This window comes from Mesoplodon mirus (genome assembly GCF_964341445.2).
Source record: "Mesoplodon mirus genome assembly, chromosome: 6".
In the NCBI taxonomy this organism is placed as follows: Eukaryota; Metazoa; Chordata; class Mammalia; order Artiodactyla; family Ziphiidae; genus Mesoplodon; species Mesoplodon mirus.
In genome coordinates, this window is record NC_138982.1 from 71,511,255 (window position 1) to 72,065,282 (window position 554,028).

At 41.0% G+C, this 554,028-nt stretch overlaps 6 protein-coding genes and 3 pseudogenes across 16 annotated transcripts; 4 read left to right on the plus strand and 5 right to left on the minus strand.

Moving 5' to 3' along the window:
- Positions 1-10,984: 10,984 nt before the first annotated feature.
- Positions 10,985-25,345, plus strand: SSR3 (signal sequence receptor subunit 3). Of its 4 annotated transcripts, none has more exons than XR_014294405.1 (8): positions 10,985-11,233; positions 12,448-12,574; positions 16,529-16,627; positions 16,805-16,859; positions 19,869-19,996; positions 22,146-22,277; positions 23,349-23,521; positions 24,940-25,345. XR_014294405.1 is itself a non-coding variant. In XM_082625489.1 (7 exons), exons 1-7 carry the CDS (start codon positions 11,101-11,103, stop codon positions 23,413-23,415), a joined length of 741 nt encoding a protein of 246 aa, XP_082481615.1. In that variant the 5' UTR covers positions 10,985-11,100; the 3' UTR covers positions 23,416-23,963. The 4 variants fall into 4 exon arrangements, 2 of the variants coding, with proteins under 2 accessions (XP_082481615.1, XP_082481616.1); XR_014294406.1 differs by lacking the exon at positions 24,940-25,345 and adding an exon at positions 23,603-23,963; XM_082625489.1 differs by lacking the exon at positions 24,940-25,345 and having other exon boundaries at positions 23,349-23,963.
- KCNAB1 (potassium voltage-gated channel subfamily A regulatory beta subunit 1) lies at positions 24,940-445,250 on the minus strand (the record flags this gene model as incomplete). 5 transcript variants are annotated; one of them, XM_082625457.1, is made up of 14 exons in its annotated part: positions 24,940-29,359; positions 34,523-34,611; positions 39,866-39,986; positions 46,981-47,075; positions 48,392-48,512; positions 49,176-49,261; positions 87,339-87,425; positions 94,713-94,756; positions 97,343-97,387; positions 100,995-101,039; positions 103,224-103,303; positions 108,023-108,060; positions 142,506-142,549; positions 444,976-445,250. In XM_082625457.1, 14 exons carry the CDS (start codon positions 445,248-445,250, stop codon positions 29,270-29,272), a joined length of 1,260 nt encoding a protein of 419 aa, XP_082481583.1. In that variant the 3' UTR covers positions 24,940-29,269. The 5 variants fall into 5 exon arrangements, with proteins under 5 accessions (XP_082481583.1, XP_082481584.1, XP_082481585.1 ...); XM_082625458.1 differs by lacking the exon at positions 444,976-445,250 and adding an exon at positions 414,513-414,754; XM_082625459.1 differs by lacking the exon at positions 444,976-445,250 and adding an exon at positions 292,897-293,157.
- Positions 62,720-63,216, plus strand: LOC309806604 (small ribosomal subunit protein uS10-like). Its single transcript, XM_082625491.1, is given in 2 exon segments — positions 62,720-62,846; positions 62,849-63,216. Coding segments are annotated over 2 exon segments (357 nt in total). The 5' UTR covers positions 62,720-62,818; the 3' UTR covers positions 63,178-63,216.
- Positions 112,366-113,765, plus strand: LOC309806486 (G2/mitotic-specific cyclin-B1-like; annotated as a pseudogene). Its single transcript has one exon. The product of its transcript is annotated as a G2/mitotic-specific cyclin-B1-like (transcript).
- LOC309806403 (lupus La protein homolog) lies at positions 439,436-440,922 on the minus strand (annotated as a pseudogene). Its single transcript has one exon. The product of its transcript is annotated as a lupus La protein homolog (transcript).
- A 66,352-nt stretch (positions 445,251-511,602) lies between the features above and the next one.
- Positions 511,603-512,912, plus strand: LOC309805963 (annotated as a pseudogene). The gene has a single exon. The product of its transcript is annotated as an uncharacterized misc_RNA (transcript).
- Positions 512,913-523,312: 10,400 nt separating this feature from the next.
- Positions 523,313-524,095, minus strand: LOC309806587 (proline-rich protein 23C-like; the record flags this gene model as incomplete). The annotated part of the gene is made up of 1 exon (XM_082625472.1): positions 523,313-524,095. One exon carries the CDS (start codon positions 524,093-524,095, stop codon positions 523,313-523,315), a length of 783 nt encoding a protein of 260 aa, XP_082481598.1.
- Positions 524,096-537,171: 13,076 nt separating this feature from the next.
- On the minus strand, positions 537,172-537,954 carry LOC309806588 (proline-rich protein 23C-like; the record flags this gene model as incomplete). The annotated part of the gene is made up of 1 exon (XM_082625473.1): positions 537,172-537,954. The coding sequence occupies one exon, from the start codon at positions 537,952-537,954 to the stop codon at positions 537,172-537,174; it is 783 nt and encodes a 260-aa protein (XP_082481599.1).
- Positions 537,955-551,024: 13,070 nt separating this feature from the next.
- Positions 551,025-551,807, minus strand: LOC309806601 (proline-rich protein 23C-like; the record flags this gene model as incomplete). Its single annotated transcript, XM_082625487.1, has 1 exon — positions 551,025-551,807. One exon carries the CDS (start codon positions 551,805-551,807, stop codon positions 551,025-551,027), a length of 783 nt encoding a protein of 260 aa, XP_082481613.1.
- Positions 551,808-554,028: the final 2,221 nt, after the last annotated feature.

Consider the following 554,028-nt stretch of genomic DNA (forward strand, 5'->3'; position numbering starts at 1 on the left):
CCTGAGTGGGTGGAGGGCACCTGGCCGGTCAGGCCCCGACTCACCCCAGCCTCCTCCTGATCCTGCTGCCTGTAATGATGTGACCATCGACCTCTTACTAGCTTGGACATGACTCTGCTGGCATTTCTTTCTTGTTGAGAGAACCTGACTCCTCCTACCATGCAGTTCAGTAGAACTGGCCCTCCTGCATCCCGCTAAGTGTGGTTCCCAGACACCAGCTTTGCCAATGGATACTCCATCTCTCTGACCCAGTGAGTCATTCAGCTTAGGCAACCACGAGCCCCACTGATAGTTTTCTTCAGAAGCCATCAGGAAAACTGCTATCTCCTCCTCTGGGATCAAGAGCTATAAAGATAAAAGCCAGACAGTCATATGGATAGCTTTCTTTCAGGAAAATGTCCATATTGTCCATATTGGAGAGAATGATACCAACACAGGTGAAGAGAGATGAGAGATGACACATAAGTTCTAAAGACATTGTTTGAGCCTCTGAATTCAGCAGTGACAGAACTTTTTATCTTCCTCAGTTAATAAACTTCTCCCCTTCCTCCCTCCCTTCCTTTTTCCCTTATCCCTATTGTTTGTTTGTTTCTGTTGTTGATTTTTTCTTAAGCTTGTTTGAGAAAGGGCTCTGTCGCTTGTAACCGAAGGAGTTCTGACTCAAACAGTTACCCTACGCTGGATTTGGCAGCTTGGTTTTTGGAAGCAACTATTCAGCCTTCGCATGCCAAGGAAGTCTGGACTCTTTCTAGAGAAACTGTTGACTTAGAGGGCATGGCCCTAGACAATCCTTTTCCCTCTATTTGTGGACATTTTCTGTCCTTGTTGGCTGGAAATTTCTTTCCTCCCTACCAGTAAGAGAGTGAGATCAGACATATATCATTTATTATTTATAGGCACTAAAAACTTCCAGAGCATTTTTAATGACATGGGAAAATACATGTAATATATGACCTCAATTAGTTAAGTATGTAATAACAGCTAGTTATAGAAAACTACTAGAAAGAAATTTATCAAAATATTAACAGTGGTTATATCTGAGCAATAAGATTATGGGTGATTTATATATTTTCTAAGTTTATAAATGAACATGCAATTATTTTGTCATTAGAAAATAATAAGTTATTAAAATAGATACATAAATTGTAGTACATTCATCCAAAGGACAATTTTGTAGTCATTGGAAAGAATGTTTTGAAGATATTTCAGTAACATTGAAAAATGCTCATAATGGAACAATTGGAAAGGTAGACAAAACTATATATATCACTGATCCCAATTATGTTAATTATAGATGTGCAAATAGATGCATAGGAAATGACTAAAGAAATTGTTTCAAAATATTAATAGAAGTTATCTCTGACCTATGAGATCAGGGTTCATTTTTGGTTTCTTCTTTAATGTGTGTTTGTGCTTTCCAGCTTTCAGAATCAGAATTCTTTTATAATCATAATAAAACAGTAAAATGTTACTCTGGTGGAGAATAGGTTTGAGAAGGCAACTCGCCCTCTCTCCTACCCCTTTGATGTAGGATGCCCCACACCTTTCCTCCTTTCTCCAGGTCAGGGGCTGAAGTCCCCTCTGCCTCTGTTTAAAGAAGAAGTGGATTGTGGTCAGTTTCTACTCTGGGTGGAGACAGGCCTTGTAATCTTCCACCAGGGGTGACTGTCTTCTTGAGGCCAATTTTCCCCCGCTTTATATTCCAATTTAGCTATACAACACACACACACACACACACACACACACACACACACACACACACACACACACGCTTGTTCATTTACAAATAATTAAAGCAGAATTTCTCGGAAAGAGAGGAGCTAAAGCAGAAAATGTAGCAAAAGAAAGCGGAAGATTTACATATTTTGAATGCAAGCTAAATAATTTACAAACATTTTTGTCATTTAATCTTTTCAAAATCCCTCTGAAAAAAGTATCATCATTTCCCCTGATTAATAGATTAGCAAAACAAAGTCTTAGAAAGAGATATGCGATAACTTCACCTTCACACAACCAATAAGTGGTGGAAGTGGGATTTGAACCCAGTCAATCTTATTCTAGGACCTGTGCTGTTAACCAATATGTATACGACACACTGAGGTAATATACATCATGATTTCTGCATTAACTCTAATGACTTCTTAGCTGAGAATCTGTGAAACCCTTGCAAAAGGTGGTAAGGGAAAAGTTTCAGTTCCTTGTTTTAGTTCCTTTGTAAATTATCTGATTCTGCACCATTTCTTGACATTCATTTGTGTGAGATTCACAACTGATATACAGCAAAATGAAGACCTCTTTGGATCAAGGAATTTAAAAATAATTGTAGAAGAATCTCAACTATCTGTAACTGATTGCAGCTCAGACTTCAAACACACGCAGTTCAGTAGTTGTGCATGTAGTTTTAGATATTTCTGCTCCTGCCAGCTAATGCATAGATCTGTGTAGGAAAAGACGAGGAAGGATATTCTCTGATGTGCTTACTGTAAAGCTCTGGGCACATTTGCTGGTTTCCCTTCACTTTGTTCTGTGTTGCTGGGGTATGAAGCAGTTTAAAAATCTCCTCAGTTTTTGTTGATTAGGGAGCAACACTGAGTTTAAGACTTAACTGGAAAAGTTAGCTCCATTTTGCCAGAATTATTGCCAGCGTGGTTCTACTTTTTGAGGCCTCTGATCAGAGCCACTGTGATTTTACCCCTTGACTCACTCATAGCTGCCTGAGTGGGCAAACCTACCCAAGAAGCAGGGAGGGTCAGGGTAGTCAGGGCAGCTGACCGGGGACTAGAGAAGAGAAACTTTCGAGAAGATGAGATGTCCAGTGGTACTAAATGCTGAAGATAGGTGAGGTGGTTAAAAGCTGAGGAACATTGTTTGGCTTTGGCAATTTAGTAGACTGTTGCTGGAGCAGATATGGAAGAGAGGCAGAGGTATAATTCAAGTTGCAGTGTGGTTAGGAATGAGTGGGAAGTCTTCTTTCTTTGGCGGTGAAGAGCAGGTGGAGAGTTTAAGCATGTGAAAGAGTTGAGGGAGAGTGTGTGCTTGCCAGATTGCACGTGTGAGTGTGTGTGTGTGCAGGAGGTGAGAAAGCTGCTGAGCACATTATAAGTAGAGTAGGAAGCAACACGTCAAGACAGAAGAGGAGACAAAGAAGAATAACTACTGCCACTGAGAGCTTACTCTGTTCCAGCTAGGGCTTCATATTGTTACATTTAATGCACATGGCAAACTTGGGAGGAAAGTGAGGATTAGAGAAGGTAAGTAATTTGCCCAAGATCACACAGGTATTATTCTGGCAGATTAAACAGACGGATCTTTCGTACTCTAGAGACCTATAAGCACTATGCATGGAAGAGATGGAAAAGCAGAAAGAATATTTAGTACAGAAAGGTCCTAGAGGAGTTGGAATTTTAAAATATGGGTCAGTAAGACCAAGGGACATATTTACCCCAGAAGCAAAGAAAGATGGAATCAGAAAATACTATAAAAGAGATTAGAACTTAATTTCATCTTATTTCTTGGATAAAAATAGCCTACGTAGCTGGTGTAGGTATCCAGCTAGGTTCCTAGGAGACCACCTATGATTCCATTAGGCTTACAGTGACAGAAACATATCCTTTTTTAAAATCCTCTTATCGTGTCTGGTTTTGATCATCCTCCAAATGATCTCAAGTTGTATACTGTACACTTGCATGACTGTGCACTCATAAAGCTATTCCTTTTACCTGGAATTCCCTTCCTCATCTATTTATGAGTATGGAGATGGACACTACTAGTTAACTGGCAAACCAAATAACTACTGAGATTGAATGAGTCCCATTCAAGAATTTGGTCTTATGATTTTTATCTACGAGGTTGTTGTTAGATTACAGTGACAGGGGTGTGTGAAATAGAAGAATTTTTAAGTAAAGACTCCTAAAAAATGAGCAACAAATTACAACTGAGCTTTTCTATCAACTAAGCCATTCCAATTGAAATTCGTGACCTACTTTATCTTATATTCTGTTGCCATAGAGCTTAGGTTAAATGTGTAACTAAAGAAAACTGATTTCCAGTGCAAATCTTAATTTTTATTGTGCCCTGCAGTGCTGCATGGATGATGCATGTGTGATAAGTCTCACATTTAGAAAATTCCAGGAGGAGTTTTGAGAGTTAAAGTATTATGGCCTCTATCAGCGGATATTAAGATAATATATTTTCTGGAGATGTGTATCATTTTCTTAAAGAAGTGAGTGACTTTATAAATTCCCTTAGGCACAAAAGAAACAGGATTTTCTGTCTGCTTCAGAAATAGTCTCCGACTTACACAGGCTAATCAGCATTTCCTAAAAAAGGGAAATATTTATCTTGGAAAATATAAGCTTCAAGCTCTAAGACAAATTCTTGTCCCTCAAGTATTTTAATGTCTCAATTGGTTTCAAAATCAATTCCGCAGTAAAGTGTGAATTTAGAATTCTCAAGACCTTATCTTTATATTAAAAAAAACCAAAACAAAACAGCTAGAAAACATCTGTCAATGTCAAGGTGTGTGTTTGGTGGGTGGGAGAAGGGGCCTGAACAAGTCTAAGGGCCAACGTTCCCCAGCATTCTCTACAAAAGGGCACCTTTCTTTCTGAATGGTAAGGCTTTTTTCATTACACCTGTGACACTGTGACTTTAATGAGAAATATATATTTGGTCTTTGTCCATTGTTCCTGCAGGCAGCTCCTAAAACCCACGCGATTTCCTAAAGTGTTGAGAGTAATAAGGGTGTCCTTTGTTATGTTAATGAGATTACTTTTGGAAAGCCCCTTGGTAATGTAAGGATGGGGGCTGGTTGCCAGGGGAACCAAGCCTGATTAGAGGGTTGGACCTTTCATTCCCACCCCCCTGACCTCTGGGGAGGGAAGAGGGGCTGGAAGTTGAATCAATCACCAGTGGCCAATGATTTAATCAACTATGCCTGTACAATGGAGCCTCCATTAAAAACCCAAAAGGTTGGAAAAGCTTCCAGGTTGGTGAACCAGAATGCTTTCACGTGCTGGGTCCCAGAGTCTATTGGGATAGAAGCTCCTGTGTGCTAGACTTCGATCTCTGTGTCTCTTTATCTGGCTGTTCAATTCTTATCCTTTAATATCTTTTGTAAAAAAAAAAAAAAAAAAAGATAAACTAGGGAGTAAGCTGATTTCCTGAGTTCTGTGAGCTGCTCTAGCAAATTAATTCAACCCTAGGAGGGGGTCGCGGGAAACTCCAATTTATAGCCAGTCAGTCAGAAGTGTGGGTGACAACCTGGACTTGCAATTGGTGTATGACTTGGGGGGCAGTTTTGAGGGACTGAGCCCTTAACCTGTGGGATCTGACAGGTCAGGTATATAGTGCCAGAATTGAGTTCAATTTGTGGGACACCTGGTCAGAGTTTCAGGGAATTGAGTTAATTGCTTAGAGGTATGGGAAAAACCACATCGTAACACCTTAATTTTTTTCTTTTTTGTGTACAGTTAAGTCTCCATTAATCGGGGAGTTTATGGTGCAGATTCAACCCCAGACATGTTGTATTTGGCCTACATCACATTGGTTGTTGATTCTGTCTATCTCAGTTTGATGGCCTTTGGCAAAGTGAGCTTTTCAGTTATATTGATCCCGCCACTGTCTTTTTTTCTTTTTTTAAAAAAATTTTATTGGAGTATGGTTGCTTTACAAGATCCCTTATGTCTTATGTTCTATACCTGGCACAATTCACTCACTGGAGTTATAAAAGGAAAAAACCTATTTCCTTCTACACTACTCCCAACATTTCTGACACTGAAGGTGTGGGTTTCTCCACCCTAAGCTAGCCTCTAATTTTTGGTGGACACCGACTGGGTGTCCTACAATTTAACTCAATTCTGACACGAACTACCCGGAGTCAGTGCAAACCTCGTAGGTTAAGGGCTTAGTCCCACAAGACTGCCCCCCACTTCAGATGCCAATCTCAAGTCCCAGGTTGTTGCTTGTGCTTCTGACTAAATGACTATACATCGAGGGTTCCCACAATTCCCTCCTCAGGTTTGATAATTTGTGAGAATGGATCAGAGAACTCAGGAAAGTGCTTTACTTATGATTACTGGTTTATGATAAAGTTTACAACTCAGGAACAGCCAAATGGAAGAGATGCATGGGGGCAAATTATGTGGGAAGGTGCATGAAGATACCCTGTGATCTCCGGGCACCCCTCCCTCCCAGCACCAACCCAGAGGCTCTCTGAACCCCATTGTTTAAGGGTTTTATGGAGGCTCATTAGGCAGGTATGACTGATTAAATCATTGGCCACTGGTGATTAAGTCGATCTCCAGGCCCTTATCTTCTTCCGCTCCCCAGGGTAGTGCCGGGTGGAATGGGGCTGAAACTTCCAACCCTCACATGGTTGGTTCCTCCAGCAATCAGCCCCCATTCTCCCCGGGCCAGCTCGTTAGCACAAACTCAGAGATGGCTGAAAGGGGTTTATGAAGAAAAACCAGAGATGCTTTTCTCACCCCCATTACTCAGGTAATTCCAAGGATTTTAGGAGCTCTGTTAGGAAGCGGGGCAGAGACCAAATATGTAATTCTTATTATGTCACAGAGTACTTGCTTGAATCTTGTATGCATTTGATTTCGTTACTTTTGCCTTAAACATATTGGGGGAGGGGTGATATATAAATTGATAAATTACATTGAGCAAAATCATTCATCTATGTTTTTGTTTATAGTATTTATGTTTATATTATTTTATATTATTTTTATATCTGTTTATATTATTTTTACTGTACTTCACATCTGTTTTGTTTTCATTTTTGGAGCATTTTTGCTTTATTGCAGGTGATGGGGGTCTCTTTCGGGCTTACAGAGGGAAATGAGGAAACCTTGAGCATTTCTCCAATCACTCTTTCTCTAATATATGGCTGCTGGTGAGTTATGGTTTGTGCTTTCCACCTCTTCTCAGTCTGTCCTGTTTCTGTACACCTCTATTAATTGTGTCGCTTTCCGGGATTTTATGTTCAAACCCACTGAGACAGAGAATCCACTATGGAGAGCCCAGGCTTGCTCACTGAGGTTTCCCCATGGATAAGATGCAGAATCCTGTCTGTCCAAGGATGTGCTGGCCAGAGCTGCTGTGTGTGACATGACTCTGCAAGGCAACTGGTACACAAGAAACTACCCTTGGCTGCTTGTCCAAAATAGAACTTTTGGGGGCAAGCACTTAGAATCTGAGACGTCACTGGTACAGAGGAGACCAGAACTCAATTGCAGTTAAGAGCATACGTCCTGGAGTCATATTGCCTGGGGTTCATAGCTTGACTCTACCACTTACTAGTTGTGGGATCTTAGGTGAGTTACTGTACTAATCTGTGCCTCAGTTTCTTCATCTGACAAATGGGGATAATAATAACACACATCTCATAGTGCTGGAGTAAGGATTAAATTAAATGATATATGTGAAGGGTCTAGCATAGAGCTGGACATAAAACAGAAAGGCTCAATAAATGTTGGTTATCATAATCATAATTATCATGGCTGTTATTTGGATACTTCCAAAGGTCTAGCACAGTGCCTTTCACATAGTAGCTTTTAAAAAATATTTGCTGAATGAATTCATGAAGCAATGAATTAATCACAGAGCAGTGCCTGAAATATGTAGTTTGGCTGAGTAAATTGTCTCCCAGGTGGAACTTTAAAATATTGTACCAAGAGACTAATATAAGTATTTCATCTCTTCTTTCAAAAATTATTTCCATAATGAGAGTTGCATAGCAAATGGGCTTTTTAACAGAGAGCTTCCCCACCCCACAGTCCCTAGAGTAGTACTAGATGATCCATTTGTTAACCTTCACGATGTCCCAGTGTAAAGCTAGCAGTAGTTTTCTTTATTGGCTAGGCAACTTGCAGTGTCTGCCACAGAAAGATATATTAAATTTTAACTTGCTAGATTTTGTTCCCCAAAGCCAATAGCAGTGGATGAGAGAAATTTGTGATCCATATCCCTGCCAGCAATAAATATTACTGCTTTAAATTTTTTCTCTTTTTCTTTTTTTTTTCATTCTGATAATGTGAAGTGATATAATGAAAATGTTAAGCTTGAAATTCACAGATTAGAAGCCGGCTGGTATGGAATCAAGTCCATGTATCTGTCTCCTTCATAGAATTGAACTATATTGAAATAGGAAAAATATATTGCAGATCTTTGTTTGGATAGAATCTATTGCCCACCCTTCTTTTTGTTTTTTAGCAGATTGTTATCTCTGCTGTCCAATGTGCCATAGACATATCTTCTAAAGGTACTAGATAGCATTTGGTATAAAAAGACACTGCTCTTGGGCTTCCCTGGTGGCACAGTGGTTAAGAATCCACCTGCCAATGCAGGAGACACGGGTTCGAGCCCTGGTCCAGGAAGATCCCACATGCCGCGGAACAACTAAGCCCGTGCGCCACAACTACTGAGCCTGCGCGCCACAACTACTGCAGCCCGTGTGCCTAGAGCCATGCTCCACAACAAGAGAAGCCACTGCAATGAGAAGGCTGCACACCTCAATGAAGAGTAGCCCCTGCTCGCCACAACTAGAGAAAACCTGTGCACAACAATGAAGACCCAACACAGCCAAAAATAAAAAAACAAAAACAGCAACAACAAAAAACACTGCTCCAGTACTTCAGGTGTGCTGCTACCTTCATGATTTTCATTGTTAATATAATGAAAAAACCTCTGTCATAAGCACCATGGCTTATCACAGTTCTTATACTTACCCCATACATTATAAATTCCTACTATTTTAGATTCTCTTCTGTTTAAATTTATTACCTTTAGTTTATATTCTTGGTTTACAAAGTGCATTAATTTTTATCTACTAACATTTCAAACTTTTATCTTTTTTAAATTGTTTAGATATTTTTCTCAGGTGTAATTATTTTTAACCTCATCATTATTGTTTCTTATTTTCTTCCTCTTTTACTTTTAACTAGCTTGTTGATTTTGATCTTACAGTTTCTGATTTTATCTGTTATCTTCTTTTTATATCATTGATTTATAAATAGCAAGCAAGAAATCTAGTTAAAGAGACAGATCCAAAAGGTTTTGCTGATAAATTGGTCACAAATGGAGAGCAAAAGGAAGGAATTAAGTGTTGAAACTTAATATTTTAGCCCTAGCAAATGGTGAAAAAGGATGTGATTTATTAAGGTAGGAAAAACAGAGAGGAATATTTTGGAAGAGAAAGATACGAGTTTCTTCACTATCACCACCACCACATAATAAAAGAAAGTGCATTTAGACATTAAAAAAAAAGAAGACATAAATGTAGATATTTTTAAATGAATAGTTTGTTTTCTGAAAAATTCACTAGATGGTCCATTTTTTCTTCTTATTTTGCCGTGATTGGTGAAAACTTCTGGCATTTGGGAATACTTGCCATAGATGATGAAAGGATTTATATTTCAGGAAGACTCATTGTGGTATCTATACAGAAAATAGGTTGAGGACTTCCCTGGTGGTGCAGTAAAGAATCTGCCTGCCAATGAAGGAGACACGGGTTCGAGCCCTGGTCCGTGAAGATCCCACATGCCGCAGGGCAACTAAGCCCATGAGCCACAACTTCTGAAGCCCCCGCGCCTAGAGCCCATGCTCCGCAGTAAGAGAAGCCAACGCAATGAGAAGCCCGCGCACTGCAACCAAGAGTAGGCGCCGCTCTTGCCGCAACCAGAGAAAAGCCTGTGCGCAGCAACAAAGGCCCAATGCAGCCAAAAATTTTAAAAATATAATTTTTTTTAGAAAAGAGAATAGGTTGAAAAAGCTTGAAGACAGAAAGCTCCATTAGAACGGAAGCTGTGAAGGTCAATTACAACTGGAGAAGGTGAGAAAGATCTCTATTAACAGATCTGTTAAGTTGGTTGTTGAAGTTTTGCCTGATGTCAGTAGATGAAAGAAGCTTTTGCTAGCGAAAGAGTGGCATGGACATATATACACTACCAAACGTAAGGTAGATAGCTAGTGGGAAGCAGCCGCATAGCACAGGGAGATCAGCTCGGTGGTGCTTTGTGACCGCCTGGAGGGGTGGGATAGGGAGGGTGGGAGGGAGACGCAAAAGGGAGGGCATATGGGAATATATGTATATGTATAACTGATTAAATTTGTTATAAAGCAGAAAAAAAAGAAGCTTTTGCTGAGAGTGAAGTGGTTGAGCATTAATTTTTGAAGAAAAAGTGATAACTCGAGTTAATGGTATTTCGTTGTTTTAATCAGCATATTCAATTTTCTGAACTTCAGAGGCCTGTCCAGCCAACATATTGTCCTTACTTAGTATTATTTTATCTAGCATGGCTTTGGAGGCCATATTATTTCAACTAAATCTTTAAAGTAATAAAAGTGTAGTAATTTGTAAATGTATTGGACACATGTTAAATATTATCTTCAGCAATGAGATCATGAGTTCCTTATAAGCAAGAGTGCCTTTTTTGTACAAAGGTAGGCTGTTACTTACAATGCTGGCTGTTACCAGCATTGCTGGTCTCTCACCCTCAAAATGGGCATATCATAGGATTCTTGAGGATATTTAATGAAATAATGGCTGTGTAAAGAAGGGGCTCAACACATACTACCTATCTATACTTATCTTTCTCCTCTTCCTCTTCCAACGCCCCAGTGTAGGTACCCACAGAGCCGGCTAACCATGCGCCCGTTGAATGAATGACCAGATGACTCAGAGCTCCTTATTTTGGAATTTCGACGGCTTGGAAGGCATGAGTCTACCAGCATCTGTGAACTGTAATGTCAATAACGTTTTGTTAATTTAGAAAAAAAAAAAAAAAAAAAAAAAGCACCCACTAAACTACAAGTCCCGGCTTTCTCCTAGAAACTGACGAGTCACGTGGCTTGCCAGGAATCCGGAAGTCTGGCCCGCTCGCCCAATCATGCCGAGAAACCTACGTAGCGGCGCCAGACTGGCCAATCCCGCGGACGCTTGCCCCGCGCCGCGCAACGCCGGGCCCCTCTTCCGCGTGCGGCGCTGACGGGTCGTTAGCGGATACGGTGGCCGCAGGGGTGGTGCCAGCGGCCTCTGCCCCGGCGCCCGGCTCGGAGCCTGACTCGGCCCTCTCGTCTCGCAGCTGCGGTTCCACCATGGCTCCCAAAGGCGGCTCCAAGCAGCAGTCCGAGGAGGACCTGCTCCTGCAGGATTTCAGCCGCAACCTCTCGGCCAAGTCCTCGGCGCTCTTCTTCGGGAACGCGTTCATCGTGTCTGCCATCCCCATCTGTGAGCACTTGGAGAGAGGCGGGCGGGGAGGCCGCCGGCGGGTCGGCCTGGGCGGGGACGTGGCAGGGCCGGGCGGACCGGCGAGGCGTGAGCCGCGGCCCGCGCTCTCCCCAGCGCGCCCTGGGCTCGGGGGCAGCACGTAGCCTCTGTGGGCCTCCGTGATCTGGTCCAGGGTAGTGGTGGGTGGCATCCCAGGAGAGTCACCTGTGGCGCGTTTTAAAAGTACGCTAGCTCGTTCCCGGGCCTCCTGCGGATTGTGAGTTACTCGTTCCGGGATGGCGGCCCCGAATCAGTATTAAAACTAACGCTCGGGTTAAGATCTTGTGATGCTAACATTTAGGCATATAGCCTGCTATTTGCTTTTTTTCCCTACAACTGTCGTTTGCTGTTACGAGATCTTAAACTTATTACTTATTTTGGAGAAACTCATGAATTAAGACGAGAGACATTAACACCCGCACTGAATTAGAAGTGTAGCTTTAAGAGAACTGCTTGACGCAGAACATTATTTTCCTAGTTTGACGAGAGAAGTTGGACCAGTGCCAAGGGCCCGCGCTCTACAATGTGTAGTAACCCTTTTAATAAGCCTATTAGGGCAATTCTAGAATTCTTACTTGGATGGAAAAACTATACAGTCTTGGCCAAGGTTGTTTTTAGAGCGCAGGGTTCCCGAATGTGAATTTCCTCTCACATTGCTGCACTGTTGTTGGACAGTCAAATCCAGATATATTTTCTCTTTCGGCTTTATAAAACCCAGCGTGCAGTTAACGTGGTGTGGAGCCTTTTGGTTCACTGGCTGCACTGAGCACTGCCTTGATTTCAGATAACAGCCACGTCAGCGTGTAAACTCTGGTTTGGGGCTGCACATGGCGTTTTGGAATGGCCTGTAGTTAGCGTGATAGTACCCTTTAGAATGAAATTTGAAGTCTGAATTGTGATTTTGTTGAGCCAGGGTTCTCATTTTAGAAGCAGAAATCTCATAATGGACTAGTTATAGAAAGGTTATGTTTTTCAAGTGTTCTCGACTAGGGAAACTTGAGACTAACGTTTTACTGGATATCACACTTCTGAAGTTCCCCTTATACTGTATTGGATTCCCCAATCAGCTGTATTTTACCAGGTTTAGCTATAATTAATTCAGCAGGCTTTTGTAACTGGCTGGTAATCTTTTGTTTCTTTTTGTACCCCCCTCTCCCCCTTTTATCTTAATTCAGGGCTATATTGGCGAATATGGCATATGGATCTTATTCAGTCTGCTGTTCTGTATAGTGTGATGACCCTAGTAAGCACTTATTTGGTAGCCTTTGCATACAAAAATGTGAAATTTGTTCTCAAGCACAAGTAAGTATATTTCTCAAGAGAAAGTATATATTGTTGCATTTTTATATAGTAGGAGGTCTTCTTAAAGACCATTTGTGTGTGTGGGTTAGAGTAAGCACTATTTTGAGATATATATGTATGTATATTTGGAGGGGGAGGCACATTAATGGTATGAAGGAGTAGCAACTAACTGAAAAGCAGAGACAGTGATTCTAACACTGCTATGGAAGTGGGTATTGATGGTGGAATTAAAACACTTAAGTACCATCCTTAATCATGGGGTTCAGAAAAACAAATCCACCAAGTAAAGTAACATTTTAGAAGTCAAATGGAATTCTTTCTAGAAGGAATTGTTCTGGGCTCACCATGTAGAATTTTTGGATGTGAAAGAAGTGGTCTTTTTTTCTTATATTCAACACTGACATTTTTAATGCTAATTGCATTTTTTCTTATGAGAATATGAAAATGTAAAAGGTTACTATATTTCCTCTATTTCTACCTTCATTTTATCGTGTCACTCTCCTAACAACTCTTCATGGCCTTCTCTTTTCTAAATGTATTAAATCCAGATTCTTCCAGGCCCCAGAATGCAAGTCTTCTGCCTCCTACCAGTGGGGCCTTGTCTTTTAGGATTGGGCCTTAGATCTTTTGACTCAGCTTTTGTGTCATCCTTTGAACATGACTCGTTCCCTCCCTCATTTAGAATCATCTCCCTTTCTTTCCATTCTTACATGTCTGGTATTTCAAGACTTAGGAATCTTTTCCAGAGAAATCTTAACTGTCCTTATTGTTCCTGTGTTAAGCTTTCTAGTGATGAGGAGTAGAAATACATCGAGATGATCTCAGTTAACAGGGATTTATTGTAAGGAGGCCAGAAATGGTCTCAGCAGCTGAAACTGGCCTCAGCAGCCTCTCCACTGTCGTTCTCGACCCTTAGGAATCCAGGTTGTGCGTGGCTGTTGCTAGAACGGCTAAATCCAGGTCATCTTTGTTGTCTCCCTGCTTGACAGCCCCTCTTCACTAACTGCCATTCCAGGATTCAGCCCGTCTCGGCCTCTGCTGTCCTGGGCTGTCTTTCTTGTGAGGCATGGCCATCTGTGGATAGCAAAGCCCTCAGAAGTGGGCGTTTTGCATGACCCATCCTTTGTGATTCCCTTGGAACTCAGTCCCTTTGGGACCTAGTGTTTTTTCACTTGTTCTGCATATCATTTTTATTTGCCTTTTTGGAGTCAAAAATCATTTTCCTTCCCCTCATTTCTCCTTTCGGCTTCTTGAGGGCAACTGCCATGTCTTTTGTTAATTTCCCTTACAGTAGTTAATGGTACGTTTAATTTAGTTCAGTAAAATTTCAGTGACCTGCTGACTTAATACACTTGAATGGAATTATTTGTTAGTCATAGTTTTGGTGTAATATTAAATATTGCTCCTGACATCAAAACTCCTACAGATTGGCAAGATTGTTAAGGCTTAAAGAGCCAGCAAGATTCTGAGTGTGGGTAGGTGTTGGTGGTAGAGATAATGGCTTCAGAGTCAACAGTCTGGATTCCAGTCCCAGCTCTGCTGCTCTTAAATACAGAGCCTTGGGCATTCATTTCATCTTTCTACACTTCAGATTCTTGAGCTGTAAAATGGGAGTACTAATGGTACCTCGTTGGATGGTGAGGATTAAATATGATACGTGCGACGTAAACCATGGTGTCTGGCATGTAATAAATGTTTGTGTGCAGTGTTGGAGAGGTTGGGGGTGAGAGATCCCATAGGAATTTTTTTTTAAGGTGGCATGATTTTTAAAATGTTTGCAAAGATGTTTTTTTTTTATCTCAGTTGGCTGAGAGCTGGGCCCCTGGATTTACCTGTTTTGTTTTAGAGCATTCAGCACTGAGTGAGGTTTGTTTTCTAAGAGCACTGAGAATGGAGGGTAGGGCTTCTTGAGTTGTTAATAAGCCTACAGTGTGGTTGTTAATGTCTCTGTTAGGCGAGTATAGAATTGTAGACATAGAAGACAAATTAACTAGTTATCTGGTTCAGTGTCTTCAGGAAGATTTGTCATGTGGACAGATGACTATTTGTCCAAGAGATGCTTAGAGCCAACTCCTCTGAAAATAGTTTATTCCTGTGTCCTAGCACCCTGACAGTTGGGGGTGGTGGTGTGTATGTGTTTTTTTTACCCTCTGTTCTGCTAAGTAAGGTTTCTGCTGTAAACCATGTCCATTTCTTATCAACTGGCCTTTCCTAGAAAAAAGCAGTCTTATGTGAGGTTCAGGAAACACTTAATAAGTGCCTGGGATTTGCTAGAGATTAAGAGATGAGAGTCTCTGCCCTGCGGAACTGAACTTTTACATAATAAAATGAGTCAGGGAAAGTTGGACATTATAGTGTCTTAAAGTATCTCTTAAAGCAGCTACCTGCTCTCTTAGCTGCCTTTTTTCTTTAGGTTTCAGAACTTATTTCCTTTTACCTGTTTTTTTTAGACAAACTGATTTTCCTCTCTCCAGTTATCAATTTGTGGAAAAATACATCAGCTGAAGCTGACTAAAGGTTTTCTTTTTAATAATGTCACTTCTAACTTGATTCTTGAGTGAGAGATAGAGATGGAGATATAGGTAAAACCAGCCTGAATTTGTGCTTAATTTGTAGCCCAGAAGATCATGTAGTTGAAGAAAGGTTGAGAACTATTGCCTTGAATGATCTTGGGCTTTTCAGGAATCCATCCTGATTTTCCCCCAGTTTCCTTTGGTCCACTGACCAGAACTTAATATACATAGTAATGAGGGATTGAGTAGTTGAACATAGATTGAACAGATGTCTATCTCTATGGTGCACATGCTGTTGCTTTCAATACATCTCAGTATCGTGTTGAATGTTTTCTTAGTGGGACTTTGTTATATTTTGCTTGTGATCGGTTATTACTTTTTCTATGTTTATGGCTAACCAGTTTCTCCCATATTATGAAAAATAAATCATGTTGAATTTAAATGTCTAATCTTTGGGAGGCTTTTTGTATTTCATCACAGGTTAAATTTTATCCTCTCTTTCAACTAGCAACCCCATCTGATAAAATTCACCTAATAGATTTTTTTAGGATTATGTCATTTTTTTCTTTATCTGACTCATCACTAAAGATTCTGATCTGATTTCTTGAATAACCCTTCCAGCCTTTTCTGGCTGATTCCATATTATCTCTTGGTGCAACTCTCAAACCAGCAGTTTTTTTTTTTTTTTTTTTTGCGGTATGCGGGCCTCTCACTGTTGTGGCCTCTCCCTTTGCGGAGCACAGGCTCCAGACGCACAGGCTCAGCAGCCATGGCTCACGGGCCCAGCCGCTCCGCGGCATGTGGGATCCTCCCAGACCGGGGCACGAACCCGTATCCCCTGCATCGGCAGGCGGACTCAACCACTGCGCCACCAGGGAAGCCCCGTTTTTTTAACTAAAAGTGCTGTGATCACTCCTTAACCACGTGGTATTATTTCTTTTTAGTGAAATTCCCCTTTGGAGTAAAGTTAAAAGCTTTACTTTAAGATATTACAGCTATTAATTCTCTCTTTGTTAAGCTTAGTTTTCTCTCCTGTTATTTATTGGAATTGAAATCATGTATCATTTGCTAATGCCTTAACAAATTTATTTGTGGAACAGTTAAATTTTGAGTTAAAACAAAGTGGAGCTGTAATGATTCATAACTAAACTGTGTTAATAGCATTTGACTTTTATTTCCATATTAAATACCTAACTTAGGAAAATTCTCCCTTTTAAGCAGAAATCAAAACACATCACTAATAAACCACATCTTGGAAGTTTCTTGAACTCCCTCTCTTTTGGCTAGCACAGTGTAATAAACTTGGAACTTTCTGTCCAGCTTATTTTCTTGAAATGTAAAGTATACAGTTGCCAATACCAGATATGAGTACAGAGTGTTTCTGAGAGAGTGTGATGTTCACTCCTGGAGCATGTGGAAACTTTTTTTCTTTTCCTTCCAGAGTAGCACAGAAGAGGGAGGATGCTGTTTCCAAAGAAGTGACTCGAAAACTTTCTGAAGCTGATAACAGAAAGATGTCTCGGAAGGAAAAAGATGAAAGGTTTGGCTCCCTATTTAAAGTGTTTGTGGTAATCAAAAAGGGGGTTATTTATAGAAAATAAGTTTTTGGTTTCTGCTTAGAGCATGTGGATATTAGAATTATCTGAGGAAAACGTTGGTATTAGAAGTCATGGTAATGAGAATAATAACTGACTTTTTGAGTTTTTATTACTACCAGATACTTTTCTTTGTGCTGTACACAGTTCATTTATTCCTCCAAAGAGCTCCATGAGGTAAGTACTGTTGTTTTCTCCACTTTACACCTGAGGAATCTGAGGTACAGAAAGCTCGGGTACCTTGCCCAAGGCCATAGATTAGTGTGTGGTAAAACCAGGATAAGAATGCAGCCAGTCTGACCTGAGAGCTTGTATTCAACTGCTCTGCTGGAATTTAGGAGCCTGCAGAGCTGTGGCCAGTGCTGGCTCTGCCACTTGGTAGCTGTGTGACCTTGAGGCTATCACCTAACCCCTCTGGGTCTGAAGAGTTTATATTGTGTTGTGTGTTAGCATTTTTAGGTGGTGGTATTTCTGCTCCTGAGCTTCGCTGGGGACATCTGGTTCTTGGTTATCTGCATTGTTTGGGAAAAAGAAAAGAATTAGGTTTGTCTCCTGTCGCCGAATTCTGTGCCACATTTGTTAGTTCCACCCCCAGTCTTTCCTGCCAGCTGCTGTTAGAAGGCTAATAAGCAGTCTGACATCTGAGTAGAAGTCTCTGAATGATTGAGTAAACGTGTGCTTAAGAGTTGCCAGATGGTTTAATAGAGTCATGAGTCGAGGCTGTTTTCATGGATCTTAAATTTTAGTATCTATGAGGTGCTTTATGAAATGGAATTTTTATCCTACTTTTCTCCAGAAAGACTTTGTGGGGACTTGCAATATTAAACTGCATGTGAAACAAAGCAATACAATTTAAAAAGATCAGAAACCGTTTAAAAGTAAGAAAAGGTAGATGAACAAGGACCTCAGCATTAGTTACAGCAGTTGGGCACTAAACTCAGCTCTGAGCTTCCAAGTGTCAGAGGAAGCATCCAAAGTCATCCAGCTTTCATTGTCGGATGAGAAGCAGCATGCAAGTCCTTCTGAAAAGAAACTTTCCTGGCACTGAACCTTGGAAGGACTTTATCAAGTGGATCCTTATTTAAGGGACACTGAGTAACTTAATGAACAGTGTCTTCTACAGTGGTTTTGGACAGGCACCAAAACATTATTGAAATGATTATGTCCTATGGATCCTTCACAAAACTGAAGGCACAACATTAAAATCATGACAGTGAAGGCCTATTTTTTAGGGAGCAGCTTTAAAGACCTCTGGCTTTGCATAGCTTTTTTTTTTTTTAGAATTGCAAAGTTATTTTTCTTTTAAAATATTAACAAGAATTCATTATACTTTCAAAGAAATAAATTTCTACCTTAAACAATTTTTATTAATATCTCCAAATATTGCTCAACATTTATGTACAGCTCTTGTGAATATCATGCTGATTCATGACAACCTCTGGGAACACACATATTACAAAACAAAAAGAAGCATTTCCTAATGGATGCTGGGCCATACTGGAATACAAATGGATTGCTAGGCAAAAATCTATTGCATATGTTACCTAGGAGGAGAGATGTGACAAGATAGTTACTTTGCCTTTTTAAAGTTTCTGCTACTCAACTCCTCCCTCTGCATAGCTTTTTTTTTTTTGCAGTACGCGGGCCTCTCACTGTTGTGGCCTCTCCCGTTGCGGAGCACAGGCTCCGGACGCGCAGGCTCAGCGGCCATGGCTCACGGGCCCAGCCGCTCCGCGGCACGTGGGATCTTCCCGGACCGGGGCACGAACCCTTGTCCCCTGCAACGGCAGGCGGACTCTCAACCACTGCCACCAGGGAAGCCCTGCATAGCTTTTTTTTTTTTTGTGGTACATGGGCCTCTCACTGTTGTGGCCTCTCCCGTTGTGGAGCACAGGCTCCGGACGCGCAGGCTCAGCTGCCATGGCTCACGGGCCCAGCCGCTCCACGGCATGTGGGATCTTCCCGGACCGGGGCACGAACCCGCGTCCCCTGCATCGGCAGGCGGACTCTCAACCACTGTGCCACCAGGGAAGCCCTGCATAGCTTTTTAATTGCAAAGTTTTGCATAGGGATAGATATTAGAGAATCTAAACCACTTTTTTTTTTTTTTTTTTTTTTTGCCGTACGCGGGCCTGTCACTGTTTTGGCCTCTCCCGTTGCGGAGCACAGGCTCCGGACGCGCAGGCTCAGTGGCCATGGCTCACGGGCCCAGCTGCTCCTTGGCATGTGGGATCTTCCCGGACCGGGGCACGAACCCCTGTCCCCTGCATCGGCAGGCGGACTCTAAACCACTGCGCCACCAGGGAAGCCCCTGCATAGCTTTTTAATTGCAAAGTTTTGCATAGGGATAGATATTAGAGAATCTAAACCACTTTTTTTTTTTTTTTTTGCCGTACGCGGGTCTGTCACTGTTTTGGCCTCTCCCGTTGCGGAGCACAGGCTCCGGACGTGCAGGCTCAGCAGCCATGGCTCACGGGCCCAGCCGCTCCACGGCATGTGGGATCTTCCCGGACCGGGGCACGAACCCGTGTCCCCTGCATCAGCAGGCGGACTGTCAACCACTGCGCCACCAGGGAAGCCCTAGACCACTTTCTTTTAACCTTTTCATCGAATTATAATATTTATTAGAACATTGGTTCTTAAACTGGAGTGCACATCATAGTTACCCAAATTTCAAAATGCTTGTTACAAGCTCTTACAGGTCTTACAGGTTTTAGGTGATTAATTGTATCAGAGATGGCAGATGGGTCTCTTCTGCCCACTACGGACTTGCCTGCTTTGGTCTGGCACTTGTCCTTGACCCTGGGGTGTGTCTCAGAACCTTTCTCAGTGTGGTGTTCAGGTAGTCTCCACTAGTGGATCAGAGTTGCAATTGGAAAGGAAACCTCTTTGCCGTTGCCTGGACCAGGTATTTCAGAGTAGGATGAAATGGAGGTTTTATTGATATATAAAATGCAGAGTGTCAGAAGATTATAAAATTTTCATTCTTGTCACCAGTAGAAATTTGTGCTGTTTGTAATTCTCTCGCAAAGGCCACGCTGGATACAGTTGTACCCAGGTCTGTACTCATTATTGATGCTGATAACTGGATCCAAGACTCCCTTTAAGATCCAGTATTTTTCTTCCTCAAAGGATTAGTCACTTCCAGGAGATTTAAGAGAAGGCTTACCGCATCTTTCTGCCCAGATAGGTATCTCCAAAGCTCTATCTAAAATCATTTGGAATATGGACTACATGCCACTTTTGAACCTACTTTTCTACCTATCCAAGGAAATTAGCAGAGGAGAATCAGATTCATTAACATTTGTCCCAAGGTATGAATGTTATTTCTCCTTGACTTACTGATGGTCCATCATTTAGTATTATCAGATTGTAAGAGTAATTGAGTTTGGTCTCAACTTTTCTCCTGTTTTAGGAAGTGCTCCTTAGAAAAATGACTGCTTGAGAAGTGTTCTCCCAAACTAGATTTCCTACCAGTGAAGCTTTTGCAGAACCATTGCTGATGAGGGCAATTGGGGGTCCTAAACTTTTTCAAAATAAACCAGGCTGGACTAGAAAAAGTTGAGAGCTGTCAGACAGTCCTGACTGTGTACACCCTGATGTAACACATGGTCTTTGTGAGCTGGGATAACCTAAAGGATTGAGCCACTCTTTCATCAAAAATGTCTTGAAGATGGTCTGATTCAGGGCACGATGGGGAGTTAGGGAAAAGTGCTGTGGTGGAGGTGTGATAATTTAATCACCAGCAGTAAAGGCATGCTAGTGGCCTACTTAAGGAACCTGTCTTCACTGGGTCTTGTGCCGGAGTCTTAAAAACAGAGGCAATTAATTGTTCTGAGTGTTTTGTAGCATTAAACCATGTTGGGACTATGGATATTTCTGGGCTGGTGTTTTCTTTGATCATTGTTAGAATGGTATAATGTATTAATTCTGAGTCACGTATATTTTTTAAATTTACATTTAAACTTCTCTGAAATCAGAGGCTGTTTTATAGTTGATAGCTGCATTTAATGTAATGTCCTTCACTTCTTCCAAAGTTTACAGCAAATTGAAGATTTACTAAGTTGATGGTATCTACAGAATCAAGGAAATATGGCATATATATTAGAGACCACAAATTTCTTCTGATGAAGATAAGATGCTAATACCTTCCATTTAGCTCCTTTACAGCCATGCTTGTTGACTTTGGATTAGAACATTTGGTGACTAAAACATGGCAGTTACTACTGATGTTAGCCATAGTGCTGTCCTTCAGATTAGTTGGGGGTACTATCTGGCCCCAGAGTAATGTATCTTTCTGGGGGAGAAAACATCTATGGCAATGAGTTACAGCCTTTTTGATAATGACCTACAGTAAAAAAATATATATATATTTTACTCTTTGACCAAATACACTTTTACATACACACATGTAAATGTTTCACAGAACAATAATTATTACCCTACTGTATGTGATGCACTTGATACTTTTCTATTTTTTCCTCTTGTTTTTTTAATGTGCTGGTCTCAACTCACCCAGTGATTTTTCCCAAACGTCAGATCCACTCAGTTGATTTCATGTCCCACTAGTGGGTCACAACCTACCTACTCTTTTAACTTTGTAAATTGCTTTACAAAGTTAATTAACTGAGGGAAATAAAGGCTGCCTTATTCACAGGCACCCTGGAACTTCCTGTTGCCTGTGTGAAGAAGTAAAAGAAAAGGTTGATAAAGTACTAGTAAATTAATACAATATCATAATGCGTAAAGAAGATTAAATAAAAAGTAAATGGGTTTCACAGAAGTTAAAAACTCCTAATGATCAAGCAGATTCTTAGTTTGAATTAAATAAAGATGGCTAAAGAGAGTCGCAGACAAGTCCGCTTCTGTGATGCCACAGCTAGCTTTGTCCATGGGCTTGTCTTAAGGCGAAATATTGAAGGCTGACATCTGTAGACTGTAGAGAGTCTCAGGCCTCAAACAGCTGAGAAAGCCCTGTGAGGCTACTAATCATCAAGTTTGTTTTCGATGAGTACCTAGAGAAAGATGCCTATTTCAGTTGCTGATGAAACCAAGCTAATTTCAATTAATCAGTCACTTCCTGCAAAGCTCTAACTGCCTGGGAAAGAAGGTAACATACCCAGCAACTGTTTCTTGAGCATCGATAAAGTTTTTGGTTTTTTTTTTTTTTGGCTGCATCGTGCAGCTTGCGGGATCTTAGTTCCCTGACCAGGCATTGAATTTGGACCCCAGCAGTGAAAGCACCGAGTCCTAACCACAGGACCACCAGGGAAATTCCTGAGCATCAGTAAAGTGAAATATCTTTTTCAGTAGGAAAAAGGGGACAATGCTGACTGAATTTAATATTAAAAACAGATTCTGCCCAGAACACTTAGGAAAAACTTACTATGAGCTAGAGCCATGGGGTATTTAAAATTTTTAGTACCTATTTAAAAACTTAAATGACTTGTTTTGTGTCCACAGAATCTTGTGGAAGAAGAATGAAGTTGCTGATTATGAAGCTACAACATTTTCCATCTTCTATAATAACACCCTATTTCTGGTCTTGGTCATTGTTGCTTCCTTCTTTATATTGAAGAACTTCAACCCCACAGTGTATCCTTTTAAAGGTTGATTATCTTTTTTAGAAGTCTAGAAACAGTTCGTTTTAGTTTTGATTTGTCTGAGTATTTTCTGGTAACAAAAAACTACACAGGGAGTCAGTCCTTTAAAAAGCACTGTGACCTTAGGCAAGTTTCTGGACATTTAAAATAAGGGCTTTTGGTTTGATTTGAAGTTCTTTTAAGTTTATGGATTAAGACTTCATGATAAGTAACAAGTATTACAAAGCAGTCTTACATATATGATGATGTGTACCTGCCTAGTTAAAAAAAAGTTCTAAGGAGACAAAGCAAACTTGGCTTCTTTGCTACCTCCTGGCATGAGCCCTGTGTCTGCTGGTACTTTGGGGCTTTGGGGTTGGGTGGATAGGCAGTGGAGTTAAATTGGCACATTTCATAATAGCTTAACGGTGTTTGAAGCTGCTCTTAAATTGAGCTTTTGGGCAAAAATCAGTCTTCTCTTGTTAAGGTAATTTATTAAAGGTATTATCCAGGAATATGCAGCCAGACTTTTAACCGTTGGAGATTTTGATGTAATAAAATATCAGACACCCGCCAACTTGTATCTCCTGGGAATACGGGAGTGGTTTGCCCCAAACACTCTAGTCCTGAGGCTGAGAGTAGCTGCAGACTTTCAGAACCTCCTTGCTTTTTACAGGCTAGCTGTAGCCAAAACACTGATAGACAGGAAAGACTTATTTTTCCTTTGCTCTTGATGTGAGGGGTTGGGGGGTTGGGGAAATCAAATCCCTTCTTCCTCCCCATGTTCTTTGATCAGTTCGTTTCCTGCAGGTTAAATGGAATTCAGATGTTTTACTTGTGATCATGTGTTCTAGGTTTCTGTCTCAAGTGTTTTCTTTTTAAAATTGGAACACATTTTCTGTGAATGTTCTTCATTCTTTATAATCTCCTCTCTTGTAAACTGCATTTGCAGACATTGGGACTGCACATTATTGTCATTAGACAGTGTCAGGAGGGAAACAGTACATTCCAAAGAGATGGGTTCTTTTTGTTTTGTTGAAAACCAATTTGGGGTTGATTTTTCCTTAACATTAAATTCTTACAGGAACTACATTTTGTCCATAAGTGCTTCCTCGGGCCTCATCGCCCTCCTGTCTACTGGCTCCAAGTAGAGCACATCAGCTTCCCTCCACCGCCCTGGCTTTGTGTCTATGGGTGGCCTGTGGTATATGGAAAAGTAGCAGGGTGGTCAGGGTGGAAGACACACAAGCTGTTTTTGTAAGTCTGGAGTTTGAGGGTTTGAAAAACCCAACAAAATGTAATTGAATATTTGTTTATTGGCTCTTTTTTTTTTGACAGATTGTTGAAATTAAATGAATTGAAAGGGAAACTCAGAGTACCAGGACATTTATTAAAAGGCAAAAAGTGTTGCAATATGTTATCATCACAAGGGGAGAAAATAACTTGTTTCCTTGACTTGTCAGAGGTCACAGTAACCTGGACTGAGCTGTTATTATTTATAATAGTAGCAAGAAGTTAATTGGTTCTGTGTGTTCCAAGCACAATATTACAACTTTTTTTTGAACCATAAATATCAGAATGAGTCCTCTCCCTCTGGGGGATTGAACAGAAGCTTCATGTTTGCAAGTCTCTGAATTTGTGATTTGAAATAACTCAAAGTTAAATAAAACATTAGTTTCTCCAACTTGGAGAAAAGAAACTTGTGGAAAAGTTGTTCTTTTTTTTTTTTTTTAAGGAAGAAAGGCAGCCAAGGTAATAATCTAAAAATAGTGCCTAGGCATATGAGAGTTGTCCTATGCGGTTATTAAAGTACACACTGTTCAGCTCTATAGCTTTGGTCCTGGGTGTCCAGGGAGGTTAGCTTGACCCTACCATGTTGGTTTGGCCTATTAAGAGAACAGAATCATTGTTTTCTCTTTTTTTTTTTTTCTTTTGTGGTACGCGGGCCTCTCACTATTGTGGCCTATCCCATTGTGGAGCACAGGCTCCGGACGCGCAGGCTTAGCGGCCATGGCTCATGGGCCTCCACGGCATGTGGGATCTTCCCGGACCGGGGCACGAACCTGTGTTCCCTGCATCGGCAGGCGGACTCTAAACCACAGCACCACCAGGGAAGCCCCATTGTTTTCTCTTGACGAGGGTCTCACATCACTGGAGGAATGTTCAGTAAGAGAACCTCTTTCCTGAATATTGATGTGTAAAAGACCAAAGTAATTTTTGTGATCTTAGTTCTGGAATTCTAAGAACCCTCCAAGAAATTACAGTGGTTTTCGTGCTGGTCAGCATTTTTCCATGAGGACTTTTCGTAAATTTGACCCTTTAGTCCACGGGTTCCTATCAATTGTAAACAAAATATTGATCTCTTTAGACCTTGTGGGTCCAGTCAAGAGCAGTCTCTTGCATTTTTTAACCAGTGTGTTTACAGGTAATTATTTTTTTCTATGTGCCATGATTTGAAAAAGTTTGGGAAGCTCTTCTTGAACCTACATCACTTAAAAGGTTATGGACTCACAGGTGATAATTCCTGTCAGCTTTTGACCACATCCAGTACTTTTCTACAAACAATATCTTAAAGGAAATATATTCCCAGTTGCTAATCTTAACTTTAATGTTTGGTTTCCACTTCTAAATTTAAGGTGAATGTTGCAAATAATATTCACTGTTTATAACTACAGAAAGAGATTCACCAGGAGTCCATCTTCCAATTCCATGCTGTTGGATGTTTTGGGAAGTCACATCTAAGAACCTGGAAGGAAGACAGGCCAGGAGTACGTTTGCCTAGTGACCCAGATCATCATTATCTTCAACTGAGGATTAGATTTCACCATTGCTTTTAGAAGTCTGCAGTTCTTTACTTTTCTCTGGTACATTGTTATCCATGTGCCACCACGGGGTAATATGGGGTTAATGGGGAAGTCAGAAGAGAGACCCTGCACAGTAGTTAGTGTAGCACATAAGAAGTTTATTTTTATTATGTTTTAACTTTTTTTTTCTGTTGATTAATAACTGGTCAGTAGTTTGGTGGCGTGGCATTTGTACCAATCGCGCTTGCTTATTTGACAAAATGACTATTTGACAAACCATCAGTGTCTACTGTTTGTTACCAGAGCTGGGTCAAGTAATTTTTTACCTGTAATTTTTAACTTGCAGGTAAAAAATTGACACTAGATGGCAGTGCCTGTATAGACGGGAAAAAAATTCTTATAATACTGTATACCTGAAATGGGGTGGCAAAATAGGGGCATCAGTGTGATGTTCTTAATAAGAGTGCCTCTTGAGTTAATAAACTGAATAATTTGTAGAAAAGTGAGGAAGCAAAATTTGGTTTTGGTCTTGAAATTTTCCTGTGGCACTTTTTGTTTTTAATCCTGATAATAGTTTCTAACTTTCTATACTGTCAGATAAATTCCGGCATATAAGTTTATGAGACATATTCTGATGGTTCTGCAGTTTTCACTAAGGATTTACTGTACCAGTGCTTTACTCTTAGGAGCTGTGGAACCTTTTCCCCAGCACTCTCCGTGTCACCTAGAAAGACTGTGTAGCGCATAGAATTATGATGTGCTGGATCTGGCTTAGTTAGTAAAAGCCTGCTGGAGAATTTTTATCTTAAAAATACCTCTTATCCAACACCAATAAAATAAAAGGGGTTTTGCTGTAATTGGGATTCAAAGTGATTTAATTCCTGTTTTTACACCCCTTGTGATAAGTTAGAAGTTCATTTATAACTTAATACTTGGGTTGAAATTATTCTTAGCCAGTAAAAATCTACTGGTTGACCTATATGGTATATTATTCTAACTTGGATAGAATAATTTGAAGCAAATTTGAAGTTAACAAATGTGGAGGTTGGAATTATACCCAAAATTCTTATGAAAGGTCTTGCTAAGTTTTTTCAGTTTTTTGGTCACACCGCATGGCTTGTGGGATCTTAGTTCCCTGACCAGGGATTGAACCCATGCCCTCAGCAGTGAAAGCACAGAGTCCTAACGGCTGGACCGCCAGGGAATTCCCAAAAGGTCTTGCTTACTGAGTATCATTAAGTTTTGCTTTGTAAAATTTATATTTTCCCTAGACTTCTTTATAAGAACCGTGTGATTAAGTATATCATCTTTATTACATTATTTCACGTTAACCATTATTTTAATTTCCCATGCATGTAAATGCACATTTTTGTAGTTACTGATCAAATGCTTGTAAGGGCTGTAAGGGGTTATCTCCCACCTCCTTGGACTCCCAAGTAGGGGGATTCATTGAAGATTAGGAGGGTCTTTTGGGTGGTTGGTTTGATTTTCATGGAGGTGGTTAGAGATGAACTTCTCATTGACCTTCATGAGTTTTCATTGCATTTCTTTGACCTTTCCTTCTTCTTAACTGATCCTGAATTTGGATTCATATCCAAGTTTTTTTAACTTAAAAAATCACACACACTTACTTTTTCATAAAGCTTTAAAGCTAAAAAAATCATCCCTAAAAGAGCACTGGACTGGAACACAAAATACTTGGGTTCCAGGCCTGGTTCTGCCATCAACTTGCAGTATGAGTTTGGGTGAGTCCTTTAATCTCTTCAGGCCTGGGTTCCTCATTTGCAGGGAGTGGGGTGGTCTCAAAGATGGCGAAGGCCCCTTGAAGCCCTGACATCTATCCGGTGACCCTTGGTGCACACTACGGATGAAGATGAAGTGGCAGTTCTTAAAGTGGGAAGCCAGGCACAGGGCTTCTAATTTTCATTTCCCTTGGCTGAGGTTTCAGTATGTGGCTGGCTGCCACCCAGGTTACCCTTTGGAATGGTATGTTCTCTGCCAAGGAAATCTTTCCAGAAAAGAAAAGAAAATGAGAGTGCTTGGAAATTTTTCTTAAGGATAGAACTGTGAAATGTATTTATCTAGTATATTTACCATGGCAGATGATTTGTATAAAACTAGATGTTCCCACGGCCAAGCAATGATTTTAATTTGCAGGTTCTTTTAAATGAGTTTGAGAAGCTTTAACCTTAGTACAGAACATTTCTAAAACCCAAGGAGAAATATCTTCAGTAGCTAATCATTTTCTCCATTAACAAGAGAAAAAAAGTTTGGGTTGCAATTTAAATCTTTTGGTAAAGTTATTTCTGTTAGGTATCACTCAGTGCAGCTTACCTGCCAACATTACTTTTATTTAAGTGATTCTTACGAAGATTGTGTGTGTGTGTGTGTGTGTGTGTGTGTATATCTCGTATTATGATATAGCTTTATAATGATAGATCAGATAAAAACTAATTGTGAGATTAAATGCACAAATGCTTTTATTACTCTAAGCAAATAAACTGCAGTTCCAATTAGACAACTTCAGCTCATTTATGCATACAGTAGTTCACTGGATTGATTGAATGCACAATGAACAACTGAAAAATGATCCATTTCCATCATTCATCTGATACTCTTGGGTAAAAAACGCACTGTTTCCCTATTAGAATACAGGTAATAGTAATCAAAAAGAAAATTTGTTGGTACTTCACACTAACATTTTAAGACTGGGAACTTAATCATGAAATACATATCTGGAAATGATGGCAGAAAATAGCATTTTAAGCTGATAGTACATTTCTTCTGTAAGTCTCAGTGGTTTCTACATGGGGTCCTGTTGGCCAGAAAATTAAATTAGAATTTTGTACATGCTCAGGTGTCCAAATAGAGATAGAGGACCTTCCCCCCTCTACATACACCTTAAAAGTGGGGGAAAAAAGTTTTCTCCCTCCTTACAGGTACACGCAGTATACTGTCAGTTTTTCTCAAGTGATATATTCATGAGAGTAGGTAGCCAGTAGGGGCAGGGCGGGATATACCTCAGCTTCTGAGTGCCACAAGGCTAGGCCCCATTAATCCATGCAAAGAACTTTCATGCATATAGTTTAATGCACATAGTGTGATTATGGAATTAGGAAGTTCTTTCTTTAACATTTACTTTTCTTTGGGCAAGTTACTTCACCCAGCATATGCTGAGTAGTGACAGCATTTTTCTCGAAGCCCATGATTCACTTTCATGTTAATAACTTCTCAAAAACACCAAGCATGTAAAATCCCAGTGCTAATTAAACAGCAAACATTTGCCTTTCTGGGTATTTTACAGATTTACTTACAAAACTGAGCATGTGTATATGTATTTTTAAAGCTCAAATATTTAAACTTGCTGAAGCTGTGCCTACAAGCAGTCAGAAGTATAAAGCAGGTTTTAGGAAAATGTAGGTAAAAATGAACACTTCATTGCAGATACATTTTATTCAAAGCGAGGCTTCCGTAGTAGTGTAATTCTCCCTTTCATAAATTAACCAGACTGTCTCTGGTTAAAGACTAGGGTCTTCATCCTTTTACCATCTCTCCATGTAAGTGGACATAACATTATTAGAATCCTAATAGACCATCTTGGAGGAATTGCTGTACAGGGCCATTTTTGAGGCCAAGCAACACTAAATATTTAAAAGGTAACGAAAGCAAATACCTAGGCATTTTCACTTCTGTTGAATGACAAGTGAAAACAACTCTTGCTAACATGAATGTGATAATAGAAAAAAAATGTACAATTGTTTCAGCTGATTTTTCAAGCAAGACTTCTGAGTGAACAGAGCGTACTCTTTCTGATGCAATGCACATTGCATCTGTGGATGTTGTTCATTTGAAAAAATATATCTGTACAACCTTCTTTAAGTTACTAAGTGCCTGAAGGTAATATGTCTTTCCCCCGCCACATGCTTTCCTCTGCATAAACATGAGATGTACAGAGCAATGTAAGAATAGGTGACTGCAGTCCCAGATAAGAAAATAGAATGGATTTTCCTGGTTGTGAGTTTTCAGATGTGTTCATAATTCAGGTGCACAGTGGTAGCGACAGCAGAAACCTCAGAATCCGGGGACACTAGAGGTTGAGCAGTGGGCTGCTAAGTGATTCAGAACACTGGCTAGTAACACCGTTCTGTACCTGTATAGACTGCTGCTTTACCCATGCAGCTCCTGCGGCTCATGCATTGCCTTATGATCTATAGTCCTTTTTGCTGTAGGGCTTGTTGCGCAATATGTTATCGATCTCATTTACCACGTGTGATGTCATCTTTGGGAGAACCTGAGAGCATGAGAAGAACAAAGGATGTGGTTAGTACTTGGTACTTGTTCTTTGTGCTCAATATTAAGCAAAGTCATCTAGAATTGGATACAATTATAAACCACCACCAGAATGCTACCTCCCCAGCAGACAGGAAGCTCCCTAAGGTCAGGGACCTTGTTTTGTTCACACTGCATCTCCAGAGCCTGTAAGAGTACTTGGCCCATAGTAGGTGCTCATAATTATTGGTTGACTGAGTAAATGAAGGCTCATAGAAATATAGAACATCTAGAGCAGCTCTGTCCAATAGAAATGAGAGCCATATATGTAATTTTAGATTTTCTAGTGGCCACAGTAATGAAAGTGGAAAGAAGCAGGTGAAATTAATACATGTTTTACTCCATTATATTCGAAACATCATTTAAACATGTAGTCAGTATAGAATATTATTAGATGCTTTACATGTTTTTAAGTACTAAATCTTTGAAATCCAGGGTACATTTTACACTTGGAGCACATCTCCATTTGGATTAGCTTTAATAGCCACAGGTGGCCAGGGGCTACAGTAGTGGATAGCACAGGTCTAGAGACTAAGGAGAGATTCAGCCCACCTGGTGGACAGAACCCTGGTGAAGGATGGCTACAGGTTAACAGGCATCCCAGGTAGATGGAATAGCATGAAGAAGTGAAAAGTCCGTGAAACAGGGTGATACAAGTGTAGAGTGAGTGGGGGAGGGGTGGGGATGGTGGGAATAGGGAAAAGGGAAGTTAAGGTAAACGGCGGAAGGCCTTGAATGCCATTTTTTTGGAGTTGGGACTTTATGCTGAAGGTGGTGGGGAACCTCTCACGACTTCTCAGCTGGGAGTGACTCCATCAGACACCTGGAGGTATTCTGAAGGAAGAGTTGGAAGGAGATTGAAAGGGGACACAGATGTTAGAAATTTATTGCAGTCCTAGCCAGACACTAAGAACCTTAACTAGACAGTGGCGGTAGAGGAGAAAAGGAGAGTGCCTCGGAGAGACATTTTGGAGGCTCATGGTGATCTCAAGACTGCGTAACTAGGAAGATACTGGTGTAGGTAATTAATTATTGAGAGACCCCAGGAGGAGAAGTTTGGGGTAGGATATGTTGAGGTGAAGGTGCCTTTGGGATCCCATGTAGAAGTGACTTGCAGGCAGCCAGAAGTGCAGCTGTGGAGCTTAGTGGTAGTGGAAGGACTGGAGTTGAGAATTTGCAAGTCATTTGCACGGTCATGCTCATTGAAGCCCTGGGGAAGGATGAGATCATCTAAGGCCAGCTAGCATTTATTGCAAGAAGTGGGCCAAGGGCACACATTACACCATAAGACAAGGGACAGAGGCAGGCTTCTTGCAGGAATAGTCTGAGCCTGTGTGGAGTCTGGTGAAATACATTCATGATGACTGATTCTGAGGTTTCCACCTCACCCTTCCTCTGCTGCAGTCATGTTGGCCAGCGTGACCTTGTCTCCACTCATATGCTCTCCCCAGAAGCCTCAGGGTTTGGCAGGGTAGTATAGCTCCTTCCTCACTGGTCTGGTAACATTTTCCTCTCCGAATGAAGCTAAAGCAGATTGGGTTTCCCACTAGCCTTGGAGCATCAGAGGATCTCAGCTACTGTGCTATTTAAATGTGAGACTGCAACAGTGAGACTCAAATCTAGAAGTTGGTTTGAAGTTTTGTGTCTAGAATATAGTGGGTTAGCCATGTGAGCAAAAAAATTCTTCATTCACTACACCAATAAGAAAAGAGATCTAAACATTAGAAAAATGAAACCATAAAAGTACCTGAATAAAACGTGAAAAAAAATAGTTATAAGACCTAAATGTTCAACAAGAGAAGCCATACATTAAGAATTTTATGTGAAGTTGCCCAATTTTTTAATGTTGGCGACTGTTTTAAAACATTTTCGTCCCTGCAGGTCACATAAACATCCCATGAGCTAGCAAACTGCAGGCGTAGCAGTATCCTGAGTGCAGTAATTGGCAGGTGAGGGGAGGTCTGGCCAGCGTTGCCGCCTGGCAGGCATTAGGGAAGCTCTCCCAGGACTGGGTCACTGTCAGGATGGACCTTGGGGATGGAGCCGGATTTGGCCAGCCTGGGGTGGTGGACACTTTGCAGGAGGAGGACCACTATTCTGGGGATTGGGATCCCAGGGAAGGTGGGGGAGGGGAGATGAGCCGTGGATGGGAAGGCCCGACTGCTGAGGAGCCTGGACTTTTCTGAGTGGATGGTGGGGAGCCTCAGAAGGGCTTGAAGGCTGGAGGATGGGGACCTGTGCAGGTGATGGGCTGCCTGCAGCTGTGGCTTCTCTCCAGTCTCTCATCTCTTGAGGCTCTGATTTATAAATGCCCCTCCAGTTTATGCTCACCTTAGGCACATTCATTCCTTGGAGCAGCTGCCTTTCTTTGCCCATTAGAAACTTCTTTTCCTTATAGCTGCTGGCACTGCACTCTATCCAGTCCCACCAACCGCTGCAGGGAGCCCCCAGCCACACAATCTACTCTCACCACATCAAGGGGCCCAGTTACAGCTTGCCAAGGGTGGAATCTGTGGCACTGGGCCCATGGGAGGTGGAGTAGAAAGGGAAAAGGGAAGGTAAACCCTCCTGGTAGCAGCCTCCCTGCTTGGACAACGTCCCTTTTCTCTTACGCGTTGAGCATGGAAGCCCCATCCTGCTACCAGCCAGAGCTTTGCTAGGGAGGAAGTGCTTTGGGAAGATGACTGCCTCAGTTTTCCTCTGAAATGTTATCTTTGGCTACCTGGAGTATTGCCAAGCCCAGGAGCTGCCTTTTTTCTTTTTTACCGTCCCAGGCAGTATGAGTTCCCCCTTGGAATGGCAGTGATCACTGTTAGCATGACAGGAATCCTTGGCTGCTCCCTTTTCTTGCCAAGCCATCTGCAAGTCATGCCTCTCTTTCCAAAACCTACGGACTCCTTGACCTTCATGGCCACGATCCTCACTAGTCCAAGCCACCATCACCCGTCACCTGGACAACCTGTCCTTGCCTTTCTTCATTCTGCTTTTCACACAACAGCCAAAGCAATCTTTAAAAATTCAAATAACAACAGCGTGTCCCTCCTCTTAAAACCCTCCAAAGGATTTGCTGTGAGTAGAACAAAATTCTGACTTTTCTAGTGTTCCGTGTGACCTGTCCCCTGCCCGCACCCACCATCCTTTATGCTCAATGCAAGTTGACCACATTCGCCTTAGGCTGGTGCTTCCTGGAAAAAGCCAAGTGCGTCTGCGTCTCAGGGCCTTTGCACTGCTCTTCTGTGTGTCTGCTCGTTCCAGGGCTTTTCATGTGCTGCGTCCTCCGCTTCCAGGCTTCAGAATACACATATCCCAGAGGGGCTTTTGGCAAGGACATTCTCTAAAGTGGGCTCACTCATTTCCCAGTTAGTCTCTATTACAATACCATCTTTATTTACTTAGTAAATGTTCTCACTTGAAATTATTTTATATGTTTCTTTATTATGTGCCTCTGCCACTGGAATGTAAGCTCCTTGACGGTTGGGTAATATCTTTCTGGTTTCCTGTGGTGTCCCCAGTGCTGGGTACAGAGTAAGCTCTCAAAGATCTCCTGAATGAACCACGGGCTAGAGTGAATCTTAATTCCCTCTTTCTCAGGCAGCCCGTGAGCTCCTGAGGGCACCGTCCTGTGCTTATCTCGGAACACTCTCTGCCTAGCATGGTGCCAGACACAGAATAAGTACTCAATAAGCATTAGTGGAATTGAAATCACTGGTTTGCATTTCAGTTCTTTTGTGTATAGACTGTTCCCGTTTCCTCCTCGTCATTGTGGAGCCTTTATCTGTTGCCAGAGCACAAGTGAAAATAAGAGAAGTTGGGAAGGCTTTCTTAAAAGAGCATTCCCCAGGCAGGGACAGGGAACCCCCCAATCTGGGAGGAATTCTCAGAAGCTGAGAGGCAGAGATGATTACCCAGCTGCATAGCCCTAAGAAAGGTGATGGTAGAGAAGGAGGTCTGCACCGTTTATCTCCCAGCATATTCGAGGCTATTCTTCAAAAGGATTTTAAAAAGTTTTAAGTTTAATCAAGTTTGTCCCCACCTCCACCTACTTCCTTCTGGGAGAGGTAACAGGGCTAAGTGCTGGTTTCGGGGACAGATGGACAGGGGAGAAGCTGTGAGGCACTTCTGTTTGTGCAGGTGATACAGCTACGGCAAGAGCTGTGGACGAGCTCGTTCCTGCGGCCTCTGGCTGGGCTGAGAGTGGGGCAGGCTCAGGACTGAGATGTGACCTTTGGGGGCAGGGGATGGTCACCACAGCCACCAACCTCCACCCTCTCCTCAGAACTCCCAGGAACATCTCTCTCCCACTTCCCCTCCTGCTGCCTTACAGGCTCCCCAGGTACAGCTGCAGGCTCCCTCCAGGCCTAGCAATCCCTGCAGGGGAGGGGATGGGGGTGGGCGCTCCTGAAATTGCTGTTAGGGAGATGTGATCCTGGAATTCTGAGCTTATTTGTCTTAAAAGTGGCAAACATTCATTCATTCAATAGGTATTTCTTGAGTGTTGGCTAAGGGCCATAGAGTCTAGGAACCGGAAAATCAGTGGAGAAGCAAGAAAGACACAAGTCTCTGACCTCAACGAGACAGGCGATTATACTACGTTATCGTAAGTGCTGTGATGGGGAGAGGGATCCAGGATCCTAGGAGAGCAGAAAGGAGGGGCTTGGCACACTGTAGATTGGCAATAAATATTTGTGGGGAAAAAAGTAAATACATGATGTGTGGATATTGTCCTATGGCTACTACATTTCAAGCTGGTTATTAGGCAGGCTTGTGTGGTTCGACCTGGGAACCCAGTCGTCAGGTGTAACATTGCTTGGGTCATAGAATACACTGTCCCACGGACACAAGCCATCCTGAGAAATGAGCCTGGAGGAGACTGCCTGTTAATCAGAAGAGGACATCCCTGGATCCACATACTGTGAAAGTTCTGTTGATTCTTTTGCCTTTGTCCCCATTTCCCTTCTTCCCCTATCTAGGAACAGGTAGCCTATTCCCTATATTAGGGGCTTTCATGCCACTCAGCTGTGACACAATGAAGGACAGAGGTGGGGAGACGGGACACTGCCTGGGGGCATCTTCAAAGGCACCAGGGAATTTCCTGGAGTTGGTTGGAAAGGGCTGCAGTACTTGCCTGGATGGCACCGAGGTTTTCAATGAGTTGTTCAGGAGTGGATGATCCCAGGAGCACGGAACTCACACCCTCGTTTCTCAGGCACCACGCTGGGAAGAGAGAGCAGTGGGTCAGGAAGTCAAAGCACTTCTGACTGTTGATGAGTTTGCAAACACCATTTGTAGCTTCCGTTGTCACAACCAAAACATATTAACCTTGGGGGAGGATGGACAGCACACTCCAGGGTTAAAAACCTCAGCAGCAACCCCTGTTGTGTGGAGGACTCGGTAGAATCCGTGCCCGTGAACTGTGGGCTTCGGGCTCCTCTGCCCCACAACTGGGGCACCCAGTCTAGCCGCCCAGCCCAGAAACACTGTCTTGTCCCTGAAGACACCTGACACTGCTCATGGGCGAACATCTGGATTCCTGTTTGCATCTGTCTTTTCCATCTCATTCATGCTCTCACTTCCCCCTCATCTGTTACGTAGAGTCCATGTAGACTCTGGGTACCTGGGTCCTCTGTCTCCGCTGACCTGTCAGCCCTCTCTGGACCTGCCTTTCTTCCTGACGTGAGGTTCATTCTGGGGAGACCGTCTCTCTCACCAGCCCTCAAACCCCTCACCCCTCCTCCGCCTCTAGCAACCTCTAAACTTAAACCCTCTTCAACCCAGGCCTCCTCCCTCTCAGGAGATGGCCTAGCCGCCTACTTTATGTAGAAAATTGAGTCCCTCAGGTAGCATATTCCTTAATTTCCCACTCACCTATGGACACAAGTAGACACACACATACTCCAGTTTCAGAGGCTATGGGGTGCTGTCTGTTCAAAGCCAAACTCTTCCCTGGTCCCATTCCCTTTGCCTTTCCTTGGATTTGATTCATCCATTATTTCTCTCCCTCTCTTGCTCTCCTGGATGTTTGATTTCTTACTATCCTCTTTCTCTTTATCAAGAAGGCATAATCAAATTTCTCCCATTCTAAAATAAGCCTCCTCAGGCCCTTCATACCTGGGTAGCTGCCACCCTACCCTTCTCCTCTTCTTAAACTTGTAAAAGGCCGGCTGAGATTCCCTGCATCCCCCTCACATCCCAGTCCCCTTCTCACCATGTCAGAAGCCAGGGTCCCCAGGAAACTCCCTGTGGTTGAGGTAGACTGCAGTTTGTAGCTTCCTGGAACTAGATATTGCTCTAGGCCCAGGGATGCAGTGTCTGCTGGATGTCCCTGCTAGACGCCCCACAGACACTGTGAACTTCTTGCTACTTAACTAAGCCTGTCCCTCTTGGGTTACCAATCTCATTTGGTGGCATCACCAGCAACTTGGCCTCCCAAACCAGAAACCTGGGAGCTATCCTTGGGCACTGTCCTTTTCTGATCCCACATTCCTTTTTAATTGTCATCTGGCTGATTGTCCTTCCTAAATATTTCTCTAATCCAGTAGTTCTCAAATTTTAGCATGCCTCAGTCACCTGGAGGGCCTGTGAAACACTGATTACTCAGTGCTTCACCTCGAGTTTCTGACCCAGAAAGTCTGGAGCGGGGCCTGAGGATCTGCATTTCTGACAAGTTCCCAGGTGATGCTGATGCTGCTGGTACAGGTACTCTTTTTTTTTAAACAACTTTATTGAGGTAAAATGTACCCATTTTAGGTGTACAATTCAATAATTTTTCATAAATTTATCATGTGTGCAATCATCAGCATTTAAAATCCAGTTTTAGAACATTCCCATCATCCCAATAAGATCCTTCATACCCATTCACAGTTAATCCCATTTCTACCCCCAACCCAAGGACACCACTCATCTACTTTGTGCCCCTATGGATTTATTATTTCTGGACATTTCACCTAAATGGAATCATGGAGTACGTCTTTCGTGCCTGACTTCTTTCACTTAGCGTAATGTCTATGCGGTTCATCCATGTTATAGCACAGGTCAGTATATCATTTCTTTTATTGCTGAACAGTATTCCAGTGTGTGGATATGGGAACACACTTGGAGAATCACTGCCTGGTTCAACTGTCCACTCCCTCCCTCAGGCCCTCACCGTCTCTCCTGCACAAATGGTTTTCCCACATCTTGTTTGGATTGTCCCTGCCTACCCCGCACACATCCAGCAGTAGCTTCTCCAGACACAAATTTGTTCAAGTCACTTGCCTGCTAAACATTCTTCAACGTGTGCCTGACGGGATCCTGGTCCTATGAGGTGAAGCTCTCACTTCTCACCCTGACAAACCTTACTAGAAAGCCCTCCACTCCAGCTTCTGGTCTCCTCACTCCCTGCCTTGAACTTAGTGCTCCAGCAGCACTATTTGTAAATCCTCCCCATCCCCAAATATCATGCTGTGTTTCTCCTCCCCAAGCCCTTGGCTCAAGCGGTCCCCTGGGTCTGGAATGTCCCTTTGCCTCCTCCCTTCCTTTGCCTCACTAATATCTACTCATCATCTGGGATTCCTCGTGGGCACCGCCTTCTCCTAAAGTCCTTCCCTGAGTCCCAGGCCGGGTTGGGAGCTCCTACATTTTACTTCCAAACCGCCCCCACCCCCGCCCCCGGCCCACCCTGCCCGTCTGAATTATTTTACTCTCACACTGTATTAAAATTATCTGTTAATTTCTTGACTTGCCCACCAGACTGTGTGTGTTATTTGCAGTTGGATGCTCAGCACCCAGCCCAGCACCTGCACATAGTAGGTGCTCATTAGATGTTTGTTGAATAAATGGAGACATGGATGATTGACGGACATCCCTGAACACCTCTTCTTCTGCCCCCATTTGGTCAGGCCATGCTGTCAACTGATACTGTTAAGCTGTTACCACACTCAGACCTTTTAAGGCAATCACTAAATCCTTCCATGTGGAAAAAATAATGCTCTATGAAGGCAACAAGCCAAGTGATCCTGGGCTTTTTCTTTCTTTCTATTTTCTTTTTTGGCTGCCTTATTTCCTACTTTGCACTTAGAACTCTTTTTTTGGCACCAGTGGAAGTTCTGAGGGCAAAGCAGGGCACTGAGAAAATTATTGCCCATAAACTACCTGATGCCAGCAACAGATGATTCCCCCACGGGCTGCTGGGCCATGTAGGAGAACCCACTGGGCAGAGCTGGCCAATGCCAGAGGTAATGTAGATGATTCCAGATAATTAGCATCTTCTCAAGTGTCCCCCACAGGCACATCCAGAGTGTCTATGAGCAAGGTGTGAATGCTGGCTCCTGTGCAGCCGTGAGACACGGGCACCAGCCCACAGTTGGGTTGAAGTAGTTTGTTTCCTGCCAGAGGATCTCCCCTCCCCCGACACGCTTCTAGCAGATCAAAGGTAATATGCCTGGAAATAATTTCCCACTTGGTTTGAGAGTTCTGTGGTTAAAAACAAAACTACCTGTTTACAAAGAAAAGAAAAAAATGACAGGCGAGAAAGACATCTGGGGGCACAGAGGGAGGAAAAGGAGAAACAAAGCATGTTTTAATTTAAACTCAGACTCTGTAAAGAGTCATGTACATCTGACATCCAGTGAAAGTCTAAATGTTGTAAAGATTTTCTCTTTACAAAGACAGTGTTCTTCTATCTCTTTCAGAGCTAGATTCAATACTTGCTTTCTTGTTACCACCTAAAGATTGTATTTATGGCTATGGTTTAAGAATAGGTGTTCCTCTTTGTGCTTGTGCCTCTGACCATATACGACGGCTAGGAGTGGACAGAGTTTTGGCAGAGGGTGTCTAATTCTTTGCAAAAACATCATCATCTTCATCTTCATCTTCACCAGTTACCTACTCTTTTCTTTACATACATAATTTCCTTTTGCTCAACAAGTTTGTAAGATATATACTACTATACCCGTTTTACAGATGAGAAAATTGATAATCAGGTTAAATAACTCGCTCATGGTCGATAGCTAATACCTTTTACTGGGCTCATTAAAGCATAGCGATGCTAACTAATCACATTAAATATGATCTTTGTTTTTTTGTTTATTGGAAGAAAGGATTACAGCAATAGTTACACATATACTTAGGTAACTGGTATTTCTCTCCTAAAACCGTCTCCCATTTCCATCTTTCTGTGACTATTAACTGCAGCTACCATTTTCCTGCCTTCCAGCCTCAGAAGAGTCAAGCATCTAACAAATATTCTTTTATTTTATTTGCATAGAACTTATCTTGAGCTTTTTATCTCGTTGTCTCACTGTATCTGATTTGTCCCAATTCCTGCTATTTCTTAATCCTTAGGAGTTTTTTCTAGACTCTATACCCATTTTATTCTTTTCTCCTAGCTACCACATGAATTCTTTTCTCTTCAGCCTCTTCTTCATTTGTAAAGTGGAGATAATAGTAGCAAAACTCCATTAACATCTGTAAGATAGGGCTACGATTAGTATACACCTCGATTAGTACACACCTCGCGGGACCCACGATTAAGGAGACAAGAAGATGAGCATTAAAGAGCTCACCACAGAGCCTGGCAGATACTCTCCAGCAAGGGAACTGGAAGTTTAAATGCTTTTCTGTCTAATCCCTAGTCTCTAGCCACTGGTGGCTATTGAACCCGGGAGGTGTGTTTAGCCTGAATTGACATGTGCTGTAGGTGTAAAATACACTCTGGATTTTGAAGACTTAGTATGAAAAATAGAGTGTGATATATCTCAGTAACTTTTTATATTTACTACATGTTAAAAATGATAATATGTTGGCTATATTGGGTTAAATAAAATCCATTTAAAAATTAATTTCACCTATTTCCATTTTACTATTTTAATATGGCCACTGGAAATTTAAAGATTAAACGCATGGTGCACATTATATTTCTACAGGACTGTTCTGGTGCAACGTGGCTTTCAATTGTTACCCGTGACCATGACCTTTCATTGACTCCACAATGTCGGAAGAGCCATCGTCGTGGCTCTGGAAGTTTCGCGGTGACGCTGCTCCCATGGGATAGGCCTTCCACGTGGCAGTAGCCTTGGCCACGGTCGCACCCCTGCTCCTCAGCCTCTCACCAACCCCACCTGACCTTCGACGGGGATGGTAAATTGAGCCAGAAGCAGTGGATGTCACTACACAGCTCAGGGGTGCTCACCCTTGACACTGTGAGGATGTGTGCGTTTTCACTGATGTGTTCTTGTTTAAACTGTGTTATAAGGGAAAGGAGAAGGGAGTAGGAAAACTGTTTCAGCATGTGGAACTACTCTAGGGAACTCTGAAAAACCTATCTAATACTATCTCTCGTTTTAGATAGTATGAACCAGGAGTCTGTGCTTCAGAGATCATCTGCCCCTGCAATAGGTATGTTATCATGCAAGAGATGTGGATCAACAATAGAGAATGATTTCATTTTCCATGATCCAGCAAGGCTTCCCCTCCCAAGTGACTTTCTCACCCACGGCTAGCTGAGGTAGCGTGCATCCCAGACGCTCCGCAATCGGCGAAAGGTCTTTCAGCTTGTTTTGCTGTTTTCTCCCTTCTTCACTCACAATCCTTTCCTTCAACCACTGGTAGCACTAGAGATAAGAAGAACATTTAAATATTAATGTCTGGTAAGGGTTTGATGCAAAGATTGTTAATTCAATAAAATATAAGAGCCTCGTGGTGAATTCCTGAATCTTCTTGGCTCTGAGCTTTCTGTTTGATGGTGACAAGGATGCGTATGTCTTCATGCAAGGAAATGTTCCCCACAGGTCTCCTTCCTTGTTTACTGATTCAAGACAGATTGATTTTGACTAAAACTCACCATTCAGATCCATCGACATGCACAAAAGTTGTTAAAATCCTAACATATAATCAATTAGATCCCATCTGGACATGATGTTTCATATTGCAATAGCCTTTAGAATGTAGGGGGAAAAAGCATTTACATTTCACCAGGGTCTATTATGTTTCCTTTTTGTCAAGGAAGTTGGGTGCCAAGCTTTCTTCTCAAAGGAAGTCATTATCTTACATTTCCTGCTGTAACTATCTTTCTCCCTCTTGCCTTCAATTTACTCCTAGTCTCTTCAGTATTCTTATAATAGTGTTTTATTGTTAGCTTTCCCTGCTCCTTCCTAGAAGCAAATGTGAATGGTGTAATTGATAGGTACCGAGTACATTTTAAAGTCACACCACGATGCATTTGGAACTTCCCCGACCAGGGATGGAACCCGTGCCCCCTGCAGTGGAAGCGCAGAGTCTTAACCACTGGACCACCAGAGAAGTCCCATTTTAAAGTTTTAAAGTGGATAAACACTTTCCCAAACGCGTATTACCTTTTGTATAACGTTTGAAACTTAAAAAGGCAAGGGAACTTAAAAAGGTAAATGAGAAACTAATCTTTAAAACCTCTGAGAAGAGACTGACCCTGATGTAGACTATGAAGTGAGCCTGATTTCCTAAATATAAGGAAAAGAATATTTTAGAATTTCTCAATGCCCTATTTTTCAGAAGGTTCTGCTCTTACTATGAAACGAGGAACAATAGACTCTTACGTACAAAGCTAGCACTATGCAGCAACACCCAAAGGAAAAGAATATTTGTAAGAATCGGTCAGTCTGTTTTAGTGACAATAATAAAAACCATCTCCCTGTGTGGCAACGTGGACTTTCTCCATTGTATGCGTTCATGACATAATTACCACCACAGACCTTTACCTTCTCAAAGGCAGTGGAAAGCTGGGCAATCATCACAAAATCTCCACCCATATGATTTCAATAGGCTGCTGGCTTTTGTTTTTTTTAAGTATTTTTTCATCATTCTAAGACAGTATTTCCAAAGAAAAAACCATATTATGTTTTGTTATGATTTTTGGAATGATTTTGCAGATATGAAAAGAAAAAAGAACAAGCGGCCCCAGTTCTGTTCTCCTCCTAGATCTCAGAGGCTTATGGTCTGGCTCCTCACATGAAGTTTGCTTAGAGAGATGGCCAAGAGTTTTCCCAGTCCCGGCAGCATGCTGCGTACATCAGAGCCCCTGAACCTACTTCTACTGTCCTCAAGGGGAAAAACATCACCGATCCTCACTTTAGTTTCATAACATTTTTCAGAGGACGAGTATCTCTGAATGTTATTCAAATGAAAAAAAAAAAAAAAACAAACCACGGTTGAAAACCAATAGCCAAATGCTTCTTGAACACTTGCTTTTTATTAGAACTAGGAGAGTTCCTGAGGTTTCAACATATACCACACACATAAAGATTGACTGATTCATCAATCTTTAGGAAGACTTCTAAAAGTAACAAATACTAAACATTCATTTATTGAGTACCTTTCTTCCCACCCTCAACATAAATCTCACTCTAATCACTGGAAAACATAAGCAGGTTAGGGTTTTTAAAAAGTAGATGCATAGTATTTCTACTGCTTTCCTCATACCAAAGGAAACAAATGTGTTTCGGAAATACATAACTTTAACTGCTTTACAAGTGGGAAAATGTTAGCATATGGAGGAGATGAGGCTTAACTAAAATATTCATTAAATATGGAAGTGAACCAGTGTTTTTGGTAAGAAGGCTGGTGGTGGGTGTGGTTGTATGCAATAATTATAATAATAATCCACGAATCAGAAGACGAAATTTCATCTTCCATTCCACTTGCTTAATCCTATTCCTGCAGTGGTTTGATTACATGTTGATTGTTCTTTCTAAGTAAGTGGAAGGCAGGGATGGCTTCTCGTTCATCTCAACATCTCCAGTCTTGACACAGTGGTTGGCCCAGAGAAGGGGCTCAGCCAATATGGTGGTGAGGAAGAGATCTGAGAAACCAGGGCTCCACAGGGTAAAGATAGATCTCTTCAATTTTTCAGATTGAGCACAGACACTTCCTCCTTAAAGAAGTACAACTCAGCTGGCAGCCCTGCGTGCTTCCACAATGCTTGTGGATTCCACATAGTTTCATAATTCACCCCTTCTCATGTCTGTCTCCAGCAAGTCCCTAAGTTACACTGAGACTGTCCCTGTATCCTCAGCCCTCAGCACAGGGCCCGGCACTGAGTAGACACTCAGTAAATATTTGCCAAAAGAACAACTGAATGAGCTTTTCTCCACAGATTAGTGGGCTATTACTTTTATACATGTCACAAAATTCTTTAAATTTTCCTAAAGCCTGTTTCTTTGCCATCTCCTATTGCTGTCACCATTATCTGTGTGACACCCATATTACAGGTAGCCATAACAGGGTGGGAATAGTGAGATTAGCCCCAAATCCCTCAGTTACCTGTTAGTTAATCGTAGATTAGAACTCAGGGAGCAACTATAAAGCCATGGACAGAATCAGTCACATTTCATTACTGGGCCTTGTCTAGAATAATTTAGCATTCAAGATCATTGACTATTTCTATCTAAACATCGAAGTCTTTGGCTCAAAAGAGCAGCAAAGTTTTCACTACTGAGGTGAAAATCTCTAGGTAAAATGCTGGAGCTAAAAAATTTCCTTCTGAAATTGTACCATAATGTGCAATATCCTTAGTTTCTTAATGTGAACACTTGGGGTACTTGGACTGCCCCTCTCCACCCACTTTGATCTACATAAGTTTGCATGTTTCCTGTTCACCTTTGACAGAAGGGTACATATTTTTATGATTTTTCTATAAGGTATTTTCCCAACAGTAGGGAAGAGCTGTCCATAAATTTTATTGCACTTTTCATTTCTATTTAAAATTTCTCTTTAAAAGCTGCTCACCTGGTCTCTTGATCAGACTTTGTTGATCCTCAGTTATGGCTCATTGCACTCACTCAAGAACCATTTATTGAGTACCTAGCATGTGCCAGGCTCTGTGATGACTTAACGTGAGTTTCAGTTTCTGTCCTATAGGTACTCACAAATCATTGTCTGGTAACTTGAGAAGTGTTGTTTTGAGTTGGATTGCCCCCTCAATGATTTCCTTAGAAGCCTTGTTTGTACTGCCTCTTTATGGGAAATAGATCACCGTAGGTGCATGACGTGAGCTGGTCACAGCACCTTATCCTTTGGGCCACTGTCATTGGTTTATCAGGTTGGCACATGACCCAAGCTTGGCCAGTCTTCTCTGGACTGAAGCTGATAAAGAAAAAGTCTCTTTTCTCTCAGGTTATATGACTTTAAGGATGTAAGCCTGCAGTCACCAGCATTCCTGCTCCTGGCCTCGTGGAGAAGACCCACTTGTAGTAGAAGAAAATGACACTCACATGCAGGGAGAAATAGAGGAGATGGAGAGTCCTGACGATGTGCAAATCTATGGATGGAGTCACCCCTGAGGCCATCCCACTCCACCCTTCCCAGGGAGTGTCTGTCTATGTGTTCCCTTCTTTGATTAAATTAGGTTGAACTGTATTCTATTGCTTGCAGCCAGAGGATTCTAAGACTCTGTAAGAAGTGTTTATGGAATGATAGAAGAAAGTACCAATAACTGAGTTTTTATAAAGTGAGGACAGGTTTCACAGAGTGAAGACAACCAAGATTCGTCTTTAGAGATGAGGAGAGCTTCCACAGCAGGATGTAAAGAAGGGCATTTTTGGGAGGCAAAAAAGAGTACAGTGCATTTGGGTGAAAAATGAAGTAATATGATTTGGGGAGAGACAAGAATGAAAGACGGGTTCAAGAGTATTTCCTTCAATGCTTTTTCTGTGGGTTTTAGGTTTTGTCCTATAATCAGTGATTGGGAAGTCATTAAAGGATTTTAAGCAGGGTTATGATATAGTGAGATTAATCTTTTAGAAAGATAATTGGTCACATAGTTGAGACAGATAATAGAAAATTGGTGGGTAGCTGAAAAAGGCGTGGGGGGTGGGGAGGAATCAGAGAGTCCAGATAGGAGGTTAATGCAACAAACCAAGTAAGCAATGATGAAGATCTGAACAAGGGTGGTACAAGGAATGGACCACAGAGCATCAGGATGTGGACTGGAGGAGTTGGTGCCCTGATGGATAAGACAGGGAGGAGAAGAGGCAGCTGAGATAATGCCTTGGCTTCTGAATGGGATGACCAGATGGATGGGTGGAGGCATTGTTAAATGAGAAGAAAGAGTAGATTCTGGGGAGTGAGGACAGATTCCATTAGGCATGACAGATGCCCGTGGGACAGCCACGTGGAGATGTCTGATAGACACGAAGAAGTAGTGGTGTTTAGCTCAGCGGTGAGTCAGTGCTGATGACACTGATTTAGAAGTCTTTGTAACAGTGGTGGGCCAGATGCAGCCTCCCAGAAAACCCCCTGGGCAGTACTACTTTCTAAAAGATAGGTATTTTTTCACACTCAGTTAGCTTATCCTTCAAATCTAGTTCAATATTTATCTTTCAAATCTAGTTCATCCTTACTTTATTGGTGTAACTTAAAACAGCCAGTGTGAAATACCAACCATTTATTCTATTTTGGGGGAAGGTGAAAGTTGCCATCTTATTTATCTATTTGCCTAGGTCTTTATTTTTTTAAAAATGTTTTTACTATTAGAATTCTCATTCAATCTTAAGGTTGAAATATATATATATATATATATATATATATATATATATATGTATGTATATAATTAGTAGTAGTAGTATTTTTTGCTTTAGTTACTCTACTCAAGTGGCTTTTCTAAGTGTACATATATTAGTCCAGAAAGCACTTGGACTGATGAATTAAGAAGCCTTGAGGGTCTGTGGAGCTCTAAAGAAGCGCGCTTTGTGACTGGCTGCCTTTCACCTGTTGAGAGTCCTTATTTATTGCTAAGGATGTTTCAATAGATGCTGAAAAGTCAACAACAGAAATATTTTTGGGGTTGCTCTTGGGCTTAGTCACCTTCAAATATTTTGCATCTCTTTTTTTTTCCTCCTTTTGTTGTGCATTTTTAAAAGCTTTTCAGCTGTTTGTAAGCTTTTCTCAAACAGTGATGGAGATCAGCCAATCATATACTCCAAATACAGTGTAGTAGCTACTTCTTCCTCCTTTAAAAACCTGAGTTTGAAGGGAAACAAAAATGCCTTTAGGGAGATGCATTGAGAGCCAGGAACCCTGGGTTCTACTATTAACTATTAACTTTTTCTATTATGAGTTTATGCTCTTGGATTGTATCTAATCTCTTTGTGCTCAGTTTCTGCATCTGGAAAAGGTTTACCCTCTTATAAGGATAGTCTGGAACAAACACCTGGTATATATGGAAGCACTTTGAGCTTTTCAGAAAGTCTCTGAAAGAATGTAAGACAACATGCTTGGCTACAACTGACTAAAAGCCATCTGTATCCATTTATCTTTGCGAGGAAAAAAGGAGATGAATAAAAACACTTAGCCCGGTGCTTGGCACATAGTAGGTGCTCAGCAAAATCACAATTTTCAATGCTTTTCTTTCTTCACTCTTTTCTTGCCATCCACCTTTTATCCTTTCTTTCCTAAGATGCTTTTCGTTTTTCTTTGCTGACTTATTCAAAACCTTCCATTTTTCAGAAACAAGACCCTATATAATATTCTAGGATAATTACTGTAATAATGCAAAACTAGAAGCAGGACCATGTCACCATGTTTTAGGAAATATTTGTGTTGTATTATCTTAGAGAACAAACAAGCTAATAGGTCAACTGGTACAGCAGAGAGAAAAGTGATAGACCTAGAGTCTGGACAAGGTCCTGATTAGGGAAGCACACGGTGGGGTTCCAGCCACACTGATTAAAGGGTTGCTGGTTTGGGCTTAACTTGAGTTGTCCTTGTGCTGACTTTGTGCTGATGGAGACAAGAGGCTGTGTCAGACTTCTGCTTCCTCTTTGGGGCTTTTGGCATGTGTGAATTTTGAAAATGCCTATGCTCTCTCCCTAGACATTACAGAGTAATTTGTGATTCTAATGTTATTACACATTCTCTCAAGTTTTTAAAAACAGACATGTTGTTATTAACAAGGAGAGATTTTGGAGTACTCTCCAGTAAATTAATCATCAAGATCTTCTGAATGGAGGTAACTTTATGTCAATGATCTTAAATATCTTTATGCTTCAGAGAAGAAATTAAGCTGCAAGACTGAGCAGCCGAAGTTGATCTCTGCAAATGCCAGCCCTGAGCCCCCGTGACAGAGGCTTGGCTCTGTAACTGCTTCCCGAACCCTCCCTCCTTACTCCCCATCCTCACATATTAAAAAACGTCAACCGACCTCAAACCTATTCAACTACAACCGGTTTGCCACATGTGGATTAAACCTCTGTGGCTTAAGTTTTGTTTTGTCAAGAAAAGTAAAATTAGATCCTCTTATATAGAAAAGGGATTTTATGTTTCCTAAGTTTCAAAGGAGGAATGAAATACCTTCTTGAATATAAGAATAAATGTACAAATTCGAGTCTACAAATCCAACCAGGTCATTGGGCATCTCCCCCGGTCCCCAGAGGAGGAGAACTTTCTGCACTGATGCCTGACCAGAAGTAGAGACCTCCAGAGGGTTTGGGGAGCTGGCCAGAGAACAGCGGCCAGCCCAAGGCCACACTCGGCCTGAGCCAGGGAGCCACAGGCTTCTGCAGAACTGTTCTGTTCAATCTCCTTTTTCCCCTTGCTCCTATCCCCAGACTCTTTCCTAGAGGTGGAGGAAAATACCTTCAGTGAAGCCCTGGAACTTTCAGGCACCCCATTTCCATATTTTCCTGAGATGATGCCACAGGCCAGTGGAGACCATGTCATCGCTCCAACGCCTACAGAAGAAAAAACCTTAAAAAGTTACTTCTGCAAACTGGGATCAAAAGTGTTGGGGTGTTTAGAAAGGACTTGGTTAGTTGTGGGGAAAACTGGCCAGATACATGAGCTAATATCAGCATAAATCTTTCTATTACAGTTTAGGCGTCTACAAATCGTGCTTCATTTTTATAAACCTATCAAACGTGCACTGTTGGTTATGGGGAACAGGCCACATAATCAAGCCTGAAAATGTGGCTTATCCATAGTTTTCGGATGACCAAAATTTATGTTTCTTTTTACACTCAGTGTAAAAAGAAACACTTTTCCTTGCACAGAAATCCAGCTCTTCGCTTGTTCACTCAGTGCCTTAATAATGCCTGGTGCAAAGCAGGAGCACAATGCCCCCTGCACAGTAAACACGCAGTGATAGCAATAACCACCATTGTTATTGCTGTTGTTGAACTTTTTTGTTTCTTTTTTTTTGCAGTACGCGGGCCTCTCACTGTTGTGGCCTCTCCCGTTGCGGAGCACAGGCTCCGGACGCGCAGGCCCAGCGGCCATGGCTCACGGGCCCAGCCGCTCCGCGGCATGTGGGATCTTCCCGGACCGGGGTACGAACCCACGTCTCCTGCATCGGCAGGCGGAGTCTCAACCACTGTGCCACCAGGGAAGCCCTGTTGAACTTTTTTATCCTTTTTATCTTACCCAGCATTTTCCCACTTGTGTAAACCCCCATTTCTTATGAAGAAAATTATCTCTGGAAGCTGTTTTAATAAGTACGCCTGAAAATGTGGCTTACATAAGTTTTTCTGATGTCCAAAATTCTCGTGTACATGTTGTGTATATATTTTTTCCCTCTCTTTGTCATTATGTCTACCTACAAAAACATGTGTCCCTGGCTTGTCAGCCGTTCCTCAATTCCCATTCTGACTCAGTTCTAGGCAAAGTAGGAGATACAGATGTATAAATCCATAATTTTGGGGAAAGGCAGTCATAATCCACTCAGAGATGCATTCTTGGCTAGAGCAACTACCCTATGAAAAATATGTTTATTCATTGTTTCTTCCCTTCATTCTATATGCATTTTTTGAACACCTACTGAGTACAGCTTGTACACCAGTCACAATTTACAGCTCTGCTTGGCTTTCATGAGTGATACTCTGGAGGCTACATACAGGCACTTTTGATTCTTCCAGTCTCTGGAATGCATAGTGCTGACAACCCCTAGGTTAATTAGGAACATTTAGGAAAGCATTTCAGTAACATTTCTTTTTCTGGATCGCTGATCATCCTGTTGTTAAAAATAATCAGCAAATTTGATTGTGAAGATTACCTATTTTATGGTAGAGCTCTGGTAGCTGAACCTCCACTTTCTCTCTCTGGAAAAGATGGTACTCAGCTTGTTCACAGACTGGTGGGATCATGTTGAATTGTCTTGCTACAGAGTAGGCTTCCTAGGGAGAAATAAAAGTGCAACTGAATTTATAGCTGATGAGAAATAAGGCTGTATGCATGAAAAAATTTCATTTTGGTGAAATCAATATAAACCAAGAAAAATGTAGATGGCCAAATAGTAAGCAAAGTTATGACCATCAATTTCACTAAGAAATACCAATGCAGGAAATCCTTATTATTCTTTGAGAGGTTTTGGAATGAGTAAGGTCCAGGGAAAATTAGTCAAAGTATGAATTATGGACTATTACAAAGAAAACGTAGTTTGACTATTTCTAGGTTCCTAAAGAAATAAAACTTAACTAATATATAATATAAAAATGATCTGTAATTAGCATGTTATGAACAGTACCATTATTTAATACATTAAAAAAAACCTGGAATATTGTGTTCATATGTCTTGTTAGCTGAGAAATTTACTCTCTTACTACCAGAGAACATGCTAAAGCACAATTCCTGTTAGATACCTGCACCCTCCCTATTGTATTCTGAGCTGAAGAGATCCACCCCCCATATCCATCTCTATTACTGATGGAATTGATCATAGAATTCTAGTGCCATTGTGATTGTGAAGAAAGTTTGCAAAAGATCTTACAACTTACATATGATATCTAACAAACAATAATAGGTACTCAATGGCCATTTAAAAATAGAAATGAAATTACCATGATCTCCATGGCACTCCAGCGGGAGGTTCCCCAGTACATTGCCATTCCTTGGTTTATCACATGTGTCATGGCTCGAACGATTTCTATGGAAAGCCAAATAGTTAGCATTACATGTACCTTTCAAAGTTATATAGTCTTTTTTTTTCCTGCCCAAAGCTTAGATATTTAATGCAATTATTTGTTGGATTAATATAATTACTTTGACACTGGTGATAACATAATAGTCTAACATAAAATATTGATAGTTTGGAGGTGGTTGGTACTTTTGGGTAAACTGACGTTCCATTTTCAGATTGCAGCAACAACATGAAATGATATTAAAAACAGAATGATCACTTTAAGTTCTTCCTTTACTTTTATTGCTTCAGGGTTCCTGGCTGGATAAAAGAACACATAGTTCACCTCTTTCAGAACGTGGGGACCTTAAGGGCTCACTAAAGTGAGAAGTGAGAGAAAGCATTTGTTTTGACTTTGTAGAATGGAGGGTCATTGGGGATAGAAGGCCTGCCTCTGTGTGTGGGATCTGCAGAGCTAAGACTCACTCAGGGTGGCTGTTTAATAGAGATGACTCAACAACAATGTGTTTGGCAGAAAGATAAACATATTAAATGCTGAACAAACAGCCAAAGCCACAGTGGCTCCCAGCCCACACTGGCATACTCTGTCCTTGACCACTTTGGACCACAGTTCATTCTAAGACACCCATGTCATGCATTTCACCGGTGCCTGCGTGTGGCCCCGCCCTGCTTGCTCATCAGCCTCTTTCAGCTTGACATCATATTTCCTAAATAGGAGAATGAACCCCTTCCCAGAGGGGTGGAGCTGAGCTAATCTTCTTGGCACCAGCCGATGTGATGCAGAAGAATCAGGGAGCATGGAGAACCTCAAGTTCAATTGAGTGATAAGTCACAGACACGGTTGGATTTCTTCTACAAAGCAGGTCAGCCAAATACCCAGGATGCTAGGTCATTTGACATTTTCAAGGGGTTGCAGGCCACGGGCTTTTCTTGCCCCACTAATATCTGGTAGGTTACGTGTCCTTCAGAAGACTCAAATCCTTTCTCAAACTCGAGTTGAGTAGATGTGTTCTTCTTTTATTTCTCACCAGCAAGCACTGCTTTAATTGATCAGGGACAGGATGAATGAGACAGCGAGGGTTAGGGTCTTAGCTTGCTTGCTTGTTTGGCTTATGTAAACCATTTTAAATTGCCCTTGGTTTCTTTGTTTGGAAGATGGGAATGCTTTTACTCACCAGAGTCCCAACAGAGGTAGAACTTGGCTTATAAGGAAAATATTTTTCTTTCTTGGAGAAAGACTCCTAAATATCAGTTTATTACTCAGCAACTAAATCTATGAAGATTTATAAAGCAAATGAGATACAAAAAGTTATATGAAACCTTTTCTTTCCTTTTATTATACAAATGGAAATAAGTACCTGTGCTAAAATTTCTGGAAGTCTAAAGCCATTATTTAAATCTCTGCCCCAAAGTATTCTCTCTTTGGAGATCTCCATCGTTGTGCTAGTCCCCTTTCCTTTCACATCCTGTTTCATCCAGAGCTGAGATGTTCATCCAGTCAACAGGATTTATGAGGCGTCTGCTATGCTGGGGGTTGGGGATATTGTGGCAAATCAAACACGTTGGTAAACACTGAGGAGGTTAACAGAATAAAATGAGCCCGAGAGCCTCCCCTGCCTCCATTCTGTAATCACGTAAGATGAGCACAGGACTGGCCAGTGGCTTGGCCATGCGGCAGTTACTGAGGCCTTGGCAAGAGCAGGTAAGGTGGAGTGGAGGTGGTACTCCTCCTGTACCTTCATTCCCTTGTTTCACACACACGTATTAAGAGCTTAATATTTGCCAGGTACTGGGTTCATCTGTGAGTAAAACAGATACAAAGGTCCTTGAGTTTTGACTTGAGTGGGGAACATGGAGATGTAAACAAGTAGGTAATTACAAAATGTGACATGTTATGAAGAAAACCAATAGGGGGCTGAGATAGGGAATAAGAGGGAAGACCGATTTTAGTTGGTCAAGGAAGGTCTCCCTGAGGAGTAATGTTTAGGCACAAAAAATAAATAGGGACCAGTCAGGTGAAGAACAGTGGAGGAGGATTCTAGGCCACTGGAGCAGCATGTGCAAAGGCCCTGAGGCTGGACAGAGCTTGGTGAGTTCCCGCAATCAGGAAGCCATGGAAGCTGAGTCAGGAAGGAGGACAGGGCTACAAGATGAAATTGGCAGAGGGCAAACCATGTTATTTGTCTGTTATTCAGGGCTTGATGGGAAATCATTAACATTTTTAGGTAAGGAAATGACGATGCAGTGAACATTTCAGAACACTATCTGACCGTGCTGTGGGGGTGCGGGGGGGCTGGAGGAAGCAGAAAGATCTTTAGGAAGGTATTGCAGTACCCCAGGCAGGAATTGAGGGGGCTTGGAATCGGGAGGTGGTAGCAAAGACAGAGGCATGAATGGATCAAAATCTGTTTGGGGTGTAGTATCCCCTAGACTTTCAGATGGACTGAACGTGGCAAGTGAGGACGAGGAGGAATCAAGACAATCTCCCAGATAACTGGCCATTCACCAAGATGCAGGGGACTGTGCGAGGAACAGGTTTGGGAGGAAGAGCCAGGGTCTCCCCTTGGACATGCCAAAAATGGAGATGACCGTGAGAGACTGAGGGGAGATGTCGAGTGGAGATAACTGGATAATGACACGGTGAACAACCTGGGCTGGAAGCGAGCTATTTATTAATTACCAGTCTTTAACTGTATTTAAATCCATGGAAGTGGATGAGACTATAAAAGGGAAGTCTGCCCAGAGAAAAGAGCCAGAGCAGGAGTCGGGGAGAGGTCACTGCAGCCAGAGGGGCAGGAAGGAAGCCAGATGGGGGGACAGTTCAGAATCAAGAATAGGGAGTGCTTGCAGAAGGAGCTGTGCCCGAGGACTGGAACACACGAGCATTCGAGTCAGAAGGGCACAAAACAGCGTCTCCAGGATTTGGCTGTGTGACAGGGAGGTCACTGCAGACCATGAAAAGAGTGCTGTCAGTGTCTGTGGTGCGCTGGGACCAAGACCAGGCTGGAGCCAGTGGTAGAATGGGCGTGGGGAAGGGAAGGCGTTAGAGACAACCTGGGTAGACTCAAGTTAGGAAATGAATGGAGCAGAGAAAGAGGGCAGCAGCTGAAGGGGTACTTAGAGTCAAAGGAGAGTTTTATTGTAAAACTGGAAGATGTAAGAGTAAGCCTGTATGCCACTGGGAGTGATCTAGATACGGGAGTTACTGAGGATGTGGGCTAGAGGGCTGGGGAGTATGGAGGGGGAGAGACTTGACGCAGGGAGATGGAGGAGAACAACACTCCTGGGGGTGGGAAGGACACTTCTGGCAAGATGGTGGGACCTCAGGAGGTTTGGAGAACTCATCATAGGAAGACAGGGGAGCCCCTGTTTGATGAATTCAATTCTCAATAAACTATCAATCAAGTGAAAAAGAGGTGGGAAGTGAGGAAAAGGAGAGAAGGAACAGCTCTGAGCGTGGAAGAGCCTGTGCAAGATGCCCTTATGCCCCAGGTACTTTAGTTGAGGGTTAATTTCTTTGCTCCGTGATTTGTTTGGCTACTGACTCTGCAGGAAAGGGCTGGTGGGATGCAGAAAGGAGTCTGGGAGGAGGAGGCTGCAGCGCGGAATGCAGGGAGGAATGCAGAGAATGTGGAGGCCACAGTTAGAGATCCACGTTGCCACAAAGGAAAACGGAATTTAATGCATATTCAATTTTTTTTTTCCCACACAAGCATGCGGAGTCTTAGTTCCCCGACCAGGGATTGAACCTGTGCCCCCTGCAGTGGAAGCGCGAAGCCCTAACCACTGGAAAGCCAGGGAATTCCCACTTCATTTTTTTTTTTTTTATGTCAGAGAAAAATCCCCCAAGTTTTTAGCTATCTAACATAACAGGAAATAACTACTGAGAGCTGAGGTGGGTTTTTAACATAATTCTACCAAAAGGACACTAGAGGGCAGCATTGTTAAGAAAAAAGATCAACTGAGTCTAAATGCTTGTTTTACTTGTACATCACAGAAATGCGTTTTTAAAGCATCCTAGTCAGAGCCTCGATACTGAGTGGGGAAAAGGCCCTTAAGAAGATCATTTAGTGCATTGCTTTCACCTGCCCCTGGGAAAGGACATGCAGACAAACAAACTGATTAAATCCGGCAACTCAGGACTGAATGTGGCTCCTGGAGCCCAGACTTGCCCACTTTTCCAGGAAGCCTTGGCACCAGTGGTTCTCAACCCTGACTGCACATTAAAACACCTGGGGAGCTTTGAAAACTACACTATCCAGGCTCCACGGAAGTTCTATTATATCAGAATCTCTGGGGGTGAGGCTGGGCATCAGTCTCATCCCAGATGATTCCAGTGTGCAGCCAGGGTTCAGGGCTGCTTGCTGTGCTTGTCTACATGGCTGGTCCTAAAGTGTGGCCTCTGGACCACCAGCAGCAACTCCTGGAACCCGGTAGAAATGCATATCCTAGGGTCTTACTCCAGATGTACTGAATTACAAATTCTGGACGTGGGTAGGGCCCAGCATTCTGTTTTAAGCAGCTCTCCGAGCAATTTTAGTACAGACTAAAGGTTGAGAACCACTGCTTTATACCATCCCCAAGTAAGCCATGTCAGTGAGTATCAACTTCCTCCCATATTTCCTCTTCCGCTTTGTCATCTAATCTTAGTGATTCATGCTATACTTTAACCTTTATTTGCTTTACTACATATGCAAACAGTCACTGTGACATGCATGCATGCATGTACACACACACACAAGCACATACACACTTTAGCATGAATTAGAGGAATTTGAAGAAAATGCAGAGGTCCAAGTTCTAGTCTACTTCAATGAGCCTGGGCCTTTGTATTATGTTCGTTAGCTCTCAAATCTCAGTGATTGAGAAACACTTCTAAACTATGGGAAAACTTGGTTAAATCCTTCCTGTGCACTCCTTTCCAGGTTGAAATCATTATTATATAACCCACAGGCCACAGGCAGCACTCTCTTATTCCCTGGACTCTTGTCAGAAAGCTGACCTCTATAAAAGCTGCAAGTCAACTTTGTTTCTCTGAGTATCCCAATTTCCCATCTGTAAAGTGAGTCTGTATTGATCCTGTGTAATTCTTTCAAAGCTTGACATGAGATGATATGTGTAGACCAATTTGTGAATCTGAAAGAGTAACACAAACTGAGTAACAAGTAAGCAGGATGTGGCCCTGGTTATTTATTCTCAAATAAGCTCAGATTCTAACATTTTAGTTACCAAAAAAAAAAAAAAGTTGATATTCTTTTCAGTAACATAGGTCATCTGTGTTTAAAAATATGTATTTTATGTGAAAGGACTTAATAAAACTATTTATTTTGAGTGAAAGAAATTTGTTGATAGACATGTTTATTTTTTCAATTGGCCCTCATGCAAAAAAAATGGCTGCTCACATTAAGTCTTTTTCATGTGAAATGTTCCCTAGAACTTTGAAAGTTGTACGCAAGTGGCTTTACTGCATGAACAATAAATCATAGGGACTAAAGACACAAATATGCAGAAATTAGTGTTTTTATCAGATCAAATGTACTCAAGTTAATCTGGCCATATGGACACAAAATGATGAAAACAAAAGAAACCTTAGAGATAATTCAGTGTAGTTTCCTCTTACTCTAGATAAGGAAACAGGCTAGGAGTTCATTGTTTTAAGGAATAATTAAAAGCTTGAATATTGTTAACAATGATAAATATTTCAGATATGCTTACAAAATGCTGAGAGTAAATATACAAAATAATAATTGTAATATGTAGTGGAACTGTATGTAACTTTGTTCTATATTTTTCAAGTCCCCTGTAAATGTGTTATCATACTTTCATAATTTAAAAAAGAAAAAAGAAAGAAGATTCCCTAACACAGCAGAGCACCACTTTAAAACACTAACATGTTATAGGTTCATTCACAAATGTTAGGTTTAACTAAACGCAATTTCCACTTTTAAAGGCCCAAAATGGTTGATCTTTTTTACTGGGAGGGGACCATGTGGAGGCTGGGGCACTGGTAGAATGCAGAGACTTGGTTTCAACAGAGGAGTCGTAAACACTAATAAAAACAGGTCTAGACACGGGCACAATTTTTACTCCAGACCAGCTGTTTGTTATTTATCTAACTTCAGCTGTTTATTTACTTTAACTTCAGAAGCTTGTGGTGGTTTATAATCATGCCTTTTTGTGGCTTAGAGGATTCCTCTTGGATATTCATCAGTCATTTACCATCATGGCTGTGGAGAATCCTCACTCAGTGCTCCTCTATCTGGAGATAGATGACCACCTTTTCTCACTGGAATGGAAACTCATAACCATAAATGGAGTCATGCCATGTTTACCCTTAAAGGTTTGCCGACTGTCTGAAGACAGCCTGGCTCCATTTGCCTTCCAGAGCACACGGGAGACTCTGGTTTTTGTCCGTTCACTGTCATGAACTTGGACATGTTCTTCAACCTTGCTGAATCTCAGTTTCTTCAACACAAATGAACAGACTGATATTAATTGAGCATATAGCTAATCTTTATAATAACTGTTTAGGTGGGTAATATCTTAATCCTTATTTTATTGATGAGGAACCTGAGACTCAAAAAGGTAGTCACTTGGGCAGCTTCTCAGCAGATAGTCGGTAAGGCCACTTCTAGCTTTGAAGCTAGAAGTGGTCATCCTGGAAGGCTTTGATAGTACACTGTGGGAGAAGGTGGGTTGGGGACAAAAAAATAACAGGGCATTTACTTAATTGACCTCATTGTGTATTTGTGAATGTACGATGCCTTGTGTGTGGATCTATCTGTCCCTTTGCATTTCATATGCCGATGACTTATAGTTCATGATGTATATGAATGACTTGGGAAATGTGAGCTATCTTTTTGCTTCCTTGAAGAAAGATCTCAAATCTGATGATTCTTTGAAAAAAGAACCAAAAAATGGGTTTGAGTCTGTGTGTGACCTGTTGAAGCTTAGAAACAGAGTGGTCTTCACAAGATAGTTTGCTAGGAATAAGCTTTCTGGATCAGGGCGAGGGCCAAAATGATTCTCTATCAGAACAGACCAGATTCAAGAGACTAGAAAGGATTACACACACCAAGCCAAGTCAGTAAAACCTCTACTATCCGGAGAAATTAAACCTTGTTCCAAATTCTCACCCCAGAATAGAGCTGTGTGTCTCCAAGGACAATACACCGTCCTCACCCTGAAGCTTCCCAGAACACCCTCTCTAAGGGCACAGGGTCCTCAGCCTCTCTGCTCTGACACACTGGTTTTCCCTGACCCCGACAGTTTGAACTGAGCCTTTGAAATTGCCCAGATGTGAATTCTGAAACGTTTTCTGAAATATAGAAAAGGTTATTGAAGTGGGACATTTTTAGCCTCACTTTTACCTAAAGACCAAAGGTCCTGAACAAAAGCAGTAGTTGGTAAGTACCCCTAAGTTCCGAAGTGAGGTACTAGGCCACCTGTGTAGGACTGGTTAAAAAAGGTTTGGCCGTCTTTAGGTCAATCCCTACCTTAAAAGAATCAGTGGGTGGAGGTGAGGGTTGAGAGACAATTTATTTGGACTTGTTTGAGCTCTGTGACATTTTCCTACCTTCCCCTGTGATGCCACCCTCCCCCCTCCATCTTTCACCTTGTCTCAAACTGAATAAAACTCCAGAAACTAAAAATCCCATTTGCAGAACTTGCAAACAAGGACAGCTCCCTGCAGTAAGGATCTGAATGCTGTGCTTTTTTTTCCAACAGGCAAACACAGGCTGTTCTGGGGATTCTGCTCATTCCTTGTTCAGCTCCCCACTACAGAGGGGGAGGCTACATGATGCTGTATACTTTTAATATTATTTCTTCCTGCACCAGACAAGTGCTCTTTAATCCTGGCAAGACAGCAAATGTTCACTTTGCATTTAGATAAGAATGGCCAAGTGACTTGCTTCAGGCAATGAATAGCTTTCTTATCTTTCAATACTTCTCTATCCTCATTATTTCTCTGTAATCCTCTTATCACTACATCAAGTCTTTCCAGCTTCTTACCTGCTGACACTCCAAGAAATAACGTAGAATATGGATCATAAAATTGCACCTCTTGAGAGTGGGCCTCACGCAGCCACAGGGGCAAGACTCCTGAAGGACCTGGGGCACCAAACCACCTGCCTGAGGTAAAGACTGCAACATGGGTGCCGCAATGTTGGTGGAGTCCCGAAGGGAATGCTGGGATTTTGGGGGTCCAGCTACACCCCTCAGTACCCACTCCAATTGTAACATGCTGTCAGAACAGAGTGGCAAAGTAAATAAAGATTCGTCATTTAGGCAGAAGCGGAGAGGCAGCACGTTGAAAGGAGGGCCTCTGGAGTGTGCAATTCCGGAGTTTGGAGAGAGGACCTTCAAGATGGCGGAGGAGTAAGATGTGGAGATCACCTTCCTCCCCACAAATATATCAAAAATACATCTACATGTGGAACAACTCCTACAGAACACCTACTGAATGCTGGCAGAAGACCTCAGACTTCCCAAAAGGCAAGAAACTCCCCATGTACCTGGCCATGTGGCTAATAGGGTCTTGGTGCTCTGGCTGGGTGCCAGGCCTGAGCCTCTGCAGTGGGAGAGCCGAGTTCAGGACATTGGTCCACAGAAACCTCCCGGCCCCTCGTAATATCAATTGTCGAAAGCTCTCCCAGAGATCTCCATCTCAATGCTAAGACCCAGCTCCACTCAACGACCAGCAAACTCCAGTGCTGGACACCCCATGCCAAACAACTAGCAAGACAGGAACACAACCCCACCCATTAGCAGAGAGGCTGCCTAAAATAACACTAAGTTCACAGACAACCCAAAACACAGCACCAGACATAATCCTGCCCACCAGAAAGACAAGATCCAGCCTCATCCATAAGAACACAGGCACAAGTACCCTCCACCAGGAAGCCTATACAACCCACTGAACCAACCTTACCCACTGGGGGAAGACATCAAAAACAACAGGAACTACGAACCTGCAGCCTGTGAAAAGGAGACCCCAAACACAGTAAGTTAAGCAAAATGAGAAGACAGAGAAACACACAGCAGATGAGGGAGCAAGGTAAAAACCCACCAGACCAAACAAATGAAGAGAAATAGGCAGTCTACCTGGAAAAGAATCAGAGTAATGATAGTAAAGATGATCCAAAATCTTGGAAAGAGAATGAAGAAAGTACAAGAAACGTTTAACAAGGACCTAGAAGAACTAAAGAGTAAACAAACAATGATGAACAACATAATAAATGAAATTAAAAATTCTCTAGAAGGAATCAGTAGCAGAATAACTGAGGCAGAAGGACGGATAAATAACCTGGAAGATAAAACAGTGGAAATAACTACCGTAGAGCAGAATAAAGAAAAAAGAATGAAAAGAATTGAGGACAGTCCTCTGGGACAACATTAAACACACCAACATTCAAATTATGGGGTCCCAGAAGAAGAAGAGAAAAAGAAAGGGACTGAGAAAATATTTGAAGAGATTATAGTTGAAAACTTCCCTAATATGGGAAAGGAAATAGTTAATTAAGTATAAATAGTTTATATAGGATAAATCCAAGGAGAGACATGCCAAGACACATATTAATCAAACTATCAAAAATTAAATACAAGGAAAAAATATTAAAAGCAGCAAGGGGGAAGCAACAAATAACATACAAGGGAAACCCCAAAAGGTTAACAGCTGATCTTTCAGCAGAAACTCTGCAAGCCAGAAGGGAGTGGCAGGACATATTTTAAATGATGAGAGGGAAACACCTACAATCAAGATTATTCTACCCAGCAGGGATCTCAGTGAGATTCAAGGGAGAAATTAAAACCTTTGTGGACAAGCAAAAGCTAAGAGAATTCAGCACCACCAAACCAGATTTACAACAAATACTAAAGGAACTTCTCTAGGCAGGAAACACAAGAGGAGGAAATGACCTACAATAACAAACCCAAAACAATTATGAAAATGGTAATAGGAACATACATATTGATAATTACCTTAGATGTAAATGGATTAAATGCTCCAACCAACAGATATAGACTGGCTGAATGGATAAAAAAACCCAGACCTGTATATATGCTGTCTACAGGAGACCCACTTCAGACCTAGGGACCCATACAGACTGAAAGTGAGGGGATGGAAAAAGATATTCCATGCAAATGGAAATCACAAGAAAGCTGGAGTAGCAATTCTCATATCAGACAAAATAGACTTTAAAATAAAGATTATTACAAGACACAAAGCTGGACACTATATAATGATCAAGGGATCAATCCAAGAAGAAGATATAACAATTGTAAATATTTATGCATCCAACATGGGAGCACCTCAATACATAAGGCAAGTGCTAACAGCCATAAAAGGGGAAATCGACAGTAACACAATAATAGTAGGAGACATTAAAAACACCCCACTTTCACCAATGGACAGATCATCCAAAATGAAAATAAGTAAGGAAACACAAGCTTTAAATGATACATTAAACAAAATGGACTTAATTGATACATATAGGACAAAAAAAACAGAATACACTCTCTTCTCAAATGCTCATGGAACATGCTTCAGGATAGATCATAGCTTGGGTCACAAATCAAGCCTTGGTAAATTTAAGAAAATTGAAATCGTATCAAGTATCTTTTCCGACCACAACACTATAAGACTAGATATCAATTACAGGAAAAAAAACATGGAAGCTAAACAATACAGTACTAAATAACCAAGAGATCACTGAAGAAATCAAAGAGGAAATCAGGGCTTCCCTGGTAGCGCAGTGGTTGAGAGTCTGCCTGCTGATGCAGGGGACACAGGTTTGTGCCCCGCTCTGGGAAGATCCCACATGCCGCGGAGTGGCTAGGCCCATGAGCCGTGGCCACTGAGCCTGCACGTCCGGAGCCTGTGCTCCATGACGGAAGAGGCCACAACAGTGAGAGGCCGGCGTATCGCAAAAAAAAAAAAAAAAAAAAAGAGGAAATCAAAAAATACCTAGAAACAAATGACAATGAAAACACGACGACCCAAAACCTATGGGATGCAGCAAAAGCAGTTCTAACAGGGAAGTTTACAGCAATACAATCCTACCTCAAGAAACAAGAAACATCTCAAACAACCTAAAGCAATTAGAGAAAGAACAAAAAAAACCCCGAAGTTAGCAGAAGGAAAGAAATCATAAAGATTAGATCAGCAATAAATGAAAAAGAAATGAAGGAAATGCTAGCAAAGATCAGTAAGACTAAAAGCTGGTTCTTTGAGAAGATAAACAAAATTGATAAACCTTTAGCCAGACTCATCAAGAAAAAAAGGGAGAAGACTCAAATCAATAGAATTAGAAATGAAAAAGGAGAAGTAACAACTGACACTGCAGAAATACAAAGGATCACGAGAGATTACTACAAGCAATTATATGCCAATAAAATGGACAACCTGGAAGAAATGGACACATTCTTAGAAAGGCACAACCTTCAAGACTGAACCAGGAAGAAATAGAAAATATGAACAGACCAATCACAAGCACTGAAATTGAAACTGTGATTAAAAATCTTCCAACAAACAAAAGCCCAGGACCAGATGGCTTCACAGGAGAATTCTATCAAACATTTAGAAAAGAGCTAACACCTATCCTTCTCAAATTCTTCCAAAATATAGCAGAGGGAGGAACACTCCCAAACTCATTCTACGAGGCCACCATCACGCTGATACCAAAACCAGACAAAGATGTCACAAAAAAGAAAACTACAGGCCAGTATCACTGATGAACATAGATGCAATAATCTTCAACAAAATACTAGCAAACAGAATCCAACAGCACATTAAAAGGATCAAACACCATGATCAAGTGGGGTTTATCCCAGGAATGCAAGGATTCTTCAAGATACACAAATCAATCAATGTCATACACCATATTAACAAATTGAAGGAGAAAAACCATATGATCATCTCAATAGATGCAGAAAAAGCTATCAACAAGATTCAACAGCCATTTATGATAAAAAACCCTCCAGAAAGTAGGCATAGAGGGAACTTTCCTCAACATAATAAAGGCCATATATGACAAACCCACAGCCAACATCGTTCTCAATGGTGAAAAACTGAAAGCATTTCCACTAAGATCAGGAACAAGACAAGGTTGCCCACTCTCACCATTCTTACTCAACATAGTTTTGGAAGTTTTAGCCACAGCAATCAGAGAAGAGAAAGAAATGAAAGGAATCCAAATCGGAAAAGAAGAAGTAAAACTGTCACTGTTTGCAGATGACATGATACTATATATAGAGAATCCTAAAGATGCTACCAGAAAACTACTAGAGCTAATCAATGAATTTGGTAAAGTAGCAGGATACAAAATTAATGCACAGAAATGTCTTGCATTCCTATACACTAATGATGAAAAATCTGAAAGAGAAATGAAGGAAACACTCCCATTGCAACAAAAAGAATAAAACACCTAGGAATAAGCCTGCCTAAGGAGACAAAAGACCTGTATGCAGAAAACTATAAGACACTGATGAAAGAAATTAAAGATGATACAAACAGATGGAGAGATATACCACGTTCCTGGATTGGAAGAATCAACATTGTAAAAATGCCTATACTACCCAAAGCAATCTACAGATTCAATGCAATCCCTATCCAATTACCAATGGAATTTTTCACAGAACTAGAACAAAAAATTTCACAATTTGTATGTAAACACAAAAGACCCCAAATAGCCAAAGCAATCTTGAGAAAGAAAAACAGAGCTGGAGGAATCCGGCTCCCGGACTTCAGACAATACTACAAACCTACAGTATTCAAGACAGCATGGTACTGGCACAAAAACAGAAATATAGATCAATGGAACAGGATAGAAAATGCAGTGGTAAACCCACACATATATGGTCACGTTATGTTTGATAAAGGAGGAAAGAGTATACAATGGAGAATAAGTGGTGCTGGGGAAACTGGACGGCTACATTTAAAAGAATGAAATTAGAACACTTCCTAACACCATACACAAAAATAAACTCAAAATGCATTAAAGACCTAAATGTAAGGCCAGACACTATGAAACTTTTAGAGGAAAACATAGGCAGAACACTCTATGACATAAATCACAGCAAGATCCTTTTTACCCACCTCTTAGAGAAATGGAAATAAAAACAAAAATAAACAAATGGGACCTAATGAAACTTAAAAGCTTTTGCACAGCAAAGGAAACCATAAACAAGATGAAAAGACAATCCGCAGAATGGGAAAAAATATTTGCAAACGAAGGAACTAACAGAGGATTAATTACCAGAATATACAAGCAGCTCATGCAGCTCAATATCAAAAAAACAAACAATCCAATCCAAGAATGGGCAGAAGACCTAAACAGACATTTCTCCAAAGAAGACATACAGACTGCCAAGAAACACATGAAAGGATGCTCAACTTCACTAATCATTAGAGAAATGCAAATCAAAACTACAGTGGGACTCTTGGAGGAAGACGCGGTAGCAGCTGCTGCGGAGTTTCGGGTTTCCCGCTCCCGCCCCCACTCCTGACTCACCGCTGTTCGCTCTCGCGGAGGAACAAGTTGGTCAGGAGGCTGCACTGCAGCCATGGCTTTTAAGGACACCGGAAAGACTCCGTGGAGCCCGAGGTGGCGATCCACCGGATTAGGATCACTCTCACCAGCCGCAACGTGAAGTCGCTGGAGAAGGTGTGTGCCGACCTGATCAGAGGCGCGAAGAAGAAGAATCTCAAGGTGAAGGGGCCAGTGCGGATGCCCACCAAGACCCTGAGAATAACGACGAGGAAAACCCCCTGCGGGGAAGGTTCTAAGACTTGGGACCGTTTCCAGATGAGGATCCACAAGTGCCTCATTGACCTGCACAGCCCTTCTGAGATCATCAAGCAGATCACTTCCATCAGCATTGAGCCTGGAGTCGAGGTGGAAGTCACCATTGCAGATGCTTGAGCCAGCGGCTCTAATAAATTGATAATCGGCCGTTAAAAAAAAAAAAAAAACTACAATGAGGTATCACCTCACACCGGTCAGATTGGCCATCAGGAAAATGTCTACAAACAATAAATGTTGGAGAGGGTGTGGAGAAAAACAACCCACTGTTGGTGGGAATGTAAATTGATACAGCGACTATGGAGAACAGTATGGAGATTCATTAAAAAAAAAAAATAGAACTACCATACGACCCAGCAATCCACTACTGGGCATATACCCAGAGAAAACCATAATTCAAAAAGAGTCATGTACCACAATGTTCATTGCAGCACTATTTACAATAGCCAGAGCATGCAAGCAACCTAAGTGTCCATTGACAGATGAATGGATAAAGAAGATGTGGCACATGTATCCAATGGAATATTACTCAGCCATAAAAACAGGTGAAACTGAGTTATTTGTAGTGAGGTGGATGGACCTAGAGTCTGTCATACAGAGTGAAGTAAGTCAGAAAGAAAAACAAATACCATACGCTAACACATATATATGGATTCTAAAAAAAAAAATGGTTCTGAAGAACCTAGGGGCAGGACAGTAATAAAGACACAGACGTAGAGAATGAACTTGAGGACACAAGGAGGAGGAAGGGTAAGCTGGGACAAAGTGAGAGAGTGGCATGGACATATATACACTACCAAACATAAAATAGATAGCTAGTGGGAAGCAGCCGTACAGCACAGGGAGATCAGCTTGGTGCTTTGCGACCACCTAGAGGGGTGGGATAGGGAGGGTGGGAGGGAGACGCAGAGGGAGGGGATATGGGGATATATGTATATGTATAGCTGATTCACTTTGTTATAAAGCAGAAACTAACATACCATTGTAAAGCAATTATACTCCAATAAGGATGTTTAAAAAAAATTTGCACCTCTTTCCTCAACATAATCTAAACATGGTGCCCACTATTTCCTGCTAAAACCTGGTGATTCCAAACTATCAGTTTGTAATTCTTCTGTTGGTTAATACTAAATAGTAATCAAAGAGGTGATTTCTGTCCTGATGAAAGGGAGGCAGCATTTATGAGGAGCAGAGAGTACAGTGCTCTTCCTGCATAGGTCAAATTCTATAGGATTTGTGAACAGGGGAATGCATTCCAATTCATTTAAAAACATTCAAAATGAGAATAAGTAAACCTCTTGCCTTAAATTTTGTCTGGAGCAAGGCAACAAACAAATTTAAAGAAAGAAATCTAAATGAACTATAAAACTCCAGGCTTGAGCATATTTCCTAGATACCTGACTTATATATTCATCTGTGAAGCTAAAAGTTATATCATCAATGGTTTGTTTCCTTTGACATCTGGGATTTCCTTTGACATCTGGGATTTCCTTTGACAATCTTATTAGTCAACCTTTAAAAAAGGCTGTTTAGTAGCTTGAATATGAGCATTCCCCATATTCAAATGTGGGATATCCTACCCTTAATTTATATCCCTCTGACATAAATTTAAAAAATTAAAATTTGGAAAAAGATTCTTTTTCTAAAATTTTTAACGTTTTGCTCTTGTCAATTAAGTCCCACAAATTTTATCATAGAATATGGCTGTCTTAGTACATTTGGGCTGCAGTAACAAATATACCATAGACATGTAACAAAAATACAAAAATACCATAGATGGCTTAAACAGCAAACATTCATTTCTCACAGTCTGGAGCCTGGGAAGTCCAAGATCAAGACTCTGGCAGATTTGTTATCTGGTGAGAGCTCTCTTCCTGGTTCATAGACAGCCACCTTCTCACTTTGTTGTCACATGGTGGAAGGGGTGAGGGAGCTGTCTGGGGTCTCTTTTATAAGGGCACTAATCCCTTTCATGAGGGCTCCACCCTCATGAGCTAGTCACTTACCAAGGCCCCACCTCTTACTAGCATCATTTTGGGGGTTAAGTTTCAACATATGGATTTTGTGGGGACACAAACATTCAGGCTATGGCAATGTCCTAGGAAAGTCTCAAAGCAGTTGTTACCAGCTGCTCATCCTTCCCATAGATGACATTCCCGTGAACATCTGATTTTTTTCCAGTGAATGTACCAGGATGAATAATCTACAAAATGTATGCAGAAATAAACAAGGAAATTAATCTGCCTTGTAGATTTATTTGATAGAACCAATTTATTCTAACTTTAGAATAGCTAAGTGAAGTGATTCTTATGTATCAGAAACAATTATGGAAGAAGTTAATTCTGGTATATGACAATAAAACATATCGGCAACACATAGAAAGATATGATAGAAGTTACAGATACCCTTCAGTCAGCTATAATATATAAAAGGTCTGAAGATTTGAGAATTACTAGCTTTTTATTTTGCAATCCTCTTGAGCTGTGGGTTGTAGCTTTCCTCACTGAGAAATGAGGATGTTTCAAACTTCTTGGTGTATCAATTAAGTTTCAGGGCTTTTTTTATGGAGTAAGTTATTGAAAACTCAGTTGAAAGTCCTTAAATTATAAAAGAGAACCAAGTTGTTGAGGATCAGCTTTTTTCTAACTCTCCGCTCTGCTATCCCCAGACTGGTTTCCCTTGTCACATTAGGGTGGCTCTCAGTAGTATTTATGGCCATGTGGTTTTTTATCCATACTGAGCAGGGCCCTTTTGCCTCAGTATTCCACGACCCCTGAGATTCACTCTAATTAGGCTGCTTTGGTCACACGAACCAGTGACTCTAGCTAAGGAAAAGATGGGCTGATAGGTTTAACACAATGCAGAGCCCACCTTGGAACGAGGTCCAGCAAAAGGAAAGGAAGCAGCCTTCCTCTGGGTCAACTGGCAGTCTGGGGAAGGGTCATCACCCACATGAAAATGTGGATACCTGAGAAGGGATGTCTGCTGGGCAGACAACCAACAATTTTCACTATGCTCAGACAGGGTCTTGCTGGGCACACCAACAACAGAGGGCCCAGGGAGAGACCTAACTCTACTGAGTGCCTACTATGTGCTGGGCTCCGTGCTAGGCATTTTACCAACATTACTGCATTCGAGTTTTACTGCAGTCCTATGCGGCAGTATTATTACATTTCCATTTTACATTTGAGGCAATTGAAGCTCAAAGAGATTAAAAACTTGATGAAGCCAGGTTTGCACATTTCCTCTAAAACCAGCCCCATGCTCAAACAAAATGAAGCAGAATATCTCTTTCCCTTTTTCATCCATATTTGTATATTTTATGCCCACTCTTTTGATTCTGTTATTTGAGTACATAAATTATAGAGACATATCAAAAGGAAATGTATTATGCAAAACACTCGATAAAGAATAGTTTTCTAAACGTTCACTGAGATACTAAAACATAAATTTAACCCAAATCCACCCATTCTACATAGTGCCTAATCTTTCTGTATCCATTATCAGTGGTTGTTTTTATATTTGGGAGCATCTGTCATTGCATTGTAGATTACCTGACTCAAGCCTCGAATTTCTGATCTTTTAAACTATGTGACTGTCATCCTCATTGGTCAGACAGACAGATGTGGAAAGTTGACATGTAGCTTCTTATTCTATTATACTATCTGGAGCTTTTTATTTATACAAGTGTGTATCAGCTTCTTGGGACAGGCTTTATTTTGAAAGGAATTCTATCTTCTGGAGGAAAGAATAGAGCAAGCCAACTTGGCAGAGGATTGATAAGAGTAAAAAATATTTACCCTAATGAGATTTTCTACTGGCAAATCCAGTTTCATGCTTTAACAGGAGGCAATCTTTATTGCTTCTTTGAAAGTGTAGAGCTGGCTTTACTTCCTGGTTCTACCATGGGAGGCGTCTGGAAGGAGATGCTGTCTTAATCTTAATGATATTAAAACCTCTACCCTACAGCAGATGCAACTCACTGGCAGCCCCAAATCCATTTTGGCTCCACAGTTCTTATCTGTATTTGCCAGGTATCTGGTAACTAAACAAAAGGCAACTTTAAACTTGACATGGTGGAGTGGAATGATTTTCTCAGCTTTTCAACAGTGAACTACTTGGTAAAAAGAGGAGCTACTCACTCTGTTAATATTTTAAAATGAGGCACCTTCTGCTCTGTTATGTTCAAATGTAAGGCAGGCCCAGTAGTGGCTAGGCAACATTCACTGCAAGAGCCATTGCAGAGGAGGCTGCCCTGTCCACAGGGACACCCACCTTCTTTTCCTAGTACCTACTTCACTGTTCCACAGTTGTCTGCTTGTATCTAGGACTCTTAATCTCTTCTTTTGGGGGGGCCTTTCCCATTTCTGAGGTTCTTCTCCACCCTCCCCACCCAAAGATGGCTGTTTCTCCCTATTTCCTCCATTAGAATTTTATGCTGAGGGAAGATTTATCAAGGTGTTTCACGGTAAGATGGTGCTTCTTAAACATTCCTATCATGTGACCCACTAAAGTGGACAAAAAAGCATATGTTATTAGAAGGCTTGGCTTTAGCATAGAAATTTATGCAAATCTCTATTTTATACCGTAATAAAGCATTTGCTTTAAAACAATAATATTTTTCTTTATAAATCTTTGAGTAAAACTGCCATGAAAGGAAACAGTCTCCTGTCTACTCTGTGGCTTTTGTCCGACTCCCCTCAGCCACCCATAGCCACCTTATCCACACACAGCACACTTCCTGTGCTTCAGGGGAAATGCATGCCTGGCTGTGAGGCAAAGAGCAGGGAGAGGGGGTCAGTGACTGAAAAGGTGGAATGAGTTGTCCCTCTTGGGCAATGGTCATTAATTAGACCCAGAGCCCTTGTCATGCCCTGAACTTTTATATATTTCCACGCCACATTTTATGAGGCCCCCTCACATAGACATAAAGGTCTTCTGTCTTCTGGAGTATTAATGACAATAATTTACACTAATTTAGCACGTATAATGTACTTGGTTTTGTTCTGAACACTTTATGTATATTAACTCATTTAATCTGCACAACAATCTTATTATAGCATAGGTCTGTTGTTGTTATTATCTTGTTTTGCACATGAGGAAACTGAGGCACAACAAAGGGGAGTAAATTACTCAAGGTTACCCAGCTAGTAAGTGTCAGGGTCAGGATTTGAAAGTAAGCAATCTGGCTCTCCTCTGCTTTTTTTAAAATAAATTTATTTATTTATTTTTGGCTGCATTGGGTCTTTGTTGCCGCACACGGGCTTTCTCTAGTTGTGGCGAGCGGGGGTTACTCTTCATTTCGGTGCACGGGCTTCTCATTGTGGTGGCTTCTCTTGTTGCGGAGCATGGGCTCTAGGCACGTGGGCTTCAGCAGTTGTGGTGCGTGGGCTCTAGAGCACAGGGTCAGTAGTTGTGGCGCACAGGCTTAGTTGCTCCGTGGCATGTGGGATCTTCCCGGACCAGGGCTCGAACCTGTGTCCCCTGCATTGGCAAGCGGATTCTTTTTTTTTTTTCTTTTTGCGGTATGCGGGCCTCTCACTGTTGTGGCCTCCCCCGCTGCAGAGCACAGGCTCCGGACGCGCAGGCCCAGCGGCCATGGCTCACGGGCCCAGCCGCTCCGCGGCATATGGGATCCTCCCAGACCGGGGCACGAACCCGTATCCCCTGCATCGGCAGGCGGACTCTCAACCACTGCGCCACCAGGGAGGCCCTGGCAAGCGGATTCTTAACCACTGTGCCACCAGGGAAGTCCCTCTCCTCTGCTTTTAACCACAGAGAACACTTCGGCAAGTTACAAATGACAGACTTGTATCCAGCAAGGTGGACCCGGAAGCTGTGATAGAGCATCACAGTTACATTTATGAAGTTAAATGCTAACTACAGGGCTCCTTTGGGAACCACAGAAAGCTTTCTCTGTCTTCTGAGAGCATGTCCTTTGTATGGGTGGCTGCCCAGTGTGTGTGTGACCACCTGGTGCTCCTCTGGGACACGGCAACACTATGGACAGTCTCTATTCCCTGCTTGGCTTTCATTGCCATTCAACTTTTACATATGAACCTCCTTCAATATAGGAAGTTGAAGGATAGACACAGACGATTGAGTGAACTACCGTCTACTAAATAAGGCAGGAAAAGGTAAGCGCTAAATAGAGAAAGAGGCCTCGTGCTGTACAGGTGAAAAGGGAGAGCTGTTAATCCCACCATGGCTTCCCAGGCTAAGGAAGCAATGAGCAGTGTTTTTTAAACAAACAGCACTGCTTTTCAAAAAGATTTATTATGCTTTCCAATCAATTAAACAAAGATACATTGGTTAATATGTAAAGTAAGTACCTGTACTACCAAGCTAATACATTATAAAATATATATAATGGCACCCACATCTTGGCTTCATTAAAAGGAACCAAGGCTCCTTAGAGAAATGGCTGATTACAGGGCTGGGGAAAGCACAGGTGAGCTTGGAACACCTTGTGCTGGGAAGCAAAATAAGTCCTTAAAAAAAAAAAAAGATGGAGACATGCCAAAAGAACACAAAAGACCTGTCAAAGATGCTTCAAATGGCCATGTTGGGGATAACTGTAGCAACAAAATAATGATAGTAATGAATCATAAATCATTGGAAAAAAATCAGAATCCATGAGTTCATACTGATATAAATAACTGAATAAAATTATTAAATAAATGAATAAACAGGGAGAAGGGAAATCTCTTCCTTACAGTAGAATGCCAGCTAAAAAATGTAGAAAGTATGATGGAAATAGAAAAATCACCATCTGGCAAACACCACAGTACTAGTTTCAGGCAAGAATCATTGAAGAGTACTAAAATCAAGTAGGCAAAATGTGATGAGAAATAAGATATTTGCATAATTTCGAAGTGTCTCCCCCAAAGATACTCATTGGAGTGATATATATGAATACACACACATACCTAATACATACTAAAGGAAAAGGTATACACTAAAGGAAAAGTAGTAACTTTACAATGGGGAAACCTGGTAGTTATCACCTTAACCAAGAGAGTAAAGTTAACATCATCACTAATGGGAAAAATAGACAGTATGCACCCCCTGATGTAATACACCAAAAAGGACACAACATCATTTCTGTGGTACTCTTGCCAAAAATGCCTAACCTGAATTTAATCACTAGTAAACATCTGAAAAACTCCTACTGAGGGACATTCTACAAAATAACTGGCTAATAGTATTCTAAAGTGTCAAAATTACGAAAGACAAAGAAAGAATGAGCAACTGATCCAGCTTAAAGTAGCCCAAGACACATCACAGTGAACTGCAACATGTGATTTTGAGTTGGATTTGGGCCAGAAAAGGATATTAATGGGATGACTGGAGAAATATGAATAAGATCCATAGATTATACAATATTATTGTGTCAATGTAAATTTCCAGATTTTGATACTTACACAATGGTCATGTAAGATGCTAACAGGGAATCTGGGTGAGGGGTATATAGGAGTCTTTTGTACTATTTTTGCTACTTTTTAATGTCTGAAATTATACCAGTGGATAGTTTAAAAATAGAAAAAGTAAAACATATACAGCAAATAGAAACTTTAAAAATAATAAGATATAAAATAAGTGGAAATTATGTTTTCTTTTCATCCTGCAAAGGGTTATCTGGCACAGCCTGCTTCGGAGGCCACTGAGGGAGGGAGTCTGGCTCAGCACAGCTAGTTTAGGAAATGGTGGGTGGGTCTCTGGTGCTGGCGTGTTTTTGGAAGGATGCGGTGAGAAATGGGTTGGCTTCTGATCATGGAATCTGGGGTAGAAAAACTAGTATTGATTGTGTATTTCTAAATCCCCAGGACTATGCCTGGACTTGGACAGCCATGATATCATAGTTAATGTCGACAACTCAATACCACTGGCATTTTTATCTCATTTGTGTGTATGTGTGTGGTTATTGTTCTAATCTCTAGCTTTGTCAAAGTAACACATGCAGAGTGTTTAAAGAGTCGATGCCAAAAGGCTTGTAACAAAAAGCAGCAGTCTTTTGACTTTGCCTGCACCCCAGAGGTGGTAACCACTTCCAACATATGTAGCTGTTTTTTCTGATATTAACCTCTACATTTCTCAATAATATGTACATATTATTTTCTTGGCCCAGTTTTTTTAGACATTATCCATTGATTTCTTGTGGAGGTGAGAGTTTTAGCTCCTGCTCGTTCGCTATCTTCCCAATATATTCACATCTCAGTTAGGGTTAAATTCATACTCTGTGTGTTCATTTCAATGACTGCGTGCTCAGTGTCCACTGTTGAGCAGAGTAGTTTCAATGATTACATCTCCCGTCTTCTATACCTTTTCATTTTCCTTTAGTTGACAATTGCATCATTAGCTCCGTTTTGTTTGGCACTACAGCTAACGCTTCCCGTAATTGGTGCAAGGGTCTCTCAATACAGTTTTCTGTGTTGGTTGAGCTTGTGAGAACTTCAGTTCCTTTTTTTTACCCCCTGGCAACATTCCATCTAGAACACCACCCCCATCCTCCTGCCACAGCCTACGTTGGTGCTCTCAATGCCTGCTGCATGACTGTCATCCCAGCACCTCTCACTCTGTCATCCTACAAATTCCCTTCTGGCCTTGAATGAGTTGGATCAATGGTTTCCTCTTTGTGGCTTTATCCTTTCACTTTGGTGGAGCCCATTTTCCAGTAGCTTCTGAGGAATTGTGTTTGGGAGACAAGAAAGCCAAAATGCTATTATTTCCTCACCCCTGGCTGGTAGTTTGTCCACCATCTTTTTCTTGGAATTTTGAAGCCTTGTTCCATGGTCTTCTGGCTCTCAATTTTGCTGTTGAAAACCTCTAGGCAATCCTTATTCTTGATCCTTCTTGTGTACACTCTACGAAGTCTCTGGAATATTTTAGGATGCTTTTCCTTATCTTTTCACTTGTGAAATGTCATTATAATGTTACTTCGTGTGGGACTTTATTCTTTCATTGTCTTGGGTACTTGGTAGGCACTATTGATCTGGAGACTCATGTTCTTTTTTTTTTTTTTTTTTTGCTGTATGCGGGCCTCTCACTGTTGTGGCCTCTCCCGTTGCAGAGCACAGGCTCCGGACGCGCAGGCTCAGCGGCCATGGCTCACGGGCCCAGCCGCTCCGCGGCATGTGGGATCTTCCCAGACCGGGGCACGAACCCGTGTCCCCTGCATCGGCAGGCGGAGTCTCAACCACTGCGCCACCAGGGAAGCCCCGAGGAGACTCATGTTCTTTAAATCTGGAAATTTTCTTGTATTGGCTTTTTGTTTGTTTGTTTACCTCTCCTCCATTTTATCTATTCTCTCTCTAGAAATCTTTCAGTTGAATAAATGTCAGACTTCCTGGACAGAATCTTAATTTTCTTATCTTTTCACTCCTATTGTCCATTTTTTTCCCCTACTGTCTGGAATATTTCCTCAACTTTAACGTCCAACATCTTTATTGACTTAAAAATTTTTTAGCCATTATATTTTTTAATGGCTAAGATTTTTTACTAGTTCTATGCTGTTCTTGCTCTCTCTTTCATCCTGTTCTTATTTAATTGATGCCATATCTTCTCTTATCTCATTAAGTATATTAATTATAGTTTCTTTGAACATTCTTATATCTCTCTGCATTAGTCTGTTTTCTTTTCTTCTATTTACTTGAGCTCTCTTTTTTTCATCAGTAGCTTTCTTTGAATGTCAAGTGATTCTTGGGTTTCTGTTCACATTTAAGAATAAAGCACTAAAATTGTGTGTGGACAGCATTTGTCACTGTGGGAGAAGTTAGGGCACTTGCCACGTTTTCCCACTGGGATTTTCTTTCACAACAATGTAGATTCTTTTTTCTGGGATAGTTTATTTTCTCCAGAGAAATATTCTATTATTTTCTGCCTGGGGAAAGTGTAACTTGGTTGTTAGTGACCTGGAGGTAAGTGAGAGGAGAGGTCTGGGGATCTCAAACTTCATAATTCTTTTTTTTTTCAGCCTGGCCTCACCTTCCTCTGTATCTGGTACCCCTCAGTCTAGAGCCTCTCAACTCAATTTCTCGAGGTAAAATATCTCTTGCCTCCTTCACTGGAGGGGAAAGGCAGGACCCTGCCTGCAGACCTGGGGATATGGAGCTCTAATGGTTCTGTACAGTTTTTTGAAAAACTGCCTTGTTTCTAGCTCCCACCTCACCCCCATCTTCTGTGACATTTATGCCTCTCATGCCTTAACCATTATGAGGTTGTGTGGTACAAATTAACTTGCTTCTTGTGGGCACTTTAAATAAATCTTTCCTCAGTTTTGCTAAGTCATTTACCATTCCTCCATCCCTTTTCCACTTTCATATATATTGGTCCAGGTTTCCAGTTGTCTGCTACTTTCATCAGAAAGGAAGTTTCTATTTCTGTTCCTTGTATGTTATTTTTTTTTTTTAAGAGAAAGGAGCAGAAATATATTACTTGGTCATCCTAAATCAAGAGGTTTCCTCACTGTTTTCCAAATGAGGAAACTGAGACTCAGAGATTAGATGGCTTTAACTTCCTCACCCACTCCCTATTTCACCCAAACCACTCTTTGTCAAAGTTATTGACGATCTCCACACTGTTAACACCAATGGACAATTCCCAGTTCTCATCTTACTTGACCCATCAGTAGCATTTGATACAATTGATTACTTCCTCTTCCTTGATGTTTTCTTTACCTGCTCCTTGGGCACCACACTCTTCTCCCCCTTCTCCCAACCTCCTAATACTGGAATCTCCAGGGCTCAGTCCTTGGTCCTTTCTTTCTATGTCCATTTTTGCTTTTTCTGTCTTTCTATTTTTACTCCCCGTGTGGTTTTATCAATTCTCAAAGCTTTAAATACCATTTACATGCAGACAACTTCCAAATTTGCATCTCCATCCCAAGACTGTCTCCTGAGTTTCAGAATCAGTGTCCAACTGCCTACTCAACATCTCCATTTGGATGTCTCATGAACATCTCAAACTCAAGATGGCTAAACCCAGACCCCCGATCTTCCCCCACAAACCAGCTCCACCCATGGTATTCCCCATATCAGTTGCTGGCAGCTCCATTCTTCTGTTGACTCGGGTCAAAAACCTTGGCATCATTTTTCACTCCTTTCTTTCTGTTACACCGACATCTAATCCATCAGGAACTTCTGGCTCTACATTCAGTATTTCTCTAAATCAGACCACTTTTACACTTCCACAGCTAGCACCCTTGTCTGAGCCATCATCATCTCTCACCTAGATTGTTACAACTCTTTCTTTCTTTCTGTTTTTTTTTTGGCCACAGCTCGCGGCATGCGGGATCTTAGTTCCCTGACCAGGGATCAGGGATTGAACTCACACACCCTGCAGTGGAAGTGTGGATTCTTTTTTTTTTTTTACCGGTATGCAGGCCTCTCACTGTTGTGGCCTCTCCCGTTGCGGAGCACAGGCTCCGGACACGCAGGCTCAGCGGCCATGGCTCACGGGCCCAGCCGCTCCACGGCATGTGGGATCTTCCTGGACCGGGACACGAACCCATGTCCCCTGCAGCGGCAGGTGGACTCTCAACCAATGTACCACCAGGGAAGCCCAAGGAAGCGTGGATTCTTAACCACTAGACCGCCAGGGGAACCCCTACAATTATTTCCTAACATGTCTCCCTGCTCCTACATTTGCCCCTTTATAATGTATTCTAATTCCAGGCTAAAGGGATCCTTTAAAAATGTAAGTCAAATCACATCACTTCTTTGTCCAAAATTCGGAGGGTCCCAAAAGATATGGACCCTGTAATCTCTCTAAACTCACCTTTTTCTACACTCCTCCTTCCTTTCTGCAGCCACACTGGTGTCCTTGATGTTCCCCAAACACAGCAGGCTGCTTCCATCTCAGGTCTTCTGCACTGTTTCTACGGCCATAAACACTATCCTTATCTCCCTCCCATTTACTCACTTTACTCCGTCAAGTCTCTACCTTTTCAGTGACCACTCCTGACTCCCAGCATTCCCATTCTCATTACCCTGTTCTACTTTTTCTTTATTCCATAACACTTATTATCCTCTAATAGTCTATATAAGTTAATTTTTATTGTTTTACTGTTTATTTCCTGTCTCTCCTGCTAGAATGACTGTGTCCCACAGGGATGCGGATCTTTGTCTATTTTGTTCTCTTGTCTATCCCATGCATCGAGAACAATGTCTAGTGTATAGCAGACACTCAAAAATATTAGTTGAATATGAATAAATGAATGAGGCAGGTTTTAGACCTGAGTATTTTTACTGTATAATGTTCTCCTCTGGGCCATCCTGAGTGTGGTATGATGACATTATGTTTTGAGGAGGGGCTTGTGAAATCTGTACTGTGCTTGAGAAGGAAGTAGGGGAAATGGATGGGAGAAATAAAACTTCATTCTTTTCCCCTTCCCCAATTTTTCTTTTTGGTCCCCATATCTCCTTTTTTTGCTTTCTGTTAAGTTTTGTGTGAATTCTTACGTCATTTTGTTTATTCTCTTGTCTTATTATGCACTCATTTCTAGGGGTAATTCGGTTCATTCCATCACCAAATATACTTCCATTTTCCATGCGAGTGATACATTTTCTTTTTTCATGCAAGTAAAGGAAGATATTGATAATACTAAACTTTCCTCTTCTTTCTACTGCTTTCCTGTGCCCACACCTTCTGTCCATTGGCCTTTAAAAAATAACAACAACAAAAAATGAATTTTCTTTTATAAGTGAATTCTGAGTTGACTCCACTAGGGTTTCAGAAAGTTGTCTAAAAGGATCTCATTTAGTTATTAATTTTGTATGATTGGTTTCATTGAAGCTAGTCACACTGGTCACCTTTCAGTATTTAAAACAAATAAATAAAACCTAACATAAAAATGCATTTAGAAAGGATGGATAAAGTTCAAACTGCAGAGGTCGAGGTTTTGTGGCTTATCATCTTTTCTAGTGTTTGAACACTGACAAACAATTACTCCCCAAAATAGAAGTGACACTTTCAAAAATCCTCAAATGCCTCGGGAGGGTTTGCAAGGTACAAGGGATATCTGTGTGTAATGTACACATTTCATACAGGTGACCAAGAGCGTTATTTTGTAATTTGTGGAGATTTGAATCTTTAGCACACAAGGTTTTCCTGAATTTCCAGTTATATTGGACATAATGGTATTATAAAGCAAACAAATTTGTTTTCTGAAACTAATGGAAGAGTTAGTTTTTTCATGTGTAATTTAAGTCAGATCAATTTAAAATTAGGTATTTAAACATATGTAAATAGTATGTGGAACAAGCATACTCGCTGTAATGTAATTACAACCCAGCTTTATTTTTTAATCTCCCGCTAGCACTTTATATTCAGTAGGAAGAATGAAAACTTGGCCCTGATGAAAACTCAGACTGGTCCCACAGCTTTTCTGCCCACTCTTGGGTAATAGACAGTCCTGACACCCTTTTAGATTGTAAACACAGCCTCTATAGATCTCAGTCAAAACTCCAAACTCAAATTCCTTTCCCTTTTCTAGCTGGGACCTGCTTAGGCTAAACACCTGCAGCAGGGGGTAGTGAGATGGGGCATGGCTGGCTTCTCTATTCCTCTACTTTCTGCTTCTCCCCTGAGCCCTCTCCTAGTGGCTCTGGGTGTCCAGCTCCAGCCCACACCCTCCAGGAGGATGTTCTCCTAGAGAACAGATCCAAGATGACCCCACACAGGAAACATTCACAGTTGCCCTTCCGGTCACCCCCAGGGAGGCTACACTCTCCTGGCTGCACCTTCTCTCTTTCAATTTTTATTTTCTTGAAGCAAGGTGAGGGGACTCCAGAGGCATAGAACTGAGAGTGAGGGAACGTTCGTCTTTATGGCAGAATGCCCATTCATAAATGGGGGAGGGTAATTGTAATAACTCCCTACTATAATAACTGCTGCAGGCAGGGATCGGCAGTGGATGCCAAATCCGGCTGTGAGGAACCAGGCTATTCACATGGTCACAAAGAATCACACCCCAGCTTATTTATTCACTATGGTACCAAGTCTTAAAGGTACCGTCACAGTGAAGAAAACTGACAGATATCACCTTAACCGAGTGATCAACTTTAATATGACCAGTAATAGAGAGTGACCCTCCAGGGACCGCAGAGACACACTGAGAAGGACCCAACATCACCTGTGTATCTTCTTGCCAAAGATGCTTGATCTTAATATAATCACGAGAAAACAACCAGACAAATCCAGACTGAGAGACATTCTCCAAAACAACTGGCTTGGATTTTTAAAAAAATGTCATTGTTGTTAAAGAGAAAAAAGGTGAGGAATGATTTTAGACTATAAGAGATTAAAAAACCATTACTACTAAATGCAATGTGGGGCTCTTAATTCAAACACAGACTCATCTCCCTCTCAAACAACAACAACAACAGAATCCTAAAAAGGACATTTTAGGAAATTTTAGTATGGCTTGTGCAGATAACAGTGGTGTATCAACGTTAAAGTTCTTGAGTGTGATGAGTGCATGATGCTTTTGTAGAAGAATGCTGCATCTCAGGAGAGAGAGAAGAAAGTATTTATGGGTGAAAGGTCACAGTGCAAGAGAACAAGAGAGGGCAAAATAGAGGCAAAATATAGCACAATTTGGTAAATCTAGGTAAAGAGCGTTGGCTGTTTATTTCTTCAACTTTTCTGTAGGTTTTTAATTTCTCATAATAAAATATCAGGGGAAGAAAGAGACACAGAGCCAGCTCTGGCCCTTTTCCTTTACAAGTACAGTAAGTCCCCTACATATGCACCTGCAAGGTGCAAACTTTCAAAGATGGGAACGTGCGTTCGCATGTCCAATCACCTAAGTTAGTTCACGTGTCTGGCGTACACTGTCACGTGCGTGCATCCTCTACAAGTGGTTGTGCTTTTGTGTACTTTACTGTACAGTACTGTCTGGAGTACAGTAGTACAGTATCTTTATTTCAAGCCCAGGATGTCCAGAAGCAAGCGTAAAAGCAGCGGTGATGTAGCTGGTACTACTGTACTTTTCAAGGTACTGTACTGTAAGATTAAAACTGTTTTATTTATTTTTTGTGTTTGTTTGTTTTCTATGTACTATTTGTGTGAAAAGTATTATAAACCTATTACAGTACAGTACTATACAGGTGATTGCATTAGTTGGATACCTAGGCTAACTTTGTTGGACTTATGAACAAATTGTACATACAAACGCACTCTTGGAACAGAATTCGTTCATATGTAGGATACTTACTATATACAAATGAAGATTTGACACCTCTCTTTGAAATTCACCAATTTTCAGCTGTGTCTCCATGCCTGGTTGAAACTTCAGTTATGACACCTTAATATATGTATTATATATACACACACACACACACTCGTAACAATCACAATCTCAAAATATTTGCGCAGGGCATTACGAATCAAACGTTTCCACTTATCTCACATTATTGTCACAACAATCTTGGAAATAGAGAGACCAGGTACTGTTTCTATTCTTCCCATTTTCCAAATGAAAAACGGAGCAGCAGTAACTGAGCAACTCAAGCAAGTTCACACACCTAAGACTAGCACCCTCGTCCTCTGATTGCAGATCCTGTATTTTTTCATTACACATATTCAGCATCCAGGAGGGCTTTAAAAAGCCATTGAGCCTTTCATTACTTCATTTTTTACAGACAGTGAGACAGAGTCTTAAGGGTATTTGTTTATCCCCACTGTCTGAGAATTCCAGATTAGCCATGCCACAGGTGGCTCTGCTCAGCCCACTGAATCCACATACTAGTAAACCCTGAGCGAGACGCTGCTTTGACAGACAGCTAAAACCCACAGCCCCACCTGCCCGGGCTGGAGAGCTGGATAATGTTAGTCTCCCCATGTCACCGCAGATCAGCTACAGCACAATGAGGAACTTAAAGAGATGAATTCCCCTGAGATTGAGCTGACATCCCCTCAGAATATGGAGGTGAATACTGTCACAACTTCAGCTACTTTCAGAGAGAGAACTCACAGAGAAGGAAGCTCACATGAGTCACAAACCCACAGCCCCAGAATACTAAGCAATTCTGTTTCCACCTGACACCTGGGGTGAGCAGAAGCCGTCTCTGTTCTCTCTCTCTTTTTTCTTGATTAAAAACAACTTAAGGAAAAAAAAAAAAAAACAACACCCTTTCTGAGCTTGGTGAAGACCACAAATTTGTGGTGAGGAGGTACAGTGGGCCTCCAGACACGTGGCCCACGTTGTTTCTCCTTTTGTGTGTTACTAGTGATAGCAGTTGTATCCCTTCTGCCTTCACTGTTGACTGAAGATGTGAAGAAAGGGAAAAAAGGGAGAGAGAACAGAGGAAGTAGGTAAATTGCATAGAATATTACCAGGATCCTCCCTTCCAAAAGGATTTTATGAAACGAGGTTAGGAATCTTTGGCTTCCATAGAAGGCACAAAATATACCCGTAAATGTTTACAAATTATTATCGGGAATATTGTTTCATCTAAAGCCAGCTCATCACATATTTTCTTCAGCCTTGGCAAACTTTACTTCTCAGTATGTTCTAAAACTCCTATTCTCTCTATGGAATCTAGCTGGAAAATGAAAATAGTTGACCAGGGCTCTGTTCCTGTTAGATACATATCAGAGTGATCCATGCTCCAAACTCTGGAAACTTTTCCAATGGCCCTAGAAGTTGACCCTGCAAATCTGAGGCAGCATGCCAACAAGTAAGGGTGGTGAACTCTGTAATGTGCCTTTGCTGTGTTACTTGCATTGAGGGAAGGGTGATGATATTCACAATGATATTCACAATGCATCCTTACGCCTATGACATGAAACACAAAACATTCAAGATACAATAAATTGGGCTTCCCTGGTGGCGCAGTGGTTAAGAATCTGCCTGCCAATGCAGGGGACACGGGTTCGAGCCCTGGTCCAGGAAGATCCCACATGCCACGGAGCAACTAAGCCCATGCTGTACAACTACTGAGCCTGCGCTCTAGAGCCCGCGAGCCACAACTACTGAGCCCGCATGCCACAACTACTGAAGCCTGTGCGCCTAGAGCCCGCGCTCTGCAACAAGAAAAGCCACCGTGGTGAGATGCCTGCTCACTGCAATGAAGAGTAGCTCCCGCTCGCTGCAACTAGAGAAAGCCTGCGTGCAGCAACGAAGACCCAACGCAGCCAAAAATAAAATAAATAAATTTAAAGAAAAAAGATACACTAAATATACATGAACCATATGAGGACTCAAAGTCTTTTTTTTTGTATAATTTTTATTGTCAAGTGTGGTCTTAAATTAGTCACCCACTGGTGACCCCATTTTGGCTTCAAAAATCCTCTATGCAAGAAATGCAAAGAGTCCATATCTACACATCAGACTAACTGGTGAACTACAGTTAATGGCTAGGTGGATTTGTCCCTGAGTCTTTCCAATAGAGTAAGTGTGCTATTGACCCAGGCACCTTCTGTCTGCTGGTGCAGATATTCAAAAAATATCAATTGAATGAATGAGTGAATCTTATTATTGAGTTTTCTTCTAGATACACTTTTGAAAATAAAATCACAGGCTTAAGATCACCTTTTGACTAAATAGATTAACCCTGGAAAATCTATAATTACATAATTTTAAAGGGCATGGAGAATTTCAGAACAAAATTTCAAGGAGAAAAATGTGAGCTAGAAGAAAATTCCATTGCCAACTGTGTACCTTGATTCTACATGGCCTCACCACAGACCCTGGCTAACCCTGCAGCTTGGCCACCTTCATTTGATTTTCATCACATAATTTTAGGGTCTTAGTCGTCTCCTATGCTTAACTTTGAGAGAGACCCAGAGAGAAGGGAGTTTTATGTGTATGTGTGTTGTGCGGGGCGTTCTAGAAATGAGGCTTCTGTTTCTTCCCCTGCTGTGAGTGAGGTGCTGTACCCACACTGCTAACTACTTCAGAAGCCACTTTATATGTTACCTCCATTTTCAGGGGAGGAGACTGAGCCTCAGTGAGGATAGAAACTTGCCCTAGGCATATAGTCTAATAGGTAGCAAAGCCAGGATTTAAAGCTGTGTCTATCTGATGCCCTCCCAGTCCATTTTATAGAAATATTGTCCTAATGAGAAGGAGGCCCACGATGACAGAAACATGAGATTTTTCTAAAAAACCACACCAGAGACTGAAAGAACACAAAGTGAACTCAACCATCCCCCCATGTTATTTCTTAGAACGAATGAAATTAATTTCTTTTTTAACAGCATGACTTGGTGTTTTGTAACGGATAAAATATCAGCTGAATACGTCTAAAGTAGCAGTGAAATGTTTGGTGAATTCACAGTTAAAATGGAAATAAAACTGATTTAGTAAAGTTGGAACACAATTTTTTTTTTTTTTTTTGCCATGGGCTTGGTAGGGTTTGGCTCATCCTCTTAAATATGAAAATCACTTTCTCCAAATTAATTTCTTGAAAACTCAGTTGTCCTAGCCTTTCAAGCCAGGAGGTTAGATTGATCTGATGAACACCAGAGGCCCTCAGAGCATCCAGGCCAGGGTCATAAATGAAATGGGTTAGATAATTTTAATATTTGATATAGTAATCCTCAGGGGCAACTGAACTGCAAAAGAATCATGCCTCCATTCATTTCTGCTCATTTAGATATCAGCCAGATTTCTGGAGAGAGATCTGGCATCTGGATGCTGCTGTTAAGGCAGATGAGGAGAAACAGGATGTAAGAGTGTCCCGGCGCCTTTTGCCAGCAATCTATCCTTCTTAATATCACCCTAAAATATGCTGAACCAGATCAGGTACCAGAATGTTCATAGATGTTAGGAAACCGAAATAGGTTTTCAGGTAGAGAAGGTGATGGTGGATCTATTTAACTTTAGAGCTTCATTCATTCAATCAAACAACTTGTTCACTCATCCATCTAATCATCCATCTATCCATCCATCCATCCACACAATAAATACTTATTGAGCCCCCAGTATGTGTCTGGTGCTCTGCTAGACTTGAACTAGAGTTTACAGACCTATGTGATCAAATAGTAGCCACTAGCCACATGTGGTTATTGAGCACTTGAAATGTGGCTGGCCCAAATTAAGATGTGCTATAAGTGTGAAATACATAACAGATTTCAAAGACTAGTATGAAAAAAAGTAATGTAAAATATCTCCTCAGTAATTTTTATACTGATTGCATGTTGAAATGATAATTTTTTATATATTGGCTTAAATTAAAATATATTTTTACAATTAATCTCACCTGTTTCTTTTTACTTTTTAAATGTAAGTAATAGAAAATTGAAAATACATATGTGGCTTTCGAAATATTTCTATGGAACAGACTGTTATAGCCTATGTGCAGAAGATTTCTTCCTATTATATTTTTTGGAGGGGACAGATTGAGGGTGTCTTTCAGGGAAGACAATAAAATACAAAGGCAGAAGGGATGATCCATGGTGGTTAGACAATATTTCTAGGCTTGGGGGTCATTACATTTCTGTTCTGAAAACTTTACTTTGGATGCTAAATATCCAGGTCCAGTGTTCTGGAATTGAGAAAGTGTAGAAAATTTGGGATCCTGTAATGTTTGCCACTCTCTGGTATTTCCTGAGCTGTCATTGGATGTCCTAGATTCCTGAATATCTGTAGATTCCTGCTGGCATATGTGGACAGTAAAAAGATGGCTTAGAAGGAAGGAAATTCTTTTGGAATAGGTTGTTTGACATGATGATGTTATGGGAATTAAGTGAAGCTAACTTTGATCTTGTCTCTCTTATTTGAAATAAGACATCTGGGTTGTTTTATGTCTGCACTGACCTACTAGCAGGAAAAAAATAAATAATTTGAACTGTAATTAGATTGAGAATAATATCTAATGACTCAGGGAGTTTGCAAGATTAACTAGTTTTGGCAAAAAATTCTAAATAAATAAATAAAAGAGGACTCAATTCCAAATTTTTTTAAATTAAAATTTAATTAAAATGTAATTTAATTTTAAAATCATCATATTCTCAGATCAATGAATTTAGTGGCCTTTCTTCTTTCCTTTTTAAAAAAGCTACTTAAACTAAAATGGGTCCCCTCTTTTTTCTACTATTCACAAGTGGTACATGATTTATAGCCTCCTTTCATGCCCACAATCATGCTCAGTTATTTCTTCTCTGGATCAATGAGAAGAGTATGGATGGAGAAGTTAGCCTAGCACTTGTGAATGACAGAAAACCACACCAAAAACTCCTAGCGCAGGTCCTCAGACACACAAATGCTGTGTCTATCCATGTCCAACATGATTCATGTTGGAATAAACTTTCTCTTGACTAATGAGCTTAAGAGAAGATTTTGAAATATACTTTGGGGATTTATGGAAGTGAGACACTTAAGAATGTGAGTATCATGGAGCTCAAGGAACTGTCAGTGACTCTACTGGGAAGAACACAGAAGTATAAGAAAGAAGAAATGGGACATGGGACTGCTTTGTTCTGGAATTGGAAAACATGCCATCAACGCCAGATATTATAGCAGAGACAGATGGCATGGCAGGTGCTGTGAAAGAAAAATGACTTAATACTAGGTGAACCAGAAAAAATAAACAAGAAGGACAGAGGAAAAAGTATACAAGTTCCCCTCTGTTGTCAGGAACATCTTCCCATAGCTGTAAAATGTCTAATTGCATTCCACAGGGTTGTAGATTACAAAGGCAGTCTCACCCCCTTCTCCATTGGTTGCACTTTGGGAATTTACGGCCATTCTTCTGAAAGGACTCACTTTTTGTCTAGTGGCTTTCTAAGGAAGGAGGGAAGGCAACAACTAATTTGATACATGATGCCAATATTATGAAGATGCTACTGCTAATCTCTTTCTGGCTCAATTTGTCATCATGTGATATGTAGAAACTGGATGAAACTCACGTTGGTTTATTCTAGAAGTGTTCCCAATTAACATCCTTTCATGGTGCGAATCAAGAGGATGGGGTTGGCATTTTAATAAATTTAAATCAAAGTTGTTTAAAATGAGTCTTAGAAAGCTGGGCTAAGTTCTCTCATTAGTTCCCCAGGGTTTAATATAGGTGTCTTGGCAAAATCATAAGTTAGGGTGTGTTGTGGGTCCATGGAATTGACGGGAATGGTTGAAACCAATAAAGGTTATCTACAAATGCTAAGAGTGTACTGTGAGGCACACATACAAAGAACAGTGCCAACATATGTAGATTTAATATAGGAAAATTCAGCAATATGCACTTGGCAACCACTGTTCCATCGCTTATATTAGACAGAAATGGATGCAGTTGAGCCTAAAATTGCCAATGTGAGTTGCTAAAGTAAGAAAAGTATGTGAATGATATTAAGGCCGTTACCAAAAAAAAAAGGTGTCTGGGAAAGTATCTAGTGATGGTTTTGTCACTATATTTGGAGAAGAAATTGAGTAATTAAAGGCTATAGAGTAACATTGACAAACAAGTCATTACTATAGGGTTTTCAAGGGTAATTTTGATTATATGTAACATTTACTTTTCTATTGTTTTTAGAAACCCTAATAGCCTTCCTAAGGTAGACCCCATTGTACAGGTACAACTCTCACTCACATACCCACATATATGATTCACAAAATCATTGCAAAAATGAAACTTAATAACAACATGGAATCCAGACATAGCTTACACACCTTTTTTTTTTTTTTTTTTTTTTCATTTGTAGAAGAGAAAATGCACACAAGGCTACCTGGAAATCCCTGTCTTTTTCTTATTTTTTTTCTTATTTCCTATTTCTTCTTCTCTCTGTTGCCCAGATCAGTCCTTTCCTCTGTTACAGTAAAGAAGGAAAGACTAAATGTAGAGAATGAGTTTCTAGAGACTAATACCAAACTGGCCCTCCCATCTGGCTCACCTTGGAACAAATAAGTATACTGTTTGAGGATACACATTTTCTGCAAAGCTAGGGAGACATCACAGGGAAACTATTTCAATTTGGAATAAGTCCTACATGGGGACTTGCCTGTAGTGTGAACCTGCTAAGTCATCCCAGAGGAATAAGCCTCGGAGTCTTATTTGCCAGCCAGGAGTGGATCTCCCTTTGCTGGGGGTGGGAGAGAGCAGGCTACATTCCAGCATAAGGAGGTTGGTTGCTGCAGAGCTTTGAAATGCCATGTTTCTTGACCTTATCAACAAGTACAAATCTCTATTTGACACCCTTCATTAGACTTCTGAACTTGGACAATGACTCATGATAAAACAGCTTCCTGGGCTTCCCTGGTGGCGCAGTGGTTGGGAGTCCGCCTGCCGATGCAGGGGACACGGGTTCGTGCCCCGGTCCGGGAAGATCCCACATGCCACAGAGCGGCTGGGCCCGTGAGCCATGGCCGCTGAGCCTGCGTGTCTGGAGCCTGTGCTCCACAACGGGAGAGGCCACAACAGTGAGAGGCCTGCGTACCGCAAAAAACTCCCCCCAAACCCCAAAAAAACCAGCTTCCTATTCTGCTTTGTGGTATTTTTTGTAAGAAACTCAGAGAAAATGTAAATATTCTCTGATTCCAGTGGAGACTGGTTAATGCTGCAGTTATACATTCTATCAGGTAGCAATCTGGTTTTTGTTTTCTATGTTTTGAAGCTCCCTTCTGATAAATGTCAACACATAATTAGTCTTTATATAAGAGATACCATTATCTTATCAGTATCACATAGTTTGGCTCCTAACTGAGAATTTTCTCCTTCTGTAGGTATATAATGCAAATTATAATGTTTTCTGTTTTAGAGACTTCTATATTATATCCCTCAGATTAAAGATAGTGGTAGAATGGGGAAAATGAGCCAAAAAAAAAAAAAAGATGCTGAAAAATCCCAGATGTTCTTCTTTCTTGTACATAGCATAATTGCAAAGGACATTTTTCCAAAGAGGAAAACAGTCACTAGGCACTTAAAATGGGAAGCAATTTCAGTCTTTCACAGCCGCCACTGAATGGCATTTTACTTGACAATTGTGCTCACGCGATAGCTTCAGTGCTCTGTTTTAATGTGGCATTGAGAATAGTGTGACATCATATTATCCTTGCAATAAGCACTTCTTACACTAATAAAATGTTTATGGTTTGCTTTATAAAACACCTATTCTTTGCTTTGAGAAAAATATGCATTTTATGTCATTTCCATGGATAATTTCTTATTATGAATTTCCAACACTGATATTGCTTTATAATAAACTCCTAATTTACTCAAATCAAAAAAAGCAGAAAACTCTAGGAGAAAATTAGATATATAAATATATATTTTAACCATTTCTCTGTGGTTGAGAAAGACATAAATAGCAAGGAAAATAGGTTCCACAACTTTTATTTTCAGAAATGCAGCCTACAGAAATATTTATATATACTGCAATCATTTATAACTTCCATAACTTCTATAACCCTCTAGCAAGAACAAACCTTTACAGAACCTGATTTATCACAAGATCCTGAACTACCTTTTGAATCATCAAAACTAAATTTACCTTAGTGTAATTTTTTGTCAAGTATTCTAATTCTTTAAAAATTTGTAAAATCCATGTCATATAGTAAACCTCAAATAACCAAAACATTACTTTTTTCCTTCTTTTTCCCAAATATCTTCATTCTCATTCACCTCAGGTATATGATAATCCATATGATTATAAATCTCAATTAACTAGAACCTTCTTTTAAAATTTTCCTCCTAAACTATCTTCAATCATCCTAGGTAGTTTCCGTAAATAAATGCAGATTGAAGAAAATCTGGTTTTAGGAACATTCTGAAAGCTTCCACAGGGTGATACTTAAATTGTCTTTAAACAGTTGTTAACACAATGGGGATAAAATATTGCAGCTCCTTGAGAATCAAAAACCAGATTGCAATGAAGAGTCACATTTTCAAGTAGTCGCTCCTGTAAAGCCTCTGCTCATGGTAGCACTCAGCACTTATCACCACAGATTGGAGACTAATCTGACCTAGAGTCATTATAAAGTAAGAAGACCCTCAGAGAACTCACTCCAAAATAATTATGGCTGGGTTATAAACTCCCCTTCCAATTACGTTTATTGTTTTAGTTGATAAAATCACAGAAGTGAAACGAACCTGGAGAAAGTGAGCACTGTAATGGTAGGAGCCACACTCCCAGTGCCTGCAACTGCTTAAAAATTAATGAAGATGCAAGATGCGGAGCACTGACTTTGTGGGTAAATATTGAGGCTGAAAGACATCAACTGGAAAGGTTTTTATTTTTCACATTCAGTCAAATCAGTCTGAATATATTTCATTTCCTACTGTGAGTGGAATAAGTCGTCAAGCTAGAATCAATAACTCTAGCGTCTTTTATTAAATTTCTTCACTCACCTTCCATGGGGGTGTTACTGTCTGGTCGATTTGCGAAGACTACATCCACATACTCAAGCTGCAGCCTCTGGAGGGAGCCCTTCAGTCCTGGGAACAGAAGCAGGAAAACCTCAAAAAATCTAAATATGAGCACTATTAGAAATAGTTGAAGCTTGGTTTCCTTCAAGAATTTACTTTAAAAAAGAAAAAGCACTGGATTAGTTTCAAAAAAGACATTGAATACTGTGATGTGTTCATTGGCCCCTAGAACCTTTTAAAAATATATCAAGGGCTGACGTTGTCCCCAACAAAGAAAAGCCTTAGAACTTTCTCAATGGTATTAGTGCTCCACCGGAAATCCACACTTGGTAATGACTTTTCACGGTGGCTCCTGTGTGGCTGTGTCTAGAAGCAAAGTTTAGAATAAAAAGCAGCCTGAGTTTAACTTCTTTCTTCTTGAAAAATGCAAGTTAATGTCATGTTTTGAATTATTTAATGGGCTTATAATGGGATGGAGATATATTTATTGCATATCAAAAACATTAAAATGGTGTAAGTCATAAATAAGTGACTGATAACCCTATTTTAATGTACACATGCGTTTTAATAGGAATAAAAGGGTTGGCAAATGAAGGCTTTGCTCAACATTTTACTAATTAAAACAAAAGTTCGAAGAACCTTAAATATAGTTGAGCCCTACCGTTTCTATTATTCCCCATTCTTTTGAGAAGAAACAAAAACACTAGAAGCCCTAAAGATTTAAGGGGTAATATAAAGGAGAGAGTGAGAGCTTAAAAAAAAAAATCTGGAGCCAATAATCTATGTCTCAACCTTAACCACTGAGTCACATTCCTATGATTATGCACAAAAAATATTTAATTTCAGTACAATTAATACTTCCCTGAGACAGAACATATTGTATATAGTATTATGCAACCAAAAGGATGACAGTGTTCAAGAATTATTTTATCTCATTTCTATGAGGCACACAGCATTTCCTTATCAGCCTATTTAATTCCACAGGAAGACTGAGGGTTTTTTTCTTTTTATTATAGGCATAAAATTAATTGCATGTTAAATGAGGCTCTTATAAATTTAAATTTGGCTCATTTAAATTTGATTTTTCGAACTGGCTTATCAGCCAGCCACAATTACTTGTCTGACAGGAAGATGGAGTGCTTGAATACAGTTCCGGAAATATTTTTTCATTAATTGAGAAAGGATTGTCTGTGATGGTAGCTTGTTAAAAGAAGCACTGATGAAGAGATTAGGGCAGACAGGTGTTGTAAGGTCTAATGCCTGTTCTTAAAAAACCAGTGACTTTCAGGCTCGGGGTATTACCAGCTATCTCAATGGGCATCTTGAAATTAAATTCAGCTTAAAAAGCACTATGATATGAGCCACCTTTGGAAGCAGCTGTGTGTATGGAGGAGGTAAGGAGAGGAAAAGATAATTAAGCAAACAATAATAGGGTATCCCAAGGTCTGAAGGGTTGGAAATCTGTACTCTAGCATGTGATCCCACTTGGGTTATTTGACCTTTTTGTGTGTGACTCAGTTCTCTAACCTGTAGTGGAGATAACAATACTTACAACCTTCAGAATCGCTGCTCCAGACAGCAAATAAAATCAGTTGGCAAGCACTTGGTAAGTGCAACAGTCTATAGAAGTGTGGTAGTTATAACAGTGGCGCTCACATCTGGAAAGACTCAGGATGAACAGTGCCAAAGACTAGATGCCAAAGATTTTCACTGGACCTCCTGGTTTTAAAGAGAGACATTTAGTGACAGTTCTGGCCCATGCCTGGCACTGGAAACAAAGTGTCCTCCTTTCTGATGATGGCACTCTCCCTCTGTGCTCTTCTGAACAGCTCAGTGTGGGCTGAGAGAAATTAGAAGGAGCTATGGCTAACTCTGACCTGTTGGAATGCAGTGTGATCAGTCACAACATAAGTCCTTTCCTCTTCCATGCCATAAGCAAGCACTGAGTTCCAATTTGATCTGAAACTGTGCTGGGCTCTGGGGGCTTAAAGATGCATGGACATGGTATTTTTCTCCAGGGAGCAAACAGTACATACTGAGAGCATCTATTGGCATAGGTTCATAGTTCAAGGTAATAGTATGCACCCATAAATAATGACATGGATTTGATAGAATGACAGTCTCATTGTATTCAGTCATTCCTCATCTCTCGATTCTTTCTCTGGAAAGCCTTTTTTCTTGATATTTAGGCCAAGATTCAAGAGTATTCATGTGAGAATATAAGAAATGATGTGTTGCATCCTATCAGTGATCCACCAGGTCTCTACTCTGACTCTGAAGTGGAGTAAAAGGAGGTTGTGCACCTAAGAGACACTGTCTTCTCACTTTGAAAATCTCAGTCACATAAAGTCTTGTAATCCATGGCATGAATTTTGGATTTTACTCTATGTGAGATGGAAAGACGTTGGTGAGGGGCTGGGAGGTAAAGAAATGGAGTTAAGTTGGGGAAACGATGCTATCAGGTTTGTGTTCTGAACTGATCACTTGGCCTGCTGACAATGACCTTCAGGGGCAAGAGTGACAGCAGGGAGGGGAGACCAGTGAGGAGGTCACTGTAGTAGACAACGCTTGGACAAAGTTGATGAGAAGTGTTCAAACTCGGGACAAGTTGTATAGGTGGAAATAAGAGGACTCTTGGTGTGCTGAATATAGAGTGTGGAGGTAGAGGTATCGAGGAGGACTCTTAGACTTTTGGCCTGAGAAGTTAAGTGACTGTTAGTAAATGAGAAAGTCATGGGAGAAGCAGATTGGTGGTGGTGGTGGGAGCCATGATGGGTCTGAGCAGCACATCAGTCAACCCCACGGAGCTCTTGACAGCTGGATGGACCAGTCTGGCATTCATGCAGGTGGGGCACAGGCCTTGGGATCCAGGGTACTAAAGCGCACTGGCTTCAATGACTTTGCCAGTCTCTTAGCCTCTTTGGACCTTAGTAGACTTATCTGTCCACAGACAAATGGAGCTGGATGGTCTTTCTGTTTTGATCTTTCATGTGACTACAAAACAAATCAGGTAGTCCTGGCTTTTTGTATTTGGATGCTTTAATCTTGTAACAACATAAACACATGCTAACAAGTGTCTCCTTGAGAGCTATTTAGGGTTTATCTCCAATAAACAAATAGTCATATTCTACAAATGTTTGTTGAGCATTGGCTTGGGGCCAAGTATTGTTTTTAAGTTCAAGTAGATGTGCAAAAATGCATTAACCTTGGCTCCAGAGGGGCATCCGAATGGCTAATCATGACCTAAGGAGGTAAGTGATCCCTTGCAGTGAATGTACTTGCTGAAGGCACTTTTGACATTAGTCTGTCCCTTGGCGCTAACCCAGTGTCTGTGGGAGTGAAGACAGGAGAAGCAGGAGAAATGTTCCCTGCTCTTGAGGAGATGTCTAGATGTTAACTGGCAAGTCCTCAAAAGTCCACAGGAGAATAAATTATGTAAAGAAAACAGCTTTCAAGTGACTATAGTAAAAAGAAATCTAAGTTAATCTCTCTTTTAGGTTCTGAAGTGTAACAGAAACTCTATTGTTCGTAAGGTAAAAATTGATTCAATTTAAGCCTATTTCATAGGCGTCTAAAGGAATATGTTCATTCCAGATGTTAAGCAGTTTGGCAGGGTTAGAGGTGGAACATGTGTTCATTGTTGCAGATTTAACTCTGTAGAAACAAGGCCACAAGTACTTTGGAAATTCTGCAACGTTCTCTTCAAATATGCTGTGTCATCATCTTCTACCCCTATGGCATATTTGTTTTCCGATCAGGCTAGAAAAAAAATGTTGCCTTAAATAATGTACATTGCTTCCCAATATAATTTTCCAGCTTCTTCTCAGCAGACCTCTCAGTCATGATTTGAGACATGCTTCTTTTTATAAAGACTGCCCTGCGTTAGAATAATATAACTGGCTACACCTCCCATTATGAAACATGATTGTTTTGGGTGGGTGAGTTCAGTTTATCATGAATGTGGTGCACTGGGAAGGAATCCTGTGGTGAATCCATTTGTTAAGAAATTTATTCTTTAATTGAAAAATCATCAATTGTCTCTTTTTTAAAAAGTTTAGATAGGAGGGTTTAATATTTGCCATTCATTAAAAAGTTTCAAGCAGAGCTCTCTCAGATTATTTTCCTCTCCTCCTCCTAAAACAAGGACAGTGGGTTTGTGTATTGAATACATAACAAAACTGTTGTTTACCTGAAAGGCAAATACAGACTTAAACACAGCTTTTGCCTATAAAAGCATAGAAACAATTTACTTAAGCTTACAATTTGACTTACCAAACTATTTCCATTCTTTCATGTTAGATACTAAAGAGCTTTGATCTGCTAAATTTTAACACTGGCACAAATTTGGGTTTAATGAATGTTTGTGGAATGGCTGAATGGATAAACAGACTTTCAGAGCCTGAGAGGATCTTGTGATTACCAAATGAATATAATAAACCTATTAGTGAAATTTCTACTCCCTCCTTATGAATCTAAGGAGAATGTTGTTTCTAGCTGGATCTAAGTCAAGGACTTTGGGCTCGCTGAAAAGGTCTTTCATATGACTTTTTTCAAAATTGCATTATGCCCAAATCAGGCTAATTTTACACTCTAAAAACTAACTCAGGTGGCCAAGGTCACCCAGCACACAAGTGGCCTGAACTCTACATGAATTGGACTTCTGTCTCATTCTTTAACAGTGCTTCTCAAATTTAATGTGCATATGAAACTCCAATGTTGAATAAGGTCATCCTCATCACAGGCCAAGTACCAATCCAATGAAACCTGAGGATAATGATCTGTAAACTTTTTCAAAATTTATTCTGGGTCTAGAAATCTCATGTCCCTTCTTTTTTTTCTGTAAAATTCGCTCAATTCCCTAATTTCAGCCTGCCTAGAAATATCCTTTGAGCTGACTCTCTTGCAGTCATAAGTATTTTTGTCTTTGGCTGAAACTATAAACTGCAAAATACCACCAACAGTAACAACATAATAATTGATCCCAATTCTTCTTCAACCTCAAAAGTTTGAAATTTTGTGTTAGCTTGAATCTGGGTCAATTTGAATTTCAGCTGAACTGCTTTATCCATCCTGAGAGATTAGTTCCCAAGAGGATTTCTGACTTATTTAAAAGGGGAGAGAATTTTATTTCTATTGAGTTGTATGTGGCTTGAAGAAAACTGACTTAAAAAGGAGAGTTCTGAAATTATGAATACACACTGGTAAATATTAAAGCAATAGAGATTCAGTGAAAAGCACAGTAGCACAACTTCTCCATTCTTTTTCTCATCAATTTTTCTATTTCTATGTTGATAGCTAGTGTAAATCAATTTCTGAATCTCTTTTTGAATCAATTAGATCAAAAAGAAAAGAAAAGAAAAACAAGAACTTTCTAGGCAGCACACTCCTGCCATGTTTGTTCAGCTTGGTACACAAGCCAAAGACTTGGATTTTTTCTGTTTGACAAACTTTGTGGTAGATGACACAAGTCATGGGGCAAATGCTAGAGCAGGAATGGTAACAGTTTGGGGAGGCAGGCTGGGTTTGACTGTACAATGTCAAATTGGATACTATGACCTGAGGAGGGATTCTGTTTGGGTAAGGAGTTTGCAAGCTTTCTCAAGAGCTAGAATGTGGTCATTCATTGTGGCAGCCTCAGAATATTACTTACTTAGTGTCCTTATCCATAGGAAGAAGACTGGTAGTTACACTATTAAGAACGATGATGATGGTGATGATGACAAAAATAACATTTATTAAGTGCTTATTATATGACAGACACTGTGCTCAATGTGAACAATCTAAGTTCAATCCCTGAATAGTAGCCTTGTGAGGTAGGATATTGATAGCCCATCTCAGAGTCCAGGAGATCAGGATGAGTGAGGTTAAGTAACTTGCACAAAGTCCCCCAGCTCATAAATGACAAGAGTTGGAACTTGAACCAATGTTTTTCTGATTTCAAAGCCCAGATACCTACAACTATACTAAAAACCAGTTAGTGATTAATACATACATTTTTGTATTTATAAGTAAGTGTGTACAGGTAGATAGATAAGTCAGTGAAACTACAGGGAAAAGTAGGGCAGGCTATGCACTGTATTGTCAAACTGTGGAATGAGATGAGGTGACCAAAGGGAGGAATTTACTTCTTTAACTACATTTATTTTCAAAGTAGTGGGATTAGAGTACATCTTATGTTTTGGGTGACTCTGGTATTTCATAAATGAAATTAGTTTTAAAATGGAGAATCATTTGTCTCAATGATTAATTATGAATCTAAAGTTATAAAAATCTCGAATTTTTATGGAATTGTTCAGGAACTAGTGTAAAGATGTTAGAAACATATGGCGGCCCCTTTTAACATTTTTCCTTTATTGCAAAATGTAGAAGCATAAAATTTTTGTAATATATAGACAAGCAAGAAATAAATAAAAAATTCCTCACAATTCTCATAATCCTCACAGTAGAGTACCAGTACTCTACTACATAATAGATCTTGGAGACTGTATTATTTCTTGTTTATTTCTAAATGATACCATTTTTGAGTACCATTGCAAAAGCAATGGCACTGTGAATCAATTACCTAGTAGTAACTTTCCACCAGTTTTTTTTAATGCATAGATGCTCCTTTAAAAAAAGCATAGTAGTCTTAACATACGTCCACATAAAAACTTGTACACAGATGTTCAAAGCAGCATTATTCATGATAGCCAAAAAGTGAAAACTCAAATGTCATCGACTGATGATTGGATAAACAAACTGTGGTATACTCATACAATGGAATTTTATTTGGTAACAAAAAGGAATGAAGTACTGATACATGCTACAACATGGATGAACTTTATGCTAAGTGAAAGAAGCCAGTCACAAAATATTACATATTGTATGATCTCATGTGTATGAAATGAGACAAAAGTAAATTAATGGTTGCTTGGGCTGTGGGTAAGGAGGGGATAAGAAGTGACTCTTAGTAGGTATAAGGGGAGATGAAGGTGTTTTAAAATCAAATGATGATGATGATTGAACACTCTGTAATTATTCTCAGAATCAATGAATTGTATATTTTAAATGGGTAAACTTTTATGGTATATAAATTATATCTCAAAAAGTTTAAAAAAAATCTTACAGAAGTGCTTTATTAACATTAGCATAGCTGTAAAAGAGAAGAGTTCTAGCGGATCCAGTCTTTTTCTTTTGAGTTTTCATTTTGCCCTCTGTATCACTACACTCCCCACACTCAACCCCAGGAAGAAACGTGGTTGATTGTGGTTCTTTTCATAGAGAATTTTTTTCCCCTTCCAATGTGTTTTGAACTTGTTTGGTTGATACCTTTCTTGAATCGGCAGCCCACAAAGATAAAATGGAAGCAATACTCACCTTCAATAATATGTTTTCTTGACAACCCTCTCTCCGTCTCAGCTCTGACAAGAAAAAGAAGCAAATGACTTTGAGTGGAGGTGTGCTTTTTTAAAAATCACTGTTTCAAAAGGACAGAACAATCATTCTAGACTGAGTTGTTAATGGTATTCCCTGTTCTTAGCAAATTCTGCACCACTGCAGGCTGGGGAGAGAAGGCTGGTGGGCAGCACATGTAGCGGCTTTTCTTTGGAGACCCCAGGAGATAAACTAACCATCACTGTCATCGCACCACGTAAATAACAACTCAGCTGTGCACACCTTGTCCATATATAATTTGACACTTGACACATGGCTCAACCTTCCCACCTTGTTTTTAACCAATCCCAAGCCAAACAAAACAAAACAAAACAAAAACTTGACGTAAGTTTGCGAGCTTACTATAAGACTGTAGGGCTATTGACAGCATTGGTTTTCTGAGAAAGGAAGCATATCTGAAAGTGACTTTTGACTTTCAAAAGAAATCAAGCAACTATTTTCTTTTAAAAGGTGATGTACCGAGTCTTCCTTAAATTAGTTTCCTAAGAAGATGAATATTTAATGGACTTTTGCCTGCCCACACCATTCTCAGACTCTAGCCAATTAGAAAGAAATGTGGTCCTTGAGTTTTAAAGTACTGATGAAATACTTCTTTAACACCAATACCTTTGGCAACCCCCTTTTAAAAAATTTTTTTAATTTATTTTATTTTTGGCTGTGTCGGGTCTTCATTGCTGCATGCCGTCTTTCTCTAGTTGTGAGCAGGGGCTACTCTTTGTTGCGGTGTGCATGTTTCTCATTGCGGTAGCTTCTCTTGTTGCGGAGCATGGGCTCTAGGCATGCGGGCTTCAGTGGTTTTGGCTCGCGGGCTCTAGAGCACAGGCTCAGTAGTAGTGGCGCACAGCACACAGGCTTAGTTGCTCCGCGGCACGTGGGAACTTCCCAGGCCAGGGATCGAACCCGTGTCCCCTGCATTGGCAGGGGGATTCTTTTTTTTTTTTTTTTTTTTTTTTAATTTTTTTTTTTATTATTATTTTTTGCTTTATAACAAATTTAATCAGTTATACATATACATATGTTTCCATATCCCCTCCCTTTTGCGTCTCCCTCCCATCCTCCCTATCCCACCCCTCCAGGCGGTCACAAAGCACCGAGCTGATCTCGGCAGGGGGATTCTTAACCACTGCACCACCAGGGAGGGAAGTCCCAGCAACCCCCTTTTAAAACATAGTAGTTTATCATGTGCCTTTGGTGATTTTGTATCTTTTAGAAGTATATTAGATAATACTGTATGTAGTACTCTACTACATAATGGTTCTTTCAGACTGTCATATTTCCTGTTTATCTCTAAATCATAGGCAAGGTTTTCAGTACTACTAAATCATAGACAACAGCACCAGGCAATGGAACCATGAGTCAGAGTATACACAATATAAACCTACGTTTCTCATATGCACCATGCGACTTTATTTTCATATAGACTACAATAGGTATAAAAATCCAAGTTTCATATTTCTTTCTTATTTATCATAAACAAACTCAAAATCAGCATTAAAATATGAGTGTGCGTATACACATATACATTTTGATTGGAAGATTCCCCTTCAATTTTATCTTTAACGATTCCTTATGAATTATAGGGAAATAAATAAGGTTTTGTTTGTTTGTGTTTGCTTTTTTTTTTTTTTTTGCAGTATGCGGGCCTCTCACTGTTGTGGTCTCTCCCGTTGTGGAGCACAGGCTCCAGACGCGCAGGCTCAGCGGCCATGGCCCACGGGCCTAGCCGTTCCGCGGCATGTGGGATCTTCCCGGACCAGGGCACGAACCCATGTCCCCTGTATCAGCAGGCGGACTCTCAACCACTGCACCACCAGGGAAGCCCTGCTTTGTTTTTTGTTAGAACTCCATGGAGATCGTTGAGATTTCCATGAAAAAGAATAGGGAATAGCTTGCTGTTTTCTCACATGTCTGACAAAGAGGCCAGTCTTCTAAGTCCTGCTGAATAATATAAGTACCAGTTCAAATACCAGTAGGCCCATCAGAAGCCAATTCATCCTGTGAAATTTGTTCTGCATCCCACAACAGAGAGAGGACCACTCTTTCATTTGGCCTGACAGAGAGTGATACAGGCAGCTTCCTGTTATTCTTTGATGAAATGGTCCTTTTGATCAGCATTTTCAGAGCCCTCTGCAGAAATGATCAGAGACTTACACGTGGGGCCAGACAAGATATTTTTATCATCGTTTTCCGTAGAAGTCTCTGAGTTTTTGGCAGATTTGAGTAGCTTTTCTTCTGTGATGCTATGTGCTTATTTTCTTTTCCTGAAATTTGAACTCTATTTTGGAAATGGTTCTAAGTATGATGTTGGTATTTGAAAATCTCCATGAATCACTTAGTAACAAGTGACCACATGCTTTGCACTAAACTTCTTTGGGGGTATCTAGCTAAAATTGAATCCTAGGCTAATTGCTATTTCCTTCAAGTGAAAAAAAAAATCTTTCTTTCCAAACCAATTAATTTTAGTATGTTAGATGTAAAATGGTTGCCTAAAAGAATCAAAGCACAAACTACTAGTTGTTTCTTGTCAAGGAAATAAAAGGTGTTTAACTTACTTTCCACCCCAGTAGAGTTTGGTTGTTATGACCAGGCTGGACCTCCTGTATGTTAAACAAACACACAGAGAAACAGTAAGTAAATTGCTGGTTATAGTACTGAGTCATATTATTATTATAGCACCAGAAAGAATTTATTGTACCTCACATTTTAAGAAATTGGTGAAGAGATAAACTTGTTCATTTATGTCATTGAAACCTAAGGACAAAGGGAAGCTGATGAGTGGGGACTTGAAGTCAGATCCAAGAGAAAGAGTTCTGAAGGGAAGGGAACTTTACTTGGAGGGGCCAGATGAGGAGGAGGAGGGCTGTGACAACACACAGGTGATTGGGTGGTAGTAAAGCAAAGGTGAGTGGTAGGCATGGAGAGTCAGAAAGGAAAGTGAGAAGAGTAAGTAAGAAGACTTAAAGCATGGACTGCATTAGGAACTCAAATAGACAGTCACCAACTAACACTCATCGAGCATCTGACATAGTGTTGACTGAGCATGAACTTTCCTGGGGGTACATCCACCCTCTGCCAAGGGCAATGGACCTTAGTGTCTCTGAGTTATGACTCTTTCCAACCAATTGGAAAGAGTCATGCAACCAATTGCATTCACAGGAAAGAACTGACTGCATGGAAATACGAATAAATTTAGTCAATAAATAGGAATAAAATTTCTTTGAGTGTCTTATTAAATGGAAATGTTATTTTAGAAAAACAATCCTAAAAATCCTTAACTCAAAGTTTTACCACTTAATTCCTAAGGGAATGAAATGTGGAAATCTTGTCAGCAAATTCATTACTTCCTCAAAACCACACCCAAGGGCAGGAAATGCAATCGCACCATTATGATTATGGAATATGAATATGTCTTGAGAACTATAGTCATATAATTTAAAATTGGGAGGCAGATCTCAATGTAATTTACTTTCTCCAAGTACATAATTCAATTGAACTGGTCCAGGAAAAAAAAGGCATTTGAGATTCAAAGGTTAAGACCAAACTTCAGGAGTATTTGAAACAAGGCATTTATAATTCAGCTGTGGAGTTGATGCCTGGGGCCCTCAGATATAAAAGCCTAGCATAATTAATGATAACCAATGCGGAATGGCGGTGACAACTATGACAACTTGGCTGCAACAAGAAAAATTTGTAGAAAATGTCAGTAACCCCATCCCCCTGAAGTTAATTCCCTGAAAAGTAATTTGAATCACTGTAACAGAAGGTCTACAAATATATGCATCTGGAGATTACACACCCCAAAAGGGCTGATGCACTTTCCAGGTTAATCCATCAACCTCGTGACACGTAGTATAATAGCAATCTGCCACAGGGGAGTTGGGTCTCCTTCAGCAAACATTTTCAGAGCTTCAACACAAAGCTCTGGATGGAATCTGATAAAAAAATGAGTGCAGCCCTCTGGATTATTCAGAGCAATTGGGCCTGTCAAGGCCGCACATTCTATCCTTAGACCACCATAGACTTATTTTTCCAAAATTAGGCTTTCTGTAAAATGTTTGGCCTCTATGGATGTGCACACTAATATTTATGTTCAAATAGCAAGAGTAGACAACAACCTGATGAATCATCACTGACCTCACGGAGGCATCTAGAGCAATTCTTCTGAGTGCGTGAAGAATGATATTGTGAGTATTTCACATTGATATAGCACAGCTTTCAATATTTTTTTGTCCACCTTATCTCACTTTATCAGCACAACACTCCATGAACAGTTATGCCATCCATTTTACAGGTGGGGAAAGTGAGCCTCAGAAAAGAGAAGTAACTTGCCCTGGACAATGCACCTAGCAAGTGGTGGTCTTGGGACAAGTAGGCAAGGATGCTGGTTGAAACTGCTTTTGTAGCCTCCATGCTGTGATGTTATGGTTTATCTTTTCAGCAATCTCGGGTGGGCAGCTGTGAACTGATATGACCTGATATCAATTTTCTGTAGCATGGGGATAGCTTGAGTTTTTATTTGCAAGACAGAAAGGCAGTTTGTGAAAGATGCATGTTAATCTATTTTCTACAAAATGTATAGAAGAAGCTTTGCAAAGTATGGTGAGTGATGAGTAGACATTCTCTGGATGCAGAGGGGAAGAGAACTACAGCACTGAAGTTTCCCCTTCATCCTCAGGTGTACTCTGGCAGCTGGCACCTCGCTGTTGATTTCACTGGACATTAGTGGACTCATCTCCAAGGTCTCTGTTATAGGTTGAATTGTGTCCCCCGCAAAAGATATGTTAAAGTCCTATCCCCCAGTACCTCAGAATGTGAGATTATTTGGAAATAGGGTCATTGCAGATGTAATTAGTTAAATTAAGATGAGGTCATACTGGAGTAAGGTGGGCCCTTTATCCAATATGACTGGTGTCTTTATAAGAAGACGCACAGAAACACGAGGGGAGAATGCCATATGAAGCCAGAGGCAGAGGTTAAAGAGCTGCAGTTGTAAGCCACAGAATGCCAATGATGGCCAGCAACCACTAGAAGCTAGGAAGAGGCAAAGAAGGATTCAGAAAGAGCATGCCCTTGCCCAAATATTCATTTTGTACTTTTGGACCCCAGAACAGAGAGAATAAATTACTGTTGTTTTAAGCCACCCAGTTTGTAGTACATTGTTACAGCACCCTAAGAAAGTGATACAGTCCTATCTGAGCAGTGATGGGTGAGCCAACATTCTGAGTAGGAAGGTGACTCAGGCAAGGTGGAGGACTGGGTGGGGATGTGGATATTTTTCCGTATTTAAGGTTGAATACAATTTTCTTTTCACACTCTTACAGTCCCTGGAGTAGGGAAAGAGGAGAGGGAGAGGGAGAAAGTAGGTCACCAAAGTTTATTTGTTCATATCGCCATACGCTTCTGGGTTTCCATTTCCACTCGTCCTATAGAATGGTTATTTATTTGGCCGTCAGCAGATCTTATACCAGAGCAGAAGAGGACTCCAGATTTGCCCGGTGGCCTTGGCTGGACTCGGCCTGATCCTGTACTCATGCTGGGGGAGAAGTAGCTGTTGGGGCTGACAGGTGTACTGAGATGGAGGGGGTTGGCCCCCCACCCTGCCACCGCTATTGCATCACTCGTTACTACTGGTTTTGGCTACAGAAGGTGATGGGATGCAACAGGGCCCCTCAAGGATAGCAGATGAAGCATTTTCCTGAATGCCCAGATAATAGGGCTCCCAGCGCACAGGAGAGATGCTGGCTAATTGTGTTCAGATAAGAAAGCTTTGGGATATTTATCCCAAGGGTTTCTTGTTTCATCATTTCTTTGCATCCAGAGTTAATAAAATGAACAATGAACATAAATATGTGTGTAGAGATAATAAGTTTTCTGTCAGCTGGCTTCCTTCACCAGATTACCACAAATGGCAGTCAGAAACCATGAAAATGCCACTTTCTTTTACGCACAAATATCTCATGAACATTCTCTGCTCAACCCATGGTAATTCATTGTGATCAATGACAAGTCAATAATTTTTGAAGCACAAGTAATGAGCTAGCTAATACTTATTTTCAAAGTGCTGTAAATCATTTCTTTACTAAGAATTGACTTTTTTTTGACAGCCTTTTGGTCAGTTGTCATGCAATTTTATTCTCTCTTCTCTGGTACAAGATAACAATAGTCTTTTTAAAGGCAAGTAAATGATTATGGTGAATGCATTACCTCCAGCCTTTCTTCTTGATAATGCTCCCCAGAATCACTTCTGCCCTGAAGGGAAAACAGATAATGTCTTAGGATACAGTGTCCTGGAAACGCAAGAGTCAATCCAAAACACCAGATCGCCTCCTTGTTCGAACTCTCAATGCCTACATGTCCCGAAAATAGAAGCTGCTCTCGGCTGGTAGCACAGTTTCCACTGTTTCTGCTTGTGCCTGCGGAATCCTGCTCCTGGAGCATTCCAGAAGCACCTGCCAAATCCTGACACACTGGCAGGAGACCGCCTGCGGTCCTGATACTAGGAAACAGCAGAGTCACTTGGCAGTTTGGTGTTCTTAAACCAACGATCCCATATATAACTGTCCTGCTTGGCGGTATCCAAAGGGAGTCAAGGGTTTCTTTCTAATGGCTGTGGTCTCCGATTGTGACTGGGGCGGACAATGAGACCTCATGCTTTTCAGACAGAAAATACTGACTCCAGGTGATCTTGCAGGGTAAAAGAACCCATGTGTGGCTTTAGATGTCCCAAAGCCAGGATTGTAGATACAGCAGCTCACATAGAGAATGTCCTGGGTTCCAGTGACAAGTGTTGTCATAGGAGGAGGATATAAGAAGTCGTAGGGAAGTGTCCTTCCTGCCGCTGACACCAGTCGTGGAGAGTTATACTGAAGACACCCTCACCATCCTCTCCCCCTCCACCTACCCCAGCTGGGACCCAAGCTTAAGGAGACCAAAACTTTCTTCTAGGTTCCTCCCAGCCAGACCAACATTGTAAGAAGTGGGTGGGCTCTCAGGCTTTTTGAATGGGGACATCAATATAATCAGCACTTTGTCCATTAGCATCTGTCTCTGTTGAAGTGTACAGCCTGGCAATAAACCATGAGGTGGGTTAGCTGCGGGGCATGCCCCAAGTAGACACGTGTTGAATGTTACTTCTGGGTTCTTTCCCCAGTCTCTCCTGCAACCTTGCATTTCACAGTGGGAACCTATCTCATTACACACGGACAATCAATCAATAATTAATCAGGACCGATTATCCTTCACAACAGGAATACAAACAGAGCTCTAAAAGACTTGTTAATCACTCCCCCTTTTTCAGCCTTAGGCCCATTTGGTAATAAGCAGGATTTAACAAAAGAAGAAAACGCTGAGATAGGGTAGGATGTGGAAAGGAACAAGGCCTCGTCAATTGTATTTTCTCTCCTTGGACTCAATAGAAAACATCAAGGATGTGGGCTCTGAACCTCCCTGATGGTCCTTAAACATAGACCTGCCCTTGAAAAGGAGGAAACCCAGGCTAGGAAAATGCACTTTTATCAGGCAGTGATGAACCTGATTCAGCAGTTTGATTGTTATTCTTACCTGGAAGCGGGGGAATTAGGCGTACAGGTGATTACACTCCTCAGCCCTGTTAAAAAATTGCAGAGCTGCTCAAGCAGCTGTCCAGATGTTTAGCTTCTTTCCTGCATCCACGCTCATAGCAGGAGGCCAAGGCGTTCCACTTCTGTTGAATGTGCTTATTGTGCAGGAACAGAGGGCATGGACCCTGAAGGCACAGCACCCATGTGTTCTGACTTAGCAGTGAGCCCTGTCCTAGAGCCCCAAACCTGCTCTCAGGTCCATAAGAAGATTATAGCTAGTTGTGACTTCTCCAGCAAAAGAAGCAAGGCCTCTTTGCAGCGCTCTCTGTCCTTAGAATGGGGTCTGAAATGTCCTCTTATAAAAGATATTGGGTTTCTTGGCATCTTTGGGAGTCCCTCCTTTAATCTCTGATTTACCTGTAATGCCCGGTGGAGGGACAGGCCTGCAAACAGGAAAAGCAGTCCCTGCTTCCCTGCAGAGAGAATGTGTCCATTTCCCTCGGGGTTGAGGAACTACGAGGTGTGGTTATTAAATTATGAGACTAGCTTTGGAACACCATGCTGGAATCTGCTCACTTATGTTAATTACATTCAGCTAATACTTATAGATCTCCACTGCCACCACTCTGATCTCAACCACCTCTGCCCCTCATGTGGCAATTGTTTCCAGTCCATTCTTCATATAGGGACCAGAGGTAGGCAGAGGGGCCCAGAGATGGTCAAAAGCCCCAGTTCTGGTGATGGTGGGAGAGGGAGGGAGAAAAGCAGCGGCATCAACATGTGTGGTGAGGACAGACCCTTGTCAGCAATGGTCTGGGCAGAGTCTCTTGGTTCCAGAAATGACACCTGAGAGACACATCAGGCACTGACTTACTTTCCAGCAGCGTAGACCTCAGCCGTATCAAAGAGATTCACTCCACTCTCGTAGGCAATTGTCATCAGCCGTTCAGCAACCTGCAAGAGGATGCAAAGGTCACGGGGAGGGGGAAGGGTAAGCTGGGATGAAGTGAGAGAGTGGCATGGACTTATATACACACTACCAAATGTAAAATAGATAGCTAGTGGGAAGCAGCCATATAGCACAGGGAGATCAGCTCGGTGCTTTGTGACCACCTAGAGGGGTGGGATAGGGAGGGTGGGAGGGAAACGCAAGAGGGAGGGGATATAGGGATATATGTATACCTATAGCTGATTCACTTTGTTATACAGTAGAAACTAACACAACATTGTAAAGCAATTATACTCCAATAAAGATGTTAAAAAAAAAAAGGTCAGTCGTAAAAGCCAAATACTTTCTAAAGCTGTGAAGCAACTTGGAATCCTCTGGTGGTCTTTATGAACATGGAAATTTCACTGACCATTCTTGTTTTTCTCAGTTGTATTAAAGAAAGGAAGAAAAAAGAAGATTCAACCAGCCTGAATAGGGTAAAAGTATCGCTTCCCTCAGACCTATACTGGGTACTGAGGGATTTCCTTCAGCGCTGGGATAAGTCAGCCACCAGGAACACAGTGAGATGGAGAGACTTGTGTTTCTCACTCTGCTTGGAAGACGTGGTTTGACAACATGCTCTGTGGCATAGCAATCTCACTGACCAAGAGGGTCATTTATATCCCTGGTGACTTCATTTCTCTTCTTTCTCTTTTCCCCAAGACAGTAGGTTCTGGCAGCTGGGTGACTCCTGACCTAAAAGCTTGTGACTTTTTTCCCTGGAGGCTTAGCAGACTGTACTGATGAACCAAAAGTTACATGGAGCTGGGACTGTTGGAAAGCTCCTGCCACGCACAACCCCAGGCACCATCACAGAACGACCACCAGCCGCACTGACACTACATGGAGAGGAGGGGGTGAGTGCACCGGCGCCTCACAGGTCAGCCTAAGACCTCCAAGCTCCTTGCTCCTTCCTGCGTGCTGCTGAACACAAGTGGCAAGTGCGACAGAAGAGCACAGGGAATCGCTGTAAACCACACCTTGAGGGATGGCTCTGGAGGGACAGCCATAAACAACACTGGAGAAAGGACATTTTTTTCATTTTGCTGATAGACTTATTAGGCAACTGAAAAATTACACACCTCACAAATATTTGAAATTGATTTTTCCATCATGTTTTTCATTGTGGGCTAAAGGTGCTTCATCAGCATTTCCAAGATAAACTCTTTTCCTGTTGTTTTTTAAATTGGCATACCAAGAAAATTGTCAGGCTAGCACAATGGACTCCATGCAAATCCTTTAGAATAATAGCAGCAAAAATGTTATTACTGCTTTAAATTTGCTACCGTTATGATATTTCTCTTAAGTAGAAGTTAAAAGTTAAGAACAGTATAGTTTTTCCATCATGACTGCCATATATATATATTTTTAAATTTTTAAAATATTTTTGGCTGGCCCGTGCAGTATGTGGGATCCTAGTTCCCTGACCAGGGGTCGACCCCATGCCCCATGCAGTGGAAGCATGGAGTCTTAACCATTGGACCACCAGGGAAGTCCCATGCCCTATATTTTAGAAATTATTTTGCTTGCTTGTACTGTGTATCATCCTTGTGTTATGTCACATGACGTACTAGTAGATTATGACTGGGAAATGTGTATAATAAATCTTACCTAGGGAGAAAGTTTAAGATAAGATGGAGAATTCTGAATGGAGAGTTGAACTAAATGATTGCTGAGATGTTTCCCAATCATGGGATTTGAAGATCCAAATGTGGAATAATGAAAAGAAATCACTGAACTAAGTCAGAAGATCAGTGTCCAGCCTTGAGTGTACCACTTACTGGATACATAAACATGGGCAAATCATTTGACCTCTCTGTGTTTTAGTTTCTTTATCTGTAAAATGAGGATGATTCTGTTCAGGCCCCCTAGGGAGCCCACAGGTCTCAGGGGAAGCTGACCTTACCTCCCTCTAAGGGGGGCCTGGTGGGCCTGACATGGTTCAGGGAAGGTCATGTGACACATCTGGGCCAATGAGATGTGAGAGGAGATTGGCTGAGGACTTCTGGGAACACTTGCTTGCAGAGTTTCTAGAAGCGACACTCTTTCCCTGGAGTTACTATTCTAACTGAGGTCTAGAATTCCTGCTGCTACCTGAGGATGAAGTTGATATACGAAGGAACACAGGGTCAGGAGAATCACTAGGAAATAGAGTGGAGGCTCTGAATGAGTCAACTTGGAAGCCTGCTCTATCTCTGCACTTCTAATTTAAAAGTAAAAATATTTTTTTCCCTTATTGGTTAAGCCAATTTCAGTTGAGTTTACTGTTACCTGCAAATGAAGGAAGCTTAACTATGTCACAGATGAGAAAACATAAATAAAACTCCAAAAATTAAGTGCTATAAGATGGTAATATACTCTTAGCATTATTTTAAAATATTATAATTCACGTGAGTAACATCTATCTTGGTTTTATGATGAAGCCAAATCATCTTTGGGAGGTACCTCACAGAGTTATCTAGTTTCCAGTTTGAACCCTTTCAATAATATTCCTGCCAAGTGGCTATTCAATAAATGGTTGAACTCTCCCAGTAATGGGGACATCACCACCTCCCAAGGTGGCACTAATGATTATGTCACTCAGCACATTACAGTGCGCTCATCCCGGGATCCCATATTTGTATCTGCTTTGTGCCTACGTTGCCACATGGAAATAGTTGAGCTCCATCAATTCAGCCATGGGTGTGACTGTGGTCTGGCTGTGCCTTCATTCCTCCTTGCTGGCAGTCTCTCTGCCAGGCCCTGGGGGGAAGCCACAGGTCCTCTTGGGAAGGACAATTGCTATTTGGTCTGCGTTTGAGGTGAGAGCCTCTGCAGTCATTCACAGCAGCTTTACTGTGTAGTTTTTAGAATCATAATTTTGAAATGATTTATTTCAGAGGCCAGCCCTGCATACTCTGACCTGGGCAAGCTGGGCTCACTGAAGCAGAAAGGAGACACTGTCAAGGGGAGGGCAAAGATGAAGGGGGAAATAATATGCTTACAGTTGATCCTTCTGCTCCGAAAGGGAAGATGTATTTGTCTTTCTCTGCTCCAAAAACCATACCAGGCAGTAAAAGGTTACGCACATGCTAGATACAGGGGATTATTAACTTTAGACCTCCTTCCTTCCTTGTCATTTATGGTGCATCTGATTAACGTCTGCAGCCATTGCTTTGATATCTGTGGATTTGCCTCTGTGCCTCCTCAACTCACCCTTCCTGATGCCAGTCAGAGGGCCCTGGAGTGGACCCTGTGATGACCACCCTGGTCCTCCTTCAGAGCTCAAGGACTTATTCCCCCAGCTCGTAGGAATGCTGCCATCAGAAGGCACCTGGCTAAAGAGAGTCACCTACCCCAAGGTCAGACCTGCCTCCCAGGGCTGCCTCTATCCAACGACTGGTCATACAAGGGATATAAACACTCAACTCCTCTTGCCCCAACTTGGAACAACCCTGCAGGGCCATCTGAGCTTCAGAGCTCCCCATGGGGTCAGCTGAGGTCATTGCTGAGACTGCATCATGGCCCGACTTCCTGATAACTGTTCTGCATGCTAATTTCCACCAGAGGTCTGCTTCCCAAGGACTCCCCTCTGCAACAAGCTCTCTGTGGTGACCTATGCCCAATACTGGGAACAGAAATTCAGACAGATAAAAATATGCAGATAAGACTCCTCCCTATGGATCTATTAAATAACATGGTGACCTTGCGAGTTGTGGAAAAGACCCTTTATCTCCCCAAGCATCTCCTTAGGAATGATAGTAAGAACTACCCTTATAAAGGGCTTGTCCTGGGCCAGGCACCAGGCTGAGCCCTTCATTAATCTTAAGGGCCATCATCTGTGTTTTACAGATGTGGCAATTGTTGGTAAAGGGAAATGTTAACGAATCTATTGTTAATGCAGAGTGAGCTGGATCCCACTGAGTGTATCCACTCAAATACACTATCCCTGACTCCTCAGTGGTATGGAGGAAGGCAAGAAAGGCTTGGAGGGACCTGAGGGGGTTTCCTCAGGGAAGCTGTTGGTACTCAATGCCTGCATAGCTCACTTAAGCCATGAAGGTAATCGTTAAAGGCAATGGTAAGAATATTACTTTGGTAAGCACTGCTCTGAATGTGTAAATGAAGGTTTAAAGGAGTTTTGTAGTAAATACAATTATTATAGGTCCCATTTATTGTGTGTTTGCTACCCTACATGGTTAATCTTTTCAACAGATCTTCAAGGTCAACATTATCATCCCACTTTGCATATGAGAAAATGAGGAACAGAGAGGTTGCATTAACTTGCCCAAGCCAGGGTGACCAACTGTCCCAGTTTTTCCAAGACTGAGAGGTATTAAAATGGAAACAATGCAAACTGGGACTTGTTGGTCACTCTAGGTGAAGCTAAAACACACAAAACACACACACCAGCAATAAAATTTTCATTAAGTTACTAAATATTAATTCCAAACTGGTTTGTTCTCTAATTATTGAGGCTGCACTGCACTTACAATAGATTGACAGCTTCAAGGGTTATTAATAGTCTAAATGTGAAAAATACAAGAAGCAAGATAAAATGGAAAATAATCTTTAAGTCAGTCTTAGCCATTTCCTGTGATTAAACTATTATCCTTGTGAAATGCCAGAATCCCAGGAACTGTACTGTAAAATAGTTTGCTCTGCATTTTCTCCAATCAGCATAATGGAAGCCAAAAGTAACTCACCTCATCTGAAATTTGACCTCCAAATGTCACCCATGTTCCTGGAAAAGAATAAATATTTGCATGTGATTCATAATCATTTTTCTAATATTGCACATTAAGGGAAACACTTTTTCTTACATCAGGGCTACTTCAGTAGGTTGTTCATGAAGGTACTTGGATGAGGGGCACTTGGGGGCTGAAGTCCTGCCCATCCTCCTCCTGTCACTAAGTTCCCCAACAGGGATCTGTATTCCTCTGCATCCCTCCGGATGCCTTTTCTTCATTCAAAGGCCCAGTATATGCTAATGGCAGCCCTGTCTACTAAATTCTTTTTCTTCTGACATAGGACCATGTATGCTGCTGTGCAAGAAGCCCCAAGCCCACTTCAGTGCACACCCATTCTTGCTCCAGCTTAGCTAAGAAGTTATCAGTTCTGAAAATGAAGGTAAGACCTTGGGTCACATTTCTCCCTTTCTTTGCCTCCAGTGAGGGACTCTATTTTGTGTTCTCTATTCCCTTTCAAAAGGAACCCTCTCAGGGGTCCTTCCAGTCCCTACTTCCAAGCCCCAGGAGATGACACTTAAGCATCTTCTCTCTTATGACCTGCTACTCCAGAATGGAAATTGCCATTGGTTTTGGGGTGGGGTAGAGGCAGTAGCCAGTGTGAGGTTTGGGAAGGCAAGGAGGAGAGGCATAACCAGTAGCCAAAGATTTGCATTTATAAAACAAGAGGGAAGCAGACACAGAGTGGGCTGTTTCCACTCCAGTCTATAGTCACCTCATTCGTATTCATAATTCTCTCCTTGATCTTTTTTTTTTTTTTTTGAGCCATAATTACATGCCAGGCGAAGACACTGCACCCAGGTGCTCAGGACAGTGAGGTGACTGCCTCAGCTCCTCTGTCTCAGGAGCTCACAGTTGACAATACTATCGACAAATGCTATGACGGAGGCAAACACAAGGCAGGAAGGGAGGGAGTGCTCTATTCAGACTGGAGGTGGCCCTCAAGAAAGACTTCCCAGAATAGGTGACACTTTGGTTGAGTTGCAAAGGAAGGAGCTGAATGAAGAGGGGAGGGACAGGCATTCCAGGTACAGGTAAGAGCATGGGCAAGGCAAGTAGAAAACTTGAGTGGGCTGATGAGCCACGGCGTGGGCTCCTGCCCCAAGGAGTGAAACATGATGTGGAGAGGGAGGGGTGGCAGGAGGTGGCTGGACACCATTCGTGTTTGTGGGGGCAACGAAGAAATATGGTTGGAAACTTACGTTTTGTGGTGTGTAATAACAGGATAGCTACTGTTTATGGAACATCTTCCAAATGCCAACATTACACTGAGAAACGTGTATACTTTCATCTCTAATAATTTTGACAAACTTACAAGGCAATTTTATTATCCCAATTTCCAGATGAGGACTCTAACATCAACCAACCTAATAAGTGATACACTCGGGATTCCTGCACATGCTGGGCTTCCTTTCCACTGCATTTTGCTGCCTCATCAGTAAGCTTCCAAATTAATTATGGCACTTGGATTCATATTCCATAGAAGCATGTTGATGTAACTGTACCTGTTTTCTTCTTAGTTCTCAGGGACTAAACAGAGGTAGAATATAGGTTATTTTACTGTTACACTCTACATCCCCAGAGGTTGTAAATGGGTGGCTTACAGATTGCACTCAGCTTGCAGACTTGTTTTGCCTGGCAAGAACAATGTTGACCCACATGATATTTTAATAAACTTGGAATAAGTTATCAACATTTTGATAACTTAAGAGATTAATCTCCTTGATCTTAGGAGATATTTCTTTTACTTTTTTTTTTTTTTTGCGGTACACGGGCCTCTCACTGCTGTGGCCTCTCCCGTTGTGGAGCACAGGCTCCGGACGCGCAGGCTCAGCGGTCATGGCTCACGGGCCCAGCCACTCCACGGCATGTGGGATCTTCCCGGACCGGGGCATGAACCCATGTCCCCTGCAGCGGCAGGTGGACTCTCAACCACTGCGCCACCAGGGAAGCCCGAGATATTTCTTTTAAAAGTCTGATTTCTAGCTTCTCTTAACAACAGAGGATCAGTGTCCCCACATGGCAGACATCCCCTAAATCTGAGGGGCAATGCCCCCTGTGGAAGGGCTATACCCTCCCTGTTTAGTCAAAGGTCACACACTTTCCTTTGTATTTCCAACACTGAAATCAATTGGCAGTTGTTATTTAGTACCATGTGTTTACTGCTATTTTTCTTATTGTAAAATTTAGAGAAAAATGGACTTGTGCATCTCCTAAAAAACAAAGTTTAGTATTTCAAGAAAAAATAGGGGTGCACTTTTTTTTTGGTGGATGTGAAGAATATCCAAACAAAAAATATTTACAACAGAAAAATTACAACTTAAGGCACTATAATTAAACAAGCCACGACTGGTACACAGAAAAGATGGGCGTTGGGAAACTTAATGGACTGAAGAAATGGCGGCATTTGTTTTGAATGAGAATAAAACAAATGATCTGCTGTGAAATGCAGTTCTCTATTAAGTGAAAAAATTGCCTTGGCATCTAAACCTTTTTACAGACAACACTTTTATAAAAGAGTTTCTTTTGAATGTAGCAGAAATTGTGTCCAGAGCATAAACAAGCACTTGCAAATGTTCGTATAATCAGAAACATTGTTGCTCAGCATGTTAAAAATACGGCTGAGGGCTTCCCTGGTGGCGCAGTGGTTGAGAATCTGCCTGCCAATGCAGGGGACACGGGTTTAAGCCCTGGTCTGGGAAGATCCCACATGCCACGGAGCAACTAGGCTCGTGAGCCACAACTACTGAGCCTGCGCGTCTGGAGCCTGTGCTCTGCAACGAGAGGCCGCGATAGTGAGAGGCCCGCGCACCGCGATGAAGAGTGGTCCCTGCTTGCCACAACTAGAGAAAACCCTCGCACAGAAACGAAGACCCAACACAGCCAAAAAATAAATTAATTAATTAATTAAAAAAAATACGGCTGAGAACTTTCAGGATAAGTTAAATTATTGGTGGCATCTTCTATTGCAGCAAATGAGCACACAGATATAAATAACAGCACACTGTTAGCTATATTTATTTGTGATGTTTTGTGAATCTTGGAGGGGTCAAAGAATTTTTGAACAAGAAGTCTCTGCAAGGCAAAATTACTTTGTGATGAGAAGGGTCTCAGACCACTGGATATAGAAGGCACTGTTCCAAATTGTAAGTGTTACTACAGGTCAGGTTCTCACAAAGGGTGGGGCTGACCTTGGACCCATCAAGTGACAGATCAGAGGTGACAGTATTTTGTAGGGGCACTATGCATAAATCCATTAATTTCCTCATTCATCAGGAATTGCTCGGGCTAAAACGAAACAGGCCATGGATTCACTAATTAATATCATGAATCAGCTATTCTTCTACATCTTGGAGCAAAATCAGGTCAGTGTTCGCTTAATGAATTTGCTGGCTTACTTGTGCTGTGATGTTGGAGAGAATTTTTTTTTAACTGTTCATGACATCAAAGGAAATAGTCCCATTTCCACTTAGCAGCAAAGATTGGCTCAAAGTCCCAAGCTTCTTGCTGACATACCTCATCAACACCTTGTGAATATTTTTCTATTGGGGCATTCAGAAGTATTTGCACAAATGTCTCATTTGCTTCTCTCAGTACTGACAACAAAGTCTTTGGAAAATTCATTTGTTAAAGAATAATTTGGTTCATCTTCCAACATTGCAGTCAGTTTCCAGATATGAAAATGGTAGCCTGAAATTTATTCTCTGAAATGGGGCTTTTGAATACTGGATTTCACGCTTTAGGAAAATAAACTAGCATTATTTAGCTTACCTTTCTTAATTAATTTTTGATAGTACAGATGCAGGGCTATGAAGTTATCAAACTGTACTACAAAATGGTATTGAAGACTATGACAACATTGAAAGCTGGGACTGTACACCCATCTTGGAGGAAATAATCTTCCTATCCACATTGGGAAGAGCTTATGTTTAGGAGCAGTTTTATTCCAAAATTAATCTGAAAAAACTACTTACCAACCCCAGTTTACATATTTAAGGCTGCATACCATACATCACAGAGAAAACCACAGGGCCTGACTGACATTTTGGTACAGAAGAAAAGACATTAGGTTTCTGATGTCAGGTCAAAGCAGTAATGAATTATAAGGTAATGATAATAATAATAATAAATGTTTTTCTTTTTCAGTTTTAGATCAAAAGTTTAAATATAAAATAGAATATGGGTATCAGTGCTGCGGAGGAACGGCTGTTGGCCTGTGGTGGGTTCAAGGTCCCTGGATGGTCGGGGGCTTCCATGCTCTGCTTCTCCCCACTGAGCTACTGCCTGGTGCAGAGGAAGCCATGGCTCTCTGGATCACCAGGAACATGAGCATTAATGCTGAAAGTAAGTTGAAGGTCAGTATGGCAGGCGCAAAGTACATGCCTGTGGCCACTGTTGCAGCCTCTAAGCCCGGGCTGAGGCCAAGAACAGCTCTTGGGGACATCGGTAACAGAGTCAGTGAAGAGCCACAGGCCAAACTGCCCCTGAAGCAAGGAAGCAAAAACTTTAGCTGCTGGAAAAGTTATTGCTAAAAAACTACCAAAACCTCTGGAAAAGACTCCTGTACCTGTGCTGGAGCCCCAGCTGGAGCCAGAGCCAGAACCCTAGCCTGTTAAAGAACAGAAACTTCCTCCTGAGCCTATTTTGGTTGATACTCCCTCTCCAAGCCCCATGGAAACATCTGGCTGTGCCCCTGCAGAAGAATACGTGTGTCAGGCTTTCTCTGATGTAATTCTTACAGTGAATGACGTGGATGCAGAAGATGGAGCGGATCCAAACCTTTGTAGTGAATATGTAAAAGATATCTATGCTTATCTGAGACAACTTGAGGAAGAGCAAGCAGTCAGACCAAAATACCTACTGGGTCATGAAGTCATTGGAAACATGAGAGCCATCCTAATTGACTGGCTAGTGCAGGTTCAAATGAAATTCAGTTACTCCAGGAGACCATTTACATGACTGTTTCCATTATTGATCGGTTCATGCAGGATAACTGTGTGCCCAAGAAGATGCTGCAGCTGGTTGGTGTCACTGCCATGTTTATTGCAAGCAAATATGAGGAAATGTACCCTCCAGAAATTGGTGACTTTGCCTTTGTGACTGACAACACTTACACTAAGTACCAAATCAGACAGATGGAAATGAAGATTCTAAGAGCTTTAAATTTTAGTCTGGGTCGCCCTCTACCCCTGCATTTCCTTCGGAGAGCATCTAAGATTGGAGAGGTTGATGTTGAGCTACATACTTTGGCCAAATATCTGATGGAACTAACTATGTTGAACTACCATATGGTGTAATTTCCTCCTTCTCAGATTGCAGTGGGAGCTTTTTGCTTAGCACTGAAAATTCTTGATAATGGTGAATGGACACCAACTCTACAGCATTACCTGTCATACACTGAAGAATCCCTTCTTGTTGTTATGCAACACCTGGCTAAGAATATAGTCATGGTGAATCGTGGGCTTACAAAGCACACGACTATCAAGAACAAGTATGCCACATCTAAGCATACTAAGATCAGCACTCTAGCACAGCTGAATTCTGCACTAGTTCAAGATTTAGCCAAGGCTGTGGCAAATGTGTAACTTGCGAACTTTGGAATACTATAAAATCTGCAAATAAAATTGGCACCATGTGCCATCTGTACACATTATATGTTACATTTATTTACTTTTAATAAAGTTGTAGTCCTTTTTACTAAAAAAAAAAAGAGTATGGCTATCATATATATTTACATTAAGTTATATGCCTACACCATAATGTAGTAAAAACGAAGAGTTTGGTTCCTTCTGGGGATTCTGTCATTCTTCCATTCAGCTTACTTTGTTTAGGTAGGCTACATCCTTGGCCCTTTAGACATTTGTTATTTATATCTTTTATAGTTACTTGTTTACAAACTTTATATCCTTTACTAGAGAGTAAGCTATCTGAGGGTTAGGATTTTATTTCATTTATCTTCTTACCTCCACAGCCCTAGAATGAAAGTGAGTCCTTAGTAGGTGGTTGGTAATTATCTGGTTAAATTGAATTGAATTGGCTTTTTGACTATCATTAATGTACAAAATACTGGGATAGTTTCCCACCAAATAAACGTTTATTTTGATTTATAGAAACATGAAAAATGCTCATCAATAGTCTTCAGTTCTAGTCCCTATGAGATTGATGTGTTTCTCCCCATCCCCTGGTACCCACGCAGCAGTGCCCACCCCCCACCCCCAGAGAAGGGCAAGTGGAAGGTCCTTCTCCCTGGCTGCAAGTCCTGGGGGTTGGGGGTGAGGGCACAGTGTAGGCAGGGTCCACCGCCACCCATGAGGAAGAGTTGCCACTTAAAAATGGGACATATTCCCTCAGGATGGAGAGGGATCAAGTGGCAGCTTTCCAGACAAGGGAACTCTGCTTGTACGATTTTATCTCTACTACCCCCCTCCACAAGATATACAGTGGGTTATTAATTAATACAATTCTCAAAAACCTTTGGTGGCAGTTTCCTTGATCATTTTTCTCCCTCTAATGAGAACACACCTGCTTGAGACATAGGATGGTATATGATTATTTCACTGTGAAATCTCAAATTAGTGGGATGTCATTTAGAAGATCATTTTACTTAACTGACACTTGTTATTTCTAACCTTTTAAAAGCAGAGGGAGTATAAAGAGAACTTTGAACTGTTATTGTGTCTTCTGATGAAACTCCTTCATGTACCAAGAAATATATGCTTTGAAAACCTCTGTTTGAGGCCCTTGGCATACACCTACCAGGGCATAGAAAATGATCGGTGAAACATAAAAAGAAAATGAAAACTACCTTGACACACACACACATACCTATCTTGGTTACTTAATTACCTTGGTGGTGGTTTACAGGGTATTTGCTAAGCGTAAGTAAACATGCATATCATTTAAATGATCCCCTTGCCTGTATGAAGACATATTTAGATATTCAGAAGTAATAATGTTTGTGCAGGTAGGCTACCTCCCTGGCCCTTTAACATCTCACATCACCATAGTGCAATTATCAAAACCGGGAAATGAACACTAGTACAGTACTAGTAACTAAACTACAGACTTTGTTTTGAATTTCATTTTCCCTTTTTTCTGTTCCAGGATCCTAGGCAGGACCCAACATTGAATTTCATGTTCACGTCTCCTTAGTGTCCTCTGATCTGTGACATTCCTCAGTCTTTCCTTGTCTGACACTTTTGAAGAGCACTGATCAAGTACTTGATAGAATGTCCCTCAATTAGGGTTTGGATCATTTTAGGTTTATAGATTTGGTGACTTCTTTTTCTATACTGTAGTTTGACTTGTTTATGTTTTGGATATATTTTTTGTAACTATCAAGAAGGCAATATAAAAATGCAATTATAATATTTATTATGCCACAGTTAACTTTTCTTCATTCTTTTATTAAACAAGTATTTATTTGAGTCTACCATGTGCCAGGCCTTGTACTTAAATTATCAGGATACAACAGTGAGAAAATTATTTCTCCCCTCATGGAGATTTAAAAGGAAAGACAGAATAATAATAAATAATAAGAAAAATAAGTTAAATACATAGTGTTTATTTATGAATGTTAATTTCATCAATAAATAAAATATAAAATGCAGTTGACTGGTGAGTGTTAAAGAAAGTCATGTTTATAAGGTGGGCTACAGTAGGTAAAATGTCAGGGGATGGGGTTGAGATTTTAGATGGGGTGGCCAGATAAGGCTCACAATGAAAGTGGCTTTTGAGAAAAGACCCAAAGAAAGTAAAGGAGCTTGCCATGCTGTTACCTTGGGGAAGAACGTTTCAATGGGGAAAATGGGGAAAACAATGTGGAGGGGGCTTACTTGGCATGTTCAAGGTCAATGAGGAAGCCAGTGTGGCCAGAGAAGAGAAGATGAGGTCTGAGGGGTAATGGGGAACAGATTGTATGGGGTGATATCAATCACAAGAAGGAACTTGGAGAGGAGTTTTAAATAGAGAAGTGACACAGTCTGACACTCTTTGAAAAGGAACCTCTGCTGTGGTGTTGATGGCACACCTCTGAGGCTGAGGCTGAAGCACCAGCACCAGTGAGGAGGCTGTCGTGGTAAATCCAGGTGAGACATGACAGTGGTTTGGTCTGAGGTGGTGGTAGTGAGGACAGTCAGAAGTGCTTGAGTTTCTGATAGATTTTGAAGGAGAGGCAATAAGATTTGCTGATTAAAAGGATGTAGGGTGTGAGAGAAGGTGAGACTTCAAGTACAACATCAAGGTCAGAGCCAGGGGAGAGTAGAGAGCCAATTCAACACACTTCACTCTGGATTTAACAGTTTTTAAGTTTGGTAAATAGCGCACACATTGACTCCAGGTTAATGTAGTCAAGGCTGACCAAATGATCAAGAATCTACTGGTGTTTACAGTTATTCATCTGTTACATCACTGAAGAATTTAAGGCTGGAGATTCAAACCCCAGATCTCAGTGAACTTAGACTACACACTGCACAAAATTAATGTGTTCACCATCTCATTTTAATAGAATTATTCCCAGAGAGAAGTAGAACTGGGGGTGGGAGCATCCCCCCCAAATTTCATGGAAAGCAGGAAACAGAGTGTAAGCCCAAATCAGTGTTGACTTGGAGGATGAAGTGCTAAGCTGTTGGCCACTACCTGACACCAGGGCCAGGGCATTCCTTGCACATTCCAAGTGCACTGTGTGCACTTCCCCTCTTAGCTCTGGGCTGAGTCTTCTGAGAATGGAACCCTTCCCCATGTCCTTACATCCAAATCCTACTTATTCCTCAGGACCCAGAACTTCAGCCTCAGAGTCCAGTGCTGCTGGACCAGTTCCTTAATACTTCCTCTCCTGTAGGTCTCTGTTCCATTAACTCTATGACCCTAGGGAAGTCCCAACCTCTTGATTTCAAGTTTCCTCACACAGAAAATTAGGGACCTTAAGCTTCCTTCATCTCTATGATTTCATGATTCTGTGGCTGGGCTTTGAAGGGTGAAGAACTCATCCCATTCTACCACTTTGAACAACGCATTATTACCACACCAACCATATCACATTGTAACTACTTAAATTTTTTTCACATATGACTTGTTCACCAGACTGCATCTGTCCTGAGGGGAGGGACCAAGTTTAATCTAAATCTTTAATTCTAGCCACTGAAGTGAAGCCTGGCACATAGTAGGTGTTTAATAATCATTCACTGAATCAGTAAATAAACACTTTAAAAATGTGGGTGTCCAGGGATTTCCCTGGTAGTCCAGTGGTAAAGAATCCACCTTCCAATGCAAGGGATGTGGGTTCGATCCCTGGTCGGGGAGCTGAGATCCCACATGCTGCAGGGCAACCAAGGCTGTGCTCCACAACTATTGATCTTGTGCACCTCAACAAGAGAGCCCGCGTGCTGCAAACTACAGAGCCCATGCGCCCTGGAGCCCACGCGCCACAACTAGAGAGAAGCCTGTGAGCTGTGACAAAAGATCCCATGGGCCTCAACGAAGATCCTGTGTGCCACAACTAAGACCCGACGCAGCCAAAAAAGTAAGGAAAATAAACAAAACAAAAAAACTCGGGCATCCAGCCCTGTAAGAAATGTCTCTAACATGAGAACATGTTGGTTGTTTCCCTGATTCACTACATTGGATCAGAGGTTTTCAAGCCTGGATGCACATTTGAATATACTGGGGAGCTTTCAATGACTCTGCTGACCTGATCCCTCATCAGACCAGTTAAATCAGAATCTCTGGAAATAGGACCCCCAGCATCAGAATTCTTAAAAGATCTTCAGATAATCCTAATTGCAGCCAGGGTTGAGGACCATAGTTCTATTTTTTTTAAATATTTTATTGAAGTATAGTTGATTTACAATGTTGTGTTACTTTCTGCTGTACAGCAGTGACTCAGTTATACACATATATATTTTTTCATACTCTTTTCCATTATGGTTTATCTCAGGATATTGAATACAGTTCCCTGTGCTATGTAGTAGGATCTTGTTTATCCATCCTGTATATAGTAGCTTGCATCTGCTAATCCCAAACTCCTAATCCTTCCCTCCCACAAGCCCCTTTCTTGGCAACCACAAGTCTGTTCTCTATGTCTGTGAGTCTGTTTCTGTTTCGTAGATATGTTCATTTCTGTCGTATTTTAGATTCCACATATAAGTGATATCATATGGTATTTGTCTTTCTCTTTCTGACTTATTTTGCTTAGTATGATAATCTCTAGGTCCATCCATGTTGCTGCAAATGGCATTATGTCATTCTTTTAAATGGTTGAGTAATAGTCCATTGTGTGTGTATATATATATATATATATATATATATATATATCAAAATATATGTATCTATATCTATATATATCTTTCTATCTATATCACATTTTCTTTACCCATTCATCTGTTGATGGACATTTAGGTTGTTTCCATGTCTTGGCTATTGTCAACAGTGCTGCTATGAACATAGGGGTGCATGCATCTTTTTGAATTATAGTTTTGTCTGGGTATATGCCCAGGAGTGGGATTGCTAGATCATATGGCAACTCTATTTTTAGTTTTTTGAGGAAACTCCATACTGTTTTCCATAGTGGGTGCACCGATTTACATTCTCATCAACAGTGTAGGAGGGTTCCCTTTTCTCCACACCCTCTCCAGCATTTATTATTTGTAGACTTTTTAATGATGGCCATTCTGACTGGTGGGAGGTGGTACCTCGTTGTAGTGTTGATTCGCATTTCTCTAATAATTAGCAATGATGAGCATCTTGTCATGTGCCTATTGTCCATCTGTATGTCTTCCTTGGAGAAATGTCTGTTTAGTTCTTCTGCCCATTTTTCGATTGGGTTGTTTGTTTTGTTGTTGTTGTTGTTATTGAATTGTAGGAGCTGTTTGTATATTTTGGAAATTAAGCCCTTGTTGGTCACTTCATTTGCAAATATTTCTCCCAGTCCGTAGAATGTCTTTTCATTTTGTTTATGGTTTCCTTTGTTGTGCAAAGGCTTATAAGTTTGATTAGGTCCCATTTGTTTATTTTTGCTTTTATTTCTATTGCCCTGGGAGACTGACCTAAAAACATTGGTATGATTTATATCAGAGAATGTTTTGCCTATGTTCTGTTCTAGTTTTATGGTGTATTGTCTTATATTTAAGTCTTTAAGCCATTTTGAATTTATTTTTGTATATGGTGTGAGGGTGTGTTCTAGCTTCATTGATTTACACGTGGCTGTCCAACTTTCCCAATATCACTTGCTGAAGACACTCTCTTTTCCCCATTGTATACTCTTGCCTTTTTTGTCGAAGACTAACTGGAGGACCACAGTTCTAGACTCTTCACATACTGATATTTTAGTACCTCTTCCTTTTCTTTACACTCTGACTTGCCTTTCTAATTCTTTTACTCAGCTGTTACTTTACCATTCCCATTTTCAGAGGTTAAGTTACTTGCCCAGAGTCCAAGTAACTAGTAATTGGTGGAGTTGGAGCCAGGATTTAACCAATGTCACACTCTTAATCACAGTATGGTATGGAAAGATTGCTGTTCTTTCAGGAAGATAGGTGAGTTGCACAGTTACCTTAATGTTCATATTGATGCAGGATCAAAACAAAACAAACAGAAAGCAGATACCTAGAAATCTGGCCTGAGAGAAAGTCTCAGAAAATGGGATTGAGATGTATAGACAGGTGACAGAGGTGAAGAATTGGCTTATTGCCTTTGGTGCCCTCTTGAAGGGCATGGAATGGAGCTGTCCTCCTGCTGGGGAGGCAGCAGAGTGAGTGGCTAAGTAGCAAAACAACATTCTGAGCAACCCCATTGTGGCCACTGTAGAAGAACTGGATGTAGACCTATGTCTGGGCATGTGGGACATAGCTCAAGGCTCTATCTTTTTCAAATGGTACAGACAAAGCATTCTTTCTTATATCTGGTTTGTATTTGTTTTCTACCGAGCCTGGCCCTTATTATTGGATCCAAGCTGCAGTCTGGTCTCTCGTTTTTTGGTTACTAGTGTACTGCTAATGAGCATCTGGCCTGAGATAACAGGAGTGATAACAGCCTAGTCTTTACTGTTTTACTTTGGTTACCTTTTCTTGCAAGAGCCAATAATACTATTTAAACTCTGGGCAGGGAGAGGGGCAATGAAGGGCTGCTTTCACACCTGCACTTTATAAAAGAGCTTGAAATAGCAATGCAACTAGGCAAGGAAGTGGTAAAGGCCATGCAGAATAAAAGTGGGCTCTCAGGCAAGGGAAGTGCAAGTAGTATACTCATTCACAGGCAACTCTGCAAGACCTGAAGAATTCCATGTATATAAAGATGAGGAAGTGAAGTGGTAGAGAAATGACTTTCCACAGGTGGTTAGTGGTGGGATCTCCAAGGCCGTGGTCTCCCCCAGCCTCATGCTGTTTTCTGGTAATGATGTCTCCCCATCTCCCCCACATACTCTGCTCCAGCCAAAATGGTATGGCCTAGCGTTTGCTCTGAATGCTTGTAACAATATCTTGCTTTCATGAATCTTCCCACTTTCTTCCCTCTGCCAAATGCCTCCTGACTGAACCTTCCTTATGATAAGTTTTACATCTGTTTCTGCCCACAAACTTCCTTGTCTATGGATGAAGAACAGGCCACTCCTCCGGGCCACCTCCCTGCTCCCAGATTCTCCCATTTCCACCTGAGGACAGGTTTTATCTTGTCTTCCCATGAGACCTCATGCACAGAGCCATCCTAGGCTTTAAGCTCTCAAACCCTTAAGAGCCAGGACTGAGAGTGGAGTCACAATGAGATGTACCTGTCATTGAAGGAATTCTTGGGTGTATTCTTGGGTGTATGAAGGAGCAGAGTGTACCAGTGGGCAAGGCAGTGGCAGAGGGGAGCCTGGTCTTAGATTAGGCAAGGCCAACGTAGAGCTGGCTGGCTGGGTCTTCCAGAAAAACCTGTGGACCTTCTTCTAATACTTGTCTGAAGGCTGGCGGTTTTGAGGGTTAAACGTCTAGGACTGACATTACATCCTTCACGATCCTTATAGAGAATGTACAAATATTTGATATTTTCCTTCTTTCTTTGACTTAAAGTTTTATGTACTTTTAATTCCGAGGGATACTGCTAGCTCCATTTTGTCTTAAGATTTGTTTCAGGGCAACTCTACCTGGAACCACTTTGTTTTGTTTCTCCATTAATCTGATCAGTAAAGTTTAAAGACAAGGCGGTGTAGTAACAGAAGTAGGATGAAGGATTGGGGGAGAAGTTTAGAAGAGGCAGTTTTGTTCTATAAAGCAGAATGCCAGGGTTGACAGTCCCCTCAGGAGCTGCTGCGCACATAGCATAGGAATGAAATTTCACTGCCTTAAATCTTCCCCCAGAAAGCAATGACCCACTGCCCAAATTTAAATGTTAGAATTAATGATACCTAGTAATGTAAATCCATGGCTAAAGCTTCTTACATTTCCTCATGTAGGTGTGACTCCTGAATTGGTTGATTTAGCACCTTTAGCCTGTTATGAAAAGTTTAAATAAAATAAAGCCAAAAAATTCTTTGATGAGTTTTTCTTCCTAGGGTGTTTTAATTTTCTGCCCACACTATTGGAATGAATATTACTACTTTTATAATAAGAAGCGAAAGTTTAAAAAAAAATCCGTATTGCTTTACTGGGAAATCCATTGATAAACAAGGATTCTAACAAATTACAACTCTTCCTATTTCCTGAACATGAAAAAGAGGCAGAGGCACTGTTTACATTTTGTTCATACTGTTTACATTTTGTTAATAAGTTTCTTGGTCAAATTTCTTATGTTTTATTGTACTAATATTTACATGCTGAAAATTATTTCTTACAACAAAGTTTCCAGGGCACTTATAACCAGCATGCATCATTAATGTGCCTTATTCATTTTGTTCTTTGGAAGCACTCCTATAAGAAACGGACAGAATAGTGGTGCTGGGAAAACTGGACAGCTGGACATGTAAAAGAACAAAATCCGAACATTTTCTCAAGCCACATAAAAAAATAGATCCAAAACGGATTAAAGACCTAAATGTAAGACCAGAAACCATAAAACTGCTAGAAGAAAGCATAGGCAGAACACTCTTTGACATGTCTTAGCAATATTTTTTTTGGATCTGTCTCCTCGGGCAAAGGAAACAAAAGGAAAAATAAACAACGGAACCTAATTAAACTTAAAAGCTTTTGCACAGCAAAGGAAACCATCGACAAAACAAAAAAACCTACAGAATGGGAGAAAATATTTGCAAATGATATGACTGATAAGGGGTTAATATCCAAAATATATAAACAGTTCATACAACTCACTATAAATAAACCCTGAAAAACAAATAAGCTGACTAAAAAATGGGCAGGAGACCTGAATAGATATTTTCCCAAAGAAGATATACAGATGGCCAATAGGCACATGAAAAGATGCTCAGCATCACTAATCATCAGGGAAATGCAAACTGAAACCACAATGAGATACCACTTCACACTTCACACCTGTCGGAATGACTATTGCCAAAAGGACAATAAATAAAAAATGTTGGCAAGGATGTGGAGAAAAGAGAACCCTAGCACACTGTTGGTGAAAATGTAAATTGGTACATCCACTGTGGAAAACAGCATGTAGGTTCCTCAAAAAACTGGAAATAGAACTACTATATGATCCAGCAATTCCACTCCTGGGTATATATCCAAAGAAAATGAAAATACTAATTCAGAAAAATATATGCACCCCAATGTTCACAGCAGCATTATTTACAAGAGCCAAGATTATGGAAGCAACCTGAGTGTCCATCAACAGATGAATGGATAAAGAAGAAGTGGTGTATGTGTGTGTGTACACACACACGTACACACACAAATGGAGTACTACTCAGCCATAAAAAAGAATGAAATTTTGCCATCTGCAGTAACATGGATAGACTTGGAAGGCATTATGTTGAATGAAATAAGTAGGACAGAGAAAGATAAATACTGTATTTTATCACTTCTATGTGGAATCTAAAAAATAAAACAAACAAATGAATATAACAAAACAGAAACAGACTCACAGATATAGAGAACCAACTAGTGGTTACCAGTGGGGAGTGGAGAAAAAGGAGGGGCAAGAGAGGGGTAGGGGATTAAGAGGTACAAACCATTATGTATGAAATAAATAAGCTACATAGATATATTGTATAGCACAGGGACTATGGCCAATATTTTATAATGACTTTAAATGGGGTATAATCTATAAAAATATTGAATCCCTATGTTGTACACCCCAAACTAATATAATATTGTAAGTCAACTATACTTCAATTAAAAAAAAGAAATGTACAGAATATTTAACATAAGTGGAATAACACTGTTGGAATAAAATTAGACACTATGGGATACTAGGACTAAATGGCAACTTCTGTTTTTTTTAAACAAATTCAGATATTTTCAATATCTTATTCTAAAATGGGATCTATCATTAAGGTTGAAAGTATGTATATATATATTTTTTTCTTTTTCTGTGAACTCCTAACATGGGACCTAAAACACAGTATGTGCTCAAATACATATTTTTATTTTTATTTTTGGCTTTATCTCTTGTCTTTCCATAGTAAGTTACTATGAATAAGAACTCTCTGGAAAAACACTACTGTCAAGAAGTTTGAAAGTCAAGGTGACCTCCTTTACACTTACTTTTATCTTTAAAAAGTTCACGGCAAATCTTTATCTTTGTGCAGGGATATATTTCTTTGATAGTTCAGTGAGTTATTCTCCCCCAAACAGTAATAATTTTGAATAACTCTGGTGTAGCTGTACATAAAAGACAGTTTGTGCTCACAGGACTATCAAGATATACTGGGAAATAAATTTTAATTCCATGGCGAGGCAAAGAAACTTTCTTAGTGAAAACAAGATAGGGATAATATATTGTGAAAAAGAATGAAAAAATTTTGTAACAGTCCTTTCAAATTCTCCCTCTTGTGCTGTGAGTTTCATGATGCTTATTGTATTAAATATCACTAATGAAAACTCAAAGTTGGAATACAAAGTGCTTCACATGCTTTTTGACTATGAAGTTTTTGAAATGTAGAGAAATTAAAACTGAGGAAATATATAAAGGATAATTTAGCAAAAACTTAAAGATTTTAAGAAGTTCCCAACCCTATTACACTCAAGTTAACCCAATTCCTAAGTTTCCCTGTAGATTTATATATTTACATACAAAGATTAGCTTATTTTATCTGTAGCTGTTAATGATTTCAGTTTTTTCTTTTTAATCTATAATGTCCTTTTCCTTTTCTATTTCTAACTAAGCTACAAAGGTCTTCCTCTTTCAGTGACTGTATGTAGAAATTTATCATGTTGAAGAAAACAGAGCAATACTAAATCATAAAACCATGTTGGTATATCTTTAGTTTTAGGAGATCCCGTTTAATTCAAATTCTACATAGAGTCACTCACCTTTGAAATGATATTTTATATTATACTGAAAGCTTAATTGTGGTATGGAAGAAGCCCAGAACAGCTCCTGGCAGCCTCATCTGGACACTGGTGCCCCCAGGCTTTGGCACTGAGGCAATGGCAGTATTATAAACACACAGTCTGATTTTACAGGTTGGAATGAAATTTCCTAACATGCTATATAGAAAGTTAAATGTAGATAACCAGAGGCATCAAAAAATATAAAAAATATACTGCTATGTCAACAATACTTTGGATTGTTCTCAAACACAGAGGACAGCCCTTCTTGAGACATTTTCAAAACTACTAACATCTTGGGATAATCTCTGTGTCCCCAGAGACTACATAAAACCTGGTACATAGGAGGGGCTTATTAAGTGTTTGAATGAATGAATTCAAGAAAAGCAGAGAAGAAGTGATCCTCAGAGAAGTAGTGTTCAATAAACTCTTTAATTGCCTGCTGATTTTCTTTTCATTAATTCATTGCTTGGAAATGAGTAAATATGAATAAATCCATCTGTGGCCTTTATATGAGTCTGTGACCTGGGTACCCATCAGCCACCACACTGATATACACAGTGAGAGAACATTCTGAAGGGTGGCTGGCAGCTTGGCCTGGATCTAGGGAGTAATTATGGTAGAAATAACACTTGCATTTGCCATCTTAAGGCAGTGATGGCATCTATTTCTCCTTCTGCTAGCACCAGGGGCCCTGATTTGGGGAAGCCAGGGAGGGTGTGCCCAGAAGGAACTCCTGGGGCAGCAAAGATAACCTCCTGGTGACTCTCCATCTTTGATCATTTTGTGGTTAATCAAGAACCTTAAGGATCACTCACTATGAAGAAATCAGAACCTTCTGTTAACTAGGAAAGAAAAAGAGTACCTAACGGCAGTGAAGAGTGTGCTGCCAAAAAGTTGGCTGTGTACAACCCCTCAAGATTCCTGAAGGCTGGGTGGAGAGCTCAGCCTACCCTCCCCAAGGACAGGGGATCTCTCTGTCTTGTTCATCACTGCCTCTCCAACACCTAGCACAGATTTGAGCTTTTCAGATCAACTATCTCACATGTCCTATGCAAAGCACTCTAAAATCATCTCTTATTTTTCAAAAAATCATGAAGGGTAGGTATTTTCATTTTCTTTCAGATACACCTGACGTTCATTATGTCTGTGGCTATGGTTCACCTTTGAGACCCGGTTCGTCTCTAAAATAGACACTGATACCTACTCCAGTATTGCTGTGAGAACTAAACGAGACAACGATGGAACACTTTCTGGAGAACTTACCTTGTGCCAGGCGCTGTGCTACACACTTTATAGACATGATCTCGTTTGGAACTCGTGACCACTCTGATTTGAGTTTATTTGCTGGGGAGGGGGAGGGGGTGGTTGAGCCGGGATGTGAGCCCAGGCAGAGTGACTCCACAGTCCACACCCTTAACAATTTCAGTAGTACATGCCAAGTGTCTAGTACAGTACCGAGCATACAACAGGTGCTCACTAAATGTTACTTTCCTTCTTATCTTCCCGAGAGATACTATTTGAAGCAGCAAAAGTTCCATAGGAAGATAAATGACTTTTCCTGAGATGGCAGTGAAAGCCAAAGTTAACAATGGAATGCGCCAATTCTAACAGTCTACTCATCTCAACAAAGCTCAGGAAGATTTATTATTTATTACAGATCATTCTGAAGCGACACATGGAGAGTGATGAATAGACTAAAACGTCAAAAATGCTGCAAAATTCTGAGTTTCAGTTGGACTAAAGCTAGATGAAAGACAAACACCCCACCTGGTACTTGTTTCTTAATTGGGCACCAGAAGTGGCATCCGTCTTGTTCTCTGGTTGTGCCTCCTGCATGCTGCCTGGGAATCCAAATCTCTTAGGTGCTCAAAGCCTCCATGGTGGACCCAGCCATCTAATGGGCAAGTAACTCAGGTGGCGAGCCAGGCCAGCTATCCTCAACTCTGGCCCAGTTAGTAGGACCACCTGGGAGCTGATGCCCTGCCCCACCCCAGAGATTCTAGTCTGGTTGATCTGAGGAAGTGCCCAGGCACAGGTATTTTTTAAAAGCTCCCATGCAACTGTACTGGTAGCCGGAGTTGAAAACTGGTCTAGGCAGCAGTCAGGATGTCATTGAATGAACTCAATTCCTCTGCAAGCTCCCAGTTTGATGGGAAGCCCCAGAGTAGTAGGGAGAGAGACATTATGTACTGGGCCCAGAGGCTGAAGAACAATTCAACAAAGAAGGTGGAAGTTGGCTTTGACCCCAAACTGGAGAATGTAATGCCTTTTTAGAGTCTTTAGCCCTGACCACATAAAGGGTTACAGACTATTCTTTCAAGATGCTCTCTTTGGCACTTTGCCCTTCATTTTATTAGTACTATTAATCTTCTGCAAAAATCCCCGTGGCAGTAAATGACTGCAGCAAAAATAGCTTAGTGGAAATAAAAAAGGGTGGAATAAAAAAGAGCATCAGCAGTCTTATTTTCTGGGACAAGATTACAACGGCCACCAATCCTAACAGAATAGGGTACAAGTGAGACACATCAGTTTGATGGGGTCAGGGTGGAATTTCTCCCACTGGTGCCGTATAGAATGATTAATTCATTATGGAAAGTTGAAAGCTTCGCTGAAGCCTAGTCAGAGATGCGCTATGAGATCATTATACTGTTCCTACATGTTTTATTACCTCTAGACAACTCTTGATTTTTCACTAACAGGTTTTCATGTCTATGGCACCCGTATTCAAAAGAAATACAAAGTTCACTCCAAAGACAAACGTAAATGCATGTTCAGTTTTCTGTGTCACTGTCCCCTCTCTTATCAGAGGTAGTTGAGAGTCTGCTGCCTTTTCCTTATGTCTGTCTCCAGTCGCTCAACTGGAAGGGCAACACAGCAGCCACTAAAGTGTCTGAATAAAGTGCCCAGTCTTTTTAAAGTCACACTGGAAACTACAGACATTTAGCACACCCTGGAATTTGCAAACTCTCAAGTATAAAACTCAGTTTCAGAAAATGTAGGCAATGATTATCAGAAGAAATCGTAGTAAAGGTTGATGGGGTGGAAATAGAAGACCACAACAGTGCCATGAACAATAGAACTGAACTTGCACACAAGAGAACTTGGGTGGAGGTATGCCTCATTTGTATTCCAAATATATGCATTAATGACCAGGTCATAAGCCCTCGCATGCTACAAGCTGTCACTCTTGCAGATTTTGTGTAGGTACATCCCCATACACGTTGTCCTCAAACTCTTTACCTTCCTCCAGTCTATCTATTCTGACTTCAATTCCTTCCTTAACCAGGGAGCTTAGGCTAGCTGGATGACGTGGTTCACCATTTAGAAGATTCTGTTGCCCTATTCTCAGCTCCATTACTTCACTGTTCCTTCATTTCACCTGCCTGGCAAAAATTCACACCTGGATGAGTCTGACTGTCCAGCTGCTCATCACCTATAGCCAAGACGCTGAGCTGTGCTGGAGAAAATCACAGACTGCAGAGAAACATGCATCGTAAATTCTTGGTCTACAGTAACTACACAGAGAGCCCACCAGTCCTCTGGTTTTTAATCATTCCCCCCACCCCGTTTGGATTTCAAACCTGCCCTGCTTTTCTCAACTTCAGTCCTACCTTCTCCTTCTTTAATGTCACCAAATAAACCTGCCTCCTGCTTCACAGAGAACATAAAAGAAATAAAATGTAAACCCTCTACTTCCTGCTACCAAAGCTATCAAACTATCAGACGTGACTGCCCATTTCCATGTGGTCTTCCAGCTGCCTCTGGTATGAGAACAGCCCACCTCCCTCACCCTCAGGTGGGTGTGCGCTCAACATTGGCTTCCGAGGTAAGGGAGCACAGAATAAGACAACACCCATCCTTTCCTCCTTTCTTCCTGTCCCTGTGGAAGAGTGTCCCTTTTCTTTCCGAGGCTGTTTCTCTGCTGATCCCATCTCCTTGCTCCTTCTCAGGGCCCTCACTCCATTGATTATCATCTCTCATGACTGCATCTTCTCTTTGCTTGAATTCTACTTTTTTTTTTTTATTGGAGTATAGTTGCTTTACAATGTTGTGTTAGTTTCTGCTGTACAGCAAAGTGAATCAGCTATACGTATACATATATCCCCTCTTCCTTGGATTTTCTTCCGATTTAGGTCATCACAGAGCATTGAGGAGAGTTCCCTGAGCTATACAGTCTGTTCTCATTAGTTATCTATTTTATACATAGTAGTGTATATATATAAATCCCAATCTCCCAATCCATCCCACCCACCCCCTACTTTGTTTATTTCATTAATTTTACACCCACATTTCACTTCCTTTTGGTTCATATTTGTCTGATTTTTATTTGCCTGTTTAAAAATTTTCCATTTATCTCCATCCTCTCCCTTAAAGAAGGTATCTAGGAACTTTTTTTTTTAACCCAATCACTGAAACTTTGTAATTTACTACACTGACACCTATGTTGGTTCTTTACTTCAGATATTTTATGCTTTTAAAAACACTTCCTTTTGTATTTTCTTTACCAGTCTTTTGCTAATTTGGTCAAGCCTCATTTACCTCACAGTCCCCCTACATATTCTGCACAGGATCTGTGTATATGCTCACAGTGTGATGAACTGGGCTCACAGTTAGTGGGCAATTAACTGACTGTTACATTTAATCTTCTGTAAAAGTGAGAATATTTGAGTCGCTTGCAGCCCGTCTCCTTGCCTCTATTCCCAGTCCTCTCGAATTTGCTGTCTGCAGTGTGACCACAGTGACCAGAATGAGCTTCCTAAAATGTATCTGGCCAAGCAACACCTGGAGTGAAATATTTCAGCGACTCAAACAGATACATTCCAAGCTTCGTGGTATGGCTTCCAACGTTATTCATAATCTTCCCAAAGTCATCTCTCATCATTTTCTCTCCCATGTAGTTCCTTCTCCAGGCCATGCTGGTTTAGACTCCCAGGCTTCTCTTCCTGAACTTTATTTATCAATTCATTTAGAAAATACTTATTGAGCCCCATAATTTTTCAGAGCCATGCCAGATGGTGGGGTCAAAATGGCAAATAATAATAACGGTGTCTTTTTCCTGGAGCTCCCAGTCCAGTGGGGAAGACAGAAAAATACCACATCCTGGTAAGAGGGGTTGTGATGAGAACTAACAGGAAGCCTCTATCTAGACGTGGATGTCAGGAAAGCAACCATCAAACCTAGATCTGAGTGAAGGGTAAGTAGGAAATTTCTTTAAAAGGAATGCCTGTGGGGCTTCCCTGGTGGCGCAGTGGCTGAGAGTCCGCCTGCCGATGCAGGGGACGTGGGTTCATGCCCCGGTCTGGGAAGATCCCACATGCCACGGAGCGGCTGGGCCCGTGAGCCATGGCCGCTGAGCCTGCGCGTCCGGAGCCTGTGCTCCGCAACGGGAGAGGCCACAACAGTGAGAGGCCCGTGTACTGCAAAAAAAAAAAAAAAAAAAAAAAGGAATGCCTGTGGCTTTTTTTCCTTATCCACCTGACAGATTCCTATCCATCCTTCAAAACCCCACTGCCCCATCAGCACCTTCCTCATTCCCCAGAAGAGGCGGTTGCTTCATCATTTGTACCGTTTCTGTGTCCTATACCTCTATCTCTCTGTCTCTCTACCTCTATTATTGTTAAACTGCTTTTTCCTTGTTTTCTCTTTGACCTGGCTCTATCCTACCCTATTCATGCTTTCATACTCAGCTCAGATATTTCTTGCCCCAGGAAGCCTTCCATGATCTCCTCTTAAGGCAGCCCTCATATGTGTTCGCATGGCACCTCATATTTCTCTCAGAGCCCTGGTCACACTGCGATTCATTCATTCATTCATTCATTCCATAAATGAGTATATATAAGCAGCTTCTCTGATCTAGGCATGTGTTCTGAACTGATAATCAAGCAGGTAATAAGTCAGACTAATAAGCTATCACCAGCAAACATAAAAGCAAGGTGTCCTCTGGGGGCACACAGGCCAAGGATCTCATTTTGCCTGGGAATCAGGTCACTGCCTCCCCCCTGCCTCCCTGCTTGTGGGCTGAGTGAGGGTGGCCACTGGTGCTCTGGTGTGTTTTTTCTCCTGTTTCCTCAGCATGCCATCTGGTACATCTTGTGAAACCTTTGGACACACAAATGAAGGAGAGGAGTGCTGATCCAGTGCTTTCCAGGGATGATGGAATCAGCCTCAGTTTCTACCCTCTAAGAGCTCAAACTGAGACATGGGTGGCATCAGAGGCAGCCCATTCACCAGCAGGACGAGGGCAGCCAACCAGCCCTCCCAGGAAGGTGCTGGAAGGAAGGGTGACTGGAATGGTGTGACAGGTAACAAAGCCAGACAGAGGGTCACTTCTAGAAATGAGTCTCAGGGCCAGTCTTGCCTTCTCTCTTCAGCCAGAAGCAGTTAAGTATCACCACTGAAAGCAGGTCGGCTGAGTTGGGCTACAGTTTCTGCTCAGAAAGGGCCAAAGGAAAGGGTGGCTTAGAGCAGAGGGTGGAGAAATGGGAAGGAAGGTAGAGTAAGAGACTAAGAAGAAACATGACAAGTTCCCCCAGAAAACTTGTTTCTAGTAATTGCAAGCAGAGCCAAGCCAGGACCTTCATCTCCTGTTTCCTTTTCTTCAGCCTGAAGGAATCCCCGTGGTTAGATTGTCAGCTCTAATTTAGCTACTGCTCATTACCTCATCACCCATTTTCTGTAATTGCATGTTGGGTAGCCTCCTCCTCCTCTCATTTTAATTAGTAGTCAGATATAAAGTGAGCATTGATGGTATTTTCTGCTTTGCTTTCCTGGAGGTCCTCCTTTGCATATTCCAGGTGTTAGGATGAAGCTTTTATTTGCAAATGAGCCTCAAGTCTCACTGATCCTTTAACATGATGGGGAAGTATTAAAAAGGCAAAGCTACATATTTATCCTGCTGAGGAAAATTCTGTCCATTAGGCAAACTGAGGGAGCAGAAGGTAAACATGAGCTGACTCAGCAAACTCTGAGCATACCTCATGCTACAGAAAGGGCTGGGAGAATTTTGATTTCCAACCTTGGCTACCAAAGACATAGAAAAGGCTCAGATAAGCTAAAATAAGTGGGGGGAAGGGCTTTCAGGATCCAGGGATATCTTTTCTTTTTAACTCAGAGCAGAGAAACTCAGAGCCCTTTAAGCAAGAGTGCTTTAAATTTCCTTTAGGAATCTGCATTCTGTGGTTGGGGTGGATTTAAACCCTTCCCCAGCTTCAGGGGTGGTTCTTGATTGCCGGCAGTTCTTCAGTGACCGATTCACAGATGGATATATAAGGCAGTCAGAGCCAATGGGATATATGGCTTGGAGCATATGCAGCCATCTTGTCACTCTGAGGGCAGCCTGAGAATGGACAAGCCTCCAGCTTGCAGAGCTCATAGTCTGATCCCTGGATCAAGCCATTTGGGTCCACTGTCCCTATGAGCCTAAAAATTTCTGTTTCTGCTTAAGCTGATGCTTTCGCTTTGCTTTGAATTGGGTTTTCTGTTCACTGACTCTAGAAGGCTCCTGGTTGATTTAGTAGTGCTAAAAAGAACTGGGATTTTATTCCTAACTTCATCCAGATGAGGCCTCAAAGGCCTACATACAAATCTCCATGCATTTCCCCTCAGTGTGTTAACCCACAGCAGCCTGCCCCTCAGGCATTTATGCTGCCCACCAGGAATGGCTCCCTATGGCCCTGCCTCACTTAAGCCAAGCACACCAGAGGCACGGCCCCAACCATACGAGAAGACAGCACCCCATCGGGTTTCCTCATGTTTTAGCCTCGCTATTGGAGTAGCTCAATTGCATGGTTGATTGAAATTGAAACTTTCATTTTGGTTTTTATATTGCAAAGGGTATAGGAGGGAGTTCCCTGGCAGTCCAGTAGTTAAAGACTCTGCCCTTCCAATGCAGGGGGCACGGGTTCGATCCCTGGATTTAAAAAAAAATAAGGGGGTATACGAAAATAATCTTATAAATGTACTCTTCATAAATGTAGAGTGTGTATAGGGCACAGTCAGGGTAAACAATACGAATACACTTGCATATACACAGGTATGTTTCTTCTTTGAGTACAGGAGCTATGGCAGGACTTCATGAGGTCTTTAGGTCTTTAGGGGTGCACAGGAGGGAAAGTCATTCAGGGCATCCACACAGAAACAAAATGTTTTCACTCAGCTGCCTTCTCACTTTGAAATCTCTTATGGGGACAGCTCACCTGATCATGCACCAGAGTCACAGATTCTGGCCCCCATTCTGCCTGTGGAGCTTGGATGGATCTTTGTCTACCCTACTCTGGAGAGTGATGCCAGGACTTGTTTAGGCTCTGACATTTTCTAGTTCTAAAGTAGAGTAAAGGCACTTTCACCCAGCTGCCACCCTGGAGTCTTAGTGAACTTGACTGTTGTCCATATCATGGCTGATAGAGCTGGAGGGGGCCTTACATGCCTGGTCCAGCTGTTCACTTCTCAAGGAGGAGAGAGGAGGAGAGGGCAGTGGCTGTGGGCCCATGGAGACTGGAGGCGGGGGATGGCGGGGAATAGGCGGCTGGTGGAGGCGCAGGAGATGCGGGCTTTGACGTCTCTACCACTGGCCTTGAACGAGACATTTCCCCTCTTCCTGTCCGTTTTTCTCATCTGTAAAGGCAGGGATGACTGCAAAGACTAATTCGTTTCACAGATGTGAGACCATGTTTACAAATTATCATCACTTCCAACACATTGCCCGTATCTGGGCCTGGGGAAAACCTTTTCTCCCCCACTATCTGATGGTTTTGCAACTACTTGTTTCACTTTTGGATCACAGATTAACAAATGAGGGCTACTCATCCTTTTATAACTGCACTGAGGGAGATTAGGTGTGTGTGTGTGTGTGTGTGTGTGTGTGTGTGTGTGTGTGTGTGTGTGTACACTTGAGGTTGTGTAGACTCTTCTGCTTTCTCTTCTCAAGTTCTTCCCTGAACCCAACTCTGACAATGTGTGGAGCATCAGGCTGCCCGTTTGTCACCCAGCTGTGTCTCAGCTCCTGACACCCTCTATGAGGGAAGCAATGGCACATGGCTGGCAGCCACTGATAATTCAGAGGGCAACCAAGTTATCAGCAATTCTGAAGAAGGATTTTATCCATCAAAGTAGAAAATGAGGAAGAAATATTCTAAAACAATTTTATAAAAATATAAATGCCTCTTCATTTTTAATGTGTATGCACCATGGCATTTATTCAAGGTAGACGTTCCAGGAAAAGTGACAAGCCTGTAATTCTCTTGTTATATGTTTAATATTCATGCACAATTTAAATTCTGTGGGTATCCTGGTCTTAAGATAGTTCACTTTGTGTTAAGCAAAAAAACTGGTAAACGTTCTGAGAGAAGAAATTGCCCTTTTAAAATTGCTTCTCGTGTCTCAGAGGCAGTTTATAAATACTTAATGTTCTCATTGTTATGTTATTATAATAATAGGAGAGATGGCCAGTTTACATTGGGTTTAGCAACAAGAATGAGAGTCATGAAGGGTGTCAAAAATAATATCATTCATGTTAAACATTTAATGTCATGTTTTCCTAGTGTCAAAATATTTAGTGCAGTGAGAGCATCTCTAAGGCAGAGGGAGATGAGCCAGGAGTACATTCTGCACATATGCAACACATTAAGAAGAAGCCCACACAGTTTAGTCATAAGATTCACTGCTTTTGCTCTAGAAGGTTCCCTCGGCTAGGGCAGGGCACAAGGCAGACAGGCCCAGGTGGCAGGAGCTGAATGGAAGGGGAGGTGAGCTCAATCTGCCTGCCCCAGGAGCCTTCCCAGGACACTGGCTCCAGCGAACCCCGAGGCCAACCCTGAGCTGGGCAGGTTTTCCTCTTGGCGACTGCAGTTCAGGTGGAGATGCCTCAGCCAGCTCCAGGGCCTGGGCCTGGAGGCAGCAGCCAGGAGAGAAACACAGCCAGCACCTGGCTCACCAGATACCAGTCCACACATGTTGCCATCTCCTTCCACCTGGTGAGGACAACGGGTTCCAACCCTACCACTACGCCTCAGAATCATCGGGACAGTCTTTTAAAAACACCTGTGCCTTGGGAGACTCTTATTCAAAAGGTCTGGGTGGAGACTGGTTATCTGCTTTGTAAAAAGCACCACAGGTAATTCTGCTGTGCAGCCAGAATTGGGAAGAAACACCTCTTGAGAGACTCAGTGTCTCTAAGGTGTTAAATATTTTACTTTATGACATCATTCCTTCAAGGATGAAGTGTGAAAGGCCTGCCTGAATGAACACAGAACATGATGATCGTGGAGTCAGTTTGCTCTGCCTGGGAATTACCACCTTGACGTTTATGGAAATCAGGCACCAAAGGCACAGGGTGTTCCTTCCCTTCTTCACTGTTAGATCCAGACCCAGCCCTGTCTGGCAGGAACACGTAACATGCCCTCCTGACCAGTGAACACCCCAAGAGTACTCCTTTGGGGATGATGGTCTTCTACATGAGGATCCATATGTGCTCAGCTGAAAAATGAGCAAGTGACCACATACCCCCTCATCTGTGCTCCTCCCATCTTCCCATAACCTTGCTCACTCCCTAGAAATACCTGACTGTTTGCTTTGCCACATACACCTGTGCAATGTTTTACAAAACTAGCAAAATGCTTTTATTAGTTAGGGTTCTTCAGAGAAATAGAACCTTATAATTTCTTATAGAATTTGTTATTATATATTTATATATATATATTAATATTTTATACTTATATATGTTTTCTATATAATTATAATATATAATAAAATATATTTACATAGAGAGAAATTATATATATACATACACACACACACATATATATATATAGAGAGAGATTGATTTATTGTAAAGAATTGTGTCCCATGATTGTGAAGGCTGAGAAGTCCCAAGATCTGTCATCTGCAGTTCAAGACCCACGATAACCCATGTGTAGATTCAGTCTGAGTCTGAAGGCCTGAGGACCAAAAGAGCCGGTGGTGTGTAAGTTCTAGTCCAAAAGCCAGCAGGACCCAAGAAGAGACAACGTTTCATTTTGAGTCCAAGGGTCAGAAAAATCTGATGTTCTAGCTCAAAGCAGTCAGGCAGGAGGAGTCCCCTCTTATCTGAGGGGGCTCAGCCTTTATGTATTATTCAGGCCTTCAGCTGACTGAAGGAGGGCCATCACCCACATTAGGGAAGGCAATCTGCGTTACATAGTCTATGAATTCAAATGTTCATTACATCCAAAGTCATCCTGACGACACACCCAGAATAATGTTTGACCAATTCAGGCACCCTGTGGCACAGTCAAGTTGACATAAAGTTAACTATCACATGCCTTTATTCCTGCAAGCCTCTTATGTGGAGGGAAGCATGTGTATCCCACGGTGAGTGGCACAGGGTAAAGTCTGCCCCTTCTGAGCACCTGTAGGAGCAGCTGCCTGCTGTGGGGTGTGACCTCCAGTGGCATGAATCAGAAGCACCCCCTGCTCCTAATGTGTGTGGGTAGATGCCCTTTCCATCTGCAGCAGTGAGAGCCCTGCTGCATACTCTGAGCCCCAACCCAGCCTAGACTTATGTCACTGTGTATAGAGTAGACGCCCTGGTCCCTGACGCATGTTGGGGATAACCCTCGATGCTGGGCCTCTCTCTATCCCCTCTCCTCACCTCCACTTGGCATTCTTGGTTTCTGTGTTGATTCGCTACTGGAGAAAGCCAAAGAACCAGGTTGGCTGGACCGCAGCATTTCATGATTTCTGACTTTCCTTGGATCTTCACTATTACCCACTGTGCATTTTGTCATTCCTTAGAAATTGACCCATGTACCCAGTCATACATTCAATAACTGTATTTGTGCACCTACTGCTTGCTAGATACTGTGATCTGCTGACAGTACGATAGGGGTGTAGAAAAAACAGAGGTGATCCCTGGGAGCATGGAGTCTGACAGACTCCAAAAGGCAGGTGTCCTAAACCTGTCCAAATACCTCAGTCCTCTGTATTTGCAGGTGACCTCAGTGACAACCATGGGTTCAGCCTTGTTAGAATTTTCTGGGTCTTTTTTTTCAGCCAGAGCTCTCTCCAGCCCTCCCCGTGCCCTCTGGATATCTGAGGCTGAAGCTGGCAGGCTCTCGGGTCTCCTCTTCCCAACACTGCTCCTGCTTCTCCTCCGTTCTCCTTCCTCTTCCTGCTCCCTCCTGCATCTCCTTCTTCTGAGATTTCAGCCCGTCCACCTAGACACCCAACCCAGGAACTGGGGCACCCTCCTCTGCTCAGGTAGACCTCTCATTCTGCATCCCAAGGTCACCAAGTCCTGTTTATTTTTCCTCCTAAAAAATCACCCTCTTCCTGTACATCTTTAATACCACTACCTCATCATCTTGACTCCAGTCTCAACCCTTTCCCCCTCTAATCTAGCCTTCATATCATTGCCAGAAAACAATTCTGATACATCTTATCATGTCCTACTCCTGATCCAAGTTTCTCAATGGCTTTTCACAAGCTGGAGCAGGGTTTTAAAACTCTTTTTTTGGAAGAAGGATGCTTATTTTCCTTCAAAATGTAATATGAAGCACTAAAAAGAAATGAGCTATCAAACCATGAAAAGACACGGAGGAAACTTAAATGCATATTACTAAGTAAAAGAAGCCAATTGCAAAGGCTAGATACTGTAGGATATCCATACTATATGAAATTCTGGAAAATGCGAAACTATGAAAACAGTAAAAGGATCAGTGGATGCCAGGTGTTAGGGGTCAGAGAGAAATAAATAGGCAGAGCACAGAGGATTTTAAGGGAAGTGAAACTACTCTGTATGATACTATAATGGCAGATACCTGTCATTACATTTGTCCAAACCCATAGAATGTAAAACACCAAAGTTATACATATACCTAATGTAAACTATAGTCTTTGGGTGATAATGGTGTGTCAGTGCAGGACGGTAATGAATGTACTACTCTGACGTGGGTTGTTGATAGTGGGGGAAGTTGTGTGCATATGAGGTGAGGGGAAATTTCTGTACTTTCTGCTCAATTTTGCTGTGAACCTACTCCTGTTCTAAAACATGAAGTCATTTATGACATACTACATTAAAATTTTACATTTAAATTTACACTAAAAGTCATATTTATATTTGCATTTAGAAAAAGTGGAGCTACATTGATGGAAGCGGTGGCAATGGAAGGAGGAGGGCAGGGAGAGGTGGAGCCCTGTCTGTGCCTCATCCCCCAAGTATTCCCTGAGACCTTGGGGAGGTAGGACTTGGAGGAACACCAGAGACCTAGAGGACTAGAGCTCAATGCCTTAGCAAGGCAAACAATGGCCCTCCTGATCAGGCCTAGCTTTCCTTCCAGGCTCGGTTCTTGTGGTTCCCTAACACCCTGCATTCGAAATATTCTGCACATACACTAGTGTTTCCCACACTACCTCCTGCTCCATGGGTCTCCCTCCAGGCCATTGCTCGTGTTGCCTCCTCTGTCTTGCATCCTTCAGCCTCTTTCTCTACTTAATGACTCCCTTCAAGTCTCAACTCAAGCAGCACTTCCCCTGTGAAGCTGCTCCAGATTCCCCAGAAGACCTTCCTCATGCTTCATTCATCCTGTACTCTCCATCATGGCATCCGTCCAATGCACTATTTTTGTGTGCCTGACTCCTACTACGCTGTGAGCAGTTTGAGAGCAGGGCCCTTGCTTCCTCCATCTGGATATCCCCTGTAACCAGCATGATGCCTGGCTTCCTAAATGTTTGCTGAGAATGAATGAGTGAATGAATGAATGAATACATAAATTCTCTCTTCCTCTCTCAGAAGATGATCCCACTTCCCACTAGACTGAGATGACGTTCGATCACTCTTTGGTGGATTTTCTCCCTTCCCATCAGTTTCTTTGACTTTGGGTCTTGATAGCAGTGGTCAGTGTATTAACAAACCAGTCCAGCCACAGCAGCCCACAGGCAGGTTTCCACTTATTTTTTTCCCCTATTCTTTTGTTAGCAGAACTGTGTTCCTTTAGATGTATCTTCAGTTCATCCTTGGGTTATTTCACCTTTCTGCTCCCATTTACATATGCTCTTAGTTTATCAAAAGGAAGCTTGGCAGGGCAAGAAATTCCCAGCCTGTCCTCTGGTGGAGAAGAAAGTCAGAATTGTTAGCTTTAATATGACCTTTAAAGTACTTCAATAAAAGACATCTGTAGTCGTGTGACTGCTTGGAATATTTAATACTTAATTTTCAAAGCCTCAGTTGAACATGGGCTGTAACTGAACTGATATCCCAAGCCTATAACAGTAAACCCAGCTCCACCTGGACTTGAGAGCTGAGGTCCACAAAGCCTGACAAATTATCTAAGGCTGGTGCATTATTCCTTTCTATGAATTTTTTGGTCTCCTATGGTTTACAGAGGTAGCTCAGAAAAGTTCTCAAAGAATACTTATTCAAGCTTTGTACCTGTTTTGAATGAAGCCAGTCAATCCCATGAACTTCCTTGTTTCCTCCTAATTTTTCACACAGTGTCTAATCACAAGCATTCAAGCTCTTAGAAAAAACTTGAAGCTCAAATCAGGACTTTCTGCTCCTGAATCAAGTCTGTTTCAAAGTTCACCAAAATACCTACAGCTCACACACAGTTTTAAAAAACTGTAGTCTGCCCTCTGGAGACTCATTTACATGTGGCACTTCATAGGCACCTGAATTTTTTATAGTCTTAAGGGCTTTTGGTTGAGGTTTCTCAGTACTTTTGATGAAATTATTTTCCACCATAGATACTGATTCTATGAGATAATTGTGTATGATTGTTTACTGTATTTCTTAATTCATATTTTCTTAAATTGCTATATTTCTTAATTTCTTTCAATAATAAATAGTGAATAGTTATTTACCATTAAGCACTCTCAAAAAAAACTAAGGTTAGGGCTTCCCTGGTGGCGCAGTGGTTGAGAGTCCGCCTGCCGATGCAGGGGACACGGGTTCGTGCCCCGATCCCGGAAGATCCCACATGCCGCGGAGCGGCTGGGCCCGCGAGCCATGGCCGCGGAGCCTGTGTGTCCGGAGCCTGTGCTCCGCAACGGGAGAGGCCACAGCAGTGAGAGGCCCGCGTACAGCAAAAAAAAAAAAAAAAAAAAAAAACAAAAAACAAAAAAAAAAAAAACTAAGGTTAGAATATCCCTGATAATGAATCTACAGGGTCTTTCAAATACAAGTAAGTGGTAACAAAATCAAAGCCACAAATTAAGCAAATGTCAAATTCCCTTAGTTTTACGGTGAGCAAAGACCACCCTCACCTCCCAAATCATATCATTAAGAAGAATCAGAAAAACTCAGGCATCACTAGCCTTCATTGTTTTTGCAATACTGTAAAAGGAGGCAGAAATTGTTGCCACTATCTTTTATTTATTTTTTATTTTTTTTGTTGCCACTATCTTTTATTCTTTCACTACCATCCCTTCCCTGGTCTCCACACTTCCATTCAACAGGGTTCAAGAAACCCTCCTCCCAATTCCTCCCCCCAGCCAGCTTCCCATGTTGCAGCCACTTACCCATCCCTAGTCAATCCCTCTCATCTGAAAATTTTAGCTCTGGTTCACTGTCACTCTCTCCAACATTAGTTTTGCCATACGTTTTAGTGATTTCAATGACCCCCAAAGTAATCCTTCCCTGAACCTTTATCTTTCAGGCCCTTGACTTCTTCTGGTCTACTGATCTTGCACTCAGCACAACCTCAGCCACTCTCTCCCAATGGATATGCCTTAGACTTTGTCATTACCAATAGCTGAACCCCCCATGGCCTCAGTTTCAAGCATCCCCCTTTCAAACCATCACTTTCTATTCTTCCAACTTACTATCTCTGCTTATCTTACTCCAACAATCCTTTGGGCCTCTGGAGGTACAATTCACTTATCCTGCCCACTTTTCACTGTCCCTCTGCCTCCTCATTTTCCTGGCTTCAGTCCTCATTTTCCTCCCTGCTCAACTTCAACCCCAAAGTCCACCATTACAATCACCCCTTTGCATAAACTCTCAGCGTCTCTGCCTCTCTTTTCTTAGCTTATGCCCTTGAAAAACCCCACCTGGACCTGCATGGTTGAACATGACTGGAGGAAAAACACATGGCCATAGAGATGGTCTCACTTCAAATTTATTAGCATGAATCTCAAGCAGATCCTTAATGCTGTCTGGCCACTTTGATCCATCCCTTTGGTCCATTCACTCTTCTGCTCTCATCATCCTTTCTCTCCTCAAACTTTCAACACCTCCCTTTCATCCTCACTAACAGCCGATGACCTTGCTTCTGATTTCACCGAGAATACCGAAGCAGCAGAAGATAATTTCTAAAGATACCGCCACTGCCACCCCATCAATCCACCTACCAGCCTCAAAGTCCATGTACTCTGTCTTATTTCATGTTACTTTCCTCTTGTGTCCTCAAGAAATCATTCCAGGTATTTTTTTTCTCTACTTATCTTAACCATTTTTTTCCTTCTCAAAAGAATTTCTTAATCAGTATGTAAATATACTGTCATTTCTTTTGTGTGTAAAGGTATCCTCTCTGACCACACTTGCCTGTCCAGCTTCCATTCCCTTTCTAGGCTTCTCTTTATAAAAATAGTCATCAAAAGAGCAGCCACCAGTGTTTCTCTTTCCATGCTCTCTTGAACCTATTCCAATCATGAGTGAGCCCCTGACTCCACCAAAACCGATCTTTTCAAAGTCATCAGTGACTTCCATGTTGCTAAATTGAATGATCAATTCTTGGCCCTCATCTTGCTTGACCTATGAGCAGCATTGGACAGGGCTGGTCTCCATCCCTCTTGAAACGCTGGATTCTTAGGACTCCCTACTCTCCTGGTTCTCCTCCTCCATACCCACTGCTTGTTTTCAATGTTCTTTGTTGGCTCTTCCTCATTTCCCCAACTTCTTAATGGACTTCCCAGGTCACAGACCATGTGCTTTTGTTTTCTGTACTATCTATGCTCACTCCCTTAATATTCTTATTCAGTCTCATGGCTTAAACAGTATCTACATATTGGTGACTCTCAAGTCATCCTACATCCAGCTCACATCTCTCTTCTAAACTCTGGATTCATATATCCATTAGCCTATATACCTCTTTTCTTGGATGTCTTTTTCTTGGATGTCCCAAATCAATTGGCTCTCCCTCCTTCCTAAGTCTCTCTTCCTTCATTCTTTCACATTTCTCTTACTGGCAACTCCATCTTTTCTGTTTCTCAGGCAAAAAAAAACCCTTAGAGTCATCTTTGACTCTTCTTTTTTCTCTTGCATCCCAAATAGAGTCCAACAGAAGATCTGCCAGGCTTGACCTTCAAAACATAGCTATAATCTGACCATTTCTCACTACTTCCTCAGCTATCATCCTGGTCTATACTCTCTTAGGTTACAGAAATAGTTCTGATGATGTTGAATTGCCTGAAGACCAAGGCTGCCTTTTCCCTTGTCTGGGGGATGTCTGGAAGCTGTATGCTACCCCAAGTCTCAAACTCAGATTTTACCATTTCAGATTCGTTCTTATGATGTTAAAATTGCCATCTCTACTTACTATTCTTTAGATATTTACAGTTTCTGGGGGGAAATGTATATATAAAACTTTATCCCTAAAACATTTAAGGTACATTATAAAAGTACATAAAATACATTAAAATATAGAAAAAAGTGAGAAAATTAGGCAAAGGGAAGATAAGGATAGAAAAAAAATTCATATGATGCTGCAGGTGAGGTGAGCATACAAATACATGCCACAAGGTTCTTCACACTTGCTAAATGGGAATAACAGAGGAGTCTCTTCCTCTAAGATGTGCTTTAATATCAGGTTTCTTTTTTCTTAATGGGACCCCATAAGGCATCATGATCACAGTGGCTCCTTGGGTCTGAGAAGGGGAGGGCTGTGTGGGGCAGGAAAGGCTCAGAAGGAGAAGTGAGGCAATGTTGGTCAGGAAGTCCCTTCTCACCTGAGACTGGGTCCTGACCTACACCCCAGTCATTCCCTGGTATCCTCCCCAATCTCCCACCTCCCAGCCCACACCCACATGATACCCTGAGTACTTACCAAGACCCAAGCAAGAAACTCTGAGTCCTGATTTTCCAAGATTCCTAGAATAAAAATAAAGCAACACATGGTCATTTCATCAGGTGAATTTTAACTTGGAGTATTAAATCTCACTTAAATTTTTTTTTTAATTGAAATACAGTTGATTTACAATGTTGTGTTCATTTCAGGTGTATAAATCTCACTTTTGATGATGTTGCTCCTGACTAGAGCCATGGTAGAGGCAGAGCCTCAGATGCAGGCCTGTGGTTTGGGGAAGAGACTCTTTCATCTCCATTTGGGCACTAGAAAGCCCAAAATGTGCTTAGGCTCAGCACAACAACAAAGTGTCCCCACAAAATATAGCTTTTCAGCCCTAATGATCTTCTTCATTAATTTGCTTACAAATGTATTGTCTCTCTCCTTCTAGAATGTGAGTTCCTTGAGGACAACTTGATGGATAGGGATTATTAAAAGAACAAATACAAAATAATCCTTTAGGCTATTTACACTAAATTATATATATATATATATATATATATATATATATATATATTTTACATCTTTATTGGAGTATAATTGCTTTACAATGGTGTGTTAGTTTCTGCTGTATAACAAAGTGAATCAGCTATATGCATACATACATCCCCATATGTCCTCCCTCTTGCATCTTCCTCCCACCCTCCCTATCCCACCCCTCTAGGTGGTCACAAAGCACTGAGCTGATTTCCCTGTGCTATGTGGCTGCTTCCCACCACCTATCTATTTTACATCTGGTAGTGTATATATGTCCATGCCACTCTCTCACTTTGTCCCAGCTTACCCTTCCCCCTCCCCGTGTCCTCAAGTCCATTCTCTACATCTGCGTCTTTACTCATATCCTGCCCCTAGGTTCTTCAGAACCATTTTTTTTTTTTAGATTCCATATATATGTGTTAGCATACTGTATTTGTTTTCCTCTTTCTGACTTACTTCACTCTGTATGACAGACTCCAGGTCCATCCACCTCACTACAAATAACTCAATTTCATTTCTTTTTATGGTTGATATATTATTTTTTTTTTAAAAAAAAAACTACACAGGGACTTCCCTGGTAGTCCAGTGGTTAAGAATCCGCCTTCCAAAGCAGGGGAGGTGGGTTCGATCCCTGGTCGGGAACTAAGATCCCACATGCCGCAGGGCAACTAAGCCTGTGCACTGCAACTACTGAGCCGGCACCCTCTGGAGCCCACATGCCACAACTAGAGAGAAGCCTGCACGCTTCAACAAAGAGCCTGTGTGCTGCAACAAAAGATCCCGCATGCCGTAACAAAGATCTTGAGTGCTGCAACTAAGACCCAATGCAGCCAAAATGAATGAATGAATAAATAAATAATTAATTAATTAAAATAAAATAAAAATTAAAAAGCTTAAAATGCAAACCTAAAAAAACCTACACAAAAATCCTACAAGAAGGTCGGATAGTCCTTAAATGATTCTTCCTTTCCTCATCAACACCTTTGCTTTTCATCCTTAGAAGTTAATCCAGGGAAAGGAAATATATTTTCATTCTCTAAGTAGGGAGAGAACTAGGTGCTCTAATCTTCACTGTAAAGTGTTTGTCTGTGGAGACCCAGACCCAACCCATTTTCCAGTCATCCACCTAACTGCCATCAGAGAAGAAATCAAATTCTCAGAGAGAGGATGCCTCATAGAATTTTGTAGGGGTCCAGTGTGAGGAGATGAATCTACACTATTGAAACATGGTAGAAAAGTGTATTCCTTATTCTCTGATCAGATGCTCTTATAAGAGCACAACTCTTCTCCTTTCTTCTACCCAAACAAAACAGCACCAACTTTTCCAATAAAATTTTCCACAGCTTGGTTCTTCCAGGTTCTCTCTTGATTCCTCCCCAGTTTGCCTTCTTTAGAGCTAGTAACCAGTGCTCTTGTTTTTGCATCTATTTCTTTTCCCTGCTTGCTATTATTGTCTATAAAATTCCACCTAAGCAACACATTTCATTTCCTAGCATGGTCCAAAGTGCATCACACTGCAGAAAGACCCAGGTTTCTGTGCATTTGTTGCAACTAGCTCGGAGAAATCACTTCCTTGGAGTTCAATTTCTTCATAGTACGATGGGGTATTAATACTTATGCCATTCATTCAGCATCACTGTGGTGGGGCTAGAACATGATAATATATGCTAATGTGTTCACAGTAAATGAATGCAAAGCATAATTATTTTTGGTGCTTTCTGACTCTACTCACCCTCTCAGACATAGTGCTAAATTTTCCATATGAATTGGATATGTCCACCTGGCAGGAAACTATTGCATAAAGGCATGTGTGAAAAATATTTTGAACTGCTAAATAGGAGAAAAATAATTGGACCTCTCCCATGAAAATAATTTGCACCAGGAATTGTTCTTTTAGTAGTTTCTCAGAAAACCACAGGATGTACAGCCAAAAGATCTTGCTTTGTGGTCTAAAAGTCTACTTTTTTTTTTTTTTTTTTGGCCGTGCCACAGGGCATGTGGGATCTTATTTCCCCTACCAGGGATCGAACCCATGCCCCTTGCAGTTAAGCGCCGAGTCCTAACCACTGGACTGTCAGGGAATTCCCAAAGTCTGCTGATTTTAAAGGATAGGAATCTAGAGCAAAAGCTATATAGTGGGGAGAATAAAAAAAGACCTACACCAGAACAAAAAAAGCAAAAAAAATACATAAGTGAATAACAGTCTTCCAGGTAGAGATACTTGACATTGATGAATTAGTGAAGATTTATTCATAGGTTACCATGTTCAAGGCAATGTGCAAGGACATGCGGATACAGAGAGGAACAAGGCACCGTTCTCTACCCTTAAGGAGTTCTCTATCCTCTACCTTTTCTGAGGGACACAGAAAAGCAACCATATAATCACAATACAGTGGGGTATATCCTCCCATGGAGGTCTTTGAGAGCACATGGAGGAGCTATCTCAGGTTTGTATTTGCATAACTATGTGGGTGTCATGGGGGAAAAGATCTAGGTAAGGAGTTTCATGTAATTTTAAAATCTTTCAGTGACTCTGAGCACAATAGGGAACCGTAACTTGGTGCAGAAAACTTGCAAAGGAAGAAATTTTTCTAACAAACTCAAATAGGGCAAGGTTATGACACTGGGCGCTTGCTGAGCAGCATCTCAGCACCCAAGGTAGGGAGACCTGCCCTAAGTTCCCTTACGACAGTGACTTAGGGAGATAATGATCACTCTGCTATGGGTTTGGAAGGCCACACTTGAGAAACTTGAGAATTGTCAGCCAACACAAACTGCAAAGTAACAAGTACTCAACATGGCCCATTTTATTGCCATTGCTGTTTAAACACCCAGGCCAGATTTTCTTGAATGAAAGCCTTAGAAGATTTTGCACTGTAAGAAAAGTTCAATTAGAGACAAATATTGATACAGGGGTGATAAGTCCCGCACTGAGCCTTAGTGTTTTTATTTCCTTTAACTCTTTCTCTGAATATTTTTACCTGCTAGAAGGAATGATTACCAAATAGAGTTGGTTGTTTTTATTTTTATTTTTAATATTTATTTGTTTATTTATTTGGCTGTGCCAGGTCTTAGTTGCAGCACGCGGGATCTTCAGTTGTGGCATGTGGGATCTAGTTCCCTGACCAGGGATCGAACCTGGGCCCCCTGCACTGGGAGCAGGGAGTGTTAGTCACTGGACTACCAGGGAATTCCTTACAGTCGGTTGTTTGTAAGGTGAGAGGTATTTTCCGTGCATAAGCCATATCTGGTCTCTAAGTCTTATTTTTTCCAGGGGTAATCCCGCGTTCATGTCTTCACAATACTAAGTGGAGGTAGGGTGATTGTTTAGCCCCTCTGATCCATTTGAGCTCTGCTGGATAATAGAAGCCCAAATACTTGACACATTTGATCTAATGAGCCCAAAATATATCATCTGAAAGCTTGTTTGTGTGGCTATAACACCGAATAATGGCCAAGTTTACACATCATGCTGGGCTGTGACAGATGTCCTGGAACCTTCTTTATCCCAGTCATAAGGAATTTTCATGCACACTTCATGACCTTGTGTGACATTGTGCATTGAAACAACTTAATGTAATTGCATTTTATTTCTTAATTCCTCAGCATTAGCACAGGTGAGGCCACAAAAAGATTCTGTAAGCACATCAAATGTATAATTAGATTGAATTTCTTTCCCATTTGATTCAAAACAGTTGCATTGTACTGGTTTTCCTATTTTATCTGTGTCAGCTACACCAGAAGGAAGTCTCACTGTGTTCATTTTTAGTATGTGCTCCTGTTCAACTCAAAATAAAATCTCCTCTTTCCCAGGTGAACCTGAGCTGCTCGTCTGCTAATATTAGAAATGAATGACATCAGTATGGGGGCACGGGACACATAGCTTTGTCAGTCAAATTTTGGAAATCCTAAATCTTAAATCAAAGATTCAGGAAAGAGTTACTGCAGAAGGGATATAGCTTCTTGAGAAGCCAAGGTTACATTTCTTCTTTCTGAAGGCAGAATTGTTCTCTCAGTGTCTGAACTTGTTTTAGAACAATGGTTAGTTCCATGGCAGATGCATTAAATATAATTTCTAGTGTCATTTTGTGGAGCATCCATCATGCACTTTTTATTTTAAGGCGATAATAGAATTGTGAGAAGTAAAATCCAGTGTCACTTAGGCACAGTATCAAATGCCATTTGATGCTTACAGGTCCTTTACAAATCAAAGATGCTTAAAGCAGAAGATTAGCAACCTAAATGTGCTGTTTTAAATTGCTTGCTTCTGAATACATATATCTTAGACATTACTCAGAGTTGTAAACTGCTTGGAAGAGAGGAATAGCTAGCTAAAATAGGTACTTGCATTTGACCAAGAAAGATGCATATTGCATAGGACAAAAATCCCTTATTTAAAGGCTGACACAACAGAGACAACCTGAAAGCACATGTAAGGGACTCCAGTGGTCTTGTCAAGCTGGCAGAAACAAGTTTGGTTTGACCTGGTTTTCATGTGCTCAGATCATTACATCATCTGCTGTTTTAGTCTACTTGAACAACTTTCTGATCCCTCTAAATCACACTCTGCTGTGTGTGGTGCCTTACCTGGAAGCTACTAGTCAAATCCGGGGGATGGAATGAAAAAAAAAAGAAAGAGGGAAAGAAAGAAAGAAATGTACATTTAATCTTTCTTGAAAAATCCAGAGCAGAAAGTATGTGCATTTGTCAGCCAGCTGGTTTTGATACTTGTATGAGAACATACATTTTGACAGCCATGAAGGTGACTACAAACTGTAATAACGTTTTCTTATGAGGGCACCGTTCATCACTGTTGATAGTGAATAATGATTCATTTGGAAACCGCCAGGCACATAAATGATTTAGCCATGCATTTGGATGACAGACATTGATAAGTAGCACAATGAAACTTTCTTTTCTTTATCTAGTAGCAGCAAAGTAGAATGGGATTATTTCAGATTTTTTGATTTAAAGGTTCAAGTCATTGTCTGTTGTAAATTCCAACTAGGTTCTTATTCATTTTCTTTGGACATATAAAATCACCTGTTGGTCTGTGTCATTCTAGAAAAGTCTACAGAAGTATGGCAAAAAGAGACTTCCCTATAATTAATTAATTAGTTCAATAGAGATGTACTGAGTTTCAACTACATACCAAGCCTTGTATTAGGGTGTGGGGATGGGCTGAGTAGCAGATAGTTGCTGCTTTCATGGAGCTTACATCATAGAAGGGGAAACGTGTCAAATAGTGAATTGATTATTTGACCATAGTACAAAATAAAAGAACAGTATGCCCTAAGTGAAAAATTGCCCTGTTGGGGAAGCTGACCTGGTCTGGATGGTTAGGAAAAGGTTCCCTAGGCAAGCAGCATTTAAACTGAAATCCAAACAAGTAGGAAGTAACTTAATGAAAAGAGTAGGGACCAGCATTCCAAGCAGAGTCAACAGCACATGCAAAGGCTCAGAGGCTGGAGGAAGCATGGGTAACTGATGAACTAAAAGAAGTACAGGTCAGGGGAAGAGCAGGGTGCAGAGTGAGCCCAGGTGAGTCTGTTGGAGGTGGTACGAAGCAGCTCAAACTGGGCCTTACCGATTATGTTACCAATTTTGGTCTTAATATGAAGGAGTGATGGAAAATTTCTGAAATCCTTAAGCAGGAGAAATGGGGTGAAGGGAGGCAAGAAGAGGAGCTTGGAGGCTGCTTTGGCAATGATGATGATAAGTGATTGTTCAGATTCAGTCCAGGTATTCTTAATGGGCAAAATCTACAGGACTTGGTGTTTGAATAGGAGGGTGAAAGAGAAGAAGAAGTAAGGGGCCATTCTCAGGTTTCTGAATTGGGCAGCTGGGTGAAGAAAGGTGCTTTTCACTGAAGTGGGGTTCATTCAACAAGCAGAAGGGTTTTGACCACCTTTGGGCATGTGGGCAAGATATCCACGTTAGTTGCCTGGAGCACAGAGCAGGGAGGGGGTTTTTCTGGGTATCAAGGGTAATGAGTGCCATGGGCTGGGGTCAGCTTTGCCAATGGAGACAGCATTCAGTTAGAGAAGAGGGGGCCAAGGCTCGGCTTTGATGGGCTCCAACATTATAGGTGGCCAAGAGGAAGCTACACTGGCAAAGGAAACTGAGAAGGAGGGGTCAAGATGTAGGAGGAAACCAGAAAGTGATGCTGTCAAAGCTAAAGGTGGAGTCGGTTTCAACAGGGTGTAAGTGGCCAGTACTGAAGGCTGCGGGAGATCCAGCATCGGGAGGACAGAGGAATGCCCTTCACGTTCAGCCCCACAGGGACTGCTGACGACTTCTGGGCAGTCATTTCAGTGGTTCTGTGAGTGGTTTCAATGGTCCTGTTCAGTGGTTCTGTGAGTGTCAGGTCGGTGAGACTGAGGAGGGGGAGGTACAGAAATAATGCTTACTAACTGTGTGTGATCTTGGACAGGTTACTTAAACTTTTTAAGTCTCTTTCCTCATTCATAAATGGGGATATTAAGAGCTCACTGCTTTTTATTTTCCAAAGAGTGAGAAAATATAAATACAGCACCAGTCCCAGGATACTTCAGTGTTCAATAAATGCTATTTACTTTCTTCCTTTCTTATTTTCTAGGAAAAGTGGTGTCTCAAACACTGAATTTGGTGAGGTTCTGGTTCAGGTACTAAACCTGTTAGGAGGTTGCCTCTGTGGCTTTTAAGATCTACTTCTGTGACTCTATGATCCTCTTACTTCGTGGATTTGTGCTTAGACATTGCAAACTTCCTGAATCTATTTTATGTGAATTGTGAGTCATTTTGCTAGAATCATTAGGATAGTGGGAAACAGGGGATAAAGATAGATAAGGGAGGTGAAGGAGAAGGTGACACTTGGTTGGTAAAGGCAGTTTGGAGAAATCATGTGGGTCTGAGAAATTTAGAACCTTTCTTCTGTGATTGCCAGGAGGAGGGAAATAGAGTTATAACACAAAGTTGTGCGGATGGGGCAGAACTTGGTTGTTCTGCAGGGGTGGGGATGGGGAGAAGGGTTGAGAAATGCTCACCAAAATCTACTTATCACTTCAATAAAAGTTACTCACTGCTTTTTCTGTCTCAAGTATCCAAGGCAGCAGCATAGCTGGAACTCAATAATTCAGAGTCTTAAATCAGAAGAATCTAGAACCTTTATCTCAGGGCATATCACTTGGGGTTCATGAACTTGAATGAGAAAAAATACATTTTTATTTTCACCAACATCTAACTGAAATGTAGCTTCTCCTTCAAGTATGAATGTAGGCAAGAAACCACAGAAGTACCCACATTAACTGTTACTTTGCCGCGAAAAGGAATTACAGGTATTTTTCTACCACATCACAGTTGCCTCAAAAATTTCAAAACATTATTTGCACTCACCATTTACACTCATCACCTTTTGGAAATTGTGGTATTCGACGCACTCCTAGAGCTTGTTGTTTAATATATTCACAAAGAAGTGCATGGACTTCCCTGGTGGCGCAGTGGTTAAGAATCCTCCTGCCGATGCAGAGGACATGGGTTCGTGACCCGGTCCGGGAGGATCCCACATGCCGCGGAGTGGCTGGGCCCGTGAGCCATGGCCGCTGAGCCTGCGTGTCCGGAGCCTGTGCTCCGCAACGGGAGAGGCCACAACAGTGAGAGGCCCGCGTACCGCAAAAAAAAAAAAAAAGTGGAGTGGCAGGAGGATGAAGGAAGTGGGCCCCCAAATGGGAGAACACACTTTTCCACCTTCCAAATTTTGTCCAAGATCACTTCTATCCTCACAACAGAATGATCACACTTTCCTATGTGAATATCACACATGTACTTGCATTTTCAACACTAAGAAGAGAGAATCTAAAGATTTCAAAGTTTTCTTCACCCTGGGGTGATGATTTATTTTCAAAGAAGTTCCACAAGATGAAGCAAAGGTAGAGCCTTCTCTGTCATCTACTTTGTAATGACAGCTGTGTTAGTTTCCACTGTAATGAGCTGTGTAGTTTTCAAAGGCAAAGTAAAACAAACAAAAAAGCATCTGAGACAGAGCTCATGCTCCGCATCTTCCCAATTCCATTTACTGTGCATGAATTTCTTGCTTTCTCTTTAGAAAGTAAAGTCGGCCATGTGATGGAGACTGAGGCATGAGCCTGACTGAGGGGCAGGGTGATATTTAAATATGCACTTAATCAAAAGTATAAGGTTGCTTCTAGCCATTAGGCATTAGTTTGCCTTTCACTTTCCTTGACAGAGGAACATAAAATTAATGCCTGTTTTCTCTGTGTGCCCAATCCTTTACACCTGCTGTCAGAGTGCCATGTATCACAGCGCATATTGTACTCATTGTGTACAAGGTTGTTTCTCCTTCCAGACTGAGATCTGTGAGGGTAGTGACTGTGTCTAATGCATCTGTTTATTCCCAGCACTTACCAAAGTCCTGGGCACATAGTTGGTGTTCAGTGATGCTCACAGTGGGTGCTCTGATGCCATCATTTTGCTGTGGATAAAGACTGCATTGTCACTCACTTGTTCTACTCTTGTTGGCTAGGGAGGCTCTGTGGTTTACTGGGAAACACTGGGCAGCATAGTGTGGTGATGATATGCTTATAGTGAAGAAGTGCCTGTACTATTTCCTATCACTGAAACCTTGGGAAGTTACCAAACCTCTCTGTGCCCCATATGTTACTGGGGATAATAACAGACGCTACCTCACAGGGTTGTTGTGCGGTTTAAGTGTGAGGATTAAAGCCTTTAAAGTAATGCTTCACACATGGTAAATGCTAAGTGCAAGCTGTTATCAGATAGACACAGGTTTGAATCCAAGCTCCGTTCCTGGTAGCTATGGACATCTCATTTCACCTCATGCAGGTTCCCTCTTCTGTTAAATGAGTTTCTATGCCCTCCCTGAGTGGAGGGATACAGTAAACATTGTAGCCTTTCACTCTTTCAACCAATGTAGGTGTTAGGGCTCCTTCTTCTATTTTACAAGAGACTGGAGCTTGGGAACCTGCTTAGCAAGATGGATTCTATCTCCACCCATACCATTCCTCTTCTCCCTGACCCTTCAGCTAAGTGTGGTCACTGTTCCAATGGGAGGGTGAATCCCAGCCCTCTAGTATTTACAGCCTCAAAGCCTAGAGCTGGGGCTAAAGGGAGAATCATGACCAAGGTCAACTTCTATGTCCAGCCTGCTCTTACTTGTTAGTTCAGTCAGTCCACCTGCAGGTCACCCCATCTGAACTTTCGGTGTACACTCCAAATCCAGAATATCAATCTGTGGCCCCGCCGCTACCCCCTCCAAAAAATAAGTGACATATTTTAACTCCCACAGATCTCTTCCTTCTCTTTGGCCTCCACAGCCAATCAGTCAGCAAAATCTGAGGAGCCCACTTCTGCACCATCCCTCACCTACATCCTGACTTCTTCGTTACCACCACCAGATCAGACCTTTATATTAATGGCTTCCTACCTGTTCTTCTGCCTTAGAGCCTCTCCTACTCTTTTGCTGTTTATCTCTGATTAGCTTTATACCTTCTTATATGTATGTAGTAACTATTTTTCATGTCTTATTACCTTTCCTCAACTGCAAGGTACTTGATGGAGAGATCCAAGTCTGATTTTATATTTGACTTCCTTATAATACTTTGCCTCATGGAGATACCAGTAAATATTTCATTGACTAAATTAACAATCAAATGACTAAGTCTGAGAAGCCTTTCTTACCTTCCTGATGTGAACTTCCAGAGCTTGATATTATTTTAGTCCTAATTCTTTTGTGTTTAGATTGACTATTAAAATTCAGTTGTACCTATTCAACATCATAGTGCAATAAGGTGATACAAAGAAATAAAAGGCATGCAGATCGAAAAGGAATAATAAAACTGACTCTTGTTGAAGACAACATGATTGTCTATGTAGAAAAATCCCAAAGAATCTACCAAAGAGCTCCTTGAACTAATAAGTGGATTTAGCAAGGTTGCAGAAGACAAGGTCAATATATGAAAGTCAGTTGTATTCCTAGCAATGAACAATTGGAATCTGAAACTTCAAAGAAAAAACTATTTGCAATAGCACCCCAAGAATGAAACATTTATTCACAAATCTATCCAAATATGGGCAGCATCTGTATGCTAAAAGCTAGAAAACATTAAAGAAAGAAATGGAAAAGGATTTAACTAAACGGAGAGACATAACATGTTCATGGATTGCAAGACTCAATATTGCTAAACTATCTATTCCCCTCAATTTGATCTGTGGAGTAAAGATAATTCCAATTCAAATCCTAGCAAAATGTTTTATACAGATCAACAAGGTGATTCTCAACTTTATACAGCAAGGTGAAAGAAGTGGAATATTCAAAATAATTTGGAAAAGAATAAAGTAGGAATCACTCATATTACTTGATTTCAAGATTTAATATAAAGCTACAGTAATCAAAGCAGTGTGGTATTATCACAAGGAATGAAGCACATATAAATGGAACAGAATAGATAGTAAATGGAATAGAATAGATAAGCCAGAAATAGGCCCACACAAATATAGTCAACTGATTTTTGACAAAGGTGCAAAAACAATTCAACAGAGAAAGGATAGTCTTTTCAAGAAATGGTGTTGGAACAATTGTCCATATGTAAAAAAAAAAAAAAAAAAAAGAAACTGATACACACCTCTCATCTTAGGCAAAAATTAACTCAAAATGGGTCATAGTCCTAAATGTAAAATTTTAAATTATGAAACTTCTAGAAAAAACTGATATGAGAGAATCTGTGAGACTTCAGGTTAGGTAAAAGTTTTTTAGATATAGTACCAAAAGGATGATCCATAAAAAATTTGAAAAATTGGGCTTCATAAAAATTTAAAACTTTTGCTCTGTGAAAGACACTGTTAGTAGAATGAAAAGACAAGCTACACACTGGAAGAAAATAACTGCAAAAACCCAATAAAAGGTGGCCTGTGTCTAGTCAAAAGTGTTGAACAGACACTTCTCTAAAGAAGATATCTGGATAGCAATTAAACATATGAAAAAGTGCTCAACATCATTAGGCATTAGGGAAACACAAATTAAAACCATAATGAGATACCACTACACACTTATTTGAATGTATAAGATAAAACCAAAACCAAAACCAAACACAATGCCAAGTGCTGGCAAAGATGCAGAACAAATGGAAACTCATACATTGCTGGTGGAAATGCAAAATGATACGCCCCACTTTGGAAAACAGTTTAACAATTTCTTATAAAGTTAAACATACTCATACCATATGACTCAGCAATTCCACTCCTAGATATTTACCCAAGTCAATCAAAAACTTGTTTACACAAACAACTTTAGGAAAATATTTACAGCAAATTTATTCATAATCCACTGAAAACTAGAAACCACCCAGATGCCTGTAAACTGATGAATGGATAATCAAATTAAGGTGTATTCATACAATGGGATACCACTCAACAAGAAAAAGAAATAAACTATTGATTCATGATTCATGCAATAATATAAATGCAGTTAAATACATTTTGCTAAATCAAAAGGCTACATATTGTATGAGTCCATTTATATGACATTCTGGGAAGGATTGTAAGGGCAGAGAAAGATGAGTAATTATCAGGAGTTAGAGGTGGGTGGAGAGATTGACTACAAAGAGGCAGTATGAGGGATACTTTGGGGTTATGAAATTTATTGTGTATGGTGCTGTGGTGGAATGACTGTGCATTTATCAAAATCCATACAACTGAACAAACACAAAAAATGAATTACACACTCTATGCAAATTAAAAAAAATCTACCAGGATGTCAGGGGAACCCAAGATGAGATGCAGACTGTGAGATATGAATCTAACTGTATTACAAATGGATGACATACCACACAGAAGTGGGTGGGGAATGAAGGATCTAACTTAAATAACTTTTGACTGGATACCGTAAGGCTAAGAACAAAAAGAATTGTACACAAACACTGTTGTCTAGTTGGCAAATTTGTCTCTCACAGGGGTATGAGTTAGCAATTTTGAAACTAAGGTTGAATACTAACGTTGACAAAGAAGAAATGTAGTGAGTGAACACTAGACCCAGAAACTAAACAAAAATAGAACAAAATTGAGGACCCTTTGAAGCCAACATCCCTTTATCATTTAATTTCATTTTATATGTAAACACTCTCATGTTGACAGAACATTGGTTTTTGTTTGTTTCTTCTTTGCTTTTCTAATTCAGCAGATGTTTACTCAGCAGCTACTAAGATGCATCCAGAGTTCATCACTGATTTTGAGGTTAATGCATGCTCTTTCTCTCCAGAAGAATAACAAATCAAAAACTGACCTGGGAACTAGTGAGAACTGAATGCAGTTGGCCCGTGACGATTTTGAGCTGTAATAAATGGCTAATGATTGGTCAGTCTGGAGTGCTGGATTTAGTTTATTTTCATTCTCCAACCTCTATGTTGGTCTTTTATAATTCTTCTGGATATCTTAGCTTGTGATGTCTCAAAAGTAGGGAAATTGCACCTCATTCTGTGGTGACAGTGCTCACTAGAGGGCAGAGAACTGCACCTTCTCGTGGTGACTAGGAAAACACCCACCTACAGCCATGAGAATTGCTCTCCAAAATGAGGAGCTCTCTCTGTTCCAGTCCTTTCTGATGGCACTTGATACAAAGGGAAAGCTCTGCCTATAGATCCATGAAAGGGAGGACGGGAGAGAAGACCACCCTCTTATGAAACAGCAAGGCATCAGAATATATTCTTTAGGACCTTAAGATCTTTCTGAAATTCTCTTGAAAATGAAATCAAAGTTCTCTCTCCTTGGGCTTGGGTAAATTTTTACTAATATACATAATTTTTAAAAATGGACTCCAGGCATTTTAAAATAATCACCACATGGCAACTATAGAATCCTGTGAAATAATCTTGCTTTATGCATTTGTGAATTAGTCCATCCTCAGAAATTAATTAATTTCAGTTGGTTAAAATCATTAGCGGTACTTCATTCAAGTTGACTAACTGGTCCTAAGCAAGATTTAGATGGTAGGAATTCACAGGATAGGGCTCAATATTGATGGCAGAATAGCTGAGGATCTGATAATTCTTTGATGTGGCCCCAAAGAAGTCAATTTCCAACTCCAGTATCATCATCATATGATGAGAAGGAAAATCATGATGGGAAGTAGGTGCTGTCTACACAATGGCAGGCAAAGAGCTGGTTATTTTAGTAAAAACTGATGAAGCCTAATTTTTTGACAGTATGATGCCAAACTGGACGATTGAATAAAAGTTTTGAATCCACTTTGAATCTACTAGGATGTTTAACATCTATAACACATGTCTTTGACTTTTTAAATGGAAAAGTAGGACTTCCCTGGTGGTATGGTGGTTAAGAATCCGCCTGCCAATGCAGGGGACATGGGTTCGATCCCTGGTCTGGGAAGATCCCACATGTGGAGCAGCAATTAAGACTGCGTGCCACAACTACTGAAGCCCTCGTGCTTAGAGCCCGTGCTCCACAATGAGAGAAGCCACCACAATGAGAAGCCCGCTCACCACAACAAAGAGTAGCCCCCACTCGCCGCAACTAGAGAAAGCTGATGTGCAGCAACGAAGACCCAATGCAGCCAAAAATAATGAATGAATGAATGAATAAATAAATAAATAAAATGGAAAAGTACAGGCAATCATCTGTTTTTTATTTTTCACGTATTGAGTAAACAGAAACATACTTTATTTTCCCTGTACCTGAACTCGGCTTTTTAATAATAGCAACAATTTATAGAGTACCTACCATATGCCAGCACTGTCCTAGGTGCTTTTACACATAATTCACACATATAAAGGCACACAGTCTTTCCAAGTAGACGCTCCTGTGCTCATTTTATCCATGAGGAGGTGGTGGCTGAGGTTAGGTAACAGACCAGGGTCCCACACACCTAGCATGTGGCAGAGTCAGGAGCAGAACTCTGTCTGCTGTTGAAGTGTGTGTTCCTTCCACTGTTCCCTGCCTTCACATGGCCTGCACATTGGAAATGACCTAACTGTTAGTGATTCCCTAGAGAGACAGGCAGTGACGGGGTCCCTGCCTGGAGTAGGCCATTTTGGGAGGCCTAGGGAAGAGAGAAATTGAGTTTCTGCGACTCTTGCTAGGCATCCACACCTGCTCCTGGTGCCTCCCCATCTGTTCTGGGCCCCCCAACCTCCCACCTCTGACTGTAGCTTTCCACAGTCTCTGTGATTGATGCCATGGCAGTGGTAGGAGTTGGTGAACTGCCACTCATCTCACCCCTCTCCCCATCAGCCTTCAGACTGAAACAACTGGAGAAGAAAATAGGCAGAAGGAAATGTACCACTCATACTGGTTCACATTTCAACAGAACTGATTTCCTCCTGTTCTTTGCTCTTTGAAAAGAGAAAAAAAATGAAGTCATCAGTGTGCTCTGCTGATTGGAGAAGGGATGACCAATGGGGCTGGAATAGACCACGTTCACAACTTGTGGGGTGTGGGGTTAAGGGCATGGAAAGGGGAGTGGGAAGGAAAGTTCAGAAGGACTGAGGTAGCCTTGCCTGAAAAAGAAGGCTGGATCAAGAATGATTTTTAGCACAACCATCCAATGAACACTTTGGAGTTACCGTGGGCAGGGAGCTAAGGACATAACCTTGAATAATTCACATCTCAAAGCTGGATTATTCATTCACTCAGTACATGTTTATTGAGCACCTACTGCAGACATTCTTCTAGGTTCCAGGGCTGTGACAGTGAAGAAAACAAATCAGATTCTTGACCTCATAAGGCTTACATTCTAGTAGGGTGGCCACAGTAAATAAGTCAACACAGTAATAAGTTCAGTGAATGAGAGGTGCTCTGAAAAAATAGACGCTGGCTCATGGCAAAGGCAAGGTGGTCAGTGGCAGCCCCTCTGAAGAGCTGACACCTGAGCAGGGGCATGAAGGATGAGAAGGAGCCAAGTCAACCCCAAAAAGATCTTGGGGAAGAGAGTTTCAGACAGAGAGATAAGCAAGGCCCTGAGGTGGGACAAGCTCAAGGAGCAGAAGGAAGAGACTGTGATGGAGGTGAGTGTGTGAGGCAGGCGCAGTTCAAGATGAGGTTAGAGAGAGAGATGGGAGCCGGGACTTACAAGGCTGCTGGCAACCAGCTTAACTCTCTACCTGGGCAGCGAAGGTAGAAATGGTCCCCAAATTGCTATGGACTGTATACGAAGAACTATTTTATTTAAATAGAGCTGTAAAATAGAGAGCGGATTAATCTTTGCTGGAGAATTTTTAGAAGAGAACTGAGACTTTGTAGATCAGGGTAAGGAAGCTTCATCTGGGGCCAGGTCACACCTCCCTAGACTGGTGATGGTTGTGGTGTTTGGGACCTCGGGTTGTCTTGTTGCACAGCTCTGGGGGCCCATTGTATTCTATGTGCATAACCTCCATTTCCCAGCTGTACAGTTCAGTGGTCCTGTCTTGGGCTCCCTGCTTCCCCTTTCTGTACCCCTTTCCTTTATGGTATTCTCTTTTGCCCCTTCTGGTCTCAAGTATCTCCAGTTCTCAGGCTCTCTTTTCCTTTTATCAAATTCTGCTCTCAGGAAAGCCAGAACAACTCATTCTCACTAAGGTGTAAATGATCAACATGAACAAAGTGCTGGAAGAGGAAATCAGCACCCTATGATTCTCAGGAATCAGGAAGAAGTGCTCTTTGCATGTGCATCTGTTTGGAATGCTTTTCTCACATATTCTCACTCAAGACCCAGCTCCAAATTCCCCTTCCCAAGGAGGCTCCCTAAGGAAGAGCTATTAACTTCTTCCACTGAGTTTGCATCTCAGTTCTGCCCTTCCTGTGTTACTTTGTTCATTGTCTGATTGATCTGTCGCCCTACAGGTTTGTGGACTTCTTGAGGACAGACACCATATCTCATTCTCCTGTTCCTCGGGCCCTGACATGATGCCATGCTCATGTTGACCATCTGAACAAGGAGCTGGGAACGGTCATTAAGAGCTGTGTTTACTTTGATCATAGTAGGCTATGATTTTCACGGGGCTGAGTTTAATTAATGCTTATTAGAAAAACTTCCTTTCTTTTTTTTTTTTTTTTTTTTTTTTTTTGCGGTACATGGGCCTCTCACTGTTGTGGCCTCTCCCGTTGTGGAGCACAGGCTCCAGAGCACAGGCTCAGTGGCCATGGCTCACGGGCCCAGCCGCTCTGTGGCATGTGGGGTCTTCCCAGACCGGGGCACGAACCTGTGTCCCCTGCATCGGCAGGTGGACTCTCAACCACTGCACCACCAGAGAAACCCAAAACTTCCTTTCTTGACAGACCTGCATTCATTACAACTTTGATTTCTTCAATATTGTAAATATTGCAGCCTGAATTACTACCCATTTAAGATGCATTGGTTGACAAATTTCCTCTTTTAACATGCAAATATTCCTAATGGGGTTAAGTCCATTCATTCATACAAAACACATTTATTGTGTCTCTGCTCTGTGCAACACACGGTCTCATCACTCACACCAAAATACTAAGGAGTTTACAAGGAACTGCTTTTTTCCCCCCATGTAATGAATCAAGAATCCCAAGTCAAGGCCTTATAATTCTACATTTTCTAATCTACCTAGCGGAAAATTTAGAGATCTGCAATTAGTTTTATGTACAAAAATATGGATTGTAATCATTATTTATAATGGTCAAAGGAAGAAAACCATTCAATAATACGAGGAGAATCAAAGTAAAGTTTCATCAGTATGATGGATTCTTATGTAACTACTTAAAATTACATTAAAAAAATGTTTTATTAACACAAGAAACGCTTACATTACCATGTTAAATGATAAAAGCAGGATATAAAACTTGTTGCAGTATGATCTTTTAAAATGCACAGAAGAAATCCTGTGAGGAAATTCACTAAAAATGTAAATAGTGGTAGTTCTTCTAAGTGATAAGATATTGGTTGACTTTTAGTTTCCATATATTTATATTTTATAAACATTTTGTACTAAGCATGTATTGCTTTTATGATGGAAAAAAGGAAATTTATTGTATTGGAAAACCAGAACCACTTTTCCTAGTTGCTAAGATCAATCACAGAAAGAGGATAGGACCGGAGGGGATGGGGACAGCTTTATAGGCAAGATGAGCCTGTGCCTGTGTGAGAACAGCACGGAGGGCCCAGCTGGCAGTCTAGGGTGCTGCCCCCTGCAGGTGGAATCGGGAAAAGCGAATACCAGGAGATGGGAGGGCACAGAAGACACGTTCTGGGGTAGCTCCATCTTGCCTAGGGCAAGCCTAGGATGAAACTGTGAATCCTCCAGGTTTGGCCAAGTAGAACAAAGGCTCTGGTCCCAGACTAGCTGCCCAGCTGAGCAAGAACCACCTTTCTGGGTTTGTTTCAACACAGCTATAGTGAGCTTTTAACCTCAGCAGGGATCACTTTCTTTTGGCATTTTTTGTAGCTTAAGACTCTGTTGTTAGTGTAGTTTATCACCATCTAGCAATGTTAACTAACCATCACAAGGAGCTGAACTTCTAGGCCTGACTGAAGGTTATAGCAGATCTCCGAGGGCTGCAGAAACTCAACCCTGACCCCACAGGAACAAAACACCTACATACAGCTCGGGACCCCCAGTGAGCTCTCTTAAGTTTTGCTTCTGAATCTTAAGCTCATCTTGCTTATGGATGATACCTTCTTTTCTCATTCTCCTCAAACAGAAACATTCAGCAGCAAAGCCTCAAACTGTTTTGCATGAAGTCATTTTTGACTACTCTTCCCACAACACCCCTACCCTCCTCAAAAGAAAAAAATATTTCAAGTGAAAGTGGAGACAAGGAGGTGTAATGTTGAGAAGCTGGAATCAGCAGCAAAGATGTCTGATTTTAAGGCTGGGCTCCACCCATCACTCAAACCAGGTTGCTGGGCTAGGCACTTAGCCTCCCCAAGCCTCAGTGTCTCCATATGTGAAATATGCATAAACACAGTGCCTTGCCTAATCTGCTCACAGGTAGTAGGGAGGATCAAATGAGATAAAGTATGTTAAGGCCTACAGAGTTTTAGAGTTCTTTACAAATCTTAGTTATTGCCATGATAATAACTAATGGGATTAATAGTTTCAGGAGCTGCTGCTTAAGGTGAAACAGTGGGGAAAAGGCAATCCATCATTTCTGTGCTCTCAGGGGGAACAGTAGCCTTAGGTTCCATGGACTGGTGGACAGACTTTGCAGTGAATCAAATCATTCACACTGTTAAGAACTCTGCTGAAATGTTCTGTGTAGCCAGTTATGCAGCAAAAAGAAAAAAAAAGCGTTTAAAGAATGAAATTAGAACACTACCTAATACCATACACAAAAATAAACTCAAAATGGATTAAAGACCTAAATGTAAGACCAGACACTATAAAACTCTTAGAGGAAAACATAGGAAAAACACACTTTGACATAAATCACAGCAAGATCTTTTATGACCCACCTCCTAGAGTAATGAAAATAAAAACAAAAATAAGCAAATGGGACCTAATTAAATTTGAAAGCTTTGGCACAGCAAAGGAAATCATAAACAAGACGAAAAGACAACACACAGAATGGGAGAAAATATTTGCAAATGAAGCAATGGACAAAGGATTAATCTCCAAAATATACAAACAGCTCATGCAGCTCAATATCAAGAAAACAGACAATCCAATCAAAAAATTGTGAAAGAGCTAAATAGACATTTCACCAAAGAATACATACAGATGGTCAAGACGCACATGAAAAGATGCTCAAAATCACTACTTATTAGAGAATATGATACAATGATACAATGAGGTGTCACCTAACAAGGGTCAGAATGGCCATCATCAAAAAAATCTACAAACAATAAATGCTGGAGAGGGTGCGGAGAAAAGGGAACCCTTTTGCAGTGTTGGTGGGAATGTAAATTGATACAGCCACTGTGGAGAACAGTATGGAGGTTCCTTAAAAAACTAAAAATAGAACTACCATATGACCCCACAATCCCTCTACCAGGCATATACCCTGAGAAAACCATAATTCAAAAAGACACATGCACCCCAATGTTCATTGCAGCACTATTTACAATAGCCAGGACATGGAAGCAACCTAAATGCCCATCGACAGACAAATGGATAAAGAAGATGTGGTACATATATACAATGGAATATTACTCAGCCATAAAAAGGAATGAAATTGGGTCATTTGTAGAGACATAGATAGATCTAGAGACTGTCATACAGAGTGAAGTAAGTCAGAAAGAGAAAAACAAACATCATATATTAACGCATATATGTGGAACCTAGAAAAATGGTACAGATGAACTGGCTTTCAGGGCAGAAACAGAGACACAGATGTAGAGAACAAATGGCAGAAATAGAGACACAGATGTAGAGAACAAACGTATGGACACCAAGGGGGGAAAGTGGCGGGGGTGGTGGTGGTGGTGGGATGAATTGGGAGATTGGGATTGACATGTATACACTAATATGTATAAAATGGATAACTAAGAAGAACCTGCTGTATAAAAAAATAAATAAAATAAAATTCAAAAAACACAAACAAACTAAAAATAGAACTACCATATGACCCAGAAATCACACTACTGGGCATATACCCTGAGAAAACCATAATTCAAAAAGACACAAGTACCCCAATGTTCATTGCAGCACTATTTACAATAGCCAGGACATGGAAACAACCTAAATGTCCATCAACAGATGGATAAAGAAGATGTGGTACATATATATAATGGAATATTACTCAGCCATAAAAAGAAGTGAAATTGGGTCATTTGTAGAGATGTGGATGGACCTAGAGTCTGTTATACAGAGTGAAGTCAGTCAGAAAGAGAAAAACAAATATCGTATATTAGTGCATATATGTGGAATCTAGGAAAATGGTACAGATGAACCTATTTGCAGGGCAGGAATAGAAATGCAGAAGTAGAGAACAGATGTGTGGACAGAGGGAGGGAAGAGGAGGGTGGGATGAACTGGGAGATTAGGTTTGACATAAATACACTACCATGAGTAAAATAATAGCTAGTGGGAACCTGCTGCATAGCAAAGGGAACTCAGCTTGGTGCTCTGTGATGATCTAGATGGGTGGGAGGAGGGGGAGGGAGATCCAAGAGGGAGGGGATATAGGTAGACATATAGCTGATTCACTTCACTGTACAGCAGAAACTACACAAGACTGTAAAGCAATTATACTCCAATTTAAAAAAAGAGAAATATTCTGAATAGAAGTGAAGACAAATATTTTGTGACAAAAGAAAGTTCATATTCCCTCCTTTTTCATTGAGACCTGCACTCAAATTCAGGACAACTTAAGAAATTAGGAAGTGATTTCGCTTAAATTATCAAGGTAGTAAATAATGTGTATGTGTGTGTGTGTGTGTGTGTGTGTGACAGGGGTGGAGAGGAATAGGATAAGCAGAATTGAGGCGAAAAATAGGAAGAAAAATAAAATATCATGTTCAGACTAAACTGAAATTCCTTTGTGCAATTGCAAATTATTTTATAAATGGTTCCGAGTCTCCTATTTCATTTGTTTATTCAACAAATATGTGTTAAACGTCCACTGTATGCAAGGGATGACAAGGCAGTAGAAAAGACAAACACACTTTGCCCTCATGGTCTTTAAAGTCTAGCTGGGGAGATAAACATTACACAAATAATTATGTTATTACATTGTGTTAAGGTTACAAAGGAGAAGTACAGGGTACAATGAGCACATCCCCCATGTTGTCAAAGGCCTAGTGTATCACAGCCTAAGACATCCTTATTATAAAACCCCTCAAGAAGAAGTCACTGTGAAATCTAGAACCAAAACCAAAAAGGAATGAATTTTTTTGAGCATTTAAAGCAGAGAATAAGCGCTCTCAAGGTCAGTCCCTGGATCTGATTATGGCTATTTCACTTATTCTGTTTAAGGCTTTACTTCCACATCTATAAAATAGATATTTCTTAGTTTTTATCTGTTAGGATTACTGAAGGGACTTAAAAATTATTCATGTACAAAGCCTAGCTCAGTACCCACCATACAGTAAGCACTCAGTAAATGTTACCTGTTATAATTATTACTTTATAAGCTATTGTCTAATGGACTTTAAGTTGTGAAACTTGCAAGCAATTTTTGATAGGCTCCTAGAAAGCTTAGAATCAAATATGTGGCCCAGAGGATAACAATTTTACATCGTTGGAGTATGCATATTTAATCTCATCCTTGGCTCCATTTTTGGTCACCACCTTATTTTTCTTGACTAGAATAATACATGGTATGGATGAATGGGTGGATGGAAGGATGGAGTGATGGATGGATACATGAATGAACTCTCTCAACTAAGTCAAGAAATAGCTCTTTCAGGTAGATAAATAGTACTTGGGAGTTGGACATTCTCCCCACAATTTCACAGAACAAGGAGAACTCTGACTCATACTAACTCATTCCTTGACTTTTATATTTCCTCAGACATGAATGGATACATTGCTTCCCTGAGTTAACACTGAATGGATCTAAATGCTGCAAAAAACAACCACCACCACAAGAATCAACTGAGTAACTAATCCACAAGGTAGACTTAGACAATGTTTTACAGGTCAAAATTCACTTATGCTCCTACCCTCTATTGTTTGTGCCTTTCTTTCCGTGGCTATAATACAAAAGAAGCTGTCAAGATGATTCCATTACTGGGTTCAGTCAATGGCTACTTATGTCTCTAGACTCTTGGATATACACATACACAGGTAATCTTTCCTTTCAGAACTCCAGTATATACAAAGAATTTACTGGGAGATTTCTTGCTGCATCACTGTGCACTGTTATTTAGGAAGAATAATAGAAACAAAAAGCAAAGAATCTTAAATCTGGAAGTGGAATAGTCCCACTTAACTAGAGACCATACATCTTGGTTAATCCAGGCCAGCCTCTGATTACTTGGTGCACAGTTATTCTTGGGACCACCCCTTCTTTCATTTTCCAGAGTATACTACTTTGGATAATAAAGTATGTGGTCACCTTAATCTAATCCAGTTGCTAACTATGTGACCTTCAGCATCAGACTGGAAGGAAAATAGAGCCTCCTTCAGCCAGAGAGGAAAAGAAATATCAGAAGTGAGTGACTAGGCTCACACCTTCCCACTTTCCTCCCACCTGCCCACTATGGTTAAGGCTCTCCAGAGTGAGAAGGGATTAGAAATAACCAGAGAGGTCTGTGGGAATCTCAGACCAAGTACATGCTCCTTGGGCTCCAGGGTGCCCAGGAGAATTCTGAGTCCTAGCAGGAAGCTTCACACTAATCTCACGTGGCTAGGAGAGCAGGACAGCAAGCCTCCTAAGCTTTCTCCTACTCATTGACACCATTTGGGGAAGAGGGAAGAGAGATTGTTTGACCCTTAAAATCAGAAGAGAGACAATTAGCTTTGAATGGGGTATTTTAAATGCCCTCTCATCTGCCTCAGCAAGAATGGAGACTTTAGTGAAAAATAAGATCCGTTATAAGAATCAAAGAAATGTCTTTTTTCCTTCACATGTAAGTATCAATAGTAGGGGAAAATATCATCCAGTCTACACTTATATCCTCAGAGCTCAGCTCAGGGCCAGGGAAAGGGCAGACCCTCAACAAATGTTCATTGAATGGAGACTCTAACTTCAAATCACACCAAGAAAGACAAAACAACCCTGGACTATTCAAGTATAATCCTGCAGAAATATTAAAATGCTTCCTGAACTAATATTCATAAATCTAGTTACCATAACAGGGAAGGAAAAAAACAACTAAGGAATTTAGAGAATCATCTTTGTCAGCTACTGAGCCTTAGACAGCACTATGTCTCCCTGTGGTATCATATTACAAGCTAGTCTCAGATATTACAAGGATTTAACCTTCCTTTATGGCACTTTACACAGGATCCGCCAGAGGCAAGCTAATAGATTATAGTCTCTATTGATCTTACTCGGATAAGGAAATCCCAGTGTCCCAATCTTCTTTAGCTGGACAAGATACATTTTGAATAATTACATATCATTGCCCTGTCTGTTCTGCAAAGGGGGAAAATATGCTCTAGATTTATTATTAAAATAGCAGGTGTTGGAGGAATGTGGATTAAATTATTGAGAATCTATTTATTTAACTCTGGGCAGTTTGATGACAATTACATTTAAAATAAATATTTTCAGTGAAAATCCTGGTAAGTCAAAAGTGTGTGTTTACAAAGAGAGCTTGTGTGACGTTTGAGAACAGAACTATTTCTTTTCTCTCAGTGAACAACAAAATGTATCCCTTAGATTAACTGGTAAATATATTATTTCTACATTTAGAGATCAGATTCTGCTAGTACTTAATATTGGTCTCAAAGGATTATAGAACACTATGATTGTTGCATTTCTTAACGTGTTCCCACCCATAACACTTTTTCTTTTCTTTTTTTAAGTCAAACTGAAATTTGCTTTTCCAAACAGTTTTCTAACTGGTATAAAAAATAAAGTTGAAAATCTTTGTGGAGACTCTGCCCTTTTCTCTTAATAGTGCCTTGCCAAGCAGTCATTCTTTTATAAATGTAGAGAGGAACATGTTCTGGAATGAGCTTTAAATTTAATTTGGCTCATTTTGGAAAGAGTACTTTGGAAAACTGGCTATACGCCTTTGTTGCTGTTCTATAAAACATGACGATTCCATTGCGGGGGGGGGGCGGGTCCTTGGTGTGGTGAATCGTTAGCTGAAAGGAAAGTGGGTTCTAATCGTTAGGCAAAGAGAATGGAAATCTGGACTCAGACATTCCTGGAGTCTTTTCTACGGATTAAATGAATGAACCTGGACATTGATGGGTCAAAGCAGCCTAATTTCATAGCTATGATGCAGCAATTAGCCACCACCATTAACTTGGAATTCACTGCCTCCCTATAAAATTAGGGGAAAAAAAGACAATCAAGACCCAATTCAGTGACTCATTAAGTACATCTTATATGTCGAGGGCCGGTCCAATCATAGAACATCGGATGTAGAGTTGCTGATGAAATCCAACCTGCAGCTGGTTTGCCCAGGATTTATGCAGTTTGCACATACATGTATACATAAAGCAGAACTAAGATCTAAAAGGTGGCCAATATCTGTGAGAGGAAGACAAATTAGCACTGAAGGACATTTTCTGAATAATGTTGCTGTTTATATTTTATTTCAGTTTGAGGTTTTACAGAAAGCCCTATAATTTGATTTAAGATGTTTATAGAGAAGTGGTGGCTGTGTCTGAGGTCCTCCATGTCCAGACCTGGGGACTGGGCCAATTACAAACAAGGATTATATAAACCCCTCAGGAATGAGATTTCCTCATTGGGAAACCTTAAAGATCACTAAGTTCCTTTCGTGTAGTCACTCATGGAGGATTTACTGAGTAGCCCTTGGTATCACTGTGTCAGTTTCTAGGGGTATAGAGGCAAAAAGGATGATATGTAGACAAGAATCAGTGTATACCACTGGGGAGTGCACAGCAGAGCTAACTGGGAGGTGGGATAGGAGCAGAGAAGTGGGTGAGGACCCCGGCTTGGTGGTGTTTGGATGAAGCTTCAGGAAGGAAGGCTCTGAGTAAGATTTGAGGAGAGAGAAGGTATTTACAGGTGAAGGGGTGGGGGAGGCGTCCCAAGCAGAGGAGCTAGTTTGAATAGAGAGATGCACCTAAACCAGATGGTATGGTTGAATGGATTAACAGTGGGTCAAAGTGAGGATCTTGAAACAGGGCTAGAAAGGTCAATCGGGACTAGATTGAGAAGGGCTTGAATGCCATGTTTAGTTAATTTGAAATGTAACCTGTGGGTGATGCAGAGCTATCAGAGTACTTAAGCAAGGATAAACTATCATCCAATTTACATTGCAGAAAGATACTGACAGCAGTGTGGAGGATGGCTTGGAGGAGGCAGTGATTGGCGGGAGGGAGATCAATTAGGAGGTGATCTTAGCAGTCTACAGAAGAGAGTCTCAGAGTCTAAACAAGAGCAGCTGCCTTTGATTGACAAGAGGTTTGTAAGGGATCTGGGATACAGCAGCTGTTATCCTCACAGACTGCAGAGTTTTACAGGCTCTAAAAACATTGCTTGTGTGTTTGGTGAATGAAGGGAGACCAACCCAGGAATCATCCTCAGGAAATATAAACATTTTTTTTTTGCAATAACCTCAGACCTTTGCAACCTTTCCTCCTCATTTCTATGTCACTGATGGATAACTTCTTTTTCTCCCTAGGAGGCATGGAAAGCAAATGAAAGGCTCACATTTGGGAATCCTGTGAAGAACTCATGGATTCGTCTTGACTCTCAGGTGCTTAGAACTGTGGCCACCACAGAGGAGCACCCCTTCTGATACAGGTGAGTGAGGAGCACAGTGTTGCCTCTGTGGGTTGTAGAAAATAACAGACGATGCTGGGACCTGGGCTGGAGAAATGGAGGCCCAAAGCCAGAGGGAAGAGTGATGGTTGAAAAGGTGAGGCAGTACTGTGAGATTGCTTCTGAAGTGGATGACTGCAGACTGTTTTACGATTGAATGATTTTTATTTTTCTGCTTTTAGTGATGGAAAATTTTCCCAGTGATGAGACTTGCCCACCTCTAAAATTTTACTTTACAGTCTGCTTTTTCAAGGCTGATTCTACTCATCAAGAATGGCTTCTGGAACCACTGCAAGGGTTGCATTCAGAACCCCGTTCAGCGTGTTTCCATTTCTGGTCAATTTGGGCAACTCTTTTGGGCAGTCATGGTCTCATAGGCTGTGTTGGCAGGCCTCGAATAGGACACAAACATCTTCCTACGGATGAGTTTGCCACGTCCTGTCAATAGCAGCTGCTTGCTGTGTAATTTCATTTCTCTAGTCCCCACTTGGTCTTCACAGGAAGACCGAAAACTCCCTGCAGAGAACAACCCTGTCTTGAAGTTCTCAGCCTATAATAGGACCTCAGCACATGTTTGGTGAGAGAGCTATTGTGTGGGCTTCCTGAAAACCCACAAGATGGCCCAGGTTCTACTGTCACACGTACCCCAGCCATCCCCACCACCCCTTTACCACACCACCATCTGTACCCTGGAATGAAAAGCCGGATTGTTTCTGTAAAGAATGTTTTCCACAATTTTCGTGGGTGGCCGTTCCACATGGCACACTTAACGTGACTGAGTAACGGGGCAGACTGCAGGATCCTTGCGAACCACAGCCTCTAGGGGCATCTTGTATCTATTAGCAAGAAGGGAAAATGCAGGCTGCTGGTGCAACTTTTGCATCCAGGAGAACAATCATGAAAAGCACGAGTATGAGTTAAGTAAGAAATTAGTCACCCAGATGTTCCCCCAAATACCTGCAGAGTCAGTGTGTGCGGGGGAGGCACTGAAGAGAGAGAGCATGGTGGGCAGAAGACTGGTGGGCAGGAAAAAAGCTACCTGGAGTTGACGTCTGGGTCCTGGGTGGCCAGTGTTACTGCTCAGCCCTAAAACAAACTGGTCCCTTCCTCAGTGCTGGGGGCAGCCATCTCCAAAAGGGATGTACATGACCTACAAGACAGCTCACTGCAGTGTGGTAAGAAAGATGACAAGTACTCATATTTGCATCTTTAATTCCCTTCTTTTTAAAATGTCTACTTTAAAATATACTTTATAATTACTATAATATTGGCAGAGTAATACATGCACATATTTTAAAAATAAATATTCATTTATTGGAAGTGCCTGGTTTTTCCAATTAAGGCACACAATGAAAGCACCGTGGAGATACCTGCCATGGCACAAACAATCCATCCATCAAAGGTCCTGTTTTCGAAGAGCTGACATTCTACTTAGGGAGCTGAACATACATTCAATAGCTGCTGTTTTCCCAGATACACACACACACACACACACACACACACACACACACACACACGAGCACGGTAATGGTTCTCAAAGATCAGGACAGATGTAACAAAAAGAATGAGTAGAATGGAGATGAAGAACAAAGATCATCCGTTTTACCAGTAATAGGATGGGTCCCTGGGGGTTGATGTTGTTATTCTTGTGTGTATGGGATTCTTAATACACCAAAGGAAAGGAGTTTTTAAATGCCCTATGAAAGGAAATAGGAAGGAAACACAGACATCTTCATATCGGCTGTCGGAAGCCAAGCCATTACAGTTCTCCAGGAGGCAGTGTGCGTCATTATAAAGCAGAACAGAAAGGCATGGAAAATTTTGATAATTCCATTTCTTCACAAAGGCAGCTTGACTTCCCATGTGAACTGTTCTAGAGATCTTTCTTCAAGTTAGTGTAAACTAAACATATAGGCAATTCAGAAGTTCACAAAGAGATTCAAATCTGCACAGTAGGTACCCAGTACTCACAGTAATATTCTCTTTACAGAAAACTTGTACCAAGCTCTTTACATACATTACCTCATCTATGCCTTATAAATAACAACTGAGACTTGATAGCTCTCTCATTTTTTCAGGGAAGAACACTAAGTCACAGAGAATTTTAGTGACTGATACAAGGTATCTTAGCTAGCAAGTGTTATGAGAATTCCACCCAATCCTGCCTGACTCTGCCATGTCACATGGCTCTTGAATGTTTTGTAAAAGGATGCCTAGCTTCTGATGACCTGGTGTGGTTTCTGGTAGCCAGAGTGTGTTATTTCTCTTGCCTCAAGGCACAGTGGTGATTCCTACTCCTCAGCCCAATATTTTTACACATGCACATCAATATATTCTAGTAAATACCACCAGATCAGCAGCCAGCAGTCTTCCTAAATGTTTTATAATTCTTCCATACGTGTTTGTTTGTGTCATTACATCGCCTGTCCTAATTACGATGAAAGGAATCTGAACTGAAGTAACTGGTTCTGTGAATGCCAGAGCCACTCAAATAGAATTCCTTGTGAACCTCAGGCTTCCCAGCCCCAATGCTGCTCGTGTAAACTTCCTGAGTGATTACACATCTGCTGTCTACTCCTATTTTTAGAATAATTAATTGTCACTGAAAATGTTGAAAAAAAGAGTATTCCTATCAAATATATACCCAGACAGATAAGGCTTACCTAGAAAACTTAGGGCAGTAGAAATCATATGTTTACTTAAACTGTGTATTTGCCAGAAAGCTTTAGACTCCTCTACAATGTTCTTTTGGTCCTATAATTGGTGGTGGTCCTATAATTAAAGTCACAGGAGGCAGAGACAAACAAGTGGAAATATTGAACATTCTATCTGGTTGATTGGTTCTGATGTGCTGTGACTGAGCTCTTTGGTAAATGAGGCCAATCTAAGCAAAACATGGTGAGAAATCTTTGCCTCGTTCTGGTAGAAAAGCTACATTTTAAGTATAGGAGAATGAAAGTGGTTGCCCTGTTCAATAATTATATTGAATTTTAATTTTATAGTTTTTGTGGCTTTAAAAAAATTAAACAAAAGAGAGTTTCTCACTTCCTTTTAGAATTTGCATAATATACATGTTGAAATAGGTCCATCGGAGTTAGCTCTACCTACCTGCAAACAGCAAGATTAGCGCTGGCCATGCCTAAAAAACCATCAAGGGCCAATAAATGCATTAGAATTATTAGAGCTGACTTCAGAGAAGAAAACAAACAAGACTTTTCCAAATGGGGATGTTCTTTAGCCTTTCAAAGTCATCTAAAACAAGGTTTACACAGCCAGATTGTTCCACCAGAATCTTCTGAGTTCACTGTACGGTTTAAACTTCTCTTTGCTAGTCCCCGGCACATTGTCCCTTCATAGTAATACTCATCTAGTTCAGTTTGACTGTCCTTTAAAAGCACCAAACCCGGGCAGGGCTGAGTGGATGTTTCCCACATTGGTCACCACGTGTAAAGGAGGAAGGAAGGAGGCTGCTTTTCCTGAGTATTTGAGGCTCTTTACAGCCCTGAGTCTGCCCCTTACCACCTGCTCACATAGGGGTTCGTGCACCCCATTGGCAGTGTACATATTAAAACATGGAAAGAGGGAGCTTCCTCAAATAAAACATTCTGCTTTGGGACTGTTTACCTCAAATCCACAATCTATTGTTTTCTTAGGAGAAAAAAAAAACCAATAAAAATGTCAACAACAGCTTCCTTTCGAAAACAGTTGGTTGGGACCAATGACGGCCTTCACCAATGAGAACTCCTGGTGTTGAGGCTACAAGTTACAATGTGGCTGAAAGCTTATTGATTAAGTACACAAAGGCATTTGTCTTGATACATGAAAATCGGACCATGTATTGTGAGCATTTATATCTGGAAAGAAAGATGACCGCATTCTTAAGATTAAAGACTGCAAGTCCATTACTTCAATATTTTGAACAAAGAAGGCCAAGAAAACTAATTTAGACAAGTTCTAGTTTATACCTGAAAGTTATATGAAATAGAATAGCAAAAGAGAGGGCTTCCCTGGTGGCGCAGTGGTTGAGAGTCCGCCTGCCGATGCAGGGGACACGGGTTCGTGCCCCGATCCCGGAAGATCCCACATGCCGCGGAGCGGCTGGGCCCGCGAGCCATGGCCGCGGAGCCTGTGTGTCCGGAGCCTGTGCTCCGCAACGGGAGAGGCCACAGCAGTGAGAGGCCCGCGTACAGCAAAAAAAAAAAAAAAAAAAAAAAAAAAAAAAAAAGAATAGCAAAAGAGGAACAAGAGCTTGCATTTAAAACAGCTCCCAAATCGCTGCCTTTGGTTATTTAGGAATACATCCATTTTTGCTGCGAGCAGCTTTCAATAACACTGGATGATTGACACAGAATTATTATGTTCATTTATATCCTGAGACATTTCCTAGTTTCACTGAATGGAAAAGAAGAGGGAACTCCTATCGCAGTCTTTCTTGGACTTGAGGAGAACAGAATAAAGCTGGAAAACAAAAATATACAAAAACTGGAAATTAATTGGTAGTTACAAAAATTAGTGTAGTGACTGTGCTTGGCGTGCTGTGTTTAGGGGTGACATGGAGGCCAAACAGCTTCACGGTATCTACCTGAGGCAAACATGTCAAATTCCTCTAAGAGATTTGGCCTCAAATATACTTTTTTTTCTTTCCAGACCCACGGGGCTCGTCCTCGCCGTGTCAGTAGAGGTAAGAGGCTGACACATGGTTGGGAGGGCACCCCCTCCCCTGCACAAGTCAGCTGAGGAGGAGGTTTCTCTTCCCCTCTCCTCTGCCTCAAATCAGCACTCTGTGACATCCCTGAGGGCCAAAACACCTCTAAGGCTCTTTGTTCTAATCTTAGCCCAAATTCCCCCCCACCTACTTCTTGCCCCTACCTTTGAAAATAGGCTTCACTCCTGTGGGATCCTTTTTAGAATATGGCAGAATAAACATTTGTCTTATTCTAGCTCCCTCACTACTGCTGAGCCCCACTCTAGAAGACTGTAGAAGAGGTGGTGAGGCTAATAAAGATGGAATGTTTATTTCCAGGTTTTTCTTCCTGAGCATAAGCCAGATCCTGCCTCTGTGAAAGAGCTACTGTGTATCTATATAGATCTGTCTCATTTGAACCCACTAGACTCATTATTCTGATTCAAAGTGGGCAGGGTAGGTCCTGCTCTTGCCTCATGAATGTCTAATTGACACTCCAGGGGTTAACTGACTTTGCAGAGAAGAAATGAAAGGACAGACGCTGACCTCTAACCCAATTCATCTGATTCCTGGGCTGGTGTTCTCTCCTTAAGCTACCGTGCCACTCTCATCCAGTGAAGAAAAGGTTTTAAAGATAAGAAAACCTTCAGCATCTTCTTCCTGGCACTGCTGTGGTAACCATTTTCAGCTTGGCAATTTAACACAGGTTCCAATTTGTGCAGATGAATAGATTAATCACATATTTCTCAACTAGATCGAGCTATTTTCTTTTGAATATCCTGTCTTTAACCCTCTCCAGAATGAGGGTATGGAGGGAGAATAAGACCTCACCACTTATTCTGTCACTCGCTGGCTGTTATTTTTGAATTCAAGAGCATTTGTTGAGAAGGGAGTACCACGTGAGGCGGGGAAGCTTGATCCTTGCCTTGAAAAAGGTTGCCCTTTGGGTTGACAGACATGAATGGTGACTTGGAATAATAAATACAGAAAAGCAAAGAGGGAAGGAGTGAAATGCTTAGTTGTGCAGTGCGGTTGCTGTAGCCGTGAGGAAGGTAGTGGAGACTGGATTAGTAAGAGGAGGGGTCCACAGAAGAGGTGGGGCTTGGCAGTAAGGTGGGATTTGAGCAGCCATGGGCTGGGGGCTGGGGAGACTTCTCCAGAGAAAGAGGCAGTGAAGGTGCAGAAGTGGAGAGGAACAGGTGGGGTTGCTCTGAGGAAGGGGATGTGCCTAGGGGACAAACACACCAGAGAGACAACCTATTGTACTTTGAAGTAACTGCAGGGCCCCTGAGAGAACCATCACTGACCATCGCCAAGCTAGCGAAGGTTGCACTGGTGGAAAGATGCTATAAAGTTGCCTACAGAATGCTATACACAGCATAAGCTTACACTTTCACCATCATTCTAGCTTAAGATAAAGCAACAGCATGGTTTTAAATCGGTTAACTGGAAAATAGGCAATAAAAATCCTAGATATCATCAAGAGCTGAGAAATCCAATATGATAGCCACCTGCCAAGCCACTTGAAATGTGGCTACTCCAAAATGATAACTACATATCAAATTGCAAAGTATATATAGTATGTCCTTAATAATGTGTGTATCATTTACATGTTGAAATAATACTTTTGATATATTGAGTTAAATAAAATATTTAATACAAATGTATAAATAAATAAATAAATAAAATAAGTTCAGCCTTGTTCATCCAGATAAGTGCCACCTCCTTCAGAGCCATGTTCTTGGGAATCTAAACACTAATTCCTATAATTCTGCCTCATGCAAGCTGGTCCTAGAGCTCTTTGGGAGGGATCCTCTAACTCTTTTCCATGTTTTTCCAACTCTAACATAACTCTCTGAATATTCCCAATAGTGTTTTCTTTTCTTTAACAGCCAGCTGAAATAAGTCTGTTTTTCCCATCCCTTACCCTCCCCTTCCCCTACATCATATACTGTAATAATTAATGAGTGCTTGTTATGTATTAAGCATTGTTTCATGCCCTTTACAGGTAACATCTCATTTAATTAAACTGATGAGGTAGAAATGATTGTTACCCTTATTTTACAGAAGTGGGAAGTGAGACTTAAAAGGTTAAGTAACATGACCAGGGAAGTGCTATCAGCGCCAATATCCTCACACCGGGTGTCACTTTCTTCATGGTGTGCCTGGTGGCCTCTCAACTTGTCCCTGTTTCCTCTTTGCACTCTTTGTCCTCTCCCTGGAGTGACAATTCCTCCTCTTCTCTACTGTTGAACTTCTGCTCTTCCTTTAGAGCTCAGACTAGAATATAACCTATTAACTAGCGCCTCAGGCAGTATCAGTATGCTGTCTGTCCTCTCTGTGCAAATAACCTTGGCTCCTGTCTGCAATAGTACCTACATTTTGCTGTAATGTTTCTGTCTTGATGCCTGTCTCTGCAGTAGACTGTGACCCCTGTTATTCTGCTCTGTATTCTTAGTACCTACAGGGCATCTGGTACCAGTAAGAATTCTGGAATACTTTTTGAACTGATTTGCATAAGGGGGTGTGGATCAAGCCTGGCCCTGAAGATGATGCTAATGAGGAGATCCAAAGAGTTTTGGGGCAAAGGCAGCATATAAGGAATAGGTATGTGGACCACCAGGACCACCACAAGTTATTATTTTGAAAGACTTCACTTGGGTGTCCAGATTCTAGTCCACTTTTTTGTTTGAGGAAGGAAAAACCAAACAACTTTCTGGTAATAATGGACTATGTAGTTCAGAAAAGCTATCCAACTGAAGAGAATTTAAAAGCTGGACAGAATAAAAGTATATATGTTTGAAGATATTAGAAAAGTAACAGGACAGTGGAGCACCATCGAACCAAGATCTGGGAGAAGCTGGAAACCCGAGCAATAAGCTTGGATTTAGGGACTGCCTTGCCCCCAGGTTCTTCCACTGATTATCAAAGGAAAAGGCTGATGAGCTGAACAGCACTTTGTACATCCTTCCTGGGCCTGGATGATGGTAGGGGGCTTGATAAACTCCCTACACTTTACTTTGGGACCCTGAATAGCTAAACCCCAGAAGTTAGACTGAATTGGAAGTAGACTGGTCATTGAAGGGACTGCAGTCCAACTTTGCATCCTCTCAAGCCCTAAAATTGGATTAATAAGATCTGCTGCTTTCCTAAACACATGAGAAGCACAGGAAAACTCAAGGTCTAGATGGCTTCATTAGTGAACTCTATCAAATATTGCAGGGAGAAATAACACACATCCTACACAAACTTCCAGAAATTAGAAAAAGAAGGAATATTCCTACTTTATCTATGAGGCCAACATAACCTTGATATCCATACTGGACAAAGGACATTATGAGAAAGGAAAATTACTGGTTAATCCCACTCATAAACATAGATGCCAAGATCCTAAGCAAAATATTAGCAAATTAAGCCCAGCAAAATATGGAAAAGATAATGTATCATGACCCAGTTGAATTCATATCAGGAATGTAAGGATGGTTTAACATTTGATAATATAAGAGAAAAAATCCTATAATCATTCTAATAGGTACAGCAAAAATATCTGTTTATCATCCATACATGATTAAAAAAGTAACTTAGCAAATTAGGAATAGAAGAGAACTTTCCTAACTTGATAATGAGCATCCTATAGCAAATATCATACTTATTGGGAAATGTTGAAAGCTTCCCCTTTGAGATCAGAAATAAGCAAAAAATGCCCATTATTATTATTATATTCAATATTGTACTGACTGAACCAGTACAGTAAGGCTAGAAATAAAAGGCATAAGGATCAGAAATGAGCCAATGAATGATAACCACAAACCCCAAAATAGAAGAAATTCTTTCTAAAACGAGAGACTACTAAATCACTTAAGTTTGAAAGCTCCCTTTTACGGTGGAACTCGAATTCTAGCCAGATTTTTAAAAATTGTTTTGGGGAGAAATCAAGTCCTTCATCAAATACTTGTTTATTGAGTACCTGTCAGATACCACTCTGAGCCCTGAGGATTCAGCAATGAATAAGGCCAAGGCGTTTTTCATTCTGGTTGGAGAGACCAACAAAAAACAAGTAATCAGATAAATAAAACATACCATTTCAAATAATGATATAGTGACATGGCTAGCTGGAGAGAGGTCACTTCAGACTAGTGGATGGAAAGTCCTCTCTGAGGAAGTGAATGTGAATTTTGCCTTGAATGAGAATTCATGTTGAATAGCAAGAACAGGGCAGTCCTTTTCTCTAATTAATTTATTAGTTAAATTAATAAATAATTTAATAACACACAGAGCCTTTAATAACCAAACACCTGTTGACAAGGTATTTTTATTTCTGGAGGTCACAAAGATTCTCCTCTTAATGGATCCATGTTATTGGGTATCTGAAAACTACAGAGGCTGAGATATTAGTTAATAATTATTATCTTTGTGGCGCTGTTAGATCTTATCTTTGATAATTCTGTTAGAATTATCTATACACGTAGTTTCTCCCCTGCCACAGGTGTTAGTTAGGATGTGCCTCGAATCCTTCTCCTCGGCCAGGAATTCCTCCTCCAGCATCCTGGAGAGATATTTAACCCAGGACTAAGCAATTTCAAAGGCAGCTACTCAGGAGATATGAATAAAAGGATCACTTTCCTCACATTAGAGATGTTCTTTTAGCTCTCCTAAAGCAGCACAATTTGTTTCCAAAGAACCTCACCTCTCTTTTCTCAGTTCTGCTAAATTTTCTGAAATTACAAAGCAAAGAAATCCTAGAACAGAAAAAGAAAATTTCTACCAACAGGCCAGAGGAACAAATGCAGATAACTTTGATTGAGGGCCCCCATACCATGTTAGGGACCTATCACATCAAGTTTAAGTTAATCTTTGATCTAGATGTGATTATCCTTATTTTATAGATGAGGAACAAGGTTCAGAGAGGCAAAGATTAAAGCAACTTGCCCAAGGCCACAGTAGTAGAGAAATATAGGACTGAGATTTCAATCTGGGTATTCAAAAATTCCAGCTAAATTCCAGCAGCTATTTCTTGCCACTCTACTAGATTGCCTTCTTGAACTTCAGAGATTGCTGTCTCAGAATGGCTATTCCTATTTTCTGTATTTCTTAAGAAAAAGTGAAAATACCCTCTTTTCAAAGCAGAGGATACCCTCCCTCCCCATGAATATCAGAGACAGAACCACGCATCTAAATTGGAAGCCTGATCTAATGACATTCTTCAGCTTTAGACATTTACAGACTGCTCATGTTCTGGAAAAGCTTGCAACTGGGAAGTGTGGGGAAAGCATTTTTAATCACTAAAGAGAGAGTCAACAGAGAAAAATGGGCTTTCTTAGCTGCTAGGGGAAAGAATTCAATTACCGCTTTTTAAAAAGAGTCCAAACTGATCAAATATGCCTTTAAAATCTTTCAGTTTTTCGACATGTTGATCTGAAAGAGCAATCAGTTGCTTTTTTTTTTTAAGTCAAGGAATGAGTATACTACTAAAAATTAGCTTCTTCGATACATAACTGACAGCCCAGCACTTCTGCCTCTCCATTCATGGGCACCTGCAAATTCTGCTACTGGTCCAGTTCCCAGTGCTGAGGTAGCCCTGGTCACATTGCCAGTGACAGCCTCTACCAGAGACTTCTGATCTCAGCTACACCTGCTTTCATGGGTTTGAAGAAAGCCCTTTCATTTCTAGACAGAAGCAATATGCAAATGTCTGGTTCCCCGCTGTGTTATTACTGTTATTGTCTTTGCCTAAACTCCATTTGGAAAGGGGCCACGTAGTCTGTGCCAAAGAGGATATGTCTGTGTAGAGCAGGGGTCAACCACATTTATCTGTAAATATTTTCAGCTTTGCTAGCCATATTGTCTCTGTTGCAACTATTCAATTCTGCCACTGTAGTATAGCATGCAGAGACAATATGTAAATTAATGGGTGTGGCCGTTCCAATAAAACTTTATTTACAAAACAGACAGTGGGCTGGATTTGGACCATGACTCTCCTTTGGCAAACCCTAGTAGAGAATAATTTCTCCAAGCCCACAAACAGTGGTGCTCAGTGTGTGGCCTTCCAATCAACAGCATCAGCATTACCTGGGAAATTGTTAGAAATGCGAATTATCAAACTTTGGCATGTATCAGAATCACCTGGTAGTCTTGTTAGGTATAGAATGCTGGGCCCCAATCCCAGTATTTCTCATTTGGGAGGTCTGGCTTGGGGCCTAAGAATTTGTCTTTCTCAGAAGTTCCCAGATGACATGGCTGCTGCAGGTGAGGGACTACATTTTGAGAACCACTGCAATAAAGAGATGTCTTCTTGTACCTAGGATCTGGGGAGGGGGGCATGTGGTCATAAGAACATAGGGATGGCAGGGGCTATAGGGGCAGCAATAGCAGGGAGATTCAGACTTGCCTGTTCCTGTAATTGACTCTTTGTTGGGGTGAGGGTAGGATGGGCAAGGAAGCAAAAGGAGCCAAGGTCATGGGAAAGTGAGGATCTTCTGGAGCTAGCACTACCAGCAAGCTCTGCAGAGAGAAAAGCTGTGAGAGGGTTGGACTGTCCCCTTTTCTTCCTGGCCTGGCTGACTGTACTTGCTTGCGTCCAGGTACAGGAGAGAACAGGGGAACTTTCTGAGCCAAGTGAAGAGTGTTCAGGGGGAATTCACAAAGACCTAGCTCACCCCGAGTGGGCTGCAGCACACTCAGGTCCCTGTTACTTTGTTATTGTATCAGATCATATACCTTCACATTTGATTTACTAGGCTTGTTGTTGTGGAAATGCAGGCTGCAATGAAACATCTGGGGCACCCAGGAAGGGAACCTGCCAGAACACCCCCATCAGATCAGTCCCACTCTCTCTCACCTGTCAAGTAGAGTTAAGATTCTTTAATCATCAAATGCCCCTGATGTGAGAGGACAGACTTGTCAAAGCCAGAGGCTGGTATATAAAGAGCTTGGATACCAAGTCCTCAACCCTGTGAAGGTGTCAAGGGATTTGCAGACCAGCTGTGAGCAGATACTGGACATGGTGGGAGCTGCAAGAGGAACTGCCCACAGGATTCCAGATATTCCAGCATGTCCTGGGGCTCTGCTGGGAAGAATGTGGATGGGCATAATCATTCCCATGGCTGCTTGCTCAAATGTGTAACTCATCCTGCACTACAGAGATGCTATCTTGATTAGGGGCCCCACTAGGACTGACCAAGAGGGCAGACTGAAGAGAATCAGCTCAGAGTCACAAAGCATTGAGAAACCTGGTGTTGGACTGTTATTTAGGACATCTAAGGCATGATGTTGGAACCAGGCTGGGAGAAGCAGGACGTCCTGGCCATACTGCTCTTTGCTCTGTGAAAGGGTTCTCACAGCCCCAGTGCTGAACTTCTCTGCATCCTCCCAATCTTCTAGGAACTCTGAACTCAATTCCACTCTTGGTTCCTGTTGAAGACCTTGCTCAAATCTTATTTTCAGAAGCAAAAAAATTTTAGGTGGGATTGGCTCCAGATACAAGATCCATCCTCCTCTGCTTTTTGCTGGCTTGAAGGGAGGGTCCTAGCACTGGTTACCATACCTGCCTTTCAATCAGCAGTTACCAGGTCACTGGTAAGCAGTTACCTCCCTTGGGCTTCATGACCGAATTTATTGGACTTCCCCCAGCACAGACAGCAGACAGCAGCCCTTTGGCCATAAATCACTTATTCCTTGTCTACAAGAACAAAACTCACTATAAATAGCACTCAAAGGTTTTTAAAATTAACAAATGGAAACTGAATTTAGAGCAAGTTTTTTAAAAATACAATAATAGATCTGAGGTGAATCTTCTTCACCATCTAATTTAGTCCTGACTTTATTTATTCTTCACTAAAAAAGAAAATCTCTAACATTTTTCCATTTACAGTGTTTTGGATTTAAAAAAAGAGAAAAAGTCCATATCTTACATACATCTCCAAGACTTTGCCTGTTCATTCACTACCTTCTTCAGGGTTCAAAGTTACTTGGTGTCTAAAACGCTGATCATCCTAATGGCTTCCAGATTTCCCCTACCTCTTAAATGTATTTATATTGTTAATAATGAACATCTACATTTTTCTTCCTAAATTGGTAAATTCAGATTTGTTTAGTAATATTCCTTTTAAAATGTATGAAAAACTAGTATTAATCTTAAAAATCACTGTAATCTAACAATAGGAAAATGACTGAGGATCTTATACTACAGCCATGTGATGGAATATATGCAGCCATCAAAAATCCCTTAAGATACTGGATAATGTAAAAACATCATAGACTGGATTAAAAGGCAGGAGTCTACATTTTCAGTTGAGAACATGGAGCCATCTCGGACCCCCTGCATCACTCGCCGCTTGGTCTCCATTACATCCCCAGCCTATCTGGTTTCTAACTTTTAGGCTTGTCTCTCATCCTAGCTCTGTGCTTATTTCCTGGGATTCGATCACAACATTCATCTTCCCTGGCTTGGCCTTGGGCAATCCCTAGATTTATACCCTTGCTTTTCCTGCCCTGGCCTGCTTCAGTATTCACCCATCTCCACCAGCTTTGTACCCCTGGGACCTCAGCCCTGTACTAATCACCCACACGCCCAGCACCCTGACTGGCACATAAGAGCCTTTCAATTTTAGGAAGAATTTGTAGTTTCATGGAGATCGTAGAGTAGCATGCTGACTCCCTTTAAGACAAAAAAATTCAAGCTCAGATCCTCCAAAGTCAGCAAAATGTGGAGACTTGACATGGAAGGGAAGCAAAGCTTTGTGCCCTAACTCTTGTTCTCCAAGGTTCATCCTTTCTTTGGGATCTCTCTCATTTGCTCTAAGTATAGTGGTGGCCACTATCCTTTAAGAGAGTCTTAAAGGAACTTGGCTCAGTTTGGTAAAGGAGTTGATAGACTTCCTTACAGAGGTGAGATGACTTTAACCAATGCTCTGTGTCTAATGCATACATTGGGTCCAATCTGACATTGATATCAGCAATGATAGTTGAATCATTTGAACTACCCACTGCTTGGAAGCTTGAAGGAAGTAGGAAGGGCCATATCACCTCTTTAGGTTTCTTCTTAGAGGCCTAAAGAGGTGATAAAATCTTTAATAATTTTACAACCAGAAAAACTACTTAAAAAAATTCAAATCCCAATCTGCAGAATAAAACAAATACACAAAATAGAAAGTGCTCACTTGAATTTACAGATATACTTAATTAGCTAGTCATTATATGGAAATCATTACTTATGAGAATAAACTTATGAAAGGTTCTAACATTCTGAAAACTTTCAAGTATTTACTTTGTTATTAAAATTATTATATAAATTAAACTTCATTTGCTGGTCTTATCTGAAGTAATATTCTGTAAAAATTTCCTTTACCATAATCTATTTTTGCCTTCATTTCCCTCACATTAGGTAGCTGTGTCATATCTGACTTTTTATCTAACTTTGAATCAATTTTTAAAGCACGCTCTTTTGAAAAATGCATTAAAATGATCAATTTTTTATTTTAGACAATATCTATGTCTTCAGTGTAAAAGTTTTTCTTTTTCCTCCATTCAGCCAGATCCTTCTTTTGTCTAAAGGAGAATGCAAACTTGTTCTTTCTCTGATACGCTCCTTTTTCTAGAGTCAGACTTAAAGATCTTGAAAGTACTGGAATTCATGTGGTCCGAGTGAGTGACATGGCCTATCGGAAGCAGATGAGATTCCCAGGGCCACATCTTTCTTACTCTTCTTTCCCATTATGAGCTTCCTCCGGCCACATGTTCCTCAAACATTGGTGTCTCCCTCAAAGCCCGTGACTTAGAAATCCACGAAGGAGGCTGACTGGCACCTTGGTGTCAAAAGGAAAAGTCTTGTAGAAATGAAACACATGAAGGCGAGATCTACTGCCACAAATCTTACTGAGATTAAATTCACGAGGAGGCTGGTGAGGAGAAAAAGCCCAGTCCGAACAACTTTCGGCTTTCTTCTTTTCTTATCCTCCCCACAGGGTCAGCTACTGGAAAAGTGCTGAAGTAGGGCAAATCATGTTTGTTGCATTTCACAATGTTTGTTCCTATACCTTTTGGCCTTCTGGTTTCCCCTGCCCCTCAGGGGCCATGCTCTACTGCCAGCAGAATAAAACCTATGTGATCAGCCCACTCTTATGCACACGTTATCCCAGTAGATGGGACAGTTCAAAACAGTGGAAGTTTTCTGAGGAGGACTGAACTTAATCTAAAAGAAGGAAGGGTAGAATTTTTGGTATTGTTCGTTGTTCCTGTGCCAGAGTGAATATATGAAATAAGAAGCCTGTCCTAACATTTCACAAACTGCATTGCCTGGCACCCAGTACCTCTGCCCCCAGAACGTCCTCACTTCCCCTCCTTATCTTTCCACTCATTGTGGTTGACATCTCACGTTCTCATTTCTTCCCAATTTTGTCTCCCTGGAAGCAGATATTTCCTTTGGCACTCTATTTCCCTTTGTGCATTGTTCGAGGGGCAAACCGTTTCTGCAACAACCTCTGGTCTGGACCCAGTACCTCTGAGAATTAAAGGGGGGAGAAGGGTGATAAAGCTGGAGGCATCTGGCCTTTCCTTGCATCCCTCTTTTTTCTATTGGGCTGCAGAGTAGGAGGACATTCAGGCAAATAGTTTGCTTCCGAGGTATCTTCTTAAAGTTCAATATAATCTCCTCAGTCACTTCATAATGCCCTGTATAAGCCAGAGGTGAAGCAAATGCTGTATCAGCTTTAACTTAAATTCAGGGTTACAGTCATTTCCCAACATCTCCCCTTCGGTTCTTATACCATTTTCAGCAAAAGGTCAGTGCATTGATTTAATTGAGGAACGAAAAGCATCTAACTGTGTAACTAACTCTTTAAGCAGACTCTTTAAGTAGGATGCCGACCAGTCTCCAGCATTTTGTATTTTCTGAAGCAAATCTACTCTGGGGTTCATCTCTCTTGAAAACAAACCATCCAAGTACTAAACACCCTTCAAAAGACATCTTGTCTAGTTGTCAGAACAGGAAAATTCATAGCAGCCCTGATGGTGACAGACTGTGGCATCCCTGCCAGCGTCTGGAAACCTGGATGCCGTCAAGTGGCAGAGCTGTGAGGTTCAAAACCAGCTCAGGGGCGAAAAACTCCGTTGGAAACCACCCATCTCTGCCATTGCCTATCAAGCTGGCACAAGACTCAAGCTGAGAATATTTTTTTCCTTTTGGCTGGCATATTGAAATCTGTAAACCTCTTTCTGTAGAACAGAAGCTGTTGAGGGTTTATTTTTTCCTGACTTGAGCTACAGCACATGGAAAGATCCTGAAATCTAACTTTGCCAATGATCAGAGATTGGAGTGGGTTGGGGGTGGGGTGGTGGGAGTTTATCTTCGTAGTGACATTATTAGAAAGAAACAACGAGGCCTGTACAGTGACCAGCTGTCCCAGTCTGCCCAGAAGTGAGGAGCTCCCTGGACATGGGACTTTCAGTGCTAAAACCAGGATAGTTCTGGGAACACCAGGATGATTGCTCACCCTAAAACTGGGTTGAGCTGACCCAAATTCTGGTGCTAAGGAGATTAGGCCTCAAACTCACAGAAGAGTTTCCAGGCAATGGAATTTTAAAGGACTGTCTTCACCCATGATGAACTGCCTCCCTGCAAAAGCAGATTATCAACCCATTCTAAAATTTCTAATGCCAGGAAAATTTGATATGGTAAAGGCAGGAATCCTAGCTGCTGAGTCGGCCCTCGGCCCAATGGTGATCTGAGTCTTGAGAATATGTCCAGCTTTGCCCCCACCTATAGCTGTTCTCTGAGAGCTCTGCTGTACCTCCTACTCCAGATACACCCTTCATCAGTCTGATGTCCCCACACATCCCATTCTTCAGCAGAAACACCTCAGAAACGCCTTACCAATCTGATTGCCAGTTAGCCTCTTATCAGCGGTTAATAGCTAATAACCTGCTTCCAGAACCAAAAACGTTTAGATTTGGAAGGCACCTGAAAGGTCACCTAGCCAGGGGTTCTTTGAGGCCTGTCCAGCATCAGGCTGGCTGTACAAGAACCACTCGAGGATGTTTATCAGTTGGTCTGAACCAGGTTACACTGTGCTAAGCAGCAAGCTCCCCGTTCCAGTGGCTTATCATGACAAGGGTTACTTTTCACTCAGGCTCCATCTGTATCTACTGCAGGCAGGCAGAGTGCTGTGCTTCTTGGGGTAACTCGGAGACCCCAGAGTGGCTGATCCCATGCCAGAAGGAAAAGGCAGTGGGGGACTCTCTCACTCTGTCCATTCAGTGCTCATCCGGGAGCAGAGACAATGGCCCTTTCCACTCACAACTCAGTGGCCAGAACCAGTCACAGAGCCCCACACAACTGCAGGAGGGCCAAGGAATGCAACTCTGCCTGGTTCCCAGAAGTGAGCTGGACAGGAAATAGCCAGTGAATAGCACTGAGTACACAAAAAGCCTATACAGTGCAGGGACTGAATTCAGCTTCATGGAGCTTCTGAGTCAGTGGATCTGAGTGAAACCTGGGAATCAGGGTAGATTTAAAGACTCTCCAGGATTTTAGAAGGGGCAGCTTGTCGGGAAACTACAGATGAGGTGATCTACTTAGGTGAAGAGTCAAATGAGGTCAGGTTTCTGGACTCTTGATCCAGTGCTCTTTCAAGCTGCACTGCTTCCTCAAAAGAGTTTGCATTTTATCTTTTTTCTTTTTCAGCTAAAGGATTAAATCTTTCATGAAATATTGAGCATCTGTGTGAGACTAATGGGCAGTTTTTGGAATCTTGGGTACTTCCTCACATGTCAGACGAGTTGATGGGCCCTCCCAATTTTACCCAGGCCCCATCTTTTCCAGAGGCAAGAGGATATTGGGGTGAGCAGGGAGGAAAGAGGTAGAAGAGTCTGTTTGGTCCACTTCCCTGTGTGTCCTGCCGACTGAAGCTCTTCCCATTCCCCAAATCAGGTCCTTTCCTCACTGTGTTTCTGGCCTAGCTGGTAGTTGCCGTCTTTCTCTGTGTGCACTAATTTAGTTAGATGAGATGTTCCATACATTTCCCTGAAAAGTCCAGGAGGGAGCTCTGCCACAAGCCTCTCCCTGCCTATGTGTCTCCTTGGAGGGCACCACATAAGAACGCCAGCCTGTGAGGACCACACTCCCACTTTAGCAGTGAGTGAACATGCTTAATCTCGCCACAAGGGAGGTTTCACTACCTTTCCTGACCCACCTCCTCATCTCCTCCTGAAACCCCCTCAAGTGTCAGTTCAGAGCTGTTCTCTAAAACTGACACCTGCTATGGCAACTCTCATTGTTCCCTCAGTCTGAAATATTCCACCCACTTTTGCTGAAATTTCCATTCTTTAACTAACCAGCTCACGTACTGCCACTTCTCTGCAAAGTTCCCTAGTCCCAAAACTCAGTATTAAATACTCCTTTCTCAAGACGTATGCACCCCAATGTTCATAGCAACACTGTTTACAATAGCCAAGACATGGAAGCTACCCAAGTGTCCATCAATAGATGAATAGTAAAGAAGATGTGGTATATACAATGGAATACTACCCAGCCATAAAAAAGAATAATATGTTGTCATTTTCAGCAACATGGATGGGCCTAGAGGATATCATACTTAATGAAGTAAGTCACATAGAGAAAGACAAATACTATATGATATCACTTATACGTGGAATCTAAAAAATAATAGAAATGAATCTATATACTAAACAGAAATAGACTCAGAGACATAGAAAACAAACTTATGGTTACCAAAGGGGAAAGGGAGGAGGGGGAGGGACAAATTAGGAGTATGGCATTATCAGATACACAATATTATACATGAAATAGATAAGCAACAAGGATTTACTGGATAGCACAGGGAATTATATCCAATACCTTGAAATAACCTGTAATCAAATATATCTGCAAAAAAAACAAATCACTATGCTGTATACCTGAAACACAATATTGTAAATCAACTATATTTCAAAAAATTTTTTTTAAAATACTCCTTTCTCTAGAATCTAATGGCTCTTTGTTTATAGCTTTCTTCTAAAACAGATTTTTTCCACTTCCTTTTCTAAGTTAACTTGGAGGCCAATGTCTCCCTCAGCAGGGTGCCCTTCAAGAGCAGGGACCAGGTCTATCTGGTGTGTTTGTCTCTCTAGCATCTTGCATAATTCCTGTAATGTTTGACACTGAATACATCTTCCTGGAAGTAAGGAGGAAAGGAGGAAGGACGGAAAAGGAGAAGGTTATTTCACCTTCCTCCATAGATTCCAATCTAAGGCTGTATGTTATTCATCTTTGAATTTACATCTCATCCCCGATATCACTCAATTTAGCAATGATTTCATATGGTAAGTGCACTAGGATTTTTTTTTCTTGACCTGGAGACTGGGATCTAATTCTGCTTTTCTGTGAACTAGTTGTGCTGTTGTGAGAGTTAGGCCTTAGTGTTCTTAAATCTAAATCAAAAGGATTCAAAATATCCTTCAGGGTTTCCCAGATGAATCCTCAGTACCAAAAAGAACGCACATCACTTGCAAAGATAAATACTGGCCATGTACAGAATACATGATTCGTAAATCAAATCAAGCAACTCTGAAGGAGACCGATGGCAACTATTTCTCTATAATCCAAGCTGGGTGAGAAAACAAAGCTGCTACACGTTGGTCACCTTGGTTTTTGTTCTCTTCCTTGGCAATGGAGGATAGAGAGGAAGGTGCTGGAGAAGGACCAAATGTGTTTACAGATCTCAGCTGATGGGAAGGTGTCAGGAAGCAGAAAGTCACCTATCCAGTGGCTGACATGCTTGCAATGGCAACCCCCATATCTAGAAACACAAGCTGTAGGAAATGGAACTTGCTGCAAAGATTTGGAGCAACCATATTCTTCCAGTCCTTCAGGCTAAAACGTTGGCATCTGTCATAATCTGAATGTTTGTGCCCCACCCAAACCCCAACTGCCAAATTTGTATGTTGAAATTCAAAGTGATGGTGTTTGGAGGTGGGGCATTTGGGAGGTCATTAAGTCATGAAGGTTGTCATAACCTAATGAGATTGATACCCTTATAAAAGAAACCCCAGAGAGATGCCTTGCCCCATTCCACCATGTGAGGACACAACAAAACTCTGCGACTTAGGAGTCCTCACCTGACCATGCTGGTGCCAGGATCTTAGACTTCAGCCTCCAGAACTAAGAGAACTAAATGTTGTTTATAAGTCACCCAGTCTGTGGCATTTTGTTATAGCAGCTTGAAAAGACTAAGACAACATCAGTTCTCATTCCTCTCTTCATCTTACACCCATACCCAACCCACCCAACCCATCAGGAAGTAAATTCTGCCTGTTCTTCCTTCAAAATATATCTGGACCTGAGTTATTTCTCACCACCTCCATTGCCACCATCTCTCTCCTAGATCACTGCAATAGCCTCACAACGGTCTCCTTGCCTCTAACCTTTCTCTTACTTGGTGGCCAGAGGAATATTGTTAAAACACAAGTCAGAGCTCATTGCTACTGTGCTCTGAAACTTCTGGTGAACTTCCATCTCCCACCATGCAAAGCATACAGAGCTCTCCAGGACCTGGCCTCCACTGCTTCTTCTGACCTCCTCTGTAATCTCCACTTCCCTCTGTGGTCACCACCCTGACCCCTTGCTTTTCCTTAACATGCTGGGACACATTCCTGCTCTGGACACTTCCCCAGACTATCACAGGGCTGACTTCCCCACCTCCTTAAGCTCATGTGTCACTTTCCTAAGGGTGACTTCCCTGACTGCCTTGTTAAAAAAATACAGTTCCCACACAAATGCCCTCATCCACCTTCCTTCTTTTATTTTTATGCACTTACATCCACCTAACAGTACACATTTCTCAACTGTCTCCCCCAACTAAAATGTAAGGTCTTCAAGGGCAAGGATCTTTGTCGATTTTGCTTTTGCTCTATCCCCAGTGCCTGGAGCAGATGTAAGAGGGGTCCGGGGAATATTTGTCAAGTGAATGAATGAATGAATGGCTGGGGGTAGCTCACAGAACTGATGGGGGGAACTCTAGAACCCAGCTCAGAAGTGAACAGGAACCCAGCTTCTCCCGGGAGGAGGGCCATCTGCCTTCACGGCGCTGCCATGGAATGCTCACATGGAATAATTCTCAGAGAAGTTAAAACACATGAATCAGCAAGCCCTCCTCGAATCTCTCCTAGTGAGTGGATGACTGGAAATCCCACAGGAAGCGTGATCCTTGCAGGCAAGGACCTCCCACAGCTCTGGGGACTTTCAGCAGCAACTGTCAAAGAGACAGGCTTTGATTCTGGGATGGCTCCACGGCACCTCCAGGTGTTGGGGACATTTCTCTCTCCTACGTCCTTCTCCTTCTGTCCTTGGTCCTCTACTCCTGGCTTCAGTTGGGGCTGGCGTGTCTTTTGGCCCTCCTGGTTCCTGAGCTCAGAGCCACCTTAAGGCAAGGGAGCATCCAACCAATAAACATGTTCTGAGCATCAGCGACCTGCCAGGCACTGTGCTAGGTTCTAGGGACCCCAAAAGAACCAGTCAAGGAGCCTGCCCTCTAGGATTCTACAGCCCCACTGGGGAGATGAGGCGAATGCACAAGGAAGGGAAAGCAGTGAAGAAGGACCCAATTTAAGTGTTAAATGAAGGATCCACCGTTGGAATTCCGAGAAGGGACGAGGGAGCCCTGGAACATGGATGCCTGAAGAAGGGTCCATGGAAGAGGCAGGGTTGAAATTGGCTCAGAAGGGTTGAGAGGAGATAGACAGGCCAATCTGAAGGGGCAGGTTTTCTGGAGACATCCAAACATCCATAGTTCAATGCCCAAATTCTAGGGCAAAATTCTGGGGTGAGCAAGGCCAGGGGCCTCCTCCAAATCTGGGCTGGAGGCAGGTGTCTGCCTTCTTTCTGTGCAGACTCTAAGGGTGGGGCAGCTCCTCCGAACAATGGCTCCTGCTCCTCATTCCTCCCTGATTTGTTCCGGGACCACAGAGGCGCCCTAGTTGGCAGACCCAAACATACACAGCCTCCACATCTGAGCTCTGGGGCATTCACACTTTGGAGAGCTTGTAACCATTACTTCTGCCCCCCGTCTGTTCCTACAATTTGGTTCCGGCAAATCTATTTTCCTCATAATCAGCTTTGTTTGCTTTTTCATTTCTGAAATCTGTTTTGAAGATAAAGCCTCTCTGCACGTCCACATGCACATTAATCCTCCTTGTTCAGAAAGCCAGGCAGGCTAACTACCCACGCTCCCCAGCACCTTCCATAACACCTCCCTGGAGACTACCCTGTGAGTATCTACACTGATGGTGTCTCTCACCACCCAACATTATTGGGACCCACCATTCCTGTCTGAAGAAGAGTTGAGGTAAGTTATAAAAATAGGGAGACGCACCGAGAATAAACCAGCTTTTCTCAGCACTTTCCATGAGCTTATTGTTCTTCTGCAATCTTTACTGGGCCTTTTTTTTTCCCCTTAAGTAAAGAACTTGAAAAGCTATCTTCCCTGATTGGCATGGCTTGTATTTTCTCCCCCGCACCCCCCATCACACCCACAGGTATTTCCACCTCTGCACGGGACCTCTTTCCAACTCAGGATCGGCATTTCTTCTTTCATTCGGTTATTAGTTCACCTCGTCAACTTTCATTCTCCCTCACTCCTGAGGAAAGGGGAAGAGGGGGATGCGGGTGGGTGGGAGTGCCGGGGTCCATGGAGGTCGCTGCAAAGCCTGTACAGCATTGCCAAGTCAGGTTTCCTGCCTCGCACATGAAACAGAGGCCGTTCACCTGGACTTCCTCAGTGTCCCCTCCTCCAAAGTATCCTCACTTCCTGGTCACAGCGGTAGCAGATACCTAGTTTTCTGGGGTTTTGGTTTTTTTAATATTTATTTATTCTTCTGACCCAACATCCTTCGCTACTTTTCTGCCAACAGCACCCTGGTTTTCCTCAAGAACGTCCTCACCCTCAAACCTTCATTCTGCAAACCAGTGATTAATTTCTGTTCCTGTTGTTATTTGCAACAAAACAAGAGACCTACCCCTATCTGGGGAGAAAGTGTCCTTCCTTCTATCCACCAGTGTACTTGATCACATCTCCTCCTATCTCCTTGGGTCCTTATTCTATCGTTATCTCCTCTCTCATCTTCAGTGCCTTGTGTTTTCCTCAAGTCTCTTACATGCTTAAAAAAAACCCCCAAAAAACCCTCAGTTGTGTCCTGAGCTCTCCCATTGCCTTGGCTACCCCAGAGCCTCCCTTTTCTTCCCAAGTAGCTTACCAAAGTCATCTGACCTCAGACTCTTTCCTTATTTACCTCTCATTACTCATCAGCCAACAACCGTCTAGCTTCTTTCCCCAGCACGTCATTAAAACTGTGCTCATTAAAACCACAGGTGACCTCTTAACAGTCCTTTCCTGTGGTTGCCTTTCCATCCTCAGCTTCTTTATCTCCTCTAGGGGATGTTATAGTGTTGACCTTGCCCGTACTTTTCATCCTCTCCTTCCATATTGTCCTCTGCAGTCTTTGACCTTTGTTTTCTAATCTTCGCTACCTTTCATCTTCTGTCCCCTGCTTCATGTTGGACTTCAGAGCTGGTCCTCATCTCTCCTCCCTTCTCTCACTGCTCTCTCCTCCTGCATGTGACTTCATCCACTCCAGTGCCTCCTGTTATTGTTCACAGGATGCCTGAGTTCCATGTGGGCATTTCCAATTGCCTGTGAATACCCTGTTGAACAGGTTACAGGGACCTCAAGCTTACAGAGCCCCGCACATAGTAGATGTCAATAAAGGACTGTTAAAAGCATAAATGAAAACATCCCCAACATGTAAGACACCAAACGCAAGGCATAGAGAATTTCCTGCCATCCTGGCAAAGTTATTTCGAACTTCTGTCCTTTTGCACATGGTTTCCCCACTACCTCCTTTTCCTTCAAGTGCCTACTTTGCTGCTTATTCTTCCTTTAAATATCAATTCAAGCATTACTTCTTCTAGGAATCCTTCCCTGGACGACACATACCTGCAAAGGTACGCACACACACAATTATTTTCTTTGGCCTCTGGGATCCCATAATGCCTTATAATTCATTTAAAAAAGAGTTATAACACTTATTATGTTGTTTTGATTTGCTTATTTATATTTCAGTTTGTGTCACTAGACAACGAACAAGTCTGGTCTTATCTCTGCCTCTCACTGGCCATGGGACATTCATAAAGTCATTGAACTTCTTGGAGTGTCAATGTCCTCACCTAACTAATAGAGGGAGTAACACCAGCCCAGCTTCGATCATAGGGCAGCTGGGAATAAGAGGCTGCATATGGGTGGGCTTTGTAAACTCAACAAAGGAAAGTTGTGGCTTCTGCAAGGAACAGAGAGTCAGGCAAACAGCATTTTATTCCCCATTCTGCTGTTCATCAGCCCTTTGAAACTAGAGTTAATTTTCGTGTTTGAAGAAATCTGGGTTGTGGAATATAGGAGATAATACATGCAATATTGCTTTGTAAAGGGTGAATGTCTAATGCAAGACATTGCTACTTTTTTGCATGGCATGTGGGATCTTAGTTCCTCGACCAGGGATCAAACCTGCGCCCCCTGCATTGGAAGCACAGAGTTTTAAACGCTGGACCACCAGCGAAGTCCCAAGATATTGTTACTTTATTATTATTTTGCCCTAACCTACTCTAAACACAAAACTAAATTAAACTATATCAGTGCAATGGTCAAAAAAGGGAGAAGTAAGGGAGACTTACATGTTGAATATAGCCCTTGTATATTTATATCACAGGAATGACACTGGTTTAACATTTTAAGTTTAAGTGGCCTATCATGAGAGCTCACTTTTACTGAGCACTCACTTTGAACATCATGTTAAGCACTTAACCTACATTTAAAAAAAAATCTAATCTTTACAACAACTTACCGAAGTAGGTATTGTTAATGGCCGAGCAGGGTGTGGTCCCCACATCTGTCTCAATGTGGCTGAAGTTTGTGCCACTCACCACTGCGCTCTGCCGCCCATCTCTAGTGGGAAAGGCAAAGGGACTGGCTCCCAGGACTCAGTGATGCTGAGGGCTGTGGCCAATGGAGTCCTGCTTTAAGTTCTCTACCCAATGGACCAGAAAGGCTGACATTTCTGCTGTAAAAGCTTTTGTACTGGAACTATCTAGTACTAGGAATTAAACCTCCTTATTGGTGTACCTTCTAAAAAATGACGTTTGACAAATAAATACTTGCTATTTGCAAACTGTCAGGAACAAATCAAGCTTCCCAAGGCAAGTATTATAAAATGTCCTCAGGATGAGGTTCAAACGCTGAAGTAACTCAGGAATTCATGGCCAAAATGAGTGAGGAGAGGAAACAGAAGTTAGTCTTTCACTCCTCTCCATCCCTTTATTTCTCTTCCTACTTTAAGGCAGCATGTTCACAGCAGGGTCACAGAATCAAAGAGTTTAAGAACAAGAAGGTTCTCAGAGATGGAGACATAGGTTCTCATCCAACTGCATTCTTTGAGAAACCAAAGCCCAGAGAGGTTAAATGAGTTTCCTAAGGCCACACAGCTGGTAGGCATCTGGTTACTGCCTATTGGTGAGTGATATGTAAGACCTAAGTCATTCAATGGTCACAACAGCTCACTTTATCACCCTCATTTTACAGTTGAAGAAACTGAAGTATAGAGAGGTTGAGTGACCTGCCCAGTGAAGGCAGTGCCAAGAGTCTACCCCAGGCCATTTGGCTCCTCTTCACTGCTTCCTTCTCCTGGATCTTCAATGACACATCCCATTTTCACATAGGACAGATGCAGCCGGGGAGCCTGTTCCTTGTCTGGCCTGTACAGACAGAAGCCTTTAAGAGCCCTCCTCTGATCAATACCTGAGGTGAGTTCAACCCCTTTTGTTTTAGCTTGCCAAGGCCTATCAGAGTTGGGGCTGGAAAGGTCATTTGCTCCAGGTCTACTAACCATGAAGGGCCTCATATTTAGATCTTTGACATTCCACTTACTGTGGCCATACACACAGTCTCAGATATAGATAAGGTGGAAATAAATTATCTTTATCACACAACCTGACAACAGAGCTTACCTTAAAAACTTAGTGGTTTTTTTAACATAAATTCTTTTGTTATTCTGTAACTTACAATTATTTTACACTTTACATTTCATGTTAAAAGGGTGGATTTATAGGATATAAAGATTTAAAAGCACTTCAGCTTTTGTAATCTTCATTTTACATTTCTTCTTCCTTTTTACCCTAGAACTGCCAAGGTCTCCCTTGAACTTGGAGGGGCTTTCTGCCTCTTACTTCCTGAAGCCTCTCCAAATTATTCTTTATGAAAAATAAAAATGAGATTAAGCTCTCCATTTAAGGATTGGCTGCAGCAAGGGCGATTAAATCTGCCCGGGTTTCATATACCCGTGGCTCTCAGGAAATTTCCAAGGCTTTTGTGACATTCTTCCCCCACCCAGCTGTAATTGTTTTTCAGTAGATAAAATTGCTTTGTGGATTTGCCCTGTTCTGTTGGGTTGAAATAACAAAAGGAGACAGTTTCAGCTACTCAGCTACCTTGAAGTCTTGTGTTTAGCCTAGAAGCTCAGGGTTGCCTGTGTTTTCCAAGTTAGGAAGATACTAACTGGTCACCTGCTGCCCTTTATAATTTTTATAATTAAAAAAATTTTACCCTTTCTGCTAATATGCTTTCAGCCTACAAGCACATATTAAACGCTCATGACGTGTCTGGCGTGTGCTGCCCTCCAGTAGCTGAAGACTTGCAAGAGAGGTAAAACTTGAGAGGGAAGAACTGTATGTTGTATCCAGTCTATAATCTCTCTTTTCATATTTTGTTATTATAATAAATAACTGTAAGTCTCTCGTTTGCCAGAGACCAGTGAGGTCCTCCAGGACAGAGATGCTGCAAGTAACTTATCTTAAACCCTGTGCCTGGTCTGGCATAGACGGTCGATGAACGTTTGTTTAATGAATGAAAAAATGAAACAATCACAAGGTTTTATCAACAGTTTGCTGCAATAAAATGAGTTTGAAACCATTTCAAGTATTCTCTAAGAGGCAAAGATTTAAAGATTCACCATTTTTTTTGTTTGTTTCATTGCCTTCTGGTTATAAAGAACAGTTTTTATGAGGAAAATTGGCTTTGGCTCTGCTTATGCTGCATGCAGAGTTAGAATGACCATTATAATTTGTTTCAACACCTATTGGTTATACGGGGTATTTATCATATGCAAAATACTGTGAAAACTGAGGGGCAGGGTTTTACTAAAATTGATTAGCATTGCAATGAATTTAAACACTAGTTTCCCTGGTTTCTTTTTCTCATGGGAAAAATCTACCTTGAATACCCCCGTTTCAGATTGCATTTCTGTAATTTTCCAAAAGTTATCATAGACCCTAGTCTGAGGTATCTTATTTTTCTCTAAATAGAATCACGTCTCAGGAAGTGAAACAACAGTGTCAGTAGGCAAGACAAGACAATCTCCAGAGGAAGAAGGGAGTACTGACCGCCTAGGGGTATTTGAGCAGAGACACAGAATGGGGGGAGGGTAGGGCGAGGGAGGGGGAAGGAACTAACATTTGCTGAATGAACTTCCCTATTTGACTTGATGCTCCCAGGCATCCTGTGGTGGCCACTGTGGATCCCACCTTTTTCAGGTAAGGAAACTGGAGCTCAAAAGGTTCATCTTTACACAGTCACAGAGCTGGCAAGTGGCAAGGCTGAGATTTGGCCCTGGGTCTGCTACCTCCCAGGGCCATGTTGCTCTCTAATCAATTTCCTTGACTCCTCGAGGGGGATGGTGGGAGAGGCACAGTTCAGGAAGGGCTTTAATTCCTCAATCCTAGAGGTCAGGGACCAGCCCTCAGCTTCTTTTGTCTCTGGTCTCCCTCCCTTTCCAGTGACCTGCTTTAGTCCTGTACACCAGTTCCTGCTAGATGGGTTCTGAAAGAACAGATACCATGCCAGAGCCCTCATCCCTCCTATTGCCCTGTGGCATGATAAATGTGTCCTTGGAGTACTTAATCCTATAATCCTGGCACTGGGCTTTTGGTATTGTTGATTATTTCAGTGACAAAAAAAAAAAAAAATAGAAAGACAAATATACTCTTTATAGCACTTATATGTGGAATCTAGAAAATAGTACAAAGGAACTTATTTACAAAACAGAAACAGACTCACAGACACAGAAAACACACTTACGGTTACCAAAGCGGAAAGGTGGGGGAGGGATAAATCAGGAGTATGGGATTAACAGGTACACACTACCACATATAAAACAGATAAACAACAAAGATTTAGTATACAGCAGCACAGGGAACTACATTCAATGTCTTGTAATAACCTATAATGGAAAAGAATCTGAAAAAGAATAGATATAGATATTCTTTTATATCTATTTTATATATATTCTATGTATATAACTGAACCACTTTGCTGTACACCTGAAACTAACACAATACTGTAAATCAACTGTACTTCAAAGAAAATTTTTTAAAAATTATACATTTAAAGAAATATGTTTTTAGGCAGAATAATACATTTCACAACAACTTACAAATGATTTTACTTTACAACCCCGTTCTTAACTTTTTGGAGTTTTGTTAGAAAGACGTCTAATAAATAATAATAGTGTTTTGGTCTTCATTTCTGCTCCCTGACCTGGTTCCCCCACAAGCCACCTTACCCGAGTAGTTCCAACAGCTCAGACCTGTGTGGATTAGTACTAAGCTCAGTAGTGGATGACTGCAAGTGGTGATCCAGCTCCAGGTCAACTCCCCCACCCCTCCTAGTGCCGAACATGCAGCAGCACTCACGGTCCTAACAGGAGGGAGAACTTTATCCCTATACAGAGAAATTGCAGTAAGAGGCACAAACTGCCCAAGGGAATTCAAAGTGAACTCATTATATTGTCCCTGTTTATGAAACTTTATTTTGCATAAAATTCGATATATTTTCTTTCTTTCCAACGTGGAAACAACTTTAATGATATTTAGTGTATCTCTGACCTTTAAAACCTTGTCTGTAAAGTACTGATTTTTTTTTTCTAAGAGTTAATATGCTATGTGACAGAGCACCTCGAGAACTGACAAAAATATTGTTAAGATCGATGAAAGACGAATGTGAAAGTTGGAAGATAAATTTTACCTAAGACAAAACTACCACTTTTAATTTAATGATATTTGTTTAAATTTAAATTAACTACATCCCTCCTATGTGACTAAGGGTATAAGTCCCAAGATTCTCTGTAGATTCTGTTTTCTGAACTGTGTCAAAGAAGCTCCTCCCTGTAAATCCAGGGGCTTCTCCTATAGTGAAATGTGAGTTTAAAGCATGCACCTTCATATGGTGAGGTTTGGTGAAGGAACTAGGCTAGCAGTTCCTTCTAGAATTATTATTTAATTCTTCCCTACCTCCCTGTTTAAAAAAAAAAAACATTTGAATTTTACAATGCAAGCTGTGCACTTCTGTTCCACCTGGAGTTTGAAAGAGTGAGCACATAGATATCTTATGCCCCAGCTATTCTACTCCTATGCATCTTAAAGAAATGAATACGTCTGCTCACAAAAATACATAAACAAGAATGTTCATGGTGGGTGGCTTTATTAATAACAATTCAATGGAAACAACCCTAATATCCATCAACAATAAAATGAATAAAGTAAACCCTGGTATATTCATATAATGGAATGTCACCCTGGAATGAAAAAGATCAAACCACTGACAGACACAACAGTACAGATGAATCTCAGATATGTAATGTTATGTGAAAGAAGCCAGAACCCAAAGGATACATTCTGTTTGCTTTCATTTACGTGAACTTTCAGAACAGGAAAACTAATCTATGGTAGAAGATATCAGAATAGCAGTTATCTCTGGGGAGGTGGTATTGACTGGGAAGATGTATGAGCAAAGTTTCTGGGGAGATGGAAATGTTGTTAGATCTTGATCTGCCTGATCTGTGCTCTAGAAGCATACACAGATGAAAAAATTTATCAAGTTGAACATTGAATACTTGTGTACTTTACCACATATAAATTATACATCAATAGAAATATTAAAGAAAGAAACAAAGAAAGAGCTGTAGCAGGAAAAACCACCCATCAATGCTATACCAAGAGGTTTGGAGATATAGTAATTCCTGCATTTTCTTTGCTAAGGAGCAGACTGTGCATCGTTTTGTATACTGGGCATTGTGTTAGTAACTTTATTTTTCCTTTTAATTCTCACTCCCACCTGGGAGGTGTGCAGAACAGGTATTTATCATCCCTATGTTAATTAGTCTGAGGTGACACTGCAAATAAATGTCAGAGTGGGAATTACATCTAGGACGCATTGTTGCCAAGATGGGTGCCCTTTCTATTCTACTGAGCTGCTTTCCAAGGCAAACTTTATTTGCAAATAAAGATAAAAAAGCAAAGGGCAACACTCTCTTCAAACAACAACAACAAAGAGTAGTAGAAGACAACAGAGGGTCTTCATCAGAAGACACTCTGGCCCTCCTTGGGTGGCTGACCAGGTTTGTTTATGTACAGATGGACTCACTAAGGTTTCAGGGGCATAGGGCATTGTTCCTCCCAGGGGTTGCCAGATAATATGGAGGATGCCTGGGTAAATTTGAATTTCAGACAAATGATGGATAATTATTATAGTATAAGTATGTCCAAAGTATTACATGCAGGATACTTATACTGAAAAATTATTGATTTATCTATCTGAGATCCAAATTTAACTAAGTAACTGTGGGTTTTTTTTTTTTTTTTGCTAAATTTGGCAACTTATCCTGCTCCCATCCCATCTGTTTTCATGATACCCGTAAGTACTAGAGCCTTTCATTTCACAGTTAGAGCTTAGGTGTAACTAACCAAGCACACACACAAACACAACCTTGAAAGAGTTTTGGTGAGGAAAGGAGAATTGTTGAGCCCCGGGGTTCAGGGTAGGGAAAGGGAAATTCTGTAGGGAAACTTTGCATCAAAAATTGTGTCTTGTTCATTTTTTGTTAAAAGATCTTCAACCTTCAAAAAAAGGGAAGGGGGGAAGATCTCCTAGCTTTGTAGATGAATTATGACAGAGTTCCTTCACATTTCTGGTTTATTTGTCCATAGTGTTGGAAGCAGGGAGGTAGAGGGGCTAAACACTGGGCCCCTCTTATGCCTTCATGGTATTGTGCTATAGCCATTTCCATCTGGCAATTTGTTAAGGAAAATGAAGTGTCTCCACAAAATTGCCAACTACTAAAATAGCATCAGCTGCAATTTTTGAGGGGGGAATTGATTTTTCATATTCTCCAGACAGCTTCTTTTTATAAATAGATGATTTGTGTTAAGGTGGTCAGATGGCTCTGAGATGCCACTTACTGGGGAGGGAAACTGTTAAGGGCACTTACCATTCATGCAAAGAACTTTTATGAACCACAGAAATCTCTGAAATTTTTCCATTTAAATTCAAGAATCTAATCAACCTGCCCAGGTATTGGATTAGCCACAACGACACAGTTATGACTTTCTGCTTCCCCCGCAGGTTCCTCTAAATACTCCAGGGACCACGTCCCTTCCTTCTGCTAACTATATGCTTATTCTCAGTAGCTAAATAATATTATTCTTGAGAGCCATGTGGTTTCAATGTAAATGCTGTTAAGACTTTAAAATGAGACACACACAACCTATATGCTGCATGAAAGTTCACAGTGAGCAAAGGGGTTTCTCCTATTTGAATGTTAATAAAACAAAATTAAGATGCAGAGATACTGGATTCCCCTTCTAACTAGGTAATGATTCCAAATCATAGCTCTAAATGTGGGCTCAGGTGGCAGTGCGGCAGTCTTTGCTGCAGGCTCTGGAGTGTTCCTCCCGTTAATTTAAAGAACGAGATGCTGGGAATTCTCAAATCCTGATTTGGAGTTCTCCCTCAAGTGACCTGAGAAGATACTAGGGCTGCTGAGAGCTGGATGCTGCATTGGTATACTTTCCATACTCCAGGGAGGGGCAGGGGGGAGGCTATCATGCACAACTTCATTAACCCTGCAACCTCAGGAGGTCAAAATTCTGTTCTCTATTTTCTTATTTTCTAACGGATGTCTATTGAGCACTTACTGTGGACCAGCCCTCTTCTAGGTGCATGGAACTTGGATAAGGCTGCCAGTATCCTTACTACTAAGGAGCTCATGTTTCAGCATAGGAGACAAACCACAAATCAGTGACTAAGGCATGATTCCATATTTTCTCCCTCCACCATCCTCTAGCATCATCCTTCTACAGTTTCACTTTCTGCTCAGTTATTCAAAGTCTAGCCTCTTCTCATCCTGTCATTTATTTTAAACATGATAGGAGAAGAGGAGGGAACATATAGTCTCAAAAGAGAAACTGTAGACCATAAATATTTGCTATTTTCCATCTTCAGTATTCATGAAAATGCCATATTGCGTGCATGTTCTTGAGGGCTAAGAGCTTCTATCTTTCATTAACTTTTATGTCAGAGGCCAAGTATAGAACAAGATACTAAGTGTTCAACAGAGAGGAAGAGATAAGCTTGGAAGAGGAGCATTTCCCCCTCCTGTCCCAGCCTTTCTGAACAGTAAGCCCACCCTGCTAGGCTGGAAGTGTGTTCACCCTTTGTGCTTTCTCAGTCTGCACGTACAATTTAATTTCTGCAATTTTTCAAATCTTGTTTGCCTGGGTCATGTCTGGTCTGCATTCGTTTGGAATGTACAAGATTGTAAACTCCTGGAGGTGGGACCTTGTCTATTTTAATTCATTTTGGGAAGGGTGAAGCTGGGGCTAAATGCTTTGCAAGATCGTGAGCAATCAGGAGTTGAAATTCAAGATGAAAGGGCTCAGGCTCTTCCTGACAAAATAGCCTGATTTGTCCTGGCCCCCAAGTCACTTCCCAAGTCAGAGCAGACAAAAGAGCACAAGGTGGTCCAGCAGGAGCCTAGACCCAAAGGAAAATATCCAAATATAAAAGCACGCAGTCACTATGATAACAATTGTGAAAAAATATGGATGCATAAGAGCGAACACTGAAAATGGGTGCAAAGCTAGAATTGTATTGGAAAGGGAGAATCTGGGGGGATTAAAATTGCCTGAATAATGTAGCTGACATTTTGTGGGGCTAAGGGAATTTTAATGGCAATAAGCATCTTCCTGAGGTCAGGAAGAAGATGAACCTCTTGCGCTCATCTGTCTCCTATTCTACTCTATACAGAGAATAGAAACCAATGGTTATTGACACTATTTATGTACCACGCCCCTTACACATGTTCTATCATTAAGCATCCCAACCCCCTTATGAAGTAGGTACCATTGCTACCACTGACCACGTTTTTCCCATTTAATAAATGGGATACCAAGAGCTTTGGCAAACTGACTGGGATCACACAGTAAGTAATTGGTAGAGGTAGGATATGAACCCAGGCCATGTTCGTCCACAGCCCTGCTCTTTAACTCTTTTACTACACAGCCTAGGTTTGGGGCAAGCTTCCTGTCTCTGGGACAACAAACATTAGAAAAACCCTGAATTTTCTCTTCCTTTCCAAAGCTCTGGTCTAAGTCCCTCAAGTAACTATTATACTTCATTTTGGGAGAGGACAATCCATATTTTCATCACTAATGGATTGTTTGATATTTAACTTTGATTCTACCTCCTTCCTGGGTGTTGTCCTTCCCATTATCTCTCCTTGGACACACCTTCTCTGACAGTTAAGTACAAAGGGACTTTTAATGAAACAGATTTTTGAATATTGCTTCTTTTTCGCATTCAGATGGCTATGTTTATTTGCGTTACAGCTTTAAACCACCCGCAGGTATCATCGATTCTGTGCTGAGAGGCACATACTCCAGATTGATTCCTAATACATGTTGTCATGAGCTGATGATCATCTGATATTCATCAAAAGACTTGGATTCATGCTCAGCTGAGGTCTGAGGGGAGAACTGCTGACATGAAAAATGGACTGAGCTTAACTAGAATTAAGCACTCTACGTTGGTGTTCAAATACACCTCATTTATCACGCAAACATCTCAATTGCTTGGAAGACGGTAAAGGACTGTGGAAGTTTAGACTCTTAATTGTCCAACTCAGCCTGAAGCCAGAGGAATGGAACAGGTTGCCTCTGATACTTCCTTCAGATTGATAATTCTGTACCCTCTTTGGCATGCAACCCTGGCATGGCTCTTAAAATTACAAAAATTGAGCAGGTAGTGACAGAGAGTGCTAAGTACTGTGTGGAACAGAGAGAAAATAAGCGTTCAAATGTCAAGTATATAAGCAAAGCGCACCTAGGCTACTGCAATGGACTTGAAGTTTGTCACTTCTGTTTAGCTGTTGAAATGGGAATGCAGTCGTGGAGTCTTGCCTTGGAGCATCCTAGTCTTGGAGGACATGGGTTAATGTTGAGATTTTGCACCATATTATGAAGTTGCCTTGCAAAGGGGAGCAGTTTATGCCACCCCAAAATGTGGCACTTTGGCACGTGGATTATTTTGACCTGAAACAATCAAGACCCAGCAGACTCAGGAAAAACTCTTACTTCTCTCTTAACTGTCTAAAAGAATTTAGATAGTGGGCCTGGACCAGAAAAGGAGCTAATACCAGAGGTATTTTTTTATCTGGAAGACTTACCTGCATGACAGGATAAACATTTGCTTTTCTTAACTTTCTGTGAATTACCCTCCTCCCCTTTGAAGCCCCAAGCCTCCATCCCTTTCCTTAGCTCAGGATGGAATATAAGCCTTAACTGCTGGACTGCCTTTGGGTCTCATATTTTTATGGCTCCTGTATGTACAAAACTAAATTTGTTTTTCTCCTGTAATCTGTCTTAAGCCAATTTTTACTGTTAGACCAGTCACAGAATCTAAAAGGGTAGGAGGAACATTTTTCCTCCCCTACACTTGTAAACATCCCTAATTATAATAAAAATAACTGCTGAAGTGTAGAATTCACAGATATCTTAACACTTACTTCCTGTAATAAACACTACACTTAATCAGCTTCATTGAATTATTTGTAAATGAGTATGACAAAATGCCAAATGAAAACATATTCAAGTAATAATATAGTTGGTTTGGGCTGGACATACAGTCAGAGAAGCAAAAACAAATGAACAAATAAATAATTACTGAAGTACTAAAGTACTGAAGTACTAAAACCTGCAAGGTTGAACTTGATAAGGTATAACCACTTGTCAAACTATGGGGCATTTAAATAAGTTTCTCAAAGAGTTACCTATATTCACCTGATACAGTACTGTTATAAATCTTAAATGTGATCTGGGGTTAAATCAATTATTTTTTCTGAGACAACATAGTGGTTTCCCTAGTTAATATAACTAGCTTCACCTTGGGCATCCAGGCATTTACACTGGAGTGCCAATTACACAGATTCATTGTCACTGCTCTTTCTGTGGCAGCTCGGGAGACGGTATCCTGACTCTCTACTCACATGATCAGAAAATCGGCTGCCACAGACCGTGTCTGAGATGGTTCGAAGAGCTGAACTGGACTTCTGAGAGTGGACTGCTCCTATTCTAAGAATTGTTCTTTAGTTCCCAAGGAATTTACCAGCAGAAGACATTACTATGAATAAGTTGTTCAAATTTGTGCGTGAGAGTAAAATTCTAAACAGTATTTTTTTCTAGGAGCCAGTGGATGCATAATTAAATGAAATGGTCTGGAGAATAAATATCCCCCCCCATTTATTCAATAATAATAAAGATAACTATAATGCCAACAAAACAATAATAGTGTGTATCACTGATTGTTAGTTCTGTGTTGTGTACTTTTCTAAGTACTTTACATATATTAACTCAATCCTCACATGAACCTATAAAGTAGATACTATTATTATTTCCAATTTCAGATGAGGAAACTGAACTACAGAGAGTGCTTAATTAAGGTCATGTAACTAGTAAGGATTAAAACCCAGACAATTTGTCCCCAGCAATCTTGCTCTTAATTTTCAATGCCACAATTGCTTCAAAAACAGCAGGAGAGTGTTCCCTGGTTGCCTAGTGGTTAGGATTCTGGCTTTCACTGCTGTGGCCCAGGTTTAATCCCTGGTCAGGGAACTGAGATCCCACAAGCCACACAGCCAAAACAAACAAACAAACAAACCAGGAATACAAAGGTTTGATACTTCATCGGATGTTTGACTGAGTTCACACGAGCACACGATAGGTCTTCCTCTGCATTTAACTGTTCCTTCACTCCTCTTTCCTACCTACGTAGTTGTTTCTGATTAGCAATCACCCATCAACTTAGAAAACTTAGAAAGTACAGAAGAGCGCAAATATGGAAAATCACCCATAATCCCATCACTATACATTTTCCAGTGTTTGATAAGTAGGTAAATAGATAGATAGACAAACAGATAGATATACGTAGGTATACATATATAGATATATAGATACAAGTACAGGTAGAGATAGATAGTTGATAGATAGATAGATAGATGAGGCTCTGTAAGAACAGTTTCTTTGTTTTATTTACTGTGATATTTCTTTTCTTTTAATTAATTAATTTATTTATTTATGGCTGTGTTGGGCCTCTGTTTCTGTGTGTGGGCTTTCTCTAGTTGTGGCAAGCGGGGGCCACTCTTCATCGCGGTGCGCGGTCCTCTCACTATCGCGACCTCTGTTTTTGCGGAGCACAGGCTCCAGACGTGCAGGCTCAGCAGCTGTGGCTCACAGGCCTAGTTGCTCTGCGGCATGTGGGATCCTCCCAGACCAGGGCTCGAACCCGTGTCCCCTGCATTAGCAGGCAGATTCTCAACCACTGCACCACCAGGGAAGCCCTACTGTGGTATTTCAATCTCCTGGAACAATGCTTGGCACAGGGTGGGGGTTCAAAAACATTTGTTTTTTAAGCAAATACAGCTAAATAATTCACTTACTTATTCCAAAAATATTTATTCAGAGCCTTCTCTGTGCCAGGCACCATTCTGAGTAGTGGGGCTATAGCAGTGATAAACAGAGATCCCTGCCCTCATGGAGCTTATATGCTACTCGGGACTGTCTGACAATGAACAAATAAACAAATTACATATATGCTTGCGTGTGTATGTGTGTATACATATATGCACATACATACACACATATACACACACTAAGCGTCAGTAATGTCAAATGGTGATAAGTTTCATGAAGAAAAATGCAGGGAAGGGGGATGGGGAGTACAGGGTAGGGGTGGGGTGGCTATATGAAATAGGGAGCTGTGAAGACCTCACTGAGAAGGTGCTCCCTGAGAGATGAGACCTGAAAGTGGTGAAGGGGTGGTCATATGGTTGGCTGGGGAAGAACAGGCAGGTAAATGCAGGTACAAGGCGCTGGAGCATGAGTGGACTTGGTCTGTGTCAGGAACATCCAAGAGGCCCATGTGGCAGGAGCAGAGTGAGCAGAGGCAGGAAGAATGAAGAGGGCCAGGAAGTAGTGTGGAGTTGGGAGTGTCAGATCAGGTAGGGCTTTGTTGGACCACTGTAAGGGCTTTGGCTGTGACTCTGAGTGGATGGAGAGGCACTGGAGGGTTCTACACAGAACAGTGACATGAAATAACTTAGGGTTTAAAAGAATCCTTCTGTCTGCTGGGTTGCAAGTAGGCTGTGTAAGGGAATAGCATTAGGACCAGTTAGGAGGCCATGGCAGTAACCCAGGGGAGGGATGGGAGTTGAGTTGGATGGCAGCACTGGAGGAGGCGAGGAACAGTTGGAATTTGGATATATTTTGAAAGAAGAGCCAGTGAGATTTGCTGACAGATTGGATGTGGGGCAGGAGAGAAAAAGAAGGGCCAAGAATGAGTCCCAAGTTTTGGCTTTTGCAACTAAGAGGATGGAGGAAATTAACTGTCATTAATTGAGATGCAGAATGCTGGAGGAAAGGCAGGTTGGGTGGGGTTGGGGAGTCAGGAGTTTGGTTTTCGACACGGCAAGTCTAAGATCCAAGCAGAGATGTCAAGTGGGCAGTTGCAGGTACAAATCCAGAGCCTGAGGGAGAAATTCATGCTGGATACCGTGATGTGAATATCTAATTACAAAATTTAGATTATCTTATGAATAATATGGTAATCTAGTGTTTTCATTTAACAATATATTATGAACACTTTCTCATGTTAAATAAAATTATATACACTTAAAATGAACATCAACCAAACACTTGAGGTTAAGAATAGCTCTGGAAAACCACATTTGTTATTTTGCTTAATCCTCACACAAACACCATGGTGTAGTTATTTTGATGCTCATTTACATGAGGAACTGAGGCTTCAATGAGGTAAAATGACTTGCTCAAGGTCACCACCAGCACATGGGGGGATAGGATACAAACTTGTATTTTCCAAGGCGTTTTCTACATCATGTTTACCTCTAAGGTAACATTCCCAGTTTTACTTTTCTCGAGCTATGACAAATCTATAGAAAGTTTATTGCAGCTAAATATCTGTTAAGTGTCTCAGGATGTTGCTCAAAAATAGAATCTATAATGACACACTCTATGTATTGCATAACATGGTGATGCGCAACTTCTATCTAATCTGATCATTTGCAGATGGCATAAATTCACATAATGGTTCACATACACCATGGTGATCATTTCCTCAGTGTTACATAAGCAAATCATTCATCGCTTTCCTGGTGTCCTTGATCATTTTTGTCCTCTTGGATCTTGGTTGAAGGTCACTGACCTTTCTAATCTCGAGGTAATAAGGGCCCATTGATCTCAGCTGATGAGCTAGAGGGAAATCACTGCTTATTCACAGGGCTTCACCTTTTGAAATCCATTTAAAAACCAATGGCAGCAGTGTTATGGGAGAGGAAGGACAAGGTGTAAGGTCCTCAAAAATTCTCTTAGAGCTATAGAAGCTGGGCCTCTTAGGTCCCTTCCGAGCCAGACCTGAAGCCCGTGATACCATAGGGTGCTGGCTAGGAAGCTGAGGAGAGAAGAAATTGGCAAAAAAGAATAAGTTGGACTTCCCTGGTGGCACAGTGGATAAGAATCTGCCTGCCAATGCAGGGGACATGGGTTCAAGCCCTGGTCCAGGAAGATCCCACATGCTGCGGAGCAACTAAGCCCGTGCGCCACAGCTACTGAGCCTGTGCTCTAGAACGTGCGTGCTGCAACTATTGAAGCCCACGTGCCTAGAGCCCATGCTCTGCAACAAGAGAAGCTACCACAATGAGAAGCCCAGGCACTGCAATGAAGAGTAGCCCCGCCTCGCCACAACTAGAGAAAGTCCACGCTCAGCAACGAAGACCCAACACAGCCAAAAATAAATATAATTGAATATTAGAAAAAAAAAAAAAGGAAAAAGTCATGAGTTCACACAGAAAATCAGAGTGACCACTGGCAGAATTTTTATTTTTCTGAAATGCAGGGAGCTGCATTCATTTTTAAAGCACACCAACAGAACGACTCAATCCAATTTTGAAAGAAGGTTTACAGGTAATATATACTCTTCTTCAGAATGGAATTGGAATGGTGTTGCTGCTAGGTACATTCATATGAAATAAGCACAAGATTTTTTTTTTTTTGCCACATCATACAATGCATTTTCTCTTTTGAGTACTGTAGAATGCACTGCCCTTAAAATACTCATATTTTGGGCTTCCCTGGTGGCGCAGTGGTTGAGAGTCCGCCTGCCGATGCAGGGGACATGGGTTCGTGCCCCGGTCCAGGAAGATCCCACGTGCCGTGGAGCGGCTGGACCCGTGAGCCATGGCCACTGAGCCTGTGTGTCTGGAGCCTGTGCTCCGCAACGGGAGAGGCCACAACAGTGAGAGGCCCACATACCGCAAAAAAACCCCCAAAAACAACAACAACAAAAAACTCATATTTTGTGCATAGTGGTTATGTAGTTCTTTGTTGATAAACTTTGTAAGCGGCCATAGTCTAAAACAATAATGATAAGCTCTACTGTCTCTTGAGGACTTTTCATCCATCAGATCTCCTGAGAAGTATTTTAAATACTGGCTAATTTTATTCTCATAGAAACCATGTTTTACCATGGGGAAACTAAGCCATCTTTTCTCATGGGAGGCCACACAGGTGGGAAGTTGGGGAGTGGAAGTCTGACCCAAAGGCTGGCTCAGGCTCTTTCTTCCCAAAAATTGGGGAAAAAAAATCAAGGAAAACCAAAATTGTAATCATTTCCACTGGTATATGCAGTGGTTTCTAATTTGTGTGAAAACTTCTAGCCCTTCCCAAGGGACTTCCAAGGAAATATCAGAGATCCAAGTTGTTATAAGCTGGTTTGCAGTGACAGAAAGGCACCATGAGGGAGGGAAATGGACAGGCACTGCAGGAGGTGAGAACACAGTGAGGTGAGCAGGGCCTCAGCTTCCTCTGGGCTCCTCCTCTGGCCTTTCTGGTATCCTATGCAGGGCCCAGAGCACAGTTCCCTCTCTCCCTATCTCCTTACCTCCCCTAACATGCAGACCTCATAGGAGAATGGAGCTTATCTGACTCTGGACAGCTGTTGGCAGATGGAGGGACAGAAATGACCAACCAAAATTATGTCATGACCTTCGATTTGGGGTTTTTTATTTATCGATGGTGTTGGTTTGATTTAAGTGAAGGGATGATATGGAATAATCAGGAAAAATTCTTAAGCCTCATTTTGCCAAAAGTTCTAATCCTTTAAAATAAGTCCATTCGCTGGGAGATACATGATGGCTGAAATGATGAAAAGATTCATTGTTCTAAACCTGTGCTGTCTAATAGGGTAGCTACTAGCCAGATGTGGCTATTGTTCACTTGAAATGTAGCTAATGCAACTGAGAAACTGAATTTTTTATACTACTTAATTTTCCAGTCCCTATCAAAATGCCAATGGCATTTTTCATGAACTAAAACAAATTCTAAAATCTATATGGAAACACAAAAGATCCAGAATAGCCAAAACAGTCTTGAGAAATAAAAACAAAGCTGGAAGTATACATATCCCTGATTTCAGGGGAAACTTCAAGATGACAGAGGAATAAGACATGGAGATCACCTTCCTCCCCATAAATACATCAACAGTACATCTACATGTGGAACAACCCCTACAGAACACCTACTGAATGCTGGCAGAAGACCTCAGATTTCCCAAAAGGCAAGAAACCCCCCATGTACCTGGCCATGTGGCCAACAGGGTCTTGGTGCTCTGGCCAGGTGTCAGGCCTGAGCCTCTGAGGTGGGAGAGACGAGTTCAGGACACTGGACTACCAGAGAGACTTCCTGGTCCCACGTAATATCAACCAGTGAGAGCTCTCCCAGAGATCTCCGTCTCAACGCTAAGACCCAGCTCCACTCAAGGACCAGCAAGCTCCAATGCTGGACACCCTAGGCCAAACAAATAGCAAGACAGGAACACAATCCCACCCATTAGCAGAGAGGCTGCCTAAAATCATAATAAGGTCACAGACACCCCAAAACACACCACCGGACAGGGACCTGCCCACCAGAAAGACAAGATCCAGCCTCATCCACCAGAACACAGGCACTAGTCCCCTCCACCAGGAAGCCTACACAACCCACTGAACCAACCTGAGCCACTGGGGGCAGACACCAAAAACAATGGGAACTACTAACCTGCAGCTGTGAAGAGGCGATCCCAAACACAGTAAGTTAAGCAAAATGAGAAGACAGAGAAATACACAGCAGATGAAGGAGCAAGGTAAAAACCCACGAGACCAAACAATGACAAGGAAATAGGCAGCCTACCTGAAAAATAATTCAGAGTAATGATAGTAAAGATGATCCAAAATCTTGGAAATAGAATGGAGAAAATATGAGAAAGTTTTAACAAGGACCTAGAAGAACTAAAGACCACACAAACAATGATGAACAACACAATAAATGAAATTAAAAATTCTCTAGGAAGAATCAATGGCAAAATAACTAGGGTAGAAGAATGGATAAGTGACCTGGAAGATAAAATAGTGTACATAACTACCACAGAGTAGAATAAAGAAAAAGAATGAAAAGAATTGAGGACAGTCTCAGAGACCTCTGGAACAACGTTAAATGAACCAACATTCAAATTATGGAGGTTGCAGAAGAAAAAAGAGAAAAAGAAAAGGTCTGAGAAAATACTCGAAGAGATTATAGTTGAAAACTTCCCTAATATGGGAAAGGAAAGAGTCAATCAAGTACAGGAAGCACAGAGAGTCCCATACAGAATAAATCCAAGGAGAAACACTACAAGACACATATTAATCAAACTATCAAAAATTAAATACAAAGAAAGAATATTAAAAGCAGCAAGGGAAAAACAACAAATAACATACAAAGGAATCCTCATAAGGTTAACAGCTGATCTTTCAGCAAAAACTGTGAAAGCCAGAAGGGTGTGGCAGGACATATTTAAGGTGATAAAAGGGAAAAACCTACAACCAGATTACTCTACCCAGCAAGGATCTCATTCAGATTTGTTGGAGAAACTAAAATCTATACAGACAAGCAAAAGCTAAGAGAATTCAGCACCACCAAACCAGTTTTACAACAAACGCTAAAGGAACTTCTCTAGGCTGGAAACACAAGAGAAGGAAAAAACCTACAATAACAAACCCAAAACAATTAAGAAAATGGTAATAGGAACATACATATCGATAATTACCTTAAATGTAAAAGTATTAAATGCTCCTACAAAAACACATAGATGACTGAATGGATAGAAAAACAAGACCCATATATATGCTGTCTACAGGACAACCACTTCAGACCTAGGGACACATACAGACTGAAAGTGAGGGGATGGAAAAAGATATTCCATGCAAATGGAAATCACAAGAAAGCTGGAGTAGCAATTCTCATATCAGACAAATAGACTTTAAAATAAAGACTATGACAAGATACAAAGAAGGACACTACATAATGATCAAGGGATCAATCCAAGAAGAAGATATAACAACTGTAAATATTTATGCACCTAACATATGAGCACCTCATTACATAAGGCAAATACTAACAGCCATAAAAGGGGAAATCGACAGTAACACAATCATAGTAGGGGACTTTAACACTGTACTTTCACCGATGGACAGATCATCCAAAATGAAAATAAGTAAGGAAACACAAGCTTTAAATGATACATTAAACGAGATGGACTTAACTGATATTTATAGGACACTCCATCCAAAAACCACAGAATACACTTTCTTCTCAAGTGCTCATGGAACATTCTCCAGGATAGATCATATCTTGGGTCACAAATCAAGCCTTGGTAAATTTAATAAAATTGAATTGGTATCAAGTATCTTTTCTGACCACAATGCTATGCGACTAGATACCAATTACAGGAAATAATCTGTAAAAAACTACAAACACATGGAGTCTAAACAATACACTACTAAATAACCAAGAGGTCACTGAAGAAATCAAAGAGGAAATCAAAAACTACCTAGAAACAAATGACAATGAAAACATAATGACCCAAAACCTATGGGATGAAGCAAAAGCAGTTCTAAAAGGGAAGTTTATAGCAATAAACCGTATCTCAAGAAAAAAGAAACGTCTCAAATAAACAACCTAACCTACAACTAAAGCAACTGGAAAATGAAGAACCAAAAAACCCCAAAGGTAGCAGAAGGAAAGAAATCATAAAAATCAGATCAGAAATACATGAAAAAGTAATGAAGGACACAATAGCAAAGATCAATAAAACTAAAAGCTGTTTCTTTGAGAAGATAACCAAAATTGATAAACCATTAGCCAGACTCATCGAGAAAAAAAGGGAGAAGATTCAAATCAGTAGAATTAGAAATGAAAAAGGAGAAGTAACAACTGACACTGCACAAATACAAACGATCATGAGAGATTACTACAAGTAACTATATGCCAATAAAATGGACAACCTGAAAGAAATGGAAAAATTCTTAGAAAAGCACAATCTTCCGAGACTGAACCAGGAAGAAACAGAAAATATAAAGAGACCAATCACAAGCACTGAAATTGAAACTGTGATTAAAAATCTTCCAACAAACAAAAGCCCAGGACCAGATGGCTTCACAGGCGAATTCTATCAAACGTTTAGAAAAGAGCTAACACCTATCCTTCTGAAACTCTGCCAAAATATAGCAGAGGGAGGAACACTCCCAAACTCATTCTATGAGGCCACCATCACCCTGATACCAATGCCAGACATAGATGTCACAAAGAAAGAAAACTACAGGCCAGGATCACTGATGAACATAGATGCAAAAATCCTCAACAAAATACTAGCAAACAGAATCCAACAGCACATTAAAAGGATCATATACTATGATCAAGCAGGGTTTATCCCAGGAATGCCAGGATTCTTCAATATATGCAAATCAATCAATGTGATTAACCATATTAACCAATAGAAGGAGAAAAACCATATGATCATCTCAATAGAGGCAGAAAAAGCTTTCAACAAAATCAACACCCATTTATGATAAAAATCCTCCAGAAAGTAGGCACAGAGGGCACGTAACTCAACATAATAAAGGCCATATATGACAAACCCACAGCCAACATCGTTCTCAATGGTGAAAAACTGAAAGCATTTCCACTAAGATCAGGAAAAAGACAAGGTTGTCCACTCCCACCACTATTATTCAACATACTTTTGGAAGTTTTAGCCACAGCAATCAGAGAACAGGAAGAAATAAAAGGAATCCAAATTGGAAAAGAAGAAGTTAAACTGTCACTGTTTGCAGATGACATGATACTATACACAGAGAATCCTAAAGATGCTACCAGAAAACTACTATAGCTAATCAATGAATTTGGTAAAGTAGCAGGATACAAAATTAATGCACAGAAATCTCTTGCATTCCTATACACTGATGATGAAAAATCTGAAAGAGAAATGAAGGAAACACTCCCATTTACCATTGCAACAAAAAGAATAAAATACTTAGGAATAAGCCTACCTAAGGAGACAAAAGACCTGTATGCAGAAAACTATAAGACACTGATGAAAGAAATTAAAGATGATACAAACAGATGGAGAGATATACCATGTTCTTGGATTGGAAGATGCAACATTGTGAAAATGACTATATCACCCAAAGCAATCTACAGATTCAATGCAATCTCTATCAAACTACCAATGGCATTTTTCACAGAACTAGAACAAAAAATTTCACAATTTGTATGGAGACACAAAAGACCCCAAATAACCAAAGCAATCTTGAGAAAGAAAAATAGAGCTGGAGGAATCAGGCTCCTGGACTTCAGACTCTACTACAAACCTACAGTATTCAAAACAGCATGGTACTGGCACAAAAACAGAAATATAGATCAATGGAACAGGATAGAAAGCCCAGAGATAAACCCACGCACATAGGCTCACCTTATCTTTGACAAAGGAGGCAAGAATATAAGTGGAGCAAGGACAGCTTCTTCAATAAGTGGTGCTGGGAAAACTGGACAGCTACATGTAAAAGAACGAAATTAGAACACTCCCTAACACCATACACAAAAATAGACTCAAAACGGATTAAAGACCTAAATGTAAGGCCAGACACTATAAAACTCTTAGAGGAAAACATAGGCAGAACACTCTGTGACATAAATCACAGCAAGATCTTTTTTGACCCACCTCCTAGAGAAATGGAAATAAAAACAAATATAAACAAATGGGACCTAATGAAACTTAAAATCTTTTGCACAAGAATGGAAACCATAAACAAGACAAAAAGACAACCCTCAGAGTGGAAGAAAATATTTGCAAACAAAGCAATTGACAAAGGATTAATCTCCAAAATTTACAAGCAGCTCATGCAGCTCATTATCAAAAATACCAAACAAACCAATCCAAAAATGGGCAGAAGACCTAAACAGACATTTCCTCAAAGAAGATATACAGATTGCCAACAAAGTCATGAAAGGATGCTCAACATCACTAATCATTAGAGAAATGCAAATCAAAACTACAATGAGGTATCACTTCACACCAGTCAGAATGGCCATCATCAAAAAATCTACAAACAATAAATGCTGGAGAGGGTGTGGAGAAAAGGGAACCCTCTTGCACTCTTGGTGGGAATGTAAATTGGTACAGCCACTATGGAGAACAGTATGGTACAGCCACTATGGAGAACAGTATGGAGGTTCCTTAAAAAACTAAAAATAGAACTACCATAGGACCCAGCAATCCCACTCCTAGGCATATACCCTGGGAAAACCATAATTCAAAAAGAGTCATGCACCACAATGTTCATTGCAGCACTCTTTACAATAGCCAGGACATGGAAGCAACCTAAGTGTCCATCGACAGATGAATGGATAAAGAAGATATAACACATATATACAATGGAATATTACTCAGCTATGAAAAGAAACAAAATTGAGTTATTTGTAGTGAGGTGGATGGACCTAGAGACTGTCATACAGAGTGCAGTAAGTCAGAAACAGAAAAACAAATATCGTATGTTAGCACATATATATGGAATCTTAAAAAAATGATTCTTAAGAACCTAGGGGCAGGACAGGAATAAAGATGCAGACATAGAGAATGGGCTTGAGGACACGGGGAGGGGTAATGGTAAGTTGGGACGAAGTAAGAGAGTGGCATGGACATATATACACTACCAAACGTAAAATAGATAGCTAGTGGGAAGCAGCCACATAGCACAGGGAGGTCAGCTCAGTGCTTTGTGACCACCTAGAGGGGTAGGATAGGGAGGGTGGGAGGGAGATGCAAGAGGGAGGAGATATGGGGGTATGTGTATATGTATAGCTGATTCACTTTGTTATACAGCAGAAACGAACACACCATTGTAAAGCAATTATACTCCAATAAAGATGTTAAAAAAAATCCCTGATTTCAAACTATACTACAAATTCACAGTCATCAAAACCGGACAGTATTGGCCCCCAAACAGACACACAGATCAATGGAACAGAATAGAGAGCCCAGAAATAAACCCACATTATATGAGCAATTAATCTACAACAAAGGAGGCAAGAATATACAATGGAGAAAAGACAGCCTCTTCAATAAATGCTGTTTGGAAAACTGGACAGCTACATGCAAAGAAATGAAACTGGACAACTTTCTCCCACCATGCACAAAAATAAATTCAAAATAGATTAAAGACCTGAAACCATGAAACTCCTAGAAGAAATCTTAGGCACTATGCTCTTTGACATTGGTCTTAGCAATATTTTTTTGGATCTGTCTCCTCAGGCAAGGGAAACAAAAGCAAAAATAAACAAATGGGGCTACATCAAGTTTAAAGCTTTTGCACAGCGAAGGAAACTATCCACAAAGGGAAAAGGCTGTCTATTTAATGAGAGAAGATATTTGCAAATGATATATCTGATAAGGGGTTAATATCCAAAAGAAACAGAGAACTCATACAACTCAACATCAATAAAACCAAACAACCTGATTAAAAAAATAGGCAGAGGATCTGAATAGACATTTTTCCAAAGAAGACATATGAATGGACAACAGGCACACGAAAATATGCTCAACATCACTAATCATCAGGGAAATGCAACTCAAAACCACAGTGAGATAACTCCTCACACCGGTCAGAATGGCTATCGTCAAAAAGAGAAGAAATAACAAGTGTTGGCGATGATGTGGAGAAAAAGGAATCCTCATGCACTGTTGGTAGGAATGTAAACTGGTGCAGCCACTATAGAAAACCGTGTGGGGATTTCCCCCAAAATTAAAAATAGGACTATTATATGATCCAGCATTTCCACTCCTTGGTATTTATTAGAAAAAAGGAAAACATTAATTAGAAAAGACATATGTACTCTTGCATTCATTGCAATATTATTTACAATAGCCAAGATATGGAAGCAACCTAAGTGTCCATCAAAAGATGAATGGATAAAGAAGATATGGTATATATATATATGTGTGTGTGTGTGTGTATATATATAAATATAAATACACACACACACACACACACACACACATATATATTACTCGGCCATAAAGAATGAAATCTTGCCATTTGCAACAACATGGATGGACCTAGAGGATATTAAGCCAAATGAAATAAATCAGAGAAAGACAAATTTCACTTATATGTAGAATCTCAAAAACAAAACCAAGGAATAAAAATAACAGAACAGAAACACAGTCTCAGATCAGAGAATAATCAGGTGGCTGTCAGAGGGGAAGAGACTAGGGGGAGGGGAGAAATAGATGAGGGAGATTAAAAGGTACAAACTTCCAGTTGCAAAATAAATGAATCACAGGAGTGAAATGTACAGTGTGGAGAATACAATCAATAATTGTGTAATATCTTTTTATGGTGACAGATGGTAACTAAACTTTTTGTGGTGATCATTGTATAGAAATATCAAATCATTATGTTGTGTAATAGGAACTAACATAGTGTAGGTCAATTATACTCACAAAGCAAACAAACTCACAGAAAAAGAGATCAGATTTGTGGTCACCAGAGGCTGGTGGGTGCGGGGGTAGAGGGGGAGGGGAAATTGGATGAAGATACTCAAAAGGTACAAACTTCCAGTTGTAAGATAAATAAGTACTAGAGATGTAATGCACAACATGAAAAAATATAATGAACACGGCTGTATGCTACATATGAAAGCTGTTGAGAGAGTAAATCTTAAGAGTTCTCATCAAAAGAAAAAAATAATAAAAGCGCCAAACAGTATTCTGAGCATCAAATAGGCTCTGGCGATTTTTTAATAAGTGAAATTGCCTAGAAGAAAAAACAGTAAGAATCTTATACTACACACAATGCAGAGTCATTAGGTTTATGAAACATTACACAACATACAGGAAGCAAGAAATGGAACTCTTGAGGAGCTCATAAAAATAACATTTCCCCCTACAGCTCAGATATTATGACTTTCTTTTTGGCCTATGTCTCCACTTGAAAGCTCCCACTCTGTAGCATGAGCCTCTTCTTGGACCAGCCAAAGGATTCAGAACTTTCAGCATTTTTGTTAAGAACCAGCATGCATGTATTCAAGCCTGGTTAACAGAACTCAGTCTTCAGAACGATGGTGTGCACATGTGTGTGTGCGTGCGTGCGTGTGTGTGAGAGAGAGAGAGAGAGAGGGAGGAGAAGAGAGAGAGAGGGAGGGGGGAGAGAGAGAGAGAGAAGTAGGGGGTGGTAAGTACATGCTCATGAAAACACTCATATTTCATGACTTTGGCCATTGGGACTTTGTTTCTTCCACTCTACCATTTCAAATAAAACACCCACCACATCACAACACACCAGAGGCATTCTGCCAAGTGAGTGGGCAGTTCAAGGAACTCCTCATTGCTGTAACTGGGGAAGACAGAGTCAACAAGATAAAAAAATTCATCTTGGGAGCTACTTCTGACACCACAAAACTTCTGCTCTGACATGGTCCTGTCTCTGTGGGATTTCATCATTGCTGGAAAATTCAGAGAAATGTTGCTCTTTGAGATCTTTTCTACAGTGGTAAAGGACATTTCTGCAGAAATTTGTGCATCCAGTAAGGGAATTTATTTAGAACCTCAATGTGTATTTTGTGGGGTCAGTGACTATAAATTCCCAAGTTAATTACAGATTTAACTTGTGCTGCTTTTTGTTGTATTATTTGCATGGAAACCTCAAGGGAAGGGAGCTTGAAGAGTTGCTTACTTTCTAAATTTGAAAAATAGGAGCTTCCTGAGTTTATAAAAGGCAGTGAGTATCAGAAAGCTTGGGTTTAATTAGTGTCTGATTGCAATGTCACCCAGGCCCTTTGTGACTCTCCTGTACCATCAGCAACTTGGGCAGCTGATCCCTGCTGTGGTCAAGGAAATAATACAAACAAACTTAAATGAGTTCTGGAAGTAATTATCATATTTGACAAATGAAGGCAGAATTTATTTTTTGTGGTTACCACCTTAGGCTTACCTGATGTGCCTCTTGTGGAAATTGGTTTTGCAGAATGAAAAGTTTTCATGCTCACATTCACCCCCTCTGTAAGTGATGTATTAAGATAGGTTTCCATGTTTTTCTAACTCAGGGTCATTTTCTGTAGTGTGAAATTGCAAGCAGTTTAGAATAACGAAATAATGATGCAATATCTGAGGTTCTGAGGGTTCAAAATCAAACTCCCTAAAGGTGACTGTAGATGAATATCAGAAAACATGTACATTACATGGAATGCTCCCAAACTGAATTTTGATCATGGAGACAAATTTACTCCTTGACAAAATTAGCAACAAGATTCTAAGTTTTGAATTATAGAGTAAATATGATTTTATTTTTTCCAAAAAATAAAGCCCTCCACTATGAATTTGCTGCAGTACTTCAATTAACAAGAACCTTTACAGTAGGTCAACACATACAGAGCTAACTGCTTTGCAAGAAGGCAAGTGGAGCACTGACCATGAGTGAGGATGCCAGCCAGGCAGTGGTACATCCCCTTTACCTCAGTCCCACCATCTGTGACCTACCTCTTAGAGAGTTTTCCAGGGCCACTGTGTTAATGCTTGTGAGTCTGAGTTAGAATCTAAGGACATGGGTCTTATTCAATGCTGGCAACTTATGTAAATTAAAAATAGTAGATTCTTTGGTGATGTGTCATGTGTTCTGTATAAAATATTTAGATCATTCCAATCTGCATTTGTTTCTTTAAAAATGATAGCCCAAGTGTGAATATACTCTTAAAAGTCTTAAATTTCACCACAGGATCCATGTGTATGATACATTATTAATCTTTTAAAATGAAACATGTGTCCCTATAAATAAGGTCAAACAGATACTGAAATATCAATTGACTCCATTTCAAATGCCTTATCCCAAGGAAGCCAATTAGGAATGCCTTCAATCTTCCTCTCATCTGACACAGTAAATGAATAATAACAGGGCTTGTAGGCTAGATTCTTGAATGGACATCTTTCATTTGGGTATTTTGTGTGAGCTAGTATTCTTCTTAAGGCAGGTTTTGCTGTTTGGAAATTTGAATATACAAAACATATTGAGTTAAAGTAGATACATCACAAGCTGTAGAGACTTAGTTTTTCTGGAACTAAATAGGGACAACTATTGAACTGAATATTTATTATTCAGTTGACCATCCTCTACTTGCCTCACTGGCACTGGTCTTTTTAGGGGGATGGGTGGGAGGAATATGCTTAGTCAGACAGGATTGCTGAGGTTATCTCAATTCTCCATTAGAAACAGAAACTGAGATGTAAATTTTCACAAAGTTAGGAAACAGGAATAATGAAACATCTTTATTCTACCTTTGGGGCTTTATTCTAATGCTCCTCAAGTTTTCTCACCTGGCTTCCTCATTGCATCTTTTAAAAAAAGGGTAATTGACATTTTTAACTCACTGTGTTTCAGCCAAGGGATCTGAGACTTAAATGTTTTTAAAGACATTATGGCAACACCTTCATGGTAGGCAGCCTCTGACATCCCCCAACATCCCTTCCCTCCAGTATTCACACCCTCATGTAATCCCCTCCCTTTGAGTGTGGGCTGGACTCAGTGACTTGCTTCTAACAAACAGAATACAGTGAGTGATGGGATGCCACCTTCAAGATTAGCTTACAAAAAGGCTCCAGCTTCCTTCTATCCTCTCTTGTTCACCCTCTCTTGCTTCTTACTTGCTCTCTCTGATGGAAGCCAGCCTCTATGTCATGAGCTCCTCCACAGAGAGGACCGTATGGCAAGGAACTGAGAGAAGCCTCCAGCCAACAGCCAGCAAGGAGCTGACCTATATGGGAGCTTGTGAGTGAGTTTGGAAATGGATCTTCCCCCAGCTGAGCCTTGAGATGACCGCTGCCCAGGCCAACACTTGAATGTCAGCTGGTGAGAGGCCTGGAGCCACAGGACTCAGCGAAGCGACACCTAGATTCCTGAGAAACTGAGATAATGTGTGGTTTTTAATCCACTACATTTTGGAGTAATTTGTTACACAACAATAAACAACTAATACAACTCCAACACTTACAATAATATATTCACTTGTCTGTGAGCTCCTTGAGGCCAGAGTTTGGGTCTGATTCATCCTTGTATGTCTGGCACCCAGCACACTGCCTGGCACATAGCAGAAGCTCAATAAAAGTTTGAGAAAGGGAAGAGGAAAAAGAAGGAGAAAATGACAGGGAGAAGGAGAGAGGAAGGGGAAAAGGTAGGTATCTGTGTAAGAATGGAAACTCAGGCTGACAGAAAGCTGAGAATTAACAGCCTACTGCCTGTGACAGATTTTACCTCCACTTCAAATTAATTTTATATTTGGTAAATGGCTTAACAATTGCTCCTAGCAGAGCTCTCCCCTTGGGTGTGTGCTGAAATCATCTCAGGAGCTTTTGGCCAACATGTGAGCTCAGAATGCCAGACTCGTTGTCCTAGACAGCCTGCCGCTCCTGGTGAGAGGCCCAAGCCTGATCATCAGCACAAAGGAGTCCACAGCCTGGCTTGATACCATGTAGCCAATCCCACCCCACAGCGGGGAGGTGCCGGTGGGGAATCTGTGAGAAGCTTGTCAGAGAACAGGGCAGACAGCAGGATGGGGCCAGCTGGCTTCTGGGGGGAGCTCTGCAGCCTTACCCTGCCCAGGACCAGTCAAAGCCTTTCTCCTGAGGGCGGCGGGGGGGCGGGGGGGGGCGGTTTCCTTTCCAGGCTGCTCACCAGCAGCCTGGGCGGCCAGGAACATCAATGGAACAGGGAAGAGATCCGTTGAGTGGGACCCCAGGACAGAATCTGACTAGGAGACTTTGGTAAAGAGGAGACAGCCAGCCACTAAAGGGGTTATCCCAGCATCTAGTGAGGTACCTGCCATTAAAGCATTAGATACATAGAAAGGGCCAAACTGGGGTGAGGAATTGGGGTGGATAAACTCTGAGGTCCTTTTCAACAGTGTAAGCTGTGTGTGGACATGATACTGTGACATATTCACTGAGGTGTCATTCTCTTGCACTTCCTGTGACCTCAAACACCCCTGCCCCCATGACATCCCATTTCAGAAGCTGGAGTCGCAATTCTCATCATCGCTGAGAGATGGTGACACCACAGAATGAGGATGTTCACCCTCAGAGGAGAAGAGAAAGAACGCTGGGCACAAATAACTGCTTTGGAAGAGTCTGTGAACCTCCCAGCCTGTGGACAACAGGCTCTGAAGAGGGAAGGAAGAGAACTAGATATTGATGTGGGTCCTGGAGAGGAAATCTCAGGAGAGGTAGATGCTCTAGATAGACTGGGGGATGCTGAGTCTGGGGACAGAAGTGTGGCCGGAAGCAAAGTCCCCCAGTCCCAGGCCCTGGGCCTCATGGTGGACTTGAGCTGAAATGGCTGGTGGGAGGCCTGGGCAGATGAGCCTGGGCCAGCCTCTCAGTGCTCCTCAGTTCCCCCCTAGCTGCGAGAAGGGGAGTAGGAAGGGGCCAGCTGTATGTGCCCTGGGCCCTGGCCAGCAGCCCAGGCCTGAGGAGTCTCCCTGGTGGGACCTGTCGGGATGGAGACTCAAGGCTGAATGGGCCCGAGGGCAGCCCGGCCCACACTAGCTCTGGCACCACGAGAGTCCCCTGGAACAGAGCCACAGCCCCAGAGGAAGTGCAGGGAGAGACCCTGAATTACCTGAGATTGTTTCACACACCCGCCAGGATGAGGGACAAAACACGTAGAATTAAGCTCGGTTACAGAGAAGTGAAGAATGTCATGGGTCTCCCACAGCTCACTTGGTTGGGTGAGACTCTTACCCATCTCGGTGCCTTCCACTTGTCAGGAGGGCAGATGAGAGGGTTTATGGATCGAGGAAATCTTCTGCCATGACCCACTACCCCAGGCCCCTCCACTTGCACACAGGCTGGGAGAAATTCTCTGTGTGAGTCCAGAAGTTTGTACTACCAGTTAAACCCCAAATGAGGAATAAAAAGTAAAAGGAAACTAGGGGTCACTGAACCATAGGACAGTAAGTGCTAAATTAGAGATAAACTGGGGTTTAATTAACATGGGGTGGGAGGAATGCTATAAGACAGTGGCTTGAGCCCAGCACCCCGGGGAAGCGAGAGGGACAGAGAGCCTGCCTCTCTTCCTGCCCCCCTCCATCATCTCTGCTGCCTCTTCCTCAAAGTCCACGCTCTCCCATGACATGGAACTTTCCTTTGTTATCCCAGAGCTGTCTGCTTAGCCCTGACTCTTCTGTTCAGTAGGATTCCATTTGCTCTCTTGCTTCCCTTCCCCAACGCATACGGCACAAGATCTGCTCAGTGTTGCCAACTAGGAGAATAACAAAAGTATTGCTGCGTCTGCTGAGATTTCTCAAAAAGTTTCAGAGACTTTTCTTATGAGAGCTTCCAGACTAGTTCAGGTTTTCATTGCCTTTCCACACTGGATGATTTAAAAAAAATAAGTTGATCCCCCACTGCAACATCTTTTAATCTGTTTGTCTGACTGCGTTCATTCACCAAGTGCCTCCTTGCACCCCGTGTGTATCTCTCGAAGAATCTTTAACACACGGTGTTCCAACTGCTGAGTCTCTGCTCTCCTGCTCCCCATCCCTGGGTGAGGGCAGAGGCTGCACCTGGCAACACCTCCCCCTGCACCTAGCCTGGTGCCAGGGACGTGGCACGTACTTGGAATTCTCTAGTTCAACCAAATCTTATTGAATACTGAAGTTGAACTTGTGATGCAGGGTCTCTGGCACTACATACACAATGTTTTCCTGGAAATTTGGGGGAATCAAAACATGTATCTTCATGGACATATGTTTTAACTTCTGAAATGCTTTCTTTTTATGTTTTGCTCATCTTTAGGGGGCAATGGCTATGAAGCAATTTAGAATTCTAGCTTTCCTCATTCAACCTCTCTGTCAAGTAAATGCTCTATAAACAAAAATCTGAAGGTATTAGGAACGCTACCGTCCCAAGAATAATTTTTCCTCATGAAGAAAATCACCTCCTTTAACTAATTTGTTTGATCGGTATGCTTATCTAATTTATTTAAAACAAACAACAAACAAAAAAATCCACTTGCACTCGTGTGCTCAGCACTGAGGCAAACTTTTAATTATCCTGACATGATTACTGTCCACAAAGTGTTTTGAAAATAAAATGATAGAAGACACAGATAACAATATAAAAATATAACAGCAAGATAAGCACACAAATGTTGCTATATGTAAAACAGAACACTTAGCTCTGCATTTTGAAAATAGTGTGAAAAAAAAGATGAACAAAATTCCAAATGCTCCCTGTCTTAAGCTAAGAAGAAAACTCAGAAATTGTTTTAGCCAACAGCAATAGGGCTAGGCATGTGTAAGAAATAACAGGGAAACAAAGAAATTATAAAGAGGAGAGAAGAACTCAGTAGGAAATGAAAATTAAAGAAGAAAAACAAAGCAAGAAGTTGTAGATTGAGGTAGTGGGGTGAAGGTCACCAACAACTGCCTCAATTGCTACTCATTATCTTTTCTTCATTAGAAGGTACTAGTGAAACAAAGAGGTGTTTAAACAGGGAACTTTGACCTCCTGTGGAATTTTAATGGGAATATTAGTGGGCTGGTGGTCCAATATGGTGCTGGGCTAGAGATAGGAAGGGTGGTTTCTGCTGCAGTCCCACCATTGGCTGGAAAATGACAGGAAGGTGCTGCCTTGAAATTCCTCTACTTTTGCTTTTCTTCCATTTGCCCCCAAATAATCTTGTAGGGACAAAGAAGACAGTGCCTCTAGAACTGGTTACCGTTTCTGTTAGTAAATGTGGTAAAATGAAGTGTTTAACAGTTTAGGAGCTGCAAAACCAAGCACAAGTTACTTAACCTCCCTGTGCCTCAGTTTTCTCTTCTGACATGAGTCAGAGGCCTGACTTGGTCCAGAAGAGAGTTTTGGAGGGTCCAGGAGAATGGAAGGGCTCTCCGTAAATACTAATTTTTAAGCTGAGGTTTTGAAAATGAAAAGACTCCTCAAGAATGAGTACCATGAAAGGAAGCTCTCTCCCTTCACACAGAGGAGAGCCCATCCTAGGTGCGTGCCTTGAAGGGAATCATATCGATTCCCATGGATTCATAGCAATATTGAATTTACGCTGATGACTCCCAAAGTTATTTCTTCAGATCAGAGCACTCCTCTGCGTTCAGACACAAGTACAACTGTCTGTCTTATAGCTCCACGTGTCATGCACCTCAAACCTTACATGTCCAAAATGGAACTCAATTTTTTTCCCCAAACCTGCTCCTCTGCTGAGTTAATAACACCACCATCCTCACAATGACTCAAACCAGAAAGCAGGGAGAAGTCCTGTTTCTCAATCTCTCATGTCCAATTCACCAGCAAGAAATGTCAGTTCCATCTCCAGCATATATCTCACCTCTAACCTCTGCCCTGAATCTCTGCAGCAACCACCCTAATCTGATCCCTAGTATCACCTGCCTGGACTGCTACATAGCTCTTTGTCTGGTCTGCTCTTCTCCTGCATCCCTCCAAGCCATCCTCCCAAGCATATGGCCTTTGTGTATGCTGTTCCCACTCTCAGGATGCTCTTCCACCCACTCTTGACTGTCTCCTCATTTTTAGACTTCAGCCTAAATATCACAGCTTCAAAGAGCCCACCCTGATCACTCTATATAAAATAAGTCTTCCATCATGCTTTATATCTCAACTACTAGTTTGTTTGTTTTCTTTTATAGCTCTGACTACCCCCTGTATTCCTTTATTAATGTGTTTTTGTTTCTTGTGACTTGAGGACGGGAGCCCTGTGTGTCCTGTTCTTTTTGTCTCCCCAGTGTCTAGAACAATGTCTGGCCCTTGGCAGAGAGATGGCCCATATATATTTCCTGAATAAAAATGAATGAAGACTGGATCAGATTCCTCCTAATTGATCCCTCCCTCTGTTCCTGGTTTCATTGACTCTGCCCTGTCAGATTTACACTGCACATATTTGGAGAAATTCCAGTGGAAATCTCACAGAAGCACCAAGTTAGTTTAAAATATACAAAGATGTGAATCTTGAAAAAATTTAAAGGTCACAACTTTAAAGAGCTAAAAAAATAACGTTTGGAAGAAAAATAACACTCAGAAATGATGGACAAGCTTTCTCAATTAGTTGTTATGTGAGTCTATGAAAGAATTTGAAGGCTGGAAGTTTCCAGGTTCTTTAAGTGATGTTTTGACTAATCTCCTCAGAGAGGCAATAAAATACTATAATGGGTGCGTTTCTGTACATAATATGCTAACTGGTGGATGAGTTTCTTATGATGTGAAATCATACAAGCCCAAGTCTATTGATTCTCTAGCTCCTTCCAGTGAATCAGGTTCTCATTGATGACAAATCCATGAAAGACAGAGGTATCTCCTCAGGGTCATAAGGAGTCTGCAGAGGGCTCAGGCCCAGAAGGATGACCTTTTCTCCAACAGCAAGTGCCAGTGCCCCAACTCACCTGTCAGGCCTGATTCCTAGGGACTGAAAACTGCATTTTCAGCTGAGTTAGGTGTGACCAGTGATCTCATTTCTCCTGGGATTATTTCAGCCCCGGGTGCCCTGTTTTTCTTGACTCTAGAGTTTCCTTTGTCACATTCCAAATTTTGGATCACACTTTTCACCTGGTACTTGACAGTAAACTTCTTTTACTTTTTCTTTGTTTTTTTAACTTATTAAATTTTGTGTTAATTTTTTTAACCTTATGGATAAAATGTTAATAAATACATGTTTCCTATTTCAGGATTATTTTTCATCTTTACGTATTTATGCTGCAGAGACTCTTAAAAGAAAACAATATCATTTAAATTCTTCTTCTCTCCCTTACTCTCTCTTTTTAACATATCTCAGTGAGAGAGTTGTGTTTATTCTAGCACTCTGATCGCTCTATTCACAGGTTTTAAGACAGTGGCATGCTGACAAGAACAGAATCACGTGGGCAAGATGCCTGAAAAACATCTGCTGAAAATTCATCTGCTGAATTAATGTAAGGGCTATAACTGAAAAACAAAACATGTTTTCCTAACATCAATCAAATTCATTTTTCCTAGAGTCCTTCATATTTGACTACTTAATTTTTGATGATTATCATAGCTAGCATTGGACAATCACTTATGAATAAGATAATTTACATATGTTACTTCATTTAATCCTCACACAAACCCTGAGGCTTATTACACTTGTTTTTTTAGAAAAGAAAACTGACACTCAGTAAGATTTCTCCTGATTATATAGCATTTTAGAGACAAAGTCATATTTTGAACAGAAATCATGGTCAACTCCAAATTCTGAGCCTTTTTGCACCAGGTACCACACTCCTTAGTGAAGTGTGGCTGGCTCCTTATTTGCTTGGAGACATGATGTTCCTGCTAACTTATTTTTTAATGGACTTTAATGGGACCATAATGTGTCATGGACCGCATGTACATCAGCACTTCATACAGGATGCGTTACATGATTTCCTCTGAGCTTCTCTCCTACCAGTTAAAAAATAACGAAATGTAGAGCTTAAACTGTAGTTGATTTGCTTTATTTCCCTTCAAGTGTCTGCTATAAGAGCTTTTTGCTAATAACTACTCCAGATTATATAATTAACTATATGAGCATAGAAAATTTATGTATCAGACCATGACAGACACAAATACCTTGCTGTTATTTCAGGTAGTGTAAATGCTTAATGTTCATTTAATTCGAGCTTGCTCTTGTTCCTTCAGAACAATGAGACGTCTCCAAAAATTAGGCTTAGGAAAATTGGATTTGTTTTTATTCAGTTAGCTCTATGGTGAGACGCTGTTCAGTAGCACAGCATGAGACACCCTCATCGATTTATTTCTCTTTCTCTTTTCTTCTTCTTTTCCCTTTTTTCTCTACTCCTTTCACATAGAGGCTGGATTTGGTCATTATTCTTCTCTCTGTTTCTAGTTCAAATTAGGGTTGGTTGAGACTATTCTAACACAGAACTTCCAAATCAGTTGAAAAATAATTCCTGCCTCGAGTTCTCCCCAAGTGTCCCAACCACCACAGCCCCAGCTACTACCCTGTCCCCTCCATCTGTCCCCACTATCCAGGAACTTAATGGCTAAAACCTGCTCCAGCACCAGGGCCAACTTATCAACTCTGCTTCTAATAGAGCTTGTTCCAGCAAAATATAATAATACAAACAACTTTGTACATTTCCATTACCTTGAGACCAGGAATCTCAAATGGAACATTCCCAAACTAAAACATTTTTATTTTGTAGGCTATAAGGTGTTAACAATGGAGACACAAATCCATAAATCTGTTCTAAAATCAAGTTTCATAATCTCAAATTCCAGGGTTCCTGAATTTCAGTGAACTTGAATTTTTCCTCGTGTTAAGATTACACTTGAACAAATAGAGTATTTCTTTATTTTCAATTATACAATAAAGTTAGTGAATTAAGGACCAAAAATTTAACCAAATTAAAATGCAACTTGAAAACTGGTACATTTATTTCTAAAACATCAATCCATTTCTTTAGCCCCCAAACAAACATTATTAATGTAGTAATTTGTTTTTCCCCTTTGTCACTAGGAAAAGGAGAATTACAAAGCCTCCTGAATCTGATCTACTGCTTGCTGCACACAGCATGCAATTAAAGTACAAATGGATAAAACAAATTATGCTGTTTATAAACCTTTAAACATTATTCTTTAACGACCAATGGCACACTCCCACCCTCCACTAATTAACACTATATGTTTATGTTTCCTTCTTGAGCAGCTATTAGGCATGTTGTTTTGGGTTCAGATGTGGTTGTCCTTTTGACTCAGTGGCATAATGAGCTACCCTTCTGGTGGAGGGTGAGGCCCTCTGAAAAAATAGAGGGTTTTATTATCAATTATTAAAGAAAGAGGCCAGGCCTCAGAACTTGGATGATTAACCTTGACAGGAAGGAGCAGGGATATCCCTCTGTTCAGGATCGCCCCCTCGGGGTCTAGAATGACAGGAGAGCGGAGGGCCAGACTGGACATACGTCACAATGGGCTCTTGGAGCCTCAGATCATAAACTTATAAACAGATCCTATTTGCTTGTATGCTACTCTCTCCGTTTATTTCTTTCTTATTTTTATTTTTTACCTCTTATGTAGTATTTCTAGAAGTGCAGTCCATAGACCAGATCAGAATCATCCAGAATCATCCCAGATGCACTAGAGCAGAATCTTTGGGATCAGGATCTTGTGATCTGATATTAAAGATCTGATCTATATCATGTAGGGGATCCCTGGCCAGAAGCCAATCTGCTTTAAGACCTATACTCAGAGCGGAACAGTAGCATTAGTAACACGTGGGAGCTCCTTAGGAATGCAGAACCGGGGGCCCCTCCTCAGACCTACTGAATCAGAAACTGCAACTTAACAAGAATCATTAGGTGGGTCCTGTGCATGTTAAAGTTTGACAAACATTGGCCTGGGCTTCCCTGGTGGTACAGTGGTTAAGAATCTGCATGCCAATGCAGGGGACACGGGTTCGAGCCCTGGTCTGGGAAGATTCCACATGCCGCGGAGCAACTAAACCCGTGTGCCACAACTACTGAGCCTGAGCTCTAGAGCCCGCAAGCCACAACTACTGAGCCCGCGTGCCACAACTACTGAAGCCCGTGCGCCTAGAGCCCGTGCTCTGCAATGAGAAGCCACCACAATGAGAAGCCCGCGCACCACAACGAAGAGTAGCTCCCACTTGGCACAACTAGAGAAAGCCCACACACAGCAACGAAGACCCAACGCAGCCAAAAATAAATAAACTAAAATAATTTATTTTAAAAAAAAGTTTTAAAAAAAAGTAAAAAAAAAAAACAAGGAACATTGGCCTAAGGCACAGAGAAAAATGTTTCAAAGCTGTGGCAGTTAGAGAGCTTGTATCTGGAGCCCGGTTTATGCAGGAAGATCTAAGTTCACAGCCTGGAAGGTAGAGGTTGAAGAAGGGGGTGGGGGGAGGGAGGCTGACACAATTCTTTATAATAATGAAGGGGTCTGTGCAGATTATGTTTCCTGTAAAAGTTTTTTTCCTTAACATGTATGTAAACTGCACCGACTCTAATAATTAATCATTTGTCTGGGAGAAGTCTCTGTGTGTCTGATTCCATCACTCCCATCTCTATGATCAAGGGGAACTCTCCTTGTGCACCTCAGGGTGGTTAGAACATCTTGAGGAGAACTGAGCCTGGAGGCTGAGACCCCTGGACTTTGTTCCTGAAGTCCCCTGTGCAATGTCAGCCAATCCCAGTGTTGCTCGGTCCTGGTTGTTCATCAGGAACACCTGAGAGCTCTCAAAAACTCCAACACCCACACCCCACTTCAGGCCACTTAAATGGGAATTCCTGGGGATGAGGATCTGGGCAGATACATTTTTTAAAAGCTATTGTGGGGCTTCCCTGGTGGCGCAGTGGTTGAGAGTCCGCCTGCCAATGCAGGGGACGCGGGTTCGTGCCCCAGTCTGGGAAGATCCCACATGCCGCAGAGCGGCTGGGCCCGTGAGACATGGCCGTTGAGCCTGCGCGTCCAGAGCCTGTGCTCCGCACGGGAGAGACCACAACAGTGAGAGGCCCGTGTACCAAAAAAAAAAAAAAGCTATTGTGTGTGCTGGTCAGGCTAACTCCTTCCAGAATTGAAAAGTGAACAGTGTGTCACAAGAGACCATGGGGGTGAAGGAGGTGGCATTTAGACAACATTTAGTCAACTCCAGGGGATGGAGGTCCACAGCACAGAAATACTGCGGAGCTAGTGAACTGGGGGACAGGGGAGGAGAGTTAGACCGGGGCCTGTCCATCAGGAGACCCTATGTGAAGAGCTGAACTTATTGTGGTGCTTTCCTTTGGATCAAGAGGACAGATGATGCAGCTTACAGTCAACTTTTCCAACTGAACATTTTAATTCCTTTGAGGTCTCCCCAAACCGGAAGTGTAGTCTCCCTTTAGCATTACCTGTAGTACTGGTGCTGTAGAGGGAAAAAGAAATGTAGACGTAAAAGGAAGTTTGGCTTCCTCCATGGTCACACCTTATTTGAAATTCATGTGTTTTTTGGGAATAGGGTATTATTGAGGGGACTTTGCCAGGTGTTTGGGTGGTGCCCCTGGAGGATCTGAGGGTGGCCCAAGCTCAACTGGAAGCATGGGGCTGTGTATGGGGCAGGAAGCAGCTGCCAGGGGGTGGCTCTGATATGTATAATCCTTTCCTGACATACACTAGGTAGTGTTTTTCAAGTTGACAGCTGTGACCCATTAGTTTGTCATAAAATCTCTTTTAAAGGTCATGTCCAGTATTTTTAAGCAGGATAAAATGGCATGGAGTGGAACAGAAGAGAAAATATCGGAGTTCAGAGTCCTTCTAAGGATAATTACTGTTTTGTGAAACTTCGGTTTATGGTATACATGTATATGTATGTGTATATTGGTTTACAATGGAAAGTGTATTTCTTTCTATGGTTATGGTCAAAGAATTTGAGAGCCACTGGAATACATTTCTTTGCAACAGAATAAAAAATAAATTTTATTGGACACGGCACTGTATGTCACCATGAGACAGGCCACCGGGAAGATAAGCCATGATCTCAGCCGGACAAAGCTTAGGGACTGATAGGGCTATGAGAGCAACAGGCATAAGAGGAGTAGAAGGTATGACAGCATGTGTACTGATGTTCAATGGCATGAGTCGGGCTTTAATTGCAGCACAAATTCAGAGAAAGACAATGTGGTTAAGATGCTGACAGCTGAGTTTACCATCTCACCTTGGCTTTTTCTTGGTACTCACTCCAAACTTGGTATGAGTCTGATGGGTTTATGGGCCTAAAAAGAACTCCCCCTAGGTCTAGATCTGTGTTTTATTTTATAAGTTTCCTTCATTGAGAGTCGACAACTTTCTACCAGATTTCAATCCTATGACTTATCCAGAAATATAGGTATGTTACCCTAAGAGAAACTAACATGTATATGTTAAATATATATCTATACATAGAGTGGCTTTACATTACAAAAGAAGTTTTTATATTCTTTGTACAGTCCAGTTTATAAGTGCATTTCAAATGATTAAGTTTACCATGAAAATATGCTTACATGTAAAAATATGTTACAATTTCCCAACCAGCATATTATACAAAGGGAAGAGGGTCTCTTTTCATTGATAATCATTTGATAAGACCAAGATCTCTCTACTACTCACCTTAATTTGGCGCAGTGGGTAGCAAAGCGGGGAGGGGGTTGTTAGGAGAGTCTAAAACTCTCAGTAAAAAACAACAACAATAAGAAAAGTGAAATATTCTGCTATTACATGTCAGGAAGAAGCAACTACTATCTTGAAAGCAAAGATGGCCAATGAAGAAACGGCAGTAACGATCTGGGAAGGCATCCAAATTATAAAACCTATTTCCTCTCCTCACACTCACTGACTTGGCCTATCAGTTGAGATCATCGCAGGCCCACTGAAGATGCAGGTGGTGATTCTGCCTACAAGGTTCCTATGTTGGTTATTTATTTCCGATAGCCTTGTCTGAGGGGGCGAGGAGGGCATTCTGGCTGGAAGCCTGAGGGAGGAACCTGGAACTCTCAGGAAAGGAGCTTCCCACAGGGGATGGTGGACTGTGGTGGTTTTTAAAGCCCCCCCACCCCGTTACTCTGAAAGAGGTGTCATGGCGGGTGGTTGTCAAGAGTTTTTCCTCCCTTTCAGAAGGAATCCTGAGTCACTGCTAACACCTCTAGGGATTATAATTTTTTAGCTTATCCAGAGTCAGTTTCCATTGGATTTTTCCTTTTAGTTAAGTTGAATGCTAGTCAAGATGGACTTTTCCACTGGGCCCTAGTGAAGGATGTTTCAGAGTCATGCTGATATCCAGGCAACAAGATATGTAGGATTCTTCTGTGGGTCTCTCAGAAATGCTTCTGTTCTAATATTAAGAAATAAGGCCTCCCCCAGTTACCTTTGATACAAACCATGATAATACATAGTACGTTAACTTCAGAAATTGTTTTTTACATTCACAGTCATATTTGATGTTTATGATAAGCTTGAGAGAAGCTGAGCAGGTGTTATTATCTACCGTCACAGGTGAGAGAATGGAGACACAGAAGCTTGAGAAGAGTTTCCCTCATCTGACTAGGCAGCAGAAAGATGTGGAATGAACCAGCATCCCTCTCTCTAGGACCCACACAGGAGGAGGACAGGAGGCCATGAAACCAGAGTGAGGCTCATTATCCTGACTGCTGTGACCTCTCTACCCTCCACTGGGTCCTGTAGTTTCCAGGGGCACAAAGGCAAGAGAAGGCACCGACCCTGGGGCAGGTCTGCGACTGCTACTGGGACACTCCACAGCACACGCCTGCTGCCTGCCTGGGTAGAAGGTCAGTAGATGGACACAGGTGTTACTGTGATTGAAATGGGCTGGTCTTTTGGCTGAATTGAAGTTGGCAGAGTTGTGGGGAGAGGCCACGATAACTCAGGCACTGGAGCCACGAATCTGAAGTTCCAATCATGGTTCTGCCACTTATTACCTGTGAGGCTTTGGGCAGCTCACTTCACCTCTCTGAGCACCAACTCCTATTCTGTAAAATTAGTTAAAAGTCACCATCCAGGGTTTTTGTAAAGATCAGAAGGTTACACATGGTAGTCACTTAAATAATTGGAGGAGGGTGCTATTACTATTTTCTTGGGCCCCAACTGGGGCATACAACATTTGGAATAAACCCTGTTGCTTTAAACTTTATTATAAGAAGTATATAAGATAGTCTTTATGTTCCAGGATATCAAAAAAGGGTGACTATGGAACAAAACATTATTAAATATTAGCTAAAATAGACATACCACGCTTCTACCTAGAATATAATATCGAGGCCCACATTCCTACTTTCTTGGACAAAATGTCACAATCATTTAGTGTAGACCAACCCCCCTGGGTCATTCATATCCCCGTCCCTCAAGCCTAGGCCAGGTTCCTGACTGCTTCTTCCAATCTGAGCTGCCTCCCCATCCCTCATTATGCCCCCCTCCTGGGAATAATCTTCTATTATTTCTCTATATTTTGATTTTATCTCCTCGAAGGCGTGTGTTAGAAGTGTTGGTGGGTTTTCTTGGTGGTGATGGTATCATGGTCAGGGGTCCTAGTTTTGCCTGATCCTGCCCTGTGGCATACTGTCCGCCCATCCCACAGCCCCATGAGGCGCCAAGGGAGATACAAGCACAGGACAAGGACACACTTAGGATGAGCAATGAGCAAAGTGCTCACTCTGCCGCCCGCTGGGGATCCACTGGCAAAGGATAGAGATCTAAAGGGTCTGTTTTTTCCTCCTTTAGTTTAAATCTGAAATTTGCCATACTCTGAAAGCCTTAATGAAGTGAAAGGAAGTGGAAATGCCAACAAAAGTATAAGATGACTGCCTTCTCAAGTGAAAGTGGGCCATCGCTTTCCAACCTAAAAGGGAGAAAAGAGAGCTCTGTGCTCATATGAAAAACCTTTGAACAAACAGAATCGTGCCCACTACCAGCCTGGCAGACTTGACCTACTCCATGTGTCCTGGAACTTGATCAATCAGATTTGTGACCACCTCTCTGAGGGGCAGGCAGTGAGGGGAGGGCATGGAGACGGGTCTCCTGTCACCTCTGGAGGCTGGCAGCACATGTCACACAGTGCTGGAGTCTCATTGCTGGTGTATACATCCTCTTCCCAGCCAGATTAAGAGCTTCCTAAGGATGGGGTCTGCTGTTAGTTCATACTGCACAGGGTTTGGAAGAGGGAAATAGGCAATATTTTGAATGGGGAACCGGCTAAAGGAAGAAAACTGGTATTTATCAAACACATGCTGTGTAGCTACGCCAGGCTCTGATCTCTCACTGTATTTAATTCTCACAACAATCGTTTGAGATAGGCGTTGCTGCTCCCCTTCCACACGTGAGGTTGGGTAGCTTACCTAAGGTTACTAGTGACAAATACCAAGTGGAGAGGGTAGGGCTTGAGTCCAGATTTGCCTAACTCCAAGTCTGTTCTCTTTACCCTCACCATGCTGTCCTAGAAGCTCCCAGAATAGAGGGAAACGTACCAATGACCATGCATGCACCACATGTACGTGTCATGGGACATGGTACAATGACCATAGGGCGTAGCACATCATTGGATGTGCTACAGCTCCACGAAGGCGGCTTCGTTAGTGGAGAAGGCAGTTTCTGTTGGTGTCACTAGGCTCCTGGGGGAGGACGGAGGAGAGGAAGAAGGAAAGGAAACAGAAGGAAGAGTGAAGGAATAAGAAAAATAAGAACAGAGGATAAAAGACAAGTACAGGAAAAAAGAAGAAAGTGGGGAAGAAAGAAAGTGAAAGCAAGTCAAATGTATTACTCAGCTCTCTGACTCCGATAAAAACTGCTCTCACCGCTCCCGGTAAATAGCTCTGAATCCACCCACCACCTACTCTTCAAAACAGCAAATTCCTCTCCCCGCAACCTCCCAACATCAGTGTCCCCAGATGATGATTTATTTCCACCTTATCTCACTTATATATAACAAAACTTTATTTCTAGAGGAGGGGTTTTGATGTCTTCAGGTAGAAGGAAATAATCTGAATAATTTCTGTGCATCTAAATGCTATGTGAATTATGTTAAAATTAGTGAGATTGGTAGCAAAGTCAAAAAAATGAGACAATAATGGTGACAAGAATAGTAGTACCTTAAGACACTGATTTTTTTTTTTGACTTACTTAATACAACACAAATTTATTTTCTTACATCTGGAAGCCAGGAGTCTGGAAACAGTCTCACTGGGCTAAAGTCAAGGTGTCAGCAGGGCCGGTTCCTCCTGGAGGCTGTAGGGGAGAATGTGTTTCCTTGACTTTTCTAGCTGCTGGAGACCACCTGCATCCCTGGCCTTGTGGCCCCTTCCTCACCTCACCCAGCCCACTTGCCTCCCTAGTCACATCCCTTGCTTCCTCTTCTCCCTCTTATAGAGTGAATACATTTTTTTTTATTCGAGTATAGTTGTTTTACAATGCTGTGTTAGTTTCTACTGTACAGCGAAGTGCAGTAGAGTTCCTAGTGCTATACAGCAGGGTCTCATTAGTAAGACACTGATTTTTACTTGCCTACCAATTCTGTTACATGGCAATAGCACTCTCACTGGCACTTATGCCCTATACATACACAATCAATGGCTATAAACATATACTCTGATCTAATCTGCATTTATGACAAAAACTTTTAGTTTTGAAATTGTGGTCCTTAGATATGTCATGTGAAACTTGCTTATAGACCTGAGTATGACTGAGTTGTGATGTATCAACTCATGGAACTCCACAACTGTTTCTGCAAACTGGGCTGCCCAGTGGGCATCCTCCTTTCCTGACCATTCCTTGTATTTCTTTCTCATGGTGAAGACTTGTTCAAAAGAGAGAAAAATCTCCAAGAGAAGAGGACTGACTACAAGCTCTCTTATAATCTCCATAAGTCATGTCCTGGTTTAATCTCTGGAAATTTACCAGGGTCACATATGTACAAATAAATTATTCTAATTTTTCCTCACTATAAACATCAGCAACCAAATTTCCTTAATCTGTGCCATCCTGGATATTTCAAATCCATGGATCATCAGAATTAAGCTACAAATTCTCTTCAAGTTGCTGTCCAGAGTTTTAGTCTGTAGATGAGCTTTGTTGTTGCTCCCCACCAGTCATGAAACTAATTCAATAATAAGAAAGATTTTAGCACTATGGTGAGCAGTATTGTTACTCTTAAATATGTTCTCAATTACAAAAATTAAATTAGACATATAATTATAGTTCCTTGGGTTGTACTCAATGTTTCTGATGTTTTACTCCCAAGTAGATAACCACAAATCAATCTCATAAAAACGTTAAGATACACAACGTTGGCCAAAGGGATGTCAAGCTATTATTTTCATTATCTGTGTGATGCAAAAAAACCCAAAACAAAACAAAAATAAAAACTCCAAAACAGCTTTATAGCATCCCTTTTTAAAAAGGTCTTTGTGCTCTTTTCATATCTAAGCAAAATTCTGATTCATTAGCTACTGTTTTATAATAGGTTCACATTATAAAATACCAAACAACAGATGAATGCTGACAGAAGAAAAGAAAATGGAAGCTCTTCCTTGAGGTATCTTGGTGTCAGTTGAAAACGACATGTTCCAAAAGCCTGGAAATCCTAACTCGATTATTCCTGGAGACCCAGAAAAGGTCTGGATATTGACAGGTTAGTGCTTTATTTTTAACAAATAATTCTGAGAATGTACTATGTATTAGGCAGTGTGCTGGTGGTAAATAGAGCTGTAGCCCTCAAGTGCAAGGAGCTCACAGTCCAGGGAAAAAACGGACATAGGTATGAATAACTGAATCCCATGCGAGGATAATAGAGGTGTCACGTGATAAGTGTTGTAATCCACGTGTGTATGAAGTAAAGTAGGAACTCAAAGCCACCCTCCTCAGGTCAAGGTGGAGGCAAAGGCGAAGTAATGAAGTGATAAGGAAGAGAGGGGTGCGAACTCGCAGAGAGAAGGAAGAGGAAGCGGGAACAGGGTCTAGAGGTATAAGGGAGAGTTTTCTGGCAAAAGAAGAATACGAGAAAGAGCATTCTGGGATGAAAGAATAGCAAGGGACAAGCCAGGGAGGTGTGGGAAAGAAGTGTGTTAGGGAATCTAGAAGCATCTGGAGAGAAGCACCTGACAACAGGAGTGAGCACATGGAGAGCTGTATCTGTCGAGAGCCGCTGGGGTTTTAACCTTTAAGCAGAGAAGCAACAAGAATGGATTGGTTTTTTGAAGCAGAATCTAGCAATTTAGCAGCAGGTTTTAGCACACATTTGGAGGAGGGGGCAAGGCTGGAAATGATCAAGGAAATGATCAAGAGGAAAGTGTCTGATCTTAGCACTGAGATAGTCTGGAAGTTGAGGGAATCCAGGTGGAATTCCAGGTTCAGGCTTAGATATTCACAACAAGGTGCACAGGGCCCACAGTGAGTTCTGATGGGTGTAGTGTGGAGGGTCCCAGGTCCCAGAAAAGGGTGGGTGCAGGTTGAGATGTGTTCCCAAAATGGGAAGCTAGGGGTCATGATTTCTGACTAGGCTTGACTTCTACTTATATGAGAAAAAAGCCAAAGTTAAATTAAAAAAAAAAAATCCAAAGGGAAATTAAAGCTCAAACTACATTTATTGGGCAGCATTTAGAAGCTTGGCACAGTGCCAACCAGCAACATGTACCTTTCCTTTCTTAACCCTACAGTAGCTACCATGTATAGGAACTGGTTGTTCTTAGTTTCACAGGTGCAGAAACTGAGGCAAATAAAATAACTTGTCCGAAACTTCACTATTCACAAGGGAAAAGCAGAGCTTCGCTCCCAAGTCTGTGTGCCTCTGAACCCATGCTGCAAGCAAGAGGCAAAGGAAGAAGACTTCCCCACAGGCCTTGGTGTTCAGGAGCCCACAGCATCATTCTATCAACACGTCATTTGTTTGTCAAAAGCTCGGAGCCAGGGAGATGGAGCCTCGGGTCAGCGAAGGCTACTTATTGATGGTGTAGCTGGTCCACTAGGCTCTGCGTCTCTATTTCCCTGACCCTGTGCTGCCACAACTGGAAACGTTCATTTCTTCTAAAATAAAGAGAGGCACATACTCACTACACCAAAATTAATTTCTGAGGAATCAAGAACTTAAATGTAAAAAAATGAAACCTAAAAAGTTTAGAGGAAAACTTGGGACTTAAAAAAAATTATCTAGAGGGACTTCCCGCGCGATTCAGTGGTTAAGACTCCACACCTCCAAATGCAGGGAGCGTGGGTTCGATCACTCCTCAGGGAACTAAGATCCCACATGCCTCGCAGTGAGGCCAAAGAAAAAAAAAGATCTAGAACAACTTTCGAAGTATGACACAAACTCTAAAGCCTGATACGTTTAACTACATAAAAACTAAACATTTCTGGAAAAATCCATCTTGTATACAAAAAGATAATTTTCTTAATAAATCATAAAGAGCTCGAACACATCAGTATGAAAAGACCAACAACTCAAGTGAAAAATGAACACTTTCACAGAAAGTTGAGAGAAAATGGAAACAGAAGTGACTTTTAAATATGTGAAAAGACAAAAATTAAAACTTCGTTGTGATACCATTTTTTACCTATCAGATTAACAAAGATCAAAAATTTTGTTATTATTATTCATTACTATAGCATGGGAAACAGATATTCTCAAGTATCATCAGTAGGAGGATATTATGAAGCTATCTTATTACATAGTGATTTGGCAATATGCATGGAAAATTTAAATAGACTTTCCATTTGACCATGCCATTTTACTTCTAGAAATTTCTCCTATGATTATACTTACACTTATACATAAAAATGCATGTATCATGCTGATCAGTGCAGTGATTGTGTTTGCATGCAGAAAAGAACTAGGAACAATTTAAATAGGAACCCTCTGAAGTCAGTTATAATATAGCTACCCAAAGAATATTCTACTAAAATGGATGCGGAAGATACATATGGAAGTCACCTGATTTCCAAGATATATTTTTAAAGGAAAGAAGAAAGATGAAGAACAATGTATGTAATATATCACCATATTTTAAGGAAAAAGTATACACGTATGCGTGTACATGTGTCTATTTGTCTATTCATAAACCATTAAAATGCATGGAAAATGGGTAACAGTCAAAGGTGGAAGAACTAAGGACAGATAAGGGGGGGAGATTTACTTGTCACTGTGTACCTTTTTATTGTTTGAAATTTTTTTACTGTGTGCATTTATTTCCTCTTCCAAAATAAAAGGAGAAAGGCAATAAAGAAGGGCAAAGGGAGTGAGCAATGATGCACAAGAAGGATAGGAGTGCAGGACTACTACCCAACCACATTTTAGCCCTGTTCCCATTCATCTCTGGCCAGCTTCAAGGCTCCTTGAGGCTTCACACTGTAAGGCTAACCCCACAAAGGTTGGCTAAGGGACCAAGGAAAAGATAAGAACTATTTTACAGTTAGACTTCCTACCAAACTCAGTTATGAAAACTTAGAAATCAACAATTAATCATAAAATCCAGGGTGAAACTGGTCTCCCCAGAGGAAGTCACAAATCGTAGGCAGTACTGTGTTTTCATTTTCCTTAACCTAAGGATAAATCAGTTTTCATAACAATAAATCACAATTTCATTATTACTTTAAAATTTTACCAAAAGGGTTTGTATCACAATAGCCATTTTTCTGGGGAAAAAAAAAAAAAAATCAGGCCTCTTGGTCTGACCATGGTCTTGTTCTGACTGTGGTCTGAGTACTGGATGGAAATCACTGCATTTACAGGGAGGGTAGATGTTTACTGAGTATGAAGGCCTTGGCCCCATCTGGCAGGTGGAGACATGTTGCCGAAACCTGGGGACACAGAAAGGCTTTTGTGCCCAGGAGCCCCACAGGGTTCTGCTCAGTTACAAACCCGCCTTTTCTTTGATACTCCTCAATCTTGAGGAGAACAGATGTTGGACAAGAAAGGGAATATTATTTTGGATAGAGGTGCTAATCATAAACTCAGCAGAGGGTCTCAGTTTTAGGGGGACTCGGTTTGAGTCATCTGCCAAATGCCAGGACATTCTCCGTGGAAAAGCTGTGCTTGTGCAGGAATGGACCATGACAAATACTGGCTGGAACTAACCCGCACACTAGGGGGCGCACTATTCCATTACACACCAGTTCCAAGTAAATGAAATGCACAGGTATATGAATAAATACTGTACAACTGATCTGGTTAAATGGTCAGAGTATAAAGGATCCACTTTATGAAAAGAAATTGGATGACCAAACTTAGGGAAAGCCTTTTGGTGAAGGAGTGAGATCCTGTATGAAAGCAAGAAAAACTTGATTTCAAATGACTTATGTCTGACCTTTTTACTCATGTATAAAGTTTCATTAGTGTTTCATATTTTAAAATATACCATTCAAATAAAAGCACATCCACAATCTCTAATTAAAAATCCAAACACACAAAGCCAAGAAACAACGTTTTTTAAAAACCAACTTATTTTAATTAAAAAACTCATATTAGGAGAGATCAAGATGGCGGAGGAGTAAGACGTGGAGATCACCTTCCTCCCCACAAACACATCAGAAATACATCTACATGTGGAACAACTCCTAAAGAACACCTACTGAACGCTGGCAGAAGACCTCAGACCTCCCAAAAGGCAAGAAAATCCCCACGTACCTGGGTAGAGCAAAAGAAAAAAGAAAAAACAGAGACAAAAGAATAGGGACGGGACCTGCACCAGTGGGAGGGACCCGTGAAGCAGGAAAGGTTTCCACACACTAGGAGCCCCTTCACTGGCGGAGACGGGGGTGGGCGGGGGGGAAGCTTCACAGCCACGGAGGATAGCGCAGCAACAGGGGTTTGCGGAGAGCAAAGCGCAGAGATTCCCGCACAGAGGATCGGTGCCGACCAGCACTCACCAGCCCAAGAGGCTTGTCTTCTCACCCGCCGGGATGGGCGGAGGCTGAGAGCTGAGGCTCAGGCTTCAGAAGTCAGACCCCAGGGAGAGTACTGGGGTTGGCTGCGTGAACACAGCCTGAAGGGGACTAGTTTACCACAGCTAGCCGGGTGGGAGTTTGGGAAAAAGTCTGGAGCTGCCGAAGAGGCAAGAGACAATTGTTTAGGGGTACACGAGGAGAGGGGATTCAGAGCACCGCATAAACGAGCTCCAGAGACGGGCACGAGCTGCAGCTATCAGCGCGGACCCCAGAAACGGGCATGAAACGCTAAGGCTGCTGCTGCCAACACCAAGAAGCCTGTGTGAAAGCACAGGTCACTATCCACACCTCGCCTCCTGGGAGCCTGGACGCCTGCCATTGCCAGGGTCCTGTGATCCAGGGACAACTTCCCCGGGAGAACGCACAGCGCGCCTCAGGCTGGTGCAACGTCATGCTGGTCTCTGCAGCTGCAGGCTCGTCCCGCATTCCGTACCCCTCCCTCCCCCCCCAGGCCTGAGTGATCCAGAGCCCGCAATCAGCTGCTCCTTTAAGCCCGTCCTGTCTGGGCAGGGAAGAGATGCCCTCAGGCAACCTACATGCAGAGGCAGGTCCAAATCCAAAGCAGAACCCCAGGAGCTGTGTGAACAAAGAAGAGAAAGGGAAATTTCTCCCAGAAGCCTCAGGAGCAGTGGATTAAACCTTCACAATCAACTTGATGTACCCTGCATCTCTGGAATACCTGAATAGTCAACGAATCATCCCAAAATTGAGGTGGTGGACTTTGGGAGCAACTGTAGACTTGGCGTATGCTTTCAGCATCTAAGTTGTTTCTGGTTTTATGTTTATCTTAGCTTACTATGTAGACTTTATCATCATTGGTAGATTTGTTTATTGATTTGGTTGCTCTCTTCCTTTATATATATATATATATATATATATTTTTTTTTTTTTTTTCCTTTTTCTCTTTTTGTGGGTGTGTATGTGTATGCATCTTTCTGTGATTTTGTCTGTATAGCTTTGCTTTTACCATTTGTCCTAGGGTTCTGTCTGTCTGTTTTTCTTATTTGTTTGTTTGTTTGTTTTTCTTAGTATACTTTTTAGCGCTTGTTATCATTGGTGGATTTATTTATTGGTTTGGTTGCTCTCTTTTTTCTTTTTTTATGACTTTTTAATTTTTTATTTTTACTATTATATATTTTTAATAATCTTATTTTATTATTATTTTCTTGCTTTCTTTTTTTTCCTCCCTGTTCTTCTGAGCTGTGTGGCTGACACGTCTTGGTGCTCCGGCCAGGGGTCAGGCCTGTGCCTCTGATGTGGGAGAGCTGAGTTCAGGACACTGGTGCACCAGAGACCTCCCAGCTCCAAGTAATATCAAACGACAAAAGCTCTCCCAGAGGTCTCCATCTCAACACTAAAACCCAGCTGAACTCAATGACCAACAAGCTCCAGTGCTGGACACCCCATGCCAAACAACTAGCAAGACAGGAACACAATCCCACCCATTAGCAGAGAGGCTGCCTAAAATCATAACAAGGTCACAGACACCCCCAAACACACCACCGGATGTGGACCTGCCCACCAGAAAGACAAGATCCAGCCTCAACCACCAGAACACAGGCACCAGTCCACTCTACCAGGAAGCCTACACAAGCCACTGAACCAACCTGAGCCACTGGGGGGAAACACCAAAGACAACGGGAACTACTAACCTGCAGCCTGCGAAAAGGAAACCCCAAACACAGTAAGTTAAGCAAAATGAGAAGACAGAGAAACACACAGCAGATGAAGGAGCAAGGTAAAAACCCACCAGACCAAGCAATGAAGAGGAAATAGGCAGTCTACCTGAAAAAGAATTCAGAGTAATGATAGTAAAGATGATCCAAAATCTTGGCAATAGAATGGAGAAAATACGAGAAAATGTTAACAAGGACCTAGAAGAACTAAAGAGCAAACAAACAGTGATGAACAACACAATAAATGAAGTTAAAAATTCTCTAGAAGGAATCAATGGCAGAATAACTAGGGCAGAAGAGTGGATAAGTGACCTGGAGGATAAAATAGTGGAAATAACTACTGCAGAGCAGAATAAAGAAAAAAGAATGAAAAGAATTGAGGACAGTCTCAGAGACCTCTGGAACAATGTTAAATGCACCAACATTCAAATCATGGGGGTCCCAGAAGAAAAAGAGAAAAGGAAAGTGACTGAGAAAATATTTGAAGAGTTATAGTTGAAAACTTCCCTAATATGGGATAAATAGTCAGTCAAGTCCAGGAAGCACAGAGAGCCCCATATAGGATAAATCCAAGGAGAAACACGCCAAGACACATATTAATCAAACTATCAGAAATTAAGTACAAAGAAAAATTATTAAAAGCAGCAAGGGAAAAACAACAAATGACACACAAGGGAATCCTCATAAGTTTAACAGCTGATCTTTCAGCAGAAACTCTGAAAGCCAGAAGGGTGTGGCAGAACATATTTAAGGTGATGAAAGGAAAAAACCTACAACCAAGATTACTCTACCCAGCAGGATCTCATTCATTCAGATTCATCAAATAAATTAAAATCTTTACAGACAAGCAAAAGCTAAGAGAATTCAGCACCACCAAACCAGCTTTACAACAAACGCTAAAGGAACTTCTCTTGGCAGGAAACACCAGAGAAGGAAAAGACCTACAATAACAAACCCAAAACAATTAAGAAAATGGTAATAGGGACAGACATATTGATAATTATCTTAAATGTAAATGGATTAAATGCTCCAACCAAAAGATACAGACTGGCTGAATGGATACAAAAACAAGACCCATATATGTGCTGTCTGCAAGAGACCCACTTCAGACCTGGGGACACATACAGACTGAAAGTAAGGGGATGGAAAAAGATATTCCATGAAAATGGAAATCAAAAGAAAGCTGGAGTAGCAATTCTCATATCAGACAAAATAGACTTTAGAATAAAGACTATGACAAGATACAAAGAAGGACACTACATAATGATCAAGGGATCAATCCAAGAAGAAGATATAATAATTGTAAATATTTATGAACCCAACAGAGGAGCACCTCAATACATAAAGCAAATGCTAACAGCCATAAAAGGGGAAATTGACAGCAACACAATCATAGTAGGGGATCTTAACACCCCACTTTCACAAATGGACAGATCATCTAAATGAAAATAAATAAGGAAACACAAGTTTTAAATGATACATTAAACAAGATGAACTTAACTGATATTTAAACGACATTCCATCCAAAAACCACAGAACACACTTTCTTCTCAAGTGCTCATGGAACATTCTCCAGGATAGATCATATCTTGGGTCACAAATCAAGCCTTGGTAAATTTAAGAAAATTGAAATGGTATCAAGTATCTTTTCTGACCACAACACTATGCGACTAGGTATCAATTACAGGAAAAATCTGTAAAAAAAATACAAACACATGGAGGCTAAACAATACACTACTAAATAACCAAGAGATCACTGAAGAAATCCAAAAATACCTAGAAAAAAACGACAATGAAAACACGACGACCCAAAACCTATGGATGCAGCAAAAGCAGTTCTAACAGGGAAGTTTATAGCAATAAAATCCTACCTCAAGAAACAAGAAACATCTCAAATAAACAACCTAACCTTAAACCTAAAGCAATAAGAGAAAGAAGAACAAAAGAACCCCAATGTTAGCAGAAGGAAAGAAATCATAAAGATCAGGTGAGAAATAAATGAAAAAGAAATGAAGGAAATGATAGCAAAGGTCAAGAAAACTAAAAGCGGTTCTTTGAGAAGATAAACAAAATTGATAAACCATTAGCCAGACTCATGAAGAAAAAAAGAGAAGACTCAAATCAACAGAATTAGAAATGAAAAAGAAGTAACAACTGACACTGCAGAAATACAAAGAATCATGAGAGAGATGACTACAAGCAACTATATGTCAATAAAATGGACAACCTGGAAAAAATGGACAAATTCTTAGAAAAACACAATCTTCTGAGACTGAACCAGGAAGAAATATTAAAATATAAACAGACCAATCACAAGCACTGAAATTGAAACTGTGATTAAAAATCTTCAAACAAACAAAAGCCCAGGACCAGATGGCTTCACAGGTGAATTCTATCAAACATTTAGAGAAAAGCTAACACCTATCTTCCAAAATATAGCAGAGGGAGGAACATCCCAAACTCATTCTATGAGGCCACCATCATCCTGATACCAACACCAGACAAAGATGTCACAAAGAAAGAAAACTACAGGCCAATATCACTGATGAACATAGATGAAAAAATCCTCAACAAAATATTAGCAAACAGAATCCAACAGCACATTAAAAGGATCATACACCACGATCAAGTGGGGTTTATTCCAGGAATGCAAGGATTCTTCAATATATACAAATCAATCAATGTGATCAACCATATTAACCAACTGAAGGAGAAAAACCATATGATCATCTCAATAGATGCAGAGAAAGCTTTCGACAAAATTCAACACCCATTTATGATAAAAACTCTCCAGAAAGCAGGCATGTTACCTCAACATAATAAAGGCCATATATGACAAACCCACAGCCAACATCGTCCTCAATGGTGAAAAACTGAAAGCATTTCCTCTAAAACCCAGAACAAGAAAAGGTTGTCCACCCTCACCACTATTATCCAACATAGTTTTGGAAGTTTTAGCCACAGCAATCAGAGAAGAAAAAGAAATAAAAGGAATCCAAATCGGAAGAGATGAAGTAAAACTGCCAGTGTTTGCAGATGACATGATACTATATACAGAGAATCCTAAAGATGCTACCAGAAAACTACTAGAGCTAATCAATGAATTTGGTAAAGTAGCAGGACACAAAATTAATGCACAGAGATTTCTTGCATTCCTATACACTAACGATGAAAAATCTGAAAGAGAAATTAAGGAAATACTCCCATTTACCATTGCAACAAAAAAGAGTAAAATACCTAGGAATAAACCTACCGAAGGAGATAAAAGACCTGTTGCAGAAAGCTATAAGACACTGATGAAAGAAATTAAAGATGATATAAACAGATGGAGAGATATACCATGTTCTTGGATTGGAAGAATCAACATTGTGAAAATGACTCTACTACCCAAAGCAATCTACAGATTCAGTGCAATTCCTATCAAATTACCAATGGCATTTTTCACACAACTAGAACAAAAATTTCACGGTTTGTATGGAAACACAAAAGACCCCGCATAGCCAAAGCAATATTGAGAAAGAGAAACAGAGCTGGAGGAATCAGGCTCCCGGACTTCAGACTCTACTACAAATCTACAGTAATCAAAACAGCATGGTACTGGCACAAAAACAGAAATATAGATCAATGGAACAGGATGGAAAGCCCAGAGATAAACCCACACCCATATGGTCGCCTTATCTTTGACAAAGGAGGCAAGAATATACAATGGAGCAAAGACAGCCTCTTCAATAAGTGGTGCTGGGAAAACTGGACAGCTACATGTAAAAGAATGAAGTTAGAACACTCCCTAACACCATACACAACAATAAACTCAAAATGGATTAAAGATCTAAATGTAAGGCCAGACACTATAAAACTCTTAAAGGAAAACATAGGCAGAACACTCTGTGACATCAATCAGAGCAAGATCCTTTTTGACCCACCTCCTAGAGAAATGGAAATAAAAACAAAAATAAAGAAATAGGACCTAATGAAACTTAAAAGCTTTTGCACAGCAAAGGAAACCATAAACAAGACAAAAAGACAATCCTCAGAATGGGAGAAAATATTTACAAATGAAGCAACTGACAAAGGATTAATCTCCAAAATTTACAAGCAGCTCATGCAGCTCATTATCAAAAAAACAAACAAACCAATCCAAAAATGGGCAGAAGACCTAAATAGACATTTCTCCAAAGAAGATATACAGACTGCCAACAAACACGTGAAAGGATGCGCAACATCACTGATCATTAGAGAAATGCAAATCAAAACTACAATGAGGTATCACCTCACACCAGTCAGAATGGCCATCGTCAAAAAATCTACAAACAGGGCCTCCCTGGTGGCGCAGTGGTTGAGAGTCCGCCTGCCGATGCAGGGGATACGGGTTCGTGCCCCGGTCTGGGAGGATCCCATATGCCGCGGAGCGGCTGGGCCCGTGAGCCATGGCCGCTGGGCCTGCGCATCCGGAGCCTGTGCTCCGCAACGGGGGAGGCCACAACAGTGAGAGGCCCGCATACCGCAAAAAAAAAAAAAAAAAAAAAAAAAAAAAAAAAAATCTACAAACAATAAATGCTGGAGAGGGTGTAGAGAAAAGGGAACCCTCTTGCACTGTTGGTGGGAATGTAAATTGGTACAGCCACTATGGAGAACAGTATGGAGGTTCCTTAAAAAACTAAAAATAGAACTGCCATATGACCCAGCAATCCCACTACTGGGCATATACCCTGAGAAAACCATAATTCAAAGAGTCATGTACCACAATGTTCATTGCAGCTCTATTTACAATAGCCAGGACTTGAAAGCAACCTAAGTGTCTATTGACAGATGAATGGATAAAGAAGATGTGGCACATATATACAATGGAATATTCCTCAGCCATAAAAAGAAATGAAATTGAGTTATCTGTAGTGAGGTGGATGGACCTAGAGTCTGTCATACAGAGTGAAGTAAGTCAGAAAGAGAAAAACAAATGCCATATGCTAACACATATATATGAAATTTAAAAAGAAAAATGATTCTGAAGAACCTAGGGGCAGGACATGAATAAAGATGCAGACGTAGAGAATGGACTTGAGGACACAGGGAGGGGGAAGGGCAACCTGGGACGAAGTGAGAGAGTGGCATGGACATATATACATTACCAAATGTAAACAGATAGCTGGTGGGAAGCAGCTGCATAGCACAGGGAGATCAGCTCGGTGTTTTTCGATCACCTAGAGGGGTGGGGTAGGGCAGGTGGGAGGGATACACAGAGGGAGGAGATATGGGGATATATGTATACGTATAGCTGATTCACTTTGTTTAAAGCAAAAACTAACACAGCATTGTAAAGAAATTATACTCCAATAAAGACGTTAAAAAAATAAAAAAATAAAATAAACCTACAGTTAAGCAAAATAAAGAATCTGAAAGACAACCAAGAAGTTAGGCATGCTGTGGAAAAAAGAAAACAAAACTCATATTATTCATGGCTTACTATTTTAAATAAAATTTGTCAAGAGGTGTAACTGATCAAGATCATACCGAACTAGAGTAATATTTACATGCGGCCACTTAGATTAAGGCTGCAGGGCAGTCGTATTGCATCTCAGCCTTAGATCTCTGAGCTCAGCAATGTTTTGACAGGGGCGGGGAGAAGTTTCAGATCCCTGCTGACCTCTACCTAGATGTAGATCCTCCCCACACCCTTTTATTTTTGGCCGAGCCATGAGGCCTGTGAGATCTTAACTGCCTGACCATGGATTGAACCCAGGCCCATGGCAGTGGAAGCACCAAGTTTAACCACTGGACCACCAGGAAATTCCCAATCCCCCCTTCTTTTACTGGTTGTCTGGCTCATCCCCGTGGGTCTCAGAACCCAAGACTGTTGGGAAAAATGCGACCCCTTACTGCCAAAACTTGATGCACGTGGAATTCATCAACACTAGGGGTTTCCAGATGTCTGGATTTCAAGTACAAGCAAACATTCTAAAAGAATTTGGGGGATGGACATAAGGTGGCTAACTTTTATTTTGCCATGTTAGGACATTAACAAATGTACAAACAAAATGCCCACCACCATCTGCTATTACCAGGCTTTCATAAATTTTAAAAAGCCTTTAAGACCACAAAAAGTGAAAGAAAATACTCTCTCTAAATTTTACTTTAAAAGTCACATATATGCTGTCATCCATGTAAAATTAGATGTGTCTACATGTAAAAATATTTTTTAAATTATCTTAAGAAGGATACTTTTTTTTTTTTTTAATTCTGCAGGTACTGTTGAAATCTTCCAAAACTGTTATGGGACGCCAGCCAGGTGGTTTGATCCCATTGATCTGCACAGCACCTGCCTGTTTCTTCCCTTTCCTCAGCTTGACTGTTTTCTAGTTGCCTCTGAATACCAAGCCCACACAGGAATGTGCTGTCCATTTTTAGAATATCTACAGGATTTATGGGGTTAAGTGTTCAGAACAGAATCTGAGGTTTTAAGAACTGATTAAAAAATATTTGTTTGCAAAGCCAAGTCAATCACTTCAAGGCTTCTAGGAACCGGTTTCCAGTGCCTGAGTGTTGACCATGGATGAGGAGTCCCTCTCCAGCAGTGCGCTGGGGCCAGAGCCATGTCCATGCCCACAAGATATCATCCTGGACTAAGGTGATGGCTATACTCACAGTGAGGGGGAGGTTCAGTCTCCTTGCCCTTTTCTTTAAAAACAGCTTTAATAAGGGATAAGGGGCACACTCTAAAAGAGGAGACCCAAACAGGAACCTAGAAGCAAGAATGCCAGGCTTTTTGCTGCAAAGCTTGGAAGACCTCATAGCCTGCTGTGTGTCCTGAGAGGAGAAGTGAATGAGCTAAGGTTTGCCAAAAGCATGAAGGACCACTAAAACGGCTCAAGGGCCATAGAAGATGATGCTGTGAGTGCTCATTCACTCCACAGAAGTTTTCTTGTGTCAGACACAGTCCTGGGGAGTCATAAAAGAATGGTCACTGCGTGGGGCAGGTGATCTCCTGTGGCTGGTGACAACTAGGAGCAAAACTTCTCAGCTCTCCTTTTGAGCCCATCTTTCTCCTTGAAGAACAATGTTCTCAAGGTGAAAATGTCAGAAGAAACGACTCAAAGTGGAACTGAGACCCAGCACTGGGAATGAGAATAAAACAGCCCTGTGGCCATATAAATGTTCTGTTTGGAAGACTTCCAGGTCACTGTCAATGAGCTTAGAGATCCAGATTCTAGAACCAGTCAAGGGTCTGGGAGAAATCATGGTGAGCAGGAGAAGTGCCTGAAGAACAGAGACAGGTAAATGCTGCCATGATTTTTTTAAATGAGAAAAAAATGGGGCCTGGAAGTGTTACACTGGTTAAATCGGACCAGTGATGTGTACTGAGCAGAGAAAAAGGTGATAACTCATAATTAGCCACCAGCATGGATAAGCCATACAAAGCTAGTCTTATTTTCTCACTTTTCATTATTTTACTATGAAAGTGTGGCAGATGGGATATAGTTTGCAAGAAAGAAAGTTTAAAAATTTTTATGTAACTATCTCAGGGCCTCATTCTCCGAAAACTTAATCTAATTATATTGGGGGAAAGTCAATGAAATGTTATGATTTCAAAGTCATTTTGCAATTAAAACTCAGTCTTATTCAGGATTCCTTTCTCTATTCACCTCCTTTCTCCTGGGATTGATTATAAGCTCTGGGTTTATGCAAATGCCAGTGTTGAATGAAGAAAAGCTTTTACTTCTACATCTTAATCTAGCCTGGTCTGGACTTCCTTGAAATGTAGAATTGACTGAGGTTAATCAAAGGACAGTTGCCTCTATGTCCACATCTGCTAAGAGTCGCTGGTCTGGTCCTCCTACTGCTATCTATTGATAGGTCTATGCCACTCTCTTCTCTGCTGTTCCCTCTCTGCAAAAGTGGAACGGCCTCATCCTCCCACTCTCTTAATCTTTCTCAGCTTTACTTGGGAACCTGGGAGAGTTCAGCTGCTTTCCCACTCTCCTTTGGGGCTACAGAAAGCTCTGTGTGGCTGCATTAGGACCACTCGTCCAAGACACTCCTCACAGCCCTCTCTATTCTACTACCCACACTAGCCCCATCTCATGCTTCTGGTGCATAGCCCCAGTCTGCAAGGCAGCTCGCTCCCAAAGCTCCAGCTCAGCAGCAGGTCCCAGGTTCCCTCTACTCTTGGATCCCTAAAAGTAGAGTTCCGTTATTTCCATCCTCTTTTTGACCTATGGCTGTAGTAGGGGACCTGCTCCCTCAACCCCACCCCAGAATCTAACTCTCTTGCTTGCTTCCCACTTTCTCCTTCCTCTGCCCAGTATCTTGATTTTACATCCATACAAGGGGGATAAAGGGAAGAAGATGTAGTAAGATGGGGACTACCTCAGTCTGAAGGCATTTTAAATCTTTTCCCCTGTCTTTTGGCTTTTTGATCTTTAAAGTCAAGAATTTTGTGGTTTTGTTCCTGGTTCCACAACTCTCTGAAAGTATTAGAGAGCTTGAGTTGACTGGCTGAATGTAAGGTACTCACCAGCAAAAAGGAAGTGCAGCAAAAGTACATTTGTAGAACTTCACCATAACTTCCCACCCAGAAAACAACCCACTATAGAAAATTTGGATAATACAGAAGGGTAAATTCGTTTCCCATTTAGATGCTAGATGCGTAGATATACTAGATTGGCAGATTAGAAAAATGATATAAATATCTAATACCTTCATTCTGATAAGGCAAAGACTCACCAGATGGACTGTGGAGTCAAGTGGTTTTGTAGCTGACTGAACAACTTGCTTGAAGCTTATTGAATTACAGATCAATTTCTCCTTGGGAGAAAATCTTTAATGCTGTGTAACATTGTTTTGTAATGTACTGCATTCTGTTCAACAAGTCTATTAATGATTTCGCTGAGAACAGAAGATGTGATTATCAAATTTGTAGTTGGCTCACAATTAAGAAGGACAAACTGGCTGCAACAATGGGCCAAGACTAACTTGATGAAACTCAACTCAATAATAATTCTGTCTTGCAGTTATATTTAATATAATAATGTCATAACTACAGGATAGAGGTGACCCAGTTAAATAACAAAGGTGCACCAAATTCATATCCTAGAAGGCTTAACCATTATAATAATATGTGCCAGGAATGAGACACGACAGTTGGAAAATCTAGTGGATTGGGGCTGTGTTAATAGAAGGTCCGCATCCATAAGAAGTCTGTATCTCATCAGAGTTTGTTCTAGAAAACTACATCTTTCCTCAATCCAACCTCCAAGTGTTACAACTCACCCTCAAAAGCATTCTATAGCTCTTTACTGCCCCCAGAACAAAGTTCAAGCTCCCTTTATGGTGTGCCATGCCCACATGACCTACTTCAACTATCCCGTTTCATTTCCCATTGTTCTGGTTTCCTACCTGCTGTCTCATTCCAAACATGAAACTCCCTCCAAATGCTTTTTTGTGCCTTTGTTTCTTTGTCTAGCTTGTCCTTGTCTAAAATTTCACCTCTGCTGTGAGGTATGGGAAAGTGTGGATGGGAAGGGATGCTGACTGTTGGGTCAGAATTAGGGGTAGTGGGTAGGTGTGGGGAACAGAATCCCATGGAGTGAGGAACTGGACAGCATGAGAGCACAGATGAAAAGTAACAAAGACAGGTGTTGTGCATATTTGGGGAAGCCCAAATGCTGGGTGGGTGCCAAAGGGAAACATCAAAGCTATGGTAGAGAGCCAAGGAGTTGAAGCAAAAGAGTTAAGTGGGAATGAGGGGAGCCAGCTACCTGGGATGTTTGCCTCCTTTGTTATCTTCCCAAAACTTTAAAAATCTTTTTTTCCCGTCTCTCCTGACTTTAAGATAGAGTTGACTACTCTCTTCCTTGTGGCAACTCTGTACCCCGAATATTTCTCTATTAAATTGCATGTAGGGGCTTCCCTGGTGGTGCAGTGATTGAGAGGCTGCCTGCTGATGCAGGGGACGTGGGTTCGTGCCCCAGTCCGGGAAGATCCCACATGCCACGGAGCAGCTGGGCCCATGAGCCATGGCCGCTGAGCCTGTGCATCCGGAGCCTGTGCTCCGCAATAGGAGAGGCCACAACAGTGAGAGGCCCATGTACCGCGAAAAAAAAAAAAAATTGCATGTAGCCCAGATATTCAATTATTTGTTACATTTCCAGTTCTCATACCAGACTGAATGCTTGCTTGATGGTGGGGCCATGATTTACCTATGTAATCCCAGGATCCAGCCCATAGTACTACATCTGTATTAGTAACACAGTATCTGACACATAGTATACACTATATAAATATATACACACACCTGTGTTTTTATATGTATTCATGTACACACATATATATACATATATGTATATAATATATATTTAATAAATTAATGGTGAATCTACCCTGTTAAATCTTGCTTGAAAATGATATTTCTCAAGGTATAAGGCCAATATTAGCATGTAGTAGCAATCAGTGCATCCTGAACTATCTCATTATGAGAGAATCATCTTTTTAAAAAATAATTATTGAGTAGAAACTGCTTTTCAATCCATGTTCTAAATTAGTCATAGCTATTCAAAGGCAAGGCATTTGGATCATATGGCTTCACCATGTGTGTTCCTGAATGCTTAGGGCCAATTTAGGTGAACTGTAAGTATTCTGCTTAGAAGGAAATAATAATGCTTGATATTAACACAAAACCCTTTCACTGTCCTTCAAATCTTGAATATGTGAATGGGTTAAATCCCTACCATAGAAACATGCTATTTTATTGTTGCTCTTACATTTGCCTTTAACAGATTTTTTAATATGCTTAAGTAGGTGAGAAAACTTTGAAAAGAATGACACCTAACTTAGACACATAGAGGTTCATGGGCCAGCATTCTTGTCAGTTGTTTCTTATCTGCTTTTCAGAGCGTGGAGCCTGAGCTACAATATTATAAATGTTCTTTCTACTCTTAGTGCTAATAAGCTTTAGTCATTCATTTGTTCTACAAATATTTATTGAGTACCCACTGTGTTAGGCACTATTCGAGGTACTGGGAATACATCACGCAGCAGAATTGGCAACATCTTGCCTTCAAGGGCCTTATGTTCTAGTGGGGAGGGCAGGAAAACAAACAATTTAATAAATATACAACATCATTCTAGGTGGTCATAAATGCTATAAGGAAAAATAAATGAGGTAAAAGGAAAGAGAAAGACAGCAATTGCCATTTTAGATAATGTGTCCAGACTAGACCTCAAGGAGGGGGTAATATGTGAGCACAGAACTGAATGAAGTGGGGAAGGGAATTATGCTAATTGCTTGGATACTAGCATTCCAAGTAGAGGAAACAGCAGGAGCATGCTTGCAGTGTTTGAGGACTGGTGAGACTATATCACAGTTAGGATGGTGAATGGGGAAAACAGTGATGAGTTGAGGCTGGAGAAGTTGCCAGAGGCCAGATCTTGCAGAGTCAGAGAAGAATTTTGAATTTTATTCTCAGTGTGATGGGAAGTCACTAGAGATTTGAGCAGGCTTGTAACTGCTCAAATCAAATGGTATGATTTGTATTTTAAAAGGGTCACTCTAGCTTCAGTGGAAGGGAGTGCAGCGTAAAGTCCACATGCTTGTAGATGATAAGGAATGTGGTAAGACTGATGGACCCAACAGGCACAGCTTCTTTACTTCACCTTGTTTGCAGTAGAAAGAGCCTCTTGGTCAGCAAATCTTCCTATCCAAGTTTCTGCCCTCTGGGAGGACTGCCCCATTAGCAGTCCCATGATGACAGCAAGTCCTCATCTTCTGGCATCAGCAAATAAGGCAGATCCTCCTGTCTTCTCATCCTGTGTATCGTGGTCTGGGATTTCCTCAAGGGGCTGACACTTCTGTAATATTGGCTTGAGTCAACAGAAACCCCTATTTATCAGGCCCGGAGGTTTTCTGTTAGTACAATTTATGAGAACCTTAGTTGTCTGACATTTTCTTATCTAGCAACTCAAGTTTATTCAACCAAACTCCAAAATGAGCAAGTGTGTGTCAGATTTGCTGATTCACTGCACTGTGAAAGAAGAGGGGTGGAAAGGCTACGCCTGTGGACCCCAGGGCCTTGTCTTCTAGCTAATCTTTCACACACAACTAGCTTTATGATGTCTGAACAAGATCCACTTACTGTAAGGTTAGGGTGCTATACTAGGCAGTATGTATTCTGGGCCACTGCTTGCTGGGGCTCTTCCCAATCTATTCGCAATGTTGTTTACAATGGCAAAGCTGCCAACTCCACTTTCTGTAGTGGCCAAATAAGCTCTTATCAGAATGATCCTCCTGAGGATAACAACAAAAAACTCTGGACAAAGTATTTTAAAAAGCCCAACTACCTGAAGGCACTGAAGAACAACTGAAAGAAGGTACACTATGGAGAGTGTTGGGAGAAACAACCTGCCGTAAACTCTGAGTGCCCCTGCATGTTCTTTCTGGGTATGTCTAGGAGGTAAGGCCCAGAATGCCTGGGCCATTACTCAGGGTTGAAGTTGCAGTGAGAAATCTTGAGGGATTATATAAGGTCTCCCTGAGAGACAAACAGTGGGCGTGTTAACTGCTTAATGTAGAAGAGGTAGATTCTCCAACCTCAGTATTCCTCCCCTGTAATGTAACCCACTGTGTGTGCAGGCCTCCATCTGGGTCCATGAAGCCATTCCTGTGGGACCTGAGGGCAATGCCAGCATGTTGATACTCACGATACTTGCTGTGTCCTTGTTTCTGACCCATGAAATAGTACCAGGCTTATTTATTGGCTTATACATACATAAAATCAAATGGCAGACCTTGAAAGAAGGGAATGGCACCTGATGGATTTCCCATTTTCATGACTTCTGGCCTGACAGCAGGTCTCAGTCTATGTCATATGGAGTAGCTAAGACTCTGATAGAAAGCCTGCAGCATTTCTGGCTCAAACAATCAGAGGGCAGAGTTTGGGACAACCACAGCCACTGGAAAGTGAAAGGGAAATCACAGAAATCAGAGAGTCCGAGGGAGGAATTATAAATTCTGTGTATTAATTTTGCCCAAATGTCTGCTGACCTCTGAACCATGCATTTACAAGGCAGACTGCAAATGGCCCAGGAGAGACTAAAATTTCAGAAATAAGATTGCGGCAGCTGCCCAATAACAGAGTTTGCGCTTTGAATTCAATCAAGTTAATTGCCTGCTATAACAACAACAACAAAAACTCTCTGGACAAGTATAGTAGCATTCAGAGTCCTTACAACATGTTTACAAGGTCCAGAATATAATCCAAAATTATTTAACATACAAAGAAACAAGAAAATATGACCCATTCTCAAGATAACAACAACTAATAGAGAATGACCCTAAGGTAACCTAGATGATGGAATTAGCTGACAAAAAGTTTAAAGCAGCAATTATAACTGCTCAAGGATGGAAAGTAAAATATCCTCATAATGAAAAAAAAGGTTATTTCAGATGATAAATAGAAGCTACATAATTTTAAAAGAGGCATACTTCAGAATTATATAATACAACATATGAGAAAACAATTACTAGATGGGTTTAACATTAGAATGGAGATAACAGAGGAAAAACTCAATGAACTAAACTCAATAACTGGAGCTAGATGAATAGAAGATGCACAATTAAAATGAGAGAAAAAAAGATTTTAAGAAATGATCAGACCCTCGAGGACCTAGGAGATAATATTCAAGAGTCTAAAAATATGTAATTGAAAGTGAAAGAAAATATACTTTAAAAAGTAATTACTAAAAATTTCCCAAATATGGTGAAGACATTAATTTATATATTCACCAAACCCTAAGTAGGATAAATACAAAGAAAATCATCTCTAGGCACATTATAGACAAACTACTAAAAACCAAACATATAGAAAAAAATTTGAATGCAACCAAAGACACATGACATATAATCGACAGAGTAACAATGATTCCAATCAACTAATCTCTCAGTAGAAAATAAGAAAGCCAGAAACCAACAGAACATCTTCAAACTACTGTGGAAAAGTTTCAACCCAGAATTCTATATGCTACAAAACAAACACAAAATAAAAATATTTTTCAGATAAAAGAAAACTGAAAAAATGTATCACCAGCAAATCTTTAGTATAAGAAATGCTAAAGGAGTTTCTTAAAGTAGAAAGAAAATAATACCAGACAGAAAATCTTTAGGAAGGAATGAAGAGTGTTGGAAATAATAAATATGTGGGTAAATATAAAAGATGACTTTCTCTCTTAATTTCTTTAAAGTACATTTGACTCTATAAATTAAAAATTATAACATTGTCTTGAGAGTTTAAAACATACATAATCTAAAGGGTATGTGGAAGCTATAAATGGACCTATATGTTTGCAAAGTTTCTATATTCTAAATACAGTGTTAAAATGTTAACTCTGGGCTTCCCTGGTGGTACAGTCATTAAGAATCCGCCTGCCAATGCAGGGGACACAGGTTCGAGCCCTGATCTGGGAAGATCCCACATTCTGCAGAGCAGCTAAGGCTGCGAGCCACAACTACTGAAGCCCGCGTGCCCAGAGCCCATGCTCCGCAATAAGAAAAACCACTGTGATGAGAAGTCTGTGCACTGCAACCAAGAGTAGCCCCCGCTCACCACAACTAGAGAAAGCCCGCACACAGCAACGAAGACCCAACACAGCCAAAAATAAATTTAAAAAAAATAATAAAATATTAACTCTAAGTAAACTGTAAAAAGTTAAGGATGTATAGTATACTCCCTAGGGCAACCACTTAAAAAAATAATGCAAGGTGGTATAGCTAAAAAGATAATAGGTAAACTAAAATGCAATTTTTTTACAAATGCAATTTTAAAATGCCATAATAAGACAGTAAAAAAGATTTAAAAAAAAGAGGGGAAAAACAGAAAACATAATCCAAACATAAATCCAACATTATCAACAATTATATTAAATGTTAATACACTAAACACTCCAACTAAAAGGCAGAGGTTGTTAGAATGGATAAAAAATCAAGATCCAAATATGTGTTCTCTTCAAGAGATGCACTTTTTTTTTTTTTTTTTTGCGGTACACAGGCCTCTCACTGCTGTGGCCTCTCCCGTTGCAGAGCACAGGCTCCGGACGCGCAGGCTCAGCAGCCATGGTTCACAGGCCCAGCCGCTCCACAGCATGTGGGATCTTCCCGGACCGGGGCACGAACCCGTGTCCCCTGCATCGGCAGGCGGACTCTCAACCACTGCGCCACCAGGGAAGCCCAAGAGATGCACTTTTTATATAAAGGTAAATTGAAAGTAAGTAGATGGATAAAATTATACCATGCCAACAATATGAAGAAGAATGTTGGGGTGGCTATATGAATTTATATTAATATCAGATAAAATAAACTTTAAGATAAAGAGTATTATCAGAAATAAAGTGAGGAACTTCCCTGGTGGTCCAGTGGTAAAAAATCCACCTTCCAATGCAGGGGACATGGGTTGGATCACTGGTCAGGGAACTAAGATCCCACATGCCATGGGGCAACTAAGCCACATGCCACAACTACTGAGCTTGCCTGCCTCAACAAGAGAGCCTGCATGCCTCAAACTACAGAGTTCATGCGCCCTGGAATTTGTGCGCCACAACTAGAGAGGGAAAACCCTAATGCCACAACTAGAGAGAAGCCCACACACCACAACGAAGACCTGACACAGCCTAAATAAATAAATAAAATAAAAATATCCAAAAAATATTGCTGCTAAAAAAAAAGAAATAAAGTGAAACATTTTATAATGATAAAAATGTTAATTAATCAGGAAAACATAACAATTATATACATTATAATAACAGAGCTCCAAAATATATGAAACAATTGAAAATTAAAAAGAGAAATAATTCAGCTTTCAGCAACTGACAGAACCAGACCAAAGAAAAATTTGTTAAAAACATCATAGTCTACATTGAAAGCCACCAGCTAGAAAGCCCAACCTGCACAGTTGTCCATGGCAGTTTTCTGGGGGCAACTTTGGAATTTTACATATGGAAATAAGTATTAAGAATAAACTAGACATGTCCATCATGGCACCAACCATGCCTCTAGTTTCCCTTAATGGAAAACATCCCACTCCTGACCTTGCTCTAGAAGCAATGAGGAAGTCATATTTTCAACATCATGAGAATCCCACTCCCTGCTATTATCACCCTTGTACACTGAGAGCTGCTGGGACTAGAATGGGTGAGTTCCTTCCTACAGGAGTTGAGATTTCTATATACTTGCCAGTGTTCTGACATATGGTGTCAAGGATTCTGCCTGAACAGAGAAGATGGTCATAAACTGGACCTATCTGATGCTCTCCTGCAGAAATTCTAGCTAGGAGACATGAGAAAATGAGGTTATTGACAGGTAGTATAAAAAGATGTATGGAAATGTCATGGCAAAGAAAGTTATGAGTTATTCATTATAAATAAGTAGATCCAATGTGATAGATGAAAAAATCCAGGAAAGAAAAAATGAAAAAGCAAGTCAGAGGTGTAGAAGGGAGCAGACAGCCAGAGAGTAACTGAGTGCGACTGGGGGAGAAGCACTCACCATAGGTGGATGATGCACTAACTCCTGCTTCTGAGGGTTTTAGAGCTGCCTGGCACCTCCTTCAGGGGAGAACTGGCTGTTCTATGGTTATTTCCTGAGAAGTCCATGAGACTTGTCATTCATGTTCTATTACACTGTGAGTATCCTAATAGTAAATCCCATCTTCCTTCAGGCAAAGCAACGGGGCCTTTGTGCAATTAAAAAATCTAATTAGGCCAAAGTTGTTAGTAAAATTCAGGCTCTACTCAGCGCTTACCAACTTTAGTAGTTGATATTAGAATTTTAATTTTGTGAAGATATTAATTTACAGATTCATGAAGGTCAGCAAACTCCAAGCAAAATACAAAGAAACCCATCCCTAAAGCACATCATAAGTCAAGCTGCTAAAAACCAAAGATATAGAGAAAAACTTCAAAGCAGCCAAAGACACGTGACACAGACTTTCATGTTATGCTGAAACTTTATATTTTCTTAATGCAGAAACATTACTATTTTAAAAAGTAAAATATGCATTTCTTACTATATAAAATTTGCTTTTTTAAAGTGGACCAAGTATTCAAAGGAAATCAAGAAAAGTTATTTTACTTAACTCCTAAATTTTTCTGAAATGCATTAAATAATAGTATCTACTTCTTCCTAGGTCTGTGAGTCACATTTATTTGGAAAGAGACTGAAAGCACACTCAATTCCTCATGCATTTTCATAAAACATATGTGTTATCCTGAGGAATTGAAAGTGAAAGTAAAAAAATGCAAAATAAATTGTTCCAGTCCTTGGCAATTGTTCTATGTGATGTTCCTTGGCTTTAAGAAGTTGTAACAGTGCATAAGTGAAGGAATTGAAAATAAAGTGCTCTAAATGTTTGAAATGCTGTAAAAGTCATGAGAATTTTGTTTCTCTGTAACACCTAATAAAAAGCCTTTTCTTTTTTTGTGTGTTCTAAAAGCTGCGTGGGGTAGGAAAAAGGAAGCCTTGGGCTAGAAATGCAAATTTCTGTTTTTATAAAGTATGGAAAGATTGTTTGGAGCCAAGAAAAGTCAAGTTCTGCCCAGGCTATAATAACAGGAACCCAATATGGAGTTGCCACATGCAATGTTTCTAATGCACTTCTCCCAGTATTTCACAATAAGCCATTACCATGGCAACTTAACCTCAACCACACAAAAGAAACACCTCAAATTCTTTCTTCAGAATGACACAGATCTCACACAGAATCAAGGGATTTGTTTAAAAAATACTTCTCTAATGCTATTTTTAATAGCTGAAAGATAGATTTTAGGAAGCAGGTAGTCAATGTATAGACAAAATGAAGAACCAAGTACATGAATGATTATTATGTATTTTTGCAGGTTTAAGTGGCTTGAAGTTCTACTGTAATGATGTAAATTAATACGAACCTGTGTACATTGGTTAGAGGAAAAGATTAATGAAAGTGAGTGCCATTCCCACCCCTTCCCCAAATACCAGTGCAATTGAAGCATTTGTTTTATGCTGCTTTGAAAGGCACATCCAACACACTCCAGTCATTGGTCCTTAATATCTACTATCTTATCTAAAGAATTTTTCTGGCAACCAGTCACTTATATGCACACAGCAATGTGGAAGGAAAAAAGACTAATTTCCTGTGTGGGTTTCAAATCATGAAAAATTAAGAAGGATTTAGGAGTCAAACAATGGAGGATAAGTCCACCAGAGGGTTGAGGGACCTGCTGATTAGGCACCAAGCAGAGGCCAAAGAAAAGGTGGGGCTGGTTGGTGTAGATCCACCCTCTTAGAAAAATCATTTAAAATGTGGGCTACCTCTTGGCACATCTGTAGCATCATCTTTTTTTTTAAAGAAAAAGGAGAGCTGATATCTCATAATCCAAGCAGCTCCTTCTCTATCATAAAGTCTCTTCAGACATGTTGACTTAAAAGACCTGAGGCCTGCCGTGAGCTAAGAAAGCAGGCTCAGTAGTGAGAGCCAGGACCCTCAGAGGCGCTTTGAGCAGTCTGGTAATTCCTCTGCTCCTTAATGTCGTGTTTCTAGTGGAAATTCTCTTGGAATCTGTTAAATATTAAAGTGCTCTTCAGAGGTGGATGAAGAGGTAAGAATGAGAGCTTGTGTGAAGCTTTTAAGATAATTCTGAGGCCTTATGTCCTGCTTACTATGTATGTATTTCGAGTTCAGTCACATCAAATATCCATTTAACATACTCGAATTTAACAAAAGGCACTGGATCAGAAAAATGAAAGGAGGAGAAATAATCCAAGCCGTTCTGCTGGTGATTTCCCTCCTCTAAGGACTGTTCTGGGATGGGCAGAAGGTGGGAGAGAGAGTCTGCCATTTCCTCAACTGAACCCCGTTTCTCATGGCTGACACAGAGTGACCACCTCACTGGGCTTAAGCCATTCTGAAGTTCATGGCCTTAAACACAAGCTGACTACTTCACCTGGTGTTCAACAGCATTGGAGAACAAGGAGGCTGGGAGGTAGTCTGCTGGCCTCCAGTGTGGAGGCTTCCTAAAGGATTTTCAAGGGTAACTTTGATTATACCTAGTTTTCTCCTTAGCCCCTGACTTTGGAATGTACCTGACCTGTAAAATGCATCTCCCCTATTTTTAATTCTAGGATATGTCAGAGGACATTGACTTTCTGGAACCAGACTTTCTGTTTCCTTTCAAATGCTGTTTTCACTACCTGAGATTTGAAATGATATTCAAAATATATCAAGCTTATACATAGACTGAGGCTCAAAAGTTTATTTGCAAGCTGGCTGCTTGGAACTCAGAATGCATTTTGCTATAAAAACAATCCTATAAATGGTGCAAAAGGTATGTGTGTTCCCAGAATAGACCGCATACATCTTTGTTCTGAGATTCATATATTTGCCAAGAAAAAATAGAAGGAAAAGGGGCATAGAAAAGGAAATGTAATCCAGTGGCTAAGAGTGCTCTAGCCAGGCTGCCTGTGTTCAAAGGCCATCGCTCACTAGCTTTTGGCCTTGACCAACTGTCTCAGTTTGCTCACCAATAAAATGGGGCTAATAGAGTATTTCTCTCAGAGGCATGTGTGAAGATACAGTCAGCCAAAATAATGCACATTGCACATTAAAACGCTCTGTGTTTGCTCCTACAATTGCTTCTCTGGGTATGAACTGCTCGCACACTAAAAAATTTCCAGTATCTGTGTTTCTCCAAATACCAGCCATTCTTGAGAAGGGGGAACTCAGAAATCTTAACCAAACCATGCTTAGTATAGAAACATTCACTCTAATGAATATTTGATTGAATTTGAAAGGTGAAAAAGAGAGGTGTGTGCTCAGAGAAGGGAGCTGGGAGAAGTTCCCCTCACCATGCTCCTATACCTGCTTCTTTGCTTGGCCAATCGCTGTGCTGCCCCTATTCTGCTCCCCTCCAGTCTGGAGGTGTCTGCAGCCAGGGGCAGATAAGGACATGAGGTGATGAAGGGGAGAATTTCTCCAGGCTTCCCAAAGTCCACTGGACAATTCTCATGGAAGTGACTTTACAGAGCAGCCCCAGAGCAGTGAGGACAAGTGAGAGCTTTTCTGGCTACTTCCTGGGGCTTCCCCTCAGCCCTGCCTTCCTACATCTAGCTCTTCACCACACAGGCCCACTGGCTGGCCTCCCACTTCTAGATCTTCTCCATGGTCTCCCAAATGTCCTCCACAGGAAAATGGCAGAAGACTGTGGATTGTACACAAAGAAAAAACATCCAGAATCTTGGGTGGATCCTCACCACTTTCTCGATCTCAAGAAAGGTATCCTCAAATAAAACATATTTGGGGGAAGAAGATTATATTTCCTGACCCTTTTCAGTGCATTTAAGTACATCCCAATTGCTTGCACCATTCATCCATTTATTCGCTTACTCAGTAAATCTTTTGTTTAGAATTTTGTTAGATTCTGAGAACACCTTCTGGAACTTCAATAGTGCATATCTGTAATATGATATTTAAACTTTTTTAATGAGTTCATCATCAGTGTAATTGCCATTCTAACTTTGTATGTGAAGTCAAATCATAATAAAACTGTTACTATAAAATTTTTAACATTAAAAAAGGGGTAAGTAAGCCTTTTACTTGTTTGTTTTTCGTTTAAGGAATATTTCCTACCCCAAAGAGCTCACAGTTTAGATCAGGGAGAACAAATAGTCAGCTTTGATTAGAAGCAGACTTATTTATCTTTGGTTGTTGACAAACCAAAGCTCTGCTTTTCAGTGCAGCTGGGACACAGCAACTCAGCCTGTAGCTTCCAAAGTATGGCTCCCTGGCCCTCTCTGTGCACAGCCCTGCTGATAGCCTAGAGGTTGCTCAGAGTTCGTAAAAAGGGCATATGGTGTCTCTGAGTACATTTTGCGTTTTCTGGAGTGAACCCAGCTCTGCTCTTGCCCAGAGTGAGTATGCTGGTCGTGTGCATGTTTAAAGATGCTCATGAAATTGTGGGGGGAGTCTCTGATTGGCGTTAAAACTGGACTTCATCAAAGCAGACACATACTTATTTATTTGGAAATCCAGAGTAATAACAAGCCAGATTTCTAAGCTTTTTGTTTCCTTCCAACTGGTTAAGCACTTGACTACCAGGGTATTAGGAATAATTTGAAAAAAAGAGAAAGCACAAGAGAGAATATTCAATAGGAAATGTTGAAAAATTGAAGATTTAGTTTTCCTTTTACTAAGAAATAAAGTTAGGCATAAGTAAATGCTTTTTAAGTGGTGTCTTTTTCTCAGGGCTCTCGAGCTGTGTTAGCGAAGTTTTTCACCAGAGGCTCTGCCCCGTGCATTCCTAGCATGTGGTAAAATTGTTCCTTGCTGCCCTTTTTAAGTTAGGTGTGGCCATGTGACTTACAAGACTGATGACGTGAGCAGAGGTGTCAGGCATCACTTCTGGGCAGAAGCTCTAAGAGCCAGCGTGCCATTTGCCATACTCTCTTTATCTGTCTGCCAGAGTGATGGTCAATGTCCCAGAGGTGGCTGCTTGTTAACATGGGTCCCAGAGAAAGGACAATGCAGAGCGTCCCCAGCTGACCCATGAAGACAGGCAGTTGGAGTGAGAAATAAACCTTGTGCCTGAAGCCACTGAGATTTGGGGGCTGTTTGCTCCTGCAGCGTAACCTGGACTTTAGGTTCTGACAGACAAAGAGTGGGATAGGAGAGCTTTTCTCGCTGCCAGGCTGGCTGGGCAGGAATCCCTAAAGGGTCCCCTCCTGTATCCTTCTAAATCGCTTCATTGACCCCCTTGCAATTATCTTTTAATTTCAAAGTTCTTAGCTATGCTTTGACCCCTTATAAAGGCATATAAATGTATAAATGTATAAATGTATTTCTTGATCTTTCATTGTTTCTGTTGTTGTTTTTGAAGCAGTATTGAGATTTGAAGGAGAAAAACGCTTTAGATGGGGAATTAAAAGGTGAATGGCTCTGCCATTAACCATCTGTGTGACCCCTAAACAAAGCAGTAATATTTTGGGGCCTCAGTTTCCTTTCTGTGGCATAGGGAACTTGAATTAGACCCCAGGTAGCAAAGTAGCATCCCGTGAATTTTACATAGCCCTGAGATAGGTTTTGTTCAGTCCACATAGGTGTGGCTTTTCTACATTTTAATCAGACAGTCACAACATAAAAATCTATTTGTCAACATTATAAGTCAAAAGAATTCACATAAAATCCAGCTTGCTGATTGCTTCCTTGCTTTTCTACGTGCATCCATTCAACAAATATTTATTGAGCACTTACTGAATGCCATGCACTCTTCTAAGCACTGGATTTACTGTAATACACAATACAAGCAAAAAAAATCCATGCCCTCCTAGAGTTAACATTCTAGAGGATTTCCAGCTTATCTTAAAAATTTGGAAGATCTGGCAACATGGGGCCCATATTTCAATACAGTAAGAATTCTTGAGAAGCTGAGTAGTAACTGTACCTTTAGACTAGGTATCGGGTCCCACTTCTGCAGGTGTGGGGAAGGCCCAGCCAGGACCTCACTTTACCTGTCTGGCCCATGTAGGCTCCTGAGTTTGTGATGCTTGGACTAAGTGACCTCTCAGAGTCCTTTATTCCTTACAGCCATGATTCTAAAAGTACACGCAACATAAAATGAAAACAGTATTTTCAAGTGTGTTACAGAAAATCTACATCTTAATACTGTTACAAATTGTACAAGCTGAGCTGTGGATATATGTAAAAAAAAGGATATGGCCTCTGCCCTCTCTCCCTCCTAGCCCCAGTATCTTTCACTGGACTGTACAATTCTGGAAAGACAGAAATATACCCAGCACATGCCATGTCTCCTAGGCTTCAATCCTGCTCCTTCCCTCCCTCTGTTGCTGCCCTCTGTCAGGCTTTTCATTCTGGAGATGCAGATTAGCTTTGTAAATAACCAGGGGTGCACATACCTTAGGTATCTTAAATGTTTAATTACCTGTCTAAAATTTTAGTTCAGCAGTTGGATGGAAATTAGCATATCCCTTTAACAAGATTCTGGAATATCTTCTGTTTGCTCTGCAATGTTATTTACTAACTACATCATCATTCTCCTTCACAGCAAATGCAAGAACGCATGTGGGTGCCGAGTAATGGTTTTGTGTTTCAGGTCCAATGGGAATGGGCTTTGTAAAAAATATGTGGGCTGGTAGGTACTAGAAAATTATTTGCAAGATTATTATAAGTCATCTATTCTATAGCAATTCTTTTTATTTCTTTCTTTTCTTGTTCTTTTGCTCTTCCTTTCTTCTCTCTTCCTGAGGGGTTGTAGATGAGTCATATTTTGAGTCATTTCCTTAATAAGTAGCAGGGTTAATGGTATCAAGATAGGGAAGAAGTAAGTCAGAACACCAAAGCTATTACCACCCATATTAATGGATATATACACACATATCTACAGCCACAGCACACACACACATATATTCCAGTACTCAAGTGAAAGATAACTAAAAGATCATTTTTCTCTGTAAAAATTTTCATCTAATGGCTGAGACTTAGTAAGCCAAGTTTCCACCAGAGCAAAATTTTATAACCAAGTTATAAAAGCTTCAAAATAGCAAGACACAAGGGAAACCCTGACACAATCTTAATTACACTGTCACCAGACACAATATTAAAATGTACCTATAAATGTTCCCTTTTAATCCTATGAATTAGTCCTGTAGATGTGTCTACAATTATATTTCTAATGTCTGACCTACCTATCCCACCTCTGAGCAGAATAATTACTCTAGATTCCAGATTAAAGTGGCTTCCTTTCAGTTAAGTTTCTAGAAACATCTCCCAGAAGCTGAAAAACAGCACCAAATATTAATGGAAATAATAATTTCAACAATGAACGTTTATTGCTAACTTGTTATGTTCTAGGCCCTGTGCTAAACATGGTACCTGCCTTATGTTGTATAATCATCACGACTACCCTAAGACGTGGTTCTTCTGCAGTTTATTTTCCATTTGACCCTTTGGGTCCATTTTCCATCTTTCCTTATCCTATTCTGTGCCCTGGGTGCTGACCTTTATAGATGTCATCATCGAGTTCCCATGCCTTCTGGCTTCTGTCGAGTTCCCCGAGTGGGATAAGAGTGAAGTCTGAGTATTTATTCTTCCACCTCTGTCTCTTTGGGGCCCTGAGCTAGCTTTTTCTCTGTCACTCAGCTCCTGTCTGGGGTCTTCTCCTAAAGCTACCATACTCTTCAGTTTCTGGTAATTGCTCCCCTCCTCATCCCTTCAGATACGGGAGCTACTTTGCTCTCTCCAGGACGTTTTACCATCCTTTGTTGAGTGCTCTTATTTCTGCCTACACTCCTGTCACTAGTCCCTCATTAAACTCTCTCAGTTACTTTGAGAGTGCCATCTATTTTCTGGACTCTGAATAACACAGTACTACCATTTCCCTTTTATAGACTGAAAAAAAAATTGAGGCTTTGACATGTTATGTGACATGTACAAGACTGTACAGCTAGTAAACGCTAGAGTCAAGATTTGAACTGAGATGTCAGCCCAAGCTCTTACCCAATACTGAACAAGGTCTATAACAGAATCCCCATTATGTTGGTTTTCTGCAAAGTGTTAAGAAAAGCATCTGGACTTCCAACCCAAGAAGAGGAGCTTGCTTAACTTTACCACTGTTGAACTGGGCCATGTTGGTTTTCTAAAGCCACCTTGGTTTTATTTTCTATAAAATGGGGGAAATAAGTGGTAAATAGACTTACTGTGGTGATCATTTTCCTAAGTATACAAATATCAAATCATTATGTTGTACACCTGAAACCTAAATATAGACGGTCCCTGATTTGCAATGATTCAACTTAAAATTTTTCGCCAATCTTTCTACACATTCAGTAGAAACTGTACTTCAAATTTTGAACGTTGATCTTTTCTCAGGCTAGCAATATTTGGTACAATACTCTCTCTCAGGATGTTGGGCAGCAGTCAGCCATACATCACAGGGTAAATAATTGATACACTTACAACCATTCTGTTTTTCACTTTCAGTACAGTATTCAATAAATTACATGAGATATTCAATACTTTATTATAAAATGGGCTTTGTGTAGATGATTTTTGCCCTACTGTAGACTCATGTAAGTGTTCTGAGCACGTTTAAGGTAGGCTAGGCTGAGATATGATGTTGGGTAGGTTACTTGCATCAAATGCAGTTTTGACTTACTTATAATGAGTTTATCAGGACATAACTTCATAAGTTGAGGAAGATCTGTAATGTTATATGTCAATTATACCTCAAGAAAAAAATTAATACATAAATAAAATAAAATGGGGGAAATAGACTTGTTCCAATTATTGCTCAGGATTCTCGTAAGAATAGAAGTGAGATAAGAGATGTGAAAAGACCTTAAAAGGATGTGAGTACTATGTAAATTTAAGTTATTTCTCCTTGGGTAAAACAATTTGTAACAGTATTAGGATGTAGATCTCTCTGTAAATACTTATGTATATATGTGTGTGTGTGCTCACACATGTGGAATGTGTCATATTCTTTCTGTAGGTTAAAACATCATTGTTCTTCCATGACACAAACCCTTTGTTAGGGCATCTACTACTATTTGTCCACAGTTCAAAGTTGTATAAGTCCTAACTATTAGGATCCCACATTTATATTCAATCAGCTTAAAAAGTAAGAAAATTTCACTTACCATTGATAATTCCCTGTGTAACAAGACATACCTATAACTTTAGGGAATATTATAATATAGAGAGGAAGATATATTTTATAAAATGGCTTCATTCCCACAGGAACAGGAACGAGGAATCTTTTCTTAAATTGGGCCCATTTATGCTATAGCTGAGATACAAAATCCATACTAGTTACGGTTGAGATAAAAAAAATAGATACAGGCTTCTGTAAGGAACAGTGAAAAGATGGATTCCCCTCCTTTACATAAGCTGGGATGTGGGTAGATATTTGACAATATTCTGGGACACTGGCTTGGAATGGGAATCAGTGTTTTAATCTATAAAGCCTCAGGTCATGAGGAATCCAGGACACCTCAGTGAGCAAGGTGCTCCCTGCTGCGGAAGTGGTAGCCAGGGGGCTCCCGGAGAACTCAGCAATCTGGCTGATGTTCACCGTCAAGTAGAGGCAAAGCTGGAGTCCCTGAGTGTTCCCTGGTCACCAGCCTGCTCTGCTTACAGCTGCATTGACAGTGGTCTCTTCCCCCTTTGCCAGGGTTGGCCAGCCACAGCATCAGGAGGGAAAAATGGGCACTCAGCACCACGGAGATAAGCCCACCTTCCTTTGGCCATCTTTTTGGCTCATTCTCTGATACTGGGAATATCATGTCATTGTTTGATGACTCAATTTTCTTATCAACAAGCTATGTACCAGCTTCCAGCCTCTTGCTCACAAGATTCCTAAAGATATTTTTAGGGACCCAGGAAAATGTTGCCACACAAAGATGAAGGACAATTAATTCTTTGTATCTTGAGCTGGAGTTATCTGTGCACTTGTCACAGCCTCCTGATCTACGACCAGCTTTTAATTAGACAACAGGCATTTGGCATTCCATGCCTTTGATGTGCAAGATTCTGACTCAGTGCTGTGGAGGTTACTTATCCCTGAAGTTCCTGCTCACACTGCTTTCTAGCTGGGTAGACATATTGAAGTAATAAAGCAGAACAGTTAAGAGGCTGACCTGTGGAGTCAGGCAGGTTGGGTGACCTTGGACTGATTTCCTCTCTAAGCCTCAGTTTACTCGCCTGTCAAATGAAGATAAAAGCACCAACCTCATAGACATGTTGAGAGTTTTTTTTTTTTGAGAGTTTTAAATAGAAGAAATACAAGAACTTAGCAATGTGTCTATGCATAGTAAGAATGCAATGAGTGGTAACTCCAGCCTGTACATTTTTGACATAGCACTTAATATGTTATAAAAATTTACTTACATTTTTGCCTTTTCACACCTACCTCTCACTCTGTCCCTCCAGTGCTCTGAACTGTGCCTAGTATACAGCAGGTGTTCAATAAATGTTGGATGTATGAATCAAGGAAAAGTATAAGATGGGGTTTCTACCCTCCAGGAGTTTACTGTCAAATTGACAGATAAGATGTTTACCAGATAATTAATAATTATGCTTGGCAGAAAGTAAGTCATATGTGAGTTGTATACACAGAGGCAAAAGAGAGCTCCCTCTGACCAGATGGGAAAGGAAGGCTAAATGGAGAAGGGGGCTTGGAGCTTAAATCATTCCCCTCCCTCTGCTGGCCAATGCTCAAAAAGAATGTTACTCCACACTCTGGTCACTAAAACACTGACGATGTTTCCCCTCCATTTTCCTGGGTTTAGCTTGATATGTAGCTGTATTAGTTTCCTATTGCTGCTGTAACAAACTACCACAAACTTGGTGTCTTAAAACAACACAAATTTATTGCCTTGCTGTTCTGGAGGTCAGACCCAAATCAGTTTTACTGAGCTAAAATCCAGATGAAAACAGGGCTGGTTCCTTCCGGGGACCCTAGGAGAGAATCTATTTCCTTACCTTTTTCAGCTTCTATAGCTTTTTCATTCCTTGCCCTTGCCCATTCTTGGCCTTGTCCTTCATCTCCAAAGCCAGTGGCATAACATCTTCAAATCTCTCATTGCTTCTGTCATCACAATGCATTATCTATGACTCTTCTGTAGTCAAATCCCCCTCTGCCGCCCTCTTGTAAGGATAGTTGTGATTACATTTAAGACCCACTGGGATCATCCAGGATAATCTCCCCATCTCAAGATCCTCAACCTAATCACATCTGAAAGTTCTTTTTGCCGTATAAGGTAATATTCACAGGTTCCAGGGTTTAGGACTTAGATATCTTTGAAGGCTGTTATCCAGCCCACCACCATAGCCAATAAAATAAGGAGAAAGGAAGTTCCTACCAAACAACGTGGATTTGTTCCAGTCCATCTTAACACTGAATCCAGCAAATGTCAGTGAGTCAGTAAGACACATACCCAAGTCATACTGTGTCTCCTGTTAATTAGAATTTAAATTCTTCCACTGAATTTCACTTGAATGTATGGATTTGAGCTAATGTTGTTTGCTACTGGTGCCATGGAAGGGTAAGATAGTCAATATTTCGTAAGAAATAGAAACATGAAGCAAAAAAAGATCCAGTCAGAGATGCTGGGTGGGGTGAGGGGTTAAGGAGACTCAGCTGCAGGGAGCAGAATGCTCACAAAGTGAGAGAGGGCTTCAGGGCTCATTCTGGCTGGAGCCAGGCTTGTGGCCATTTCTGTCCCAAAAGGCAGCTGCTGACATTCCTCTTTCCTTGAGAGAAATTTCCACAACCATGGGGAAAGGGCCAAATGAACAATCAACCTGCACCCTCTGAGCTTGCAGTAATAATCCCATTTCTTCACAGTAGAGTTTGAGCCATTCAAATACACACAGAACTATGCTCATTATTATGAGATGTTTGACATTTCCACAGTTCATTTTTGTACACATATGTTGAGGAAATTTGATTGGTTTTAGCGTATTAGAAGTCTCCCTCTTTCTAGTACTCTCAATAGTTCATTTTACATTGTATTTAAAACCTCTGGAACTGGTCTTCTTCAAGGTGACGACGTAGCCCTATTTTCTTTTTAAGTTTGATAGCCATGTCTCCTACCAGAGGTGACAGTCTACATAAATGTGGTCACAATACCTGTCACCTACTTTACTCAGCAAAGACATCCACACTGCCAGCTGTCACGTGAAACCACCTTAATACTGCCATCCCATTGAGCACGTCACTGGGTTCTATCCGTTCTCATAGCATCATGTTTCCATGGTGACTAATGCATAGAGCAGTGTAAAATTATAGATAACAGGAGAAAAGTAAGTAGCATAAATCAAATATGTGCTGCACATTTGGGGTTTCCAAAGCTGATCGCTGCACATGTGAGGACATGGAGACTTGGCTTCAGTACGGATAGCTATCAACAGGCTGCAGAGCTTCAAGCCCCCACCTCTCTACCCAGTGAGCCCTTTACATGCTGAAAAGAAGGGACTCAAGTGCACAACTACATTATCTGTAGTCAATAAATGGGGCTAGACAAAGGTGAGGGTGTAACAAGGCGCAGTCATGCTTCTGAGTCCCTCTGCCCTGCACACGGAGGGTGGAATAGCTTCCTAAGGGCACCTTTTCCTCTCCTCTCTTTCACAGACCAGTCATCTTCCTAAGGCACTCTTCCTATCACATCACTTGGTGCTAAAGGACATGCAATGACTACCTGCCGGCTTTCTGTCTGAGCCCCAATTTCTCACCAGAGAGCTTGAGGTACCTCTGGTCCAGGTGTGCAGCCTCGTCACATTCCCTGAGGTTGGACTTCATCCAGGCTGGGCCCCTCACCACCCCACATGGCTCACCTGTTCTCCCAGCTCCAATCAACTACCCACCCTTCAATAGAGGACTCAAGCCATGCCGCCTCTTTGAAGTCTCCTTGATACCTGTCTGGTCAAACTGACCTCTCCCTTCCCTGCCCTCCCACCACACAGACTCTTACCTCATTGGATTATAAACATTTTCCCCAGTCACTGCTTCCAACTCTACTGCTTGACCTGCTCCACCTCCTCCACTGGGTGATGTTTTTCATGAGGCTATGTTGGCTCAATTCCATATCTTTCTAGGCACTTTTCTTAAAACACTTTCTAGACTCAGACCTGCTCCTTTTAAAATGTCTACCTCATATTTAATTCACATCTCTCTTCCCTCCCCTTCCCTGACCCTACCTTAGTCAAGACACTTTTGGCACATGACAGTGGAGGAAGATGGAGGCCTTCCGCCCCTTGGATACCTCTCCCCTCTCTTCCTGCTTGTCTCTCCTGGTGCTAATCCAAGAGAATGAGGGAAGAGAGAGACCTCTCCCTGCTTCTCTGCTTACGGAGAGTTCCTGCCCCTTCCACGTTTAGGGCCTAACTGCTGCCCCACGCCCTTTTATGCCCCTTAATGCCCTTGCCCCAGGTCGTTCCAGCCAGCTCTCCCCTGATCTTTCCTCCACACCCTGGCAGTTGCCAGTGGCTTGATAACTATCAGAATGGCATCCATCACTGTCCCTGATTTTGAGGATGGTGGACAGTTTGGCAGGTTGATGACTGATTCTCCTGGAGTCTCCGTCTTGGCTTTGGGGTGGGAGGTGAAATACCCCATTCCCTTGTAGGGCATTAGTGAAAGGACGAAGACCACCACACTACTTTACAAGGAGACCTCTCATTCTCTCCCTAGTAGGCTTCTCTATATTCATTTGGGTGAGCAGCTGGTAGAGATGGTTCCAGGGCTGGTTCTGCTGAAATCCCACCTCTCAGCAAGCCCTGGGGGACATGGTTGACCACCGTACTTGGCAGCTGTACAGGACTGTACAGTCTGTATGGGACTAATCTCAATCCCTGAGCAATGGGAAACATTGCACTAGGCACCTAGCTTTCTCTCTAGTTCCTAGAATTGTGAAGCCCTAGTTTCCTGCTCCTTCATTCTCTGGCATGTGACACTTAATAGACCAGGTTGGTCACAAGATGGCAGGAAAACTGGGGGCTTCCAGCCTTCTCTTGGCTCCTCGTCCTTTTGTGAGAACAGGTCAGCTAACTCCTCTTTCTTTGACGCTGACCTCAAAAATTGGGTGAGTTGGGCCTCCCTGGTGGCGCAGTGGTTGAGAGTCCGCCTGCCGATGCAGGGGATACGGGTTCGTGCCCCGGTCTGGGAGGATCCCATATGCCGCGGAGCGGCTGGGCCCGTGAGCCATGGCCGCTGAGCCTGTGCGTCCGGAGCCTGTGCTCCGCAACGGGAGAGGCCACAACAGTGAGAGGCCCGCGTACAGCAAAAAAAAAAAAAAAAAAAAAAAAAAAAAAAAAATTGGGTGAGTTGGGATCTATGGTTTATAACATTCAACTTGATATACTGTTATAATTCTACTGAGTAATCTATTTTATATTACTGCTATTGTTCTCAATTCATTTAAGCAGGTGAATTTTTTCTCCCCAATAAGGTAAAAGCTGAGATGATCCTTAAAGAACAAGCAGTGTTCAGTATTTCCTTTTCTTTATGCACAGACCCTACCAGGGTGCTATGAACATAATAGACAGGGACTAGATAAAGACTTGTTGACTTGACTGGGGAACAACAGGAGCTACAGACCTCAGGAGCCTGTGCTGTGGCAACCTGTGGTGGCTACCCACTGCCATGTAGAAACAGAGAGGGCCGAAGCCACATGCTGACCTATAAGGCTGTACATACATGATATTCAAGATTAATTCTGGTCATCAAAAATTCAAGCAATCCAGAATTAAAATCCAGATTTCTGGTATCAGGGGAATAAAGTATACATATGATTGGATGTTTTCCTTTTCCTAAAAAAATAATTTATTGTTTGCAACTCAGTAGAGTGCCAGAGAGAAATAGGCAAGGCAAGAAGAAGTAACTTGCTAGCATCCCTAAAGAAATGTTGGTTTTCCAGTTTTGTAATTTGGGGAAAGGGGCTGTTTTTTTTCTCTTTGGAAGAGAAAAAATAAGGAAAAATAAGAAATGGATCCCTAACTAAAAGCGAAAAATAACTTTTAGTGAAAATCTGAAAGCTAATGTTAATGAATCCTCCTCAGGATATATATGTATGTTCCAATTTTTTATGTTGATACCCTGTATTTCTTAAATGCAAACATTACACATCAATTGAAAACGTGTGGTCCATTTAATAATAGCTATTCAGAACAAAGAAACATGACCACAATAATCCTCGTTTTTGGTCGTAACAGGCTTCCTAACATTAACAGGATGGAGTTAAAATGTTGAAATGTTAAGAACACTGCTGTGCTAAGCTCTTTATTTAACCCTCTTAACAGCCTATAAGATAGATACTGTCATCATCCAGACTGAAGAAAAGCTAGTCCAGCACCAAAGACAGTATAAGTGGCAGAGCTGGATTCAAACTTGAGTCTAAGTACTACAGTGAACAGATCCAGACTAGAAGCTCCATATGTAAGAGAACATCCCCATTATCATCATGGACTTGTCTACCCAAGATCTGACTACTTCCATCCCTATCTCCCCAGTTCCAGCCACCTTCATCCTCCTGAAGATGACTGCAGCATCTTCCTGATTGGCCTCTTAACTTGTACCATACAGTCTCTTATCCACTGGGATACCCAAACAATCTTTATAAAGCCTACAACAGATTTGTCACACTTCTGCTCAATATCTTGCATGTCTCCGTCTTACCCAGAGTTAAATCCAGGGTTCTCACCATGGCCCATGAGGCCCTCCAGATCTGGCTCCTGGCTGCTCCTCTCCTTCCCTGGCCCATTCCAAACTCACTGGACTCTCAACTGTTCCCAGATGCAGCAAATGCCCTCAGGGCCTTCGCGCTTGCTGTTTCCTCTGTCTGGATTGATCTTCCCCCAGATACTCAAAAGGCTTATTCTCTCACCTTCCTCCAGTCCATGATCAAAAGTTATCAACAGACATCCCTGTCCACCCTCTTCATTTTTTAGAATTTTTTATTTTTATGAAATTTTTAAAGGTTACTTTCCATTTACAGTTATTACAAAATATTGGCTATATTCCCCGTGTTGTATAATACATCCTTGAACCTATCTTACACCCAACAGTTTGTACCTCCCACTTCCTCACCCCTATATTGTCCCTCCCCTGCCTCCCCACTGGTAACCACTAGCTTGTTCTCTGTATCTGTGAGTCTGCTTCTGTTTTGTTATATTCAGTAGTTTGTTGTCTTTTTAGATTCCACATATGTGATATCATACAGTATTTGTCTTTTTCTGACATTTCACTTAGCATAATGCCCTCCAAGTCCAACCATGTTGCTGCAATTGGCAAAATTTTGCTCTTTTTTATGGCTGAGTAGTATTACATTATATATACATATCACATCTTCTTTAGCCATTCATCTGTTGATGGATACTTAGGTTGTTTCCATGTCTTGGCTACTGTGAATAGTGCTGCTATGAACATAGGGGTGGCATGTATCTTTTCAAATTAGTGTTTTTGGTTTTTTCAAATATATACACAGGAATGGAACTGCTGGGTCATACAGTAGTTTAGTTTTTTGAGAAAACTCCATCCTGTTTTCTATAGTGGCTGTACCAATTTACATAACCACCAACAGTTCCCTTTTCTCCACATCCTCACCAACATTTGTTAATTGTAGACTTTTTGATGATGGCCATTCTGTCTGTCCACCCTCTTTAAATAGCACCCTCTAGGAGCCTCTGCATCTTGCCATGCTTATCTTCATAGCTGGTCTCACCTCCTGATATGCTAAATGTTTACTTCTTTGTTTCTCTTTCTCCCTCTTCTAAAATGTAAGCTTTTTAAAGGCAAAGACTCCATTTTGCTCACCCCCTTATCCTCAACACCCAGAGCAGTGCCTGGCACAGAGCAGGTGCTCAGGGAGTGTTTGTTGAATGAATCCATTCATTTGAAATCCCATCAGCCTTAATAGTTAAGGATCCATATATATGGGTGTGATGCTCTTCTAGGAACTATTTATTCTGTAAAATACCTACTACTTTGTGGATAATCCCAATTACATATGAAAAAGCTTTAATGCCAACTGTTTAATAATGAGACAGATCTGTCCTCTAATTCCTGCTATTTCATGGTTAGAACACTGCACAGTATTTTAATAATAATGTGGTCAGTCACAGCCTCCCTGAGATGGCATCGCTATGCCTTATCCATATGTCTGCACTTCCCTTGGCCTCAGTTCTCCTCCCTCGAGTGGCGGTAACAGCACCAAGACAACTTCAGAGCCCTTAATTTTCTCTTTCTACTTGGCTCTGCACTATGAAACTCAGCTTTCATTTAATAAAATTCTCTCTTGTCCTAAACAGAAGTGGAAACCATTTAATCATTCTTTTGAGAAATAAGTGTGCTGGTAAGAGGAAATTTTTAACTATATAAACAATTTCTATTCTTGAGAAGGTAGAAAAAAAAGAAATAATGAAAATTTTCTAAATAAGAAAAGTTTTCTATTTCCATAAAAATAACTTCTGCCATTCTTAAATCCACATATAGTTGGCCCTTTGTATCTGCAGGTTCCACATGTACAGATTTAACCAACCACAGATCAAAAATATTCTTTAAAAAATTCCAGAAAGTTCTAAAAAGCTTAACTTAAATTTGCCATATGCTGGCAACTATTTACATAGCATTTACATTGTATTATGTATTATATATGATCTAGAGATGATTAAAGTATATGGGAGGAGGTGTGAGGTTATATGCATACACATACTAGGCCATTATATACAGGGGACTTGAGTATCCTGGGATTTTCATATCTGTGGGGGTTCTGGACCCAATCCCCAGCGGACACTGAGGGACACTGGACACTGAGGGACACTGTAGCCTCTGCAGGGAGAAGCCTGTACACTAATGTCTCTGTAGCAGGAAGCATTTGTCCTCTTCCTTGTCCTTCTAACTTTGGTTGGCTTGTTTCCCATCTTGAAACAGTGCCTGGATTGTCCTCCCTGTCCAACTTGTCCACTTACCAAAATGTACAAAAAGCAGCAAAGAATCTCAGGCCACAAACTTAGGTGTTTGCAAAATACAGCATGTTAAAATTTTTCTATAAATTCACTTAATTTCAATTCAGGGACCCCCTCCTGCCAAGCTGAGAGAAGATTTAACTTTCAGATGATATTGGCTCTCTTCTTGCTCTCTCCATGCTGCTGAGGTTGGGCCAAGGTCCCAGTCTTACCCTTCCAGGCATCAGGGAATCCCTCCCATCATTGGTCATCTGTCCACTGTCACTCCAGAGACAGCCTCTGTCCCAGACCACACGGTCCTTGACTCTGCTACTTTGATGCCACACAGGTTGCTTCACAGATCTTGGGAGAAGCTGAACCCCTGTCTGGGGACCCAGTCTCTCTGATACCACAGGGCCATTTCCTCTGAGATCCTATCATGTTCTTTGGATGCTATTAGGGAGCAAGACTCATGGGCTCATAGATCTTCCACTGAACCTCCCATCCAACAGAATCTCAGCTTAATCTGGGAAATGGCTTTGCTCTCAAACCTGACTCTCTTCAACAGACTTAGGTTTGGGGAAACAAAATCACACTTTCTGCAAATAAGAAAGCGTAAGCTACTTGCTTGAATGGAGAAAAGACAGTGGAGAGATGCAGGGAGAAGCCACATATGTTAACATCTTACAGCGGATACTGAAAGCCCCCATTGCAACCAAACCAGAAGATCCCTTCTCTGTTCCTGCATCTCAGAAGAAAATGTTGTAGCTCACTGTGGCTGGAGTTGTAGCTCAGTGTGGCTGGAGTCGACCTGGACTTGGGGTTTCAAGAGGCCCTGCGACCCGGACCCCTAAGGAATTCAGGTCCTCAAGCTGCTGTAGCCCTTGAGAAAAGGCCAGAGTGACTGGATATGCCATGAGTAGACTCAGCCAGCTTCATCTGCGCATCATGTGTTCAAAATCCACACACTGAAGGAGTTTTGGAATGGGTATTATTTTTTAATTGACCAATATGAATCTGTGAATATTATGTATCAATATAAATAATTTCCCTACAAAGTCTGGTTTGCATGCAGGTATTCTTTTTATGACTTAATCTGTTTACTACCATAAGGATTATAGTTTTATAAACCACCTTGCTTTCATCGTCCCCTTCTTTGTAAAGGATCAAGTGATAACTTGGGAATCACCATCTTATGCAGACTACATTCTTAGCAGAAAACCAACAGAAACAAAGACTCAAGTAGTCCCCACACAATCCTCCCCCCAGGACCCTGCACATAGTTGCACTTTTCTCTTTTGGAGCAACACAGTGCATGGCCGGCGGAGGTTTCTCAAGGAATGTGCATGCTTTAGGACGAATGGTTACAAGCATCCATGATCCCTGTCTTTACTCTGTCATTTTAGTTTTCTTTTTTCACATTGTAATCCATGCCATTTTGGGAACCACCTTACATTCTTTTCTGGTACAAGGCTGTGTGTAAGTAGATATAACAGAAACAGTAGGGGACAGCAAGGATAGTCATGCTCTTCAGTAGCCAAGGTCAAAAGCAAACAGGATTCCTGCCTCCAAAAGAGAGAACTCATCATGAATGTGAAGGGCAAGTCCGGTAGAGAATGAAGCCTGCAGGGGAAGCCAAGGGAGTTACACTGTAATACAATCCCACAGAAGCCTTAGAAACTGATGAAAACTGGCTCATTAATGCATCCAATTATCCATCCAACAAACTTATATTGATCATCTGCAAAATGTCAGATACTGTGCTGCAACTGGGGCTGATTAAAATATGAATATTCAAAAAAAAAGTTTAAAGAAAGATCTATTGCAGTGGTATCACCATATGCCTGTAGAGCCTCATTCATTCTTGTCCCCTTGTTTTCAATATTATTGACAATTATAATGGATAACAGTTGGTACTTTACATATATTACCTCATGCAATCTTCCAAGCAACCACATAAAGGATTACCAGGTCCTTCTTACAGATACTGGGGCACAGAGAAATTAAGGAATTTGTTAGTAAAGACAAAGCTAGGTTCAAGCCCACTCCTGGGCATATATCTGGACAAAACTATAATTTGAAAAGATACATGCACCCTTATGTTCACAGCAGTACTACTTGCAATAGCCAAGACATGGAAACAACCTAAATGTCCACTGAAAGATGAATGGATAAAAAAGATGTGGCATATATATGTATATATGTAAATACACACACACACACACACACACACAATGGAATATTACTCAGCCATAAAAAAGAATGAAATACTGCCATTTGCAGCTACATGGATGGACCTAGAGATTATCATACTAAGCGAAGTAAGTCAGAAAGAGAAGGACAAAGACCATATGTTCTCTCTCTAATGGCACAAATGAACACATCTACAAACCAGAAACAGACTCACAGATATAGAGAACAGACTTGTGGTTGCAGGGTGGGTGGGGATGAGGGTGGGGGAAGGTTGGATTTGGTGTTTGGGACTAGCAGATTCAAACTGTTATATACAGGATGGATAAACAACAAGGTCCTATTGTATAGCACAAGGAACTATATTCAATATCCTGTGTAAACCATAATGGAAAAGAATATGAAAAAGAATATATATATGTATAACTGAATCACTTTGCTATACATCAGAAACTAACATGACATTGTAAGTCAGCTATACTTCAATTAAAAAAAAAAGGCAAAGCTGGGTAAATGAACATTACAGTACCTTGAGCTACTGGGCATGCTCCTGTGGAGCTATTCACTGTTAGTACTCCACGCTTTGTGTCTACAACTTAAACACACACACACACTCACACACACACACCTTGCTGGACTAAATATGTGTGATGAATATTTGCCAAAAATTCATCTTTAAAATACTTGTTACCTTCTTGAGCTATATATAAATTTACCTACTAAGACCTGAAGATGTCCTATTCTCCCCTTGAGGAAAACTTCTAATAGTCTGAACTGACAAAAATAAGCATAATGGCTGCTGAACCTTCCATCAGCCTGTGGATTCTGGATCAGCCCTGAGCTCCTGCATATGTGTTCTTTGTACCACTACTCTGCCCTGGTTTTCTGGACAGAGTAAAGATGAATGGCACCAGGCACCTGGACCATTCCATGGCTCACATCAACAAGGGAAAATAGAACCTTGCCCAGAAATGTCACTTGCCCATGTTGGATTCCTTTTAGTCCTGAATCACGACTGGCATAAATAGATGCTGGTCACCATAAGAAAAAATTGGCTGGAAGCTGTCTGAACTTAGAGTTGAAACCTAAAGCTCAATATTTGGGATTGCACAAGATGTCATTAGGTTCTATTTTTGTGCCTGAGTTGCTGTAACTGAAAATGGGCATAACACTACTTGCTAACCCCTTTCAGAGTTCTGATCAAGGATAAAGATACTACTAATTAAGCTCTTTCAATCCCTTGGTTGAAATGTTTACATGAAGCAATAACATAAAGTAAGATTTTAGTGGCACAGGATGTTACTCAGACATTTTGGTAATTCGTAGTTGTCCTTTGTCAAACCCTGTCCCCAAGGTATTTTCATCTCAAAGTAGGTATACACCAGGCTAATATCCTTAGCAAGAGTAACAAACCAGAAAAATTATAAACTAACATTTTATGAATGTCTCTACTTCTAAAACTAATCATTATTAAAAGTCAAATACTTTGATCAATGGTACTGTCACATGATAATATTACTTTCCTGCTAACAAATAAAATTGAAGTACACTTATTAAACTTACCACATTTGCTTCATTAGTGGCCATCAGTGACCTGTAATCAAGCAGAATTTATTGGTGGAATAGACATACAGACTTCAACTTGTTTATTTTTCTTTTCTGCTGTCAACATTAACCAATGTTGTCATTGTTGTATATGCATTAGGAAAATATCTTCTCTGAGTTAGAATACAGACCCTATTGGCAATAATTTGGAGGGCATCAAGGATAGGTCTGGTTCCTCCCCTTCCTGCCCTCCATGTACTACTAGAGGGGCTTGGTGTTCACTGGTGGCTGTAAGTACACTCATGTCAATATAAAGATGGTGCAACTGAGTTGAAAATGCATGTGGTATTGTCTAGCCCTGTAAGGGATTCTATAGCAATACTTTCCTATTCCTATTGTAGAATTACTTCCTCCACCACTGCATTCTAACCCATGCTTTGCATCCCAGCTCTATAGTTCAGTGTGGCAGTGCAGTCCAAAATCAGCAAGGTCCCAAAGGGCTCATTTCCTCATTTTCAAGAGTTTTAACTCTTGACTCTTCTGATTTCTGAATTCCAAATTAATCTTTTCTAAGTCACTTTGATCTGCAGCCACTAATATTTCTCTCCAAATCTGATACAATCTGGTACTTACTGCTTGCAGGCCAAGAGAAGGTATACAGATTTAAATGATTTGGCATCAAGAGTGTAATTCTTCAAAGCCCAATATTCTAGGCAGTGATAGAGGAGCTCTGGGTCTTAGAAAGGGATGAAGAGAACTAAGAAACAACCAGCTACCCCTACTGGTATGTGAGACCAAGCTTCACAGAGGAAAATTGCATGAGAGTTAAAACATTTGAAAATTTGTATCAGAATATGTACAAATTTTATGAATAAGAATAAAAGCATCTTTGTGATTAAAATAAAATGACTGGCCAACCTAATGGCTTCAAGAGAATAATATTTAATAGAAGGATTCAGAAAAAGCATTTCACCTCCCTGCAAGAAACTCCTACTTTCCTCCTCCCCAACACCACCATGAATTGACAACATTAAGGAGGCGGGGACAGTATGAGTTTTATGGAAAGGTTAAGTTCTATTATATGAGGTGCACAGAGCCTCACAGATGCATCACATCAGGATGAAAGAGGCATTGCCATGGCTCACACACCCCAGGTGCTCAGGAGTAAGATTCTATAGCTCACTGATTACAGTCATGAAATTTGGAAGCAGATATATATTTCTGAAGTCATGGGAATTTTAATTACAGCTTGATCTTTATGGCTATCCATTGACTTTTCTATTACTGTCCACTTCCAAATTTGTACTTAGGTCTTGGGATTAAAAAAAAAAAAAGCAAAAAGGGATATTTCTGGCAGATGTTGCACTAAGGCGCCTAAGAAGCAGAGCAGATTCAGGCAATAGCTGCCATTGTAGTAATTGTCAAGGTCAAGATAAAACTGTTTAAACGTTTTCACACTGAAGTTACACACTGTAACTTTTATTCTGATTCAAACCTAAGCTGTAACCTTACACAGAGAAAATTCCCGTGCCCTGCATTTTCCATTACCTCATTATTCCTTTTGGTATCTTGCCTCACCTGAATGAGTCTTAGATACTAGAGAAAGTAATGAGGATGTAATGCTTGATACTTTGGTTTCCTTTACTCTCCCCTCTTTTGCATAACATATTTGCATGATACATGTGGTAAGCTGTATAATGGCCCCTGTAAGATGTTCACACCCTAATCTCTGGCAAGTTGTGAATAATATTACTTTACATGGTAAAGGGGACTTTGTAGATGTGATTAAGTTAAAGATTTAGAGATGGGGTGATTATCCTAGATTATCCGGCTGGAACCAATGTTATCTCAGCAGTCCTTATAAGAGGGAGACAGGAGGGTCAAAGTGAGAAAGAGGAGATGTGAGATGTCTCCAGAAGTTGGAGAGATGTGATTAGAAGAGGAAGGAGCCACAAGCTAAGAAATGCAAGTGGCCTCTGGAACCTGGAAAAGGCGAGAAAATAATTTCTACCCTGAGGTTTCCAGAAGGAACACAGCCCTACTGACACCTTGATTTTTAGACTTCTGGCTTCCAGAACTGTGAAAGAATACATTTGTGTTGTTTTAAGGCACTAACTTTGTGGTAGTTTGTTGCAGGAGCAATAGGAAACTACTACAGTGTAAAATGTCCAGCTTTGTTTCCTAAAGATACTTGCCGTATCCCCTTCTAAATTACTTCCTGTTTTGATACAGGACCACAGAAAGTCCTGATGAAGCCCTCAGGAAACATCTGGTGGAGTCTGGACTCCTCAGGCAAATATACACTTGCTTCTCTGGTCAAGGAATTATTCTGTGTTTTTATGGACTAAGATATCCAAGCCTCCTGATTTCCAGAAGATTGCTTTTGGAAAAACTGTATTTGAGTGTAACTGAAACCTTAAACTTCTTTCGAAATGAAAGATAAGCCACTATTGAGTGAGAAGTTGTATGTTAACCATGAAGTTCCCAATTCCCACTTTCTATTTGAGTCTCCTTGAGTAGTTTGTTTATTTTCTCTTCATCAGAATGGAACAAGTATGCTTTCCATCAAGATGAAAACCCTCTAGAATCAGATGAAGACATCTTCTGAGCATGTCCACTCTTTTCATTAAGTGCAAAAACTCCATAATGCAGAAGTGCTTGTTCATAGAGGTAGAAAATGGAGAAGGAGTGAGTCAAAAGGTCTATTTTCATCAAATGCCTCAGAGGAATTCTTTGCTGATTGAGAGAGAATAGCATTCATTAAAGCCATGCTATTTACTCAACTGATTTTTTTTTTTTTTTTTTTTTGCGGTACTCAGGCCTCTCACTGTTGTGGCCTCTCCCGTTGCATAGCACAGGCTCCGGACACGCAGGCTCAGTGGCCATGGCTCACAGGCCCAGCCGCTCCGCGGCATGTGGGATCTTCCCGGACCAGGGCACGAAACCGTGTCCCCTGCATCGGCAGGCGGACTCTCAACCACTGCGCCACCAGGGAAGCCCTCAACTGATTTTTATAATGAGCTTGTTGCTGTGGTCTCAGGCCAAAGATACTAACAACAAAAACCGTGTAACATAAAAATCAAGTTTAAAGTGGAAGTTAATTTCAAAGAAATGGAAAAGAGGGTGCTTTAATAGCATATGTTCTTCAGAGAAAAACTCACTTTTCTTATATAAGAGCTCTGTCAAAGCAGATGGGCTTTCCAGTAGATACAAACTCATCATGGAGAACACTGCTTGGAATTTCCTGCGGTTAAGTCCCTTCAGGGGCACTGTCTTGGAAGATGTTGATTACCAATACAATAAACTTCTTCTGTTAATAAAACTAGCTAGCCATGCACAGTTGCCTTTACATTTAAACCTGCTCGATTAAAAAAAACTTCTATAAGAGTGTATCAAAAGGCAAATTAATCATATTACAAGCTGTTAGTTTTTCTACCTGGATATTCAACTGCTATTGAAACCTGTAAGTCAGATTTGAACTTTTCATATTTCTTTAACCCAAGAGACTTCAATTGTCACCATTAAAACATATAGAGCTGATGATCTCCTAAGAGTTGCTACATATCAGCAGAGTGATCCTCCATTATTCAAATAAATAGGTTAGAATGTTTAAAAATGTTTCAGAGCAATTTTTTCAAAGACTGGCTCAAAATGTTAAAAATGACTTTTTTCTTCTAAAACAGTAAGCATGACCATGGAATGCAGACAAGGGGACAGAGCATGTTTCTGTTCTAAGGCAATCTTGTGATTTTGTACTGAAAAGTCTAGACCTTTTCTTGGAATTTTATCCAGCTCTGGATGACCTGAAAGAGATGTAGTCATGTTATAGAGGGTTTAGATGAGAGTCACAATTACAGTTGGGAATCAGAAAATGAAATCTAGGAGGAACCATCATAGATATTAGGAGGCTGAGTCATAATAGTGGTTTTCAAGTACCAGAAGACTTACAAGGCAGGAAATTACGGCTAGCTCATTTTCCTTTCAATTGAGTACAGGCCAGAAGCTTCCAATGCAGCTTGAAATGAGCTGAGTCTATTGCAAGAAGGAATTTTCTCATGGTGACTTGTTTTTTTTTTTTACTCTTGGATGGTTTAGCAGCAGAACACTCAGGCCAGGTGAGCAGGTGCTGGTACCAGAATGGGAAGAAATCTCCCTCCCCAAGTGTCAACAGGAGGTTGGGAGCCTCCGGCACACCACTGTGTTCCCCCTCTTGCCTCACTGCTGTGCCCTTGCTTTCTTGCCTCTCAATCTTCTATCATCATTTTCAACCCGACTTTGACTGTTAGGGTCCAGACAATAGACAAGAATTCTAAGAGCCCTCACTTTATTCTTCCTCTGAGGATTTCAGAGCTTAGTAAATGATTCTAATTCTTAGAAAGACAAGCCAAAATTTTTTTCATGACTGCCGTGAAAGGAGATTACACAGTATTTTTTCAGGGGCCTTTACAAGTAGTTGCTGCACAGTGCAAATTGGAAAAACAGGACAGATTTCTCATGAGGGCTGGACCAGATGGCCTGTGTGAGGGCTCTCAGAGTCCTCCCTAGTTGTCAATTCCAAGAAAAAAAAAATCCCTGCTGGGCTTCTGTTTTTGTTTCCAATCTGAGTAACTGAAAATCAACCTGCAAGGAGAGTTTTTAAATGTATTTTGATTCTGACTCTCAGGAACAAGTTTTCAAAGTAATCTCTCAAAGTATGGAGGAGAGTGAAGTATGTTCAAGTGCTGAATGCCCTAAAGAGCATTTCATATCCAGGGTTGATATGTAGCCCTGTCTGATCATCTGTGCCATGGGTTTGTAGATTTCTTTCTGACACACCATTTATTTAGAAACTGTGACACCAAGCACACTATCATCTGAAAGTTAATTTATGTCCAGCTTCAGAATATGTACAAGTAGAGAGCTGCCGCGGGGGCACTTTGGGGTCCTCACGACTCAGCAGCAGATGAAGAAAGCGGGTCTGGCTCTCTGAGTACACAGCAGGGCTTTGCTTCTTCTAGAGATAAAAGCTTGAACCGCAGACTGTGCATACGTATAGAAAGGACTTGTCCCTTCTAGAAGTGTTTCATGCACTGTGCTTTTTTCCTGTGTTAAAAAATGGGGCACGATCAAGGAGCTGCAGCATAGAAGCTAACAGAGCATAAGGAATCCCGCTCTTGGAGTCAGGACCTGAGTTTGGCCTTGACCCTTTCATCAGCTCCTTGAGTAACTCTAACCAAGGCACTGGTCATTCTGTACAAAGTGATGTGACTGAACTAGATGGAATCTGAAGTTTCCTGAGTGCCAGCATCCACTGCTAACTCACTTATTTCTAGTGATTACATAGGATTAAAATTTCTGAATATTGAAATGGAAATTTGAAAGACTTTTTTGGCCTTAAATCCTTCAGTCTCCATTACTCTATTTTCTAATTCTGAAAAGAGTGGCAAACTGGTTGTAGAAATATTTGTAAGCATACAGCATGATTAATTTGCAACGTCAACTCATTTTTTATTATTTCTGATGACTATTTCTCAGAATGGCTTTGAAATTCTTATAAGGAAAAGTATGAATCAATGCTTGTGAATTCAATTCTCATAAAGTGGTATTCTCTCCAAAAAAAAAAAAGTTTTGAAGAATACTCAAAGAAACCAAGAGTCCCATATTTTGATCAGATTCACTGGTCCCAAATCTCATCTGTTCATGAATTCATATACTAATGATAAACTATGCATTTGATGAAATGAATTTAAAAAATCAAAGTGAAACATGAATCTGACTTTCCTTTTTAATGTAATGGGACTTTTTTTTCTTCTTCTGTCAGAACATTTCTCAAATTACCACAAGTGCAAATGTTTACAGAAAATTTTTTTAAAAAAAGAATGTCTATAAAATGAGCGCACTTCTAAAGAGGGTCACTGAATGGATTTGGGATTAAGGGCTCCATCTGTAGCAACCCAATTGAAGATCTCAGCTAGAAGACAAGCTGTTTCTGGAAACACTTTGGATACATTCCTTCACTTGCATGTGTGCACACACATACACATGCACATATCGTGCACACACACACTTCCAGAACGGGAGAACTGGAACTACGTTTGGCTAACAACTTCCAGGAGGCTCCCTCCCCTCCTACCATTTTCTCACCATCCCATGGATGCCAGACTTCTGGCTGGTGCTTTGCAGAGGTGGAATAAACTCTATGAGACTGAATCAGCAACTAACTTTCGGGAAGGTTTCTCCACCTCCCATTCTCACCATTTTGCTTTGAGGAAGAGAGGAAAGCCCACACCCATGGGTGTAAGTGAAAATGACAATGGCATTCTTTACCCAAGAAAATGACATTTTTTTAAATAACCAAGCTGCTCTCTTCTCTGGACTAAAATCAGATATTTCTATTTGAAACACAGCCACAGAGCTGGCACTGCTCCCCTTCCTCCTCTTCAGCCCACTTATTTCCTCCCACTTTTCCCCATACGGAGGCTCGCAAGCAAACTCACACACACACACACACTCACACACACTCACACACATTCACTGCCTTTTACGTAATCAGCTGACAAGGTTGATCTTTCACTTCAATTGCTTTGATTCAAAATCTGCCCACCATTCGTGGGAGGTAAAGAACGGTGGATGAGACGTGTGCTTTAATAAAGAGGCTAGGGAAGGAAGGGCCTGGGAAAGGCATCTGGTCTGAGTCTTTTCTATGTAGTCTTGATTCTCTATAGGAAAATAGAGAGTGTTATGGAATTCAACATAAGTTCTCTTGTTTCAAACTTAAAACTCTTAGATTTCTTTTTAACAGCTGCTAGATTAATTCCTTCTTAATAGAACTTTGTAACCAGATACCTTGTTTAAAAACCTGAAATGGTTCTTCCATTGCTGATGTTCACCTTATGTCTTACTGGGTTGCCTTGACCTCCAATGTATCATATCTGACTCCTCTTTGCCTCTACAAGATGCTCTCTCACCACTTCCCTGTATGAACCCTCTGCCCTACTCCATGATTTCTCAGCACGGCAGGCACAGTCTTTGGACAGGCTATTCCCACTGCTGTAGTCTGTGTGCTCTCCTCCTCCTTTCTGATCATCTTTGTATTTCTCCTTTCTCAACATTAAGCTTCCCTGATCTTTCTCATGAAACCTCTCCCTGATTCCTACAGCCCCTGGTGAATGATGGCTCCTCAAACTACAGCAACAGTTTTTCTTTGTATCACTTAACATATGCAACCTTTTTGTGTAGATATCTAGCCACACTAAACTGTAAACAAGCAAGAGAGGAACCACCCAAGAGAGGACTCTTTGTATCCACAGCAGTTCACATAGTGTCCCACATATGTAGTCATACATTTTCCAGGCATTTATTGAGTAGCTATTATGTGCCAGGTGCCAGGTTAGACTCTGGGGTTACAGAGATGAGCAAAATTCAAACCTCAAGCTGCTTCAGACTAATGGGGAAATATAGATGTAAATGGATAATAGCAACACTATGCAATCAATAACTTCCATATCAGAAGTAAGAATCAGATGCAGTGGAGGCACTAAAGAAGAAGTATTTAATGCTATATGGGGTGGAGCCAAGGAAGGTTTCACAGAGAAGGTTAGGCTAGAGTTGGGTCTTGGAGGATGCATAGGAGTTTGCCTAACGGTTCAAGTAAGGTAGGAGAATTCCAGGGTAGAAGGACCAGCATGGAAAATGATACAGAGGCATAAAAAACCAAGAAGGTCCAGTATACTATAAGGAGTTCTCTCTCAAGTAGGTACTTCTGATAAAACAAGTGGTCAGAGATAAGATAAGAACAAAGAGTGGTGACTGTAAAGCATGATGGAAGCCAGACCATGAAGGACTTCAGGTACCATGTTAGGTAGTCTGGATTTTATCCCCTGAGCTACAGAATGGCACTGAAGAAATTTGGGGATAACGTTGTATCTGAAGTTATCTAATGATGACAACAACCTGATTGCTCTTCAGTGAATGAATGGTTAAAAAAATTGTGAAACATACATACCATGAGCTACTACTCAGCAAGAAGAAGGAATGAACTACTGATACACACAATTTGGATGAGTCTCAAGAAAGTTATGCAGAATGGAAAAAAGCCAATTCCCAAAATATTATAAACTGTATGATCCCATTTGTATAATGTTCTTGAAACAAATTATAGAGATGGATCAGAGGTTAGTTGCTGAGGATTAGGGACTGGGGAGGAGTACATGGATGTGGCTATAAAGCGGTAGTATGAGGGATCCTTGTGGTGATGAAGCAATTCTAATGTTTCATTGTGGTGGTAGTTACACAAACTTCTACATGTGGTAAAATTACATAGACATAGAAACATACACACACATGAATACATGTATAACTGGTAAAATCTCAATAAATTCTGTGGATTGTACCAATGTCAGTCTACTAGATTTGATGTTGTGCTATAGTTATACAAGATGTTCCCAGTGGAGAAAACATGATTGAGGGTATGCCAAAATTCCTTGTACTTTTTGTGTGTGTGTGTGAATTCCTGTGATCTATAATTATTTGAATAAAAAAATTTAATGATGACAAAAGTGGTAAGTGCATTAACTCCAAAAAAAGAGAAGTTTTCTAGTGGAGTTAAAGATTATTGCTCAGTTTCCTTCTTGTAAATAATTCTCTTAAGAATTTCAAAGCATGTTTTATGCAACTATATAACACAAGGTTATACTGATATAATGCATATGTTACAGATAAAATTTTTCTTCATGAAATTGGGTTCATTGATACTCAACTTGTTCTGGAACTAAAGTAACAATTTTAGAATAGGGGAGTAGCTCAGTACAAATGTGCTCAATTCTGAATATCAAAAGCTCTGAGATCATGTCCAACACTAGTAGCTAGATCATTCTAAAAAGTTATTTTAAAAAAACACCCATCAAACAAGCAAAAACAACCAAACAAATCTGGCTTAACTTGTGTTCTGAGTGATTTGGCTTTCTTAGGATAAAAAGTTCACGTATGTACTTACATTTATGTGATATCTATCATGTATATATATATATATATATATATATATATATATATATATATATATATCATGTATACATCTATCATATATGGTCGCAGAGTATACATCAAACTCTAACACAGTATGATGAACTCTAATATTAAAAATATATGCAAAACTAAAATAAAGGACCTCTCATGTATTAACAAGGCACAAGTATAAGAAACATAATAGTCCTGTGTTATTTACACACAAGATAGTCCCCAAGATAAATGGTAGGTGGAATCTTGTTCTCTTGCTCTGACAGTGACATGTGAATAGCAGATTGTTCTAGGGGATTTTTTTTCTTATCCTCAGCCTTGAAACAATAGTTAATTTTATGCTAGATTCTTGCACAGTGCTGATGTGACGGTAATAGTGGCTTTGAGTATTTTGTTCTTGTAGAATTCAGATACTTCATACAAGTGTATATTAATTTTTTCTAAAATCCCAAGTTCACGAGTTCCTGATTAATGGATGGTAATTACAGGCTATGATATGAGCTGTGCTTTAAAAATCATAAGGTAGGGCTTCCCTGGTGGCGCAGTGGTTGAGAGTCCGCCTGCTGGTGCAGGGGACACAGGTTCGTGCCCCGGTCCGGGAGGATCCCACATGCCGTGGAGCAGCTGGGCCTATGAGCCATGGCTGCTGGGCCTGCGCGTCTGGAGCCTGTGCTCCGTGGCGGGAGGGGCCACAACAGTGAGAGGCCCGCGTACCGCAAAAAAAAAAAAAAAAAAAAAAAAAAATCATAAGGTATTAAATGAGTAGAAGGCATTCTACTCATTTATCAGGGTTATAAGTAGGTCCTCAATGGCCAGGTAGCACCCTACAGCAAGGATGGAACCTGAATGAAGTCCTTGGGATGGCAAATAGGTGGCAGATATGGGCACAATGACTCATGCCCCAAGATGCAACCATAACTCTGGAACTGAAACAGAGATGGTAACCTCAAAATGGTCAAACAGGTTGGCTGAGCTATGACTATGACCCCCCAAAATATGACTTTCATAAGAATATCTCATAGTAGATAATTATTATGTATTTGTGTGTTTTCTTATTCATGGTCTGTTTTCCTAAGAATGAAAGCCCCAAACCTTGTCTGGTTTCTGCACCTTTTTGTACCCAGTTTTAATAGGGTTCCTGATACAGAACAGGTGTTCAGTAAATTATTTATTGACTAAATGAATACCTCTTCACTCCACAACACTGTTTTTTTACCATTATTCAGTGGTAGACACTTTTAAAATTCTGACCAAAGCTATGAACACTCTCCTCAAAAATACACACACAAAAAGACTACATTTTTTATTTTCTATAGGATTCATGGATCCAAGATTAAGTTATGCATACGGAAATCATTTTCAAGGATGAGAATATTATTGTAAACACAATTAGCCACTGATTTTAGTTCCTTCAGGCATTCTCCTGATTATTTACCCAAGCCAATTACCTCCCCAACATGATGGCATGATTTTTTATTTTTTGCAATTTGTTATCATTAATAAATAGTCCCTACATGCACATTATATTTTAGTGACATCAATGTCAAAGAAAAAGATAACTCAGCTCATAAAAATATTTCTGCCATTTTTATAAAGTGTATTATAGTTAGTCTCTCTCCCTTCCACTTCTGTCTTTCTCTCTTTCTTTCTCCAACCCTAAGAAAGTCTTTGTGTACATCTGGTATAACCTCCTAATCTCTTTCCTAAAGGTCACTCTAAGTAGAATTTGAAATTGAAAGAGAAAGGGGTTAAGTCACACTTACACACACACACACACAAAGCCACCGGCCTGTCATCAATGGAACAATTCAGAATAAGAGGGGGAGTGGAAACAAGGTAACTTGTCCAGTCACCATAAACAACAAGTAACTCAAGTTATCCTGAAGACTGCAGATGGCTAGCTTTTTGTCAGAAAAGAGCTGTCTTTAGTTGCCAGTAATGAAAGATGCCCAAGTGAATCTTACATACTGAACTTTTGGTAAAGAGAGACAATTACCATCTAATCTGAACTGAGCTGTATTACTAGAAAACACTTTATGGAAATCTCCTGCCTTCATAAGACCAAACTCTTCCAATACACTGATCCACAAGCAAGTATGGAACTCTGCCACAAGAAATTAAGGGTGTTACTTTTAATTCCTTCTGGTTTACAAAAAGAAAGCTCAAGGTGCTGCTGGAGGCCACAGTTAAACCACCTCTGCCATCTGCCTTAACCCTGAGTGTCTCGTTCCCAGGGGCCCTGCCCGGGAAGGCAGCAGCTCCTCTCCATCTCTATCTGGCCAGCTGAACTGCATGCAGAGCAACACCATGGCCACGGGGCAGGGGCTGGGTGTGTGCCACAGAAGCAGCAACAGAAAATGCCAATGCACTCGAGATTGCAGTCCTAGTTACCAACCTGTCGTGGGGTCCCATTCTCCACCATGGAAATATCAAGAAAAGCAGAGGTTCTCACACTGATAACACTTCAAGGAATTGCCTGGAGTCAGTTGCTTGCATTGTACTGCAGTTGAGGCAAAGAGCTTTAGCTATAATTTTTAGTGGGTCCAAGCCACCCCATGGCTTTCTTTCTTAATGGCTCAAAAATATACCAAAACAATAGTGCTTGGTGTTTTTCAATGAGAAGATTTCCTGTTAAAGTTTCCTGTTAGCTCTGCAAAAAAACTTTTTCAAGGACAACTTTTATAGAAATTGGTTTGAATGCTTATTTCAGAAACCTCACATGGGAAACATAGTCTTAGGTGTGCCTTATTTTAATTGCATTAAGTTCCTTATATCCTAAAATCTAGTTCCTAACAAAGATGAGAAATAGTTAAATATAAATAATGGACAAAGTCATATCTGCAAACCAGAGTCAACAAAGCCTTTGGGAGATGCACCATAAGCTCTTCTCTACATCCGCAAAGAGTTTTAGAGACTAGAAGCACAGTAGTTTTAAAGAAATAAAGTCAGGAAGACTCAGCACAAAGCAGGTACAATAAGGAGGCAGGAGTCACAGAATTGAATAATGGAATTATCTACTTATTGCATTTCAGTCATTCCCTATTAAAGAGAACATCAACCATTACCAGGAAGATTTCTAACTCTAGAAAGCAGCACAGAGGAAGAGGGAGCTTAAAAATGTATGAGGAAACCAGCGGTATTACAACAATTGACTTTTTCTCCATATTTCACAACAAGGTCTGCATTGTATTTCAAGCAGTAATTTAGGTTTAAGTATGTCAGTGTTCAAACTAACTTACCATTATAGGTGTTTCTTTCCTGCAACAAAACTTCCTTAAAAGCTTTCATATCATTTGTTACCTTGGGCTTTCAAAAGATAAATGATACAGTACTAGATAGAAACTATTTTTAATAGTATAATCACAAAAACTACAGTCTATACCATAAAATAGGACAAGCACATTTGCTCTTGAAAAGCTGCCCTGATCTCAATACCAGTTTCCAGCAGCTGTGTTATTCTCTGCAGACTGGAAGTCATACGGCTCCGAAGGTGTTCATAACACTTTAAAATATACAAAATGGGCCACAGTTTTTAAATCCTATACATACACAACACAACACAACCACCTTGGGTTTTCCTAAAGAGCTATTTTAAAGACACCTGAGAGTTCTAAATTAAGCAGCCCACCAATGAGTAAGTCACTTTTCAAAACCACTGAACTGTCTCCACTGCACCTGTATAGAACACGGAAACCTGGGACAGAGAGAATCTTACATCCATACCTATATTTCATGCCAGTCTGCTTTGCGGTGGACTCTTTGAGAGAGATGTGATGCTGAGGGGTGAAGGTACCCAGGCTGCGTGCGATGATAGCGACCGTGCGGAATTTGGCCCGGGCTGCGTTCACCACATTGGGGGCGGTGGAGCTCTGCTTGCTCAGAAGTCGCTCCTCGCCATTCCGACTCTTCAAATTATGCTCTGTGCAGGCTATGGAGACTTGCATTGCTTCCCCGGGCAGTGCACGGTCCCTCTCAGAACGCCGGAACACAAGCAGTCAAGAGAGGTCGAGCAGTTGGGAGGGTCTGCTTGTCTTTTAACCCCTCCTTGCTCCCCCTTCCTCGGGGCAGAGGAGTCCTCGCGGCTGACTTCAGAGCCAGGGAAAGTGGCAGCAGTGACTGCGGTGCAGGACAGAGTCCCAGGCACCGAGAGAAGTAAACAGCTAGCCCTGAAGTTGTCACAGCAGCTGGAGCGCGGATCAGGCTGGCAAATCTTCCCGGGCAGTAATCTCGCTTGATTAAACAGCCAAATCCATGTAGTCGGGAGGCTTAGGCAGACGCCTGGAGCTAAGCATTTGTGCTGACTGCACGCAGCCCTGCCAGGAGCCTGTCCGCGGTGTCTGAATGCGGGCTTGCCTCTGGGCGATGGCTCAAATCCACGCAGGCATACTGCAGGATGCGCCGCCAGCACCCTCTGGACCACAGGCAGGATGCTCTACCGGCGCTCTGAGCATCCCAAGAAGCAGCTAATCGCAAGCCGCTCCCCGGAGACCGGTGGTCTCCAGCCACTCCGGCTGCCAGCTCCCTCCCTGCCCCACTCCGGGAGGTCGTGGGGGCTCCTCAAGACCCCTCCCCACTCATTTTCAGGCGGAAGCCTGGGTCACTGTGTCCGCACCAACACGGGTTAGCAGCTGCGCGCAGGAGCAGGAAGGTCCCTTTAAAGAGCTCCTCGCCTTTGTGTGCGACGCGAAGGCAAGAATCACTTCCACCAGACTCTTGCTGTGATAGACGCTGGAGGGCTGCTCTTAAAGGGGGGCTCTGCCCAGGCTCAGACCAAATCCCGTGGCGGCACAACTGTTGGGACCGGGGGAAGGCAGGATGGGGGTGCCCCTGCCACGGAACATGCCAGTGAATGAACACGTGAATACTCTGTGACTGGTTTGTTAAAACACAGCTTGAAATCCCTGTTATTAGCCTTACCAGCATTTATTTCCCCTTTGCACATTACTTCTTAAGCCGATAAGTTTGAAGTTTACTGAAAAGACACAGTGCAGACTTTTCAGAGTCAAGTCACCTAACTCACTGCCAAATCTCTTCTGGCTCCCCAAGGAGGGTGAAGGATGGGCGAGGAGGCAGCAATTTGGCACCACCCAGAAGGGGGCTGCACTAGGTAAGCTGCAGGTCCAAGTCACCATCCAGGAAGGTCCAGGCCAGGTGGCTGGAACTGTGTACACTGCCTGCTGGTCATCTATGACCCACTGGTGAGGACAAGCATTATCCCCAGGGCAAGGGTAGGCAGCAAGACACCTCCTGTCATCTTGGAATGTTCCTGTGAGGCAGGAACATTGCCTGGTTCAGTAGCAGGTGCAAAGCAACTCCTCAGTACATGTGGTTGAACCAAACTAAGCACCAACTGGCGGATAATGATTTCTCTCTCCGTTTGAAATGCACAGAAGTCAGACAGTTTTTTAATAGATGTACTTACAATAAAATTGTGCCTTCTGCACAATCAGTTCTCTAAAGGTGGTTTCCAACAGAAACTGCTGTCAAGCAAAAAGGAACAGTGTTTAAATCAACAATATTTATGAGCACCATCTCTGTACTAGGCATTAGAGAGAAATATGGAGAAAAAAATATAGCACTATCCTTCTCCTCAAGGAACTGGCAACCTGGATGGGAAGGATAAAACAATCAGTCTTAAAGAGGCTAATTAACAATGTCAGAGGTACATTAGTGTTTAAATGAGTGGTACCGACACCAAGTACACTAGAATTAAGCAGGGGAGTGATTACAGGAGGCTAGAGAAAGTTCCTCATTTCCCTACACTTCTACTGAATCCCAATTAGGTACCTGACTGCTTGTTGCTGGGATACAAAATAGCTTAGATGTGGAGGCTAGACCTCAAAGAGCTCATGGATGCCCAGGCAGCCCTCATAGACTGTGGGACTTTGCCTGGGACATGAATTTGATTAGCTGGAGAGGAGAAGGTCTGTCTTCCCAGAGATTGGCTGGGGTGAGGAGAACACACACTGTGGCTGTGTCAATGTGAGATATATATATATATATATATATATAGAGAGAGAGAGAGAGAGAGAGAGAGAGACAGAGAGACAGAGAGACAGAGAGACAGAGAGAGAGAGAGAGAGAGACAGCAGTTCTGACCACTTCTTCCAAAATTAAGTTGTAGGAATGAAATTTTCAAGTAGAATAGGTACCTGTTTTGAATTCCATTCCAGACATGAATCATAACATCTTTTTTTGGTAACATCTTTATTGGAGTATAATTGCTTTACAATGGTGTCTTAGCTTCTGCTTTATAACAAAGTGAATCAGTTATACATATACATATGTTCCCATATCTCTTCCCTCTTGCGTCTCCCTCCCTCCCACCCTCCCTATCCCACCCTTCTAGGTGGTCACAAAGCACTGAGCTGATCTCCCTGTGCTATGCGGCTGCTTCCCACTAGCTATCTATTTAGTTTGGTAGTGTATATATGTCCATGCCACTCTCTCACTTTGTCACAGCTTACCCTTCCCTCTCCCCATATCCTCAAGTCCATTCTCTAGTAGGTCTGTGTGTTTATTCCCGTCTTACCCCTTGGTTCTTCGTAACCTTTTTTTTTTCTTAGATTCCATATATATGTGTTAGCATATGATATTTGACTTTCTCTTTCTGACTTACTTCACTCTGTATGACAGACTCTAGGTCCATCCACCTTAATTTGTTAATTAAAAAATAAAAATAAAAATAAAAAAGAGTTTTATAGTGTCTGGCCTTACATTTAGATCTTTAATCCATTTTGAGCTTATTTTTGTGTATGGTGTTAGGGAGTGTTCTAATCTCATACTTTAACATGTACCTGTCCAGTTTTCCCAGCACCACTTATTGAAGAGGCTGTCTTTTCTCCACTGTATATTCTTGCCTCCTTTATCAAAGATAACATGACCATATGTGTGTGGGATTATCTCTGGGCTTTGTATCCTTTTCCATTGATCTATATTTCTGTTTCTGTGCCAGTACCATACTGTCTTGATTACTGTAGCTTTGTAGTATAGTCTGAAGTCAGGGAGCCTGATTCCTCCAGCTCCATTTTTCGTTCTCAAGATTGCTTTGGCTATTCGGGGTTTTTTTGTGTTTCCATACAAATTGTGAAACTTTTTGTTCTAGTTCTGTGAAAAATGCCAGTGGTAGTTTGATAGGGATTGCACTGAATCTGTAGATTGCTTTGGGTAGTAGAGTAATTTTCACAATGTTGATTCTTCCAATCCAAGAACATGGTGTATCTCTCCATATATTTGTATCATCTTTCATTTCTTTCATCAGTGTCTTAGAATTTTCTGCATACAGGTCTTTTGTCTCCTTAGGTAGGTTTATTCCTAGATATTTTATTCTTTTTGTTGCAATGGTAAATGGGAGTGTTTTCTTAATTTCACTTTCAGATTTTTCATCATTAGTGTATAGGAATGCCAGAAATTTCTGTGCATTAATTTTGTATCCTGCTACTTTACCAAATTCATTGATTAACTCTAGTAGTTTTCTGGTAGCATTTTGGGATTCTCTATGTATAGTATCATGTCATCTGCAAACAGTGACAGCTTTACTTCTTCTTTTCCCATTTGGATTCCTTTTATTTCTTTTTCTTCTCTGATTGCTGTGGCTAAAACTTCCAAAACTATGTTGAATAAGAGTGGTGAGAGTGGACAACCTTGTCTTGTTCCTGATCTTAGTGGAGATGGTTTCAGTTTTTCACCATTGAGGATGATGTTGGCTGTGGGTTTGTCATATATGGCCTTTATTGAAAGTTCCTTCTATGCCTACTTTCTGCAGGGTTTTTATCATAAACGGGTGTTGAATTTTGTCGAAAGCTTTCTCTGCATCTATTGAGATGATCATGTGGTTTTTCTCCTTCAATTTGTTAATATGGTTGATCACATTGATTGATTTGCATATATTGAAGAATCCTTGCATTCCTGGAATAAACCCCACTTGATCATGGTGTATGATCCTTTTAATGTGCTGTTGGATTCTGTTTGCTAGTATTTTGTTGAGAATTTTTGCATCTATGTTCATCAGTGATATTGGCCTATAGTTGTCTTTCTTTGTGATATCTTTGTCTGGTTTTGGTATCAGGTTGATGGTGGCCTCGTAGAATGAGTTTGGGAGTGTTCCTCCCTCTGCTATATTTTGGCAGAGTTTGAGAAGGATAGGTGTTAGCTCTTCTCTAAATGCTTGATAGAATTCGCCTGTGAAGCCATCTGGTCCTGGGCTTTTGTTTGTTGGAAGATTTTTAATCACAGTTTCAATTTCAGTGCTTGTGATTGGCCTGTTCATATTTTCTGTTTCTTCCTGGTTCAGTCTTGGCAGGTTGTGCCTTTCTAAGAATTTGTCTATTTCTTCCAGGTTGTCCATTTTATTGGCATAGAGTTGCTTATAGTAATCTCTCATGATCCTTTGTACTTCTGCAGTGTCAGTTGTTACTTCTCCTTTTTCATTTCTAATTCTATTGATTTGAGTCTTCTCCCTTTTTTTCTTGATGAGTCTGGCTAATGGTTTATCAATTTTGTTTATCTTCTCAAAGAACCAGCTTTTAGTTTTATTGATCTTTGCTATCGTGTCCTTCATTTCTTTTTCATTTATTTCTGATCTGATCTTTATGATTTCTTTCCTTCTGCTAACTTTGGGGTTCTTTTGTTCTTTTTTCTCCAATTGCTTTAGGTGCAAGGTTAGGTTGTTTATTCAAGATGTTTCCTGTTTCCTAAGGTAGGACTGTATTGCTATAAACTTCCCTCTTAGAACTGCTTTTGCTGCATCCCATAGGTTTTGAGTCGTCGTGTCTCCATTGTCATTTGTTTCTAGGTATGTTTTTATTTCCTCTTTCACTTCTTCAGTGATCACTTCGTTATTAAGTAGTGTATTGTTTAGCCTCCATGTGTTTGTATTTTTTACAGATTTTTCCTGTAATTGATACCTAGTCGCATAGTGTTGTGGTCAGAAAAGATACTTGATACCATTTCAATTTTCTTAAATTTACCAAGGCTTGATTTGTTACCCAAGATATGATCCTGGAGAATGTTCCATGAGTACTTGAGAAAAATGTGTATTCTGTTGTTTTTGGATGGAATGTCCTTTAAATATCAATTAAGTCCATCTCGTTTAATGTATCATTTAAAGCTTGTGTTTCCTTATTTATTTTCATTTTGGATGATCCATTGGTGAAAGTGTGTTGTTAAAGTCCCATACTATGAATGTGTTACTGTCGATTTCTCCTTTTATGGCTGTTAGTATTTGCCTTATGTAATGAGGTGCTCCTATGTTGGGTGCAAAAATATTTATAATTGTTATATCTTCTTCTTGGATCGATCCCTTGATCATTATGTAGTGTCCTTCTTTATCTCTTGTAATAGTATTTATTTTAAAGTCTATTTTGTCTGATATGAGAATTGCTACTCCAGCTTTCTTTTGATTTCCATTTGCATGGAATATCTTTTTCCATCCCCTCACTTTCAGTCTGTATGTGTCCCTAGGTCTGAAATGGGTCTCTTGTAGACAGCATATATATGGGTCTTGTTTTTGTATCCATTCAGCCAGTCTGTGTCTTTTGGTGAGAGCATTTAATGCATTTTCATTTAAGGTAGTTATCGATATGTATGTTCCTATTCCCATTTTCTTAATTGTTTTGGGTTTGTTATTGTAGGTCTTTTCCTTCTCTTGTGTTTCTTGCCTAGAGAATCACAACATCTTATAACCTGCAGGTGAGGTTTAAATTACATTATGGAATTTCATCCTCTACCTTCCATGCTTTTCCCACTCCTTATTTTAAAAAATAAATATACTGCCTACTGTTCAGTGGTTAGAAAGTAACTTCAGGATGGGGTGAGGGTTGTAGAAAGGGACAAATGAACCTAGGCTTCCTTTTTTTACCCTCAACTCCAAGGAAGTAGTTCCTGAAGCAAAGCTTTTTTCCCTGGAATAAACAACAGTGGGCCGAGAGGAAGCAGATCATTAGAACTTTTATTTTTTTCATGCTAATCTGGCTCATCGGGGATGATCAATATGAATCAGGAAAATAGTCAAAGTGAAAAGAGGAAGAAGTGGGAGGAATCAGAATGAACAGCTCATAAGTGGGGTGGGGGTGGGGATAAAGCATCCTGGGAAGCAAGACGGAGCATGGTGATTACCACAGGGCCAGAGGGGTCAAGAGCCAGTGGCTCTGGCTTAGGCACTGACTGAGGGGGAGGAGGTGTGGGAAGGCAGCTAAGGGCTGAGGTATGAGAGTTGCCAGTTCTACAGGGAGGAGGGAGAGTTTCAGGGTGTGTGAGGTCTGCACACAGTTAACTGAGTGGCTTTGCCAAGAACTAGCAGAGCAACACCTGAAAGCATAACCAAGACCAGAACAGGGCCTAGGTTATCAGAATAAAACATGCAAGGCAGAGCACTTCTGAGTCACCTACTCAGCCCCAACAGGACCAAGCAAGGTGCCTTGTTTAGAGCAGGCCCTCACTCTATAAATAATTGAGAGAGGGAGATAAGGAAGCTTAGGGGGGAGAGAGGGAAGAAGGGAGGAAGGAAGGGGTATGGGAAGATGCCAAAATCTTAGATAAACTTGAATCCTTTAAAAAAAAAAAAAAGAAAGAAAGAAAAAGAAAACCCTGCACTTTCTAGTTTTGCACAGGCTGCTCACTTGAAAGGTACCAATAACGGCTCCACATTCATGTCTGCACGTCTTGTGTATAGACAAGTATCCACCTTTAGTACATGCCTCAAAGAGAATCAAAGGACTGAGGCCAGAGGAATGCTCACAGTGCCTCTTTCTGGCTGCCCACAGTGAGCCTTTCCAGATCTGACCCTACATGGGCTTTCTGACAGCCAGCGAGCAGCTTGGTGACATACCACAGCTGTACTCACCCTTCCCAGCATCAATGGAGCAGTAGGTCTCAGGGGCCCAGAAATTAGATAATGGTTGCTGTGAGAATGCTCATTCCTCCTAAGTTTGTGCTAATGGGCCATATCCCAATTAAGCTGGGAAAATTAAATTTCAAATATGTATCTTTCCATTGTCACACAATAGGATTTGGAGGATTCTCACTATTATTATTTCAGGTTCAAATAAGACACACAAATGATGATATAAATATAGATGTAGATTTAGATATAGATGTAGCTATTGCTATGAATAGAATTGGGCCCTCCCCAAATTCATATGAAGTCCTAACCCCCTAAGTATCTCAGAATGTGACTGTATTAGAGATAGTTTCTTTAAAAAAGTAATTGAGGTAAAATGAGGTCATTACAGTGGGCCCTAATCCAACATGACTGATGTCCTTATAAGAAAAGGAGACTAAGACACTCACAGAGGGAAGATCATGTGAAGACACAGAGAGAAGGAAGCCATCTGCAAACCAATGAGAGAGGCCTCAGAAGAAATCAACCCTGCTGACACCTTGATCTTGGACTTCTAGCCACTAGAATTGTGAAAAAAAAAAAATAGATTTCTGTTGTTTCAGCCACCCAATTGTATGGTATTTTCTTTCAGCAGTCCTAACAAACTAATACAGCTATAAATATTGTTTTTATTTTAATTCTTATATTATTGGTCAAGAGAAACTATTGGAATTCTCCAAAAAAATGCTCCTAAAAGTCATTATTAGGCCATGATGGATATCATTATCATGCCACTCTACACATCCTAAGCAAATATTACAAATGTGCTCCAAAGAAGAGTTCCAAATACAACCCATTTATTCCTTTCCACCAAGTCATGAAGCCTCTACCTGGTGACTCTTGATACAAGAGGTAGTGGTTTTCAAGGCACTTCTAGTACTTGTTCTTAATGATCTCCTTATTCTGACAGTTCACCCTTTTACGAGCTTGCTTTATCCTGGGCATCCAGAATCGGCAACCTCAGAAATGTCATGAGGCAATGGAGATAGGCCTACATTGGCGGGCCTAGGCCTTGCTGCAAACCCAGCTCTGTCACTTTGCCTGTGACCTTGGGTGTTATTATCATTCCATATGCCTCTGTTCTTTCACCTGAAACAGGAGAGGGATATGTATTTATTTCCAAGATCCTCTCTTGTGCTATAAGATTCCCTGAGGTGCTTTTACAGAGAGATGTGGAAGTTGCAAGATTACACAGAGTTATCACTTATTCTGCAGTTTTGCCTGGGTCTCAGCTGGTCTCTATTCATTACCTGATATTTGGGATTCTATGGCATTTATATCAAAGGGTCACTGGGTCATGGTGACAGAGCTGGTTAGGAAGAGACCCAGGCTGGTTAACTTGCACCCTGTCTTCTCATGCTCATCCATAGAGTCTTTATGGTAACATAGGAGGACTCTAGGGTGTGGGCTCAGTTGGAGCTGGGTGTGCATCCCAGCTCTGCTCTGCCTCTTCTTCCCATGTGCCACTGAGGGGGATGCTTAACCTCCCTGTGCCTCTATCCTCATAGAAAAACAGGGTGCCCGAACATTCCTCTCCAGATGACTGTGGGAATGGCATGAAATAGTGCCTGACCCACAGCAGGCACTTGGTAACTGATCAGCATCCATTTCAATTTATTAAAAGCAGGCTTTTGGGAAGTCATTAACCTCCTCCCAAACAAGCTCACCCAGAGACCTCAGCAATTACCAATATCAGTGACACTTACACAGCACTCCCTATGTCCTGGGAACTCTTAGGAACACTTTACATGTATTAGCTCACTTAATCCTCATATAATCCCAAGAGGAGGTGCTATGTTACCAACTCCATTCTACAGATGAAAAAACAGGAGACACAGAGAAGTTAAATAACTTGCCCAAGGTGACGCAGGCAGCAAACTGAGACCTGGGATTTACCTCAGGGTAGCCTGCCTCCAGAGACTTGGTTCTTAACCACTGTGCATACTGCTCCTCACTGCGAGGACTTCCTCTGAGAAGGGCTTTAAATGGTGCCATTTTATGACTATAATTTGAAGGAAGTCCTAGTCTTACTATGAGTGAGGGAAAGAAATTCAATATTGAAAGTCTAAAAATTTCAGTACAATTAAGTCAGCCACGCTTGGTAGCTTTTAAGTATACCTTTTTATCAACCTTTCAAATACTTCATAATACTTTATTCCTATTACTCAAGAAAAAAAAATTTCCCAGTTACCTGGCAAATTTCTGTTTGACTAATTTCCCATAGATAAAGTCAGAACCAAATGACTTGTGCTGAGTCCACTTAGAAACTTATGGTTTATATTCCATTGGAAACCACAGCCTGTGGGAGCCCGGAAGCATTTAATTATGCAGCCAGGCAAAACTGGATTCATTCAAAACGGAAAAGAATCTGTTAATATCTGAAGAATTTTAAACATGCAAATGTACAGATGGCAAGCCACTTTATGTGCCTATTATTTGTGATTAAAAGAGAAATTTTTAGGGTGAGAGTTTCCTATTTATTAGAAATACTTAACATGTGGGTTTGGAGAACAATTTATTACATTCTGACAAATTGAACCAGCCATGAAAATTAGCATGGGCCCACATTTGCACAGGCACAGGTTTTGGAATAATAGAGAAGGTAAAATTGAGAGGCCAATAATAGAGAAAGTAAAATTGAGAGGCCAGTTGAAGACACAGACCTACTAGAGAATGGACTTGAGGACGTGGGGAGGGGGAAGGGTAAGCTGGGACAAAGTGAGAGAGTGGCATGGACATATATACACTACCAAATGTAAAACAGATAGCTAGTGGGAAGCAGCTGCATAGCACAGGGAGATCAGCTCGGTGTTTTGTGACCAGCTAGAGGGGTGGGATAGGGAGAGTTGGAGGGAGGGAGATGCAAGAGGGAAGAGATATGGGGATATATGTATATGTATAGCTGATTCACTTTGTTATAAAGCAGAAACTAACACACCACTGTAAAGCAGTTATACTCCAATAAAGATGTTAAATAAATAAATAAATAAATAAATAAATAAATAAATAAATGTTACTATGTCCTCGTAGAAAAAACAAAAAAAGAACAAGAAAACACTCAATAGTGTTGAATAGAAGAAATTTCCAGATGTCTACCCTTCCGCTTCCCTGGAAGAAAAGTTTCAACAGAGAACCCCTACCAGGAGCCCTGAGGACAGGCTCAATACAAATCTTCTCATACTCCAGGCCACAGTCCAAAACCAAATATAGTTAAAGAATAGTTAAGCTTCTCAATGAACACTTAAACTATACCCTCAGCCACTGATACTTCCTTAATTTGAAACTTCTGACACATCAGATGTATCAGCAAGATCTCCAATACTTATCCATCACTTTATAAATTCAAGGCAAGGTACCATAGTGCTATAGGAAGCAGGTGTGGAAGAATAAAAAATTCACAATTCAGACTATTTTGCTCAGGCTTCATGGAAAGTAATTTCTCATAAGCTTGTCTGGAACCTGGATGTAGAGCTGGGAGGAAATAGGGACAGAAGGCCTATTTATTTTTTTTACAAATGTCCTTAGTTCTTCCTAAGTTATTAGCCATTAGTATAATTTCTGCCATTGCCTTAAAATACAACAAGCTAGTCAGAAATATTTGCCATGTCTTTGGGTAAAAGATTTTCCTAAAGAGCTTAACACACAGAGAATTTGTTTTCAAAGATAGTTAGAATTATTATACTTCATCCAATTTAAGATACCATTAACCACAAGATACATCATTATTTTGTACACCACTAAAATAGAAATTGTGGCCAATTAATTACAACACAATGCTTTTTTTCATCCCTCAAACTTTCAATTTTAAATTTATCAAGAGTCTTTTTAGACTTACATTGTTCTGCCCCAAATTTCATTCTTGTACATACATACAAAAGAAAATGTAAGGACAATAAATTGGTTAAAGTATTCCCAAAATGTATTCACATTCAGATTTTTTTTTTTTTTTTGGCTGCATTGGGTCTTCGTTGCTGTGTGCAGGCTTTCCCTAGTTGTGGTGAGCGGGGGCTCCTTTTCGTGGCAGTGCGTGGGCTTCTCATTGCGATGGCTTCTCTTGTTGTGGAGCACGGGCTCTAGGCACGCGGGCTCAGCAGTTGCGGCTCACGAGCTCTAGAGCGCAGGCTCAGTAGTCGCAGCACATGGGCTTAGTTGCTCCGCGGCATGTGGGATCTTCCCGGACCAGGGCTCAAACCCATGTCCCCTGCATTGGCAGGCGGATTCTTAACCACTGTGCCATCAGGGAAGCCCTCACATTCATATTTTGATGCTTCTGGATGTTTTATTCAGAGTCATCAATGTCCACATCTCTCCACACAGTCATCCTTTGTGTTGGTAATGCAGGAATTTTTTTTTTTTTTTTTTTTTTTGCAGTACGCGGTCCCCTCACTGTTGTGGCCTCTCCCATTGTGGAGCATGGGCTCCAGACGCGCAGGCTCAGCGGCCATGGCTCACGGACCCAGCCGCTCCGCGGCATGTGGGATCCTCCCGCACCGGGGCACGAACCCATGTCCCCTGCATCGGCAGGCGGACTCTCAACCACTGCGCCACCAGGGAAGCCCCAGGAATTTTTTAAAAACGTGCTCAACTATAGTCTCTGGGAGTTTATTCCAAGCTGTTGACACCTACTCTGAAAAAGTAGGTGCACACTTTAAGTGTGCGGTGCACACTTACAGGCATTGACAACCACATCTTGATGGTCACACAGTCGGGAGCAACTAGAGACTAAGTCACTATTTCAGCAAAGGAAAACTATGTGCTTCAAAGAATTGATGATTTCTAAGATAGTTTATTATAAACTCTTATTTCATGGCAATTTAAATCTGAAATACTGTAGAAGGAAGGAAGGGAGGGAGGAGGGAAGGATATCTGAGCACCCACTATGTGCCAGGCATTGTGCCAAAGGCTTCTACATCCATTACTCATTTCAGAAGAAAGGAAGAAAAAAAAAGCTAGCCTTTGTTAAGCATGTAAGTTAATTGAGCTCTCAACTCAGTATTCTATAACTCAGTGGAGTTACATAAGCATTCATCTTCACTCCTCCAAAACTGAGAAGTGAATCAGACTCCAAAAGAGCTTTCCACATAAAGTCACCATTGCCCAATGGGGCTGAGAAAAATAAGCAAACTGAAGGTCTTTCCAAAAATATGTTAATGGGTAAAAATTCACTTGTTTCAGTTCAAATCTGTTGGTCTTCTTAGGGTGAGAAAAGCCATTATTACACATGTCACTCTACGGCATAATATCTAATATATTTTTATAAAAGATGTATTCTTTCACTTCTTTATTCTGTTCATTTTCAAAGGGAAGATGTCGTAAAAAAGCAGATCTAAGATCCTACGGGATTCTTTCTCATTTAAGTCTTTCCCTGTGGCAGATCACAGGAAGTTCTTGTAAGAGACGCTTCAAGCTTTCATCACATTTAAAATGCAACTCATTTTGGACGATATACATATCAGGTTCTCACCTTATGCTCCATCAAGTGCCTGTATTGTCTGAAGTTTTTATAATTTACATGCATTACTCTTGTAAGTAAAATAAAATAAAAATTTTAAGTTATTTTATCTATTATAAATTTATCACAAATTCAGCTGAGAGGAAACAGTGAGACATGGCAGCAAGAAAGAGAAAGAAATCATGCATTTATCCAGACTTCCAATTTTTAAGATTTTTGTCAACAGCATCTTGGTTTTTGGGTTTTTACTTTTCTACACATAGTTTTGTGGTGGTTGTTATTGATGTTGCTGTTGTTGTTCTATATAAGTGAATACTGTTCAAGGTATGTATCAGTTACCTCATGCTATCACTTGGCATTTGTTCATTTGTTTTTTCATTTTTGGACATTACCTATCCTTAAGTCAATTATTTGTCCTCACCATGCATTGCTCACCACATTAATATGCATTTTTCATTGTTCAGTTGACAAGTTCTATGAGGCAAAGAGTCAGAGGACTCAGTGCCTCCTCACAGGGCTCCCTTCCTGGCTGGGGCATGTACAGACATTCAGTGACGATTACTGCCTACCCTATATGTCGGGACAATGGTATAGCCAGTACACACTCTAGAGGAAGAGGGAGCAATCATCGGGAGTTGTGGCAGTTAGAGACACTATGGTGGTGTCAGAAAAGATCTGAAAGATTGAGTACAGAGAAGCTCCCAGGCAAGGAAAGAGAGTAGGGGAGAGAGGCTACATCAGCAGAGGAAGCAGCTGTAGCAAAGATGAGGAGGTGGAGGAGCTTATTGGGGAATAATGACTAATAACTTTGGATGGCACCTTGTTTGAAAAAGGGATTTACATAAGAAATTATGCAAAACAAATGTATATAAATCAATTGGAGTCTGTTGAGAACAGCCTGGAATAAAATTCTGGGTGAAGACTCCCCCTTCGGGGCAGTTAGGAGAGGTTGAAGGTAGAAAGTTCATCAAAGATTCTGATCCAGGGTGTAAGCAGTATTTTTGGAAGATCCATCTGGAAGCCAATAGAGTGGCCTGGAGATATAAGAGACTCAATTCAGGAAGACAAGTAGGAGACTGCTGGAATCGGCCAGCCATAAGGTAAAACCTGCTGATGGAGGAATGATACTTCCTACTGCCAGTTCTGATAGATGGGAAAATGTTCACAATGCACTGTGAGCTGAAAAAATAGTTCACAAAATAATATGCACAGTATGAGCCTATTTTGACAGAAATAAAAATTACCTATCTCTGCAGATAAACAAAAAGATATAGGCAAATATATTCTTATATTGGATATATTAGATATACCCAAATACTATCAGTAGTTACCTGTGGGTGGTGGAACTATGGATAATTTTTACTTGCTTTATTTTGATAGTATATGATTTTCTGCTATGAATACATATTATTTTTGTATTATGGAACAAAAAAAGTGGTACCTAGAGAAAAGAAGTGATGATTGAAGCATGAGGAGCCTGTAGGTGTACTTATCAGGGAGGAAAGACTGATGACTTTTTAATTTTTTATTTCACAGCACCCAGTACTGTGGGATTAATGCCACTAAGCCAACTCAGCTTAATCTTTAACACACAAGTATCTGGGAGCAGATTATCCTAGATGTGACCATTAAGCTTTGCTGACTGATGTGGAGAAACAGTTAGCAAATTAAATTACTGTTTATTTGTTTCTCTACAGATCTGTTTTGGATTCCTGCTGGGAAGGCAGGCAAGAAGTGGTCTGATCCACTAATGAGAGCAGTAGTTAAACATGGACTATTAAAGGGACTTTTGCTAAGAGTGGCTATGAATTCTCCCAACCTAAGCCTGGATGACCCTCCCTGGAGTTGGCCTCTACTAAAAGGAAGGAACCTATGGAAGTCCACAGTTAATTGAGTTAAAGCAAGCTGAGCTTCTTATGAGAAAAGGACATGTCTCAACCATCCTATCACACAGTTGTGCAGAGGAGTGCTTTACTAATCCCCCTTGACTGAATAAATGGATTTATACCAACCCCTGGGGTAGTGCCAGAACTGGGTGGAAATCTGCTATACAGAAATCAAACCACTATGTTGAAACTTCTAAGACATCTCTGATAATTGTTGTTTTTCCCCAGTATTCTGCATTCACCCTTTGCCCTACCGTTTTACTTGTTTTTTACATAGTTCCATGGTGATGAAATGAAAGAGGGGAGAAATGTAATATGGTATTTCTGTGAAGATGTTAGAAATATTGACAAAGGAGTAGAAATAAGGGGTTGCGGAAAGGAAAAAATTGTAGCAAAAATCAAACATAGGGATTGATTTGGAAGAGAGACACAAAGCTTGAGCATAATCTGCTGACTGAACTCCCTGGGGAGGTAGTTGGTCAGGTTTGGGAAAAGGTCAGGGTATTAGTTTCCTAGGACTACCATCAAAAATCATCACAAACTTGATGGCTTAAAACAACAAATATTTATTCTCTTACAATTCTGGAGGCCAGAAGTCTGACATCAAGGTGTCAGTAGGGCTATGCTCTAGGGGACAGTTCAGTCTTTGCCTCTTCCAGCATTCCTTGGGAATGTATTATTCCAGTCTCTGACTCCACCTTCAGATGACCTTCTCCTCCATGTGTCTGTGTCTTCTCTTCTGTCTCTTATAAGAACACTTGTCATTGGGTCTAAGTCCCACCTAGGTAATAGTGATCTCATTCCAAGATCTTTAATTTCATTACATCTGTAAAGATACTTTTTCCAAATAAGGTCACATTAATAGGTTTCAGGGATTAGGACATGGACATATCTTTTGAGGGCTTCCCATTCAACTGACTGTAGTCAGCTTGGGAAAGGCATGGTTTAAGTGGGAGGAAGATAAAAGAAAGATGGGGAGAGGAGAAGGCTGTGGACTGCACTTGCTTTCCAATCTGACAAGAGAGTAAAACTGAAAATACAACAAAACAGTCTGAGACTGTATGGGGAGGTAAAGGCATTCAGAGTACAGGTTTGAGCAGCTCTCATCTGAGAGTGGTTTCTTTGATGGGGTGAGAAGAGAGGAACAAGAAGAGTTCTCCTCGGTCAAATGAGGGAGGTGGGCCTGCCCATGCCCCACACAGAAGCTCTTTGCCCAGGGATGACAGGACTGGCTTAGACATAGAGATTCACACGTAAAGGATCCATAGGAAAAGTTCATCAATCATCACATCCATGGTGAGAATGGAATGGCTCGCTAAATAGAGGGCCTCTCTGGAAGGAGCATTGGCCTGGGCAGGGGGTGGGGGTGAGATAATGGTGCCTGGACTACTTGGGAGGTAGAAGCAGCATAACACAGTCAACTGGCAATGGAACAAGTAGGATGGAAGCTATGAGGTATACGAGCTATGGAGGAACTAGCAAGGCAATGATAAAACCCCAAGAAATGGCTGGTTTTTTACTATTATTACCATATTCCAGATCAAGGTTTTTTGTTTATATTTCTTTTCGGTAAAAGTTTGAACCATCATGTCAGCAGAGATTTTGGAATCTGGTAGTCATAGCATTATGTGGTCCAGGACTAGAGCATCTCAAGTTCAGCTGGAACTTGAATTCCAGACTCAGTTATGAAAAAAGAGGCTTTCAGTCATATGACTCATGATAAGACCAAGGAGCTGGGAATGACATCTAATCCAAAAGGACTGAGCACTGCTCATTAAAAAGGAAGTTTGTTATCTGGACAACTTGAGACAAGATAGTCAGGAACTGATTCAGCAGAATGGTCACTGAGGTCAAAGTGGACCAGTCTCTAAAATGGAAGGATAGTTCTGAAAATATTAAACCAAAGTACTTTCTATTCCCCGTAAATTACTTACAGGGAATTTGGATATAATAATAAAAGATATAATGCTGTATAAATCAATAATTTTAACACTATGTTGCTGGGATTATAAAATATAAATATATATAATATATATTTAAATATTTTATACATTTATATATCACAGTACATATAGTAATAATATATGGTATATAATAGTATATATAATATATATGTATGTATATATGTAATAGTACAAAAGATGGGGAATGAACGGAACATGGAACTATATTGAAGCAAAATTTCTGTGTTTTAGCAGAATGAAGTTAATTTTATTCTGAAGTAGATTGTGAAAAGTTAAAAGTGCATATTGTAATCATTAGAGCAATCAATAAGAAAATAACTGAAAGAAATAGCTTTTAAAAGTCAACAAAGGAATTGAAATATTTATTTAACAGAGAGGAAGGCAATCAACAAAAAAAGTTAGTCTTGAAGTACAAAATGAATTTAACAAGGTCACAGAATAAAAGATCAATATACAAAAATCTATTATATTTCTATATACCAGCAATGAACAATCCAAAATTAAGAAAACAAATTTATTTGTAACATCAAAGAGATGTTTTTATTCTCTTTATTCAAAGAAAATAAAAAACTTAGAAATAAATTTAACAAAAAAATTTCAAGTCATATCCTTAATACTACAAATATTGCTGAGACATTAAACATCTAAATAATGTTCATGTTCACAGATTGAGATAGTCAGTATTGTCAAGATGGCAATTCTCCCCAAACTGAAATTCAATACAATCCCTATCAGAATCTCAGCAAGATTTTTTGTAAAAAATGACAAGCTTATTCTAAAATTTATATAGAAATGCAGAAATCTTAAATAGCCAAAACATTTTGAATAAGAAGAGCTAGAGGACTTACACTATCTGATTTCAAAATTTACTATGGTCAATTGATTTTCAGCAATTGTGTCCAGAACAATTCAACTGGGAAAGGATAGTCTTTTCAAAGAATCCTGCTAGTACAATTGGATATTCACATGCAAAAAACAAAAAATGAACTCAGACCCTTACCCCACACACTACAAAAATCAACTCCAAATGGATCATAGACCTAAATTTGAGAGTTAAAACTCTAAATCAGGGCTTCCCTGGTGGCGCAGTGGTTGAGAGTCCGCCTGCCGATGCAGGGGACGTGGGTTCGTGCCCCGGTACGGGAAGATCCCACATGCCACGTGGAGCAGCTAGGCCCGTGAGCCATGGCCGCTGAGCCTGCGTGTCTGGAGCCTGTGCTCCGCAACGGGAGAGGCCACAACAGTGAGAGGCCCGTGTACTGCAAAACAAACAAACAAAAAAACCCCCTCTAAATCATCTATAAGAAAAGATAGGAGAAATCTCTGTGAACTTGGGTTTGGCAAAGATATGACACCAAAAGCACAGTCCATAAAAGGGAAAAAATAAGTAGGATTTCCTAAAAATAAAAATCATTTTACTTAAAAAATATCATTAAGTAGTGTAAAGACAAGCCATAGACTGGTTTAAAAATTTTGCAAATCATACACTTGGTAAAGAATTTGTATCCAGAAAAATAAAGAACACAAGTAACTAACTAGAAAGATTTACAACCCAATTTTTTTAAATGGGTGAAAGATTTTAATAAACATTTTACCAAGTGAAATATAGTAGGCATATGAATGGTTAACAAACACAAGAAAAGAAGCTCAACCTCATTAGTCACTAAGGATACGCACAAAAAAAATCGAGACACTCCTACACAACCACTAGAATGGCTATGATATTTTAAAATCCATATAATACCAAGAGTTAGTGATTATGTGGCGAAACTGGAACACTCATGCATTGCTCTTGAGAACGTCAAATAGTACAGCCACTATGGAAAATAGTTTGGTAGTTTCCAAAAAAGTTAAGCACAAATTTACCATATGACCAAGGAATTCTACTTCCAAGTATGAAAACATATGGCCATATATAAGACATGTACATGAATGTTCATAACAGCATTATTCACAATAACTAAAACCAGAAAATTATCCAAATGTCCATCAAATGGTAAGTGGATAAAAGTGCTATATTTATGTAATTCTATTCAGCTATTAAAAGAATGGACTACTGATACATGCAACAACCTGAATCATCCTCAAAAACACTAAGCTAAGTGAAAGAAGCTAGACAAAAAGGCTACACGTTATGTAATTCTATTTTTATGACAGGTCTAGAAAGGCACATTTATAGAGACAAAACAGATCAGTGGTTGCCTGGGACTGGGAGTAGGAACAGGAATTAACTACAAATAGGCACAAAAATTTTTTTTCAGGCTTTGGGAATATTCTAAAGCTGAATTTTGATTATGGTTGTACAATTTTATAAATTCACTGAAATTATTGGGTAAAATCATTTATTTTGCATGAATTTTATGATATAGAAATTATATATCAATAAAGCTGGGTTTCTTAATAAAAAACAAAGCATGACTTTGTTGAGAGAGAAAGTGTGTTTTTTTAAGCCCCAGACTTCCCTTTCTATATTAGAAGAAAAACTGGAGGTTGGAACATAGAATTTATTATATGCCATAGTAGTCAGAGGTCAGAGGTCTGGGAAGTCACTGAGAAGAGTTTCAAGCCGGATCAGGAAGCATAATGAGCTTAGCTTCTGTGGGATTCCCCAGAAGAGTCTGTGCTTCCTCCATCATAGGGCTGAGATACTAGAAACCCTACCTAGGTGGAGGGAGAGTCCAAGGTATCCCAAAGAAGTTCCATATTGGGCATGACCCTGGGTCTGGTACGGCTTGAAGGGATGGCGGAGCAGCAATGGCAGAGCGTGGTGCTAGAGGCAGCCTCACAGAGTCACCCATGTTGTGGAATGAGGCAACGAAGCAGCCAAGGATCATCAGGGCCTCCAGGGCACACAAGAGGTCACAGAGCACAGAGCTGCGCCCAGGCAGTGCAAGATTTGCAGTCAAAGACACAAGGTGCAGCAGAATCCCCCAAAGACCAGGTGAGACAGCTTTGGAATACACAGGCACCAGGTGAGCAAGGGACAACTCAGAGGAGAGCAGCAAGAACCTGGAGAATGGCCGGAAGACCAGCTCTGATGGGGAGCTGGAACTCTGAACTAGCTAAATGATTACCCAAACCTTTTATTTAGGAAGTGGACGGATTACCTTTACAGGCTTCTTCCGTGCCCTTAGCAGAACTAGGGGCTTTAGAACCAGAAGAGGCCAGTCAGTAACAACTCCTCTTTCTGACCACTGATGGACATTTGCAGGATGTGAAAGGCTCCCAGTGAGCTGTCACCTTTGACCTCGAGCCTCCCAGACTGTCCTGCCAGGAAGAACATTCCATGTCCCACAATGACCAACTCTTCTGGGTTTAAAGGGACCTCACTTTATCAGCTTAGGAAGTCTCCTTGCCTATCAGAGTGTGACTCGGGTATTCTTAAGCGGGGTCTGAGCAGATGGACAAGGTGTCCAGAGATAATGGCTGGGGCACTAGCTTCTTGTCACTGAAGTCTTCTCACTTTGAGCCTTAGGCAAACTCCCTAGGTACAGGAGGCTCTGCCAGGGTTTGCTTCTGCAGTAATCACTAGATCCCAAGAGCGTTCTTTGGTATATACCTCAGGTGTTTCTAGATTCATTTACAGATCAACTAACCCATTTGTAACTCTTTAAGTAACAGTTTGAAATGAGAAATCATTAAACAAAAACCAATTGGAAGCAGAATCATTCCACTTCCCTGCTAGTCAGACTGGATTGTCTGTATAAACGGCCGTTGTGTTCCACATCCAGAGGGGGATTTGCCGTTCCACATCTAACACCATTGCTTAGGCCCAGCGGTCACTCACTCAACAGCACAGCACATTATTTATAGCAATATGGTTGTTTGTTAGCAAAGCTTCCATGTGGGGGAAGGGGAGGAAAGATATTTGGATTCCTAATGTTTTTGGCTTGGGGCCTTTTTTTTCAATTGAGTAGGAGTGAGTTATTTGATGTTACATGTAGGTAAATGAGAAAATATGTTCCTTCCAGCAAAAAATTGCTGGATTTTAATTTCCCTGTTAACTGTCTTCTGAATTCAAAGGCTGTCATGCAGAGGAGGGAGGACATTTGGGAACGTTGTTACGTAGGACAGAAACAGAACGGAGGAGAACTGGCAACCGGCAGGTTGGGGCCCAGGCTAAAGGACTGACAATGTGGGCTGTTCAACAGCACATCAGGCTACCCACATGGAGATACAGTAGGCTTGCTGTCACTGCAAGTACTTCAGTTGTGGCCACAGTACCAGATGTCAGCACATGATAGAGAAAAGAGAGGATTTATAATACTTCTCAGAATGGTAGCTGTGTTCGATGGGTTCTTTCAGGCGGTAAGAAACCAAAATGGGCTTCGATGACCTGGGTTTGTTCTTTTGGCAAGTCCAACATCCCTCTTCTTTTCTTCTGATAATAGCATCCTACGTATCAAGTGGGACAGACCCCACTCCCAAGCTCCTGGTGTGGGCATGTGACCCAGCCCAGATAGTGAAAGAGTTCCATCACCCACATCACAGTGATTGACTCGGGATGGCTCTGTGACCCTGCAGTTCAATAATCTCCAGCTCAAATCTTGGACTTTTATTGGAAAAGAGAAACTCTTTTTCTTCTGGACTTGTAGCTAAACAAGCCTACAGTAATCTAGGGGCTATTGCAAGGAAAGGACCTGCTGGAGTATGAACTGGAAGGTCCGTAGGGAGACCACATTCTCTAGTGGCCCATCTCCTGGTGGCCTCCCTCAGCAGGTGGTATCTGCTCTTTCCTACTCTGGTGCTTTATCTACCATGTTACAGTGACTCAGCTACTTGGTCTCTGCTCCCACAGGCTGCTGGGACTACAGACTGACTAATGGTAAACTTCCTATTCAAATTCCCCAAGGAAAAGAACCTGACTGCACCAGCCAGTCACCATCCATGTGATGCATCCAAGTAAAGTATGGGTGTCACACTCAGCCACCATGGAGTGTTGTCCTTATGTCAGGCACTGTTATGGACTGAATATTTGTGCCCCCCACCCCCAAGTTCATATGTTGAAGCTCTAACTGCCAACGTGATGGTATTTGAAGGTAGGCCTTTAGAAGGTAATTAGGTTTAGATGAGGTCATGGGAGTGGGGGCACCCATGATAGGATTAGTGTCCTTATAAGAAGAGGAAGAGACTAGAGCTTCAAACTTCTTTTTTATGTAATGATATTGTAGATGTGGAAGTGGTCTTCAGGATGCAGCCCTAGGCAGCGACCAGATCCCTCCTCAAACAACTGCCAGTGTCCTTTGCAATTTTAGGTTTCTACAGTTCCTTTTATTTCTTTTTAATTCTCTTTCAGTTGTTCTGTTTGGATTTTTAAAGGACGTTGCCAAGCAGAGAGCTTCATGCATTCTACTCCTTCCCTCACCTACTACCCAATACCTGTCCTGCTGAAGGCTTGGGCATCAGTTTTTGACAAGGGGAAGGAGATTCAAAAACAAAACCAAGCGAGGAACACCCAGGCTTGGCTAATATGACATGGCGATACAGTCAGGTCCTGGCAGGTAAAGGATGGTACACTCACAGGGCATCTGAGGAGAGTGTACTACAGAGACTACTGATAAGATGTAAAGGAGAGTGCACTACAGAGACTATTGACAAGTGGCCCTTAAAGGGAGTATATCTCTAAACCATGGTGCTTCAGGCTTAGTAGCAGCTGGGTCTGTGACCACCCCTAGGCCTGAAGGAATAATTGGAAGGAATGGTTACCAGAATCTAGAAACAGAGGAGGCTGAGTACAGGCTACCTGGCAGAATCTGTGACCCTGCCCACAGGGAAGAAGCTCAGGGAATAAATATCCCTTGCCCCCAATCCCCTGCCAATTGGCTGAACCCAACTGGAAGCCAGAGGCCACAGGAGCATGGAGGAGCCTCATAGGGGTATAAAGTAGAGTAGAAAAGGGCAGGACATGGCTCTGGAGCAGTAAATGGAAATTGTTCAACAAATGGGGGGGGGGGGCAAAATGTATTTCAGCTACATTTTCCTTCAAGTAGGCAAAAATATCTCAATACAGCATGGCCCACTGATAAGTCTTTACTGCAACAGGCCAATCCAGTCCTGTTTTCGGTATAGAACAAAGACAACGCCTGACCAGACAATGAGCATCCACTCCTGTTGGTGGAGCCAGCTTGCCCTGCCTAAGGATACCATGAAATGAGAACCTACCCTCTCCACTAAGTGCACATTGACCCTGGAAAGGGAGGACAGTCTTGAGTGATCTGTTTTAAGTGGCACCAGCTATAAAGGCTGGGTTCACCATCCTTCAGGCATTTCCCAAGAGACAGTTGAACATAATACTTCCATTCTTTCAGTCAAATGGCTAATTTTAATCAAAATGTGAAGAAATATTATATTTGAAAAGTAGGAAGTGAAAAATATTATAGAAAAGAAAGCTCGGGTTTCTGGGAGCATTGCTTTGCATTTAAGATTAAAATAGGAATACAACTGGTGCTGAAAACATAATGCTTTTCCATTTTTTAATTTAAAATTAATCCCCTAAAACCTAAAGACACAAATAAATTCACTGGAATTATTCAAACTCAGCAGTCCAACTAAAGCTGCTTTTTGTCTACCTTTTTCTGGGGAGAATCTAATATGGGAGAGAAGTCACATTACTCTTCCATTTATTAAACAAATATTTGTCAAATATCTACCACATGCTGAGCACTGTTCTAGGTGCTAGGAACAGAAGGAATATTCCTAGATAAACAAGATCCATCTTTCCTTTAAGCAGTTTAAATTCTAATAAGATAAACAGACAGGAAAACAGCTAACCACAATACAGGGCAGAATGGAGTACATGCTAAAAGAGGCTCAGGTAACTTTGGGGGGCATGCCAAGCAGACATTAATTCTGACTGTGGGAAATCAGAGAAGGCTGCATGGAGGAGGTAATGCTAGCTCTGAACTTTGGAAAATGAGCAGGATATTGTTAGAAGACACAGGAGCCCACTGTTAGGTAAGACAACAGCACCTCAAGTCAAGGTCAAGTATGAACAGACATGGAAGCATGATGTAGACCACAGGGGGCAGGGTAGTACAGGTGGATGGGGTGATGAAAGAGGATGTTAGAGGGAGATGAAGCAGGATAGAGGTTTGGGGTCAAATCATGGATCATCTTAAATACCAGCTTACTTAACTCTATTCACAAGGTAATAGGGACTCCGATGGGTGCCATGTCTGGTCAGGATGAATGTTACATATATTTTTTGTGGTTTTATTTTGAGTGTCGCTGCCTATAGCTGCTCTATCTTACTGCCTTGTGTCTGTGCCCAATTTGTTTCTGTGATGGTAAAATTCATCCCTAATGTGCCACATTAAATCCCTTCAACCAATGATATTAATGGCCTCAAACTGTAAATAAAATTTGGCTCACAGCACCCTAATGGATAATGCAAATAGTTCAATACCAACCAGATGAAGGAGCTAGAATGAAAGTGGTTTGTTGGAACAAAGTAGACTATAAATAGTCATACTGGGGCAGATAGGCCACTGTTGGTAAAAGGCCTTCCAACTAATCAGATGAATGTTCCATAATTCAGTGTGCATACAGAGAGGGGGCCCACACAGTCAACTCCGCAGGGGAAAGAGAAGGAGCCTGCTAATTAATCTCCATGTTCTGCCATTGTAACTCACAGCAGTTTCATTTCTACCAGGGCAACTGGTATTAAAAATGCAAAGAAAAAAATCAGCCTGCTTCCTTTATAGGCTATATTACTTAACCCCAAAGCCCAAATCAGGAAATGCTTCAGATTTTGATGTTCCAGAAGACTGGAGGATAGAAGGGAACTTGTGTGAAATAAGATTGACCATTGCAAAGTTACCTCTCTCACTGAGATGGAAAGGAAGCCAAAGGCCCCAGCTCAGCTCTTAGCAACTAATGCTTCATCTGCTTTAAGGCTCCATTAAGAAAATGGAGCCAACTGAAAGGTCACATTTTCAGCAGTGAGCCTTTGTAACTGAATATCAGATATTGGGATGCCCTTGTGAGGAGTCCACACAGAGATTTCACATAAGCCTGGGAAGAACAGCAAACAGTCCTTGATGAGAAGTGGTTGAGCTCTGCAAACACTGCTCTTGGCTTGAGCAATGGCCACTGAGCAACTCTGAAGACAGCTCTGGGGACCCTCTTTGCCCTAGCATGGAAGAGCTGAGTGATGTCCAAATAACCATTCTCCACCGCCCCAGGAAAGTGCCGCACCCAGGAGACAGAGCATTTGGCAAGGGATCTGCATGGACTGAACAGCCCCATCCCTGTAGCCAGTGCCTGACTTTGAGGTGACATCAGTGTGTCCAGTTCTGCGCTGACTGAGGTATGGTCCTGCTAAACACAAGCAGCGGAATAAGGTCTCACTCCGTCAGAATACTCCAAATAAATTCTTCACAGAAACTATATTTAGTCCCTCCTTGCTTTTTATTTGTAACATTTTATGTTTTCAAAGTAGTAATTACAGCTGTTTGTCAAACCTCTATATAAACAACTCTTGTTACATAAAAATCGTCAGTTAACTGGCTGCAGAAGGCATTGTATCCTTGCACATAAATGTCAGAAGTGGAGAAAAAGAGGGAATATATCTTCCTTTTTTAAAGAAGCCCCAGTTTCCCCTCCCATCTCATCGACTGGGAATGCATCTCATGCCCCCACCTAAGCGAACTGCACAGCCAAGGGCACGAGCCACCGTATCTGGCTTAGACCAGTGGTTCTCAAACTTGAGTGGGTGTCAGAATCACCTGGAAGGCTGTGGCGACAGGTTGCTGGTCTCCTTCCCCAGAATTTCTGGTTCAGTGAGTTTGGAGTGGGTCCGAAGAGCGTGCGTTTCTACCAAGTTCTCAGGCTGCTGTTTGTGCTGTGGGTCCACGTGTGGAGAGAGTGGCTTAGACAAGTCAAGGTTCACACGTAAGTGGAGGGAGGAAGCTGAGCCTCCCCTTAAGCACACAGTTGCTTGGAGGAAAAGGAACAGAATCAGGGCTTCCTGAACAAGGAGAAGGGTGGGTGTGCGGCTGTTAAATGGCAACCATCTGAGTCTCCTAGGTTGGAAGCCACTAAAACCTAAACTTTTTCACAAAGAGCCAATCTTTTGTGGTCTAGATTGAGCCCGGCTTCTTGCTCTCCTGATTAATAACACTCAACTCTGCTGCTCCCAACAAGCCCAGGGCTAGAACTGAGGCAGAGGTGATTGATGCCAAAGATGGCCAATGACCCATCGGCACTGGATGCAGCCCAGAGGACCCCATGGGAGGGCACAATTACCAACGCACAGCTGCAAGTAGCACCAGCTAGGCAGGTCGTTCTAGTCCAATGTCTTGGGGGAACAACCTCCATTTTCTGAGATAACATGATAAAAAACAAAACAAAACAATCAACCAATGATCTTGAATTACTCCTTTAAACTGAACTAAGCCGGACTTTATAAATACAAGCCTGGCGCAGCAACCTGCCTTTTATGTGCCTTCTCTGTATGTGCAATAACACCCAAGTATTTAATTACAGCTATGCTATGAGCTGAGCCAGATATTACTGCTTCATCAGTGCTCTGAGAACATAAAGCATTCAATAATCTGTTAATTTGGTCTTTTCTTGGCTGTTCCTCACAAGGTAAGTTGGCTCCCTGCACAGTTTTGATTCTCATTAGTTTAGGGTTTAAGCTGTGTTAAGAAGGATTGCTTAGGGTCATTTAACCAAATTCAGGCATGGAGTGACTGATGGGTGCACTTTCTTGTTCAGAAAATCCAATAGGCAGGACATGAAAGCTTATGAAACAATGTGTGCTGGGAAACTGTTGATCCTCTTCTGCCATAAATTCCCATCCAAGCTCCCGCACTAAGACAGGAGTCTTCCCTGAGTACTTTGGGGATTATGATGGAAAGCATTATAGGTAATGCATCATGGGCACTTAGCTTTTCACAGCCACTTTATCACCAAGGCCCTGGGTATTTTTCCTTATATATTTGAAGTCAGCCAAGAGGCACTTCTAATCTATTTGCCAATTCTGGAGGACAGTTTCTTTGAAGACAGCCTCAGTAACTCCATATATTGAAGGAAGAGAAAATATATTGTATACCATACTAATACTGTCTTTCAACCAAAGGATATCACCTTCTTGAAACAGAGTGCTGTCAAAGACAAATACATTGGCTGTGCCTTTCTCCTGTTGATTTAAGCAGAATTTGAAATACAAAAAAAAATAAACAACAAAAGAATAAAAGTGTTGGCTTATCAACTGTACACAGTATCGCTCTACTTCCCACCCAGCGGGAAAACAGAGAGGAAAATATACTGATCAGAGATAAAAGAAAAGACACCACTTTCAGTCCAGTGATTTAGTTCTGGTATGAATAACATTAAGCACTGTGACAGGGGACAGATCCACATCAGATTGTTCTCTGCCTTGCCACATGATTCCAGCATAGACGATGCTGAGGCAGTGTCCCAGGCAAGTGTCCTTGGCTGTTTGGTTCAATGATGCCCTCCGTCAGGGGGAGACCAGTGCTTCTAATCTGCTATGCTCAGTGTGTAAGACCTTTCCATTTCCTAGGGGGTCATCAGAGCCCAGGAAAAAGGTCCAACTCACCAGCGATGAGGAAACTAGAATTGTCACTGGAAGGGACCAGGGAAGAGGTACTTGGACAGTCAAGATCAGAAGTCACACTTCCTTCCAAAGAAGACTGCGTGAAAAATATAAGCTCTCAGTTTCCAACACAGCTTTGACTAACAAGGTTTTGATAGACATGCAGCAGGGTTTTTTACCTACAATATAATTAGATCCGCCAAACTTTATGAATCTTTACAGACAGTTTTAAAATATAGTTAGCAGCCTAAATTTTAACTTCGTAGAATATCTACTCTCAAAGAGCACACCTATGGAAATTTTAGGCTCCTTCTTGATGTTTAACTGTACACTTAAATTTTAGAACATATGAATAGATATTTTCATCAATATAAATCCACCCACCCAATGGGTGGGAATTCTCTGCTGCATCATCCTCTGAGGTCACCTACTAATGGGAAAGGATACGCCTTCCAGGCCCAGACTCAGGAATGTGGCCAGATGAGCAAAAGCTATCAGCCCTCCTGGGAATGCTGACAGCTATCCTATCCAGGGACAAACATGTTCTATATTTCTGCTAGTATTATAATATATACCCAAATATTCAAGGCAATTGCTGCACTCTTAGAACAAACTTCCTCCCTTCCTTCCTTCCTTCCATCCTTCCTTCCTTCCATCCTTCCTTCCTTCCTCTTCCAAGGCATGTAAGCGTATAGCAGAACATATCACCACCTTAATTTAGATACCACAAATTACAAATGCAAATTAGAGGGCTTGCCACCACTCTGCCCACCCCGCTCCATGAACTTTATCATTTTACAGCACCTAAATTTAATCACGTAGAGTTGGAAGGAAGAAATTACTAACATAAACAAATATCATAAAAGAAAATATTCAAAAATGTATCACATTTCATTAAGAATAGTTTATTCAAATATATCCATAAGGAAAAGGTTGAGTAATATTTGTTTCAAGCAACTCCATTTTAGAGCAGGCAACTGTTCCCTTGTGTACACCTGTCCAAGTAGGAGATTTGAGCCTAAGGAATGGGACTGGGTTTGAAGGGAGAGACAAGCCCCAGCTTTGAGCAGGTCGGAAGCCTGCAGGATGCTGGGGGAGTCAGAACAAGGCAGCAGCTATAGGTGGGTTCTGAAGAGAGAGCTCAGAACCAGGCAGACTGCAGCCAAGAGTCAGCCATTCTGCCACCAAAAAGAGTACAGAGACAGAGCGCCAGAAACCGAACAGGTCACACCAAGGGAGAACAGAGAAAGGTGAGCCAGAAAACAGGGAGGCCTAGACAGGATCCAGAGTGGCCCCCTCAGTCTGTACGGATTGTGTTGTTTTTCCCCCAAGGCTGCTCGCACCTGTCTGTTTCAAGAAGAGAAGTTCTTCCCTTAAAGTGGTTTAATGCCTCTAATTTACAAACGGATTGCATCTTATGGACACTGTGACTCAGAATTAATCACGTTTCCCATTTTCTTCTGGTCACCAAGAAGCTTAAAGCATAAAGCTTTGTTGCCTACTTGCAAGTACAGATAACCTTTTGGCATATGTTTCTCTGTATTAACTTTAGCTCTGGTGTTAATCCTGGTGTTAACATTACTATCCTTTCTCCCCACCCAGAATCCTTCATATATTTCTGCTAATTACCTTAAATATTAGTAATAAGGACAATTAGGCAATTAAGCATACTTCCTCTTATATATGAGTGATTCGTATATCAGGACTTTGGCTTCAGTCCACTCCTTGGAACTCAGAACACATTTTACCATAGAAATTACTTAAAGAGTCTATCTCACACAAGCCTATTTAAATTTATGTTGTAAGCATACTCAGGTATTCTCTTTGCTGGCTGTGTCTCCTAGCATCAGGTTTTCACCTGGTGCCTAGTAAGTTATGTATTAGTAATCCAAACTCTTCAATGAGCTGGATATCTAACTTGAGTTTCTATTTTTCATAAAGATCTCTCTCCGGGTACGTTCCAACTTCTTAGTTATGCATCAAAGAATGATGAGAAATAAGTAGACTCAAAAAAAACCTGTGCAGACAAAATAAAATATTAAAATAAACAGAGTTCCCTTATACATTCATAAAACCACTTATCAATTTCTAGCAAGAAAACTAGTCCTTAAAAGGAACATTCTCATTAAGTTACATGAGGCATTGACCTGAAGGTAGTTCGGGCATTGAGAGAGGTCTGACTGTGACATCTGTCACCCATCCATCCTCAGGGGGTTTTGGCTCATCTAGCTGAGAGGGCAGAAATTCTCTTCTTACATCATCCCCTGAGGCCACCCGTTCATGGGAGAGGGCCCTCCTCCCAGGTCCAGGCCCAGGAATGTGGCCAGATAGTCAAAACCATCAGCTCTCCTGGGAATGCTGACAGCTACTCTATATCCAAGGGTGAAAAAGAGAATGGCTTCTCACTGACGGTAAGCACCTCTCATCCAGATGTCAAACCACGCACTTGCGAACAACACACTCCGCAGAGTGCGTGCACGAAAAGCTTGTTGAATGTGTAAGTAGTATTAGCTGGAACTACAGGATCTAGGAACAAAGGACCGCGTGGCACACAATAGGAGGAGGAGGAGGAAAAGAAGGAGGAGGAGAAAAATAATGAAATCCCCTTTTCTTGAACAAAAGCTGGCTTTGGACAAATTTATAAAATAGGATATGAGACAGAACTGATTTGGATCGTGACTTCAGCACTTGTAAATTCTTCAAACTTGCTTTCTTCCCTGTTAAAAAAGGACAGCTGTCCCTGTTGCAGTCTAGAGCCAACCACTCCTTGGTACACAAGTCCTTCCTTTCCTCCCTTCTCAAAGTTTATGATCTTGCCTCTCTCCTACAATCCTCTGTTTCTCCCTCCAAGCTGGCTCATTCCCGACAACATTCAAAGATTCCATAGAACCTCCAATTAAAAAAAAAATCTCCCAGACCCAACATCCCTCCAGCCACCATGCTGTTCATTCATACACAATAGAAATCCTCTAAAAGTTATTAATTGCTCTGATCAAAGCTTCCCCTGGCTTCCCTCAAACAGCTTTCATCAAGGTCGTTAATGAGCTTCATCTTGCTGAATCCAGTGGTCAGTTTTCAGCTCACCTTGCTAAAGCTGATTCCCCCAAAGGTGTGTGCTCCCCATTCCACAGCATGGAGCCATGCTGAGAGATGGCTGCTGAACTAGAAATTACCTTTCCCAGTGACTCTAACCAGCCCCACAGCCATGTGTGGCCATGAAACTAGTTCTTGCCAGTGGACAGAGATTTAGATCATAAAAGGTCTCATAGAGCATGGTAAGGAGCTTGGATTTTATTCTACAGTTGGTAGGAAATCATTGGACTGTTTTCAGCAAGGCCTTCTTTCTCCTTGAACCTGCAAAGCTCATTCCTGGGCAGTTCCTCAGTGTTTACTGTTACATATTCCCTCTTACCATAGAGCTTTGCATGGCCAGCTACTTCTTATCTTTCCAGGTCTCTGGTCAAAGCCATTCCCACTAACTTACCCATTCAAATAGTGTGCCTTCCACCCTCCCTCACTCTAACTTATTTTTCTCCATAGCACTTATCGTTGCTGACATTACACATTATATTCACTTATTCTCAGACTTCAATACATCAGAATCACCTGGGCACTTGCTAAAAATACAGATTTATGTTCCAAATCCCCAGAAATTGGGACATCTGGGAAGGTGCCCAGCAATCTGCATTTAACCAGATGACTTTGAGCCACATATATGTACCTCAGATAGGTACCTGGACTCCTGGTCCAGTCAAAGAAGTGCTACCCTCCACACTTGGCCCCCAGGAGGTAAATGATGCATTTTCAAAGAGGATGAATTTCTGTTAAAGGAGAACTTTTATTACATGGGACTATAGCTGGCTTAACTAGAAAAGAACCATCTGGCTGGGCAGCTTGTTTCTCTAGAACATTTCTGAATTATTCCAACTGCACAAACCCTGTTCCTAAAGCCCTAAAGTCACTATGTAACTTTGAGTATGTTACTTCACCTCTGTGGCCCTTCATTGTCGCTTCTATAAAATAAGATTATACTGAACTACATGTTATCTTTGATCCTCTCAATGCCAGGAGTCTTAACTATAGGTACTCATTTTACAGTGCTTATGCCCTTAAGCAATGACATGCAATAAGAGATCAACACTGAGCAACAGAGGGGTTTGTTACAAAAGGGAAGGGTCATTATAGGCCCCAACTTCCCGCGGCACCAAAGAGCCAGTTAAAGTAAGTACTTTTAAGAGCTGAGTCTTGCACAACTGCCAGGGAGTTCTGAACATTTGATCATAAACATTTCTGTGCTGAAAATGCTAAGAACCAGGGTGCTCATAACTGCACCAAAAAAGAATAAAGAAGGGAGCCCTGCCCAAGCAGAGAAATTAAAATAGAGACGCTACATTGCAATTAGTAAACTTCACAAATGCTCAAAACTCTAACTGCAAAACACAGAGGATTACAGTATCATTATTCCATGGATTATCACTTGTCAAATAGTACAGTTTGTTAAGGCATTCAAGGGAGAGAAATTAAGAGGGGAAAAAAGAGTTTCCCCAAGATGGCAGCGTCAAGACAATATGAGTGGGCGAAGCAAAAGAACTGAGAAATGGCCATAATGGCCAAATTATTTGTTGGGCCAAGTACTGTGCTAGGCACTGGAGATATAAAAAGGTTAGAAAATAGTCTCTGTCCTCAAGGTACTGAAAACCATAAGCAGACAATAGCAGTATAGTTCAGTGGTGACACAAAGGAGGCTGTGGTCCACTCTTCTTGGCGAAGGGCCAGAGGAGGCTTCCCACAGGAGGTGATGCTTCAACTAGGACTTGAAGGATGAATAAGAGTTTGCCTGGGAGCATAAGAAAAAAAAAATTCCTATTGGGGCAGAAAATAATACAGGAAGATATCAGTCATGTTACTGTGTTAGTACTTTTCTCTTTGCCATAGAATTCAGCCTGAATGTGAATTGGCTTTGGGAGTTACTTTGGCCAATAGAATGCAACAGAAGTGAAGGTGTCAAGTCCAAGCCTAGCCCTCATGAGGCTTTGCACACTTTCATCACCATCTCAGACCCCTGCAACCAGCATGTGAACAAGCCCAAGCTAGCCTTCAGGAGGATGAGTAACCACATGGAAGAGAGCCTTCCTAAACCAGCCAGGCCCAGCCAGTCTGCCAACTGACCACAGATGCATGTCCAAGTGCAGCCAAGATCATCCTGAACTGGTCAAGATAACTAGTTTTTCTTCTGGTCAACCATAGACTCATGAGCCATAATAAATGGTTGTTGTTTTAAGATAGTAAATTTTGGAATGGTTTCTTATGCATCTATAGTTAATGGAAAGGGCTCCTTCCAACTTGAGTTTACAATTTTGTTAGGGCTAAGAAAAAGAAGAATGAATTGAGTCCTAACTTAGTGTAGTAATCAGCCTCTCAGAGTTTCCATTAATTCTTTTAAACTATCATGGTTTCCTTTCGAATCCTTAACAATGCAGTGCTCATCCTCTAGATGAGCCTCACAGATAGACTAAAACAAAAGACCGAAGGGTAAAAAGAAAAATCTTTTCTTGTTATCATTCTGTTATACCCACCACGTTCATCACCTCCCCTGCCTGTTCCTGATCAAACGCAGTAAATGAAATCACGGAAGCAACCTCCTAGAAGAGGTCAATAAGAAAAGAGGAAAAGTAATATTCCTTTTTCTCACTAAATACATTCAGAAGCAATATACATAAATAACTAAACATAAACTGTTGGGTTTCTTTTACTGCCTATGTTGACTTTTAGTTTAGAAGTTGCCTGGTTTTGATGGTCTCAAATAGCCTCCACTCCTACTTCCTGACTTTTGAGTGTAAATACACACTGCGAATTCTCCACAACTATATTAAATTGAGTCCAAGTGATCCACTGAGACAATGTAATCATCTGAGTGCCCAACTACTAAGAGTGATTTTAGGGGACTCAGGTAGAGCTACATATCCAAAGATAGATCCTCATGGCCTCTCTGTTCCTACATCCTACTGGATTATTAATTCTTTATCTATGCAAAAATCAGAAAATACAATTTTCTTCCTCTAGAAGAGAATGTGAAATTTAAAAAAAATACTGTCTCTTCTTATCCAAGCTTAATTAATATAACTCATCAGTTATGATTCAGCATGGACAAGGCACCTACCACAGAGAAAATACAACATCATGATCCTAAAATGTCTGTTTATTCAGTTTTGTGTTGCAAAATGCCTTTCTCTGAGCTGATGAAAAAAAAAAAAAACACAGTATTTACAACCCAGTGAGCTAAATGAACAGTTTTGTTAGCTGACCTGTCAGTCTGTGGGCAAGGCTGTAAAGAAGATAAAATTTGACCATGCTCTCTGCTTTTGTTCACAAGTTCATAATACTCTGTTATGTTTTCTGTCATTCAACTTTCATATAAAGATGGCACATGGGACACAGCATCTAATTTTGTTTCTTCTAAAACTCCACTAAACTACAGTGAGGAGCCTTTTTCCCTTAAAAAAATATAAAACACATATTATAAAATTGCATAGAACTAAACACACACACACACACAAGTACATGTAAAACTGATGAAATCTGAATAAGATCAGTGGATTATATCAATGTCAATTTCCTGATTCTGATATTGTATTATTCACGCAAGATGTTATAATTGGGAAAGCTGGGTGAAGGGTATACGGGATTTCTCAGAATTCTTCGTTTATTTTTTTTAATTTTATTTTTTTTTAAAGATTTTTTTGATGTGGACCATTTTTTAAGTCTTTATTGAACTTGTTACAATACTGCTTCTGTTTCATGTTTTGGTTTTTTGGCTGCGAGGCATGTGGGATCCCAACCAGGGATCCAACTCCCACCCCCTGCATTGGAAGGCAAAGTCTTAACCACTGGACCGCCAGGGAAGTCCCTCTTCCTTTATTTTTTAAATTGACATATAGTTGATGTACAATATTGAATTATTTCTTATTAATTAATTAATTATTACAGGTGAATATAGAATTATCTCAAAATAATAAATCTAATTAAAAAAATAAACCTGCGAAAATAGGAAGAAAAAGAATGGGTAACATCAATAAAATTTTGGAAGCAGTCAAGCAGATAGATATGTGATAACTGTCTCAGCTGACTCCAGAAGCCAAATTCCAAGAAATCAGTAGGAAAGTTGAGAAGCAACCTTATTTAACCACAGGAGCTTCAAAAGGTTTGGGAACCGGTAACAAAAGGCCCCCTTGGAAATGGAGTGAAGAGAGGGTGAAGGCTAATGAAAGCAGGATCTGATAAAGACTCTTGTAGAAGTAGTTAGGTCCCTAGAGCGCCTCCCCCTTCTCTGCCCCTGAAACTCTGCTCCTCCCCCTACACATTGCCAGAGACTGGAGCTCTGTTCCGGAGACAGTAAGGCAAAGGACCTCTGTACTGGGGACTCGAATAGCAAATGAGTGAGAGAGAGTCAAACCAAAAATAGAAAAGCAAAGTCAATGAATGGATACAACGAATGAAGGCCCCTCTACCATTTTCACCTTCTTGACTCCCAGACCCTTGACAGCCAAGTATTTATTCTCCAGGCTGGAAACTAAAAGAATAATTTAAGGGGAATCTGACTAGCCCAAGAGAAAACACATGGAGATATTGATATTGCGAGTGTACCAATCAGGGTTCAGTCAGGAAATCAGAGCCAAGATAAGTATTGGGGGACCATGGGGCTTATCCTAGGAATTAGAGCTTGCACAAATGTGGGAGGAGCTGGGGAAATGGAAGTCTGGAGGAGAGGAATCAGAAGATCAGGGAAAGTTACTACTCACTGTGGTAGACAAAACAGTAACTCCCAAAGACATCCACATCCTATTCCCCAGAATATGTTCCCTTACATGGCAATAGAAACTTCATAGGTGTGATTAAGCTAGGGATCCTGAGATGGGAGATTATCCTGGATTATCCAGATAGGCCCAATATTATCACAGCAGCCCTTATAAGAAAGAGGCAGGAGGATCAAAATGAGAAAAAGGAGATTTGAAGACAAACCAGAGGTTGTAGTGATGTGTTTTGAGGATGCAGGAGTCAGGAGCCATGTAGTTGGCTTCTAGAAGCTGAGAAAGGCAAGGAAATGGATCTCTCCCCTGAAGCTTCAAGAAGGAACACCTTAATTTTAGACTTCTGACTCTAGAACTGTAAGAGAATAAATTTGTGTTGTTTTACGTATGGACACCAAGGGGGGAAAGTGGCGGGGGGAGGGTGGTGGTGGTGTGATGAATTGGGAGATTGGGACTGACATATATATACTAATATGTATAAAATAGATAACTAATAACAACCTGCTGTATAAAAAATAAAATAAAATTCAAAAAATTAATTAATTATTTTAAAAAAAAGAAAATTTGTGTTGTTTTAAACCAGTATGTTTGTTGTGATTTGTTATAGCAGACATAGAAAACAAACACACTTACAAAAGCAAGGGTGTGGATAGAGCATACAGGAAATTTTCAGAAAGAGTACATGTTTGCCCATCCAAGTGGAATGGTGAATAGGGGGCCCATGGCAGGTCTGTGGAAGCTATGGCCTCTATGAGCACTGTTGTCAAGCACTTGATGGACTGAGGCCACTCTCGGTTAGCAGAGTCAGCAGGCGGAATGAGAGACTGGATCCCATGGGCTATACGTCTGTATCTATATGTCACTGTCTCTGATCACTGTGACCTCTGAGAGTAACGGCTCCTACTTCACCTCCACTTTCTCAATCTTACACAGGTTCCCCTCTTTACTCAAGTTAATCACACAGGAAAGGGGGATCTGGGAAAGGTAATTCCCAATCTTAAATAGGAGCAGTAATGCCAACCTGACAAAACACAGCCAAGTTCTGGGGGTTTCCTTACAAAGGGCTCAGATAGCTCATCCCTCGGCAAAGCTCAAAGTCAACAAGCCTCACCCATGTGCTTGGAGCTTCCAATCATAGTTTTAATTTCTCACTCTTATAAGCAGACAATCAAGGATTATCAAACACCTGGAAAGCTTTGAACATGAAAAATATATATCAAGATGCAAAAATCAATATCAAAACAAAAAAAGCAACTTGAAGGAAATAGAGACTATGCACCAGAGAAGAAAATGTAACACAAAAATAACAATTGAGGGACTTCCCTATTGGTCCAGTGGCTAAGACTCCCCACTCCCAATGCAGGGGGCCTGGCTTCGACCCCTGTTCAGGGAAATAGATCCCACATGCTGCAACTATAAAGATCCCCTGTGCCACAAGGAAGATCACACATGTGGCAACAAAGATCCCACATGCCGCAATTAAGACCCAGTGCAGCCAATTAAATAAATAAATAAATAATTTTTAAAAAACAATTGAAATCACTGGTTTATTTGGAAAGTTAAGAGAAAAATATTGCATCCATGAAATAGTACTAATAGGATGCTTTAAAAAAAGAACATTCTAAAAACTAAAAAGGGCTCTTAGAAACTTAAAACACATTATCTAAAATGAAAAACTAATGGAATAATTGAAGGGTAAAGTTGAGAAGATTTTTCAGAAAGAAGGGTTTTAAAAAGAAAGAGATGGAAAGTAGAAGAGAAAATATAAGATGACTAGAGATCCAGAGCAGAAAGTCCATCATTAGAAAAACAGGAGCACCAGAAAGAAAAAGTAAAAAATCAACAAAAAAATTTAAGAACGTTTCCCAGAACTGAGGACATTAATTTCCAGATTGAAAGGACCCAGACCATAGAGCACACAGCACAACGGGTACAAGTCAGCCCACATCAAGTGACTTCATCATAAAGTTTCAAAAATTGGAACCAAAGAAGAGGTTCTGTAAGCTTCCAGAGCAGAGGTTAAAAATTAATGTCAACAACAGGCCAAATACGAAAGTTTATATATAGAATTGCTTCATACTTCCTGGCAACATTGGAAGGTAGAAGACTACCAAAATGTCTTCACAATTCTGGAAGTAAATTACTTCCAATATATAACTCTTTATCCAGCCAAGCCATCAATCAAGGGGAAAATAAAGACATTTTCAGACATGCAAGATCTAAAACATTAATCTCGCAGGCACTTTTTCTAAGACACTGGAAGGTTTATTCCATCAACGTGAGGAAATAATCCAAGAAAAAAAAAAAACATAGAATACCAAAAAAAAGAGATTCAACCAACACAGGATCGTGTTGAAGGGAGCCTTCTTAGCAGTAGAAGGGAGACACTAGAATGGCAGCAATGCAGAGGCAAGTGGGGCAACCAGCCGGATGGGAGAAGTGTGACTCAGGAGATAAGATACTCTCCCCAGCAGTGTTCTAACCGGACTATGCTCTAAACAATGTGCTCCACCAAGAAAGGGAAATATACTTTGACCAGGAAAGAAAGGAATCCAGCTCAGAAGGCAAAGCACATTCCCTTGATGAGAGCACAGGAAGTTCCAGGATGACATCTCTGAAAAAGACCCCCAGAGCATGCAGTCCATCGAGCATCACAGAGGCCACCAGGAGTGTCTCCAAGGAAAAAAACTGGAGCTGAAAGATTACTTGATGTAATTTACTTTGTAAAATCTTGTGTTGAGAAACTGTTGGAAGTCAGGGGGAGAATTTGCAATAGGTATCAAGAAAATTAAGCAAACTTTAAAAGGCAATTATTAATTTCAGGGAAAAAGTATGAAAACATAATCATAATGGACTATATAATTGGTGTTCTTAGCCAACTTCTAACTGCCAGCATTTGCACACAGCATGCTGGAAGTGTTGAGGAATTAACGGTCCTTGGGAGCAATGCTCCACAGATTTCTGACAGGAGCTAGTATATTAACACCTTAGCTCCCTTACCTTCCAGGTGGGATGCCATGAGTAGTGTGTTCTACACCATTTCCCAGAATGTCCCTCAATAGGACTGAAGCTCCAGTTACCCACAGTGGTAACCACTTGACAGTGCACACTTTATGACTGTCTCTCCTTCCTTTGATCACTTCCCTGCTTCCCTGTTGGTGTTTTCTGTGCCTCCCAAATAAACTACTTGTACCGGAATCCTTGCCCCAGGGTCTGCTCCCGGGAAACCCGGATATTACAAATTACAGGGAATAAAACTTGCAGGCATAATAATGTTAAAACAATATATATTTAACCAAAATTTATAGTATAATTATATGAGGAGAATAGGGGAGAAGAAGAGGGTATGGTGATATAAGAGAGTTAAGTCCTCATCTACCATATTAGAAATTCAATAGATTATGTCTCTAATCAATGAATCAAAAGAGAGCAGTATTCACATATTATTTAAGAGCATAGAAATCTATAAATGCCAGAAAGTACAGCTGAAAGAATCAAAAGTGGGTGCTTCTGGGAAAAGGAAGTCAGGAGAATGGAGAGGTTGGGATAAGGTATTGCCATATTTTGATACATAAACCCTTTATTATCATTTGACCTTTAATTGTACTATTACTTTTAATAGCATTACTACTAGCATGTACTATTTTGATATCATTTAGTTGAGAAAAAAAGAAAGAAGAGAAGAAGGAGGGAGGGAGGGAGGGAGGAAAGAGGGAAGGGAGGGAGGAAAGAAGGAAGGAAGAGAGAAGAGGAAGGAAGTTCAAAAAGGAGAAGGATAAAAGAGGCTAGCTCTCTTAGAAATGTCAAAATGTTTTACGACTGAAGCTGCCTTTCCCCAGCTGGACTGTTATCCTTAACCCCAAGGCTTGTGTTAAATCCAAAGCTAGGCAAATATGTTTTAGAGAACCATGAAGTCATAAAACATGTCTATTGTAGGAAATATTTTAGACAATTAAATACATCTGCTATTACTCACTAACGTTATAAATGACCTCATTAGCGTGTGTGTGTTTCTCATTCTCTCTTTTTTCTCCCTGCAACATGTTTTTCCTGCAGCCACTGGAGTCTAAAAAGTACCTCTAGCTCATGAAGCTTTGTTTTCCCCCCATCCCTTCAAAGGCATTTTTATTCCCTTTCTAAATAAATACCCAACATGAGGGGACAGACTTAAGTCCTCGTTGGCTTGGAGGGCAGAGGATACAAAGACGGTCAAGACAGAGCCATAGTTTTTACGGAACCTACGTCCCATGGGGGAGACCGAATAAATGAATAAATAAAAAAACAAGAGACCGATTATGATAAATACTATAAAAGGAGTTAAACAGTGGGATGTGATTGAGAGTAAGTGCACAAAAGACTCATTTAGACCAGGTACTGAGCAAGGCTTCTTGGAGGATTGCACATGCCTGAGGAAGAACATTCCAGAGGGCTGCCTGAGAGCCAGGGTTAGAATAGGCATTTCAACAAGTATAAGGTCTCCACCACCCCAGAGGAATGGTGGTTAGGGAAGGAAACCTAGGCCAGGGGAGAGGAAAGCAGCTTGAGATGGAAGATGATAGGGACAAGGTTAACCTACTTTACAGTCTCACTCTACTAGCTGACTGCTAAGCAGCTCTGGATCACAACAGCAACGAGATGGATTTCCTTAATAGTCATTTAGAAGTACAAACTACTACCTTTAAGTTCATCTTTTTATCTTTATATTACACCTGAAAGAAAAGGGAATAAAAAGAAGCATTTCCCCAACAACCACCGAATACCCTGGAAAGGAGCAGAATGGCCACCTATTTGTTTATAAATAGGTTTATAAATTGTTTATGTATTTCACATGCAATCCAATGTGTACCTTGACTGCTAAAGAAACTGAATATTAGATAAAATCCTCCAAGTTTATTACAGTTCCCACACCAATATTCAATTAAAATACTTGTTTCTCAATTATCTTATCTCTGAATGGGAGTAATGACCCTGCTCTTTTTTTCCCGCAGAAGTGTTAAAATTAAGGGACCTATAATTAATTTTCTACCTGCCTCAAATCAAGGTCTTATGTGATACGAAAGCAAAGTATTATTGTAGACATTTTTCACAGTAACTTCATTGTCAGCTAGCTAGTTTATAGCCTGAGCATTCATGCATAATTTCATATCTCAACATATTGTTCATTTTACATAATTTTAAATCACAGGCAAGGAGGTGCCAGTGAGCCGAATCAAAGACACAGAAAGCAATACCATTTGGGAAAATTACCCATGTTTTTCTGGAGTCAACTACTGGAAATTGATGAGTAATCATAAATTTTCAGTTTAAATAATTAATCTGAAAGAGGCAAAACTATAACCAAAAATGAGGATACGAATCTAAAAGCTCTAAGGTAATTGTAAAGGCATTTGAATTCTACCAAACCCTCAATCAGGTTCTGAGACAAACTTTTTTTATGTTTTGCTATTTGCCATTGGTTAGGGGCCAAGCAGTGCCTTTAAGATCCCTCTGGGCCTATTATAAGTGATAGATTGTCCTCAGAACTGCCTCTTACACTTCATGCGTTTGTTTGCTTGCCCAGATGCTCCGCTCCCCTTCTCATCTGTGCCTCTGGCATCCACCCTCCCAGGCCAACAGTCTCATTCATTCAGTCAGTTAGTCAGTCAGTCATTTCCTCACTTATTCTACAAATACCTATTAAACCCCTACTCTGGATTTGCACCAGGAAATGGGGCATGGTAGACTAGGACAGAATGATGGTACCTACACTGTATTGAGGAAGACAGACAGGAAACAAGTATAAACTATGAAGACAGTGACATAGGAGGTAAATCGATCAGGAATGACTGGAGAATGGGGTGCAGTCTTAGACTGAGCAGTCAGAAGGGCCTCTCTGAGGAGGTGACATTCGATCTGAGACACTGAATCTGAAAAGAAAACTTAAGAGAGGGTAGGTAAAGTATTTCAGGCAGAGCTGGTTGCAAAAAAATCCCAGTCTCTAAAATCATGGTTTTTAAACGTTGCATAACAACACATAGAGTGTGTGTGTGTGTGTGTGTGTGTGTGTGTGTGTGTGTGTGTGTGTGTGTGTGTGTGTGTGTGTGTGTATTCAAAGTCTGAAAGGTTTTTCTACAAAATATCAATAGTCATTTTCTGGGTGGTAAAAATATGGGCAACTTTTATTCTCTTCTTTACATTTCTTGCAATTTCTAATTACTCTACAATTAACATTAATTACTTATGTAATATAAAAGCAACTGTTCTGAAAAGTTTCGTTTTCCTTCTTAAGAACAATAAAATACAAATTCAGAGAAAAAATGATCATTTTTATCTGTTTAATAAACTTCACTTACTTAGACTTTTTAAATTCAAAATCTGGGATAATTCCGGCCACAGTGAACTGAACTTTGCCTTGCTTATTGTCCATTGCAATACATTATTGGTAGTAATCCAAAGAAAGTGATTAGTCCAATGTTGAGCTAAAACCAATAAACTGTTTTCAAGCTGCTCTTTTCTAGGCTATCCATTCAAATGCCATTGGTACCGACAGCAAATGGTTGTCTATATGCCTTCCTTACAAAAAGCCCAGCCCAGCCTCTGCCCCAGGTCATCACCTACACTTGAGAACAACAGCACTGCAATTCCTTAAGAATGTTCTTTTAACTCAGCCTTTTACCAGGTCCTGCTTCCATCTTTGCTCCAGTTAGGGAACTGGCCAGGAGTTTTGCTGCACTTAGTAAACTTATCATGTTGACAACAGCTAAGATGTCATATATGTCTTATTATAGAAGCTAGAATCCTACAATCACAGAGTAGACACATAATTCTGGGAAATAAACAATTCCAGTTTCAGTGACCAGACACAGTAGTGACAGAGCACTGGAGGTGGCCACACAGGGGGCAGGTGGTGGCAGCAGTGAGTAAACAAACAGAAGTGTGCTGGGAGCTGAGGTAAGAGAATAGGCAGTCTGAAAATTACTTTCATGGACAAGGATCTTAGGTAAGAGGCAGCACAAAGTGTCAGGTGTGATGTGATCAGGAAATGTATCGTTTGCAGGCTCATTTGCATTTTGATCAACCTGGCAGTTCCCGGAGCACCTCTAAAGAGCTGTCATGGTCCCTGCACACTGGGAGTTTGCATCGTGGTCGCAGACTGGTGGTCCCCAAACCTGCCTCAGACTTGCAGTCATCCGGGATATTTCTGAAAAACAGGGATTTCTGGACTCATCTCCCAGACACCCCGATTCATCAGGTCTGGGTTGGAGCTTCCGAATCTGTGTTCTCCCAAATCTCCTGCAGGTGACAGAACCGGGTTTGGGAGCCCGAGCTTTAGAGCACAAAGCTGGCAGGCCCTCAGTTTGCACTGCATCATGAGGTAGAACTTGGCAGGAGCAGAAGAGCAGCCAGCGCCCCAAGCTGCTGCTCTCTTACTGAGTGAGAAAGTTTTCCAGCACAAAGGATCTTTTTCAGATGAACTGGAAAATGACTTGGCATAAGGAAAGCTTGACATTTCCAACCTGGCTGATCATCAGAATCACTTGAGAAGTGCTGTTGATTTCATTACTGTTATTGTTCTTTATTGGTATTATTATTTTAATACAGACTCTCAGGCCCCACCCAGAGTCTGCTGCAGTGTGTCTGGGATGAAGTTCATGAATCTGCACTGCAACCATCCTGAGAGAGTGGCTTAGGAACAATTGCTCTAGACTAGAAGTCCTAAGACTTCAGAGCGTGTCTACCTCTCGGGCCCTAATCAAATAAGCAACTCTAGAGATTCTGGCCCCACCTCCAAAGATTCTGATTCAGTAGATAGGATCCAGAAGTTTCTAGCTTTGACAAACAATTATGTTGCAGAGAATCCAAGGACCACCTGTTCAGAAACCCCAATCCTGAACAACCACCCTCCCCAACTCCTCGGCCTCTTGCGACCAGGCTAACGGTGATCTGCACTTGGCAGGAATCTGTCATTCAAAAGCAGAGAAGTAACAGACTTCACATTATGTTTCTTTACTATATGCCATGGTAGGTGTCTGCCGTGGCCTCATTGCTTTTCACAGGCCCCAGGCAGACTTGTCATACACGACAAAGACAAGGGCCAGCTTTATGGGCCACCAGCCCCAGGGCTTGGCTTGCACTGAGTAAGGCTGCCGCCCAGAGAAGCTGCCTGTGGACTGAGTTGAAAGGGAAAGAGCAGTTAATAAATGGAAAGGAAGGCCAAGGTGAGGCCACATTGTCAGGAAGCATTTATTAGAACAACGTGAGACAACAGACAGGATATAAAGATTAAGCTGAGGATTTGAGAACAAGAGATGGTAGGACACAAAATATAAGGTGGGATGAAGAGCTATAGTTGTGGACACCGGATGTGAACAGAGCAATGCCGGGCATTCAGTGTGCTGATGTGAGGGTAAGTGATATGCCAGCAGGGCAGCCTGAGTAAAGAAGGTGTATGACAAACATGAACCCAAGCAGAGGCACTGCTGGGGTCTATGAATTCAGCAGCTGTGCTTTCCCAGCAAATGGAATTTTTGGAATCATGACTTGGAATCCTACACTCACGGCACGGCTGCTGGGTCAGAGGGAAGCCCTTGGTAAGCGAGCCCAGTCACCTGAGGACGGACATGTTGGAACATAAGCTTGGGGTTCTGACTCTTTGCTGATACAGTAATATTCACAAGAAGAAATTAAAAACTAGAAAATCAACATCTAGTGGTGCTGATGTACAAGCAGAGAAAGAGAAGAGATCAAAGACAGTAATAGCTACATTTCTCATTATATTTTAGCCAACTCTGGTATATATCGGCAGCTCCTGTGAGTTTGGATATCATGAGTCTTCTTTCTGGGACAAACACTGACTCTGTTTAAATCTAACCCTCCTGCTCCACACTTGCACCCAGGTAGGCAGCTGTAACTGAAGCAAAACCCACACCCATACCTACTAGTGCTGCTGTAACTTCATGATCCAGACCTGAAGGGGCCTTTCGTGTGTCCAGAGACAATGCTCTGCTTCCCTAGTCCTTTAACTCTTCTCTTCCCACCTGGTCTTCCCTCTTCAAACCTTCGAAACACCCCCAACCCATCCCCAGTCTCAGCCATGGACCTCACTTCCTATTTCACTGAGAAACAGAAGACATGGGATACTCCCATCACTGGTCTCCTTACCGCCTACATAGGCGCCTCTTTCCTCCCCCTCTTCCCTGTTACTGTGGATGAACTGTCCTCTCCTAGTTAACCATCCCCCACTTACATTCTGCACCCGGCCCCCTTGGATCCTGAAGGAAATCACATCCCTTCTGTCTCCTACACTCAATTTCCCCTTCTCTACTGGCTCTTTCCCATAAACAGACACACCCATTTTGCCAGACCCAATCATGCTCTCCTCCTTCTAAAATGCTCCTCATCTGGCTTCCAGAGCACCCCGCATTCCTGGTTTTCCTCCTGCCTCCCTGACTGTTCCTTCTCACTCACCTTTGTTGCTTCCTGCCCTCTCCCAACCCCAGGTCGCATGCTTGGAACAATTCCCTTCTCTGTCCATATCATCAGTCTCAGAATTATCAATATCATCTATGAGCTGACACCTCCCGAATTTCTATCTCTAGGCCAGTTTTCTTCCCTAAACTCCAGAACTACATATCCAGCAGCACACCTGACGTCTCTGCTTGGATAGCTGATGGTCATTTCCGATGTTACATGTTGAAACTGCGCTCTTGCTCTTCCCCTCAGCTCCACTTCCCCCCCCCCCCAGTCTTCCTTTCTCAGGAAGACACATGCGCCCCTTCCAGCATCTCAGGCTTGAAACCCTAGAGTTATCCTCGAGGCCTCTCTTTTGCCCATTCCTCACATTCATTCAATCAGCAAATCCTCCTCTTTCTTCAAAAGAGATAGAGTCTAAGCACCCCTCCCCACCTCCACTGTGTTTCACTGGCCCAGGCCACCTCGTTTTTCACCTGGATTACAGTAGGAGCTTCCCCACAGTGGTCCCTGTTTTTGCCCTTGCCAATCCTCACTTGATTCTCAGCCCCATATCCTAAGACACTGCTCAATGCATGCCTTCCCATCTCACTCGGGAGAGAAAGCAAAAGTCCTTTTGATGGCCTACAAGATTCTACACAACTTGCCTCTATCACCCCTCTGATACTTCTTACTACCCACCTTCTCCCTCCAGCCGCATCTGCCTCCTTCTGGTCCTTCTCTTCATCAGTTGCACTCCTTCTTAGGGCTCTGTACTCGCTGTTCTGTCTGCCCAGATCTCTGAGTGGCTCCCTCCCTATCTCCTTCAGGCCTTTATTCAGGTGGCATCTTCTCAGTGAGACCTTCCCTGACAGTGCTGTTTACAACTGCCGCTCCCTCGTCTTCCATTTCATCCTCCCTATTTCATTGTCCTCCTTAGCATTTATCACTATCTAATATATTCTATGTTTAAATTAACATTACTATTTTCTGTACCCTTTGCCACCCACTTTAAGCTCCACAGGGCAAAGATACTTAACTGTTTTGTTCACTCCTGTCCATGCCCAAAATTGTACCTAAAACAGTGCCTGACAGATTTAGTGCAGAACTATTATTTTCTGAATAAATGTAAGAGTTGAACATTGAGATCTCAGCCTCTCGAATAGATGGCCCTCCAAGATGTAATAATGCATGAGACCTTTCAGCTCAAGGAAGGAAGGCCAGAAAGGAAATAAGCCAGAAAAAAAGGGAAAATCAAAAGAAAACTTTTTCTCTGCAGTCTTTGTGTTTTTCTGAAAATCAAATACTTTTATAGTGTAATTTTATTTTTAGAATGGTGACTAAGGTATTTCAATATTTATGTATTACTACCTGCCCTTCATTCTCCCCAAATGGTCTATAAAACTTTGGTAATTGTTAAATTTTATTTTTAAAATTCACAGTTCCAGATTAAAATTCTTGTACACTTAGGAAAAACATTACAGTCTCACTTTGAAATGAAAAATAAGCCTTGCATTTCTGATTCCTGGGGCATTCACAAAGACAGGAAAGATAATTCTATGTCTCCTTCCCACGTGGGCTTCTGTTTTTTGATCTGTTGTACAGTATCTTGGCCATGTCCTTGCCCTCTTAGCCAAGCCTGAGGTCTAGGAGTGGTGCAGGCACTATTGAGAAGTGTGTTTATTCTTACAGACTAAGAATCAAGGAACTCATTGGCCTCCTTATACAAAAGCATCCGGATAGAGGTGAGGAAGAGCCAGTCTGACGTCTAGTTTCCCTGGACTTTGAGATCCAAAACAGAAGTACCAGTAAGTATTACTGTGTTGAAAGGTAAATTAATATTTACCACAATTCAGAATAGTTTTATCTATTTTTAGCTTTGTTTGCATATGTTAACCACCCATGTAAATCAAATCTACATTTCCATTTAACCAATGGCGGGGGGGGGGTGCGGTAGGTGAGAGTTTGGATGAAAGGAGAGACTAGGAAACAAGTTATCTATCTAATCACATAGTTACAGATAACTCATTTACTATTAAATTCTAAGTAAGATCATTGATAGATTTCTACATGCTATAACCTAGTATTTATAACAAATCATGAACTAGAAATCATTTCCTTCCTTCCTTTCTTCCTTTATTTTTTTATATGATAGCATTATTAAATAGCTATGATCTAATACTGGGATATCTAGCACTTTCTTCCTCTCCTTTTCCCCCCTTCTTCAGCAAATGGCTTTTCATTCACACATTCATATTCCGCCCTAGAGACAAGTTCTTCTCTAACAGTTAATTGTAGGGGGAAAAAAAAAACTTTCCTTGGTAAGGAATACATCTTTTAAGCAACCTACAAATGAGCATTGTGGTCATAAGCTTCCCAGACTTCAGCAGGAGATTTGCTCCTGAAGTCTTTAGAACAGAGCTTTCAATATGTAATTTCTTTTTAAGTATGTAACCCTATAAAACAGTCAGTGAAAACACAGTAAAGATTAAACAGTCCCTTAAGTGATTTGCTGAACTTTAAAGAGCTCATTAAAATTGTCACTGTAATAAGACAAATAGGTATAGAAAATAGTTTTAAATGATGAAGGGAAGTGTGGTGGTTGTTTTTTTTAACGTGTTGGTCTGTAAAACTGTCTCCGTATCACTATCTGTGTCCATAAAATAAGTCAGCTAAGGGATCACATAATTACTACCAAACTACCTACTTCGAATATCAAATGAATACAGCAACTTCAATTCATTCTTCTTATAATATTGGTTATTTGTTGGACTAAACCAACAAGTTCTTTTGCTCTTAAATAAAGTCAAATCAAATGATATTAAAAACTACTGTGAGAATGAGAAAAGATACTTAAGAATTTTAAGACTCCTATGGGTGCTTCCTAAATCAGAAAGAATGTCTTTAGATTCTGTGACTTCTTAGATTTGTTCCGATGTTAAAACCCATACCTGGGACTTCCCTGGTGGCGCAGGGCTTAAGAATCCGCCTGCCAATGCAGGGGACACGGGTTCCATCCCTGGTCTGGGAAGATCCCACATGCCGCAGAGCAACTAAGCCCGTGTGCCACAACTACTGAGCCTGCGCTCTAGAGACCGCGTGCCACAACTACTGAAGCCCGCAGGCCTAGAGCCCGTGCTCCGCAACAAGAGAAGCCACCGCAATGAGAAGCCCACACACCACAATAAAGAGTAGCCCCCGCTGGCCGCAACTAGAGAAAGCCCGCGTGCAGCAATGAAGACCCAACACAGCCATAAATAAATAAATAAATAAATAAATTTATTTAAAAATATATATCTTATTGTAATGCACAGCACTGCCTGGAGGAGAAAAGCAAAAAGGAACATTTACTTAAAGTAGCATTTGGCTATATGCCAACACCACATTCAGTCCTTTTACTCTTCTGCTACTTAAGCACCTATAAGCTACCATCATGAAAACAAACAGCCAGGAAATAAAACCATATAAAAATTGTTTTCTCACTGTACAATAATCTTTGGAGCCCAGGTCTACAAAGACCTCTGAGCAGCCCTGAAATAACTAATAATAACAAATAACTAATATATAACTAATAATAACTAATATGAAAGGCCTTTATCTCCCAGCTTTCTCCGTCTTGGTAAATAACACCTTCATGCATTCAGCTGCTCAAGCAAAAACTGTAAGTGCTCACCCTTGTTCCTCCCTCTCCTTCATTTCTCATCATCAGCAAGTCCTTTGTTTGTACACACAAAACATGCTTAAGAGCCATGCATTTCTTTCTGTCTCTCCTGCCCCTGCCTGGTCCCATCTTTGTCTCTGCTAGTACAGACTGCAGCAAGTGGCCCCACCTTGCACTTTTCCAATCCATTCTCCAATGTAGCAGAGAAATGATATTTTAAAACATAAATCAGGGCTTCCCTGGTGGCACAGTGGTTGAGAGTCCGCCTGCCGATGCAGGGGACACGGGTTCGTGCCCCAGTCCGGGAAGATCCCACATGCCGTGGAGTGGCTGGGCCTGTGAGCCATGGCCGCTGAGCCTGCGCTCCGCAACGGGAGAGGCCACAACAGTGAGAGGCCCTCATACCGCAAAAAAAAAAAAAAAACCCCATAAATCAGCTCATGTCATACCCATGCCTTAAAGGCTTCACACAGGAGCATACAGGTAAAGATGGTGGATTAAACTCACATACTGACTCACATATTCCCTCCTGAAACCTCACTAAATATACAGTAAAGTCATTTTTTCAAAAAGACATAAACCTACAAGGATGGGGAAAAGAGAAAAGGAAACCACAATAATAAAATTTTGGAGGCTGGGAAGCAATGGAAAGTGTAAGAACTGATAGCAGTTCTGAGAAAGATGCCTAAGTTGGCTATAGGAAGGCCAAGAAACACCTGATGTACACTGTAGAATCCTAAATCGTTCATAGAACGGTGGCCCTAGGCACCTCAGGGAGTGGGATGAATGGGGGTATAAAACAAGGAACATAGTCCAAAGCTGTGTAGAAAGTCCCTCCCCGACTCTGCAATGGGGCGGCTGTTCTCTCTCCCACCCAATCCCAGCAAGAGATCAGAGGTTTACCTCCAGGAAAGATGAAATATGGGACCCCTGTACAGGGAACACGATGCACAGTTGAGGGCAAGGGTACCATACAGAAAATGGAGGGAGAGAGAAGGCTTGTGCAATGTATGCTTAGACCTCCCAGCCCTCTTTCCCAGGACTTCACTCTCCACAAAGAGATTGGAAAAATTATTGGGGAATGTGGCCAGTCAAGAGGAAAGACCCAAAATGATGAACATCCAGGATTCTCCCACAAAAACATAGCAGCCGGATCACCTTTGGAGTGATCTACTTGGAGTTAAGAAGCCCTACCCACATGTTCAACGTTTTTAATCAGCTTTTAGGTCATCACTCTTCAATGTGAGCAGACAACACAACCTTACCACCTACTTAGTGAAAGACTCTAATAATATAGAGACAAATTTTTAAAGGGCAGGGTTGCAGGGAGACTATTTGCAAGAAACAGAGAACTATGTAGAGAGAAGAAAAAAAAACACTCATTAACAGCTTTAGAGATATAAGAGAAAATAAAGAGAAAGAAGGACGGGATGGGGTTTGTTTGTTTGTTTGTTTGTTTAGGACACCCAGAGAACAAAAAAAGGGCTCTGGAAATGAAAAACAGGATAGGAGAAAAGAAAAACTCAATAGAAAATTTTGAAGATAAAATTGAGGGTATCTCCTAGAAAGATAAAAAACTCAGATGCTAAATAGGGGGGAAAAAACAATAAAAGTATTAGACAAACAGTTCAGGAGGCCTCACATTTCAATTACAGTACTTAGAGAGAAGAGAAAACCAAGGGGAAGAAATCAACAATGAAATAATTAAGAAAACTTTCCAGGAAAAAAAGATATGAGTGCTCAGACTGAAAGACCCCACAAAGTACCCGACACCATGTACAAAAATAGATTCACACCATGGCACATTTGCTATGAAATTTCAGTTTACTAGGGCCAAAGAATAGGTCTTAAAAGCTTCCAGAGAGAATATAAAAAACAAGTTGTATACAAAGGATAAAGAACCACAGCTCTGGACAGTTCAACAGCAGCACCAGAAGGTAGAAACAATGCCTGGAAGACTGGAAGGAGGCAATGCCTTCAAAATTCTTGGCAATGATTTCTGACCTAGAAATCCATACAACCAAATCACCAAGCAAGTGTGAAGACAGAATAAAGACGTATTTGGACAAGTAAAATTTCAATAACTTTGCCTCCCATGAACCCTTTTCCAGGGAACTATTAGAAGTATGCCTCAGCAAAACGAGGGATAAAACCAACAAAAAGGAAAGATGTAGGATTGAGGAAACCATTCCAACTGGGGAGTGAGGGAGTGAGGTGAAGGATGAGAGCTGGGCTGCAGGCACAGAGGCTAACCCCAAACGGCACAGCTTGGAAGAATTCAGGAGAGCCTTTTCCAAGAACATGAAACTGATAGCATGCCTGTTGTAAATGGCTATTTTGAGAGGATATATCAACAACTGGAAGAGTATTTGAGATTGAATAAGGGATACATATATGGGAAATATACTTAGTTCAAAGACAAGATAATTATTAAATCCAGGAAAAGCAAAAAGTTATGCAGAAAAAAAATGTCATCCTATGTGATTACAAGTAATCACAGTTCAGCTATGAATAGTGTTTGTGTGGTCATAATAATGTGAATATTGAATATTACTCTAATCACACTGAAGATAAATCTGTATCAGGAGGATTGGAAAGGGACACCTGTGGGCCTTTCCCACAGGTGAAAGGAGGAGGAAAGAAAGCTAAAATACCGCAAATCATAAATACAAGGAGGTACCAACATACCCATCTAAGAGGAAAAAGCAGTTTTCCCCCCAAGGAAGGGGAAATATAGGAGACAGAGGTGGACTGCTGTTTCTCCCAAGAGACCCACAGGACTAGTTGAATCTCTAAAGTATGTGCACACACCTGGCCTTTTTGTTAAAGCAAATAAGTCTTTTTCCTGAAATACAATATACATACTGAAGATTGCCCAATTATGTAATTCTCACAAATGAATACATCCTGTGTCTACCACCCAGATCAAGAAGGACTTCCTTGGCTTCCTTTTCTGAAGCACAACTCCTCACAATTATTCTTTATCTCATCATCCCACGTGTTTACTTCTTAGCCCAAGTCGTGCTGATGTACTTATTTATTTGGATGTTGACTTGTTTGTTGTTTCTCTCCCTCTCATATGCAAACTCCACAAGCCAAGCTCCTTGTCTTTATTTATCACTATATACCCAATGCCACTGTGTATGACTTGTACAGTGGATATGACACATAGCGATGTCTTAGTAAATACTGTTAATTGAAGGAATAAATGAACACAAGGCCCTAAATATGATTAAATCTTAAACTGGAAGGGATCCCATGTAGCTTGTGCCTAATTTCAAATTTTGTAGATGAGGAAACTAGATATCAGAGGAATGAATTCAATGACTTGCCCAAGGAAACATACCCAGTGAGTGGCAGAGTGAGAACCCAGATGCTTCCATGACACAAGCCTCTCTCAAGAGTGTTCACTCTCAGACAGATTAATTCGTAATTATTATAATATTTTGCAAGGTCTGCCGAAACGAAATAAAGTGCCCACACTCAGATTCAGATAAACTGTAAAAACTCTCTTCCCCTTTCCCTTACCCCATGTTCTCTTTTCTATGTCTACCAGCATTGGCCCCAAGTTTGTTATGAATTCCATGTTAGTGTGCAAAGCCTGCTAGTGCCTTCTATGAATTGTTTTGGCTCATGTCATATAAACCAGGCCTGTGATCTTATCTTCACAAGATAAATGTTCAGTACAATGCCTGAAACACAATTAAGTCCTCAATAAATATGCATCAAATGTTGAATGAAATGTTTTCCTAGAGTACAACTATCACATTTTTGGACATAAGAGGTAGTCTGTGTTTTTAAGAAAAAACTCACTGTTTAAAATATAAACTGCATGGTTGGCACTACCTGCCACACAAACAAGGACCTCTGGGCACAGCCAATATTAAGCAACACCCAACTGAAGAGAAGCATTGCCCCCATCAAAACTGGACGGTCTTTGCTACATTTCTGCTTTCACCCATTGTCTCTCTTTTCTGTACTCTCCCTACCAGCTCCTTTATGTCAGACCTCCAATGCCTTCCTGCTTTCTTCACCTCACCTTCTTGTCAAATTAGCAGATGATCTTACGTCATTTTACTCCTCCACTGATTACACTTCAGGATGAGTAAGTGCTGTCCTTTCCATTCATGTAACCAACATAATCATGACACATTTTTATTTCTAACCATAGAAAGAAAACCTGTCTTTTTCCTTGTTAAACAGGGTTTCAGGCCTCTCCCTCAAAGAGACTGTGTCTGCGGCTGGGCCCCCGGAGCCTTCCTGCCACAGAAGAGTGCGAGAGTGCAGTGGGGTACAGCCCAGGGCCCTCTCCCTGAACTCCCTACTAGCACGGCACCCTCTCAGTGTGGCTCCGACTGCCTGCTGGGGTTCAGGCATGCAGCAGAATTCATGGGTGGGCTTCCCAGGAGTCTTTACATAAGGAAGTAACTGGCCTATAAGGGGGACTGTGGGCACAGATAGAAAACTCACTCAATTGGAAAGAGACATGTTGGAGGTCAGAACTGGAGGGAAATTCTGAGGACCACATAGTGGCTGTCACTGAGGTTTTTCTCTGGCCCATCTCACAACAACTCCAGCTTGGGTCTGGGGGAAGGAAAGCCAGGAACTCAACCTGAATGAGCTATTTCTCTAAAAGCTCTGTAAGTCACTGGAAGTCCTCCAGCAGAGGGCTACACACAGAGGCCTTCCCACCTCTTGGCCTAGCACACCAGCTCTGGTTTCTGGTGGGACACGACAAAACCCAGAAGAGGCAGGCTGGAGAGGAGAGGGAAGAAACAGCAGATGCTATGTGAAGGCGGACCAGGCTTGTTTATGACCACACATGAGACACATTCCAGGGGCTTCCAGAAATGCTTGAGGAGAACATCACAGTCAGGGGGAGGCAAAACCATCAAATGCTGTTGTTATGTGCAGAGCGCAGGAGGGGGCTGGGGACAAGAGATATATGGCTTTCTGGGACTTGCAAGGTTTTAGCTGCCTACCACCTCCAAACCAGCACTGGCTTCTTTTCTCCCATCCCTGTCCCCTGAGGACTGTGCATGTCCTGAGGGCAGGCTCAGTGTCTGCCAGGGGGCCAGGGCCGTCAAGACGTGAGGAATGGGCAAAGGAATGAACAGAGCAGGGTCCAGGAAATTACTGAGCAGAACCTTAAGGGAGAGGTATTTCTGATGTTTAGTTTCAATTTATGCAACAAGAAGGTAAGGTTAAAACCGTGTCCTACCAGCTCCCTGCCCCTCTTCTGTGTCTCCAGGGGGCCACTGCGGACCGTGCAGTCGCTTCCCACGCTAGTTGCTGATGTGGTGTTTCTTTCAGACTTTGAACTATTGACATGACAGAGGGCTGGTGGGGAAAGCCATGTCAGGGCAGAAAAGCGGTGTTCAGGGAGGTCCCTGCTTAAGCACAGCTTGCTGAAAAATCTCTGAGCGGGGATGGCACCCTGGAAGCGTGGTGTTGGGGCTTGGGGTGAGAACTGATCACTGGGCCTGCTAATGGGGCCCTGGTGCCTCTACAAAAAGAGAAGAACCATTTGGTGTCAAGAGTGACCAGGGTTCATGTACAAGCATTTCTATTTACTTACTGCATGACCAGGAACAAGTCTCTTAACTTCTCTGATTTCCATTTCCTCCCTTTCTAAAATTCGATGATAATGCCCGTCTTACCTACATCACCTATTGTCAAAACAAACATGAATCACATGCTAAGCTGCATGTAAAAAACATATATATATATATATATATACATACATATATATATTTCCCACTCTTGATAGGAGCATCATGAGAAAAGACAATTCTGACTGAAATCAGAGACAAAGTCTTGTCCATCCTCTCAGAACTGTCACACTTTACTGCATCCTGGGTATGGGTATATTCCAAGCACTTTTTTTTCTCTAAGTCAAACTTTTAGGGCCTGTTAAATACCTTTGAGAACAATGTCCTTTGCCATTTTCCTTGAAATTGGTTACATTCTTACAAAAGGCCAGTCATTTCAGCACTAAATCAAAACAGGTTCATGTTGTAAAAGAATAAAAAAGACCTTTTTCATTGCATGAAGATACTGATCAGTGGGTTAATGGCCTAATACTATTCACACAAAGACCTAATGGATACTTTTTTTTAACATTATAGCCAAGCAGTACTCAGATTTTAGAAACCATTAAAAATTATAGAATAGAATAACCCAAAAGTACTTGATCATCCCTGTGGCATTTTTAATCTATAGTTGGAATTCAATGTTTACGTGCTTTTATTTCTATGCAAGCCCTGCCAGCTCCAGGCTCCGGGCTTTTCTCTTTTAATAAATGTTTATACCTTATGTCTGTGTTACATAGTCCACATGGTTTGACTTGCCCCAAAGTCAAAATACTCTCTTGAGCATTGTGCACAGAATTCATCAAGACTGAAAGGACCATTAATGGTGCTTGTTGTTTATACAAGAGAGAGGAAGAGCCCCAAGCAGTCAGGGTTTGGCTGCAGGGTGTTTTCTGAATATGGGAGGAAAGGATCATCCCCAAAACATGGAAGGCTGTTCACAAGCTTTTGGAGATAAAACTTTCTGCCACTGAGCCCCAGAGTCCCTATTCCAGGCCACTGGAGGTACACAACTCCCTGACAAATGCATATGTGATGGGACATTATGACAAGTCTGTTTCAAAGCCACAATAACAGGGACTTGTCATCCCCTGGAGGTAGGAGCAAGTGTATTAAATGATGAGCTCCCTTTTCATATCAATAATAAATACCAAAGCAGCTCCAGGACTCATGCAATTTTAAAATGATAAGAAGAAAATCAGCTCTGCACACTATGTCCCTGGCACCCAACTAAAGGAAGAGTTGCTGGTTTTCTTTGTTCACACCAAACTATGGTGGAAATTAAACGACTTTTAAAAAGAACAAAAACCTTTTCAGGATGAATTGGACTCATCATTGGGACAAGTCTTTTTTACTCAAGTCTGCAGAAAGTCATTTTTAAAACAAAGAAAATGGAATTCTTTGCATATTTTACTCCAGTTTCCTGATTACATATCTCAAAACATAATGTGACAAGCAGCTTTAAGCCACGTAAACTTTTGTTGTTGTTTTAACACATCTGGGATAAGAGAAGCCACGGTAATTCACGTCACTCAAATTAACAGCATGACCTCTGGGTTGCAACTTGTACAAATTCATCAAAACAGGGACCAAATTCTCATTATGCTTGCTGACTCTAAGCAATATCTTTCTACTTTCTCTAAACGTAGTAATCATCGTGGAATCTGTTTGACTCGCAGGAATGCTGCTTCATCTTTACCTTGGGTTTGAAATGCTGTTTTCATGCCTTTGGCAGATGTCAGCCTCCTGGCCTTGACACTCTAATTCTATCGCTACAGCTTGTGTTGCCATTGTCAACAAAATGATCAGGATTACACTCTTCTAGTTCCATTCTGGTTGAAAAGAAAATAAGCCCCTGGACAAATAAGCATTTGATCCTCCAGGTTTGTCATGCAAAACCTAAAATCACTTCGTGTTAGGGAAACTGATGAAAAGAGCTAAGGCTTTGAAGACAAACAGATCCGGGCTTAAATCCCTGCTGCACTACCTTCCAGCTGGGTGACCCCCCAGCAATTTTCTCAATTTTCTTGAGAGTCAATTTCCACATCTGTTAAAAGGGGCTAACAACACCTAATATGCCCAGAGGTGGAGAGGATTAAAAGAAGTCTGGCACTAAGCTGGCCTTCATCAAATGATCCTCTTTCTCCTATCCCACCCTTTCTCCACATGGAGAGATTACTCTGCCACATTCATGAGCAGGGTTGGCAGTAGATAACCTTCCTGAACAACAGTTTAATCATCTGTTATTGATTCTACTTTTGCCACTAAAACCCAGGAACCAGATACACAAATATATCTGGTTTAAATCCAACCATATCCCCAGTGCCTAGAACTGTTCATGAAACATTTAGATACTCAGAAAGCAGTCTGTGGATGAAGAAATGTAAGCACAAGCCCCAGGACAGCCAAGGTTGCTTAGAAGCATGGTGTGTCTGTGCTTATGCTGCCTCTCCCTGGCGGTCTACGTCAGCCAGCAGTTCTTACCATCAGGCCCTTCTTTAATCGTCATCCCCTATCCACCTCCTTCCCAAGAGATATCGGAAATTTCTGATTTCATCAACAACTAATCAGCACCCCGATCTCCATGAAATGGCTGGGGTTACCATCCTGAGTTAATCTACTTCCAGCCTAAAATAAATAAAATTTTATTTCATTGCCTGATTGGCTAAACTAATATATTCAGAATAGTCACTGGACACCAAAAATACTTCTTAGGGCCTCCAGAGGCCAGGAAATTCCAAATGTATAGCTACACACTATATAGAAAGGCTTTTCCAGAATCAGAAGCAAAAGCCCAAAATGTATTAGGTCGAACTGTATGGAACTGTCATTTTTGTAGGTCAAAATGGTCAAATGTCAGTGGTTTTATAGAGTTCAATGTAGTACCTCACACAGCACCAGCAACAACCCCTGAGAGCTTTGCTCTCCCACGGAAGGAGTGTGATCACGTCACCTCTCTCCTTGACAAATCTTCCATGGCCGCCCCTCCGGGATAAACCCCTGGGCCAGAACTGCACGACATTCTCACCCCAGCCCAGCCTCTCCCCGCATCCCCCTCTTCCCTCCTCCCCGGAACCTGTGCTGCCCCCGAAGCAGCCGGTCCTGGAGCACCAGCCCGCCAGGCACCCTCTCACCTCAGGGCCTTCGATCCGCTGCCGCATGGATGTGGAAGCCCCTTCCTTCTCGTGGGCTCGCAAACTGGTCCCTCACGCAGCTGAAGAAAGGCAGCCGATCCAGATTGGCAGTTCTAATGAGCCCGGGAGCTTATATCCGAGGCTTGTCTTGGGCGCAGCAAGACAGGTAGGTCTCCACACTCGCCCGCCAGAATCTTAGTTTATGCAGCAGCCTTAACGGGGGTTCAGTCCCGTACACAGTCCACGTGGGCTCAGCGACACATTACTCTTTCAAGGCTGCATCCTTGAAATGACTCCCACTGTGGGAAAAGCGGGCGGAACGTACATTCCCGGGCCAGCGGCGGGAGCGAGGAGCCCCTGCTTGCCCAGGTACAGGTTGTGGGTTAACCAGAGGTCACAGCCTCGAGATGACCTCCTCCAGCAGTCTCCACTACCTGTCAGATGCTTGCTGGTCTTCCAAGACACAACAGAAAAGGGGGCACCTCTTCTAAACTTTTCCTCGTGCCTTCCACCCCACCTCCACCCCTGTCAGAATTCACCTGTCACCTCAGTGCTCCATACCTCTGCCTGACCTCCAGGGTAGCATTCAAAACAACAAGTCTTCTGTTATGTGGACGTCTAGGTTTCGAGACGTGAGGAAAAGAATAACACACCCCTTGAGGAAAACGGGATACGACAAAAGCTGGTTAGAACCGACTAGGTCCAAGATGGCGGAAGATTTGACTCCCAGCAGACCTTGAGCCTCATTATGCACTCATTGTAATACATTGGCATATGCAAATGACACGCCCACAGGCGCCATGACCGCTCTGAGGATGACAGTGAAAGGCCAAAAAGTGGGCAGTGCCCCAATTCCTGGAAATCCCCGCCCCTTCTCCAAAATAGTTGGAATATTCTTCCTACTCATTAGCCTATGAAATTACCTAGCCCATAAAAACTAACAACCCCGTATTTCGGGGCCTGGTCTCACCTTATGAGAGGGCCCACATTCTGTCTATGGAAATGGTATCCTCCAGGGCCACTCTCACTTTCTGAGAAGGACCACATTCTGTCTATAGAATGTGTATCTCTCTAAATAAACTTGCTTTCACTGTACTATGGCTCCCTCTTGAATTATTTCCTGCGTGAAGCCAATATCCCTCACTTGGCAGCCAGTTCCACAGCCTCACCTCAAACCTGGGACATGACCATCCTCCCACACCCCATTTTCCTTCAACAGCTTAACTTCCCAAAAGACTTTAAGCCCCGTCAAAGAAGAAACGCAGTTTATCCACCTTGTGTTCCTTAAACTGAGCACAGTACCTGGCACACAGCAGACGGTCATTAAATGTTGACTGAATTGGGTACTGACTGTGGGCCACAGACCAACTTGCCAGGACTGATGATTTGCTCAGTATCAAGGTCAAGGGCATGGGTTTTGTTTAACCCCCACCTCTGCCATTTAATATCTGAGCTACACTCTGTAAGTTACCCAACTTCTATAGCCTCCCTGTTCCCATCTCAAAGACAGCCCCTACTTCTCTGAGTTGTTATAAAGATTAAATGAGATAGTGTAAGAGGCACACTTAGTGTACTGCCTGTCATAGAGTAAGGACTCAGAACTGAGAACAAGTATGATTTTATCACTCAGAATAATTATGATTGCCTCTTAAACAATTAACTGTTGGGTAATGGGTTTAAAGGAGTAACACCTGAGGCAGATAGAGGAACAGATGTTTCCAGAGAAGCCTGCCTTCTCTGAGAGACTGGGGTTTTGAGAACCTGCTAACTGTGCATGACAGCCTGATGTGTTTGGTGCAGACACACGGATCCTACTATCCCCAGGTGACAAGAATGAATGTTTCAACGTTTATTTCTCATATCCACTGGGAAGATACGCCTGGATCTGAGCTTTTGCGAAATTAGAGTTTGGCTTGAATCAAGCTGTGCGTGCTTGTTAAATCACTCCATCCTGCTGCCATTCAAGAATAAGGCAGGGCTGTTTCCCAAGTCTATACACCCTGTGGTTGGGCCGAAATCATTAACATGGATGCCCTGCCCTGAGGTCGCTTGCACAGGTAACCACTTGCTCTGAGGTGACAAAATCTCTCCTTCTTCCAATAATGGGGGCAATGACAGGACGTTTGGGAACTTTGATCTTTAATGAGGCTTCATTTTTTTTTATCTTGGGTAGGGATAGATAAGGAATGAGGCTTATTATGTATTATCAGATTCCTCAAAACAAAGGCAAATGACAGGGGTGGCAAGAGTTTCCCCAGTCAGTCCCAGCCTGCCAGGAGGAAAGTGGGACATGTCCTATGTCCCCCAGAAACTGTGCAGACATGTGGGTGTCACAGCCTTGGTGGATCTTCCAACTGACTAGACGGATAAGACTCTTAAGTACTTTACTTGGGTAACTAAGAGAATACAGGCACAGGATTGCAGGAAGACAGCTCTCAGTCCCTCACCCCATACTCAGCCCATCACAAATTCGGCTGGTTTTAGTTGCTAAGTAGCTTTGAAATCTGGCCCTGGGCTCCCTGCTTCTCCACTTGCCCCACTAAATCCATTCTGAAAACGGCAGTCAGAGTGTTTTCATTTTGAAACATCCCTCTCCATTTCTTCAGAGCCCTCCATGGCTCCCCACTGCTCCGCCGATACGGTCACAACTCTGCATTGTCCAGAAGGCCCTGTGGTCTGACCCTTGTCTGCCTCTGCAGTGGCACCTCTTACGTCCTTCCCTCGGGCCCTCTCGACATGACTAACACTTTCAGAGCCTTGCCCTCCCCAGGATCCCTCCATCCCAGGCCGGAGCCCCTGCTAGTTCTTCTACTTGGAGTGTTCACCTCCCCTCTATGCTTACCTTGCAAATCTCAGCCCAGTTTGGTGAAACTGTTTTGCAACACACTCTATGAGTAACAAGTTCGTATCACCCTTTGCCACTTAGCAGTGGGTGCGCATTTACAATCAGTTACCTTACTCTGTCTCCCACTGCATCCCCCAACTAAACAGTTCCACGAGTGCCCCCATCAGTTTGTGGTTCTCTTTAAAGCTTGGCCTAGTGCCTGTGCATAGTAGGGACGTCATAATTAGCTGTTGATTGTTGAATGATTGAATGAGAAATATTTTATTTTTTATTCATGAAAAATATCTTTTTTATGTCATTTTCAAGTCTCTTAAGGAGGTCAATAAAATGAAATGATCCCTGGGAAAGATTAGAAAATTTTTCTCTGCTCACATGAATGGTCCAGAAGAAAAATTTACTGCCTCTTCCACGGCACTGGGGCAGCCTCTGTTCTCTACACCACTCCCTCTTCTATATCCACGTGTGTGGGTAAATTACCGCCATTACTGGAGCCAGGAAGAGACTTGACTCTCCTCAAGAACTAACATGGTTAGAGGATATGGTGTGGTGGTATAGTGGTGAGTATAGCTGCCTTCCTAACATAGATGGGGGTCATAAAGTTCCCTTACAAGGTGTGGGATAAATAAAAGCCCTTGCCATTATTGTTGGATCCCTGGAATCTCGGGGACAAAGCTCTCTGTGCAGCTACATTTGTAAGTATCACCATCTCTGGCTAGATTTCCCTCCCCGTTTTGATCTGAGAGCCCAGCTTCTTCCTCTGATTCGAGCACAGCCCCTCCTCAGAGCATCTTCCTGTAAACATCTCTTGCTGAGTCTGCTCCATCTCCACCTCTATTCCACTGGGCAGCCTGCCACATACCTGGACACCATCTGGGATTGTCATACGGATACAAATGTATTCCTGAGTTTCCTGGAGTCATTCATTTCCTTGGAGTAATTGCCACAGAATTATAAGAAGCATCGAAGTAAGCAAGTCTGTTGGTCATGGGTTAAGTAAACTAACTTATTTTTCCATTACTGCGTCATCTATTTCCATCTTCATTGGAGCATAACATGATAGCAATGAGCAAACTCCCCTTTGAATGTCTTTTCCACAATAGTGCTTAACTGATCACCCTATATGTGTGCATTAGCATAGCACCTGGGTTTATGAAGCTGAGGGAGCCATTTCAGGACTGAGTCCATTACATTAGGCCTGAAAGGCATCTATCTGCACCTTCTGATGATATCCAGAAGAACCAACCACTGAATTGTCCAGACATACAGCTCATTGCACTGACCATATGTCTGAAAGTATGGCATGCTTTCAAATTCCAAATATTAATCGTTGCAGATAATTACCCAACAAAATCAGAAAATAATAATTTGCTAGAAAGCATCAGGCAGTAGGCAAGACTTAAAGACAATTTCTCATCATTCCGTGACTCTCTTCCTCATTCTCCCCTGTGATTTGTAGTCCTCTACAAATAAAAATAAGGTGTTGAAAAGTGCAGCTTCAGGTGCTGTAATTCGATTCCTGTCTGTGACTAACCTACACTATTGTCCTCAGGACCCCACTGTAACCCCTTTCCTCACTACCCACACTCACACTGAAGACCGTCTCAGATCTTCCCTTGTATGACATCAAATATAGCCTGGCAGCTCAGATTTCATTATTGCTCATGAAGGAATTTTTCTTTTCTTTTTTCTTAATCTTTGAAATCTCCACTTTGCATTTGTTCAACCCTGCTGCCTGGACCAAACTTTATGGAAAATCATACTTGAAGGCACCTATCCACTTGTTTCTCCACCCCATGTTCTCTTTGAGCAGGTAGAAAATAAAGGGAACTTGAAAAGGTAAGGGAAGTTTCCAGAAGGGCAGCATGTAGCTGAGGGAGAGTGAATGGCAGCTCCAGATGCAGGCACCTGCTGAGGCCAGTCCATAGCTCACTGACAAAGACACTGTGGGGAGCAGAAAAAGCACAGGGTCTGGGATGAGAAGACATGGCTTTCGGTGTCAGTGCTGCTATTTACTCCTGTGATTTTAGGACTGTCTCTGGATTAGGTCCGGTGATGGGTGGAGTGCCATTTTAGTTAGCATGGCTGCTCCTAGCATGGTACCTTCCACATAATGTGACAGAACCTAGGGGGAACTGCTAAGATTTTCTATGCTACAGATGCAATCCTGCTCCCTGCATAGGAGAGGGAGGATTGTAATTTAGGACAGTATGAAATCTAAGGATGAAATCTGCACACATTCAAGTCTGGCCTGAACTCTGCCCTTGATCCAAAGTTCCAGAAAAAGTGAAGTGTACACAAAGTTAAGTGGAGGGGCAACTGGCTTCCTAGAGTAGGACCATGTTCTAAAACAAAGGAAGAGGGACTTCCCTGGTGGTGCAGCAGTTAAGAATCCGCCTGCCAATGCAGGGGACACAGGTTCGAGTCCTGGTGCAGGAAGATCCCACATGCTGCGGAACAATTCAGCCCATGCACCACAACTACTGAGCCTGTGCTCTACAGCCTGCGAGCCACAACTACTGAAGCTCTCCCACCTAGAGCCCATGCTCTACAACAAGAGAAGCCACCACAATGAGAAGACTGAGCACTGCAACGAAGACCCAACACAGACAAAAATAAATATAAAAGATATATAAAAAATAAAACAAAGCAAGAGAAAGCACAGGCACTCCTGGTCAGCGAGCCACTCTCCTGAGCAGCCCTCTGCTCGCCATCGGGGGCTCAGCTCATGCCTCATTGCCCTCCAAGTCCATAACCCAATATGACTTGACGGTTGCTTAGTGAGCACATGTGATGAGTCCAGACCATTGCAGATGCCATGTGTTGGGGGTGGGGGAGGGAAATGGGCACAGTCTACTGATGACTTAGTAGTTTTAAAGAAATAGTAGCAAGGTAATGTTTTTAACAGTCTTCAAGAAATTTTCTCTAATGTGGAACATAGAGTCCACTCCTGTGAAATTAGCTCATTTTGATTTCCATCACATGCTCTAAGCTACAGCTTATCTTTCTTTTTGCCATTCTTGAAGGTTTACTATGCAATGAATGGCATGAACAAGATGCTAGGCGTGTTTCACCTTGACAAGAGAATAAACTCTTTGAAGTGAATTTCACAGGCTTGCTCACATACCAACATGAGCACCCACGTCAGCCCCCCACACAACATGCTTCATTATGTCTCTTTATGGAGTTTTCCAGACATTTTGTGACCTGGTATGGAATATTTATATGCTCACATTTCAGAAAGCCTCTGTGTCAGCATGAACAGAAATGCATGTGGTATATATTTTGTCTAAAATATTAAAACCATAACATCTATCAGGAAATATTTGCACAATCTGCTTTATTCTCAAAGGGTCTACTTTTATACTAAGGTTTATTGACATGGATGTTGGCTTATTAATTAGTATAAATACTGACATATGAAGTAGCCCCTCAGGACTATTCCCCAAAAGAAAGCATTCTCCACCATTCTGAATAAATCTTAAACAAGATAACCATTAACATAAGTGCAGTCTATTTCTCTGCCACAGGACTTTTGCACATGCTATTTGTGCTGCCTAGAATGCTCATCCAAATCCAACTCCAATTCAACTTCCACATTCCTTCCAGAAGGCTTTCTTGGCTCCTGCTCTCTTTCCACCAAGTTCAACTGTGGCTCCTCTGTGTACCATTAATACTGTGCACACTCTGATTAGGACACTTATCACCTCTAAATGTCACTGTACACAAATTTACTTCTCCACTTGTCTGTTTCTTTTTTAAAAAGCACCTTTTTTCAGGTTACAAGAGGAGGGTTTTATTTTTTTATTCATTTTTATTGGTATATGGTTGCTTTACAATGTTGTGTTAGCCTCCACTGCACAACAAAATGAATCAGCCATACACATACAGATATCCCCTCCCTTTTGGACTTCCCTCCCTTTTTTGTGTGTGTGTGTGGTACACGGGCCTCTCACTGTTGTGGCCTCTCCCATTGTGGAGCACAGGCTCCGGACACGCAGGCTCAGCAGCCATGGCTCACAGGCCTAGCCGCTCCACGGCATGTGGGATCTTCCCGGACCAGGGCACAAACCCGTGTTCCCTGCATTGGCAGGCAGACTCCCAACCACTGTGCCACGAGGGAAGCCCCCTCCCATTTTTAAAAAGTTTTTAAAAATAAATAAATAAAAAGTTTAAAAAACATAGAATCTATTCCTCTTTTAGCACTGAATACATGAATAAGAGTGGTTAGTTATCCATGAAGACAGGGCTGAGAGAATATCTGCCCATTTTGCATTTTTGTTACTGTGTATTCTTGGAAACTATATCTCTGAAATAAATATTCCAGAGCTGAGATTTCTTGTTAAGTCTCATTAGTTGTCACTTTCAACTGGTATGAGTGAATGAGGTTTCAATAGAGAAACTTTGGCTTGCTTTGTATATATAGCATGTCCCTAAATAACAAGAGTGCTGGCTAATTATTGCCCATTGTGGGAACAGGGTAGGTGGTCAGGATGCAGGCTCCTCGGACAGCTGACTTACCCAGAATTAACATTTTGTTCTGTTTGCTCACAGCGTGGAATCCAGCTCATCATCGTCAGCATGGGCAAGTACTTTTACCCTTCCTTATTAACATAAACACTCATAGCACACTACAACACAGGAACACCTCTCTCCCTCTCTGAGTTGTTGGAGATGTTCTTAGCCAAGCGTGTTAATGACTCAGAAGGGGCATTTTGAAACTTGAAAGCTCTTAATGAACATGCTTTCTGCTCCCCCCCCCAATCCATCCTCCTCCTAATCTCTCAAGATGTCTTTATTTTTAACTCCACACCACTACAGCTGCACTTCAGAGAAAGCCAAGCTGAGACAGAGACACAGCCCTGTTCACAGGATGGGAAGCAAGTCCTGGGAATCATGGCCATGAAAAAGAATATCAACAAGGGTCGGCATCTAGAGAGGAGTTCTAAACACTTCTCAGAGAACAGAACTGTTTCAAAGGTCAAGATGGACCAGGGGCAACCCTAAGAAATAGGAAATCATGATCAACCCCCTTTCCAAACGGGGTGCAGGACGGCACACTCCTAGCCCTGACCAAAGAGCTGGACAAGAATTCAGTATGGCAGGTCTAAGGAAACTGGGAGTTTTGCCAACTGGTATTAGATAAAAATCTTGGAGGCCACTATATATTCTAACCTATACCAAACCTCCAAAGCAAAGCTAGCTATCTGTCCTTACTCTGATATACAGCTTTGGAGCTAAAAGAGCAAATTCTAAGGCCAAAAGAAGATAACTAGTTTGGCAATTTCTTTTTCTCTTTGTGACTCTTCTTGGTACCCATTTTAAACTCATTTCACCCAAATAAAATTGCTTGATCTGTTCTCATTCTCTTCTTGTTAAGCAGAAATGGTTCTGGCTGTCAAACATTGCTAAAGTTAGCCTGAATCATCCTGTGAATGGCACCCCTGGGATTGTGCGATGGGAAGACTCGCCTGAATAAAAATCAAGAAAGCCCTCTAAGCATTTCCCTTCCCTGGTTTGTCATTTTAGTCATTTTCACATGAGCACAGCTAACATAGACTCTGTTCTTCTACTAGTCTTAAAAGATAGTGTTTCATGTAGCTCCATCAAAGTGCATTAGACTTGTTTTACGTTTAATTTTTAAATTTCTGAAATAAATATGTATCACTTGGGGTCCCAACAGAAAACAGATGGCACACTCAAATTAGTCAATTCAAACCAGGTTTATTTGCACAGGTGTAGAAGAATTATGAGACACTGCAGTAACCCAGGGCGAGTAGCAGCAGAGAGGAAGGCGTGGGTGCCAAAACTGCAACCAACCAAGTCTCCCCAGTTGAGCTGAAGAGAGTCTTACAGAGAAGGCTGCCATGAATTCATTGTCAAGGACTTACAACTTGACAGTGTTGACACAATCAGCCTAAGGTGATCCCCTGCAGGGAAGGAGTCAATACCCCGCATCAGTTTCCTCCCCTGCAGCTGGGGCTTCCATTGGCTAAACCAGATGGTAAGGGCTCCCGTGGAAGCCATACAGGTCTGCCTCCTGGGGCAGAGACTGGGGTGGAGAAATGGAGAGAGTGGATCGGGAGAAGCAAACAGAAGATAACTGGCACAAATAGAAGCTTTATTTTAAAAAACTAAAATTTAGGGCTTCCCTGGTGGCGCAGTGGTTGAGAGTCTGCCTGCCGATGCAGGGGATACGGGGTTCGTGCCCCGTTCTGGGAAGATCCCACATGCTGCTGGAAGATCCCAGTCACAGCGGCTGGGCCCGTGAGCCATGGCTGCTGAGCCCGCGCATCCGGAGCCTGTGCTCCACAACGGGAGAGGCCACAACAGTGAGAGGCCCGCATACCGCAAAATAAATAAATAAATAAATAAAAATAAAATTTAATATTTTCTTTCACCTAGAACAGCTATAAGTTCACAGTCTAAATTTCTTAATTTCCAACCCCTCCAGGGACAATGTCAGGTTCTGCAAATTTTTTAAAATATGCTTCTTGAAAAATCAGTGAAAAATAGAAATTCCGGAAGATTTTCCTTGTGTGAATCTTTTGTTTTTAAGGACACAATTTTTTCTGTCCTTCAGCCAAGAATAAAAGGATTGAAATCTAAAAATATCAGAGGGGGGCTTCCCTGGTGGTGCAGTGGTTAGGAACCTGCCTGCTGGTGCCGGGGACACATCTTCGAGCCCTGGTCCGGGAAGATCCCACATGCTGCGGAGCAACTAAGCCCGTGCGCCACAACTACTGAGCCTGCGTGCCACAACGGCTGAGGCCCGCATGCCTAGAGTCCATGCTCCGCAGCAGGAAAGGCCACTCCAGTGAGAAGCCCGCAGGCCGCAACAAGGAGTAGCCCCCGCTCGCCCCAACTGGAGGGAGCCCGCACACAGCAACGAGGACCCAGCACAGCCAAAAATAAATAAATAAATAAATAAATGTATTTTTAAAAATAAATAAATTTTAAAAATAAAAATATCAGAGTGAAGCTTTGTGGTTCACATAGCCAAGCATAAAATGCTAAGATAAAACTACAATTCTCCTTCCTTCACATTTTTTCAAACATTTATTAAGGAACTACTATTCCTCAAGTGCATTGAGATATAAAGATAAAAGTGAACAAATAAACCTTACCTATGTTGGGATAAAAGTAAACAAATAAACCTTACCTATGTTGGCTAAACCAAAATGATGGCAGGTATGTAGGTAGTTATTTTTTGTTTGTTTTTGGTTCACAAAAAAGGGTAGTTCAGAAGGTAGGTCTGGCTTCAGCCTTGGTCTGATTTGGGGCTCTCTGACATTTTCAGGTTCCTTGTCTCAGCTCTTTCTCCTCACAGTGCTCCTCACAGATGCTCAGAAAGGTTCTCTTTGTGGTGGAGGGATGGTTATAGGAATCCAAGCCTTGCACCCTCTCATCACCAAACCCAGAAGAGAAGCAATGCCTGTAAAGTTCTCATTCACTCTGATTGGACAGGAATCATCCTTGAATCAGTCACTGGAGCCAGGAAAATGAAATGCTCAGATTAACTTAAGTCAGTGAGAGCCCATCATTTGGACTGAGTGTGGAGCCAGTCTAACCCCAATATCCTGACAATGGAGGAGGGACGGATCCCCAAGGGAAAATCTGAGGGCTGTTGGCAGAAGAAAAGGGGAATGAATGCCAGGGAAGCAACCATCACAAAATAAATACGGGTGCAAAAATGTTCCAGAAGCAAGAACAAGAACCCTAATGGGCTGGGTGACGTTTTACCTGATTCTTAAAAGACATATAGGACAAGATGGTGCGTGATAACATAGTGAAGGGGAAAAGGTGATCCTGGCAAATGAAACAGCACGTGCAAACGCACAGAGATATGAAATAGCGTGTTGAGTGCTAGGAATGATGGGACCTCCAGCATGGCTGGGTCATGGGACCTGGGGAACATTCCAGACTGTAAAGATGTTTGGAACCACTTTATGTAATAGTAAGAATTTCAGGCCTTATCCTTAAAGGCATTAAAGCATTTAGTCAGGGGAGTGACGAGGTCCATATTTTAAAAAGACAATATAGAACAGGCAGTGTAGAGGGTGGGGCTTAGAGGAAGGCTGAGTCTAAAAGGTAAGAGAGCTGCTCACTTAAATATGTAATTATCATTTCCCTGGGCACTTATGAGACATTTAATTTTGGTGTTGTACATATTGACTATTTCATTGAAATGTTTTCTCTTTTGTCTGAATACTGCAATTTAAAACCTAAGAAAATCAATTGATACCTGTTTCAAAATTATCAACCTAGCTGCCCAATTACCATGCCCTTATTTCTACTCAAATGAGTAGGAGTGGAAAATTTGTGTCAATTCTAGACAGAGGGAAGTGTGTCTTCTATATGCTAATAGCTTTGAGAATATCTGTAAGATATAATACATGCAAAAGCAGATTTTAGAAAGAGTTGACCAAACCTGGAATCATGACCTAAAAAGGAATTGTCCACTTGGGAAGTAAGTGGATGGCACTCTGAGACAATCTTCTACAAGTGATAGGAGCTAGAGAAAAGGAGAGTCATGCATCAATCGGTAGGAGAGCCAAACCTACCCCACCTGGGAGTGGGTGGCTCCTAAAAATGCAGTAAGTGTGATGGCTGGAAAGAGGAGAGTGCTCAGCTAGCTTCTGAATGCAACAATAATAGAAAAGAAACTTGTTTGGACAGTTGAAGCTTTTGACTTCATAGCTGAACTCAACAACAGTGGATGTCCCACTGACAACTTGGTTTCTGTTCTTCTTCCTTTCACACTTTGCCCAGACCTGAAATATTGGAGAAGGACCCAATAAGTTCAATATGGACTTCTCTACAGTTCCAGCAAGGAGTGAAAAGATCCCCTGGAAAGCATGACCAGAAAACAATCACGGAACATATGTAGAATCACAGAAGTTTAAAAGTAGACGATCTGAAGAATCAAAGAAAATATTTCTCCATGAAAGAGACTTGCTGAAAAGATGGAGAGTAAACTTTAGAAATCTTTAATTTGTAATTTCAGTAAGATTTTAAAAGACATTGTATGTAATAAAAAGAAAGAATCTGGATTAGAAAAAATACTTTCAGATAAAAACTAAAATTACTGAATATAAGAATACATCATTGGCACCAGCTAGGCTATTGAGTACTGCAGAAAACAAACCATGATTTGAAGGCAGTGTCAAGAAACTCTCCCAAGAATAAAGTTGCATTTGTTAAGAATCTACGGGTTCTTAGCATTCTGTTAAGTACTATGAACATGCATTAACATATTTCATCCTTATAGCATTATTTCAAATAAGTACTATTATTATTCACATTTTATAGTTGAGGGAAATTGTCCATAGGAAGGATATGTTACCCAACAGCAAGCACACCATTAGTAATGCAGGCTGGATATGGTTTCAAACCCAATGTTATTTTAATCTATAGCCCATGCTCTGGTTTCAGAAGTGAGTTCCTCTAGAACATCAAGAAATGGATAGCATTTCTATACAGTACTATCTAAATTATTCTAGGCCTGGAGTCAGGAAACTTTTTCTATAAAGGGCCAGAGAGTAAATATTTTCAATTTTATGGGCCATACAGTCTCTGTTACAACTACTCAACTCTGCCACTGTAGTGGGAAAGCAGCCACAAATAATATATTAATGGATGGTCGTAAATATCTCCCAACAGAACTTTATTTACAAAAGCAACTGAGTCAGATTTGGCCATAGTTTTCCATTACCTATTCTAGAGAATATAAAAGATGAAAAGATAATCATTTTTTATGAAGCTATCACAGCACTAATACCAAAATGAGTGAAAGAAAATTCAAAAAATCAAAATCATCTCATTTATGACTATAGAGATACAAAGTATATAGAGATAAGATTTTTGCAAATTGAAAGTAGTAGCAAGTGAAAGATCATTACACAGTGACCAAGTAGAGTTTATTTCAGCAGTATAAGGAGAGTCAACTTTAAAAAATCTATTATTGTAATTAATAATACATATAAATAAAATAAATGAAACATATGATTAGTTCTTCCGAAACATTTTTCAGAATTCAACATCCATTTCTAATTTTTAAAATCTTGGTAAAGTAGTAATAACAGTATTATTTTAATATGATAAATAATATTTATGCAAAAAACTGTTGGCACTGTGAAAAAGACTTACATACTAAAGACATCTCTGTGAAAATCAAAAATAAGATAAAGATAACCTTCCCCAACACTGTTATTTAATATTATTCTGAGAGCTCTAGCTGACGTAATGTGATCAGAAGAAAAAAATTAGAATGTAGGAGCCAAAATTACAATAATTTGTAGGTGATATAATTGTTACAAGAACTAATGAGAATAAAGTGAAAAAGCAAGTTAGGAGTTTCAGTTTCTGATCCGGCATGTAAGGAGCTTGGAAGTCATCACTCAGTCCTAACAAAAAGTAAAATGCTGAACAACTGAAAATCAACAACTCTTTTTACATATGTCAGAGAATTGAGGTCCCACGGCAAACTGTTGCCCCAAAATGGGAGAGACAGACAGGCAAATTCGAATCACACTTACTGGAGTACAAACCCAGGAGCAGAAACCTCCATAGGAACCAGTGCCAGGGTAGTAAAACAGAAATTGTACTTAATGAAATGCTGGAGGCCCGATGTGGAAAACTCTGAGAATTAAAAACTCGGGGAGGGGGCACTCTTATGGGGACATCCATGCTTTTGTTAGTTTTACCTCCAGGAGTTCTACCAAATTCTCACAGTGAAGACCAGAGAAAAATTCCTTCCTGCTTCTCTCAGAAGAGGGGAAAAGTAACCATTTCGACATATGCCAGAGCATTCTGTTCAACAAGATCTGTCCTCAAAAGAAACTATTTTACCAGAGACTAACCTATATGGGGTTTTATTAGAGAATAACTGATTGAGAGGAAGAAAGATACACAACTCCAGCTCCTTCTAGGAACCATAAGGGTAAAGAAAGTCTTTCAGCAGAAAAAAACAACAAAGGAAAACTAGCTCCACACAAAGGAATGACAAGCATCAGAAATGATAACTACATATGTAGTTTATAGGTAAACATGAAGATTTTTTCTAAGTATTTAAATCTTTTTAAAAGACAACTGACTGGTTAAAATAAAAATAACAGTGATTTATTATCAGTTTTATAGCATATATAAAAGTAAGGTGTATGAGAACAATTGTACAAAGGCTGGGAGCTAAGAAACAGAAATATGCTTTGTAAAGTTCTTGTACTAAATGTGAAGCAGCATATTATCAAATGAAGATTTGACTGTAATAAAGATATATACTAAAAACCCTAAAGCAGCCACTAAAATAACAAAACAAAGAGTTATAGCTAATAAACCAAAAAAGAAAGAAAAACGGAATCATAAAGAAAAACTCAATCCAAAAAGAATTAAAAGGGAACATAGAACAGATGAGACAAAGAGAAAACAAATACAGTGATGATAGATTTAAATCTAACCGTATCAATAACCCCATTTAATACAAATGGTTTAAACAACCCAATTAAAAAGGCAGAGATTGTCAAATTGGATTAAAAAAAGCAAGACCCAGTTGTATGCTGCCTACAAGAGTCCTACTTTAAAATTTAAAGACACAAGTAAGTCAAAACTAAAAGGATTGAAAAGATATCCTTTCATAATACTAATCTAAAGAAAGCTGGACTGGCTATGTTAATGACAGACAAAGTAAATTTTAAAGCAAAGAATATTACTAGGTCATAGAAACTCATTTCAAATTGATAAAAGGGTCAATTCATCATGAGATATAACAAAACTAAATATTTATATACTTAATAACAGAGCTTCAAAATGCACGAAACAAAAACTAATAGAATTGTAAAGTAAAATAGAAAAATCCACAATTACATTTGGAGAATTTGATACCCCTCTTTTATAATTAATAAAACAAAGAGATAGAAAATTTGTAATGATACAGAAGATTTGAATAGCATTAACAACCAACTTGTCATAATTGACATTTATAGAAAATTCTACCTAAAAACAACAGAACACACATTCTTTTCAAGTGCTTAGGGGACACTTACCAATCATATCTGGACTATATCTGGACAGATCATATTCTGGACTATATAACAAAGTCCCAACAAGCTTTTAAAAATTCAAATCATATAAAACATGTTCTTTAATCCCCTTGGAATTAAAAGTTAATAACAGGAAGATCTCTAGAAAATCCTCAGAGACGTGTACAAGAATACTAATGACAACTTAAAATTACCAAAATACTCATCAAAAGGTGAATAAATAAACAAATAACAATATATCCATCCAATGGAGTACTATTCAGCAATAAAAAGAATGAATTTGTGCTACACAAAACATAGATGAATCTCAAAATTTTGTTGAGGGCTTCCCTGGTGGCACAGTGGTTGACTGTCCGCCTGCCCATGCAGGCGACATGGGTTCGTGCCCCATTCTGGGAAGATCCCACATGCCGCGGAGCAGCTGGGCCCGTGAGCCATGGCCGCTGAGCCTGTGCGTCCGGAGCCTGTGCTCCACAACAGAAGAGGCCACAACAGTGAGAGGCCCGCGTACCACAAAAAAAAAAAAAATTTTGTTGAGTCATATTGTATGATCCTATTTATATAAAGTTTCAGAAAATTCAAACTAATCTAAAGTGACAGAAGGCAGATCAATGATTGCCTGGTGATGAAGAAGGGGGACATGGAGGGACATGCCAAAGGAATTAAGTTCTAACTGTAAAACTTCAGATATTAGCCAGCTGGAGAGGAAGACATTTGGAGAATTAGTTTCTCTTCCTTCACATCAAATTCAGTCCCTTGTCTGGGAGGCTTGCCTCAGTCAACACATGGGATTGTGACTCTGACTCTCTTTGTTCATGGAAATAGCAAATGATGCAGGGAAGCACAGACAAATCAGGGAAAATAAGAATGCAGCAAAAGCAAATGTTATGAACAGCCAGTAGCTCTTTATTTAGGTTTCTATATGTGGGACAAAGAAGATTTTTTTTTAAGTTACTTAGAATTTTTTTTTTGATGTTTTGACATTTGTTTTTTGTTGGGTTTTTTTAACATCTTTATTGGAGTATAATTGCTTTACAATGATGTGTTACTTTCTGCTGTAAAACAAAGTGAATCAGCTATACATATACATACAACCCCATATCTCTTCCCTCTTGCATCTCCCTCCCACCCTCCCTATCCTACACCTCACAAAGCACTGAGCTGACCTCCCTGTGCTATGTGGCTGCTTCTGTGGGACAAAGAAGATATTTGAAAGTGGTTTTTAATCCATTTCTCTTAAACCACAATAACTATAAGATTCTGGGCACATTTTGTCCACCTCTGACTAAGACCTTTTCTCACTTATAATAATTTTATTATGTGTCTCTAAACTGGATTCAGAAAAAAAAATGGGGGTTACATATAGGTTTTACTGACAGGAGCAGCCAGTGTAGGGAACAAAGATGAGAGAGAATTTGGTAACACAAGAAAGCATCCCCATGGAATCCTTTTCAAATGAAACTCAGGCCCCGTGCAGGAATAGTGCTGCTGGCCTGCAAAGCAAATTGGCACCGAGATGGAAGTGCAGTTTCTTTGCAAGGATGAAGGACTAAGTTCCCTGAGGACAGATCACAGTCATAACGTGCTGACATTTGGAAACCATGGAACTCTTATAAGGCTGCTTCTGGGACAGGGCAAACCCTCACTTGACCAGCTGCTGCCATGAGATCTTTTCTGCATGTTCTTGATGTGATGCTCTGAGTTTCCTCCTCTGTGATCCAACCATTTGGTATTAGCTTATTTCTACAGGTGAATTACAAGTGAATTCATCTCTTCTTCAAATCTCTAGCAAGTGCAGAAATCCTTATAAGCCTCTGCTCCTGCATTCTAGAAGAGGCATGCCTTTATATCACCTCTCTCCCGTGCGTTTAAATTATTAAAAGCCACTTTTAAAGTGCTTTCCCACTTCCTAGGCATCAGCTTAGTCGGCCCTCACACAGCCCTGTGAGGAAAGCAAGGCCAGTATTACTGCTCCCATTTTGGGATGAGGGATCAGGCTCAGGGAGGGTTAGTGGTTTCCCCTCAGTCTCAAAGGGAGCCGGCAGACACCCAATTGTTAGATAAATAACAGCGATTTACTCCCTTTAATTTGTGTTTGTACTTTGTACTAAGTGACTGTATTTAGAAATTACCTAAATGATTCTTTTTTCTACTTTTTGAAGCTGATATTTTTGTGCTGTCATGAGGAACACATCAACTTCTATAAATGAATAATATTATATGTAGGGCTAAGCGTTTTATGTTTAACAAAGAGTAAGAAAAAAATCACTATCTACTGGCCCTAGTGGTAAGGAAGGGACAGGATGGCAACTGGTAGTAGTTAGCAGCTATACTGGGGATGGATAAGCACTGGGGGAGGAAGCAGAAGGAAGAGGGACTTTCAGACACTCTAGGAAGTTGCCTGGGAAAACCTGCAAAAGCAAATCAGGGCAGGTGAAGCTGTGAACTTCACAGAACTCCCCAGGACTAAAGCTTTTGAATAATGAGTCAATACAATTCAGATACTAATTGCAGTTGAACTCCTGTAATATATTTGTACATATTTTCCTGAAATAAATAACATTTAAAAATTATTTTTAATAATTCCTTTTGGTTTAATACTTGGTCAAACCCTATGTCTGTCAAAGGCTCCTTCAATCCAGTATTATTATCAGATCTGGAAGAGATTTGATTGGGGATTTATTTCGTAAGGAACATGACTGTGCACCCCTTCCACCTGTCCCAACAAAGTGACCTTAGCCGCTAAGGATGCCCTCAGCCCACACAGGGTCCTATATTGCCTGTACATTTTGGAGACAGATGTTTTCTGACCTGTCCCCAGAAAGTATTAAGCATGTGCCATTGTGAATTTTTAATTAACAACTACTAGAAACAGTAAGCTTTTCTTTCCCTGCATTTGATGATCCCATCCATTTAGCCACATCTTCATTTTATGGGTGCACTAGAGATTTAAATGGTGGAAAGATGAAGAGGGGGATGGAAAAGATTAGAAGGGAAAGAAATTTTTCACAACCCATCAATACCTGAGCCCTAGCCCCAGCATCCCCATTCCCAACACCCTTTTTAATAAAACACCAGGTTTGGTGATGTGGCAGCCTGTACCAACCACAACACAGTGTTCTGTCCCATGTGGAGGAACACAGAGCTCCTGACCCACCATCTGCTCTTTCTTCCGGCAGTGCCAATGGGCCACTGCTTACTCACGCAGTCTCTGGGATGAAGGAGAGCTTGTGTCTCTGAGATGGCTGTCTGGATTTTAGGAGGGTAGTTCTCATGGTGGAACAGGTTAACTGGACTACTCAGGAATCTGGATAGCTCTTGACTGCTCGGCCCTGTGATCCTATTAGCTGAGCTCCAATGATTCCACTCCTACCCAAGGGTTACCAGGCCACACTTCCTAGTCAGAAACTGAGGTTGAGAATGTGTCAGGTAAAGGGACAAGGCGATCATTCAACATGCACAAAAGTACTACCAACACTTTTGGAGAGCAAGAGAAGTGTATCCTGGGATTTGGGATGGTAGGGACCTGTCCTGGGGCAGGGCGAGCTCCAGAGCGAAGGACTCACTCAGCCAACCCCACGCACACCTGGCAGATGTCTCCATCTGCCAAAGCCTGGCCAAAGCCTGATGTTCATGAGGACTCATCTTCCCTTAGCGGGCCGGGAGTTATCTGGAGAGAAGTGGCCATAACTGTCTGATATTCTCCCAAATCACGCTGAAAATAATAAAATAAGTTTACCTACAGGAAAACAGCTTGTCTTCCAAGGCCTCAGAGTGTAGTAGAAGAGAAAAATGCAAAATGATCATTGCAATTGAAACATCATTAAAGTTTGTTTTTATATTTTCAAACATACACTGTTAAGTATTTTTTTTTTTTTTGAGACATTTTTAAATACATCTTTATTAGAGTATAATTGCTTCACAATGCTGTGTTAGTTACACAACAAAGTGAATCAACCATATACATACATATATCCCCATACCCCCTCCTTCTTGAGCTCCCTCCCACTCTCCCAGTCCCACCCCTCTAGGTGGTCACAAAGCACGGAGCTGATCTCCCTGTGCTATGCAGCTGCTTCCCACTAGCTATCTATTTTACATTTGGTACTACATATATGTCAATGCTACTCTCACTTCTCTCCAGCTTCCCCTTCCCCTGCACCACAGTGTCCTTTAGTCCATTCTCTACGTCTGCGCCTTTATTCCTGCCCTGCCACAAGGTTCATCGGTACCATCTTTTTTAGATTCCATATATATGCATTAGCATACGGTATTTGTTCTTCTCTTTCTGACTTACTTCACTCTGTATGACAGACTCTAGGTTCATCCACCTCACTATATATAACTCAGTTTCGTTTCTTTTTATGGCTGAGTAATATTCCATTGTATATATGTGCCACATCTTCTTTATCCATTCATCTGTCGATGGATATTTAGGTTGCTTCCACGTCTTGACTATTGTAAATACTGCTGCAATGAACATTGTGGTACATGACTCTTTTTGAATTATGGTTTTCTCAGCGTGTATACCCAGTAGTGGGATTGCTGGGTCATATGGTAGTTCTATTTTTAGTTTTTTAAGGAACCTTCATACTGTTCTCCATAGTGGCTGTATCAATTTACATTCCCACCAACAGTGCAGGAGGGTTCCCTTTTCACCACACTCTTTCCAGCATTGATTGTTTCTAGATTTTTTGATAATGGTCATTCTGACTAGTATGAGGTGATACCTCATTGTAGTTTTAATTTGCATTTCTCTAATAATTAGTGATGTTGAACATCTTTTCATGTGCCTCTTGGCCATCTGTATGTCTTCTTTGGAGAAATGTCTATTTAGCTCTTCTGCCCATTTCTTAATTGGTTTTTTTTTTTTTAATATTGACCTCCATGAGCTGTTTGTATATTTTGGAGATTAATCCTTTGTCTGTTGTTTCATTTGCAAATATTTTCTCCCATTCTGAGGGTTGTTTCTTCATCTTGCTTATGGTTTCCTTTGCTGTGCAAAAGCTTTTAAGTTTCATTAGGTCCCATTTGTTTATTTTTGTTTTTATTTTCATTACTCTAGGAGGTGGGTAAAACAAGAACTTGCTGTGGTTTATGTCGAAGAGTGTTTTTCCTATGTTTTCCTCTAAGAATTTTATAGTGTCTGGTCTTACATTTAGGTCTTTAATCCATTTGGAGTTTATTTTTGTGTATGGTGTTAGGCCGTGTTCTAATTTCATTCTTTTACATGTAGCTGTCCAGTTTTCCTAGCACCACTTATTGAAGAAGCTATCTTTTCTCCATTGTATGTTCTTGCCTCCTTTGTTGTAAATTAGGTGACTGTGTGTGAGGTTTATCTCTGGGCTTTCTATCCTTTTCCATTGATCTATATTTCTGTTTTTATGCCAGTACCATACTGTCTTGATTACTGTAGCTTTGTAGTATAGTTTAAAGTCAGGGAGCCTGATTCCTCCAGCTCCATTTTTCTTTCTCAAGATTGCTTTGGCTATTTGGGGTCTTTTGTGTTTCCATACAAATTGTAAAATTTTTTCTTCTAATTCTATGAAGAATGCCACTGGAAGTTTGATAGGGATTGTACTGAATCTGTAGATTGCTTTGGGTAGCATAGTCATTTTCACAATATTGATTCTTCCAATCCAAGAATATGGTATATTTCTCCATCTGTTTATGTCATCTATGATTTCTTTCTCTTCTGATTCCTAAAATGGTTCTTGCTTTCTACCTTCTCCATCATTTTTTTTTCAGTCTCTTGTGAAAAAATGCCTGTGTCTTAATTCATGTTCCTGCATTCAGAATGCATATATTTTACAATGAGAAAAACAAATAACATAAAGATGTAAAATCAAAATAACATAACGAGGAAAAATCCATAGAATGGCCTTTTTGAGAAAGGTAAAAAACCTGATGATCCCACTGCAATGTAGAAATAATCTTTAAGAACTACATATAATGTACAGCATGGTGACTACAGTTAACAATATTGTATTACACACTTGCAAGTTGTTAAGAGAGTAGATCTTAACATTTCTCATCACACAAAAAATTTTGTAATCAGATGAGATGATTGATGTAAATTAAACTTGTGGAAATCATTGTGTGGTATATACACATATCAAATCATTATGTTGTACATCTTGGACTAATACAATGCTATATGTGATGTATATATCAATAAAACTGGAAAAACTTAGCAACCATTTTAAAAAATTACTGAATGGATTACTGAATGGATGATTACCATTATCCTAAATAGTGAAACACAAAAACCCATAACAATTCAAACCAGAAACAGGGATACTCTATATCACCCTAAGTATTTAACACTACTCTGAAAGTGTCAGCAATTGCAATAATAAAATGAAATAATTGGATAATCTTCTATACGTTAGAAGATGTCAAACTATCCCTATTTGGTGATGATTATTTTTATATGTATAACTAGAGCTTAATAAGGAAATGTGGTAAAACAATAGATAACAAGTATACAATCATCAGTAGATTCTTCTTTCCTCAAACAAAACAAATGAAGAATTGAAGTTTAAAAATCCATTCCCAATAGCAAAATGTTAATAATATATGTAGGAACATACTCAATAGAAGAAAGGCATCAGACCTATATGAAAAAAGTTATGTAACAAATGGAAAGGCTTCTTGAAAGACTTAATAGGATAAAAATGTAAATTCTCCCAAAATAAATAAATGAATTTAATGCAGTTCCTATTGAAATTCCAACAAGATCAAGACGGTAAAGGAGAATTGGATAAATTTATCTTAAGTTATGTGATAAGTAAAGACTCAAAAATAGCAAAGAAAACTATGAAAATGAACAGAACAAGCATATCAGATAATCAGACTATCCTATGAAGATACTGCAATAAAATGTGGGGAAAATAAAGAACTACACTGAGAGAGTAAGTATTCTGGCTACATATTAGGCATAGATATTTTTATTAAATTGTCATTTTCTTTATTCTAGGTGTTCACCCTCCCTTCCCCCCCTTCTTTCCTCTTTATCTCTCTCAACTTTCATTCAGAATTTATCATGTCTAGATTCAGTGGTATATTATATAGTTTAATTGTTATGTCCAGTCAAGCACCATGGCTATTTTCCATGCAAAGAATAAAATCCTAAATCTGGTAGACATGGGACAGGAAATTTTTTTCTTTATGAAGGAATAACCTCTTCTAGGTGTTATTCTTCTAGGTGTTTAAATGGCAAAGTAAGTCAATCAAACTAAAATTGACTCTAATTGGGACTCCCACAAGCTCTTCATCTTTTAAAAAGTACCTAAAGTTAAGAAGAGGTGAAAAATTCATCTATGATTTTAAGTATTAGAGAATCTGATTTTTGTAAGAAATTATCTCTGATTCTGAATCAGAAAATATATATATATATATTTTTCTAAAGCATTAGTTAACACTAAACCAGAGATAGTCCCATATCTTTTTTTTTTTAATTTTATTTAATTTTATTTTTTTGCTTTATAACAAATTTAATCAGTTATACATATGTTAAGTATTTTTTAATAAAGTTTCAGAACAGTGTGAAGCATCTTATCTCACAAATACAAAATTTTAAATGTGTACTTAAGTTAGTAGAAGCATAGGAAAATGTCTGAAAGAATATGTCACAATTATTTAAAAATTATAACCAGATTATGAAGGACTTTTCTAAATTGTACATTTCTATATTATTTTAAATTTTATTTACGATGAGCATGTATTTTTTTGTTACTTTTTTTCAATTTTATTTATTTTTTAATATCTTTATTGGCGTATAATTGCCTTACAGTGGTGTGTTAGTTTCTGCTTTATAACAAAGTGAATCTGCTATACATATACATATATCCCCATATCTCTTCCCTCCTGCATCTCCCTCCCACCCTCCTTATCCCACCCCTTTAGGTGGTCACAAAGCACCCAGCTGATCTCCCTGTGCTATGCAGCTGCTTCCCACTACCTATCTATTTTACATTTGATAGTGTATATATATCCATAACCATTTTTTTTAGATTCCATATATATGTGTTAGCATACAGGATTTGTTTTTCTCTTTCTGACTTACTTCACTCTGTATTTTTTTAATATAAGGTAAGAATGACTCTTTTAAATAAATTCAAGCCTTTAAAGACTATTCAATACCATGGAGAATTTTCTTTAACAAAACAGACTATAGAATAGTATATATAGTACAATATTGATTTCTTAATATTTATAAATGGTTATATTAAAAAATACTAAAAGGAAATCCACTGAAATGTTAAAAGTAAGCAAATTGTTAGTACTTACATATGGGTTTTGGTATTAGCACAGGACTATTAACTCTCTTCTCAAATCTCCACTATATTGAAAACTCTACTGTGTCAAGCACATAATAAGAGCTTAGTAAATATTCCTTGAATTTCAATTAATCACTAAATTAATATCTATTTCAATGACTTCAGTAAAATAAAATCTTAGAAAATGTGTCAACCAGAATGGGACAGCAGGAATTCATCACATTATCTTCTTAAAAAAGTAACTAATGAGAAATAAACTTATTGCATCCAAACAACATTTATTCTGTATCTATAATATGCCAAGTACATAGGCTTTCAAAAAATAAAGATATGTTAGATTCTCTATCCTCTCAAGAGGATTAAATAGATAAATAGATAAATCCTCAATTCAATGGGCTCTCAAGGAAAAGAGAATTCTAGAAGGGTTCTGCTCCCTTCCCACCACCTTCCTCCATGAACAGTGGGGCAAAGTTGTAAGAAAGGGAAAGCCCAGCTTCTGGCCTTCTCTGTCCCACTACCCCTCTTCTTCTCTCCACTAGCTCTTGGCGGAGTAGCCTCTGACTTTGTGCAGTGGAATTTCTGGAGCAAAACCTCAGAGTCGTAGAACACTGGAGCCAGAGGCCATCTTAGAGGTCTTCTTGCCCTGTGGTTCTCAAACCTTTGGGGGCGTATCAGCTCACTTGTGGATATCTTTCAAAACAACATTTGCTTGTCCCCCCAGGCTCAGATATGCCCTGGATGGTGTGAGGGGTAAAATATGCCTGCAGCACTGTCCCCAGTTGAGAACCACTGGTAAAACCCGAGATTTTGACATAGTCCAAAGGAAACACGAGGAACCTGCCCAAGATCACAGTGGAACCTCAAATCCAGGTCTGCTTACTCCAAATACTAATCCTCTCTAACCCTGGAATCCCAAGTTGAGCTTTAAGAAGTCTGGTGACCCTCCTAAAACTCTATACAAAATTTGGATATGTGTGAATATGTACATTTAACTGGGGATAGGGTCCATGGCTTTTAACAAACTCTCAAAAAGATCCATCACCCCAAAATCTAAGAATCATAAGTTCAAATTTGTACTGGCTACTTCCCAGGCAATTCTACAAAATGTCTGGGTAGAGTAAGGCAGGATCAGCTATGTTTGACTTGGGGTTAAAACCCTCACATCATGAGATATGAAGAATGCAGTTATGAGCCCTGCTGTATAAGAACTCCTCAGTGTACCCCTGGACATTTGCCTGAATTCTCCTTGTTATATATAATTATGTATATAATAAAATATATAATTAGTTTTCCCTATTTGGATACAGATGCCCCTGGAGAAATAAAACAAGTCATTACCACACGCAATGGAGATGAAGTCATCATATAGCTTCCAAAGTACCCATGGAGGAGCTGAAAGCAGATTTGGAGGATGTGAAGGAGGCAGTGGGACCGCAGGGACACCACACCCCGAGGAACGGGGACAGCCTGACAGAGAAAGGAGCATGAAGATAGGAGACAAGTGGGCCTCAAAAGTCCCAAGCATCCCTGTTTTCCTTTAATGACAGCCCTGCAGGATATAAATATAAACCCGCTGCAAAAGATCAGAAGCCTCATGAGCAAACTGATTATTTGACTGAGACCACTCTAAGCCCTGTGGCATTCTCCAAAATAAATAGGTAAGTAAAAAATCAATAAATCTCATGACAGCCAGAGAAACATCATGTTGCCCTAAAGGATTCCACTAGCACCTGACAGAGTTAGCTAGAAGCTAGCATATCGTCTAGAAATGAGAGCTCACTGAAGATGTCCCCTCATTGGCAGCCCAAGCCATGTGGCTTCCCACTGCCTCTTTACATGCCTGCATCAGTGGCTCCATGCCTTCCGCTCTCACTAAGCTGTGAGACCCAGAGAGCCAGTGGAAGCAACCACGTTTGCTAAATAATCAGCTACTCCAGCCCTTTGGACCTTACCCACATCTTACACTTAGGGGCAGTTAGCCACCTATACACGACCTACAGAGGGATTTGACAGATATGCGGGTTCCTGATTTCCTTGACTATATGTTGATATTTCGACTATATGCTGATACTTCGACTATATGCTGAAACGATCAGGCTATCAGGGAAGGGTCCATCCATTTCTTATGAGGCAGGTCACTGCGGGAAAAATTTTATTCTCTTGAGTGCCATAGACCCTGCTGATGAGTCACCCCCTGACCGCTGTTTGCACAGCTAAAGAGCTCCTCCTGCTGAATTCTCATCAAGGAGCTAGCTGCGAAAAGCAGCTCCCCCTTATAAGCCCTGCATGTAGTGGACTGTCAGCCACACAATGTTTCTAATTCTTACCTGGGAACAATCCATTAAAAATTAATTATTACTTGAAGGGAGAAAAGATAGAAAATACCAAGTATTTAGTCCCTAAAATTATGTTAAGTGAATGAGAGACAAGAACTCTAGACTTGAGCAATATCTTTGTTCCCAAATGCACAAGGTGTTAGGTTCTCCAGAGAAACAGAACCAATAGGAGATGTGTGTGTGTGTATCCAGAGAGAGAGAGAGAGAATATATACATATATATGTGTATATATATATTTACATATAAAGAGATTTATTATAAAGAATTGGTTCATGTGATTATGAAGGCTGAGAAGTTCCACAATCTGTCATCTGAAAGCTGGGGACCCAGGACAACTGGTGCTATAGATCCAAGTCCAAAGGCCCAAGGACCAGGAGAGCCCATGATGTAAGTCCTAGTCTGAGGACAGGAGAAGATCAATGTCTCAGTTCAAGCAGCCAAGCAGAAAGCAAATTCTCCCTTTCTCTGCCTTTTGGATCTATTCAAGCCCTCAAATGACTGAATGCTGTCCACTCACTTTGAGGAGGGCTTTACTCAGTCTACTGATTCAAATGCTAATCTCTTCTTAAAACACACTCACAGACAAACCCAGACACAATGTTTAAACAAATATGTAGATATTTTTTGGCCCATCAAGATGACACATAAAATTAACCATCACTTAACACCTTGTGGCACTTCCGTCAGTTACACAGACTGTTAATGCTGGAGGAGACTGGAGTTAATGCTCTCATTTAAAGGTGGAGAAACTGAGGTCCCTAGTGAAGTTAAGAGACAGAATCTCACAGACATTTGATGGTCATGCTGGAAATAAAACCCAGATGGACTATGCCATTTTTTTTCTTACCACCACAGTATGATAATTGTTCTTATTACCCAAATAGTTCATCACCCATTTCTGGTGCATTTAACATTTTTAATTAATTGTTTAAAACTAGGAAGAGTCCTCCTTCCAGAAGATAATTTTTTCTTCCTTTTTTCTCCTCCTCTTCCCATTGCCTTGCCATGTCCCCCATCATTCTTTCATCTCAGAAACACTCTGGCCAACTCATCAGCCATCTTGCTAACAGTTCTGTTGCCTCCCAACAGTGAAACCAGGGGTGCACTTCTTAAGACATCATAGATGTGCTATGAGAAAAGTGCTGAGGCCATTTCTACTGGACAAATTTCATGGCAGGGTTTTATAACCAGGTCCCTTACCCCTCTCAGAAGTTGACAACAGTGGGTTGAGGCATCTGACATTCAGACCTTCTTCCAGGCTTTTCTTTCCCTTCAGAGAAGGATTCTTTGCTAGACAACTCTTGTCAGGTGCTTTTGATGAGCCCTCCATATCTTTCCCCAGCCCAAACCTTTACATCCAGAGGTGTCGATGAAGTCGTGTGGGGCTACAAAGACAGGTAGGAACCACTCTATCTTGAAAGGCATCAGATGCGCTTAGCTCTTTCTATGGCTGGTAAAGCCCAGGCTCAGAGAGTCTTCCCAGCCTCTGATATCACCCATAGGACGTTCCAAATCTCACCTTAGTCCTTTGGCCAGAGAGTCTTATCTCTCAGTCTTATCTTCCTATGTGACTTCATGATGACTGCGTCAGTTTACCTAGAAAGGCCTCTATCTTCCCTCAGTGACCACTTGCCACTGACCACTGGCCTAGATATGTGACCAACCATGTCACCATTCTTAATTCCCCTTTAAAGAATGTCATTTGAAGTATACAATAAGGCAATGCTTAAAAATTGTTATGAAACTCCACTGTCCCTCTGCCTGTTACACCCCACCAGAGGGAATTAGAGTGTGTTTGCTCACAGCTTCTGATGAATACAGATACCAAGAAAATCACCAGGTTTATGTGTGAATCCACTGGGCATCAAATATTCATCTTTTTCCTAGTTCAAGGATTTTTCTCAAAATATCTTTGAATCATATATATATATATATATATATATACATATCTTTTTTTAAATTTCTATGTACTGGGTATATTGCCAAGAAATACAAAACCCAGTCTTCTGTGTCCAGGTTGAGCTGAAAAGCATTTTAAAAGTGTTTGTGATAACATTTCTTATTAAAGAACCTCCTTGCCTGGCACACACTCACATTCTCAAATACATTCTACTCCCCGATATCTGTGGCGACTTGGTCCAATTGAATAAATACAAAGATTAGGGTCTGTGGTTTGTGGGGGAAGCTTACAAGATGGAATCCATCATAGGCTGGGCTTTTTTGTCATTGATTTCAAAGGGAATTTTCAGAAACAGACTGTCCAAAGAGAACAATTGGTTATGCACTTAAAGATTGCAGGCTTTGCACATTTTCAGCTCTCTGGGGAGTGGGGTGGTGGTGGGGAATGGAGAGCCCTTGATATAAGTGCTCAGAGCACTGGAGTACAGACACACTGGACTCTTCCTTGTGATTGGTTTATTCAAAGCAGAAAATGTTATGCAAACACAAAGAACTGTCTTCAGGGAGGACATATTTCACATTCTTGTCCTTTTAATGGGCCTAATGATATAAAATTGCATAAAATAAGTATTGCCACTAAATGAAAAGTACAAATCTCTTTCCTTCTTGCTACCCCATTTCCCTTAAGGAGACTCTTTCAAGCACTCTGCTTTATACAGACTGTGCTAATTTCTCCATAGCCAAAGGACCACTGGGGAGAAATTTATATCTAAAATATAGACATATGTATTAGGATTCCTCAGGAAAGCTATGATTCAATGACATTTATAGGGGGGAGAAACCAATATAGACCATTCTTACTCTTACAATGATGTTTCTGGAAAGGGTATCGTAGATCAAAATGATATAAGTGGAAACTGATTTAAGTGTGTGTATATGTTTGTGTGTGTTAAGTTTCTGACTGATCTGATGCTCAGATTTGATAGAAATGGCCCTAAACAACATATTTAACCAATGATAATTTTTTTTTCTCAGGTAGATCACACAAAGGTAAGGACAACATAATTGGGTAAGCATAGAAACTCTGAGCAGATAGTGTGCAATAACCTTTGAATCATGCCTCAGGAAGTGTCCTCGCAGGCATGTTTTGTTCAGTTCACCCCCAGAGAGCAGTATGTGGAATTCCTCTCTTTACCCCAGTTTGGATAAGAGACTTAGCTGATCAGAAAACACAGTGTGCTCAGATCCAAGAGAAACAGAAAGCTGGGACCTTGTGAGCCCAGAGAGAAGCCATTCTCGGGATAAGCAGCCTGTCAAGGGAAAAGGGGCCTCTTTGGAAATGAGGTTGATTACGATATTGTGCTTAAAACAAACTTTGAACAAAGACTAAAAGCAAAGGCCATTTAGAAATAGTCAAATATCCCATGTGGCAAGAACAGCTCAAGAAGCAAAATTCAAACAGAACAAGAATAGAAACTGTTCTCTAAGGGGTTTTGCCAGTTCCTTCTTGAAGAGGGACAGAACATCAGTATTTGCTGTATATAATGAGGCTTAAAATCACTGCATATGGTTTCGATTATACAGAGTAGGTCCAAGCATTTTCAACTCATTCTTTTTTCATCTTCCTAAGGTCTCAGTACAACATCTCTAGATGAAGATATTGGGGCTGAATGAATCTTATTTGTCACTTGTCTGGTGAACTTAAGATTCTGACTCTGAGAGTGAGCTCACTAGGGAAGTATCACTCTTTACAAAATGTTGCTTTAAGGGCTTATTTATGTCTTGGGCTACTATTAGATACAAATGGATAATATAAAGATTTAAGTGTATAAAAATCAATTTAACAATGTAGCATGATAATAAGTCATGTAAAATTGTTTTATATGATATAGTATAAAAGTGTTTCATAGAACACTCATTCCTTGCCTTATTCCTACTGGAAAAGAAATGACAGATGAAGGAGTACTTTCATTAGAGTCTCAGAATTAAGAAGTTCTTCTTTCAACAAGATTTTCATAGAAACGTGGAAAAAGTAACCAGGGCACCTTGATTACTAAGAAACTGATCTGGGAATTCTTGTTTACCTGCCTTCCATTTACCAGTATAAATTTCTATGGAGCAAATGTCCACATTAGAGATTAAGTTTTTGGTGATTTTGCTGTTCTCAAAAGAGGACAATCTCTCCACTGTCTTGAGCTGATTTCTCACCAGCGTCTCCAGCTTCATGTGCGTGCTGATGTTATGAAAGGTAAGTGTATGTACTTCTAAAATTCCATTATTCAATACATGTTGATACATGCATGCTGTATTGCCTGAAATAGACACTAAATTTATATTTATTTATTGAATGAATAAATGAATGACTAGATGTGGTAGGTACTCTGCAAGAATGTGAAGAATGTTTAGATGAATAAGATTTATTGTATATTAGAGATTTAAGATATACTTTCTAATATTTTTACATCTCAATTAGAATGCTTCTTATAGTCAATAGTCAAAATTATCATAGGCAATGGGTCTCTTTCTTAATGGTACACAAATTAATGCTGCATCTTACAACTGATGGTATCTTTGATTTGATGATTATGTTATGTCACATATCTAACTGAGAGAACATGGCTTGTGCAAAAACCTTGGACTGGAACCAGAGTACAGTTTTCCTGACTCTTGGCTGAATACATCGTACCACACCAATTTACATGATAAAAATTTCATAAATAATCCCAATCTGCACTGACTTTTTTTTCCTTTCGGTCAAAAAGCTATTTGGTTTAAAACTGGCTGTTTGTTTTTATCAAACATACCAGATCTTACACATTTCAATGAGTTTTTCTTCAAAGTAAGCACCTTTGAAAATTAGACACTTTTATTCTATTGATGTTGTCATAGCACAAAACACCCCTGGGGTTTGTTTGATGTCATTTTCAGAGGAAGTTTATCTGTTAGAAAAGAATGCCAACCTTCTCACTTAGAACAGTAGTACTATTACTTCCTAGAGGGCATTTCAGAAATTTGCAGAAGTGATTTGATTGTAACAATGGTTACATTGCCACTGCCTTTTAGTAGGTATAAGTCAGGGACAAGCTTGTGCCTAATCTTTGTTGAAAGCTCCCTACTTTTCCATCCCCTACACCTTCGGTCCCTGTAAAAAACCTCACATGCCACCCGCTGCAGACATCCCAGCCCAGGTGGACATCCCAGCCCATACATCCACACTATCCAGGGAAGAGATCCACAGAAGAGGCTGTACAGGCCCTTCAGGCAGGGAATTCTGGGTATGCAGGGAAGATGGTGCAGAAAGGGGAGCAGCTGGATGGGCACATCCCTTGGGTCCCAAGGACTCTTTGCTCTCTTGGGGTCAGAGTAGGGTCCTGGACTGCCTGGGGCAATATTGGTCATGCTGCCCTGCAGGCACAGCCCAGCACAGCCAAGCAGTGTATGTCCTGATGACTCCCAAACGTTCTGCCAAACTAAACCACTTCAAACATAAACTGGTTCATAAAAATCCTTTAAAATCTTTATAAGAAGTTACTCAAAAAGCCCAGTCTTCTAGCAGGACTTTATTTGGAAGAGAGAAGCCTGTATGGAATAAAGATGTTGTCATAAAAATTATCAACCAGTTTATTCACTGAACACATTCTGTCTACCAATTTCAACTATTCATTTAGTTGGAAAGGTTGTCTGCACAATAGTGCAGGTACCACAAAAGCAAAGAAACTTTGTGCAAACAGCTAATAGATGAGATCTGAAAGCCTTGTAACAGATTTAAAACTACGTAAGTAGTACAGAGATCTCACTGAATTTCATTAATTAGGGTTGTTTTAAAATATCCCATGTTATTGCCTACTTATATACACATAATTTAAAATTTTCCTAGTGCAATGATAAAATAATATATTGACATTATTTCTTTGGGGGTTACCTGCAGTCTTACTCTGTTACTATCCCTCTAGTTCTACCACACCATTTCTTTACAGGTCCCTACATTACATTACTCTTTGTTTTCAAATGCATCCTTTGCTCACTTTGCCTGTGGATGGCTAAAACCTTCAGGGCCTTTGTCTGTACTAGAACCTGAGTGTGGCCTCCACAGGCCACAGGACCACAAGGCAGGAACTAATGTGCCACCTCATTTCTATTTTTTCCCATAGCATAACACTGAGAATGATTCTCATACTACACTTAAAAGTCAAGCCCATCATGTTATTTGCCATATTACACTTTCTCATGACTTCAACAATTTATCTTGGCCCATTACCTCTATTTCAGTAAGGCCATTTCCCTTTCTCTTATAATAACGCATGTCACTGAACATCTGCATATAGGAAGAAATGAGGGAGGGAGGTAAACTCCAGCCAGAAGCTGGGCAATTCCCACACCTCAGTTCCCAACATCACAATAGGCTTTCTTTTGCACAACCTAGAAATCCCTCACTCCCCTTCAAGGAATCACTCTGTGATCCAGAGGGGAGGAAAGGGCGTATAAGAACACAGTAAACAAGTCCCCAATTCAACAAGATTTGAAATGGTATTCAAAAATGGGAACTGATTATTTGCATTTGAAAACTGAAACAAGGAGTGATCAGAAGTACAAAAGGCAAGTAAACCATAAATATAAAAGTAGTGTTACTCTGCAGCCAGTTAAGCCAACCATGCTCTTTTCCCCATGGGAGCCCCATGGGCAATGGCCACAAACAGCAGCCTCCTTGGTAATGTATGCAGCCTTTTGCTCATGTGGGTTGTCCTAAGGGACCTTGGAGACAAGCCTTTCCAGTGGACATTCATGCCTGACCTCATGCTCTCCCCAAACTAGGCTCCAGACATGTATGTGGGGTAGCTTTGGAAAGCCCTAGAGCATAGTGGCCAGGGTCCACCCGCTTCAGCCAAGTCATCATGTCCAGGCACACCAAGCTGCAGAACAAGGAGCATATGATTGAGGCCCTACACAGGGCCAAGTTCAAATTCCCTGGCTGCCAGTAGAGCCACATCTCCAAGAAGTGGGGATTTACTAAGTTTAATGCAAGAGAATTTGAGGACATGGTGACAGAAAAGGGGCTCATCCCAGATGACTGAGGGATCAAATACATTCCTAATAGTGGCCCCTTGGACAAATGGTGGGCCCTGCACTCCTAAGAATCTCAGGGCTGTTCCCACCTTACTCACAACCCCCAATAAATCCTACTTTCCTGTCAAAAAAACAAAAGGAATGTTAAACATAAGTGAAAACATTAAATATACCAAAACAATTGCTCAGAAGAGGAAAATTGAATGCAACATAAATCTGTAGAGGAGTTATGATGTTTGTTTTTTTGTTTGTTTAAAGTTCAGAGATATGTTTTATTTCATACTCTTTCACTAATGCTCTTTGGAGATAAATCATTTCATTTATATGGGCCTTAGTTTTCACAACTATAATAGTTGGAAGCTTGACTAGATGATCTGTATGTAGTCTTCCAATTCTAAAATGTTCCACTAATTTGGATTCCTACAATAATTGCCCTTGCAATACATGCATGCTGCCACCAAGTAGCAGTAGAGACTACTAGTTCCCTAGTGGGGAGTGCATTTTGACATCAGACTCATCCATCAATAGTACAACCTGTTAGTATAACTATAAAATAACAAAATAATCTGGTATTATTTCCTGTAAAGCAGAAGCTTTACATTGTGTCTGTGAATCGTATCAGAATATGATGTTTGTTAACAGAGCCAACTTCGTGCTACATTTTGTTAGTTAGGAGCATGAACTCATGAGAAACACAAAGTCCTGCTGATTGTGGGGACCCCTCAATCCCCTCTATTCTGCTCATCTAAGCTCTGTCTCCCCCTTCTCTTGAATCTTCAGGTTGAGACCTTTGGTGCACTGACCACACACAATATCACACATCTGTGTGCACCAGGGACCAGCTAACCCATCCGTCTATCTGTGCTCACAGCCCAGCTTACAGTATAAAACTTCAGTCACATGTTAGCTGTCATCACGATCTCCTTTCACATCAAAAGGGTTTTAGACAACATCCCCAGGAACAAAAGTATAATCAGCAGCAAAGCTTTTCAATTCTTCCTACTTAAGCATGTGTAATCTATTTTTATTCCACATGCAGGTACAATTCACTCTCCCTTTTGCTGGACTAGCTACAAAAAGAGATGGAATGTCTTAAAATAAAGATTCAATAGTATAAAAAAAATAGGAAGTTTTAGTGGGAAATGTCCTGTGAAAGGAGACCTGAGTCCTAGATCCAACTACATCACTGGGTACTTACTGTGTGACCCAGGTCGTGCTAAACAGCACCTTCCTGGACTTGGGTAGAGCAAACACCCTGAGCAACAAAACCCAGCATAATGTTTTTCTCCCTTAAAAAAAAAATCCTAATTCCTTTACAGATCTTTTGTGTTACATTCACCTTTCTTCTTCTGAGCAAATGAACAACTCATACACCAGGCATCATGCTAGATGCCCAGAAAACATGATGGATATGAACATGGTCCCCACACCAGGTACCTTCAAATCCGGTGAGGGTGATGGTCATGTATACAAATAATTACAAACAGAGGCATGTAGGGAGGAATACAGGTGGACAATGATCAATTCTTCTCAAGAGAGCTGCCTCATTTGTGACACCAAAACCTTCCCTGTTCGTATACAGAATGTTGTGAGGATCGAATGGGACACCATCTGTGAACGCACTTTCCTGTCTTTCTTATCTGGTCACATCTAAACTGTAGTGTTGGGCAAATTGTCAACAGACAAAGGGGAGATAGGGCAAGTCATATTTCATATTTCACTACTTTCCCAGATTAGTTCACCATATTTAGGTAATTGATTCTAAAAGGCAGCCTTCCCTGAAGCCAATGGGTTAAGAATCAGTTAGAGGGCTTCCCTAGTGGTGCAGTGGTTGACAGTCCGCCTGCCGATGCAGGGGACACGGGTTCGTGCCCCGGTCCGGGAGGATCCCACATGCCGTGGAGCGGCTGGGCCCGTGAGCCATGGCCGCTGAGCCTGCGCGTCCGGAGCCTGTGCTCCGCAACGGGAAAGGCCACAGCAGTGAGGGGCCCACGTACCGCAAAAAAAAAAAAAAGGAATCAGTTAGAACTGAGAAGGATAATATGCAAGACGTTGCAAGCTAGATGCCCAGCATTGACTTTCGTACATTAGTGTGCATCATCCAATCCCTCAGTGGGAAGACAGGATAACAAGTGATGAATCACCTTGTAGATCATAAGGTTGTATGCACACTAAATGAATCTTTCTACTGTGGCATCCATGCGACATTTGGCCTTGATTTATAATTCTGTACAAAGTTCATCACTGATGGAAAAGGGTAACAAAATAACAAGATAAAGTTGAATTAAAAGTACTTCTTCAGGAGATGAGGGGTCTGAGCACAGCTCATAAGAGTGTGACCTGTGGCTCTGGCCTCAGGACAGCTGGCTGACCAGGAGCAGGGAGCATGGACCATGGGGAAAGTTTCTCAGGGTTCTTTCCTCCACCAGGCACTGCCAGCAGCCAGCAGGCCCTCATTCCTCAGCCTAATCCTTCGGGTTCCCAGCAGCAGCTGCTGATGGTTGTTCTAGCTATCAAGGGAAAAGAGGAGACAAAAGCCCAAAGCGTTTTCTAAGAGGCCATTTCTTTTTGCCTCTTATTAAAAACACCAAGCAGGCCAGCTAGCTGGAGGCACGAACTTCGGGAAGCCATGCTGCCAGCCACAGGCAAAGGGCCATGTGCCTATTATGCTGAAACTACTCTACTGGATTCCTGGACTTCTACAAAGGCACTCTCATCCTTGGTTATAACTCTGGGTTCTTCAGGGGCTCCCAGACCACGCTGAAGGATGAGAGCCAGTTTACGAGACACTGCAAGGTCCACAGCCAGGACCAAGGGTACGTCAATGGTGCTAAAGAGAGCCATTGCCAGGAGAACGACAAAAGACTAGCAAGAATTGTTGAATGAGTGCACCATTTTTGCCGTGTAGCTGACAGCGTCTTGGTGCTCTGGCTGGGTATTAGGCCTGAGCCTCTGAGGTGGGAGAGCCGATTTCAGGACACTGGACCACCACAGAACTCCTGGCCACACGTAATATCAACTGGCAAGAGCTCTCCCAGAGACCTCCATCACAACGCTAAGATCCAGCTCCACTCAATGACCAGCAAGCTCCAGTGCTGGAAACCCCATACCAAACAACTAGCAAGACAGGAACACAACCCCACCCATTAGCAGAGAGGCTGCCTAAAATCATAACAAGGTCACAGACACCCCAAAACACATCACTGGACACAGTCCTGTCCACCAGAATGACAATATCCAGCCTCATCCACCAAAACACAGGCACCAGTCCCCTCCACCAGGAAGCCTACACAACCCACTGAACCAACCTTAGCCACTGGGGGCAGACACCAAAATGAAGGGGAACTACAATCATGCAGCCTGTGAAAAGGAAACCCCAAACACAGTAAGTTGAACAAAATGAGAAGACAGAGAAACACACAGCAGATGAAGAAGCAAGGTAAAAACCCACCAGACCTAACAAATGAAGAGGAAATAGGCAGTCTACCTCAAAAAGATTTCAGAGTAATGATAGTAAAGATTAACCAAAATCTTATAAATAAATGGAGAAAATACAAGAAACATTTAACAAGGACCTAGAAGAACTAAAGAGCAAACAAACAATGATGAACAACACAATAAACGAAATTTAAAATTGTCTAGAAGGAATCAATAGCAGAATAACTGAGGCAGAAGAACAGAGAAGTGACCTGGAAGATGAAATAGTGGAAATAACTACTGCAGAGCAGAATAAAGACAAAAGAATGAAAACAATTGAGGACAGTCTCAGAGACCTCTGGAACAATATTAAATACACTAACATTCTAATTACAGGGGTCCCAGAAGAAGAAGAGAAAACGAAAGGGACTGAGAAAATATTTGAAGAGACTACAGTTGAAAACTTCCCTAATATGGGAAAAGAAATGGTCAATCAAGTCCAGGAAGCACAGAGAGTCCCATACAGGATAAATCAAAGGAGAAACACGTCAAGGCACATATTAATCAAACTATCAAAAATTAAGTACAAAGAAAAAATATTAAAAGCAGCAAGGGAAAAGCAACAAATAACATACAGGGGAATCCCCATAAGGTTAACAGCTGATCTTTCAGCAGAAACTCTGCACGACAGAGGGACTGGCAGGACATATTTATAGAGTGATGAAAGGGAAAAACCTACAACCAAGATTACTCTAGCCAGCAAGGATCTCATTCAGATTCAGCGGAGAAATTAAAACCTTTACAGAGAAGCAAAAGCTAAGAGAATTCAGCACCATCAAACCAGCTTTACAACAAATGCTAAAGGAACTTCTCTAGGCAGGAAACACAACAGAAGGAAAAGACCTACAATAACAAACTCAAAACAATTAAGAAAATGGTCATAGGAACATACATATTGATAATTACCTTAAATGCAAATGGATTAAATGATCTAACCAAAAGACACAGACAGGCTGAATGGATACAAAAACAAGACCCATATATATGCTGTCTACAAGAGACTCACTTCAGACCTAGGGAAACATACAGACTGAAAGTAAGGGGATGGAAAAAGATATTCCATGCAAATGGAAATCAAAAGAAAGCTGGAGTAGCAATTCTCATTACAGACAAAATAGACTTTAAAATAAAGACTATTAGAAGAGACAAAGAAGGACACTACATAATGATCAAGGGATCAATCCAAGAAGAAGATATAACAATTGTAAATATTTACGCACCCAACATAGGAGCACCTCATTCCATAAGGCAAATGCTAACAGCCATAAAACGGGAAATCGACAGTAACACAATCATAGTAGGGGACTTTAACACCACACTTTCACCAATAGACAGGTCAATCAAAATGAAAATAAATAAGGAACCACAAGCTTTGAATGATATACTAAACAAGATGAACTTAATTGATATTTATAGGACATTCCAACCAAAAACAACAGAATACACTTTCTTCTCAAGTGCCCATGGAATATTCTCCAGGATAGATCATATCTTGGGTAACAAATCAATCCTTGGTAAATTTAACAAAATTGAAATTGTATCACTTATCTTTTCAGATCACAATGCTATGAGACTAGGTATCAATTACAGGAATAAAACTAAAAAATACAAACACATGGAGGCTAAATGATACACTACTAAATAACCAAGACATCACTGAAGAAATCAAAGAGGAAATCAAAAATTAACTAGAAATAAATGACGATGAAAACATGATGACCCAAAACCTATGGGATGCAGCAAAAGCAGTTCTAAGGGGGAAGTTTATAGTAATACAATCCTACCTCAAGAAACAAGAAAAATCTCAAACAACCTACCTTTACACCTAAAGCAATTAGAGAAAGAAAAACAAAAGAACCCAAAAGTTAGCAGAAGGAAAGAAATCATAAAGATCAGATGAGAAATAAATGAAAAAGGAATGAAGGAAAAACTAGCAAAGATCAATAAAACAAAAAGGTGGTTCTTTGAGAAGATAAACAAAATTGATAAACCATTAGCCAGACTCATCAAGAAAAAAAGGGAGGGGCTTCCCTGGTGGGGCAGTGGTTGAGAGTCTGCCTGCTGATGCAGGGGACACGGGTTCGTGCCCCTGTACGGGAAGATCCCACATGGCGCAGAGTGGCTAGGCCCGTGAGCCATGGCCGCTGAGCCTGCGCGTCCGGAGCCTGTGCTCTGCAACGGGAGAGGCCAGCCCACAACAGTGAGAGGCCCGCGTACCACAAAAAAAGAAAAAAAAAAAAAGGGAGAAGACTCAAATCAACAGGATTAGAAATGAAAAAGGAGAAGTAACAACTGACACTGCAGAAATACAAAGGATCACAAGAGATTACTACAAGCAACTATATGCCAATAAAATGGAAAACCTGGAAGAAATGGAAAAATTCTTAGAAAAGCACAATCTTCCGTGACTGAACCAGGAAGAAATAGAAAATATAAGCAGACCAATCACAAGCACTGAAATTGAAACTGTGATTAAAAATCTTCCAACAAACAAAAGCCCAGGACCAGATGGATTCACAGGTGAATTCTATCAAACATTTAGAGAAGAGCTAACACCTCTCCTTCTCAAACTCTTCCAAAATATAGCAGACAGAGGAACAATTCTAAACTCATTCTATGAGGCCACCATCACCCTGATACCAAAAGCAGACACAGATGTTACAAAAAAAGAGAACTCAGGCCAATATCACTGATGAACATAGATGCAAAAATCCTCAACAAAATACTAGCAAACAGAATCCAACAGCACAATAAAAGGATCATACACCATGATCAAGTGGGGTTTATCCCAGGAAAGCAAGGATTCTTCAATAAACACAAATCAATCAATATGATACACCATATTAACAAATTGAAGGATAAAAACCATATGATCATCTCAATATATGCAGAAAAAGCTTTCGACAAAATTCAACACCTATTTATGATAAAAACTTTCCAGAGGGGCTTCCATGGTGGTGCAGTGGTTGAGAGTCTGCCCACCGATGCAGGGGACACGGGTTCGTGCCCCGGTCCAGGAAAATACCACATGCCGCAGAGCGGCTAGGCCCGTGAGCCATGGCCGCTAAGTCTGCGCATCCGGAGCCTGTGCTCCGCGATGGGAGAGGCCACTACAGTTGAGAGGCCCGCGTATCACAAAAAAAAAACAAAAAAAAAAACTCTCCAGAAAGTAGGCATAGAGGGAACTTAACTCAACATAATAAAGGCCATATATGACAAACCCACAGCCAACATCGTCCTCAATGGTGAAAAACTGAAACCATTTCCACTAAGATCAGGAACAAGACAAGGCTGCCCACTCTCACCACTCTTATTCAACAGAGTTTTGGAAGTTTTAGCCACAGCAATCAGAGAAGAAAAGGAAATAAAAGGAATCCAAATCGGAAAAGAAGAAGTAAAGCTGTCATTGTTTGCAGATGACATGATACTATACATAGAGAATCCTAAAGATGCTACCAGAAGACTACTAGAGCTAATCAATGAATTTGATAAAGTAGCAGGATACAGAATTAATGCACAGAAATCTCTGGCATTCCTGTACACTAATGATGAAAAATCTGAAAGTGAAATCAAGAAAACACTCGCATTTACCACTGCAACAAAAAGAATAAAATATCTAGGAATAAACCTACCTAAGGAGACAAAAGACCTGTATGCAGAAAATTCTAAGACACTGATGAAAGAAATGAAAGACGATACAAATAGATGGAGAGATATACCATGTTCCTGGATTGGAAGAATCAATATTGTGAAAATGACTCTACTACCCAAAGCAATCTACAGATTCAATGCAATCCCTATCAAACTACCACTGGCATTTTTCACAGAGGTAGAACAAAAAATTTCAAAATTTGTTTGGAAAAACAAAAGACCCCGAATAGCCAAAGCAATCTTGAGAACGAAAAATGGAGCTGGAGGAATCAGGCTCCCTGACTTCAGACTATACTACAAAGCTACAGTAATCAAGACAGTATGGTACTGGCACAATAACAGAAAGATAGATCAATGGAACAGGATAGAAAGCCCAGAGATAAACCCACGCACATATGGCCACCTTACCTTTGATAAAGGAGGCAGGAATGTACAGTGGAGAAAGGACAGCCTCTTCAATAAGTGGTGCTGGGAAAACTGGACAGGTACATGTAAAAGTGTGAGATTAGATCACTCCCTAACACCATACACAAAAATAAGTTCAAAATGGATTAAAGACCTAAATGTAAGGCCAGAAACTATCAAACTCTTAGAGGAAAACATAGGCAGAACACTCTATGACATAAATCACAGCAAGATCCTTTTTGACCCACCTCCTAGAGAAATGGAAATAAAGACAAAAATAAACAAATGGGATCTAATGAAACTTCAAAGCTTTTGCACAGCAAAGGAAACCATAAACAAGATGAAAAGACAACCCTCAGAAGGGGAGAAAATATTTGCAAATGAAGCAACTGACAAAGGATTAATCTCCAAAATATACAAGCAGCTCATACAGCTCAATATCAAAAAAATAAACAACCCAATCCAAAAATGGGCAGAAGACCTAAATAGACATTTCTCCAAAGAAGATATACAGATTGCCAACAAACACATGAAAGGATGCTCAATGTCACTAATCATTAGAGAAATGCAAATCAAAACTACAATGTATCACCTCACAGAGGTCAGAATGGCCATCATCAAAAAGTCTACACACAATAAATTCTAGAGAGGGTGTGGAGCAAAGGGAACCCTCTTGCACTGTTGGTGAGAATGTAAATTGATACAGCCACAATGGAGAACAGTGTGGAGGTTCCTTAAAAAACTAAACAATCCCACTACTGGGCATATACCTGGAGAAAAGCATAATTCAAAAAGAGTCATGTACCACATTGTTCATTGCAGCACTATTTACAATAGCCAGGACATGCAAGCAACCTAAGTGTCCATTAGCAGATGAATCGATAAAGATGTGGCACATATATAAAATGGAATATTACTCAGCCATAAAAAGCAATGAAATTGAGTTATTTGTAGTGAGGTGGATGGACCTAGAGTCTGACATACAGAGTGAAGTAAGTCAGAAAGAGAAAATACTATATGCTAACACATATATATGGAATCTAAAAAAAAAAAAATTGGTTCTGAAGAACCTAGGAGCTGGACAGGAGTAAAGGTGCAGGGAGATCAGCTCCGTGCTTTGTGACCACCTAGAGGGGTGGGATAAGGAGGGTGGGAGGGAGACACAAGAGGGAGGGGATATGGGGATACATGTATACGTATAGCTGATTCACTTTGTTATACGGCAGCAACTAACACAACAATGTAAAGCAATTATACTCCAATAAAGATGTTTAAAAGGAGTAAAAATAAAAACACGAAGCAGATAGTTTCTAAAAAAAAAAAAAAAGTACTTCTTCATCTAAATGTCTACACCCAGCAAAAACTTATGGCTGGATTTGAACTGACAAGAATAAAGACAAAATTCATATTTTTCTTTCCCTAATTTTAGGGTTCAGCTGGTACCAGGAATCTGTTCACTGTGGTAATTTGATCACCAAGGCCAAATAATACTCCTCATTGACTTGAAAAATAGCTGGACATGTAGAGTAGCATAAATGCTTTTTGGTGAGGCACATTCTGACATCTTCTCCATAACAGAGTTTTATTTACAAGTTACTAAATCAACCTTACTGCCAGGTAGTAATTTGATACTTAATGATCATTATTCCTATACTTTCACCATGAGGTTGACATGATGGTTAACCAGAGCCCCCACTACTTGGCTTGGCTCAAGGTAGGGGACTATGTAAAATTTTTTTAATAACATAGTTCATTTGAAAACCTGCAAAAAAATTCATAAAAGCAAAGACAGCCTTACGGAGTTTGAGTCTGAGATTCCTGCCTTGAGTTGCTACTTTAATGCAGGGCTATTCTATTGGATGATGGAGATGTTCTGAATCTTCACTGTCCAATACAGTAGCCATTATCCTCATGTGAATGTTAAGCACTTGACTGTGGCTAATGCTACTTGAGGAACTGAATTTTAATTTTAATTTTAATTTAATTTAGTGTCAATTAACTAACTTATACAGCCACATGTGACTAGTGGCTACCATATCAGATAGCACAGTATGAGTTCTGTTCTCAAACACTACTGATTCCACCACATTGAAATTTAAGTATTAAAAGCAGTTTTCTAAACTACCTAATTCTTATGCAGTGAGTTACTAACTTCAGAGCACCAAAGTTTTGTGAATCCCATAACTGACTTTGTAAAATGCTTTTCCTTGTTTTTCTGATCTTATTTCTGTCTTAAAGCAAGGTCAGTGGGGATTCTAGTTTCCTTTGGTTTAAGTTTGAAGCAGCTAATCAAATGAAGGAGATGAAGAGTTGTTTTATTCATTTGGAGCCAGCAGAGTAGGCAAACTCCCAGGCTGTTCCAAGGTCAAGCTGTGTTTTTTTTTAACCCAAGGATGCCGGGATGCTGCCTGGCAAATAGCTTCACTTTGAGTCACCAACGAGAATGATCTGAAGAAATTTCCGACACCACATGTCTACAAGGGATGTTAAGTGTCCCCCTCATCCTTTTTTAAGTAAAAGACTCCATGTGTTAATAACATCTGTGATTCTCTTCAACCTGACTCTGAATTGCTGCAGACTCAGCTGAACATACAATGAAATAAGACAACAGTCCTTGCAAGATGGTCAGGAGGGAGATGATTGAAGGCAGCTGATGGGAAGTTTTGTTTTGAGAGCTAGTTAGTCTTATTAGCGTCTAACATAATAAGTTGCATGTAGCAGGTGGTCAAAATTATTAGCTGATGTTGCATAATTGATAGACCTAAAATTGGAAGAAATACCAGATTTACATGTTGCACAAAAATAAACAGTGATAGTACATTGCTACCCTATGCTCTTTTTTGCTTAAAAGCATCCAGTATAAATATATCCTAAATATACAATCCATTCAATTTGGCCTCAAGCAATGTTTAGTAAACCATGTTATGACTTCAAGTGATGAAAGCACTTCAGATGTGAGTTTTCCAAAGCCTTCTTTTATGTGCCCAATGCTGAAAATCAGGTATCCCAAGCGCACTGTTCTAATGTTTGTTCTGAGGTTTTGTGAGTTCTCAGGATGCTTTCATACCTAAATCAAAAAATTCATATGTGTCATCGTGAGTAAATTGTTAGTAATGTCTTTTTAATATGGATAGTCGAAGCAGTTATTTTTACAGATAAAAGTAGAAATACCTTGCCAATAATTCTTCACTCATTTTTATCTGGTCTCACATATATAGATATTTTGTAGGTATTTAATTCAAAGATCAACCATTTTATGAAAAGTGTGAAGCCACAGTGCTTTGCTTCTGTGGACTAGCCTTCAGAGATTATGAAGAAACCCATGTGTGGGTAGAATTAAAAACATTTTTCAAAATGTACATAGATGGCTATATTCAAAAAGAAAATAAGACAAAAGTGAAATACTAGTTAGATCTCAAATCAGCATGAAATGAAGTTATAGGGGAAAAAAACCTCCCTCTGACAGGAGTCCGGCACACCCGTGTTAGGAGTTTGGCAGTCAGATAACAACAATCTTTTTCTTGGTATCAGTCCTCTGGGGATGGCGGGTAAGGTGTGTGTGTGTAAACTAATGACTCCATATTTCAGTTTGGGCATCAATAAAAGGGCCGTTAATAGTAACACGAGACAAGAAAGACAAACAGGTAGTAAAGGCCACAGGGTTTTTTTTTTTTTTACAGGAGGTAGAACGTTGATGTTGGAGGTGATGGAGGTAATACAGGTAATTCCAGGCATTTGATGAGAGCTCCCCGGGAGCCAGCCTGCCCATACCAGGCCCTCAATTCCTGTTAAAGAGGAGACACAGGCCTGCCTTAGAGGGAAGTCCTGAGCTGCTTAAAAGTAATGTATTTGAGGTTACTCCAAGTTACTAAATTGCAGTGAAAAGATAATTGCCTCAGGAATGCAGTAGTTTAAGGAGTTGCTTTAAAGTCAGACAAGGGAGAAAAGATTTGATAGCGCAGGCTCTCTCTGAGGTTTCTTTTCATGTGAATGAGAAGGTAGATGAGTTAAGCGATTGTGTGGAAGCACTTTAGAGACGAGAGCCACGAGCAGCGGCGGCGGCGGAGCGCTCCCCTACCGCCTCCTTCCTGAGGCAGTGGCGGTACCTCGGGGCCTAATTAGATCGGTGGGCGATTTCCCTTCCGGACACGTGGGAATGAAAACCAGGATGCAGGGAACACAATTATACCAGAATACACTTCGCTCACAGAACCTCCCAAATCGCTCAACCCCTGCTTTCTTCTTTCTATTCGTACCCTTACTCGTACCTTCAAGCCCTCGCACCTAGATTATTAAAATAGCTTTCTATCCGTTGCCTATGCACCATTCTTCCAAAAATACTCTTTTAGGATGTAAATTTGATCTTGTTATTTCTTACCTAGGAACGCCTCAGCAGTCTTCCATGGCCAGTTCCTCCAATGATCTATTTCTTTCCTGCCTCTTAGCTCTTGTTCTAGCACTCTCCTCACCCAGAAGGTGTGCCAGCACAAGGAGGAAGAGAAGGAGAAGCAGGATGGAGAAGAGCATCTGCCTGCTCCTGAGTTCCTCCTGGGTTATGTGCTTGATAGTTGTAACATTATTTCATTTTCTCCATAACCTTATGGGATAGGTATTGCTCTTTCCATTTTATTGAGGAAAAAAGTGAATGGGCAGAAGGGATAAATAAATTGTGTAAGTCATCTTTGTAGTAAGACTTAGAACCAGCAATCAATCCAGATCTGTCTCCAAAACTTGTTTTATAACCATCGCTTCTCAGTCTTCAAATATAATATTCCCTCCATATCAAATGCTACCCACACCCCTGTCTTGGACCAATTGTTGAACTCTTATTCATCCTAGAAAACCCTGTGCATGAATCACCAACTCTTCAACGTCATCCTTGACTCTCAAGAGAGCATTCATCAACTTGTTCTACTACATTATGACTATGTTTTAAACAGCAACATTGCCTGTGTCATATCAGCCTCTAATTATCTGCATGACATGACTCTTTCCCCTACTAGACTGCTCTTGGAGTTGCTTGAAGCCAGGAACCATGTCTTTCCTTGTTCTGAGCTCAGTGATTTGCATACTACCCAGGGCACAACTGGTACTCAGTCAATCTTTGTTGATTTGAACAATCGTGTTGTGGAAAGAGTAAACTGGTAGATCAAAAGCCTTTGGTTAAATTCTTAACTAGAATTTAGCAAACCATCTATGTGAGTATTAGCAGATTGTTTAACCTCTTCAGGCCTCAGAAAACTTATTGGTAAAATTAATGGAGGAATTGGGGATGAGATACTGAATTATCCCCAATATCTCCTCAGATTCTAAAATTCTGTGCACTTACTCTTTGCATACAGTGTGTGTGGAGGGAAAACTACTGTAATAAGATGCAAAATGAAACACAGCATTTGTATAATTGCATTTGCTGAATAGTTGATGGAACTTGACTATATTTATGGGGTAATGGGGGGAGAGGCTAACCATCTCATAAATAAACCATTTGATGAGTTTTTAATGTGTTCCATATTAAAAATGCATTACTTTCCATGCTAAATTAAATAGCATTTAAAGCTGACGTTTCATCAGGAACAAGACAAGGTTGCCCACTCTCACCACTATTGTTCAACATAGTTTTGGAAGTTTTAGCCACAGCAATCAGAGACAAAAAAGAAATAAATGGAGGGGCTTCCCTGGTAGCACAGTGGTTAAGAACCCACCTGCCAATGCAGGGGACACGGGTTCAAGCCCTGGTCCAGGAAGATCCTACATGCCGCGCAGCAACTAAGCCCATGCACCACAACTACTGAGCCTGTGCTCTAGAGCCTGTGAGACACAAATACTGAGCCCATGTGCCACAACTACTGTAGCCCGCGTGCCTAGAGCCCATGCTCCACAACAAGAGAAGCCACCACAATGAGAAGCCAGCGCACCACAATGAAGAGTAGCCCCCACTCACCACAACTAGAGAAGAGCCCGCGCACAGCAATGATGCCACAATGCAGCCAAAAGTTAATTAATTAATTAATTAATTAATTTTTAAAAAAAGAAATAAAAGGAATCCAAATCAGAAAAGAAGTAAAACTGTCACTGTTTGCAGATGACATGATACTATACATAGAGAATCCTAAAGAAGCTACAGAAAACTACTAGAGCCAATCAATGAATTTGGTAAAGTAGCAGGATACAAAATCAATGCACAGAAATCTCTTGCATTCCTATACACTAATGATGAAAAATCTGAAAGACAAATTGAGGAAACACTCCCATTTACCACTGCAACGAAAAGAATAAAATACCTAGGAATAAACCTACCTAAGGAGACAAAAGACCTATATGCAGAAAACTATAAGACACTGATGAAAGAAATTAAAGACAATACAAACAGATGGAGAACTATACCATGTTCTTGGATTGGAAGAATCAACATTGTGAAAATGACTCTACTACCCAAAGCAATCTACAGATTCAGTGCAATCCCTATCAAACTACCAATGGCATTTTTCGCAGAACTAGAACAAAAAATTTCACAATTTGTATGTGAAACACAAAAGACCCCCAAATAGCCAAGGCAATCTTGAGAAAGAAAAACGGAGCTGAAGGAATCAGGCTCCCTGACTTCAGACTATACTACAAAGCTATAGTAATCAAGACAATATGGTACTGGCACAAAAACGGAAATATAGATCAATGGAACAGGACAGAAAGCCCAGAGATAAACCCATGCATATATGGTCACCTTATCTTTGATAAAGGAGGCAAGAATATACAATGGAGAAAAGGCAGGCTCTTCAATAAGTGGTGCTGGGAAACTGGACAGCTATATGTAAAAGAATGAAATTAGAACACTCCCTAACTCCATATACAAAAATAAACTCCAAATGGATTAAAGACCTAAATGTATAGGCCAGACACTATAAAACTCTTAGAGGAAAACATAGGCAGAACACTCTATGACATAAATCACAGCAAGATCCTTTTTGACCCACCTCCTAGAGAAAGGAAAATAAAAACAAAAATAAACAAATGGGGCCTAATGAAACAAAAGCTTTTGCACAGCAAAGGAAACCATAAACAAGATGAAAAGACAACCCTCAGAAGGGGAGAAAATATTTGCAAATGAAGCAACTGACAAAGGATTAATCTCCAAAATATACAAGCAGCTCATACAGCTCAATATCAAAAAAACAAACAACCCAATCCAAAAATGGGCAGAAGACCTAAATAGACATTTCTCCAAAGAAGATATACAGATTGCCAACAAACACATGAAAGGATGCTCAACATCACTAATCATTAGAGAAATGCAAATCAAAACTGCAATGAGGTGTCACCTCACAGCAGTCAGAATGGCCATCATCAAAAAGTCTACAAACAATAAATGCTAGCAAAAGTGTGGAGAAAAGGGAACCCTCTTGCACTCTTGGTGGGAATGTAAATTGATACAGCCACTATGGAGAAGAGTATGGAGGTTCCTGAAAAAATTAAAAATAGAACTACCATATGACCCAGCAATCCCACTACTGGGCATATACCCTGAGAAAACCGTAATTCAAAAAGAGTCATGTACCACAATGTTCATTGCAGCACTATTTACAATAGCCAGGACATGCAAGCAACCTAAGTGTCCATCGACAGATGAATGGATAAAGATGTGGCACATATATACAATGGAATATTACTCAGCCATAAAAAGAAATGAAATTGAGTTATTTGTAGTGAGGTGGATGGACTTAGAGTGTGTCATACAGAATGAAGTAAGCCAGAAAGAGAAAAACAAATACCGTATGCTAACACATATATATGGAATCTAAAAAAAAAAACAAAACAAAACAGTTCTGATGAACCTAGGGGCATGACAGGAATAAAGACGCAGACGTAGGCAATGGACTTGAGGACACAGGGAGGGGGAAGGGTAAGCTGGGACGAAATGAAAGAGTGGCTTGGACATATATACACTACGAAATGTGAATTAGCTAGTGGGAAGCAGCTGCATAGCACAGGGAGATCAGCTTGGTGCTTTGTGACCACCTAGAGGGGTGGGATAGGGAGGGTGGGAGGGAGACACAAGAGGGAGGGCATATGGGGATATATGTATATGTATAGCTGATTTACTTTGTTATACACTAGAAACTCACACAACATTGTAAAGCAATTATACTCCAATAAAGATGTTAAAAAAAAAGCCGATATTTCCCGTCTTACCTTTAGTTAAATGAGATTTCTGCTTATTTTGGTTATATGATTAAGTAGCACAAGCTACTTGAGATGTAGACTAATATTGGAAAATATCCCTCTAAATATGAAAAGAGGATTTTAGAGCCAGAAGAGAACTAAGAACCAGATCTAAAGTTCAAGGAATGGAGACAGCATACAGGTGGTTAATGGTGAGGTAGCCTCATCCCCAATTTCCAGATGATTGACTAACTGGAATCTTACTGTCATGAGTTCACTGCCATGCTGTTCCCTCCAGATATCATCAGTAGGGAGTGTGGTCAACATATGCAGTCGATTTTGCCTCACCATAATCTACTCCCCTTTTCTCCCATCAAGAGTAGTCTGCCCCTCCTTTCTCAGCGAGGGGTGGAGCATGAAGCCACAGAAGTCAGTTAGCTTCTCCCATCACCCAGATCCAGGAAGTGGTCCAGAGTGGACAGGTCATCCAATCAAAACCAAGGAATCAATTAGAAGATGGAACTCCTAGGATAAGAAAGCTCCTTCTTTCTTCCTTCCTTCTGGAAGTGAATGAGTGCTTTTGTCAGTCATCTTGAAGATGAGAGAAGAGCTTGGAGCTGTCAGAGACCCACCATCATACAGAGCTGAGTGTGGAGCCATTACCAAAAAGAAAGTCACAAGTACACAGAGAGAGAAACTAGATCCTTTCTACAATGTTTGTACCTTAAGTCCACCCTATCTCTGGACTTTTTAGTTACATGTGCCAGTAAGTTTCCTTTGTTACTTAAGCCAGCTTGAGTTAGTTTTTCTGTTACTTGCAAAACAAAACAAAACAAAACAACAACAACAACAACCAAAACCCCATATATTTCTGATCAATGGTCTATGCTATTCAAGGTTATCCACAGAATGAAAGCATTCTGATAGAATGCATTTCAATTTCTTATCTACATAAAGGCACAAATTTTTTTCCAGGTTAAATTCAGAACGGGAGTCCTTATCTGTAAACCTTACTGCAGATCAAACTGCCGAATCTCAATACTTGTTTTAGATCCAAGGTAGCTCAGAAAAGAACTTCAAAAGTATGTACCTTAAATTCTTAGAATCTAATTTTAATTGCAATTTTCCTCCCTTTTGTAATAGTAATACACAAATTTGGAAATTAGGAATAGAGGAAGGGGGAAAAATCATTCATATTCTTATCACCTAAAAGTAACAACTCCTAATATTTGGTTGTTTTTTCTTCTAAACTTTTTGCTGTCCTTTTTTCTTTAATTGAGTCCATTCAGATTGTTAAGTATGATATCTATTTGTCTTGATTTAAAAAGTGAACTTCAGGTCAATATGAAAGACTAAATTGATGTGGAACATCCCACACACACATATGCACTCCAAGCAAAAAGAATTTCTGAATAACATGTAACAAAATAAATTTAAATGCAAGCTTAAGGCCTAGAAAGGGAAATCTCCAGATGTCAAAACAAAGGGAGCACCAAAATCAGAAAAGCAGACAAGAGGGTACAGGCATTATGTCATTCAGGAAGCAGAGAAGCTCTGTTTCATGAGGCAAACAGATAACTCCATGAGTTATCTGTTTAATAATCCAGCTTTACAAACATAATTATTATTAGAAAATCACTCTATTTTCTGGTTATATGTTGGGCCAATTTAAGTTTTCAGCTATGATTTTGTATATTTTTCTCTTTGTTCATATGTAGGAGGAAATCCAGAGATGCTGTTCAGTGGGTGGTAGTCAGAGTTCTGTTAATTAGGAGTTCCGAATTAATTTAAAAATTTTTCCTAAGTATTTTTTGTTCTTCTATCAAGCATATCTCTGGGTATAAAACAAAATACGTAGCTCTCTCTGCTCTTACTAAGGTTAACAGTAGCCTCCATGTTCCTAAATCCATTTGGTCTCCTCTCAGTTCTCACCTATTGACCTCTCAGCAGTATTTAACATAGTTCATCTCTCCAGCCTCTTTCATTTGGCTTTTTCTTCATTAGGCTTTTTCCCTTTTCTGTTGACACTTACTTGGTAGTCTCATGGCTTGACACTCTCATGATAGACTGATGACTTCAAGATGTATATCTTTATATCTTGAATATAAACCTGCAGCCCAGACCTCTCCCGTGAACTCCAGGCTCTTGCCTACTAGATACTTTTCCCTTGTGGTCTAATAGGTGTTTTGACCTCACGTGTCCAAAAGCCATGCTCTTACTCTTCTTCCCCTGCAGTCTTAACTCATCCCATTTAAGGGCAACTTGACTGTCCCAATTTCTCAGCCAAGTAACTTAGAGTCATCTTTGATTATTCTTTTTATCATATGCTACATCTAATTTATTTGTAAATGCTCTTAACTCCACTATTAAAAGTGACCCAAAATCAGACTGCTTCTCACCATTTTCACCCTCATTCAACCTACTGATACCTCTTACTTGGACCACAATAGTAACTTCCTAATCAGTAGCCCTGCTTCTACCTTTCAGTCTGTTTTCCAACTTAGCTGTTGGAATGTTATGCATTCCATGATGGTCCTGTTAAAAAAAGAAACCCTGTGTAAAAATAAATCAAATCATGTCACTCTCCTGACCAATACTCTCCAAAGTCTTCCATCTCAAACAGACTGGAAGCCAACATCTTGTAAATGGCCTACGAAGACCTGCATGATTTGGCTTCTGTGCAGTGAAGTATTAACCTTGACCAAAGAAAGGTCTGACCCTTTGCCCCCAGGTCCTGAGAGGTAACCTCTAAGCCCTTGGAATGCTCTACCCACCAGGAGTGTGTTTATCTACCTGGAGGCCTTGGGCCATGCCTGATGGTCTATGCTAAATGTGTGTTTTATAGTAGGGTCCTTGGGCCACAAAGAATCAGCTTGACCTCCATACAGGCAGGAGACCAAGGTCAACCACGCAGGTGGTCAGTGTGTCTATGTGGCCGATCTGCAATGAGAATTCTGGGCACCAAGGCTCTGCTAAGCTTCCCTAGTTGGCAACGTTCTATGCACATTGTCACGCACTGTTGCTGGGAGAAAAGTGCTCTCCACATGGCTCCACTGGAAAGGGCAGCTAGAAGCTCTGTGCCTGGTTCTCCTAGACCCCACTCTGGGCACTTCATCCCTATGCTGATTGTAATCTGTATCTTTCTCCTATAAAAATTATATGTGTGAATATAAAAGCTTTGCTGAATTCTGTGAGTCCTTATAATGAATCACTGAACCTTAGGGAGGTCTTGGGAACCTCCTGAACTTGCAGCACTTCCTTCACTTTCTCAACATGTTTTCTTGCTACTCTACTGATCATTCACTCCGCTCATGTCCCACTGGCTTCTGTGATGTTTCTCCCTTATACACTTTTACTCTAGGCTTGTGCTGTACACTCTGTCTGGAGAACTCTTCCCCTAGAAGCCCATATGACTGTCCTTTTCACCTCCTTCAGACATTTATCCAAATGCTGTCTTCTCAGTGGGCCTTCCTTAGCTACACTATTTAAGACTGTAACTCGGGCTTCCCTGGTGGCGCAGTGGTTGAGAATCTGCCTGCCAATGCAGGGGACATGGGTTTGAGCCCTGGTCTGGGAAGATCCCACATGCCGTGGAGCAACTAGGTCCGTGAGCCACAATTACTGAGCCTGCGCGTCTGGAGCCTGTGCTCCGCAACACGAGAGGCCGCGATAGTGAGAGGCCCGTGCGCCGGGATGAAGAGTGGGCCCCACCTGCCGCAACTAGAGAAAGCCCTCGCATGGAAACGAAGACCCAACACAGCCATAAATAAATAAATAAATATTAAAAAAAACCAAACTGTAACTCTCTCCTGACACATATACTCATCTTCCTTCCATGTATTGTGTTTCTATAGAGAACTTATCCTTTCTGAAATGTTACACACTTTATTTTGTTAGTTTATTGTCTACCTCACCCCAACTAGGATGAAATCTTAAGGAAAGCAGGGAACTTAGTCTGTTTTGTCACTGCTGTGTCCCCCATGTCTGGAATAGTGTATAATATAGGTGAGCACTCAGCAATAGCTCTTGAATGAAAGAATAAAATCTGTGTCTGTCTGGGAGGAAATAAGCTAAAAAGTTCAACAAAACAATAGATACTACACCCGAAACAATAAGGGCTGGTTAGTGGTCGTACAAAATAACTTCATAAAAGAGTGCCACCAATGAATAGTAAAATACGGATTTGTAGATTTGGCTGTGTGAACCTGATTTTCCATCTTCTGAGAGAATATGTTTTGGATCACCCAACAATTTAAAGGGGTCATGAGATATAGCAGGGAAAATATTTAATCTATACAGGACATGCAGAAACCAAGGATAGGTGGACATGGAGTCAGAAATGGAAGGTCCTTGGATAGGAGATGGTTGTGAGGAAGGAGCAGAAAGAAGATAGTTGGACTCTGTCCACTGTCATTGAGTCTCAACCAGGCTCCCTCAAGCAATTAAAGCCCCTGAGTGGATAAGTACGACCCTATTGTTGCCATTGCCCATCCCACTAACACTGAATTGAACAGGTCAGGGTCTTGCTCAGGAGGTGGAATGGGGCCAGGCTCAAACGAGAAACCCCACAATGACCTAATGATACCCCAAGGTATCATCTTGCAATTGTTAATCACCAGCTGAAGAGTGCCTTTGTTGCATGCCATGTTGTTCCTGGAAAAGTCTGATCTGTACCAAGAACAAGAAGATCAAATCAGAACTCACAATCATCCACAAGTGCTGAGTAGAGGATCTCTAGTACATTTAGGATGATGTAGAGTCATCCAGGAATCCCAACAGGAGGGCTGACCCTCCAGACTCATCTCGGTCTTTTGGGAAATGACACCTGGGTATTATAATGAGACGATACCCTTCTTGTAATGAGATGGAAATGGAAATTGATTAGGAAAAGAGTAAACTAAAGAGGGCTAGTCTATGGGATTGATGGACAGGGGTAAGAAGGGGAGAGCTTGTGGTGGGAAGGAGTGGAGGAGAGACCCATAACTCCGTAATGTGGACACGTTAGCACCACATCTGAGGAGAAGCAAGGAATACTCAGAGTGAATGCTGTGAGTATCTCGTCTGGTCACAACCCAGGACTCCACTAGGACTGGACAGTGACATCACAGAGAACTTTCTGGAGGAAAGTACAGTGAAGACTCTGTGAATAGAGTGAAGTAACTGAGTGAATGGAAAGTGAAACGAGATGGATATCTGAGGAGAAGAAACAATAAAGTGGACTTATGACATTATAATGGGCAGCTTCAAAGGATTCTAACATCCAAGATTTAAGGATCTATTTCCTATGAGAACAATGCTGTCCCCCAAGTACCACTAAAACAAATGAGGGCACTTTGGATCTTTTCAGTAAAGAGAGAAGGTTGGGAAGTAAGTGGCAAGGAGGCTGTGGATGGAGAGTCTGGTGGAGCAACCCTCTGTGTCTGATAATCCAGCAGATTGTCTGCCAGTGAAAAATGAGGGCTTATTCCTCATACTCTTGCTTAATCATTCATTTATTCAGCAAACATTTATTGAGTTTTACACTAGATACCAGATTCTGGGAATTCTGCAATTAACCATACAGATAACATCCCTGTCCTCCTGGAGTTCACACTCCAGTGAAAGAGACAAACAATACGGAAACAAACAAATACAAGTGGTAAGAGGAAAAAAAAATAGAAGAAAAAGAAAACTAAATACAATTTTCTTTCAGACAAACAAAAACTGAGGTCATTCAATTTAAGCCCAAAACGACTAGAAGAACAGAAACTTCCACAAGAATATCTGGAGAGTAGAAGGAATTCTATGTTTCCAGTTCAAGACCATTTCATCTGATGCGCAAAAGACAAGGTAAGCTTTTCTGATATTTGGGCTATATATGTTGTAATTTCAAATCAGTGGGGGAAATTTAGGCTATCAAAAATGACTTCGGGAATTTTAAAAGTATAAATTTAAGTTGCTATCTCATACAAGAACTTTGAGCTGTGATAGAGACTTACATATGAAGGATGAAACCATAAATGTGCTAGAATACATTGCGGAAAGACATATCTTTTATGGGGAAGACCTTTTGAAATAAGACATTAGAGCCATAAAACATAAGGGGGAAAAAAAAGAGTCATAAGAGCAAAAATAGGGGTAAAGGAAGGAGGTGCTAATTTGATGAATTTTACAAAGATGTTACAGCAAGGATTAACCTTTTGGGAAATTATGCATAGAGATTCTGGTCTTACACAATGGTCATGTCAAGAAGCAATCATAGCTCCTTTTAAAAGCCATAACCAGGTTCTAAATGCACATGTTGTCACTGTGTGTTGAGTTATTGAATGCTGCAAAATTTCAAAAGCAGGGTGAATCAGTGATCTGTTACAGACCCCCCAAATGCTAAAGCAAGAGCTTAGATACTTAATGAGCTGCACATTCTGCACCCACACTCTACAATTTTCAGAGCTTCTATCTCATTCTGCCTTAACAAATTAAAAGGAATATCATGGAGGGAAAAATAGACAATTGGGTCAAAACTCCCTTATCTAAAACTATTCCACATGACCCACTGAGAGCCTGTGTCTCCCTGGCTGCTGTGGCCTCTCAGCTACTCCCACCTCTCCCAGGGGGCTCACCAGGATGTGTGTCCAGAAGCCACACTCTTCTGCTCTGCAGCCAGTTTGGAAGAGGCCTCTCCCTTTGGCTGCTGCTTTAGTTTCTTGGGGTGGTTCCCTGGCCAAGCTTTATGAGTGCCTGATTTGGAGGCTAGAGAGTCCCAGGTAATCGCATACTTGGCCTTGCCTGCCCTCCCTGCCTGTCAGTGCTCAGAGGACCTCACTCAGGTCCTGGTAGTTCTCAATAGCCCCCCACAGGGCACGCCCCACAGCAGAAGTGCTAAGCAGATAAACACAGGGGACTGAATTTATGTAGGTCAGTTAGGTCAGTATGTCTTTGAGATCCACCTCAGCTTTGAACCTAAAGGTCAAGATGACGATGTGGTGGCCTTGTTGGGGAGCTGTGGAAGACACAGTCCTCGATGTGGAACTGGTAGCTGTAGCCAGGAGGCCTTCGGGCCGAACTTATAGATTGTGTTGGCACCATAGCACCACCTCCCAACCCAAAGCAGACACTGCAATTAGTCACCACCCTCTTTCCCACTGACCTCCTCCCTATGCTAAAACTAATTCCAGTCCGAACTATGCCAGATTGAAGGAAATGAAAAAGCCATGACAACAAAATACAATATGTGATCCTGAACTAGATGCAGTACTGGTGGAGTAAAAAAATTGCTATAAAGGGCACTATTGTGTCTGCTGGCAAAATGAGAATACAGACAGTAGATCAGATAAAAACTAGGTAAATCTGACTGAAGTTGGTAATTGTACTTGGGGGTGTATGAAAGAATATCCTTACTCTTAGGAGGTACTGAGGGGTAAAGGGCTATTATGGATGTAACTTACTCTCAAAAGGCTTGGAAAAATACATTGGAGGTGGGGGGAGGATGCAGAAAGCAAGCATGTAAGAAGACGATCAAATGGAGCAAAATGTTGGCTTCCCTGGTGGCGCAGTGGTTGAGAGTCCGCCTGCCGATGCAGGGGACACGGGTTCGTGCCCCGGGCCGGGAAGATCCCACATGCCGCGAAGCGGCTGGGCCCGTGAGCCATGGCCGCTGAGCCTGTGCGTCCGGAGCCTGTGCTCCACAATGGGAGAGGCCACAACAGTGAGAGGCCCGCGTACCGCAAAAAAAAAAAAGGAAAACAAACAAACAAACAAACAAATGGAGCAAAATGTTAACAATATATTAAAGATTAAAGTGCTACAGATATTCTATATATTATTCTTGCAATTTTTCTGTATGTTTGAAATTATTTTCAAATAAAAAAGTTTTTTTTTCATAATCTGATTTTAAGACTAGACAGGTTGTCTAAAAATAGCTCCTCTACTACCTGAACTTCCACCATTAGAGGTTTCTTTGGATATGACGTATTTTACAGATACCCCTGGACCCCAGCTTCAACTGGGACCGCTTTGTCTTCATGTGTTTTTCTGCATCATAATTGTTTGAAACACACTGTCCTGGAATGTATCTTCATCTGAACATTGGCGCACATCACAAAATGTATAATTGAAATCTTAGGGAGCATCAGTTGATAACTAGCTAAGGGCAAGGCAGAGGAATCACTGATGAGAGGCTAAAGTGTTAGGCGTGGAGAGGTGTCCCATGATAAGCAAAAACGAGCCCTGGTTACAGAGGAGGAAGGGCACCATTATTCGACCACATTCTAATTTGGTGCTGAGCCAGACCTGCAGGGTCGTGGTTCTAAGAACATTCGTGGGTTCTGAGCCAGACTTCTCGAGGCAATCCTGACAACACAATCCTTCCAGATTCACTACATCTGCTCCATCTTAACTGTGCGACAAGATGCTTTCACTTGAGCTGGGGCAGAAGACATCAACAGAACATTCTCTGAAAGAAGGCCAAGGGGATGACATGTCTGCCTTTCTTTTCTCCACCAGTCACCCACAGAGGTCTGTAGTGTGGTTCAGAATCCCATTCTTGGAAACTCCCAGACGTAGAAAATTTGCTCTATCAAATATCTAACTGGGTTAGGTTATGATAACATATCCCTGCTACAAGATTCTCAGAATCCTAAGTGTACTGGTCATAACTTCTTACTTTTTCTCACTATAGAAGATTTCCCATTGTGATGTAAAAAGGGATGCTTCTTAATTTTCACAATCAAGGGAAATATACAGATTCAAGTTTAAGTTCTGGTCTAGGATTGTCTGGAAAAAGTTAAAAGATTTCTGCTTTCTGTGGTTCAGGGAACTGAATGAAGCACTTCATTTTTTTAATGAAATAGTGCATCCTAGTGGCACTTACAGGCACTGCAGAGAAATTTAGGAAGAGGTTTTGTTTTTTTTGTTTTTTCCCTTGGGTAAAAATATATTTGACTCACAGTTGTTCCTTGTGCAGGAAAACCAGGTCTCAAAATGCTTTGTTCTTAATATGAAACTGCTGAAAATTTTTCCTATATGAGAAAGGGAGTATTCATATAACAGTGTTGTCCTTGAGCCCTGAATTTCCAGTGTTTCATTATGCATAAAGCAAATTTCCCTCTGGAAAACCACAAGTGGAAATTTCAAAACAGAATGAAAATAATATTTCAAATCCAAGGGGCACTCATCTCTCACTTTTGCTTAAATTTTAAAGCATTTTCTATCTAAACTGACACTTCTAAAACATACTCGTTTTAGAACTTCTGTTCCGTTCAATAGTAAATAAATATTCGGCCCCATTCTGAACAGGCCCCTTTCACTAAGCCTTCTAGGTCCTTTACCAGCAGGCTCTTAGGATTTCAAGTAGTCACATAGGCTCTGAGCCTGGACCATCTCAGTGTCTGCACATTCCTCTAGCCCAGTTGATGCCAGGAGAGCCACAGCCAGAGGACTCAGAGAAAATTAGCACAGGCCCCGAGACTGACCAAAATGAGGCCAGTCTAAAATAACTCATGTAGGCTTTTTTCTTTTTAATGTGGAAAATACAACCCCCTGCTCAGCTAGCATTTTTTTCTAGGTTTTTGATTTTCATGGCCATGGCCATAGCTACTTTTCAAGCAGGTCTGAGTGTGCCAAGCGTTCCATGAAAAAAGTAGGTCAGCGGAGTATGCAGTGAAGGAGGGTTTGGAGGGTTGGGCAGGGGGTGGCTGGGAGGAAGACAGTGAGTTCAATTTAGGAACAAAAATAATTTTCAACTTCCACACTGTCATGGAAATCATGAAAAGCGGAAAAGTCAGGAGGGGGATAGTCTTTCCTAAGCTTCCACTATGTGACTCTGCGTGAATAGCACTATCCTGGGAGGAGGGCTTTATGTGCATTTTCATTTCATAGATAAGGAATCAGAGGATCAGAGAAAGGCACTGGGGGGAAGGTGGTCTTCAAATCCTCCAGCCAGGATACCACATTCTCACTTTGACAGAACCCAGGGAAAGAGTTTTCAGAGTGAAAACTAGTTCTTACTTATCATTAGAATCTTCATTTAGAGATCAATGAAAATTCTATCAGTTAATGAATGTTTTCAAACACTTTGCCAGGACACCTTTGTTACAAGCTGGTAGGTGAGTGAGGTTTCTCTCTAGCTTTCCCGCCCTCTTCTTCAGGCCTGCCCGCCGGTGTCCCCGCACAGCCCCTGTACCACTGTGCCACGCCCCGACACCCAAGCTTGCCCCTTGGTTCCAGTCTAGAACCTTCTTTCCTATCTTCTCTGTTTTCAGATCGGCCTGGCCGATGTCCTGTTTCCTTCTTGCTCTGCTGCCTATTAGCTTAGATTACACACCTCCATTTTAACAGGAGAACTGGAGCTTCTAGTTGAAGAAATTCTCAGGCAGTGTGGCAAGTGAATGGGAGAGGTACTAGAAGGTACCAGTGGGTATTTTAGCCCTTTTAATTTCATTCTGTTTCAAATATTTCTGTTCTAGACACAATGCTAGGCACTGGAAATACACAGACTGATAAAAGATGATTTTTATCATTCTATTACACCACTTGGAGAGTAATTTATTCCAATGTTTCCTGAGGCTGTTTTTATTACATAGGAAGCCATGTGTGAAGTAAAAAGAAAAAAAAACCTTCTCAATAGATCCTGAGAATATATTCCAATAGTAGAAGCAAAAAAAGAATGTATGTAAGTAAGTGAAGAAAGGAGAGTGATATGCTCAGAACTGTGCAAGATTTAATTACACGTGTTTATTTTCTGCCCCTCTCTCTTTTTTAGATACAACACCACACCCTTTTTCTTTCAACCTCTGAAAGATGACTAAATGATGGATTCCTAGGATTGGTTAAGAAGGAGGTGAAGTGAGGAAACCCTGTTTGTTAGGCTCCCACCATGGCAGGCAGTGAGCTAAGCACTTTCATAAATGTGACTTCATTTAATTCTTACATTGTCATGAGGTAAGTTGAATTAGGCCCATTTTACAAAAGCGGAAACTGAGACTCAGCAAGGCTAAGTAACATACTGTATCTAAGATACAGGAGAAAATACGGGGCTAGAGCACTATAAATGGGGGAAAGGGACATTCCTACTTGTCTTTGGAGTCTTTCTTTCTGTTCCCCAACTTCTGAATGCATACACCTCAAAGAAGCAATACACACTATCTAAGTGCAAAGCACAGGAGGATTGCAAAATAGTACAAGCTCTAGTTGTTCTCCTCAAGGTGACAACAGCATACTTTTGACACACACACACACACACACACACACACAAACAATCCAAACTATATGGAACAAAGACAGGTCATTCTGTGAGAGGGAAGGGAGAGCCTGTGGTTTGGATTTGTCTCGGCAAGGGGGACGTGTGAGAATATTCTAGATGGAGAAAGCAATGATGAGTGAGACTCGATGTTTCAGGACAGGGATGGAGGGCCAGTGTGCCAAGAAGTAGGATTGAGGCAGACTGCAGAGCAGAGCAATGAGAGCAGTGCCTGGAAGACTGGACTAGAGGGGGACTGCAGCATCCCCGGGAGGCAGAGCGTGTGGTGTGTGGTGTGTGTGGGGATATGGAATGTGTAGGGGGTTTGGGGAGGGGAGGAGGTGCGTGGGGGCTGTGTGGGATGTGAGTGTGCAGTGTGTGTGGAATATGGAGTGTGTGTGTGGTGTGTGTGTGTGTATGTTTGTGTATGTGATGTGTGGGGGTGTGTGTGTGGTGGGGGGGATATGGAGTGTGTGTGGGGTGTGTATATGTGGTATGTGGGTGTGGGGGTGGGTGTGTGGTATGTGGGTGTGTGTGTACGTGTGTGTGTGGTGTATGGGTGTATATGTTTGTGTATGTGATGTGTGTGTGTGTGTGTGGTGTGTGGGGATATGGAGTGTGTGTGGGGTGTGTATATGTGGTATGGGGGTATGGGTATGTGTGTGTGGTGTGTGGATTAAGGGGGTATGTGGGTGTGTATGTATATGTGATGTGTGTGAGGGTATGTATGGTAGGGGTGTGTCTCTGTGTGTGGTGTGTGTGTATGGCATGTGTATGGTGTGGGGTGTGTGTGTGAGGGTGTGTGTTGGCATAGGGTGGGATGGGGGTTGGAGGGCTGGGAATAAATATGGATTATGGAGCGAGCACTGGACTGGGACCCAAAGGACAAGGGCTTTGTTGTTGGCTGGAAACACAACATCTCTGAGCTTCAGTTTTCTCCAGCTGTAAGACCAGAAATTGGAGCAGATTATCTCCGAGGTCTGTCCCACATCAATAATTCCAAAACTTCGCCCTACCGCTCCTTTTCTTCTTTTGTCCCCTCCCACCTTCTGCTCAAGGCTATAGAAAATTTTGTCTTTGGTTGGCAAATAGCATTTGTTTTAAATGTGAGAAACAATTGTTTCATTCCATGAACCTGGACAAGCCCTGTCATTATAAAATAGCAAAATCTGTGTCATTATTATTGGGGAATTTTTTAAGTGTAAATAATTTCAAATTAATTGATGTAGTTTCCATTAAACCAATGTCATTTCTTCCACCACACCCACTTGCTTTTACTGAACTGTTATTTTATATAATGCCACTTTTTAATATTAGGGGCCCCATGAGAAAGAGCCCAAGGAATCCCACTGCTGTGTTTACTATAAGGATATTTTTTGAAGATATTAATTACACAATGAAGAACCATGAGAGAACTTTCTCTCTGGTCTCCACATCAGAGAGAAGTGTTCCATCCCTGAGCAGCTGGCTCGTGTTCACCTAAAGGACTCTGAGACTTCTGTAAAGAGCTCCATGGCCCTCTTCCCAGCTTGGTGCTACTGGAAAGCACAGAGCCAAATCCAGGTGCAAGGGCATGGCTTGCCCGTGTCACCCTCAGTCACCCCAGGCTGCCTTCCTTTCCTGTTCTTAATCTTTCTAGGTCTCATCCTTTTTTTGTTTGTTTTGGCCACACCACGTGGCTTGTGGGATCTTAGTTCCCTAACCAGGGGATTGAACTCAGCAGTGAAAGCACGGAGTCCTAACCACTGGACCACCAGTGAATTACCTCTTTTTTAATTTATTTTTATCTTTCTGAATCATATGCAGTTGGGCACCTTAAATACCTCTGGAAACAAGGAGGTTTAAAAATAAATAAATAAACACAACAAATCGTCTGTACAACTGAAAGCTTTGTTTTTTAGACCAGGGGTCAGCAAATTATGGCCTACTGGCCAAATCTGGCCTGCCACTTGTTTTCATACGGTCTGTAAGATAAGATTGGCTTTTTTTTTTAATGGTTTGGGAGGAAAAAAAGGAAGAAGATTTGTGGTATGAGAAAATTATATGAAACTCAAATTTCAGCATCCATAAGTAAAGTGTAATTGGAACATAGCCACGCCCACTCTTTTGCTTATTGTCGATGGCTGCTTCCACCTACAAGGGCAGAGTTCAGCAGGTAGGACAAAGGCAGATGTGGCCCATGATCTTAAAATATCTACTATGTGGCCTTTTACAGAAAAAGTTTGGGGTCCCTTGGATTAGACCTTCATCTTACATCCATTTGAGTTCCTCCCGGCTTATGTATTATAAAATTGCTTCAAAGCTGGGTGTCTACTGCATCCTTACTCCATCTAGATTGTTTCTGTGCTTTGTCCATAAAACTAATTCTCAGTGTACTTCTACTTTGACCCAAGCTCAGGTTCACTGTCTGGCTCAGAGTTCAATGCTTTGTAATAGAGATAGCCTCTTAGAAATAACTGAAGGAACCTCTTGGGTGACTATTTCATAGATATTTAAAAAATGAATTCACAAAAAACTTCTATTTTTGCTGAAAATTCTAAGCCAACAGAAGGATCGACACAGCAACTTGGCACTTTTTACACCACATTCAAACAATTTCCTCGCATTTCTTTTCAGTTGATACATGTGTTTGCATATTTACTGATTTTTTTTCTTCCCCTGGTCACCCTTAGTTAGAAATATAACCAAGTCTCCATGGAAACACAACATAATGCTCTCTCACAGATGATCGAGGGACCCAAGCAGCTGCTATTGGGCTGAAGGCTGCAATGGCATCTGACCAAATTAGGAAGAGAAAACAGCTTACCCGGCTCTTCCAGACCTCTCAGAATTCTAAGCTCAGCATGGAAACCTACACAGATTGTGAATTACTGCAGATTTTTTAAAACCTTCTCTTATTATTTTTAACCACTTTATTGAGATATAATTTACATACATACAATTCACCCATTTAAAGTACAACATAATGATTTTTAGCATATTCACAGGGTTATTACTGCAAAGTTTTTAATTCTTTCTTTTCTTTCTGAGAATACTCTATCTTATCCATTTGTATGTTTCAGCTATAGGGGGCTTACATCCCCCGCCCCCAGAATGACTGACAGGAGACACAGAATAAGCAGGAAGGGAACCTACATTTAGTGAACACCTACTGTGTGTTAGGAACTTACATGTCACACCTACTTATATGACTCCCAGTGTCACACAGTTTGTAAAGCAGAAGAGCTGGGATTTGAACTCTGGCCTGATTAACTCCAAAGCCCATTCTCTTTCCACTACACATGAAATAATACCCTTCAGAAAGAAGAAAATAGAAAAGGCAGGTTGAACGAGGTCTTTTAACATAGCCATGGTCTTGGGGGGAGGTGGAAACCAAGGTAAAGAAGAATATAAAAGTCTCCTCACCTAACCCCAACGATGCCTATAAGAAGTCAAGGTCAAAAGCCAGGTTGGGCAGGAACCAAGAGAACCTGGATACTCTTCCTTAAAAATCCATCCCTAATGCTTAAAGGAGAATGTTTTAAATAAGGATACTTAATAAGTGCCTTGAAAAAAGAATAGACAAAGTACTATGGACATTTGGAGAAAGGAGTGGGGAGGGGTAAAGGTGACATGTGTCAGGAAGAGGTGGCAGAGAATAGCATGTTCATCATAATTCAAAGCCTTGGCTATTTTCTGGGGCCAAGTATCTATTTAACTGTACTTTCTCTCCTCATATTCTGATCTAGGAACAATGATCTTCTAAGTCCCATTTCTTACTAGAATGTGGTCTAGTGGCACATATGCTTGCCTAAGAGCCTGCCTCTGTGAGAAGGACCTGCCAGCCTTGCTCTCCAAGGCATCTTGAAGAGTCACCTCAGAACTGTACTCTCAAGCCATGCAGAGGATGGGATCTGTAGGTGTGCCTGGGAAACCAGGCTGGGATGACTGCTCCCCTCAAGCAGGTGGGCTCCAAGCCCCCACCCTCAACTAGGACACCTTTGTTCTTACCTATTTGAAGGGAGCATTCCTGTGTTCCATAAGTGCTTAAAAAACACTGTCCTAGAACATATCTTTGTCTGAACACTGGCACACATCACAAAATATGTAGTACATATTCAAACCAGGACTTTAAGAGAAAGAGGCCTGCCCTCTGAAGATTTATAGAAGTGTTCATGGTGATACCACCCATCCTGGGACAAAGATGCAAAGACAGATTGTTTTTCAAACAGTGAAACAGTCCATCTTCACCAGATCTATATTCCACCACTATTACCACTGAGGGTCAAGGAAAGCATGGAGAATAGAGTGAGAGAATATGGAGAGGCAGAGAGAAGGCAGCTCCTTCTAGTAAAGACAGATTCAGGAAAGGTGGGTGAGGAATGACATCATCTCCTCCTCCATCCCAGGGTGTGGAGCCATAGGTTCTCTTGGAAAGGTTGGTGGATTCTTCTTAGGCTCCACTTCTAAAGCATGATGGGGTGAGCTGTCTTATGTTTATACGCCCTATAAACCTAGAAGAGTTCATTCCTCTTCTGCAGGAGCCCTTTATTGCATAGTCTGTGTGAAATACTTTGCTCTCCAGAGATGAGCTATCTCATTGCAAATTGCTTTATTAATCAAACTAGCTGATAACTAGAGCAGTAGGTACTGCATTAAAATAGACCTTTTGATTATAGAAAAATAAAATCATTTAGGGACATCTTGTCTATGCAGAAACAATCTTATTCTGTGAACTGGAAGTTTTGACTTGAGCTAAGACAACTGTTCTTTATAAATGCTAAGGGCTTGGGGTTTTGTTTTTTGTTTTTGTTTTTGTTTTCAGTTTCCAGCACCTTTGTCCTTCTGAACAGCTTTTGCTCAGCTTCCTGGATATTTAAAACTCTAGGCATTTGTCAAGGAAGTACTTGTGCGGGTACAGCTGGGTGATTTAGCTAAGCACAGACATATCTTATAGAGGTTTGAACAATAATTGCTCAGAAAAAGAATGATCTTCCCATTCCAGAGCAATTTTAAAAGATTATACATCCAACCCCATACTAGGAGAAAATTTCTCCCTTTTGTTAATCTTTCACAGAATAAATGATGGTATTGGAAGGTTAGAGAACAACCAGTAATTTATCTTGGGCTACACTGATAAAAAGTGCTGTCATTTCAAGAATCTGCTCAGCCTCATGAACTACTTTATTAGCTATTAGCACAACCACATGATTCAGGCTTAAAAGAAAATAACAGCCTTGAAGGCCAGGCAGCATTAAAAAAATTCTAGTCTTAATTTATAAATTCCCTTAAGAAGAAGAGAGCACCCATTCTTCATTATGACCTGCTAAATCACATACTTTTGCTTAAGTATCAAGCCAAAGACATTTCTAATTGCACAAGGTTGGGAACTTCCATAGGTGAATTTGACTATCTTTATGTAATCTTTCAAGCGAAGAGAAAGTGGACAAATTAAAGCTTGAAAAAATAAGGCAGCCCAAGAAGAGGGCTCACTGCGTTCACTTTTCTTTTCCTATTGCTATATAGTATTTTTTTTTTGCTATTTCAATCCTTCTTTCTTTAATAACAACAACCTCTGACTTCAGTGCAGTGCCCTGGTTGGATAACATTGCAACCAGCAAGTACCTGTAAGCCATGCCCGTCTCTGCCCTGGTGGTTTCCTGCAACGAAATTCCATGGACACGTAAAAACTTCTCCAGATATTTCCGTTCCGCTGCTCCACTGGGCCTAACAGGCCAACAGGCTGCCTGAGGCGGAGGCTTTGTTACTGCTAGGTGCCGTCTACATTTCAGAGCCGATTCGCTGGATTTGGGCAGACCCAGCTTGGGGCTGGGGATGTCTGCACAAGCAGGTTTATACAGATGCATGCTTCAAAAACTCAAGGAAGCAAAGCTAACTTCACAGTAACTAGCTCTAAGACTGGCTGTATCTTGCTATGATTATCTTGGGTTATCTAGCTTTGGTGTGTCCCTAAAAGGGAGCAGCTTGTTTTCCTTAGATGTCCCTTATCGTTTTTGTATGCGAGCAGGCTCCTAAGCTCCTGGCAGAACTGCTGGTTATTCTGCTGGTTATAAGTCCCTGCCAAAGCCTGTGCAAAACGAAGCCTGACCAAGGCCAATCGCATTTCTTGTCCCTGTAAAGTTTACAAAGTCGAACTTAAGCAACCCCTTATTGGCCCTGGGGGAAAAAAAATATGGGCACCCTTCCCCATGTCTTTCTATTTAGGTAAAAGGAAATATTTTGGTGGGAGATAGGCCAAATATTCTCTTCTCATAAGCCTTGGGGATGATTCATGAGTGTGTAATGAGACCTCTCTAAATCATCAAATATTCCATAATCAAATAATTTATTATACTAGTGACATGATTCATTTGGGTGAAAGACCCACTAACATTTTTCTTTTTCAGATGTTACAGTCAAATGATAGGAAATATTAATAAGGTGACCTTAAAAAGCAAAGGACCCACACAAATATGCCCAACTGATTTTTGACAAAGATGCAAGAGCAATTCAATAGAAGCATAGGCATTTTGACAAATGGTGCTGGAGCAACTGGACATTCATAAGCAAAAACAAACAAAAAAAATTAATGAACCCTTGACTAAAACCTCACATTTTTACAAAAATTAACTCAAAATGGATCACAGACATAAATATAAAATGTAAAACTAGAAAACTTCTAGGTAAAAACATAGGAGAAAACCTTCAGGAACTAGGGCTAAGAGAAGAATCTTAGACTTGATGCCAAAAGCACAATCCATAAAAGGAAAAAATTATAGATTGTATCACATCAACATTCAAAACTTTTGATCTGTGAATGACCCTGTAAAGTGAATGAAAAAAGCAAATTACAGACTGAGAGAAAGTATTTGCAAATCACATATCCGACAAGGAACTTATATCTAGAACATATAAAGAAACAAAAACTCAAACTCAAGAATAAAAGCATAAACTATCCAATGAGCAAATGGACAAAAGGTATAAACAAACATTTCACTGAGGAGGAATGGCAAATAAGCACATGAAAAGATGTTTAATTATTAACCATTAGGGAAAATGCAAACTAAATTCACAATGAGATATCACTACACACCTATCAAAATAGCTAAAATAAAATGATAACACTTGGGGCTTCCCTGGTGGCGCAGTGGTTGAGAGTCCGCCTGCCGATGCAGGGGACACAGGTTCGTGCCCCGGACTGGGAGGATCCCACATGCCGCAGAGCGGCTGGGCCCGTGAGCCATGGCCACTGGGCCTGCGCGTCCGGAGCCTGTGCTCCGCAATGGGAGAGGCCACAACAGTGAGAGGCCCGCATACCGCAAAAAAAAAAAAAAAATGATAACACTAAATGCTGACAAGGATTCAGAGAACCTGGATCACTCATAAACTGCTGGTAGGAATATAAAATTGTACCACCACTTCCAAAAAGAGTATGGCAGTTTCTTATAAAGCTAAACACACCAAACTTACCATATGAAATAGAAATTTACTCTTGAGAAATGAAATCTATGTTCACACAAAAACCTGTACACAAATGTTCATAGAAGGTTTATTCATAACAGCCCCAAACTGGAAACAGCCCAAATTTTCTACAAAGGATGAATGGTAAACCACGGTATGTCCACGTTATGAATACTACTCAGCAATAAAAAGGAATGAACTACTGATACAAACATTGTGGGTAAATCTTATGCTGAATGACAAAAAGCCAATGCCAAAGGTTACACACTGTATGATTCCAATTATATCACATTCTTGAACTGACAGAATTATAGAGATGGAGAACCAGTTAGTGGTTGCCAGGTGAGAGGGAAGAAGGCAGGGAAGGTACCTCTGGCTATAAAAGGGTAGACAAGGCTTTCTTGTGCTGGGACTGTTATGTGTCTTGACTATGGTGGCGGACACACCAATTTACACATGTGCTAAAATTTCATAGAATACACACACACACACACACACACACACTCACGAGTGCATGTAAAATGAGTGAAGTCTGAATAAGTTCAATGGCTTGTATCATTGTCAATTTCCTAATTGTGATGTTGAACTGTAGTTATGTAAGATGTCATCGTTGGGGAAAACTGGGTAAGGGGGATATGGGATCTCTCTGTATTGTTTCTTACAACTGCATGTGAGTCCATAATTATCTGAAAATAAAAAGTTTTAAAAAAAGCAAAAAGTCTCCTCATATAAGGTCCTTCCACCTTGTGATTCCAGCTGTGACTCTCCTCCAACCATGACTCCTGGACATGAATGGTTCATGCAGTTCAACAGGCTTCCTGCTCCCAGCCCACCAATCACCATATCTTTGCTCACTTGGTTTCTAGCCAGTCCCTTCAAATGTTCCCTTAAAGCTCACCTCCTCTAGGAATTCTTCCCCGAGATCCCAGCCCCTGGTATACAATCATTCCTTGAAATTCATCTTGCAATTCACTTCTAAGGCATTCACTTAACAATTCTAAACTGTTCCCAAACATTTGCACATCCCCAATGGTTTCTGCCATATTTTTGTAACACCTGTACCATTATTTATTTACTGTTTGGAGTTAGCTTGCGTTTTTTAACCTAAATGTTATGAACTGAATGTTTGTGTCCCTCCAAATTTTCATGTGTTGAAATTAATCTCCATTGTGATGGTATTTGAAAATGAGGTCTTTGAGAGGTGATTAACTCATGAGAGTGGAGCCCTCATGAATGGGATTAGTGCCCTTACAAGATGAGGCCAGAGAGCTAACTCACTCTCCTTCTGCCATATGAGGACACAGCAAAATATGGTTGTCTGTAAAACAGGAAAAGGGCTCTCAGCAGAACCTGACCATGCTGACACCCTGATCTTGGACTTCCTAACCTCCAGAACTATGAAAAGTAAGTGTTTGTCGCTTAAACCACATACTCTATAGTAATTTGTTATAGCAACCCTAACTAAGACATTCAGTAAGGAAACATTATATTACAAGCATCACAAAAAGAAAAACTTTATCACTTGTAATAAAATAGAATGCAAACTGTAAAAAATAAATAAAATTTAAAATGAAGGATAGTATTAAATTGTAGGTGGAAATTATTGGTGTCCAAATGTCCTATCTTTTCAGTTTTTATTGAGAAGATTAAAAGGAGTTAGAGAGGTATTTAAGGTATTTTAACACAGATCTGAGACTTTCTTTTTTTTCCTCTTTTTTTTTTAGGTTATCAGAAGAATTGAGAGGAAATTGAAACTGGAATATACCACCTTCACAATTGGAATCAAATTTATTTAATGCCCTATCTGTGTACACACTAAAATCATCTCCTTGTCCATCAGTGGTACTTGTACCTACCTTGAGAAACACAGAATGATAATATATTGCCCCAGAGTATTAGATACTTCCTCCTGCAAGTGCACATCTAACTCCCCCTCTAGACTTACTCCTCTTTGAGGGGAGGGACGACTGTATCTGGCAAAAGCTTGCGACCTCCATAATAATCAGCATGGTGTTCTGTGCACGATCGACACTTCAAAGATATTAATGGTTTACTTGCTTGAATTTTAAATTCCCCAAAGCTACCTTCCCCTTTGTCAGTCTGTTTCCATTTTCACCCCAGCAGCCAAAGCTCTGAGCCTCAAGAGAGAAATAAAAGCTTACAAAGAGAAGGCCAGAAAAGTTAGAAGAGAAATCAGGCAGCAGGACAGAGTTAAAGAGAAACTCAAATTCCCAAGTAAAGTTGTATCTATTGTTCAATCACTTACACTAGCCACTGGTTAAATCAGCCACAGAAGTGGTTCCTCCAGTGGAGTTCCCACCAAGGAAGAAACAGAGGTGAACTAGAAGAGCAGTCATGAATAATGAGACATGAGCCCCCTTCAATGTTTTTTTCTGCCCTCTGAATATGGAACCAGGCCCAAGAGAGGAGAAAGGGACGAGAAAGCCAGTTTGTCTGAAACTGAAGTTTCTTTTCACTAAGTTCTAAAAGTTGAAAACTGTCATAAAAAGTCCCAGTTTGAAGATGGGGAGTAGAAACTATATAAGGGAACTGTGTGTCCTTTTGGCTGTCAATGCAAATGCAAATCAATTTTAAATGACAAGTATAAGACTATAAGAAATGGCTCTGAGCAGCTAGGGGGACAGGTAATGTCTGTCTTTCTGTCTTTCTGTGTCTCAGGATGATAATTATTACATACTGTTCAGAATCTTTAAGTATTATGCAAACCCAGGGTCAGCAGAGTGTGGGAAAAATGACATGGCCAACTGATGAGAGTGATGCTTCCGACCATGTTCTGTTGATGCGGTGCAAGAGGCCCTGGGACTTAGAAGTCACAAATAGAAGCTCACATAGCCCTGGATGGTGAACAGGCTTTATCCACACCTGCTCAGCATTCATAAATAACTGTGTGACCTTGGGCAGGTCTTGACCTCTCTGTCCCCTTAGTTTTTTTATGGGCTCAGACTTAAGTAATCTCTAAGATTCTTCTAGATCTGATGTCCTGTGAGTCTTAAAAATTACTTGGGCTAAACATTCTGCAGAGATGAAGACCCTTCCTGTGTTGACTCAATGAATTATTAGCTAGTTCTCTAAGATACCAGGCCCATGAGATTGATGCTATTATTCCTGGAATATACCAATTGTATTTATAGCCTAATTTTAAACTTTTGTTGGCTAAAGAGGTGACTTATTAAACACCGTATCCTAGATTTATGGACAGGGTACAGTCATCTAAAAATTGTCTTGGACTACAGTTGAAAACCGAGGCAGGAGCTAGTGAGGCCAGGGGAATGGGACTGTGTTTCCATGGCTGGGGTAAAGGACTGCTGGTTCTGTCCAAATGAATTGAGACAAGAGACACCAGACCACAGATCCGACCCTGCCTTCCCACTCCGATTACTTATGGGAACTACGTCCTTTTGCTCTGCAGGTGATGCTGTGACAGAAAGCAGTCACCTGACTGAATCGTCTGCCTCCAATCCCGCTGAGAACCATCAGAGAAGTTTCTCTTCTTGTCATTACCATCTTCTCTTCACCTTTGCCAGAGCTCCCTGCATGTCTAGTTGTATGTGGTGAGAGCACAGTTAAAGATGTGTGGGTCGTATGAACACCACACAATGAAGAAAACATTACCTTTGCTCTTTACTGCGAGAAGCTCACAGTAGAGGGGAGGAGGGAGACCAGTAAAGGCTACAGAGCAGTGCACTATGAGCTACAATACCGGCAAGCAGTGAGGAGACATGGAAACCCAGCGTCAGTGACAGCAGCAGGAAAGGGAAGGGGTTGGAAGGGTGGAGGGAGTTCTTTCAGAGGTTTGCAATCAAGCAAGAAGGCTAATCTTGAAAGTCTGTTTATCATTGATTGGACCTTTTCTAGACAATCCCTCTCACCTCCTTTTAGGCCAAAATGTATTCAGGAATAGAATAAAACAGTCCCAGCAGGACTGGGGAGGGGACATACATTCAGTGCATGGGGTTACAGCATGGGAGTAATGGAGAACCCCTGTTAAGGCAGCCTCAGCTCCCAAAGACAGCTCCTCCACCTCAGTCTCAGCCCGCTTTATCTCTTCTCCTTATCCCCGCAGTGTATATTATACACTATTGCACTACAACATAAAAACAACCCTTCCCCAAGGTGTAATTGTCATATTGCTAACATATGCATAGATATATACATTGTAGCCTTGTCTTAGGAAAAACAGAAGCATACTTAAGGGCTACGAGGTCTTCGGGTCTCTTCCTTGACTAAAGGGCTTGTGGGCAGGGCTGACCCTTGGTATTTCACTGCACCTTCATTTATCCCACACTGACCCACATCTACAACCAGAAAGCATCTTTGAATTTTGGCATTTGGAGCAAGTCTCCCTTCACTACTTTGGGTGTGACTCTCTTGCTCTTTCTGCAAGTGTCCCAAAAGATGGCAAAACGTGGACTTTGTTCTAAGGCTAATGCAAAGGAAGTGGCCAATGGGGCCGCAATGTGCAAAAGTACACTCTGTGGCCAGAAATGCCTTGAGAGATGGCCACTGGGGACACAGAGTGCCTTGGAGAAGAGGTAGGTGAGGAGGAAGCAAGGTGGGAGGTGAGGCCTTAGTCCTATTATATGGGCTTCACACTCTCTTTTTAAGTAATGTTGAGCCACAGAAGGTTTGAGGTCAGGATAGTGCTGTGGTCACATGCTGTCGAATCATCACTGAAGCAATGCTTCCAAAATACTAAGAGCACGTTCCCCCCTTATCCCAGTCTGCTTTGGCCTGGCTTGGAGAATTTCCACAGATTTGGGGCAGAGTATGGTAGAAAGAGCATGGACTGTGAAAGAAGGAAGACTTGGGTTAGATTCCTACCCCTACAGCACAGTAGTGGATTGACCATGGGCACTTTCTGAGTGCCATTTCTTCCTCTGGAAAATACACCTCACCATATTACAACACAGGCTGTTGCAAAGATTAAAGGGAATATGGTATTTGAATAGCTGGCACAGAATGAATGGTGGCTGTTGTTATAGCACCTGCTGCATTGCACAGCTCCAGGGGTTGCCCATCGACACTGCAGCCTGTGTGGATGATGCCCTGGTGTTGCAGTGAACAGCAGGCCTGGCTGTATGCATCCGATGTGGACAGACTGAGCAAGCAACAATTTTCAGGAGATTTCAATGCTATGGGTTACATGACTGCAAAATGGACAGGATGGCTTTAAATATGGGTCTACGGCCTCTACCCTCTTCACTTTCTCCTTCCTAAAGAGACGTGAAAGATTATCTGGATAAAGTTGATTTGTTCCTCATCTGGCGAGAAATCCCTCCATCCCTCCTTAAGCATCTACTCAGAAAGCAGATTTGAAAGCGGCAGAGAATCCCTCACCTCTGCGGTTACTGCTCCTGCTCTGCCAACAGGCCCATCCATCGTCTTCTGCACATTATTCTTTCAGGGTCTAGAACTTGTCCGAGACAAGGCTGGGAGGCCTATAGGTAAACCTCAGCAACAAACCAAGGCCTAAAAATGTATAGTTTCAGTGCTGTGATACGACACACTGCTGAGAGGTCTTATTGGGACCATTCTGTCTGAACCAATCTACCTCTTCATCATCTTCTTCTGGGCACTTAAGATTAATCTAAAAAATCTATGATTCTACTGAAACTGTAAGAAATCTTAGAAATCAGCTGGTTCAATTCTCTTGTTTTACCAATGAGGAAAGAAACATGCAGGTAAATTGGCAACATTAAAAGTCAGTTATTGTAAGGACTGGAATAAAGTACAAGTTTCCAGGAGCTTTAGAAGCCAGACGGACAGGAGTTTAAAGCCTTGCCCAACAATGTACTACTGTGTGATGTGAGTGCTCTCTGAGTTTTCTGTTTCTTCCTCAGAAAAATGGGGAAAACAATATTACCTCCTCAGAGTTAACTATGCTAAATTGGTTTATGTATTTTGAAGCCCCACATGTACTACCTTGCCTCTTGAAATGTCATTTCACTGCATCATAATAGTAAATGTTTCATCACTGACTGAAGTGCCAAGGCAATTCTGTTGAAAAACAACCTGCTGAAAAACCCACCCTGTCCTTCTGCCGTGGAAGACAAATGAATAGCTTCACTTTGCTTACTTTATTTATGATAGAATGTTCTTTTCAGCTGGGGAAATTTATACAATTAAGAGCACAAGTGTCCCATCAACATTGTGAAAAATTGCATCTACATGGTTTGCTTTTCTAAAGTCTTTAAGGGTTATTCCAAGATAAACTTCAACTGGAGGCACGTACAGCTTTTGGCATTTTCCCAAAGATTCCAATGCTGATTCAAATAAAATCACAACTGAGGAGACCTGCAAGATGGTGGAGGAGTAAGAGGTGGAGATCACCTTCCTCCCCACAAATACATCAGAAATACATCTACATGTGGAACAACTCCTACAGTACACCTACTGAATGCTGGCAGAAGACCTCAGACCTCCCAAAAGGCAAGAAACTCCCCACGTACGTGGGTAGGGCAAAAAAAAAAAAAAAAAAAAAAAACAGAGACAAAAGAATAGGGACGGGACCTGCACCAGTGGGAGGGAGCTGTGAAGGAGGAAAGGTTTCCACACACTAGAAGCCCCTTCGCGGGCGGAGACGGGGGTGGGCAGGGGGGAAGCTTCAGAGCCACAGAGGAGAGTGCAGCAACAGGGGTACGGAGGGCAAAGCGGAGAGATTCCCGCACAGAGGATCGGTGCTGACCAGCACTCACCAGCCCGAGAGGCTTGACTGCTCACCCGCCGGGGTGGGAGGGGGCTGGGAGCTGAGGCTCGGGCTTCGGTTGGATGTAGGGAGAGGACTGGGGTTGGCGGCGTGAACACAGCCTGAAGGGGTTAGTGCACCACGGCTAGCTGGGAGGGAGTCCAGGAAAAAGTCTGGAGCTGCCGAAGAGGCAAGAGACTTTTTCTTGCCTCTTTGTTTCCTGGTGCGCGAGGAGAGGGGATTAAGAGCGCTGCTTAAAGGAGCTCCAGAGATGGGCGCGAGCCGCGGCTATCAGCGCGGACCGCAGAGATGGGCATGAAACGCTAAGGCTGCTGCTGCAGCCACCAAGAAGCCTGTGTGCAAGCACAGGTCACTACCCACACCTCCCCTCCCGGGAGCCTGTGCAGCCTGCCACTGCCAGGGTCCCGTGATCTAGGGACAACTTCCCCGGGAGGACACACGGCGCCCCTCAGGCTGGTGCAACGTCATGCCGGTCTCTGCTGCTGCAGGCTCCCCCTGCACTCAGTACCCCTCCCTCCCCCCACCTGAGTGAGCCTGAGCCCCCGAATCAGCTGCTCCTTTAACCCCGTCCTGTCTCGGTGAAGAACAGCCACCCTCAAGTGACCTACACACAGACATGGGGCCAAACCCAAAGCTGAACCCTGGGAGCTGTGCGAACAAAGAAGAGAAAGGGAAATCTCTCCCAGCAGCCTCAGGAGCAGCGGACTAAATCTCCACAGTCAACTAGATGAACCCTGCATCTGTGGAATACCTAAATAGACAACGAATCATCCCAAAACTGAGGCAGTGGACTTTGGGAGCAACTGTACACTTGGGGTTTGCTTTCTGCATCTAATTTGTTTCTGGTTTTATGTTTATCTTAGTTTAGTATTTAGAGTTTATTATCATTGGTAGATTTGTTTATTGATTTGGTTGCTCTCTTCCTTTTTTTTATATAGATATATATATATTTTTTCTTTTTTCTCTTTTTGTGAGTGTGCATGTGTATGTGTCTTTGTGTGATTTTTGTCTCTCTAGTTTTGCTTTTACCATTTGTCTTAGGGTTCTGTCTGTCCCATTTTTGTTTTTGTTTTTTTTAGTATAATTTTTAGCACTTGATATCATTGGTGGATTTTTTCTTTGGTTTGGTTGCTCTCTTCTTTCTTGTTTGCATTTTTAAAAATTTTAATAATTTTTTATTTTAACAACTTTATTTTATTTTATTTTATTTTTCTTCCTTTATTTCTTTCTTTTTTTCTCCCTTTTCTTCTGAGCCGTGTGGCTGACACAGTCTTGGTGCTCCAGCCAGGTGTCAGGCCTGTGCCTCTGAGGTGAGAGAGCCGAGTTCAGGGCATTGGTCCACCAGAGGCCTCCCGGCTCCACGTAATACCAAACAGCAAAAGCTCTCCCAGAGATCTCCATCACAACGCTAAGACCCACCTCCACTCAAAAACCAGCAAGCTACAGTGCTGGACACCCCATGCCAAACAACTAGCAAGACAGGAACACAACCCCACCCATTAGCAGAGAGGCTGCCTAAAATCATAATAAGGTCACAGACACCCCAAAACACACCACCAGATGCAGTCCTGCCCACCAGAAAGACAAGATTCAGCCTTATCCACCAGAACACAGGCCCCAGTCCACTCCACCAGGAAGCCTACACAACCCACTGAACCAACCTTAGCCACTGGGGGCAGACACCAAAAACAAAGGGAACTACGAACCTGCAGCCTATGAAAAGGAAACCCCAAACACAGTAAGTTAAGCAAAATGAGAAGACAGAGAAACACACAGCAGATGAAGGAGCAAGGTAAAAACCCACGAGACCAAACAATGACAAGGAAATAGGCAGTCTACCTGAAAAAGAATTCAGAGTAATGATAATAAACATAATCCAAAATCTTGGAAATAGAATGGAGAAAATACATGAAACATTTAACAAGGAACTAGAAGAACTAAAGAGCTAACAAACAGTGATGAACAACACAATAAATGAAATTAAAAATTCTCTAGAAGGAATCAATAGCAGAATAACTGAGGCAGAAGAACAGATAAGTGACCTGGAAAAAAAATAGTGGAAATAACTACTGCAGAGCAGAATAAAGAAAAAAGAATGAAAAGAATTGAGGACAGTCTCAGAGACCTCTGGGACAACATTAAATGCACCAACATTTGAATTATAGAGGTCCCAGAAAAAGAAGAGAAAAAGAAAGGGACTGAGAAATATTTGAAGAGATTATAGTTGAAAGCTTCCCTAATATGGGAAAAGAAACAGTCAATCAAGTCCAGGAAGCACAGAGAGTCCCATACAGGATAAATCCAAGGAGAAACACACCAAGACACATACTAAACAAACTATCAAAAATTAAATACAAAAAAAAAAAATTAAAAGCAGCAAGGGAAAAACAACAAAAAACATACAAGGGAATCCCCATAAGGTTAACAGCTGATCTTTCAGCAGAAACTCCAAAAGCCAGAAGGGAGTGGCAGGACATATTTAAAATGATGAAAGGGAAAAACCTAGAACCAAGATTACTCTACCCAGCAAGGATCTCATTCAGATTTGCCGGAGAAATTAAAACCTTTACAAACAAGCAAAAGCTAAGAGAATTCAGCACCATCAAACCAGCTTTACAACAAATTCTAAAGGAACTTCTCTAGGCAGGAAACACAAGAGAAGGAAAAGACCTACAATAACAAACCCAAAACAATTAGGAAAATGGTAATAGGAACAAACATATCGATCACTACTTTAAACATAAATGGATTAAATGCTCCCACCAAAAGACACAGACTGGCTGAATGGATACAAAAACAAGACCCGTATACATGCTGTCTACAAGAGACCCACTTCAGACCTAGGGACACATACAGACTGAAAGTGAGGGTATGAAAAAAGATATGCATGCAAATGGAAATCAAAAGAAAGCTGGAGTAGCAATTCTCATTACAGACAAAATAGACTTTAAAATAAAGACTATTACAAGAGACAAAGAAGGACACTACATAATGATCAAGGGATCAATCCAAGAGGTAGATATAACAATTGTTAATGTTTATGCACCCAACATAGGAGCACCTCATTACATAAGGCAAATGCTAACAGCCATAAAAGGGGAAACTGACAGTAACACAATCATAGTAGGGGATTTTAACATCCCACTTTCACCAATGAACAGATATACAGAAGATATACAGATTGCCAACAAACACATGAAAGGATGCTTAACATCACTAATCATTAGAGAAATGCAAATCAAAACTACCATGAGGTATCACCTTACTCCAGTCAGAAGAGACATCATCAAAAAATCTATAAACAATAAATGCTGGTGAGGGTGTGGAGAAAAGGGAACCCTCTTGCAGTGTTGGTGGGAATGTAACTTGTTACAGCCACTATGGGAACAGTATGGAAGTTCCTTTAAAAACCAAAAGTAGAACTACCATAGGACTCAGCAATCCCACTACTGGGCATATACCCTGAGAAAACCATAATTCAAAAAGAGTCATGTACCACTATGTTCATTGCAACTCTATTTACAATAGCCAGGACATGGAAGCAACCTAAGTGTCCATCGACAGATGAATGGACAAAGAAGATGTGGCACATATATACAATGGAATATTACTCAGCCATAAAAAGAAACGAAATTGAGTTATTTGTAGTGAGGTGGATAGACCTAGAGTCTGTCATACAGAGTGAAGTATGTCAGAAAGAGAAAAACAAATACCATATCCTCACACATATATATGGAATCCAAAAAGAAACAAAAAGGTTCTGAAGAACCTAGGAGCAGGACAGGAATAAAGATGCAGACATAGAGAATGGACTTGAGGATGCGGGGAGGGGGAAAGGTAAGTTGGGACGAAGTGAGAGAGTGGCATGGACATATATACACTGCCAAATGTAAAACAGATAGCTAGTGGGAAGCAGCTGCATAGCACAGGGAGATCAGCTCAGTGCTTTGTGACCACCTAGAGGGTGGGATAGGGAGGGTGGGAGGGAGACACAGAGGGAGGGGACATGGGGATATATGTATATGTATAGCTGATTCACTCTGTTTTAAAGCAGAAACTAACACACCATTGTAAAGCAATTATACTCCAATAAAGATGTTAAAAAACACAACTGAATTTTTTTAGAGGTCACCTTTTTAGCAACCTTATTAGATATAACATTGCCAAGAATCTACAAATGAACAAATAAGATATCACAAAGCCCACATTTCAAACCTCCTGGGAGAGTACCTCAATTCATAAACCCACTCCTTCTTGATCATAATTCAAGTAAGACAGATTTTCTTATTTCCCATTCCTCAGCAAAGATAGCAAATTAGATGAAAAGGGCTATTAGAGGTAGGCATCCTGACAGGCGCCAGGAAAATTTACAGCAAGGTAAGGATACAGAAAAAGTCACGGAGGGGGAAAAATACAGAAGCCAACATTTAAAAATAAAATAGCAAAACAAGGCCTCTAATTTTCAAGGCACATAATTCTATAGACCTTAATAGTCCCTGAAGACACTTTAACATAGCACAATAGTTGACATTTATTGAGATAAACTAGAGGTGTCAAGTTGCTTATTCAGGTTTAAAAAGTTAAAATAAATTCTTGACAGTTAAATTAGAAAGCTTCAGGTACTGGGGAAAATCGCTTGACTGAAAATTTTCTCTCTGACAATGTCAAATGAACGAGGCCTAACAGTGAATTATTTTCTGCATTTAGGAATATTATCTTGACCATTCTCACCAACTTTCTCCCTGTTACTAGTAACTTAGTGGCTTAGCTGATTCCTAGCCCAGGAAAGAGTCAACTTTGTTTTTGAGCTACAGACTACACACTTCTTTCTGCTGCCCCTTTCCTACCTGCCTCTTTGCTGGTTCACATGCACACAAATTCCTGCATATTCTTATAAAAGTCGAAATGGTGCATTTTGTGTGTATTTTTCCCTGACATTTCTATTCCCTGTCTCCCCGCCTCCTGGTAGAACTAATTATTTCCTTATCTTTATTTCCATAGCGCTTCATTCACACTTCAAACATGACACCGATACAAATGTTATTGTAGACTTGTCTTCCCTGAGAAGACTCTGAGATTATTCAGGGCAAGACGCCTGCCTCATGTATCACCATATTCCCAGAAATGAACATAACAGATGATCAAACCTCTTGAATGCATTTCTGTTCAATTTTCTAGTTTGATTGTTAGAAATTCTTTCAATATTGTATACATGGAAAGAGTGTCCTTGAATTCTGAATATTGACTTCATTGGAAATTCATTCAACTGAAAATACATTTAAAACACATTTACACTTAATATTTTTTTGCCATTTCTTTTAGATAAATGACCATCTGGAACCTAAAATATTGTAAACAGACTTAAGCATTTAATAGTTTGTTCAACAAGCAATTGCTGTTTGGATAGTCACATAATACAATTTACTAAGCTTGGAGACAGAAAGAGCTGATCTTTCTAATGCATCCCACTTGTGGAATTGTTTATGCTGACTATCACCTCCTCAGTCCCATAGGTAATTAAATAATTCAACAGTCCTTTTGGGCAGCTTGTTTCATGCCTAATGTTCACTGCTATAATCAAATTAAATATTAAGATTAAGCTACAAAATGCACTTTGGGCTTTGATTTTTTTTAAGTGAACTATTTCAAATTTGTAATTAAAAAATGGCTCTTGAATTTTTCCTCAAATTCCTCACCCTTCCACACAAAAATGTGCATGTATCTTGTGTGAGAATAGCGAAACAGAGAAGGAATGCCAGAACATCATAAATGATATGCAGTTTTACTAATAATATTATATTCAAAACCATGGTGCACCCTGCTGCTGGGAACAGAGCAACTGGCTTATCTGTCTTCAAGAATCCTGCAAGTGCATTATAGAAAAACATATGTAATGATTACATTGTTTGAATGAACATACTATCGTAGATACTCCTCTTAAAGACACATACCTGTCCAGTTCTGAAATAACAGACTGAATCAGTGAGCTCTCTTGGCTCTAAACAAGGTTCTCTGGTCTTTGTTTCCATGTGCCTGTTCCTGCCTCATGAGCCGTCAGCCAGAGCCTGTGGCTGTTACCATGGGAAGGGGTGACCTGCTGCACTGTGGCAACTCCACCTCACAACTGCCTGCAGTAGGAATAAAACAGAAACTGCAGGAAGGCTCCTGGCTCGTTCAGCCATATGTGATTCTTAGGGCAATTTAAAAAAACTCTGAGAGGTTCAAAATGGGAGCTGAGCACCCATGGATTGACATTAGCAAGGCTGTGTTCCAAATGCCTGCCAAGCTGATGTCAAATCACCATCTGCAGGCTTCTGAGAGGCCATCGATCTTCTCAATCTTCTCAGTGAAACAGGAAATTGAGTTCCAAGTAGAGAAGCCAAAAGAGGTTTACCCACCATGTGGCAAAGGCCAGGTCAGGGGGGTCAGGCCTCGAATGAGAGGAATAACGTTGAAGGGAAAGGAGTGCCTTGGCCCCTCCCTGTTACAGGAAGCAGCCAGACTCTACCTCAACACCTCCTTCACTCTGCTCTGACCATGGTTCTGTGGCAGAGACCAGCCAGCTGTTCACCATGCCTGTTTGCCTCTCTTCCTAGTCACACATTTGCACTACAATTCCCAGCCTCCCTTGCAGTTCAGTGTGGTCATGTGACTGGATTCCAGCCAATGTGACTTCTATCCACAGCTGCCACTTACAGTGATCTTCCGTATGATCCTCCATATTCTTCTCCTGTCTGCTGGATCAATGTCAATACTCAGCCACCAGCCAGCTTAGAAAACAAAAGCTGAAGATGATAGAATTTGCATCAGCCTGGATCCCACCTAACTGGAACTTCCTACCCTTGATTGGACTTACATGAGTAGGAAATAAACTTTCTTATATCAGGTCAATGAGGTTTCAGGATTTAGCAGCTAGGGTTACCTTTAATTAAAAAATCAATGGACTACTATTTTGTAAAGGGCATTTACCCACAGCCTAACCTTAATAAGCTCTTTCTGGATTGGAAACCAGAACCAAATATCTGGTCTGGAGCCCAGTTTAATTTCCTGATGACTGAAGAAATATTTGGCAAGTCTTTGTTTGTGATTAGGTTGCAATGTGTGTGCCAATGCACAAAAAACTCCCAATTTGTCTTGCCTTGGAATGGAGATTTTCCTCCAAAACTGTAAGACTGACACCTGATGATATATCTGGTCACTAGAAAGGCTGTTGGGGAAAGGAAACATTGTTTCAACTGTCCTTTCCAGAGAAGTGGGAGCAAGTGCTCCTCAGAGCTATGCGGCTTCCTCCTCCGCAAAGCAAAAGCACAAAATACAACAGTGAAAATCTCTGGCAGAACGTTAGCACATGCCATTTAGTGACAATCATAATCTAAAGTTGGAAAGTCCAGGGCAGCTGTTGCTGTGTAACCTTTGCATCCTCTTAGAGCTTGTGTGAGGGGAGATGGCCAAAGTCTGACTCAAACCTAAGATCTGAAATTGAGTTAAATTCATCTAATAGAGGATGCCGCTTGGGGGGCTCCAGGGCCTCTGTTCTTACATAGCTCTTTTGATGGACAGAAGCCTGAAGAAATATTGAAATCCATAGTCCACTCTATTGCACAGAGCTTTGCTCTCCACCTGAGTGACTTCCTCCCCATCTGAGCTGCTGCCTGACATCTCCCAGCCCTTCACAGGGCAAAGGCAAGGACCTTAAGCAGGAAGAGGGAAGCTGTGATTCCTTACTGTGTTCCAGTAAGGAACCTTGTACTGTGATGGAAAGTGGAAGGTAAAACTACTAAAGTAACATCTCAGTAGCCATCCACAATTAACCCAAACTTGGGGAGGAAATATTCTGTGGGGTTAAGAGGTAACATCTGCAGCCCACTATCCAGGTTCAAGTGCTATTTCTATTGCTTACTTGAATCTGACCATGGGAAGGATCTTTTCTAAGTTTCAGTTTCCTCCCATAAAGTGGAGATGATAAAAAAAATAGCCACACCATGGATTATTAGAAAGGATTAAATTGAATAATATAAGGAAAGGGCTGGGTCTATAATAGGTATTCAGCAAGCAGTTGCTGATATTAGGAAAGGAAGGCAGGTGTTATGGTCTCTGCAGTGTACCCAAGAAACCCTGCCCAGGGTCTGGGAGAGAAGTGTGGCTGTATCTACCCTTGTGTTTACTAGAGAAGCAGATTAGGGGTAACCATGCTCTCAAGTCATGTTCTAGACTGAATCAGAGCCAACGTCTCAGGGCAGAAGACAATAAAAATAATAAAGTAGCAAACATATAGTGGTTATGGTTTCTATAGATATAGATCTATAGATTATTTATGTATAGATAATGGTTTATAGCATACCAAGGATTTTCACACATACTATTGGACCTCACCTTTAAAATCCTAGAAGATAGAGAATGCAGATGTTTCTATTTCCGCCATAGAGATGAACAAACTGAGGCTCAGAGATGTTACACGATTTGCTGAAATCCACACAGCTAACCAGCAACAGAGCCATACTTTAAACCCAGGCCTCTCTATTCCAAAGACAATGGACTGATCCTCTCCACATGGAGAGAGGACATGTCAGACAGACATTTGGTCCTTGCTAATCAGAAAGGATTTTAAATGAGGGCATAAATGTAAATCTTAGAAGAACGGGGTTCTAAGTGAAGCAAGGAGGGAAGCAGCATGTCAAGACCTTTCTCTTAGAGTCCAGGAATTTTCCCAGGCTTAGGGAGCACATGGAAGGAATCCAGAGAAAGAAAGACTGTGGAAGTAAAGTAACAGATGAAGGCTGATGGCACTCCAAAGGGGAACAGTGATAATAGCATTTGCTGAAGGGTCCTTTCTATGCACTCAGCACCATGCTAAAACTTTGATAGATATCTCATTTAATCCTCCCAACTCTATGAATGTCTAATATTGTTATTCCCATTTTACAAGTAAGGAGACTGAGGTCCAAGGTCACATAGATAGTGGTGAGTAGTGCATAGTGGAATCAGAGTTCAGAACTGGGCTGGCCTGACATCAGAGCTCATGCTGAACTGCCCCCAGGTTACATAGCCCCGGAGGCTTATATAGAAAGCAAGATGTACAATGTCTCTCGTTGACTAACACCAGAAGTACACAACAAGCTGAAGGGTGAATGTAAAAAATTAATAAACCAAGCTATATAAAATATACCTAAGCTGTATAAAATAAAACAAAGCTAAATAACTAAAGCTAAATTTTAAAATCACAGCATGATGTTACCCCACCCCAGGAGAAGAATATTCAATATATAGAGACAGAACTAGAAAGGCTGACCTTGGACATGGAGTAAAATAGCAGTGGCTCAAAGAGGTAACCTGGAATATACTTGAGCCTATTCACAGAGAGGCAGTCCAGGGAATCTTTTAGTCTCTTGATGGGAAAAGAAGAAAAAATTAATCAGCAATAGACAGAAAGTGAATAAGTAGAGCCATGTTCTTCATCAGTGAGGATGTGGGTTGTAACAAGTCCATGGGTCTGTTGTATGGATTAAATGGAATGAATGTAAGAAGCCCTGGGCAGATGGCATGACGTTCTATAGGTGCTTGATAAATGTGAAGGAGATGAACTAAATAGTCTTTTGTGAACCATCTTCAGGATTTTGTCAGATCTGAGTTCCACCTCTACTCATATTTACTGAATATTTTCCTTTAAACTGACTCACTTACTTTAAAACTTAGCTTTGTCCCCTGCCACGATAACCATGAATTCATAAGTTTAAGGTGTAAGTTATACATTTTTTCCTAATGCTCATGAAAACAAATATAAAACCACTGAGAGATTTAATGTCCACATGTCCCCCAATATCATCTCAGGTACAACTAGTGTGCCATAGTTTTGGAAACACTGAAAGCAAGTAAAGAGCCCTGGCTGAGGTACCAGGAGACCCAAGGTCTAGGCCTGGACGATCAGACAGGCCACATTCATGAGGCATGTTCTCCCATCAGAAAGTAGGAGATAAAAACATGTGATTTATGCTGCGAGAAGGCACACGAGATAATGAAGGTGAAAACATTTCATAAGCAGGGACATTACAAATTGAAGGTGTTTGTGTGACTCTCCTTCTATTAAAGAATTTATTAAAGAATTTATTTTCTCAAAAATCAAACATATCTGGCAATGATCAACCAACTACTAAAATGATATACTCTAAATATCAAAGAGAATTTTCTACTGCTCTTAGGACTTCAGAACGAAGCATCAACTCATTTCCTTTTTCTTTCAGAGTTAACACAACTGCACAGTCCCTGTAAAGGTCAGTGAGCAGAAAATCAAACTCTGCTCCTTCGCTCTGGATTATGGTATCATTATACCATGTATTCTCAGAGCTGGAAAGAGCCCAAGAGATCATCTTGCCTAGTCTTCTATTTTACAGAGGGGGCAGTGGTTCTGGAGAACTTTTAAAACCTAACTATGGTCACAGAGCAAAATGGGATTCAAATCATGTCTCCAAACCCCTCAACCAATGCTCCTGCCATTGCACGAGCCTGGCCTCTGGAAAGGCAGAGGATACCAGGGGAAGAGGAACTGGAGCTGCTGTGCTCTATATAATCCACTAACATCCAGTTAGGAGAGAACCCTGACAGCAAGTCAGAGGACCAAGACATAGTGCCTTCAAGGTGTCCGCAATCCTTCTGAAGGAACTGGACACACAGAAACATGGCCCAACATAGGAATGTAACAGTGAGAAACTGGCTCAATTTTCTCCAGACAACCCAAATAGCAATCACAGAGATGCAGACTGAAGCAAGTCTCTACGGTGAGGGTGGGTGTGCCTGCCCAGGTTTGTCTGCTTCTGACCCACCACCCTGGGGGTACAGCTGCACACGGCAAGTACAGCCTTATGGTCCTTAAGTCACAGGACATCATCGTCACCATTAAGTACCCACATCTCCCCAGAGGCTGCTGCTGGGATGCTAGGAACTTCCCCTGGCTACCTAATCCCTGTCCTATTCAGATTCACCCTCTCATTCCTCATCCAATCGTTCAGCAGACTAAGATTTACACTAACATTCAAAACAACAGGACAACGAGCTAGGAAGCAATCTTTCTAGCATATGTCTAAAATCACAGTAAACTACCCAACAATGTCCTCATATTCTAATATCTCTGCAAAGATACTTCTATGTAATTTCTCATACAGATATTCCAAGAGTTAGAGACTTAAAGAAAGTGTGCCTGCTCTAAGAAATATATATCATCTTTTTAAGAAAAGAAGAGCTTTCTCTTTAATAAGAAAATATCTAATCAAGAGTGTTTTCTAAGAAAAAAATATTGGTTTAAAAATTTAGAGTTATTCCATTGTAGCCTATTTCCATCACTCTGTCATCCCTGATATCATTTTTTTAACATCTTTATTAGAGTATAATTGCTTTATAATGGTGTATCCGTTTCTGCTTTATAACAGAGTGAATCAATTATACATATACATATATCCCCATATCTCTTCCCTCTTGCATCTCCCTCCCTCCCACCCTCCCTATCCCACCCCTCTAGGTGGTCACAAAGCACCAAGCTGATCTCCCTGTGCTATGCAGCTGCTTCCCACTAGCTATTTATTTTACGTTTGGTAGTGTATATATGTCCATGCCACTCTCTCACTTTGTCCCAGGTTACCCTTCCCCCCCTCCCCATATCCTCAAGTCCATTCTCTAGTAGGTCTGCATCTTTATTCCCGTCTTGCCCCTAGGTTCTTCTGACCATTTTCTTTTTCTTTTTTTTTGTTTTTGTTTTTTGTAGATTCCATATATATGTGTTAGTATACAGTATTTGTTTTTCCTTTTCTGACTTACTTCACTCTGTATGACAGACTCTAGGTCCATCCACCTCACTACAAATAACTCAGTTTCGTTCCTTCTTATGGCTGAGTAATATTCCATTGTATATATGTGCCACATCTTCTTTATCCATTCATCTGTCGATGGACACATAGATTGCTTCCATGTCCTGGCTATTGTAAATAGAGCTGCAATGAACATTTTGGTAACATGACTCTTTTTGAATTATGGTTTCCTCAGGGTATATGCCCAGTAATGGGAATTCTGGGTCCTATGGTAGTTCTATTTTTAGTTTTTTCAGGAACATCCATACTCTTCTCCATAGTGGCTGTATCAATTTACAATCCCACCAACACTGCAAGAGGGTTCCCTTTTCTCCACACCCTCTCCAGCATTTATTGTTTGTAGATTTCTTGCTGATGGCCATTCTGACCAGTGTGAGATGATATCTCATTGTAGTTTTGACTTGCATTTCTCTAATGATTAATGTTGAGCATTCTTTCATGTGTTTGTTGGCAATCTGTACATCTTCTTTGAAGAAATGTCTATTTAGGTCTTCTGCCCATTTTTGGACTGGGTTGTTTGTTTTTTGATATTGAGCTGCTTGTATGTTTTGGAGATTAATCCTTTGTCAGTTGCTTCATTTGCAAATATTTCCTCCCATTCTGAGGGTTGTCTTTTCATCTTCTTTATGGTTTCCTTTGCTGTGCAAAAGCTTTTAAGCTTCATTAGGTCCCATTTGTTTATTTTTATTTCCATTTCTCTAGGAGGTGGGTCAAAAAGGATCTTGCTGTGATTTATGTCAAAGAGTGTTCTGCCTATGTTTTCCTTTAAGAGTTTGATGGTGTCTGGCCTTACATTTAGGTCTTTAATCCATTTTGAGTTTATTTTTGGTGTATGGTGTTAGGGAGTGTTCTAATTTCATTCCTTTACATATAGCTGTCCAGTTTTCCCAGCACCACTTATTGAAGAGGCTGTCTTTTCTCCACTGTATATACTTGCCTCCTTTATCAAAGATAAGGTGACCATATGTGTGTGGGTTTATCTCTGGGCTTTCTATCTTGTTCTATTGATCTATATTTCTGTTTTTGTGCCAGTACCATACTGTCTTGATTACTGTAGCTTTGTAGTATAGTCTGAAGTCGGGGAGCCTGATTTCTCCAGGTCTGTTTTTCTTTCTCAAGATTGCTTTGGCTATTCGGGGTCTTTTGTGTTTCCATACAAATTGTGAAATTTTTTGTTCTAGTTCTGTGAAAAATGCCAGTGGTAGTTTGATAGGGATTGCATTGAATCTGTAGATTGCTTTGTGTAGTAGAGTCATTTTCACAATGTTGATTCTTCCAATCCAAGAACATGGCATGTCTCTCCATCTATTTGTATCATCTTTAATTTCTTTCAGCAGTGTCTTATAATTTTCTGCATACAAAAGGTCTTTTGTCTCCTTAGGTAGGTTTATTCCTAGATATTTTATTCTTTTTGTTGCAATGGTAAATGGGAGTGTTTTCTTAATTTCATTTTCAGATTTTTCATCATTAGTGCATAGGAATACAAGAGATTTCTGTGCATTAATTTTGTATCCTGCTACTTTACCAAATTCATTGATTAGCTCTAGTAGTTTACTGGTAGCATCTTTAGGATTCTCTATATATAGTATCATGTCATCTGCAGTGACAGTTTTACTTCTTCTTTTCCAATTGGGATTCCTTTTATTTCTTTTTCTTCTCTGATTGCTGTGGCTAAAACTTCGAAAACTATGTTGAATAATAATGGTGAGAGTGGGCAACCTTATCTTGTTCCTGATCTTAGTGGAAATGGTTTCAGTTTTTCACCATTGAGGATGATGTTGGCTGTGGGTTTTTCATATATGGCCTTTAATATATTGAGGAAAGTTCCCTCTATGCCTACTTTCTGGAGGGTTTTTGTCATAAACGGGTGTTGAATTTTGTAAAAAGCTTTCTCTGCATCTATTGAGATGATCATATGGTTTTTCTCCTTCAGTTTGTTTATATGGTGTATCACGTTGATTGATTTGCATATGTTGAAAAATCCTTGCATTCCTGGAATAAACCCCACTTGATCATGGTGTATGATCCTTTTAATGTGCTGTTGGATTCCGTTTGCTAGTACTTTGTTGAGGATTTTTGCATCTATGTTCATCAGTGATATTGGCCTGTAATTTTCTTTCTTTGAGACATCTTTGTCTAGTTCCTGACATCATTTTACTGGTGCTGTTCACTATGTTCTAGGTCGATAGAGGAGGAGGAAGAGGAAGTGACAAGGGGACCAAAATTGATCACGTGTCCAATCTACAGCACATGTTTTACATCATTTAAAACATGTCTAGTTTTAAACATCATTTAAAACTAGTCTTCTGAGCTAGGTATTCTTTTTGGGGTTTTTTTTGTTTTTGTTTTTTTTTGTGGTACGCAGGCCTCTCACTGTTGTGGCCTCTCCCGTTGAGGAGCACAGGCTCCAGACGTGCAGGCTCAGCAGCCATGGCTCACAGGCCTAGCCGCTCCGTGGCATGTGGGGTCTTCCCGGACTTGGGCACGAACCCGTGTCCCCTGCATTGGCAGGCGGACTCTCAACCTCTGCGCCACCAGGGAAGCCCTGAGTTAGGTATTCTTATACCCATTTACAGAACCAGAGTAGAGTCAGTTGACTGAAGAAAGTGGAGGCATCCCTAATTTTGGTAGATCCAATAATAGTTTTATGATAATAACAAGGGCAGGGATTATGCTTAGAACCTTTGTATAATAATACACTTACTATGTGCCAGAGGCAGGGCTTGAACCCAACAACCTGGCTCCAGGATCTATGACCTTAATCCCCAAGTCAGCTGCCTCTGTCAGGCCCAGAGCTTCCATCTGGTAGGTGGTGCCACTGGGGTGCAGCCTGCAGACTACAGGACTACAGAAGTGTGTTCTTCATCACCGGGTTCCACCGACACTTCCCTTTGCCAAAGTCAGCACCTGCATTTGGTGCCCTTAAATCCATTTTCTTCCTCTTTAGGGACTTTGCTTCACTGCTTGCATTACATACTTTCTCTATCCCCTGGATTCCTCCAATCTGCTCACAAACTTCTACACATCTGCTTTCTCCTGCATACTTCTCCCCGACCCTGCTTCAGACTTCAACTATCATCCTCTCTCCCCACCTCCACTGTATCTTCTTGAGAGTAGCCTCCATGCTCCACCTCTCCTTTACACCTGGTCTCTGCCCAACTCCCAAGTCTCTGAAATGGTCTCCTCTCTTCTCATTCTCCTGGCCACACTCCCAGCTCCAGCCTCTAAGAACCCTTCCAGGATGCTTGCAGGAGCCTCGTGAATAGAAGCAGCTCTCCATTCCCACTCCATACTTTCAGACGTCTGTGCCTTTGCTCACACTCTTCCCCACATGGGTTGCCTTCCCAGGCCCCCATCTCCTCTTGCTCAAGTCCTGTGCATCTTGCGGTTCCAGATCTAATCATTGCAGCTGGGAGCACTCACTCCTTCCTCCAAGCTTTGTTATGATTCTTTTATGTAGCACTTCTTATTTACATACATGTCTCATCTCCCCTAAGCTGCACCTAACTTGAGGGCAGAAATCTTAATTAATTCACCTTTGTGTCACCTACAGGTCTTTGTACAGAGAGGATGTTCAATCAACAGCTCTTCAGTGTTCATTCCCTGACCACAGGTTTGATTCTCAACAGCCAGATCTTCCTGCATAAACCCAAGCCAGAGGTTGCTATGCTCATGGACCACCTGCTGCCCTGCTGGCAGGAACTGAGTCCACCAAAACTCACCTGGGAGAACTGCCTGTCTTCCCATAGGACCACGTCTGATCCTCTGGAAGCACACAGAAGTTAATGACTTCTAAGAAGTCAGGGAGCTTTGACAGCAGAGAGGAAATATTAGAAATATAACTACTCAGTGTAACTACTCTCCAGCTAATAAACATTTATTAAGATGGTAGAAATCACTATTGAAATGCTATAGCTCAACATTCATTCATATGTTGCCTTGTCCTACTAAATGTCCAGTCAGTTCAAATAAATAGGTTCAGTCAGTTCTGGTTTGGAATGTTAATTCTGATAGTATGTAAAAGCTCTTTCTATTCTATCCCTAAGTCACTTTTCTCCAGGAGAGTGGTGATCATATGAATTCCTAAAAAGCCTCTGTAAGAACACACAGTGGTCTCTCATAAATTTTTTTTTATGCAGTATACATTTTATTACTTTGTACTAATACATTCTCATATTACAAAGGCAATTCAGTGGAAGAATGTTTCTTTTGATATTTGAATAATCTGAAAGAACACAAACAGAATTATACATAAAAAATACTCATTTTGGGGCCTCCCTGGTGGCGCAGTGGTTGAGAGTCCGCCTGCCGATGCAGGGGATATGGGTTCGTGCCCCGGTCTGGGAGGATCCCATATGCCGCGGAGCGGCTGGGCCCGTGAGCCATGGCCGCTGGGCCTGCGCATCCAGAGCCTGTGCTCCGCAACGGGAGAGGCCACAACAGTGAGAGGCCCGCATACCGCAAAAAGAAAAAAAAAAAGAAAAAAAAATACTCATTTTGGTAACAATAACAACAACAAAAAAAGACAAGTTAAACAACAAAAAAATTTTCCTTTCTTACAGGTAGACATTGAAGTGGACCTAATTCGGTTTTCTTTTTAAAAGCCTCCAAAGACAAAAGCAGCTTAAAATCTAATTAAAATGAATAAAAAATGTTTACTAAATTACTGGTCTCCGGCACCATTTTCTGTTTTCTGTTGTTTTGATGAAGGTTCTTCTTGGTCTGTTTCTTCCCTTGCTCTTTTTACTGCTTTACTTCTCTTACTCTTTTTACCATTTTCATCATGTTCATCATCACTATCAAATTTAGTTTTCTTGCCCTGAAACTGTACTTTTCCTTTAGCAGACCCAATCTGGGCAGCTTTATTTCCCTTTCCTTTTCCTCTAAATCTGCGACCTTTTGACTTCCATTTGTTTAGGGATTCTTGTTGATCTTCTATTATTTTTTTCAATGCTTCTTTTTCCACATCTCCTTCTAGTACTTCCCAGGTGACCTCTTTGTTCCTTAATTGTAGGTTACCATTATTTGCATCGTTTGCTTTATCCAGTGCTTCCTTAGCTTTTTCTTTAAACAGAATTATTCCCTCTTTGGCTCCTCTGACAAAGTCTATCCATTTTATTTCACCATGATTTGAGAAAAGGATATGCAAATCTTCTCTACACGTCTGATCATCTAAGTCCCCCGAGAATTTCAGCAAGCAGCCAATCTTTTCTTCTAGAGATTTCATTTCAGCATTTTCTGCTAACTTTTGTTTTTCTTCTTGCTCTTGTTTAGCTTGTAATTTAGCTTCGATTTTATTTTGCTTTCTTTCTTCATTTTTTTTTGCAAAGTAATCTTCCTTGAAAAGTATTATCAGGTCTGTGTCTTTGTACTTCTGGCTAGGGGTCTCAACAAACTTCTTAGCAGATTCAATGGTATCAAATACAGCAAATATTGATCCCTTAAATGCTTTGTGCAATGTTCTTCTCATCTGAATATTTAGTACCTGACCTTTATCTTGCAACCATTCTTTTATGTCATCAAGGGTTGCATCAACTGGGAAGCCTTTAATATAAACAGATCTGTTTTTTATATCATTTTTATACTCATCAGTCACTTCAGGGAGGGGTTTGCTTGGAGATCTTCTAATTTTAGTTTTATCTTCACTTATTTCCATAAGTTCTGCCTTTGATTTGCTCAATGCTTCTACTATTACATTAAAGTCTGTTGTTAGACGGTTTAACCTATTAAATTTTATCATTATCTCCAAAGGTACCAGCCTTCATCCAGTTTGATCTGTTCCTTTAAAAATTTGTCACATGGCAAATTGAAGTCACCAAAATAATACTCGATTTGATGACAGATTTTGGCCTCCAGAGCAGCGATTTTTTCATTATCACCATTTTCTGCCATTCTGGCTATCTTTAAGTTCCCGGTCCCACAGAGATGCGCCACAGGGTCACTAACAGCGACAGCAACGTCTCCTATCCCTAGCGCCGCCGGCTTGCCCAACGTGCCTCTCTCATAAATTTAATTGAGCACAATAGGATCCTTGGCAGTCAGGTGCTAGGTGAAGTGTAAATTTTTGCTAGATATGTTGAGTCACCCTTAATTATCTTCATAAGCCTTAAATACACCATACACAACATAGGGACTCATCTTGACCCTTACTTCAAAGAGTTTGAAAGCAAAATACATTATTTTTCAAATCATTTCTACATTATCTCATTTAATTTTTACAACAGTCCTTTGTAATGCTATTAGTCCTCTTTTGCAGTTGAAGAAACTGAAACTCAGGAAATTTAATTAACCTACCCAACAAATTGTTAAACTATAAAACTCAACCTATAGATCCCATATAAACACTATCTAGTATAGAAAAAACAATGAGATAAGCACTCTAGAATATTACCAGAGGGAATGTACACTGCAAAAATATTTTCAGAAAGCAATTGCATTAAAAATAAATATATACAAGTTTATATATGTATAGGTAATATTATATATGTAATATTTCCCATTAATTCCAATTCTAGAAATAGAGCCTAAGAAAATAACCAGAGATATGATTTTTTAAAGTCTGATATAAAGATGTTTATTATAATATTATTTATGATAATGATAAATAGTAAAATAAGAATGGCTAAGCAATAATATAGCCATAATATATAGTCCTTAGAAAATTGTAAGTGGTTTTTAAGATAACAAAATAGGCTGTCATACTATTAAGTGAAAATATATAGTATGATTCCAATTCAAAAGGCTAGGTGAAAGCACACCAAAATATTACCAGTGATTACCCTTTCTTTTTTATGTTTCTGTTTTTAAAACTTCCTACCAAGTTCAGATGTTACTTCTGTAAAATGAAAAAAAAAAAAAAAACGTTATTTAAGAACAACAGGGCTTCCCTTGTAGTGCAGTGGTTAAGAATCCGCCTGCCAATGCAGGGGACACGGGTTCGAGCCCTGGTCTGGGAAGATCCCACATGCTGCGGAGCAACTAAGCCCGTACACCACAACTACTGAGCCTGCACTTTAGAGCCTGTGAGCCACAACTACTGAGCCCATGCGCCTAGAGCCCGGGCTCAGCAACAAGAGAAGCCACTGCAATAAGAAGCCCGCGCACCGCAACGAAGAGTAGCCCCCGCTCACTGCAACTAGAGAAAGCCCGTGTGCAGCAATGAAGACCCAACGCAGCCAAAAATAATAAATAAATAAAATAAATAAATTTATAAAAAATAAATAAAAAATAAAAACAACAAATAAATTTTTTAAAATTCACATCCACAGTTACACAGGAAGTAAAAGCTAGCCCTCTGCCTCCAACTCCAGGACTCTGGCCCCTGTACTACCCTCCCTCGCTATGCAGAGGAATGAGCCATCATATAAAATACATCAGCATCACTGGGTCATCAGACAACTATGCAAAATGGTCAGTCAATATGAAGCAAATTATATTAGATTGTTTCATATATAGTACTATATGCAAACACAGTCCCAGAAAGGGAGTCAGAACCACTTACCACCAGACTAATGTGCATTGCCTGCCCTGATTCCTGTAATTTTATTTCTTAAATATACCAAAACTACTGGACCCTTCTCTAACAATTTCTTCCAATCATTTAATAATACCTTTTGTTTCAAATATAAGTTACCATTGAATCTGGGCATAAGACAGTCCTCAAGTCCCTCATGAAATAGAATTAACCTGCTGTAAAATATTTTCATTCCATCTTCTCAGAAAAGAAATTGGAGTGAGAGCCCTCTAGCAATTCCCTACTGATGGCCATTAACCAAAGACCCAAAGAATTATTGCCCATAGCAAATGTGTAATGTCTTCAAGCACTCTTCAAAGCATTTCATATTCTGTCCTGTAAGTAAAATTTCACAGATGGATACGTTTGTTTATATTTTATATTAATCATATTTATCTTCTACATACAGGTCTCTAATGAAGATATCACTCTTGGGCTGTGCTGTTGGAAGAAAGGACAGTTGAAAGTCCAGAAAAACTTTCTGTAACTTCTGCCCAGGCAACATCTATAAATGAAAGAAAAACAGGTGGCTTGGGGAACTGCACGTTCTAATGCTTACATTACAATTTGAAGGGACTGCACCATGGCTCGTTGTCACGGTAATTGTCATTGCCCCACTAACCTCAAGAACTCAGCTGAGGCAGTGGTTCTACCACTGGGGTGTAAAATGGAAAGGAGCTGGCGGTAAGTAAAACTGCCTTTTTCTGAATTATACACACATTGAGCTCTGCAATAAATCTAATTTATAAATGGGCTTAGTGCCATCTGTACACACTAGTTTCCTCCTGGAAATGTCAGGCTGTAAAAATAAAGGGGGAGGAGACATTTTTCATTTTTGATGATGTAAGATAGACATGAGTTTCACTGTTCTTTAACAGAGTCACTAGACAAGGGACTCACAAGGCTATTGTGAATCGATGATTAATAATATGCCCATTGTTACCATGGAAACAATTACTTCCGGATCATCTCTCCTGAATAATGACAAATTGTTATTGTCTGAGTAAAGCAGAAAAGAAGGGAGTTTGTTTTTCTTTTCCCAAAAGTTGCTGGCTCAAACTGATTACCTTAATTTATATTCACCTCTGACCTGATAAATGTTATTCCAATGTAATATAATGTAGGAATTTTATAGTCCTGTGTTAGACTCCTTTAAGGAAAGTTTCTGGTCTGGAGTAAGTAAAAGACTATGTTAAGGAAGGAAAACATTATCGAGACTTTCCTTTGCCATCTAACTCTTTTTCCAGAAGTTCTTTAATAATGGCTTTAAGGTTTAAGATTTATAGATATGAGGTACATTCCCAACACCGACAAACTCATTCATGCTTTCTTTGACTGAGAACGTTCTTGCTCCTTCCTCTATTATATCCCAAATGTAGGCACCGCAGCTTACAGGAGCTTCAGACAAATCGCTTCAGCCATAAATAGTAAATGTGTTTCACCAAACACTTCCAGACACTTTATCCTCTTTTACTTTTTAAATGCTGATTTTTAAATAGTGGCTTAGATTTGGAAATATCTATTTTATTCCTGCCTTGGAAAGGTTTGTAAATGAAAGTTCAGGCATTTTGAAGTTTGTGGTCCAACAAATTTTTAATTTATATGCATCAGTTAATTCAATTGCTAAATGTTTTTCTATAATATCTTTTTAGAATTAGAAATATAAAAAGGGGGCAGCTCAGAGCAAACTGGGATGCTTTGATAAACAGAATACATTCCAGAATTTCTATGCTACCAGTCTCTACAAAAGAAGTTTTCCACTCTTTGACCATTTCATTGAAAGTAACCATTACAGTGAATAAGTATTCTTAAATTTCAGGACTCCAGACACTTTTACTCCATACATTTTGCCTTATAAGATTGGGATTTGTGAAATTATTCCTCCTCTGCATTATTTGAAGCTGAGGCTGAGAAAAGGACAGAGAGAAAATCTACAGGGATTTGTCTTACATTGACCTCTTTTTTAAAAAAAAGTACCTTTTTCTCCTGATGTTCTCTGTCTTAGACAGGGGGCCCAGATCCCCAGGTTGGTGGACAATGTGTTCTCCTCTGTACCCCCAGTGCATGCTGAGCTCTCATTCAACAAATTCACACTATTCAACTGTACACTTTTCAAACAGGCAAAACACATTTCCCTCCCTCATCCCCAAGGTCTTAAGGTAAAGGAAGTGGTGAAAGATTGCAAAGAATTTGTTGTTGCTTTGGAAGGGGGCATTTTCACACAATCTTTGAACTTCTCTGATTGTTACTTAAGACAAATCTTAATGCCATACTCCTTCTTCCTCTCAGCCCTTGAGTGTCTACTGCCTCCTTACAAGAGTGTTTTCTGAATAACAATCCAGGGAGTGTTATTTGACATTTTCACCAAGTTCCTGCTCTTTGTAGTTACACATTCTGAAATGTCAATCATCTGTAAGGCAGTTAGAGTTGTTAAATCTCCAGCAGCACGGGAAAAGAAATCTAAGCATCCACTCTGGAGAGCCCTTTCAAACAGGGTCTCATAAAGCCAGTGTGGGAAGGGGTAAGGCTTACCTGTGAGGCATGCCGGTGGTGTAGGCGGTGGTGTGCTCACTGGACAGCTCCCGGAGTTTTAGGTACCAGTTCACCTCCACTTCCCGCACCAGAGCCAGTTGCCGAGCCCTGAGTTGGGTTTGCCCCGAGGGGCTGAGGCTGCTGTCTTTCCCACTTTCTGAAGCTTTCTTGGGAGATGTGTCTTTGCTCTCTATGGGAAGCCCAGATGGTTGCCTTAACTTGGGGTTCTCTTCCGAGATCTGACTCCCTGCCGTCCCGGTCTGGGCTGCCATCATCCTGGAGGTTCGTGTCTTTCAGAGAAGACTCGAAGTCACTGTCATCAAAGTAATTTGAATTGATTTTTCTGTTTCTGCCTCCCTCCTCTTTCCTGTCCTCCCCCATCCCCTTAACCTTATCCTGCCGCAAAGCTGTAATTGAGCCGGCTGGGGATGAAAGGGTATCTCTAAGTTTCCTAAGGAAGAGCTAAGGCGGCCACTATTTGTGATATCCTGGAACATGGAAATTTTAAAAACAACCCCCAACGACTTTGTAACACTGAAGTTTTATGGTGCTATTCCTTCTGCAAAGTTTGGACTTCTGCTTCATTTAACAATGATAACTCTGAACCATAGAGTTTGGTAAATTATATTTGATCATCATTTTAGAGTTATAAAAAAAACAACTGGAGGCTCATTAGGCATTCTTAATTAGAGTCCCCTTAGAGTTTTTAAAGTTTTAATGTGAATTTCCTCAAATAAATTTAACAATACCAAAGCACGGGCAGGATTATTCCTTTTGTGTAAACCTTAAAATAATATTTTCAATCTATTTTATAATCCTTTGGGAGAAGGAGGTTTTTCGAATGTCAGTGAACCACATATGTCAAACATGCTTTCATTTCTGCAGCCTACCATAACTGATTCAGTAACTGACCCCCTCAATACTTATGATGGGTGGAAGCATAAGAATCACCTTACAATCGAGGAGACTGAGGCTTAAGTTGGAATGAAAAAAAATAGTAGATAGGAAGTGGTGAGAGCCTATGTGTGCATGGGTCCAGATGTGTGTGTGTTGGGGGGGTAAGTGCCCACTGCACATGAAAACTAGCTCTGAAAGATGGAAAGCCAATTCAGTTAATGACCCTTGTGGTTAAGATGCATGGGATTGACCCACATGCCTACCAACCAGTCTGACCTCTGTCCTAGCTCAGAGGACAGTGATATCAGTGCCCACTTAGATGTCTACCACAAAGTTATTTGGTGACGCCCTAAGCCCCAGGCATCCCCCTAACCAACCTCAGTCCCTCCTGTATGAACTGCCTCAGTGTCAGCTACATGTAAAGAACTCAGGAAAGTTAGTGAATTTCTCTGTCCATGCAAGACCATAAATTATAAATCATCGAGGTATAGTGAGGTCTTATAGCCTCTGAGAATGGCAGGAGAGAAAGAAGGAAAGAGGCCCTTCTTAAAGAGTTAGCTCTGAGGATCTTGGCTGTTAGCCAATCCAAGCCAAGGATGAGGGAACAACAAATCACACCACGTGGACTCTCCCACATTTAGGTAAAAGCTTTTTAATATTAGTATCCAGGATAGTCTTACAACTGTGACCACCAAGCCGTGAGCCACCTGAAACAACTATCAAAGGGCCACAGGACAGCTGCTACCAAGCACCAGATCTGTCCCACCTGAGTCTGGGGGCTCAGGAACCTGTAACACCAGTGGCTGCAGCCTCTCCAGCTCCTCTCCCTGCACTCCATCCCTTGAGTCATTGAAGAGCTCTGGCAACATGGTACCCATAGCAACAGACTCCTGAAAGTGTAGACTCTGGGGACAGTCTCCCCAGATTGATATTGTTGGGGATGTGTCAACAGGGGGCTCTGCGGTAGAACTGGGGAGAGGAGTTTATGCTCATTCAGCCAAGGGGGCTTCACACTCCCCTTGGCTTGCCTTTCTCAGGAGGCAGGGTTGTTCTGTTTAAGAGCTCTGCTCTGGAGTCAGACTGCCTGGATTTGAATCCTAACTCCATCACCCACCTGCTCTGTGATCTCAGGCAAATCACTTAACCCCACCGTGCTTTAGTTTCCTCATCTAATAAAAACAACAACAACAACAAAAACCAGAGGTAATTTTATATGTGTGGCAGTTTTAAAATACAGCCCTCAAATTCTTTGACATTCCTTTCATTGAGAGGTGGGGTCTGTTTCCCTTCCCCTTTGTCTGAGTGGGCTTCTGACTGCTTTTGTTACCGAACACATCCCTGTGCCTGAGGCACAGTGAGGCCAAGCAATACATACCAAAAGGTCGGAGTTTGGAGCAGAGAAAGATTTATTGCAGGGCCCTGCAAGGAAATGCGTGGCTCATGCCTTAAAAACCCCAAATCCCAAAAGCTTTCGGCAAAGCCCTCTTGTAGGAAAAGCAAGGGAGGGGTGCAATTAGTTGTTGCAAAATTCTTGCTGTCAGACACTTTGTTCTTGAGGTCAGGTCACGATGTTCCCGGAAACCTCCACCGAAATACTATTCTCTGTTCTGACAAGAAAGGGCAAGGCCCCAAGGCTCAACTTTCGCCCTCTGAGGTCCAGGTCCTGGCTATGAGGAGGGGGTCCCTGCGGGGGCCGGTTACCCTGCCCCGGAGCCCAGCACCCAGTCTGGGTCCTCCCATCAGTGCCCAGGCCCAGCTGAGGAGGCAGATCTCAGCTGGCAAGGCCCTCAGGACCAGGGCCCCAGACCCTGCCCAGCTGTCTGTCATCACTGAGGGAGCCAGGTGCCCAGGGCCCAGCCGGCCCTGAGGCTCCTCAGGCCGCCCAAATGGGGGACGGGGGACCAGGTTCCGTGGACTGCAACCCAGGGTGACAGCCACTGCCATTAGGTCGCGGAGACGGGGATCGGGGAGAGGTTAGCCGCTGCCTCCAGGCCTGGGCCCGGCCAGTGTGCAGCACTGGTGAGGGCTCTGGAGCTCTGCAGGACACAGCCCTCAGCCTGTCCCTGGCCGCCCCCACCCACCCCCAGCCCGCCCCCCCGCTCCCCTCCCCCCCCCCCCCCCCCCGCTCACCAGCCAGCCCGAGGCCAGATAACCCAGGGGAGAAATTCTATCCACCTCTCACCTCACTCTCCGCCGCGAGGACTACCGTCCCGCCGCCGACCATTGGCAGAGCGCAACCTCTAACCACCGAACTAAGAGTCTCGCGAGATGATGGTCGTGCGCTCACGGCCGCACGCCTGCCTCGCCCCCTTACGCTTTCATCAGTAAAATATGGTAAAAGAGATGCTATATGACTTCCACAGCTACCTCGGAAAGGCCATATGGCTTTCATCCATCACTCTTGGAACGTTCATTCTGGAGGAAGCGAGCTACCATGTAAGGAACCTGACTACCTTGAGAGCGTCATGGTGGAGAGTCTCATGTAGGTGCTCTCATCAGTAGCCCCAGACAAGTTCCCAGACAATGTCCAACGTCAACCACCAACTCTGGGAACAAGCCAGCTTGGGTGTTCGGGCTCAGTCAATCCTTCAGATGACTAGTCCCAGCCAACATCTGATTGCAACTGTATGAGATATCCCAAGTGAGAACGGCACAAGCCCTGCCCAAATTCCTAACCCACAGCATTGTGAGCTAAATAAAAGTTGCTTTCTTACCGCTAATAAAGTCTGGATCATAATTATTATATATACCCTTATTATAAATCTTTAACAAAATGTTATAAAATACTTAGAACAATGTCTAGCATATATTAACATTTAATAAGTATTTATTCTCCAGGGTAGATTCTACTGCAGCACTAGAATTCAAACTTTCTGTTTATGTTTCCCTTTTAAATATTTGAAAAACTAAGCATCAACTTAAACATTTTTAAATATGCAACATTTGTCATCATAAACTTAAATAGTCACAAAGGATGCCACATCCAGCATATTATAAGTATTGCTATTTTAAAAATGATATTGTTACATCACTATCTTAAATGTATCCCATGGAATTTAAATCCTAGAACTATTTGATATCTATCATCCATATTAAAAATCCATGAACATGCTCTTCTTTAGCAGTTGGCAATTTTACATTCTTCCTTTTCCTTTCTGAACTTGTTTGTCCAGTCTCTTCCTCACCCAGAATTTTTTTTTTTTTTTACTGCCTCAGTCTCTCTTTTTTTTTTTTTTTTCATGGTACGCAGGCCTCTCACTGTTATGGCCTCTCCTGTTGTGGAACACAGGCTCCGGACACGCAGGCCCAGCAGCCATGGCTCACGGGCCTAGCCGCTCCACAGCATGTGCGATCTTCCCGGACCGGGGCACGAACCCGTGTCCCCTGCATCAGCAGGCGGACTCTCAACCACTGTGCCATCAGGGAAGCCCTCAGTCTCTTTTTTTTTTTTTAATTTAATTTAATTTTTTTATACACAGGTTCTTATTAGTTATCTATTTTATACACATTAGTGTATATATGTCAATCCCAATCTCCCAATTCATCCCACCACCACCATCACCCCCAGATTCCCCCCCTTGGTGTCCATACGTTTGTCCTCTACATCTGTGTCTCAATTTCTGCCCTGCAAATCGGTTCATCTATACCATTTTTCTATATTCCACATATATGTGTTAATATACGATATTTGTTTTTCTCTTTCTGACTTACTTCACTCTATGACAGTCTCTAGGTCCATCCACGTCTCTACAAATGACTCAATTTTGTTCCTTTTTATGCTTGAGTAATATTCCATTGTATATATGTACCACATCTTCTTTATCCATTCGTCTGTCAATGGGCATTAAGGTTGCTTCCATGACCTGGCTATTGTAAAGAGTGTTGCAATGAACATTGGGGTGCATGGTCTTTCTGAATTATGGTTTTCTCTAGGTATATACCCAGTAGTGGGATTGCTGGGTCATATGGTAACTCTATTTTTAGTTTTTTAAGGAACCTCCATACTGTTCTCCAGAGTAGCTGTATCAATTTACATTCCCACCAACAGTGCAAGAAGGTTCCCTTTTCTCCAAACCCTCTCCAGCATTTGTTGTTTGTAGATTTTCTGATGATGCCCATTCTAACACGTGTGAGGTGATACCTCATTGTAGTTTTGATTTGCATTTCTCTAATGATTAGTGATGTTGAGCATCCTTTCATGTGTTTCTTGGCAATCTGTATATCTTCTTTGGAGAAATGTCTATTAAGGTCTTCTGCCCATTTTTGGATTGCATTGTTTGTTTTCTTAATATTGAGCTGCATGAGCTGTTTGTATATTTTGGAGATTAATCCTTTGTCCATTGATTCATTTGCAAATATTTTCTCCCATTCTGAGGGCTGTCATTTTGGCTTGTTTATAGTTTCCTTTGCTGTGCAAAAGCTTTAAGTCTCATTAGGTCCCATTTGTTTATTTTTGTTTTTATTTCTATTACTCTAGGAGGTGGGTCAAAAAAGATCATGCTGTGATTTATGTCAAAGAGTGTCTTCCTAAGTTTTCCTCTAAGAGTTTTATAGTGTCTGGTCTTACATTTATGTCTTTAATCCATTTTGAGTTTATTTTTGTGTATGGTGTTAGGGAGTGTTCTAATTTCATTCTTTTACATGTAGCTGTCCAGTTTTCCCAGCACCACTTATTGAGGAGACTGTCTTTTCTCCATTGTATATTCTTGCCTCCTTTGTCATAGATTAGTTGACCATAGGTGTGTGGGTTTATCTCTGGGCTTTCTATCCTGTTCCATTGATCTATATTTCTGTTTTTGTGCCAGTACCATATAGTCTTGATTACTGTAGATTTGTAGTATAGTCTGAAGTCAGGGAGTCTGATTCCTCCAGCTCCGTTTTCTTCCTTCAAGATTGCTTTGGCTATTTGGGATCTTTTGTGTCTCCATACAAATTTTAAGATTTTTTGTTCTAGTTCTATAAAAAATGCCACTGGTAATTTAATAGGGATTGCATTGAATCTGTAGATTGCTTTGGGTAGTATAGTCATTTTCACAATGTTGATTCTTCCAATCCAAGTACATGGTATATCTCTCCATCTGTGTCATCTTTGATTTCTTTCATCAGTGTCTTATAGTTTTCTGAGTACAGGTCTTTTACCTCCTCAGATAAGTTTATTCCTAGGTATTTTATTCTTTTTGTTGAAATGGTTAATGGGATTGTTTCCTTAATTTCTCTTTCTGATCTTTCATTGTTAGTGTATAGGAATGCAAGAGAGTTCTGTGCATTAATTTTGTATCCTGCAACTTTACCAGATTCATTGATTACCTCTAGTAGTTTTCTGGTGGCATCTTTAGGATTTTTAAAATCCTAAAGATTTAGGATTTAGAAAATCCTAAATATCATGTCATCTGCAAACAGTGACAGTTTTACTTCTTCTTTTCCAATTTGTATTCCTTTTATTTCTTCTTCTTCTCTGATTGCCATGACTAGGACTTCAAAACTATGTTGAATAATAGTGGTGAGAGTGGACATCCTTGTCTTGTTCCTGATCTTAGAGGAAATGCTTTCAGTTTTTCACCATTGAGAATGATGTTTGCTGTGGGTTTGTTGTATATAGCCTTTATTATGTTCACGTAAGTTCCCTCTATGCCTACTTTCTGGAGAATTTTTATTATAAATGGGTGTTGAATTTTGTCAAAAGCTTTTTCTGCATCTATTGAGATGATCATATGGTTTTTATTCTTCAATTTGTTAATATGGTGTATCACATTGATTTATTTGTATATATTGAAGAATCCTTGCATCCCTGGGATAAATCCCACTTGATCATGGTGTATGATCCTTTTAATGTGTTGTTGGATTCTGTTTGCTAGTATTTTGTTGAGGGTTTCTGCATTTATATTCATCAGTTATATTGGTCTGTAATTTTTTTTTGGTAGTATCTTTGTCTGGTTTTGGTATCAGGGTGATCTTGGCCTCGTAGAATGAGTTTGGGAGTGTTCCTTCCTCTGCAATTTTTTGGAAGATTTTGAGAAGGATGGATGTTACCTCTTCTCTAAATGTTTGATAGAATTCACCTATGAAGCCATCTGGACATGGACTTTCATTTGTTGGAAGATTTTTAATCACAGTTTCAATTTTGTTACTTGTGATTGGTCTGTTCATATTTTCTGTTTCTGCCTGCTTCAGTCTTGGAAGGTTATACCTTTCTAAAAATTTGTCCATTTCTTCCTGGTTGTCCGTTTTATTGGCATAAAGTTGCTTGTAGTAGTCTCTTATGATAATTTGTATTTCTGCGTTGTCCATTGTAACTTCTCCTTTTTCATTTCTAATTTTATTGATTTGAGTCCTCTCCCTCTTTTTCTTGATGGGTCTGGCTAAAAGTTTATCAATTTTGTTTACTTCTCAAAGAACCAGTTTTTAGTTTTATTGATCTTTGCTATTGTTTTCTTTGTGTCTATTTCATTTATTTCTGCTCTGATCTTTATTATTTCTTTCCTTCTACTAAATTTGGGTTTTCTTTTTTCTTCTTTCTCTAGTTTCTTTAGGTGTAAGGTTAGATTGTCTATTTGAGACTTTTCTTATTTCTTGAGGTAGGATTGCATTGCTATAATCTTCCCTCTTAGAACTGCTTTTGCTGCATCCTGTAGGTTTTGGATCATCATGTTTTCATTGTCATTTGTCTCTAGGTATTTTCTGATTTCCTCTTTGATTTCTTCAGTGATCTCTTGGTTATTTACCAGCATATTGTTTAGCCTCCATGTGTTTGTGTTTTTTACGTTTTTTTCCCCTGTAATTTATTTCTAATCTCATAGCGTTGCAGTCAGAAAAGATGCTTGATATGAGTTCTATTTTCTTAAATTTACTGAGACTTGATTTGTGACCCAAGATGTAATCTATCCTGGGGAATGTTCCATGTGCACTTGAGAAGAAAGTGTAATCTGCTGTTTTTGGATGTAATGTCCTATAAATATCAATTAAATCTATCTGGTCTGTTGTGTCATTTAAAGCTTGTGTTTCCTTATTAATTTTCTGTCTGGATTATCTGTCCATTAGCGTAAGTGAGGTGTTAAAGTCCCCCACTATTATTGTGTTACTGTCCATTTCCTCTTTTAGAGCTGTTAGCAGTTCCCTTATGTATTGAGGTGCTCCTATGTTGGGTGCATGTATATTTATAATTGTTATATCTTCTTCTTGGATTGATCCCTTGATCATTATGTAGTGTCCTTCCTTGTCTCTTGTAACATTCTTTATTTTAATGTCTATTTTATCTGATACTAGTATTGCTACTCCAGCTTTCTTTTGATTTCCATTTCCATAGAATATCTTTTTCCATCCCCTCACTTTCAGTCTGTATGTGTCCCTAGGTCTGAAGTGGGTCTCTGGTAGACAGCATAAATATGGGTCTTGTTTTTGTATCCATTCAGCAAGACTGTGTCTTTTGGTTGGAACATTTAATCCATTCAAATTTAAGGTAATTATCGATATGTATGTTCCTATTACCATTTTCTTAATTGTTTGGGGTTTGTTTTTGTAGGTCCTTTTCTTCTGTTATGTTTCCCACTTAGAGAAGTTCCTTTAGCATTTGCTGTAGAGCTGGTTTGGTAGTGCTGAATTCTCTTAGCTTTTGCTTGTCTGTAAAGCTTTTGATTTCTCTGTCAAATCTGAATGAGATCCTTGCCAGGTAGAGTAATCTTGGTTGTAGGTTCTTCCCTTTCATCACTTTAAATATATCATGCCACTCCTTTCTGGATTGTAGAGTTTCTGCTAAGAAGTAAGCTGTTAACCTTATGGAAATTCCCTTGTATGTTATTTGTCATTTTTCCCTTGTTGCTTTTAATAATTTTCCTTCGTCTTTGATTTTTGTCAATTTGATTACTATGTATCTTGGCGTGTTTCTCCTTAGGTTTGTTTACCCCTCACCTAGAATTTTATTCTGATATAAAATACTTGTATGTGGGAAAATATTTTACAGATGTCCCTATCAAATAATTCCCTGCAACAAATATATGGACATAAATTAAAATGTTAAATTTTTATATTCTGTGTCCATAAGATTCTAAGTATTATAAAATATCTTAGGGGTTGAGTTATTGTGACAATTATTATTGGACATAATTGGTCAAAACTAGATTTTCTAAATTTTGATAAGTTACTGCTTAACATAAAAAATAAAATTTTATTGAAAATGTATCTTTTAATGACATGGATATGGTTGGGATTTTTTTTTTCTGAATTAGGTCATGTATCCATAGAGTAATAGTATTTATTGGTAGAATGAGACAAGATTCAGTGTCAAGTCTATTCCCTTTTTTTTTTTTTCTACTTTTAAAGATATATGTTCTGGGAGACCTTGTTCATATAGATAAATAAATGGAAATTGAAGACTTTTTACTATAGTAAAATTGTTCATTCTTTAAATGTCTTCTCAGATAAATATATAAAAATCACAATGTTGTATCATTTTTAAATTATGTATTAATATCTATCCCCTGAAAACCCTGAAATAGGGAGCTTTAGAAGGCAGTGAGAAAGGAGTGATATGCTCAGGTTTATTTATTAAAAGCATCTCTCTGGCTACTCTGCTAGAATAGACTGTAGGCGTTCAAGGGAAGCAGAAGAGAGGGCAGTTTGGAGACTGCTGCAGTAATCTAGGAGAGATGACCAGGGGGTAAACAATGGAGGTTAAAAAAAAAACTGTTCAGACTGCATGCATATTTTGGAGGTGAAAAGGACAGAATTTCCTGGTGGACTGCTACCAGGAAAGCAGAATAAAAGAATGAGAGGAGTCAAGAATGGCCCAAAGGATTTTGACCTGAGCCATTTGCTGAGACTGGGAAGATGCAGGAGCCTCAAGTTTGCTGGGTGAGGGTGTGTGTAATTAGAGGGTTGCTTTGTATTTACTCACATATTCACCATTTTTGATGCTCTGAGGATCCATGTTTCCATCCATTATCATTTCCTACAGTCTGAAGAACTTCATTCAATATTTCTTATAGATCTATTAGCAACAAATTATCTTTTATCTAAAACTAACTCTATTTTACCTTCATTCTTTAAGGGTATTTTCTCTGGGTTCTTCTTCTTCCATAACTTTCAAGATGTTTTTTCATCTTGTCTTCTGAGCTCCACATTTTCTGATGAGAAATCAGTGATGTCAAGTTATTGTTCCTCGTTTGCAGTGGGTTGAGTTCTTGCTGGATGTTTTCAATATTTTCTATTTATCTTTGGTTCTGAACAGTTTGGCCCTGATGTGCTCAGGTTTTCTTTGTATTTATACTGCTTGGGATTTGCTGAGCTTCTTGAATCTGTAAATTTTTGCCTTTCACCAAATATGGAGAAACTTTGGCCATTATTTTTATAGTCTCTTCTCCTCTGGGACTCCAATAATACTTATATTAGATCTTTTGATACAGTTCCTCATATTTGTGAGGCTCTGTTCATTGTTTTTCATTCTTATTTTTCTCTTCTTTAGATTGGATAATTTTATTGATCTCTCTTCAAGCTCATTTTGTCTATATTCTGATGTTAAGTGTATCCAGTAGCTTTTTAATTTCAGATTGTGTATTATTCAGTTCTAGAATTTTCATTTGGTTGTTTTCTATAGTTTTATTACTCAGATGAGATTTCTTATCTTTTCATTCACTGCAAGCATATTTTCCTTTACCTCACTGAGCAGAGTTATAATAGCTGATTTTAAATCGTTATCTGGTCTTTCTCTCACTAATCATTTCAAAGTTTTACCCAGTCTACATAACTGACAGATAAATTTCTCTTAAAAACAAACAAACAAATGGAAGTGGGGGAAGAGAAACATGTTTAAATTATATCTCTATCTTGCCCCAAATCCTTCAATGTTTACCTTATACCAGAGGATAATGTTGAAATTCATCAAACTGATTTTATTTACTTATTTATTTTTTTGGCCATGGCTTGCAGCTTGTGGATGTGGGATCTTAGTTCTCCAACCAGGGATTGAACCTAGGTCCTCAGCAGTGAGAGCCTGGAGTCCTAACTACTGGACCACCAGGGAACTCCCCATCAAACTGATTTTAAAGGTGAATCATTATCTGCCTCCAGTCTAGGTTTTCAGTTTCATATCCAGCTGCCTCTCTCCACAAAGAATGTGTTCTAATTCGACTGCTTTACTCCTGGTTTGCTGACTGGTCCCCTAAAGTACCTACTGTTTCCTGCCACTTCATTTTTATCACCGCTTCCCCTTTCTTCCCATTAGTAATGCTTTCTACCTACCCACTTTCTTATTTCCTCATTGAAATCCCAGGCTGTCATAAGCCTCCTCTGACTCCTATAGCCTGAAAGGAGCATTTCCTTCACTGCTCATTTCATCCCTATTGTCTGAACTAATTAGGGTACCTTGTTCACACATGCTTTTGTGACAACTTCTTTACTGTTGTCTTGGAATATTTTGCTCTCTCTGATGTATGTCCTGCCCCCTTTCACCTACTCTTAGTCTCTCTCCTCTGTACCTCCTTTCACACACACCTTCAGCGGCCTATCCACTGTACCTTTCTCTTTCATCACCAACATGGTTCTTGAAGGCCAATGACAAGGCCAGGAACCTGAAAAAGAAAGGTTTTGTTTTGCTTTATTTCTAGAAACTTGTATTTAAATAGTAAGAGTGAAAGCGTAGAGCATAAGTTCATGATGTGGGGAAGGATATTTGATTACATAAGAATTATTTTCCTCCTCTCCTTTCTCTCAGGACAAAAAGAAACTTGAGGCAGGATGAGAGAATAGGAGTGGAGTTATTAGGACTGAGATGCCACTGGGAGCTGTCTACTACTCTGTATCAAAGAAGGCATCTGAGTGGGAGGAAAGCATGGCTGAGGGAGGCATTTGGCCATGTGGGTCTGAGGGGGCAGGGCTCCCTGGGCCCCACATACCAAGGTGACTGTAGAATGTACTGTGAAACTGGGACAGGTTTGAGAGTGAAGAGAGTGCTTTTAATAACAATTACATAGAAACAACAGGCGAAACCTGGCAGTGTCCACCCTAACCCTCAGCATCATATGGAACAGCATCCACTGTTTCTGTAGCAGTGGTCCTTCCCATCAAAAGCCATCCAGAAATGACTGAGGGAAGCCAGCAGTGATGAAAGCTGGGTCAAGATAAAGGAATTGCAAAGTGGCCTGATGTGAGGGAAGGAACTCTTACCCCAGGGGGACAAGCAGCCCTGAAGTACAGGCCTGTCAGGGTTGAGGATTGCACTGAGACCAGACAGTCTTCCTATGGTCAAGACAATATATAAGTCCGCCTAGAAACTTAGATCACCCAAAAAAGAAAGGAGGCAAGGAGACAATCTGAAACTGACTGAATTTAACATTCAAAAGTGACTGTTGATCTTGAATTGGCAGAATTTTTGTTCAGTTCTCAATGGAAATGAAGGTTTTGTAAGCTAGACCCTGAGGAATATTGATATTTCTGTATTCCTGACTGCCATGTCTGTGTAAAATTTAAAACTCTTTCAACCCTCGTCCTAACACTGTTGATATTTTTATAGTTTCAATGTCCCCTTGCGTCATCTGAACTTGGTGGAACTTAGTGGAACCCGTCAGGCCATTCCCAGGTAAGTGAATCACACATATATCTGCCACAGGCGGGATTGTATATATAGGCTATGATGGGTAGAGTTTAGAGGGAAGAGCATGAGGATACTAACCTTCAAGTCTCAGCAGGAAGAAGTTTGAACCAGAGCCTTTTCCAAATGAGGGTCACTACTTTCAGTCAGAATAACAACAATATTTATCACAATGGCTAATACCCATGTGGTTAGAGATTTGAATCACTTTCACATGTGTTCACATTTCATTCTCCATTTTTAGATGAGGAAATGCAGGTCCAGAGAGGTTGTGTGCCTTGCTTGACTTTAACCAGCTTTCAGGGACTCAAAGCCAGATACTGTGTTTCATAGACCATACTTCTTCCCAAATTGCCAGTTTAAGGACTAGCACCCAGAGACATGGAGAAGAGTCCTTTACACCACCAATAATCTGGATTCTATCCAGGAGCAAACTCTCTATGCACTGAATATTTCTTAAGAGGTCAGTTCCTCTCACTCTCAGTTTATGATATTAATAAACAGCACATGGGTTCTTTGCTCCACTAAAGCCTTGGATTTTTTTCTTTACCTGCTTGTTATAAGGTTGGTTTCTTCTTTCCTGTTAATTTGCTAACCATGAATTGCTATTGGTCATCTTTATTATCTTTTAAATGCTTAACACTGTGTAGTGAGTCACTTTGTATTCCTACAGCATTTTTGCTGCTTTAATAGGCTACACATTTCTTTTAGAGTATCATTGTTGAGATGCAGTTCCTCTTGATAGATTTTAGAACACTGTTATTTATAAAGCATGGAGCCACCCTCTCTGAAACTATTTAAGTGTTTGGTAAACAAAGAAAACACCCTGAAGCCATCAGTGCTATGTGTGCTGAAAGCTATGCTATCTCTGCAATCACTGCTTTAAGGAAACATCAGAAAAAAACACTCTTGGTGTGGAGAAAAGGGGACCCTCCTACACTGTTGGTAGGAATGTAAATTGGTACAACCACTATGGAGAACAGTATGGAGGTTCCTAAAAAAGTAAAAATAGAGTTACAGTATGATCCTGCAATCCCACTTCTGGGCATATATCTGAAGAAAACTCTAACTCGAAAAGATACATGCACCCCAGTGTTCATAGCAGCACGACTTACAATAGCCAAGACATGGAAGCAACCTAAATGTCCATCAACAGATGAATAGATAAAGAAGATGTGGTACATATATATAATGGAATATTACTCAACCATAAAAAAGAATGAAATAATGTCATCTGCAGCAACATGGATGGACCTAGAGATTAGCATACTAAGTGAGGTAAGTCAGAAGGAGAAAGACAAATACCATATGATATCACTTGTATGTGGAATCTAAAGTATGAAACAAGTGAACTTATTTACAAAACAGAAACAGACTCACAGACATAGAAAAAAAATTATGGTTACCAAAGGGGAAAGAGATGGGGAGGGATAAATTAGGAGTTTGGGATTAGCAGATACACACTACTGTCCATAAAACAGACAAACAATAAGGTCCTACTGTATAGCACAGGGAACTACATTCAATATCTTGTAATAAACCATAATAGAATAAAATATGAAAAAGAATATATGTGTTTACACACATACACACACACACAAAACAGAATCACTTTGTGATACACCAAAAACTAACACAACATTATAAATCAACTATACTTAAATTAAAAAATGCTTAACAGGAAAAAATGACTCTCTTCTATGAGGCTTTATAGCCTCTTACAGAATCTAGAGACTTAGAAATCATCTACATTTTCTCCATCTTCTCCCCTTTGAAGGAGAAGAGGGGTCCCAAAAAGGAAAAGTAGAGAGTGTGTAAAATGGGAGGTAATTATTTTCTTATTTTTTAAGGTAGACAAGTTCTGATGATAAGTGCCACTTAAATTCATGGCCTCGAACCTGAGGCAGGCCCTATTCCTAGGCTACAACCAGGTTCGATGACATTTTGTGATATTACAGGAAACGTATGGGATGTCAGACCAACAACAATCCTGTCCCAAGCTTTGCCCTTTAATGCTATAATTCACTCAAACTTATTCCTTTAAAACTTGAAAGACCACTTGTTAATAGACTTAGAAAGCACTTCCAGTTCATAAAAACTATTTTGGGGTCCAATATCTAAATCCACTCCTCCCTTGTTGGAGTATTGATGCGGTGATAATTTTGATCAAGTTCCTATTTAGGTCCCAGTCCTAAGGGCTGACCCCAATTCAATCACTTACAATAAAAATAACAAACCTGGGCTCTTAGCATGCAGTTCAGTATGAACTCAAATATTTCTTCAGCCCCACAGTGGAAAAGCAAGTAATGGCCCACATTTCTGATGTATTGTTCCCACCTTTCGTAGGCTGATACTGCCTCACTACCTGGTAGAAAAAGTGACTCCATTTCCCACCCATTCTTGATCCTCAGGAATACCATTTTGTTTAAGATTAAACTCACTAAAATATTTTGAAGAAGCCTCTCACTGATATTTTCCAATGTGATGATCACATTTCCTCAAGTTAAGAGGAGCCTCATTTATAAAATCCACAATCGTTATGAATGAGAACGTGACTGGCAAAAGTAAAACAAGACATGTATTTAAGGAAGTGGTTGTGTAATGAAAAGAGAGTCTGAGAGATCACTTAAATCTGGAGAAGCAGTAGTTTAATGAGATTTCACATCAGACAGAGGTTGGCAACCCAGGCTCTGCTGCGAATGAGCTGTGTGACCTGGGAAGTTTGATTAACTTCTCTGAGTCCCAGTGTCCCCATTGGCACAAGCAGGAAGTACAGATTACAATTTCTATGAGAATTATAGATAATGAGTAGAAAGTATAGTGCTCAATAAAACTGTAAACATTATTATGATAACATTTTATCATTTATTGTTACATTATTTACATTTTAACACCTAGAGTGTTTTATAAATGTATCAGTAAAGGATGGTGTGATCCTCTAAACAGATATGCTGCCCATCTGGGGCTAGAGAGGCCATGTGTCATCCCAGAAAACAGGAGATGAGGATATGGAGATTGCAGACAATCTTTTTCAGAAGATTGCAGTGACGTGTGGGAGAGAATATGATGGTAGCTAAGGAGAAGTAGGTGTTGAGGGGGAGTTTTAAAGATGGGACAGGCTCGAGCAAATTTGATTGCTATAAGGAAGGGAGAATCCAGTATGAGGGACAGGCTGAAGATCCTAGAAAGAAAAGATGACAGACAGAACAAGGTCCCCAGTAGATGGGGTCAGAGAGTCCAGAGCACAGGTAGATATATTGGTTTCAGGCAGGGGCTGGACAATCTGTTAGTACCACAGGAGAAATGGTGGGAAGAGGGTGGATACAGATGCAGGAGGGTTTAGAGTTAATGGAAGGAAGTTGAGGAGGTTGCCTTCTGGTGGTCTCTGTCCTCTCTGTGATGTAATAATGAAGGGGTCACTTCCCTTATGGGGATGAAGGAGTCATTGGCGAGGCCATGTGTTTGAGGAGAGGATGTGCTCAGGTACTTTGCAGGAGGAAACAGATGGCACACTCCAAAGAGTTTAACTAAAGATTATTAACAAGGGGATGAGTCAAATAGATGTGGACTGGGTTAAGGGAACAAATAAGGGAGGCTGAGGTACCAGGAACTAGCAACAGTGGGCAGGAAGAGGGAAGGGGCCCTTGAGTGCTGGAGCCACGAAAGGGGAATTGCTCAACACAGACATTAGTCAGAGGGACCTGGCCCTTGCCAGGCCCATGGGGAGACAGGGAGGAAGCAGGGAAATAGAAAACCCAACCTCTCTGTCCTCTTGGCCTCTGATTCGTTGGTGGGCGCCTCCCTTGATCAAACCCAACAGGAAGCTAGAGGGCAAGAAACCAGATGATGTCATCTGTAGAGTTCAGACAGTCAGGGCACAGAAAAGACATGGGGGAGAATTGATCCACAGGAGAAACAGCAAATAACCAGCAAGTGGAGAATGTTTGAAATGGCCACTGTGGAAGATGGATGAGGAGCTGCCTAGGGATGGGGCCTGCCTGAGGCGGGAGGCCATGAATTTCAGTGGCACTTGTGAGTGCTGGCCTGTGGTTGTCCCTGGAGTACTCAGCAGTCGAGGTGTAAGCATGGAGAAATGGGATGGTTTCGTTGACCCAAAGCTGGGTTTTTTCAGGCAGGTGGGATGGAAGCCCAATGCAGGGGTTGAGGAAATTGGCACTGGAAAGACATATGATGGATAATGATATGTAAGATCTGTGAACAAGACACTGAAAAGAAGAAGCTGCTGATAGAAAAAAAAAAAAAAAAAAGGTCAAGTTCTTGCAGGCCAGGCTCATTGGCTCACTGCTATTTCTCTGTGGTCTCTGAAGGGTCAGGGCTGAGTGGACAGGAGGCTGAGATCAATAAAAGGATTTAGTTCTGCTTGCTGGGGCTCCTGCCATGGGTATCTCTTGGGTTGTGATTGTTAGTTTTTGCCTGGCATGTCTTTTTTTGTTGGTAAATGGCACTCCTCTATTCCATGTAGATATCATTGGACTATAAATCACAAGGCCTACATCATATTGGTGGCCACATCATCCAGGCCTTTGTATTTTGGGCACTGTGGTATGTCATTTACAAGCTATAATGAACAAAATCCAATCAGAGCCCTTCCACAGGATTTGGTATGTGGACATGCGGGGAGAGAGGATCTCTTCCCATTGAATTGTAAACCTAAGTCTTCCAGGGTCCACCTTGGCCACACAGGCCATCCAGCCCCCTGTGGTCATTCCACCTTTCACCTTGGAGCTGATTCAGTTCAGTGTTGGAGCAGCTTGTGAGTGAATGATAACATCATCAAGAATTATAGAATCATAGACTTTTCTGGTCCCTGGCCAAGCCCCTTAATTTTACAGATGAGTAAACTGATACCAGGGGGGCCTAAGAGACTTGCCTATGATTACCTAATTATAAAGCAGTGGAGGAGGTGAGTGAAAAGATCCAGTATTTATTGAAATGTACTGAGTGAGTGCTAACCACAAGCCACACTGTGGGCTTTATATACATTTCTTCGTCCTTCAAACCATCCTGCAACATTGGTTTATCACCAGCATTTTCCAGATGAGGACACTGAGGGTTACAGATTTTCAATAACTTGCCAGGGACAAGTTAATGGCTGGGCTGGAATCCATGCTTTGGTCTCTCTACCCCAAAGCTTCCCAGTCTTTAAACTCCACAGCGCCAGCCCCCTATTGCAAAGATAGAATGAAATTTTGAGGAGTTATAATATAGCTTTAAGTTGAAAACTTCTCAGGTTGATACTACTGGCTGGGATACACAGGAAGTTGGCCTTTTGCATGATCTCTCCACCATAAAATATTTCTAGTTGTGACCTTTGGGGAAAATCTTAGCACACATGATGTCCTTAAACAATGAAATGTGTTACAAAAACACCAGGCTTCCAAATAGCTTATTCCATTATTATGATGGGATAGGAAGAAGGGAGAAAATAGAAGACACTTTCACTGTCAAAATAAAAAGTAGCTGACTTCTGCCAAAGCAGTTATTCCTGGAATGTCTAATTATTAAACCAGAGGCTGTTATCGAAAAGTCAAGCATTCCATTCTCGTCATTCCAGCGAGAAGCCCTTAGGAAGCTTAGTTTAGCAACAGAGGGGAAAAAAATCCTTTCTTAGAACTGTGCAAAATTCAGTTTTATTTGAAAGAAAATCCTGCCATCTCCTTGGCAAGAGCTGCATAGCATGCACAGTAAATAAAATAGGATGACTCAGAAGAGTCCCGAATTCCTCCTGGGGCCTCTAGGCCTTCTCCTGGGCCTGGGCCTGCCCTAACTCAGCATTGAAGGGCATGCCAGGCACAGGGTACAAATCTACAGGTATAGGGCTCACTGTTCCTCTGGCTCCGACGACCCTAGGTTCTTAAATCTTTGCATTTGTATTATTATTATGTACAGTTAACATTTATTGAGTACTAATCACATGCTGTGCATTATGCTAAGACCTTGACAAGCATTTTCCCATTTAAATGCCCCAACAACTCCATAAAGTAGGAAGCATTATTATCTCCATTTTGTAAATGAGGCAATTGAGGCCTGAAAAGGTTAAGTAAATTGCTTGAGAGAAAACCTGTGTTTTGTGCCTCTTGGTGAATCAGAGTGAAGCCCTGTCCTTAGGCTCCTCGGCAGAGAAGAGAAGGGAAGGAAAGGAAGCCAAGCTTTCTAGCATCTACTTTGTGTCCAACACCAGGCTAGGCACTTTACATCTCTTGTCTCTCTCTTCCTCTTGATAAGCCTGGTTTATGTAAACAACCCTATTTTCTATAAGAGCTAACTAGCCAGTAGATGGTTGAGTGATGATTTGACACAGATCACCTATTCTAGAGATCCGTTTCTACATACACGATGTATGTGTAGATGATTGAAATCCCGACTGCGATACTTTCTTTACCTGTAGGATCTCGAGCAAACCCCTGAGTCCTAGAAAAGAAGAATAATAATCCCTCCTTAAGTAAATAGAATGTCAACGAAGATGACGTATGGGAATCCTTACTGCATTCCACTTTTCCACACACACACCTCCCTCTCCTGGTTTCTGCATCACCACCTGGTTGACACCTCTCAGTTCCCTCCCTGCTCAGCAATGCTCCTTAGTGGCTTATATGTGCGGCAACTGTACTTGAGCCCCAGAAGGCCTCCACATCATCTGAACCCACATCTTGGGGTGGACCTGGTCCTCACCTGTTATTTAGTAAATGTTGACTGATGAAGATCCCCTGCTGTTTTTAGTCATAGGGACTAGAGATGTCTTTGCAAAGTCCCAAAACGCTTCAGGGATCATTTGGCCTGCTGGTCCCCTTTGGGTGACTTCAGTCTCTTTTACTTCAGAAACCCTGGCCACAAACTCAGCCCCTTCTTTACAATCCAAACTCCCAAAGCAATGCTGCCTTTCAAATATCCATTATCATTTTCCTTTGAAGAGCTACTTCCTCCAGCAAACATTGATTCGATTTTTTAAAACGCTATTTTCACCAAAAATTTGAGAAAATATGTAAAAGAAGGCACACTCATACCAACCCCCATGGCATTTAACCACAGTAAGAATCAGATAGTCCTAGAGCTGCAGAGTCACCCTTCTGGTCCTCAAGCCAAGTACTTGGCCTATCATGTATCATGTTTGTATGAGCCACACAGATGAGAAACTCATTGCTCTGACTGAGCAGTGACCAACAGTGCAGGTCAGCCGGGCAAGGCATTTACAGAGGTCGTTTCACGGGGCAATGCCTGAGTCAGTTTCATTGTGTGTATCTAGTATTGGGATGAAGAAATTTAGACCTGTATTACTCTTGAGCTAGGCATTTTACCAATACCACGGGATGTAAGAACAAAAGTTCTCAAAGGATTAAAAAGAATAGAACACAGTTCACTCAAAAGGCACAGTCTCTTGCTAGTGCAGTGGTTTATGACCAGAAGCATCAACAACATCATCTGGAAACTTGTTAGAAATTCACATTCTCAGGCCTCAGAATCAGCATGTCAGCACCATTCTGATAAGTCACCTACAAGAGAAATGTTCTGCTAGCCAAGAGAAGCTATCTGCTTGCCAGCATGCTTTTCTAGAACCTGGACCCTGCCACAGAGTCCTGGAACAACCCTACAGTCATGAGTCCTGAAGCTCCTGGACATCTGGTCAACCCTACACACAGAGGTGTAGAGTCAGAGAGCACCCTGAAGGAGAGAAAGGGAGACCAGGGCCTATGCTGGACCTGGTACAGAGTCAGAGCACCTTTGCTCAGATGGCACTAAGGGCCCTAGCTGGAACTAACACTGGAGAGGCACTTAGAAAAATGTGAGGAAGGTATTTCAAAGCATAGGAGCCCTGCAGTCTATGGGGGCCAGGGGAGAGGAGCAGTGGATGGCACAGGGAGCTTCACTTGCCCCAGGTCTAAGTACAATAATGCTGTTGGTTTCTGTCTGCACAGCCTGCTCCCACTTGTTGATTAGAACCAGGCTCTACTGCTCCTGGGCCAGTCTTTGGTGCCTCCACAGAGCCCAGCAAACATTTTTCATGTAAGAAGAGCTCAGGAAAACTTGCTAATTGCTCCATACATAAATCTAACTAAAGGAAAAAGCATATTAACTGTGGTCTGACCAACCCCCCCCCCCGCCGCCCCCATGAGAAGCTTGTCTGAGTCACAGGGCAATCATAGTAAGTCAGTAGCTCACCTGAGACCAGTAGAGTACTAATCAGGCCTTTCTGACTCTGAATACCTGCTCTTTCCACTATACCATGTTGTTTTGGGGCCATCAGAAGTTATGGAAGCCTGAAGTTGGGAAGGTTAGGTCAGGTGGAACCCAAACAGGATTTGGGAGGAATCAAAAAGGTCTCTGGTAAGAGTCTCTAAAATAAAGGGTCTACAACCAAACTATGGCTACAATGGTAGGTCTACTCTCCTTTCCTGCAAACTATCCCTCAGTTAGACTGCTTTGGTTTAAAACAAATTATTTGTCACTCCTACCGAAAGTGGAATCTAATTCCCTTCCCCTGTATATGGGCTGGCATTAGTGATTCATTTCTAATAACTTTAATATAGCAAAAGAGATACTTGCTGTCTTCTAAGGTAGGTGAGAAAAGGCATTATGGCTCCCTCCTGGCTCTTGCTCTCACACTCTCTCTCTCTCTCTTCCTCTCTCCATGCCTTGGGAGCCCTCTACCAACATACAAAGGATGTCTGGCTACCTTGAAGCCACCGTACTAGAGAGATCACATAGAAAGAGTGAGAGATGGCCATGGAGCTCCAGTTGTTCCATACCCCATCTGTTTGAGTCTTGCACCAGATATGCCTGTGGGGAGCTTTCCATGCCTCTGCCAAAGCTTATATCAAATGGATCAGAGTCAAGCTGCCCCAGCCAAGACCTTGCTAAGTTACATGTTCATAAGCAAAATATTGTTGTTTTAAGCCACTAACTTTTGAACTGGTTTGTTTACACAGAGTTACATAACTAGAACACAGTCCAAACCAAAGGAAGTGAATGATACCCATGGAAAAGTAGAGGGTAACTGGCAAATGTTAGCACTTAGACGGATGGTTTTCAGCATCTATAAATGACATATTTTTGCCTCTTTATCCAGTAAAGGTTATAAGCAAGTATACAAAATTTCTCCCTACCAGAGATATAAAGAAGCCAGTAAAATAGGGGAAGTGTTCAGTGCCTATTAGAGGTGCCCAGGGAATTTTATTCTAAATGAGATTTCCACATCCAGATCAAGATTACCATGGAATCAATTCGGCATTTTTTTGCAAGGACTTCTCTTTTGCTGGTATTTTACAGATTTTCAGGTTGGAGGAAAATTTTACTTTGTAGTCTATTTATGGATATCCCTGTTGATGCTTTTTTGTTTGTCCTACTTACAAATTCATGGATTTTACACTCTGGGTATTACATGGCATTCCCAGAGCCCAGTCTGTTGTATCTCACGTGGCTTCTGCTCTCTACTCTACCTTGTCCTGCTCATCTCTCTTTTAGAATCACTGGCTCTCAATTTTGTCCCCCCTGGATGTTCCTAAATCATTCAACTGCCCTGCCCTATTTTTTTTTTTCAAGGCCTGTCTCAGTGTTGTGCCCATTCAAGCCCTCTAGATCCCTGCCCTGGTCCAGTACCCTGGGCATCTGTACTTTTCTACCATCATCACTCTCCTGTCCCCAACTCTGTTCATTTCTTTCGTGGGTAATTATTATTATCTCCTAACTAGTCTTCTTGTTTTCCAGTACCTCTCATCTGAAATCCAGGCACTGTGTTGCTATCTGATACATCTTTCTAAAACAACAATCTCATCAAGTCACCAATGCCTCCAGAGTCAAGTCCAAGCTCACGATAGCACAAAGCCATTCATGACCTGGCCACTGGCCTCCTCTAAACCTTGTCACACACTCTTTCCTCTCCCCACAGCATTTTTCCCGATAATACAGACTGCATATTGTTTCCTAAGTACACCATATTGTTTCAGTCTCCTTTGTGTTTAAAAATACTGCTCTCCCTCTTCCCTCTCTTTGCCACCCATCTCACTACACAACCAAAAAAGAAACTCCTGTTTATCCTCAAAAAGGCATCTCAGCTGTCCCCGGTTCTAGGCTGCCTCCCCTGACCCCTCCCTAAAGAGTTACTATCTCTGTTACCTTGCACGTGCTTCTATTGCTGCACGTGACACAGAGAAAGAATCTAGGTATTTGCATGTCAGCCTCTCCTACTAGAACTTAAGCATCTTGGGAGAGCCTGTCCTATTTGTCACTGTGTCCCAGAGCCTAGCAGAGTCATCTTCACAATAGGACTCAATAAATGCTTTTTTCAGTTAAGTAGAAGGGAATAAAATGAACATCCATTCAGTGGTGGATTACCTGAATAACAGACCAACTGCCCTTAAGAAAAAAAACAGTCTCTGGCAGCTAGCCAGGCAAACCTAAATTAACAAAGTTTATATCACAGTAACAAAGCTTAAACTAGATCAACAGCACTGTGGGAAGTGACTGAACTGATTCACTCAGAGATGAGAGGATGGGGGCCAACCAAACATAAACCATGTTGTGAGCAAGTTTTGTATTAGCAGCACATGTAATTCTGGTTGCAGTTAACAAGCGTTATGAACTGTAAGAGCCAAAATGTCATCTCTACCTTATCCTTAGCTCTGATCTGATCTTTTCTTTTTCTTTTTTTTTGGGGGGGGTCGAAATTAAGTATGTTCCAATTAGGTATATTAGGCATATTCTTAAATTTCAAATATTAATTTGTACTGTACTGTAGCAGAGATCAAATTCTTTAAGCTTCTCTCATTAAAAAAAACCAAAACCAAAACCAAAAAACAATGCTCTATTCTCTAAAATCTGAAACAAAGCAGTTTAAAGTAGGTTTCCTGGGAGACAGATGGCAGATAGCAGCAAAACTTCCTAGCACCACCAAAGCTGGTAAAAGGGATACCAGCGTGAGCATGTACTGGTACCAAAGCTGGTAAAAAGGATACCAGCGTGAGCATGTACAGAGAAGAGGGAAGAAGCAGGAAGCAGAAAGGTGGGTCGTAAACCCTCAGGTATTGGAATGAATACTGGACTGTCAGGACATCTGGGTTCCAGGAGGACCGCTCCACTCTCTGGCTTTGTGGTCTGGGGCAAAGCACATTCCCTTGGAGCCTCAGGTTCCCTTTGGTTGATGAAGGCGCTGTCCTAGACGATCTCGAGAGGTCCTCCCCAGCTCTGATTTTCTGCAATCACTGGTATTAAACGACCTTTAAACAGTTTACTGTTCAAAATATCAAATTTGATCTCACTACAGTACAGTAAAAACCAATGTATTGGAAATTTAAGAATATAACTAACATACCCAGTAGAACACACCTAATTTTGATCCATACTTGTTTACAGTAGGGAATAACCTTAGCTAAAGGTTAACTTTAGTCTTTCTAAATAAAAAGACTAATAACCTTTTCCATATGTTGCATCTAACTCTCCCCATCAGATGGTAAGCTTGGTAGATGCTGCTGCTTGGCTCATCCAATGACCATTTATCATACCTACCTCTCACTTCTACTCGCTGCCACTTCCCACCCTGGTGTATGGAGTTAAATACATCCATTCATGTGTTGGTAAATGTTTAGCAACTGGCTTGGGGAAGAGGACATGATTTGTAGCATTTGCTGGTTTCTGTAGTGTAAATATTCCCACCATGGCAGAATTCAAGCTATTCCAAGTGGTATCAACTATACTGCAAATTTCCTGAAACTCTAACAATAGGTCCTCATGAGCTGGGATATAGTTGTTTTACAATGTTGTGTTAGTTTCTACTGTATAGTGAAGTGAAACAGTGTTCCCTGTGCTGTACAGTGGTCTGATCTTTTCTTAGAATAACAGTTCTGAGTTTAATCTTCAAACATTAATAAAAATGGAAAGAAGTTGAATTGGATCCAAAAAAGAAATATCAAAATTATTACAGGTTAGAAAATGAGTGATAAGAAAACATTAAAGATGTTCAAGAACCAATTTCACTTGTAGGAATTAACCCTAAGAAATTAACTAAGAATTTGTACAAAATGTTTGCTACAATAAAGTTTGTAGGAAAAAAAATTTTAATTGTGAAAAAAATTGAAAACAACCTACGTGATCAAAATAAGAGATCAGATAAATAAACATCCATACATTTGATAGCCAAGATATGGAAATATAAACATGTAATTATGTTCAGAAATATAATTATTGAAACACTTAGGCTACAGTATATGTATAATAAAATTCAGTTTTATAAATTTACATATGTATAAAATATATATGGAGGGCTTCCCTGGTGGCGCAGTGGTTGAGAGTCCGCCTGCCGATGGAGGGGACACGGGTTCGTGCCCCGGTCCAGGAAGATCCCACATGCCGTGGAGCGCCTGGGCCCGTGAGCCATGGCCGCTGAGCCTGCGCTCTGCAACAGGAGAGACCACAACAGTGAGAGGCCCGCGTGCAGCAAGGAAAAAATATATATATATATATATGGAAAAAAGTCTGAAAGAAAATACAGCAAAATGTTGGCAGTAATCATCTCTGAGTTTGAATTATAGATTTTTAAAAATTTTGCTCATTTGTATTTTCTATGGTTTCTAAAATCACCATATGTTACTATATAACTTTTTAAATTAACGTAAAATAATGGTAGAAATTTGTATGATTTAGAACCAGATATAATCAGGAAACCTTTATAAACTTGGTTTCCCAGAAGCATAAAATAAACACATGGGTAAATTAGACATAAGGCCAAAGGTAGGTTGGGATGAAGACATGGAGATTCTACAGTACCAGGTTGAGGAATTTGATCTTTATTCTATAAACAATATGGAGCACTGAATCTTTTTGGTTCAGAAGAGTGACTTGAACACAATTGTTTAGAAAAATATTTCATCGGCGGAATTGGGCTTGGTGGCTAATTGGATTAGATGGAAAGAGGGGAAAGCAAAATCCAATGTTTCCAACTATAAGGTTTGAAGTCTAAGACATGGGGCAGACAGTGATGGCTTGTACAGGCCTAGAAAAAGAGAAGGAGGAATTTGGAAATGCAGAAGGAAGGTCATGAGTGAGCTGGACTTGAGTTGTGCTTTATCAGTGGGGCAACAGCTACTGTCCACTCTTGGAAACTTGATGTGGATTCTTTTCAGAGGAAAGACTTTAAAAAAAAAGAAAGAAAAAATAAGAGTGTATGTGTATGTGAAGTTGACACAATTCTTATAAGCTTCTGATTTCCTAGACCAGTATTAGATTTCAGAGGCCACACTTAATAGAAAGCTAAGTTTGGAGAATGACTAAACTGAGTCTCTGAAGAAAGATCTATCTACCAAGGAAGCAGAATAAACTATATAGAAAGTAATTATTTTAATCCTGAGTATCTAAAGCTGAAATGACATTAAAGGATGACAAAACCTGAAAAAAAGAGCAAAGAAAATGTGAAGTATATAATATTTTAAAAATCTCTTCATTGATATTTTAGTATAATTCTTGACTAATTTATCCTTTGCTCTTTTCCAAAGAGCTGTCTTGTTTTATCCCTTTAATGTATTCATAGTCATTTATAATTTCAGATGAGCTCTTTTGGTTCATTCCAAACTGGATTTTAGTGAAAAAGAACTAAATTGAATGTTGATGTGAATTCTCATTGTCTCCATGATCTCCACTTCAGGCTGAAAACTTGGTACAATGAAACATCATTCTGTATAATCACAAACCTCAAAGGGCGTATTATTAATCAAAGGATGTAAGACTAGCCTGTATCCTGAGTATTTAGAAGAGAGACGGGTGTTCGAACAGAAGAGCCTGTCCGTATGTAAGGACTGTGGGAAAGTTTACAGAGAAGTAATTGCTTGGTATTCTGTTGGAAAGCCATTTTACTTTGATACCCTCTGAGCAAATGACTTACCCAATACTGTAATGAGGACAGACTAATTCAAAACTTAGCATAAATCTGAATTCATTTCCTCTTTAACTTTTCTGGGAAGAGAGAAACCTACAGACAGACCCATACAGATTTTTAAGCTCTGATTGTGAACACCATCCAGCTCCCTTTACATAAGCCAAGCAGATGTTTGGGGAAAAGGGATCTAGTCATCTGGATTCAAATAGAGGCAATTTTCGTAAATGAGAGCAGTGGGCTCATCCAACATATGTCATCAAAGTGTCCGTCTCTAACTGAGATGTCAGAATGAAGATCTGAGAAACATTACCCCCAAATGATTCAGAAAATTGTCTTAATAAGAGTCATTATGAAATACATCCTAGAAAGTCTGCAGTGCTGGGCAGATTGCATGTGATTCAGAAACTACCTTTTTTTTTGGAAGCTACTTCTTAACTGTCACAACCATAGGAGGACAGAGGGGTGGTACCTCACTGTGGGGTGAAGGGCACAATTACATAGACTCCAATGGTCTTCTGTGCTTCTTTTTTTATATTTTATTTCCAGCTCTATTGAGTATAATTGACAAAGAAAAATTGTATACATTTAAGGTATACAATGTGATGTTTTGATATACATATTCATTGTGACATGATTGCCACAATCAAGTTAATTAACAAATCTATCACCTCACATAGTTACCACATAGTATGTGTGTATGTGATGACAATTTAAGATCTACTCTCATAGCACATTTCAAGTATACAGTAGGATACTGTTAACTATAGTCACCATGTTGTACATGAGATCCCCAGAATGTATTCACCCTGCATAACTGAACCTTTAAACCCTTTGACCAACATTGTTCCTATGCACCCCCATCCCCTGGTAACCACCATTCTAGTTTCTGCTTCTATGAGTTTGACTTTTTTAGATTCCACATGTAAGTGATATCATGCAGTACTTGTCTTTCTGTAGGCAAAAGCTTCTTAGCTAAATCAGATCTCTCTAGGTTTCTGAACAAAACATCTCCTCTCATCCCTTTAGTGCGTTTCTTATTTTTCTATATTTATATAGATAAAGAAGACTTTCTATTGTGCCTGAGGGCAGTAATGATAATATCAAAATGATAATATCAACACATGTAAATATTTATCATTTCCAAAAACTTTCACAAAAACTCTGTGGTTAAGAAGAGTACAGATTATATTATCACTATTTTACAAATGGACAAACTAAGGCTCAGAGTCTATTAAGCCTAAGATCCTATTCAGCCAGGTTTGGAATCCAGATCCTTTGACTCAAATTCCCTGCTCTTTGCAATATACCAGACTGCCCACCTTGCTGGGCAAGATCCTATCATAATATTGGACCTCTCAGTTATGTCCAACACCAGTTTCTAGATAGAGGTTCACGGCATAGGCTGATGGCAAAAGGGCCTTAGAGAGCTTATATGACAGCTGGGACACCATGTGTTTAAAACATCTCTCCCTAAACACAGCTGCTGCAGTGTGAGGATTCATACAATTTGCATCTTTGTAGCTCACCTATAGACTGACATTCAAAGACAGGTGTCCTCCTTTGCTATATCCTGGACATTGGGGAGGGCTTGACCCTCATTTTTATCTCCCGAGGGAATCTTAAGATAGCAGATTATGGTAGATCCATTCTATAAGTCCCACTCTAGTCATGGGCTAATATGTATAACAACTCCCACAATAATAATTATTATTCTAAGTATTGTTATAAACAATACAAAAATTATTGTTGGGCATGCAGTGAGCACTCAGTAAAACTTAACAATGTTTTTTGAGTGCTTACTATATACCAAGCATAGAGAAAATCATTTTATATTTATCATCTCAACAATCTTATGAGATATTACAATTATCCTCATTTTATAGAGGAGAGACTGAGTCTGTGGGAGACTAGATAACTTTGTTGAGGTCACAGAGCCGGTAAACAGCAGAGTCAAAATTCAAAATTCTCCCCTCCTGTTTCACTCCAGACCCTGAAATGCCATTATGAGGTTTGTAATAGACTGTTTATATCGTTGATTTCTGATGGAGTAGTCCTTTAAAACACCTCAAAAGGCACAGAGTACTATAACTCTACCCAGTGCTGCTCTGTTTTCCACAAACTGTATCTCTTTTCCACAAGCTGCACCCCTCACTCCTGCTACAAGCTTCCAATTTTAGTTTGCCTTCCATTCCACAGGCCCAGGGAAATCACTGAAGTTAATTCATTCCTCAGGCCCGTCCCACTGAGCCTCTGTTAGCTAGAGCTTGTCAGAATGCCTCTCTGTGATGCACATGCTAGCTCATGGGTTACACAGAATGGAGATGCTGAGACTGGTCTTCCTTAGGACACATACTCAGACCAGACCACATACTTCTGTGCTCACCACCTTGGCTGAGTCTAAGAGCCCAGAGATCCCCACAACTTCCTTTAGGCATTCAAGGTCCAGGGATGCTTAGAGTACAGAAGCTAGTCCTATAAGGTCTTGTAAGAGTCTATGCATAGACTAACTAAAATAAACTACAGGGTCCTAGAACCCTCCCTCTGTCCTGACATCTTCATCCGTGTGCTGATTAGCTCTCCATTTGCTTTTGCTTCCATTCCCCCCATACTTCCCCTGCTTTGCTCTGTGTTGCAGGAGGTTGACACCTGCAAACTACATTTCTGAGCTTCTTGCTATTGTTAATTTCTGGGCTGCCTCACTGTCTCCAGTTTGGCCATACAGCTCTTCCAAAAACCACTTCACCATACTAAATTCCCTCTGTACCAGATGAGGATTCTGTTTTCCTGGTTAGATGCTGGCTAACACAATCTACTACTACCCTGCTGATCTGGAGATGAGGTGAGAGGAGGAGGGTATGGAAAAGAAGGGCAGAAATGCTGAGCAGCCCTTGTGTGGAGAGGGTCTGGAGTGTCCACAGGAGGGGAGACTGGTGCCATAGGGAGCCAGCCTGGGGCTCCAAGCTCATTTCCTGACCACCCTCTGGCATTGGTACATCTTTTCTACATTAAGGATCTCAGCTAAGAGGCTGAGAGGTTCTAGATTCTCCACCGTGCCACGTGAGCAGCCAACATTTGACCTGCCTGCCTCTTTACGGCTGTCAGTCTCATCCTCCATGATCTGAGCTCAAGTCTAGATGCATCCTGCGGTTTCCTCTTGTAGGGGAAGAAATTTTTTCCCTCTATGCTCCTAGGTTCAGTGGCCGGGGACCCTGATAATTAAACTGACAAAAGACCGATTAACAAGATAAAAACAAGTTTATTAACACATTCAGTACACATACATGCAGGGAAGTGAGTAACTCAAAGAGACAGAACTTAGACTTAAATAGCATCTCAACAGAAAACAAAAAATCTGTAGAAGAATCAACAAGACAAAGGAAAAGTGGTTTAGGCTTTTAGGGATGGAAAATTGTGGGAAAATAATATGTGGAGGAAAACTAATGAAAGATAAGGGTTAATTTAGTAAGATTTGTTAGGTAGATTCTTCTCAGTGGCTGTTAAGAGTCCAGAGTTGTCTCCAGTGATTAAGAGTCAATGCCTTAACAATAGAAATAAAAGCAAAAATAAACAAATGGGACTTAATCACACTTATAAGCTTTTGCACATCTAAGGAAACCATAAACAAAACAAAAAGACCACCTACAGAATGGGAGAAAATATTTGCAAATGATGCGACCAACAAGGGATTGATTTCCAAAATAAAAAAACAGCTCATACAACTCAACAATAAAAAAGCAAACAACCCAATCAAAAAATGGGCAGAAGACCTAAACAGACGTTTCTCCAAAGAAGACATACAGATGGCCAAAAGGCACATGAAAAGATGCTCAACATCACTAATTATCAGAGAATTGCAAATCAAAACTACAATGAGGGGACTTCCCTGGTGTAACAGTGGTTAAAAATCCATCTGTCAATGCAGGGGGCACAGGTTCGATCCCTGGTTTGGGAAGATCCCACATGCCACAGAGCAACTAAGCCCCTGCGCCACAGCTACTGAAGCCCGCGCACCTAGAGCCCGTGCTCCGCAACAAGACAAGCCACCGCAATGAGAAGCCAGTGCACCACAACGAAGTAGCCCCTGCTCACCACAACTAGAGAAAGCCTGCATGCAAAGACACAATGCAGCCATAAATAAATAGATTTATTTAAAAAAAAAAAACAACTACAATGAGGCATCACCTCACACTGGTCAGAATGGCCATCATTAAAAAGTCCTAATTGTCCACTGACAGATGAATGAATAAAGATGTGGTATATATATACAATGGAACATTACCCAGCCATAAAAAAGAATGAAATAATGTCATAGGCAGCAACATGGATGGACCTAGAGATTATCATACTAAGTAAAGTCAGACAGAGGAAGACAAATATCATGTGATATCACTTATATGTGGAATTTTAAAAATGAACTTATTTACATATAGAAATAGACACACAGACATAGAAAACAAACTTATGGTTACCAAAGGGGAAAGGAGGGGGAGGGATAAATTAGGAATTTGGGATTAACAGATACACACTACTGTGTACAAAATAGATAACCTTATTGTTACCTGTTTTGGAATATGTATAAATGGAATCAAACAGCTAACTTTCTCACATTTAAATAGAAATATATAATAGGCAATAGAAATGCAAAAACCCATGAAAAAATAAAATAGATAACCAACAAAGACCTACTGTAGAGCACAGGGAACTATATTCAATATCTTGTAATAACCTATAATGGAAATAATCTGTAAAGAATATATATATATAGCTGAATCACTTTGCTGTACACCTGAAACATTGTAAACTAACTATACTTCAATACAAAAAAAGAGTCTATGTCTGATTTTAGGCAAAAAGTGGGGGAGGGCAGAGAACTTCTTTTGGCATCTGCTGTTTCTCAGTTGTCTTCAGCTCAAAGTAATCCTTATGCCAAACGGAGATATTTTGGGGTGGCCTATTCTGATCGCCTACACTCTTCTTGTAGTTCTCCGTTGCCCTGGCTTCCCCTTACCCCCCGCCCACCACGCACACACCATTAACTGTGACAAGAGGGAGGCTTGTCCAGATCCTCAGGCCAATCCTGCAGCTGGAAGGCAATCAAGAGAATCCCACCCCAGTGCCTCTCACCTGCACCGGCAGGTCCAGGCCATTATAACATGTCCCACTGTCCCTTCTCTACTGCCTAATGAAAAATTCCCCTAATTTCACTACTAATCAGAAAACTTTCAGGCTGAAAAAGTTTTATTCTTCGAGGTGACAAGAATATTGTTGCATTTCTGCCCAGTGATTTGCTCGAAACCAACCCAGTGGATTTGGGCCTTAAACATGCAGACCTCCTGCAGGTGGAGTCTTAAAAGTTCTCCATAACCCATAACCCACCCACAGTCTGTCTCTGAGATATTTCATCCTCGTGATACTTCCTTAGTATGTTTTTTCATGAACACCTCTGAGCAGCCCCACCCATACAAATCTCTGGGTTTCATTACCTGATAACAGCCAGCGCAGGCCACATTACTCGTTGTGCTGTCAGTTCAAGGCCATCTGGCCAGGGTCCCAGTGGAGCCACCAGAGTCACTGCTGCTTAAGCCATTTGACCAACTTTGCCATATCCCTCAGGGGGCTGACAGACAACTAAGGGCACGGGTCTCCCTCCAAAGGCCAGTCTTCTGGCATCTCTCCCTGGAATTCTCCACAGAAACTGGTCTGGTATCTTATCCAGCAAGGCACAGTCCTGGCTTTCTGGCTGAAACACTGTTAAACTCTTGCTATACCTCGAGTCCCAAGACTACAGCTGTCTTCCCTTCATCCCTCTTCTTTTGAGGAGCATTCAGGGAATTCCCTGGTGGTCCAGTGGTTAGGACTCCACACTCTCACTGACGAGGGCCCTGTTTTGATCCCTGGTAGGGGAACTAAAATCCCACAAGCCACTCAGTGTGGCCAAAAAAAAAAAAAAAAAAAAAAGAGCCCCTTTGTCACTCATGATGCATCCACTGGTGTGTTCAACACTCCCCTCCTAAGAGTTTGGATACCATGATGGACCATTCCTTTTGATTCAGGTGGAGCTGGACACCACAGCGCAGTTCAGCATTTCTAACCCTGGCCCAACCCAAAGTAATCAGGTGTTCTCTCCTTGATGTAGAAAGGGGGTAGGTTCCTTCCTAGTACCCTGAAGAGGGCCAATGGAGAGAAACTCTACATGGCCCTGTAAGCAAAGCAACAGGGTAAACACGTACATGTCCATGGAACTTAAATTTTATTTGAAGACTTGGAGAAACAAAATGAAGTATACTTTTTAAAAGTTATATAAAATTAATATAGACATTCAGAGTAGAAAAAATTCATATGCATTTTTAAGATAAAATGAGAGAATTCAAAGATATGTCAGTGGCCTGCTTCAGGCTAGGACCCTCATTCCCTTAGAGGTACACGTTCTTTCTTCTCCACTTGTAGGGGTTCAGGGATGCAGTAGTGAGAACTCTCAGGGGTGCTCAAGGCCCATGCCCTCTGGGGGATTCCAACCATGCATTTCCTGCTCTAAGAAATATTTCACACCACTGGCTGCACCAAAACTTATAGGAAAGAAAGGGCATTGGGTAAATGGCTCAGAAAATTTCACCTCAGAAAGGACTTTTGTTTCTCTCTTTTTAAGAGGAAATAGAAAATTCCCAAGAGGGTGTGGATTTAGGAGATAGGAACCTTCTAGCTTTCTTCTATTCAAGCCCTGACTGAAAGAGCCAAGAAAATCCTTAAGATTTGAAAATGAACTAGCCCAACTCACCAAAAGGAAGTTGACATTTTGAGCCAGTTCTTTGTTGTGAGGGGGCCTGTCCCATGTTCTTTGGGATGCTTAGCAGTATCCCTGGACTCTCCACCCACCAGAGACCAATAGCACTAGGTACCCAGTTGTCATAACCAAAATTATCTCCAGACATTGCCACTGTGCCCAGGGTTGAAAACCACTGAGTTAGGGTAAGAGAATTGTAGCTTAGTTAATAACAAAACATTTGCATTCTTGGAGTGTCCTCTGTGCTACATATATCACCTAGGACTGGGGCAAAATTTAGGATGCAAGGATTTAGACCCCTATGCTGGCCACCATCCTCAGGACTAACACTATCTGAACTGAGTATCACAGTGAAAGGCAAGATTCATGCCAGTGTCACCAAAGCCATGTACAGCTACACAGACTGGGCGCTACACCATTCCAGAAGATGCCATTTTCATAGATTATGATGTGAATTGTGCTCCCTGGAGCTGTACAGTGCAACAGCTCTAGCTGTCACAAGGTTTCAGCCATCTGTCTCCTGTCTAGTAGAGAGAATCTTAGGAAGAAGAAGAAAAAAACTAGTAAACAATATATATGGGTCAGAAAATCATGACTCACTGTCTCAGCTTTAAATGGGATAGCAATTCCAGATGGTATCACGGTTTCCAAAATTAAAATAGAGCTTCAAATCTAAAAACTCTTGTAACAAAAATTTATTTTACATTTCTGGTTTTTGTTGTCAGGACCCTATTGGATTACTTGAAAACTGTAGAAAAACTGTGGAGTACAGTAGTGTGCTTGGGATTTCTCATGAGAAGATCCAGATTTGAATCATGAGCCCTGAGTTGGCTTTCTAGTGGTAAATTGGAGATGACAGTAATTATTCCTGACCCTGAGTTTTGTGAAGATTAGCAAAGAAGTGAGACAATGAATGTACATACATTTTAAAGGGTAAAGCACAATACAAATGTTGCTCAATTTGGCAAATAGCTGATGTCATGTGAGAGCTTACTATAGATTTGAGAGTTTTTTTTTTAAATGTCAAAGACATTTGACAAAAAGGTATCCATTTTTAACATTTTTGGAAATCCTCTCATCCATGTAATTTTAATTACTGTTGTCCATATTTTATATTATTTTATGCTTATAGGTTATAAATCTCTTAGTGACAGAGGACTAAACAAAAAGTCTAATGGCTGGGATGTTAAAGAAAATGGCACTTTATAGAAGCCTTTTCAAAGTTTACCCAAAAGGCATTTGTAGATATGTGGATGGACCTAGAGAGTGTCATACAGTGAAGTAAGTCAGAAAGAGAAAAACAAATATTGTATATTAACACATATATGTGGAATCTAGAAAAATGGTATATAGATGATCTTATTTACAAAACAGAAATAGAGACACAGACATCATAATGCCACCCTCCTATAATAACCACTGTTGGCACACTTCACCCATTCTTTTCTCTGTCATATACTATATTTCTTTTTCTTTATATATAGCAGGTTTTTATTAGTTATCAATTTTATATATATTAGTGATATAGTATATTTCATATTGTTGAGATTATACCATATATCCAACTCGAGGTTCTTTGCTCTATTACACAACAAAGTCATTAAAAATCCTAGAAATATTTTAATGGTTATATAATATTACTGCAAATGAATGTTTCATAATTTATGAACTATTATTCCACAAACTATTTTAATTTTTCCTTCGTATTCATCCTTTTTATTTTTAGCTTCTAAATTCCTAGAAGTGGAATTAAGAAATCGAAAGGTCTAACTTTCAATTTACTACCAGAAAAAAAAATTATATCAGTTTTCACACCTTTTAGCAATACGAGAAAGCACTGCTTGGCACACCCCACCCAGAATTGGGTATGCTCATTTTTAACATGTTTACTGTTTTAATTTGCATATACTTGCTATCTGGTTTAATTAGTCATTAGTGTCTCCTCATCTATCCTCTGCTCATTTACTTTTATAGTGTCAGTGTTTTTAATTGATTTGTATGAATTTTTTACATATAAAGGTTATTAACCAATTCTCTCTCATATTTAGGTACAGAGCTTTTCCAGACTATTGTTTTTTCCATTAGTATTGTATGCTTTTTTTTGACATTAAGAAGTTTTAAATATTATGTAATTGAAATGATTGGCATTTTTCTTGTAATTTCTTCTATTACTTTTTTCCGCCTTTTTTTTTTTCCGCCTTTTTAAAATCACTTTTAAGTTTAGGAAAAGGCTATTTTTTTTCATCCCAAGATCAGACATTTATATTCACCTATATGCTTCAATTTCACTTTTAATAATCATCTAAAATTCACATTGGCTCATTGTACCTCTCAGAAGCTGCCCACTCCTTAAATCATATCAATCCTATAGATATCCTCCACTAATAAACTGCATCATCTCTGCATCCCTTAGAATATCTACTCATTGAGGATGTTCAGGGATGTGCTGAAACTGGCTCTTACCAGGTCACCAGAGCCAATTTGTGCATCTCCCAACTCCAGATTCACTGGCATCACACTGACACCTTGAAATTGGCTACTGTGAGAGTATTCACACCACAGAAATCAGCAAATGCTACAAATCTGGACCTTTGTTTTCAGAGAGCCAGTTTACCAGTACACCATGGACCAGATTGTCTCTAAAAGTCCCCTCCAGTCCTGAGACTCTTCAACATGACTAACTATAATAAAACAATAAGATTGAAAGTCTAGAATGAATGAAACCATTATCTGGACACTAGTTTTACTGCATCAACAGCCAAATAAACTGTAATTTTAAAATATTTAACCTAAGGGATTTTTTTCTTTAGTCCATTTTTCTTTCTCTCCTTGATAGATAGGATTCTTGGAGGTTGTTAGTAAAATAGAAATTATCTGCATTAAAATCAGGTGGAAATGAAAAACAAAAATTTGACCTAGAAGAATGTGACACTTTGGATTGTGAAGGGAGAATAAATAACATTTTTCTCTTATCAGTATCTGTCTCAGGAGGTCATGGGTTATTAAATATAACTGCCTGAACAAATAGTACTTTCTCCTCCTGGGAGAACTGGTTCTTGTTCTGCTGCTCCCAGGACAAGCTGCACAAAGCCAATTAGTCAAATAGCCTTCACCAGATTAAAGCCCTCTCCTGACTCCTCTGGAAAAGCCAGTTAGGTTTCTGTTAGCATCACCCCAGACAGCCTTACTTATCTGGAACAGGAATCCAACCAAAGGTAATCCTGGGCTGCGTGCTTGTCTGTGGGTAGGGATCCAAACACAGCCATTGGGAAGATGCCATCGTGGTGGGCTCTCCGCCTTTTCAGTTCCAAGTATTCCTTACTCAAAATCAGCCTCTGTTGAGGCAACTCCTTCAAACAGCTCCCCTTCACCCAGTCTCCTCTAGACTATGGATGTCCCCAAAATTCAGCTCTAAAATCATAGATTAGTAGAACCAGAAAGAGTCTCCAGGATATTTTCCTGCACTCTTCCCTTTACAGGTGGGTCCCAGAGAAAGATGTGCACTTGCCCCAAATGAAAAGAAAGCCCTGGCCAGTGGATAACTGTAACTCAGGACTACCAAGCCCCAGTCCAGGGCGCTTTCTACTGAAATTCTGCCCTTCTCTCTTCCACTCTCTCCCTTGGAGGTGAGAGAGATTGGCACCTTTGGAGGAAAGGAGGTGGCATCTTTATTACCTTAAGCTACAGTGGTCACAAATTTTGGAGATCCATAAATCCGTGAGAATGTTGGGGGTTCCTTATGTGGTCAACTAATAGACATTTCAGTGAATTTAACTTGTGATGCAACTATTCTTTTTAATTGAGTCATTTTAAAAATTCTTTCTGATACATCCCCCCAAAATAACTGAATTTCAAAGCCACAAAGCGAAGAGAATTTAACCAAGATATTTTAGTGCCTCCTTTTAGAAATAATTCAAGAACAAATAAGTAGGAAGCCTTATTTCATGCCCCTAATGGGATAAGCCTCTCAATAAACCCTTCCATGATGCCAGTAAGAGAAAATCGAGTCCTCCATTTAATTTTTCAATGTGAAGAATAAAGTTTCTAAACAACACAGACCTTCAGAAATCATTTTAGCTTCAAGGTAGCTAACTCAAGCTTTAAAAATATGTTACATTACTTAATGTTTTTGCAAATTCTTCCTAGAGCACAAACCATAAATTATAAGAATAAAATTTCATGGGTGGTAATATAAACATTTCAATGGAAGAATAGTGGGTCTATGCTTCTGTTTATTTATTATCTGACTTACATTTAGATGATTCCCACTGTCTGCAGGGTGCAAGCTAGTTCACTTTTATATCACATATAGAATTGCCAAGTTAAGATGGTATGTGCATTAGAAGTCCCAGCAACTGCAGCCCTCACCTTGCAGATGAGAGAAGTGAAACACAAGGAGATCCTGGGGTCACCCAAGGTCATAAAGCTAATTAGCCTCAGAGCCAGAAATAGAACCCACAGTCTCCTGTCTCCCCAGAATGTATGCTGCTGGTCATTCTCAGAGTTTATAAAGCATTTTTATCACAAATTTCCATGAGTTTTCATTAGATTTATGAAAATTATAATAGTACTATTTCTAAAATCTTTGCTCCTCATAGATACACACCCTTAATGTATACATATGTAACACTGGAACATGTATACTTTGTCAGTGACTCTTCCCCCTGGTCCATAAAATGTTACCATTGTTGTAGGGCAGAGGGAAAAGAGCCCAGGTTTAAGGCTCAGATGGGACCAGAGTTTGAAGTCCAATTCTGTTGTTTATAAGATTAGTAAAGTTAGGTAAGTATTTGATTTACTTAAGCCTTTGAGCCTCAATTTCCTCATCTAAAAATGGAACAATTAATGCCTACTTTAGTAAAATTAATGCAAAGCCCCTAAGATAGTATCTTGATTTGGAGGGGTGGAAAAGAGACTCTTTTCTGACATTTGAAATCTACCATATTTCCAGCCTAAGTTTTAAAATTTATTCATTTATAAAATATTTATTAGATTCCTTCTATAAAACATTGTTCTAGATGCTGGAGATACAACCGTGAACCAGATGAATGATCCCCTGTGGGGCATCAGCCTGCTGGTGCCTCTGAGGGGACACACAGTGAAACTGCTTTTACATGTGCTACAAAAGCTGCAAATTGGACTCAGCTGCTACTAAGGGAATGAACTGCTGCTGCCAGGGTAAAGAAGCATTGCTGGAATGACACTCAGAATCAGAAGGTGAGCAGAAAGCAGCAAGTCCTTCTCCCTCTGCCAACCTCCAGGCTCCCTCTAGCCCCCACTATTGACAGAGTCTAACAGAGCCAGCTAGCGAAGCAGAAAATGCAGTTTGCAGTCCCCGCTGGGACATCACAAAGCAAAACGTCAAGGTTAGATTTAAATTTTAAAGACAATATTTTAATAACCGAGATGAACAGATCCTGAGGAAGCTAATTACTTGGCTTCCTTTAATCACAGGGTGAGGTGAATGAGTCTCGGTCTTTTTATGCAAATTTGGGAAGAATGACACTTTCTAACTACTGCTTAGAATCTAAACCTTTTAATGGGAAACACCAGCTGCTCAAAACAGTGCACACCTGTATGGTTTCTTTTATTTTTTCCAAGGAAATATTTCTCTCTGAGTTTGTTTATTCTGAAGTGATTTAATATTGCACTAATCTCATGATATGTGTGGAGAGGGGAGGAAAGTGAGGGATTCAGACAGCAAAAAGAGGCCTGTGGGAAATGAACTGGGAAAGAAATTTAGAAAATGACAGCTGAGAAGAACTTTGGGAGGAGAACTGAAGTCTCTATGGAGGATTTTTCTTAAGTTTTATCAGGAGATATGCAAAGACTAGCCCAAACCATCTTCCTGCAAAATCTACAATGAAATTTTCATCACTTACAAATGTTGTGAACTTGGATTTTATTATTATTATTATTAGAATAGGTAACATATACATTGGTACAAAAGACAAAAAGGACAAAAGAGCATATTATAAGAATTAAGTCTTCCTTATACCCCATCTCCCAACCAACAAAGAATAAATATGATGGCAGATGTATTGTGTCAGCGCTCATCTTCAGAAAACAGAATTCATCTAATTAGCAACAAGGAGAATCATTCTAAATATTAATTACTGTACCAGATCAATTGGGAAGTTGAACAAAACAAACCGGGGCTGAGTGTCCAGGACCATCTCCCAAAGCCTCAATGCAGAATTAGGCCTCCAATAGAGCAGCTGCTTCTCACAGAGTCAGGTAGTTACTGACTGCATCATGCTCCATATTTGTCACAATTTGCACCAAAGCAGGGGCCAGACAATGGCATCTCTGCTACAACTGCTGTAGAAAAACCAAATGTATCCTCCTGTGTGCTCACCAGCAGAGTGGTGAAGAGCAGCCTCCAAAACACTGCAATCCACTTTGCCATCTAAATATTAAAGGTCAAACAGAACTTCAACTACAAGAGAATCTATGCAACACAGCCTTTAGCCTTCCCACTTTTGAAGGGGTTGGAATGGATGTTGATGAAGCCTCTCCACAGGTTGTCCCAAGTAGAATCCCTCTACAAGAGCAAAACATGAAAATCTCTAGAAATCAAAATCGTATGGTTCATTTGCAAATATTTTCTCCCATTCTGAGGGTTGTCTTTTCATCTTGTTTAAAGGATTAATCTCCAAAATATACAAGCAGCTCATGCAGCTCAATATCAAAAGAACAAACAACCCAATCCAAAAATGGGCAGAAGACCTAAATAGACATTTCTCCAAAGAAGATATACAGATGGCCAAGAGACACATGAAAAGCTGCTCAACATCACTAATTATTAGAGAAATGCAAATCAAAACTACAATGAGGTATCACCTCGTACCGGTCAGAATGGCCATCATCAAAAAATCTAGAAACAATAAATGCTGGAGAGGGTGTGGAGAAAAGGGAGCCCTCCTGCACTGTTGGTGGGAATGTAAATTGATACAACCACTATGGAGTACAGTATGGCGGTTCCTTCAAAAACTAAAAATAGAACTACCATACGACCCAGCAATCCCACTACTGGGCATATACCCTGAGAAAACCATAATTCAAAAAGAGTCACGTACCACAATGTTCACTGCAGCTCTATTTACAGTAGCCAGGATATGGAAGCAACCTAAGTGTCCATCAACAGATGAATGGATAAAGAAGATGTGGCACATATATACAATGGAATATTACTCAGCCATAAAAAGAAATGAAACTGAGTTATTTGTAGTGAGGTGGATGGACCTAAAGTCTGTCATACAGAGTGAAGTAAGTCAGAGAAAAACAAATACTGTATGCTAACACATATATATGGAATCTAAAAAAAATGGTTCTGATGAAACTAGGGGCAGGATAGGAATAAAGATGCAGACGTAGACAATGGACTTGAGGACACGGGGAGGGGGAAGGGTAAGCTGGAATGAAGTGAGAGAGTGGCATGGACATATACACACAACCAAATGTAAAATAGATAGCTAGTGGAAAGCAGCTGCATAGCACAGGGAGATCAGCTGTGTGCTTTGTGACCACCTAGAGGGGTGGGATAGGGACGGTGGGAGGGAGGTGCAAGAAGGAGGGGATATGGGGATATATGTATATGTACAGCTGATTTACTTTGTTATACAGCAGAAACTAACACAACATTGTAAAGCAATTATACCCCAATTAAAAAAAAATTGTATGGTACTAGCAAAACTTCAGAAAAATAAGGCAAAGGGAAAAAAATCAGAATACAGAAAGACACTCATTGCCATATGAACATTTAGTAAAAGATAAATAAGGCTTTCAAAGCAGTGGAGGAAATATAAGATATTCAATTAAATGAGTGTTGGAACAACTGGTTAACCATTTATACAACTATAAAAGTACATCTTTCACACACTACATAGAAAGAGAAATTCCAGATGGATTAAAGAGCTAAATGTTCAAAAGTAAAACTATAAAAGTAGAAAAATAAACTATAAGATAATATCTGTATTATCTTGGAGTGGAACAGCCCTCTTATGCAAGCTACAAACTCAGAAATCATAAAAGAAAAAAAGCCTGATACATTTGACTCCATGACATTTAAAACTTCTATATTCCAAAGCCCATTTTATTAAATTGAGATGAGCAACATCTTGGGAGAAAATAGTTGCAACATATACAAGATTAATAACCAGAATACTTCAAAAGTACATACAAATCAAGTAAGAGAAGTTAAACAATTGAAGGAAAAATTTACAAAGGATATATGGAGGCAATTATCACAAGAAACACATATCAATAAATATATTAAAAGATATTCAACTCACTAGTAAGCAGGGAAATGCAAACTTTTTAAATGATATACCATTTCCACTCACTAAAGTGACAATAATTTAAAAGATTGAAAATATCCATATCGAGGATGTCTGCTCTTAAAACTCATTGAACATTGGGAAATTCCCTGGTGGTCCAGTGGTAGGATTCCATGCTTTCACTGCCAAGGGCCGGGGTTCAAGCCCTGGTAGGGGAACTAAGATCCCACAAGCCACACAGTACAGCCAAAAAAAAAAAAAAAACTTATTGAACATTGTACTGCAGGGCTTAGCCAGTGTGAAACAGCAAATAATAATAATAATAGAAGATTGGAAATGAAGAAATAAAACTGATTGTTTACAAAGAAAGTCCCAAATAACTTAGAAAAATCCTAATAGAATAATAAATGAGTCTAGCAAAGATGTAAAATACAAAATCAGTACACAAAAGTCAATTGTGTTTCTATAAATCAGCAATGAAAAACTGGAAATTTAAATTTAAATAAAGTTACCATTTATAATACCATCAGAAATCATAAATACTTAGGGATAAACCTAACAAAACGTGTGCAATTTTTATGCTAAAAACCACAAAACAATGATGAAACAAATCACAAAAGACCTAAGTAAGTGAACAGATGTACTGTGTTCATAGATGGGAAGACTCAATGTTGTTAAAATATTAGTTCTGCCCAATATGAGCTATCAATTCAACGTAATCCCAATAAAAATTCCAGCTTCTTTGTAGAAATTGAGTAGCTGACTATAAAATTTATATAGAAAAGCAAAGGACTTAGAATAAACAAACTAACTTTGGAGAAACAAAGTTGGAGGATTCACGCTACCTGGTTTCAAGACATCCTATAAAACTACAGTAATCAAGAGAGTGTGGTATTGGCATAAGGAAAGGCATATAGATTAACAGAACAGAATAAAAAGTCCAGAAATAAACACATATATGATCAAGTGATTTTTGACAAAGGTACCAAAATAATACAATAGAGAAAGGATAACCTTTTTAATAAATGGTGCTGGAATAATTGGTTCTCCACGTGCAAAAATATGAATTGCAAAACTTACTGTATACCATATACAAAAATTAACTCAAAATGGATCATACACCTAAATGTGAACCCTAAAACTATAAAATTTAAAAAATGACTTGCAACCTTGGGTTAAGCAAAGATTTCTTAGATATTACACAAAAAGCACAAGCAATTAAAAAATCCATAAAATGGACTTCATTTAAACTAAGAACTACCACTCTTTGAAAGACACCATTAAGAAAATGAAAAGACAAAACCACAGACTGGAAGAAAATATTCACAAAATACATGTGATAAAAGACTTGTATCCAAAATATACTTTAAAATCTTCCAGTTCAAAATAAGAAATAATTCAATTTTTTAAACAGACACGTCGCCAAAGAAGAGATACCAATGGCAGATAAGTACACAAAAAGATGCTAAACATTATTTAAAATTAGAGAAATACCAATTTAAAACACAACAAAATCCCACTACACACCTATTAGAAAAGCTAAGATTAAACAAAAAAAAAAAAAAAAAAAGGAAAAACCTGACAGTAGCAAGTGCCATATCAGATGCGGAGTAACTGGAACTCTCATACATTGCTGGTGGTAAGGCTAAATGGTATAGCCACTTTGGAAAACATTTTAATAGTTCTTTCAAAGTTAACCATACACTTATACTACCCAGCAATCTACTCCTAGATATTTACTTAAGAGAAACGAGAATGTATGTCCACAGAAAGAACTATACATAAATGTTTATAGTAGCTTTGTTCATCATTACCAAAAAACTAGAAGCAACATAAATGTCTATTAGCTGGTAAGTAAATAAACAAATTATTGTATATTCATATGATGTAATACTACCTAGTAATAAAAGATTGAACTAGTACTAATACACAACATGGATGAATCTCAAAAGCATCATATTAAGTGAAAGAAGTCAGATTTTTAAAATTACATACTGCAATTTATATCACATTCTAGAAAAGGCAAAACTAGAGATCACATCAGTGGTTGCAAGAGGCTGAGGGTCGGGGGAAGAAACTGACTACAAAGGGGCAGGAAGGAACCGTTTGGGGTGATGCAGATGTTCTACATCTTGATTGTGATCTTGGTTATGTTGCTGCATGCCTTTAGCAAAGCTCATCCACTATACACCTAAAAAGGGTGAGTTTTACTACGTGTAAGTTAGACCTCTATAAACTTGACCTTAAAAAGTCTGTATGTGTCAAATGTAAAACAGATAGCTAGTGGGAAGCAGTCACATAGCACAGGGAGATCAGCTTTGTGCTTTGTGACCACCTAGAGGGGCGGGAGACGCAAGAGGGAGGAGATATGGGGATATGTGTATATGTATAGCTGATTCACTTGTTATACAGCAGAAACTAACACAACATTGTAAAGCAATTAGACTCCAATTACGATGTTAAAAATTGTATGTGCAGTATAACCTTTTTAACTCTGTACCTTGATAAGAATTTTTTTAAAAATATGTCATTGTGTTCTTTTTCCCCCTTTTCCTTGTATTTGAACTTCTCCTAATTCAGCTAGAGGCTGAGGATTGTTTGAGCAGAAATAAAAATGAAAATAGTCAGTGTTAGGTAGAGGACTTATAAATGAGATATTTTAGTCTACAGCAGAAAGAGAGGAAGGAAGGAGGGAGGGAGGAGAGGAAGGGGGAAATGGAGAGGGAGAAATAGAGGAAGGGATGGATAAGCAGGGAGAGGAGAAAGAAATTATTGAATGCCAAGACTTATTGAGAATGAATCCCATTATTCTAAAGATTCCCTTATAAACCAAGCCTCAGCCAGCTGAGAAATTTTCAAAAACCAAAGGTACAGAAAGTTCAGAAGTTAACACCCACCTAAGGAGAAGGTGGAAACATCTGACTGAGAGAAGAGGAGGAGGAGAGAAGAAAAGGGCACAATATTAGATGCTCTCAGGTCAGTAACGTGGAGGGGAGGGTCAGAGGGACTCCCAGGGAGACCCTGTTCCCTTGGTAGAGCCAGGGGTACTGAGAGCCTCTCAAAGGAGCCCCACATTCAGCAGAGCACAGTGGCCAGAAGAGCCCAGGAAAGATGGCTGAGAGCAGCCAGTCTATGGCCAGCAAACTAGAATGATGCAGAGAAGGTAGTAGGGAGTTCCTGAACCCCCAGAAAGGGTTCTGGGAAGGCACCCCAAAATCATAACTAACAAGCATCAACATTGGGCGCTTGGGGAAAATGCAATGGAAAGTGGACTTTCACTTTGTACTCTCCACTTCTGTATTGTTTGAGTATTTTATTACAGTGAATATGTGTGTGCTATTACTTGTATAATTAAAACTAAATTTTAAAAGAAAAATCATAAAATATAAGAAAACATAAATGGTAAAATTAAAATCATACATAATCCTAGCTTCCAGAAATAATCATTATTCTCATTTTGATGTATAAAGTTCCAATATCATCTAGAAATATGCATTTATATAAAATTACAATTATACTATAATATTGTTTTGTAATCTATTTTTTCTTAACTACATGATACACATATTTTCCCACATAATTGGAAAAATGGTAATTACGAATGTCATTTTTCAATACCAACATTTAATAAAATCTTGAATACTCTGTACTTTCTTCATATAAGGCTAAATGAATAAAGCTATTCTCTGTCAAATAGCCCCTAAAATTAAATAGTTGTATAGTATTTCACTGTATTTCCATAATATAATTTATTTAGCTAACTTCCTATTGTAATTTAAGGATTTGAGAGGGAGTTTACATCAAATAAAAGCAATGCTGAAGATAAATCCTTTCATATATCCATGACTATTTCCCAGGGATAAATTTCAATAAGTGGAATTATTGGGTTGAAACCAGGAAAATTCTTTTTACTATTGTCAAGTTTCTTTCCAGAAAGTTTGAACCAATTTTCACCTATACAAGTATGAGAAAGCCCATTTCTGCATTTTATACTAAGAATTTACATTTTAATCTTTACAATGGGACCCACAAAAATAATGTCTCATTGATATTTTAGTTTTCATTTCTTTATTAATGATGTTGAGCATCTTTGTTTTCTGATATTCACTAGCTGACTGTATGTCTTCTTTTGTGAATTTCCCTTTCATATCCTCTTCTCATTTCACTTTTGGATTTGGAAGGATTTATAATTCAGGTGTTTACAGAAGAGTTATATAATGGACAATGCAAAATTCTGGTTTTGAGGAAAGTAAATGTTTCTCACGTCAACCCTGTACAAAATGCTGTAACATTAAATGTTAATAAAACTTTTCCACAGAAATCAGAGAAAACATGATCCAGGCACTTTGCACTTTGCGTTACAATGATTTAATGGCACAAGTCTAGCATTTAGTGTTTTTTAAGGCCAACATCATAAGCATCTTATAAGCATCATCTCATACAATTTTCTCTTAACACTACTAGGTAGATGCTATTAGGACAGCCTTATAACAGATGAGGAAATTTACACAGAAAGGATAAAATTCTCAGGGATGCTAAGTGATGGGACCAAGGTATTTTACATGTCCTTAAACTGTCTCTTTTACTGACCAAACTTTTGGCATTCTTCAAATGATTGTGTGCATCTGTTTTGTTTCCCTGACTAGAATGTAGACCCCCAAGATAAGGGCTGTGTCATCATTCTCCCACAGTCTCTCCGCCTCTCCTCCATTTTCCTTCCCCTCACTGTCAAACAGACCTCACTGCTGGAGCCACAGCAAGAAATGAGCAATTACTTGGTGATTTTTCAAACTGACCAGTGGAATCCTAACTCTTGCCAATAACTGCCCCAAAGTATCTTTATAAGTCACCTCATCCAACCCCGGACTTTATATCCCAATCTGCCAGGGAAATGCCATCGCCATGAATGGACAAATAGAGGCACAGTACTTCTTTTTTACTACACTTGTACTTCCTTTGGGAGCCCCAATAAGCTTGCTTGTTGGGACATTTTTACATCATAAGGCTTTCTGAAGGGTCAGCTATGCTTACCACTTCCTTCCGTATCTTGGTTACACTGACCTAAAACATCAGCCTCCAGTTCAGCAGCCACCTGATATGGTATAATGATAGCGACAGTGACATTATTAAGTGATTAGGCTTCTAAATCTGCGAAACTTCCCATGGCCCCATATTACCCTGCTTTGAAAATGCAACATTAATGTGTTATGGTCAAAGCTACGTATCCATTACTGGCTTTTAAATTAGAAGTCTGAAAAGAGGTTACAGTTTGAAAATAAATTGAGTCAACTTGTTCTTAGGAATATTTCACTTCCTTTGAAGTAGAAAATAAAGAATGCAAAAAAATCATGGAAAAAAGTTCACTATTATTTTTTCCATGCTTCAAGGCTTAGAAACTTTTCCAGTTTGAGTTGTGATGCGTAGTATCAAAATACAGGTAAGAAATAAGGCAGACGTTTTATGTAACCACCATTAGTCTTGGTAAGCCATCCACAAATGATTCATCCCGCCTCCTCTTGACTGCTGCAAAATTACTATATATTTACCCATAATTAGTCCAGTACAGCAGGCAACTACAGGAACTAAAAGGAACAAAATACTGATATGGAACAATACACCTCCTATATATACATTTTTATTGATAAATCACAGAAGTTATTTGAGTCCCTATCATGAGCCAGTGCTGGGTAGGAATGCTTCTTCCCTACTCCTGACCCCTTCCATATTGAGGAAGCTCAACTAGTCTAACACCCTTGGCATCTCTCTGCTGCTTATTCACCCCTGAGGGGAAGTGGAATGACATGCCCAGCTCAGACATGCTGTCTGTCATTTTCTTTGGGAATGAGATGTTCCTAGGATGTGGCAATTTTCCCTTGCTTTCCCACAACTCAAGTCTTACCTGGCCAGTTCCTCACTGTGGGGAGGCCTGTCTCAATCCCAGATTGCTTGTGACTGGAGAGGTAATTTGGCTTAATTCTTGGGATCAGATTCAGGAAACCCCCTTGACTCTCACAATAAGTTACATCCTCAACTAGGTGTTTATCCTATTAAAGATGGCATTTTGATCTCAAATGTGTTAATGTTTGACATATCTTAATTTGTTATAAACCCAGAAAGGAGGGTTTAATTTGCTTGGTGCATTCTCAATGCAACATTTCATAATTAAGCAAAGGTATGGAACTGGGGAGGGCAAAATACTCATGCAGATAGGCTTTTGGTAGGAGCAGGAAATGTGGTTGTGAGCTTTGAACTTCACTGAGTAGGCATGGCATTTTGATCTTAGTGGTTTGCAGAGGTTTATATTAAACCAGCTTTAGCTGATGTGGTCTGGAAAACCCCAAGCCAGCAACATGTTATATTGACCTTGATGGGTGACTATGGCTTATGGTGGTTTATCCATAGGCTAAAGACTGTTTCTCCAGAGGCAAGTGATCTCAGATTCTGTTATGGTGTTTTATGTACCTGTTACTATGGCATTTATTACAGAGCAGGGCTATGTTTTTGGCTTTTTTAAAACATTTTTTGATGTGGACCATTTTTAAAGTCTTTATTGAATTTGTTACAATATTGCTTCTGTTTTAGGTTTTGTTTTTTTTGTCCTGAGGCATGTGGGATCTTAGCTCCCTGACCAGGGATCAAACCCACAACCCCTGCATTGGAAGGCAAAGTCTTAACCATGGACCGCCAGGGAAGTCCCAGAGCAGGGCTATGTTTGAGGAAGGTCCAATATAGCCACAATCAGGGACTAAAATACAACCTGATGCCAGTGCTGCTTAGAAACTTTAAAAATGAACACAACTTATTATGTGTAGTTTCTTCTGTATCTTGATTACAGTGACCCAAAACACCAGCCTCCCAGTACAGCAGCCACCTGGCACTGGATGGTGGTATGCAGAATGCATTCATTGAGCACCTATCATGTGTCAGGCCCTCTCCCAGGCACAAGAAATATGAAGATGAACTTACAGAGCTCCCTGAGCCCATGGTGCTCCCTTCCAAAGGCCATCACAATACAGGATGGTAAATGCTACAATCAAAGTAGGCGTGGAGTGCTACAAAGCACTGAGAAGGTGCCTAAAGCCAACTTAGTAGAGAGAGGTTGCTCAGAAAACTTCCATGGAGAAGTGACGTGTTACCTGAATCTTCAAGGATTGGAGGAAGATAGCTGCCAACAGGAGGACAGAGAATGAGGTAATATTCAGGAAGAAGTAGTCACCTTTTCTCAGAGGAGATGAATTCAAGGAATTGGAAATAATTTAGCTACAGGGAAAGGAGGCCACAAAGGGTCAAGAAGAAAGAGTATCCAGAGAGAAAGATTAACAAAGAGAAAGAACTGAATGGTGAATGATTTTAGCCAGGAGGTGACAAAATTAGATACACATCTTAGAAGGAGGACACTTGCTGCAGAGAGAAGCAGGGTAAGAGGGACAAAAAGTATTGGGGCAAAGGGTGTCTGATGGATTAGGTGAATAAAGAGGAAAGAACTGATATGAGAGCCATATTGAGGATGGAGGTGACAGGAATTAGTGGATAATCGTGCTGTATGTGGGGCTTGGAAGGTGGATGGAGGTGACAGCTAAAGGAAAAGGAAATGTTTATAATGATTCCCAGATTTCTGATCTCAGGTGAGACTCTGAAGCACCACTGACTATCACAGGAACTAAAGGAGGGCTCACTGCCCCACTGGAATTTAAAATGTTCAGTCCATGGGGCTGGGACTAAATAGACATAGGAGATATCTAGCTAATAACAATTATACTAATAGGTAACAGTTCACTTCTCTCTGTTAAAATTAGGGTTAAGGTCAGGTTAGGGTTAGGGTTAGTTACCAATGTAACTAGAGGGTATGGTCTGAAAGTTTATGTTCCCCCCAAAATTCATATGTTCAAGTCCTAACTCCTGAGGTGATGGTATTAGGTTGTGGGGTCTTTGGCAGGTGATGGGTCATTAGGGCAGAGCCCTCATCAATGGGATTAGTGCCCTTATAAACAAGTCCCAGAGAGATCCCTCCCACCATGTGGAAGCAGGCCCTCACCAGACACCAAATCTGTCACTGCCAAGATCTTGGGCTTCCCAGGCTCCAGAACTGGGAGGAAGAAGTGATTCTTGTTTATAAGCCACCCAGTCTGTGGCATTTTGCTATAGCAGCCTAAGCAGACTAAGACACCAGCTAAAAGTTATTGAATGTTTACTACGTGCCAGGACTTGTGCTTAGAGAAAAAAGGTAACTCACCTCGGTTTAAACAGCAGGAATGTATACTACTGATTGCAAGCCATGTTATTCTAAATTCTTTGCGTTTACTCAGTTTGTTCTGCTGTTTCCAACCAGTTCTGAGAGACTAGGGTGCCATGTAAGTCCTTGTGTCTTTGTCTTCCCCAATCAAAGGCCTTAGCTAAACATGTTGGCTACTCTGTCAGTCTGCTTACCACTGTGGGGAGACTTACTTTTAAAGTGAAATTGATAAAGCAAGGCCAAAAACACTTCCACCAATAAGAATGTAGTAAATAATTTGTGCTTACCCTTAGAAACCCTTATGCTTTACCTATAAATCAATATACTGCAGCCCAAAAAAGCAGGGCAACGTGGAGAGAAGCTTCAAAGGGAAGGGTAGAACTTAATTTTGATGTCTTTGGGTGTAGGAAAAAAGGCATTTGCTATTTAGGCTATAACTCTAAATTCTTTGCATGTCTTCAGATTTATAAGTGACTCAGAGAGACTGTGTCTTTCTGTTTCACACATAATTTCTACCAAGCCATGGTTTCTGTGTTAGCCTGCAATTTTTCAAAGAACAGAAACAGCATCTGCATCCTACATCCATTTTCATTCTCTGGACACCACCCAGAATATGTGCTCTTCTCTTAGCAGCACTTCTAAAAGAATTACTGTACAAAATAAAGATAGAATGGAAAAAAGGTCTGTGTTTACCTGCAGATATTTAAACTTTAACATGGGAAAGAAGCAGGAAATCTTTCACTCAATTTTTTAATTACTAAAGAGCTCTGGCAACCACTCTGAGAAAATCATTTTCTACCCAGGTGGCTTTATCAGCTTAAATGATTCCCTTATTAAACAGAATTTCAAAAGGCAGTAAAAGCCAGTACAAAATAATGGGATTACTTTTGGAAGTAATACTATGTGCTTAAATGGTAGCTTACTAATGTGTCCCCTTTTCTTTTGAACATGCACTTCAAATGTGCAACTGTCAAATGTCTAAATTATATCAGGAAATCTGATGTGACAGTGTCTGCTTAGCCACAAACTGCTGAGAGCTCTGCTCTTGGTCCAAGCCATCATGATCTGTCATCTAGATGACAGTAATCATTTCTAAATTGGTCTCCTAGCTCTCAAGCTTACCTGCCTGAAGTCTTTTCCCCACAAAGCAGTCCTTTTATTCTCATTGCTGTACAGTATTTCATGAGTGAGTACATCTAAACTGATTTATCTGTTATACTTTTGATGGGCATTTGGGTAGTTTCTTGCTTAAATAATCAAAATTACCCAATTCATCTTTTTGGTAAGCATGCAGACATAATTTAGTTAGTATATTCCTGAGAGTAAATTTGCTGGGTCATAGGGTAGGTATATGTTCAGCTTCAGTAGATAGTGCAAATAGTTTCCCAAAGTGGTAATTAACATTGCATTTTTGTTTTGCTTTACCCTATTTCTTATTCTATTCAGCCTTATACATACTTTCTGTTATTCTCTTATATTTTCCTTTCAATGTTTAACCATAAATAAATATGTAAGGGCTTCCCTGGTGGCGCAGTGGTTGAGAGTCTGCCTGCCGATGGAGGGGACGCGGGTTCGTGCCCTGATCCGGGAAGATACTACATGCCGCAGAGCAGCTGGGCCCGTGAGCCATGGCCGCTGAACCTGCGTGTCCGGAGCCTGTGCTCCACAACGGGAGAGGCCACAACAGTGAAAGGCCCGCATACCACACACACACACACACACACAAATGTAAAAAATCTAATCATTCTGAAAAAATAAATTCTTCATAATTGAGGATATTCAAAACAATGTGTTCCACACTCCAAAGCATTTCCATGAGGCACTCCAAAGTGTTCTGAGTGATGTTGTATTGATGGGAAAATGGTCAGTAACATCCCATACCACTTTGCAACAAACACACTAAATAGTCCTGGAACGTTTATTGATAAAATTAGTCATATGACAGTAATAGCTAATGAATAATTTGAGATTATCTTTGCTATTGTTTCATCCCATTAGCAAAAATAACTGACTATAATCATTATCCTAAAGCATCTAAAACCTTTAGACCTAAGTCCAACTCTATCATATATTTCAACGTGACAGGTTTTTTAAAAATTTATGTATTATTTATTTATTTAATTTATTTATTTTTTACTGCATCGGGTCTTAGTTGCGGCACGTGGGTTCTTTGTTGAGGCATGCGGGATCTTTCGTTGCAGTGCACGGGCTTCTCTCTAGTTGTGTTGCACAGGCTCCAGGATGCGTGGGCTCTGTAGTTGTGGTGCGCAGGCTTAGTTGCCACGCGGCATGTGGGATCTTAGTTCCCTGACCAGGGATTGAACCCACGTCCCCTGAATTGTAAGGCAGACTCTTTACCAATGGACCACCAGGGAAGTCCCTATGACAAAGTTTTAAATCAGTAAGGTTTACTTTGATCACTTGGATTGAATCTTTTATTTCTTTGCCCCTGTTGTCCTTGTCCTGACCAGTTAGGATCCTACTCCTAGTATTTTCTCCTCAGTGGAAGCTTTGTCCTTGAGTTGTACTATTGTTTAATATTTCAAGTGTTTATAAGGCCTACACCCAGACTAGTCACCATCAGCCTATTTACATTCATCCATGAATTGGAGTCTGCAAAGCTTGCATTGAAGAATGCAGCATCATAAAATGAAAGAAACTTGGTCACTGTATGAGTCAGGGTCCCAGCAGGAAACGGCTAATACACTCAGAAGGGAAGAGAGTTTAAAGAAGGACTATCGACATGAGTGGGCAAAGTTAAAGGATCTAACAAAGGATGGCGAAGCACCTTGGACTAGGAACAATGGGAAGTTCTTACACTCAGGTGGAAAAGGAGAAGGGGACAGATCATTAAACATAGCATCTGGTGAGAGCCGTAGTCATGGGAGAGGACTACAAGTAGAAGAATGAGCCATGGTTGAAACAACAAAGACCCTGATCTCTCCTTTCTCTCTGCAGTCTCCCATTGGTGCTTCTCATAAGTAAAACCCACTGGAAGCCATACGGCAAGGGAGTTAATGTGATGCAGTCTATAGGGGCGGAGAATGGGTCTGGTGGGACAAATACAGACTATCCAGCAGCATCCCTGAATCGCTGCTTGGAAGGGAACCATCCAGGAGAGCAGTCTGACAAAGAACCCATACATTAGTCTTAGTGTGTGTTAAGTGTTAATCTGTTAAACCTCTAAGATTTAGGGGTTGTTTGTTCCAGCAGTTAACCTACCCTAACTAATATATATGGTCTATTTGTATTTTCACATTATGCCTTTTATATCCAAACTGTTTTTCCAAAACTATCAGGGGAAATGTATAACTATCCTCTAAAAATGTAAGCAAGTCTATTTCACAGAGATTTTTTAACATATTTTGTAAATAATTCTACCTTGAGGTTATAAATAATTACTCTGCCTTCAGATGTTCCAAACTGCTGCTTTTTATAATGACAGCTCAAAAGGGAAGAAATTGTGAGGGAGGATAAAATACTGCATTTATTCTTCAAAAATGAGACTATAAGGAGAAAATACCATGGGACAATAGTCAAATGAATACCATAGAACAATTCTTTTCAAGACTGCCCACTCCCATTCAACTCACCTCTTTCCTTTCAGTCCTCTCCCTTCCCAAACTGAAGTGCCTCTTGCTCTTAAACTGGTCCCTGCTGTCTTGGAAATGCACTGTGTTTCCCCAGTAGGCTCTTTCTACCTCTTCCACCTCTCTGTGCTCCAGGCTTCCTTAACTTACATTGAAACATTGCCCCTGGGCCTTGTGAGGTGAGTGGTTAGCTATCTTGATAACTTTATTCATCCATTCATTCACTTTTTTTAAATAAAATCATTGGACACCTATTAAGTGCAAGGTATATTCTAGATGTTAAGTCTACAAAGAGAAATAGATGATAGATAGATAGATAGGTAGGCATATATATATACATATATATATGTGTATATATATATATATGGCAAGGTCTCTTCACAAAATAAATTATAACATTGCAATAGAGATATGACAGAGAAGCAGATAACCATAGCATAAGGCAGAAAATGGCTAGTGACATAAAAGAGGCACAGATAAAGTCCTAGCTTAGTTTCTCTAAAGTCCTTTAGAGAAAAGGAAAAGAAAGCTGGCATGTACCATGCTCCAAGCACTAGGCTAGGTAGAATGCATACATTAGTTTATCTTTCTCTCATATGGCTAATTCCTTCTTGTCCTTCAGGAATTCATTCAAGTGTCACCTCACCCAGGAAGACTTTCTTGACCTGACTCACCCAGCCTTTCCTCTATGCTCCCACAATCAAAGCTTTATCAAATGACTGGATAATTGTTAGTTTATTATTTATCATCCAAAATGATGGTAAGTACCTGGAAGTGGGGAACAATGCCTTGTCTTTGTATATTTTCAATGTCTAACTCTGAATCTGGTGCACACCAAGCTTTCAGTGATGGATGGATGGATGACTGAAGTACTATTAAAGCATTAGAGGAAAGGGGGAATTGTGTGAGCAACATGATAACAGGAAAATAGAAGGTAGGTTCTAGGAATTGCAGGAGTCCAGTTGGATTGTGTTATAAGAATGTGGGCAGGAAGGTGGCAGGTGACAAATGTTGAAATAGAAGATGGAAAACAGTTTGTAGTGTCTTGAATGCCAAGCTAAGGCAGCTGGATTCATGCAGTAGAGAGTGGAGAGCCACTGGGAGTTGACAAGCCAGGAAATAATAAGATCAGAGCCATGTTTTAAGGCAATTAATCTGGCAGTTGGAATATTTTTCCTTTTTCAATAATACGTTCATTTTTCATCAAGAATTTTCTTTGCTTAACCCAAAGGAATTAATATTATACTGTGGATTTGAGCAGCCCTGATAAACATTTCTTTTTTCAAAAGAGCTCAGACCTGCATGTGTCTAGGTCAGCCTTGAGTAAAGTGTTGTTTTGCAATTTTTTTCTTTCAAGCAATTAGTCTTTACATTACTCCCTAAGCCGACAACCACATTATTTTGATGCAACACTCTGAAATTAATTTTGAGCTGCTCCCAAAGGCCCAGCATGTGGTTACCAGCAAATGCTCACCCACAGCAGGGAGCATCAATAGTGACTTCTATATGAGATTCTCTTCTGAGGCAACGGGTGCTAATAGAGAATACAGTCATTTTTTTCACAAGAAATAATTTTTAAATGACACATTCATCCAAAGAGATATTATCTTGGAATGTTATGAGAAACATTTTAATACCTGATAGGTAACTAATTACAAAGAATAAATCAATAATAAAAATTAGACCATCATCCTTTGACAATCACATATTGTTCGATTTATCTGCCTTAAGCCGGTTTCTATAACAATGTATGTGTACCAAATCATCAAGTGATAAGTTCAGACCACTTTAGATCAAATTTGCATCTTAAAATTGTAAGGTTGGGTTTCCCTGGTGGCGCAGTGGTTGAGAGTCCGCCTGCCGATGCAGGGGATGCGGGTTCATGCCCCGGTCTGGGAGGATCCTACATGCCGCGGAGCGGCTGGGCCCATGGGCCATGGGCGCTGAGCCTGTGCGTCCGGAGCCTGTGCTCCGCAATGGGAGAGGCCACAGCGGTGAGAGGCCCGCATACGGCAAAAAAAAAAAAAAAAAAAAAAAAAAATTGTAAGGTTATACCAGTAAACATTAAACAGGCAAGTTCAGTTGATATTTTGTTTTTCATAACATTTATTTTCTCTAGTTTCCCAAACCCATTGTTGATCAACATTTCTACAAGTTCTGTTTTTCTACACACTTAATTCATATGCACATAAATATATATAGGTCATTTTAAAACTTTCATATCTGAAAGAAGATTGAAAACATTTTTATAACAGTCCAGTTAACTCTGGATAACCAGAGGGCAAATATTTATCACTTAATTTATCTTAAAAAATCTTTCATTCTAATACCTGCTGTAGGTAAACATTTGCTTTTTTTTGCCAGCTGGATATTCACTATATAATCAACTTAATAACTGCTTTGCTGACACTTAATTCCCTTCATTTTTATTTTTTAAGAAGACTGTTTTGAAACTCAAATACTTTACTACTTACTCTCCAGGAAAATCTGGAGCAGGTAGGCCTTGCCTTCCCTCTGGGAGAAACTTGTCGATTTCCATTATGAATTCAAGAAAGAACTGAGTTTTGTTCACATCTCAATTCCTTCAATATTCTCTGTATGATGCAGAGTCCTTTGAAACAAAAATTCTCTTACCAAATACTCTGCTCCAAGTGAAAGTTTATGAGCTGTATGTAATTCTTACCTCAGTCAGTGCAAAGCTGTCTATTCCATAGAGGCATTAACAGGATGTAGAACAAGATGTCTGTTTCGGTCCCCACAAGGTGACTTTGTCTAATGTAAATTTCTAGATCAGACACCCATGATATAGGGGGGAAAAACATATTCAAGACCCAAATATTTGTATCCACCACGTTAGGTTACTTGTGCCTATTATATTCCCTGCCATGCACTCCTTATACCAAAGTGTTTGAAAGGTTTTAATGAAGTGGTTTACAATTTCAATACTAAAGACACAGATGTAGAGAATGGACTCAAGGACATGGGGAGGGGGAAGGGTAAGCTGGGACGAAGTGAGAGAGTGGCATGGACATATATACACTACCAAATGTAAAATAGATAGCTAGTGGGAAGCAGCTGCATAGCACAGGGTGATCAGGTCGGTGCTTTGTGACCACCTAGAGGGATGGGATAGGGAGGGTGAGAGGGAGGGAGACGCAAAAGGGAAGAGAAATGGGAACATATGTATATGTATAACTGATTTACTTTGTTATAAAGCAGAAACTAACACATCATGGTAAAGCAATTATACTCCAATAAAGATGTTAAAAAAATAGTAACAGTTATTCGAATTCTTGCTAAATGGTATGAGACTTCATATGCCATGCTTTGACTACACTACCAGAACCCAAATCCTCAGAATTACCCCAGAACATCAGGCAGCTGCTGTGGGAACCACCTGAAAGGGAATGTTGAACCATACCACCATTGCAGCTCTGAGGGACACATGCAACCTACTGAAGAGAATTTTGTCTTTGCCCACTCAGCTTTCCTTTCCTCACCCTCCAGATGCAGATTTGAGAGAAGAGGTAAAGAAAGGTTGAGAATTAGAAGAAAGGAAACAAAAACAACAACCACATTGACTAAGGTTGAAAAAACTTTTGGGGCATTTAGCTGGGCAGAGGCTCTAAAGGAGAATATTGCAACATAAGAAAAAATCTGAGATGAATTTGTGGTAGATTATGAAATGGATCTCTTCACTGTTCTATGAGAGATGCAGGTAAAGACTGGAATTCCCTTTCAATCACTTCCGACTGCTGGATTGGACTTCTCTTGTTGTTTCTGTGCAGAGACTGGGCCACATGGGGTCCAAGGAGTTATTCAGATTACCTTGTACTTGTTTTCCATTTGTGGAAAATTTTACATTTTTAAAATCCTCTTTTAACTAAATTGCTATAGAGGGCCTTTTGGCAAGAGACATACAATTTGTTATCTTGAACAGAAGGTAGAGATAAAAATAAACCTGCTGCAACATGCTCCATAGGGCTAAGCATACCAAGCCCAACTAAAATTCTGGTCAAGAACAGCAATTCAACAGGTTGTAGTGAAAAATTCATAGAGCAGTAGATATAGAATTCACTTGTCCTACAGACTTTGAGTAATTATGGTCTTTGCCTTTAGGGATGTACTTCTAAATCTTATATTTCTAAATTAGAGGTAATTCTGTAAAACATAGAACTGTAGTTCACTTATTTACTACTCATTCACATTTTTCCATAACTAATATTTAATCTATTTCAGAAATTGAAATAATTTTAAATACTTTTTTTTTGCGAACCCATGTATTCATATTTCACATTTCATTAAAAAAAATTTTCCCCCTCTTAAATTCACGGATGTTGGTCTTTTTCCCAAATGTAGCAGCTTTGGAACTAAAACTGCCCTGGCCCAGGAAGATCCCACATGCCACAGAGCAACTAAGTTTGTGTGCCACAACTGCTGAGCCTGCGCTCTAGAGCCTGCAAGGCACAACTACTGAGCCCACGTGCCACACCTACTGAAGACCGCACACCTAGAGCCCATGCTCCGCAACAAGAGAAGCCACCACAATGAGAAGCCTGTGCACCACAATGAAGAGTAGCCCCCGCTTGCTGCAACTAGAGAAAGACCACGCGTAGCAATGAAGACCCAAAAATAAATAAATAAAACAAATAAATTTATATTAAAAAAACGCAATGTTATAATTTTTTGCACTGCACAGAACATCCAATGGTTTGATGGATTATAATTTTTGTCATAAGTTGTTCACATCTATTTATAAAGAAGGCTCCCAAGGCCCTCTTTGCCCAAACATGTTTAATCTCCTTCCATTTTAATATCAGTGAAAAAAATGACCATCTCTACCTGGTTCCCGTGACACATGCCCATCAGCACACAGGATGCAGTCAAAGCAACATATTGGTTCCCCATGACGAATTCCCTTCTGGGTCCCAGGTTGACACAGGTCAGTACACACTGATTGGGGAAGCTAGCAAAGACAAATACAATGCATGTAACAAAGCCCTTTGCCAGGCTAAGAAAGTTTCCACCTGGATTTCTGTGGAAGTTTTGTAATATCTTGGGAAACCCAGGATAGCTGGGCAAGAATAACAGACAAAGAGAATAATAAAATGGAAAGCCTAGAGGAATTTTGCTAAAAGTCCTATAGTTGATTCTAGAAATGGGATTCTAGAAAAGTCCTGTGGTTGATTCTAGAAAATATCAAAGCTAATCCCAAACCTAACTCTTTCTAACCTTGAAGACTAAGACCAGGCTCCATGTCCATGGGGCTCTGAGGAGAGGATAATTTGTCAAGTCTGTTTCTGCTTGAGGGGGGACCCCAAGAATCATCTTGAGTGCCTGAGAAAGACTTCTCAGCAAGGTCATCCCAACACAGTCTGAAGATGTGTCATGCAGAATCAGTACAAAATAACAATGAAAGGTCTATTCCATGTGGAAAATTGTATGGCAAAAAGGAAAAGTGGACAAGGCACAGCACTGGAATATTTTCTCACAAAAAGAGCTTAGAAAACTCAGGGGTAAACATAGGTTTCCCTTTACATTCTACATGGTTGTGCACATTGAAACCCACTATAAATGCAATGTTTGTAAATCGGTTTATATCTAAATGTAAATGAGGAGCTTCCTACTTAAAAAGGAGAGAAGCTGTATTTCCCCATTAAGCAAAGATTCATTTTGGAAAGTGAAAAGATTCATTTTGGAAATCAGAATTTTCCTATGTTGAGTTTCCCAAGATAATCTGAATTAGATAACAATGGAAAATATCAGAAATCTATGAGCTCAGTTATGGTATGTAAGATAACTTAAGTATGTATTGCTAAACACAATAGATAGGCTTCTTAAAAGGGTTGTGTGCGGCCACATGCGCATGCATGTGTGTGTGTGTGTGTGTGTGTGTATCACCACAGAATGACTATATTTCCTCTCTCCTGACCCAGTGTTCTGAAAAGGGCTCTCCATATACCTTTCTTTGAAAATCATCACAGTAAGCTGATGTCTTTTTGTTCTGTTTCTCAGTATCCCTTCCCTTCTCAACCCTCATTGATCTAGCTTCCAGCCCACTCATCTCACTAAAATGTTTCTTGCCAAGTCTGACAGCTCTTCCTCTAGTACCGTTCTCCTTTCTCTTGGATATCTGGCACTCTTGATCAACTCCTCCTTGAGATGCAGGCTCCCTTGGCTTCCATTGGGTCCTTTTATTTCTTTTGTTGGTTCTACTTCTTCTACCTACCTCATCACTGTGGGTGTTTTTTGTTTGTTTGTTTGTTTGTTGTTTTTTCGGCTCTAGTCCTTGATCCTCTGCTTTTATCTCTCAATATAAAGCAGCTCATTCATTCTCTTGTCTTCAACCAGCACCTCTACCTAAGAACATCCAAAACTTGACTGTAGCACCAACTTTTCCCACCTGACCTTTAATACCATATCCTAAACTCCCAACATGTCCCTACTCTGAGATTCCACCATCACCTCAAATTCAACATGTCCAAAACTACCCCCATTTATGCTATTCCTCCTCCCGAATTCCCTATTTCTGTCACTGACACCACCAGTCTCACCCATCATCTCCAACCATATCTTTGATTACTTGCCTACACATACCTTCACTCAGGCCCATCTGCTTACCAACCTACAGATTCAGTTTATTATCATGAGTTAAATCATGCCTTATACCATCTACTAATTGTTGGTGCAGGATACTTCCAAGGCCAGTCCATCAGCAAATCCAGTGGATTTTACTCTTGTCCCCTTCAGTCTATTTGCAACATGGCAGATAGAATAATTCTGTAAACTCTAAGTTGGATCATGACTCTCCTCTGTCAACACTCTTCCATGGCTCCCCATTCCACTCAGAGTAAAAGCCAAAGTCCTTCAACAGCCCACAAGGCTCTATGTGATCTGACCCTCTCTCACCCCTCTTACCTCCTCTCCCACTACTCTCTCTCTCTCTCACTCTTTCCAGCCACACTGAACTCTTTCCTGTTCTTCTAAAATGCCAAAAATACCCCTACCTCAGGGTTTAAAAGTTGCTGTTTCCTCTGCTTGGAATGTTTTCCCCCTAGATAATGCATGGATTCACTGTCTTTTCAGTTTTCGTTCAAATGTCACCCCAGTGAGGTCTTCCCTGACCACACTATGTGAGATTACAACACTCCTGCCAGCACCCTCTATCTCAATCCCTGCTATTTTTCTCTCCCTAACATTATCATCCATTAAAACACTATATCACTTATTTATTTATCTTGCATATTGCCTGTCTCTTCCCACTGAAATGTTAGTCCCATTAGGCAGGGATTTGTTCTGTTTTGTACATTAACACATCCCCAGTTCCTAGAACAGTGTCTAGCACATATAATATTGTGTTCAATAAATATCTGTTCAATTAATTAATGATTAGACTTTAAGTGCTGTGAGGGCAGTGTTCTTTTTGCAGTGCTTAAGACAGAGGTAGACTCATAGTACTTGCTTAGTGAATTTGTAATGAATTACATTTGAACCAATTTCATTATACAAATATAACCTTGGGAATGCCCTGGCGGTCCAGTGGTTAGGACTCCGAACGTTCACTGAGGATGGCACGGGTTCAATCCCTGGTCAGGGAACTAAAATTCCCAGCATGGCTGGGGGGAAAAAATAAAATAAAATTTATTTAAAAAAACAAAATAACCCTAATTTTAATAAATTTTAATAAAGATGAGAAAAATAAAATTACTATGCTCTAATGAAACATTATTAAAATAGAAATCTACTAGTACATTTTACTACTTTTCTATCAATTTTTAGTAGAATGAGCATTCTATGAACTTTGCTTATACAAGCAATAGCATCTTCTCTTGTTTCATGCAAAACATTATACTGAGCACCTGCTCTATGGCTAGCACCAGGAATACAAAAGGGAAGAGTCTCAGGCCCCAGTCAGGGAGAGGGCTCTGGGCCACAGAAGGTGGTTTATATGCTAGGCCTAGGGCAGCTCTGTCTTTCTGCAATGATGGAAGTGTTATATATCTGTATTGTCCAATACGGTAGCCCCTAGCCACACATGGCGGTTGAGTACTTGGAATGTAGCTAATATGACTAAGGAAACAAATTTTTAATTTTAGTTAATTTTAGTTAATTTTAATTTTAAAAACTACATGTGGTTAGGGACAACTGTATTGGACAGAGCAGCTCTAAGCCAAAGAAATAAAATGCAGAAGAACTATGGCCCCTACAGTGGCAAACACTAAGTTTTGATTTTTATCCTGCCAAAATGTATTCAAGAGTTGCTTAAGGTCGGGTTAAGAAAGGGAGGAACTAGCATGTATGCATGTATGTATGTGTGTATGTATCTGTGAGTATACATGAGTCTGTATATGTTTATTGATACCCATGGAAAACCAAGGACCAAAAAAAGAGATAAAAAGATCCCCTTGGTATCAGGCACAGCACAGGAGCTTGGAAATCTTAATTTTCTTGTATTCTTATGTCCTTTCCCAGTATGATTCAGAAGACTATTTGGGGATCTCAGATCCCAGGTCAAAAGGGCCACACAAGAAGAGGGAAGATACATGAATAACAAACAAGATGAAGAAAGACATCCTCCCCCCAAAAATGTCTTGCAGAAGCAAAGAAAAACTGCTGGCTGTCCTGACACCCACTTACAGCTCTCTCTCACTCCTGCTGCTTCCTCCAGAATATTCACATGGAAGATTAAATTGCCAATGCTCTTCCACCACCCTATCGGTTTACTGTAACACTACAGATAAACACTAAACTGGAATATCAAAAGCCCTACAGTTCTTCTCTCCTAGAACTAATATTTCATTAAGGGTAAAAAGTTCAGCGGTCTGGTAAGTGATGAGGTTTCCCAAGTGCTTCTCTAGGTGTTACCTTTACATTGTGTAACCAGGGCACCCTGTCTCTAGGTTCTTTTCTAAAATGTTCAGAGGTGCAGTTCTGCAGAGCAAAGCCCGCCTGTTGCTATAGGAAGTGGAGGAATTAAAATTGTAATAATAATGAATAATAATTCATTATTAATAAGTAAAAATTAATAACAATAATAATGAAAATAACAGCTTTTTATCTGGAGTAAGTACCTTACAACCAAATCTTCAAACCTCATATTCATTGCTTTCCAGAATGATTTTGAAAACAAATTTTTAAAAGAATTTTGAAATTTATGAAACTCACCATTTTCTCCTATAATTTCTCAATAAAGGATTTTTTGAATGATATATTAAAGCTTATTGACATGTCTATGCACCCATGTGAGTGTGTATATATATATATATATATATATATATATATATATATATATATATATATACATACTATACTGGAAGCTAATGTTCCCTACATCAAATTATATTATGAACTTGTAAATCCTACTTCACATTCCTTGACCCTGGGAATAAATAAGAAAAAAAAAAGGAGGAAGAAATAAAGTTCCTCCAGAACTATGGTCAGAGAGGGAAGGGAAGGACTTCTGGGTTGTCCCAGGGTAATGGTAACTACTAAACTGTGAATCTCTCCACACAGTCTCTGAAAAACACCATACAGATTTAAAAGGAAAAAAGAGTAAATAAAACCACACATGACCCGCAACTTTAGCATCATAAAGAGCCTGAAAATATTATGAATTTCAAAGTAATTAAAACTAGAGAAATAGCCATTAAATTCCAGCAAGGCCACCTCTAGACCTCCCTCCTCATCCCTAGGTGTATGGGAAATGATGGAACTCTGGGGAAACTGTGCAGAAAAGAGTAAGGGGGAGCAGACAAGCTAAGGTTATTGGAGAGTAGACAAAACATTCCTAGAAAGAAAATGTCAGGCTATAAGGCAAGGTCTTGAAGGTGGGACTCAAAGCAATGGTTTCATCCCTGCAGTGAGACCAGAAAGTATACAGAAGGAGAAGTGATAGAAAGGGTAAAAAGTAAGAAAGGAAAATTAAGAACTCCGTAGAAACAAGAGTGAACCATAAAATCAAAAGACAAGTTAAGTCTTCCCTTTCCACACAAAAGTCATCTCTTAAATAAATTGCTCTGCACTCTACTAACAGAAGAAGGCAGTCTTGAAATACAGACTTGTGATTCACCCAAAACCCACATCCTTGTCCACAGAAACAACTAAAGATAGAATTGTGCCTCCATATAAGTTTACTATAGGAAGAAAACAAAAAATGAAAATCGAAACATTCCAGCAGAAGAGGATGTGGAGAAAAGGGAACCCTCCTACACTGTTGGTGGGAATGTAAATTGATACAGCCACGATGGAGAACAGTATGGAGGTTCCTTAAAAAACTAAAAATAGAACTACCATATGATCCAGCAATCCCACTCCTGGGCATATTCCCAGAGAAAACCATAATTCAAAAAGACACATGCACCCCAGTGTTCATTGCAGCTCTATTTACAATAGCCAGGACATGGAAGCAACCTAAAAGTCCATTGACAGATGAATGGATAAAGAAGATGTGGTACATATATACAACGGAATACTACTCAGCCATAAAAAAATAATAATCCATTTGCAGCAACATGGATGGACCTAGAGATTGTCATACTGAGCAAAGTAAGTCAAACAGAGAAAGGCAAATATCATATGATATCACTTATATGGGGAATCTAAAAAAAGGCTACAAATTAACTTATCTACAAAACAGAGATAGAGTTAAAGATGTAGAAAACAAACTTATGGTTACCAGGGGGTAATGGGGGGGAGGGGTAAATTGGGAGGTTGGGATTGACATATACATATTACTATATATAAAATAGATAACTAATAAGGACCTACTGTATAGCACAGGTAACTCTACTCAATACTCTGTAATGGCCTATATAGGAAAGGAATCTAAAAGAGTGGATATATGTATATGTATAACTGATTTACTCTGCTGTACACCTGAAACTAACACAACATTGTAAAGCAACTATACTCCAATAAAAATTTTTTTTAAAAGCTTAACATAGAGCTACCACATGATCCTGCAATCCCACTCCTGGGCATACATCCAGAGAAAACCATAATTCAAAAAGATACATTCACCCCAATGTTCATTGCAGAAAGAGAAAGGCAAATACCATATGATATCACTTATATGTGGAATCTGAAATACAACACAAATGAACATATCTATGAAACAGAAACAGACTCACAGATACAGAGTACAGACTTGTGGTTGCCAAGAGGGAGGGGGTGGGGGAGGGAAGGACTGGGAGTATGGGATTAGCAGATGCAAACTATTGTATATAGGATGGATAAACAACAAGGTCCTACTGTGTAGCACACGGAACTATATTCAATATCCTGTGATAAACCATAATGGAAAAGAAAAGTATATATATATATATATATATATATATATATATATATATATATATAACTGAATCACTTTGCTGTACAGCAGAAATTAACACAACATTGTAAATCAACAATACTTCAATAAAAATTTTAAAAAAATATTCCAGTAAGTTAAAATTCCCCTCTAAAATGTACACAAACAACCATTAAGCAAAAGAATACTTTAAATAGATATCCTAGCACTTCAATTAAGTATTCTCAGAAAAGCACTTGTAGATGTCAAAAATATCTCGAACCAGATATTTTAAAATTTAAAACATCAATGGATATAAGACTGGAAGAAATGAAAAAAGTTCATATGTCTCAGGAAAGAAACTATTTCAGAAATTAAGATAAAAGTCACAAGGTGTTCAAAATATATATACTTCAGTGAAAAGTTAATAAGGGGCATTGAATAAAGGCAGGAAAACAATAAAGAGAATAAGGATGAAATAAAGAGTGAAGCGAAAATTATCAGAGAGAAGGTGAATAAAAGGAAGAGACAAAGGAAGTCAAACACTTTGGAGTACTTGAAGAAGGAAAACAAAATCATAGAACTAATATTTAAAGCTATAATCAAAAAAAGTTCCAAAAACAAAAGATCTGAACCTATATATAGAAAAGATATGTATTTTATTTGGGAAAATTAACTTGGAATAGCCAGCTCTAGGTTTCTGATATTCCATAGCACCTAAAAGAGTACAGAAATGCAATTGTCTCTATATATAAACAAAATAAGATGCCAGAGTAACTAACCTCTGATGATTCGGTGTTCCAAAACATTGTCACATTCTTAATCATCACGAGTTCAAATTTTAGAGTTTGTGAATATATATTCTCCAACCTTCACAAAGGCTATCTCTCCATTATCACCTAACTGCCAATTTAGAATATCATAGTATCCAGTGACATCTCCATTATCATCAATTTCTATTCTCATTCCATTATGGGTTGTAAAGTTAAGTGTCTTCAATACATTAACTTCAATACATTAACTAGAAAAAAAGGAGGAAAAACAACAGGGAAAAAAAAACAATTTTTAAAAATTTGATTGCCTAGAAAACAGGGTTTATAAAGAAAATAATCTCAAAATTCATATCTAGGGCCTCCCTGGTGGCGCAGTGGTTGAGAGTCCGCCTGCCGATGCAGGGGATACGGGTTCGTGCCCCGGTCTGGGAGGATCCCATATGCCGCGGAGCGGCTGGGCCCGTGAGCCATGGCCGCTGGGCCTGCGCATCCGGAGCCTGTGCTCCGCAACGGGGGAGGCCACAACAGTAAGAGGCCCGCATACCGCAAAAAAAAAAAAAAAAAAAAAAAATCATATCTAATTCATGGGACTGAATTTTTTCCTATTCCTCTATACCTTTGCTGTCTAATACAACAGCTCCTAACCACATATGACAATTGAAATTTGAAAAGTGGCTGGCCAAATTGCGATGGGCTATAAGGGTAAAATACACACTGGGTTGCAAAAGTTAGTTCAAAAAATGTAAACTCTCTCCTTAATAATTTCATGTAATTATTTTTATATTAAGTTATCCTGATTATGACCAAATGTTAAAATATTATTTGGGGTTAAATAAAATATATTAAATTTAACTTCATGTGTTCCTTTTTATTTTTTAATTTGGTTACTATAAAAATTTTAATTACCTGTGTGGCTTTTAAATTTCTATTGGACAGTACTGATCTATACCAAGGTAAAGTGATGCCTAATATTTCCTAATACCTACAAACCTAGGGAAGAGAGGATATTCCCTCTTAGATTTCTTCACTAATAGGTACCAGTCTACCCTACTATCATCATTCCCTTCCCTGCATGTCAAGTGCTAAAGACGGGAAGATCAAGACCCATTCCCCACGCTTGCAAAGCTCACAGTCCAGTAGAAGGGCTAGACAAATAAACAGGTACTAATAGTAAATTCAATGTACTCTGTGTTGCTGATGTGGAAAGAGTGTTGAGAGGGCGTAGATGAGGGAGTGGCTAACTAATTGCCTTAGGAAAACTGAAGGTTTCCCCAGGAAGTAGCCATCTGAGCTGGGTTTTAAAAAAATTAGGCCTTCCCGCTCCCTAATCCTGACGCCAGAGCGGCGCCGGCCTCAGAGGCTGAGGAGAGGGGGAGGAGGTCGCGGCGGCTGGAAGATGCTGCACTTTGGCGTAAATTGCAATCGATTAAGGATCGTTTCTCAGACTCAAGTCAGAAGGGCATTGCTGCTTTGAACACCTCAGAAGGGGAGAATGGATTTATCAGGAGTGATAAAGAAGAGCTTGCTAGGAGTCAAAGAAAATAATACAAAAGTCCAGCACTGGGGCTCCTTCTCCTACCAAACGCAAAGACCGCTCTGAGGAGAAGTCCAAGGATCGCTCTAAAGATAAGGGGGCCGCCAAGGAGTCCAGCGAGAAGGGTCGTGGCAGGGATGAAACTCGAAAGAGGCGCAGCGCCTCCAGTGGTAGCAGCAGCACCAGGTCTCGGTCCAGCTCGAGCCCGGGCTCGAGCACCAGCACGGGCTCTAGCAGCGGCTCCAGCTCATCTTCAGCATCGAGCCGCTCAGGAAGTTCCAGCACATCCCGCAGCTCCAGCTCCGGCAGCTCCCCTGGCTCTCCGAGTCCTTGTCGGCGCAGGCAGGACAACAGGCGGCGTTCCCGCTCCAAATCCAAACCACCCAAAAGAGATGAAAAGGAAAGGAAAAGGCGGAGCCCTTCGCCTAAACCCACCACGGTGCACATTGGAAGGCTCACCAGGAATGTGACCAAGGATCATATCATGGAGATATTCTCCACCTATGGGAAAATTAAAATGGTTGACGTGCCTGTAGAAAGGATGCACCCGCATCTGTCTAAAGGCTACGCATATGTGGAGTTTGAGAATCCAGATGAGGCCGAGAAGGCGCTGAAGCACATGGACGGAGGACACACCGATGGCCAGGAGATCACTACCACCGCTGTGCTGGCCCCCTGGCCTCAGCCACACACCCCCGCCCCCGGCGATTCAGCCCTCCCAGGAGAATGCTGCCACCGCCTCCCATGTGGCGCAGGTCACCCCCACGGATGAGAAGAAGGTCACATTCCCCTTGGCGTGGTCCCCCGGCCGCCGCAGCCACAGGAGCCGCTCCAGCTTCAACTCCTCCCTATACGCAGGGCCACCGAAGCTCTGCCCTGTGACTTGGACTCCCATCCAACTCACTTTTGTCACTTTTCTAGCCGAAGGAGGATTGGTAAGAAAGAAATCCCTCACTCAGAGGCAGGCTTCGAAGGTGAAGGCAGTAACTGCTACATTTCCCCTGGCGGCAGAGTTCCGGCTGCAGGAGTGTTGTTGGTTTGGGGTCGTGTTTATAAAGATGCCCTCCAGTTTTCTGGCTAGAAAGCTTCCACATTTCTAGTTCCTGAGAGTCAGTTTAGTGGCAAAGCCAGCAGGGATGAGCAGGGGGCTCCAGGAGGTGGTACAGCCCCAGCCTGGGAGCATGTTTTCCCGTTCCACAGGTGACCTGGGGCCGATCTGGTGGCCTGCTCGTGCCCTAACCTGTTGGCCTGCAGGGTCCCACAGGAAAGGGTGTGATTTTACGCAGCTGCCGTTCCAGTTAGCCTGGCCCTGCTCCTCTGCTTGAGTCCTCTTCTGACCTCTAGGGCCTAATACCCAAAATGGTTCTTTTCACGTGTACTCATGTGTGTACACACGCACATCCACCTTTCTCTCTGGAACTCGTTAGTTGAGACCCAGCTCTGTCGGGTCATCACAGAAGCTCCCCCCACCCACCACCGTTGTGTTGGTATTCATGGTGGTCCTGCAGGTTACCTTGGCAACGTGTACATTGCTTTTTTGGCTTTTATTGTACAGTCAGTACTATACATTTTCTGTTTTGAGTTTTGTAACTTTGTGGCATTTTAGATAATATTGTGTTTGTACTTTGTTGTGTAAAGAAAAGAATTGTGTTGGATAAACCTAGGATTAGAATACAGCTCAGAAAAAGAAAAAACATAGTAGCAAGTTGCCTGACAAATACTGGAATCAAAGAGATTCTAAGCCAAGGGAATAATATGTGAGACAAGGGTGTGCCAAAGAGGCCATTGCTAAGCGTACAAAAGTGGATGGAGCTGATTGTACACCTGCAGAATAACTTCATAGACATCAATAGGAACCCCCTAACAAAATAATACCTCTAGTACTCTTGCTTTACCCAGTCAACCTTAGCTGGGGTAAGAGCATATGTTCTTTAGTATGAAGGTAACCAGTCTGCACTGAGATATATCCTGTGCCCTTGGTCTTTGTCAGCACCACATGCTAGACTTATGTCTCCCAATCAGAGGGCCCAGTCCAATCCCTAACCCTCTACAAACCAGAGAAACAACATAGCAGAAAGAGCCTGAATTATGGTGTATGATGATTTGGAGTCATATTTTGGCTCTGTCAAATGACATAACCTTAGGCAAGTCATATATCCTTACTAAGCATTAGTTTCCCAGTCTGTAAAAGAAGGGAAATCATCCCTGCCCTACCTCTGTTGTAGAGATTAAGGTAATATAGCTAGAAGCTTTTAGTAACTCAGTATACAAAGGTAAGTATTATAATAATCACCATCTACCAGTAGGGCTACTCCAGGTCACTTGCCCTTTTATCTCTCCCTCTTTTACTGTATGCTATTCTCAGTCAACATGAAATGTACATCAGAGTTCACAACAGTGTGACTTTTACTGCCAAGTCCACTGGGGAGAGGCACATTTTTCTTTCTCAGTCTTCAGAAGACTCAAGCAAGGAAATTTTCAAAGGCTGCAACCTTACAGCTTTTCCATAATTCCATCTGTTTATCATCATTGGATGGTAGGAAACAGTTTCCTATCACGAGGCATGAAAAATAATTTAGAAATGTCCAAATAAACCACAAGAGTAAAACGGTTTTACATATATATATATATGTAAACACATATATATATATATGTTTTGACCAAGTCTGCTAATGAGATAAGCTGAGAAAAATGATTATGGAGTGCATTATCATTCTGGTTTTAAATAAATCATAATTTTTTACTTTTTGATGCATTTATGAAGCATCCTTAAATGTGCCTATTGACTCTCTCTACCGTGAGGTCTTACTTTTCAGTTTTTACTTACATCAATCTGGGAGTGTGTCAAGGAGCATGAATTCTCGCTTGGACTACACCACCACCATTCACCCTGACACTATGTGGTCCCTTGACCCTCCCTAAAAACTCTTTTCTCTGCAATCCTAACACATATTTGTTGCTTTTTGAGCAAATTTAAATTGTAATATTGAAATCTTCAAATAATAAATTAGAGCATTGTTGTTTACCATATAAAAAGATCCTTTTTGTTAAAAAGAAGTACTCAGAGGATTTCTTTTAAAATGAAAGAACTCACCTATAGCATAACTTAATTTCTCATTTTGAATTTACCACAATTTCCCTAGTACCGATGAACAACTTAGTACTCAGATCTTGCTTTCTAAGTTCCATTCTCCAGTAAATGGAAATAGGACTCTGGAGAAATGGCTACTTCAAGACTGGGGCAGAGAAATACAAGACAAGCCTGGAACATCTTAGCGTTCCAGAAAGTAAATTAATCAGAAATTACAGTGACATGTCAAAACGAACTAGGAGCCTACTCATAGTGGGTCCCAATTGTCCAACCTGGAGAATTTTGAGCAACAAAATGCGTAATGATAGTTATGAATTATTATACTCATAGAACAGTATATCCATGAGTCCATGCGATGCAAATAAATCAGTGAGGGAAAAGTATAATTCCATTTAATAAAAGTAGAAGGAATGAGGGAAATAGAAAAAAAAATTACCATTTAAAAAATAACACAGTAATAGTTGTTTCAGGCAATAATCATCATCAAAGGATGCTAAAGTTTGTGGATCAAAGCATTACGTAAAACAGAATATTTTCAGAGCTTCAAAATATTGCCTCACAATATAATTATTAATTACAAAGGGAAACATAGTAACTTTATAATGGAAAAACATGGTGACATCACTGTCATTAAGTAATCAAAGTTAATGTAACCATTAATGAGACATAGTGACATCATGTACTTCCTGATATGAGACATAGAAAAGGATACATATCACCTTTACAGTATTATTGCCAGAAATGCATAATCTAAATGTAATCATGAGGAAAAAAATTAGACAAACATAAATTGAAAAACGTGTTATAAATAGCTGTCCAGTACTTATGAAAAGTATCATGTTCATTAAAAAAAAAGGAAAGGTGAAAGATTTATACGATCTGAAGAGAAACCAGAGTATATACATACACACAGACACACACATGCATATATGTATCACATCACATCTTCTTTAGCTGTTCATCTGTTGATGGACACTTAGGTTGTTTCCATATTTTGGCTGTCATAAATAATGCTGCCACGAACATTCAGCTGCATGTATCTTTTCAAAGTAGTGTTTTTGTTTTCTTTGGATGTATACCCAGGAGTGGAATTGCTGTATCCTATGGTAATTCTATTTAGTTTTTTGAGGAACCTCCACACTGTTTTCCACAGTGGCTGCACCAATTCACATTCCCACCAACAGTGTACGGGGGTCCCCTTTATTTCACAACCTAGCCAACATTTGTTATTTGTGGTCGTTTTGATGTTAGGTGTTCTTACAGGTGTGAGGTGGTATCTCATGGTGGTTTGATTTGTATTTCTCTGATGCTTAGTGATGTTGAGCATCTTTTCATGTGCCTGTTGCCCGACTGTTATGTCTTCTTTGGAAAAATGTCTGTTCACCTCTTCTGCCCATTTTTGTTAATTGATTTTTATTGGAGTGTAGTTGATTTACAATGTTGTGTTAGTTTCAGGTGTACAGCAAAGTGAATCAGTTATACATATATCCACTGTTCTTTAGATTCTGTTCCCATATACGTTATTACAGAGTATTGAGGAGAGCTGTATAAACTTTTTTTTTACATCTTTATTGGAGTATAATCGCTTTACCATGGTGTGTTAGTTTCTGCCTTATAACACAGTGAATCAGTTATACATATACATATGTTCCCATATCTCTTCCCTCTTGCGTCTCCCTCCCTCCCACCCTCCCTATCCCACCCTTCTAGGTGGTCACAAAGCACTGAGCTGATCTCCCTGTGCTATGCGGCTGCTTCCCAGTAGCTATCTGTTTTACATTTGGTAGTGTATATATGTCCATGCCTCTCTCTCGCTTTGTCAGAGCTTACCCTTGCCCCTCCCCATATCCTCAAGTCCGTTCTCTAGTAGGTCTGTGTCTTTATTCCTGTCTTACCCCTAGGTTCTTCATGACATTTTTTCCCTTAAATTCCATATCTATGTGTTAGCATACAGTATTTGTCTTTCTCTTTCTGACTGACTTCACTCTGTATGACAGACTCTAGGTCCATCCACCTCATTACACATAGCTCAATTTCGTTTCTTTTTATGGCTGAGTAATATTCCATTGTATATCTGTGCCACATCTTCTTTATCCATTCATCCAATGATGGACACTTAGGTTGTTTCCAGCTCTGGGCTATTGTGAATAGAGCTGCAATGAACATTTTGGTACATGACTCTTTTTGAATTATGGTTTTCTCAGGGTATATGCCCAGTAGTGGGATTGCTGGGTCATATGGTAGTTCTATTTGTAGTTTTTTAAGGAACCTCCATACTGTTCCCCATAGTGGCTGTACCAATTCACATTCCCACCAGCAGTGCAAGAGTGTTCCCTTTTCTCCACACCCTCTCCAGCATTTATTGTTTCTAGACTTTTAGATGATGGCCATTCTGACTGGTGTGAGATGATATCTCATTGTAGTTTTGACTTGCATTTCTCTAATGATTAATGATGTTGAGCATTCTTTCATGTGTTTGTTGGGAGTCTGTATATCTCCTTTGGAGAAATGTCTATTTAGGTCTTCTGCCCATTTTTGGATTGGGTTGTTTGTTTGTTTGCTACTGAGCTGCATGAGCTGCTTATAAATTTTGGAGATTAATCCTTTGTCAGTTGCTTCATTTGGAAATATTTTGTCCCATTCCGAGGGTTGTCTTTGGTCTTGCTTATGGTTTCCTTTGCTGTGCAAAAGCTTTGAAGTTTCATTAGGTCCCATTTGTTTATCTTTGTTTTTATTTCCATTTCTCTAGGAGGTGGGTCCAAAAGGATCTTGTTGTGATTTATGTCATAGAGTGTTCTGCCTATGTTTTCCTCTAAGAGTTTGATAGTTTCTGGCATTACATTTAGGTCTTTAATCCATTTTGAGCTTATTTTTGTGTATGGTGTTAGGGAGTGATCTAATCTCATACTTTTACATGTCCCTGTCCAGTTTTCCCAGCACCACTTATTGAAGAGGCTGTCCTTTCTCCACTGTACATTCCTGCCTCCTTTATCAAAGATACAGTGACCATATGTGTGTGGGTTTATCTCTGGGCTTTCTGTCCTGTTCCTTCTGCCCGTTTTTCAATCAGGTGGTTTGCTTTTTCCTATTGAGTTGTATGAGCTGTTTATATATTTTGGATATTAACCTCTTATTGGTCATCTCATTCCCAAATATTTTCCCCCATTCAGTAGGTTGTCTTTTCATTTTGTTGATGGTTTCCTTTGCTGTCTGGAAACTTTTAGGTTTAATTAGGTCCCATTTGTTTATTTTGGCTTTTGTTTCCTTTGCCTTAGGAGACAGATTAAAAAAATATACAGTAAAGATAGAAAATCAACCATGTACAAAGCTAGTAGGAAGGTTAAAAGCCAAAAGTAGTAATATCATCTGTATCTACAGTAAGCAGTTTGGGGATACACAAAATAATTAGATGTAAAATATGATGTCCAAAACAGTAATCATAAGGGGAGGAGAGTACAATTGTAGGGTTGTTAAATGCATTTGAGATTTGAGATCAGCAACTTAAAACAATCACATATAACAATATATCACTGTATATAAACTTCATGATAGACACAAACAGAAAAATCTATAATAGATGCACACAGAAAAAAGAGGCAAGGATTTGAACATGACATTAAAGATAGTCATCAAATCACAAGACAAAAGAATGAAAGAAGAAGAAAGGAAGATAAAAGCACTACAAAACAACATCAAAACAATTAATAAAATGGCAATAAGAACATACACATCAATAATTATTCAAAGTAAATGGACTAAATGCTGCAATCAAAAGACATAGGGCGATAGATAAATGAGGACCTAGTGTATGGCACAGGGAACTCTATTCAATATTTTGTATATAATAACTTATAATTGAAAAGAATCTGAAAAAGAATATATACATATATATATCGCTTTGCTGTACACCTGAAACTAATACAACATTGTAAATCAACTATACTTCAATAAAAAGTTGTTTGTTTTGAAAAAAAAAAGAGTGGCCGAATGGATACAAAAACAAGACCCATATATATGCTGCCTACAAGAGGCTCACTTCGGATCTAAAGACACACATAGACTGAAAGTGAGGGGATGGAAAAAGATACTCCATGCAAATGGAAATAAAAAGAAAGCTGGGGAGCAATACTTACATGAGACATAGACTTTAAGAGAAATAGACTTTTGTGGTTTGGATTTGCATTTCTCTAATAATTTGTGACGTTGAACATCTTTTCATGTGTCTATTGGCCATCTATGTCTGCTTTGGAAAGTGTCCTATACCCATTTGGGGGTTGTTTTATTTTTGTTGTTGTTGTTGTGAGTTCTTTCTATATTTTGGATGTTCACCCCTGACTGGATATATGATTTGCAAGTATCTTCTTCCATTAGGTAGGTTCCCTTTTCATTTTGTTGCTGGTTTCCTTTACTGTGCAGAAACTTCTTAGTTTGATGTAATCCTATTTGTTTACTTTTGCTTGTGTTTCCCTTGCCTGAGGAGACAAATAAGTGGAAAAGTGTTCTGTGCTCATGGATTGGAAGAAATAACATCGTTCAAATGTCTCTATTACCTAAAGCAATCTTCAGATGCAATGCAATCTCTATCAAAGTCCCAAGGATATTTTTCGCAAAAATAGAATAAAAAAGTCTTAGATTTACATGAAACCATAAGAGACCCTGAACAGCCAAAGCAATCCTGACAAAAAGAACAGAGTTGGAGGTATCACACTCTCTGATTTAAAACTATATTATAAAGCTACAATAATCAAGGCAGCAGAAAAGCAGATACATAGGTCAATGGAACATAACTGAGAACCTGGGAGTAAACCCATACATATATGGATAATGAATTCATGGCAAGGAAGCAAAGAGCGTACAATGGAAAAGGACAGTCTCTTCAATAAATGGTGACGGGGGAACTTCCCTGGTGGTGCAGTGGTTAAAACTCCGTCTGCCAATGCAGGGGGACACGGGTTCGATTCCTGGTCTGGCAAGATCCCACATGCCACGGAGCAACTAAGCCCGTGCGCCACAACTACTGAGCCTGTGCCCTAGAGCCCGCGAGCCACAACTACTGAGCCCCTGTGCCACAACTACCAAAGCCCGTGTGCCTAGAGCCTGTGCTCCGCAACAAGAGAAGCCACTGCAATGAGAAGCCCATGCACTGCAACGAAGACCCAATGCAGCCAAAAATAAATAAATAAATAAATTTAGATTAAAACATGGTGTTGGGAAAACTGGACAGCCACATGCTAAGAAAAAAAAAAAGAAACTAGACCACTATCTCACACCACACACAAAAGTCATCTCAATGCATTAAAGACTTTAGTGTAGGGCTTCCCTGGTGGCGCAGCGGTTGAGAGTCCACCTGCCGATGCAGGGGACACGGGTTCGTGCCCCGGTCCGGGAAGATCCCACATGCCACGGAGCGGCTGGGCCCGTGAGCCATGGCTGCTGAGCCTGTGCATCCGGAGCCTGTGCTCCGCAACGGGAGAGGCCACAACAGTGAGAGGCCCGCATACCGCAAAAAAAAAAAAAAGAAATGGGCAGAAGACCTAAATAGACATTTCTCCAAAGAAGACATACGGAAGGCCAAAAAGCACATGAAAATATGCTCAACATCACTAATTACTAGACAAATGCAAATCAAAACTACAATGAGGTATCACGTCACACTGGTCAGCATGAGCATCATTAAAAAGTCCACATATAATAAGTGCTGGAGAGGGTGTGGAGAAAAGGGAACTCTCCTACAGTGTTGAAGGGAATGTAAATTGGTGCAGCCATTATGGAGAACAGTATGGAGATTCCTTAAGAAACTAAAAAGGGTTGCTATATGGTCCAGCAGTCCCACTCCTGGGCAAATATCCCGAGAAAACTCTAATTTGAAAAGATACATGCACCCCAATGTTCATAGTAGCACTATTTAAAATAGCCAACTGGCGACTTCCTTGGTGGCGCAGTGGTTAAGAATCTGCCTGCCCGTGCAGGGGACACAGGTTTGAGCCCTGGGCTGGGAAGACCCCACATGCCACCAAGCAACTAAGCCCGTGTGCCACAACTACTGAAGCCCGCTAGCCTAGAGCCCACGAGCCACAGCTACTGAGCCCACATGCCACAATTACTGAGGCCCGCGTGCCTAGAGCCCGTGCTCTGCAACAAGAGAAGCCACCGTAATGGGAAGCCTGCGCACTGCAACGAAGAGTAGCCCCCGCTCGCTGCAACTACAGAAAGCCCACGTGCAGCAACAAAACCCAACACAGCCAAAAATTAAATAAATAAATAAATGAATGAAAAAAAACCCCAAGACATGGAAGCAACCTAAATGTCTATCTACAGATGAATGGATAAAAAGATGTGGCATACCTATACAATGGAATACTACTCAGCCATAAATGAGAATGAGATGATGCCATTTGTAGCAACATGGATGGACCTAGAGATTATCATACTAAGTGAAGTAAGTCAAAGAAAGATAAATATCATATGATATCACTTATATGTGGAATCTAAAATATGACACAAATGAAGTTATTTACAAAACAGAAATAGACTCACAGACATAGAAAACAACCTTATGTTTACCAAAGGGGAAAGAGGGTGGGGGAGAGATAAATTAGGAGTTTGGGATTAGCAGATATAAAACTATCATGTATTCAGTGTAAAACAGATAAACAACAAGGTCCTACTGTATAGCACAGGGAACTATATTCAATATCCTGTAATAAACCATAACCATGTAAAAGAATATGGAAAAAATATATAACTTTGCTGTACACCAGAAAGTAACACAACAATGTAAATCAACTATACTTCAATTGAAAAATAAAATAAAATTTAAAAATGTGCTAATGAACAGCTGAGTCAAATATAAAAGGAACAACAACTTGATTGGCAGAGACCTCTTGCCTGCAACAACAATCAAAAATGGCAGAACAATGGAGTAATGTCTTTAAAGTACTTAAATAACACTTTAGAATTAGGAATGAATACATAATAAAAATTTTCAGATATACAAGACTATGAGAGTGTACTACACAAAACATGTTGAGATTTACAAAACCAAGATAATTTACTACACATAGGGTATAGTGGAAAGAACTATTAAAGTATATTCTTCAGCAAGAAGAAAATTGAGGCTAGACTTTGAGAGTGGAATATAAGAATAAAAAGGTAGAGAGGAAATGGTAAAGCATGTTGGTGAATATAAATAGTATTGATGTTTTAAAAAACTGAAACCATCTTGTTTTCAGCTTTACCTGTAGATTTTATTTCTTTTGTAAAAATGTGAAAGAAATATGGTAATTAATTAATGTTTTATTTTTTTTAACTTTTATTTATTTATTTTTGGCTGCGTTGAGTCCTCGTTGCTGCACACGGGCTTTCTCTAGTTGCGGTGAGCGGGGGCTACTCTTCGTTGAGGTGCACGGGCTTCTCACTGCAGTGGCTTCTCTGGTGGCGAAGCATGGGCTGTAGGTGCGTGGGCTTCAGCTGTGGCTCATGGGCTTAGTTGCTCCACGGCATGTGGGGTCTTCCCAGACCAGGGCTCGAACCCATGTCCCCTGCATTAGCAGGCAGATTCTTAACCACTGCGCCACCAGGGAGGCCCCTAAATTAATGTTTTAAGAGTTAGAGGTTTGATTTACAAAAGAAAAAACTCGGGGTAGAATGTCAAAGGTATGAATAATGTGGAATAGCAGGAATGCAAACATTTTACATCAGTCTCTGAGTCAAAATAACCGGAGGAAGAGATTTAAAAAGGAAATGCATATCCTGATACATGCTGAAAACATCTGATAAAATCCAGCATTTATTCATAATGAAAAGTGAACTTGACTGGAAGAGAACTTCCTCAGGTTAAGAGGAAGCTATGAACAAACATCATACAATTATGTATAGTAACCATCATACTATTTTGCAACTTTCCAGGAGAGCAGCTCAAAACACCAAGAAAGAGAAAAGCCATGGCTAAAAATCTTCATAAATGCATGGGAAAACATATAACATGAGAAATCCAGTTATTTATTGGTTTGGGGAGAAATAGGGTAGCAATAGGGTATGGTGCTGGAGAGAGAAGAATTTGAGAGAAAATAACCAATGCAAACGAGCGGGAATGGATAGGCCTGAGAATGATGTTGTAAAGAAGTCCAGACGTCTGAACACACATTGTCCGGTATCCCTGGGCAGATTTTCCATTTCAAAGATGAGGTCTAGAGTCTGCTTTCTTTTCCTGACGTCTTCTCCTGCTACTATAGCCAGTCTGGAGGGAAAAAGGAGTTGTTGGCCCACGAGATGCTTAATTTCCAGGTTGTAGGACATTCAGTGTAAAAGACGCCGGGAAATCCATTGGGCCTCCAGGATGGTAGCCAGAATGTGTGTGTGTGTGTGTGTGTGTGTGTGTGTGTGTGTGTGTGTACACCGGGGTGCAGTTCATTCCGGGAACAGACATCTCTGGGCCTCGCGCTTAGGACGGTAAGGGCGTTGGGGGCGCTCGTGAGGACCCGGACTCGGAGAGGGAGGTAGAGGTTGGAGTGGTGAGTCGAGGGAGAGCTCCCGAAGGTGCAAGTGCAGGTTGTCGTCGTGGTGAGGAGAGCGTTTCTCTGGAGTAGGATTGGGCGCCCGAGGACGGGGCTCTGGGACAAAGCCCTGCGCGCTGGGTCCCGACACCCTTGCGGTGGGGCTGCGGAGCTCAGCGACGGAGCCGGCTTCAGCCTCCATCCCAGGCGGCAGGAGCTCGGCGTCTGCTTCCTCCTGGTTGGCCTCTTCTTGGCGGGCGATCTCTGGGACAGCTGCGCAGAAGAATCCCAGCTCCCGGGCCATGTACTCCCCTGGAGCGCTCAGGAAAGCGGCCCGTTGCAGGCCCTGTCCCCACGGGCCTTCCACGCCCCAGCCCAGGAGGGCCTCGGGGACCAGCATGAGCATGTCATCTCCGAGAGACACTTGCAGCACGGACGTGGGCTTGGGCGCCAGCAGCACGTCGACGCCATCTAGGGGCAGGTGCAGGGCACAGCCGGCGGGCAGGACCACTACGGAAGTGAGCGCGTCCGCGGCCGGAGGTCCCGTCAGGTTGTCCAGGCTGGGCGCCGCCTCGGACTCGGACTCGGGGTCCTCGGGCTCCTCCGTTCGGCGGCGCTTGGCGGGGCCGGGTCCTTCGGTCTGCGGTCCCCCCCAGTCCGCAGGGTAGGCACTGGGCCTGCGGGGCCGTTTGCCCATGACCTCGACCGACGGACGGCGCCCCCGGGGCCTGGCAGAGGGCGAGGAGGCGCTCGATCCTGCACGCTGTGACGGGTTTCGACGACGGCTGAGGCAAGCCGGGGCGGGGCGGCGCGATGCGGCGACGGCAGGACGGCGCGATACGGGACGAGTCCTCGGAGCTCCGGGGCCGCCTCCTGCAGTTGGTCCTGCAGTTCAGGTTTCTAGGGGAACGGCGTCTGGCGCGGGGCTGGGCCTGGCGCCTTCGAATCTTCAGCTCGTCACGCCGATTCGTCTCCGCAACAGACAGCGAAAGATGTTGCCCGTGAAGCCAGTGAAATCCTAGTCGCAAAATGTCACGCGAAGCCCCGCCCCCTCCAAGGCTCCGCCCCGTAGACCTCGCGGTATCTGTGCTGCCCAATAGCCGGGGCTGTGGTTGGTAGAAAGCTACTGTTAAAGTCCTCCGGGGGCCAGAATACTCGTGTACTTCATTCTTAGAGAAAAAAAGATACCCCGAAAATGGAACTTTAACTATTAGTCACCTTTAAGGTTAATATTTTCCTTTGATTTCAGGCATTCTAGAGAAAAAAACCACTCAAATAGACCACCCCCCTGGCAACATAAAACGGACCTATCTAAACGTTCCATGAAATTCCTTTAATGCTTGTGCTTTCATTTCAGGAGTAAATGGAAAATACTCATATATGTTTAGGTAAAGCTCTGTCTTAATAGTCAAATATTTGTGGCAGTTCCTTCCTGAAGATAAAAGCTGTTATAAAATTAAAACAATCTCAGTATAATTAACTTGTTTTATTCAGTATTTATTATATGCCAACCATTCTACTGAGGTTTAAAAAATGATCTTCATTTATTAAATTAAATTAATTAATTAATTTATTTATTTGGCGGTACGCGGGCCTCTCACTGTTGTGGCCTCTCCCGTTGCGGAGCACAGGCTCCAGACGCGCTGGCTCAGCGGCCATGGCTCACGGGCCCAGCCCCTCCGCGGCATGCGGGATCTTCCCGGACCGGGACACGAACCCGTGTCCCCTGCGTCGGCAGGCGGACCCTCAACCACTGTGCCACCTGGGAAGCCCTGATCTTTGTTTTGAAAAAATTTTTTATTTTTATGTACTTTTGGCTGCGTTGGGTCTTTGTTGCTGCGTGCGGGCTTTCTCTAGTTGCAGCGAGCGGGGGCTAGTCTTCGCTGCGGTGCACAGGCTTCTCGTTGCGGTGGCTTCTGTTTGTTGCGGAGCACGGGCTCTAGGCACACGGGCTTCTGTAGTTGTGGGACGCAGGCTCAGTAGTCGTGGCTCTTGGGCTCTAGAGTGCAGGCTCAGTAGTTGCGGCACATGGGCTTATTTGCTCCACGGCATGTGGGATCTTCTCGGACCAGGGCTCGAACCCGGCATGCGGATTCTTAACTACTGCGCCGCCAGGACCCTGGTGGCGCAGTAGTTAAGGTATGTACTAAAAGCTGTACACATTTAATGTAAACAACTTGAGTTTGTAGATAAGAATACACTCGTGAAACTATCACCACAATCAAAACCATAAAAGTTATCTATGACCTGCAAAAGTGTCTTCCTGCCCTCTCTGAAAAAAAAAATGACCTTTTTTACTTTTCACAACACCTGAAGCTCAGAGTGGTCAAGTGAGGTTTCAAAACTTAAATATGTACCAAGTTTGTGTTAGATATAGGCATCCGATGCAGACTTCTCTGGTTTTAAATCATGAACTCTTAACTCATACATTTATTGCATACACCTAAGAGTGAATTACTATAATTGGTCCTGTGTGTGTCTTTTCAAGTTAATAGGTAGGGACTTCCCTGGTGACGCAGTGGTTAAGAATCTGCCTGCCAATGCAGGGGACATGGGTTTGATCCCTGATCTGGGAAGACCCCACATGCTGCAGAGCAGCAAAACCCGTGCGCCACAACGGCTGAAGCCCTTGTGCCTAGAGCCTGTGCTCTGCAACAAGAGAAGCCACTGCAATGAGAAGCCCGCGCACTGCAACCAAGAGTAGCCCCTGCTGGCCTCAACTAGAGAAAAGCCAGCATGCAGCACCGAAGACCAGACACAGCCAAAAATAAATAAATAGATAAATAAATAAACAAAGAAATAAATAAATTTTAAAATTATAAAAAAAAAGATTTAAAAAATGTTAATAGGTAACGCCTTCCTCTTTTTTTCCCCAAAATATTTTTCACAGTTTAAACTCCTGTGAGCGGAGTATGTTTCCATTTCATTACATCCTTGTAAACATTTCTTATTGATAGACTCTTAACTGTTTTCCAACCTGGTGTAGTAAAATGCTATATCATTGTGTTTTCATTTTGCATTTCTGATTGCCAGTCAAGGTGGATCATTTTTTTCACATGCTTATTAGCCAATATTATATTTAATTCTTTGAAATATTCCCATCTTCTTGGTTTTTTTTTACTTAAAAAAATTAGGTTTCAACTTTTCCTCCAACTTTTTGCAGTGCTGGTTCGTTCTTCAAAGACCAACTCTGAGGGCACTTTCTTGAAAAGGGCATTTCTGACCATTTTGTTTGGAATGGTTTCTTCACTTACTCTCTATCTCATCCCTCTCTCTATGGCCTTCATAGTATTACCACATTCTGTAAATAAACAAAATATTGTTTAAAGACATTGGGGTTCAGTCATACTACTACCAGTCACTTATCAAATGTATGTGTAGCAAATGTCTCTATCACAGTCTTTGAAGACTTTCGCCCTTGATTCACTGTAATTCTCACTCATTGCACATCTGCTGTAGTTTGTGGTGAGTTTAATATTGTCATGGATCCCTCCTCCCCCCACATCTTGGCTTCTCAGTTCTCTTCCTCTTCAGTAATTTTGTCCTCCCTCCTACCTCATTGACTCATACTCTTTTACCTTGTCATTAGGAAACTTATATGGTAGTCATCAGTTACATCCATTAGACTATAACTTAATTAGTAAATAGTAAACTGTAAACTGCCTTCGCTGGTCAAGCTCACTTTAACTGTTTTTACAAAAACTTGCATATCCCCCAAGCATGCTGTAGCCTAAAGAGTAAGCTACAAGGCCTCTTCACGACCCCTATAGATAAGTACCTCTGATGTAAGAGTCTTAAGATGTTTGCCCGAGTTGTTTTTTTGGAACTTGGAGTCAGTTGTCCAGTTTGAACTTCAGCTGGTTAAGACTGGTTGGGACAACCGCCTCTCCCCTCGGGCATGCGAGAGTGTCTGATCGGTGGCCATTTGATGTCAGAGGGCCAAAACCTCCACCCTAAGAATATGCTAATGTCGCCGTTTTCTGAACATGCATCCTCTGAAGAAGCACGTAGCTTAGTTGCACCTGCCGAGAATAACGATACATCTTTTTTTTTAATGTATTTATTTATTTAATTTATTTATTTTTGGCTGCGTTGGGTCTTCGTTGCTGCATGCGGGCTTTCTCTGTTTGCAGTGAGCGGGGGCTTCTCTTCGTTGCAGTGTGCAGGCCTCTCATTGTGGTGGCTTCTCTTGTTGTGGAACACGGACACTAGGAGCGTGGGCTTCAGCAGTTGTGGCACACGGGCTCAGTAGTTGTGGCACGCAGGCTCTAGAGTGCAGGCTCAGTACTTGTGGCTCAAGGGCTTAGTTGCTCCGAGGCATGTGAGATCTTCCCAGACCAGGGCTGGAACCCATGTCCCCTGCATTGGTAGGCGGATTCTTTTTTTTTTTTTTTTGGTAGGCGGATTCTTAACCACTGTGCCACCAGGGAAGTCCCGACCCGATCTTTTTCTCCTTTCCAGTCACCTTTCCCCACACTCCCTGCACCTCAGGCCTCCCTAATTCTTTATCCAGTAAATATCCCTAGCCCCTGGCCTTTGGGGAGATGGATTTGAGATTTGTTCTCCTTTCTCCTTGCTTGACTGCCTTGTGAATAAACCCTTTCTCTGCTGCAAACGTCTCTATCTCAGAGTTGGGCTTTCTGTGTGTGAGGCAAATGAACGTGGCTCAGTAACTATTACTCCAAATTGTGACCCCCTCTGTAATCACAATTTAAAAGATTTATTCTCAGAGTAGTGGCTACCTCCTAACTTTCTAGCTTAGCCCTTTACATATCCAAACTCCATCAATGCTTATGCCCTTCTGGAAAAATTCATCTTTTCAGTGAAACTTAAACTATCAGTTCTTCACTTCCCTCCATAACTGGAACTTAAATTCCACGAAGAGTCATTTTAATCATTGCTATATGTATATCTTTTTTAAAAATTATTTTTTATTGAGGTAACTTTTGTTTATAACATTATATAAGTTTCATATGGACAACATTATATTTCTACTTCTGTACACACTACAGCATGCTCACCAACAAAGATTTAGTTTGTATAGTCACCACAGAGTTGATCCTCTTTATCCATTTCACCCTTTCCCCTCTGGTAGCCACTACTCTGCTCTCTGTATCTACATGTTTGTTTTTGTTTGGTGTGGTTTGTTCATTTACTTTGTATGTTTTTTTTAAATTCCATATCTATGTGAAATCATATGGTATTTGGCTTTCTCTAGCTGACTTCTTTCACTTAGCATAATACTCGCAGTGTCCATCCATGCTGTGGCAAATGGCCAGGTTTTATTTTTTTCCTATGGCTGTGTCTATATTGTATATATTGTGTTTCACCTCTTCTTTATTCATTTATTGGTTGATGGGCACTGCGGTTGTTGCTATACCTTGACTATTGTAAATAATGCTGCAATGAACATGGGGGTGCATAAGTGTTTTCAAGTTAGTGTTTTCATATACTTTGGATAAATACTCAGCAGTGGGATAGCTGGATCATATGGTAGTTCTATTCCTGCATTTCTAAGGAATCTTCATACCGTTCTCCATAGTGGCTGTACCAGTTTACATTCCCACCGACACCGCAGGAGGGCTCACTTTTCTCCACGTACTCGCCAACACTTTTAATTTCTTGCCTTTTGATAAAAGCCATTCTAACAGGTATGAAGTGATATGTCATTGTCGGGTTTTTTTTTTAGTTTTTTAAAAATTGAGGTATAATGCAGTTACAGTGTTAGGTTTCAGGTGTACAAGATAATGATGAACAATTCCTAAAGATTATACTCCATTTATAGTTATTATAAAATATTGGCTATGGACCCTTGCCTGGCGGTCCAGTGGTTAAGACTCCATGCTTCCACTGCAGGGGCCCCGGGTTCAGTCCCTGTTCAGGGAACTAAGATCCCCGTGTGCTGCGGGATACGGCCAAAAAATAAATATTGGCTGTATTCCCTGTGTTGTACAATATATCCTTGTAGCTTAATTACTTTAAACATAGTAGTTTATACCTCTTCATCTCTTACCCCATCTTGCCTCTCCCCACTTGTAACCACGAGTTTGTTCTCTATATCTGTGAATCTGTTTCTTTTTCGTTATATTCACTAGTTTGTTTTATTTTCTGGATTCCATGTTTAAGTGATAACATAACAGTATTTGTCTTTCTCTGTCTGACTCATTTCACTATGCATAATACCCTACAAGTCTATCCATGTTGTTGTAAATGACAAAATTTCACTCTTTTTTTTTTATGGCTGGGTATATACATACACACAGACACACACATGCATATATGTATCACATCACATCTTCTTTAGCTGTTCATCTGTTGATGGACACTTAGGTTGTTTCCACATTTTGGCTGTCATAAATAATGCTGCCACGAACATTCAGCTGCATGTATCTTTTCAAAGTAGTGTTTTTGTTTTCTTTGGATGTATACCCAGGAGTGGAATTGCTGTATCCTATGGTAATTCTATTTAGTTTTTTGAGGAACCTCCACACTGTTTTCCACAGTGGCTGCACCAATTCACATTCCCACCAACAGTGTACGGGGGTCCCCTTTATTTCACAACCTAGCCAACATTTGTTATTTGTGGTCGTTTTGATGTTAGGTGTTCTTACAGGTGTGAGGTGGTATCTCATGGTGGTTTGATTTGTATTTCTCTGACGGTTAGTGATGTTGAGCATCTTTTCATGTGCCTGTTGCCCGACTGTTATGTCTTCTTTGGAAAAATGTCTGTTCACCTCTTCTGCCCATTTTTGTTAATTGATTTTTATTGGAGTGTAGTTGATTTACAATGTTGTGTTAGTTTCAGGTGTACAGCAAAGTGAATCAGTTATACATATATCCGCTGTTCTTTAGATTCTGTTCCCATATACGTTATTACAGAGTATTGAGGAGAGTTGTATAAACTTTTTTTTTTTACATCTTTATTGGAGTATAATCGCTTTACCATGGTGTGTTAGTTTCTGCCTTATAACACAGTGAATCAGTTATACATATACATATGTTCCCATATCTCTTCCCTCTTGCGTCTCCCTCCCTCCCACCCTCCCTATCCCACCCTTCTAGGTGGTCACAAAGCACTGAGCTGATCTCCCTGTGCTATGCGGCTGCTTCCCAGTAGCTATCTGTTTTACATTTGGTAGTGTATATATGTCCATGCCTCTCTCTCGCTTTGTCAGAGCTTACCCTTGCCCCTCCCCATATCCTCAAGTCCGTTCTCTAGTAGGTCTGTGTCTTTATTCCTGTCTTACCCCTAGGTTCTTCATGACATTTTTTCCCTTAAATTCCATATCTATGTGTTAGCATACGGTATTTGTCTTTCTCTTTCTGACTGACTTCACTCTGTATGACAGACTCTAGGTCCATCCACCTCATTACACATAGCTCAATTTCGTTTCTTTTTATGGCTGAGTAATATTCCATTGTATATCTGTGCCACATCTTCTTTATCCATTCATCCAATGATGGACACTTAGGTTGTTTCCAGCTCCGGGCTATTGTGAATAGAGCTGCAATGAACATTTTGGTACATGACTCATTTTGAATTATGGTTTTCTCAGGGTATATGCGCAGTAGTGCATTGCTGGGTCATATGGTAGTTCTATTTGTAGTTTTTTAAGGAACCTCCATACTGTTCCCCATAGTGGCTGTACCAATTCACATTCCCACCAGCAGTGCAAGAGTGTTCCCTTTTCTCCACACCCTCTCCAGCATTTATTGTTTCTAGACTTTTAGATGATGGCCATTCTGACTGGTGTGAGATGATATCTCATTGTAGTTTTGACTTGCATTTCTCTAATGATTAATGATGTTGAGCATTCTTTCATGTGTTTGTTGGGAGTCTGTATATCTCCTTTGGAGAAATGTCTATTTAGGTCTTCTGCCCATTTTTGGATTGGGTTGTTTGTTTGTTTGCTACTGAGCTGCATGAGCTGCTTATAAATTTTGGAGATTAATCCTTTGTCAGTTGCTTCATTTGGAAATATTTTGTCCCATTCCGAGGGTTGTCTTTGGTCTTGCTTATGGTTTCCTTTGCTGTGCAAAAGCTTTGAAGTTTCATTAGGTCCCATTTGTTTATCTTTGTTTTTATTTCCATTTCTCTAGGAGGTGGGTCCAAAAGGATCTTGTTGTGATTTATGTCATAGAGTGTTCTGCCTATGTTTTCCTCTAAGAGTTTGATAGTTTCTGGCATTACATTTAGGTCTTTAATCCATTTTGAGCTTATTTTTGTGTATGGTGTTAGGGAGTGATCTAATCTCATACTTTTACATGTCCCTGTCCAGTTTTCCCAGCACCACTTATTGAAGAGGCTGTCCTTTCTCCACTGTACATTCCTGCCCCCTTTATCAAAGATACAGTGACCATATGTGTGTGGGTTTATCTCTGGGCTTTCTGTCCTGTTCCTTCTGCCCGTTTTTCAATCAGGTGGTTTGCTTTTTCCTATTGAGTTGTATGAGCTGTTTATATATTTTGGATATTAACCTCTTATTGGTCATCTCATTCCCAAATATTTTCCCCCATTCAGTAGGTTGTCTTTTCATTTTGTTGATGGTTTCCTTTGCTGTCTGGAAACTTTTAGGTTTAATTAGGTCCCATTTGTTTATTTTGGCTTTTGTTTCCTTTGCCTTAGGAGACAGATTAAAAAAATATACAGTAAAGATAGAAAATCAACCATGTACAAAGCTAGTAGGAAGGTTAAAAGCCAAAAGTAGTAATATCATCTGTATCTACAGTAAGCAGTTTGGGGATACACAAAATAATTAGATGTAAAATATGATGTCAAAAACAGTAATCATAAGGGGAGGAGAGTACAATTGTAGGGTTGTTAAATGCATTTGAGATTTGAGATCAGCAACTTAAAACAATCACATATAACAATATATCACTGTATATAAACTTCATGATAGACACAAACAGAAAAATCTATAATAGATGCACACAGAGAAAAGAGGCAAGGATTTGAACATGACATTAAAGATAGTCATCAAATCACAAGACAAAAGAATGAAAGAAGAAGAAAGGAAGAAAAAAGCACTACAAAACAACGTCAAAACAATTAATAAAATGGCAATAAGAACATACACATCAATAATTATTCAAAGTAAATGGACTAAATGCTCCAATCAAAAGACATAGGGCGATAGATAAATGAGGACCTAGTGTATGGCACAGGGAACTCTATTCAATATTTTGTATATAATAACTTATAATGGAAAAGAATCTGAAAAAGAATATATACATATATAGATCGCTTTGCTGTACACCTGAAACTAATACAACATTGTAAATCAACTATACTTCAATAAAAAGTTGTTTGTTTTGAAAAAAAAAAAGAGTGGCCGAATGGATACAAAAACAAGACCCATATATATGCTGCCTACAAGAGGCTCACTTCGGATCTAAAGACACACATAGACTGAAAGTGAGGGGATGGAAAAAGATACTCCATGCAAATGGAAATAAAAAGAAAGCTGGGGAGCAATACTTACATGAGACATAGACTTTAAGAGAAATAGACTTTTGTGGTTTGGATTTGCATTTCTCTAATAATTTGTGACGTTGAACATCTTTTCATGTGTCTATTGGCCATCTATGTCTTCTTTGGAAAGTGTCCTATACCCATTTGGGGGTTGTTTTATTTTTGTTGTTGTTGTTGTGAGTTCTTTCTATATTTTGGATGTTCACCCCTGACTGGATATATGATTTGCAAGTATCTTCTTCCATTAGGTAGGTTCCCTGTTCATTTTGTTGCTGGTTTCCTTTACTGTGCAGAAACTTCTTAGTTTGATGTAATCCTATTTGTTTACTTTTGCTTGTGTTTCCCTTGCCTGAGGAGACAAATAAGTGGAAAAGTGTTCTGTGCTCATGGATTGGAAGAAATAACATCGTTCAAATGTCTCTATTACCTAAAGCAATCTTCAGATTCAATGCAATCTCTATCAAAGTCCCAAGGATATTTTTCGCAAAAATAGAATAAAAAAGTCTTAGATTTACATGAAACCATAAGAGACCCTGAACAGCCAAAGCAATCCTGACAAAAAGAACAGAGTTGGAGGTATCACACTCTCTGATTTAAAACTATATTATAAAGCTACAATAATCAAAACAGCATTATATTTGCAGAAAAGCAGATACATAGGTCAATGGAACATAACTGAGAACCTGGGAGTAAACCCATACATATATGGATAATGAATTCATGGCAAGGAAGCAAAGAGCGTACAATGGAAAAGGACAGTCTCTTCAATAAATGGTGACGGGGGAACTTCCCTGGTGGTGCAGTGGTTAAAACTCCGTCTGCCAATGCAGGGGGACACGGGTTCGATTCCTGGTCTGGCAAGATCCCACATGCCACGGAGCAACTAAGCCCGTGCGCCACAACTACTGAGCCTGTGCCCTAGAGCCCGCGAGCCACAACTACTGAGCCCCTGTGCCACAACTACCAAAGCCCGTGTGCCTAGAGCCTGTGCTCCGCAACAAGAGAAGCCACTGCAATGAGAAGCCCATGCACTGCAACGAAGACCCAACGCAGCCAAAAATAAATAAATAAATAAATTTAGATTAAAACATGGTGTTGGGAAAACTGGACAGCCACATGCTAAGAAAAAAAGAAAAAGAAACTAGACCACTATCTCACACCACACACAAAAGTCATCTCAATGCATTAAAGACTTTAGTGTAGGGCTTCCCTGGTGGCGCAGCGGTTGAGAGTCCGCCTGCCGAGGCAGGGGACACGGGTTCGTGCCCCGGTCCGGGAAGATCCCACATGCCACGGAGCGGCTGGGCCCGTGAGCCATGGCTGCTGAGCCTGTGCATCCGGAGCCTGTGCTCTGCAATGGGAGACGCCACAACAGTGAGAGGCCCGCATACCGCAAAAAAAAAAAAAAAAAGAAATGGGCAGAAGACCTAAATAGACATTTCTCCAAAGAAGACATACGGAAGGCCAAAAAGCACATGAAAATATGCTCAACATCACTAATTACTAGACAAATGCAAATCAAAACTACAATGAGGTATCACGTCACACTGGTCAGCATGAGCATCATTAAAAAGTCCACATATAATAAGTGCTGGAGAGGGTGTGGAGAAAAGGGAACTCTCCTACAGTGTTGAAGGGAATGTAAATTGGTGCAGCCATTATGGAGAACAGTATGGAGATTCCTTAAGAAACTAAAAAGGGTTGCTATATGGTCCAGCAGTCCCACTCCTGGGCAAATATCCCGAGAAAACTCTAATTTGAAAAGATACATGCACCCCAATGTTCATAGTAGCACTATTTAAAATAGCCAACTGGCGACTTCCTTGGTGGCGCAGTGGTTAAGAATCTGCCTGCCCGTGCAGGGGACACAGGTTTGAGCCCTGGGCTGGGAAGACCCCACATGCCACCAAGCAACTAAGCCCGTGTGCCACAACTACTGAAGCCCGCTAGCCTAGAGCCCACGAGCCACAGCTACTGAGCCCACATGCCACAATTACTGAGGCCCGCGTGCCTAGAGCCCGTGCTCTGCAACAAGAGAAGCCACCGTAATGAGAAGCCTGCGCACTGCAACGAAGAGTAGCCCCCGCTCGCTGCAACTAGAGAAAGCCCACGTGCAGCAACAAAACCCAACACAGCCAAAAATTAAATAAATAAATAAATGAATGAAAAAAAACCCCAAGACATGGAAGCAACCTAAATGTCTATCTACAGATGAATGGATAAAAAGATGTGGCATACCTATACAATGGAATACTACTCAGCCATAAATGAGAATGAGATGATGCCATTTGTAGCAACATGGATGGACCTAGAGATTATCATACTAAGTGAAGTAAGTCAAAGAAAGATAAATATCATATGATATCACTTATATGTGGAATCTAAAATATGACACAAATGAAGTTATTTACAAAACAGAAATAGACTCACAGACATAGAAAACAACCTTATGTTTACCAAAGGGGAAAGAGGGTGGGGGAGAGATAAATTAGGAGTTTGGGATTAGCAGATATAAAACTATCATGTATTCAGTGTAAAACAGATAAACAACAAGGTCCTACTGTATAGCACAGGGAACTATATTCAATATCCTGTAATAAACCATAACCATGTAAAAGAATATGGAAAAAATATATAACTTTGCTGTACACCAGAAAGTAACACAACAATGTAAATCAACTATACTTCAATTGAAAAATAAAATAAAATTTAAAAATGTGCTAATGAACAGCTGAGTCAAATATAAAAGGAACAACAACTTGATTGGCAGAGACCTCTTGCCTGCAACAACAATCAAAAATGGCAGAACAATGGAGTAATGTCTTTAAAGTACTTAAATAACACTTTAGAATTAGGAATGAATACATAATAAAAATTTTCAGATATACAAGACTATGAGAGTGTACTACACAAAACATGTTGAGATTTACAAAACCAAGATAATTTACTACACATAGGGTACAGTGGAAAGAACTATTAAAGTATATTCTCCAGCAAGAAGAAAATTGAGGCTAGACTTTGAGAGTGGAATATAAGAATAAAAAGGTAGAGAGGAAATGGTAAAGCATGTTGGTGAATATAAATAGTATTGATGTTTTAAAAAACTGAAACCATCTTGTTTTCAGCTTTACCTGTAGATTTTATTTCTTTTGTAAAAATGTGAAAGAAATATGGTAATTAATTAATGTTTTATTTTTTTTAACTTTTATTTATTTATTTTTGGCTGCGTTGAGTCCTCGTTGCTGCACACGGGCTTTCTCTAGTTGCGGTGAGCGGGGGCTACTCTTCATTGAGGTGCACGGGCTTCTCACTGCAGTGGCTTCTCTGGTGGCGAAGCATGGGCTGTAGGTGCGTGGGCTTCAGCTGTGGCTCATGGGCTTAGTTGCTCCACGGCATGTGGGGTCTTCCCAGACCAGGGCTCGAACCCATGTCCCCTGCATTAGCAGGCAGATTCTTAACCACTGCGCCACCAGGGAGGCCCCTAAATTAATGTTTTAAGAGTTAGAGGTTTGATTTACAAAAGAAAAAACTCGGGGTAGAATGTCAAAGGTATGAATAATGTGGAATAGCAGGAATGCAAACATTTTACATCAGTCTCTGAGTCAAAATAACCGGAGGAAGAGATTTAAAAAGGAAATGCATATCCTGATACATGCTGAAAACATCTGATAAAATCCAGCATTTATTCATAATGAAAAGTGAACTTGACTGGAAGAGAACTTCCTCAGGTTAAGAGGAAGCTATGAACAAACATCATACAATTATGTATAGTAACCATCATACTATTTTGCAACTTTCCAGGAGAGCAGCTCAAAACACCAAGAAAGAGAAAAGCCATGGCTAAAAATCTTCATAAATGCATGGGAAAACATATAACATGAGAAATCCAGTTATTTATTGGTTTGGGGAGAAATAGGGTAGCAATAGGGTATGGTGCTGGAGAGAGAAGAATTTGAGAGAAAATAACCAATGCAAACGAGCGGGAATGGATAGGCCTGAGAATGATGTTGTAAAGAAGTCCAGACGTCTGAACACACATTGTCCGGTATCCCTGGGCAGATTTTCCATTTCAAAGATGAGGTCTAGAGTCTGCTTTCTTTTCCTGACGTCTTCTCCTGCTACTATAGCCAGTCTGGAGGGAAAAAGGAGTTGTTGGCCCACGAGATGCTTAATTTCCAGGTTGTAGGACATTCAGTGTAAAAGACGCCGGGAAATCCATTGGGCCTCCAGGATGGTAGCCAGAATGTGTGTGTGTGTGTGTGTGTGTGTGTGTGTGTGTGTGTACCCCGGGGTGCAGTTCATTCCGGGAACAGACATCTCTGGGCCTCGCGCTTAGGACGGTAAGGGCGTTGGGGGCACTCGTGAGGACCCGGACTCGGAGAGGGAGGTAGAGGTTGGAGTGGTGAGTCGAGGGAGAGCTCCCGAAGGTGCAAGTGCAGGTTGTCGTCGTGGTGAGGAGAGCGTTTCTCTGGAGTAGGATTGGGCGCCCGAGGACGGGGCTCTGGGACAAAGCCCTGCGCGCTGGGTCCCGACACCCTTGCGGTGGGGCTGCGGAGCTCAGCGACGGAGCCGGCTTCAGCCTCCATCCCAGGCGGCAGGAGCTCGGCGTCTGCTTCCTCCTGGTTGGCCTCTTCTTGGCGGGCGATCTCTGGGACAGCTGCGCAGAAGAATCCCGGCTCCCGGGCCATGTACTCCCCTGGAGCGCTCAGGAAAGCGGCCCGTTGCAGGCCCTGTCCCCACGGGCCTTCCACGCCCCAGCCCAGGAGGGCCTCGGGGACCAGCATGAGCATGTGATCTCCGAGAGACACTTGCAGCACGGACGTGGGCTTGGGCGCCAGCAGCACGTCGACGCCATCTAGGGGCAGGTGCAGGGCACAGCCGGCGGGCAGGACCACTACGGAAGTGAGCGCGTCCGCGGCCGGAGGTCCCGTCAGGTTGTCCAGGCTGGGCGCCGCCTCGGACTCGGACTCGGGGTCCTCGGGCTCCTCCGTTCGGCGGCGCTTGGCGGGGCCGGGTCCTTCGGTCTGCGGTCCCCACCAGTCCGCAGGGTAGGCACTGGGCCTGCGGGGCCGTTTGCCCATGACCTCGACCGACGGACGGCGCCCCCGGGGCCTGGCAGAGGGCGAGGAGGCGCTCGATCCTGCACGCTGTGACGGGTTTCGACGACGGCTGAGGCAAGCCGGGGCGGGGCGGCGCGATGCGGCGACGGCAGGACGGCGCGATACGGGACGAGTCCTCGGAGCTCCGGGGCCGCCTCCTGCAGTTGGTCCTGCAGTTCAGGTTTCTAGGGGAACGGCGTCTGGCGCGGGGCTGGGCCTGGCGCCTTCGAATCTTCAGCTCGTCACGCCGATTCGTCTCCGCAACAGACAGCGAAAGATGTTGCCCGTGAAGCCAGTGAAATCCTAGTCGCAAAATGTCACGCGAAGCCCCGCCCCCTCCAAGGCTCCGCCCCGTAGACCTCGCGGTATCTGTGCTGCCCAATAGCCGGGGCTGTGGTTGGTAGAAAGCTACTGTTAAAGTCCTCCGGGGGCCAGAATACTCGTGTACTTCATTCTTAGAGAAAAAAAGATACCCCGAAAATGGAACTTTAACTATTAGTCACCTTTAAGGTTAATATTTTCCTTTGATTTCAGGCATTCTAGAGAAAAAAACCACTCAAATAGACCACCCCCCTGGCAACATAAAACGGACCTATCTAAACGTTCCATGAAATTCCTTTAATGCTTGTGCTTTCATTTCAGGAGTAAATGGAAAATACTCATATATGTTTAGGTAAAGCTCTGTCTTAATAGTCAAATATTTGTGGCAGTTCCTTCCTGAAGATAAAAGCTGTTATAAAATTAAAACAATCTCAGTATAATTAACTTGTTTTATTCAGTATTTATTATATGCCAACCATTCTACTGAGGTTTAAAAAATGATCTTCATTTATTAAATTAAATTAATTAATTAATTAATTTGGCGGTACGCGGGCCTCTCACTGTTGTGGCCTCTCCCGTTGCGGAGCACAGGCTCCAGACGCGCTGGCTCAGCGGCCATGGCTCACGGGCCCAGCCCCTCCGCGGCATGCGGGATCTTCCCGGACCGGGACACGAACCCGTGTCCCCTGTGTCGGCAGGCGGACCCTCAACCACTGTGCCACCTGGGAAGCCCTGATCTTTGTTTTGAAAAAATTTTTTATTTTTATGTACTTTTGGCTGCGTTGGGTCTTTGTTGCTGCGTGCGGGCTTTCTCTAGTTGCAGCGAGCGGGGGCTAGTCTTCGCTGCGGTGCACAGGCTTCTCGTTGCGGTGGCTTCTGTTTGTTGCGGAGCACGGGCTCTAGGCACACGGGCTTCTGTAGTTGTGGGACGCAGGCTCAGTAGTCGTGGCTCTTGGGCTCTAGAGTGCAGGCTCAGTAGTTGCGGCACATGGGCTTATTTGCTCCACGGCATGTGGGATCTTCCCGGACCAGGGCTCGAACCCGGCATGCGGATTCTTAACTACTGCGCCGCCAGGACCCTGGTGGCGCAGTAGTTAAGGTATGTACTAAAAGCTGTACACATTTAATGTAAACAACTTGAGTTTGTAGATAAGAATACACTCGTGAAACTATCACCACAATCAAAACCATAAAAGTTATCTATGACCTGCAAAAGTGTCTTCCTGCCCTCTCTGAAAAAAAAAATGACCTTTTTTACTTTTCACAACACCTGAAGCTCAGAGTGGTCAAGTGAGGTTTCAAAACTTAAATATGTACCAAGTTTGTGTTAGATATAGGCATCCGATGCAGACTTCTCTGGTTTTAAATCATGAACTCTTAACTCATACATTTATTGCATACACCTAAGAGTGAATTACTATAATTGGTCCTGTGTGTGTCTTTTCAAGTTAATAGGTAGGGACTTCCCTGGTGACGCAGTGGTTAAGAATCTGCCTGCCAATGCAGGGGACATGGGTTTGATCCCTGATCTGGGAAGACCCCACATGCTGCAGAGCAGCAAAACCCGTGCGCCACAACTGCTGAAGCCCTTGTGCCTAGAGCCTGTGCTCTGCAACAAGAGAAGCCACTGCAATGAGAAGCCCGCGCACTGCAACCAAGAGTAGCCCCTGCTGGCCTCAACTAGAGAAAAGCCAGCATGCAGCACCGAAGACCAGACACAGCCAAAAATAAATAAATAGATAAATAAATAAACAAAGAAATAAATAAATTTTAAAATTATAAAAAAAAAGATTTAAAAAATGTTAATAGGTAACGCCTTCCTCTTTTTTTCCCCAAAATATTTTTCACAGTTTAAACTCCTGTGAGCGGAGTATGTTTCCATTTCATTACATCCTTGTAAACATTTCTTATTGATAGACTCTTAACTGTTTTCCAACCTGGTGTAGTAAAATGCTATATCATTGTGTTTTCATTTTGCATTTCTGATTGCCAGTCAAGGTGGATCATTTTTTTCACATGCTTATTAGCCAATATTATATTTAATTCTTTGAAATATTCCCATCTTCTTGGTTTTTTTTTACTTAAAAAAATTAGGTTTCAACTTTTCCTCCAACTTTTTGCAGTGCTGGTTCGTTCTTCAAAGACCAACTCTGAGGGCACTTTCTTGAAAAGGGCATTTCTGACCATTTTGTTTGGAATGGTTTCTTCACTTACTCTCTATCTCATCCCTCTCTCTATGGCCTTCATAGTATTACCACATTCTGTAAATAAACAAAATATTGTTTAAAGACATTGGGGTTCAGTCATACTACTACCAGTCACTTATCAAATGTATGTGTAGCAAATGTCTCTATCACGGTCTTTGAAGACTTTCGCCCTTGATTCACTGTAATTCTCACTCATTGCACATCTGCTGTAGTTTGTGGTGAGTTTAATATTGTCATGGATCCCTCCTCCCCCCACATCTTGGCTTCTCAGTTCTCTTCCTCTTCAGTAATTTTGTCCTCCCTCCTACCTCATTGACTCATACTCTTTTACCTTGTCATTATGAAACTTATATGGTAGTCATCAGTTACATCCATTAGACTATAACTTAATTAGTAAATAGTAAACTGTAAACTGCCTTCGCTGGTCAAGCTCACTTTAACTGTTTTTACAAAAACTTGCATATCCCCCAAGCATGCTGTAGCCTAAAGAGTAAGCTACAAGGCCTCTTCACGACCCCTATGGATAAGTACCTCTGATGTAAGAGTCTTAAGATGTTTGCCCGAGTTGTTTTTTTGGAACTTGGAGTCAGTTGTCCAGTTTGAACTTCAGCTGGTTAAGACTGGTTGGGACAACCGCCTCTCCCCTCGGGCATGCGAGAGTGTCTGATCGGTGGCCATTTGATGTCAGAGGGCCAAAACCTCCACCCTAAGAATATGCTAATGGCGCCGTTTTCTGAACATGCATCCTCTGAAGAAGCACGTAGCTTAGTTGCACCTGCCGAGAATAACGATACATCTTTTTTTTTAATGTATTTATTTATTTAATTTATTTATTTTTGGCTGCGTTGGGTCTTCGTTGCTGCATGCGGGCTTTCTCTGTTTGCAGTGAGCGGGGGCTTCTCTTCGTTGCAGTGTGCAGGCCTCTCATTGTGGTGGCTTCTCTTGTTGTGGAACACGGACACTAGGAGCGTGGGCTTCAGCAGTTGTGGCACACGGGCTCAGTAGTTGTGGCACGCAGGCTCTAGAGTGCAGGCTCAGTACTTGTGGCTCAAGGGCTTAGTTGCTCCGAGGCATGTGAGATCTTCCCAGACCAGGGCTCGAACCCATGTCCCCTGCATTGGTAGGCGGATTCTTTTTTTTTTTTTTTTGGTAGGCGGATTCTTAACCACTGTGCCACCAGGGAAGTCCCGACCCGATCTTTTTCTCCTTTCCAGTCACCTTTCCCCGCACTCCCTGCACCTCAGGCCTCCCTAATTCTTTATCCAGTAAATATCCCTAGCCCCTGGCCTTTGGGGAGATGGATTTGAGATTTGTTCTCCTTTCTCCTTGCTTGACTGCCTTGTGAATAAACCCTTTCTCTGCTGCAAACGTCTCTATCTCAGAGTTGGGCTTTCTGTGTGTGAGGCAAATGAACGTGGCTCAGTAACAATTACTCCAAATTGTGACCCCCTCTGTAATCACAATTTAAAAGATTTATTCTCAGAGTAGTGGCTACCTCCTAACTTTCTAGCTTAGCCCTTTACATATCCAAACTCCATCAATGCTTATGCCCTTCTGGAAAAATTCATCTTTTCAGTGAAACTTAAACTATCAGTTCTTCACTTCCCTCCATAACTGGAACTTAAATTCCACGAAGAGTCATTTTAATCATTGCTATATGTATATCTTTTTTAAAAATTATTTTTTATTGAGGTAACTTTTGTTTATAACATTATATAAGTTTCATATGGACAACATTATATTTCTACTTCTGTACACACTACAGCATGCTCACCAACAAAGATTTAGTTTGTATAGTCACCACAGAGTTGATCCTCTTTATCCATTTCACCCTTTCCCCTCTGGTAGCCACTACTCTGCTCTCTGTATCTACATGTTTGTTTTTGTTTGGTGTGGTTTGTTCATTTACTTTGTATGTTTTTTTTTAAATTCCATATCTATGTGAAATCATATGGTATTTGGCTTTCTCTAGCTGACTTCTTTCACTTAGCATAATACTCGCAGTGTCCATCCATGCTGTGGCAAATGGCCAGGTTTTATTTTTTTCCTATGGCTGTGTCTATATTGTATATATTGTGTTTCACCTCTTCTTTATTCATTTATTGGTTGATGGGCACTGCGGTTGTTGCTATACCTTGACTATTGTAAATAATGCTGCAATGAACATGGGGGTGCATAAGTGTTTTCAAGTTAGTGTTTTCATATACTTTGGATAAATACTCAGCAGTGGGATAGCTGGATCATATGGTAGTTCTATTCCTGCATTTCTAAGGAATCTTCATACCGTTCTCCATAGTGGCTGTGCCAGTTTACATTCCCACCGACACCGCAGGAGGGCTCACTTTTCTCCACGTACTCGCCAACACTTTTAATTTCTTGCCTTTTGATAAAAGCCATTCTAACAGGTATGAAGTGATATGTCATTGTCGGTTTTTTTTTTTAGTTTTTTAAAAATTGAGGTATAATGCAGTTACAGTGTTAGGTTTCAGGTGTACAAGATAATGATGAACAATTCCTAAAGATTATACTCCATTTATAGTTATTATAAAATATTGGCTATGGACCCTTGCCTGGCGGTCCAGTGGTTAAGACTCCATGCTTCCACTGCAGGGGCCCCGGGTTCAGTCCCTGTTCAGGGAACTAAGATCCCCGTGTGCTGCGGGATACGGCCAAAAAATAAATATTGGCTGTATTCCCTGTGTTGTACAATATATCCTTGTAGCTTAATTACTTTAAACATAGTAGTTTATACCTCTTCATCTCTTACCCCATCTTGCCTCTCCCCACTTGTAACCACGAGTTTGTTCTCTATATCTGTGAATCTGTTTCTTTTTCGTTATATTCACTAGTTTGTTTTATTTTCTGGATTCCATGTTTAAGTGATAACATAACAGTATTTGTCTTTCTCTGTCTGACTCATTTCACTATGCATAATACCCTACAAGTCTATCCATGTTGTTGTAAATGACAAAATTTCACTCTTTTTTTTTATGGCTGGGTATATACATACACACAGACACACACATGCATATATGTATCACATCACATCTTCTTTAGCTGTTCATCTGTTGATGGACACTTAGGTTGTTTCCACATTTTGGCTGTCATAAATAATGCTGCCACGAACATTCAGCTGCATGTATCTTTTCAAAGTAGTGTTTTTGTTTTCTTTGGATGTATACCCAGGAGTGGAATTGCTGTATCCTATGGTAATTCTATTTAGTTTTTTGAGGAACCTCCACACTGTTTTCCACAGTGGCTGCACCAATTCACATTCCCACCAACAGTGTACGGGGGTCCCCTTTATTTCACAACCTAGCCAACATTTGTTATTTGTGGTCGTTTTGATGTTAGGTGTTCTTACAGGTGTGAGGTGGTATCTCATGGTGGTTTGATTTGTATTTCTCTGACGGTTAGTGATGTTGAGCATCTTTTCATGTGCCTGTTGCCCGACTGTTATGTCTTCTTTGGAAAAATGTCTGTTCACCTCTTCTGCCCATTTTTGTTAATTGATTTTTATTGGAGTGTAGTTGATTTACAATGTTGTGTTAGTTTCAGGTGTACAGCAAAGTGAATCAGTTATACATATATCCGCTGTTCTTTAGATTCTGTTCCCATATACGTTATTACAGAGTATTGAGGAGAGTTGTATAAACTTTTTTTTTTTACATCTTTATTGGAGTATAATCGCTTTACCATGGTGTGTTAGTTTCTGCCTTATAACACAGTGAATCAGTTATACATATACATATGTTCCCATATCTCTTCCCTCTTGCGTCTCCCTCCCTCCCACCCTCCCTATCCCACCCTTCTAGGTGGTCACAAAGCACTGAGCTGATCTCCCTGTGCTATGCGGCTGCTTCCCAGTAGCTATCTGTTTTACATTTGGTAGTGTATATATGTCCATGCCTCTCTCTCGCTTTGTCAGAGCTTACCCTTGCCCCTCCCCATATCCTCAAGTCCGTTCTCTAGTAGGTCTGTGTCTTTATTCCTGTCTTACCCCTAGGTTCTTCATGACATTTTTTCCCTTAAATTCCATATCTATGTGTTAGCATACGGTATTTGTCTTTCTCTTTCTGACTGACTTCACTCTGTATGACAGACTCTAGGTCCATCCACCTCATTACACATAGCTCAATTTCGTTTCTTTTTATGGCTGAGTAATATTCCATTGTATATCTGTGCCACATCTTCTTTATCCATTCATCCAATGATGGACACTTAGGTTGTTTCCAGCTCCGGGCTATTGTGAATAGAGCTGCAATGAACATTTTGGTACATGACTCTTTTTGAATTATGGTTTTCTCAGGGTATATGCCCAGTAGTGGATTGCTGGGTCATATGGTAGTTCTATTTGTAGTTTTTTAAGGAACCTCCATACTGTTCCCCATAGTGGCTGTACCAATTCACATTCCCACCAGCAGTGCAAGAGTGTTCCCTTTTCTCCACACCCTCTCCAGCATTTATTGTTTCTAGACTTTTAGATGATGGCCATTCTGACTGGTGTGAGATGATATCTCATTGCAGTTTTGACTTGCATTTCTCTAATGGTTAATGATGTTGAGCATTCTTTCATGTGTTTGTTGGGAGTCTGTATATCTCCTTTGGAGAAATGTCTATTTAGGTCTTCTGCCCATTTTTGGATTGGGTTGTTTGTTTGTTTGCTACTGAGCTGCATGAGCTGCTTATAAATTTTGGAGATTAATCCTTTGTCAGTTGCTTCATTTGGAAATATTTTGTCCCATTCCGAGGGTTGTCTTTGGTCTTGCTTATGGTTTCCTTTGCTGTGCAAAAGCTTTGAAGTTTCATTAGGTCCCATTTGTTTATCTTTGTTTTTATTTCCATTTCTCTAGGAGGTGGGTCCAAAAGGATCTTGTTGTGATTTATGTCATAGAGTGTTCTGCCTATGTTTTCCTCTAAGAGTTTGATAGTTTCTGGCATTACATTTAGGTCTTTAATCCATTTTGAGCTTATTTTTGTGTATGGTGTTAGGGAGTGATCTAATCTCATACTTTTACATGTCCCTGTCCAGTTTTCCCAGCACCACTTATTGAAGAGGCTGTCCTTTCTCCACTGTACATTCCTGCCTCCTTTATCAAAGATACAGTGACCATATGTGTGTGGGTTTATCTCTGGGCTTTCTGTCCTGTTCCTTCTGCCCGTTTTTCAATCAGGTGGTTTGCTTTTTCCTATTGAGTTGTATGAGCTGTTTATATATTTTGGATATTAACCTCTTATTGGTCATCTCATTCCCAAATATTTTCCCCCATTCAGTAGGTTGTCTTTTCATTTTGTTGATGGTTTCCTTTGCTGTCTGGAAACTTTTAGGTTTAATTAGGTCCCATTTGTTTATTTTGGCTTTTGTTTCCTTTGCCTTAGGAGACAGATTAAAAAAATATACAGTAAAGATAGAAAATCAACCATGTACAAAGCTAGTAGGAAGGTTAAAAGCCAAAAGTAGTAATATCATCTGTATCTACAGTAAGCAGTTTGGGGATACACAAAATAATTAGATGTAAAATATGATGTCCAAAACAGTAATCATAAGGGGAGGAGAGTACAATTGTAGGGTTGTTAAATGCATTTGAGATTTGAGATCAGCAACTTAAAACAATCACATATAACAATATATCACTGTATATAAACTTCATGATAGACACAAACAGAAAAATCTATAATAGATGCACACAGAGAAAAGAGGCAAGGATTTGAACATGACATTAAAGATAGTCATCAAATCACAAGACAAAAGAATGAAAGAAGAAGAAAGGAAGAAAAAAGCACTACAAAACAACGTCAAAACAATTAATAAAATGGCAATAAGAACATACACATCAATAATTATTCAAAGTAAATGGACTAAATGCTCCAATCAAAAGACATAGGGCGATAGATAAATGAGGACCTAGTGTATGGCACAGGGAACTCTATTCAATATTTTGTATATAATAACTTATAATGGAAAAGAATCTGAAAAAGAATATATACATATATAGATCGCTTTGCTGTACACCTGAAACTAATACAACATTGTAAATCAACTATACTTCAATAAAAAGTTGTTTGTTTTGAAAAAAAAAAAGAGTGGCCGAATGGATACAAAAACAAGACCCATATATATGCTGCCTACAAGAGGCTCACTTCGGATCTAAAGACACACATAGACTGAAAGTGAGGGGATGGAAAAAGATACTCCATGCAAATGGAAATAAAAAGAAAGCTGGGGAGCAATACTTACATGAGACATAGACTTTAAGAGAAATAGACTTTTGTGGTTTGGATTTGCATTTCTCTAATAATTTGTGACGTTGAACATCTTTTCATGTGTCTATTGGCCATCTATGTCTTCTTTGGAAAGTGTCCTATACCCATTTGGGGGTTGTTTTATTTTTGTTGTTGTTGTTGTGAGTTCTTTCTATATTTTGGATGTTCACCCCTGACTGGATATATGATTTGCAAGTATCTTCTTCCATTAGGTAGGTTCCCTGTTCATTTTGTTGCTGGTTTCCTTTACTGTGCAGAAACTTCTTAGTTTGATGTAATCCTATTTGTTTACTTTTGCTTGTGTTTCCCTTGCCTGAGGAGACAAATAAGTGGAAAAGTGTTCTGTGCTCATGGATTGGAAGAAATAACATCGTTCAAATGTCTCTATTACCTAAAGCAATCTTCAGATTCAATGCAATCTCTATCAAAGTCCCAAGGATATTTTTCGCAAAAATAGAATAAAAAAGTCTTAGATTTACATGAAACCATAAGAGACCCTGAACAGCCAAAGCAATCCTGACAAAAAGAACAGAGTTGGAGGTATCACACTCTCTGATTTAAAACTATATTATAAAGCTACAATAATCAAAACAGCATTATATTTGCAGAAAAGCAGATACATAGGTCAATGGAACATAACTGAGAACCTGGGAGTAAACCCATACATATATGGATAATGAATTCATGGCAAGGAAGCAAAGAGCGTACAATGGAAAAGGACAGTCTCTTCAATAAATGGTGACGGGGGAACTTCCCTGGTGGTGCAGTGGTTAAAACTCCGTCTGCCAATGCAGGGGGACACGGGTTCGATTCCTGGTCTGGCAAGATCCCACATGCCACGGAGCAACTAAGCCCGTGCGCCACAACTACTGAGCCTGTGCCCTAGAGCCCGCGAGCCACAACTACTGAGCCCCTGTGCCACAACTACCAAAGCCCGTGTGCCTAGAGCCTGTGCTCCGCAACAAGAGAAGCCACTGCAATGAGAAGCCCATGCACTGCAACGAAGACCCAACGCAGCCAAAAATAAATAAATAAATAAATTTAGATTAAAACATGGTGTTGGGAAAACTGGACAGCCACATGCTAAGAAAAAAAGAAAAAGAAACTAGACCACTATCTCACACCACACACAAAAGTCATCTCAATGCATTAAAGACTTTAGTGTAGGGCTTCCCTGGTGGCGCAGCGGTTGAGAGTCCGCCTGCCGAGGCAGGGGACACGGGTTCGTGCCCCGGTCCGGGAAGATCCCACATGCCACGGAGCGGCTGGGCCCGTGAGCCATGGCTGCTGAGCCTGTGCATCCGGAGCCTGTGCTCTGCAATGGGAGACGCCACAACAGTGAGAGGCCCGCATACCGCAAAAAAAAAAAAAAAAAGAAATGGGCAGAAGACCTAAATAGACATTTCTCCAAAGAAGACATACGGAAGGCCAAAAAGCACATGAAAATATGCTCAACATCACTAATTACTAGACAAATGCAAATCAAAACTACAATGAGGTATCACGTCACACTGGTCAGCATGAGCATCATTAAAAAGTCCACATATAATAAGTGCTGGAGAGGGTGTGGAGAAAAGGGAACTCTCCTACAGTGTTGAAGGGAATGTAAATTGGTGCAGCCATTATGGAGAACAGTATGGAGATTCCTTAAGAAACTAAAAAGGGTTGCTATATGGTCCAGCAGTCCCACTCCTGGGCAAATATCCCGAGAAAACTCTAATTTGAAAAGATACATGCACCCCAATGTTCATAGTAGCACTATTTAAAATAGCCAACTGGCGACTTCCTTGGTGGCGCAGTGGTTAAGAATCTGCCTGCCCGTGCAGGGGACACAGGTTTGAGCCCTGGGCTGGGAAGACCCCACATGCCACCAAGCAACTAAGCCCGTGTGCCACAACTACTGAAGCCCGCTAGCCTAGAGCCCACGAGCCACAGCTACTGAGCCCACATGCCACAATTACTGAGGCCCGCGTGCCTAGAGCCCATGCTCTGCAACAAGAGAAGCCACCGTAATGAGAAGCCTGCGCACTGCAACGAAGAGTAGCCCCCGCTCGCTGCAACTAGAGAAAGCCCACGTGCAGCAACAAAACCCAACACAGCCAAAAATTAAATAAATAAATAAATGAATGAAAAAAAACCCCAAGACATGGAAGCAACCTAAATGTCTATCTACAGATGAATGGATAAAAAGATGTGGCATACCTATACAATGGAATACTACTCAGCCATAAATGAGAATGAGATGATGCCATTTGTAGCAACATGGATGGACCTAGAGATTATCATACTAAGTGAAGTAAGTCAAAGAAAGATAAATATCATATGATATCACTTATATGTGGAATGTAAAATATGACACAAATGAAGTTATTTACAAAACAGAAATAGACTCACAGACATAGAAAACAACCTTATGTTTACCAAAGGGGAAAGAGGGTGGGGGAGAGATAAATTAGGAGTTTGGGATTAGCAGATATAAAACTATCATGTATTCAGTGTAAAACAGATAAACAACAAGGTCCTACTGTATAGCACAGGGAACTATATTCAATATCCTGTAATAAACCATAACCATGTAAAAGAATATGGAAAAAATATATAACTTTGCTGTACACCAGAAAGTAACACAACAATGTAAATCAACTATACTTCAATTGAAAAATAAAATAAAATTTAAAAATGTGCTAATGAACAGCTGAGTCAAATATAAAAGGAACAACAACTTGATTGGCAGAGACCTCTTGCCTGCAACAACAATCAAAAATGGCAGAACAATGGAGTAATGTCTTTAAAGTACTTAAATAACACTTTAGAATTAGGAATGAATACATAATAAAAATTTTCAGATATACAAGACTATGAGAGTGTACTACACAAAACATGTTGAGATTTACAAAACCAAGATAATTTACTACACATAGGGTACAGTGGAAAGAACTATTAAAGTATATTCTCCAGCAAGAAGAAAATTGAGGCTAGACTTTGAGAGTGGAATATAAGAATAAAAAGGTAGAGAGGAAATGGTAAAGCATGTTGGTGAATATAAATAGTATTGATGTTTTAAAAAACTGAAACCATCTTGTTTTCAGCTTTACCTGTAGATTTTATTTCTTTTGTAAAAATGTGAAAGAAATATGGTAATTAATTAATGTTTTATTTTTTTTAACTTTTATTTATTTATTTTTGGCTGCGTTGAGTCCTCGTTGCTGCACACGGGCTTTCTCTAGTTGCGGTGAGCGGGGGCTACTCTTCATTGAGGTGCACGGGCTTCTCACTGCAGTGGCTTCTCTGGTGGCGAAGCATGGGCTGTAGGTGCGTGGGCTTCAGCTGTGGCTCATGGGCTTAGTTGCTCCACGGCATGTGGGGTCTTCCCAGACCAGGGCTCGAACCCATGTCCCCTGCATTAGCAGGCAGATTCTTAACCACTGCGCCACCAGGGAGGCCCCTAAATTAATGTTTTAAGAGTTAGAGGTTTGATTTACAAAAGAAAAAACTCGGGGTAGAATGTCAAAGGTATGAATAATGTGGAATAGCAGGAATGCAAACATTTTACATCAGTCTCTGAGTCAAAATAACCGGAGGAAGAGATTTAAAAAGGAAATGCATATCCTGATACATGCTGAAAACATCTGATAAAATCCAGCATTTATTCATAATGAAAAGTGAACTTGACTGGAAGAGAACTTCCTCAGGTTAAGAGGAAGCTATGAACAAACATCATACAATTATGTATAGTAACCATCATACTATTTTGCAACTTTCCAGGAGAGCAGCTCAAAACACCAAGAAAGAGAAAAGCCATGGCTAAAAATCTTCATAAATGCATGGGAAAACATATAACATGAGAAATCCAGTTATTTATTGGTTTGGGGAGAAATAGGGTAGCAATAGGGTATGGTGCTGGAGAGAGAAGAATTTGAGAGAAAATAACCAATGCAAACGAGCGGGAATGGATAGGCCTGAGAATGATGTTGTAAAGAAGTCCAGACGTCTGAACACACATTGTCCGGTATCCCTGGGCAGATTTTCCATTTCAAAGATGAGGTCTAGAGTCTGCTTTCTTTTCCTGACGTCTTCTCCTGCTACTATAGCCAGTCTGGAGGGAAAAAGGAGTTGTTGGCCCACGAGATGCTTAATTTCCAGGTTGTAGGACATTCAGTGTAAAAGACGCCGGGAAATCCATTGGGCCTCCAGGATGGTAGCCAGAATGTGTGTGTGTGTGTGTGTGTGTGTGTGTGTGTGTGTACACCGGGGTGCAGTTCATTCCGGGAACAGACATCTCTGGGCCTCGCGCTTAGGACGGTAAGGGCGTTGGGGGCACTCGTGAGGACCCGGACTCGGAGAGGGAGGTAGAGGTTGGAGTGGTGAGTCGAGGGAGAGCTCCCGAAGGTGCAAGTGCAGGTTGTCGTCGTGGTGAGGAGAGCGTTTCTCTGGAGTAGGATTGGGCGCCCGAGGACGGGGCTCTGGGACAAAGCCCTGCGCGCTGGGTCCCGACACCCTTGCGGTGGGGCTGCGGAGCTCAGCGACGGAGCCGGCTTCAGCCTCCATCCCAGGCGGCAGGAGCTCGGCGTCTGCTTCCTCCTGGTTGGCCTCTTCTTGGCGGGCGATCTCTGGGACAGCTGCGCAGAAGAATCCCGGCTCCCGGGCCATGTACTCCCCTGGAGCGCTCAGGAAAGCGGCCCGTTGCAGGCCCTGTCCCCACGGGCCTTCCACGCCCCAGCCCAGGAGGGCCTCGGGGACCAGCATGAGCATGTCATCTCCGAGAGACACTTGCAGCACGGACGTGGGCTTGGGCGCCAGCAGCACGTCGACGCCATCTAGGGGCAGGTGCAGGGCACAGCCGGCGGGCAGGACCACTACGGAAGTGAGCGCGTCCGCGGCCGGAGGTCCCGTCAGGTTGTCCAGGCTGGGCGCCGCCTCGGACTCGGACTCGGGGTCCTCGGGCTCCTCCGTTCGGCGGCGCTTGGCGGGGCCGGGTCCTTCGGTCTGCGGTCCCCCCCAGTCCGCAGGGTAGGCACTGGGCCTGCGGGGCCGTTTGCCCATGACCTCGACCGACGGACGGCGCCCCCGGGGCCTGGCAGAGGGCGAGGAGGCGCTCGATCCTGCACGCTGTGACGGGTTTCGACGACGGCTGAGGCAAGCCGGGGCGGGGCGGCGCGATGCGGCGACGGCAGGACGGCGCGATACGGGACGAGTCCTCGGAGCTCCGGGGCCGCCTCCTGCAGTTGGTCCTGCAGTTCAGGTTTCTAGGGGAACGGCGTCTGGCGCGGGGCTGGGCCTGGCGCCTTCGAATCTTCAGCTCGTCACGCCGATTCGTCTCCGCAACAGACAGCGAAAGATGTTGCCCGTGAAGCCAGTGAAATCCTAGTCGCAAAATGTCACGCGAAGCCCCGCCCCCTCCAAGGCTCCGCCCCGTAGACCTCGCGGTATCTGTGCTGCCCAATAGCCGGGGCTGTGGTTGGTAGAAAGCTACTGTTAAAGTCCTCCGGGGGCCAGAATACTCGTGTACTTCATTCTTAGAGAAAAAAAGATACCCCGAAAATGGAACTTTAACTATTAGTCACCTTTAAGGTTAATATTTTCCTTTGATTTCAGGCATTCTAGAGAAAAAAACCACTCAAATAGACCACCCCCCTGGCAACATAAAACGGACCTATCTAAACGTTCCATGAAATTCCTTTAATGCTTGTGCTTTCATTTCAGGAGTAAATGGAAAATACTCATATATGTTTAGGTAAAGCTCTGTCTTAATAGTCAAATATTTGTGGCAGTTCCTTCCTGAAGATAAAAGCTGTTATAAAATTAAAACAATCTCAGTATAATTAACTTGTTTTATTCAGTATTTATTATATGCCAACCATTCTACTGAGGTTTAAAAAATGATCTTCATTTATTAAATTAAATTAATTAATTAATTAATTTGGCGGTACGCGGGCCTCTCACTGTTGTGGCCTCTCCCGTTGCGGAGCACAGGCTCCAGACGCGCTGGCTCAGCGGCCATGGCTCACGGGCCCAGCCCCTCCGCGGCATGCGGGATCTTCCCGGACCGGGACACGAACCCGTGTCCCCTGCGTCGGCAGGCGGACCCTCAACCACTGTGCCACCTGGGAAGCCCTGATCTTTGTTTTGAAAAAATTTTTTATTTTTATGTACTTTTGGCTGCGTTGGGTCTTTGTTGCTGCGTGCGGGCTTTCTCTAGTTGCAGCGAGCGGGGGCTAGTCTTCGCTGCGGTGCACAGGCTTCTCGTTGCGGTGGCTTCTGTTTGTTGCGGAGCACGGGCTCTAGGCACACGGGCTTCTGTAGTTGTGGGACGCAGGCTCAGTAGTCGTGGCTCTTGGGCTCTAGAGTGCAGGCTCAGTAGTTGCGGCACATGGGCTTATTTGCTCCACGGCATGTGGGATCTTCCCGGACCAGGGCTCGAACCCGGCATGCGGATTCTTAACTACTGCGCCGCCAGGACCCTGGTGGCGCAGTAGTTAAGGTATGTACTAAAAGCTGTACACATTTAATGTAAACAACTTGAGTTTGTAGATAAGAATACACTCGTGAAACTATCACCACAATCAAAACCATAAAAGTTATCTATGACCTGCAAAAGTGTCTTCCTGCCCTCTCTGAAAAAAAAAATGACCTTTTTTACTTTTCACAACACCTGAAGCTCAGAGTGGTCAAGTGAGGTTTCAAAACTTAAATATGTACCAAGTTTGTGTTAGATATAGGCATCCGATGCAGACTTCTCTGGTTTTAAATCATGAACTCTTAACTCATACATTTATTGCATACACCTAAGAGTGAATTACTATAATTGGTCCTGTGTGTGTCTTTTCAAGTTAATAGGTAGGGACTTCCCTGGTGACGCAGTGGTTAAGAATCTGCCTGCCAATGCAGGGGACATGGGTTTGATCCCTGATCTGGGAAGACCCCACATGCTGCAGAGCAGCAAAACCCGTGCGCCACAACTGCTGAAGCCCTTGTGCCTAGAGCCTGTGCTCTGCAACAAGAGAAGCCACTGCAATGAGAAGCCCGCGCACTGCAACCAAGAGTAGCCCCTGCTGGCCTCAACTAGAGAAAAGCCAGCATGCAGCACCGAAGACCAGACACAGCCAAAAATAAATAAATAGATAAATAAATAAACAAAGAAATAAATAAATTTTAAAATTATAAAAAAAAAGATTTAAAAAATGTTAATAGGTAACGCCTTCCTCTTTTTTTCCCCAAAATATTTTTCACAGTTTAAACTCCTGTGAGCGGAGTATGTTTCCAT

Coding starts and splice junctions, on each gene's coding strand:
- SSR3 (XM_082625489.1), top strand. CDS start 11,101: ATGGCTCCCAAAGGCGGCTCCAAGCAGCAGTCCGAGGAGGACCTGCTC. Junction 16,860..19,868: donor CCTCCAAAGAGCTCCATGAG/GTAAGTACTGTT, acceptor CTTTCTGCCCAG/ATAGGTATCTCCAAAGCTCT. Junction 22,278..23,348: donor AAGAACTTCAACCCCACAGT/GTATCCTTTTAA, acceptor AAATTCTTACAG/GAACTACATTTTGTCCATAA.